Source organism: Anser cygnoides, chromosome 14 (genome assembly GCF_040182565.1).
Source record: "Anser cygnoides isolate HZ-2024a breed goose chromosome 14, Taihu_goose_T2T_genome, whole genome shotgun sequence".
Lineage (NCBI taxonomy): Eukaryota > Metazoa > Chordata > Aves > Anseriformes > Anatidae > Anser > Anser cygnoides.
Window position 1 is genome coordinate 86,708 of NC_089886.1, and position 485,028 is coordinate 571,735.

At 43.9% G+C, this 485,028-nt stretch overlaps 10 protein-coding genes and 1 long non-coding RNA gene across 39 annotated transcripts; 5 read left to right on the forward strand and 6 right to left on the reverse strand.

The window, feature by feature from the left end:
* Positions 1 to 464: 464 nt before the first annotated feature.
* Positions 465 to 38,617, reverse strand: REEP2 (receptor accessory protein 2). 8 transcript variants are annotated; one of them, XM_048057289.2, is made up of 10 exons: positions 38,443 to 38,509; positions 38,042 to 38,114; positions 32,010 to 35,234; positions 31,839 to 31,915; positions 30,451 to 30,519; positions 30,120 to 30,240; positions 29,458 to 29,571; positions 28,908 to 29,055; positions 28,459 to 28,616; positions 13,258 to 25,328 (listed from the first exon to the last, which is right to left on the reverse strand). In XM_048057289.2, the coding sequence occupies exons 4-10, from the start codon at positions 31,904 to 31,906 to the stop codon at positions 25,254 to 25,256; spliced, it is 753 nt and encodes a 250-aa protein (XP_047913246.1). In that variant the 5' UTR covers positions 31,907 to 31,915; positions 32,010 to 35,234; positions 38,042 to 38,114; positions 38,443 to 38,509; the 3' UTR covers positions 13,258 to 25,253. The 8 variants fall into 8 exon arrangements, with proteins under 8 accessions (XP_066861525.1, XP_047913246.1, XP_047913242.1 ...); XM_067005424.1 differs by lacking the exons at positions 13,258 to 25,328; positions 32,010 to 35,234 and adding an exon at positions 465 to 956 and having other exon boundaries at positions 38,443 to 38,617; XM_048057285.2 differs by lacking the exon at positions 32,010 to 35,234 and having other exon boundaries at positions 38,443 to 38,617.
* Positions 38,618 to 43,807: 5,190 nt separating this feature from the next.
* On the reverse strand, positions 43,808 to 97,519 carry KDM3B (lysine demethylase 3B). Of its 3 annotated transcripts, XM_067005410.1 has the most exons (25): positions 97,327 to 97,448; positions 90,270 to 90,404; positions 86,315 to 86,482; positions 84,805 to 84,918; positions 84,231 to 84,336; positions 83,162 to 83,286; positions 81,756 to 81,824; positions 80,216 to 80,794; positions 75,212 to 76,454; positions 74,364 to 74,565; positions 72,826 to 73,040; positions 70,280 to 70,432; positions 68,186 to 68,293; positions 67,970 to 68,097; positions 66,560 to 66,839; positions 65,332 to 65,588; positions 63,713 to 63,979; positions 55,110 to 55,281; positions 52,242 to 52,332; positions 52,026 to 52,156; positions 49,011 to 49,130; positions 48,371 to 48,510; positions 47,843 to 48,019; positions 47,199 to 47,333; positions 43,808 to 45,152 (listed from the first exon to the last, which is right to left on the reverse strand). In XM_067005410.1, the coding sequence occupies exons 3-25, from the start codon at positions 86,357 to 86,359 to the stop codon at positions 45,072 to 45,074; spliced, it is 4,938 nt and encodes a 1,645-aa protein (XP_066861511.1). In that variant the 5' UTR covers positions 86,360 to 86,482; positions 90,270 to 90,404; positions 97,327 to 97,448; the 3' UTR covers positions 43,808 to 45,071. The 3 variants fall into 3 exon arrangements, with proteins under 3 accessions (XP_066861511.1, XP_066861510.1, XP_047913236.1); XM_067005409.1 differs by lacking the exon at positions 90,270 to 90,404 and having other exon boundaries at positions 97,327 to 97,519; XM_048057279.2 differs by lacking the exons at positions 90,270 to 90,404; positions 97,327 to 97,448 and adding an exon at positions 87,420 to 87,440.
* Positions 97,520 to 101,268: 3,749 nt separating this feature from the next.
* Positions 101,269 to 112,011, reverse strand: LOC106032660 (C-terminal-binding protein 2). Of its 2 annotated transcripts, none has more exons than XM_067005422.1 (9): positions 111,877 to 112,011; positions 111,180 to 111,334; positions 110,944 to 111,088; positions 108,483 to 108,689; positions 107,651 to 107,865; positions 106,740 to 106,870; positions 106,478 to 106,605; positions 105,770 to 105,890; positions 101,269 to 104,793 (listed from the first exon to the last, which is right to left on the reverse strand). In XM_067005422.1, the coding sequence occupies exons 1-9, from the start codon at positions 111,923 to 111,925 to the stop codon at positions 104,622 to 104,624; spliced, it is 1,323 nt and encodes a 440-aa protein (XP_066861523.1). In that variant the 5' UTR covers positions 111,926 to 112,011; the 3' UTR covers positions 101,269 to 104,621. The 2 variants fall into 2 exon arrangements, with proteins under 2 accessions (XP_066861523.1, XP_047913240.1); XM_048057283.2 differs by lacking the exon at positions 111,877 to 112,011 and adding an exon at positions 111,594 to 111,740.
* A 13,794-nt stretch (positions 112,012 to 125,805) lies between these two features.
* Positions 125,806 to 137,266, forward strand: GFRA3 (GDNF family receptor alpha 3). Its single transcript, XM_048057284.2, has 8 exons — positions 125,806 to 125,942; positions 129,558 to 129,833; positions 130,532 to 130,624; positions 131,039 to 131,384; positions 131,463 to 131,572; positions 132,698 to 132,832; positions 133,634 to 133,764; positions 134,072 to 137,266. The coding sequence occupies exons 1-8, from the start codon at positions 125,900 to 125,902 to the stop codon at positions 134,204 to 134,206; spliced, it is 1,269 nt and encodes a 422-aa protein (XP_047913241.2). The 5' UTR covers positions 125,806 to 125,899; the 3' UTR covers positions 134,207 to 137,266.
* On the reverse strand, positions 133,699 to 159,094 carry LOC106032719 (uncharacterized). Of its 3 annotated transcripts, XR_007160771.2 has the most exons (4): positions 158,952 to 159,094; positions 158,630 to 158,738; positions 151,153 to 151,294; positions 148,596 to 149,313 (listed from the first exon to the last, which is right to left on the reverse strand). It is a non-coding gene; the product is annotated as an uncharacterized lncRNA (long non-coding RNA). The 3 variants fall into 3 exon arrangements; XR_007160772.2 differs by lacking the exons at positions 148,596 to 149,313; positions 151,153 to 151,294 and adding an exon at positions 133,699 to 133,838; XR_007160770.2 differs by lacking the exon at positions 151,153 to 151,294 and having other exon boundaries at positions 148,603 to 149,313.
* A 61-nt stretch (positions 159,095 to 159,155) lies between these two features.
* On the forward strand, positions 159,156 to 169,738 carry CDC23 (cell division cycle 23). The gene is made up of 16 exons (XM_048057333.2): positions 159,156 to 159,425; positions 159,496 to 159,568; positions 161,140 to 161,277; positions 161,567 to 161,609; positions 161,964 to 162,069; positions 162,155 to 162,287; positions 163,882 to 164,059; positions 164,153 to 164,250; positions 164,484 to 164,565; positions 165,140 to 165,293; positions 165,440 to 165,559; positions 166,444 to 166,519; positions 166,821 to 166,882; positions 167,776 to 167,854; positions 167,949 to 168,068; positions 168,919 to 169,738. The coding sequence occupies exons 1-16, from the start codon at positions 159,310 to 159,312 to the stop codon at positions 169,087 to 169,089; spliced, it is 1,749 nt and encodes a 582-aa protein (XP_047913290.2). The 5' UTR covers positions 159,156 to 159,309; the 3' UTR covers positions 169,090 to 169,738.
* A 5,245-nt stretch (positions 169,739 to 174,983) lies between these two features.
* JAKMIP2 (janus kinase and microtubule interacting protein 2) lies at positions 174,984 to 226,681 on the forward strand. Of its 13 annotated transcripts, none has more exons than XM_067005412.1 (24): positions 174,990 to 175,122; positions 185,276 to 185,524; positions 188,473 to 189,870; positions 193,760 to 194,029; positions 198,230 to 198,727; positions 200,162 to 200,371; positions 201,280 to 201,378; positions 203,338 to 203,484; positions 205,260 to 205,400; positions 206,468 to 206,524; positions 208,644 to 208,763; positions 209,218 to 209,346; positions 210,330 to 210,413; positions 210,700 to 210,762; positions 212,347 to 212,445; positions 213,589 to 213,687; positions 214,016 to 214,069; positions 214,951 to 215,016; positions 215,906 to 215,974; positions 217,026 to 217,103; positions 218,009 to 218,212; positions 219,284 to 219,349; positions 220,938 to 221,010; positions 222,332 to 226,681. In XM_067005412.1, the coding sequence occupies exons 4-23, from the start codon at positions 193,901 to 193,903 to the stop codon at positions 220,986 to 220,988; spliced, it is 2,463 nt and encodes an 820-aa protein (XP_066861513.1). In that variant the 5' UTR covers positions 174,990 to 175,122; positions 185,276 to 185,524; positions 188,473 to 189,870; positions 193,760 to 193,900; the 3' UTR covers positions 220,989 to 221,010; positions 222,332 to 226,681. The 13 variants fall into 13 exon arrangements, with proteins under 13 accessions (XP_066861519.1, XP_066861517.1, XP_066861513.1 ...); XM_067005411.1 differs by lacking the exon at positions 174,990 to 175,122 and adding an exon at positions 175,263 to 175,636; XM_067005413.1 differs by lacking the exon at positions 174,990 to 175,122 and adding an exon at positions 175,263 to 175,481.
* An 861-nt stretch (positions 226,682 to 227,542) lies between these two features.
* DPYSL3 (dihydropyrimidinase like 3) lies at positions 227,543 to 284,627 on the forward strand. 3 transcript variants are annotated; one of them, XM_048057240.2, is made up of 14 exons: positions 227,543 to 227,665; positions 269,292 to 269,380; positions 271,098 to 271,282; positions 273,389 to 273,553; positions 273,871 to 273,932; positions 274,428 to 274,508; positions 275,652 to 275,720; positions 278,074 to 278,194; positions 279,031 to 279,187; positions 282,010 to 282,151; positions 282,417 to 282,587; positions 283,168 to 283,347; positions 283,950 to 284,112; positions 284,436 to 284,627. In XM_048057240.2, exons 2-14 carry the CDS (start codon positions 269,361 to 269,363, stop codon positions 284,522 to 284,524), a joined length of 1,605 nt encoding a protein of 534 aa, XP_047913197.1. In that variant the 5' UTR covers positions 227,543 to 227,665; positions 269,292 to 269,360; the 3' UTR covers positions 284,525 to 284,627. The 3 variants fall into 3 exon arrangements, with proteins under 3 accessions (XP_047913197.1, XP_066861521.1, XP_066861522.1); XM_067005420.1 differs by lacking the exon at positions 227,543 to 227,665 and adding an exon at positions 248,673 to 248,980; XM_067005421.1 differs by lacking the exon at positions 227,543 to 227,665 and adding an exon at positions 261,792 to 261,940.
* Positions 284,628 to 288,169: 3,542 nt separating this feature from the next.
* STK32A (serine/threonine kinase 32A) lies at positions 288,170 to 320,626 on the reverse strand. Its single transcript, XM_067005423.1, has 13 exons — positions 319,783 to 320,626; positions 316,734 to 316,919; positions 314,422 to 314,477; positions 313,227 to 313,378; positions 312,898 to 313,071; positions 307,912 to 307,949; positions 300,767 to 300,856; positions 297,068 to 297,165; positions 295,058 to 295,174; positions 292,475 to 292,600; positions 291,241 to 291,369; positions 289,566 to 289,630; positions 288,170 to 288,653 (listed from the first exon to the last, which is right to left on the reverse strand). Exons 2-13 carry the CDS (start codon positions 316,783 to 316,785, stop codon positions 288,569 to 288,571), a joined length of 1,182 nt encoding a protein of 393 aa, XP_066861524.1. The 5' UTR covers positions 316,786 to 316,919; positions 319,783 to 320,626; the 3' UTR covers positions 288,170 to 288,568.
* Positions 320,627 to 328,921: 8,295 nt separating this feature from the next.
* PPP2R2B (protein phosphatase 2 regulatory subunit Bbeta) lies at positions 328,922 to 431,773 on the forward strand. Of its 3 annotated transcripts, XM_013175779.3 has the most exons (10): positions 328,922 to 329,074; positions 329,220 to 329,297; positions 403,140 to 403,237; positions 405,041 to 405,206; positions 407,261 to 407,373; positions 418,702 to 418,879; positions 422,296 to 422,460; positions 428,393 to 428,562; positions 428,738 to 428,829; positions 429,549 to 431,773. In XM_013175779.3, the coding sequence occupies exons 1-10, from the start codon at positions 329,065 to 329,067 to the stop codon at positions 429,826 to 429,828; spliced, it is 1,350 nt and encodes a 449-aa protein (XP_013031233.1). In that variant the 5' UTR covers positions 328,922 to 329,064; the 3' UTR covers positions 429,829 to 431,773. The 3 variants fall into 3 exon arrangements, with proteins under 3 accessions (XP_013031233.1, XP_047912993.1, XP_047912994.1); XM_048057036.2 differs by lacking the exons at positions 328,922 to 329,074; positions 329,220 to 329,297 and adding an exon at positions 334,546 to 334,885; XM_048057037.2 differs by lacking the exons at positions 328,922 to 329,074; positions 329,220 to 329,297 and adding an exon at positions 364,465 to 364,627.
* A 4,120-nt stretch (positions 431,774 to 435,893) lies between these two features.
* TCERG1 (transcription elongation regulator 1) lies at positions 435,894 to 471,731 on the reverse strand. The gene is given in 22 exon segments (XM_066977306.1): positions 435,894 to 437,046; positions 437,273 to 437,373; positions 437,600 to 437,683; positions 439,167 to 439,346; positions 440,417 to 440,599; positions 441,431 to 441,595; positions 445,937 to 446,087; positions 448,173 to 448,291; positions 449,103 to 449,192; positions 450,176 to 450,311; positions 452,075 to 452,141; positions 452,712 to 452,872; positions 454,601 to 454,689; positions 455,804 to 455,919; positions 457,931 to 458,131; positions 459,422 to 459,484; positions 463,368 to 463,610; positions 466,366 to 466,494; positions 466,497 to 466,620; positions 466,865 to 467,017; positions 470,685 to 470,910; positions 471,573 to 471,731. Coding segments are annotated over 22 exon segments (3,072 nt in total). The 5' UTR covers positions 471,662 to 471,731; the 3' UTR covers positions 435,894 to 436,844.
* Between the last annotated feature and the right edge of the window lie 13,297 nt (positions 471,732 to 485,028).

Genomic DNA, 485,028 nt, shown 5'->3' on the forward strand with positions numbered 1-485,028 from the left:
TAGTTGGTATGAGCAAGCAGAAATCAGAGATATTTGGCAATATAACTGGAGTTTCAAAAAGCAGGAATAATTTCCTGGCAATAAATAAAATAGCTTGTAAAATTTATGAGAAGGCAAAGTTTAAACACACACACAAAAGAATGAAAATGAAAAGTTATTTCAAAAATGTTTACCAGATAGAAAAAAGTAATCAATAATACAAAAGGACTACTGTGGCTAAAAGCTCATCCCACTTAAGAAATGAAATGAAATCACTGTTAAGAATAATAATAAAAAGAGAAAAGAAATAGATTTTTGTTAAAGCATAGTGACATATTTCTGTCAGAAGAAAAAAATACACCTAAGTAAATACATTCTATTGTTAGCATTCATGAAGACACATAATTCACAAAGTGATTATATGAAGGTGCTTTATTAGGCGCCGGAAGTTAGGGGCATGCCTGCCCAAATCTAACTTCGTCTGATTTAGTTCTCTTTTATCTCCTAAAATATTACATATGCATTAGGTTTCACAACTCATCTATGCATATTCATTTCCTAGCTCCGCCTAGCCCTGCTTTGCATGCTAATTATCTTATCAGTCCTTCTGCGCTTGCGTATTACTCTCTGGTGGTCGTCCGGGTGGTCGTCAGTATGAAGCAAGATGTCTTCATCAGAGTTGAACTTTTTAACCTTTTCTTCTTATGCATGCTCTCTGAGCCCTTGGTCTCAGTCCAAACTGCAAGGTAAGTTTGATCCAGTTCCCGGGATCCGAGAGGCCCCAGTTATCTAGATGTCTTGCAAATTGAGCATTCTTTTAGTCCTCCTTACTCCTCATCATGAATCGGTGCATTCTCTCATGCTATCCTTGCACATATATTTTGTATCTTCCAAGCGCAGCCCCGGAACAGCACATCACAAATGTAACACACATTCAGCAATATTGTATATTTCATCTTCTATTACCAACACCATGGCTGGAGGAGCAAAATAGCAAGACAATTTTAAATACACCAGTGTAAAAGATATCCCGATCCTGGTATAGCTCCAACAGTAGCTGGAGTTAAATTAATATAATGAATACGTTTGCTGTGAATTTATAAAGAAGCATGTTGAAGTACTTGTTTCTCAAAGCATGATGCAGTGCTTTCTATGCTATTAGGAAGAAGGAAAGTTGATAGGAAACAGGTATTATGAATACTTTTTTTTTTTAAGCAAACTGTCACAGGCACCTTACATGCAAGACTCTTAAAACAAATGGCTAATGCATCTGCTGATAAATTTTAGACACATTTTAGTGTCTAAATGCTGACACATTTTAGAACATAAGAGAAATCCCAGCCAGGATATACAACAATGTCACTCAGTATTAGCAAAGGACGAGCAAGATGACCCAGCTAGTACATCATAAAACCTCAGCAAGGTAATGCAAAAGACCATTTCATTTAGTAAAAAAATGAAATGCTGGAAATACAATGAATACCAGTCAGCAGGATTTAGCTGAGTTTTGACAATTTTTTTTATTTTTATATTTTTTTAATGTGACTTCAAAGTACAGTTAACAATAATACGATATTAATGCAAGCAACGTGTACATACATAAGTCCATAGGCCCTGATGGGAGTGCTGAGGGAACTGGTAGATGTCATTGTGAAGCCACTCTTGATAATCTTTGCTTGATCATAATACAGGCTGAGAGAGCAAGGACTGTTAAGCCTGGAGGATAGAAGGCTCAGGGGGTCTCATCAATGTATGTAAACACCTGATCAGAGGTTGAGAGAAGGATGAAGCCAGGTTCTTTTCAGTAGTGCCCAGTGACAGGACAAGATGCCATGGGCACAAAAAGGAAACACAAGAAGCTCTGCCTGAACATCAGGAAGCACTTCTTTACAGTGCAGGTGACAGAGCACCGGCACACATTGCCCAGCGTGGTTGTGGCATCTCCCTCCGTGGAGCGTGGGAGACTTAGAATCTGTCTGGACATGGTCCTGGACAATCTGCTTTGGGTGGCCCTGCTTGAGCAAGGACAGCATTGGACCAGAAGACCTCCAGAGGCCCTTCCGACCTCCACCATTCTGCGATTCTGTCATAATAATGATCTAGATCTTCCTAGAGAGGTTCTGTAACAATCAGTAGTAGACCTGATGCTATTTAATGATGGTGCCATTTAACATCTTCATTAATGATGTAGATTATTTGGCATTGTGTACCCTTAGCTAATTTGCAAATGACACAAAACAGTGGGGAGTAGTTGATTATCTAGACGTATCTTGACAGGCTGCAGAGATGGGTTGACCCAAATATCCCAGTATAGAAAATATCTTTCTCTCTTATATATCTTAAATGTTTTTAATGAGAGTTCACCACCTGTCCCTATGTTAACTTTTAAGGAAGAAATAGAATTTGGCTTTTATGTATTATATCTTTAATTGGCAGATATATTTCCACTGCTGCCACCCAGTTTGCTAAGTGCTAATGTATGCATTGCTGCAGTCACCTGGGTGACTAATAGCTACACTGAAACTACCTATAGCCCTGCACTAGAATAGATACACCCTTAAGTACAAATCTGTACTTCTAGGGGTCCTGCTGTCATCGTAAGTAACTGTCAGAAACTCAGTAAGCTACAGACTCTTCTCTCCCCTAGTTTCAATATAGTTTGTTTTATTCCTAATTGTAACTTAGAAATGCGCAAGTCTCTTGCATTTATTTTACTCAGTTTTCTAGATAAGGGGATCATACTTTTTTATTTGCAACCCATTCCTCAAATGTCTGTTTGCACCTTTAAAAAAAATACAGAATAGAACACTGTGAAGACAAAAACAAACAAACAAAAAAACCAAAAACAAAAAAACAACAGCAAACAAACTCTAAAAAAATAACAACAAAACCCTCCTTAGGAAGCAAGCTGTAGCAAAACTAAGCTTACATTTCCTATGAGTGTCAAAGCTGCTTCTGGCTTAGTATCCATGGAAACCTGCTCTCCCATCCTGCTGCAGGAATTAATTGAAGATCCCAACCACTTGTTCAGGGAATCACCATGATATTAATTCACATCACAACCCCTTTATTATCTCAAATAATCTTTTCATTACTTTATATCAGAACAAAAGGTTGAATTTTCTTTCACCACCTTAAACAACAAAGGGCCATCTAACTCTTTTACCTTCTCAAAATGGGGTACACTGCATAGAGGCTATGTGTTTTCATATTGGAAAATGATGATTTTGAAAGGAGCTTGGCCACAATGTTGACTACAGGAGATGTCACAGTTGGCAGTGGTCTATGCAAAATTCCTTCCCATTTTGTGCATTAAGCACTGTTTTTCACCTATGCCACCAGCTGGTACTAACTCAGGGAAAAAGTTGCCACCCTTCAGTATCAGGACATACCTACCTCTACAACAGTTGATTCTCTCCTAGAATGATAATGTGCAAAGCTACCAAGAGAAAAGACGAAGATGGACTTATGTTAGGGAGTATTGTTTCTAGACTTTTATTTGAAGGTTTTTTCATTAATTACAAACATGAGTATGTCATGTTCCCAATTGCTTTGTTCCTGGATCATCCATCCCTAGGCATCTACCTTTGAACTTTCTTTTCTTTTGCTTTTATTTCCTGCTTATTTCCCTAATTGTTGTCCCTACTCCCTTTATTTCTCCCTAGCCTCCAAATCACCTTTTCTACCCTACTTTTCTTCTCAGACATTGTTTTTCCCCATTTTCATCTTTCTGATACTTTGTATTTAGCAGCTGCTCTTTTTGTAACCATGACAACCCTATCATGATGTCAGCAAAGGATCTCACTGCTACCTGAGGAACTGAATCTCATTAAATGCAAGTTAAGCTGCTTGAGCTGACGTTTACTGCCCTGTACCCATTGGAAGAGTTTTGTTTGGAGACTATTGGCTCACAATTAAAACTTAGAAAAGGGCAATTTGTTACATTGGCCAGTATACAGAGCCCTTCTCCACCTCTAGTTCATGCTACTGAGATATAGTCCGTCACACATATGTGCACTGCCCAAGTAACATCATTGCAAGAAATATGGCAGGGATATTATAGACTGACCATACAGTCCTTGGTTAGATCCAAGGATAGACCCATGCTGTGTTGCCCTCTTACACAAAGATGTACATCCAATACACAGGATGCATGTTACAGAGCTGGAAAAGGACAGCAAAGGACAATGCTCATGTGATCCAATATACAAAAGAAAAAGAGACCCGGTAAAAGAAAGAAATTTTAAAGGAAGATTTTTTTTTGTGCATTTGATCCAGACTCTCTGCTTGTAGTGACTGTGGGTACATTGCACTTACAGAATAAACTTAGTATCAAGTGCTGTTTATTTGTATAGAACCAATTCACCATAATGATGTCTTCAATAGCATTGACTTCAGCACCCATGTCATCTGCCACAAAAATTAAAAAAAGACTGTAATTCCCTTTACTCTTTTGATAAGAATAAATTTTAATACTAATTGCAAGCACATGACTTTCAGAGACTTTTAGAATACATTATGCTCAACTACATATCACATTGGAGTTGAAAGCAGTATACATTCTGTACAATTCCCCTCACTAACAATATTCATAATTCTGCATTTCTTAATTTAATGAACTTTTTTTTTTTTTTAAATAGCTGAAATAAATGCAGGTTGCAATCAATTCATTTGACCTTTTCCCCACCATGGATAGAAACTTCAAAGTTCCTCAAAGCCAGTGAGAAAAGAATTTTCTGAGCCTAGAAACCTCATCTTCACAGCTCCTCTCTGAAGAAAACTGTACAGCCACATTTAGGACCCAAAGGATATCAGTCTTGCATCTATAGAGCTCCTTTAGTTGGTAGTCCTGTAGAGCAAGGTCATTATCAGCAAGGTGGAACCAGGGTTAGTTTGGGGGGGATAGAAAAAGGCAAAAGCCTGAATAATTCATTATGGAGTTATGGAATACAGAAACTGAGAATCAAGAGGATTTTTTTTTCCAGAAATCCTTTAGATCAAATAAAACTTGTAATCAATTTTACAGTTTATGGAAGCCTCTCCAGCAATCTGAGGTAAGCCTAGAATTTTCATGGCAGAATGGCAGGCTCAGAAAGAAATGCTAAATAGCTTAAAGTACACTTCGCTTGTACAGTTTCCTATTTTCTCATTTCCTCTGATAGAAAAGGCATAACTAAGAGGTGAACATATGTTAAGTGTACAGGCAGGCATGCACACACAACCTGAACATCATTCTCTCAAACATGTGGGGGTTTGGAAGTGACAAACCTGGACGAAAATGCAGATGCTTTCACTAAGAACTTCTGACCTATCATGACCAGTGAACATTGCTGGGTTCTCTTTGATGTGAAAGGCCACGGACCTACTGTAATCAGCCAATGCCTGTTCCTCTCAGTGAACGAAAGGCAAGAAATATCGCTTGCATTAGAGAAGCAGCTTTGTTCCACAGGCATTGTGATTATAATCGTTATCTTAGATCACAATGACCAGTGTTTTAAGGGAAAATAGTTTTCCCTTCAAGATAGAGTTAAAAATTACACATTGTGTTGCATTGTTAATTACCACCAAGACTGGGGATCCCATCTGTGATTAACCACTCTTCTGTGTCATTGACACTCAGGCTACAATCTCCCAGTCCCATTTTTTTATACGGGGGCTTTAAGAAGAAGCAAAAAGACAATCCTTCTCCATTATAACAGAAATTTCAAACCAATATCTTCAAATCCGAAATGCCAATAAGAAACTTCTGTTGCTACTGCATGCTACATGTAGCATTCTGGCTTTTTTCCTAAGAGAAATTACACTTCTTGTATGTAAATCAGGTATTGGCATAACCCCTTCTTATTTCTACATTTATTTGCCTTTCTCTGTTGCTCTGAAGAGCAACAAATAGATTGTTTCTCTAAAAACTATGAGCTAGTTCCAGTTCAGGTGCTCTATTTACCTCTATTTATCAGGTAGGTCAGATGACATTATCATTGAAGTTCCTTCTGGCTCTCAGATGTTTTATAAACAATCTTCATGCTTCAACCTGCCTCCTCCTTTTTTGCCTCTATAGGCTTCCATTTTTTTGCTTTTCTACAACCTTTTAGCACTGCTAAAAGGCTAGCTAGACACCTCAGTAAATGATTTGCTTTTGCTTGGAAATATTTTGGTGTAGCAAAGTGTAATGCCACAGGTCTACCAAAGCTATGTAAGATTTTTTCTATATCATTGCGGAGAGCTTCCCTCCCCTCCCCACCCCACGAGCTTATTTCTCTATATATTTACAGTGCTGTAAAGCAAAATAGCAGTTGTAATATCAAAGGGAACAGCATCTGAAAAGGGACAGCAGCAGGGATGATTCCTTGGGCACTGATCTAACCTAAATCTCAGTGTTACTGTGTCTCTGTTTCCCCTCCACTCCCCTTCCCCTGTGTTTTGCCAAATGAAGTGTTATTTTGGTGGGCATTTCTTAGTCTCATATTCATCCTCCTTTTCTGAGGAAACAAACATCTATATTTTCAGTATTTTGCATGTTTAAAAAAAAAAATTCTTTGGGACCTTCAGTGCAGAAAGGGCTCAACCTGATTCCAAATTCCCCTAAAGCACAAAGGAATGCTGCCAATTTTCTTCTGCTTGTAAACATGTTTTCTGCACTACACAACTCCAGCAAAAGCCACTGAAGTGACAAAAACCACATTTTCCGGTCTATGAAGCACAAAATCTTTGTTTCTGCTTTTACGTCCTTTTTTTTTTTTTTTTTTAAAAGGCAACTTCAAGAGTTTAATGCATTGAAGAAGGGGAAGGTGAGGAGGACTTTTGTAGTCCTTAAGAAAGGGAAATACAGAATAGGTCTGGTTTCTTATAACACTTTTGTTAGGGATGTAGCTAGTAATCCAATTAAAGTTGTCAAATTTGGGATAAATCCTTGGATTTCCTTACTAATGATGGTTAGGATACAATGAGTGTTTCAGAATATATATGCTAGTACGTGCCTTCTTTCATCAGACTGAAAAGTTTACCCCCAAACCATTATTTCACAAAATGAACTGTGATCATAAAACAATCAGCTGAAAATTAGTAGTTTCCATTTCAGTTTTCTTGTTGAGAAAAGTATTTAAATGAAAGGGTTTACAGAAAATAGAAGTGTCTCAATAGTCAGCATCTTAAGCTCTGGGAATGCACCACATTTCTCCTCCCCTATTATAGGGAAGGAATCAGGTCCCTGCCCTGCCATTTCTGTTTTTTCTAGGCTGCTGTTTTTAAATTTGTCAAAGTTTTGTCTTGTGAAGATGCAGGAAAATTAAAAAAAAAAAAAAAAGAGAATAATAGAGAATAATATAGTGCAGGAACACAATTAATACAAACTGTGCTACATATTTGTGGGAAATATAAATGTTTTCCTATCTTTTAGAAAGATTTAAAAATATCTTTAGCAAAGGTTATTATATTGTACTCATATGTGATCATACATTTAATTATATGTGACATTTAACTGACATTTATTTTCAAGCTCATTTTCTTGCAAATCTTTAAAATATACCTGTCTTTGCATATTTGCACTTGGCAATGTAAACACTTGGTCAGTTAGCTCTAGATCTAGTCTCAAAACCAAAAAGCAGGTAAGTACTTTCAAGCACAGCTACTTCGAGTTAAATTTGAACCTGTAGCAGTCCTAAATGCTATTCTTAGTTAACAGAGGCAATGATTACCTCTTGATTTTAACATATTCTAAATTCTCCAGATATTTTACTTTATAAAAAATAATTTGCTAAATATTCCCCAAAGCTGCTTCTGCTAATAAAATATGCTTCCCTTTACATTCAGTATAGTTTCATGTAAGTTTTTGTCTCTTCAGATAGCAACATATTACTCTTTGATAGCACAAGACTTTCAAATTCATCTGTGAACTGCTTTGGGTAACCTTCAGAGAATACTGGATACAACATCCGTCTACAATACATAATGATATGGTTAGTGTTGCCTAGTGCTAAATTTAAGCTGTACTGAAATAGTACATCTATATTCTTCAGCAGCATAGGGGATTTATTATAATAGTGTAAGAGTGTTTTAGATTAATATTAGTCTTGCAGTTAAAAATAAATAAATCCTTACTTCATATTGCATATACAGAGCACAGTATGGACAAAAGGATTGATTGACCTGCCTGACTCCCCCCCCCCAGTTTTTTTAAAAAAGGATAAAAAGATCAGGGGAACTACAGGCCAGTCATTCTCATCACTGCACCTGGCAAAATCATGGAACAGATCTTCCTGGAAACTGTGCTAAAGCACACCGAGAACAGAGAGATGATTGGTGACATGAAGCCAACATGGCTTCACTAAAGACAAAGCAACGCTGTGGAGAAGGATTTAAGGGTACTGGTGGATGAAAAACTGAATATGAGCCGGCAGTGTGCACTTGCAGCCCAGAAAGCCAACCACCTGAGCTGCATCAAAAGAAGCGTGACCAGCGATTGGGGGAGGTGATTATCCCTCTCTCCTCTGCTCTTGTGAGTCATTAATGACCCATGAAAAGGGTCATTATCTTTTCTTTCTTGCCATTGTTGCCTTGGTCTCCTTCCAAAGGTTGAAGTCAAGGAAAAATGTTATTTTGGTTATTTTAGCATATGTAGATTAGCCCCACACCTTTAAAGTTTCCACTTTGTCTTTTTATAACTGCAATAGGAGTAGCATTGTTTACCACTATATCAGGACCAAGTTGAAGTCAGACAATCCAGAGCTCCAGCCACTGAAGCAATAGTGAAGCTGTATCTGTGCAGTTTGGAAAGCAAGCAATAAAGAGTTTAATTTTTGAAACCCAGACAATTGTAATTGTCCATTGTAATTATAAAGCTGGTGAAAGAAAGATTCAAGGCACTTTGCCATTATGGAAAAAACTGCTAGAGATGTCTTTCTGATGCTTTTGATTTACAAGTTGTTATTGTCTGAGGCAAGAAAAATTCATAGCATAGGACACTGTAGCTACACTGTATCAAAACTATATTGAATATTTGTCCTGAAATTTCCCACTCACCTCAGTTAACACTGTGCCATTTCTGGTTCCTGATGGGGTGTGGGACAGAAAACAGTATTCTGCTCTCTGCCATAATCTCCAGGAAACAGCCAGACTACTGTCACTTTTGGTGACGTCGTAGTTCTCTTGTACTTGCTCTTGCTTGAATCTTTAAGTGCTTTGGGCAAATGCTGCATTATGTAGTTGTGGAGCATGAAGGTTATGCACGTGTGTGTATGTTGGTTATGCCTCTGTGGAGTCCTAAATGCTCGCTGGGCCTGCTTTTTCTGGGACTGCAACAACTAGGTAATATTGCTTCTTGAACTCCTGTAATTTGCAGGTGAGTAGGGAAGGGAGCGAAGAGGAGTGACTGCTGTTCCTGGGATTTTTTTTACTTTATTATTTACCATATTTTTTCACCTATGATTAATCATGTATGCCATAAAACTAATCAAATATTTAAATTGAAATCTGAGAACCCCTTCAATTTTAGATGTTTTTCAGTAATTAATTCCATAGGTTAGCAATTATAACATTTTAAAACTGCAATGTTTTAGGAACAACCTTTGGTTGTTGCAACAAAAGGAGCTAAATTCACTTTTTCTTATTCCCAGAGTAAAGAGTAATTCATTTGCATATTATATAAGAGTTTAACAGCATCTCCCTTTGTACTTTTAAAGTAATAGCACAGAATGATATGCATTGTGGCTCTACAGCGTTCACTCTTAATTTTCGCATTTGTATTTCCCAAGACTTATTTCTAGCTATTCAACTTTTTTTGTTGTTTTTAATAGCATATAAACAGCATTTTTACTATTGTTATTTTGCTTTCAATAACATTTTAAGTGCTTTGAAAATTTAATGTTATAGACAATTTAGCTACCTGATCTCCATCTCTTCCTTTTAGCAGGTTATTGCTCATGAATGTATATTATTTTCCTTTTATTTCTCAAGATTGATCTATGCTGAAAATTTCAAAATAAAACATAGGTCTTGTTTCAAAGAAAGTCTGAAGGCAAAAATGACCTTTGGATATTAAAAGCGAAATCAATGCCTAAACCTACAGTAAGTTAAAAATCAGCGTCTGTATAGAACAGGTCTTACAGATGTGAGAATAGTGGTAGACTTACATGTTTTACTGAGTCCAACTTGTAAAAGCTGAAGAAAGAAGTGTGGTTGTAATACAACTAAAACACACTACGAACAAATCACCAGAGGCAAGGCTTCTCTCCTCCCCATGGCTGAAATAACCTAAGTCTGGATTGTATTCTTATCTTAATCCTGGGTTTGCTTGAACAGTCCTATCACTGGATGCTAACAGTTTTGATCCCAAGCTGAGCAAGAACTCTAGAATCAACCTGTCTGAAAGCAGGAGCTCATTGCTGCTTCCTGATTAATATGCCAGAAGGCCTGCGTGACATTTCTATGGAATGCCTCTGTGCTCTTGGGACTTGATGATTCAGTGCAGAGCTGCTGGGAAATTCTACAAAACTTCAGCCTGCCTCACTTCTCAAATGGTCTCCTTTCACCAGTCTGTCAAGCTAAACTAAAAATAATTACTTTGTGTGCAATAATAAGGGGAAGGATGAAAATTTTGCAGCACAGCATGTGCTGTGCAGCTCACTAGAAAGTGGAAACTGCATTTTCAAAGGGCAGCATGAAATGTATCACCCATGGTTAATATATTTTTTTTCCTACAGTTATAAAAAAAATAATTTTAAAGTAGCTGCAACCTTTACAAATTCTGATGAGTAACACCCAAGCTAAAGGAGCATGTAATTAAGAGCTCTGCAAGGTCAGTTTGAGATTTGTTCCTTCTGATAGTCCTATGAAAGAACAGAGATCAAGGAAAGACTGTATTTAAAACAAGGCTAGTAACAGGTAAAACACATATGAAAGAACTGGAAGTCTCATTAAGACTATAAGAACACAGATTAATTTTGTTTTTCAAAATACTGCAGGATTTGGGAAACTAGCCTGAGTAAACCACCACAAAGTAAGTGGTACTCAATGGAAAAGACCAACAAGAAACGTCTCATCATACCTCTCAAAATCCAGAAACTGTCCCCACTAACCTGTTCTGTGCATATATGATTCTGCTACAAGTCATCTTCCAGTTAACAGCAAAACAGAATAGGGACAAAGACAAAAGAAATAATGGGATCTCTGGGTAAGCAGCAGTCAAAGACCATACAAACGTACTTCCCAAATGAGATATTTTTTTTTTTTAACAACAGATATAAACATATTTATTAAAGTAACTAGAGTGGAGGGGAACTAAAGTCATTTGCCTGTGTTGAATGCAGAGAAGAAACTGAGCATCTACTGCAGGGAAAAGACCAGCAGTATCCTCAAAGAGACTGTGGAAGACATGGTACTTTTGTTTAAATTTTAGTCACAGAGCAAACACCTACCACATTAAAGTAAAATCTCTGGAAATACTGGGACAAATGCATTTTATGCAAACTTGATATGACATGGAATTATATACTTTAAGATCCCTCACAGTCAATTTCAAAAGGAAAGTAACAGAGCAATACTTATTTTTATTGAGAACTTTTATCACATTTAATTGTATCTCAGAAAATTAAAAATCTGGATATAGCACTCACGTTGAGAAAGACCTACAAATATAAGTGAAGCGTTGTTGAAAAGTTATCGAGTAGAATACCTTAAAAACCTGAGTCATTAGTGAACCATATATCAAATCCACAAATAATGCGGGTTGAGGTGCAGTGTAAAAGCTGTTGAACATGGATACAAAAACGAAGGGAATCTACTATATCTAACAGCTAAATTCATTTTGATTTCAGGCATGCAGGATCACATCATCAGAGAGCTAAAGGAAAATCAAGGCAAGAATTGAATTATAACAAGCAAAAAGAAAGAAACAGGTTGAAAGTACTGTTCTTACTAGAAGAAATAATTTTTTTTAATGACATGGAAAGAACAGAAAAAACTGTTAAATCCATATTTGACATGCATCACAGCAGCAATAAAAGATCACTGTATGTGGTTTTCCTTCGCATAATCTCACACACAAGGAAATGGGCATTCTACTTTTAAGGAGACTCTGTTTGTTACTGAACAGTTCTGCACAAAAAAGGATTCAGGCAGAATGCCCAAAATTCAAATGAGATTTTATGAGAAGACATTTAAAGGACTAGTTATATAAAGTTTAGTAAAATACCATCTTCTATATCCACAAATCCATCTGAGATGCATGGCTCCGCAGCACTACATGAATAAGAGTGTCAATCTAGGATTAAATGAATATTTAATCTAACCTATATATTCAATTATTTCTTTCTTCTTCTACTTTGAGTAGTTCTAAACAAGCCAGTTATTGTTTGTTTGTTTTTGTTACTTGTTTGTTTTTCATAGTTTCTGTTTGTGCTTAACAACTTCCTTTGAGTTGCTTCTTCAGGGTGGGTGTTTTCTTCTACCACAGACATGAATGTGTGTGTGCAATGACTTTCTTCAACTAATGTTTGTTCCTCTTAATCATTTACTTGATTTCACCTACATGCTGATTGGTAACATCTTTCCCTGCTTCTGGCATTTGCTCTTTTGCTGCATGGAAGTTTACCATAAACCCTGGCATACAAGTTAGCTCACTTTTTGAAAATGAACTGAATTACATCAATGGGACAGTTTCTCCTACTTCACTGCTAGAACTTATTTTTAATGAATTCTGTAGAAATAAATTAAAGTTATGATTTTATTTATTTTTTTCTCTCCTGCAAGCTGAGTACTGGCAGCTTTTGCAGTGTTGTTAACTATGATGATGGCAGAAGCTCCATAGCAACAACATGTTTGCATTCCTACAGGAATCATATTGTTCCTCTACTGTCTACCAGAAAAAAGCTTTTTAATATGTATAATCAGTTATTTATGTACCGAAGGATTTATTCTCATTAAGAGAAAGTTTTAACTAAAAAGCTGTGTTTGTTTCAGATTTCACTGTTCCAGCTTTATTGGAGCTTAGAACAGTATTTCTTTGATGCCAAGTAATTGGAAGTTTTGACCTCCTTCACCTTCATTTCACTAACACACAAACATGCATAAGAACTGCTTGGTTGGTTTAAACAGGTATTCCCTGAAACAACTCTTCATCTCTTCTGCAGAATCTCTGATTCTTTTCTTTATATGTACCCATTTCAAAAAGGCCTTTACCCATTTAATACCATCCAAGAAAACCTTCTCATGAAGCACACACAACCAAACCAAAAGAGATCAGAAAAAGCAGCCAAATGGCCAGACACAATTATATGAAACATAACAATTAATACATTGAATATATATATTTAAGGCTGAAAAGAGAACATGTATATACTGTTATACCCCTGATAATACCACTTACAACCAGTGGATTAAGAACTTCTAAAATGAAACTTAGTGTTTCATTTGTCATCACCTGTAGTATGGTCCAGTACAAAGGTCTGGTTTTACATGTCAAATCAAATGGTAGAAGCACAAGTACATCATACTCAATTCCCTTCATTTGTGTCTTTATTTTCACATTGATCTCTTGCATAGCCAAGTGACATTAATGATTCAGAAAATTCTAATAGTTTCTAGATACTTGTAAGAAGACAGATTATCCCCTCTCCATCTAGTAAAGAGTATGCCTGCTCAGGACAGGTATTCGTACTCTCGCCAGGACGAATGTTCCTGACCAGATAATAATCTCTGGGATCCACAAAGATTATCTCCATTTCTGTGCTAGCAGAATAAGATGCCTTCCAATCATCTCTAAACTGTTACCTACAACTCCGAAGTTCAGTAGTACTTTACATTTGAGCCCACAAGCCCAGAAGAGAACATTGAAATTCAAGAGCTACCAGTGTTCTAACAAATACAGTAGAAGGAATGCAATTCAGAATCCAAATCAGTGCAGCTCATTAACTGCATCTGTAATCATTGTGTATAGGTCATGGTGTTATACCATATTTGAGTGTACAATGAATACATGAATAATCCACTTGTTCTCTGGGAAAAGTGGGGATATGAGATGTCACAGACACAAAGAGCAAAATAAACACAATTTTGCATATGCCCGGAAATAGAGGCAAACACTACCTATTTATTACATACACATTTCAGCTTCTTGATGATAGGGTTGGGAATGTCAACTCTGAGCTGACTAAAACAGAATAAGCAGCAAATTTGCCTCCTTCATGAAGATATCCATGCAAGCAGAAGGCTAGTAGATCTGACGTTCATAACACAGTTAAGGAAAAAACAATAGCAAGAAGGGAAAGGATCCACTTACACACAGTCCCAAAGAAAACGTGTGTGTGTGTGTTGGAGGTGTGGGGGAGCAGGCTGGCTGAATTTCAGCTGAAAATGAGACTTGGTTCCAGCTGCAGACCACAGTCCCTCAGCTCAAAACCTCAGTACTACTCAAAGCATCAGGTAGAAAGATGCCAGTAGAACCCTGCTAACTGAATTCCTCTCTTATCCCAGTCACTATAACTGCTAGCCCTGTCTGCCCACTTTACACACTAGCACAGCTGGTAGAGGACTAACTTGATGACAACCACAGGAAGTTATTCCCATGGTCCTTCTGCATCCCCTTCCCATTCATTTCACATACCTTTTGTGCCTGTTTTTTTTTATTTTAGCACCACAGGCATTTCAGTAAGTTGGTTGAGTTCTTGCCACCTGTACTGTAGGACTGCAACTTCCTCACCAGTCTAATATTTCATACGTAGGTGTTCAAGCTATGTAGTGTTCGACTAATAATTCATGCTTCTGCACAGGCTCTTCACATAATATTCACCACTCTAACTTTGTACATAAGAATCCCCCCCAAGTCCCTCCTGAAGTTATTTGCAGTTGCAATGTAGGTAGGTCTCAGCCCTGTATCAATAATAGTACTTGATTCTACTGTGTGCAAAAAGGCCACTCAACATATATAGTTGTGTTTTGAACCCAAGTCCTCAGTTAACAGGTGGACAGTGGACACAACTTAATTATTGACAGGCAACTTATAAATGAGGAAACAAAGCCAGGACAAACCAGATTGTTAAGAATTGCCTTGATTTTTAGATGGCAGAAATAGTAGGGCTTTGTATCAATTTTCATATCTTCATTCAACAATGGAGAAGGCAGAAAACTAAACACAAATGAAGGGCACGGAGATAAATTAAAACAATTTAGGGCAACAGTTTGAGAACATAAAAAAAATAAGCCTTTTAAAGAAAATATCCACAAGCATAAGAAGAAGAAACCAGGGGTAGAGAAAAAAGAAACTACATAAGCTCAGTAGCAAAGAACAAAATATCATACCTGCAATTCATAAATCCATAAATCTATAACCTATTCTAATAACAGGCAGAGATTTCAATATTTCCCAAAACATTTATTAAAACAACATTTGTCTAGCAATGACACCAAATACTTGTACTCAGTTATGCTTGGAACACCAATATCAATAAGCAAGATTCAAAATTTAGCCTTTGATTATGCCTTTTTGTCTTGTCAGCTACAACAGTCTCCAGTAAATTGATACAGCCTGAACAAATACAATATAATGAGCTGTTGTGAAGGCTCAACAGAAGGGGTTCAGCTGTTCTGAACCCCAACAGAAGTGCTGAGTTGACAGATTCATGACCCTTATGCCAGAGAGGGGGGACTTGGCTGGGAAAGCTGCTTCTATTGGAATAACCAAATCGTCAACTAGCTGCCACCCCGTGGAATGAAAGCACATCTACAACGAAAAAACTTGTACCATGCTCTGTGAGAAGGAAGGAAAACAACAGGTCCTGTGAACCAGGAGAAAGTAAGTGAAAGCAAAAGAGCAAGATATCGAAAATATAATAGATGATTTTCTTTCTTTCTTTCTTTTTTTTTTTAACAAGAGAGAATTTCTTAAAAAAGAAAAAAACTTGAAAGCGTCCAGATGACAGAGCAAGCACAACACAAGATTGTGATGCCTTAGAGTTTCTACATTTAAGTCATTGTACTGCAACATGGAAGCAAACTTTTTACAACTTTACAAAAAATTAATGATGGAATTCAAACAACAACTCCTCCCCCCAAAACCAAGAACCCAGTCATTAAACACCACGATGCTTTAAAGCACAGGTTAAAAGACAACAGTGTCAGGAACAGGTTTTTCCAACACGTGTCATTTCCACACTGCCCGCTGGCCATCACATGGAGTGAGCAGTACCAGAGGCAGAAGACTGGACTAGCAGAACCAATTCAGTCTGGCCTGGCATCTCCCCCACCCTTTTCTGGAGTAATGGCCTTAGATCACCATAGTGACTCTGCTGATTAGCTACAGTATTCCTGGGGCAAATACAGAAGTAACAACAGCTGACTTTTACAAAATTTGGCTTTTAAATTAAACTTGGATTCTATTTATTTCAAGCTCTTCACGGTTAGCAAGTGGTAACTACAATGCTGTAATTTCCATTCAGTTTCCAGATTCCCCAACAATACCTAGGAAAAAGAGAAAGCTTGAAAAACTCTGAATTGGCTTTAACTAAACTCATATCCAGCACATTTTCCTATAAAAGTTACACTGAATGTTGCTAGTATAGAGTATTTACATTATCTCTATGCTGGCATAGAAAGCCACTCGCTACATACAAGATTTAATCATGAAAGCCCATTCCCACTTCCTTCAATAATATATTAATATTTATTGTAAACAGTATTTAAATTGTTACAGCTTCCTCTAATGCTATACAGGCTCTTGGGGTCTGCACTGCTTCAAGGCAATTCATAATACATAGCTGAAACTTAGCACTGGCCTGAAGGCACGACATCATTTAACTCTGATCCTATGATGGAAAAATGGAACAGAAACATACCAAATCTATGTTACCTATGTTACATGTTTGACAACAAAAAGTCTTTAACCATGTTCTAACCTTTTCCTCTTTCCTACAGTAACGTCCTGGTGTCTTTGACCTTTCTTCAGCAGATGAAACCTCTTTCTTAATATCACAAGGAATTGCAGACGGTCTTGCTATGCACCTAGGATTTCTATATATTTTGAGATGGAATATCAAACATCCTATATACCTCCTGCTGCTTCCTGTACAACCCACTGGTGTATCAGCCATTGGGAGCAGTTTTGTGGCATCTACAAACTTGCTGAGGGTACACTCTGCCCCATCATCCAGATCATTAATGAGGAAATTATTAGAACTGGACCCAGTATTGTCCCCAGCATACTCCACTTGTTACTGGCCTCCAACTAGATTTTGTACTGATTGCCACCTTCTGGGCTTGGTCATTCAGCCAGTTTTCAATCCACCTTGCCATCTGCTGATCCAGCTCATTGTACATCAGCTTTTCTATGAGGATCTTAAGGGAGACACTGCCAAAATCCCTTGTATTCATATGATCCTATATGGTTAACAAACAAAAAAAATCAATATTTTCCCTAAAATAATTGCACCATCAGTTAGCTTGTTGTCTTAAAGGAAAAAAATCTATCAGTTCTTCAGAGTACTACCTCTCTCTGTTGCCATGGTCACAAGTTACCCTAGTAACCATTAGATTCATCTGTATTTTTAGATTAAAGTTAGTTCTATTTTCACAGAACATAGATCCAACTGATAGAAACTACGCATTCTTACCAGGAAGTTCTACAGGAAATACTACAGATTTCAAAGTACAATTTAAGGCAACACTACTGAAATACATGCACACACAAAAATTGTTTAATTGCAAAAGCAGCAAAATTAGCCACAAACACTACCATTTACAGGGCTGCTTCATGCAGCTAGAAAATTGTTTGGATGGACATTGAAACGATGTGAAGGCAGTTATTCTCTAATGATATTGGCTCCATAAGCCACACTAGAAAATATTTAAATTGAAAAACCCAGTATGCTTAAATGGCCTTTTTGAATAGGGGCTAACTGCAGTAATACTTCGTATTTCTCCACTAGAGTCCCATTTGTTGGTGTGTGTTTGTTTTTGAAGTTTTCCCTCCTCTCTCTTTCTAAGTAGGATGTTCACTCTCAGAGGAAATATAAACATTCAACCAGTCACAATTCAGCTATTATCAGGCAAGTCTCTGCTCTCTCACTTTCAGTGATTTTTATGTTGTATTATACCCTCTGGTGGACAAAAAGCAATTCACAACTGTGAATTAAGTGCCTTTAGATCAGCACTATGCTAACTGGAACCTCATCATGAAAATGTTGAATCAGAAACAAGCATTATTATGTAGTCTTTAGTTTGTGCACTTCAAGGAAGGTCTTTCAGCCACTTTTGCCTGGCTAGATCTGACTCAGCTTCTCCATTTTCTCTCATTCAACCAACATTAGCTCATACATAGCTCGGCATGCTTGAATTTAGACGTGAATTCAAAATAGAAGTTTAATTTACCTCTGTGACATTCACTACATTTCAGAAATAATATAAACAGAGGAATCACAAGTGAGGAGTCCATCAGCTCAGTGCTTTCCCCAAAAGACAGCAGCATGAATACAAAGTTAGATTTGAGGATCTGTATGCTTTAGTTCTAATTTTAGAAAGTCATCAAAAAATTTCAACTTGCTTTCTTTTTGGTAAGTCACTAAGCATCACTTAAGATAAAAACTTAGTTTCCTTAAATATAAAACTTTTACATAACCTGTAAAATCTGGAACTATGTGAAGCAATTGTAGTATAGGCTATCAAAGACAGACAATACATACATCGCTGACAAATTTTCCATTTATTAACTGAATCCTGCTATTTTTTTTGTTGTTTTACTGACTGTAAACTGACTAGTTTAATTCCCTGTTGAAAATCCTTGCAGATTTTTGTCATCATTCTTCAAGGTAACCTGCTGCAGTTCTCTTAGTTTTATCTTCACACAATCACTTTTCTGACTTCGTAATCTTCCAATAGAATCCTCTATTCCTATGCTTTCCTACTGGATGTAGTGATCAGCATTAACTCAAGATTCCCGGTAAGGCTTAGCGGCATAGCATCGTAGCTGCTGACCTGCACTGTGAACAGAAGTTTGCCTTACAGCACTCTGCAGCGTTGCCTACACCCTGCTCCTGAAAGCTCTAAGAATCACTTGGAATCAACTAGTAAGTGCAAGAAATTAAAACTATTCTCTCAGCTAAGTCCTCTCTGATCTCCTTTTGGCTAGACTCCTCTGGTGTTCCATAAAATTTGATCCGTTTTTGACATTTTTGCTCTGCTTGCACTGGGAATTTTTGCAAATTTAGAGTTAAAAGCACTTGCATTCTAATGAAAACTGATCTACAATATTCACACACTTAGAAATCAAGTGCATGTACAGGCAAGACACTATGCAAAAAGGTGATATTCGGTAAAATAGTAACTTCAGCTGGCAAGATATTGTTAAATAACTAAACAACATCTATTTGAAAGAGGTGGTTGTACTAGCTTTCATTCACACGTGAAAGCCAGTAATTTGATAGGGAGTAATCATTCTGTTCTTACAGTCCTGACAGCTTTCTCTCTAGGAAGTTTTAACGTAGAATTAAGATGTGCATCCTCCAGTCTAACTTACCTCTTCTGAAGTGTGTCACCTAGGTAGCAAAAATTCTTTAGTGCTCATTTATGCATTTCTGATACCCAGTAACAGGAATACAGATACTACAAACCAGTTACACTTGTCAATTCTTCTACATGGTGAAGCAAAAATCCTCATTACATTGTGCAAGTTACAAGCAAATAAGATAAAACAACTACACAAGCAAAAGTTCTTTTTACTCTCTATTTCGGTCCATTTTTCAATGCATTTTAAATACACACACACAATTTGTGTGCCAAAGGGGAATTTCCAACAAAGCTCCAAGAGAAACACTCACCTCCCACCCCTGACAGTATAGGCATGCTTTAGATCCATCTCCTGTGTGGCAGTACAATATTTTGTCCAAACTCTGGATAGTAAGCAGAAAGCTCATCTTCCCCTACTGTTCCCAAAGCAATAAAAATATGTAGAAAGACTGTTGTTGTTTTTTGTTTGGTTGGCTGAATATGTGGAGGGGAATAAAGTATTTCTTTAGAGATACTGAAATTGCCCATCTTGTTTGAACCCATATAGTGTAGATACCTATACATGGCTTATTTGCATGGAAGCATCAGGCTAATCTTCTTGGACAAGAAACAAGGTAAATCAGCAGGTTGAATTTTGCTGCAGGTTGACTACTTCATGCTGGTACTAACTTATGTGAACCCAAGCAATTATTCCTACAATACTGCAATGAATCATACTCTGACAGTACTGCCTATGGTTATATGCTTGTCATTCAGCTCAGCTCTCTTCCCTGGCCTCCTGCAAAGACAATGACTAAATTTCCCATCTTTGATGAGTCAGTATAGCAATGCATTTTGACTGTTGCTGCAGATATTTTTGATACAGTCTCAGACAGTTGCATATTATAGAAGACTCAGGCTCGGTCATTAGGAGTACATTCATTTTTGCAGCCATCCACTAATGTTACCTCTAATGTTATTTGGTTAAATGCAGAATGCTCTTGTCCAAAGGGTGTGCAGTGCAGTAAGCCTATTTAAAGTGAGAATGTGCGGCAAGAGAAGGCAAATGCATCACACTATGCTACTGCTAATAGTTGCTCTTAAAAATAAAGCTTTTTTTTTTTTATGTCTCCATAGTAGGCAAAATGGAGGTAGTCCTCTGCTTAATAAAAGAAAACATGAGAAATATAGTGAGATAATGAAAGGATAGGGGCTGAGAAACAGAGCAAGGAGGTAATGGTTTACTTGCAAGGGGCTTATAGAAAAATTTTTTAGGAGAAGCAGCACCTAAAACCTAAATTTACCTGCAACATTGCAGAAAAAAAGTGTTTGCCACTGTTTCTCTTCATTTCATGTTATTTTGATTCCTTGTACTAGCAGTTCTGGCATTGAGCTTTGGGATTCTACAGATAGCTGGCATATGAGTGTAACAAAGTCCAGCATTTAGTTCATCCAAAAATGCAGGCTTTGTGCGTGCATTCAATTTCACAGATTTATCTGTCCTCTGGAGCTCCCTGCTGGTGCTTCCTCAGCATAACACATCTACTAGAAAATGCTGTGAGATGCTTAATTCATCAGATCCTCCACACAGATCAGCCGACCACTGAGGAAAAATTCAAACTTCATTGTTCTGAAGCGATGAAAGGTTCAAGAATAAGTGCATGTAGGTCAAGCCCAGTTTAGAAAGGTAAGACAGAGACAGAAGTTCCGTAAGAGAACAACCAAGCTCTAATCTGTAGGGTGCAGAGTTCAAGTATAGCTTGAGGCTCAGAAAAAGTCAGGATTATTTCCTGGACAACTTTGTACTGTACATAGCCCATTTTCCACCCTACCCTGTCTCACAGGACAGGTTCTTAGCTCCTGTGGAAATTTACTGTCTTCATTTACCATTCAAAGCAATTGTTCTCAAAAGTTACTATGCACGCCTCTTTAGATTTCTTCTCTTCTGAAGCCTAGAGGCTTCAAAACAAAACCTAGAAATAACATAAAACTGAGTTATGTTTACAGCATCTTCTAATAGTGCCAAATTCAAGATGAAAGGTAACCAGAAATCCTTTCTCCTCAGTTAACACTGAAGCACAGCTCCATACAGTACAGTGTATGTATTTATACATATACCAGGTCTTAAACATTACATTCAATAGGCTCCAGACCACATATAACACGAACCCCTGGGCAACCAGCTCTACATAGCCCTGCTCGAGTAGAACAAAGGGAGCAGATGAGCTCCAGAGATCCTCTTCCAACCTCAAACATTCTATGAAATCACATAGCTTCAGAATATTTTTCCACACATCTGACTTTACAGGGCAACTCAGAGAGCAGCACAAGATGATTCAGCCTCGTAGCAAGTTACAAATTCGTAATGGGTCAAGCAAGAAAGCCTATAATACTGAACAGTTACAAAGAGCAATGTGATTCATCATCTCCCCAGGAAGCTGCAGAGTCATGTTGCAATACAATGTCCCCATCAGAAAGAAGGGCATTTTTTTTTCCCCTTTTTCCAGATTTGTGTCTTAGGCAATAACCCATAGTTTCCAGCATTGCATGCAAGTTTGGAAGACAGATAGGAAAACAGCTCAATTCAACAGCTGTTCTCAAGCATACCTTGCTACTTCACAGTTAACAAACAAGTCTCCTTGATACAATGCTCTGTGCAGCCAGAGAACCAGCAGTGTGTTCTATAATCATCCCACTTTCCTCCTAAGGCACATATCTCCTGCTGATTAAGATGGCAAAGAAGAAATAAAACTCAAAAGTATCGATTTCTGGAAATTCAGGGTTCTGTAGAAATCTTTCTGTGTTTCTATTTGTGCCTGGGCATATTAGGAAAGGGGTATAAATGCTTACTGAACACAGTGGGTTCTACTGCTAGATATGGACTTAACCATTTGCTTCACTGCACAATCAAGCTCATAGAAAATACTAGATGGAAACTACATTCCAGCATTTCCTGCTGAAAACACAGAACAGCTGATAGAAGCATTTTACCAAAACAGCACATTCAGCATTCTCATTAACAAGAGAATTTCTATGCAAGACCATGCCATCCAAAGCAGAACATCTAGGAACTCACTGAAAGATCACATGGGTGGTGGCAGATTTGCAGAGGCTTTGATCAAGCAGAGCAAAATGTAACGGTCACATTTGTACTAGAAGAAAATAATGTCCATACTAAGACATTTTCTTGCTCTAGGTAAGTTCTGCTGCCTGACATCATCAGCTTCATATCACCCTCAATGGAGTCCATGACTACTCCAGTCTCTCTTATAACAAAAGCCATTTAATTTCCCCTGTACAAGAAGTCAGGGCAAGACTGATCCATTCTTACCCACAGGCTAATGACATCAAGCATCAATGCTGAGTAAAAGATACTTAGTACAGGGTCTAGTTCAGGAGAACAAAGGCAAATCCAAATCCCAAAATTGAGTCTTCAGAAATTCGTCTTATGCTTCAAAGCAGGAGGAGTTCCTGCAAATGAACTGATTCTAGAAAGCATTCCGGAAAGTCACTGTATGAAAACTGAGTAATCCAAGACTATCACAGTACATGCACAAGGAAAGGGCAGGAAGATCAGTATAAGGACAGACTAACCCATCCTTGGCCTCCAAATCAAGTCCCTCACAATGATTTAGATAACGAATTTGCTACAGAGATTTTTAGTTTAAAAAGCATACAAACAAAAAAAAAAGTCCAGAAATGTGGTCACAGAAGTACTTAGTGTATAAAGAATAATGGTTTTGTCTTGTTCAATACAGTAAACCTAGTAAACAGTTTCTCACAACTAAATCTTTCACATATTCAGCAAAGATTTTTGTTCCTCGTGGAGAGAGGAATTTCCATTGGAAACAGAAATAATTCTTGCTTTGGTACATGTCTTTGCATGTACTAGCGAGGCATGTATACAATGATTGCTAATAAAACTTTTTTTTTTTTTTAAACACATATCTCAAAGTCAGATCAAAGGTTTTCTTCTGGATCCTGGGTAAGGATTTGTGGATACTTCAGGACAAGTATTTCTGATGTGGTTGATCAAGATTTAAAAATTTAAAAGCTACAAATGAAAGTAAAAACAACTTAATTTGTTTCCCCCCAAAAATGAAATAATTCATAAGTTTGCCACCAAGACAATGGGAAACAACAAAAAATTCAGTCCCAGTCTTAAATATTATAAACTTTTGAAGGACGACTCTTTAGGACAGAAATATTTGTGAAATCTTACTTGCAGTAGGGCTTCTATACATTGTCAACAAAATATTTTTTCAGCTTTGTGAAAAACCCACTGCAATTTCAGAAATGTGACAGCAAGAGACATGAGAAAACATGAGTGTCTGCATCTAGAGTTGTAGTTTCAGTGAAGATTAAGACCATCAATTACTCATTCAGACAGTCATGTCCATAAGGGTACTCCCACACTATAAGTTTCAACAACAGGAACTCTACTTGTTTCCCATGGGTATGTGTACAGGGGATCTCCCCTTACCAATACTCAATGGATTAGAATCTGTGGCATGCATGCAAATTTCCTCTGCAGTTTCACTCCCACAATACATATTCCACATACAATGTGCTTCTGTCCCAAATGTTGCATATTGCTCAGGTCTCAGGGCATTGATAAACAAGGCTAATGGTCACACAGAGAAAATTTGTGCAAGGGCTGGAGTAGGATAAAGCAAGAGGATTGATAAAGTACAATAGTGTTCACTGGTCCCTGCAATTTATAATCCATAAATGGAATCCTAGAACTAGTGAAGTTCATACATCAGCTATTTGTCAGTTCTCGTGCCCTGAGGAATGGATCTCCTAAAGCTAAGAGACAAGGGCTTCTGAAATTCTCAAGTATGCTTGCAGAATAATGAGCCAGATTTTCCCCAGAAATCTTCTAGAATGGAAGAATTTGTCTGTATTAAAAAGCACCATGATGACATGGAGTTAAACAATTAAATGGCAAAGTAACGCTCTCCCTGCCTTTACCCACTACATGGGACTCCTCTCACTGTCATGCTCTTACAGGAATCAAAGTAAACAACAGAACCTGAAATAAAAAGCAGCTTCAGATGCAACCAAAATCTTATGGATGACCAACTTTCCTTCTCAATAGTTACCTCCTCTGGATATCTGTATCTACCCTTTCACATGTGCATATAACAGCACATTTTCTTCATAACTCAGCTTTTCAATTTCCTCACTTAACCTTCCAGAAAAAAATAAAACCCAATCTCTTCATTTTCCATTACTAGGAACTAGAATCCGGCACACTCCTCCCATGAGCCAGTCCTTTACGTTCAAAAGCACTGAACAGTCACCTTCTGAAAGGGGAAGGACATAACAGCTATGGTCCATTTTTAAAGAGGGTGAATTGTTGTGGGCACTTCTAACGACACACAGCTGCAGAAGGATACCCAGAGCAAGATAAGATATTCTAGGGAACCACCCACCTCTGTGGAACTCCAGTGTCTAATTATTTTTCCAGCTTCTGTTCAACAGGTGTCTCTAACCCTAGCCTGTTCTCCCAGTAAAGATTCTTCCCAACTAGGATTATACAGAGGGAACTCCAAAGCAACAGGTTATGTACAGACATATTAGTGTTCCCTCCAAGAGAGGGATGAAAAGGAGAAAATTCCTGAGGATCTGTATCCTCTGTTCCATGTTCTGAATCCCAGCCTCCCCCTTGCCTTGGAATGAGCTCTACTAAGCAGCATCTGTTATGTACATCAATCTCAGCTCCCTTCCTTTGGAAGGGTTTCCACTCGAAAGTGACAGGCAAATCCTAGGACAGAGATAGGTGCTGGGGAGGGGAGGTCTCCTTAGGATGACTCGCCAGAAGCAAGAGAGCCTGCAGCTTTCTTCCTAGGGCGGGCTTTCACACTTTTTACTGGAAGCTGAGGAGAAAGAAATAGAGGCATTTTATATTAGTTTACTGTAGCAACGTCAAATTGAAAGAGAAAAGGATGCAAAGTGAAAATAGGACAAAACAACCACAACATGATGACCCTATTTATGTCACTTGTTGTTTCAAAGATGCTATTTAAATATTCCATTTGTTTTTAGTTAACAAACAAATCACACTGAACATATCCTTCAAACAGCAACCTGTAGTGGGTTTACGTGGCAAGGTTTTGGTAGTGGGGGGGGGGGCATAGGGGTGGCTTCTGTGAGAAGAATCCAGAAGCTGCCCCATGTTAGATAAGGGCCCCGCCGCTGGCCAGAGCCAAGCCAATAAGCGATGTTGTTTGTGCCTCTTTGACAGCATATTTAAGAAAGGGGAAAAAAAAAAACGCTGTTCAACAGCAGCTGGGAGAGAGAGGAATGAGAAACAGTCTTACAGACACCAAGGTCAGTGAAGAAAGAGGGCTCTGGGCTCCAGGCACCAGAGCAGAAGTTCCCCTGCAGCCTGGGGAAAGGACCATGGTGGAGCAGGCTGTCCCCCTGCAGCCCATGGTGTACCACGGTGGAGCAGATTTCCATGCTGCAGCCCGTGGAGGAAACCACGGTGGAGCAGGTGGATCTGCCCTGAAGGAGGCTGTGGCCTGTGGAGGACCCCTGCCAGAGCCGTTTCTAGGCTGGACCTGTAGCCCATGGAGAGGAGCCCACACAGGAGCAGGTGACCTGGCAGGAGCTGCACCCATGGGAGCAGGGGAAGAGAGTGAACGTGAAGGAGTGGCGGAGACAAAGTGCTATAGACTGACCACAACCCTCCTTCCCCCGTTCCCCTGTGCTGCTCAGGGAGAGGAGGTGGAAGAGGGTGAATGGAGGGAAGGTGTTTTTGGTTTCTTTCCTGTGTTTCTCACTTCTCAAGCTTGCTAGTAATAGGCAATAAATTTTACCATCTCCCTACTCTGAGTCTCTCAACCCTTAAGCCCTTTGCATCATATTTTCTCCCCCTTTCCCTTTGAGGAGGGGGAGTGAGAGAGCGGCTGTGGTGGAGCTCAGCTGCCCACCTGAGCTAAACTACCACACAAGCGTGAGAGGAAGACATTTAAGACCAGGAAATGTGATAGCAAAATTGAAGTCAGCTACCTTGATAAAAGATTGGACATAGCAACATTTCTAAGTGGCAATGTCACTGCTGTAAGTTTTCTGCTTCTTGATGGTCATTCCAAATCCTGTTCTCTGAAAGTTGTAAAAACATCTTAAACTAGTTCTTTGAATCAAAGAACATGCCATGCATGAAAAACAATATGCCTGCAAACAGCTTTATCAGAATTTCTGTATTCACAATAATCAGCATAGAGTCTTTACTGCCTTTTCAGAATTTTTGAGTCACTTAAAAAATTCCTCACTAGGAAGCTTGGAATAAAATTTTATTCCTTTTGCCTCCCTGCCCCTGTCTACTATGCTAGAAAAGGAAGAAGAAGGGTCAACACAGAAGTAACTTTAGGGGATTTAAAAAAGATCTAGGCTGATTTTGAATGCATCTTTAGACATACATGTTACAAAGAGTACCTATTCACATACAAAAGTGTCCTGGACGCTGTAAAATCAGATTAACAGTATGAATTAACATGATGCTCTGAGCAAGCACTCTCCTCCAAATTATTTAATGTTTAGCCTGAAAAGCTCTACAACGTGATTTGTTAATACACCAATATTTTAAATAAAAATTACAAGTAAACAAAATCAGGAGTCCAAGTTGAACCAAGAAAAGAGGATCCCAACTTCTCAAAATGGAGAAGCATTTTATCATTTATAAATCAATCCAGATGAAATATTGAAGTAAGAGTCAAAAACTAGAAGGCACTGTCTCAAAAAGCATATTCTACAAAACACACCAACAGCTGAAAAAAAAGATCATTAATCTACAATGGCTCTTGGACACTGGCATTTATTTTCATGTATGGTTTGTTTTAATATTGAGAATACAGACACCTCATGACCATCTGAATTGCTGTAAATATCTTGGATCAGCACATGGTCACGTGGTGGGGATAAACTCAACAATGACTAGTTATCTCTGGAGCCCCCAGCACAAGAATGATGTTGATCTATTAGAGTGGGTCCAGAGGAGGGCCACAAAGCTGATCAGATGTCTGGAGCACCTCTCCTACCAAGAAAGGCTGAGAGAGCTGGGACTGTTCAGCCTACAGAAGAGAAGGCTCCAGGGTGACCTCATTGCAACCTTTCAGTACTTCAAGGGGACTTATAAAACAGATGGAGAGTGACTCTTTGCTCAATCAGATAATGACAGGACAAGGGGGGATGGTTTTAAACTAAAAGAGAGAAGATTTAGATTAGAGGGTAGGAGGAAATTCTTAACTCAGAGGGCAGTGAGGCACTGCAACAGGTTGCCTAGAGAAGCTGTGGATGCCCTATCCCTGGAGGTGTTCAAGACCAGGTTGGATGAGGCCCTGGGCAACCTGATCTAGCGGGTGGCATCCCTGCCTATGGCAGGGGGGTTGGAACTGGGCAATCTTCGAGGTCCCTTCCAATCCAAGCCATTCTAAGATTCTATGATCTAAACCTCAAGATGATGAAAACCTACAGGGTGAAGAAAGGAGAACGTGCAGATAAATTTCTTCAAACCTAACATGCAGAAGACTAGAAAGGCTTAAGAGGGTACAGAACAGCTGAATTTTAGATGAGAGGAAAGTGCTGTTACAGAGATAAAGGTCACATAAATATTATATACTCAGGCTGTAACAGACAAGAGGGAGAATCATAGAATCATTAAGGTTGGACCTCCAAGATCATCTGGCCCAACCACCCAAAGGGTTGGAGAGTAGAGTCAACAGAAGACATTAAAAATACCTAATGCCCCCAGCCTTCAACACAAACCTAAATGAAAGCAAAGCTAGGACATGGCTTATGACAGAGGCTTACAGACAAAAACGCAAAAGCAAAAGACCAGTATAGCGTATAGACAGCAAGTCCTTTGATGTGGGACTCTAGCAGTAAACAGTCCAACAACGTTTATATAAACAGCTTTTAAACACACAGACTACGAAGCCAGAGCCTTCTAACACAATTCATAAATCAGTACCTGTGCTGGAAATAATGTACACGCCAGCTTACCTCAGCTTTTGTCATCTTCTTAGGAGCTTTGAGGCTCTGGGTACGTTTTGGCAGTTTGTCTCCTGCATCTTCATCTGATGGGTCTGTTCTGGTTTCTGTCAGGGTTCCATTAGACCTCTGTGCCACACTGCTCTCCTCTCCTGAGGAGTAACAGGAAGCTAAGGAATAAGAAAGTTTTTTCAAATACTTTTGAAAAGACATCTAGATCTAAAATGTCCCATCCTTAAGGACCACATAGAAGGGAGACATCAACAGTATTTACGGATAATCCAAGAAATCCATATGTTAGTAAGTGGGAAAGGACTAGGGAAAACAATACAACTTCTCCCAGATAATTTGCAATCTTGTAGTCCTTCTGAGACCCCTGCATGAAGCCCAGGGAACCCTTCCTCGCCTGCTGGTTAACGATACAAGTCCTCAAACAGTGGCCCAGCAGGGGTGTTCTGTACCTGAATCCTCAATGGTTTCAAGGAGAGTCACTCCAGGGGGGTGCAGCTGTGGCTCATGGCTTCGCAAATGCACAGTATCTTCATCCCGGATTAGAGTGAGATCCTGCATGCTGAAACTTCGCAGCTTTTCAGACAAAACTCCTTGACCCTAAGAGGACATAAAAATTATGGTGAAGGACACTTCGCGCTCACCAAGATCATCCCACACGGGATCATTCAGAAGAGGGAAGGTGCCCCATTCCCCACTAGGGTCCTCTATAAAAAATTAAAAAAAAAGCAACACCACCACAGAGAGAAGGGAAAAAATAAAAGCATGCTCTCAAACCAACAGGAAAGAGGTTAGAGTAAAATCCATTCTCCCTTCACTTTCCATAAATCAAAGGATTAACTACAAAACAAACTGGAGGAAAGGTAAAGTATATCATTCTGAACAAGCACCAGCATCCCTAACAGACCCACTAATTGCTGGTACACAGAACTAAACTATTGGGGAATTCCTGAATGTTACAGAAGGTTAGATTGCGTTTGTAGTGCACAGGTGTTGCATTACCTTTGCAGCTGCAGTAACTGCTGCATTGGCAGCCAGGTTTAACCCTCTCTTGCCGACTCGCATCATGGTTTCATAGCTCTTGTCACGAGCCTGAGTAATGTATTCATCAATTTCCTAGAAAGGCAGTGTGGAACACAGCATTTAGCTCCTAGTTACAAACATGCTCAAAATCTCCCCCACTATCACCTTAAAACCCAAAGCTCATCAGCACACCTTTTTTCCAGGCTGCCAGCACAAGCTGTGCTGTGTTTTCTCTGCTACTTAGAGAAAGTTTGCAAATGCAACCTTAAATTAAAGAATGTTTTCTCCAAATTCTAACAACTGAAACGAAGCAGTTGCTTATACCGAGAATGTGAAAAACACAGCCTGACTACAGAACGTGCTGCTACTATCATGATTCAAAGAACTTAACTACTGATAGTGACTATAAAGGCTAAAGATACTGAGTTAGGCAAACATACTAAGCATTAGGCAAGATACTGGCTACATTACAGTCTCTAGTCGGCTGTACACTGCCCTCGTTGTCAGAGACATAATCATTCTATACCCACTAATGTCAGCACAAGCATGATTCATGCATTTTAATTTTCATTGTAGCATAACCGAATCAGAATTCAGTCAACTTCCAGACAGATCAGTCTCTTCCAACAATGAGTGAGTACCTTCTCCTTATTGGAGAGCGTTGGGTGCACAAACTTCCTGTAGAGGACACTGGAGCCCTTGGTGTAAGGGGAGAGCAGCCAAATCACAAATGCGATTTTCAACTCGAAATAAAAAGGAAACCTGAGAGAAAGAGAGAAGGAGAGAGGGAGAGAGAGAGAGAGAGAGAAAGAGAACGAGAACTGGAATCAAGATCAGCACAGAGACAGACAGAGATAACCGTCAGAGAGCAGACAGGCAAAAAGAGTAAAGAGAAGGTAAGGACTCAGAAACATAAATGAATCAATATATCAGGGAGAATAGCACAATCCTCTCTGGAATCCTAGAACATACCTTCTTTGAGTCTCATTTAGTCTTTCATCCATAGCCATGAAAACTCCATAAACAGGGCATCTCTCAGCCCTGCAAACACACCAAATTAAAATCTGACAGCTACTCTCACCATTCTTAAGTTTGTTCAAAGACTATCCACCGGATGATAACATTACAGCCGTTTCCCTCTCTTTTTCCAAAGTTTTCAATTAAATATCTCAAGAGAGCTCTCAAGTTGCTGCTAAGGCTGATGGCTAAGAGCAGGCAGCATGCAAGTTTTTCATTGCTATCCCTTACACAGTAAAGTCTCTGGGAAGATAGGGCAGTGGAGACTCCAATAAGCAAATGCAAACTTTCTGATGCCCGTTAGTACTAAAAGACTTCTGTTTTCAGTGGTTAATTTTGAAGTATGTGAATGAGCCAAAGCTCTTGTACTTTTTAGATCCTGGCTCTTCAAAGTTTTTTTTCAGGAAGAGGCAAAATGGCTGATCACTTACGTAAGGTACATGCAACAATTTCATGTTTCTTTAAAAGATGCAACTCTGACTAGACTGTATTCTTTCAGATGTGTGCAAATCACAAACACTAAAGCAATGAAGAAACTGAAGATACCCTGTTCTAAGGGAACAGTTGAAGATACATAATGACAGTTTGTCATTGCTGAAGGCCTCCATTTGATTATTGCCAAGTGTGACACAGTTCTGAGAGGATTAAAACCTGTTTCACCCCAACCCAACTCATGCCCAGTAGTTGAAGACATTTTCATCATGCAAAACACCACTCAGAGCAGAGATGTATTTGATCTGCTCCTCTGTACAACAGGCTCGCAAAGCGAAACAGGTCATAGAATTATAAAATATTCTAGTTGGAAGAGACTCACAAGAATCATAAAGTCCAACTCCTGGGTCCCAAAAGGACCACACAATAAATAAAGAATCAGATCATGCATCTGAGAGTGTTGTCCAAACACTTCTTGATCTCCGACAGGCTCGGTGCTGTGACCACTTCCCTGGGGAGCCTGGTTCCAGTGCCCAACCACCCTCTCAGTGAAGAACCTTTTCCTGATATCCAGCCTGAACCTCCTCTGGTCCTTTCCTTCTACCATCTTTTAAAAATGTCTTTTAGATCACAATTTCTCAAACCTCTTTACCTAATAGCTTGTCAAAAATATATTATGCTATGAATGAAGAACCTCTGACAGAGCCTGTGTATCTAAACTGTCTGAAAGCACAGAATATGAATCAGTTTAGACAGCAACTTAGACCCGCAATGTCTATAAACCCATAGACTCTTCATGGGCATAAAAACTGCTAAATGAGAGAGAGCTTATCCTTAGGAACCTAACACCACTTTAAAAACATTAAAAAAACAAACAAACAAAAAAACCCACACACCACCATGGTACTCACCAAGAAAGAACAATGTCTGTGAGTGTTTCTGCAGTGGTGAAAAAGGCGAACACAATCCAGTACATCATCCACTTCACCTGCAAAAGAGCAGTCACTCAGTAGACATCCATCAGAACCAAGAAAAATAGCAAAATGTCTTCTCAGTAAAAATGACTCATCGTTTTCACACACCGAGATGAAGTCGGCAGCAAGAAGGCATAGATAATCAGCATTGGAGAGGATCACATATGAAATGTTACATTATAGTTTAGGAAAATATGTAAGATTAATATACTCTAAATATATAAATACAGCAATCATCAGCTCAATGCTCAGATGGAGACCAGTGATGAGTGGTGTCTCTAAGGGGTCTGTACTGGGACCAGTATTATTTAACACCTTTGTCCACAAACATGAACAGTGCGATTGAGTGCATCCTCTGTGAGTTTGCGGATGACACCACAGTGAGTGGTGCAGTCGACGTGCTGGAAGGAAGGGCCGCCATCCAGAGGGACCTGGGCAGGCTTGAGAGGTGGGCCTGTGCAAACATGACAAAGTTCAAGAAGGCCAAGTGCAAAGGTTCTGCACCTGGGTCAGGGCAACCCCAAACATGAATACAGGCCAGACAATGAGTGGATTGAGAGCAGTGTTGTGGAGTAGGATTTAAGGGTACTGGTGGATGAAAAACTGAGTATTAGCCGGCAGCGTGTACTTGCAGCCCAGAAAGCCAACCACCTGAGCTGCATCAAAAGAAGCATGACCAGCGGGTTGAGGGAGGTAATTACCCCTCTCTTGTGAGACCCCACCTGGAGTACCGCGTTCAGCTCTGGGGCGCCCAGCACAAGGACACAGACCTGTCAGAGCAGGTCCAGAGAAGGGCCACAAAAATGATCAAGGGGCTGGAGCACCTCTCCTACAAAGACAAGCTGAGGGAGTTGGGGTTGTTCAGTCTGGAGAAGAAAAGGCTCTGGGGAGAACTTATAGCAGCCTTCCAGTACCTAAAGGGGGCCCACAGGAAAGATTCTTTATCAGGGAGTGCTGTGATAGGAAGGATAAGGGGTAACGACTTTAAGCTAAAAGAAGGTAGGTTTAGATTAGGTGTTAGGAGGAAAAGTCTTCACTTAGAGGGTGGTGAGGCACGGGAACAGGCTTCCCAGAGGAGCTGTGGATGCCCCCCATCCCTGGAAGCGTTCAAGGCCAGGTTGGATGGGGCCCTGGACAACCTGATCTAGTGGGTGCCATCCCTGCCTATGGCAGGGGGTTGGAACTAGGTGAACTTCGAGGTCCCTTTCAAAATCATAGAATGGTTTGGGTTGGATGGATACGGATGTACTGCTGAATGTCTGTCCTGTAACAAAATCATGACACAACAATAGCGTTATAGTCCCAAATAAACCAACTGTCTAAAACCAGTAAGCAGTTCACTTTAAGTACAGTTATGTTCTTTAATATATAATGAGTATGTTAATAAATACATGTGCACTTAATTAGTTTAAACTGTAGCCCTACTGTTTCTTCATTTTAAATGTTATCTTGGGGGCAGGAGAAGAACTACAGATGTAGTATTTTGCTCTAACTTATTAAGGTGCATTAGAATCATAGAATCATATAGGTTGGAATAGACCTCTAAGATCATCTAGCCCAACCTTCAACCTAGCACAGCCAAGTCCACCATTAAACCATGTCACTAAACTCTACATCTACACATTTTTTGAAGACCTCCAGGGATGGTGACTGAACTACTTCCCTGGCTATTCTTAGTCTTAATCATTGTTCTCAGAAATTCCTTAAGCATTTCTCTTTTCTTTTTAAAGAAAGACCCAGTAAGAGAGGCAAGAAAGCAAAGAACATATCGTATAAACTCATCTTCTTGTTTAGGCTCTTGAATGTAGTTTACAAACCGTACTTTGTGCTATTATGGCACATCTATATACCTAAACCCTGTCTCCCAACTCCCTCCCATCTTTTCTGTGTAGCAGCAGATGTTTTGTTTGCTTTGAAAAAGAGTAATTCCACCTTTCCCTCTCTCTCTCTCTCCCCATCTCTGTCATTTTTGTAGCAAGTCTGCCAGCTACAGACCAACCAACATTATTAAGAGGAATCAGTCAAATTATAAAAACCACTACCCCAAGATTTCCAATAATAATAGGGTCAACATAAATGAAATTGACTGTTTTCTGTGCCATCGAGAAGTAAAAATAAATTTAAGTAGGAGATAAATGGAAACAAGAGGTCACCTTTGCTAAAAGCAACTTAACACTCTCAGTGTCATCAAGAATGAGAAAAGGAATAATTTGAACCAGGGAAATCTCACACATTAACACACATATTAAAGTTACACGAACAGGTAAGCGAGGGTCTTACTACAGCAAATAATGTTGTAAAAGCAGATGTTTCCCCAACTTGTACGTGATGGAAAAAAATATGATCTGCTCTTGAAAGACCCTCCAGAACTTTCCAAAAAGCCTTAAAAGGAAAAGAAATGCTGCCTCAAACCCTGAAACAATAGTCAGTTTTTAAAAAGGTAATTAGTGCCTCAAATATTTTCCATTTTATTATGCAACTTTTCACAACAGAAAGTAGCAAAACATGAATTGTATGGTTCCTTTCTCCTCCTCCCCATAATCATCAATTCAGACAGGACAGGTGTTATTGACTTGAGTTCTAAAGCAACTCTATGAAATTAATGATTAACTCTTTGATGCAGCAACATAAATCAGCTCTTGTACGAAAACAATTGTGAATAATGACAAATCAAAGGTGGCAAATGGGGATCCGAGTGGGTGAGAGATTTCAGAGATGCTCTGTACCAATAAATCTTACTTCCGTATTATGTGAAATTAAGGCAATCATAACAAAAGCAAGCAATAAATACATAGATATATACAGCATAAAAATGAATTATTTCTTTTTTTTTCTGAGAAAAAAATAATTCATAACTGTAGCAGAAGTTTTTGACTGTTTCCATTAGCTCTCGCTACAGTGGTTGGCTAATGGTAATGGAGTTTTTACAAAGTTTCCAACAAGCCTACATAAACATTCAAAGAAACTAAATTGCTGAAGATAAAAGGTAAAGGCACTTGAGGATTAACAACTAGCTCAAAGAAAAGAAATGAGGTGTAAAAATAAATGGTCACTTTTCAGAATGAAAAGAATGTCAGAATGTGACAAATATTCTCGTTACATAAATTAGCTCACAACACTTGAGTGGTCACAGTAGACAGCCTGATGAAACTAAGTTCGGCCCCATCAGAGTTTTTCAGTGGTAACACAATATTCAGGAGTATTAGAAAAGGAAGAGAGAAGAACAGAAAACATTGCTATGTTACTATTTAAGTGTACTATATGTTCACATCTTCAACACTGGGCATGGGTCTGGCTTGCCCTGTCTCCTTCTGCCATCCGTCATCCTACCCCCTACAGCCAAAGAAAAAAAGAAATATAGTTGTTAAATAAGTGAGAGGGACTCAACTTTTAGCTCTAGAAGTCCCTGAAGTGCAGATTACCAGATGCTAGAAGAGCAGAATACAAGGGGGATGGTGAAGAGGGAAGCACCACTTTTTTTTCCGCCGTTTATAATTGTTGTTATCCACAGATTACTAATGTCTTTGAAAACTAATCTCCTGTGCTATAATTGTTTTTCAATCCATTAAAAAAGAGTCAAGTCTCTGTTGCTCAGCAGTTGATCACCAATTTCAGCTAACTTGCACCAAGAACCTAAATAAACTCAGTAAATGTAAAAATATTATTGGAATGTAGATTTGACCAAAGCTGCAGACCACATGTGAAAGGAAAACAGTTACTTTTAAAACAGCCTAAGGTGCTAGAAGCAATTTGTCATGGCTGCTCAAAGACATGAATCTATACCACAGCATGGCAAAAAAAGTGTTTGCACTGTACTCTGATGCCATTGCTGGACTGCTTGTAATATATTGGTCCGTATCAATGCAGTCTGCAATACATCACACTCTCTAGCATATACATACACCTGCAAGATCTTTCTCCCCAACTCGCGTTTGCTCTTAAGCACTACAAACAAGTAGTAGTACACAGACACAGCTGGCTTGAAACTTATGCACCATAGCTTTCAAATTTTCCACTGACTTTTCATATGAGAAGCAGTTTGAATAGATGTTGGCCCCCTTTCCTGAGTTTAACAAAACCATTTTTCCTGTCTTTCTTTCTGCTTCTGTTGAGAAATACAAAGCTGTCTAAAGATTACTGATTTGGGCAGTCGGAATCCAGCATCTACATGTTTAATTCTGATGTAGTCCTCTTAAGGAAAAATAATTCACATATAAGATCAGTTTTAGCAGTTCAAATACATTTTCTTGAACCAACTCCAGTATTTTCATAGAAGACAAAAACAAAAGGAAATTTTCTGTTGCAGCTGTCCAGAACTATCTACTTCAAGAAAACTGTATCAATGAAGTATTAAACAAAAGCCAAAAATAAATGTCATTCTTTTCCATATCAGCCCCAGCAGGACTTACAACCAGGTGACTAGCTGACATTCGTGTTATGACAACTTTATGATACTCAAGTACCAGATCTCACTTCTTTTTAATCATCAGATTAATAAAGTCCTGCTGCAATTAAGGTAACATCTACCAACAGAAATTCAGATTAGTACGTTTGTATTATGCAAGACACGTTGCATTTCTGTACCTCAATAACCAACCTACCCAAAGAAAATAAGCAGGCTTTTACAGTAAAGCATCTACAAAGTCAAGGCTCTGTATTTACTAGGCCTTTGAACTCCAGAACAAGCCATGTGTGGTGGCTGTTTTAAAAAAGGAGAGTTTTTGTTTTTAATCCCTCAAATTCTCAACAACACATTTCAACACATTTTCAACCTGTGAAAAATGGGCCTGCCTTAAAGCTAACACAACTTCTGTAACTGGAACTCAATAGTTCCGTGACAGACACTTAAGAGCCAAATAAAAATTCCAAGTAAAAATCTGCCTTTGATGCAACAAACAAAGATCATAGACAACTGGTCTAAAAGAAAACGAGGAGAGAAAACAGCAGCAATAAGACTACCAGATAATTATGAAGTCACGGGATCATGCAATTACTCAGTTTCTTTTATGCTTTCCTTTTGGTTTTTAATGTTACCACTAACAAACTTAAGTTTTTTACGAGTCACAGTATTCCTGACTATACCTCTAATACTCACTTAAAACACTGCACTGATTATCATTGCCTACAGAACACTCACATTTTGACTTCTCTGCTGAAGGCAAGAAGAAAAAAAAATCTGCCAAGCTAGATGATGCAGTTTTTAAAGCTGTCCACTATGAATAGACTCTCTACCTCAGCTGCTCTCTCCTTCAAAAACCAATGGGCTGAATTTTAAGCCGATGCATAGGAAACATCTAGGCAATTCTAGAGGACTGAAGCAGCATGAGACATATCCTGCAACATTTACTATTGACACGTCATTTTGTAAGCAGCAAACAGAGCCAATTGGATGAAGAGTCACAGACTGCACCACAAAGAAATATTGGCAAATTATATTCTATTCGGCCATGTTACCTCTCTTCTCTATCTGATTATTCACTGCTCTAAACAGACAAATTCTTCCCATCCGTAAAACAAACAGCTCATCTTCTCTAATCATCTTAGAACAGCGCTTCTGTAAGAAGCCGACACACCACATCACTGAAAACTATATGGTGTTTTAAATACGGCAGTTGCAACAATGATGTAGGCAGAAAGACACAGAAGGAAATGTTTCCAGAATGGAATGAGAATGAAGTCTTGACCAACAGGAATTGCTGATCACAAGCAAGGTTGATAGGAAAACACAAACCATGCAAGATTATTTAGACTTTTAGAAGAAAACAAAAGCAGTACTGAAAAAGCAGTAAAAGCACAAAGTAAGAACAAAGTTAGAGAAAAGAACTTGTCCCTGGACTTCCATATGCTTCCAGAGCACACTGTGTTTCCTCCCATTTTCCCATCCTCAGCCAATATTTCCTGGAGGGGGAAGAAAACAAAACAAAACAAAACACATTTATGGCTTGAAACCTCCCATTTCGGTAAGTGTCCTTCCTCAAAACATCCCCAAAGTCTGTCGGGGCTGCTCTTCAGCTCTGCCCGACCTGACACCGCTGTGGGCCGGGCAGCCCCTGACACAAGGCCGGGGCCAGGTCGTGGGCTCGCAGGGAGCCGCGAAGGACGGGGGGACCACTGCGCCGACACAGCGAACCCGTACTCACATATTCCTTCACGTTCTTCGTCTTCACGGCCTTGTAGGAGGAATACGCGGGGTAGAGGGTGCCGAAGATCAGCCTGCAAAAAGAGCAGAACCCTCAGCGCCTCACGGCACCGCTGCGGCCCGCACGCCGGCTGCCTCCGCCCTGGGCGGCTCCCGCTCCCCCGCCCCCTGCCAAGGCGCTGCTCTTGGGCCGCGGCAGCCAGCGCGGCCCCGCCGGGACGCGGCCGTAGGCGCCCGGGAGGCAGCGCCCGCCCCGCGGCCCCTCCTCGCCCCGAGGCGCGGGGCTTCTCCGCGGTCCGAAACCCCCAGCCCCACTGGGGGCGGGGGTCGCGCCCCGCAGGGGCTCGCCGCAGCGTCCCAGCCCCGAGAGGGCCCTGCGCATCCCTCCGCCCCAGCACTCACACCACGAGGCGGGAGATGATCCAGGAGACCATGGCGGCGGCGCCCGGTTCCACGGCGACGGGAGGCGACTCTTAACGGGCAGGTTCCTGCAGCAGGCGCAGCCCCGCCCCGGTACTTACAGGGGCGGAGCCGAGGGGCCGCATCGCTCCCCGTGCCACCGCGGAGACCCCGCCGCCCCGCCCCGCCCCGCCGGAAGCGACCGGAGGCGGCAGCGCCGGGGCAGCTCCGCGGGGGGCTCCCCGGGGGACAGGGCGGAGAGCAGTGCTGCAGGAAAGGGGACCGGCTGGAGAGACGGCAGGAGAGTAACACGCGCAATGTAAGAATATTACCGAAGCGTGATCAGTCAAGGTGACAGACGCTTCAGGAGGCGGTAAGAGAGACGGCGGAAGAAGCCATCTTCCAAAATTAGAAGTTACCTGCTCTAGGAGGCCCAACACAACAGCCGTCAAAATGATGCAAATAAATCGGCTACTTAAAATCTTTCCAAAACTCTCAGCTTCACTGAAAACTGTCTGTAAAACAATTAATTAACTCACAGGTACAGCAGAGGTCTTATCGAACCTAAGGGATGAAAGCTGTTCTTTGTAGTTTCCGGGATAACTCAGTGTTGCCTAGTGCTCTCGCTCCTAGGAATCACAGATGAGAGGCCTAGGATTGCTTACCTATACAAACAAGTCTGAAAGGGGAGGCAAGTAAACGTTATTCATGTGTATGTCTAAACATACCAGCGTGCCAGAAAAGTGAGCAGCAAAAATTGTTATAGCGACTCAGCAGAGAGTACTGTTAAGAGAATCACCCTCTACAGTCATTGCAAGAGTTAATTGAATGTTTTGCACCCCTAAGGAAACTACAGACAAGGAGTGATCAGGCTTAATACACAGACCTTTGAATCACACTAAGGTGACCATTACAGAAGCTGAATTTCAATATTAAATATATTGATTTGCTAGAAAGCCTCGTGCAGTTCTTTAGCTAACAAAAAAGACACCCCCCTCCCCACCCCCCACCAACATAAACATCAAAACACTAAAGAATATACTATGGCAAAATCTCATTACTTGCCAAATAGCCTTTCTGAAAATGAAAGAAACCAAAGAAAGGGAGCAAAAACAGTGATTTGCTAGGGAAGAATTTTCTCACGGATGCATGAGCCTCAGTGGTAATGAGCAATGGTGAAAAACACACAATGTCAGCAACTTTCCATTACATGCAAGAGCTGAAAACAAAACTGTCACTACAGACAGTGACAAAGAACATTTTGTCACAGTCTGCTTTTGGATATGAATGGCCACAAAATGATTGCATAAGGGACTGCACAATTTACACCACTGATTGCACAATTGACCTACAAAATAGGATAAAAGTAATCTGCCCTCACACATCCAAGTAACACAAACCTGCACTTCCCTCACCAGAACAATTGCATTTCTATCCCCACCAGTTTTGTGCCAGGGATCAGGTAGAGAACAGCTCTGGTACTTGAATAATGTGCTCATGTTCAGATGAGTGAAAGATGCAAATAGAGAAAATTCAGAGACTTGTTGAGTACAACGTATGAAAAGAGTGCAAGTGCCGAGTAACTGCAGGATGGGTATGTGACACACAAAGAAAATGTGCGTTAGTGTTCTAAACTGTTTAATGTGCCAAGGAGTAGCAGGAACATTTGCAATTAGAGGTATAAATAGTGATAAGAACAACAAAATATGAGCATCGACATTAGTAAAGCAGGTGGTCTTGTGAATGTCTTAAGCGAGAGTCCATTATAAAGTGGCAAATTAAGCTTTAGAACAAGTCCAGGAAAAGTATTTTAAGCTAGCAATTTATAGTTAGCAACAAGGAGCTTGATTTCTTTCCATATCACGAAGAAGAATGAGAAATTAATTCATTACCTTCTCACAAGGAAAAGCTGCTGGTACTGAAAAGCTATTTTTGTAACAAAAGACCACTGTAGGTCAAACTGAAATAGAATGGTTTATTATTAAGTTATTAGTAATGTTGCATAGTGTTGAATAACTAAGATTGTAAGACTTATCCAAGAAAGCAATTCATCGATTGTTTTCAAATTAAGGCTGTGTATTTTCTACCACCAGATACACTACTGCTGAAGTAACTGATGACAAATGTGTGTTCTACAAATGTTTAAAACAGTTGAATAACAATCCATTTTATGGCCTAAACAATGAGGCAAGGGAATCATATCTTCCTTGACCAGAGAAACTTGAGCAAAGCTCCATTTACACCAATGCCAGGTCAGATGCGGAGATCCTGCCAAAACTGAGGTTCAGGCAGAAGCTGCTCTAATGAATAGAAACTACAATTACTCAGTGCTGAAGAACACAGTAGCTCTGGAAAAAAATGGCAGAATAAATAAAGGTCTTAGGAAGGAAGGTGAAGTGGAAGATCTCAATAGCAGCCCTGTCTCTGAAATTTAAAGGTGCATTTTGTAATGTAAGAGTATCAAACCTTGAAAGGACTAAGGAAAACAGAGACAGTGTAAATTGACAATGTAAACTGACATGGTAGAAGTAAGGACCTAGAACTAGATAAGATTATTCTGAGAACATTTCCTTTTTTCACCTGTTTTGCTTTGTGATTGGAAGCCATTTAGTTTAGAAGAGACCTTCATACTGGAAGCAGCTTTACTTTATTAATTCTACATCTTGAAACTCACTTTACCATTTTTGTATGAGTCTATATATAAGCACAAAGATAAAATAAAAAGTTCTTCCAAGGTGGGTGGAAGAGGGATATAAACAAAAGTAAGATGAGTTGTACCTGGTTATTTTTCAAAAGCCTAGTGGGAGTGTGCAGCTGTTTTTCAATGGTTGAGATTCGGGATCTTAGAGACACGGCCACTTAAGATGAAAGGAAGCTATGGGTTGATTTCAGACTCTGAGATGCAATGGGAGATAGCGACCACAAGCAGGTCTATGCAACCCAAAGAGACGTGGCTTAAGTTAGGGGAAATGCTGAAGGTGACAGTCAGATGGGTTTACTTACTGGTAAGATGTATTGTCCACAGGTGCTTTCATGCTATGCTTCACTCCCATGCTGTGTAGTTCCACGCTCATTTTCTACCTAAACAATACTTGTAAGATATGCTAGATGCATGACTAATTCACTAGCACATAATAAATTTCAACCAACACCTCACAACCGAAGAAGTGAGGAAAAGAGAGGGAAAGTCCAATATGCACAGGAGCAATACATTTTAAAGAGCATCTGTGCCTGAAAACTTTTCATCTTTGTATTGCAAGTAAATCCAACTTACTGTTTAACACCTAACTCCCCTCCAATACAATCCTGATTCCACATCCCCAGGTTCTACAAGAGGTGACCTCAGAATCTGTCAGGTATTAAATGAATTATACAGCCTTCAATGTATTCTTTCTTTCTCATTTATGTTGCCTTGTTCAGTTTCCTCAGAGTACGGTTTATAAACAGAGAAATGATTAAATGTTGCAAAATTAACCTTTGTTGACTGTTATATTTTTAATCAACATCAAGTAAGGGATGAAGTTGTTGGGTTGAAAAGGCATTTCTTTCCCTTCATCTGAGACTGAGAAAAAGAGATGAGTGTATCCTGTGTAATGTTTTGAAGGCTCTGTGAAACTGCTAAATGACAGTGCTGAGTATGCCCTTTTGCATGGTTGAACACACATCAACCTTCTGTATTGCGAATGCACTCTAAATTCACTTGGACAGGTAAACAGCTGTAACAGCCTGAATCCCTTCTCTCATTTGTCTGTAGTCCCACAGGATACTAAAAGACAGCAAGGCGTTAGCCAATATTAAAAAATGCTGCCTGCCCACTGTCTTATGCAGCTCCGTTTAGTAACAGCAAGACCACATTCAGTAGAATAAATGTCATGTAAACGCTAAGGATGTTTGAAAGAAAACAAAACCAAAACAACCAACCCCTCAGTTGTCTGGGATTTTATATATAAACAGACACATATATAAGTATGTATATACACTTATAAAAATATATACATGTGTCTCTCTCTATATGGTTATATATATTTATATATGATCTACATATTTTAAATATACAAAAATGTATGTTTGCTGATACATGGTATATGAAAATTCTATTTCAAAAATTCTGAAATTATTGTACAGTGGCAGTTATATTTTAATTAGTTGAATAGAGTTCTAGGAGCTGACAATTACAGTTTTTAATCAACTGAAAATCTTACTTTGGTAGAAAACAAGCAAGAACTGGTAAGTGGATTCTGAATCTAGCTAGATGCCAATTTGTACCTATTATAAAAAAAATACCTACTTGGAAAAACTTGCCAAAAGAAGCGGTAGCCTCTACCTCTTGATCTATACAATCCAGATAAAGGATAAAAGTGGTCAAATATAAGTTAGCAGAGCTGATTTGACCAATCAATTAACATTTTTTTTTCCTGTCTTATATGATCTAAAATTTGGATTGCTATGTATTTCTTAATTTTAATCTATAATTTTTGTGCAAATCATTCCTCTGTTTTTGTTTGAATATTGCCTTAGATTAACTGTACTCTACAATTATTAAAGAGGAAATTCAAGAGTCAAAAACAATGTTTGATAGACTCAAACCAAACAAAAGCTCATTATGAGATGCAGAACTCTTGCTGTAGATCACCACACTGCGAATGACCCAGCTATTGTATTACACACAGCGAAGTCTTTGTCCTTATGATCTTCATCTAACTCTTATAATTGCTGATACATATGCAAAAAGGGGGAAACATCTCAACTATAGCTAGTCATTGAGAATGGTTTGTATGCACAGAGTCCATTAGGAGAGCACAAGAAACTCTGTGTAACAGGTATAATACTGATGCTGAATGGTTCATGGGTCTGGGATAATCCTTTTAATCTGTAGAAGACTGGCATAGCTCATACTTGAAGGACAGCTGCAAGGGTATGAAGCCAAAGAGTAAACTACGCGAATCAAGCTATCAACCTGAAATGCTGCCAGCCAACGGGTCAGTGAAAAGAACTGCTACCGCCATCACAATCTCCAAAGCCAGAAACCAAGAAATCTTTACAAGCCCATCTATTTCTTCAGTAGAGAGGGCAGCTCTGAATCCCAGCCTGGTAGAAAGACAGCAAGAGGCAGGGAGCACAGCACAAGAGATGTGGTTTATGACAAGACAGATGCTCTGCCAAAATTAACTCATGAGTTAGTTTTAATCAAGAGTCTGGAGACAGCTTGGTATGCTGCTTGCATATATTTGGGACCCCAGGCCTAAAATACCCAAGCCAGGCCCAGGGCAAGAAATTACCAGCTAGCCTACACTACCACTAGCAGAAACTGAAATAACCTCAAAGCAGGAGTACCAGTGGCCAAAACTGAAAGAAATTGCCCAGACTGTTACAGTAAATGACTTTTATTTTAAAAAAATGAAATAACCGTGAACATATTAACAGGCCTGCAGGTGGCACTACAGTACAGCTGGATATAAGGTAGATATATTTCCCCATGTACCCAGACAATGAAATCCATTGCATCAATGCTGACATTAGCAAATTCTGAATACAGTTCTATCAAGCAGAAACGTTTTACTTAAAATAGTTCTGGACAAAATTGATTCTGAAAGTTAACATTTCCTTCACTTTTGGAAAGGATAGATGTTTTCAGCAAGCACTGGTTTAGGGTGAACTATTGCCTGCAGTTACCAGTGCAGGGAGAGATGTACAACATCTCTACATGAGAACAGAGTTCATAGTTCTTTTTACTTCTCTTTCTGAGGAAGCAGCGGAGACATGGGGATAGAGGAGAAGGTGGGTGAGGAATATGGGCAAGGGAGGTGGGGTGTCAATTTCTATTCACTCTCCTTTGGCTGTTTTTGTGCTATTTTGGACTGCTTTCTAAAAATCACTTCTTTATTTTATTGAAAGGAAGACTAAATGTAATGCGCCTTTCCTTGAAAATCCAAGAACAGTTGTGGTACTTCAAAAATACTAAAAATATCTACTTTCATGAAATATTAACTGTTTCACTACAAACCTAGTTTTTCACTAAATACACAATTCTCCTATTTCTGGAGCCTTCTGGGGAAAAAAAAAGTGGGTTCTCCCTTTATTTCTGCAACTCTACAGTGTATAGAGAAATGGCTACAAGAAGGGGAGTGCAGAGAATAGCTTCATCTTTTTCCTTGGCCTGTATTTCACATGTGAAGTTTACTTAAATTTCTGCAGTTGGGCTACTGTTGGTCACACTCCTTTAGCAGCTATCAACTAAGTCTGCAGTAGGACAACCCACCTCCAGCAAATTCCTTCTAACTTTGTGGAGACTAACTAGGCATGAGGAAAAACACCCACACTCTTTACACCATTTCTATTCATAATATGCAGGAACACCAAGTGGTTTCCATGTTCTTCCAATTTGCAAAAGGCCACAAGAAAGGGACATGGCACCTTTCATTAGAATCTGGAATTCTGCATGTAACGGTGCAACCTTCCATTAGACCTTCAGCGTTGAGGCAGCATAGAAATCAGTGGCTGAAGAGTGTGTGTAATACTGACCACACCAGCTCTTAGTGAGAAGCCTCTGCTCCTGCAGAGGCAGTCGTGCAGTCCCTGTATATACTGTGAGCAAAAGGCTTACTTCACAGGGCATTTGGAATTAGCAGTTCCTACGATCTAGCTAGTTTGGATTCATGAGCCTTCAGTGTGCCAACAGCATCTTTCACTGCGTGGTAGATAATGTTCTTCACCTGTAAAAGAAGAAAAAAAAATAATCAACTTCTCCAGACTAACAAGGAGTCTAACATACCTATGCAATCAATGCTGGCAGCTGAATTTGTGAGAGTTAGCAAGTATACACAAAGTATTACGGCTTTAGTATATCAGCACACGTTTAAACTGTCACAGCTAGACTACACAAATATTTCAGAGACCTACACACAGCAACTTGGTCACACAGCAACCTATTTATTCATGTTATTTTAAGATAAAGCCTCTCCTTCATGACAGCTATGAGGAAGTACACTTTTAAGTCATGCAAAGACTTCGAAGAAGTCCTTTTGATCCAAGTCACTTACAAGTACATATGAATCAAGCCCAAAAGGAACTTGTGCATCTTACAGAAAGGCAAGCAAGATTAGAGGTGAAAAATCCACTAGTAACCACAGTATTCTGTTCTGTGTTGAGCTATCTAACAGTCAAAGCTATATCTTGTTTCAGATTTATAAGAATTCAGTTTCAAGTAGTTTAACTGTGCCAGTTCAGCTAACTGTGAAGCGCCAATATTTTTCCCCAATATACACATGATCTCAGTCTTTTCTATCATTTGTGTGACAGTTAAAGGACTTGAGTTATTCTACCCCATATACATATATCTATCACAGAAACATACATACGTATAAAATGTTGTAATACACTAATACTATAGTACAGGAAAATGAGGAGAAATAAGTAAACATTGCAAAGATCACTTATGAGGCACAAATCATAGAATCACAGAATCCTTTAGGTTGGAAAAGATCTCCAAGATCATCAAGTCCAACCATTAACCTAGCACTGCCAAGTCTACCACTAAACCACATCCCTAAGCACCACATCTGCACATCTTTTAAGCACCTCCAGGGATAATGACACAACTACTTCCCTGCGCAGCCTGGTCCAATGCCTCACAACCCTCCCAGAGTAGAGGTGTTTCCTAATACCCAACCTAAATGTAACCACTATTCATTTTCACTGGGCTACTTTGTCAGTAAGTAACCAGCTTTTTTATTATAATTTTTACTTGGCTAATGAGCATTATTCATTTTTTGCAACCTATTCATTTATAGGCACACTTCCTCATCTTTATAACTACAGCTGAAGAGCTACAGTGTTTGAAGATGAATCCTGACGACGTGTGTTTAGAGTTCTGCTTTACTTTAAAATCTCATGCAAAACCATACAGAAGCTCATGGCAAATTTTCACCAAATTCTTTGAGAGAATCAGCTTGGTACGTTCTGACATTCTTGGGTGACATACTGGAGAATGGTTACATATTGAGTAGTCATCTTTTCTTGAAAAAGCCATTCAGCAGATTTCTGCTCCACCTTCATTTTACACCCATGACATTGCTAATACAAAAAGAATGCTGACAACAAAATTTGTTAACTACACAAATATTAACTCTTTAGAGGCATGTATCAGTGAAATCAAGAAAGGCCTCCTTACAGTCTTCCCTATGTATGACTTACTGCCTTAAATACAATGTTCTATTTCTTTTTAGTGAACATAGTATTCTGTGCTTAGTTACTGGTTTAAGCAGTTGCACTTCTTCAAAGCCAAAACACACTTCATTTTCCTTTTCAGGATTAGTTTACATAAGCAAGCCTTTCAGTCCACAGCAACTCTCTTTCAGGTAATACAGAAACAAATATAGGTGTCGTTAGTGAAATAAACATCTCTTCAAAACAAAGCATTGCCTTTTGCTTTTTTAGTAAGGATTTTTTCCTGCTGTATGTCACTGCTATTCAGGATTCAGCCATTTATAAACTAATTAAAACTGACACATGCACTAGTCCAGTAGCGGGATAGTTCTTTGGAAAGCCAGAAGTTTATTACTAATTTTTGTTTATATGATACTGTAGACATAGATACACAATTATTATTTGAAATACTTATCAAATGAGAACCTCCAACGTTGTGTAAAGTTGTTTTGTTGTTGTCGTTTGTTTTAAATCATTAGTTACATGTTTCTAATACTAAACAAACGTGGCCAAACATAGGATATATTTAGTGACTACCATCATAAAATGGTTACCTGCAGTTTATCCTCATGGTTTGTATGTGTATTAGACAGATGTCTGAACTCCTGGGTCAGACGGAAGCAGTGCTTCACATGTTCTGGAGATACAAAATCTTCTGCCACTTTAATGCAGCTGTACAAATTATGGACCTACAACAAACCATACAGAATCAATACAAAAAATAAAACCAAAATGTTTGGTTCTTCTGCATTTGCTTACCAGAAACAGGAATTGAAACCTATTTTGGTTTCAAATAAAATTGTGTCTCTAATGTTAGAACAAAATACATGACATCTCAGATGTCCCCTTGTCCTCCCTCACAAGCTACTCTTGCAAAACATAACTTCCCGTCTGTTCTCCACACTTCATCAGAATTCTGTTCCCTATGCTGAAGTTTTACTATGCAGAAATGTTTTCCAACCATTCATTCTAAATATTATTTTCTTAATTCTGTCACACTATAGTACACATCATTCAGGTATTTTTATCATTTTTACTAACATAATGACAAAGATTCAATTCAAACAGATCCTGTAAGAACTGCATACACAGAAAAACAAATCAGCAACAATAACTAACAGTTATTTGGAAGTCACAGTTCTACTGTGCTTCTAATTCAATTCGATTTGTCAATATGGCCTAGAGTTGGCATACTTACCTGATGGGGAGCACCAGCAGGAATGAACACAGCATCTCCTAGGAACTGCACTATTGCCCAACCTTGTACACCATACTCATCATAGAGTCGCTTACGTAAGGTCTGGTCCAAGTACCAGCTTTGGTCATGAATAGGGTCATGATCTGGGGGATTTTCTTGGCCTTGCTCTTCTCCGACCTAGGGCCAAGATACAAGATAAAAAAGAAAACGAACCATGACACAGTACCTCGATACTGCTGTCTCACAAAAAGCTCTGTACCAAAACACATACCAAACATATCTTTAAACTATTTCAAAGTGGGATGCTACTTCATCAAGTTCATTTAGGTCTTAACTAGCATGATATGCATTAGTAATTAGCATGAAGATCCTATACCAGGCTAAAGACCTGTGGAAAAAAAATAATGTCTTCAAAGACAGTGTAAAAATATGTATGCACTTGATGTCAATAGCAATTTGTATCATTCAGCTGCTCTAATTAAGCTTGTCAAGATACCATGTAGGCTCAAGACTTTGTCAAAAACATACCTTCCGGAGAAGTTCCCTTATCTTTTCAGCATCCTTGGCAGCATAGATATGCCACAATGCTCCAGGTTTTTCTCTTCCTTCATGGATTCGCTGCTTTGTTACATCATCAGCATCTCCCTCATCAATTGTTTTCAAAACTTCTGAAAGGGGAATCCACATGAAACCAATATGATTGTGAAGCTTCTGATTTTTGACATACAGAACAGGAAGTAGCCTTTTGAGACACTAAATCCAGCCACACTGCAACCGCTGCATTAGAGTACCCTTTCTAAGTGCCTCAAGCTTCACCTTAAAATTCAGGAAGTGTGACGATTGACAACTAATAAGAAAACTCAGTCATGAATTCAAACCGAACTAGCTATAATTATTCAAATATAAGGAGAAGAAAAAGTAACCTTTCTCCTACTTTCTTGAGGCACATGCATCTAATTTCTATGAAAGCTCTGCTTCTTTGACAGTTGGGAACCAATGAAATATTACTGCGCTTTTAAATACACGCTGCAGATGTAGCAAACTAAAAATATAACAAAAATATTTGGGTTATGTCTCTCAGTTACAATAAGCTTAAGCAACAAAAAGTATAGTTTCACATATACACTTGATTTTTAATGGACTGAAAACATCTTTCCTCAAACATTACCATCATCATGGGTTCCTTCCCCAATGGGAATTCCAACGTACACCATGACATTAACAGCATCAGACACATCCAAATGCAGATTTGTAGTACCAACTCGTCTGTCTTCTGCAGTGATTAAGCCTATAAAATAGTGTAAAATAAAATAAGACCCTATTTAAGCTTCTAAAAAATTAACCTTATTGAAAAAGCTCTCTAATCTGCTGCCTTTATGCAGCAATGAAAGCAGAAACCAATGTCAAGGAGCAGCTGTAGTAATTTTCATGTCATATATGGCATAAGTAAAAAGTTTACTGAAAAATAGTATTTTTATTTTTAAATAGAAGCAGCAAGTATAGTTATGAGAAAACAAGCATTTTAAAAACAGACTGAATTTGTACTCAACAATTTTGTCTCCCTGAGGGTCATTTATATAATCTGCAGTAGGGAACTTTGCTTTTGTAATACAGGTAGGTAGTATGCGTTCTCTGGCACTGACTTCCTTCGCTTGGCAGTACAAGAGAAACCTCATCTGCTATAACTAGTATTAGCAGCATCCTTTGTGTACCACATCATTGGACTGTCACAAGTATACGCCTCCAGCAGTTAATTATTTTTTCATACTTAGCTGTAAAATCCACATGGTCCACTGAATTCACAGTAGTTATTGTCCAAATCATTGTTAACAATTCAGATTACAATTTAGTAAAGGAAAACACCTGTAGACTCTCAAGTGCTTATACCTTTACACTCATTCCTCTAAAGCGGCTATGAGTAATGGCTAGAGTGAGACTTCAAATGTTTACTGCTTAATTCTTTCACTTTCTCACATAAGACATTCTCCTCTCTTCCTCTGATCCTTCAATGGCACTCTCTCTACTTTTTGTTTTACCATCTCCTCTAGCAAGTATCAAGGGAAAGAAATTTAACAGATTACAAAAACGTCATATCAGCAAACACTAACAGAACTATGACCGTGAGACTACCCATTGTGTTTCAGAATCACCATCACAATTATCTCTCTCTCATTTAAAATGTAAGTTTTTGGGAACAGTAGCTCAACTCACCGTACAGTACCCACCATAATCAACCACAAACAACTAATTTAGACAGTTTTAACATGGATTTAGGAAAGCACAACTAAAATACAAATATGGATAAACATAATATGTAAGTTCAAAAAACAGACTGGACATATTCATAATACACAGATTAATTGCTGACTTCAGGTAAGGGTTCTTACAACCTCCAGACCCAAAACTGTGCTTTGCCAGTAGTAGTAGTTTATAATAAAAGAAGGGTCATTCTTTCCATAGTTATTTGCTACTGATCTAAATCACGCAGAGTATGCTGGGAAAAGCATCATCAATGTCAATTTTTACATTAAACAGTTTAGGTATTTATATATAAAATTGGTCAATATTTAAGGGTCCTATACACACAAAACTTGTTGAATAGAATAGGATTTCTCCATGGTCAACTTCTATAAATGTGTCTTTTTTCAGGTAACTGAATATCACTAAGAACTAAGCTTCAAACACAATTTTCCCATCTTAATGGGAAAAAATGGGAATAGTCCTTGAAAATGCTAAACACAGGAAAAAATTTACCTCATCATTAAGAACTTCCCTATACCACACATTCAGAAAACAAAGTCATATTTACGATTGAAATACATTTAATACACTAGAAAAGTTCACCATGGACATTCTCATTCACCACGGGCAAACTTACTGTTCCTACTCCTAGTTCCCCCCTTTATTTTATAATGCAGCTATAAAGTAAAAAAGGTACAAAAACATTTTTGCAGGCAGACCTAGCTAAATATTTTCTTTCTGTTTTGAAGTAAATAAAGCATAATACTTTCTCTCTTTGGACTAAGATATATACATCTAAAGAGGATCAAATACTAGAGGGTTATATTCCATGCTAAAAAATACTATCAGCATTCCCTCCATGAACTGTTATACAGTGGAAAAGAAAATTTGATATTCAAGATAAATTTAACAAAATGAATCCACTCCTGCTGCTGTCAGCAACTAGCAGTATAAAAAGAAAAATTAAACTTTACTTATTACTTTGCTTCTTGCTGCACTCTTAGTTTTATATTGCTTAACTAGGTGTAGGCTCTTTGGTGTAGAGCCTTCATCACTCAACTTATGTGTCTAATAATACATAAACCAAAACATTGGACACCTTTAAATATTGTAAAAAAACACTCACTTTACCTAAGTTAGTTATTCCCGCCCCCCCCCCCCCTCCACTTCTTAAATCCTTTATTTGTGGTCATACAGTTGTGCTAAAAAAAAAAAAAAAAAAGCAAAGTAACCCCACAAACACATTCTCAGAAATACAAAACATTGGCTTGCAGCATAAGTCTAACCTACACCTGATTACTGAGTTAAAACATTTTATTCCAAAAATATGAAACAATAAATCTTTCGTGTCCTCAGGTGACTTGTTACTCTAGTCATATATATATGATTGGAATTCAAGATCTTAAAAAACACTGCATCCCTGTATCTTAAATACTGAAAGAGCACTAAAGAAATTACTGTACTGGGTTTACGTTGCAAGGTTTTGGTAGCAGAGTGATGCAGGGCTGGCCTCTACCAAATGAGACCAAGGGCTGCTCTGTATTACTGGTGGTTCTAGCCAGCTCCAAGACAGGCTTCCCTCAAGCCCAAGCTGAGCCCATTTAACCACTGGCTAATTTTCCTTTCAACTGTAGCACTTGATCTCAAAAAGATATCAACTTTTCATTGAATCCTGTCTCAGTATTATGCTTATTATATGTATTGAATAATAATTGTTTGCAAACTTGTATCACATTGCTTGGAAACTACAACACAAAAAAAGGCACATATAAGAATCAGAGGACTAGCATAGGAATAGATCACACGAAGAATGCAAAAAAAAAAAAACAGAAGTGTGCTATAGGATAAGTTCTCAAAGTTCTGATTAATGCCAGTCTTGCATATGCCCTCAAAATAATAGAAAGTCACAAAAATCAACATCTTCAGAAATACTCTCACATACCATAGGCATTGTACATTTTGGGACCCAAGTCGGGACGGACAAAGTAGCTTGGCAGCCTAGAGGCCAAATTCAATCTGCCATCCCTCTTGGTATATTCAGGAAGAGGAAGATTTTCCATCAAGTCCTCAAATCTAGAGAGCAAAGAGAACAAAAACATGCTTTCCTCTGCTCTACTGTCAATATATCTCTAGTGCATTGCTGCTAAGGTTTACTTACCTTGTAGGCATCATATCTCTAAAGTCCTCCCCTGGAGGCCAATCCTTTAACTTTAGTACCATTGGCTGACCATCATCTGACCTGAGCCTCTCTGTAAGAAACAGATTAAGATTTATTCATGTCATTTTTATATTTTTTTTTAACACGACACATGACCTTGGTTAAGCTATATGTTTTTTGTAGCAAGACCTTTTACATTGCACAGCAAAATGAGTCCTGATTCTTGGGGGAGCACTCACAAGTATTATCATACTACAACCAAATAACAGTGTAACAATTAGACAGCGGTTGTGTCATTATCTACAGCAGAAGTCTAACAGATCTTGCACAGCTACTAAGTTTTAAAAAAGTTTTTATTCAATTCTGAAAACAAGCTTTTCAAAGCATTTTACCTTACTGCCTTTAACAAAGTCTAATGCTCTGAAATCAATCCTAACCTCAGTATAAAACAAGAAGCCACGATACACCATGCTTAAAGGCTAAATAGCAGGCAGTTACTGAGGAAGACAGACTTTAGTTTCAACATCAAATGCAGTTTGCCTCAGATGCTAGGATGGCTATGAAAGCATTCTGAAGTGCATACATGTAGCAGTTTAGAAGACTATGCATAAAACATACAGAGGAAGCAGAGTTCACTCTTTACCAGATTCTTCACAACTCTACAAGAAATCATCAGATGGAAAACAGGACTGACTGCAGTCTGCTACCTCCACATTTTCTTTCCCCAGAAAGTAACATTCTTTATCATTTTCTACCATAGCAAGGATTGTCAGACAAACAAAAATCAGACTGCGTAAGCTAGCAGAGCTGCTGACAGTACTGGAAGAGAAAGTATGTAAAAAGAAACTAGGACTTGGAGACCTGTGAATCACTTCTGCATAACAAATTAACAGGCTGCAGAAAACAGCCCTAGTTTGCAATATAAAAAATGATCTGTTTTAAATGAAAATGAAGAACTGCATATATGTAAAACAAAATGACAGATGTAAACAAAACAAATTCTGATGAGCTAGGCATTTTAGAGAGGCAAGTGAACTGAAAAGCTCAAGGACTTAAATTTAAAGATGTTTCAGAACTTCCCGTATTCGAGATTTTGAATTCATCAAGGATCTTTGTTCCAAGGAAGGATAAGAAACTTGTAGGAAGGCTACCCGGAAAGGACAGAATGAACAGCTACTTGGAGAATATAATGATCTGATAAATTATATGAAACAGAACAAAATTCAGAAATCTGACCAGCAAAGAAAGCCAGGTCTAAGAACGGTCCAAAGTTAGAACTGCCAGAAGTCCACTTAGAACTCACAGATATTAAAAGTAAGAAGCAAAAGATTAAAATTAACTAAAATAAACTATCATATAGCATAATTAAGGGATCATCTCAATACCAGCTCCAAATTAAGAGGCTGTTCTGCATCTCTTCAATAGCTAAATGACAGTATGAAAAAAAAAATCCACATATTTGAGAAAACTAAAATTCATGTAATGCAGAAAAGTCAAAATCATTATATAATTCCCAATTTTTCTGTAAGTCAGTATGTGAAAACTCTGGACTAACAGCAAATAATACTCTTCTAAATTGGAGATTGCATTTGGCTGAAAAACAATAAATGAAATGTATTTAAAATAAACTTGCAAAAATAATAAGGTTTTCCAACCTGGATCCCTAACATTTCTCATACAAAGTGTGGTAAAGGCATTGTCTAAAAGGAATTCAACAGTAGATTTTGCTAAAAAGAACCTATCTAGAGACAAACTAGAAATAACATTTCTTGAAGACTTTCACAAATTACCCTGGCAAAAAAAAAAAAAAAAAGTGAAAAGTTTGTGAAGTTTGCCAATTACAGTTAATACAGAGAAAGACTATACCATTATATCCCTCTAGGCCATTTACTTCTGAGTAATAATGGAAATAGCATGAAATTTAATGATACAAAATACAAGACTGTGTACTTGGAACCACATTTTAAAAAGCCCAAAATTGCCAATTCTTTGACTAGACATGACTAGGGAAGGGAATATTGGGATTCTAAAAATCTATAACCTTGTTTGCTGTTGAATAAGCATTCCATTAAGCTGTCCAATAGTTCAAAACTTTTCTCACGTACACATAGTAAATGTGGAAATCATTTTATAGATAACAGTTCTACAACCAACAGCATTGTAACAAACCGTCACAACCCTAAGATGTGCAAATATAAGACCACTGATATAGGTGTGTACAATCTAAAACAGTGTTCCCTGCTTTTCAGAAGCTGTTTAATCTGACCAGCAGAAGACAGTGGTTTTATCCCCAGGAATTTTAACTGGTTAGCTTCTACATGCACACTTGACAGAAGGATTTCTCAAAGCAGAACTCAAGCATTAGTAATGCGTTATCACATGAAATATTTATACAGCGTTGCTATTCATAATTTATATAAACTTAAAAGTATTTTATTTAGTTGGTGTGTTCCATCAAGTCTAAGTTTTAGTTTCAAAACCTTCAGTCTGTTTTAGCTTTGCAGGTTCCCTTTAGTTTTAAAATAAATGTTGGAAGTAGAGCAAGGGTTGTCAAATCACTTACTGTCTTCATAATGGTAAGTGATGATTAATTTCACTGAGGAAAGTTCAAAAAAGTAGTTTCCCATTAAATGGATCACCTTTTGACATATCAAAATAACATGTCAAAGTTTTCTTTGGCAGCCCAGACTTCATCTTCAATAAAATAATTTCTAGGGTGCGCAACATCTAAGGAGCAATGGCTTCTTTGGATGAGACTTATAACTACCAGAACTTTTTTTTTTTTTTTGAGAAAACGTGGAAAAGGGGCAGTTGAAGGTAGCAAGACAGACTGCTCAGTTAAACTCGTCAGCCATAGATATTACTTACTAGATATTATTTCAAAGCCATCCCAGAAGTCACGCACTTTCACGTCTGAAATTATGGCACAGTTCCTGCAGTTCACCAAATCTACATCTTGATCTCCAAATTCCAGGCTGAAAGCTTCTGGTTTCCAAAGTTCTGACTTCAACTTCTTATGGACACCAGATACCAGCACGGGCTGAGAATACAAAGATGCATGCTTACTCCACTGTAACCAAATTTCTTACACATGCAGCCAAACGTTCTTTAGAGCTGAGACTCCTGACTACTATTTTATAAAAGACACCACAAATCTATTTTCACCCATGTCTGTTTTTTGTTCAAAGATACAGCCAGAATCAGAGCAAGCTTCAGTTCCAGGCAATGTGCAGTTACCTTAGAAGCAATGCTATGTTAGACTTCTTAAGGCAAGTGTCTTGGGTTTACAAGTCAAGACTGTGGTAGCTGGGGGACTGCAGGGGTGGCCTCTGTGAGATGAGACCAGGGGCTGCCCTGTGCCAGACATGGACAGTTCTGACCAGCTCCAGGATAGGCCCACCACAGAGCCCATCAGCAATGCTGGTGGCACCTCTGTGATAATGTATTTAAGAAAGGGTAAGAAAAAAAAACACAACACTATGCAGAGGTGAGAAAGGAGCAAGAAAAAAAAATGTGAGGGAAACAACCCTGAAGACACCAAGGTCAGTGAAGGAAGACGAGAGGTGCTCCAGGCACCAGAGCAGAAATTCCCCTGCAGCCCTTGGAGGGGACCATGGTAGAAGCAGGCTGCCCCCCTGCAGCCTGTAGTGTACCATGGCAGAGCAGATCTCCACAATGCAGCTTGTCAATGAGCCCACAGTGATTCAAGTAGATCTGGCCTGAAAGAAGCTGTGGCCCATGGAGAGTCCAGGCAGGGGAAAGCTCCTGGCAGGAAATGCAACCCCATGGAGAGGAGCTCATACAGGAACAGACTTGTTGCAAGGAACTATGGCTATAAGGAACCCCCACACTGGAGCAGTTTGTTCCTTAAGGACTGCACCCTGTGGAAAAGACCCATGCTGGAGAAGTTCTTGAAGAACTGCAGCCCATGGGAAGAACTCATTTTGGAGGAGTTCATCAAGGACTGCATCCCATGGGAGGGACCCCACACTGGTACACAGGAAAAGGGTGAGGAAAAAGGAGCATCAGAGATCAAGTGTTATGAACTGTCTGCCACCTCCATTCACTGTCACCCTGCGCCACTCAGTGTGGGGGGGAAGAGGTAGAAAATGCAGGAATGAAGGAGTGAAGTTGAGCCTAGGAAAAAGGACGGGTGGGTGCAGTTAAGGTGCTTTAGTTTTGTCTTTGTTTCTCATCGCCTTACTCTGTTATTAATTGCCAAGAAATTTAATTATTTTTTCCCAAGTTGCATCTGTTTTGCCTGTGACTGTAACTGGTAATTGATCTCCCTGTCTTTATCCTTGACCCACAAGCTGCTACATCTTACTTTCTCCTCTTGTCCTGTTGTAGAAGAGAGAGAGAACAGCTTGGTGGAGGTCCGGCAATCCTAGGTCAATCTACCTGTGGAATTGTCTTGAGTCCCACGACCCCTGCTGTTTAAGCACAAATGCCACTACCACTAGAAATTGCTAGAGATTTGCACGAGAATATTAAAACAAACTAATATGAAATTTTCATATCTGATATGATTTTTTTTTAAACTAGTTCCCTCATTCTTTATGTATAATGATGGTTCATCATTAACTCTCTAGTACAAAATCAAGGGGTAGAAAAGCACCTGTTTACTTGCAAAATGATTTTTTAAGATATTTAGACTAACCACATACACACATTCCAAACCAAGATTTGAGTAGCCTCTCCCCATAAATGCTCAAGGCGTTTCCTAAACTAACAATACTAGGAAAAAGGTATACCAGACAATCCTCCCAACACTGGCCAAAGACTTTTAAGTTTACGATGACTTGGGTCTCAGTCTCTTTACTGCAACCACTAGAGAGCTGCAAGACTTAGAGAGAAGAGGGGGAAAAAATGAAACTGTACATGGACTATGCCACCTGAAAAACTTTAGGTTTACTGCTACCTATGTTCAAATGACACTTCACATGTCTGTGCAAGGTTGAATCAACTTCAAGCTGTGCCTTACACATTAGCAATGATTTGAAGGTGGACCTTGGTTTTATTTACATGAAGAAAGAGCTAAGTACAATCCGAGGAGCACATATGACCCTAGACATTCTAGTAGTATCAGAGTTCTAGGCAAAGATATCCAAAAAGTTAGAGACAAGCACCTGTAAAGATACACTGTTTAAAAACACCCCAGTAACTAAACACTGCTTCAGCTGGATTGTTCCGTGAAGGCTTCTAACAGGATGAGTATCCATTTTATTCCCTAAATGACGATGACTATTCATTCAAAATTCTCCATGAAGGGGAAAAAAAAAAAAAGAAGAAAAAACCCTTGGGGAATAATAACACAAGTTGCTTTGTTTTTCAAATATATCGTCACGTAGCCTTTAAGATCTAGAAGGTGGCAATGAAACCTCAACTCCAGAAGAGTGAAGGTTAAGAAAACAAAAAGGGCATGTTACTTCAGTCCTGCCAACTTCTGAAAAAAAAAAAAAAAAACACAAAACCACAGAGTCTGGAAAGGACCTCTTGAGATTTTCTAGTCCAACTCCGCTGCCCTGCTCAATCAGGGTCAGCCACGGCAGGTTGCCTAGGACCATCTCCAGTTGGGCTTTGAATATCTCCAAGAATGAAGACTCTGGGCAACCTGTTCCAGTATTTGTGCACACTCACTGAAGAACTGTTTATTGTGTTCAGGTTGAGCTTCCCTTTTTTTAATTTGTGCCTATTGCATCTTGTCCTGTCAGTGTGCACTACTGAAAAGAGTCTAGTTCCCTCTTCTTCATTACTTTCCATCAGGTATTTATACACATTGATAAGATTTTCCACACACTCCAACAAAACTTCTCTTCTCCAGCCTGAATACTCCCAGCTTTGTCAGCCTCTTCTCACCTGAAAGATGCTTCAGTCCCTTAAATCATCTTTGTGACCCTTCCCTGGACTTGCTCCAGTAAATCCATGTCTCTTTCATACTTAGGAACACAGAACTGGACACACTGCTCCAGGTGTGGCCTAACCAGTGCTGAGTAAAGGGGAAGGACCACCTCTCTTGACACTGACAAAGCTCTTCCTAATGCAGCCCAAAATTGCTATTGGCCTTCTCTGTTGTGAGGATGCATTGCTTGTCGTCCACCAGGATAACAAAGTCCCTCTAGATAAAGCTGCTTTCCAGTTGGTCAGCCCACAGCAAGTACTGCTACATGGGGTTACTCCTCCTGGGGTGCAGGACTTTGTATTTCCCCTTGTTGAAAGTCAGGAGATCCCTCTTGGTCCAGTTCTCTGGCATTCAGGTCTCCCTGAATAACAGCACAACCATCTCATGTATCAGCCATTGCTCCCAAATTTTTACTGTCTGTAAACTTGCTGAAGTCCGTCCCTGTGTCTAGGTCATTAATGAGTATGTGAAACTCAGAGGAGTGGCTGATACCCTTCAGAGGGAACTCAACAGGCTGGAGGGTTGGGCTGAGAGGAACCTCATGAAGTTCAACAAGGGCAAGTGCAGGGTCCTACACCTAAGGAGGGATAACCCCAAGCACCAGTACAGGCTCGGGGGTGACCTGCTGGAGAGCAGATCTGCAGAGAGAGACCTGGGAGTGCTGGTGGCCAGCACACTGAGCATGAGTCAGCAGTGTGCCCTTGTGGCCAAGGCCAATGGTATCCTGGGCTGCATTCGGCAGAGTGTTGCCAGCAGGTCAAGGGAGGTGACTCTCTCCCTGTGCTCAGCCCTGGTGAGGCCACGACTGGAGTATTCTGTCCAGTTCTGGGCTCCCCAGTACAAAAGAGACATAGAACTACTGAGGTGAGTTCAGAGGAGGGCTACTAAGATGATCAGAGGACTGGAGCACCTGTCATACAAGGACCGGCTAAAAGAACTGGGGCTGTTTAGCCTGGAAAAGAGAAGACTGAGGGGAGACCTCATTCATGCATATAGATTTCTGAAGGCAAGCTGTTGAGAGGATAGAGCTGGACTCTTTTCAGTTGTGTCCAGTGACAGGATGAGAAGCAATGGGCACAAACTGAAGCGCAGAAAGTTCCGGCTGAATATGAGGGGGCATTTCCTTACTGTGAAGGTGTCAGAGCACTGGAACAGGTTGCCCAGAGAGGTTGTGGAGTCTCCTTCTCTGGAGATATTCAAAACCTGCCTGGATGCCATCCTGCGCAAGGTGCTCTAGGTGATCCTGCTCAGTAGGGGGGTTGGACTAGATGATCTTCAGAGGTCCCTTCCAACCTCGCCCATTCTGTGATTCTGTGAAATAGTACTCAACCCAATACTGACCTCTTAGGGTACACCACTAGTGACTGGCCTCCAGATGGACTTCGTGCTAGTGATCTCGAATCTCTGAGCATGGCACTTCAGTCAGTTTTAAACCCACCTCCCTGCCCACCTATCTAGTTTGTACTTCATCAGTTTGTTTGATGATGGTATGAATGTCTGAAGAAGGCCTCATCACTTCCTTTTGATCAGGTGGTGGAGAGAACATACTAATCATCATGTTACTCACGTTAGTCCAGTCTACCTGCTAACCCTGACCCGTAAGCTCTCAACTGGCTCATCATCCATTCTCATGCAGTTTCACACATTCCAGCTGGTCTCTCAAACAGCAATACTCCTTCCTTGCTTTTCTTTCCTGTCCTTCCTGAACAGTCTGTACCTATCCCTTGCCATACTCTGTTGCGTTATTCCATCACTTCTGTTATACCAACGAGACTGTGGCCCTGCAACCCTATGCTAATTCTTCCTATTTTGTTCCTCGCGATGCATGCATTTAGTGTGCAGGCACTTCAGAAAGGTCTTGTTGATTTCCAAGAAATGGTATGACAGCTTTCCTCAAAATGCTGTGATATAGACATTTCCTTATTTGGAACAGGTTTGAGGTGGACCCCCTTTCATTTCTGTTTTGTTGAGTATGAAAGCCTTCCTGTTCACATCACCCCACATAGCTTGTTTGACAACCCAGTCAGCTAACTCCTTTTTGTATCTCAAAGCTATCCTCTCCCTCACTTGTCATTCCTAGTTTGTAGCTCTCCTAATCAGGGTGGCCAGCCTGTTAGCAAAGATGCTTTTATCCCACTGGTCTTCCAAGAAGTCCCTGATGCTCAGAAAGGTTCCCATGACAATAAAACCCCAAAACCCTGTTGTTGAAACCAGACGCACAAACAACAGTTGGCTTGCAGGATCAGTCCACCCTTCTTCAGGTACTTCTCCCTCACTGGTAAGACTGAGAGAACCACCTGGCCCACATGCGTTTGACCAGTACTCCCAGAGCCATATATTGACTCTTGATACTGTCCAGGTCTTCCCAGAAGTATTGTTTGTGCCTATGTGGAAAAGCAGCAGGGGGTAAATGTCTGAGGTAATATGTCTAACATATAAGACTTGGCAGTCGTTCTACCATTTCCAATATGTAAGTCCCTGACAAGTAGCAAACTTCCCTAAAATGACAGAGTAGATTATGTTAATCCCAAATTTAAATATATTCCCCGATCACAGTAAGGACTGTAACATTACAGCAATGGATAGACTTCAGTCATATTCTACAAAAAAATAAGGATCATTGATGAGGAAGAAATCACAGTACCTTTCACAGGATGGGTGGAAACTCCTGCCAGGTAGACTTTAAGCTGATGGATAAGCTAGTCTTCTTCAGCCCAGGCAAATAATGACATATTTTGTTCCCTGCTGTATTCACTTGACCACTTGAACATAATAACAAGAACAGAAAACCTAGTAGAACCCTTCCAGCTATTAAGCAGAGAATTTCCCATGAAAGAAAGAAAATGTTCTTTCTCTAGTGAGGAACACTGCTAGGGTTGCAAGATAAAAAGACAGTAGACTTGTTTGGTATACATTTTGTGCTAGATCTGCTCTCAGAAAACAGGGAGAAAACAAAAACCTCCAACACCACCTTGGAGAGAGAGAGCGGGTGGGAGGGAGAGAGAGCACCTAGCATAAAAACTCAGAAAAGAACATGTTTCTATAAGGATAAGAATCATGTAACAGTATCCCCAGCTGAGCAAGAACTGCATTCAGGACAGCAAAACGCTCTGGAAAAACAGCTCCAAAAAGAAATAATCCTATGGTCTTCCAGTAAAACCTGGGATAAGACGTAGTTTAACTTCTGACAATTTCTAAGACATAGTATTTGAAAAATGTTGCTCATCTTGAATGACACTAGGAGTGCCATTTGTTATCCAAACATTAAGGAAAAATAACTTTCTCTGTTACCAGTTTGGGATGCTACCATGGCTAAGATTTTCATATGGCTCAGATCTAGTGCCTAGGGTGCATTTATGGGGCCAGGGGATATTTAAGACTTTCCAATTAGCCTTTTTCAACCCACAGAACAGGAAAAGGGAAGGTGATTTTTTTGGGGTGGAATTCATGTTCTTTGACTTCACTTTCAAAGGGGCACCTGGGCTGTGGATTCAGTTGAAAGAGAACTGTGACAAAACATAGTTTGTTGAGAGCATCTCTGCTCTCAGAAACTCTGTTTAAAATGACCTTGCTAAAACAGCAACACCTGGGTCACCTGCTCTGTCTGGTGCAGGAGTAAGAGTTCCTCTTAGCTTGCTTTCTGCCTTTCAGCAGTAAACTCATGTGAGCCCAACATCACTGGAGAATCCTTGAATAAGCACAGGACTGTTGCTATGAAAGGGGCCTCGGAACGATAAAACCATGCAAAAAGCATCCCTAGCACATTTGGGGGAAAAGCCTAAAACAGAGGTTCACAAACAGTACATAAACGTGACCGTTGTGGCCAAAGCCTCAGAGTCTGCACCAGCTTAGAAGGTGATGCGCACCGGAAGATACACATTCATCTGACAGAAAATCAGTAATCCCATTTCTAGACTCCATCAGGAGAATCTCAAGATTCATTAACAATTAAGGACCTCATGGAAGCATGCAGCATCTTGAACCTGGTGATAAAGCCAGTCTAATCTGCACAGATACCGATGAGCAAGTGTTTTGTCAGTAGCTGCCAAATTATTTAGGATTCTCTTCAGAGGGAGAATATTATTTGCTGATAGATAGAGAAAACTGACAGAGCATACTGACCAGATATTTAACAGCTCTTAGCCAAGACAGGCAGATGACTGACAACACAGGAGTGCAAAAAACCAATCGGAAATCATAATTCAGAAAGATGCAACAGGTTCAAAAAAAAATGAGGTCCCTGTGCACTCTGGGAAGAATCCAGGAGGACAAGACGACAACTGCAGTTAGAGGGAAAGCTGGCAATACCAGCAGCAGGCTGCATTTCTAGTCAGACAAGGGAGGCACAGTAGACCCTAACATTTATTAGTAGCTGACTAGTGGAATCAACAAAAGGAACTGTTTGATCTGTGGTTGGTGGTGGCACAAGCCTCTTTGCAGTTCTCATGGGTACATGCTAGTTACACATGTGCCTAGTGGATGCAAAGAATGTGTAGTCCCATGGGACATGCTAAAGTTCACTGGGAAGTACTCTTCCACTGTCAGGAATGGACTCTGAGTTCCAAAAGAGGAACGTGAAGCCTGATCTGCTCCTCTGTCACAGCTCAGCAGCGTGTATGTCTTGCGAGCAACCCAAAATAAGTAAGGAATGTTAGTTCCAAGAATATTAGAACAATAACAACAGAACAGCTGACAACAAGAACTTCCCCAGAAGAGAAGATGAGGGACATACCAATCTAGCACCAATGGTCTCAATTCCGAGTAGTCAGTGAAGGTAACAGTGTCAAAGGTAGCTGTGGAACCAAATGCTAAGAACACAGTTTGAACACTGATGGACACCAAAATCCGTCAGTGCTACGGGTATGCTTCCTGAGTAGCAGCAGTTACTTACCCATTTCTTAAGCTTTAGCTTGCCTGACCAGGCCAATATTAATGACTCTCTGGAGAAGTCTAAGAACTGCAGCACTACGAACTAAAATCTGAAATAGCGGCTATGCTGGCAGCAGGTCTAAGTCCTCTCTCTTGACTGAAGACCTCATCAGTCAATGACCACTCAGACAATCCAGTAGCGTGCTCAACACGAGATGCTGAATCCAAAGCAATACTTGGGTTCATACAGGCTGCAGGCTCAGGATGAGTCACTGCCATCACTATACCCCAAAATTCTGGCAGAACTTGTTTCATGCAGCACCTGTATTCTTGTACATGCTGCAGCTGGGAAGAATGAACCTTTTCCTGAGGCTATAAAGCATCAAGTATGGGGTAGATACATGCAGGAATGAATCATAATGGATTCACTAATGGGCTGTGGCAGAGCAGGTTCAGCACAAATCGCACTACAACTCAAAAGGCTGTCAAGCTGAGAACAGCACATGTGCTTGAGTCAGTTCAGCATGCAGTGGACAGGGCTGCTGTGTCCCCTGTTTACAGTGCTACGGTTGAAATCCTTGTTCATCATATGCACCCAGGAGCAACTGGCCAAAGTTTGAATGGACACATTAAAAAAGGTAGAGATTAAACTGTCAGGATACTTTTAAGCTGTAAGGGTTGGCAATTTGTGATCACCCACCTGGCCTTGTTTCCAACACTCCCTGAAGATCTTCCAGTTGTTTTTGTTGCTAGGATCATGAAGACAAAGGAGCCTACCATCACAAAGCCAAGAGTGGGAAGTGTGTGGATCCAGAACATTTAAGCCCATTACCATTTCCTTCACATCTCTTTGCGTATCAGCTAAATTACTAGCTCGTTTTGCAGCATCAGATGTCTTCTTATTTTCCACCACAGAAGCAATGATATGGTCTAAAAAGTTAGGCAGGCTGGCTTTACCTTTGGCCCCCTAGAAGATGTAAACCCAGAGGTAAGTTTCATCTTGCAACAGCAGACATTATCTGCTCTCATTCAGCTTTCAGTCACGAACATTTTGCTATCAGAAAAACATGCAGCAGTAAACAAATCAGTACAGACACAGGCATATATCCAGTAAGAACAGAAACAGATATGCTCCTGTTTTACTATGGTATAATTTAAAATAACCTGCTACAAGCAGATTGTAGGATTCCTGAACAGGAATGTGAGTAATAAGAAAGTGATGGGGGTCATAACAGAAACAAACATAACAGAAACAACTTAAATGCCTTTTGTTGATACAGGCAACAACTTAACTACATCTCTTATACTGGAAGAAGACCAGAGGTCAAGAACGTGAAAAAAAAAATAAAGCACACAACAAATCTGATTAAAGGTGATAAGAAAATGCATACAGTTGTGAGGACAGAGATACAAACTGAGACAGGCCCTCTCATGCCTTGCAGGAATAACTTGCTTTAAAACGTGATCACAACATTGTAGCTTGTACTCAGTGATGAGAGGAGAAAATAGTATTTTTGGATTCACTTTCCTGTAGCAGTGACATATTTTCCCTTAGAGTTACAGTTCCCTCTACTAATAGCAAACAACAATTTTTAAGGTTCCATTCCCCAAATCTGACATGTAGGAAAAAAAATCTGCAATGAGACAAGCCATTTCATCATCTTCCCTCATTCTATCTGCCTGGGCTTTTGGAGTAAGTCTTCTAGGAAGACCTAAGTCTTGATAAATCCCATGGGACCTTCCCTTCTCTTGAACTAAATGCTTTTAAGTATTTCAAGCACCACTGATTTGTTGGTTGTTTTTATTTTTTTAAGGTTATTTCCTCCAAAACAAATTAAAGAGAAACAAAGTATCTTTATTCCAAAGCAAGCCTCCAGAAATACTAAACACATCTTAAATTCATTTACAATCTTACATATACTTGAAAGGCATTTAAGCTTTTTAAGGAACTGATTTGCTCACAAGTTTTTGCCTTTTTGGAGAGTATGCTCTTGCAATGCTTTTAAAGATCCAAAATTTAAAGTGAGCTTTTATAGGAATGCTGATCATCAGTTAAACAATTTAAAGGCTATACATAACTCACTTTCTTGGTCTCTGGGAAGGAATAGCTTCTCCATGACATCAGCAAACCAAAATAAAAACTAACAATGAACATCAAAATTCTCTACAACTTTGTAGGGTGGTGGGCCTGGCTAGATATTACATTTGTTTCAACATTTGAGAATATGATACTATAAAAAAATTTAGATTAAAATTGTTAGATCGCCATGAAATTCCTTCCTATAACAGACATTGTTGAAGGAATACAAAATTGCTTACCGTAGAAGCTGCAGAAAAGACTGGAGGAAAGGGAATCCCCGTGTCTAATGGGACCTGAGGAAGCTTTCCTGGCCCTGTGTGTAGCAGATCTCTGAGGCTGGAGCCTTCTGCTTTGTTGCTAGACGTCACTGGGCCCAACAACAGGCTATTAAACAGCTTTGGGGTTAGCGGGGAAACCTTTGTACTGGAGTTGAAGGAATCCAATCCAAAGGGTGAGTGGGATTCTTTATTAAGCACTGACCTCAGTGATCCTGATTCTGCAAGAAAAATATCAAAATGAGGAAAAAAAAGACAAATTTCAAATGACCACAAAGTCCTCTGAAATGAGTTCTTCTTGCATTAAATATAGTATTGACATAATTTTTTGGTACATTATCACCCCAACAGTGAATGGACACCTTGAAGAGAATGACAAAGACATCAGGTCAGACAGATTTTACTCTTAGCATGCTGTTAAGGTTTCGAGCAGCACAGTAGTTTATCTGATCCGACAGTGTTTAATGTACAAGAAGCCATAACTTTGTAGCAGGCTTAATTAAAAAACATTTCCTAGACATTCTGAATTAATGTTTCAATATAAAGTATTTCAAATTTTAACTACAGTCAAAATATTACAGTTGCTAGGCACTGCAAAAATTCAAGAGCATTTAAGACGGACATATAAAGCAGTTCCTACTAGACATGTGGACAGGAATAATTCTGTTTTAGTCATGCTACCTTTGACAACTCTGAGGTGTATATTATAAACAATTATTTTCATATGGGAATCACACTCTCAGTCTACTGAGTATTTAAAGAAGTTCTAAGCTTTCATTTGACTCTTCAAGTAGACTCTAATCTCTATATTCTTAGGAAATGCACTCTTCAGATTGCACACTGAACAGCTTTGTTTACTTCAATAGTTCATAAACTGACAAATCTGCATCTGAAATTAATTACTATCACTTTACATCAGGATACCAGCTGCTTATTACTTAGAAAATAAACACAAGAATCAGCACTGAGATAAACTGGGAGTGACAAGACAGTATTTTTATCTTTAGCAATATCATCTTCCTAGTTTTCCATATTCCTAAGGCCTGTAAAAAAAAATCTGCTTCCAGAGGCAAAGGAAGAAAAAACATTCTTTTCTATTTAAGAATGTACACTCTCACAAGGAATAGCAAGTAAGCAGCACATTAATGTTTATTTTTTATTTCCAACCCCAGAATGCATGTGTTCTGCTCACCTTTTGTTTCTTCTTTCGCTTTTTGTGTTGCTAAGTCTGCAAGCCAGTGTAAGGCTGATGATGGGGCTGTTTCTGGACAAAGTGGTCTGTTAGTCTTTGTTTCAGCAGTGTTATTGGTTGATAATGTCTCTGTTTTTGCAGGTTCTTCTGTCCTACTATCATTTGCTTCAGATTTTGGTACACTGTCCACTTCTAGCTGCCCTGCTCCTGCTGTCCCTGCTCCAGTGGAAAAGGTGCTCTCACTTCCAGGGACTGATGCACTGGCATTTACAGTCGGAAGCTAAAACAAAGATATAAACATCTGCTAAATGCTGAAAAAAGGGAAGAGTTCGACTTGAAAACATTTTATTTATCTAAAGCACTGGGGTTTTTTTTGTGTTTTTGTTTCTTTGTTTGCTTCAAACTAACAGAAGAATTCCTTTGTGCTTATGTAGCAGCAGAGTACAGAAGCTTGTCATCTCCGTATATTAGACCTTGCATTGTGACATGAACTTTATCGTGTACTACTTAGCAAATTTTTTAACGCAAGCCCAGACTTTTAAATTTTCTTCTTACAGGAGGATTTTTGTGTGAGCAGTAATGAAACTCCTCTAGATTCAGCATAACATTCAGGAACCGTAACAAAGTACACAAACCACAAACTACTCACACTAGATTGTTTTAAGATAGAGCATCAGTATGAATGGCTTCCTGCTCAAACTTATACATAAGAAGTATTAGCTCAAACCCTCGCCACGAGAAGGACATCGAGGTGCTCGAGCGAGTCCAGAGAAGGTCAATGAAGATGGTGAGGGGTCTGCAGAACAAGTCTTATGAGGAGCAGCTGAGTGAGCTGGGATTGTTCAGCCTGGAAAAGAGAAGGCTCAGGGGCGACCTTATCGCACTCTACAGGTACCTTAAAGGAGGCTGTAGTGAGGTGGGGGTTGGTCTGTTCTCCCACGTGCCTGGTGACAGGACCAGGGGGAATGGGCTAAAGTTGTGCCAGGGGAGGTTTAGGTTGGATATTAGGAAGAACTTCTTTACTGAAAGGGTTGTTAGGCATTGGAACAGGCTGCCCAGGGACGTGGTTGAGTCACCATCCCTGGAGGTCTTTAAGAGACGTTTAGATGCAGAGCTTAGTGATATGGTTTAGTGGAGGACTTGTTAGTGTTAGGTCAGATGTTGGACTAGGTGATCTTGGAGGTCTCTTCCAACCTAGATGATTCTGTGATATCCATTTGGTAAATAACAATTACAGCATACACCCCTGAAAAGCATCCTGGATTAATTTCGCTTAGCCAAGACACTTCTAACACACACCGAGAAAATAAAGTCTGTGTTTCACAGTAGATTAGCCTAAACAATCTAACATTCTAATAGATCTTTAAAATGTAGTGTCAAACGAAGTGATTACAGCCCAAGATTACATACCTGTGATATTCCATTAGTGACGGCTGGTCTCAACACTGACTTGTTCTGCCGATTAATACACGGACAATTGGCTTTAATACCCCATTTGCCTCGTGCTGCATGAACCATGTCTCCGATATTATAAAGGGCTGGAATAAAGTTTCGTTTTTTAATATCACATGTAAAGAAATCTAAAAACAAGGCCTTAACTATAAATTTCCAGGTTTCAAGCATTACCTGTACCAGGAATGATCTGTGTTGGCATGAGATTCTCTGGTTCATGAGACTGACCCTTTGCACACTTCAGCCATGAGAACACTTCCTCATCACCAATCTCCTCTGTCTCTGGAATAAAGACACACAAAAAAGTAAATTTATTTTAAAAAGTCACTAGAACTTTACAATACAATGCATCAATATTGTTTCTTCAGATTCTTTACAGTGCAGGAGATTAACCTGGGGATCTCAGAAATAAACTATAAATACAGATCATTAGAACATGATATACAGCAACTTCTTTGCATCCAGAAAAAGCTACCACATTAATTTTCCCTTCATCTTTAGGAGTTCACTATTTTCTATCACCTAAAAATGTTTGCTTCTTGCCTCAATTTTTGAAGATCACTGTTGTTCTCATATTACTTTCCTAAGTTGTATAGCAATTCTAACTTTTCACGTCATCATCTCCCAAACTTTTCCACAAGTATTTGCATATCAGTTTCGGGAAGAAGAAACTAAGCCTTCTTGTGACTATATCTGCTTAATAAGGCTAAAAAGTAACAAATAAATAGATTGAAAAGCAGCCTGACAAATATATATTACTTCAGATTCTAAACCAAGTTGTGCCTACATACACATTACTGCATAAACTGCACACCATTCTCTTTCTTTAAAAATGCAGTAAAAAGAGGAGTAGAAGATGAAAAGGATGATATTACTGGTGGACTTGTCAGTACTAGGTTAAACATTGGACTGGATGATCTTACAGGCCTTTTCCAACCTGAATGATTCTATGATATACAACTTCATTTCAGGGTCCTTTAGACCTGGTATCTGCACAGGTTGTTTCTACATCACAATGTTCTGAAGCCTCTTAAGGCAAGTAATTGTGTTTAAGGTAATGCCTTTGTTGTACATTTTGGCCCATCCCAAAATTTCGGACTTACTAATAAACCATAATTAGAATACTGTTTTCAGGAAGCTGTTCATAAGCAATACACACACCACAATTATTTGGCACTGTGAAATATCAATCTTTTCTGTATTGACCCTCCTCTGTACACCACCAAATACAAACTTCCCATGTGCCCAAGACATCTTTATTTTAACCTAGCATGGATAACGCGTTTATTATTTTATAATGTGAGAGGAGAAGGTGTTAAAGGACCACTGCCATTGAATCATGAAAGTCTTTATACCACATTCTGTCAGTGGCATATTCAGTCCCAAATGCCTTTTCCAAACATGTACAGTGCCAAATGCAAAAAACCCCTATTCTACTTTCTTTCAATTATTTCCGTTATACCCTGGTTAACTACATCTTAAAGACTGGTATGCTCTTTTCTGGTGTACTCTGGCAGTAATTTCTCCCTTATACAAAAATAGGGGAAGTTTTAGCTAATTTTAAAACCCATTGTTTTTATAATTCAGTGCTCTCAGGAATCTTTATTATAATGAGCAGATAGCAGTACTCACTATCTTTAGTATTTTGTACGTCTGCTTCATATAGTCACGTAACTGTCATTAGTAGATTTACATTTATTAAGATTGGCTACTGTCAGCATCCATACTACCAAAGCTGTCTCAATACAAATATACACAAAAGCACCTGATCCTCACTTCTGCAAAAACATTCTCTATTTGTTAGAAATCAAAGTTACTGAAGTTTTCCTGAATTACAAAAGCGTTAAGGAATCAAGAAAAGAAAACATTCCAAAACCTCCTTTGTACAGGAAGTAGTTCTCTGTAGTGTCTGCTTACTAGTCCATCTTGTGATGGTTCAGACCAGGCATAGTATTATTTAATTCTTCTTTTGCTATCTGAGGAAAAGATAGAACTAGACAGCAGTCTTCCTCAGTACACAACCTATGCCTATTGATGTCACAATTTTAACATAAAAACTCTAACCAAATAGATAAAATGCAGTTATTTAAAGAAATGGAGAATGGAACAGCAACATATAAGGCAGCTGTGCTAAAGTTCCAAACTTACAGACTCCCATGTTGGCACTTATCAACTCCCCTACAAAAGCTTAAGCAACTTCCCAGAAACTATCCCCACTGAAAGCCAGCTATTTTGTAGATGACAGTAAGGAAAAAAAACAGTACTCACCACTACGTGGACGATTCTTCCTCAGCCGGTAGCAGTCCAGACAGACCCCAAACCCACACTTGCGACAAACCCAATGAATATTGAAGAGTGTTGTCTCACATACATCACACATTTCCCTCACACCACGTACTGCTCGCTTCCATGCCACTTTCTCTAAAAATAGAAGGAACATTAGGAATCATTGCTTTGACATTTTGTATGTCTCTCATCTAATTTGAGAATATCACAGTAACATTGACAAGCAATTCACAGAAACATGACTTGGGGGCAGAGTATAGAAATACATACTTTTTACATCGAGACATTCTTTGGGTTGCTAGTCCTTTGACACTACTAAAATCCCCATTTCTAAGAGGTTGTAAGGTTAAATCCCAAAACACACACACTACAGGGAAATGGGGCACATCACAAAGCTCTGTAGAGACTGAATTTCACGGAAGTTACAGGAAAATTATAAAACTTCTGCTAGCTTTGTGAACAAATAACGTGAACATATAAAACTATAAGGAAGGAGTATTTAACTTCATTAATTGGATGACTATCCGTTCTTTGGATTCTGAACTAAGAAATCTGCTGAAGTAGTAGTCCTCTCCAAATGGATGCCCTCATAAGTTCCAGGAACTGAAGTGAAAAATCAGACAGAGCTATCAATATGATAGGCTGAACTGGATACCTTGAGGAAGTTTGTTCCAAACACACTCCCCCTTGTAGTGGCAATGCTGTCAACCAGTTCCTTAGCTGAGTACTTGCACACTGAATGTGTGCGCTACTCTTTACACAGAAAACTCTGTGCTTTTATGTGATGTCCCTGGAGCATAATAGGACTGAAGTATTCAAAAAAAAAAAAAAGATGCTCATTAAAGTGAAGCTCATCAACATGAAAAGCATTCATTTCTATTTTCTTAGGACCATGGGTCAGCTAATTTCTGCATTTGCTTACTGAACAATCAATTAATGATGTCTGAGAAAGTTACCGTTAGCTTCCCTTGTAGAAATGCTGCACTGATCCAAAAGAAAAATCCTAAATTCACAGATTCACAGATTCACAGATTTCTCTAGGTTGGAAGAGACCTCAAGATCATCGAGTCCAACCTCCGACCTAACACTAAGTACTCCACTAAACCATATCACTAAGCTCTACATCTAAACGTCTTTTAAAGACCTCCAGGGATGGTGACTCCACCACCTCCCTGGGCAGCCTGTTCCAATGCTTAATAACCCTTTCGGTAAAGAAGTACTTCCTAACATCCAACCTAAAACTCCCCTGTCGCAACTTTAGCCCATTCCCCCTCGTCCTGTCACTAGGCACGTGGGAGAATAGACCAACCCCCACCTCTCTACAGCCTCCTTTCAGGTAACTGTAGAGAGCGATGAGGTCGCCCCTGAGCCTCCTCTTCTCCAGGCTGAACAAGCCCAGCTCCCTCAGCCGCTCCTCGTAAGACTTGTTCTCCAGACCCCTCACCAGCTTGGTCGCCCTTCTCTGGACTCGCTCGAGCACGTCCATGTCCTTCCTGTAGCGAGGGGCCCAAAACTGAACACAGTACTCGAGGTGCGGCCTCACCAGAGCCGAGTACAGGGGCACAATCACTTCCCTCGACCTGCTGGCCACACTGCTTCTTATACAGGCCAGGATGCCGTTGGCCTTCTTGGCCACCTGAGCACACTGCTGGCTCACATTCAGCCGACTATCCACCAATACTCCCAGGTCCTTCTCGGCCAGGCAGCTTTCCAGCCACTCATCTCCCAGCCTGTAGCTCTGCTTGGGGTTGTTGCAGCCCAGGTGCAGGACCCGGCACTTGGCCTTGTTGAACTTCATACAGTTGGCCTCAGCCCATCGCTCCAGCCTATCCAGATCCTCCTGCAGAGCCTTCCTGCCCTCGAGCAGATCGACACACGTACTTAGCTTGGTGTCATCTGCAAACTTACTGAGGGTGCACTGGACGCCCTCATCCAGATCATCGATAAAGATATTAAAGAGGACCGGCCCCAGTACCGAGCCCTGGGGGACTCCACTAGTGACCGGCCTCCAACCAGATTTGACTCCATTCACCACAACTCTCTGGGCCCGGCCATCCAGCCAGTTTCTAACCCAGCGAAGCGTACGCCAGTCCAAGCCACGAGCAGCCAGTTTCTTGAGGAGAATGTTGTGGGGAACGGTGTCAAAAGCCTTACTTAGGTCAAGGTAGACCACGTCCACAGCCTTTCCCTCATCCACCAAGCGCGTCACTTGGTCATAGAAGGAGATCAGGTTCGTCAAGCAGGACCTGCCTTTCATAAACCCATGCTGACTGGGCCTGATCGCCTGCTTGCCCTGCAAGTGCCGCGTGATGACCCTCAAGATAATCTGCTCCATTTGAGCAATTCTGATGGGATTACATAGCATTTACACAATTACACACACCCAAAAGAAGTGAATATAGCCTTCTCGTTTGAAGAAAATGAGAAGCATTTTGACAAAAAGTTATGTTACTCATTTAACTCTTCCATTGCATTGTATACGTCACAAAGAGAAGATGGATAAAAAACATGTCAAAAACCCAGCTTACGATGTGGCTCCACCATCATCATTGCCTCCTTTTCTGACATAACAAGCTGGCAGAACTGGTCTCCAACATTGGCCAGGATGTATTTTGAAGTCTCCAAATCAATCCCCTCTGCAGGGGAGGAGGAAGGAATCCACAGACTCATGGCATCAGGGTCACTCTGTTGTGGGTTCAAGAAACCCTCTACTCGTAGAATACCTTTCCGGGTAAATATCAGCCTGCAGAAAACAGGATAAAGTAAGCTTGTTAACCACCTTTAATTAATTTATAATGCAATCTACGTCAAAATATAGATCCAGAAAGGGGAAAAAGGCTTGAGTTACAGTACAATAATTTACAGCCAGTAAAATTATTATGCAAATCCAAATAAAGCAGAGAATAAGGTACACAAAGGCAATGGCTGCAAAACCCACCAAAAGGGATGCCCAGGTCCGAGTATGTGTTGGTGTGAAATTCCACATGAGAGATTGTTACAGATTGGTATAATTCTATACTATCAATAGAATGAGATGATAAAATTAAAATTATTTGGGCTGCTGCATGATATTGCTTGTAAAATACTGCATGGTTCGTTCTCTATTTTAACTCAGCAGAAAGTTATTTCCCAACTCTTGGGAAACCAGTATTTCAATTCTGGCTAGTACTGCTAGCACTTAACAACTGCTCTACCAGTTCACATTAGAAGAGACAAAAATCCTTATTGTACCTACTCTTCTTGACACTGTTCTCCCCAGAGATGAGACAACTGTTCTATCGGTAGCAGTTGATGCTCCTAGTCTTCATGTAGTAAAAGGTGTAACAATGTAACTTAGAGAAGCCTGAATGTCTCCTGCCATTATTAAAAGTAACTTCATTTTTCAGCAAAAATAATTTTGACTTTAATCTCAAAGCTAGTTTAATTTTTAACAAGTTCAGGAAGAGCAGCAGCTATAATCCTTAGGGGTGGCACATACTAAAAATTTTCTTTGTCCTTTAAATGTCCAAAAGCGAGTACACATCTTTTTTCAAATGATGTCTTGCGCTTGCTACAATAGGCAGATAAGGAAGATGAAGAGAAACACGAACTGCAAAGGAGCATATGCACTACACACAGAAAATACAGGCAGCAGCCTGCTCCTAGAAATCAGTTTTGTACTCAACTTACAAAACTGAGTCAAACATCAGTCTCATGCTGGCAATATCGCATCACTTAACTAAATTAAAATTTTCTCTCTGTTCCGAACTCCTTATGACAGGGCAAGAGAACAGTTACTGCATACAAAAACTGCTACCCAATAAAGCAAATTCAATCTCCCAAGGCTGGATTTAGCACCTCTCCTACTGTCATACAGCTGTACATTCCAGCAACAGCTCTTCCCTCACCTCTCCGCCTGAGCAAGGAAATGCCAGTCAGGTGATGCAGAGAAACGCAAGATACTCAAAATCTTCATTATTGTACCCAAGCAAGTTAAGTAAGTAAAACACAAATACTTTGTGCTTGGACATGGTCCGAGCTCTGTGCATAAAGTACATATGAAGGAAGGAAGGATGGATTTGAGCACCTCCGGAAATGGAAGAAACGACATGCCACAGTTGAGTCATCCTGCTCTTGCTCCTTAAATTTGCGGTACCGCTCCAGACGGCACTCCCGGCACTTGTGCAGATGTGGGGCTACATTGATGCAAGAGCCATCCTGGAGAAAAGGTTCACCTGACTGCTTCAGCTTCCTCACCTTACTCATGTCTTTCAGTACCGACTGGCCAACTGGGTGAGGCAAAGTAGAAGTAAAAATTCATTAGTTAACTGCAACAGCGAAAGGATACTGGCCCCAATACACGTATTTTCAGAAATCTATATGTTCATACCCATGACAAACCAATAAAACTGCTCATTTCAATAGATAAGCTTCTATTAGTCTTCCACGTACCATAACCACAGTTATTTTAAAAGTAAAAAGCCTTTGTAAAAGGAAGGGTCATCGGGTTAAATTGGGCTACACAAAGTACCAAACAGCATTTATTTACAGACATTCCAGCTTTTGCTCCCAATCCCAATACAACAATCAGCTGCTTTAGACCATTCTCATCAATCAAGGACTAACAGTTGGTACTTTTAATTAAGATGTAAGTTAGCAGTAAAATTAACAAATCCACACAAAAAGAATCTAATGTTTTCAAGTCTGCAGCATAACAGTTTTGTCCAGACATATATATGCTTAAACAATTCTCAAAGTGAACACATTAATTTGTATACAAGAAGTATTAAGCTTTAACCTTGTAAATATCTTGTATGTTAGCTACCCAGCATAAATGAGGTTTACACCTGCGGCTATTTCACATAGTTCATCATACAGGAGAAATACAATACCCCACCCCTTTGTTTCCAAGGCAACCTACATTCAAGCCATCACCTTTTAGGGGAGCTGTGCGAGGCCGGCCCTTTGGGGCTTGTTTCCCTTTTCCTTTCCCCAGCAGCAATTCAGCATTGCGTTCTGCATTGGGACCTAGCTTTGCCATCAAGTGGTCTGGGATTCCCTTCATACAAGCCTTGGCTTGCAACTGCTCTTCAGAGTCACTCAAATCTGATAGGTCACTATTGGTACTGGAGTCTGAGTCCTGTTTGGATGTCAAGCTCCGCTCATCTAGAGAAAATCTTTTCACAGCTTCAAAGGGGGCTTTGTTCTCCTGTGGAAATTCAGACTGTGAAGAGAAAAAGCCAGGTGGATGCCTGCTAAACACATTAGAAAATGTTTTCAGAAGAGGATTGTCCTGCTGGCCAGGCCCAACAGCTGGTTTTTCTTCTGTTGGGCTGGAGGAAAGTGTGGGCATCTCAATGGGCTGTGTCAGGTTACTGCTTGGTGAGCTGGAACGGCCATTCCCTACGGTGGAAGGACTCTGAACACCAACAGCAACTGTTGAACAAGGAGTACTGGAGATCATCTTTGAGGAATCAGTTGTTATAAACAAGGTTTTCTTCTTAGCTAGACAAGCGTCTGTAGATGTGAGTGATTCTGGCCAGCCAGAAGTAGCCTTATGACCCACGGGTGTAGATGGAGTAGAAACCCCTGTCTGAGATGAAGATGCAAAGCCACTGAAAGGACTAAGTTCTGTTTTCTCAGCAAATGCCAGAAAAGGGTTTGAGGGTTCCTCTCTTGATAGCTTTGGGGGCTGTAAAAATAAGTTTTCATGACTATCTGGGGGGCGAGTATTCAACAGGCTTCGTGAAAAGGCTGGAGTAAGGGTGGGCATGGATTCCACAGGCAGCTTCCGCTCCACAGAACTGCCAGACTGGGCTCCTGGTTTAGTGTCCGCTGAAAGAATTTTACCTTTGCAGGTCCCAGCACCCACATTCTCTGTACACTGCTTGAATGAGTCCCGACTGGAGGCATCTTCAGTCAAGCTCTCCGAAATGACTGTGAAGTAGTTACTGGAAGGTAGATTTTGGGACATGCATTGAAAAAACAAGTTATTGGAAAGATCAGAATCTTTCTGAGCTTCTTGTCCAGTACTACAACCAAAAGTAAACCCAGAAGGCTTGCTTTCTGGAGTCACCACTCCATTTGATTGGCTTCTTCCACCCCCAAATACCAACGTCTGGGAAGCACTTGGGAGAGAGACTCCAAATCCAGAAGCCAAAAGCGAATTTCGAGAATTCTGAAACAAAATTAAAAAGCATTAGCCTAATAAAGGATTCTTATTTGATTCATCAGTACCTTGGTTGGTCTAATTACAAAACTAGCATTCTTCTTATCCACCTACAGTAAAAAAAAAAAAAAAAATCTAGTAGAAGTACTATTTACAATGAACAGACTTCTTTAAAGATTGTTAGAATAATTTTTCCTACTTACAAGCTATTGAAAATAACGAGCTAAGTGTCTGTTATGGAGTGAAGACACATGGAAAAAATGAACACTTAATGACTTGTGCTTTAGAACAAAAGTGAGACACAAGACACGTTTGCCTAATTCACAGAAAAACAAGCAATTTAAAATGCTGACTGTTTCGTTTCAAATCAATGGATAGTTATAATTGAAAGTACCTTTCCGTCATTCACTCTCCTACAGCAAATTTGTCCTTTCAATCATTCACTGTTTCAGTACTCACCCTCCCCCAGGACCATCCTGATAAGCTTCTACTTAACCAGCACCCTTAAAATACTTAACTTAGTTTGCAAAGTTAATTAAATAAACGCCTCTAGCAGTTACTGAATAGACTGTTCCTGATGACAGGCCAGGCACACATCTGCTGACTGGCACACAGATGCTTAAGAATAGGTGCTCTCTAGGGGATTTGCTCAGTAGAGGTTAAGGATAAAGGGCTTAATTTTTTTATCATCTTTAAATATTGAAAAATTTTCTTACTTGCAAGTTTCCATCACTGTGAAACAGAATATTCTTTTGTTCTCAGTTTATTCAGATTTTTCAATTCTCACAGTCAATCCTACTGTGATTATATTCTGTGACTAACTTGTTGGTTCTCTTCCTTTTGTTCGAATTTCAACTTAGAAATCTCGTCATAGGGAATATTCATTGTTAGAGTATGTAGAAGGACAGTGTCTCCTCCTTTAAGTGTAAAGGTCCTTTTCCAATGCAACAAGGGATAATAAGACAGGGAGGAAGCCATAAACAACAATGCAAGGGAACACAAGACTGACCAACATATGATACGTGGTACAGTGATGACAAAACCTGGGCAGTCACAGTAATTGACGAAGGCATGTGAGTGACAGTGTGAAAATGCTTATTCCAGTGAGGTTATCTGATGAAGGGCCTCCTCAATTTGGAGATTAAGGAAAAAGGGAAAAGCCAGAAAACAAAATACACCAAGACACAGATCTAACAAAAGAAACATAGACAATTAAAAGAAACAAACCTCCCACTCACAGTAATTGACAGACTATTTAGAAACTGCAGGAAGATCAAGCAGCACTTCGCACCTGACTGTTAACCAGGGGGTCCCCAACTGGGAAGGGTGTGGGAGTCAGTAGTGCTCTACAAACCCACAAAGGGGTGTCCAAGCAAAGGGGGAGCAAGGAGGCACAAAGAGGTGGGGTAGGCGGAAAAAGGGTATAAGAGGAGCTTTTAAGTGCACTTGTCTGGCTGAGCCCTGTGCCTGATCACTGCAGTCTGTCCTATCTTATGTTTTCTTATTAAATCTTAAATATTTATCTCTGTGTGCTGTAAGGACTAAGTGACAGCTACTGGTGAGACCTCCATGCATGCAAGTGAAAACTGGTGCCAGCTACCAGAGCTGGATCGGAGGACTGGATAACCCTGTCGTGTGGTGGCAGCTCCTGGAGTGAGTGGGTGTCTTTTACTCCCAGACACTGGTTCAGGCATGTATCTTCCCCAAGCATCAGCAAACTTCAAGCTGGACCAGCCCATTAAAAGGGGGGCTTAGGCTGGTGCCAGGGTATCTTTCAGACACCAGCTCTGTTCTGGTACAACCAGTAGAATTTGAGAATATGGAGAGCCTGTGGCATGTGTGAGAGTGCCAACCAGAAAGCAGCAATTGCACCCCTCGGCCTGGGCAGAAAACCTGGGCCTGGCCCTGGGGCACCATGCTGTGCTCCAGGAGCCGGGCAGCAGGAAGAGGTGGTATATGCTCTTTACATCATTTAACGCTCATGATTAACACTTTTATTCCAAGGCCATGCTAAATTAAAACTACAGCCTCTGTGTAATATGTATTATTGGTCATTAGTGTCACTGCGCACCTATTACACCGCAAACTCACGTTTAGATTGTTCCTCCTTATCAACCTCCTTTTAGTAACTTTAACAATATATTAGTATCCTCCATTCCAATTCTTCCAGATATTGGAATTGCAGCTTTTTCTTTTTGAAGTCAAAGTTGTTTTCATAAACAGGAATCTTCCTTCTCCTCCCAGCCTTCCCCCCATCTCCCACAAAGCAGAAGCAAGCAGGGGTGGAAGCTGTCTCAATACAAATAATTTGTACTAATGTTTACAATTATCACATTAAACGTAACAGTTTTTAAATCGCATATGAATATGAATGCAAGCCAAGCTTATTAAGCTCAAGGTTCCAGATCACACTGTGACAAAGTGGATAGTCCAAAGGAATAACACACAAAATATCGACACGTCAGTTAAAAAAAAAAAAGTAGTTGTGGGTGGTTTTGTGTGTGATTCCCTCCCCAGCTGTCTGATACGGTGCTTAGTTTCTTGTCTAGTAGTCTACCTGCAGATTATAAAGCCGGAGTATTAATAATGATTTCAAAGTGATTTGGGTTTGGGGAGAGGAAGGAAAGGAGAAGTGGTACCAGAATTTCTCAGCACAATTAAAGTATTTCCTTAATACCAACAACGACAGATACAATTTTGACTGTTCACTTATGCAATCTGTAGTTGCTCACAACTCTTTTTTTTTTTCTCCGGACAGGGAATAAGAGATGAAAATGAATAACAAAGGTCATAATGTTATCTAACGATGTTATTATGCAACTCTCCTGTCTTTTGCAACTTAATTTCTGCTTTATCCATTACCGTCTATGAATCCTTATCTTGAGGTAAACATTTTGCTTTCCCTCCCAATTCCATTAGCCAATACAAAAGACAGATGAAAGCAGCCCATTTAAACTCCTGGAAATCTCATTGGAATCTCTAGCGCATCTTCTATTATATTCACTTATTTATACAGTAGAGAAAGTTGTTGTTTTTTGTTTTTTTTTCCTGTACTCCTTACTGAGTTGGGGTTTTGTTTTTGTTTTTATAAGCTTTCCTTTGATTACTTAAAAATTAGAAGCTTCCCTTCTACTTTTCCCCATTGAAAACAAGGGCATGTAACTGAAAAATCCTTGAGCCACTTCCCTACTGAGCTCTTAATACCTAAAGATACCCATCTCAGATGTTTCAATTACTTCTTTGCTTTCAGCGTCAGATAGTATATGATGCTATTGGCTCATTTTTTCTACTATGGACACATCTTTGTTCTAAGAGACAAACTGGCAATCTATAAAGGGTTCTCAAAATGTAGCCTCATATAACTTAAATGTTCATGTTCTCATGCATATTTGTTGATATAAAGGCAAGATATTTTAAGTAGGTTATCTTCCATGTGACATGACAAAATGAGTTACATTAAGTACAGTGTTCAAAGTCATTTTAAGGTTGCATTGTGTAATTTCTCAGATTAAAGCTGAATAAAACCAGAGTGCTCAAAAGTTCACTAAAAAGTTGTCTCTTACAAGTCCTTTATCAAGTATCATTTTCTTTTGGATCCTTTCTTAGATCAGATGATAGAAAGGTTATTTTCTTTGAAAAGGAGGGATTAATCAAGAGAAAAAGTAGTTCAGTACAGTTCCATGTACACACTTTGTACCTGGAACATGTTGCAAAAGAACTGCTGGCAAATATGCATTTTTCTTGAACATGCTAGATCATGAGCTACTCACCTCTCCCTGGGCTTGTGATCGGTTTGTTTTCAATTTGTCCTGTCCAGTAACAGCTGGCAAACTGGTATCAGAGATTCTCACAGTTGTTGGTGTCAAAGCAGTTGTAGTAACCGTGGTTGAAGAAGTCACTGTGCCTTGGCTAACCTGTTCCAGTGATTTTCCTGCCTCTTTACATCCAGATCCAACTAGTAACGCTTGTCCAGCCACAGCAGAAAATGGAGTGAAGGGTAATGCTGTGTCACCACCAACTGGTTCATCTTGGACTACTAGTGTTCGACCATTCTCTTTGGTGTAAGTGGCAAAGCGAATATTGCGATTAATTTGAGGAACGAATGCAGGCAACTGCTTGGCCCTTGGATCCAGTCCTGTTTCACTATTGGAGCCTCCTTTCCAAGGACCTCTGCTTGCCTCACCTCCATCACTGCCATTGCTATCCACCTCACCCTTCTCCTTTAGCTTCTTTGTTGCAGGATCACACCCAGAATCTGAAGCATTTTTTCTCCTCCGTCCATCTTTTCCCTCCAAACTTTCTTTCTTCTTTTTCCCTTTAGATGATTTAGCTGCTTTAAGGCCCCCTCCCTACAACAGACAAAACCACAAAAATCACTAAACAGAACAAACAAGTCTACATGTTCAAAGATCATTTTCTCTGTTAGAATGAAGAATAATTATGCTACTCTAAGCTAAGACATTTCTTTTAAACAGATCTAGAAGATATGACAGGAACACAGAACACAAGCATGAACAGTCTTCTGTTTTTTTTTGTTTGTTTTGTTTTTGCTTTCGTTTGCTATTGTTGTTTTTTTTAACTAGGATAGGATCTACATAGTAAGTTTTTTAGCTGCGCTCTTTTGCTGCAGCACATACTGTATCATAGCAGATTCTGGGGAACACAAAACATGGCCAACGTAATTCTTGCTAATGTACAAAAGATATTTGCGCAATAACTTGTGCAACAAGTCTCATCCTGATGGTTCTTTTCAGGGGCAAACATCTTGTTCACTACCTGAAGCCTGTAATTTTTAACCGTAGGATATAACATGCCCTTTTGACCAGGATAAAAACAGGTCCAGAAGTTATCATGTAATCTCTCAACTGAAGCAATGAAATGCCACTAGCATACAAGTGTGCTTCAGAGAGGCCAGATGGTATATTTCTCTCTTTTTTTTTTTAAATGCCTAACATGGTCTGTGGAAAAGCAAAGGGTGATGCTGTTAAACGAAGGCACTGAGCACATGGACATTCTTTATTAGAGAACCACCCCTTCAAATGGAACACAACCACTCTGATTACTGAACTCTTACAATACCCGTGCTGAACTTAGTAAAACAGGCCTAAACTAAAAGAAAACAGATTGTTTAAAGGAAGGTATGACCATTTCTCAGAGGGGTAACGAAAGTTTTCCTCCTTCAGTTGCATTACCAAAAGCCCGCAGTGAACATAAACATGGGAACAACTGAATACTGATATTTAGATGTTTTATATCTAGATCGTTACCAAGTTTCATACTGTATACACAAGATCTGAACTGCCGCAGTACCTCACTTGGAGAAGTGTTATCCATCACCACATGAATCAGTCGAGGATCCACTGACTTTATTTCACCACTCTAATTTTTATGCAGATTGATATTGAGGAGGTAGGAGGAACAAGAGAAGAGGTTAGTTTTTAGTTCAGAGCATCAATATAGTATCAACATAAAGAGACCTTAAACTCTCTGCAGCCCATCTCTCATCTGCCCTGTCTTTTTTGTCTATTTTCTTACCAACACTACAACCTTTCAGTTTACCTTCTATCCTTTTGCTCCTTCTCTAGTCAATAAAACTTTCAGATTTGATTCCTACTATTGTTTTCTTATATATTTGTTCTACTGAGCAACTCTATTTGCAACTCTCGTTACATTAAGCACATCTCTCTAAATCCATTTTAGTATTGTTCTAGTACTCTGCACCTTCACTCTGCTAGATATAGAAAAGACTACTGGAAGGAAACACCTCAGTTTATGCTAACAATCCCCATCGGTATCTCCCCAAAATGAGCAATAACTACCCAATCTTTGTAGCTGTGCTTGAAGGTTACCTTTTTATCTGACAGTTGATACACAATAAATTGGCTTATTTCCTGGCATGCATCTGTTGAAAGCACATACTCCACAATTTCAATGTCTCTCCAAAGTACTAGAACTATTAACCATACATGGTATATTTTTTTCTGTCTACCAGCAATAGATCTAGTACTCAGAGTGCAAGATTACTGCCCATGCATACAGATTCAGTGCCTTTGTTCTGCATGTATTTTATTGCATATGGAAAAGGCTACAGGGGAAAAAAAAGAACGCTGCTATAGTAATTTCCACACAGACCCACAGACCTGTTCTAGTTGCTCCTGAAAAAGGAAGCCGCTAGGAGCAGGCTGCTGGTAAGGCTGAGCAACCTGTCAGACTCCAGAATCACATAAAGCAAACCAAATACTGATTGTAACACGGCATACAGCCAAAACTAAACTACACCAATCAAATCTGTTTAGACTAAGGCTTCATCTTCTGTGATGCACTTGCTTCAAACTACTTCTGCAACCTGTCAGATACAAGTTGAGACATGGAATAGAAAAAACACAGCATTACAGACCCAGAAAGGAGCTTTCTCTACAACAACAAGCTCTCAAATTTTTTCAATAGTCAGTATTTTTTCACATAGAGCTCATTTCCAAAGGAGTTCTCACAGATTCTTTTATACAAGTGGGCTGTGTATCATCATTTATTGGGAGAAGTCATCACAACAGAAAAAAAAAATCCATAAAGCCCACACAATAAAACACACACACACGCAGTAAAAACAATCAAATAGCCAAGAACCAGAAGTTCAAGTTTTGGTGAAGCTGTCATTCTCCATGAAACACTGAGAAATGGTATTTTAGAACTCTCAAAGCAGTGCTTAATATTTTTACCTCAGTCACAGACACTTCCATAAGACGAGTTATTGGGTCTTGATGGCTCACAACACCACAGAGCCAGCTATTCTCATCCTCTGGTTGGTAAACCTTAACTCTTTGGCCTTGGATGCTGTAAGGAACTGCAAAAGAAGCACTTTGAGTACATCTTCCAGACAAGCTTAGCGTCATACAAGGATCATACGTGCACAGAAGTGCCAGCTTTCAAGTGGAACAAAATTAAAATGGTAGGGCTTCTGCTATACATTTTGCATATGCAACTCATTCTACTGTAAGATGTCAATAAGCCCTCATAGATATAAGTCCAAGTTACTGTAAAGGAAAAATTCATTCAGTTTACATATTTTATTAAACCAACAGACACCAAATCCCCATTATGTTCCCCTTCAAACATAACACAGTGGCCTACCTCTAAGGTGGACACCTAACCTGTGAACCCAAATTCTGGATGGAAAAATTATTTTAGCACTTGATTTAGAAGATCCCTATAGATAACCAAAAGCTACAATCAGGCTTAAATCCTAATATGCAATCCAGATAACAACTAGGGTATTACCACTGTGCTGAACAGCCTTGGTCACACAGTATTTGCAACTTAAATGATTCATACATTAATTATAAAAATGAAGGAATTTGATATAACAAAGGGAAAACTTCTCTGGTCTAAAAAAATCAACAATTACAGAGCAATTTCATTTCTAAAATTCCAGAATTATAGAACAGAATCATAGAACAGCACCAAAACTTTAAAAACTCAAAACAAGGAAGATTAAAATCAAGAAAGTTGTAAATACATGGACATTATCAATAGTATGATGTCCTCCTTTAACCAGATCTTCAGTGATCATACACAGCAGGTAATTCCAGTTGTATCTCAGTAGCATACTTACTGGCATTCATCTCAAAATAATGATTCCTTGTAAAGAGCTTGCAAAAGAACACAGAAAACCAATTTTCCAAACCAACAGTAACAGATACTATTACTATTCCCCTTCACAAATCCCAGAATAACGTAAGTGTTCCCCAACAGTCAAAGTAGTTCTGAGAAAGAAAAACACAGTATTACCTCTACTAAATATCTCCTGAAGTTTCTGGTCACTGAACAATGCATTAACAGATTCTCTTAGTGAAGGCTGTTCCTGCAGAATCTGATTCTGACTCTCTGTTCCCATCTGCCAACAACAAACAGTTTTAATATAAAAGTAAAGTGCTTTAAGGTAAAAGAGGCATGAGTTTGAGGGAGAGCTCTTCTTGGACTGCTTTCAGACATAAAATAAAACAAAAACAAGAGTAAAATTCAGAAGAAACATTGCTGAACATGCCAGGAAAAAAAAAAGGGGACAAGGGGACTAGCTATGGAAAAGCTGTTGTGAAACATCCATTGCAATTATCATCTACACAACACTTAACAGACAGCTCTCCAATTGACCAAGATATGCAGGAACCAGGACTTTAAGAATGAAGATGAGGTTAATGTATGTACCTGGAAAAGCAGAAAAGGAAATCCAAAGACATGATAGGGCAGCAAGTGGAGGAAGACAAGAATATGGAAGTGGAACAGCACAGAAGTTTAAAAAGAAAAAGATTGTCACACAGAGCATGAAGTTAAATTTGCACTAATCTGAACACAGTTCAAATACCTGAAACAAACGTAATCCGCTGGCATCAGACAGGAAACGTAAGTGTCTGTCCAGAAGAAACTCCACTGGGACCACAGAGCCTAAACCTAGCTTATCCACTAGAGGAGTGAAGGTCTGTGGTAAAGAACAGAAAATGAAGATTATACAAATGACCAAGCACACATATAGACCAAGAGCAGTTGTTTTCATATGCTATTTAAATATCAAAAAATAAAATTTCATTTCTCAACCTGCACTTCCTAGTACCTGAGTTTTAATGCAAATTATTACTCATTATGTCTAAGCAAATAATTCTTGCAAGTGTGTCATATAACATACAATACAAGAAATTGCAGAAAATTGGCTCCACATCTTCACTGGAACTTAAAGCAGAACTGAAAACGTGTTTCGTGATATTTGATTTTTCATAGGTAAGCACCTTCTGATGCTCGGGTTAAAAAAAAAAACTTGGGTTAACAGTTCAAACTATGCTACAAGTTTCAGGTATAGCCTTCTGAAAGGAGTGTTTTCATTTCTGCACAGAAGTTAAGTGCAAGTACTTCATAGGCACGTTAATGAATGGGAGCATTTCTTGCTACTGTTCTGAGCAAAGATGAAGTTCATACCAGGTGCGCTATTGATAGTACAAACCATAGAACAAATTACTAATGGAAGAATATCTAGCAGAATCAGAATGATAACATTACAATATAACTTGCTGATGGAAGAGGAAGATGCCAACCACTGGAGTCTTTGAAATGTGTAATCTGTCTCATGCCCACACTTAAATAATCATGTGTTAAAATCATGTATGACATTTTTGCCTTAATAGATCATCAAATTTCTTCACACTCTACTCTCCTGTACATGACAGTATGAATATCAAATGCAGTGCACATTTATCCTCCCATTGAAAGGAAAAAACTCGCCTATAGGAAAAACACTGCCTAAAGAACCTCTACTGTAAAGGTCTGGCTTTCTTCTGACTTAAGACAACTGCAGTAAAAAAACCCTCAGAGCAAGATGCAGTGCTGAACTTGTTGCTTTGAGCCCAAGTGTCCATTTAAAAAAACAAGTTCAGATTCTACCAAGGCACAAGGTCCTTGATTGGCAAACACATTTCAATGGGCCCACACCCTATTAAAAAGCAGAGAGTAGGATCTCAAGCAGAGATCTAAAGTCTTATTCTCACAATTTAAAAAATCCTATCACACTCAAAGTTCTAAAATAGGGAAAAATAATCTTTGATGTATCTATCACATTTCTTCAGACACACTGGTAAGAGATACTTCATTTCTGTGAGGTAACAGCATTCAATTTCTGGGGCATGAACTAGAAGCAAGTGCCTCTCAGATGTTTTTCCAAGGGCGCTAAAACTCCCAGTTACCTTCTCTCCTATTTACCATTCAAAAAGCCTGTTTCCAAGCAATTTGTGGTACCTGCAGAGTGGTGTACTATTCAAGCCTTGTGTTTCATGGTACTGCCCATGCAAATCTCTGAGGATACAAGAACTTTTTGGTCAAATACTCACCAGTGCAGGCCATTGTGTAGGTGAGACTCGAGTCCCCTGAAGCATAACTGGATCATTTCGAGGTGCCCAAACCAGTGATCCTTCCAGCAACAACACTATAACTTCTTCAGCATGGACTTTCACCCAGGCATGTTGCTTCCAGTTACAGCCATCAAATTCCACAAAGATCTGATTAAAAAAATAATTTAGCCCTTTTCAGACAGAGTAGAAAAAAAATCAATTTTTACAATCCCTATTGATGAGAATACAGCAGCTTTAATCAGAAAAATTGGGATTAGTATTTTAATGATAACACTGAGAACCATCACATCTGCATAACTATCATATTTCAAAAGAAACAGGACTAGAATTCACAGCAATTACTAAACTATGAAAATTTATTTATCCCCCAAACACACACTACTGGTTCCAAATGCTGCATTTCTCCGCACAAAACTAAAGATCTGAAACTTATTTATCCCAAAATACAACTGGTGACCCAAAGCAAGCCTCTTGTACATTGGGATTGCTAGAGAATTTACAGACACCCACTTGGCATTTCAACAGATGGCGTATATCAGTACAGATAACTTTGTAAGTGACATTTACCGAATCTAATCCTTCAGACAGGAAAGCCTGTGTTTATGAAAACCACTCTCTATCAGAAGTTTTGTGTCACCTTGAACATTAAACTTCCTGAATCAAATGCAAGTATTTCTGATGGCATCTAGAAATACTTACTAGATTTTTAATGACATTGTAAGTACAACATAAATTGCACTACAATTCTAAATCACTGTTCTCAGATACCATCCTCATTTTTCCCTGTCACAAATGGCAAACATCAAGTCCATACGCAATTATACTGCAAGAATGCTAAGAACAGGAACAAGTTACAAGTCTCATTCCATGCCCTAACAGTTAGTGCTATTAAATGTTAAAATGAAGTTGCATTCCAATCTTTCAAATACAGAACTTACATACTACACACATATAACCAAAAATAAGTCAGGTGAACAGAAAGAAATTCCTAATCAGTTAAGAAAGACCTTAATCTGGATAGTCAAAACAGAGTTTTGTAATAATTGCAAGATCATTGAGGGTAACAGACCGCTCTCTGCTTTACCAGTAATCCTCTTTAATAGAGGTATTGGAGACCGCTCATTCTCCTCTTCCCCACCCCTTCCTCCAGACTCAAAATCTGTCCAGCAAGAGAGGGAAAAAACATGAAGCAGCTTTCCTGATGAATTCTTGATCTCCATTACTTCCTAAGCTGCCCTGCAGAGAAAGACAACTATTTTTCCAGATATCCTTCCTCAAATTCAACAAGTTACATCAATGAAGAAAGTTTGACTAAACACCTTTTCTGTTTCTGGGCCTGTACCTTTCTTAATAATATATCTGTGCTATTATGGCAGTAAAATATGACATTAAGAAAGGACTATCATGTTAAGAGTAGAAAGCGGAATTGCTTGTTTGTATGTATGATATTAGTCAGGTAATCATCTTATCATTCTCTTATGTTATATGAAAAAAGTGGCCAAAATGAACTTCTGGAATGATGCTAGCTAGATGCTAGAAATACACATCTTTTCTTAAGATACTTAAGAATTTGATTAAAAGGAATAGAGATTTTATAAACAACTACACAGAAAAAACACTTCTTGCTAGCAAAACCCCTTAAAGTAGTTGACAAGGATTAATAAAGGCAGCCAAATTCAAACAAGCAGTAAAGCAAAGCTTACTGCTCTGTCCCAAAGAAATAACGATACCTATTAATTTACTACTTTATACAACACTTGAGTCAACTTGTGACACACGTGAAATCAGACTATATGTAAATTTCTTCCAGTCTTAACCTATGAGACACCTCACACTTCTATGAATCATTACAAATTGATAAATTGGAAAAGCTCTACTTTTAGCTCCAAATGTAACAAGTTACTCCTTGGTTTAAAACACAAAAAACACAGAACAAAAAAAAATTCACCACAGCCCTAGAAAAAATAGTATTTGATGAACTTCAAGATGGGTGTTCCACTTTTCTTTAGGATGCTTACTAAAAATTGTGAGAAATACCGCGACTGTCAGCAGTAGCAATGGTTCTGTTACTTAACTCAGAAAACAGACTTTGCATTTTTTGTTGTTGCTTTGTTTTTTGAAACCTCAGATCCAGAATCTGGGTCAAAAAGAGAGCAAAGTCTTACAACATTATCATATTAAGCTCATCTCTCTTCCTTGCAAAACAGAGAAGTCATGGCAAGTTTGTTTTACACACTTTATGTCCAATACTAGGTTTTCTTCCACTTTGGTATACAAGAAGCAATAAATACTATGTATATAATATATATACACTATTCTTTTATACAAGAAGGAATACATATTATATATATTATATATACACACAGACAGCCTGACAAACTTTGATTTACAACCACCAAAGGAAGGCATTATTAATTCTAAACCAATACCAGGTAGAGTATTTTCCTCGACACAGATATGGAAAGCAGCTGTTCCAATCCAATGCAACACCACACATCGCATTAGGAAAAATTATGCCAGTAGTTTCCCAAAGATCACACCAAAGGACTGCAAGCCTCAAGACAAACGGCTACATTTTCACTTCCTGTTTCCAGAATCTACAATAGAAACTGCTTTCTGTGTACTGGGTATGCAAGAAGCAGAAGCTGACTTGCAGAGCACACTGCACATACATTACTTTGTATGACTACAGAATATAACTACAGCATATTCTTCAACTGATGCCTCATACACTTAGTGGGTATGAGAAAACCACTAAGAGAATCCTGAAAGATAAGCCTAAAGCAAGGACAGATTAGACAGACTGGGGAGTGAATAACAAATATTCGCTTTTGATATGTAAAGTCATAAACAGCAATACTCTACCTCTGTTGTAAAACTCAGAAGCTTTAAGCAAAGATGTTGCATTATAGATTAAAAAAAAAAAAGAAGGTTCTCAGTTTAATTTGAAAACTTAATTTTTTTTTTTTTTTAATTAAAAAAAATTTTTTTTTGAGTCAAAAGGGAAATGTCTGCATGCTAAAGCCCTGGAAACCCTGGAATAAATTACCTCTCCAATATATCAATGGCCCTGCAATTTGTGGGGTCACATATACTACCACCTGCTGACCCTTCCACGTTTGCTCACGACTAGTTCAGACAACCCACTGATAACAACAGCAACTGTGCTTTTCTAATGCCAAAACTTTTGAACAGTGTTATTGATGATATCAACAAGATATGCAATTAGTGCTGGTATGTCTGTATTGCATAAAAGAAAAAAATGATGCTGCTTAGACAACATGCAACTGCAAGATTTTCCAAGTTCTCCTATACCAAAAAATGCCTTCCTTAAGCAATATCTAATTATGAAGAATAACAATTTTAGTAATTTTTTTTAATCTACAAGAAGTGTTATTGCAACTCAGAAAAACAGAGGGTACACGAACACCTGTAATTCTCCTAGCTTCCCCCCCTTTTATTTATTTGCCTGTCTGTCCCAAGAAAAGTGACGCTAGAAAGCAGAGCTGTTGCTCTGCTTTATTTGATATACAAAGACAGCCCGAAGTGTTTGTCTAGAAGGCACAGTTTTGTGTAGCTGTCACACTAACACTCAGGTCTTAATACACTCTAGAGAACTATAGCCTGGTTCAAATAGAATTTCTCCCCAAATTTTCTAACACCAGTTCCACTACAAAAGTAGTAACAAAAGACGCAGTATATATAGGACACAGATATTGGTCATTTTCATCACATGACACAGGCTCCAAACATGATTTCTGACAGAACTACTGGAGCTTATTGCATTATAATTTGCACAAAGAACTAATGTAGATGCTATCTACGAAAAACATAAGAAAAACTTGACATTTTAGGGTTTTATATAATTAGGAAAAAAAAGGAGGCAAAAAAATCCAAGTTCAAAAATATCCCTTAAAATGGTCTTAAATTTTACCTAGTTTTGAAAGGAAGGGTGGTCCATCAGTTGCTAGAGAGTAGCCAGAGACCCAGGTTCAATTCCCTGCTCCATCAGAGGCTTCCTGCATGACCTTGGTCAAGCCATTTATTCTCACTGGCTGAGTTTCCCCATCTGTAAATTGGAATAATAGTACTTATGCCCAGAAAGGAGGCACTGGTAGGAATCTATTGCAGACTACCAAGTGAAACTGGGTAACAGGTTTGTCCATGACCTCTTACTCATTAAGATGTAGAAAGAAAAGAACTCCGTTGTCAACAAATAGGAGAGGAAATAAGAAGGTAGATATAGATAGTGAGAGTTCAACTTGCGAGACATCTGAGATCTCATGCAGCTAGTACCACCATTAATTAGATCTAAAAAATTAAACTACAGCAGTATTCCAACAGCTAATGCATCCAAAGTGTTATTTTGGAATCCATTATGGCAGACAACAATGAAGTTTACACCTATGCACAAAAAAACCCTTTGAAGCATGATTACTGATCTTTTCTTACAAGCAAAGAAGAAAAAAATCTACCTGAAATATATATTTGCTATGTGTTTTAGAATGGCTGATTCCCAAAACTAGGAAAATTACGGAAAAAATCAAGGAGAAAAATCCACCTTTGAAATAGTTTATATTGAGCCAGATAACAAATGGATTTGAACATATGGCCAAAAACTCCACAATTACTACATGGAACAACTATGCTTAAAGGCTGATGCAGATTAATAATTATCACAAAATAGTTGAGGTTGGAAGGGACCTCTGGAGGTCATCTGGTCCAGCCCCCTGCTCAGGCAGAGATATCCAGAGCCAATTTCCAGGTCTATGTCCACAGAACTTCTGAGTATCTCCAAAGAGGAAGACTCAACCACCTCTCTGGGCAACCTCTGCCAAAGTCTGATCACCCTCACAGTGGAAAACTGCTTCCTGATGTGCAGACAGAGCCTCCTGTGTTCCAGTTTGTGCTCATAGCCTCTTGTCCTGGCACTGGGCACCACTGAAAAGAGCCTGACTCTGTCCTTACTGTATCCTCCCTTCAGGTATTTATGTACATTTGTAAGATTCCCCCATGCCTTCTCTTCTCCAGGCTGATGAGTATTATCCCATGGTATTGTACCAAGCAGACCCTGGAAGAGGCCAAAGTCTGCTCTCCCAAAGTCCAGGGCTGTGAGCTAGATATTCACCCTTTTCACTTCCCTACAGATCTTGAACTCCAGCATTTCATGGTCACTGCAGCCAAGGCTGCCACTGACCTGCATATTCCCAACGAGCCCTGCATTGCTGGCGAGAACAAGGCTCAGCAGAGCACCTCTCCTCATTGGCTTCTCTACTGCTTGGGGAAGGAAGTTGGCATCAACGCATTCCAGGAACCTTCTGAATTGCTTATGTCCTGCTGTGTTGTCCCTCCAACAGGTCTCAGGGTGGTTTAAGTTCCCCATGAGAACCAGGGCCTGCGAACGGGAGGCAGCTTCTATCTGCCTCTAGAGGGCCCCATCTGCTTGTTCTACCTGGTCAGGTGGCCTGGAGCAGACCCCCAATGTATTGTCCTCGCCTAATCTTGTCCTCCCTTTAATCCTAACCCACACACATTCAAAAACTGAAGGAAAACTATACAAGGAAAGTTTCCCATCTTTCTGTTTCGCAAAAGGAGCATCATAATCTAGTATAGGCAAGACACAAAAAAGGGACTCCTGGCAGCAAGTATTGACAACACATGGCAGTCGCTACCAAGCAGCACTACCTCACAAAAGCATCATCAGTTAGTTAATCAATGATAACAAGAGGTAAGTAGTAAGACTTTTTCCAACTAAAGGTAAGTACAATAAAAACAGTTTCAAAAGAAAACATACTTACAAACTACAGAAGAAAGTAATCCTGCCACTGATAGAAAAGTCCAATGCCTTGATTAGACAGGGCATCTAATCAAAAGGAAGTAGCACAAACTATTAGATATAGACAACGATGGTTTGAAAGCGAAAGCATGAAGCATCATGCAACTGAAGTCACAAGCACAACGACCTTGAAACAATAACTATGCAGAGGAAAAACAGAATTTTGTTTGGATTCTTTAATCAGCAGTCGAAACTGGAAGCATTAAGCATCAAGTGTAGAGAGTACTCTGACACTATCAAGAGAAGTTACTGTATAACCAAGCACATTTTATGACCATTTTAAAAAACTATTCAAGGACCAAACAGAAAAGGATACACAAACTTACACCGCACTTGCTAAGTCTTACTGGAAAAAGATTTCTCCCAATGTTTCCGTAAGAACGTGACATGGCTGCACATATGCGCTGGGCTGGGGTAGTTAACTTTCTTCACAGTAGCTGGTATGGTGCCGCGTTTTGGATTTGTGATGAAAAAAGCATCGACAAAAACACTAATGTGTTAGTTGTTGCAGAGCAGTGCTTAGACAGAGCCAAGGACTTTTCAGCTTCTCGTGCTGCCCTGACAGTGAGGAGGCTGGGGGTGCACAAGAAGCTGGGAAGAGAGACAGCCAGGACACCTGAGACCCAGACTGACCAAAGGGATATCCCATACCACGTGGCATTCTGCACAGCAATGAAAGCTGGGTGGAAAACATAGGAGAAGGGAGGATATTTAGCGTTACGGCATTTGTCTTCTCAAGCAACCAGTACGCATGATGAAGTCATGCCTTCCTGGAAGCGGTGGCTAAACGCTGGCCTGCCACTGGGAAGTGGTGGATTAATTCCTTACTTTCCTTTACTTGTACACGCAGCTTTGCTCTACCAATTACACCATCTTTATTTCAACCCAGAAGTTCTTGCAATTTTACCTCTCCTATTCTCTTCCCTATCCAGCTGATGGGGAATAAGGGACTTGCACAACTTACAACTGCAGAGGCATTCCACCCCCCTTATCACATCCCTGATTCTTGCATTTCACTGTAAATGAGAAGTTACAGAATCCCTCATGACACTTGATTCTTGAGAAAAGCAGTCAGTGGAGACAAAAAAGACGCTGTTCACCAGATGAATGCAGATTTTCCCATGCTGATGTCTATCTTTCACATCTTGGAAGACAGACCAGCCATCAGAAGAAAATGTGGCATAAAAAGCATTCATAACACTTTGTACTTAGGCCGTCAAGAAAGTATCAAAGAGTGAGTGGAAAAAATGTACATCCGCTGCTTTGCGGTCAGCTCTCCTTCAAAGAACAGTATTTTACTTGCAAAGCAAGTAAAAATTTATTTAAAAAAATAAAAACCAATGTCCTGTTGGTCTATCTACAACTCTCTTCAATCAAGAAGCATTAAAGATATGCCCTACCTACTGGCCTGAACAATGTCCATCCATCCCAGTATTCTGCTTTCAACTGCGGCAATATGAGGCAGTGAATGAGACAAAGACGGGAACACCTTCCACGGTCTATTACCCTTAGATACCCTTCTGACATGCAAACTCACGCAAGTAACTTGCTGACGGAATGATCACTGCAGGACAGAAGAAATTGACACTGACTAGAGTGGCATAGAAAGCAACTGATACCATATAATCCCAGCTTGTTGTGAACCTTCCTGCCACTTGCACGGTGTCCCAGCTTCAACTCCCCACATGCAAACTCTTCTTTCCAGATCTATTGCAACCTGAATGCCTTTACAAGCTCCCTATTCAGTACCAATCAGGTAACATGAAAATTCTGCAGCAGACGTGTACCCGCAGACACCCTACCCGATATGGGCAGTATATGTACTTTTTCACCACATTCTTCCCTACTGCCAACATGGCTTTCAAGTAGCATCCCAAAACTGCTTGAGGGCGCACAGATCTAAATCCAGTCCTGTAGAGTTGCAGCATTTTTCATCTACAGTCTGGAGGATGCATAAAGTGACGTAGAGAAATTAGTTGAAATACAGAATCACAGAATCGTCTAGGTTGGAAGAGACCTCCAAGATCACAGAGTCCAACCTCTGACCTAACACTAAGTACTCCACTAAACCATATCACTAAGCTCAACATCTAAACATCTTTTAAAGACCTCCAGGGATGGTGACTCAACCACATCCCTGGGCAGCCTATTCCAATGCCTAACAACCCTTTCCGTAAAGAAGTTCTTCCTAATATCCAACCTAAACCTCCCCTGGCACAACTTTAGCCCATTCCCCCTGGTCCTGTCACCAGGCACGTGGGAGAACAGACCAACCCCCACCTCTCTACAGCCTCCTTTAAGGTAACTGTAGAGAGCGATAAGGTCGCCCTGATATCTGTGGTTAACTCAAATATTTCTGATACTTGCAAAGTAAATTGAGCTTATTCCGCAATTCAGGTAGTTCTTAAATATCAGCTTTATTCCATGAAATTGCTTATGAAGAAGACACCACAAAAAACATGTAGTAATCTAAAGTAATACTGCTTTTCCAATATTAAAAGACTATTTTAGCAGCTTTCTGAAACACTTTAAATGTTATACTTTTTGCCTATTCTCTGGTTTCCTGCCTTGGAAAGGCACAGATATAAAACTGTTCTATATTTCTTAAAAGCCAACAAGAGACTATGGGCTACTAAGTGAAACTACCTTTACAGGACACCACAAGAAAACACAGACTTCAGTCACTCAGAGCAGAACACATTTTATTCTAGCTTTCTTCAGACCTCATCCACATTATTACTTTATCTTAGAACAGTAATTCCTTGAAGTGTGGTTGACTGCCTGGTGCCAAATCCTCACTTCTGGCTGAGTGAATTATAAAAAAGACAACGTTTCTGATAATACATCTTAGTAGAATAGTTCAGTAGGAAGGGACCTTCATAGATGATCTAATCCAACGGCTTGACCACTTCAGAGCTAACCAAAAGTTAAAGCATGTTACTGAGGGCATTATCCAAATGCCTCCTGAACGCTGACAGGCAAGAGGCATCAGGTACCTCTCTAGGAAGTCTGTTCCAGTGTCTGACCACCCTTACAGTACAGAAATGCTTTCTAATGTCCAGTCTGAGCCTCTGGTGCAGCTCTGTGCCATTCCAATGCATGTTCTCTCACTGGTGACAAGGGAGAAGAGACCGGCACCTCCCTCTGCACTTGCCCTCCCCAGGAAGTTGTAGAGAACAGTGAGGTTGCTTCTTGGCCTCCTCTTCTCCAGACTGGACAACCCAGGTATCCTCAGCCTCTCCTTGCAGGACGTGCCTCCCAGCCCTTGTACCAATTATTGTCAAAGTGGTGTTCATTTTGTATGGAAGGTTCCACGACAACATTAAATATTCCACATTACAGAACTATGAAAAATCCACCTGAAGTATTTTACTCAGTTCACATTTAAGAATTCTTTCACAGCCTTGGAGAATACAGTGTTTAGAGACAGCTGCATCACTGAAACAGTGCTGACTGAAAAATTACTGATGAAAGGAACTAGGTTAGGAACATGAAAGTTATGAATTTACACACACACACAAAAAGAAAGCAAACTACTTCCTATGCTATCAAGCACAGAAGTTGATTTTTCCTTTTTCAAAACAGTCTAACAGATGTCACATGGTTGAACAGCAACAACTAACCAGGAAACAAGTGAATACTTTTTGTTGGGCAGAGATCCATAAAAAAAAAAACCACCCAACCAAAAAAACCCCACACAGTCCACCAGTCCTTCCACCAAAACAGTAGTAAGATTGTAAGATCAGAAATAGCAAAAATTCATTACATCATAGTCATATTTGAGTCAGATGGGACCATAATGCAAAGGTACCGATACATGTCAAATGCAGTCTTCTACAAGAGTAGCTCTTCAGATCAGGTCTTAGCCCCAGTATGTTTCCACACTTCAGGTGGAGTCTCCCACACCACTCCCAATTTACTTTTGAAGATCCCCTCTTCTAAGCTTTTTTTTTTTTCCCTCCTTAGACAAATAAGGCATCAGCTAGAGTGCATCACCACAATTCTCAGCCACAGCTGGGGGGTGCCAGGCCAGGCCACCAGGAATTTCAAAGCTAAAACCAACATGCTACTTCTTACTCAAAGCTTTAGTTGTCTGTTCTAATCTGCTCTCTGCTAAAAAACACAGTCTTCCCCAGTTTCTTTCTTATATGAACTAAGGCACCTTTAGGTAAGAGAGAGAAAGAGACGCTTTTCCTAAAACCAGGGCTAAGAAAGCAACGTCATTTTAAGAAGGCAAGAAAACTTCTCAGTGTTGGAACTCCGCAAAGAAACCCAAAGAACTTGTTGCGACAACAACAAAACTAAACTAATCATAAAGGCAGCCGACAAAACTCTTCACAAACACAACTGCATTCCTGTACCACGGGTCATTTTAAAAGCCAAAGTTCTCAGACACCTCCAGAGCACGTCTTCACTCCCGATGAACACTTGGAGAACTGGCACACACAAAGAGAAACAGCATGGATGTCTTTTGAGAACTCTTCCGCAAGTCTTCACTTGAGTTTCAATGCGCTTACTAGAAGTAAGCCAAATGAAACCAAGAAAAGCATTTAAACACGTTACACGCAGCACAAATCGCTACCGCTGAAAACAGAACCGAAGACAATAAAGCCGCTAAGCCCAGCTCGGAGCGGCGTCTCTAGACACGGAGCATCACCGACGCTGCTCGAGAACCCGTAAGGGCCTCGCAGAACCCCGCATCCAGAAGTCGCGCGCACACGCGGCAGCGGCACGCCGCAGCAGCTCGCACCCCCCGGCTGCGGCAGCCGCCCGCCCCCCGCCCCGCAGCCCCGCGCCCCGGCAGCTCGCGGGGCCGTCCCGGCGGCGCGCTCGCCTTAGGCCGGGCCCGCCTTAGGCCGGGCCCGCCGCTCCCCGGCCCGTGCGGCCCGTGCGGCCCGTGCGGCCCTGCGGGGAGCGGCGCCCCCCGGGGCGGCGCCCTCCGGGGCAGCGCGCGCGGGTCGCCGGCGCGGCGCCGCCGCGACCCCCCGGGGAGGCCGCGCCCCGCAGCCCCGGCGCCTCGCCCGCCCCGCAGCCCTGCCCGGCAGCGGCCCGCACCCGCGGCGGGAGGCCGCGGCCCGCGCGCGGCCGGCCCGGCCCGCCAGCGCCCCCCGCCCGCGGCTCCTCGCCACCCCCGCGCCCGCCGCCGGGGCCTCACCGCCAGGTCCTGGGGCACGGCCCCGCTCATGGCTCGCACCGTGCCGCTCCGCCAGGCCCGGGAGGGCAGCGCAGGCCCGGGCTCCGGCCCCGCCGCCTCGCCCTCGCCCGGCCCCGCCGCCAGCAGCAGCAGGAGCCGCTTCCCCACGGGGGAGGCCGCCACGTCCGCCATCCCCGCCGGGCAGGAGCCGCCGCCGCCGCCGCCCCGAGCCCACCGGTCGCCGCCGCCCCGAGACACCGAGCGAGCGACCGCCCCGCGCTGGGCCTCCGAGCGCCGCCCGCCCCGCTCCCGGCATGCACCCGGCGCAAGCCGTCCTCCCCCTCCTGCCTCTGCCCCACAGTGCCCCGCGCCGCCCCGCCTGGCTCCGGCGCCGCTGCCGGGAGGCCCGAGGCTCGCGGTCTGGGGCGGCGGCAGCTCGGGAGTCGTTATCTAAAGCTGGAGGTAAACGCGCGTTTAAAAAGCAGCGTGGTGACAGCCGTGGCTGCGGGGTCCGAGCGGCAGTTTGGAGCGCGCCAGGTGGGCGTGAGCTGGCCGCGGAGGAATGGCGGCGGCGCTAGCCCGGGCCCGTCGCCGCGGGATGTGGCGGATTTCAAACGGCGCTTGGCAGGCGGCGAGTACCGTTTCACATCATTGCGTTACGGGGATGCTGCTGCCAGGATTAGCCGATACGCTTGAACAGTCCGCACGTAGAATGGTGCGGAGCCCCAGCCCTTGTCCTTTCCAACATCCTCAACCACAACAGACGTAGAGTGCTACACCTAGAGATGGGCACTTCACGGCTTTCTGCTCGTGCACCCAACAGCACTCAGACTGCAGTGAGGAGTAGGCGCTTTGCTCAGTATCAGAACAATGATCTTGAGGACATTTTTTCTTGTCCTTACTGTTTCCTCACTCTGGGAGAGTCACAGTTAACTTGACACTGAATCATCAGGAAAGGCAAGTTGTTTGCTTTTACCTACATGTATTCCAAATAACTGCGTCAGGTTGTTTTCAGATGACTGTTTTATCTTTGTTAGTTTCTGGTTACAGAGATACAGTTTACTGGGACGTGGGTAAGATGCTGAGTTCAAGTTTGTATTATGTGCCTGTCCTCAGAAGTCTATTTCTTCATTTCATCCCATTATCTGTACTTTTTATTATTTATTATTTTAGTCACCATGCGGGATGCAGATAAAATACGGGTCAGGTTCCAAGACACATTATTAAATCTAGAGAAGCTGAGAAGACATTTTTTTGGAAGCTGTATCTGCCCGTAGGAATTTCTGAGATAACTCATGAAATACATACCTATTCAACATCACTCAGTGCCAGGTCCTGCACTTTGGCCACAACAACCCCCTGTAGCATTACAGCCTTGGGGCAGAGTGGCTTGAAAGGTGTGCAGAGGAAAAGGATCTGGGGGTGCAGACTGATGCTCGCCTGAACACGAGCCAGCAGTGTGCCCACGTGGCCAAGAAGACCAATGGCATCCTGGTCTGTATCAGGAATAGTGCAGCCAGCAGGGAGGTGATCGTCCCCCTGTACTCTGCTCTGGTGAGGCTGCACCTTGAGTGCTGTGTTCAGTTTTGGGCCCCTCACTACAAGAAGGACATCAAGGCCCTGGAACGTGTTCAGAGAAGGGCTCTGAAGCTGGTGAAGGGCCTGGGACACAAGTCCTGTGAGGAGCGAGCGGCTGAAGGAACTGGGGTTGTTTAGTCTGGGGAGGAGGAGGCTCAGGGGAGACCTTATTACCCTCTACAACTACCTGAAAGGAAGGTGTGGGGAGCTGGGGGTCAGCCTCTTCTCACAGATAACTAGTGACAGGACTAGAGGAAACGGCCTCGAGTTGCACCAGGGGTGCAGTTTAGGTTGGAAATTAGGAGACATTTCTTCTCAGAGAGAAGTCATTGGAACGGGTTGCCCAGAGAGGTGGTGGCATCACCATCCCTGGGGGTGTTTAAGGAAAGGTTGGACTTGGTGCTTAGGGACATGGTTTAGTGCGTGACATTGCTAGTAGGGCGATGGACCAGATGATCTTGAAGGTCTTTTCCAACCTTAATGATTCTATGATTCTGTTCAACCTAATAACTTGCCCCCCCAAAAAAAGAAAAAAAAAAAAACAAAAAAAACCCCACAAGCTTCCATTAAAGACTACTTGTGCCTGTAGTAAAAGAATTTCAAGTTAATCTTATTGTGTGTTCTTTATAATTCTATAAAAGTACACATTACCAGATTCTTAATACACCAGAAAGCAGCAAGAAGTTGCACAAGCCTTTATATTTTTCCCTTTACAAGTAATTCTTGAACTCTAAGGCAGAAATTCTTGAACTCTAAGGAAGCTGTTTTAAAAATAGATTCAAAGGAATCCTGTGGCAGATAGAATCCAAGGTGAAGTTTTCATGAGTAGGTCTGTTTAAATGGCCTGCTTTTACTTCATTTCAGAATTCCTCCCTTCAGTAATGAAGGCCAAAAAAACCCCAAACCTTATGTGTGTATGTACATATTATTTTTTTTAACCTTTATTTTCTTTCATAATAGCCTAAGGTAATACTGATTGATAGAAGGAATCAAACAGAGAAGAGGAACACTGTACGGAAAACTAGACAAGTTATAAAAAGTAGTTAAGTAACTGTGAGTCTGGATGACATAATTCAGATAAGGAATTTCAAAATAGTCTTACCTAACCAAAGTAAAAATTTAAGCATGACTGCATAAATGCTTACCCAAGGAAGAATACTCAGTGTAAGTATGTGTTAAATCCAGTTGAAAAAGGCATCTCTGTTGGCTTAATACACCATGCTGGAAAATTCAAGCTGTCAACAAGTGTACCTTTTTTGAGGGTGAAAAATGACTACATGCGTTCTCAACAACTTTACAAATACCTTGTTAATTATTTTTCCATCCTCAGAGATCTAGTAACATTATTTTTGCTTCAGTAAGTATACATTTTTTCTTCAGTTGTCTTTGAAGTATTAAACTCTACAAAATAACTCAAAAATGCACAAGCAACGTACTGAGTCTACTTTGTTGACATCAGCCAGATTAATCCCATCTCTTTAAGAAGTTCATTCTTAGTAACCAACTAAAATTTGCACTCATTTGCATAGGATTTTTGTAGTTAACATAATTGCAAAACAGATTCTCTGCCCTATGCTGCCTATGTGTTTTATTTTAATACTCTTCATGAGAATGCTTGATACTGAATGAGAGGACAGGTCATCTAGTCTGAGGGATACATCCCTGGGCTCGGTGTTGAACTATAACAGTTAACAACAACTCTTAAAGAGTCCCAGCGTTTTAGTGCTTTGTCTTTTGTTAATGTTCAAAGGCCAGTAATCATACAAACATTACAGGCATCAGAACTCCACACTGTCCTCCAAGCAAAGGAATGGTTTTCCAGACTTTCATTAATAATTGATACAGGGAGCATAGGCCATCAAACTTCAGTTAAATTTATATTCTCAACTATAGAAATACCTACTCATTTTTCTGTTGCTAATTCTGTGGCACTGACTTCATAGTAGAAAATTGTTTCATGGGTTGTATCATATATTAATTTCAGAGGTAAAAGGGTAAAACCAGCTACTGCTGTTAACATGTACATACAAACTACAGACTTGGAAGCCTACAAAACCAGTTACCACAATTTCAACTTGAGAAAATTCACTTAAGTAAACACTGGGCTACATCCAAAGTTATCCCTTAACCACCAAATGTCTGCTTCTTCTGTTACCTCGTCTTTGTTGGTGGTCAACTGTCCAGAATCCAAAGGAAATTAGTGGCTAGCATGGCTGACATAGGAAGTGACTGTGTGCAAGATCCAGCCCATTTATTGTGAGAAAAGTGTGACTGATGCAGACACACACCTGTACAGTTTCATTTGTTTGTTTTTTTTTTTTTACACACCCTCCCCTTCAATATACGCTGCATCTCAGGCCACCCCTTCCACAGACAGCAGCCATGTTCTTCGGAGAACTTTATTAAAATATATTCAAGAAGTAATCAAACATTTTCTAACGAGTCAGGAGAGAACTGAAGTGAGAATAACATCTGTACAGAGGACAGTGCTATCAGTTTTTGTTTACATGCTTTATTTCAATGTTTCACAGTTTAGTTATTGTCTACAAAAATATATTTCTGAAACTCTGAGTCCTCTATAAAAAAGCTGGTCAGCAGCAGTGACCCTGACAAACAAGAATGTACCTTGGAACAGTATGAGCACCTCCTGTAAGCAGGTTAGTGCAGCTAGGGCACTCCTGCCTCACCCTGGGAAACCTCTGTTCTTTGGGATTAAAGCTTTGCACTAGTCCTGAAGGAAGGCATTTTAAGAGGGGAAAAAATAAGAAAATCAAATCCTTCCACTTCTATGTACTGTACTAAGATTGGGAGGAGGAGCTGCGAGTCAGCAGCTGTGTATCACGCAGGAGAGGGTGCTATTGAAAGGGACTGGCACTCACAAGATGGAGAAGACCACAGTGTACTTCAGTATTAGTAATTTTTTCCTCTGAGCTATCTGTTCAGAACAGCCTTGGTCTGGTGATGATAGGTTGTCTATAAAGCAGGGGGTACAAATGACATATACGCAGAGTAACTCTACAGGCACAGAGAGCCCTTCTTTGAGATCGTAGTCAAGGTTCTGTTCAGTTTTATCTCATCATTTTCTGCTGAGGCTTTCATCAAGGGGAAAGTTGCCTTATATCCCATCACAAGTCTACATGGTGTTGAAAAGAACTGTCACTATCATCAGTGCTGTCAGCTTCGATTCCTCAGTACCCATAACAAAGTATTTCTTACGCATCAGTTTCTTACTCCTACTCTTACTAGTCACCAAATATAAGAATTGAGAAACTCTGTGTGTCTTTCCACTCTTCCTCTGCTCAGAGCTACTTGACTGATCTTCAGAGACCACTGCAGTTAAAAAAAAATGACCTGCTGCCTTTCAAAAATGTACCTTGCATTGTGCTTTAGAAGAGAGAAGATGAACGTACTCTGATCCCCTGCGTTCATGAAGCTCGTAACTAGAAGCCCCTTACCACAAAATAATCTGCAGACCTGAACCTCTAAGCAGGACAGGAATTTTCAGCAGAAAATAAGGAAACAGTAGTTATGGACAGACTGCTTCCCTAATGCAGTAACAGACAGAAGGATCAGCTGTCAGTCCTGATTGAAACTTCTCTCCACCTGCCCGTCAGAATAACAGTTTTCTGAGCTAATAGCTTGTAAAATTTAAGTTTTCTAGAAATTAAGAAATCAAAAAAGGGCTGCTGGTTATTTTAGGTACAACTCAAATTGAAATGCTTCTGAACTCCAAGCTTTTCCTCAAAAAAACTCCTGTAACTTGTGCCTACCACCAGTCCCAGTCTGACCTGGTAAACCTGAGCAGCCAAGGAGGTATATGAATTTTAAGTAGAATGAGCATCATCCATGAAAAATGGAAGTCGAGAATCTTCATTAACATAAATACCTTATCAAAAAAGACACTCAGCAGTAGAGAACTAGAATTTCACTAATGCTAAAGTGTAAAATCTGTAAGAAAACACCTGAAGTTTACTTCTTGCCTCGTTTTCTTTCTTGAATTGCCAAGAGTTTTTTTCTGTTGTTTGTGTATTTTGGAGGTTGGGGACAGAGTGCAGGCAGACGTGTAGAGAGGAATATATCACTTCACCATATCACTAGTTAGCAATTACACAAATGCAGTACTGGAGAATAACTTAAAACCTGGAAAAAGCCTGAAACCTTTGCGACTCTGAAAGCTTTGTTCAGCTTCTCAAATTGTAAACAGCCTAAGCAGATAATTTCATCCACTCCTCAAGGTGTTTTTGCAGTCTGTTCCCAGCTATTCAGCTCCCAGTCACAGACACACAGAAGAGGGAGGAATCAAGGGAGGCAGACAAAACCACACCATATATGCCTCCTGTATAGCACCTACTTTAATGTACCCACACAACAGAAATAAATCAATCATGGATTGTTACATCTTGTGCATGGAAAGGCTATAACTGAAGTGTAACAAGATGAAATTTAAAGGAAAATTTAGAATTAAGGAAAATCTCCTGTGGAACCCGTTTTGCTGAAGACTCCTCTCCCCTCAAAGAATTGATTCATACTCAATCATTTGGGACAGAGAAATTGGAAAAGGCTTCAGAGTAACAACTCTGCCTTGGCTTCAGGTGATAAGCTAATTGTATTCTCTTTTCTCCTTTAGTATCACAAGGCTAAAAAGCTCCGTTTTACTCTACCCACTATTGAAGATGCAGTATATGCTAGCAGAGCTACACCAACTAGAGTAATTTGGTCAAGCCTTAAAAGCTGTGTTTTCCATGAGCAGAGACAAGGGTCAGCAGCACTGGTATGTTACTTCTAGTTGATGCAGTTATGCCTACAAAATTCTGTAGTACAAAGCTTAGAATTTTAACATAACATACCTTGTGAATAAACAGCGCCATTAGACTGAGGTACGTGTGTGCGAGGAACCAGCAATTGCAGCTGCAAATTATTGCTACTTGCTGTCTCCCAGTGCAAGTTTTTCCTATTTCTGCGTTCTCTTGCCTTCTCTGAGGTACGCAGACTCCACAGTGAATTATTCTGAAGCCTCGCAAACACAGTGGCCACCAGAACACAGTTGGTGACTTTTTAATCCATTCCAAATGATTTATAAGACTGACTTTGAGACTGTCACTTTTACGTTTGCACCTACTACTGCATAGAGAAAACTTACGGTCAAGAACAAGCAGTGCCTGCGCTGTCTGTTCTCACAGAAAACCTTGATTAAAACAATGCACAGAGCTGAGGCTGCATTCTGCCAACAGCGTAATACAGACAAGAGTCACTTCTCCAATTTCCTAATCTTTTTCTGATATATCCCATGCCTATTCTTTGAGAGGTTCAGTCAAATGGAACGTAAGCTGCTACAAGTCACAACTGAAAAATGTGCATTGGTGTCTGGTATTAGGAGCACTGAGGGTCTTTCCTCATCAGGCAGCTCTACCTCTCCCATTTTCAAGTGCACTAAAGACAGTTCCCTGTCACAGATGATCGAGGCAGACATATAGGAAAAATCACTGGTTAAACCAAGTATTTCCAAGGGGAGGCAAGGTCACTGCTGCCCTGCCCCAGAGAAGGAGAAAGATTCACTGAGAGATAATAACTAAAAGGGTTATAAAATAAAGGCAAGAGCTAAAGTTTGCCAGTAATGAAATGCATCCTCCTGTCCTATATGAACAGGAAACAGTCTCTGTATGGTGTTAAAGAAGGTCCTAGGAGGAGATGTCCTCCTATTTTTTTCTGCTGACAGAGGAAAGGAGAGAGAGATGCTGCTACTGGTCAGCAGGAATCTCTCTATCTGCATCCAGTTTACTCGTCTCTCCTGGGGAAGGGGTACGTGGTGCAGAGAGGGAAACAGAAGGGATTCCATGAGCTACAATCCCTTCCACTACTGGTGGTTCTGGTAGCCCAGGGGTGGCTACTCCCACTACTCCTGGAGGAAACCTGAAACCAACAGAAACAGAAATTACATGTTTGGTCCAACAGAGTTTTGCAAGAGAAAAGGAGCTGTGCCCTTAGGCACCTGCTGAATACAAATCCCTTTTTCTAGGGGAACTGCTCCAAGACAGAACACAGGAAAAGTCTCCAGAGCTGAAGAGTTGCAGTTACATCCTATTAACCAAATGACACCTGTTCTCAGACAGGCAGAGACAGTTTCAGGTCACATGCTAAGCATTTGGAAGGCAAGTACAAAGTTTATATCCTGTGGGAAACAGCATGAGGCACAGCATGAAGATATCCTGAAGAGCTGGAAATTCCCTCCCCATCAGCAGGAAGAGTACAAGCTACCAGCTATCCTTCACTGGGATCCAAGATAGAAAAGTAAGGCTGTTTTCTTAGTTTAGCTAAGAAATAAGATAAAGAATAGTAGAGAGATACAAATTGCTAATAAACTATTTACTTCCATACTGCCTCCCCATGCCTTCTCGATAAATGTATCTGAACCTATCCACAATCATTCAGCAGGTCTGTAACAACCCAAAATACACCCTTACTTAGGCCACTGCCCAAATTTACCGGACAATGTCTTTCTGAGAGTCCTCATCTGAGCTACTGATAAGAACTGTGCTTTGTTTATACAGACATAGTGATATGTGCACCTTCTAAATGTTAAGATCCAGTTCTCTTTTCAGGCACCCAGGAGGCTTTGTTATATCAAAAGATTTCTTGGGCAGGTCTTGCAAGGATTTGGAAAAATTAACCAATATTCAGTTTGAACAAAACGTAACCAGGCAAATGCTAAATCTTAGTATGATTTCAGTAGTGCTGCAGTTAAGTTTCTGGAAATTGCTCATTTAAAGAGTACATAGGAACAGAAACACATCTGCTTGCAGGTACAAGTAGTTCTCAAACCCAAAGAGGAACGTTGGCCTATTTCAGCACGAAAATAGGCTTGGAAGCAATAACCTACATATCTCACCTGTATGCTGCAGCTCCATTGAGTTCTGGGTGGACACTTGCAGGATCAATAGTGGACCACTGCGCTGCTAACAGCAAATACTCCTTATTAACACAGTTCCTCAAAGCATCAGGTATGTGACCTGCAGGAGCACCAAGAATGACAGAAAACAAAACAGAACAGAAAAACGAGACAAATAGAAGGTGCTCATCCCTAGCAGTATTTACAAATCAAAGTAAAAAGGAAACACTCAGCACTCTAATTCCACGGGATAACACTGGACAGGGGAGACTCCTCTGAACAACTGGTCTCTGAAGAACACAGGAAACTGATCCTTCCTTCCCACTTCTGTGATCTTGGGGAAATCACTGGCCATGTAAACTGCAATCACCATGGCTCACCTTTCCCAAGAGACGACATGTGCTACTCCAGAAAAAGGTGTACGGAGTAACTGTCAAAAGGAATTACTGCAAAGGATTTAGAAGATGTAGTTTCAGTGAAACTCAATAAGAGTTTCAACGCCTTCCCAAGGAGAGAAAGTGCCATTCCAGCATTAGTTACTACATTCTCAAAAGGCAGAGGGACAATTACCAACTTACACTGCAGTTCCAGAAACCAGTTACTGAGTCTAAGAACAATCAGCAGTTCCAAATCCGTAATCCTTGCAGTGAACTAACAAAGGAATCCTAATCCAGCAGCAGCTGCAGAACACACAGTCTTCCTCATTACCTGTAATAGCTCTGCGGATCTCTTTAGCTGCATCTTCTCTGGACTCAATGGAAGCTTGCTCACTGTACCAGGCAGTGTGTGGGGTGCAGATCACATTGGGTGCATCTTTTAAGGGTCCCTGAGCAAAGCTGTGGGGAAAAAAACAGTTTTTTCTCTCCCGAAGTGATAACTCCATCTGTCCTCTCAGGTATCAACATAACTTAAACAAGAAAGAATCATCTAGTGCTTGAGTAACGTAACAGGCATGCAGGTGCAGTGATACCTGAAAGGCTCAGATTCATGTACATCCAATGCTGTTCCTCTGATTCTCCCCTCTTTCAAGGCTTGAGCTAAGGCTTTCTCATCAACCAGCCCTCCCCGGGCTGTGTTCACTAAGAAGCAGCCCTGGCGCATCTGAAAGAAGAAAAATATTAAGTGGGTTGATAAAGACTTCCCAGGGGAACAAAGTGAATCTTGGGAACTCTACTGGAAATGAACAGGAGCCTGCAGTGATTAGATGAGGCCTGGACGAACTAGGAGTGCTCTCACTGCAAAGCTAACCACAGGGGAAATGCCTGCAAGCAATGCTTGAGAAATTTGCTTTAAAACTGAACAAAGAAAACCACAATACAACAAGGGCAAAAGTGGAACTCTCAAATTTTGCACTCCATATTCATCCTACTAATTTAAAGAAGAAAGAGGACATGAATCAAGTATGCAGCTACACAAAACTGGACTATGATGTCCAGATGTCTCTCATGAAAGCACTGAAAAGCATTCAGACTAGTGGAGTAGAGCCCGAGACTGGCTTTGCAGTGGGCTTGGACAGAAAGACTTTGGCAGAGCTGTGTAAAGAAGCTTGCATAGTTCCATCCACACCAGATCTGGCTCTAACCAGCATAGCCAGTTATGCATTTTAAAGGTAATTTTAAATTATTTAATCACCTAAAACATTCTTAATAAGTGAAATTACTTGGCGAAAAGAGCCAATCCTATTTTTCTCTTAACAAGAAATTCTATAAGCACAAAGCACAGGCACCCAGATCCACATGCTCCCAGCCTCCTCCGAAGGCAGCAGGAGGCACACAGCAGAGGCAGCAGGATTCACACGCTCTCAGCCTCTGTGAAAGCAGCAGTTTCTGTTTGCATTCATTTCCACAGTGCTCTGTGGGGGAAATCAAGCTCCTGCTGCACCTGTTTAATAGTGAAGTCATTGATGAGGTGATGGTTATGTTCATTCAGGCTGCAGTGCAATGTGATGCAATCGCTGTGCATTAGTAGATCCTGCAGGGTTCCTACTCGTTGTAAACCCAAGGATCGCTCCACTCCATCCGGCAGATAGGGATCATAGAAAATCACGTTGAAGCCAAAGGACTTGGCTCGCAGAGCCACTGCCTGTCCAACTCGGCCTTCACAAAAGAAAACCCACAATCATCAAGGAAAGGTAAAACAAACTTTTAAAACAAGATACTGGGGTAGACTGGGAGCCTACACTGGAGTTTACTGCCAAGCCCAAGGTACTGCAGCCCTGGACATTCCTAGGATTGCCACAGCAATCTAGAGGAGGCTATTCAGTGCTGATGTCATTCGACTAATTCTAGTCATTCCCCATGCAATAGACAGAGCTTACCCTAAAATAAGCTGTTTTTCAAACCAAATCTGTACCCTGTTTCAGAGGCAGCAATAGTCTGATCACAAGAACTTGGAGAAGGAATTGGTAGCTTTCAGGCAGTTTTGTTACTGATACAGAGCCTAGCACACAGGGAAGCAGTCACTGAGAATAGCTGTCTGTTCCAATTCATCCAACCATCTGAGTAAGGAAAAAAATCCCCAATCCCATGATATATACTCAACTCTTGAAGATGTTCAGCTGCACTGAGTAAGGCACTAGCATTTCTTATCAGTCAGTGTGTTTCATAATGAACAGCTGTAAAATTATCCTTTTTTTTATTCTCCAGTCTGTGACTCTTAGGTTCCCAAAAACATTCACAGTTTGCTTTTCAGTCTAACGATTCCCATCACTTACCTAGTCCAATGATGCCCAAAGTCTCCCCACGGATACGCACAGCGCCTCCAGCCACCTCTCGAATCTGCTCCACACTTGAAGCTCGGTTCCCCTCCCGCATAGCTTGATGTAGCCAAGTAACACGGCGATAGAGGTTCAAGATGTGGCAGAGGGTAGAATCAGCAGTCTCCTCTACTGAGGAGGAAGGGATGTTGCAAACTGCAATACCTACAAAGCCACAGAGTTCATACGAGATTTTTAGCATCACAACACTAAACCAAAATTCAGCTCTTTAGGCATAAATGCTGAAACGTAATTCAGTGCTCCAGAACTACTGCCAAGAAACACAGGATTCATTTCAGAAGCTGATTCTACTATCAGTCAGCTTTTTAACCCCAAGGAAATTCCACTCCTTCCTTACAAATATCTATTTGATTGACATCCTCACAAGAAAAAAATTAGCTGAAATGCGAAAACTGGATCACACAAGTGACAAAAGAAACCTACTGTTTTAGAAGGTCTGCACTGAAGAAGATGCACTCATTTCAGAGATACTCCTGACAGATTAACTGACAGATTGTAGAAGAATTAAGAAGACAGATGGTTGTGCTTTCATGCTTCACAGTCCAGATGCTCACTCAACTAACAGCTTCCCCATGAGCAACACTAAGTAACTACCTCATTAAATGCAGAGAGAAACCACACGAGTTTGAAGTTACATTTAAAAATAACAACACATAACACTCCCACTCTAGAATAATACACAGCCACAAGAGACCATAAAACCAAGGCTAGAACTATCAGGTAAATTACTAATGCCAGCAGAGTTAAGGTGTTTGAAGCACAAATTACTGCCAGAAAAAGAAAAGATGCCAGAGCACTTCAGCAATATCTGGTCATTCCTGAACTGTCTATCCAAAATAAAAACAAAACTACAAAACAAAACAACAACAACAAAAAAAAAAGAGGAGAGGAGAGGCAGGCAGCATATCACTTCCCTGCTGCTATCCTTCAACAATCTATTGCTCCTGAACAGGGGTAAGCACCACTTCAGAAGAGATTTTTTTCATGTTATTTTTAGCAGCCAAGAAATAAAAATAGCTAAATTAAAAAAAAAAGGGACTCTGAAACGTAATGCTTGTCAAACCAAGCAAAATTTTCCTCCTCAAATTCCATCATCTATCTAAAAAATAGAAATAAAATATAGGTAATGATTGAGGACACAAAATTCAGCACTACATCGCTCTTTTGTAAGCCTATTACATAGGAGACATTGAACTAAATTCAGATCACACTTTCCTCTCAAGTGAACTACATCAACGGCCCCGCACAATCCCAGATATCCAATACCTTTTCTCTATCGAATCATTTACAACTGTGTCATAATGCCACACAGATGATTTGGAGAAGATGAAAAGGGCAAACAGGAAAACCTAACTTCTTATCATCTCACTAGTTAACATCTCATTCAACTTCAGACAAACCAGATACATTCATCTCTTATGTAAGTAGGCACAAATTTGTGTTTACATGCAATATGATGCTCAAGTGTAAGAAGACACAATCACACAACAGCCCTTTGCACCAGTTTGGGGATTCAGAACATACAAGGAACAGTACTGTACTTTGGAATGAATTAAAGGGTCTGACTAAAAGCACAGAAATAATCATTAATTGTCCAGCCAGAAAGTGTAATGGCTGAATAAGAGCCAAAGACCTTGCCAGGAATTCTTGGGAATCTAGACAAACATGCATTCTTCATTTGTTTGCAGTTCATCTGTTCTTACAGGTCTTGAAATTGTATTGCCTATTACAATTTTATATATAAATACTTGCACTTGGTTTAAGCTTAATCTGATTTGTATTAAGTCAGGTTTCAAATAACTGACACAACCTTAAAAAAGAAGGCATGGGGTTCTTAGCTGATCCACCTCCTTAAGGAGACTAGAGTCTAAAAGCCTCACTGCCATATGTTTAATAATGAATAGCAGCTTTGTGTCACCTGATCCAGAGATCCTTCACATGCCTAAACTTCTACAGGGATCCATAAGATACCGAAGCAGTACCCATATATAAAAAAACAAACAGAAAAATAAATCACTAATCAAGCATTTGCAGTGAGTTTACCCGTTACAGGCTGCTTTCAGATGTCAGTTTGCTCAGTTGTTTCCCCACAAACAACCCAAAACTGCCTCACTAAAGAGAGGTTATCTAGACATCATATATAGCTTTCTGAACCTTAGACAATAGCAAAGGGTCTGATATCTATAGCAGAGTAATTTGAGAACTGAGAATCTTCCTTTCAGGCCACCTACCAGCTCAGATATTTCTCTGCTTCCTGAAGATGCCTCCTACTAAGCAATTCAAAATTTTTTTTACATAAAGGTTTCTAAAGCACTCAGTTATAGACAGAAAAACATGTGCAGTGTTCTACTTCTCATTCAGTTCTGATCACATCATAACCCTAATGGTGTCACCATACCTAATTCTGCAGCAGATTTGATGTCAACATTGTCATAGCCACTGCCAATACGCACAATGACCCTGAGGGCTTTGAATTTCTCCAGATCCTGACGAGATAGCGTAATGGTGTGATACATCAGAGCTCCTACTGCCTCATTCAGTACCTACAACAAAAAGCAGTCCAAATCAATCTCTACTTTGTTACTCAAAGAGACAGAGCTCTATGCCCAAACGCTTGTATATTTTCTTCCCCACCTTTTCATGGATTTCCTGAGTTGACTGAGCGTCGCAAAATGCCACTGTAGCAACATCCTTCAGGATGGGCATCTCCACAGTGCAATCTCTTCCATCCAGGAGCGCAACCAGTGGCCGTGCTGGCATTGGGCCATTCACAAGAGGAGGCCGTATGCCTATAAAGAAAGTCAACAGAAACAATTGTATGAAAGACAAGAAATCTGGAGCCCTCATTTGCTAGTCCAATAAATCACTAGTTCTTCTGGAACTCTACAGTATTTATGAAGGGATTACTTAAAGCAAAAGAAATAAACAGGAAACCAACAAGGAAGTGAACCTAGGGGAGGGGGGGAAGCCCTCTGCCATTCCTACTTCAACATTAAAAAAAAGTCTGATAGAGAATAAGGTAACGGAGGAGACCTCGTAAGCACATACGCTTGCTCTAGACTCCCGAAACTAAGAATGAAGTCCGTTCGGGCCTACTGCCTCCTCACGCCTCACGTTCCCAGGCACCAATTCCGCTTCCTTCCGAGGCGTGCGGAGGAACCCGCGCACTGGCGGTGCCCCCGCGGTCAGCCCCCGCGAGGCGCTGGCGCTGCCTCCGCCTCAGCGGCGCGGAGCGCGCGGCTCCCGGCAGGGAGCGCCGCAGCCGGGCCCGGGGCCCCGCCGCACAAGGCCGCGCTGCCGCCGGGCGCCGGGGCCGCCCGCCCCGCCTCACCTTCGCAGATCCGGTCCAGCCGCTGCCGCTTCACTTTGTGCCGGTCCATGAGCCGAGCCGGGTCGCGCCGCTCAGCGCCGCGGAGGAACGCGCCGCTGCTCGCCGCCGGCTCCCGCGGCAAAGCGGAAGGGCCGGGCCGCGGCCCCGCGGCCCCGCAGCCGTGGAGGCCTCGCAGCCGCAGCGCCGCTCGCTTCCGCTTCCGGCCGCTGCCGCCGCGCCCCTCCGCGGGCCGTCCCACGAACCCTCGCGGCGCGGCAGCGAGCGAGGCCCTTCGCCCCCGGCGCGGGCCGCGCCCCGGCGCTACTCCTCCTCCTCGGCCATGGCGGGCCGCACGGGCCCTGCGGGAGCAGTGTCCGCCGGCCGGCCGGGCACCAGCGCCGCGGCCTGCCCCGCCCGCGCAGCCGCCGAGCCGCGAGCCCCGCCGGGCGGAAGGCGCCGCCCTGCCGCGGGCCGCCAGCGGCCAGGGACCGCGCGGCAGGGCCCAGGGCCCAGCGCGCCGCCCGCCCCGCCCCGCCGCCCGCCGGGCTCCCGGCCCGCGCTCTCCGGGGCTGCCTCGCACGCTGGGCAGTCGGTGTCACGGAACCGGCGTGTGAGGGCCTTCGGGCGGGCAGCTCCTCGTTGCTGGACGAAGGGGCTCGTGTACCACCCGTGAGGAAACAGCCAAAAGGAGGGCGGGGCGCATGAAGGGCTTGTAAACATAGCGAGCTGTTTACGAATACCTGTCACCAGAAGGGGTAATAAGCACGACGAGAGTGATTTCAACCAATCGCAAGCTGTGTGCTTGCCTACACCTTTACAGCTCTTTTGGGAGGGGGGTGGGAAAAGCTGCTCTGGGCACAAATGCTAAGCCATGCGAAACTCTAAGGAGGAAGGAGTCTCACAATAACTGCTGTTCTAAGTTGGTACTACTCTTTCTTCAGGTATATGCACTGCCAATAGTGACAGAAAAACACCAAGATCTGCACTTCATCACACCAGAGGCTGTGAGTGGTGGTCTTTCCTCCTGTCCATCATCTGTGAGATTCTGTGTTTTTCTTGCCATATGCAAACATGCTGCCCTATTACTTCTCTGCCTTCCTTACTAATATGCTTCACTGTTTTATTGAAAAGTTTAGTAAGGCCTGTGTCATGCCTTCTCTCTCTGCTGTTTTAAGACCTTGGCTAAAGTCATGGGTGCACTTGTGTTAAACCTAGTGAGGTGGCCCCTTCACAGATGGTTCCTGCTGTGCAACCAGAGTTTTCCATCTTGGCCATGTCCCACCTATTCTTTCTTTTCTTACTGTTAAAACTCTATAAAACTGTCCGTTGTGTATTTTATAGGTGGCTGCTCTGCTCTCTGGGCAATTTCAAAGCCTGATTGATAAGTTCTACATCCTTGACTGCCACTATCCCTGTGAGTATAAGGGGATAGATATATCAAGATGAGGGAGCTGGGTAAGTTGTGGTGGTCGAGGGGCTGAGGAGGCAAAAGGGGTGCGGATGAAGACACTTAAAGATGAAGCAAAATTATGCGAGGTAGAGCGATTGGGGTATTAGATGATTTTGTAAGAGCAGGCTGTTGAGTAAGGTAGTGCTTCTGGGGGCTAATGGCTGTCTTCCCCAGAGAAAATTTGGTTTCTACAGTGTCTATACAGAGACTGTAGTTTTCCATTTCAAGGCACTCATGGGTTTATAGACCTATGTCAGATCTTCCTTAGTCATTTCTTCTTGACTGAAGAACCTCTGTGTATTCACCTCTTCCATGCTGGGAAACCATTTTGTACTTTGATCACCCCTGCTTTGTACCTCTCCCATCTCTGTAATATTCTTTTGAGTTAGAGGACCCAGAAGGACTTAATACAGTTGCATTATGATCTCTGTTTTGTTGTTTGTTCTTAATATTTGATTAGGTTTTAGTTTGGGTTTTGCCATTACTGAGTTCATGAGAACATATAATAGGCAGTTCTGTGAAACTCTGAAGACCTTCCTCCCAAATAGTCTGTGTGATCACTGTTTATGTAAAGTTAGCATTGCTTTCTTCCCATCTCCCTGTATAAGCTAACATAGATAAAGATACTCATGGAGTGCTGGACTCCTAGTTGTTTCAGCCACTAGACTATGGTCCCTGTCTCCCCTGTAAGTGCTGGCATGGATAAACAATGATTCTGGCCACACTGAGAACATACTGGCTTACATGATACACTATCTAGTTTTGTCTGCCCAGCATCCCACAATAATAACCACTTGACATAATGCATTTTCCTTCCATTCACCAGGAACTCTGTGAACCCCAGAGCTATTGTCCAATGCAACATTAGGACTTCAAAGCAGAGTTGCTGAAATTCCACACCACAAGCAAGTCATAGACTTTGTAGTGAAGGAAGCAGGACCAGATCAATCGCCTCGTGAAACTGTGAGCACCAAAGCAATAGCTGGAGTGGAAGCTGCTTAAGAGAGTTCTGCCTTCCAGAGCAAAGTTTTCTTCCCTGAAGACAACTAGACTGTGATGGTGAAAGAAAGAGAACCTTCCTTGTTCTACTGACAGGGCTAGGACAAATTAGGAAGTCTGTTTAAAAAATCTCAGTGCTGCCTCTGTGGGACACTGGCTGAGCATAAAGCCTCAAATAAAACAGTACCATAGCTGCTTAGGGAAAAGAACAGGCTTTCTTCAATAAAGACTAAGCCAGCTTTCAGGTTGTCTTGTCTAAAGCCTGCAAGGTAGTGTATGTCATCAGTTGAGCTCAGCTCTCCTGCTTCAGACAGGACTGCCCGTGTTTCTTTTTACTACTAAACACTGCTGTGGATTTTGTTGTTAGTTGTCACTTCTCACTGGTAAAATAAGGAACTGGAGCAGACTGAAGTGTATGAGAACTGGACCTTCTTTCCTGTGGCAATTAAAAAAGCTAGGCATGCAGATGCTATTGGATATCTAAAATGATTTCTCAGCCCATCAGTAGCCAGGATCAGGTATGCCCAGCAAATAAGTCTCCAACAACTGCTTCTATAAGGATCAACAGTGAGAACTGGAAAAATACTAATTTCTCTATCATGTCTGTTAAGCCGTTATTGACATATTGACATCCCAACCTGTGGCTATTAAACCACAAAAACAAATTTTTTTTGAGTACTGGCTCAGCGTAATTGGATTGTTGGCATATCTGTTTAGATTCTTTGTGGTGGGGATGACAAGTCTGAAACAATTATCTGTACGTATATTTAAATAGCACCAGCCAGCAGATGAGGTTAGTGAAAGCAGCTATCTGTAAGGGAAGTCTGTTCAAATTCTATTTTTGGGATGTTTTTCCAGCCTCCTGTGCTGCAGCTGAGAGTGGCTGTTTTCAGAGACAGACAAGGACTAGGTGGAACTCTATCCTGTGTCTTTCTGCCACTCCAAAAGTTTGGCATGGTCTCCGAGACTGTATCTAATAAGAAAGATCAGACTAAGCTTTCTTACCCCTCAAATTAGAAAATTACCAAGATAAAGAAACACTAATGTTAATTGTATCATACACAATGAGCTTGTATGTTCTGTTTTACAGCTAACATGTTGCCACAGAGCTCTTGACAAATAAAAAAAAGAAATTAAATATGGGTGGTGATGGTAGACAGGGTGGGGGAGGGAATGTTGCTTTTTCAAATTCTGTTAGAATCGCAGAATCATCTAGGTTGGAAAAGACCTCCAAGATCACCTAGTTCAACCTCTGACCTAACACTAACAAGTCCTCCACTAAACCAAAGTTAGGTGCCAGAATAAACCAAATTGTAATCTACCAGTTATGTATGTTTTAACTTTCTCCTGCCCTAAGGAGTAATACTTCTGAGGGCTATAATTCTCAGAAGATGGGTCCATATTAATTTATCATCTCTTATCAGATTATTTATGAGTTCGTATCTAGCAAAACCTATCTGAGAGCAAGAGAGTCTGAAGATCGTGTACACTAGGAAGAGAGAAACAGTGATTAACACAGTACTGTCCCTAGCAGTATTTTCTACACAGCACTCCGGGCACACTTGTTTATAAGGGCTGAGGTGACTGACAGAGCTGGCTTTCCCCTGCTGCTGTCCAGGGCTTCTGGACACCCTGTGGGGAAAAGACCCACCAGGTGGCACTCCTGCAGCACTACTTGGGGACCACGGTCAAAATTCAGTGCAGCCAACTGCTTTTCCAGCACATCTCACTCCTAGGAGAAGGGAATTAAGACGGGTCTTTCCTGAGAGATGTCACAAACAAGAACTGCAGAGTACAGTAGAATATCTAGTGTTCCTGAGCCTTCTTAGGGCTGCATGATGGGATTTTTTTCCCCAGGGTGTTAAGTGTGATATAGACTCCAGTACAGGAACTCATATATACGTATGTTCATCAAGCAGAGATGGTTCTGTACTCCTTTCTGTTACTCCCCAACCATGTGACCTGCCAGTGAACAGGGCGCTGGGGATCTAGCTAGACCATCTTCCTTTTTTTTTTTTTATCTTCCATTTTTCATTTACAATTATTATTTACAAATTATCTAGGTCATTCTGGTAAAAGAGGTGCATGAGCATACCTGTGATGGTGCTTCAGCTATTGGCACAGCTTCCCTTCAGAATGGGTTAGTTAAAAAAAAAAAGTCTATAATGCTACTAAACATTAAATAAATAAGTAAATAATAAAAATGGACAGCTTTACCCATTTGGCTTGCATGCAAAATCTCACCTTCTCACCTGCAGTCTCCCTTTACATTTATGCTGACTGACCATCTCCTCTATATAAAAACCTTGCTCAAAACCTCTCCGGTGCACAAAGATAGCCTCCTAGGTTGTCAACATTATCTTGCTGATAGCTTTTAAGGCAAGTAATTAGTTGGATGCTTAAAAAGAACAGGAGAGAAAGGAGGGAAGATGTAAACAAGAGGGCATTTCTGACGGCAAAGAATGAGACTGGAAATTGTGGAGGCCTTGTTGCCAGGGGCAGAACTAGCAGAGAAATCCTTGTCCATCTGGGCACAGCAGCTCAGTGTTGTGGTCCAAAGTCCTGCCATGTGGGAGTGGCTTGTCTTTCCTGGTAGTTTCTAAAGCGCCTAATGCTGTTGATAAGATGTAAAGTAAACATCAGCCCCTGCACTGCTGCCCTGCCATGTGCCCATCTCTTTTACAAGCAAAAAGAGGAAAATACACAGGAGCAATTAAAATAAAGCCCTGCTGCAAGCAGACAAGCCTGTTGCCTCCAGTGCTGTCTTAAACAGGACTGAAAGGTGGTGAAGGTGGCAACGGGGTGGGATCACTGATCTTTCCTAATGTGCCCAGGGGGTCCTCTGTCTCATAACTTAAAGAGAATGGAAACCCAGTCCATTTTCCCCTACTGAATCAAGGGGAAATAATCTAATGCATGTCCTGTCACTTAATTGCTCTCATATCTGTTTAAGTACCTTGCCAACCTACAGGAACAGTAAAATCTTGTTTTCAGTTCCATTATTTTTCTGTTACCATAGTCAATATAATATGTGCCTCTGAACAGCTGCTACCCCTAAGGCATTACAGCATCTGCCTGGGTCTGTCTTGCCATTGCCACATCCACTGTCCTGCGTGCTAATTTAGATTCACTTGAGACAAGGAGAAGGCAAGTAGCTGCTCTGACAATATGCAGCATGGATATACTAGGATCTGGAAAAATGGGCCAGCATTTGTAGGGCTGTAGATTTGTAGGTGCATCATTTAAATGCTTTTGAATCAAAATCTAGTGGAATGTATTATTAAAGCTACTTGTTCCATGTTCTTGTCTCTGAAAAAAAAAAAAGTAGTATAACAGTACTGTTAGAAGGAGCTCCTCTTTTCCTCTCTTAAAGATTTTGGCTTTCCTCTTACAAATATTTTTTTTTCTTTTGAGCTGCTCATGACTTGGAGTGCTTGGATCACCCAAGCATATGCACTCTAACCACTGCCCTGACCAGTTGTTGGGAAGGGTTTTTACAGAGTCTCTCATCCAATGTCTGTTCCAGGCAGTACTGCCACCAGCACCAACACAAGTCAGCTATGGCTTTTTCTACAACTTTTGAAAATGGTTAAGGATATAGACTCCAACACATCTCTGTAGAACCTATTACAGCACTGCACCAACTTCTTGGTGAAAATGTTTTCACAGTATATAGTCTGAACCACCCAAGTTACATATTATGGCCATGATCACTCCTTATGTCACCTGCCATTACCAACATGGGTTTGGCTTTGTCACCTTTGCAACTTGCCTTCGTGTAGCTGTAGGCTGTTAACAGATTGCCACTGAGACTCCTCTTTGCCAAGCAAAAAATCCCAGCTCTGTTCACTTCTTTGTGGGTCTTATGCTACTGTCTTGGTAGCCCTCCACTAGACTCTGTCAAGTTCCCACATATCCCTCTTGAACTTTGGGGTTAGGGAACTTCATACAACATTCCAGGTGTGGCCTCAGCAGTGCTAAGTAGATAGGAATAACTTCCCTCAGTTCTCTGGCCATGTTCTTCCTAATACAGCACGGTGCGTGGATTGTCTTACACAGTATCAAAACACACTGGTGTCCAGGTCCTTCCAGTGGGGCTGCTCCTCAGCCAGTCCCTAACCAGAACAGATGCATGGGGCCAGCTCTGCCCTGTTACAGAGCTCCACTCTTTCTAAACCTTACAAGGTCTCTCTTGACCCAGTCCTCAGGTTTCTCAAAGTCCCTCTGGATTGAAGCTCTGTAGTTCAGTATGTCAATCACCCCCCCTAAAATAACATTATCATAAATTTGCTAGTTCCTTTTCCTGTAGGATGACTCTTTTTAAGGAGTTAATGTCACCAAAGATGCAGTCTATACATTGAGCTACATGTCTTTGTACCTATCCATACCTAAAAGTCTCCAGTATTCCTGCTGTGAACCACACTGAGACTAAAGTACAAGAGCAGATTTGAGTGCTTTATTCATAGGAACAAAAGAATAAAACTATATGAGCCATAAGTGGCCAAATGCCACAGGTACTGAAGCAGAAAACTATGAGTAGCTGCTTTAGATGTCAAGACCCTGAACCTTCATCAGCAATGAGCAGCCAGAGCTGTTTAGGGACCCAATACTCATGCTACAAAATGAAAGAGGTTTTTGTTTGTTTTTCTGTGAATACAGACATTAACTTCTGCTGGGCTGTTTGCATTAGGTTAATATTTCTGTAGTGTACAGGTGTTAATACGAGATGTGAGTGTCTGCTGTCTGTCTCTGGCCCCATAAAGAGCAGAGTGTGGTGCTGTAAATATTAGCCCAGGCAGAGAAGTGTTTGCACAGCCTTCTTCTGTGCTGCCTCCTGCAGTAGAACTCTGATAGTACTCCTTACAAATGACGCAGGCTCAGCTGTCAGAGGCTCAGCATCTTCTGCATTCTGCAGTAACATCCTCTGGTTTTAACTAAAAAAGCACTGAAGCAATCAAATCTTGAAAAATGCAGCAAAAGCACTGGTGTGCTATAATCTTCAGAAGATCTATGCTAGACAAAGTAAGGTACAACTAAGTAACTCAGCACATACAGAAATCAAAGTACTTGTTTGGTCTAGTTTAATGTTCCTTGGCTGTGGCAGTCCCAGATGCAGAGAAGAAATGTCTGGCACATCACTGAAACTGCTACATGCGTTAGTACAGTGACATATAGTCATTTCAGAGGGAAACTGAAGACTTTTGTTCTCAGTTTGTTTAAAAGAGCTCCCTAGTAATAGAAGGGAATGCCCATTGCCGTTGATTCGAACAAAAGAGGAACATGAAAAAACATCCTCTTGCAGATACCATAGGGATCTTCCTGCCACCAAAGAGAGGAACAAATGAGACAATGGCACCAGCACAGTATACGGATTCCTCGTTCCACTGAGAGTCCTGCCTCACACATAAACTCTCACATAGTCTATGATGAGAAATAACTCAGATGTGGCCTGCCATGTGTCCAAACATGCTGAATGAGTTGTTACTTGATAGAGCAAAAATTTTCATGCACTTTACCAAGTCCTTCATAGCCTGAAAGCAAAATGAAGAAGATGAACTGTGATAGCTTCAATGAATTTCAAGAAACATCACGAAGGCCTGGCTGGACTTTCCTCAGTTGAAGTACGGAAACTGAGTTGTACAGTTATTGCAACAAACAGACATCCATCTGGGCTACTCTGCTCAACCTGAAGTATGCCGTCATTGCCATCAGGACCCTCATGAAAGTTCTTGTTGCCACAGTAAGTCCAAGTGGAAGGCCTTAATACATGCTCTAGTCCTGACTTCCTGGAAGGTATGGACATTTTTGATGAGCTATTCAACACAGCGAAGCAAAAAGTAGGCAAGCTGTATGTCAGAGTTGAAAATTAATAGTCATAATGATCAGCAACGTTGGCATTATCAGCCACCTTCATAGCTTTGCATATGAAGGCATTTTTCTGCCTTAGGCTGAAAGTGGATTGACACCATCCATTCCCTTATGGGCTGCAAAATAGAGAATACAAAGGCCCTTTTCCCCAAGGTGAAGTAGACCAGCCTTTATTTATTCTCGCTCACCAAGCCAATATGAAGCATTATGAGCAATGGGACTCTGAAAGGCAAGGACTGGGTGGATTGGAAAGCTGAAAGGTTCCAATTTTCCACATTTTCAGAGGTGCTGTTTATAGAAAGAGGAAAACAAATGCAGTATTAGGCAAAGACAACAATGTATGTGCTATAAAAAGTCTCTGGGTTGGGCACTTGTGGTACACACAGCCTCACAGAAAGCATGTAGCCAAGCACTCAGAGTGGACATTCAGTCTAAGATCAACTGCTACTCAAAGCATGCATGAGCTTGAAGATGTAACAACATTAACTGTATGCGAGTATCTACAATGCTAAAGTGAAAAGCAGCTAGACACTTCAGAGAACTAGAATCCAGAATTCATGGCTTTTGCAGTCAGTTCTTATCACTGAACGACCTCGGAGCAGACATTGCTCTATGTCCAAGCTTAGTTATCTGTAAAGCTAAAAGCATATCGATCTCTCAGTAGTAATGTAACAGTAAACTAGCTTTATTAATGCCTTTTTCTATGGAGCTGTGGACATATAGTTATTTTTACAGAGTTAATTTTATGCTAATTAATTTATTCTAATAGCTACTACCGAAATATTAGGAAAGTCATTACGACTTCTTATCAGTACGTCAGCTGAGTCATAGAGAAAAGCAACCAAGATGCTGTGTGTTCATGTCCATACTGAGAATAAAATTATTTGTATTGCAGTGGTTTGGGATGCTTTCTGCATGAGGTTAGGTGCTAATGTTTTCCATTAGAAGTTGTTGGATTGTAAGCTGCAGTGTAAGGACCAGAGGCTCCTCCAGACTCATGAATCATGAAACAAAAATGAGAAGCAAAGTAAGGCTCTATATCAGGGGGAAGGTGAGCGGGAGAAGGGAGGGTAATAAATGTACAACACTCTACTGGTTTTGCTGCCTGTAGTGTACCAGTGTGGAGAGAGAGTTTCTATGACTGTTGTAAAAGCAGTTGCTTTTTTTGGCTGATTATTTTCAGTCTAACAGTCAAAACCACACAACCTCCCTGAGGATGAAATAGTGATGAAATAGGCAATGCAAACCTTATGCCTGATCAGCTTGCATACAGGTGTCCTCTTCAGTCTCAATGCACATCAGGAAGAGCAGAATTTACCTCAGAGAATAAAAGCAGAGGAAAATGGTTCGCTGCAGGAGTCAGATAGCAAGTGCTATCTTCAAAGGACTGGGATTCAGAAGAAGGGAAACGCAGCTCTGTAATAACATTGGCTCTGGTTCTGCAAAGTAACTCATTGCCTATTTGATCATGACAGGTCACTTATGAAACGTTTCCCTCAGCTCTTTTGAAATGACATCCCATCACAAATATATGCACAGGGATGACACCCTCCAACTAGCTGATGAGAAGCAAACGCTCTTTAAACTCCATGAAAAGTCACTCCATGTGTGACTACATGAATGGGACTATATAGCTCTGAACTCAAAGAATTCAAACACAAATTGAATTCCTTGATGAGTTTCAGCAAGTCTGTTCCTCAAGATCCTATGTGTAAATGGTAACAGTTCATAGGAGTTTGTGTTTGAGGATGGGTAAGTACTTGAGTGATGGTATACTGCCCAGATACTGCTTAGCCCTATGAATAGAATGGTGCTTACTGCAATAGGTGATGACAAGATCATAAAATGGCTTGGGTTGGAAGGAACCTTACAGATAGCCCAATTCCAAACCCCCTGCCATAGGCGGGGATGCCACCCACTAGATCAGGTTGCCCAGGGCCTCATCCAACCTGGTCTTGAACACCTCCAGGGACGGGGCATCCACAACCTCTCTGGGCAACCTCTTCCCATGCCTCACTGCCCTCTGAGTGAAGAATTTCCTCCTAACACCTAATCTAAATCTTCCCTCTTTTAGTTTAAAACATCTCCCCTTGTGCTGTCACTATCTGATAGAGCAAAAAGTTGCTCTCTGTCTTTTTTTACTAGCCCCCTTTAAGTATTGAAAAGCTGCGACAAGGTCACCCCAGAGCCTTCTCTTCTCCAGGCTGAACATCCCCAGCTCTCTCAGCCTTTCCTCATAGGAGAGGTGCTCCAGCCCTCTGATCAACTTCATGGCCCTCTTCTGGACCTGCTCTAGCAGGTCCACATCCTTCTTGTGCTGGATGCAGCATTCCAAGTGGGGCCTCATGAGGGCAGAGCAGAGGGGCACAAACACCTCCCTCAACCTGCTGGCCACTCTTTTGATGCAGCCCAGGACACAGTTGACCTTCTGGGCTGCAAGTGCGCACTGCCGGCTCATGTCAAAATGATAAGGACATATCCATGATGACAAGAAGTAAAGAACAAGATGTCTAATTTCTGCAAGTGTTTAATTCCCATGCAACCCTGAGACTATGCACAGGATTAACACTTCTATTTTGGGTAAGATAAGATATTGGCAAAGATCTGATGAGAATTTACTTACTATGCTCCAGTCACTTGTCTGTTTCATTGCAGGACCTTGTTGACATCACTAACCCAATTCAGCCAGGACTTATATGAAGATACAAAGAGCAACACAGATAACATAAACCATGGAACTGATGCTAAAAGCTGAGGAAATCAGATCAGTGTTGATCACAGTTTCTACAGCTGCTTGAGTAGGTCAAAGGCCTGGACATTGCAGGGAATTAGTGAAACTAATTCATAAGATATTACACATTACACTGTAGATGGTCCTCATAGGTCAGAGTTGCCTATACAATTTCAAATAGAAAGAGTGATGAAAGCATTGGTCATGAGAGACTGGTAATTATCCAACTCTCTGAGACCTGTAGTGAGGTTAAAGTGCTTCTCTGTACGTGTGTGTATGTGTGTGAGAATAAACAACTAACCTTGTATGTCATGGGTCGAAGGCAAAGACACTTATAAGTATTAAAAAGTTGAGAAAGGGATAGTTCCATTGCGACAGGTGGGCCATTCTGGCTAGTGAAGTGACTAGCACTTCACCAGTTATTAAGACAGAATTCCTCTACTTGGCCACTTGCCAAGGCAACCTGAAAGCACAGCTGCAACATTCGCCTTTAGTATGGAAAAAAGATTTTTCCCCCTCCATTTTTATTTGCTGCAAAGCATAATTCAAAACTGAGTTAATTAAGTTAACTAAGTTAATTCAGTGGTGTTTGGGTGAAGATTCATAATCACAGAATCAGAAAAATAGTCTGGAAAGGATCTTGGGAGATCCTCTAATCTATCATCTTTTACCAAACTGCACTGATTTACCAAGAACTGTTCTTACAGATCCCAAGTACAGATGATCTCTTTCTCCCCTCCCCACAAAAAAAATGTTATTCTGTTAGAGAAGAAATAGTACTGGTCCTTGACAAATCCGCTTTGGAGACAAATAGCAAGCCTGTTATTTTCCACATGCTAACAAATTGTTTATACATGCCACAGTTTTCCTAGAGCTTGACAATAAGATTAATAGTTTATATCCTTTCCTTTCTTGATGTACACAGACTTCTCCCTTCTCCAGGCTTTTCTCCTGTGAGTTGCTCGCTACCAGTTCACTGAATTTACTGAAATCTGTCTTTGCTTAGAAGGAGAAACATAAAACCAGCAAAATAGAAACAAGAGACCAGGATCACAGGCTGATAACCACTACCATCCAAACCGCCCTTTACATTCATATCCTCAAAAAGCTGTACCTGACACTACAGTCAGGTCTAGTAGAGCTTCCTCTCCTGTGGCTGTCATTAATTATCATCTTCTGTTCTGAAAAAAACAGTAATGCTTGCCACAAACTTACTGAACCAGCTGTACTCCTGTACTGCGGGGGGTACAGGGCAGCTATAACTTCCCACTGCTCTGCACTGGATGATTCTACTTGGTTTTACTTCTAGGCAGCCTGTGACATAAATGGTAATGCCCAGTCTTCTTCCCTTTTAGCAGTCTCTCAAATTGCTTAGAAAAGATCCTCCTACTGTCTCAAAGCAAGTATACAAATCCATGACATAGAAGACATCTCTTCTTCTCTTGCCTGTTATTTCTCACGTTGCACACTTCTGTATCAATATTCCAGACATAGCAGTTATCCAGGCAGGTCTCTACAGTGCCATAGTTAGAATTTTGATCACAATTAAAGATTTCCAGCTCCACTTGTTTATTCCTCTCACAACATACAGAAGTTCACAGCACCAGCTCACTTTTCCTCTTTCATTTTTTTTCCACGTCTTTGTGACAAGTAAACCTCCTTGCTCCTAGTTTTTTCTTCAATATGACTGCTCTGTTTCCTCCCTGAAGTGATAACAGAAAACACCTCTTTACAAAGTTAAAAAGTCATGTCCCATCCATCATTTACCTTAAGTTCCCCCGACCAATAGACGTTGATAAGTACTTAAGGAACGGTGAGAAAGATCTTCTCTCCTCCTTAAACAAGAAGCAGGAGGACAACTTGTGGACAACTTGTTCACACCCAGAATTCTCTCATGGCAGCTCCCTCCAGTAAGCAGGACTCATCTTTTTCAAAACCCAGGAACAGGAGGCAGCACTGAATTGGATTAAGAATACTTAATGTGTTTGCATAATTATTATCCTTTCTGTTGGGCTTTATGGAGTAAGGCTCTCTACTTGTACAAACAACTGATCTACCAAAAGTTCACCTTATTTTCATGTATTACTGTTTGATGTGTACATGTTGGCATGTTACTTTTTCACATTGGTTAACTAGATCTTGGGATGGAAACTAAAACGAAAGACCTGTTCAAAAAGAAGCACATCTGCCTTAATGTCACATAGGGTCTTGGAAATGCCCTACATAGTGGGGATCTAGAAAAATAGCCCAATAAAGGACAAGCCTGCAACGGGTACGTTTCTGAAAAGACCCTTCACAGCAAAGCTAATGGGAAGGAGCCAAAAGCTCATGCCATCCTTTCTGCAGACCAAAGAAGCACCAAGGGAATTTATTCAAGAGCCAGCCAGCATCTGTCCCGTCCAAGGCCACTTCCTCTGTTTAATGTTCACTTTTTTTTTCCTTTTTTTTTTTTTTTTTTTTTTCACCAAAGCGCACCCCTGCGGGTGCTCCTCACAGAGTTACCAGCGACTACAGCTTTGCCCTCAGTGCTAGGACTCAGCGAGCAACCCAACAAACGGGAGTTTTACACGGCATCCTTCCTAAACGCCGCTTCTGAAACATCCTCGCCGGTCTTGCCTGGGCGCACGGCCCTGCACGGCCTGCGCCGCGGGGCCCAGCGGCTCACCGGGTGCTCTCGGGACAGCCGCGACGGGCTGCCCGCAGCTGCAGCGCCCGGCCCCGGCCCTCGCCCCGGCCCTCGCCCCGGCCCGCCGCGGCTCCGAGCGCCGCCGCTGCCCCCGCGGGAGCACGGGGCCGAGCCGCGGGGCGGCGCTCGCCGCCAGCACCTCGACGGGGCCGGGCCGGGCCGGGCCGGGCCGAGCCAGGCCGGGCCGGGCCGGGCCGGGCCGGGGCGGGGCGGGGCGGGGCGGGGGCCGCTCCCACGCTGGCGGGCTGCGCGCAGCCTGTGAGCTGCGGACCCAGCACCCGCAGAGGGCGACCGCTGGCTGGGCTGCAGCATGCTGCTCGCCCTGCTCCTGGGGCTGCTCTTCTCCCGAGCCGGTAACAGCGGCAGGGCAGGGCAGGGCAGGGCAGGGCAGGGCAGGGCAGGGCAGGGCAGGGCTGGGCTGGGCTGGGCTGGGCTGGGCTGGGCTGGGCTGGGCTGGGCTGGGCTGCGCGGCCCCGGCCCCGGCCCGCTGCCGGCAGAAGCTGTGCCCGGGGCCGGCGCCCCTCGCTGACCCCGTCCGGGCGGCCCGTTTGCGCGCTCCTGGCGCCGGACGAGCCCGGGGCGCGTCCCGGGCTCGGGGCTACCGGCCCCGGCAGCAGTGAAGAAGCCGTGTTTCAAACCGGGAAAGACATGCTGCTGCTTTGACCTGAAACGTGAATCGCAAGTGCTGATGTGACCAAGGAGGGATGCTCTGGGGCGGGGGAATGGATTTCATTGAGGCGAAGCTCGCGGAGGCGAAGGAGGACGACTTGCTGCTCTGACTCGCAGCGGGGAGCGACAGATGTCAGGAGCTGATCCCTCAACGCAGCAGAAAGGGCATAAAGACAGTGTCCGTTCTAGCTCTTGGAGGAGACGCTGGACCTGTCTGAGATAACTTTGCTGAGAGCTTGTTTTGATAGCAACCTTCCAGGCAGTCCCCCTCTGAAATGCTTCAGGATGATAGTTTTCTGAGATGAGGCTCAGTTTGCAAAGACCAATCTAGGGAGCTCCTGTGGAGATACAGCTGTTTGTCTTACTCTGCCGTATACTACTGACAAGTCACAATGGCTGAGGATGGAAATGGTTCCTCTTTCCAGTTCATCTCTTTCTTGGGCAGTCTTCATGGTTGAAGTGGCTAGAAATAGAGAAACTACAAAACTGCTCTGAAGCACTCCTAGACCCTACCTATGGGATGTCAGTGCTTTACGTTCAGAAAAAGGTGCAACTGCTGAATATCATGACTGCTATAAAGAAGAGCTATTGTGCTGAGATCTCAGTAGTATTTACAGCAACATGATTGCAGTAGATTTCCTAGTTTTCTGTTGTCCAAATACTAATGCTTACTTTATATCTGTTCTTAATAAAGCAAAGGTCTCCTTTCTGCAATTGTCCTCTCTTTCAAGAGCGTGGAGTGCAAGGGATATTTAAATAATAATACTATTAATTGTAACTCCATAAATATATATAACAGAACACGGAGTCACAAGGGAGAATAAATGGCTGTTGTATTAACTATTAATTTCTCTAAGATACAAATAATCATGTTTTGCGAAGTGAATATTACTTTTTTTTATTTATTTATTTATTTATTAGCTGCAGAAGGGACTCCTGTACAGTCCCTTTAATGCTTTCTGCAAGCTAAACTACAGAGCTTTCTAATTCTTTCACCTGACTGCCTGGAATTATAAGTTTTTGTTGTTGTTGTTTGTGTGTGGTTTGTTTTTTTCTTTTTCTTTTTTTTTTTTTTTAAAGAAGAAGCATGTCATGTATTAGGGCTTAAGACAATGCCAGCTATTATATGATGTCTGTAAAGGAGGATTGTTTTAAATTTCTCTGCTTTGAGGTTTCCAGCAGCTTCACCCAAAGCATCTGGTATAGGCCTGTGGCAAAAACAGTCCATTCATTTATAATCAGTTTTGCTCCACCCTGTCAATAACTATATCACTTTAAAGTTTTGAAAATGTCACTTAAACCTCAGGTGCTTGTTGAGCAGAATTCTTAAGGCTAGGAAAGTATGTCCTGTCCTTTAATGAGCTTACTACAACAGCTAGTACGGGCCACTGTTGGAGATGGTACTTTGTTCTGGCCTTGTGAGGTAGATCAGTTTGTACCTCTTAGAATTCCAAAGCTACTGGAGATAATAGAATCATTGAATCGTTTAAGCTGGAAAATTTGCTATTGGAAATTTGCCCTGCTTGCAGCCTTACGGGATGTAATCAAACTCAGAATGTTCTTTAAGGTTGTGCTGAGGTGGAATGCCTAACCAAAACCTACTGTGCCAGGTACAAAGCATTTCTGGTGAGAGATTGTTTTTCAGAAAATTCACAAAGTCATACAGTCTTTATATAACAGCCAGATGAACAACAAAGTACAGGAAGTTGCTAGAAAAGCCAAGAAATATGTATGATTGGGACAGAGACACCTAGATAGCATAACTGGGCTGTAGGAAAACTAGGAAGTTTGAGAAGCAGACTAGTATGGAATTAAACAGCCTACCGCTTACAGCAAATAAACTCATGAAGCCAGCAAAAGTGAAGGAAGTGAGAAAACAAATTAGATAGCGAAGACAGTATACCACGTAATATAAGCTGAACCTATATATATATTTAGCTTGTAGTGAAGACAGACAGAAATAGTAGTACAGCACCTGCTGATCAAGAGAATGATAGGTGAGATCACATACCCAAAGAACATCAAAGATAGGTGTTAGGCTAGGCATAGTTATTTCCCCAAAACAGCCAAGCAATATTGTCCTGAAGGGAAGAAACGTACTACTAGCCTACATATAAATTCTGTTAGCAAATAGTCTTGTTCCAAGTCTTCACAAGTCTAGGTTGGGTGGGGTTTGGGAAACTTGTTCTAGTGAAAGGTGTCCCTGGCCATGCAGGGAGGTTGGAACTAGGTGGTTTTAAGGTCTTTCCAACCCAAAACATTCTGTGATTCTATGGTTTGTTGTACCTGTACTGTAAACATAGATTTATGTACTATAGAAGTGAAGAAAGATTACAGACTGAATTCACCTCTCTGTGAAAATGACAGCTCACCCTCTGTATTATCCTTAGGGCAGAACAGTCTATATATTTAAAAAAAAAAAAAAATCATCAAGTTTTAAAGATTGTATTGTTAAATTAAGATAATTTATATACACCCCACCACCTTATGGAAGTATTAAATAAATATTTTATATATATATATATATATAAATTAATACATGTGTTATACAAATACACACAAATAGTTATACTCAGAATTCACAAATGACCAAAAGATGAAAGCTGATAGGTCAAGCCTGCATCCCAGCGTTTTTGGCAGAAATTTCAGGGATTCAGTTCTATATACTGTAAATTGATTGCATGTCAGCACTTTTATATGAAACTACTTGCATCTAGTGATAAGGGTTTCTTCTATTATACAAAGGATACGTATATTTATTCTTACGTTTCCAAGCTCAATAAAATAGTTGCTTTTACACCCTGGCAATGGTTTTCTCTGCATCTCTTAATGACCAGTATATACATAGCAATGGCACTAGCGCTGACTTACATCATGCAGCATCGTGTTAGTACTTGTTTGTTTCACTGAGCTTTTCATTACCCATATAGGAGAGTTTCTTCAAAGCAGGCCTCAGCAAAGCCAAGGTTTCCATAGAGATTTACTGCTTCAGGAAAATACAGAGCCATCCCTGATCCTGACCAAATTGAAAGAGTGAAGGGTGATGGGGAAAAAAAAAAAGGTTTTATTAAACAAAATATTTTTTGAGATTTTTCATTAATCTTTTGTTCCCCCTTTAATACACTAATACTCATCCTTTTGTTTCTAAATGGAGAGCTTTTGCTCCTTGCTATGGTATGAAGGACCCCAACCAATTCTGCGCTGAGTCCTTACTAGGAATGCCAACAGAACAATGATAACGTGTTTGTGTGGCATTCATCCTGACTGAAATCCTAACAATCTTTTCCCTGCTTGACCAGGAGACCTCCTGTCTCTGCCAAGGAGTGACTGCATAGCAGCAGAACAGCTGTGCCTCTCAGACTCCATCTGCAATGCCACCTACAGGATTCTGGAAGACTGTGCCCTTGCTAAGACTCGCTTCCTTCCACTGGATCATGATACCAGGGTCAGGTGTCTAAATGCAGAGCTAGACCTCGGAAACAGCTCTTTACTGCACTGCAAGTGTCACCGACGCATGAAGAGACAGGAGCATTGCCTACGCGTTTTCTGGACTGTTCACACCAGCATGTCAGATGGTGAGATGAAATAATATGAATTTAGAAGGTACTAGTAAGGCTCAACCCTGCCCCACCACCTGAAAAAAAACGTGAAGGGCCACTTCCCAACACTGCAGGTTATCACTTTGGAGCCACATCTCCTAGTAAAGAGGAGTCATTACTTCTCTGTTTGATAAGCATAGAAAACTGATCTGGTCTGCAACTGGCCCTTCAAATACACCGGGGACCTTACAAAACAAAGATAGCTAGTTTGAGACATTTACTTATATTTAGTGCTGTAAAAATCACCTCAAAATGGTCACATCTATCCATCACTGAAAACGGATGTGAGATTATCACACACACTGTAACGGCATCCATGAGCAGGCTACTTCTCTCCAGCTTTAATGGGATGCTTCTACTTGGCCTCCCACCAGGGACTGCCAATGCTGCATATCTCCTCACTAGCACTGAGGCCAAAAAAAAGCAAATTTCAACATAGACCAAATTCCAGCCAGAGGAAATCTAATGACAAAATGTAATGCTGTTGCTATACAGTAACACCTTTGCATCTCCAGCAGAACCATTCTTGGCATTTGGCTTTGAGCATGATAGAACATCTTTGAACCCCAACCTGAAGAATCACAAATAAGAGGAAAAAAAAAAAAAAAGAAAAAAAACTGGTCACAACACATTTCTCCCACTGCATAAAATAGAATACCTTGTGTCTTGCCTAGGCTATTTCAATTTGGAGACCTCTCCTTATGAGAATCCAGCAAATGAAGAACACTGGAAGACAGATTATAACGAACTGGCAGCTCTGCTATCAGGTAGGGATTATAATGGTTATATGATATGCTGCTGCTGGTTTTTAACTTTTCAGGGGCTGAAAATTATTAAGAAGAATGATTTGAGGTACTTGACCTCGGAGGAATGTCTGCTCTGGGTACTTACCTGTATTTGCACCCCTACCAAATATAAATATAGCTACAGATCCAGGCCTATGAAACAGGCAGTAACCCACAATGATGCATTCTTTGGAACGTCAACCAATAAAATATGTGATTTTGTAACTAACATCACTGCAGTGTCATGCTACAGGCACATAGCAGGACTAAGTTGCTTTGTTCATTTTGATGTTAGCAATTAGACCATCAAGTAAGGGCTACTCCTATTTCCATGTAAAATCTTTTCTGAAGACTTGCTTCCTTGTTTATGGTTTGGGTTTTTTTTTGGCTTTATAGGCTCACAGTTAGCAGGAGATGCAACAAATCCATGCCTGAAAGCAACTCATGTCTGTAATCTGAGCAAGAAGTGTGTTCGGCTGCGCACAGACTATGCCTCAATCTGCACCAAGGGAGCAGGAAGTGAGGACATGTGTGACCGTCGCAAATGCCACAGAGGGCTAAGAAATTTCTTTGAGAAAGTGCCTGAGGATTTCACTAGAAGGATCCTGTTCTGTCCGTGTCAGGATGAACTTTGTGGAGAACGACGCCGGAAAACTATTGTTCCCGATTGTTCCTTTCAGTATAACACTAAACCCAACTGCCTCTGGCTTCTGGACTCCTGCTTGGAAGACCACATCTGCAAGTAGGTCTGGCAGCAGCAGACACTAGCCACAAGAAGAGAACAACATAGACACTGATAGTCTTATTTTCCTTCCTACAGATCCCGACTGGCTGACTTCCAACAAAACTGCCAACCTGCAGATATGTCCCCAGATGGTTGCTCTCAGCACAATCATGCTGCATGCCTGCAGGCTTACATGGGGATGATTGGTAAGTGATACCCACGGGAACACACAGGGTGAATGCCTTTAGGCAACAAACTTGCAGTCACACTGCTATGCTGTGAGGGACTGTCTTGCTTTGATGCAGGTAATAGTGCTCAGTATGCCCATAAACATGCCTTAGCCTAATTGATGATAGTGTTCTCACTTGCTTCTGAGGTAAATGCAGCCCAAAGAGAGCTCCTTGGTGGCATTTATCACTCTGTTTTGTCCCCTCCGCTGCTGTCAAAGCAGCAGCACTTGCCTGGGATTCTTGCACTCCTGTTCGCATCATCAGCTGATGCAAAATGCTCTAAATGCCTGACCACTGGGACTCTCTTGGCTGTATGAATTAAGACATTCCTGCTGTAGGAGCTACATCATGATCACAGCAGAATCCAGTTGTAGGATAGGATCGTTATTATACATGCCCTCACTTCTTAATGTTTACATTCCTGGTGGTTTAACACTGTGTGCACACTATCTTTGAGCCAGTCAGAACAACAGGTACACAAAGCGCTATCAGCTGTTGGAATGAAAGTTGTCTTTGCTTACAGACATTTGCTGTCAACTTGCTAATACCTTTTCAGAATGGTTCAAAGAAGAAGCGACAAAGTGCAACAGTATCTCAGAAGCTGTAATTCTAGACTACAACTTCTGGTTTTCCAGATGTTTTTGCTATTTTCATCCCAAATAAACTCTGTGCTCTGAATGGCACACTACAGATGTGCAGCGCTTGTTTGGCAAAAAGCATTTGGCCACGCAGTATTGCCTGCTATGTGAGAACTGAGAGAGCCTTTTGCTGTTATATGCCAGTATTGCAGTTGAATCTCTGCAGATGGTTCACATCCTTCAGTCTAATGTTTTCACCAGGTTCAGTTATCAGTATACCTCACCGTCAGATTGAGTTGGGATTAACAACCTCCCCACTTTCTCACAGTGTAGCAGACTGCACATGTATTCAACAGACCTAGGTCACCTTGCAGGGGCTTCTGACCTCTTCTGAGTAACAAGCACATCACAATGGAAGGCTTCTGCCTCCAGGGTAGCATTGTCTTTAACGCAAGAGGACCGATCATGCTTCTTTCACTTAGTGAAGTAAATCTTGATTCCCATTTCTGGGGGTTTGGGACAGGCACGCCTATGACACCCAACTACATCAGTAACTCCAGCGTGGAGGTCTCCTTGTGGTGTACATGTGAGAGCAGCGGCAACCAGAAGGAGAAGTGTGACCAGATACTCAGCATGTTTGAGAGCAACAAATGCCTTGGTAAGCATCACATCATGGAACTGGGGAAACAGCTTAGCACAGGGAAGTTCAAATCCTGTTCATTTCAAGATCCTACATTGCATTGCTCTTGCATATAGTTCTGTCTTCTGAAGTGTTTCCATGATCTCCTAGCCAACCTGTGGGACCAGCCTGGATCTGCTCACAGAGGTGATTTTATATCTTTTACCAACACAGACACCAGTGAAGCTATCTACAAACAGCATTCAAATGAAGGGATTACAAAGAAATCAGAGGGTGTCAGATGTGTTGTATCCATAGGTTGCTGAGTAGCCCCATCACTGCACCAGGATTATGGGGTTTTGGTTCCTCCTCCCCTTACTAGCAACATACCTTAATAAGATTTAAATACTTCGTTTGTAAAAGCTTCCAGATGATATCAAACAAAGAAATCAGCATAATTAGATAGATGATTATTTAAATCTACCTACTGCTATACTGAAAAGACTTATACCCAGCACTATAGATACACCTACAACCCAAACATCCCACCTGAGATACTACATACCTGCCCCTTACAAATAGACAGCTGGCAAAGTCCCATAGAAACCCAAAGGTCTTCAGGTAGAGTGAAAATTGGCCTTGTAGTCTCTTCTAAAAGTCACAAGTAAACCCACAAAGTAACGTGCCATTTATTAAACACAAAATATGTATTTTCTAAATCAAATCCATACAGACTGTGAGTGCCTTTCTTAAAATAGCTACCCTAGACTTCTGTTCACTAAACTCCAAGGTATGCACAAGAAAAGTACAATAAGACTCTTGCTTTACTTCTGTTTACAGAAAATACTATTTGGTCTCAAATGCACCAGAAGCAGACAGGTCTAGAACGACAGGAAGACTTATTCTATTCATCTTCCCTAAGCTTCCAAGGAGACAGTGCCAGCACATCTCTTGCTTCAGAAATGTCCCAGGTACGTATTGCTTTGTTGCCTCCAGCAAGTGGTGAGTCAAGCAACGTAGAGACAGTTGTCCAATAACCCCGGATCTGGAAATGTATGATTTTGGACATCAACATGAGGGATGCCATATGCATGCAGAACCCTAATCTACTTTAGCTGAACCTATTCCTTCCACAGACAAGCAGAAATAGGAGGCCTTGCTGCTTGGCTGCACAAGTTTCCTATAGTCTCACAGCTGTGCCCAGAATTGGAGGCCCTACAGAGGTGTTTGAGCACAAATAAGTCTAACTGGGATTCATTCCTCCTTTTCATTTCCTAGGTGGCAGAAATGAAGACACATCGAGAGACCTCTGAACACAGCAGTTTGCCTATGGTCTCCTCTGTATATTCTGGAACTGCTGTTTCTTGGTCATCTCTGTCTCTGTTCCTGCCCCTGTTGCTGAGTGCACTTTAACTTGGCATAAATTGCATCTTTCCTTCCCATATTATTAATCTTATTCCATATCCAGGCACCTCCCACTACTGATTTACCCTGGAGAAACAAAAGGCTTCTGGAAAAGAGGAAGGGAGTAGCCTTAACCCATAAATGCAGTCACTAGAAACCTCTCCCCAGCTTGCATCCCACTTTCCCCCAGTCAGTTTGCACTAAGAGCTGCAGATTTGGAGCCCACCATTGCTTCTGCCATGTTAGTATTTTGAGTAAAAGTCCAGCTGATATTCAAGCACAGTATTTTAAAACCGAAGTCTGAATTCTGTCAGAACTTGTGCAGGGTTAGGTTTCTGAATAGAGGGAGGCACCTTTAGTCAGAAACAGCATGAAGCTGCAACAACAGCATGGAGCTGTAACAGAGGAGGTTCAGGCTGGATTTTAGGAAAAGGTTCTTCACTGAGGGGGTGTTCAGGCACTGGAACAGGCTCCCTAGGGCAGTAGTCACTGCACTGAGCCTGCCAGTATTCAAGAAACATTTGGACAATGCACTCAGACATATAGTTTGATTTTTGGGTGGTCCTGTGCAGAGCCAGGAGTTGGACTTGATGATCCTTGTGGGTCCCTTCCAACTCAGGATATTCTAAGATTCTGTACCTGACACTGTATCCTATCACCCCACCTCCTGAAGCTCTTCCTCAGGCACAGAGTACAGCATACCATCTTTAAGATTTAGTGGCCTCACTCCAGGGGGAGTTGCAAACAAAGCCAAGTAAATGTAAACATAAAGTCCCTGTCAAACACCAGTTCTGGATTACTTTCAGTTCCTTTTATTTTTATTTTTTTCCAAATCCATTCTTTTAAATATATGAAAAACACTATCCCAGGTCAAGGATGCTATACCCCAGATTATGTTCTTGCTTCTTTCAGTTTTGCCCCTTGTAACTATACATAACATCCATTAGCATGGCTAGCAACAGACTTGTATTTTGTGGGTTAGCAGAGATTTCTCTACTCAACCCTAGTAAATTCATCTAGCCAAGGATGACCTTGCCAGGCCTCAGGCCAAACCTTTTCAGGAATGCTTACAGAAAGCGGATAGCTCATTGAAGCTGTATTCACTACACTGAAGTTGTATTCTCCTGGCACATTCAGTTGCAGAAGCCTCTGAAAGATGGAACTAGTTTGTACCTTTCCACATACTGAAGTTATCATTTTCCCCTTTCACTCCCTGCCAGCCTCCTCCTTTGCCAAGCTCTATTTCATAATCTGTTTATTCTGAGTGTAAACATGTGCACTGTATAACTGCTGTTATTTTATGCTGCATTGGCCTGTTAAAATGTGGTGTTAAGTAAATATTGATTTCTGAGCATAGGTTAATAGTCCACAATCAATTGTGTGCAAGAGTTGCCTCATCAGCCATCTTATGCTTTCAGGATAGCTAGAAACTGAGTTCAGTACAGCTTCTCTACACACACATATAATGCCTCTTGTTCATCCTATGAGGTACAACAGATCTGAACAATATTATGCACAGCTAATACTGTGTGAGCAATATTACAGTCCTGAATAGATGCAGAACAGGTTAGCATTTCTTTCTGCCTTGTGCTTTATCTGCTCCCAGAAAGGTACCAGCTAGGTAATGTGCTGTGGTTCCCAGTCACTGTCAGACACCTTCTTACCAGAGAATCTTCCATTGCTAAATGTATCAGAGTAGCTGTCCTTCTGCAGTGCTAATATTTCTGTTTAGAATTCCAGCCTTCTCTTACCTTCTTGGGCAGGTAGGGCAGGAAAATGATTGCATGGAGCAGGACTTTGTTGCATAGAGAAGCAACACCTTATTTCCATGCAGTAGGAACAAGTATCATGTTATCTTAATTAAGAGGAATATGAATGCTGTTATTTACCATTGCCTACTGAAATGTGACTATGTGAATCAAAAGACAGCATTGTTTCCACATGTTTGTTACCCCTCTTTAATGAAAATAGAGCCCATGTTACCACAGAACTCTGAGATCTACATTTGGCCATCCTCCATAAGGTGAGGCTGGAAATGCGTGTCAAGGCTCTTTATTGTAGCATCGTAGGTTGTGTTATCTCCAGAGATTCCTGGAGAGTGACAGGGAAGAGGAAAACATCGTGCTTTACAATATTCCACAAATCAGTGAGAACGTTTATCAGAAAGATAGAATAGCTTTCCCTGAGCCATCTCTACCACATATATAGTCTACAGCATCCATCTTCCACTCATCAATGCTGTGAGTTTTCCTCTTTCTCCACTTCAGTGCTCTGAGACAGGTGGATATGGGGAAAGGCATTAGCATTAGTTGTTCGTATTCATGGCACTGTGGACTTTTAGCCCCTAATGAGAAGGTTACCGATTGCAACTGCAGCCTCCTGTTGTGCCCTGGATTACATAGGAAAATGCTTTACAGTCAGACAAAATCCTGCTCTAGACAGAAATTAAATAGAACGCATCAGTTGGGATTTTTCTCCAAATGTCTTACGTCCTTTTTCTGTGTACGTATGCACCTTTATATATACAGCTGCCTCCTAAAACTCATTCATCAATAACTGGAAACAAAATTTTCCTATAAATACACCTGCACTCAAAAGTACTCACACTGATGTGTGTAGAAATCCATTTTTACTTAAACTTTCTTAACACCTAATCTCCAAATATCACAGTTGTTCAATGACACAGCATACGTGCATGCAGAAGTATAACTACTACTAAGAAACATCATGCCAGTATCAGTCCAGTTCTGCTAGCATCACAACAGATTCAGAACAGTTCCTACTATCTGTACTACATGGTAATTTACAAAAAACAAAACAACAACAACAGAAACCCCTCAGCATCTATTCACTAGTAACTGCAATACAACATCCAGCTAGCACCTTTGCTCTAAATACAAAAATAATCTAATAGAAATTCTCTGTCCTGTCAGTCTTAATATTGAACTCTCAGCAAGCATATAAAAGGAAGAAACCTTCTAATTGTTGTAATGTAAATTATTTTTAAGAGTGTAAAATAATGCCAAAACTCAGTAATAAAATTTATCTTGCAACTCTAGAAGTCTCCTGCCTTTCTGTGCCCTTAAGAGAAGCTACACTCCTTAGTGTCTACTGCTGGACACATTATGGGAAAGAACAGAGACAGGATCTCTTACCAAGCAATCTCAACAGTAACTTTTACAGACATCGCTCACTGTCAGGGACTTCAGATATGGCTTCTAGAAATCTGATGTAGCTTTAGATTTCTTAACGTGGTTTAATGTATTTACAAAGGGCATTCACATAGTTCTTTTTGAGCAATGAGCTCAGTCGCTGTGTTGGATGAGTTATTTCTTGTCTGACAAGTGAGAGAACTGGTAGGCATTTCTTGTCCAAGGTCACAAGCAAGGTTATGCCAGAGATAAGCCTTGGATTTGGAATCCCTGAAGCATCATGCCTTAGCCTCATTAAAATAATTCCTACTTCCTCCAGCAAACGCACAAGCTTAAGGAACAATCAAAGGAACATGTTTTTCTTTTTAAAGAGGGACACCATTTGTATCACAGATCCGGAAAAAATAAGCTTTACTTCAAACAGTAATTCTTGGCTACTACCCTGGAATGCCTTTTAAAACCTGCTGATGGTACAAGGTAACTTCAAGTTTACAAGACAACACTACAGGTTCAGCACCCATAAAGAACAAAGGTATCATTTTCAATACATCATAAACATCACACGTTGCTCTATTTGCTAAAATGGAAGGCAGCACAAGAACATGAAGAAAAACTCCAAAAGTAATCTTCGGGGTGTCCACGCACCAGACAAAGCTTTTGGGGACAACAGTGAAGAAGCAGGAAGCCAACCAGCACTACTATGGAATCTGAACCAGCTGCTACTCTACAGTTGCTTCCCCCATTGAAACATGGTAAATATGATCCACGGCTAATCACTTTTACCTAAGGGATTTTGTGGCTGAACCTTTTTTCAGATGAGGGAGGGTCAGTTGAGGCTGAGCTTGGTTTTGCCTCTAATGGAAGCTTTTCTTATAGGTGATTAGCTCTCCTCCAGGAAGTGATTTGGTGTTTGGGTTTCTTGCAAACCCTAGGGTTAGCAGAGGTCAAAGAAAACAGCAATTTCTCCAAGTGCCTTCATGAAAATAGCCCAACATACTTTCCATTTACAGCTGATCACCTCCATTATCTGCAGGCTAGGAGGAGATGATCAGCAATTGTTAAGTGCTTGAATCAGACTAATAGCTCACTGCTAATTCCCCCAGTAATGTGAATCTAAATTCCTGGTAAACAAACTGACTGCTTTTCATGCACAGGGATGAATGCCAAAAGCCTAATATTAGAGCTCTGGAGCTAAAGCTTTTAGAGCAACTCAAAGATGTTTGATGACATTATATTATGTACTAAATAATTAGAAAATGAAGGCCCACTTGGAATCAATGAGTTACTGTCTAATTAAGATGAAAAAGGGGCTCTACCCTTTTTTAAACAAGTTTATACTAAAATGGTGTACCTGATAAATGGCGCTGATAGCTAGGTCTTTACCTTTGGGCAGAACACGGCAGCCATTAAGCTAGTAGAAAATAACTGTGTGATTTTTGGCTCATCTCTTCCTCTTATTGGTCCCACCTGTTTTCCTGTAAGGCACAAGCTTCAGCAGTTCTTCCCCTCTCCCCATCAGATGACAAATTTTATTAAGCACCATTCAAATAGCTTATCCTGACACAGAGAATCATCTTTGCTTTTGTTTTACTATGTGGCCAGAATCGCTGAGCTCACACCACTAGATGTTTGAAGAGCTAAGAGATGCAGACTGGAGCCCCTAGAAGCAATTTGCAACGGGAATTGCTACCGAGCTTGAGAATACAGGAGAAGATTACAGTTATCTCTTTGTTTAGTTAGAAGATTGAGAAATGTTCTATTGATTATCCGATTAAATTATAATTAATTAGCAAATTAGTCTTCAAATAAATTATATTTCAGCAACCTCTAAACAAAATAAAGAGCAAAATCCTAGAAAAGCAGTAAACAGAGTAGATGAAACTATTTATCTATTTTTTTTTAAACTCTACTTTCATTATACAACATATACACATAGACACTTTTGTATTTATCATCCCTTGAAGAACATGCAAGTCTTCACACTTCAGTATCAATGACACTGACAGTGGGATTGAGTGCACCCTCAGCAAGTTTGCAGAGAACACCACGGTGGGTGGTGCAGTTGATACCAAAAAAGGAAGAGATGCTGTTCAAAGGAACCTGGACAAGCTTGAGGAGTGGGCCCATGTGAACTGCATGAGGTTCAACAAGTCCAAGTGCAAGGTGCTGCACCTGGGTCAGGGCAATCCCAGACAGGAATACAGACTGGGAGAAGAACTCCTTAAGAGCAGCCCTGCAGAGAGAGACTTGGGGGTTCTGGTGAACAAAAGGCTTGGCATGAGCCAGCATTGCGCGCTTGCAGCCCAGAAGGCCAACTATGTTAGAGTAGCCAGCAGGTTGAGGGAGGTGATTGTTCCCCTCTACTCTGCCCTCATGAGGTCCCACTTGAAGTACTACTGTGTCCAGGTCTGGGGCCCCCAGCACAAGGATGTGGACTTGTTAGAGCGGGTCCAGAAGAGGGCCATGAAGTTGATCAGAGGGCTTCTGAGAGCCATTCTATGATTATATGAACTCGGGATATTCTATGATTCTAAATGTCAAAGCCCTAGATCGCACATATCTGGGTAATGCTGACATGTTTCTTCTTTTAATATTGTCATCTTATAGATCTACTCGTTTCTTAGTTAAGTAAAACTTTTCAGAGGAAACATTTGGCTTCAACTCATGGCATCCAATCCACCGAGGAGGAAATTTGTAATGTAACAGCTATGTGCTACCCGTAAAACAAAGGTAAAATTCAATACAGTAAAAATAATTTCCTGGTTTGGTGATAAGACAGTATTGCAGTTTTTCTCAGGAAATATGCACAATGGAAAGTGTTTTAAGTTTTTGCCATGAAAAGCATGTGCTGCTACGTATGTATATATCGCCGTGTGAAATTTCATACCAGTTATGAGAGTCATCAATTGATTTTTTTTACACTTGCTGATTTCAATATTGATGTGTGTTCTTTGCAGAGATTATAAATTCGGGGTAAAATCTGTCAGTCTAGTGTAACTGACAGGCTCTTGATTAATAAAGCCTAGGACTGAAATTTCAAAAAGGGGTGGACCTGCTGTTGGCAGAATGGAGATTGCAGAGTTTCACAGGGTGAAGCATCTGTATGTAAGGATGCTTTTCAGTCACTCTTGCTTAAGATATCTGTGAAAATAGTACTATTAATACATAGTGGAATTGCAGTAAGATTTTAATAGAAGTAAATGTAGCTTCTCCAGACTGTGGGCTGCCAGTCCCATTTGGGAAGGCTTCTACCTTTATCTGACATCTTGTTTAGCACTGATAACACTAGAGTCCAATTAAAGTATTTCAAGAAGACATCCCTATAGAAGACTACATTGATTGTTCGCTAATGTGTATTGAATTTTAGCTAAATACAGCCCCGGGGTGCTGTGCTGGAAAGCAGAGGAGCTTGCTGTCCGAGCTCTTAATTCCTTTTATATCGATTTGGCTACTAATGATATAGCCTTCTACTCTAATTAACTGACATCTGCATTAGGCTGAACAAGAGCCCCCTGCTTGAGGCTGTCCACTTGTTTGTGTTATGAAATGTGTCCTTTTGTGTTCAATTTTGTCCAGATTTGCTCATTCTGTGCAAAACCGCTTATCTAAAGGATGACTTTACTTTTAAATATCTTGTGAAGCAAGTTTGTCTTTCTGCTGTCTGCATTCCTACCTATGTGCCCAGGGCTTAAGTTGCTGGTGAGTCTAGCCAGAGCTGTTTCACTGACTGGATGCTGTTCTAATCCTTCTCAACAGATTATTCGCCCCTTAGAACGATTTGAGGCTGCCAAGAAAGGTGTAAATTCAAATAATGATGCAGGGTATGAAGACCTGAAGATGAGTATGAGTATTTGGTATGCCTCAGAGCATGAAACAAACATCTGATGTAAATGACATTTAGCTAAAATTGTACAAATTTGTTGGAAAATATTTGAAGCTACACATGATTTTGATTTAGGAAAGTGCTACAGCAGTGTACTGAAATATACAAGCACACTATAGCAATATATGCTTAGATCACAGTACAGATGTGATTCGCTTTATGGGTCTCTACATACCTTCACAGTGCTGGACATCCCCAGTGGCCAGGAAGGCCAGGTTGGTTGAAGACAGCTCAAGCCTGTTGCTCCCTTCAATTTTTTTTTATTTTCAGCTGTTTTTTTCTTACACTCTGTGTTGGGCTGATTTATGTATTCGCTCCCTCCATGCTGATCTGCCTAGCTCAGGGAAACATTCATACTCTTTAATGACCTAAGGGGGAAACATTTGCACCACCAGTTGATCCATTTAACTGTTGATAGCTGTTTTAGCTAAACCATCCTCATTGTGTTGGGTCAGCTTCTTCCAATGGCTGTGGTCAGCCAATCCCTGCACTATTCCCTGAACTTCATGGTCACATCAGCCTTGCTTGCCTATCTCTACTGAGCCTTCTTCCATTGTAGGGCTTTAATCAGTGAATCACATTCCAACCCAGGATTTTAATCAGTCCTGGCTTCATACTCGGTGATAGATACTGCAGGAAGATTCGGAAGTTGGCTTCTCTTGCTCTGTCTATAATATGTCATGTTTTTTCTGTGAATACTATGACAGCCACTTGTTTTTCTATATTGTTTGTGGGGCTAGACAATCTCCTGAGAAATAGACCTATATATGATAGCATTTCCAGTGTTCATTCGATTGCTATTCAGCCAAACTTGACAGATAATAACTGTTTGAAGATTTCTATTTTGGTGCACTTCTGAAGCTAGCAACTATGAAAAGGACAAAAAGTATCACTCAGAGAGAAAATGGACAGAACTCAGCTGGTGAGACTATTGGCTTCTTCAGTCAGCATTTGTGTATGTAACTTAATGGTCAGTATGTACATAATCCTGGACTGGCTTACAGTATTTTCTGTTTCTTGCTTGATGGGGATATTGTTAGGAATGCAGGCTTTTTATGGTTATATATATTCGAAGACAATAAATCTGTGAAAACAGGCTTCATTAGTTCCTTTGCTTAGGGAGCAAATAGTTTTCCATGTCATTCTAGTCCTGTAATGGTAAATTTTATTTCATACTTTATTCTGTGTGTTATAAAATAATTCTAGTTATGGTTTATTTCCACTAAAATGATGTTCTCACTCTGGTTTCTGCTAATTTACAGCTTTCAGTAAAGAAAATTTACAGCTTTCATTTGTAATTGAAGTTATTAAGTTTTATTAACAGCACTAGAATGTCTTTCTCTCTTTCTCTCTTCCTTCTTTGCCATTTTCCTTCTTTGCCTTTTCCTTCTTTGCCATTTTTCTTCTTTCTTTCCTTTTTCTTTTTCTTTTTTTTTTTTTTATCCTATTGAATCCTACTTATGTTTTGGGGAACATAGAGAGTAATTAATTCTACTTAAAGCAATGCAACCAGTTCTGGTTTAATTCTTGATCCATCACTTTTGATTTTTCAAAGTCTTTTGCTTGTAATTAGTGCTGTCACCTTCTGTTAAAAGAAAGAGTCTGTGTACATGCCATAGTAGCAATGATGATGTACTCCACTAAGTAGTGGCACTGCTTTTCCTTAATCTGGTTTCCTTCCAGCCACTGGCTGTGAGCCGCAGAGGAATGAGGAAACAACACAACTCAGAAAATAGAGGAATAGTAAATAACATTTTTTCCATGTGGCTAAAGGTTAACATAAGTGGATCTCAAAAGGTGGCAGGTGTGTTAATCAGCAATTTTAGAAGAAATGTAATTGTCAAGGAAATGAGCAGTAGCCATAATCAGACAAGGTGCCTGAGATCCACGGTCATCAAAAGGATCTAATGAAGCTGAAGGAGTAGGCAACATGATTACAAATGGAATTTGGTGTTGGCAGATGTTAGAGAATACATACAAGAACGAATGATTGAAACACTCGTGATTATGGTGCTTTCTATTGCTTATGACCACTTAAAAAGATCCAGGTGTCACTATGGCCATGATGATAAAGACTTCTCTTCAGTGAGCAATAATAGGTGTTAGAAGGTGGTCCAGCTCTGGGGCCTCTCGAATGTTAGACCTTGTTAAGTCTGCTTTGCTTTTGTCATATTAACTGTCATATTTTAGGGTGAAGACAAAATGCAAATTGGACATTGGTATTAAATTGCAAAAGGCACGGGCCAGAGGAGAGCGTTTGAGTCTGGGTTTCCATCTTTGTGTTCCACACTGATACTGGACAGACCAGTGTACTGAATCCTGAAGCCAGCTTGCAGAAGCACCCAGTACAAGGGCACTGAACTCTTGAGAGGAAAAGACAGTCTTGTGGAGAGTTTATGCAGTCTCTAGCAAGATGGAAAGCCCAGCCTCTGCTAGGGATGACAACACCTGGGTAGAAATAACACTGACGGCCTAAAATGAGTCATCACAGAGCCATTGATTCAAATCCACACTTCAGTTGGCCTTTTCTCCCAGAATGTTTACTGTGTAATTCATGGAGGGATCTTTTCATTCCTCTCTCCTCCCTCAAGCATCTGGGTTTATTCCAAAGCTGAGAACAGAAGAATACAAGAAAGGTGTTTTATTGGCAATGGGATTTTCTGTTCCTTAAAGAACCTTTGCCTCTTTCACTAGAAAAGTGACCTGACATGCAAGAATGTCTTGACACATTAAAGGCTCTTTAGTTGATGATATTTCTACTTAAGTGGGGATTGCTCTTGAGGAATACTGAAGATCAGCTAAACCTGTTGCAGAAGGTTTTGTAACCTTTGACAGAATATGTTTCTTAGTTAGCTAAGAGCTGTGATGTCAGAATGTGATGTGATTGAGCTTTGTTTGAGAACTCGTGTTTGTATTTGCTTACAACATATGAGAATATCTAAGATTTACTCATCTCAAAAGCAGAACTGAATTATTATATTACCAAGTGTGCAGACCATTTTTACTCTTGTCTGTGTCATTGCTGATTGAGGACTTAATCACAACTGAATTGTGCAAGACATTAAAACATGTCATTAGGCTAAGTCTTGGAAATGCTATGCTTTAACATAAGCAACAGACTCTGAATTGAAAAGTTCATGCTTAAAAATCTGAATTAAAATACAGGCTCAGGTGGATACCTGAGTAATACTGTGCTGTCAAGAATGATTGTAGGATTTCTGCTGAGATCTGCTAAGCTGAGATCAATCAATCAAAAAAATTATATATATATATATATATATAAAATCTAGTAAAGTGTTCAACTCATCATCTTTTCTCTTTCCTTACCATTTGATTGTGCATGATTTACCACATGGAAGATATAACTTGGTGATGCTTGAGAACAGAGGCCAATCTTGAGCTTCTAGTGATAGCATTTCAGTCCTATAGAAGGAATGTATCTCCTATGTAGTATGAATATAGCTGAGATTTTACTAACAACTTTTTAGTGAGTCCCTTCATGGCAAGTCATAATCTCTCTCTGCCTCAGGGCCTTTCTGTGTTTAAAATACATACAAAGCTTGCATCTGCACTATGATTTGCAGTTCCTTTTGGAAATATGCATATTAAGAATGAAGTATTCAGTGCACTAAAAATGTGCTTCTGATGTGATGCCACTGCTGCTCCAGTGCAGCTCTTCAGCTGTTGGATGTACAATAGGACTAAATTGTGTAGTATATTTAAGGACCTGGACAATTTGTTCATTACGGATTTTGTACAAGGCTGGACTGAAAACTGAGAGACAAGATGACAAATCTCTTTAACTGTTTCTATTAGAATTCACACATGTTCTCTGATTTGGAATGGTGGAAGTGAAATCCAAAAAGCTTGAGGCTGGAAGAATTAGTTGTTAATCTCACATTTCTACAAAAAGACTGAGTGATTCCTTTTTTATAGTCCTGAAAACATAATGGACCCCTGGGGATTACTGACACAACAAGCTTCTGAGAGCTGCTAGCACTTAGCAAAATTGACCTCAGTTAATCAAAAAACAAACCTTACCAAACAACAACAACAACAAAAACCTGCTAATTTTGCCCTGTAGCCCGGGGGTCTACAAGGCAAGTAACTGTGTAGATGGTTAAAGAAATTTAATTTCCTTGAAGTGGGTCTCAGTGACCTGTAATGTCAGTATGTAATTGGCAAACTCAAATGGAAGGGAAAGTAATTTACATGCTAAGGTGGTGGAATAAGTGAAAGGAAAGAGAGTAGAGCTAGCAATACAATGGCATTTTGCTCAACCTTTATTAAAACATTTCTTGAGCATAGTGTATATGAATCTGCAAGCACATAAAAGACTATGGCACTAATAGGAATAAAGAGAACAGAATTAAGCAGTGTGCATGATCTGGAATATTAACATGCTCTATTACAGGGAATCAGTTGCCATTATTCCGACTCATGTTCCATGGACTTTTGAGTCATTTTCCTGTAGTCCTGTTTCCTGGGCCTAAAATGGAGCCCTGAGGACCCCACTAGGGACTGGTTGCCAGCCTGATGTAACCCCGTTTACCATAACCCTTTGAGCCCGACCTTTTCATAATAAAAGAAAGGTTGTAGCACTGCAATCTGTGTAGATTTCAAAAATGTTATAGAACACTTTCATAGTGTATCCTGGAGAAACACAAGGTTATTTTTCCCCAGTAATAACTCATACAGGCCATGAGTACTTTCTGTAACAGAAAAGCTGCACACTGCATCTTCCATTACCTTCCAGTTTAATTAAATGTTCCTTGAATAAATCTTGTGTTTACATTCTCATGACATGCTCCCAGTGATGACTTCTCCATTTATAAACTGACTGGATTCAGTCCAATCATTGCTGCTTATTGTACCTGTCACTCAAAGAAAACTCCAGACTCTTACAGTCATTCCTCTTTGGGTCCCTCTTTGCTAGTTACTAACTTGATATGCCTGTGAAACTCAATTGTTTAGATGAGCTAGGTAACAACAGACCTCTTTTAGTTTACTTGCCTAGAGTGGCCAAGAGGTTGAAGGAGGACAGGACACCAATATTCCTTAAACTGGAACTACTAGAAAAATTGTAAGTTACTAGTTAATTAAATTTAAAACACGAGTATCCTTCAACTGGCTACACATTTCTAGGCCACTGCAACACCATGGTGATTTAAACTAACGTGTTTTACTTTTATTTAGAACAGATGAGAAGAGAATATATGCTCAATTGTCGTCTTTCAGCAGATGAAAGGGTATCTTTCAGAGAAGATGCAGTAATTGTTTAAATCACCATTAGCTTAATCATTAATCTGACCAAACGCCACTATGCAACCCAGGAAGAGAAGGCATCAAGTGCCACAGAAGTCCTTTCAGATCATGTCTGCACTTAATAAGACAGAATGAGGATAAGCAGTAAATCACATACCACTGGCATTAAACTTGTATTCTCTGATATTTTCCTCTCTTGAACCAGGACGGTTGCCAGAATTTTTTGTAATGTTGCATTTTAATATACATTCCATGATGACTGGGAGTCATCCTTACTCTTTATGATGATAAGAAAAACAAAGTTTATCTACTTTCATTAAAATAATCCCTACAAATTGGAAATTTCCTTATATTGCACCTCCATTATACTAATCTAGTGGTGTTTGTAGGGTTTTTCATAGAATCATGGAATGGCCTGGGTTGAAAAGGACCTCAAAGATCATCTAGTTTCAACCCTCCTGCTCTGGGCAGGGTTGCCAACCACTAGAGCAGGATGCCCAGAGCCACATCCAGCCTGGCCTTGAATGCCTCCAGGGATGTATTGGGATTTTGTATTTTTTGCTCTTAAAAGGGAAGAAAAAAGATTTATTCTGCATGTATGTACAAAATATTTCAACAACCTGGGCTTCTAGAAGAGAATAACAGAACTCTCAGAATCAATTTGCAAGCATGTATTACTTGAAATTATTAAACTAAGTACTTCAAATGCCTAGGCTAACACTCAGCATATCAATGTTGGAGTTAAACCACCAGTTAAACTGAAGGTTCTTAATGCCCCAATTTTTGGTGACCTGTAGAAGATTAACTGGAAATAAACTATGTCACAGAAGTCACTATTTGGCTTCTTGGACTTTCTAATCCATCATAATATGGCTAGCACCAGACAATTTAGAAATACTAAATTCTGTTTCAGAACAGCATCATCCTCAATTAAAGAAAAAAAGGCAATTATGTGCATAACATAATTTAGTAATATTTAACTTCATTTTCCTCAGGATGTCTAGTATGATACACTGTTATATCAAGGAAATAAATTTTGCATCTTTATCAGATCCAGTGACAGCAGAAACCTCTCCTGCAGCAATTCATCAACATAGCACAAGTGTACATGTGCACTACTTTATCTTCCATCTGAAACAGTACAGCTCAGTTAAAAAGCTAGGAATTTCAATATAATTAACTCAAGTGAAAAAAGCCCTGTAATTTAGAGTTGTTGTTTACTTGGATATTCACAATGTCCCCAGACATTCGTAATTCAAGTAAGGCTTACATATCACTAAGTTCCAAAAGAACTGATGAAATCTGAGGAGTAATTACAACTGTACAAGAAAGTTAATTAAAATTAATTTTATCATCACCACATTAGAACCTAACTTCCAAAAAAACATTCTGAATTTTTATTCTAGTAACAGGTGTATGAAGCAGAAAGAGCATTACTTTCTTAATGCATGTACCAGTATACATGATGGTGGCCACTCAGCTGGAAAGTAGACTTGGGGTCCCTGGTGGACACCAAGCTGAACATGAGCCAGCAATGTGCCCTTGCCACAAAGAAGGATAACAGTGTCCTGGGCTGCATTAGGAGTGTCACTGTAGATGGAAGGAGGTGATCCTTTCTACTCAGCATTGGTGGGGCCACAGCTTGAGCACTGTGTCCAGTTCTGGGCTACCCAGTACAAGAGAGACGTGGATGTACCGGATGGAGTCCAGCAAAGGATGCATCCCAAATATGAGGAAAGGCTGAGCAAGCTGAGACTGTTCAGCCTAGAGAAGTAAAGGCACAGCGGGAATCTTATGAATGTACATAAATACCTGAACATAAATACCTGAAGGGAAGTTGCAATGAGGACCAAGCTAGGCTCTTTCCAGTGGTACCCAGAGACAGGACCAGAGGCCATGGGCACAAACTGGAATACAGGAGGTTTGGTCTGAACATCAGGAAGCAGTTTTCCACTGTGCAGGTGAGGGAGCACTGGCACAGACTGCCCAGAGAGCTGGCTGGAGATACTTATAAGTTGTCTGGACATGGACCTGGGCAAATGGCTCTTGGTGTCTCTGCCTAAGCAGGGGGCTGGACCAGATGACTTCCAGATGTCCCTTCCAACCTCAACCACTCTGTGATTCTGTGAATTTTGCAGATCTGTAACTACAAGACAAGTTAAGTAACTTATCCAAATGCAAATTGATCATGCACAGAATCAGTACCCAAACTCATGTCTTGTGTTCCAGTCCAGCCACATGTAAGCCACATGAGGAATCATACAGCTTTCCTGCTTCAGATTAGAAAGACTCATCAAACAAACAAACAAAAAAACCACAGTGCCATTTCTTGCACAACTCATTCTGCTTTACTTATCAAGCTTAACTGTTATTGTCTTTCTGAACCAGAAATGTTTCACATATAATGATGTTTTTTTCTAGTCATCCCAAGATTCTTCTAATGTACCATGTTTTACTCAAGTTCCTTCCTACCACACTCTTGTTTTTAATATTTTTTTCTGCACATAGCCCAGAAGTTCCACCTCAAAAACTTCCCAACTGTTCTCCATTTTCTGCTCAACTTTTATTTATTCTGGATATTAAACAAAACAAAACAACCAAGAAACAAACAAACAAAAAACAACCCAAGCTCAGCTGAAACTGCAATTAAATAAAATATCTTTGACACAGAAAATACATGGCATGAATAAATGGATTTTTCAAATATAAAGAAGTGATTCAGACACAGTAAACACTTCTGCTGCATGACTCCAGGGTCCTCAGAGGCATTTTATGTCACTTCATCACAATTAACCTCCCAAGAAAGCAATTCAGATCTGAGCAAGAGAGAGAAAATGAAGACATTACTGACAACACACAAAGTCTATTCTGATGTCATAATGCTATATTACTTGAATCACAGGCAGGTTTCCCGGTATTCAGTTTCAAAGCAGGAAAACAGACAATGGAGAGCATATAGAAGGAAGAACAACTACCTGCTGTGAATCAGATGCAAGATGATTTAAGCTACTGGCCAGATGCCGATGAAGTTATTACTACTGCTGAAAGTTAAAGAACCACACCTGAACACCTTATTTGACTTTGAAATGTTCCCCAATCTCAATTGTGCACATGCTGAAAATGAAGAATATAAGTTCCAGCTCTCCCACAGTATCAGTATCTTCGGGGTTAGAATATGCTCTTCTATCTCCCTATTTCCAAAAACGACAATTTACTGTAAACTCAACTCATACCTCCCACTACCTCTTCTGCAATTGTTCTAGCAACACCCTTTATGCATCAGCACCACCAACTGTCAGTACTCTGTTACCTTACTTTAAGACATCTTTTTTTTTTTTTTTTTAATTGCACTATATTGCATTCCACACAGGAAAATTCAGTACTTCATGAAACCAGAAAGTATTTCAGCTCTAAAGAAGTTACCAGCCTGTGATAAGGGATCAAAAGGACAAACCACAAGGACTGCTGTAGCTACATGCACAGGTCTGTAGGGTTCTAGTAATACTGAGAAATTCTTACTAGTGAGACCACCTCAAACATAAAGTACATTAGTCATAAAATGAGCAACCTTAATAAAACCAGGCCTTAGTACTGTTTGGTCAAAACAGACGCTCAAAATGTCTATAGCAATCCAATGTTCCAACAGCACTTTAAAATAAAAATAATTTAAAACCCTCATATGATGAGGATACAAGAACACATATTTCTGCAGTTCTTACACAGACCTGTACAAATAATAATCGCAGGAGGAAAAATACAGTTTTCCATACTAAACCACTATGTCAGCTCCAGCAGGGAGCTGTCTCAGCTTGACTGTCATCTGGTACCTCCCTAGTCCATAAACTCCTAGCACAGAGATATCTGCACTACAAAACTCTTCACCATCAGTAATGCCTTCTCACTAGCAGATGAAGCACATGGATTCCAAATCAGTTGATTGCAAACTAAGCCCGAGTTGCTTCCGCTGCAAAGGGCAGTCCCATCCTTCTCATACACTCTTGTAAATTTTTTGCCATCCATGTGAGCAGCCCTACGGTCTCTCCACAAGCTGGACAAGGCAATTGATTCCGTTGAAAACTGAAGCACCCTCTTTCACACAAAATTTGTTTAAAGCTAGATCAGTTTTACGATCCAGATTATTCTGTGGTTGCATAATTGCTACCGTCAGCATGACAGACCCATTAGGAGAAAGCAGCCTTGAGTAGGTGAAGAAGGATCACAAAACAACAGTCTAAGCAAAATGGTAAAGGAAACTAAAGGTGTTCAGACATTCTTAAGGTATCATTTCAAGATTTTAGCACAATGACAGTTTACGTACTGCCACTCAACTACTCATCTTTCCCTTGCAGAGCAGGCAAGCAGAAGAAAACATTCACCTATACCTAATTTTTTGTGATATGAAATCCATCTGCTTAGCCTAACACCAATAAAAGTTTCTCAAGGAGGCAGAGTGGATTTTGTGAGAGAAACATTAAATCCCTTCACTGCCACAACCCCAAGTTCATTTCTTGATTTGAATGGTAATCACTGTAACGCAAAACACTGATGTATGAATGAAGTATGAATGCTTGTTGCCTTGTTACCCATGCTATCATTTCATGGACAAGGACTATGTGCTTCCCAGGACTATCTGTGTCCTGGAAAGGACACTGTACCTGTTTTTAAAATTCTGGTGAAGAAAAACGTGCTGCTGCAGTGAACGATTTTCTTCTATCATGTTTGCAACGAAGGCATGTCTGCTTTCAATCAGAACAGTTCTAAGCCTCCCTTGCTGTGTATTCTATCACTGCTTGTCCCCTAAGGGAGAAGGATAGACAGCACTGCATCAAACAACTGGGGGAAAAAAAGATCATCGTATTGTGTGCTCCATTACTCATGTTAACACACTCTCTGGACATCAGACGTTTTAGATTGTGCTGGTCATTACTATGACTGGACTATAATGCACGTTAACCACATGAGATATTCCCCAGTCAGTTTCCCATAATCAGTAAATGACTCTTTTTTTTTTTATCATATTTGATTTATGAGATTAACAACAGGTCTATAAATGGAGAAGAAATAACAGGAAAAAGAATCACAAATTGATGACAGAAAAATCATATTAAAATCACTCCTTCCATTCTATCTGAAGACTGCAAACCCTAACATCCCATTTTTCAGTGCATTTCAATTGACCCACAGCATGGAGTGTCTATTTTTGTCCCAACAAGATCCCTGCCCACATTAATGCACCTCATTAATCAGTAGGTCTTTGTTCTGTGTTTTTGTAACATTCTTAATTTCATATCAGTTGCCAGATCTCCAGTTTATACTAAACAATTTGTCCACGTCCTGCGGGTTTGTACTCTTTTCACATTTATTCATAGTGTTCCCACTTCCTCCACTCACAGATCTCTGTCTTGGACTTAAGCAATTTACACAAGCTGAAACAATTGTTAATGACCTCCAGAACTATTGGGACCAGTTTCGGATTCTCACTTTCACTGCTGTAATAACCATGCTAGAACCAGTATGAAAAGATTTCCTACTAAAAAAGCCAAACATGTAGATTTCACCAAGGACACAAAACTGCCAAATCAACGATCCCTGTAGCCCAGTTTCTCCTATGTGGTTCTGACAACTGTTTCTCAAAGGGTGCAGAAATTCTTAAAATACATTGAGAACTTCCTAATAGCAGATATACACAACAGAGTTACCTGTTTCAACACAATCACTACTTCATATTGACCTTACTGAAAACCCCACAGTACCCCAAGGAAAGATGACAGAGGATGGCAGCTGTTTTCCACATACATCAAATGTTCACTCCCTACATCCTACTCTTCTCCACACCTTGCAGAATCCCTGCCCCAGGTGCTGGGGTCCTAGGGTCTAATAGCATCTGCAAACATTTGAGTTGTTTAAACATTTCTGTACCAGACAGATGCCTTCATGTGTTTTGACATCCATTCTGAAGAAACAGATGGTGTGCAAAGAGGTTATTGAAATCAGAAACGCTCTAGAAATACCTAACCAGGACAAGGGTTGCCAAACCCTACCAGCTGTTAAAATTAAGAGAAAGTTGAATTGGTAGCACTGGCATGCCCTTCCCACTACAGCTCTGTCACCCTTCTCCATGGTGCACCCTCCCTTACAGGGATATCTAATGAGATCCAAGAGATCCCAGTCCTACTATGTCAGTGCTGCTCTTATCAACCTTTTTGTATATCCTCCCAATCAGCCTTCCTCTCATCCTCAGTCTTCCCTTTCACATTTCCAGAACGGCTCTGTCACTTCCCTGCTGTACTGTACTATCTTAAACAACTACTACAGGAATTCAAGTATTAGCAGTGCAATGCAGAGGAAATAGAGATGGGCTAAAGTTTCCTCTTTTCACACAGACTAATGATGACTTCCTCTAGCCTACACCAGGGCAGACCCACTCTTGCTTGAGAGGCTCCATGCTGCATTTCTCTGTCCAGTACCAAGTTAGGGGAAAAATATAAAAAAAAAAGAAAACCACATCTTCTTAAGTGAAAATGTACAGTTGAATTTTAAGTTGGATCTTGCTTTACAGATGATCCTGCTTTGTTCAGGGAGTTAGACCAGATGACCAAAAATCTCCTCTAATGTAACTTACTACAGTTCTGTGCAAAGGGAACACAAGGTTTAAAAGTTAAAGTTATCTGACCCAGGCTTTGAGACAACTTGCTATGATTTTGGACAGAAGTAAAATGCTCTTTACTTATGGTTAAACATACTAAAGATGATATAATTCATATATATACGAGTTTCAAGAGCAGCCTCGGGGAAAGAAAATGGATTTTCACTTACTTGTATACACACCTCCTATATCCTTTTCAGTGTCACTGCTTTCCGGAATACCCTCCTATTTTACATTTCTGCTCAGATACACAGATTTACATTTGGCTGTGTTGAAACACTTCACTTTTATAAGTTCAGCTTACCAAGTGAGCCAGGTAAATTTCTGATTACCCTGTCCTCTGACTACCCTTTCTGATTACCCTGAGTACTTGTAAGGCTGGCAACTGACGCATCAGTGGCTGATCTCACACTGTCGATAAAACTGGTGAATTGCATTTGGCTGCTGAACCTGGTAAATATGTACTTTAAACTGTCTTCTTGAATAACCAATGCCTTTCAACAGCTATGAAAGAACTATGAACAACTGTTTTTTTGTTGTTTGTTTGTTTTACCACAGAAGGTGTCCAAAGAGAGGTGGTTAAATTAATGTTGCTTAATATGAACAAAAACCTAAACTCACACACCTTGCAGAATTCTATGCATTTTACTTCTCTAATGACAATTTTATTGATGAATCTGTAATCTCAAAGAATGAAGCACAGTTTGATAAGAACTGCTTTCCAAAAAAAACATAATTAAAGCACAGGATTATAATGCCGGGATCTTATACTGCATTTTCTTTATCTGGAAACTACTGCCAGACTAAGATAGCTGTCAGCCAGGTAAGTTCTCTTGCTTGTTCTTCTTCAAACTAGCACAGTATTAGATTTTTTTTTTTTTAATATTTCAAAATTTATTTTAAAAAATCTAACATAGTTGGGACACAAATCTCTTCAACAACTTATTTTAGGATTCTTGGATGCAAGTTCTCTCTTCCTGCTTACTTAAAAATATACATTCTGCATTTTAGCAACTTCCTTTATTAGTAATAGGTTAAGGAGCCTCTCATTCTTGTATGATACATACTCTTGAGTTTTCCAAATATACCCCTTTTAGTTCTAGGATTTTTGTTCACAAAAGTCTACAGTTTTAGAACACTAAGAACAAAAACCATGAAGCTACAGCATACTGAAGTTATATAAATCCTCCTAAGAACAAAAACAGATAATTTAGCACAGATCAGAGAAGCCCATAGAATTGACACCATTTTTGTTAGCAGAGCTGATGCTGCACCTGTGTGGTGCCTGACCTCTAAAGTGAGAATGCTTTTCTTCATCCACTTTACATACTTCTACAGAACAAGCAGATTACCTATTCAATCATAAATTTTCCAAGCTCAGGATCGGTGCATCCCTAAGAGTAGGAAATCGGGGAAGGGGGGCAGGAGACCTGCGTGGATGAGCAAGGAGCTCATGGACAAGATCAAAACGAAGAGGAAGGTCCATGAAATGTGGAAAAAGGGCCTGTCCTCTTGGGGGGAGTATAGGAGTGTTGTCAGGGCCTGCAGGGATGCAACAAGGAAGGCTAAAGCCCACCTGGAGATGAAGCTTGCAAAAGAGATAAAGGATAATAAGTTTTTTTTTAAAGTATGTAAATAGTAAAAGGAAGACTAGGGATAACGTGGGTCCCCTGCTGAACGAGGGGGTGTCCTGGTAACGGGGGATGCTGAGAAGGCAGAGAATGCAAAAGTAGGAGTTGCATAACTGTGTTACATAGAGAATACAACCAATAGTGGAAGAGAATTTCTTATTACATGAAGTTTCTAGTGTAAAATTATAAAACAACCTGTAATCATTGTTGATTTTAAATATTTTAAAAAGCACTGTTTGATAGAATCATAATAAAGAAACTGAATTCAGATAATGAATAAGTCAGGATTTTCTAACTGGCTGAAATGTCTGCCAACAAATGAAATTCCCTGTATCGGCAAGACACTTCAGCATTTGTAAAGACAATTACACTGGATTTTGTTGGAGAACAGTTGTACTTTTCAAGATTTTTCTCCTTGAAAATATTAATCCTCTTAATATAAGAGTATCTGCACGCCCCATTGGTATGATGGGTGTATTTTTGTTACCATGTTTCTGTGAGGGACCAGAGACTAGCTCATGCAGGTAGCTGTGCCATGACATAGCGAACAAACTCCTGCTCTTTCAGCAGCACCCAGTTAGTACAGCCAAGTCAATCTGTGTCTCTCTGAGATATTATCAGTTTCATGCACAGAGTATTTAATTAGTCTCCTGCTCTAAAAGCCAGCCTTGGGTGTCACTTAACAGACGCATCTATTACACAATGGAATGACAGGAAGAATTATGCCTTCTCATTATGAAGCAAGTCTTGAGAAATTGAATTACTGAACTCTTAGCCACCAATAAGTACCCTTTCACCCTTTTTATGTTGCCTCAAGGAAGAGCCCAGAGCGCCACCTTCTGTTTAACGGCCAGAATCACAATTTCAGCTGCTGCTAACTGCTGCAGTAACAGCCGTTCACAATCAAATCTATCGGGCTGGGTACCAAAAAGAAAACCGTTTTCTTGTTAAACAGCTCAGTATGTCATACTTGTCAGACCTACTGCTCTTCTAGAAATGCAATCATACGAACAGCGAGAGCATAGCTGCCCAAGCGGCACACATCCGGATCCTGACACAAAGGATATTTTTCATAAATTTCAGCAAGCATCCAAAGCACCTCATAGATTTTTGCAGAAGGTTCCATATTTCTTACTTAAATGTCACAGAGCACTTGCAGCTATTGTCACAATTTCCATCCAGGAAAACAACACACAATACCCAGCGTGACCAAGGCTGAAGTGAAGATAAACAGACTTTGATAAAATTACTTCACAGACCTCACTGAAAATCACTCACTGGATTCTTGTAAAACCTGAACAGCCTTAAATTAAAGCAGTATAATTATCAAATAAATATCAAATACAAAATCTGAGAGTACAGAACAATTCACTCTAACACCTAATCCCCAAATATAGAGAACACAATAGAGACTATAAGGACAATGAAAATTCGTTTTTAGATAAAAAATAGGAGTCTCTTTTCATCTGTGTTTTGGAGCAGGACAAGGAGAAGAGGAACAAGAAATAAGTCATAGGCATTTTGTGGGTTGATTAGACATCTTCGTAATGAGAAGAATAACAAAGAACTTTTTATTTATATCTTGGACATATGGGGTGGCAGAATATATTCTGTCAAAGCTACGACTGAACTTGCAATATGTTTGGCTATAATCAAAAGAGAAAAAAATGCAATATTAATTCAGACCTTAAACAACAGATTAATTTGCTTTGTCTATTTGAAAGACCATAAATAACTCATCACTGCCCACTTTAACAATAACGCGAGCTATGCGTATTTCTGTAAACCTCTGCAGAACAACCTTCATTTCAGCAGGCTGCTCCAGAACAAATGGGTCCAGACCAACATAGAGTTACAACCTAGAAATTGTTGTAGTAATCATCACCAAACTGAAAATAGGCAGTGGCCTTAGAATTCAAGCTGGATTCAGTGCAATCAGAAACACAAACATTCAGTGGCTCACAACAAAAATCTTTCATTATGATAATAATGAATCAAGTATGGTGGCATCATACTAATCAATTATGCTCCTTTTATTACCAGTGACCTTGAGGCCAATTCAAACACTGTGTCCTCTCATTCAAGCCACTTTTGTAATAAAAGAAGCGATTGTGAAGGGTATTTTCATAATACTGAGAATAAAGTGCCTTCACAATCATTAAGAGAAAGAATAAAAAATATAAGCGCAAACTACATAGAAAATAATTTTAACATTACTCATTCTTAACTGCTCTTTTAAAAGGGTCATAGCTGACATTCTGATACTAGAATGAACACAAAAGAGGTATTATCACCTTTCCGTAAAAGCTTAAAAAGCAGTTGGGCACAATGATCCTAAAACAAGTCCTTAATTTTCTGTATTTGAACCAAATGCAGAAATTGAATCAAAAACCAAATTGAAACCAAAAACAGAAATTGAAATTGAACCAAATACAGAAAATGAACTAAACACCATAGAAAAGATACAGAGCCAAACTACATTCTAGCATAATACCAGTGAAGTCCCCAAAGCATTGTAACAAAAATGCAGTGGGAAAATAGAGGCTGAAATGAATAGGAAAATACTGTGTTAAAAGTACAGCCCTGAGATACCAGTATTAGAACTGATTCAACTTATTGTTTTCAAGTTACAAACTGTAAGTCTGAAAGCATTGTCCAAATGCTTCTTGAACTCAGCAGGCTTGGTGCAATGATCACTGCCCTGGGCAGCTTGTTCCAGTGCCTGACCACCCTCTTGGTGAAGAACCTTTTCTTAATGCCACCCAGCCTGAACCTCCCCTATCGCAGCTCCACGCTGATCCCTTTGGGCCTGTCACTGTCACCACAGAGATCTCCACCTGCCCCTCTGCTCCCCTCTTGAGGAAGCTGTAGGTTGCCATGATGACTCCCGTCAATCTCTTCCTCTCTAGGCTGAACAAATCAAGGGATTCAGCTTCTCCTCATATGTCCTGCCCTTCAGACCCGTCACCATATTTGTTGCCCACCTTTGGACACTCTCTAAGAGCTTTATGGCCTTATATTGTGGCACCCAAATCCGCACACAGTTCTCGAGGTGAGGCCGCACCAGCGCACAGCAGAGCGGGGCAACCCCTTCCCTTGACTGGGTAGCAACGCTGTGCCTGATGCAGCCCAGGGTATGGTTGGCCCTTTTGCCTGCCAGGACACACTGTTGGCTTGTACTTAACCTGCCATCAACCAGAGCCCCCAGATCCCTTAGCGTGGGGCTGCTCTCCAGCCGCTTGTCCCCCATTCAGTATGTATTTCCAGAGTTGCACCGTCCTAGGAGAAGAATCTGGCACTTGGTCTTGTTAAACTTCATGAGGTTGGTGATTGCCCAGCCCTCTAATTTGCTAAGATCTCTCAGCAAGGCCCCTCGTCCCTCAATGGAGTCAATAGCTCCTCCTAATTTAGTGTCATCTGCCAACTTAGTATGCACTTGAGTCCTGCATTCACATCATTTGTGAAAACCTTCAAGAGAACTGGGCCTAAAATGGAGCCCTGAGGAACCCCACTAGGGACTGGTTGCCAGCCTGATGTAACCCCATTTACTACAACCCTTTGAGCCCGATCTGCCAGCTGATTGTTCAACCACTGTACAGTGTACTTGTCTAGCTGTATGCTGGATATTTTGTCCAGAAGGATACCGTGAGAGACAGTATCAAAATCATTACTGGTCTTTTGTCCCTGGCTTTCATCCTACAAGAGCCACCAACAGTCTAAGACCCTAACCAGCTAAATTTTAACTACATAAAGTGGGAAAATGCAAAATATGTGAAACATTAAGTCAGAAGTGAATGAAATTTTCAGTTGCAGCTAAGTTGGGTAAGACCATGCAAGAAGTCTTACTGTACTAACCCTTCCTCCGACTTCTCTGAATGGGCTTTCTTCTAGTTTTCTCTCATCCTTGTTTCTCCTCACTCAGTAGGTTCAAAAAACATTAGCCAATGTGTCTCAGTACAGGTATCTGTTAAAGAAAGATAATATTTATCTACCTTAGATGAAAAGGACAAACCCCAAACAGTTATTAATGTTCTGTTAGTATGCAAAAGTCAGGTGTAAACTACTTAATTTAAAAAAAAAAAAAAAAAGCAAAACTCAGAAAACAGGGAAAGAAGGATGACACTGAGATACACAATCCCACACCTCCAGAAGGTAGAGGGGCATTTTGAACCCTTACATTTGCCTAGCCTTTGAAAAGCATCTGGTTTGGCGGGTACTTCCCAGCAACGGGCCCGCCTAGCAGCGAGGCAGGGCACGCAGGAGCCCCAGGAGCGCCGGCTCCCCGCTCCTGGGGCCGGCGGGGGGCGCAGCGCGGCACAGCGCCGCCAGGCCGCAGGGCGGCGCCCGCGGGCGGGGCGGGGCGGGGCGGGGCGCTGCGCCGTTGGGAGCTGCCCAGTCAGACGCCGAGGTCTCGGCGAGCCGCCTTGGGTTGGGAGCCAGGCTCCTCGAGCTCGTCCGGTGACAAAGCTGCGTCTACAGCGCGGAGGCGCGCGGGGTGCGCGGGGCTGCGATTGGCGGGGACGCGCGGCGGCGGGATGGCGGCGGCGGGGCTGTGCGGCGCCGACTTCTCGGACCTGCGGGAGATCAAGAAGCAGCTGCTGAGCGTGGCGGAGCGCAGCCGCGAGCGCGGCCTGCAGCACAGCGGCAAGTGGTGAGCGCCGGGCGGGCGGGCGGGCCCCGCGCTAGCGGCTGTCTGCGCGCTAACGGCTGTCTCCACGCAGGGCCTCCGAGCTGGCCTTCGCCCTGGAGCCGCTGCCGCTGAGCGAGCTGCCGCCGCCGCCTGCGCTCTCGGAGGTACGGGGGGGGGGGGAGGCCTGGCCGGGCTGCGGCTCCCGCAGCGAGCGTCAGCGCGCGGGGCGGCCCCGGGCCCGTCCGAGTCCGTCGGCGCGGGAGCGGTCGCTGCAGCCCTTCCCGCGGCAGGAGCCGCGAGCTCGTCTTTAGCCCCGTCTAAAGCCGTTAAGGAAAAATGCGATAGCGATTTGTTTATCTTTTAAACTATTGTGCACGAGGTAGTTCTGAGCGCCGATCCTTGTACGGTGCTGTACAGGTCCCTTCTGCCTTCCCTTTTTTTGAAGTGGGGTGGGCAAGCCCGAGTAGGCCTTGCAGGTGAACGCATTCTTTTCCCATTTTGCCCTGTCCTAAATGAGAGATTCTGTATGCAAAACTTGAAATCATGCCCCTTAATTTTGACTTCTTCACCTTCACTGAGTTATTGCAATCCAAATTATTTTATGCCAGTAAACTTGTCCTTCTTAGGGCACAGGAGAAATAAGTTGTATCTCATCCCTGCGTCCACAGTGGTACCGTAGAACTCGTAGGTGTAATCCTGCTTGGCTAAATCACTGCAGTGTAACATGTCATAAATGCATTTCACAGGATGTTTTAGGTTGGAAGTGACCACTGGGTCCATCTGGTCCCACACCACCCCGTTCCAGCAAGGCCACTTGAAGCAGGTTGTCCAGGACCACGCTGAAGCATTTTTTAGTATCTCCAAGGAAGGAGACAATGCAGCTTCTCTGGGCAAACTGTGCCAGTGCTCTATCGCCCACACAGTACAGAAGAGCTTCCTGTTGTTCAGACAGAGCCTTCTGTGTTTCAGTTTGTGCCCGTTGCTTCCTGTCCTGTCACTGGGCAGCACTGAGAAGGGCCTGGCTCATCCTTCTTTGCACCCTCCCTTCAGGTACATTGATGAGATCCCCCTGAGCCTTCTCTCCTCCAGGCTGAACAGTCCCAGCTCTCTCAGTTTTTCCTCATGTTAGAGATGTTCTGGTCACTTCATGTTCATGGTCCCTTCATTGAAGTCTCTCCTGCATTAAGGAGCCTGGAACCAAACACGGTTCTCCAGGTGTAGCCTCACCAGTGCTGAGCAGAAGGGAAGGATTGCCTCCCTCGACCTGCTGGCAATACTTTGCCTAATGCAGCCCAGGACACTGTTAGCCTTCTTTGTGGCAAGGGCACATTGCCGGCTCATGTACATCTTGGTGTGTACCAGAACCTCCAGGTCCTTTTCTGCCAAGAAGTTGTTCAAGGCATAGGTTCCATGTTCTTGTTGAACAGCAAGTTCTTGATGTCTGTCAACTTGCCACTGTGAATTTCCTGGAATCTCTCTGTTTACTTTAAATGTTTCTAACCAGTCTGTATTCGTTATGTCAGAACTAGGAATCCAGTCATATGAGGGAATGGAGAGGCTTTTTTGATGGTACTTAACTCATCTTTTGGGAGTGAACAAAACTATAGAGTTTTTTGTTTTGTGCTGTGTTTTTGTTCAGCTTTCAGGGCAGTTTCAATTATACATTTGTAACTAGGTGATTTTCATAAAGCATGGCAGAGCTTCTAAGGTCTTGAACTCTTCTGTGTTCCTGCAGGAGGATGCTCGTGATCTGGATGCCTATACGTTAGCCAAGTCCTACTTTGATCTAAAGGAGTATGATAGGGCTGCATATTTTCTTCGGGGCTGCAAGAGTCAGAAAGCTTACTTCTTGTATATGTACTCTAGATACCTGGTAAGACAGAAAGAAAAATTGCCTTTAAGCACTGAACTCTGCTTCCTTTCCTTCCCCCATGTGGAATGTGGCAAACCTTATTTCTTTGTCTATACTGTTTCATATGTCCACCTAAAAATCCAAATGTATATATATAGTGGGGATGGGGAAGAGGAGAATGGGGAGGGTTCTTATTGGAACTGTCTGTGATGTTCGTGAAAATTCAATTCACGTGCTGCTACCAGAACTGCAGCAAACATAAGGAATATGCTGTTGTAAAATAATCTTGGTTTTCCTCTGTTTTCCACAGTCAGGAGAAAAGAAGAAGGATGATGAGACAGTGGATAGTTTGGGTAAGGCTCTGGTGTCAAGAAATGCAAGTTAATTTAACGAAGCTTGCAATAATGCATCTTCATTTAAATCATTTTGTTTCATAGCTTTTCCCTTGATTTTTGGATAATAGTGGGCTGTAACATAATTTGCTTTCATTCTCTTTGTTGGCTTAAGACAGGTTAAAAATTTTCATCTTTTAGTTCTTCTGTTAAAGCGGATCATTGGACTAAGTGATTTTATTTTTAAAACAAAAAATTGACATGCTGGGAAGTGTTCTGGTCATGTCAGTGATGATTCTGAATATACTCTAGAGTTCATAGTTAATGTGGAAAGACTTGAACGAAAGCTTGCTGTTTGACTTGCTCTTCGTGCAGGACCACTGGAAAAAGGACAGGTGAAAAATGAAGCTCTACGAGAACTGAGAGTTGAGCTCAGCAAGAAGCACAAAGCACGGGAGCTGGATGGGTTTGGCCTTTACCTGTAAGTGTCTACAAGTATTTCTAATGTGTTTGTGTACATTTATGTGGATCTGCATGGTTTTATGACTGATTAACTTGATTCACAGGTATGGTGTTGTGCTGCGGAAGCTGGACCTGGTTAAAGAAGCAATAGATGTGTTCGTTGAAGCTGCTCATGTCTTACCTTTGCACTGGGGAGCCTGGCTGGAACTTTGCAACTTGATTACAGATAAAGAGATGGTAAAAGTTGGGAAATAACAAGTTATGGTAACAATTTCTGGACTGTAACCTGATTTAGTAACCAGTGATTCAGTTGCCGGAAGATTGGTGTTGCCCACTGCTTTATTCTGTGAGACTCTGTCCAAGAAGGCAACCCAAGATCATAAATTATATTGTTAAAGTCTCTTTTTCTTCAATTGCTTGCTATGCCGTTGCCTGAGAACCTTTATACAGGCAGGATTAATTCCTTCACATTCACCCACAAGGTGGTGTAAGAAATGGCTGATTCACACATTCTGAAATAGTTGTCCACTGGGTTATTGCTTTGTGTCACAAAGGAGATCCTCCTAAGGTACTTTTTTGTCTGGATCTAGTACTGCAGTTACTGAGCACTTTTGGTGACTTTGTATTATATGTAGAATCACTGCTTGCAGTGTTTTCAAATGACTGAAAGTTTGTGCTTTTCCTGTCACATCCTACTGTGCAAATTATTTGCAATGATACAAATGATTTGGTAAGCAGTCATTCATGCAAGTAAGCCTTTAATAAGTCTGTTCCGTCATTATCACCAAGTAAAGTATAGTAGGCTTGAATCTGTAATTGGAAATAGTTGACTTAGAAGACCCATTGTTTGCACTGTATATGATTTGGAGAGATTACTTTGAACATGCTGTGGTCTGTTTTTGTGGCTTAGACATCTATTAGTAATGGGAGTGTATCTCTTGAGTTTAGCTTTATCCTAAGAGAATCTGGATTGCATACTCTGATAGAGCTTCATGATGTGAAATAAAGCGTGCTTATGGGGGTGTATTGGGGGAGAGATTTGCTTCTGAAGTGCCAATCTGATTCAACTAAAAGGTATTCCCTTCGTTGAATATCGAGTCACATGTATGAGATGAACTGTATCAAAGAACTGAACTTTGATTATTTTGTCTTTATGCATGGGATTTATGAGACCACTCCTGTAACTCTTCAGTCAATTCTGGCTGATAGCGTATTTTAAAAAGTAGAGGTGGCACAGAAGAGAGTCTTACTGATCTTTGAAGAACAGGAAATACATTTTTGGTGAGATTATTTACAGTTCTGTTCATTTAGCTCATATAAAAAAACCAATTTAATATTGATGCTCAAACATGGGAAGAAAATTCAGTCTTTTGAAGGACTCTTGAATTTAAAGTAGAAATAAAGCCAGTAACCAAAGCAGAAGCCGGATTTGAAGACAGTCATTTCTTCACTGATTGGCCAAATGCAAAGGCTTCAGTTTTGATTTCAATCATCATAGAAATAGATTGGGAGTGACTAAATGGAATTACATGGTCCATATTTTACTGCCTTTTAGAATGGATGTCTTAATACTCCTTTCTTGTTCTAATATTCTTAATTTATAGGCATTATTTAGCCTTTCCTGTGGAAGAAGCTGATATTAATTTTTGGTCCTAATACTGCTCTTTCATAGCTGGTGTTATGGCCTAAGAAAGCACGATTACAGGAAAGTCTCCTACCTCAAGACTGTCTACTAAATCATGGGAGGGAAGATAATGGATTCTTTGCCACAGGTGGCTCTTAGAATACTACTGATTATCATCTCTTCCTCCTCTTCTTTGATTCTTGCTAGTTGAAGTTCCTGTCCCTGCCAGATACATGGATGAAAGAATTCTTTCTTGCACACATTTATACAGAGCTGCAGCTGATAGAGGAGGCTCTGCAGAAGTATCAGAGTCTCATTGATGCAGGATTTTCCAAAAGCACCTACATCATTTCTCAGATTGCAGTTGCCTACCACAATATACGAGGTCAGTGGTATTTAATAACGTATAGGAATGAGCCTCTTAACACAAGCATGGCATTTGTAGTTCTTGTTCTCACATCTGCTGTTCTTTCTTCAGATATTGACAAAGCTTTATCCATCTTTAATGAGCTAAGGAAACAAGATCCTTACAGGATAGAAAACATGGACACTTTCTCCAACTTGCTGTATGTCAGGGTAAGCACCCTTTCTATTCCATGTCCATCATGATGCTTTTTATCAGAGGTAAGTTAAACACTGGCGAAGCAGCTGCTGTTACCTAGCTTCTCTGAATATAAGTGCTCAGCTTCTCTTTTCTGCTCCACAACTCCTTGAAATAATATGATCTGTGCATTGTCAACTGCTTAGATTTTCATTGTCTGAATCTGTAACATGATCCTTTCCTCATCACGTTCACTTTGTTTCACTAGAGCATGAAGCCTGAGTTGAGCTACCTGGCTCACAATCTCTGTGAGATAGACAAGTATCGTGTTGAGACCTGCTGTGTAATTGGTGAGAGCCAGTCCTTTTACATGTTCTTACTATGCTGTCTGCAGGCTGTAGGAGAAAATCTTAGTAACGCTTGTGAAAATGATCAACCAGCAGGGCCATCAGAAACATTTGGTAAATGTGATTTCAGGCAGCCTAAAAAGTGTACAAAATGAGGGTACCCCTTTGTCTCATTCCTCTCTGAAAGAACTGCTGTAATACTATCAGTGCAAAAAGTAGTTGAAGAAAACATGAAGGCCCATGTAGCTGATAATGCCTTTATTTATAGTCCCGAAACTACAACAGAAACAATTGTGTGTCAGGTCTAGGAAATCTGCTTATTAGATCATGACATAAATTTCAACACAGAGAGATGAGATCTTAACTGATTGGTACAACCAGAGAAGCATTTGATCAGAACACTGGAGAACAGACTGCTATTAGGTCTCTTGAGGTTTGAGTCAGATCTGCCTTTAATATGTCTCTTCTTAGAATCTAAGTTAGGAGGTAGTAGATAATACTTCTTCCATCTATTTTTTTTTTACTTCTCTGCTGTTTTTTTTTCTATGTATTTAAATATTGTGACTTTTTGCTTTAGGAAATTATTATAGCTTACGTAGCCAGCATGAAAAAGCAGCACTCTATTTCCAGAGGGCCTTGAAACTGAATCCTCGTTATCTGGGAGCCTGGACACTTATGGGACATGAATACATGGAAATGAAGAACACATCTGCAGCTATCCAGGCTTACAGGTATCACTCGTGCCATACAAAACAGTGTTTGAGTTTGCATACATTTGAGTTGGATTAGATCTTTTTTTTGGTTGTCTTTTGCTTAACTCTGTCTTGTTTCTGATTAAAACTGCTTTCTGACTGGTTTGTCTCCTTTTCTTTGACAGACATGCCATAGAGGTGAATAAAAGGGATTACAGAGCCTGGTATGGCTTGGGGCAAACCTACGAAATCCTCAAAATGCCATTTTACTGTCTCTATTATTACCGACGGGCCCACCAGCTCAGGTAGAGTTGAAAACGTAGCCATGTCTATTGATGTTCACCCAGACCTGGTGGCTACTAGCTGAGAAATTTGCACACAGGAACTGAATTGGGGAAGGGGGAAGAGCATCAATGCCATGTGATTTGTGCAGTCTCTCTATTACAAATTCTTCTAGTTGAATTCATTAGCTGTTAGCGGCTTTGTCACTTATATCCTGAGGAATGCTGGTCAGGAATCATAGAATCATTAAAGTTGGTAAAGACCTCCAAGGTCATCTGGTTCAATCATTCCATCATCTGGCGAAACTTGAGGCCATTCCCTCTTGTCCTGTCGCTAGTTGTCTGCAAGAAGGGGCCAACCCCCAGCTCCCCACAACTTCCTTTCAGGTAGTTGTAGAGAGCAATAAGGTCTCCCCTGAACCTCCTCTTCTCCAGGCTAAACAAGCCCAGTTCCCTCGGCATTTGTGTTCCAGGGTCTGGAACACAATAGGACTTGTGTTCCAGACCCTTCACCAGCTTCGTAGCCTTTCTCTGGACATGCTCCAGGGCTGAAATGTCTTTCTTGTAGGGGCTCAAAACTGAACAAAGTACTTGAGGTGCAATCATAGAATATCCCAAGTTGGAAGGCACCCACAAGGTTCACCAAGTCCAACTCCTGGCTCCTCACAGGACCAACCCAAAATCAAAACATATATCTGAGAATGTTGTCCAAACACCTCTTGAATGCTGGCAGGTTTGGTGCCAAGACTACTTCACTATTCCAGTGCCTGAGGAATGTAAATGAAATTTTATGTAAGAGAAGATGAAGGACACTGGGAGTTATAGGTTCCCCCCCCAGCCCCCTGAGAAATCAGCTGACTGTCCATTAAACTACATTTAGGAATTGCTTTTTTTTTTTTTTTTTACAGACCTAATGATTCCCGTATGCTGGTTGCTCTAGGAGAATGCTATGAGAAACTTAATCAGTTAGTGGAAGCTAAAAAGGTAAGTGATGACTGGCATGTGGAGTAAGACATTAGGATGTCCCCCAGGACACTAGGTGGAGTTGGAATAAAATTGTGTGGCTAGAGCTACCAGAAATGCATGCAGCATGTTAGGTTATTGAAACCCTTTCTGTTGCAGTTTAAAACAGGCAAAGTTCTGCTGTGATGTAACTAGAATAGCTGTTAAAGAGATACGTACATCTGATGTGTGTCCTTTTGCTTTAAAGCCATGCAGTTTTCTGTTCCTAACTTGCTTGCCTGAGTCATTTTTCTTGTGTGCTTGACTGACTCTTCTTTGACAGTGCTATTGGAGAGCTTATGCTGTGGGAGATGTGGAGAAAATGGCATTGGTGAAACTAGCAAAGTGAGTATGTGTTAGTACTGAACTGTCAACATGTTGTTAAATGCAACTAGAGCACTTTGATATCTAGTGATAAAATACTAATTGGGAAACAGGCGGAATTGCCGTTAGGTACTATTGCTTTTGGAGCTGCATAATCTTTAGAAGGTTTGCAGCAACTGCATACTCTCTGTTAAAGTTCAGCTTTAACTTTAATTTTCCCTCAGAACAGCTACAGAGGAAATCATGGGATAATAGGGGTTGCAAGGGATTTCCAAATCCTGGGGTGATTTTAGTACCAGTAGTTGTATGTCTTACAGTGAAACTTAAAACAATCCAAGCAATTTGTGGTGCTAGATGCTATACAAAATTGTAGATTGATTGTTACCCCATTTTTTTTCCTAATATAGGGATGTGACATTAGAGAAGGGTCTAATGTGAAATAAATGTGAACACTGATGTTAGCATCAATTTTTGGTAGGGGAAAAAGTGGTATTAAAAGGAAAAAAGTGAAGGGGAAAGAAACAGGCAGGTGAAAAGTGAAACTGCTGTACAAAGATTTTGGGGATATAGGGGGGAAGAAGGAACACTGGCAGAAATAGCCAGTTGTAAAAGACTTTTCCTATCTTATTCTAAGCTTTAAAATATAACAGAATAGACAAAAGTTCCTGCTTTGGATGTATCCGCAGTGCTTCTAGCAGTTGTTACCTGACTGGTTTCCTTCCTGATAATGTGACTGTTCTCAGGCTAGATCGCTTCTTTCAATGAGGGACAGTACATGATGCATGTCTTGCAAATTCTTAAGGAAAAGACCTAGCTCTAGTTCTGGTCAGGCTTAGTGGATACATTCTCATTGACCAAGAAGGTCTTTGGCAATGCAGTGTTGTTCCAGTGGCCCATTTCTTCTCCTTTTCTAGACTGCATGAACAGCTGAATGAATCTGAACAGGCTGCTCAGTGCTATATCAAATACATCCAGGACATCTATTCCTGTGGGGTAAGATGATATCTTGGGAACAAAAGGAAATGTAAACATGATGTAGAGCTACCTTGGAAGATACTCAAAGATGGTTTTTCCCCCCTTTCTGTAGGAGATAGTGGAGCACCTGGAGGTCAGCACTGCCTTCCGTTACCTTGCCCAATACTACTTCAAGTGTAAGCTCTGGGATGAAGCCTCAGCTTGTGCTCAGAAATGCTGTGCATTCAATGATGTGAGTAGTTGCACAATCCCTGGTGTCTTGGGGATCTCTGACGTTAATCTTGGCTATACTCGTAGGTATGAGTAAACAAATCTTTTATTGAAGGAATGAGGACTGTCTGTCATGCAGGTGAACAGTCTCATTCTGAATGTTTTTGTATACCTGATTACTACTGCTGCTTGTGATTAACTAAAGTCAGGGAATATAGTGTAGATAGTAAACTTGAATTAGGTATCATTGGTTTGGTGTTGACTAAGTATAAGAATTTGAGACTGCAGTCTTAAGACTGCTGAAAATCTTGATGGTGGTGAGGTGGTTAAATGTTACTTCTTGTTTTTTCATCTTGTATGTGTAGGCAGTGCAGAGGTTACAACAGCACTAGAGTTCTATATGTTACTCCATATTCTGAGGTTTTCTGTAGCTTGTAAGGGGGCAATTTTGGATTTTTATTTCAGACTAGTGGTAGCCAACAGCCACAAGACAGGGTGTGTGTCCTATCTTTAATAAAGCTGTCTGGAACGCAGAAGAACCTGAATTCAGCTTATTTGTTTCTTCTCCTTTTTACTTTTTGATGGACTATGTAGACAGTAGCAGTGGTTGATGGTACCACTGTCACAAGTAACATGCAAATCAGGTGAGTAAAAAGAGGAAGGATTATTAAAAAAAAAAAAAAAAGTAGCACACTAAAGTTCTTGATAAGTAGCAGAAAAAAGAACCGAGGACGTTTTTTTTTGTATTTTTCAGAGTGACAGTCTTACAGAGCGATAAATTAGTATAACTTAGGTTGCTTACATACTGAGTTCGACCCAGAAACAATCCATACATAGATGCGTTGTTTTGTTTTTCACAAATTATCTTCCAGACTAGAGAAGAAGGAAAGGCCCTTCTGCGGCAAATCTTACAGCTTCGCAACCAAGGAGAGACCTCATCCACAGAAATTGCTTCTCCTTTTTTCCTCCCTGCATCATTGTCAGCTAACAGCACTCCCACACGTCGTGTCTCCCCACTCAATCTGTCTTCTGTTACACCTTGAACAATGCTGATACCTCTAACTTTGCATTGAATGTGATGTTGCAGATGGGGCTTGCAACCACTTAGTTCTTTCCAGTGAAATTTTTACATTCAACGTTGCCTTCACGTGAAGGGTTAGGAGTTACCAGAGTCCACAGCTGAAGAAAGATGTGTCCAAGCAGGCAAAGGTGCAGCCTACATGAAAGTGCCTATGCTGAGATGTGAGCATCTGCTGTACTTCTCACAAAGTCATTCCAGTCAGTGGGCAGATGTGTTCTAATATACTGGACTACTAACTGAGAGACTGGGAAGAAATTGTCTGCTTGAGTTAAAATATATTAGAAGTTTGACTGTGCCCTGTTAACTCTGGTCTTTACTGAACTTATTTGGATGATCTCTTAGTGGTATTGTTGCTGCATACATCAGAAACTGTTACCTGCCTGGCTGCTTAAGAACTTTTGCCTGTCTCAAACTGCACAGAAGTTCCACTAAAGTGTTATGAGGCACTTAGATATTGTTGGCATTTCTATGTTGAAGGACTGAAAAGTGTCAGGAATCTCAAGTAGCCACAAGTGACAGCTGTTTGTTCTATCTGTGATTTTGACAGATATTTTGACTTTGAAAAGAAAGACAGCCAGTAGGATAGCACAATTAAAAAACCAAATGATTCAGCTACTGTTGTTGGGCTTTTTTTGTGATGTAGCTTTCATGGGTACTGTAGCAAATTAAATTGGATGAACCATAATTTTAGGATTGCCAAATGTAGTGGATGATGTGATGCGGGGGGTTCCTTTCTTCCAAGTCTGCTGAATGCCAGGGTACTGCTTGTTCCTCTTCATGCATCCAGCCAATGGTAAGGCTGAGTGATTTTCAAAGATGTATGCATATGCCCATGTAGTACAGATATGACCATAAATTAATGGTTTAACACCAACCAGAGGATAGCGCCTTTAGAGATGCACTTGCTGAAGACACAAGCCATAGAAATGGCCCAATCCTCTTCCTACTTGCTGGTTTATCAATTTGCTAGTGGAACATACATATTTGCTTTCAGTGTCTCATGCACATTTCTGTTTTCTCTTCAGTCTCCCGCCAAGACCTTAGGTGTCTTCAGTATCCATATCTAGACCTTTAAGTTTTTGTTCCATCTCAACCCTGGAACTAGGATCTCTACAGATTTTGTTTTTCTCCAACTTGCCAGCTAGTCCCACTTGAGATTGCTATTGAAATTATTGCACACGTATGCACACAAATGCATCCAGTGTAGAAGACAGGCTGCCATAGGGTTTAATAAGTGTAGAACACCGTGGTGAAGGGATGCAAGGCTCAGTTAGACAAAGCTTACTGATCAGCAGCCTGCTTGCTTGCAGTTGTTAGCTTTTTCTCCCCATTCCCAACACAGTTACTCCCTTCCATTTTCCCATACTTGTTGCTTTCTAGCCCGTCTTCACCCCCTCACTAGATCTGTGTTTGTTCCCCTAGACATTCTATGATACATTTTATGTGGTCCTGCAATCCTCTTCAGACATCTTAACATAAATTTGCTCTTGCCTGTGAGACCCTTCCTGATAACTGACCACAGTCTTACTGGTTACAAAGCTCCCAGCTGAATCTCTTCAGAGTTATGCTTTGGTGGTTCCTTTAATGGCCAATCAACCTGTGTCTTAGAGTGCTAGCCATGGTTATCTGTCAGTAGGCTTTTAAATATGTGCGCTTCATTTGCTGCCTTTCATGTTTATTGTCCTGTCTTTTACACTCGATAGCTGTTAACCAGATATCCTTACACATGTATGTGGTTTGTTCACACTTTCACTAATGTAATGAAGGATAGAAGTTAATAACCCTGCTGACTTTGACTTGAATTGTCTTGCTCATTGACAGTTAGTACCCTTCAAAAACAGTGTGTTTCACCTGCATGGCAGGAATGTCATTTTGCTTTGAGAAGTGAAGAACAAGCAACAGTTCAGGGTATCAGTTTGACTTATGGCCTTGAACAACTTCAGCTGAATCTTTCAGTTCTATTCAGTTTCACCTTGTAAACTTCATTCAACTTGGAGGTATTTTTAAAAGTACTTGAGACTTGCGTACATTTTTGACTATGAATATATGTTATGAATAACCTGCAAATGTTCTTTTTCCTTGCTAAACAAGCTCCAGTTTCCTCAGGGCTATCCAACAGTGCAATCTTCCATTGCATTTTGTAATTGTTTGAAGATTTCCTTACAAGGAAATATTCCCAAGTTTCAACTGACTGTCTTTTAACGAGGATTCTCCAATCTCTGGTGCTTACAAAGGTCCTGCATTAAATTCGCTGCCTGGTTGTCACTGTGGGAGTCTGTCTATAAGGATTAACTTGCAGACACCAGGTCTAAATACTAGGATTGCACTGAGCTGATACGATGCCTGCTGAGTTTCTAGAAGGCTTTCAACACCAGGAAGGTCGGTAATCTTGGTTTCTCTTGATGTGGAGGATATTTCTTCCAGATCCATGTATTTTAAATACTTACTTATAAAAGGTGCTGTAGAGTTGAGGAATTAATGTCTAAGTTTGGTTGTGAGGATACTCAACAGCCCAGGAAGAACTGAGCTCATCATTTTGTCTCCCTTATTCCTAACAGAGATAATGGCACTTATAGCCAAGTTCAGAAACTTGTGTTTGGTGAAAATGTGCTGATTGATATGTCTGCTATGCTATGCCAGTTCTGGAAATATGAAAATCCTTGGTGATAATGACATTAGTTGCGCAAGGTCAGAGTGATTTGTTAAAAATAAGGCAAAAACTACACATAGGTATAGGTTACTGTCTTAAGACTGAAAATTCAATGGGACTTCCTTGTTTTGGAATATGGCCTATCAGTATGTTTAGAATCACAAGCCAGTCTACTAGTTTTCTATTATAATACATAGCATAAAAGTGTCCCATGTTGCAAACATCAGTGACAAAAAAAATCAGTAGTTTCTAGCAACAGTTAATGATCAGTTCTTGTGCCACCTAAACAGCAAGTTTAATATACGTTACACAACTCATACAGCAGAACAAATGTACTAGTTCTGTCTTTCCCTTCTGGTAAAACAAATAAGCTTTATATTTATCATCAATAATTATTACCTAGGAAAGTATTATAATACAGGAGGCATTGAAGAGCAACTTTCAAACTCTACATGCTTTTGAGGAATGATTGTGATTATGTAGAGCTATTAATGTTTGTTTCTTGATACTTTGTGAGCATTTGCATGGAAATCTTTGCGTTTTATTTTGTTACTATATTCATAGATCTCTAAAGGAGATACTGGTTTTAACATCAGTCACATCTACAACTTAAAGTCATGCGTCATAGGATTACATTTTGGAAATAAACTGGTTTCTAAATAGGTATGTGTTCTGCAGTACTGACGTACACAATCTTTCTTCTACATTGTTTTTGTCCTTGTTCAGTCATAGTACTTAACTATTCATCTCTCCTCAAGTACTTCTGTGCTTAACATGCTTGAAAGGTTGTTACTGAAATCAGCAATACTATTAGTAGGTATAACTACATCTCTTCAATCTATCCTCGTTTGGGGGATCACCCTGTAAAACAAGCCATTTTGTGTCTTGGTGTTCAGCTTCAAGTGTTAGGATGTAAAGCACGAACAACCCTGTAAAATGATGGTAGGACCTGGGCTCATCAGACCAGGCTGCCTTTCCTGCCTTGGAGAAGTTTAGAGCCATAGTCGTGGCTTGCCTTGGTCCACTGGTATTTCTTAGGAGCACATTACACTAGACAGAAGGCTGTGACCTCCAGCCAGAGCAAGAGAAAGGGGATAGAGTGGCTGTGACAGTCCTGGATGTCACTTCCATATCACCTGTACCTCCATTTCAGGCCTGTGGAGCAGCAAGAATGGGCAGTGCTGCAGCCTTGCCTCCTAAGAAGCCCACAGACAGAAGGGGAATATTTTGAAGCTATTTTGCTGTTTGCCACGGGAGCCGATAGGACACTGTATGGAGCTTGCCAGATCCTGTGAGGCTAATTTTGTAGTCTCTCTGTGCTTGCAGGCCCAGAGGAGTCATGCCGCTTTATACATCTTTATAGTGTTTGTAGTAGCGTTTTCCCTTTTCCATGTGCTTCAGACCTTCCATTTATCTAGTACAGCCACTGTACTAGTCTTTAAAAAGGCCATTTCCAGAGCTATATATTCAGTAAAAAAGTTAGGAAAAATCGAACATTTATGCTAGACATAATCAGGCAGCAGCTTTTAAAACTTTTTAAATGGGACCTTGCTTTTTCTTGGGCATTGAAGTTTTCTTCAGTCACTGAATGTGTTAACTGCCCCTGGGGAATTTCTTATGAAAACACTAGTTCTGTAAAGCCCATTTATAGCATCTTCCACTTAGAGCTCTTAGAGTTTGTCATGGGGCAAGGGCTTTTCCTTTTGATTCAAGTTCAGGTGTGTAAGGACAGAGTTCATGTGAGGTTGAACCGGGGAGCTTATTGTGTTATTTGGTAAGTGTAATGCTAAACTATATGTATCTAATGCTCTTGCCCTTAGTATCATGTTGCAGATCCCACTGAATTAAAGGAAAAAAATCACTGAATATGTTAAACTGATCTGAGAAAAATTAAATGCCACCACTTTAGAGTGAGGAAGCTGAAGCTGGGACAGACTGCTCTGCCATCAGCTGGGCATACAATGCCTGCCCCTTTACTCTGAGACCTTTGTTTCTAGGTTTCTAGTGCTGTTTTTTCCTTTTTTTCTTCCTGAAAGATTTCATGGTAAAGGTTTGAAACACTGGCACTTAAAGTAAGGATTGGCAACCAGTTATTAGGCGCTCTGATGGAATTTGGTATTAAGGGTGGATGACTCAAAATTCGGTGTCTTTGTCACTAGTTTCGTTCTTATTTTGTCACTGATTCACCAGGAAACTGCTTCACAGAGTGGAGATAATCTGCAAACCCAGTAGCCAACTAAGCCATCTTCTAGTTTTCAAACGTTTTTGTTTCCTGCGTCTTGGTGTGCTTAGCAAAAAGAAACAAACCAACCCAAGCGTGTTTGTCTTCAGTTGGCCCACAAAAAGAAAAGCCTGTTTTTGCAGAAAAGCTGATGCTTTATCTGACCAGGCTTAGCAGCCACGTTTGTCTTCTGTGTAAAGCGCCAAAAGGATAACAATTGGAATTCTTGATGTGTTTATTAGCAGTAGCCTACCGAACTCTTTCAGGGATACCCCTGTCAGTATTCAAAAGGATGGAGACGAGGAAGCATCTGAAGAAACCGAGGAGTATGTGCCTCCGCGCCCATCGCTCTCGTGACTGCCTCTCCGGGGGTTGGACGACACAAAGAAGCACGAGAGCTGGCAGCTTATTCGGGCATACGAGCAGTTCCCATTCTGTCAGCCTGGGCTTGAACGTGTTACCCGCCGAGGTGCGGGCCCGTTCGACGCAAACCGCCGCCGCCCGTCGGAGGGCGGCTTTCCAGCCCGCGGCGCCGTTTCGCGGGAGCAAGCAGCGGGGAGCTCCGAGCGCAGCGGCCCGCGCGGCCGCCCGCCCCCGCCGAGTCCGCTGCGCGGCGCCGACCCGCGCCCGAGCGGCGCGGACGCCGCCCGGCCGGGCCGGTTGCGCGCGGCTCCGCCCGGCCCGCGCAGCCGGCTGCGGGGCCCGCTCCGCGAGGGAGCCCCCGGCCCGCGCCCTGCTGCTGCCGCGGGGCCACTCGGCCGCGACGGGCGCCGCCGCAGCCCCTTCCCGCCCCTCCGCCGCTTCCTCCCCTCGGGGCCGCTCCCGCGGCCCCGCCGCCGGCGCTCGCCGGGGCCCGCGGCCTCGCGCCCCTTCTGCCGCGGCGTTGCCATGGCGGCGGGCGCGCGGCGCTGCGGCGGCGGCGGGGCGGTGCCTGCCGCAGACCCCGGCCCGGCAGCGCAGGCCTCCGCCGCGGGGAGGCGGCGGGGCGGGCGCCCGCCCTCAGCGTCGGTGCGCAGGAGGCCGGCAGCGGCCGGGGCTGGGCGCTGGAGCCGCCGCGGCGGCGGGAAGATGGATGCGCCGCGCCCGCGCCTCGCCGCTCAGCATCCTCCCCGGGCCGCGGCACGGTGAGCGGCGGCGGCCTCCCGGAGGAGCGCCGGGTCCCGCGCAGGGGCTGCCCGCTCCCCGCGGCGCCGGAGCAATGACTTCGGCCGGCTGCGGGGCCGGGGCGAGGGCGGCGGAGCGGGGGGCCGGCCCGGGGCGGCGCGGTGCGGCGCGGCGGGGGAGGGCGAGCGATGGCGGTGAGATGGAGGCCGAGGTGATGGGGAGGAGGCAGGTGGAGATGATGCAGAGGAGAGATGGAGATGGAGAGGCAGAGATGGAGGTGGTGGAGAGGAGGCAGAGGGAGAGGTGTGGCAGGATGCCGCCGGCAGCTGTGCCGAGATCCACCTCAGCCGCCCTCCCGTCCTGCACCATTGTGTTCCAGGTTGGTCATTGTCTTGCCTTCCTCACTGCAAAACGCGGCGTGCCGGGCATGATTGCTGGTTACAGTGGAGGGAATCTTCTAAGGGCTGAATTTGATGTGCGGAGAGTCACAGCCAGCAGAGCCTGGGCTGGGCCTCAGTGAGATGGCATCTGCGGGTGGGTATAAGCGCAGCTGAGCGGAGAGCGGCTGTAAAGGCACTCCCCTGGTTTATTTTTACTCGCAATGCATCTTTGCCTATTCCATTTGTTTGTATAAACGGTATTGCACAAGGTTTCTTTCTGAGCAAGTCTTTTCAGAAATGCACCTGTACATGTTTTGGACTCTCAGGGTTGGTGCATTTGTGGATGTGTGTATGAATACATTCTCCTTTGCATACAGAGACACCAGAAGCTGCATCTCTTTGTATGTGCAACACGTCTTTTTTTTCCCAATCATTAACTGATGAAACATGCCACTTGGGCTGATGTGCAATTTATTCTTAAATTACCGGATGCTGTCCTTCACTTCATTATGGCTACTTAAGACAAATCTAGGTCTTGCATTTGGGCTGATTTTTTGTGGCATTAAATAGTCATTTGTAGTCTGTTTCTATTTTTTTTTTCTGTGAATATGTATATGTATATATATATAAGATGCTGAGTATCTCATAGGCTAGAAACATAGAGAGGTATATGTTTTAAAAGATTAATTTGAACTTTTGTAAGGAAAAATATAATGGGATGCATTGTTACAACTTTTGCGTTCTGATACTGCCCTATGCATTACACTGAGGTGACATGTTGCAATCTCATTCTCTATGTCTCTCGTTTGCTGGGTCAAATTCTTCACTTGTGCATATACTATGCCTAGTCTTACTAGACTTATAATGCCCAGTCTAGTAAGCAGAGTCTTTGTCCATTTCAGGAAATGATGTTAGGTTTATTGCTTCTGCTCTGTCTCAGGTTTTGTTTCTATTGATCTGGCCTGCTGCTCCACAATACGAATTTCAAATCTGGATCTTTTGTGCTGTAAATGCAAGCTTTGCTGGCACTTGACCAGATTTAAATTTGTGCTTGAGTGAGGTAAATCTGTGGTGATTCTAACAGGTTTTCTGGGAATGGTTATGGTATTGGTGAAGTCTGAGAGTGGTTAGCTGTTAATTGTTGAAGAGGAAGCAAGGTATGGGCTCTATAAGTAGATTTGTAGCAATCAAAAGTCACCATGGACCAAAGAGATGTGATGAAGTTAAGGGGGTTGCAGCCAGTTCCACCCTTACTTACACAGTGAACAAAATCCTGAGAAGGAGCCTGGGGGAGGAAAGGCTGGAAAGTTTCTGTTGGGATTTTGATTGGAGTTGCCTGGTAGAGTTGGCTGCCAGGAGCTGTTGCTCTGCCCTTGGGCTTTGCTGCTTTCCAGCACTGGGTCAATGCAGTGGACTGCTGGGATTACCTGGTCACCAGCAGAGCTGAAGGAGCAGGCTGCCTCTGATGGATGCTACATCATTTCTGACTTGCTGATCTTGGACTGAAAATCTGTTAGTGCCTCAGGTAGAGAAACATGGTCCTGACCTTGGAGATGAATTTGAGCCAGGTATTTTTACAGTGTCTGCCCAGAGCTTAACTTTAGTCTGTGTGATATTGCAAATACTAATGATCTGTCTCAGCCTCCCTTCTGATAACCTTGTCCCTGTCATCTTTCAGTGGTTTCTGATGATTCCTCTGCTTCCGTTGGCTGTTTCCAGCTAGACTTTTGAATAAGAGCTACTTTGTGCTACTTATTAGGAATTGAACATAAGGTACAGCTAGAACATGGTTGTGTGTAGGGGAGACAAGTGGCAGTTGTCATTTGTAAATGTATGGTGGGATATGCTAGACCATTTGTTATCGAGACTTTAATGTTGCTGGAAAGATGCAGCATAACTTCTCTGTCATTACAAAGGATGAGTGACATCAGGGTATTCAAGAAAAATGCCACGAAACATAACTGGCAAAATGAATCATTTTCAATTTTGATTTCTATTCATCCATTCAAGAGACAATTGCTACTGTGGTTTCAAAACTATTTAAAAATAGTCTTCTAACTGTAAAAGAAAAAGTATGGTGTTGGATTGTACTCTCAGATATAGCTCAAGTGTAGCTCAAGTGGTTGACATCCAAGTAGTTGTAAATTATAACTTTTTTTTTTTCCTTTTTAACTGAGCTATGGGACTGAACATGTTTACAACTAGTCTTTCACTACTGAGTCATGGTCAGTTTGCATTGTGGTCAGCATTTGTGCTTTCTGTTTTCTTTGTGAAATTGTGACACAGCAAATAGTCCTTACTAGATACCTGAATTTCGGGTCACTTTTGAGTCTGTCATATTTTTGGGGTTCAGACAAATTTCTGTGTTACCTTTGTGCATGGCAATGCAATATGTGGGTTACAGGACTACAAAACAAATGCTTAAATTCAAGTCAAAAAGTTATTTTAGCTGAATTTGGAATGGCATGTTTGCAATGTGTGTTTCTAAACTAATAGCTCACTTTAATTCCCAGGAAGTAGCTTTTTCAAAGTTCTCATATATATCTGTACCACTTGAAAATCTGGTCTATACCAGATTACAACAATCTTGTCCTCCCATCCTCAGAGATGGATTCTCTGATGCCTTCTCTTTAGTCGTCATCTACATCTGTGCAAAGCTTTAGGGTGACTCTGTGTCATCAACTTTCAACATTCAGAATCCATGACGGCATTAAAATGTCATTTATGTAGTACTTCTAGTTTCTGTATCTTTAAGGTCTATTTGAATTTCTCCTTTAAAATATGAGGACTAAAAAACTTTCCCTGATCTAATTTCTTTGCTCCGGGAGGTGGGGCTCTAAACAGAATATTCATCAGCATGTCATGAGAAAACTCTATGGTCTCGCCACACTGAATGCTGTCAAGTTGAAATGAGTGTATTTGGCAACGTCTTGGTATACAACAGAAAAACTGTGTTGATCACAGCCTGCAGATTGGATTCTGAAATATCCAATGAACTTTAAAGGAAAAATAATAACATGCAAGCACTTTCACGAATGCAGGCTTTCAGTTCAGATCACTAAAATTCCTGTTGTATGATTTGTTTGCCATGAATTCGGATCACTGGCGGATCGCTGAGAAACCGTCACACATCCTGGAAACTTTAGGGCCTGTGTTGTTTATTTGGAAGATCGTATTTGGACATCACAGCCTGTTCCTATGTTAAATAGTCTGAATCAGCTATTGTCAAAATAAAAGCACAGTGAACTAATTGGTGTGACAATCTACATAGCATAGTTAAATGAGAAAGAGGCAAATGCAGAAACTATTTTAGTATATGGCTGCATAATGAGAAACCCCTCAGTTAACTGTTTAACAGATGCCGACAAATAATGAATACAAATGAAGACTGGGTAGACCACATATTATATTATATTTCTAACTTTAGATAAAATATACCTGTGATTAACAATAAAGCAATCGAAGGTACCTAAGGAAATGGTTTAGATAGAACAGCTGCTATGGTAAGCCAGATCTTCTGTAATGTTATACTTTGCATCATCATTTTTAACATGATCTCAGATTAAATATATTTTATCAAAAATAACAAAATGACTGATTTAAGTTAATTGATGACTGCTGATGCTAAAGCGCAAGTTTTCTCTCGTTTTTACATTATGAATTCCTCCTATCAGCACCAGGGAGGTTTTATCTTCGAGTTACTGTTTGACACTTGTACTTCATTTGTCAAACTATTTGTTGTATTTTGTTGAAAATGTTTATTATAATTTTTTTTAAGCAGCTAGGGGGAAAGAATTGTTAAGCCTTACATTGCATGGGCTGTAAATAAAAGCCATCCAAATGTCCAACTTAAAATTGCACTGAATTCCCAAGGTAGCTTAGAGTAATCAGTTATGAGTGATCAAATGAAGTTGGGAGAAATGGTAGAGTCAGAGCTTCTGGGCTTCTTTTTCCTCCATGTGCACTAGTTTACTGAAATTCACTAAGTTGATTTTCTTTTAAAATTGATGCAGAAATATTTTTCATTATTCATTTCTATAGCGCATGCAAAATCATTAGAACTTCTAATGTTGCAAGTGATAGATAGAAATTAATTATAATCAATACTGTATTGTTTTGCATGTATTTGTTGTAGGATTGGTGTACAAATACTGCAGTGAAGAATTAAAAAAATAAAAATAAAATTGTATTAATACACAATATGCAATTACTTTCTAATTATATTTTCATGAACCCAAATGCTATTTTTGTTTCTGAAGGTCTGTTATTCTTAGGTAAGTCATTCTTTTTTTTACCTGGTGTTTATTTGTACTTAATATTCAAGGTTCTCTGAGCTGCTATTTTCTGCCAATGTGTGTTGGAGAGGAACAAAATGAGATGCAGTCATTTTTGGAGAATCAGCTAGGAGAATCTGCTCTAATTTTATATGACACTTAGTAACATCCCTTTTCCATTTTCTGCCCCTGACTGGAAATTATAGTCAGTTATAATTTCTTTCAGAAAAATGAAGAATGTTTGAGGACTTTTGCACTTGAAGAACATTTAGTAATCTACAGCTGAGAGAACAATTGTGTTAGTTACTATTTGGTTGCTTATAACTAAATGAATGGTTACTTTAATTAAATTGGCAATGTTTTTAAGAATTAACCTGTAAGATGAGAGAGTGCCAAGTGTTTTAGAGTCACAACTAATAGCAAATAAGCATCCATGCAGATTCAGTGTTAAGTATTACTAACTGAGCGGTATTTGGCTTGTGGTTGCAAGGTTCTGTGTTAGCAGATCCCTTTTGTACTGCTTTGTGTATGTTTTAGGTCACAGAATGACCTGCATGTTGCCTTTTCTTGGAATATACAGTCAGTGTCAGTGATCTGCCTGTTAACCTGTGTTAGGTGAAGTCAGTGAAGATGTAAGCATTGTCCTTGGAAATTGATTTGAAATGTTATACAGTAGCTTAATGCGTATTAAAATCTCTATGAAATTGCCATAGATATTTTTTTCTGGTTTCAGATGCAGCCTTAATGGAAATCTGGGTGCTCAAGACAGTATCCTGAATGTCTTATAAATGAGACCTTTTTGTTTTTTCTACTTTGTCATGTCATGTATGACCCAGTATCTCATCTGGGTTTAATGGGTGCTGTTTCATGCTTACACTTTTGCCAGCTGAGAATCCCACCCATCACCTACTTACATAGGTGGAGAATGCCCTGACCAATACTAGCTGATGCTTCCATTTTTAAAGCAGCACAGTTCAGCTAAAAATCTTCGTGTAAATTTCATGAGCATTTTCTGATTAATAACCTGTAAAGAGTAATTCTACATGTAATGCAAGTTTTGCTTTTTCCTGACTTTTATTTTATTTTATATTTGTTGAGTTCTGTTCATCTCATTATGAATAGAACTACAGTACGCGTGATGAAACATGGTATGGTGTTCTTTAATTTGTTTTGTTGGGAGGGCAGCAAATAACAGTTCCTTGTACCTCAGCTGATTAATGACTTTGATGGAAAAGAAGATTTCTAATGTTACCTGCCTATTAAGGGCCATTGTTAAAAAGCTCATAGACTGTAGAGGTCTTGAGGGAACCTATCTTGCAACATACAATAGAAGAGTAAGATTTACAACAAATCAGAAATGAAAAAGACCAGCTCTGGTAACAATATTTCTGTAAGTGAATAATCTGAGTGTTTCTAGTGAATATTTCTTCTGAGGTTTTTTATTTTTAAAGGCATTTTGACTGTTAAAGATGAATGGAAATTGCTAACAGGATGTTCACATAGATATTCACATTTCTGCTGAAAAGCTGATCTGAAGACAAGCTTTAATTCCAATTGGCTTAGGTTTTGCATAGCTTGGAGTATAACCCATGGTAATGGGAACATTCAGATTATTTTCCCAGGTAATGTAATGAAAGGCTAAGTGGGATACAGGACATGGGAAATTAGAGAAGTGTGTACATCAGGTTCTGCAGGACATTGACAGTGATACAGTGGAAGTAGAAAATACATATTTTGAAGTTATATTGAGCTGCAAGAATGTAGTGATCTGGTCAGAAGCAAGGTATTCAGAAAAGAAAAAAAGTCATCGTAGAGATCCACATTGTTAAATGTTAGAAGTGAACACAGGAGGCCAGAACACTGAGTTTTCTTATGCAGTCTGACATCTTATCTAAATCTATCTTCATCAGCTGTAGCAAGAGTTGAGCTAAAAATGGCAAAAACTCTCACAAGTTATCTGGTGCTTTTAATAGCAAAGTTACTTAAATATCTCACAATTTTTAATAGTGAACACAAAATATCCTCCTCTGATGCTTGTAAGACAATAGATAATGAGGGCTATGACCTTGGAAAGAAAAAGGAAGTGTTTCTACAAGACACAAATGGGACATGAACATTTCCCTCACTGTTTGTTGTTTTCTTGTTTATATGCATTTTGATTAAATAAAAGATGGTTTTGCTGGCTTATTGAAATCAAAATCAAAGGAAGGACGGCCTCATGCTATAAATTCCGTGACTTGCAATGTTTCTCTTTCAGGCTCCATGTGTTGTCTCTGGCAGTGTTTGAGTGCAATTCTACTTGTGTAAAATACCTGTACAAAATGTCTTTTCAGTAAACCAAAAATGGGCCTAGAGTAACACTAAAAAGTGCAGAAACACTGAAATGTTTTTTTAGACCCCATTGTGCAATGAGCTGGGCAAGTTGATGGAGTGCATAATTTTCTTGACAATTCTGTTATTCTTCAGTCATGTGTCTTATCTGTGTCCATGTATATTTCACTCTGTTGAGTCTGGGAAATTTCTATTTCCTTTCAGGATAGGGAAGGATTTCACTTATTTATTGGTAGTATGCTTCATGGTAACTTCTAAGAAAACACTTGTTTAAAAAAGAGATGGTATTTTAGCCACAGAATAATAGAATATTGGTTTAATATTTAAAATGTTTAAAAAAAGCTCCTCAGCTTTGCTGCAGATAACAATAATGCTTCTGTCCCCTTTTGAATGTTTCCATGGTGCTGCCAGCAACTTGGATAGGGATTTTTGGTTCATGTTTTAGAGCAAGAGCCAATGGTAATTTTAGCAGCCTAGCAGCACCAGATTCATCCTGTATTCCTTGTGTGGAGCCTGAATCTGAGGGATAGATATTTTGAGTTTAGTTCTGAAGACATTTGAATATTCCTCAAAATTATTGTGGTATTGATTAAAAAATTATCTATCACACTATGATTTCTGTATAGTCAAAAGCCAAAGTGGTTAGGATTTGTTCTGAAGAGCTATTTATCACCATTTGGTAGAATAAAACACATTTAAGCTGCTAGCACATGAAATTTGTCATGTTCTGTCTATAAAAAAATATAGAATAGAATTGTATAAAGGCATGCAAATATTTGTAGCAAGTCTGAGCTAAGTTTTTTCTTTGATCTTGGGATGCTGTATTATGATTTCATACTAAGATAATACAGATCGTGCTTTTAATCGCAGTTTCCATTAATCATTTATTTCATTATGTGACATAACATGCACAGCATGGAATGCAATAATTCACACTTGAATTTTATTCTGAACCAATGTAAAGCATAGATGAAAATTGGTAAATAAGACAAAGCAAAGACTTAATTTTGGATTTATTCAAATCCCACTAGAAGATGCAAAATAATGTGCATCCTGACAATAATGCAGGAAAGCTTGTCTGGAATCTAGTATCAGAGTACTGATTGTTCCTGCAAAGCTTCAACACTGTTGAGGAGTCTGCCCTAACCCTTCTTTGCAGTTTTCATCTTTCAGTTCTTTGCCCATCTCCAAAGAGATGTATCGATGTTTGCCCCAAACATCAAACATTCTCTCTGCTAACACCCACAAGTGGGAATAATAATAATGCTGTCACATGAAAGTGATGATTATGATGTTTGTCTAATGTCCTGAATTTTATTTCATACAGTTAAGAACCAAATGTTAGTGTTCTATATGTTAGTAGAACCAAAGTTAGTAGAACCAAAACCCTAATGGTTACATTACAGAATAATCTTGCCATTCCCTGCACCATTTGTATGCCAGGTTCTTATCCTTCTAAAGTGTTGGTACTAATTTCTCATCCTGTGGCAGATTGTAAGATATTACTCCTTAATAGTAAACACTTGTGATTAACATCTTGCATTGCCTGTGCCTTCGATTTAATGGTCAGTATCCTTCCTTTGTGAAAGCTACTTTATATAGCTAAGCACAATTTATTTGGAAGCCCAGTAGCCTTAGAGGCTTTCTAGAATTATGAATAGATGGGATTAGGTCCTCAAAAGCAATGCATCTTTGTCACTTGATCATCCAACTTGTGAATTATAATTGGTGAGACATCAGCTGCAGATGCATCAGATGCTGACTGGAAAACGGAAGAAGCTAAACAAGAGGGTGCGATACTAATCTGCTGCTGCTGTCTTAGTTACTACAAGGAACAGAGCTCAAGGTTTCTAGTTCTGAACTTTGAGATGTTAAAGTGGAAACCCAGGAGTGCAGGGTATGTCTATATATTTTAAAGATACTTAGTCCCAAATTCCACTGAGTGTTTGGGCACAAAATAGGCAGGAGTAGACATTCTTAGTGTTTTTATTTATTTATTTATTTTTTGTCGGGGGGAGGGGGGACAGGGAGGTAATTTCTATTGTGTGTTCAAAGTCTAGATGATGAAAGAGTCATCAGGATTAGATGATTTCTCTGTCTGTGCAAAAGGATATTATGAGCATATGCTTGCTTTCAGTTTTGCCTTTGCCAGATGCCTGCACTCTGGTCTCTGCCACTTTGAGGGGATGTATATATACTTGTTCCTCAGGAGACATAGCGTGTGTTTTGGTTCACTCATAGTCAAGGTTATTCCTGTGTTGAGACTTAAGGGTTTTGTGTGCAGACCCAAACAGACCAACACTCTTACTCAGGAGTACACCAAATTTGGCACATGAGACACCTTGCTTTGCTGAAAGGAAGGGTTATACTTTAGAATATGTTTTAAAGGATTTGAATTGATTTTCTAAATTCTGTGGAAATTGTCATGTTATTGCTTTTCTAAAAAAAATACTGATCATGCTTGCATTTGTATCAGTTTGCTAAAGATAGCCATAAAAACCTGTGTTCTTTGATCTTTGAGTAAGAACTCCTTGTGTTTCACATGGAGCTCACTGCTGTAGTCTTAGATGTCTTAGTCTTGTATGTAATTCGTGCAAAAAGTAAAGTCATGGTTCAGAAGACAAAAATGGTCTGGCTAGATTCCTCTAATCTTTATTACAGTAAAACAAGATAAAGTGGTTAAGATTCCTGTTACAAATGGGGAGAGTAAAGCAGGGAACTGTTAAAACACTGTAAGAGAATTATAGCCTCAGCTCTTTTCCTGATGAGGCCCGAAGCAGTTTCCATGATATAAATACAGGCTTGCTTGTCATATGTGCAAACTGGAGCATATATGCCTACGGCTGTTTGATTGGTGTGCGCTCGTGCCTCTTCATACTTGGCTGGACATCCCCCACAAAGAGTGCGCTGTTTCTCCTGCGCTTGCGCTATTATTCCAGTGAGACTGGAAAGGTATTTTGTGCAATGTGTCTCATTCAGCAGAAGCCCAAACAGAGAAAGGAGCCAGTTTTGGACCTTCAACTGTCATGACAAAGCCTTACCTAAAGACAGATTGTTTTGAAATAGCCTGACCCCAACCTGTCAAATTAATTTTTGGTATGATAGTAGTGATTTTTTTGCATTTTAACACGGGAAGACAGAAGTGAGGGCTTTATACTGTTGCTTTTTTTTTTTTTTTTTTTTTTTAGAAAAAAATCTTCCATATAACTAACTGTCTGCAAACCCAGAGTACTTCCCCTGGATTCACCTCTGGACCACGTCGGATATACGACTTGCTCAGTGTTGCTGTTTGGTTCTGAGCCCACTTGGTGGTCATGCTAATAAGGATATCCAGTGAAATGTGTCTGAGTCTAGTTTGCATGATATTCTAGCCATGAAGAATACAATGAGAAGACATTCCTTCAGGCTGCTGAACTCCACCCCACCCCAAATTTCAGGTATCTTTAATGGGATTGTTTTCTTCTATATCCTTTTAGATAAGGGGTGTGACTCAACCTTAACAAGCAAGCATATCTGAACTGACTGCCAAGGCAACTTCAGGGACAACTCTGGTGGGAAGCCTGTTACCAGATAAATTCTGTCCCTACTAATCTGTTCTGGTTGCCTTCACCAACTTAGAAGTTGAAGACAGTTTGGAATTGCCATAGGTTATCATTAGGAGCAAAATCCAGAGCAGTTTCCTCACCACTTCAGATAAAGGAATAATCACAGAATATCCCAAGTTGGAAGGGGCCCACAAGGATCATTGAGTCCAACTCCTGGCTGCACACAGGACCCAAAACCAAACCATATGTCTGAGAGCATTGTACAAACTTATTTTGTACTACATTTACTGTATGAAGAACAGTAATTGATTACTACTTTGAATGTGACATATTTGCTATTCAGAAGTTTGATTTCAAGACCTGACCTGCTTTTTGTAACCTTATTTATTTTGCCTTTGTTACGGATACGGAAATGGTACTGCTTGAATCTGGAAAATTTATCTGAACTTTTGTGTGTGTTGAGTTCTGAGCAAAGTTTTCAAATCAACATGCGCAATATCAGCAGCCTTTTCCATAACATTAACTGCACATAGCACATAACAAGGAAACAGTACAGAAAAAGTCACCCTAGAATTATTTTACATTTGTTTGCACACCCTTTCACTTATGGCTACTTGCAGAAGAAAAAAATATGAACTAGAGGTGGAAAATCTACCAGCAAGCTGTAACTGGGGACAGATCTCAAAAAGTAGGTTTCTTGGCTTGGAAGAATTTTCTCCTCTTCCCATCCTCAAATATTCAGAACCCAATGAAGTTCATTCCTTTCAGTGATAGTTAATTGAACAGTTAATATGAACTCTAAGACAAACATACTTGTTCAGACTATTAATACCACAAATATTAGAATGTAACAATCACTTTGAAATGAAGTACTGGATTGGAAACACTGCTCTTAAGCTCAGAACAGCTTCAGAGTCCCATATTTTCTGGGATCAGGAGTAGGAATTTTTCCTCTCTACTTTTGCTAGCATATGACCAAACCCACACAGAAAGTTAGCCTAGAATGCAATGGAAAAGAAAAAAAAGCTAGGACAAAGGGAAATTAAAAAAAAAAGGGGGGGGGGGAGGGAATTAAAAAAGGAAAGCATGGAAGAAAAAAGAAAAGTAATAGCAATGAGTGAAATTTGTAGGAAGGGATGAAAACAGAAGATTAAACAGACTAGGTAAGAAGAAGCTTTTAGTGGGATTGCTCATCGAGTTGCACTTGTCTTTTTACATATAATGTTAAAGATTACAGAGTGCTTGCCTTGAAGCATTTTCTTTTTAAAACATGTTCTGCCATGGGACGAAGTACAGTGTTATCCGCGCACTTGCTTTGAACCTCTGGGAGTGTGAATATGAACAAACTTCTTCTACATGCTTATATCATGCAGCTAAGCTTGAATTGATCTCAAAACAACAAGAACAAAAATGAGATTCAAACGACATACTTTTTTCATACAGTAGCAAATCTAATCAAGTTCAAGTATTCAAGTATAGCCATGATTTCTTGCTGATAAATTCTTCACAGCCTGTAGCAATGTGTTGCTTCTTCTCATAAAAAGTGTGGCAAATTCTTCAAGGAATTCATTTAGACTTTCATTGAAGGTGCATCTCAAAGAAAATGTGTGGTGCTTTTACTCAAGAATCCAGTGGATGGATTTTCTAGGGAAAGGAGCAAAATGGAATCTCTCCTTGTGGGTTCCAGACTGAATTTATTATGCTTTAGGAATGGACTTAATCCTGTTATCTTGGATTGAAATCTGCCCATAGGGTTTTTTGATTTTTTTTTAAGCAAGCTTTTGCTTAACTAGGTATTTTCATGGCTCTGAGGGCTTCAATAATTCCTACACATTCTACTAGCAAGTGCTAGAAGAGGGCAAAGCTGATAGGAGATGCTCCTGTTGCTATTGTACTTGGCAGCCATTCATCATAAACAATTCTGATGGTCTTTTTGCTTACAGACATCCGACAGATGCTTCTTGCAATCTCTAAATAGCTGCATGGCCAAATATGCCACCAGAATTTGAAACAGTTAATAGGGTAACATCATTCTCACAATCTGGGAATGTTATGATGTTTTTAATTTCCTTGACAGATATGCCTTATGATATCTGCACTATGCACTGTGTACTTCATAGGGAGATCTATATACCCAAAGGGTTCATTCCACTAAAGTCAAAGGAGTTTGTTTACCTAAGGACTGAAGCTGTTTCTTCTTGGACTTAAAATCTAGGGTTTGATCATGTGTGCTGCTGAGAATCAGTACATCTACCTGGCTCCCTTCACTCTTTTGGAATTGCAAGTACAAGTGTAAAGTTGCAAGTGTAGTAAGGACATGGCAGCAGGTGAAATGAGCCTCCTCACTTGCCTAGATTTCCACAGCAGACTGCTGGGACAGTGTTCTTCAGCAATATAATTGGCACCCTGTGGGGGACGTGGTATACCAGGGATTTATAAGGAAGGTTATTACCTCATTGTAGTCTGCAAGGGTCTGCACACAAGCTTTGGTAAAGCAGGTATTTAGAAATGCGAATAATACTAACGATTTGGCATAAATATCAAGCTTTGTGCATTAAAAGCAATATGATCCAATATGGACAAACTCACTATGCCCTTCCATCTCAAAGGGTAGGTGACCTTGATAGGTGAAAAGATACAGCTTCCCAAAGAGTAACTATATCCCTTTTTAATTATGCTGGATGCTGAGGAGGTCATTTGAAGGTGGCAATATCTTTCCTTTTTGCCTTGGTTTTGGCTAGGATAGAGTTAATTTTCCTCCTAGTAGCTGGTATGGTGTTGTGTTTTGGATTTAGAATGAAAATAATGTTGATAACGAGCTGATGTTTTAATTTTTGCAGAGTAGTGCTTACGCAAAGCCAAGGACTTTTCAGCTTCTCATACTGCCCTGCCAGTGAGGAGGCTGGGGATGCACAAAGAGCTGGAAGGGGACAGACCCAGGACAGCTGACCTAAACTGGCCAAAGGGATATTCCATGCCATATGACATCATGCTGAACAGTTAATATGGGGTGGCTGGCCAGGCTGGGGGGACCGCTGCTCGGGGAGGGGCTGGGCATTGGTCAGCAGGTGGTGAGCAATTGCATTGTGCATCACTTGTTTTGCACACATTATTATTACCATTACCATTACTATTATTATTGTTATTAGTATTTCTTTTCTGTCCTATTAAGCTGTCTTTATCTCAGTCCACAAGCTTTTACTTTTTTTTGATTCTCTCCCCCATCCCACTGAAGGGGGAGGATGAATGAACGGCTGTGTGGTGCTTAGCCATCTGCCGGGTTAAACCATAATGCTTTCCTCTCCCCCTTCACAGGCACGAGATAAATCACACTCATAATGAACTCTTAATCATACCTGTTCCATGTGCTTATGAATTTACTCCAACTCATTCACACAGAAGGCACTATTGCCTAAAGGAAGATGTCTGGCCCTGCAAATGAGGCTGTCAATGAAAACAGACACTTTGCTGATGAAAAATATATTTCCCTCCTATAGTGAAAAATTGCCCCTCATCAAGTACAAGTCCTGCCTGTCTCACCACAGACTACCAACTGTTTTGTAGAGGAGGCTGGCCAGAGGATGACATTAAAGGCAACCAGACTGTTGTGACAGCTTGTCTTATTACTTTATAGTTAGTGTCTGATTTTTGAGGATGGACACTAGTGTCCCCCAGTCCAGTTGCCTGTGCCATGTGTTGATTCTAAATGAATTGCTGAGTGGTAAAAAAATGGAATTCCTCTCCTAACAAAAATGCCTCTATTTTCAAAATCTGTTTTGTTAAATGCAAGGTTGACATAGCATGATAATTCTGAAAGCTCTTTTTTTTTTTTTTTTTGCTACTATTTAATTTTTCATGTATTTTCATTATTTCATGTTGAGGTGTTCCATCTGAAAATAGGAAAATTCAGTGGAATGACCGAACATAACAATATAACATACAAACATAAACAATAGATTGCGTAGTAAGAGACTTGCAGAAGTTATTCAAAGGTTGTGCTAAATATTACTAAAACTGCATTCACCAAAGTCATCTTACCTTTATAGACTTTAACTGACAGTGCCAGCAACATTTCCCTTTAAGTGAGTAATAATTCTACTTCTCTTGCCTGTAATTCTAAATTTGTTCTTTAATGATTACTTTTTGGTCTTTGTTTCATGTTTAGGATCACTGTTGATTGAAGCCATTCTTCAAAGCCTTGTGTTTCAGTTGGTTAACATAAACCATGTTAGCTATTGGTAAGATACCATTGAATCAAATGTGTCTGATCTTAAAAGGTACTTAACTGGGAAAATAAATAATGGCAGTGGAAAACAGCTTACAGAATGGGCTCTCTGGAGTGATGTTACTGGAATGTTAAGGAAAGTACATATACAGGAGTGGAAGGGATGAGAAAAGAACCTGGAAGTTGTGCATCATGGTCTCTGCTTTACCCACAAGATCATATTGTGTTCCAGCAGAATTGTCTCTAGCTTGCGTTAAATTACACTAGGTTTTCTTAAGTGCTGCTGCAGCCAGTCAGTCTCACTAGAGTGTGATCTGCAATATATAGTCAATAGATATTTATGTCTATTTTTCTAGAGTAGACCGAAGCAGGGCTCAGGACCCCAAATCTGAAACTAGATTAATGAAGGACCTTCACTGCAGTCCTCCCACTGATCTCTACACTTGGATCCAACAGCATTCAGTCTTATTTCTGTGAAGCATAAGTGACTCGTTGTTTCTAAGTAGACATAACTCAACCTAGGAAAGATTATCAGTCTGTGTCAGACCATACATTCAAAGCTTCTTGTTAAAAGGAATTCTGGAAGCAACTTAGCAAGAAAACAGTTAGGCCACTTGAAGAGGCAAGGTGTGCAGACAACTAGTAGATCTGACAGTGAGGGTTATACCAACTGATGGGCACTGTTGCTTGAAGCGCAAACATGTTGAGTTTCTTTCTGTTTTGTAAGTCTGCAAGTAGAGATACAGCCATGGCCAGAGTGACTTTGGAGAGTCCCTCTGCAAGTTCGGCATTTTAAAGCACCTCTGAGTGTACTCATGTGGTCTGCAGAATGAGAGGCATATACACCATGTTGCCACGTCCTTGACTGACACAAGAAATGCTCATACAGTGGATAGAGATGCTTTCAAATTGTTCTGGGGACACCAACAGGAAAACAGAATTCAATACAGCATACCTGAGAGGACCCAAGTGCCTCTTGGAAGAGTGTGATGTTAGTGATGTATTGGAGAATGATGAGAAAGATGAACGCCTCTAAGAGAAAAAGGTTGATAACTGGAGTCAGAGATGCCATCTTTCATTTGAAAATTAATTGTGGGTGCAAAACTGTGATAAGTACAAGTTATGCTCATCAGTGTGTTGAAGTGCTGTACATGCCATGCAAGTTGATTTGTGGAAAATTAATGGAGATTGCTCACATGGCCTTTTTTTTAAAAGAATCATGAAGTTAACATTATCATCAAATTATGAATGCAGTTGAGGAAATTATGGGCTACTAATGAATTTGCTGTAGGTCTCTCCAGTGCATTTTTATGTTACATTTATATAGTTGCTTTTGTTTTAAAGATATATTGAAATTCTATCCCAAAGCAGTATTCTTTGTTGAACCAGTAAAACAGCAGATTAAATAAATAAAAAAGCTACTCCAAACTAAAAAATCATAGGGGCATTAGTGTTCTGTTTAAGTACTTCCACTATACATTCATTAATCTTAATGTCACAAAGAGCATCTTTAGGTTCCTTTTGCTTTTGAATATCCATATTTTCTTATTCCATTGAGACAATCTTGATACTAAAGTAATATGCTCTATTTTTCTATTTGCTAATTATTTTTTAGTTTATCTAGAATATATACTACTAAAATAATGTTCATTAAGCCCTATTGATCACTAAAAATCCATGTTATACTGCTGTTTACCAGTGATTATAGTCATGGGAAACAGGAAGAATATGCACTCTAACTTGATGTTTTGCAATTAGTGAATGATTTTTGTGTGTTTCATTGAAACTACTTCCCAAAAGTGCCAGTAAACTTGGCCAATTCCTTGCAGTAAACCAGAACAGAGTCTGGCTCTGGAAGTTATTCCTAGTTAATGTAATATCTGACATTGTGTGGTGACACTGGTTGTATGACAGCACTCTGATAACACTGCCTTGGGATTACCTCTGTTATGGCTGTGTGTTCTTGTGTACCAGTTACACTCTGTTTATTTAATAGCTCTGTTGCAGCATACTGGCAAATCAGTTGTCCAGTGAAGAGTTGTGTGGCCAGCTCAGTGTGGTAAGGATTGTGAACAGTATGGTCCTGGTGCATTAGTAGAAGTTTGTATTATCGCAACACTACAGCATATCACAACTATCAAAGCCTCTCTGCTCTCTGCTGAACGGGCCTCTGGGACAGAGGAGTCTCTGGAGTGGTTGAGGGTCTTAAACAACACAGCAAAGAAGCATTTTCCCCATTCAGGAAATCTTATCCTGTTAATTTTAATCTGTTGTCTTTACTGATTCGCTTGTGTACTGTTTTCTTTCTCCAAAGCCATCCTTCGCATGGCTAATCTGGCGAAAGCATGAGCTGTTGTTCAAACTCAAACAAATCATCATTTGGCATTGACAGTCAAAGATTTCTGCTTTCTTGACCATTTCTGTCCCATATGGTCTGATTTTTTTCCTGGCCAGAACTATATAAGATGTTCCAGGGCTGTGCTGTGTCACATGGTATGTGAGAAGAACAAGCCATTTTATTAACTGCTTTCCAAAGACCATTTTCTTTCTCTGTCACTTGCACTGAAAGCAGGCTCAGTTCTGATGTTGTACTGTTGCAGCCCTACTGAAGAAAAAGTCTTTCATGTAACTAGCTTGATTGGATCTTTTGTTACCAGTTTTGAATATGAGGCACTGTGGGAAGGATGGATCAGATCCTGCGCCCATTTATAGTGTGTATATACAACACAGTTCCAGGATTTCAGAGGTATTATAACAGGGAGCAGCATATGAAGCCCTGGCTGATATAGTACAGTATTTTCAGAACAGCAAGATCAACACAGCAAGAAGGAGTGAATTTGCTTTGTTCAATTCACAATGACATTCTTTATTGAGGATTCTGCTTTCATCTCAAAAGATGTATGTAATTTCTGCAGGTTTTGTGAATGTGTCAGGAAAGGCAGACTGACTATGTGAGCATGAACATGGCACCATCTCAATCCCTGCTTAGCGCTGAGAGACAGATACAGAAATTTCTAGGAAGCTTATTAAATCCACACTTATTTTGTGGGTAGACAGAATACCTCTTTATCCAAGGCTGTCAGTCTGTGCTAATAACTAATAAGAAAAATGTTTAAAAAAAAAAAAAGTACATGGGACTTGCAGGACAGAGGGATACTCATATTCCCAGTGATACGGAAAACAAACAAACAAACAACAACCCACCTTCACTTCCCTATCTGCGTATCTTGCTGATGTGCTTGGATTTATGCTTACCATATCATTTTGACTTAGGACAGAATTTTCCCCAAAATTTAGTTGACAGAAACTGTTGGTTAGTTTTTTTGCATTCCCTTAAAAATGGCATAGGTGACAAATTCTAGTCTGATATGGGCTTTTGCATGTCATTCGTTTTCTGCTTCTACAGAGACCCAGAATGCTAATGAGGACTTCAGCGCTTCTCTCTTGTAGTAGACTGTAGGAATGTTGTATGAAAGTCTGAGTTTGGCACAGGATCTTGGGAGAGTTCAAGGGTTGGGAAGGGTAGCAGGAAGAGATTGTAGATAGATTCTTCAGACTAAAATGCCTGCTTTGTGGTTATCCCAGACTGTAAGGCTTGGATTAAATGACCTGTCCTCTCCAATCCTGTAGTCTCAACATCATTAATCCTTATGGTAAACAAACTTGTATCTTCTTTGCATGGTGCCCCTTTATGAGAAAAAGAAAAGGGCATGTATGAAATCTCCACCACTATGTCAGACTTGCATAAGGAAGCCTGGTTGTGCTGGGATCTCCCTTGCAGGTTTTCAGACTTGCAGAGATTGCAGTGTTTGGAGAAGTGAGCTATCTTGTGTTCCATAGCCATGTGAGCTGTCATGTTGCAGTGTCCACTGATAAATAATAGTATGTCTTATTTCTCACAGGGCTTCCAAAGCAGCTGAGGACAGAACCTTAAGGATTGCCAGGCAGTAGGTGTTAAAATAACTGGTACAGAAAGGAACAGAAAAAGATGGCAGTCCACATTTGAAAGAAGTAAACACATGGACTCTCACTGATAAGAAATCATGTCAAAAAAAGGACGTAGCAAGGGCGAAAAGCCTGAGGCACTGATTCTTGCCCTACAGGCTGCCAATGAGGAACTCAGGACCAAGCTAACAGACATTCAAATTGAGCTGCACCAGGAGAAATCTAAGGTGAGTGAGGGTTTGGTTTTAAATAAAAGTGTCTGCACTGAAGGAAAGAAACACATGAAAAAAACAGTGTCACAGAAATCAACAGATGCAACTCTTCTCTAGAACAGTGGTATGATGTGCTGCTGCTTCAGTGGAAAAGACCTCAGTAAAATACCAAGGTACAAGTTTAATAAGACTTTGGCCCTCAAATGGAACGGTATACTTTTTGTAACATCTTTGGCCGTATTCCAATTAGTGTTTTTCATACTATCCACTCAGATTGTCTCTAACTATATTATTATTTTTTAATTTCCAGCATCTAGAAATTGTGTACTGTTGCTGTTTTTGAATAAGTGAATTTTTGAATATATTTCAGCAAGATATGTCTTTATTTCAAAGTAGAGTGAAGTAGTTCTTAAATGTATAGCATGAAATTCCATGTGGATCCTTGTAATCTATCTGCAATGCAGCCGAACTGTATTTTGTACATTAAGGTATGTATACATTATTTCAAGCTTGTTCAGGTACCAATGGTCTGTCAGCATTACAGTCTGATATCCAAAGTTAGTCAAAAGCCCGCTGAGTATCATGTGCAGAGGGTATAGCCATGGCCCTGTCTGTTCATACCTGTGAAGGTTTGAGGTTCCTCACATAAACTTTAGAAGCCTTTGGTACCACCTTAGGGCTGTGGGCTGCAGCCTCAGCTCTCCCCTACATCATCTGCTGATGTCTTGACTCTCTTCCTGCATCATCTGCACTAGGGCAGCCCTTGAAAGACACTAAGATCTTGTTACACTGTTTCAGCCTTTGTAGCCTGTAAAAAGGTAATGGGCCAGTTGTTATCCAAGTATGAAATACTGGCTGTTATTTTACACCTATTCTGCATAAACCCTGCAGACCTTCTGCTAAAATCCTTGCAGGCAGCATCAGTTTTCCCACATGTGATCCTGACGTGGCCTTGCAAAACAGTGTAGATTTTGCTCTCCAAAGTGCTGCTCCCTCATCATTTAGGGATGCTTCTAGTGGCACTCACAGTGCATCTGTGTTTTATAGGCAGAGTGCAGCTTTTGTGCAATAAACCCTTATGTGGTAATTGCTAAAGTTCCCTGAACATGAGTGAGATTAAGACAATCTTCAATCTGTCTTTTACAAGCAGTGAAGATAAACAAGGAAGCAGATACCATAATTCTTTCAAACTCATTCTGCATCCTCTTCTTTCATATGGTCCATGACAGCCTTGGAAAGTAAAAATGCTTCTTTTGTGTATTCCCTGCAAGCTCTGTCATTCATATGTTGCACATAGGCAAGGCTTAGTTATTTTCTTAAGGAGCCATAGGAGGTCAATAAGAAAACTGATGGCCGAGGGAGATTCTGTAGTGCTTTCCACTATATTCTAACTCTTGCTGGTTTTTTATCATTGCAGCTATGGAATTTTGATATGGTACTTGCCAGTGCTGGTTTTTGTTACTAGACATCACTTCAAGGATGGGTCTAAATAATGAGAGCAACAAATGTAGTAAAGCCTTCAAAACTGAAAAAAAAAAATCTTACCTGAAATATATTTAAATGTGCTTCAGAGTAACAATGGAAAGAACCTGAGCAGAACGTGAACAAAACAACGAAATTGCTTGTGCTTCAGTACCTCTCAGGAGGTCCATCCATAGGTGCTCTCATCTGTTCCTGTGACCAAATGGGACTGAATGCTCCAGATATCAAAGGAATTGTCATCATGGAGGAGCAAGGGGCTAAAAACTACAGTCTCAGGAAGCAGATCACAATTCTGAAATGTTCTGCAATTTGTATCTAGAGGAGCAGCTATCACTGCAATTTTAATTGTGATGTAGAAATCAGATTTTAGCTTTTCCCCCCTTTTTTCCCTAGACATAAGCAGATTTAGAATATACATCTTAGTACAACCTCATTTGCAAAATGATGTTAAAAATAGGATGCCAAAATGGACAGTCACACAACATCAGAAGGAGTTTTAAGAAATTGTTCATCCCACAAAGGGTTCAAACCAATAGGATCTTTGAATTTTCCTGTCTCTACTAGCAAGAAATTCACTCTATCACTGAATCCAGAGAGGACCCTTGTGGTCTTTCATTGAGCAGGTCTCTTTCACGTTACTTCAAATATAGTAATCTTTCTACCACAAGACCCTCACTCTCTCTCCCTTTCTTCCCATCAGAAACGTGCATCTACACATCAGCTTAACGCCTAATGGCAGTTAGATAAACTAGGCAGCCTGGAAAATAATAGGTGCAAAACCAGGCATCCCAGTACTCAGCTTGGGTTGTACTCAGGTCCTGCGTGGGTCTGCACTGTGCTATTGTGATACCCAAACTACTTTGTTGAAAGTTTACGTGTATCTTTTTATGTCGCTCCAGAATAGATCACATACAATAATTACACCTTATTTTGTAATGCATTCAATTCCCTTTTTAATAAACAGGAAGACAACGGTTAAAGAAATAAAGAGAGCATCAGGCTCATTTTTAGTCATGAGTATTCAAAATCAAAGATGAATTTAGACTGAAAAAGGAGTGAAGGCAAACCAAAAACATGCCTAAGGATTCTCAGGGTCGGTGGAGGGTGGCGGGACACTAAGGTTATGTGTAGCTTTCTTCTCAGAAGTGATCTATGTAATGGCATTTGAATTTCTCATGTGAATCATATAGATGTGATTAAAAGAGATTGCTTTTTAGTCCCTAGCTGAAAAACACTTTTTTGCATATGACGTGTTATTACACATAACTACCACACTGATAACTGCTGAAGTCCTGCAGAGAAGTTAGTGGGAGCTGCAAGTACATACCAACTTTAAATAACGTGTGTACTGAATATTTTTCATTGAAAAGTTCTTGTGTGTTCCAGAGAACTGTGTAGGGAATTTTAGGAGAATCTTTCAGATTTGTTTTCCATGGAGCTTTCTGAGAAATATGCATCTCATTTTTAAAGTCTATTAATTGTCAGAAGGACTCGAAAACCGAAGTAAAAAAGTAGGAAGTAAGAAAACCGAGACTTGATTGAAACCGAAGTAAAAGTACGCTTTCAAACTCTTCTAACAACTTATTTTGGGAAAGGTAAAATGGCAAAGCTTGAGACAATAAGTCAATCAGCTCTGCATATAGTCAGTAGCACTTTCTACCTTCACTAAATCCTATCCAAGTAATCAATTAGGCCTGTATGCTAGACCACCAGTGGCTCTTGGAGGGCTTTCAGATGACCTGCTACTATGTTTGTTCATATATTTTTTTTTTCTCCCTTGATTTTTCTTTCTGAAAGGTTTTCTCTTGTTCATTCTTTGTGGTCTTTATTTAAAAAGAAATAGACAAAGTAGTTCTTACAATCGCAGAAGTCCCAATCTTTTTCACTGTAAATAACAAACTTACTGAGCTTGCTCTGAACTGAAAACTTTCCTTTTCAGTGGCTTATCTTTGGTGTAGGTTCACATGGGATTCTATTGTGAAATTGCTCAGGGTTATGAAGTTGGACTTAGAGATATGTTAGTGCAAATGTACTGAAAGCTGCCTTGTAACTTTGATTCCAAAGCTATGGTCCAAGAACTTTAAAAATTATCTTTAATCTAGAGTAGCAAAGGACATTATTTTAAGTAAAGCTAGCTGTTCCATTAGTGTAATAACCAGTGAAGCATGCTTTTCTGTGGATTCATGTTCAAGAGCTGACTACATATGCCCATTAAAGCTTCACTTATGGATAAGAAAATCTGCAAAAGACGAGATGTTTTCTGGTCCTTCAGACTCTCACCTTACCTCAGTTGGGATCCTATAGATGCACATACTTCTGTCTCATGTAATTGACTGCCCATGGTCATGAAAGTTGTAGGAATCTTGCTATTGCTAAGCTCTCTACTTTTCTTATGAATTTGGCTGAAACTGACTGATGGGTTAAAAAGTTATTAGACAAATGCATACATATATACAGGATCTTATTTCTTAAGGGAAAAATGAAAGTTTGTGTAGCCTCATTGAGTAAGGCAAGATACCTAGAGAAGACAATGATGTTTTGGCTTGAGTAAAGACAGTGTAAAATCTATGTGAGGGCTGTAGGAGTTGGCCCATATTTTGTGGTAGGAGGATGGAGGAGCATCTAGGGTCTGCAGCAGGGTCTTCTTCACTTTGATAAGGCTGTGTGCCTGGGTGAGCTTGCTTTGATAATAGTATCTTGGTAGCAGGTGACTTTCATTTTGTCTCAACTTAGGTTGCTAAACTAGAAAGAGAGAAGACTCAAGAAACTAAACGTATCCGTGAAGTGGAGCAGCGCAAGCAGACTGTGCAGATCACAGAGCTAAAAGCCAAACTTCATGAGGAAAAAATGAAGGAGCTGCAGGCTGTGAGGGAGAACCTCATCAAACAGCACGAGCAGGAGATGACACGGATGGTAAAAGTCCGAGACAGTGAAATCCAGCGCCTCAAGTCAGCGTTGTGTGCACTGCGGGATGGGAGCAGTGATAAAGTAAGGACAGCGCTGACTATTGAGGCACGTGAAGAGGCCAGAAAACAGTTTGACTCTGAGCGCCTTAAGCTTCTGCAGGAAATTACTGAACTGAAGTCTGCAAAAAAGCAGGTAGATGAGGCCCTTAACAATATGATCCAAGCTGACAAGATCAAGGCGGGTGATCTTCGGAGTGAGCATCAGTCCCACCAGGAAGCCATTTCTAAGATCAAATGGGAGAGTGAGAGGGATATTCGCCGCTTGGTTAGTAACCCCTCCTTGAACCAAAACATTTCATGTGTTGTTTTATGCTGTAGTGAGTTTGCTTCCTGTACCTCTCAGGTTTTTGTGAATCACAGAACTCTGCAAAGCACCTTGGCTTGCAAAAGTAATAAAAACTTTGCATTATTGTATCCCAGCATCAGATAGATCACAGTGAATCCACTAGAGTGACCACTAGGAGGGCAAATAACTCCACAGAGTAAGAGTGATTGGTCCAGTCCATAAGGAATTGATTTGCTGAAATGCTAATACATCTGCCATGCAAAGTATTAGACAAAGTATTAGAAAAAGAAGATGTTTGCATCTGCACTGACAGCTTATTAGTTTCTTTAACCATTGTGATGGTATCTTAAACACATTAAACACAGAGCATGGCAGAAGAAGAGAGATCTTTTGCTTTGATCTTGGCATAGCCTTCAGTAATTACTGGAGAGAATGAGCAAAATAAGACCCAAAATTGGCAATGGTGCAAGTGGCCATGTTTCCCTATCATGCAGCGAGCTGAGCCTGCTTAGTACATTGGAAAATGTGGCTTGAAAACTGAAATTCAAGATTGGTCAGTTAAGTAAAAGAGATGGTGATTTAAACAGTATCGGGAGTGGTATTTTTGAGTTTAAAGCATTGTAGTTGAACCCTGGTAGGTGGCTAAGCACCCCACTGCCACCACTTACCTCCCTTCCCCTCCTCCCCCACAATGGGAGGAGGAAGATAATTGGATGGTAAAAAGTTAGAAAAATCATGGGTTGAGGTAAAGTTTTATATATATATATATATAAAGTATATATAGGTTTAAAACCCAAAACAAACAAATAATAATAAATGTGCTGATCTTAATAGAAGCTTTAATTTAAAATTTTCTTCCCAGTCATCATTTGCACTCAGATGAAGATTAAGAACATTGTCAATCAGCTTTAAGAAATAGGGGGTTTGCACAGAATTTGTAAGAAACCATCTGTACCCTCTACCATCTCAGCTGTTGTAGCTCAATTTATATAAGCAGGAGCTATTCTAAACTGTTCTGGTTTTGTTGGAGTATAGACTTAGTTTTCAGTAGTATAAATAACTGACCAAGATGCAAGGTGAAAGCCTGAACTGTTCATCCAGTTTTTGAAGCTTTGTATCTTATTACCCTGTGTCTATTGCTGTTACAAGGGCTGAGACATTTTGCATATTTCATCATGCTTGGTTCCAAGGCTTCACTCTGTGAAAGGCTGCCAAATCTGTTACTATATGTGATGGCATACAGTTGTGTCTGAAACCTCAAAGAGTATTGTTTTCAAGCTTGTGTGATATGATGTAGCAGATTTAAGTGGTGAATACTGGTGTTAAGTAAATCATATCGTCCTAGATTGGACAAGGATGAAATGCTTTTACATTTACGCTCTAACGTTGTTGCTCTGGTGTTTGTCTCATCAGATGGACGAGATCAAGGCTAAAGACAGGATCATATTTTCCTTGGAGAAAGAACTGGAGACACAGACAGGCTATGTGCAGAAGCTGCAGCTACAGAAGGAAGCTCTGGATGAACAGCTCTTCTTGGTGAAGGAGGCAGAGTGTAACATGAGCAGTCCCAAGAGAGAGATACCAGGAAGGGCTGGAGATGGTTCAGAGCATTGCAGCAGCCCTGTACGCAGGTTTTACTGGATGCTGCAAAACAGAAACGTAGCTGGTTTCTTTTACTTAAAAATTTTCTTGGTCCCTGGGAAAACATTCCTGCTGTTATTCACTACAGAGAAGTTATAACTGTAGCTTCTTCTAAGAAAAGGCCAGTTGGACAAAGCTTTGTAATTCTGATTCCTCATTTGCTGTATTTACAAACATAAAACATCTTAAATAATAAGTGCTATTCTGAAAGAATCATAACTATCTGGGTAGTCTGCATCCTCAAAAACAAACATAGAATTGGGAAGACAGGTAGGGAGAAGTATGGGGGGAATCTAGGAAGCTCAGGAGCACCTCCTCTTTCTCTGTCTTGGTCTCTACATGTGTAGCTGTTGCTTTCATTTACAAGGCATGCAGCTTCCCTAGTTGAGTGACTAAACGTGGCATTTACACAACAAATATGTATATACACATATTTACACATATGCAAATGAAGAATAAGAAGGTAAAGGCAAATGATAGTGAAAGGGATGTCCTTATTTTTTTGTGGCTTAGCAAGTAGAAGCAACGTATAGGAGAAGGCAAGAAAAGCTAGAAGCTCTTAGCATTTTGCTTTTTTCCCCTATCAGAAAACATATGAACGTCAGTTTTGTGTTGTTTTTTTTTTTAGATTTTGCTAACAACTGAAAATTCTCAGTCTTAAAATTTCCCCCAAACTAGATGCTTTCTTCCAAACAAACAAACAAACAAAAAAAAAACAACAACCAACAACACATTTTTGCCATAATATTAAGTATCATTTAAAAAAAAAATCACTTGAAGGTGATGATAATGACAGCTTAAGTTGACTAGTATGTGGTTTTGGGAGATTATTTTCCAAAATGTATTTTGAAAAGAATTAGTAACTGTATTATGTTGTTACCAATGAACAGGACTTGCGCAGAAACCAGAAGAGGATAGCAGAGTTGAACGCCACGATTCGGAAGCTGGAAGACAGGAACACATTGCTCGTTGATGAACGAAATGAATTGGTGTGTGAGCTTTGCACTGTCAGACAGAGGGGGCCAGGAGCCATAAGGAAGGCAAAGAGGGGAGTCTCCAAGCATGACATTCAGTGATAAATGTGCCTTTTTGATCCATCAGGCTTGTCACTCAGGAGACTGAGGATGGTTTTTCACTTTAGAATTCAACAATAATTTCAGTGAAGTTATACGGGGACAAAATCACAATGGAAGCTGAGGCAAAGGGTGTTATATCTTTCTATATGATTGATTGTGTTCCTTCCTTGACCTTTTCAGGTGTTTTTGGGCATACAACAGTGCATGATGAGACTTATCTTGTAAATCAAATAATGTCTGTAGTCCACTGTATGAGAACAGCTAAGAATCAGCTCTAGGGAGAACGGACAACAGTGAATTGATCCCTTTATCTGATTTACTGTTAGGCAGTGATATCTGTGTGTTGAAGTCAGCACCCTGGCTTTTTGACTACTCCATGTTTCTGCTTCTGTGATTAAGGGTGAGGGTGTTGAAATTCAACTCCTGGTATTTTTTATAATTCTTGAGCTAGGAGTCTTAATGTACTCCTTTCATATCAGTGTGGCTGGCTTGGATATCCTCAATGTTCTTAATTTAATATTTGCAAAATAATATAAAGTTTGTAGTAACATTACAAATGTGTTCACAAGCCTCTCTTCAATTATGAAAAGCTCTCAAACATCAAATTTCTGCAATACTGAATAGTTTGTAGTCTGATGAGTCACCTTGACTAGCTGTTGCATGTCATTAAATACTTAGCCTGTTTTTCCACAAGAAAAAAATCCTTAAAAAGGCTTCAAATTTGTATCTTGCACAATGTGACTACAATGAATACATTTTGTTAAATGTGACCAGGGTACTGCTAGAAATATCATGCACCTTAAGATACATTCAGACCAGCAACAGCTAACTTTGTACTTAGGTTAGGACAGATGGTTGTTTTGCCAACAATTGTGCTGATTGAAGGCCACTTATGGCAGCTCCTCCCTTTCCTGTTAGCAGAAGGGATCTTCAGGTGCTTGCTAGCCCACTTTGGGCAAAATTTAATGGATTAGTCTGAATACCCTAGTAAAATGATGTGATGATATAAGCAAATGTGGTTAACAGTCTTTAATAGCTACAATAAATTCTCCCAGTCCTTTCCCCAGCAGAAATGCAAGGGGCAGGAACCTCCCAGCGATGAACAGTAACTCGGAGCTGGCACAGTGCCTTCATTAGGTAGATCATCTGGGCACAAGGAGGATGTCTTTCCACAGCCACACATAATTTTCCTTGTCCTCCCTAAGAAAAAGAAATGTCATGTATTAACACTCAGTTTTACCAGATGGAACTAGTTTTGCAAAGAAAGAGAACTTGGTTAAAACTCTAGTTGTGCCAATACTGGAACTTACAAATATGCCCTAAGATAACTTTTAATCTGATGGGATTTGTTGTTTAAATGATACGTGATTTATTGATTAATGCAACATTCATTGTGCATGTGCACAAGTATTTTACTGTGTTGCATTAAGAAACAGGTTTACATATATGTTGTTGCTGTGATCCAGACTGAGTAGGTACCTATGAAAATCTGTCTTTCAAAGAAAATCAATGGGTTTCCTGCAGATTAAAAAGAGGTTTTGGCTTTGTTTAGGGCTTTTGTAGCAGCTTTGCAGTTGCCTGGTGGTTCGTAGGATGGGTTCATTCCTATGTATGAGTTTTCACATAGGTAAAGCCATCTTTCAGAAATAGATGGGCAGAATTATGCTTTGAGATTTATAGATAAAGTAAGTTTATAGAAGCTGTAAGCATTACTAGGATTGCTTTGCCAGTTCCATTTGATCATTTTGTTTGGCATTTTACTGGGACAGTAGTCCAACAGGGAAGATTAACAAAAATATTTCTAACAAATGAAAGAGAAAAATATATTTTATTTGGATTGCTTACAATTATTAATTGCTACTATCAATTCAGTTGAAGCGTGTCCGAGAAGCTGAAAAACAATGTAAACCTCTCCTGGAAAAGAACAAGTGCCTCATGAAGAGAAATGATGAACTGATGCAGTCTTTGCAGCGCATGGAAGATAAACTCAAAGCAGTCACTAAAGAAAATATAGAAATGGTCAGTACTGAAGAGCAAAATGAACATTACTGCATGACATATGTCTGTTTTGGTGTGCATGTCTGCACAGTACATGCATGTACAAACAAAGTGTGTATGTGTAACACTATTTATAAAATATATCAATATTTAGGTTTTACATAATAGACTTACATAACCTTGTGGGTTATGCATACGTGTAATATTTTTAAGTGAATTCATAAAATCAGTCTTTAATACTATCCCCAAAATTAGATTTGAGTGAAAAAAAAAAGGTGTATCATTGAGTCATATCCTACTCTGCCATTTTGCATTTGTAAACCAAAAAGGAAGCTGTTAAAAACTATGTTTTCAGCCAGCCTGATTGCCATCTTAGAATGCTTAGAATGTCTGTGTTCTGTACAAAGAACATTGTAGAGCTGATAATGGCAAAGTGAAGTTCTGGTCTGCCCCTGAGCAAATATAATATTCCCATAAAACACATGCATTGTACATGTATATGAGAGAGGGAAAATGGTGTTGTGATGGCTAGGGTTATATATTTCATATATCAGGGCTATATGAAGTGGGAATAAAGTGGTTATGTCTGTAGTTCCTTCAAACGGAATCATCCTTAGTGTCAGTTAGAATATGGTTCCTGCACATGCGTCAATGTTGCCTTGACATTAATATAAAAAAAGAAAAAAAAAGGTGGAAATCTTGGGTTGCCAGATGCAAACTGGCAAGCTGCTAAGTGTTTGTGTCTCTTGTCTTTGGCTCACAATAGCCATTGTCCTCATCTTGAGCAGGCTGACCATTCTGCAGTGGATGCAACTCTCCTGCTGATTAGGATGAGACTATCAGATTCACTTTCTTGTCTTATAGAAGAAAGGCTTCAGAGTTACAAGGTTAATCCACTTTAAGACTCTACAATTCACTCATGCCCAGAAGTCAGATAAACTTACTGCAGACATCACAAGTCAGAATTCTTCTTCCACAACTGCAGCAGATCACAGATCATGGCCCCTTGGGCTCTCCCTCAGCAAGCAGAAGGGACTTGAGTGTCTGCATGCATTAGGCATCGGTGGGCAGCACCCCTGGTGCATATGGGCGCACACAGCACCTGTGTTCTAATTTAGCTCCCTGACATTTGCTCTTGATAGTGTAGATGCCCAAATTATGGAAGCTAGCAAATTGTAGGTGGCTAGATTGATTCTCACAGGCTATAGACATCTCTCCCACATATGCTCTGAAACAGGCAGGATACAGAATTCTAGTTAAAATAGTTCTGATACCCCATTATTTACCTCTCCTCTTGTTCTGACTGGATACATGTCTTTCACAAGTCTAAAATGTCCGATTCCTCACTGTGTATGGTCATATGAGGGGTATATGCAAGTGCATGGGGTCATGGGACCTCATGGCATACCCACTAGGCACACTGGGGATACAAATATATTTGCCACATGGTGGACATCTAGATGCATGGTGCAGAAAGTTATGGTACATGACCTTTAAAGGCTGCTGTAGAGGCTATATTGCCTCTAAGTAGAGAGAGAAATCTTTGTTGTTCTGCTTGAAGGACTCGGCCTTGCAGTGCTGCTTTATTATTAAGAATCGCTTGTGGGTTATAAAAATTATATAGCTGAAATTATGAATTACAAAATTTTAAGTTATAAGAATTATGTAGCTGAAGCATATTTAAATGGCTTTACATCTTAAATGAAGAACAATGCCTAATTTTTAGCTGAAAGGTTGTCTTTTTCTTTTAATTGCTATATATTATTTTATCTGTGTCTTTCTTCTTCATACCACAGAGAGAAAAAATGACATCACATCCTCCTCTAAAGAAATTAAAATCTCTCAATGACCTCGATCAGGCTAATGAGGAACAAGAAACTGAATTTTTAAAGCTTCAGGTCATAGAACAACAGAACATAATTGATGAGTTAACAAGGGTACGTCCAGAGCACCAGAAAATGAGCAACAATTCCTGTATAGAGTTCACCACTGTTAGTATTTTTTTTATTATAAATAGAGGACTGAGAGTTCATCTCTTCCTTACTTTTAACACCTGCAGATTTTTAGATGTTGGTGAGTGCGGGTGTGGTTTATTAACTGGCTTTCTAATGGGGCATCAGCCTTACAACGAAAAGGTGTAGCTTGTGTGTGTGAACTGAGCTCTGGAAATGAACACAGACTAAGAACAGTGGAGCTCACCAAATTACATATATGTTCATAAGGCAGGGCTGTGACAAGCTGTCTTTCCATTGTAACTAGACTATTATTAAAATCTTGATATGCGGGCACACAGTGCAATATCCTTCATGTTCTAGAAAAGAGCATGCTGCCAGTTGGGGCTCATTAGTTTCTGATCTTTTTATTTTTTTATTTTGGGGGGCGGGGGTTAGACTCAATGACTCCTTTTGGGTTCCTCGCAACTCAGATATTCTGTGATTCTATGATTAGTTCTTCTGTCATATCCTTTAATACAATCCTTTTTTAGCTGGCTTTGTATTATGATGTTGAGGGGAACGAAAGAGAGACTCCAAAGCAAGCTGTTGCTTCTTCTAAGATATCAGTGCTAGGAGTGTTGAAACCAACACTAGTATCTCTTAATGACTCTGAGATAGAGGCAGCATCACCTCTGCAGTGAAGTCAAACAGTTTGCCTCCCATATAAAGCCCAAAACAGTCCCCTGTAACAGGCCTCCCAGTGATTTTAACAGGAAATCAATCAGTGCCTGTTGTTTGACAGCCTGTCAAAGCAGCTGCACAACAGTGGGGTTTATTTTCTGCTATCCCTTCCTCCCTTCTTCAAATGGTTTTCTGCTGATGCACAGACACAGATTAGAATATGAATCCTTCCTTCCACCTGGAATCAGATTCCTGTTTGAAAGTGTAAACACAGTCAGAGGAAGCCCAGTGTTTTGTTTTGTCTGTAGATTTGGCATTCTAGGACTGCAAACAAAAGAAGAGCAAGATACAAATTTTAAGTCCAATAACATTTTAATCTTATTTTCCAGGACAGGGAAAAACTCATTCGTCGCAGAAAGAATAAAAGGAGTTCAAAGCCAATTAAGGTAAGAGGAAAAATTTTTTTCAGGTTATAAAAATGCCAGTAGGCTTTGTAGGAAAACACATTTTAGCAATCTGATTAAAGAGAGTTCTGTGGATTATAACAAGCTGCTTTAGTGATCGGTTTTATAAACACCTTAGTTAACCTGGGATAGCTTTTCAGGTCCGTTTTGAAATTCAGTTAAGGGTGCATAGCTATTTTATTCACAACAAAATGTGTCTTTTCCCTTCTCTCTAAAATAATAATAATCTTCCCTCTATTTTCTATAAATATTGGTCTTAAGGCCTACTATGCTGAGATGTATTTATGTTTCCAGAGACCTTCCCATCTATCTTTCGCTATTTTTTGTAGTCCATGTAGTCCATCTAGGCCAATCCTGCAATTCCCACTAATGCAAAATCCTTATCCATCTAATTTTTCAAGTGGAAGTCTGTCAGAAAAACTGTGTCATTCTCTTCTGCTCAGTTCCACAGGGCTGCCCCTTATGTTATTCAGTATTGTTTGGATACCCCTTATGCTATTCAGTATTGGGTCAAGTCAGTTAGGCATTAGTTAGGCATTGGAATGGGTTGCCCAGGAAGGTGGTGGAATCACCATCCCTGGGGGTGTTTAAGGAAAGGTTGGACGTGTGTTAGTGGATGATATTAATGGTAGGGGGATGGTTGGACCCGATGATCTTGGAGGTCTTTTCCAGCCTTTATGATTCTAAGTCCAAAGCTGGTATAGTTTAGGATAACTTTAGAGCTGAGTAGTCAGCAGTGGTTCAAGTAATTTTTTTATCAGCTGGATTTAAAGAATGACTGTGCAACAGCCATGTCCCATGTCCAGAGAGTGGAGGTACGGTGTATGACACATAGTTTGGTTGCTTTTTGTCCTCAGGGACATTCCTTAGGTGGTCAGCCATGTTCTGTGAAAGTAATGCAATGCTTCCCTGCACACAAGACAGAAATTCAGACCAGTAATATCCTAGATGTGTCATCACATTGTTTCTATATGGGTTTTCAGGCAATATGTTCAGCAGTTCTTTCAGCAGAAAGAACTGTGAGGCAAGGACTAAAAAGTATTTTCATCTGTTTTCATCTGTTTCAACTTTATTTCTAAGCCAAAAATTGAAACATGGAAGGATATGGCTATTGTCTTCACTTGTAAAAATAAATGAATAAGAAAAAAGATAATGTATGAAAAAGTTTATTGTGCTTTTTTTTGGGGGGGGGGCGGGGGGAGAGGATTCTAATTCCAGGTTTAGAAGGTTGTAACTTGTCAGCAAAAAAGAAAAATATTGCAAAGCAGAAGTGCATCTAAAATGCTCATTGATCAGCTTTCAGCACAGTTACCCATAAAGCAAGTTTTAAAATGCTCATCTCTGTGCCCTAAAACCCAGCCCTGCAGGTCAAGCACCTATACTTTCATAGGTCATGACTCAGTTTTCATTTGATTTGGTGAATTCAGTTACCAAGACTGGAGACAATGAGGCATCAGACGTACAAAAAAGCTGTGTTGTGTGAGCAGTCTCTTACAACATGTGTCAGTTACTATATGACTGGAAAAATATGTGAGATTAAGGTCACATTAAATTATTTTGTGTTAGCGTAACATTTACTCGTTTTCTCGAACAGCACTATCAGTGAGAGAAGCACTGAAATATTCAGAATATCAGCAGTGTCTGTGAGAGAAGGAGGAGGTTCCCTATTCCACAACTTAGACATTTCCTTTTCTGGCATTGTCTTGTCTTTGCATATTATGCTGCATGTTGACAGATGCCTTCTGAACAGCTTTGAGATTAACAAATGATTCTCCTGACATTGTGTGGGGCAGAGACTTCTCCTTAGTATGTTGCTGCTACCGTAACGTTTTCCAAGTTTTAGATTGAGCCAGATCCTCAGTCTAGAAAAATTAATCAGCAAACTCATGTTCTCCACCAGCACAAGACCTAATATTCAGTATGATTCCCTTTGATTTTGTTTGGAGGTGGTAGTTGCAGGGGTTGTACATATCTCTTTTTTCATGTCTTTCCTTTTTTAAATAGCTAGCAATGTGGTTTGGAATTAACCTTTCCCCCAATCAGAAATGCTCGCAGCCCATTTCCAAGGAGATTCAGAAATCACATGTTTTTCCTTCTTTAGAGACATGTGGTGGATACAGTTTTTGGGTACGATGATGATTCCATGGACTCTGAAACATCCTCTGTGGCCTCATATAGAACAGACAGAACACCAGCAACCCCAGATGATGATCTGGATGAGGTAAGATCCGACTCTTTCCATAGGTAAGGACAGGTGTTCATGAGATTTTGACTTTCAAAGCAAGTGGCCAGGCTCTCCAGGTTTTTATTCCTGAATATTGAATGACAAGTTCTTCATAGTTTGTCCTCAATTTCAGTTACTGATATCCTGAAATGCTGAGAGGTTCTTTAAAGATCTAATCCATAGAGTCTACAGCTATGACTTCATTGTGATCTGAGATGAGTTTCTTTTCCCACTCAAGAAAATGAACTTGTTATATTTCTTTTAGCTTAAAGACATATAAATGGTCTATAAAGTCTACATTTTTATTACTTCTTATTACAGCAAGCTTACCAAAAAGCTGTTTTGAATCAAGATCCATAAACCAACTATTGTGTTTAACAAGTCACACTTGCATTCTTTGCTTTGGCAGTGCACTGCTGCCTGGTGCTTAGACATGTCCTTTCTTCCTCAGAGTTTAGCTGCAGAAGAATCAGAGCTGCGGTTTCGACAGCTGACAAAGGAGTATCAGGCCCTGCAGAGAGCTTATGCACTACTGCAGGAACAAACAGGAGGCATCATAGATGCTGAAAGAGAAGCCAAGGTCAGCATTTGTTTGAGGGTAAAAGCATTTCCTTGCCATCAGAACATACAGATATCTCAAAGAGGCATACAAAGAAGTAGAGTGGCATACAACAGAAATGTCCGTTTCCCTCATTGGCTGTGTTTATTTTAATGGAATGATGATTACAGATGGACACAATAACTCAGTTTACAAGGGGCTGTCCTCCAGCTGAGCCCCAAACCCCTGCATTTAGGAAGGCATACCAAAGCAGACAATTGTGCAGTTTGGTGCAGAATCACAAGAGTTTTCTCGTGTTTTTCCCAGGTATGAAGGTGTTGGATTTGCAAACGTAGATAGAAGCCTGTGGTTTTGCACAAAGGCATAGATTGTACCAACCTTAGGAATACCCACCTGTTTCTAAAAAATACATCCAAATTACATTCAAATTTGAATGTGATGCAGATTACAGTAAACCTTCCAAGGCTAAAAATGTTATCCATCTAATAAAATCCTGGAATCGTTCAGGCTAGAAGGGGCCTCAGGTGGTCTCCAGGCCAACCTCTTGCTCAAAGCAGTGTCAGATGTGAGATAATACCAGGTTGTTTACCACTTTAAGTCAGTTCTTGAAGAATTCCCAGGCATTTCTGATTGCTTTTTTCTACAGCCCTTTGCCAGTCTCATCTGCTAAGCACTTTTCTTCAGTTTAGGGACTGTCCCTTACCAGGGTCTTTGAGCAGAGTCTGTCACACTGAATACCTGATCTTGGGTTTTGCCACTCTAATACATGTTACTAACAGGCTTGGGTGGCGAGAGGGGGATGATCTGCTGCTTTGTCCCCCTGTGTCATTTATATGCTAATACGTGAGGGGGCAGAAAATATTGATGAGCCAGAATCTTTGTAATGGTTACTCATTCAGTGGAAATAACAGCATAGACCATGATTCTTCTTGTGTTTGGTTTCCTTTAATATCAGCCACGTTCCTGTTTTTGTTGTTGTTTAATGCTATACCTCACTTAAACAGGCTCAAGAGCAGCTCCAGGCTGAAGTACAGAGATATAAAGCCAAAATAGAAGATCTGGAGAAAACTTTAGCACAGAAAGGGCAGGTAAGCACTTCTTGTATATCTTCTTTTAACTGTTCTGCTTTGAATATGCCTAGTACAGTTTCAGTCTAAACTTCCCTAAGATACAATGTCACTGTTTAATAAGCAGGCAGGTCTAGCAGGTTCAGAAGCTTTTCTAAAGCTTGGTAGACTAATATGCTGTTATTCTGTAATTTGCAGTCTGTTCGTGTAAGATTTTTAAACCTGAATATTGTGGCTCCAATTTTCAGTGAACATGCCCAACCTAATACAGTTTGATTATTCTGAACAGTACTGCTTCATCCAACAGGACTCTCACTGGGTGGAAGACAAACAGCTTTTTATTAAGAGGAACCAAGAACTTTTAGACAAGGTATGTTCCCAAGTTCTGTGTGTTCACGCGGAAAGGTAACCTGGATGCTGCAATACAGCTTTTGGATATGCAGTCTGGTGTTTATAAGTATAGTATATGGATAGAACAGCATATTTGAATATGGACAAAATGTATGGACAGGATGACATATGGATAGACACAACCTCTCTAACTGCTTAGGCACTGTTGCTGATGCTCCCAACCTGAGAGCTGGAAGCTCTGCTTAGCATTACAGCTCTGCTCCAACATTGTGTTCCTGCAACACTGCACTGAAGAGTCTGCTGTTGCTGCCCTGGCAGGACATTTTGAAGTCAGCTTCTGGGTGTGAAACAGCAGCAGAAATGTAGTCACCCTGTAACACCAAGACCCTTTCATACTCCTATTTTCCGTATGTTCTGTATATTCTAAAGGGCTTGTATCATCCCTAGGTCCAGTGCAACTTGAACTAATATTTCATTCGGTGCATTCAGGAACATCAACTCTATGTGTGCATATATATACATGTATAGATATATATATGTGTATATATATTTAATCATGGAATATAAGGCCATGAAGGACCTCGGCATTGCTTGAATCACCAACAGTTACAGCAGTGTCTGTACATACAGCTGCCATCAGCAAGAGATCATTAACACCCAGCAACAGCTCCCCTCTCTTCCATCACCTCCGCAGATGAGGCTTCCTAGCTGTGTTTCTTCCCTTCCATAAACATGCCTAATAGGTCTCCAGCCCTGTGTCATGCTTCTCCAGACAAACTAACCTACGGGGGCTCATTTGACTTCAGTCTTAACACACTCCCTAACCGTCCTTGTCTGGTCCCTACTCAGAGAACCTTGTTGCAAACTATAGGTCCTGGCACTGGCTGGAGACTTGCAGAAGAGAGCAGGCTGAGGAGCCAGTGGTTGTGTTGTTGCCAGCAAGGAAGTTGTATCCAATTGGCCAATGCATGGTATTCATGTCTGCTAATTGACAGCGCAATTCATGTGGACATGCTTGTTGTGCAGTTCACAGGAGTGCTCATGTGGGATAGGATGACTGCACAAGTAACTGCCCCACAGAGACAACTGTCCCTGCATGCCAACTTTGCTTCATGTGCCACACACTGGGAATCCCTGATCCAGCCCAAGATTTCCTCTGAAGCAGGACCAGCTATTTCTGTGCCACTCCTGACAGATGTTTATCCAACTTGTTTGCAGAGCCCTCCAAGTATAGTCTTCACAGCCTTTTCCCAAAAAACCTATCCTAGCACTTTACTATGAGATCAGTGCATTTAATAGCTAATGTAGAATAATCTAATAGCTAACTTGATATTTCTGTTGTGTTAACTTTCCCACTGATCTTCACTAGGATTGGATTGCTTTAGGAAAACCTTCAATCTAAGCATTTTATAATGTTTAGCAAGCTGATGAGCAGAAGTTCACCTGTAAGCTAAAGACTCATTGAAGTAACATGGCAAGTATCCACGAATCCTCTCTAGAGCTTGGATCTTGAGCTGTCTATGCTGTCTGAACTGTTACTCACCAAATATTCAACATTTCTTGTAACAGTCACACAGATCATGAATTTACATATTTCTATTAGATAGAGAAGCTGGAAGCAGAAAACAGCCGTCTGCAACAGGAGCTGCAGGATGCTCGGGACCAGAATGAACTGCTGGAGTTCCGCAACCTTGAACTGGAGGTGACAGATGAGCTCCTTACAGTAGACAGAACCAGGGCACTTGCACTGAACACCAACTTTAATCAAGTGTTTACACCAGTGCTGTAGTGATATAATAGAGTAACAAATCAGGCTGAGCATATTTAATTGTGGGCTGTGGAGGTATGTCAGCTCTAATATCGTGGAAACAGTAATCTCTATACTTAAATGGTTCACTTCTATCTGAGCTAGGTGCCTAGTAAGGTAAGGTAAGCTTAGCCAATTAACTTCAGCATGGCTGTGCTAGCTTACCATGTTTTTCTAATAAGTCAGAGAATTCTGTTGTCAGCATGCTTTGTTCTTATATCTGCTCTGGAGTACAAATGTATAGTGCTGGACAGAATATATTAAAATAAACAGAAATTAATTAAATCTAAATGACCCAGGTAAACAAGGTTTAAATTCCATCCTCATGTACTTTACTCAGAGCTGCATCATAGTTCACAGCTAAAATCTCTGCTGAGAGTGAGTACCCAGGTTATTGTTTTGTTTGTGCTTTTGTTTTGTTTTTGTTCTGTTTTTAATGAAAGTAGACTGAGCAATTGAATTAAATGTTTGTAAACCAAAAACATATTTGAAAGCAAAATTTGATCTTTGTTTTTTGTGCTTGCCTGAATACCTGAAAGGGATGAGAAATAACATTTTCAATTTTTTATTTTTGTCTTTGGTCCTTTAAAACTGGACAAAATTTTATAAGTTTTAGGTAGTGAAGGTGTGTAAGTAGCTAATTATTAATTTTCTTGAATTTATTCCTTTCCACAGATAATAGAACATATGACATACCAGGATGAGCAAGCATGTAATCTGAGTATCCTAGTAGTCTTAAGTCAAATACCCATTTTCCACAGACAACTTGCAAATATATATAATTCATGAAATTAGTCTGCTGTAAAACAATTCACTGGGTTTTAAAACCCTGTACCACTTGGCATACTGTTTTTAGCCTGGAGTCTTTCCATTCAGTTTTACCAGCAGTAGTTAAATAGTGATGTTTCTTTTTCTCCTAATATGAAGAGGTTAAGTTTGTGAAGCATGATATAAACAGTAGATATTGCATTTATTGAGTTCTCTACACATCTCATTCATTCTAACATGTTCTCTGGTGTCTTCTGAATTAATTTTCAGGAAAGAGAGAGACGGTCTCCACCATTTAATCTCCAGATTCACCCATTTTCAGATGGTGTGAGTGCTCTACAGATCTACTGCATGAAGGAAGGGGTTAAGGTATGTCAGTTTTATAAGGCAGGACTTACTACAGGAGTGGTTGATGCTCCCCAAGTAATCCATTATATTAATCGCCACTAATAACTCCACTATATTTTAAGCATTTAAACTCAGTCTAATATAAAAGTGTATGATGACTGATGCAATTGGACTTGTAATTTTCATCATAATGATAAAACCTGGCTCAAAGGCAATTGAAATCAGTGTGTGATGCATTTCTATGGGATACTACAAAATGTTATGTCTCGCTGTTGTTCATAGGAGGGACAAATATTGCAGCTATGATACAATGTGCATGCAATGCCTTTATCTTATTTTCTCTTTGCAGGATGTCAGCATACCAGACCTCATAAAGCAGTTAGATATCCTAGGTGATAACGGGGTAAGTTCAAATGGGAGGTATTTTCCCTTTACAAAATACATTTTGTACAATAGGAAAAGTGAAATCTGTAACTATGTCTATTTTCTAAGATATTTGTTAAAATTATGTAATACCAGAAGTCTTCATTTAGAGTGTTTATCTCCTTAAGTTGAGCATTTGTGAGATTTCAGTAATCAGAGAACTAGTAATGAAGTAGCAGCTTTAACATTTGGTTTCACAGACTGGGAAGAACTCATGTCCAATGGCCACTGATATTTGGAACTGGTTCTGACTGTACTCCAGTCATTCAGCGAATCATGTGAATTAGGTTGGCAGTATGAGCCCACCACATCTTCATCAGGACTAGAATTCCTCTGCAAGCAGTTTCATAAACAGACAAGAAATACCAAATGGCCTGTGGCTTTCAAAGTGGGCATTGCTTCCCACTTTAGTCATCTATGTAAAAGAAAATACCCGGTATCTCTGGCTAACATAAGATACATTTTAAGAAAGCGTATAAGAAATAGAAAAAGAAAGATCATTATTGTCTACACACATACTGGTGTAAATTAGCTTTTTTTTTTCAAAAACAATGGAGATTCAGCTTTGCAGAACTAGCAAAAAGAGAAACAAATGGGTCTAACTTCAGTTTACATTTCATGTAAGAAGCAATGATATGAAAACATACAGTCAGTCCATATCATGTAGAAAGGCAAAAGCAGTGTTTTTTTGTTTGTTTGTTTTTAATTATGTTAGCAGATCCTGAATATTTTGTTGGGAATACTATAATCAGTAATATGTGGTTCCCCTAAAAACTGTAGACCTAGCGTGCAGCCTGGATAATCTGTATTCATGCAGGAAACTGCTGCTATTTTTTTTCTTCCCTCTCTTTCTCTTCACAGAATTTAAGAAATGAAGAACAAGTGGCCATAATTCAGGCTTCCACTGTTTTGTCCTTGGCAGAAAAGGTAAAATGTGTGCTTGCTTTTCTCAGTGATATCTAATCCCTCATCTAATGCTGTACATTTTTTGGCTCTGGTATATCAATATTATCAAACTTTCTAGTGTAGTGAGCATTTCCACAGACAAAGTAAACTCTGCTATCTGTATGTAAATACTATTGTTTATCAACTAGAGATTTTGCAAGGATAGAAATACCTTGATGTAATCACAGTCCCAAACACCTTACTAAAGCAGCAAAAATGTCAGACCTACCTGGCACAAGCTATGTAGTCAGAACAGCTGGAAAAGCAAAAAGAATGACAAATGAAACCTGAAATTCTAAAGTGAATTAGAAAATATAAAATCAGACATTTAAGCCATAGTTAATCATAGCCAGAGATTTCCACTCTGAAAGGAACTGTATGCAAAATTTCCACTGAAATTATGTGTCTAGGTTCCTTGTCTGGGAAATTGAAAAGAAAATAGGCATTGGTTAAAATTACTTTCTATGGTTCAAATACAGCACACAGTTGTGTTAATGTGACAGCATCCAAGGATTCTACTCATCAATTCTCCCTCTCCAAAGTGAATTGCCATTTACTTAACTAAGCTATTTCCAGATCCTAGAGACCCATGGGTCCTTATCCGTGGAGTGAAATGGGGTTCCCTGTCCAGGAAAGTGTACTTTTCCATCTTCCAGTGATCCTGTAATAGTGATCCTCGTAATTCCTCCTTATGAAGTCTCACTCGTAGCCATCATGGCTGTACCTGTCACTGGAGAATCTATTAAGACAGGCCCAGAACTAGCAATAGGTTACTATAAATAGACTAATAAGATGCTGTATATGTCCCATTGCCACTGCCTGTGTGCCTAGAAAACACAGGAGATTACAGCTCTCATTGTCTTCCCTACAGTGGATCCAGCAGATTGAGGGAGCTGAAGCTGCTCTGCACCAGAAGATGATGGAACTGGAAAGTGATATGGTAGGCAAACTTTCCTTAATAGACATTTTAGGAGCATGTCACATTTACTTGGTGTGCCAAAAAAATAATTAAAAACTTGTCTTTTGGCAAATTAGGTATGCAGGCTTTCTCTGATAATTGCTGAAACCATAAAAATGTTACTAGACTGTTTCATATGCAACAGCAGATAACACAGAAATGGAAATAGTTAAGGTTTGAGAACTTTCCCTCTTTCCATGAGGATGACTTTACTAAAAGTACAGAGGGCTCAAAGGCTGCTCAGTGATTTTCAGATATGAAAATGGCCACACTCTTTGCCTACTAAGATTGACAGTATAAACGTTAGCAGTTGTAGAACATTTTGTTCAATACCTGTAAGTGAGAAATTAATGAATTTTCATACTGTCTTCTTTCATTACATTTCAAGCCCGTATCCTCCTGAAGGTAAAAGCTTCACAGCTGAACTTCCTATAGCATCATTAAAGCTAGGACTTTATTCTTTTTCTAGTTAATAGAAGTAACTTAAGAGATGAACAAGCCTAACAACATGAGTTGGATAGCTGTAGCATTTTACCTTTTGTTCCTGTGGTATGTCTATACTCAAGTTAATTAAGCTTAAAGTACACTGAGAAGTTAAAGCACAGCATCTTTCCTCAAATAACAAGGACATGAAAATGCCTGTTTAGTTCCTGTTTAGTTTATTGCACTTCCACACTTCTTCCAAAAAAGAAGCCACAAAAAGAGTTGTCTGGGATGCCAGAGGTGTTATCTTTAGAAAAACCACACAGAAAACCTTAAATACTACTGAAATGCCAAGCAATATTACTGAAATCAACAAGAGATGATGGATTTAGTTCCATGTAGATCAGATGTATTATCATACAAAAGTAAACACAGCTATTTTTCCTTCTTCCTTTTCTAGCTGAGTCAGATAGATAGTAACTTTGCAGAGTGTAAGTGAAGACCAGTCTCCTAGTCCTGCCCAAGTCAGATGTCTGTAGCTGATTTAATAAAACTTCCCAAAGCATTTTGGGTAACTGATTCACGTTTCTGTCTAAATCCTTCATTGTAGGAGCAATTTTGCAAAATAAAAGGTTATTTGGAAGAAGAACTAGACTACAGGAAGCAAGCTCTTGACCAAGCATACATGGTATGTACAAAGGAAATGCTACAGTACATATTAGCCAGCACTGTGACAGGACATGGGCTCCTGTTGGATCACGAAAAGAGGTTTTTGCTTTCTTCTTAGTATCTTTTTTGTTTTTTTACTATTTGTTTTCCGATTCTCCTAACAAACTACCATGCAACGTGCACAACTTCAAAATGACACCTAGGTTTTGCAAATCAGAAAAAGGTAGATCTCCCGAAGTCTGAAACTCTTTTACTCTTTTGTCATTTATAGGCAGTTGCTCATTAGTGTCAGCTTGTCCAGCTGGAGTCAGTGAAACCAACTGGAACTCAGATCTAGAGTCTTAGATGGCCCATTTTAAGCATATCATAGCAACTAGAGGATATGCCACAAAGAACACAATTTCCTGCTGTAAAACCACTGTGTCAAATTCTGATACATAGGTCTGATAACTGGCCTTGCAAGTTCAGCACAATTGGTTTGTCAGTTAATGGGAATGCTCATTGATTAGCTCGATTAAGAGCAAAGTAGTTTGACACTGACCTTCAATTTTTTCTCTCTCTTTTTTTTTTTTTTTTAGTACAGTGGGTCAAAATTTTAGAATTGGTGAAATAATCATCTTTTTACATTACAAATATAAAATAGGTATGAAAGTTCTATCCAACTCCTGATCACCTCTGTAACTGCTTTAAAAAAGTCAGCAAGAGATTTCAATGAAAACCAATGTTGAAATACCATAAAAATAAAAACTTTTTTTTATTTGTCTAAACAGTGAACCACTTTATGAGTTCTGTTTGTCACATTTTTGCACACTTGAGCACAGGGACCACCATGCAGGTGCCTGAATCTGCCACAACCTCCCCAGTCCCCATTGTGTTTTAAACAATGTTCTGTCTCTAACTGGCTTTTGGTATTGCATCGACCAGAGGATCCAGGAGCTTGAAGCCACCTTATACAATGCTTTGCAGCAAGAAACGGTAATAAAGTTTGGGGAACTGCTCACTGAAAAACAGCAGGAAGAGCTGAGGACAGCAGTAGAAAAGCTAAGACGTCAGATGCTGAGGAAAAGCAGAGAATATGATTGCCAGATTCTTCAAGAGAGGATGGAGCTGCTCCAGCAGGCTCATCAGGTAAGAAAAAAGAACGAAGCACATATAGATCTACTCAGCTTTGCTGAGTAAGAATGTAAGCTGAGGTCAAATTTAGGTAAGCTCTTGGTCATGAGTGTGCCTGGCATTTCTTGAGTTGTTTTATACTTTGAGTCTTTACTGTACACACAAACATTTGATATTAGTTTGTGGAGCATTAGTTAGTTATATTTTGAGCCTTAAAATTCCAAGCCAAACAGTTTTCATCCAGAATTCTGTCCACATGAATCTATCTCTTTGATTAAAGTGGTCACCCCTAGTTACTGGACTTGGTTCAAGAGGAACTGTATGAATGTGTCTGGCTATTTTTACGTAGGAGAGCTATCTGTTTTTCCAGCCACTTCTGGTCTGTCCCTCCCAAAGTGGGCAGTTGTAATGTTTTGCTGATGAGATATAGCACTATATTTACATTCAAAGATTAATGTGACAGCTGCAAAATGAACAAAACTTACTCTAATGTTTAAGGGAATAAGAGAAAGCATATGCCCAGCGGTCTTTCTTCTCAAGGTGCCAGAAGTTTAAGTCATGTTACACAGTTTTTGTAAGAGTACCCAGCTCTGCTAAAAATGCACTTTGGCTACAATTTACGCATAACTGGCTCACCACAGAATTAGTGTTTTCATGGTACTATAAACATTTATCATTTCTAATAATAATACTTTAGTCCTCTTTCAATACATCAATCTGTGAGAAATTTTAATGAATTGTGATATAATTCTAAGGAGTATAATTGTGATCTTATGCTTTCCATCTATTTACCACAAGATTGGTATGAAATCAACACTTGAATCAGATCCACTTTGATACTAATTTCCAGCATTTGAGGATGCAGTGAAATACACACAACAGCATATTTTGAGTAGTCGTGCGTGAGGTAAAGTTATGGTTAGGCAAGGCTAGTCGATGGAGTCATGATACTGCACAGGTTTATCCCTGCCAGAGAAGTGGATTTGTTAATTACTAGGCTGTTAGCACTTTGAACATTTAGTCGCTTTTCAGGCAAGCAAATTTATTGAGTATTTAGTCTAGATTTCTTTCTTTTTTAATTTCCAGAGGATCCGAGACTTAGAAGATAAAACTGACATCCAAAAGAGACAAATTAAGGATCTGGAGGAAAAGGTTGGTTCTGTTTTGCTTCTGAAGCAGGCTGATCCACTTTTTTTGGAAAGTAATGATATAATTCTTTGGAACTACATGACCTTTTTGTTTAGCTTAATAAGCTGGACATGTTAGTGTTTTTCTACTATACCATCTTTTCAATTTGTGTCTTTCAGTATACCCAAACTTTAATCTTAAGAGTCTCCTCCACAACAAACTCTTTTTCATTTTAGGAAATAAATGCTGAACACTTAATTATGGTTAATGACACTGAACCAAATGATGAAGCCTTTATTTGTCTGTTAAATGCTGTCTTGGTATATAGACAATACATCCACTAAAGGCAGGGTGATGGTAGGAAGCAGGAAGGAATGAAGAAAACTGAATGAAGATTTGGAGATTGTCCTTTGCTGGCAGGACTAGGGAACCCAGGTTCTGATGTCATCCCATTTATTGAAGGTTGCAATTGATTATACAATATGAAAACAGTACTAGAATCTTGCCCCTAAACTGACCTGTCAAAGAACTATAGAAATACACATGCTTATTCTTTTTATATATATATATATAAAATACATGTTTATAAATATATGCAGAGCTGTTCTGCTTTTTGGGGGGGAGGGGAGAGAGCAGGGGGAGGGCAGTGTTAAAGCTGCTCTGTCACATTAAGTTTTTCTAGTTTTAGATAGCTAAGATAGGATTGCTGAACAAAGATCACAGCATGGGCACAGCACAACGCTACCAACAATGTATTTTCTAGAAATGCTAGACTGATATAAGATACATCTCCAGTGGCAGCTTTGCCAATGTAGTCATATTAGCGAATATCAATGTACATACATAAACTGTAATAATGATTATATCAGTACAATGACAGTAGTGCCAATGAGACCTTTCTGTTTGTACATACATTCCTAAAGTGAAACAACTATGCTTAATGTAAAACTTGGTAGACATAATTCTTTCCACTTTTCTGCCAATATTTTTGTGACACAAAGACTCAGTGTCCTTCTAGTATATATAACTTGGAAATAGACCATAATCTGTGATGAAGATTAAAAACAAAGCAAAAATTATGCCATGGTCACATGGAGACCTTGAGTATGAGACTTTTCAGTGTAAATTTTCAAAAGAGCTTTTGATTCACGAAAATTCACTTTCCAGAAGATGCTGTATTCATGCTTAAAATGATATATCCAAAAATTAATTATTCAACATATAATAGTTAGGGTTTACCATTAGGCATATATATTTCCCAGGCTATTTCCAGTATGGATAGCAGGCATTGTTTTTAACCCACTTTAAAATACTACCGATGCTATTTTCGATATCCAGCTCTGTGACTTCCATCAACCCATAGTGGTTTACAGTGAAAGCTATATCTCAGGCTTTCAATATGGTGCCAATTCTAATTCATCACCAAAATTAATGGGATGTTTGTTTTCTAAGTCTGGGAGATAGTATGGCACTCAGAGAAGTAACCAGGAAATACAATGTTTTCTGAATGAGTAATTACTTTATTTGTCCTTCAGAGTGCAAAAAGAACTAATCCTGATGCTTACAATGCCATGACCTTTTGTTTTTATGCAATCTTCTTTTTCTTCTGCAGTTTCTATTTCTATTCTTGTTCTTCTCTCTTGCCTTTATTCTTTGGCCTTGATGTCAATGTGCCTCTTGGAAAGGTAAGACTACTTCATATATTTCCTCAAAGGTAGCACTTCTTGCACAGAGCTGAGGATCAGATCTTTGCATGTTCCTGTATGTGTCTAGAGTCATGGAATTCAGCAGGTCCTTGTCAATTTGTAATAGTTTGCAACAGAGAGTGGTTACACTGCTGAGCTGACACAGGGTGTTGCAGTCAGACCAGCACTATCCAACATACTTTTAAGTGAATTGCGAAAGCTTGCGGATGATATTCTGCCATTCATAATTGTGAAAATAAAAGCCAACAAGAATTTCACAATATCAAATAGTCAAGAGAATTGCACGTGAAATTCAGTATTGATATTTGAAAAATGATGCAGCCTTAAAACTGTTAAACAGGCTGTGAGCTGACTGCTCCCACTCAGAACATAGCTCAGTGTCCAAAACTAGGAGAGGTATAAAGAAGAGCAAGGAAGAAGGATCAGCTGCTGAAAGACAGGAAGAGGGAGACAGAGGGAGAGAAGGATTTTTCTGGTTTCTTTCTCTCACAGGATTAGCACAGCACTCACTGCTGTACTTTTCAGATCAGGAAGGAGAAGCATTTGAAACAAGGCCAGAGTGCAACGTGCATGAATTAAACCATATGCAGCAATATTTAGCATCAAGACCAAAACTCTTTAGTTCCTTCTAACGTGAGAGTTTACTATAGGCATTGTTTTCTGTGCTTGTGAATATATACATTCACTTATTTGTGACCAAATAATGAAGTCTAGTCTGCATGGATTTCACACTCAGTGAGTTTTACCATGTGGATTTTAATGCTGAGAAAGCAAAGAAAAACTATGCCATTTTGCCCCATGTTTCAAATCTGAAACCCAGAATTCTTTTCCATATATATGAAAGGCTTCCTTGGATCAGGAGCAGTCTGCGTTTGCCTCATTGCAGAATTAGCCAAAGTTCTGGGGTTGCCTTGAAACCACACGCAATGCATATCACCTGCTGTCATGTCTGGTGAAATTTAGGCAGCTGTAGTACAGGAGATATTGAAACCCACAGTTTTGTAAGGGCTGGTGCATAACTCTTCATCTGAAGATACCCGTGGGAACTTCTATGGACCAGAGAGCTTTACCTTTTCAGGTTAAATGGACAGGCCTGGCTGGTGTTACTGATTAACTCATTGTCAAAATATAAGTAATTTTCACAAATGTCTTGCATGGAAACAGAAACAGTCTGCCCAGTTAGCTGATAATTGTAAGAACAGATCTTTTCAACTTTCTGACTCTATTTTGTCATCTGGATATGTAGGTAGAGGAAATTATCACTTATCTGATACAGATGTTCTTTTTGTTTTATTTTTAGAGCACCCGACCACACAGATAAGTCCTTAGAAAGGCAAATGCTTCCAACCCCCCGATGAAGAGAACATTGTTTACACCAATTTAAAAAATATATACGAAAGAACAACCTGTAGCCAAGACTGCAACCACCTTATATTTTAAAGCCATCATTCAAGATTTGTTACTTGACAGTTTCTGTCTAAAGCTATGATATATGCTGCATCTAATGAAATCCTATATGTTGAAATTACAAAAGGGGAAGAAAAATAAACTGTGAACCTACATCACTTAGGAAAAAACTTAAAGGGAATCTGCAAGGCTCTACTTTCAGCTGATCAAGTCAGAGTGTGTCTTGGGCATGGACAGAAAAATATATCCCTGCTATGCAGGGCAATCATTTAAATGGGACACTGTCATCCCATGAACAAATCAAAAGTAAGAAGACAGAGCAGGAGAAACACTTGAGAGCTGTGGAGAGATACTGACAATAAAGCATTTGGTTTGAACTGTCTGGCTTTCTCACTACAGGGACTCTTTCCCCTTGGTTTTAGCCTCAGGAACAATGACAGCTGCAGTGTGGGGGCAAAAAAAGGAAAAATACATTCTAGTTTATTGCACGACGGGCAGGACAGGGCACCATGTTTTCTGTTTGAGGTCATAACTATGCACCATTCTACATGGCAAGGGATGGGAAATGAGGGTGTGTAGTATAAGGAAGACTTCTGACAGAATTGTAGCCTTATCTCTTCACACTCCCTGCATGAAGAACAGCCTGCCCATTGTCAGATACTTTTCATACTCTTTAAAGACTGACAGTGAGATATTAATGCCCATACTTAGTTTCACTATTGGAATAACATAGTGAGGATCACTGGATTGGACCTACAAAGTGGCTTCTTAGAAAGAAAAAAATGAGTTTGAGGGAAAAGGGGAAAAAAGCTATCCCCAGTGTTCATGTGGTATAACCCACAAAGCATCATCTTCCAAATATTTTGTCTCAGCTTGGATCCTACTGAACATGCAAAACCCTTATAAATGTTTTGGTTTGGCTTGTCAAACTGATTTTGTTAGCCGACTTCCTGACCAGTGACACCTAAGCCAAAAAATGGGGAAAGCCATGTGAAAGCATCCTTATTAGACATGAGGAGAAGTATCACTGGCTTGTTCAGATTTTTCCACAATTAAGAATAACTAGTAGTAGTTTCCATTTCAGAGCATTACTTACCTCTCCCATGACAAAGGCTGGAACCCAGTCCTGGTGGCTCCCTGAGGCAAGGAGTGCCATCACAGTGGCATGCCCCTGTAGTCAGTAAAAAACAAACCCTGAGGAGTGTTGACACCTGCAACAAACATTGCCAAGTTCCTGTCTGTTGGAAGCAAAGTTGCATCCATCTTCCCTTTTCTCATGGTGTGCTGTATGATCTAGGCATGACAATGCCCTTCTCTGTGCTTCTGTTTTCATTTACCTGGAAATTGAGTCCTTCCTGTATAGACTTCAGGTTCCTGTGGCAAGGCTCCTTATTTGAGCTGTGTCTTCCACAATGGAGCCTTAATTTTAGCTAAGAAAAATGGATTTCCATATTTCAAAGTAGAAGACAACCTGTGCATTACTTAAACCTTCAAAAGAGGGCTCACATGTTCTGACATCTTAAGCACAGACTCTACAGACTCTGCACACCAGAAGCTTTACAAGTGCTTTATAGAGGGTGTTGCTTCTTTTTGCTTATTTTTGCAGATGAAACAACTGAGGCAAAAAGTAGTGAAATAAGTCAGCAGGGCAAAAGCCATTCCTTAGCCACAGCAGGGATGAAGTTCATCTAGTATAGGGGATGCCTGCCCCTTACAGATGTTTTTCGTCCAGAATAGCTTTTAATTATTAATGTCCATACACTCAGCTGGATTGCAATGCTGGGCTCAGTTTCTCCACGGAGACTTTAAATATCCTCACTTCTTTCATGCCTGGAGATTGTGTTGAGCCCTCTGTTGAAGGTTGGAAGCTATTAGAAAATTCCTCTTCCTTAAAATTAATTTAAATTAAAAATGACCACAGCTTCTGGAAGCAGTCTGTTTTAGCCAAGGAGTTTACTGAATTCTGCACCAGTTGTATGTTTGCTTTTTTTTTGTTGTTGTTGGTGGTGGTTTTTTTTTTTTGGTAGAACAAACAAAAAAAAACAAACAAAAACAGACTTGTAGGCAAATATGTTAAATGAATGCTAGTATGTTGCATGCTCTGTGGTTCAAACTCTTTGCCCCCCCTGCAGAGGCATCTATGGGTAAGGTTGACCCAAACCTACCACCTGTGCTTTCCAAGGGTGCTGCTACCAATTTAGTCCTGAAGCTTTGGAGTTATGCTTCTTCTACACCTGACGTATTAGGATCACTTTACAACATCTCGTTAGCTACAAAAAGTTTTTTTTCCTCCCTCGTTATTATTCCCTCTTCCCCCTTCCACTGTTTTTTCCCTTGCTGCAGCACAAGTTCACTTCATACCACTTGGCAGCAGCGGTATGTGGCAAGTCACAAGTACATGCAGGCTGGAAACTGTTTTCCATAGGTATTATGGCCAGCAATTAAAGTGCTGAGCTCATCTTACAGAAGCATGAGCAGCATCTATTTTCTATGACGTTGCAATAACGTCCTTCTCTGCTTTGGTTAAAAAAAATAAAAAAAGAGTACTAGAAATGTTTGTTTCAGGCAGACACAGGGCAGAACCATAGCACAGATATAAGTATCTAGTTTCAGAACATACTGGACTGATTTTGTGGCAGACTATATCATTCAGGTCCTCTGAACTGTGCTGTGCACACTTTACTCTCATTTGTCTTGCCTGATTTCCCCTCCCTTGCTCTTCCTTATTGCATGTGCATTTCCAAGGGCTTGGGGTGAGGTGGGAGATGGCAGACAATCCACGGCTTACCATGGTGCGACTTGTAAATTGTCTGCAGACTTTTAATGCTAGAGTTCCTCCAGAAAGCTGAATAACAGCTGCTTTACTCCTCTCGAAGCTTAACATAAGCCATGCCTAAAACACACTTCCTGATAAAATACAAACTTCCTACTCTCGGCTAGATCAAAATGAGTTTGTTTGTATGCATATTTATGTGTATATATAGTATACTATATATATGCATATATATATATCTATTCTCTACTGTATATAGTAAATCATTGCTATAGCTTATGAAAGTTTACTTCCAATCTAGGTATGGGGAATTGAATCTAGACTTGTTTAGCCGCCACAACTGGTAACACTCCTCATGGTTTAGTTTTACATCTCACGGGCAACTAGTCTTTCTCCTCCCTCCCTCCTTCCTTCCTTCCTTCCTTCCTTCTTCCTTCCTTCCTTCCTTCTTCCTTCCCTCCTTCCTCCCTTCTCCACTGTTCTCTGTCCTGAAGCTGTTTCTCCAGGGCTTTTGTTGTTCCTGATATTCTTTGAGGCACGCTATTGAGAATCCTCCCTCAAACTTCACAGCCAACTTCCCCTCCTACAAATCAACTAGCAAAACCAGATCAATTTATTTCAGTCTTTGAGGACAGGAAACATAGTCCTGGATTCCTCCCATCTATCTGTCCTAGGCTGTAGCAGGACTACCAGCACTCCATGCTACCTATACTGTCAAAACATCAGATGAGGCACGTACATCATGCAAGTCAAACAAAATCTGACTTGCCACTTTTTCTCCACTGACCAAATCAAGAGAGTTTGAAGACTATAGTTTCAATTTAAAAACTTCAGGCAAAGGCCTAGTTAGGTGAGATGAATTTAGGCAATTGGGTCTGCAGAAGGAAATAGAGCTTCTTGCAGTATTATCAGCCTGGTTTACAGCTCCACCCTCTCATTGACATGCCTAGAGGACCATGTAGTCCTTCTTTTTGTATACGTGCACCATTTTCCATCTCCCTGCTCTTGTCTCAGAGGGGAATATCCGCTGGCCCTCCAGCGCTTTCAGTTCCATGGCACTGCATGAGGACTGGATAGTCCAGGCTCTTGCTCTCACTAGGGTAAGTTTCAATAAACAGCCACACAGTTGCTGGAGAGTCAAAGTTTTGGTTTTGTTTTGTTTTTCTGCCCTCACATCAGCACCTGTGTGTTTTTATATATACTTTTCATTCCCAATTTCTTTGGTGTTTACTCCAGAACAAAACTGTAAATGACTTGTCAGAATGACCCTTTGATAAACACTGGACATGTATCTGTACTATATGTATTAATGTGTAGAAGAGAATCCTTATTGTATGTAAAGTTTTATGAATGGTTATTTTTTAATTTATGTATTTAATATAGGATTCGATGACCTCTGGTGTTTTAGTTTGTACAAAAAAAAAATAAAACAGCAGCATTTTTTTTAAAAAAAATCTCACTTTACATTCACAGAGCTATTCAGTGTCTGTCTGGAATCTGTTCAGAAGTATCATGTTAAAGCTGGGTAACCAAGATGCAGGAGACACTTCCTTGCCTACTCGCTCCCACTGATGTGTTTGCAGCCCACAGTGAGAAAGACTGGAGAGGCTGGGCTGTAACATATCACACTTGGGAACATAAATCAATTAAAAAGCTTCAGTGGACATCTTGAAGTAATTAGTTGATAAGAGGTGGACAGTTAGCTTTCCCAGCATGTGTCCAAGTTTGAATTTACTGGCTTTTTACTAGGCCTGTGTAGCCAGGAATTAAAAAAAAAAAAAAAAAAAAAAGGCTGCCTGTTTGCTGGAGTTAAGAAAGGAATCTGCATGGGGGCAGCCTTATCAGACTCTTGCCACAGTTCAGGAAAAAAAAAAAATAAAGATCTCAGAATCTCTTTTGCATGCTGTATTCAGTCTCCCAGTGCTCTGAGGTGCCGATACTCGACCCTAAGTTCTCTGCCTATAAAACAAGGATCAGGCTCAGCAGAGCTGCACAATGCACACGGTCCTGTCCGTCTGTACGAAGGAATCACACCACGGCGAGCACAATTCCCGTGGCTCTGCTTCAGCCTCTGCCGTTCCTGCGGCACCTTCACGGGGCCCGCGCCGCCGCACGCGCGGGCACCGCTCCCCGCCGCCGCCCCGCCGCCCGCCAGGGGGCGCTGCCGCCACGCGAGCTCCGACGACGGCGGCGCCGCCGCCGGCCCTGCCGGGGCCCTCCCGCCGGCGCCGGGGGCGCGGAGCGCTGCGAGCCGGGAGCGAGGCGCGTGGCCGCGCTCGGGACACGGCTCGGTGGAGTCGCGATCGTCGGTGGGAAGCTCGGCCGCTGAAGTCAGAGCAACGGGGGGGAGTCGGCGCAGACGCGCGCAAATAGATCTGGAAGGCAAGCTGCCGTAAAATACAGGCAAACAGCGTTGGAAGAAGACTTGGTAGTAGCTAAGCGAAGTTAAAACAAGTAAGTAACCGAAACGATGGAAAACGTTATCTTTTTGCCTGACTTCACCTTCCTCAGGTGCCAATAATACTTTCCGCTGTCCTACTCAGACACTAAATACATGTATTTAACATTTTAGGTCATGCTCTTTAAAAGCCTCCTCCTTAGAAATACACTCCTAGACAAATTATGCAAGTTCTCAGCTTGAAATGAACTTTAAATGGTCATATTGATCACAATGTGACTCCCATATATGAAAAAGAATAAAGTTGCTGTTATGAACTTCCTCATAAGCACTGGGAGAATCAAAGACATCCAGCTGGCTAAGCAAAACTTTTGAAATATGAGCCAGCTCTGCCAGGAGAAAAGAGAATGACTCTGAAATTCAAACTTCTGTTCTCGCTTTGTGGATTATTACACAGAACTACTAGTCTGGCCAGAAAAATAGAACACTCAAAATATTTACAGAGCTGTTTTCTGCCATTATCTACAAGGTTAATGAGAATCTAATGAGGCTAATGAGAATCTTTGGGTTCAGAACCACAGAGTAGAAAACTAAATTGACTTCCATTACATTTCAGCCATTGTAAGGGTTATGATTTGGGTGATGAGTTTTATGATTTTTCATGAGTACATAACTGCTAGAGGAAATTGATGAACTGTGGTTGTGGAACTCGTATGAGCTATAAAGAGGATGAAATCACGCATGAGCCTTTCATTTGGCCCCTTGAGCTCACAGCTGAAACTCATTCATGGCACAAGTGTGGTGTAAGAGGGCTAGAAAAGTAGTTCTGTACTCGAAAATTTTCACAGATTCCACACAAGGGTCACACAATGCCACCTTAGAAATGCTGCTTTGCTGCACTGGACTTTTTCATTTAAAACACCAGCAGTGTGCTAGCTGGCCATGGATGCTGCAGAAATTCTGCAAAACATATTCCCCCCTAGATGGTTGTCAGCAATCTCTTGCTGTTATATTACAGAACTGGTGTGGCCTCCTAAGAAAGGCTTTGCAGATCCTCCCCAGATAAGGGAGTAGAGTGCAGCTCCTGTGTCAGTACAGTACTTACCTCTATCAGATAAGCACAATGAGGTTATTGCTGTGCAACCACCCAGGTAGAATGGGTACACAGAGTAGAATGTTAAAAATGTACTCCTTTAATCTGTGATAAAATTAGAAATATATTTCAGTCAGTGTGCTGTTTATTGGACCCAGATCAATAGGGGTGTATGAAAGCTACCATGTCAGCCCTGAGTCTGGACTTCTGCTGATGTAAATCAGGAGTACTTTGCTGAAGAAATGAAGATACAGGGCAACAAAACCAGTATCCCACCTAATACATCTCAGCATGGAAGGGCTAGGTGTCAACATTTGTTATCATGTCTGATTTTGCCATCTCCAATGCGTGCATGGAAGCATGGCCATCCAAGGTACCATTTTTTATGACAATAGCAAGAAATCTGACACTGTGTTGTGGGTCCAGAACTGTCTGGATGCTTCTCTGGGACAGCTAGCTGCAAGTAACCATCAGCTACAAGACAATAGCAAGGATGCAATAATGCAAGGGAGTCCCAGACTATGCCTACTATTGTCATGAGAAGGTAAGCTTTGTGTTAGTCTGTCCCTGGTATGTGACAGCACTTCAACCTGCTCCCTGCCGCAGTAGAAAATACCCTAGTAAGACGGCAGCCTGAATCATGCTGCAGCTGTTTGAGCTACCCTCGAAGCACCTTAATTTTGTCAAGGCTTTTGTCATCAAACAGGCTTTGGTGAGTAAAGAACTGAGCTGTGTTACAGATTGTGCATCTGTCAGGGGCAGCCATGGCCAGTACTCATGGCTTGTCTAAGAGGAAGTATGACTGTCTGCATGTTGAAAGGTTTCTGTCGTCTTGGCAGCCCTTTTGCATGGCAGTAGTTTTCCATTGTTTGGGAGACTGTCTAAACATAATAAAAGCCCTAAGAGCTGGCAGTATGCCATCTGCTATGTGTCAAGGGGGGCTGAGTCTCTGAACACAGCAGAAAAATACACTCCAAAGCCCTGTTTTTGCTTGGACAGAGGAGCATCCCACAGCCTGTGCCACTGACAAGAGAGCATTGTGCAATGTCTGCCGCACTGCCTGGCCACCAAGTGACAGCCACAAACAGGCTCCTTTGCACAACAAAGAAAATACTGCAAAAACTATTTTAGAAGCCTGGAGCAGGACCGAGACTAGACATATAATGATTTCAGTGTGCACAACAGATGGAGACTTTAGAGTACGGAGCTACTAATCTATGGATTACAGACTCCCTAATTATAGACTGACACTTACCATTTCTGTCCAGTACTACCAGCTGATGGAGGGATCTTGCAGATCAGTGCTCAACGACAGCATACAATGTTAGGGATAATTAGGGAGAGAATAGAGAATCAGATACTGTCACTGTACTACTGAATCAACCTCTTGCCCATTTGTGTCTCTGAATGCTGCATGGAGTTCTGGTCCACTGCAGATCTTGAAAACAATGATACTAGTGCTGGGAAAGGTCCAGAAAAATCTGCACGCATGATCAAAGACATGGCCCACAGCTCTACCCAGGCAGGCTCTTCAGTGACAGGCACTTCCTTGAGAATTAAGCACATGTCATTCATACATTTCTAGACACAGGTGGGGGAGCCTGTAAGAACCAATAACAAAATGAATTATTCAGCATCTCCAACCTTGAACTTTAAATTAATCCTAATACTGATCCCAGTATGGTCCTACCTTACTGACTCTTGGCCTTGGAGCAGACGAAAGCTTGTTATTCCTTTACACATTGTTCTTAATTCTTTCCCAGTCAGTCATACAACAAAACATAAAACAAGAACTACAGATTACTCAAAACCGAACCCAAAGATTAACACTGCACTTAATTGAAATAATTGAACCCTGAGACACAAAAAACAAAGCAATCTGCAACCAAGCAGAGACACCACTGTCATTGGCATGGGCCAAGCAAGAGCCGTCAATAAACTGTCATCAACTCTTGCTCCAGATCCCTAACCCTAAGAACAACCCTAGGCCAAGCTATTATTTCCAAATTTAACCACAGGATAATAGCAAGAACAGAAAACAGCTTCAGTATAGACAAAACTGGAGGGCCTATTTAGAATGATCAGTGCGTTAAGTTCAGAGTCGTAACTGAGATGCAATCATTCACCCTGCTTCCGTTCATTTCCATTCATGAAAACTCATTCGCTTACTTCTGGTGTTATCCTACAACAATCCACCTAGTAAAGTTCAGAAATTAACAGCTCCATAGTGGTCACTAAACTGAACACCAGCCCTAGCCTGTACTGCATCCTAATGCTATTTGTCCCAAATTCCTCAACTGCCTCAGACACAGGAAAAACACCGCCAGTCAAATATGGGCCCTCATCTGTATTCAAGCCCTAACAGAGCCTAGCAGAAGCAAGAAATTCAAGCTCTTCAACTTTATACTCCAGTATACTGTCTATACTCATGCCTTGGGGACATCTGCTACCCAGAGAAGTAAAAGCAAAGCAACTGCAGAGATTAGTAACAAAAACCTGGGATGTGGTGAGTTGCTGTCATCAAATGAGGCTTTCAGTGCCTCCAGTCAAAAATGCTGACTTTAGCAATAAGCCTGACTTAATTATCCATACTGGCTCTAGACTGGTGGGAAGCTAGTCACTCCTGTGCACTCCAGGCCATGTGCCACCTATGAGCCATCTGTAGCAAACCCCATGTTCCCAGGTTTCTGGACAGCTAAACCCTACCTGTAGTGCATCTTGGAGGTTACCAGCTCCCCAGCTCACAAAAGATGACTGCCAGGCAAGACCTGCCAGCTTCCAGCTGGCCATGGACACCACACTTGAACACCTTTGGGAATTCCTGCCCCTCCTTCATGGATGGCCCTCCCAGCATGGCAGCCCAGCTCTCGTGACACCTGCTGTGCCATGCCTACGGGTCAGTGCCAGGTCCCCTGCTGGAATTAGCCCAGAACACCTCATCTGTAGTGGCACTGGCAGTAGCTTCCAGCATGTGGAAGCTCTGTGGGGAGCAGGCTCATCTTGAGCTCTGCCCTGGTAAGGTGAGGCACAGCACAGACAGCGCTGGGGGATTTAAAATTCAGTGAAGGAAAGAATCATGGAGTCGTAGAATATCTGACTTGGAAGGGACCCACAAGGATCATCGAGTCCAGCTCCTGGGTCCCCAAAGGAACACCAAAAGTGAAAAATAAAAATCAGACCATGTGTCTGAGAGCATTGTCCAAACACTTCTTGAACTCTGGCAGGCTTGGTGCTGTGACAACTTCCTGGGGTGGGGAGCCTGTTCCAGTGCCAGACAACCCTGTTGGTGAAAAACCTTTTTCTGTTATCCAGCCTCAATCTCCCGTCACAGCTTCAAGCCATTCTCTCAGGTCCTATCGCTGGTCACAAGAGAGAAGAGATCAGTGCCTGCCTCTCCACTCCCCCTTGTGAGGAATTTGTAGACCACGTTGAGGCCTCCCCTCAGCCTCCTCTTCTCCGGGCTGAACAATCCAAGTGACTTCAGCCACTCCTCATACGACTTCCCCTCTAAGCCCCTTTACCATCTTAGTTGCCCTCCTTTGGACACTCTGACAGTTTTATATCTTTATTATACAGAAAGCATCTGTGCAGTGCATAAGGCTGCAGAACAAGGCAGTGTAGGTATTAAGTTTTCTAGATCAGAGCTCAGGAAAATTAATTTTGCCCAAGTCTCAGTTTTAGTGCCAAAAGAAATGCCCACACAATAGTATAATGCAGAGTACCCCAAACTAAAAACGGGCTGGGAAAGCCAAGCAGGATAGGCCAGTGCTGTGCGGATGTGCCTGCTGTACTCCAGTCTGTATTCTCTATTGCCTTTCTGCTTTCCGTAGGGCAGAGCTATTTTAGCAATAGCTGTTTTGGGGTTAGTTCAGCTACACCTGGACTGAAAGGTTTCCATTAGGTATGGCCCTCAAAATGGAAACTTTCTGGAGTGTGGACTGTCCTCTCTCTAGTAGACTTACACTGTCAGTGGGCAGAAACCCCAAAGTGAATTAAGATGTCTGGTTGTTGCTTGAATGCAATAATGCATTTAAAAACAATAATATTAACAACAATTAGAATAATAGTTGTTGTTTTGGAGCCAAAATAACTCGAATTGGAAAGAAAATGAACCATTTTCAAAATAGGGAAGAGATGGTTCTCACAAGTAGAATTCACTTTTGGTTTATTAGGAAAACTATGAATAGTCTAACATTTGGTTTGGATTTAAAACATGCTATGACCTAGAGGAATTATGAAATCGTAATTTTGTTGCTTACATTAATGCAGATCTCATCCTGACTGATAATATAGGGAGTTACCATCTGTCCATTGTAAGGAGGTACACATTGTCCCCTCACTACAGATAGCAGAATGATTTATAAATATCAGTTCAACTGAAAAACACTACTGTGTTTCATATAGGTGGGTTTTCTACAGGTGAACATCTATCTGTGTTGTTCAATAAGTCCATGAGCATCTTCACCAAATTTTCACCACTTCTTTCACCACTTTCTTTCCTAAAAAGAAAAGAATGAGAAAGAAAGCCAAAAGAAAGTTCAAATTTCAAACTATATGACGGTTTTGTCATACTTTACAGTTCACAAATGAAAATTCACATAGTTATCAATTCTAAAATCAGGAAATGTTTAGGCAAAAGTCTTGGGTGATTCAGGCTTATAATCAAGTATTAATACACATCTTAATATTAATGAATTAATATTAATAAACGATATCCTCCTCTCTGCTGAAGGAAAGCAAATAGAAAAGAACATGGTGAATTAAAATGCATATTTAAGTATTAATATAAATATATTTCAGCATTTGCCTGGCTATATGAATGGGAATTTGAGGTCCAGTAACTAATCTATTGAAGTGAAAGCCAGCAATCATGAGATCTACAAGAGTACACCATTCGAGGTGGACATGGCCCTATGCCACCAAATAAATGGGTGAAAATTATTGCATGCTGAAGCTACTAGGGAATTATCTTGGCAGGCTGGTTTAAAAGCTGAGACTTAATAAGTGAATCTCACTCTGCTCATAAGGTGGTGTTTGCTCGGTGAATAAAGGACATCCAGAGCTCTCATGCCAAGCCTAAACTAAAAAATCACACAAATATGCACAATTATTAGATTCTGATCCTCAGAGGACTCGGGGAGAATGAATATTTATGAAACAAGGTGACTTGCGGAAGGAATCTGGGTATTTTAAAAAAAGGCTTAGCTTCATCTGGTTTCCTTTAGACGCATAAAGCAGATTTGCTGAGTTACTGCATTCTTGTTTGATGTCTTACATGAAATCATATTATTAAGTCCAGAGACACAGCTGACTCTTCACCCCATCCTGGTTAGCATTTCACCATTGCCACAGCAACTGCCACAAACAGCATGCTAACCCTGAGTGGCAGCATGTCCCAGTGCTTGCCACTCTGGTCAGGAGAGCAGAGCCACCAGCACAGCCTGAGGCACTGCCCCCCTGGTGATGGCCAGGGTGAATTTTGGGGGGAGATGGCAAGTGGTGGCAAAGAGTGGGGAGAGTGAGGGAAACCTTCAGCATAAACTCAAGCAGAACGTACCAGCATGAGCGCTTACCAACAGGCAGATGCTGGAATATTTCCCAGGACAATAATATTACCTGGTGATTAAGCTCCCCTCAGGCCCTGAACATCTAATGTCAACTGAATATTTTGATGTTATTGGGTTTCAGGAAGCATGCAGAACAAATTATTATCAAGATGGTATTTCAATTTTGCTTAAACCAGAAATAACAGCTTAAATGAGTGTTGTTGCCCCTGATTTGCAGGGATATAACAGAAAGCAGCCTAGCCCAGGAGTCCAGAGAAAGCAGGCAGAAAGCAAAAAAGTGAAGTATTCCTGCCTGACCCTGACAGTGGTGAAGCCAGGAGTGAAGGTTGGAGGGGCCTGTGTCTATCAGTTTTGTATTTGAGTGCAAAAAATGTGATAGGAAATCTGTGATTTTACAAATTAATACCAATAATGGTACCGGAAAAATATGCTCGCCTCCTGTATCCATTTGAAATGCTGGAAATCTGACATTAGTTTGCAAACTGAAAAAGTCACTAAAATTGTGACTGGAATTGGTTTCCTAGCAATTTTCTAAACATGTATCTCAATATGTATCGTAAAGAAGTGTGACATAGTATTAAAAGTAGCTAAAGAAAAGCCCTCTCTATTCAGAAAAGACAAAAACATCAATTAATGTGAGCAGTCTCACCACTGAATGGGATGGACCGTGCCTTATGTCAAGGACACATAGAGTTCTCTGCTCTCTGATTTTCCCCCTCTAAGTGCATTAGCTATGGTCTGCTATACAGATGACACTTGGGTCAGCCAGCAATAGAGGGAGGGAGTTTATGACCACCGTAGACACCAGTCTCCTTCCTGCAGTCAGCCAGCCACACAGTGATGATCTAAGTGCTCCAGAATGCATTCAGACTGCACATGAGCAGACTGGTACCCACCCACAAAAGACATCTGTTCCAGAGAAAGTCCTCTTCTGTGGAGAACTTGCAGTGCTTTGCATGAACCAGTGCAGCTCTGAAATGTTTCAATTAAAGTATCCAGCATCTACTCCCAAACACAGAACTGGCTAAGGCCTTCTGTCATCACTTCTTGGAGGGGAAGATGCTTCTCTCCGTCGCTAAAAGGGCAGCAGAAACTCTTGGTGTGCTTTATTGCTGCAATCTTTATTCAGGCTCTCCTGAAACTGTACTCACATGTTCGTGTCTCTTTAGCTGAGCTACATGTCTGCTCCTTAGTGGTTGCTGACTCCCAGATGCTTTAGAGGCTCGGGTCTTGAGCAGACTACTTCCTTTATGAACAAACTGGAGTATAAATTCAGTGATAATCGTAAAGTAGTGACTCATTAGTTCTTGTATTCTTATAATAACTCTAATTAGGTTATGTGCATTCAAAGATTTGAATGAGTAAGCTTCTGGAACTTAAAGTCTCTTGTTTGTACATTCTTTGTATGTTTTCAACTATCCCAGAAGTTCAGTAATGTTAACCTGACTCAAAGCATACATTACAAAACAAGATTATTATTCTGCTTTGCAAGGTCCAGAGGAAACATAATGAGCTTCACTTCCTGGAGACAGATAAGGGAATTCTGAAAGCAGGGCCTTTCCCTCTCAGTGGGGAATTCACTGCCCTTCCAGAAAATTAGCTGGCAATAGACAACATTTTTCAACAGCAGCTTCCAAGTTAGGGATCTGAACTTATGTCCAGGCATGAATAAAATACAACTACATTTTTTTTTCAAGATTAATGGAGAGCATACACTGCAAAAGGAGAAGGGAAGTTGGCAGGGAAGTTGGCAGATTTGGAAATACTCAGCACACAGGAAAATCAGTCCATTTTCATTAGGTGCCTAAAAAAAGACTTTTATGAATGAAACCCAAGCAAATCCAACATTCAGACAGGTAGCACTGGCTGCAGTCATCTTAGGTCCTGAATTTGCAAGCTGTGATACTGTCTTTAACTTAAAAGCATGGAAACATTCTTAACTACATAAATAGCATTAATCCTCAGTCTAGAATGTGCAATGTGTTTTCAGAATGAGAACCCTAGTATCTTGTAATTCTCTCTCTTCATTCTCATGTTTTATGGCCTTCTTTGCCACATTCCCAGCAACTGTTCTCAGCTATGGTATACCTTGCTGACTCCTACAATATTCCTAGCAATCCACATCTTCTGTTTCTGCCATAGCTGCCCTCTTGCTAGCAGGGGAAATACGGACCTTTCTGGACCATTCCTCATCATCATGGAAAGTGCTTTGCAAGCCTCAAAGAAAAACGCTGCTGAGCTAGAAACAATTACTGTGCAAATGTAAGTAAATAAACTGTAGTTTTAAACAAAGGAAGTACAGAAAAAGCACACATTCCTTAGCAGGGCTGAAGCATACATATTACATGTTTATAGGACAAGCCAGAGAAAAGCAGTGGGTAGCTATTTGAGGTGGAGTTCATGTACCCCTGAGCTATTCCAAGTTCCAGAATTGTTGTTCAGAAAGCGCTGTCCTAAATCTCTTCATCCAGAACCAACACACACTCTTAAACAACAGTGTTGTTTTTAGACATAGTTTGAAAGTATCTGTATAATGCTTTCCCTATAACTTCAGAGAATGCAGATTTAATGAAGGAGATAAGAAGCTTCCGGGACATTTTGATCAAGCTCCGAGAAATGGCAATATATACCAAGTATTATAACAAAAAGACAACAAGCCACAATAGTTTGGATTCCTTTGTATATGAAACAGAGAACTTTTAAAGTGACTAGTTTGTCAAAGTTTATTCTTTAAGCTCCAGGTAAACCAGTCAGTACAGTTGCAGTAGCTTAACTGATACGGGCTGTGAAAAGAATTTGAGCATTCCAGCTTGGCAAGAAAGGCAAGCCTCTATTTTTACGTTCTCAACAGAGCACGCAGTAACTTCCAGAGTTCACCATGGTATCTGTTACTTAGGTTTTTATCAGTTAGCTTAGGCATTGAATGGAGGATTTGCATATTTTAATACTGACAGTCACTTAATCTAAACCTGTAAGAACACACCATGGACATTGTACATAAGCTGTGTGAGTATCTGCACATATTTTGACAAGCTCACATCCTCACTTCCATGTCAGAACATACACATCAGAAATAGTGGAAAGGTAAAAGAAAAACACAGTGAAGCAGAAAGATGACCCTGCAAAAGTAACCTGCCATGTTCTTACCCACACTTTCCACTTAGAGCAATCTGTAGTAATGGGAAGATATAGGGAAAATGAAAAGGACTTTAGCTTCTTGGTTTACAGTCTCAGAAGAATGGTTCATTTGGCAGTAACAGGTATGAAATTCCTAAAATATTTTGTGTTTTGTGGGATGCAGGAAAGCTATGCTGCAGTTAAGGCATTAGCACATCTGGGGTGCAGATTGATTTCAAACTCAGAAATTCAAGGTTTATCATGAACAGATACAACATTCGTACGCTTTCCTAGGGAAATGACTAATATGCCACCTTTTACAATTTTCCATTCCAAGACACCTCACTCTGTTCTGAAAGTGCACAACCACTTGGCATTCATATCTTGCCCATGCTCTGTAAAGGGCTCACATCAAAACGCTGCAATTTGGACCCTGTGTTCCAACCTCTCCAGCAAGAAAGGATCTGTATCTTTATCTATTCATCTCTCTCTTTGCTCTTTATTTTTCGTATTTAGTAATATTCTGGTGATGACAGCACAATGGTATGCTGTGGTGCACAATTCACTATTAAACAGGAATGAGCCTGTGGCATGATGAGTCTTTCTGATTCCTTTCACTGCAGCCTGACTTTGGTATGATACTCACAAGCCATTGGTTTAGAAGTAAAAGCAGATGAGATGAAAGAACCAAGCAGGAAACTAGGAAAATCTTCTTCACACTGAACAAAGGAGGGTGTGAACATGTAATATAAAGACAAAACATTGATGTTGATTTAGTGTACGTGCTACATGGTAGTCCTGTGAGCCCACATAATACTCCACCTCATCCAACCTATTCTTCCAAAACTGTTAAGAGATTAGTTAGCAAGATTTTTATTACCTCACCATTTCAGCTGGCAGTTAAACACTGGCAAAGGCTGGAATGGACTATCCTCCTCTGCTGCCTACACTTTGCACTTCTTTCTGCAGAGGAAAGCAATGCCAAACCAGACCCAGAGACATAACAGCATCCTGAAATGAGTAGGAAATACCTGTGGCTTCCACTTCCAGCTTCTGACGTGGGGTCCCAAATTTAACCCTAGATGTGCAGCCATCCAGGGGCAATTTGATACTTAAGTGCCTGGTGTCATCACAGAGAAAGAAAAGAACAATATATTAAGTAGAAAACAGCAAAAGTTATAGCATATTGGGGAATAGTATATTGTCTCCTTTTTGGCCCCTAAAGCAAAAGTTGCTAAAAAAACCTTAGTGTTTGAACCTGGGAGCATAACCCTACATGCACATCCTGCTTGTTTTGAGGTTCACTACAGAGACCTTTTTTACAGCCCAGTGTACTAGAGCCTGAGCAGCTATGCACATCACAGTTCAGATGGAAAGATCACCTATTCAGATACAAGGATTTCCCTGGGAAACAGGAATCCACCGGGTGGTCTGAAACTGGCACAAGCTGTTCTTCTTCCCCACCCCCTGGGTGCATCATGGGCCTGACATTGACCTGAATGTGGCAGGATTTACTTTTGACTAAGTCTGCCTTTCTCAGATGACTTTTTCCAGGTGCATTCAATGCAGCTGAGTTTGGGTTCTGGCATTCTGACAGAGTCTTAGGTTTCACGTGAGTAGCTGAAAGTGAGTTCAGGGAACAACTCATTCCAAGACCACTTGCAAAAAAGTGAAGGGCAAGATGTGTCCTGGTGATGGATTTTGGTAATACAGAAGACTTTTTCTAACATGAGCTCTGCTTGCTTTTTTCTCTTGGACATAACTAGCAAGCAACATAGTTGGACATGATCTGTTCTTATCTATTTTACCATCTCTGTTGAAGGAATATCCCACTAGTCCTTAATGGCTGTTGGATAATTTGGCAATAATTTCAAAGGGAAATCATGGGGGACAGTGAATACAGACTGAACACAATTACTAATATAACTACATAAGATGGAGGTGTGGCTTGCTGGTGCTGAAGCTGCTGAAAGACTCTTTTCTTTACTGCCATACTATCTTTGTTCTTTATATGCAGTGGAACTTGCCTTTTTTTTTTTTTTTTTCCCCAGCAGATGATGGTATAATATAAGCTTCAAGGAGGTTCTTAAAGTGCTTTGAGATTGTTAATTTCTTGCCAATCTCTTCTTAGGGCATCTCAGAGACTTAGTTGCTATGCCTGACTGATGGAGTCAGACATCTTTTGTTTGCCAACACTATGACAAAAAAAAAACAAATTTTTTTAAGCTCTGTTATAAACCATAGCAAGCCTGAATCTGATTTCTGCACAAACGTATCTCCAATGAGGTATGTTCCAGTTAATCCAGCTTTACACCAGGTGTGTTAAGATAAGAATGTGATAAAACCAACCTTTCTAGCTAAGATGAACACAGCAAGATGAAACTATCATTATAATTTTGGATACTTTTGACAGGAAGCAGTACTAAGTAGAAATGGAAGTAAAATGCGGATGGGTAAATTTTAGTGCAAATGACCTTTGTAAGTCAGTCCCAAAGAGAAATGTCAGTATCCCCTTTCATCTTGGCTCCACCACAAAGACAACAGACAAGTGCCTGATGTGGGTCTTGTCAGCAACCCTTTATGCAAAAGCGGTGTAAGAGGAATGGAGCCACAGATGGATCAGATTAGTCCTGGCACTTCTTTGCTGCATGTGGCAGACTGCAAGAACAGCTACCTCTCCAAGGCAGACAGCATGTCTATTAGACAACCCAGACCACTGGCAAAGTGCCTGTGAACAACGACAGCTATCTCAGACACTTCTGTCATGCTACTCTGACCTGTCTGTGCCTACCAGTTGCATAATGAAGGCATCAGTGCTCTGTTGCAAGCCATTACCCCTCTGCAGCAGGAGGCCTCAGGACCGTGATCCCATCATATTGTTGCTTCTGTGCTGTCTGAACAGTGCAAGCATGTAATACACTGGAGTGGACAACCAAACCAAACCACAAAACAGTATGTGATTGTCTAATCACATCTTAGAAGCAAAACCCGCTTAGAGTCCCTAGTATTTATCTTTCCCATATCCCTTTATGGGTCTAAGCAGAGTCTTATGTGAAGTTGCAGTGAAAAGCGCAGTTTCACTGTACGGAAACCACTTTAGAATTAGGGTTCTATTGCCCTGCCGACCAAGTGGTGAAGGGCAGGGGCAGAGCAGATGAGCAGCACACTTGCTCACACAGTGCCCGACACCTGTCTTACAACGAACAGCTCCTCTTGTTGGTTATCATGAGAGGTGAACACCAAGTGCAGCAGTGCTGTCTGTTACATGGGTTACCAAACTCATGAGTCAGCCAGCGTGTGGACAGCCCACATGTCCCACTGCGGTGTCCCCGTGAGCTGCATGCCAAGGGCGGGGAGCAGGAGGTGAGCAGGAGCTGTGTGCCCAGGGGAAGAAGATTCCCACAAGGTTTTTCTGCATTGCTGTCACTGATTGCTGTCTGCCTGCGGCTCTTATTGGACTCCTAGAACTCTGCAACTGTCAGATGAAATGTGCTAATTAAATGAATGCAAATTATTTTCACAACGTATTTTGGCTGTTACTGACCTGGTTAGAAACACCTAAGTATATTAAAGCTGAAAGCAACCGTAGATTATTGTTAATCCCCAGAGCTGTCTGCTTACCTGAAAAAAACCCACATGCTTTAGAAAGCTTCTAAAGCACATTCAGCTGATCAGAAGGTGACACGTCTGAGGTTTAAGTACCTAACATGGATCTTGGCATTTGGGCTCTTTTTCTTTTTTCCTTGATACATAAAACTTTCAGAGACACTGTTTTAGTTTAAATAAAATCTACAAAACTTATTTTTTTCATTGGGACACCTCTCTCCTGTGGTGTCTTCCTTCAACTGAGACTTCAGCCAGGACTTAGGTTCATTCTCAGGCCAACAAGGATAAATTTCTGTTACGATTACTCTCCTTGCTTCTGCTTGCAAACAGATGGAAGACAAACCTTTACTGGTTAGTACATGGTTCCCTGGTGTGGTTTGGAAAGAAACAGAAATAATTTCAGACTTTCTCTGGACTAGCAGAATTCTGACCTTTGTAGCTTTGTCCTTGCTCAGCATTTATCACCTCAGTACCTCTGCAGCTAATCTGCTGTGGCAGGACCTGCATCTCTTGTTTTTCATTTATCACACATTTTGCACCACAGAGGGAAAAAGAGGCTTATAACCCAAGTGGTGGTGAGCAGAGACTATGAAGAGAATATAGAAAGATACAAAACCAGCTGTACTGATGCCAAATCACCTCTTCTGAATCTCTTAAAAATCACTGTATCTCTGGCACTGTCTTCAACAACCCCATGATTGAGTGACTTGTTTTGTATCTGACCATGATGTTTGCAGCATCACGAGAGTCTTTGGGCATTAAGGAAGAGGTAATAGTTCTTCCTCGGAGAAGGAAGAAGAAGCCAGATTACCCAAAGGGAAATTTTCTGAACTCCTGTTCCATAATTGTTATTTGCTAACATTTTGACTATCAGCTCATTTCAGGACAAAACAAACAAAGAAACAAAAAAACCCCACCACGCTGAAATGATGGAATTTTCCATAGATTTTGCTCAGTACTAAACTAATCTGGAAACTAAAAGCATTACTCTATATCAGAAATATTCTTGGAATAATCCAGCACAGAAGATTATAAATCTATTCTAACATCAGCATGCTCTACTAGCATGGAGACTGAAGGCACACTGAAGTCAATCTGTATGTGGTGTTAGAAGGTGTACACTCTGACTGTACAACAGCATTTTGCAATAGAGATTAACACTCTGCGAACCCACTTTCCCTTGTGGCTTTGACATGGAATGCTGAACAGGCTTTTGACAGTCAAGCGTTTTTTTCTTTGGAACCCTTCAGAAGTTTGGCTTTCGTAAAGTATTTCATTAGTCACCACTCTACTGTATAGCAGCTTGCCAAATGATATCTGTGCCTATGGTGAAATCTTTCCCTGGTACCTGATATAAAGGCTTATTTCCCCCCTCAAATCATTTCCACGTTAGACAAGCATCCCATTCCTGTCTTTTCTAGTTTGTGACAACACAAAGTATGTCCTTCCAGTCTCATCCATTAATTTGCCTCATCCAGTATAGAACATCCAACACAACACAGAGCTGACGGGTGGGTTTGTGTTATCTCATTTAACTACAGGTGGGTAGGGTAGCACATCTGTCAAACAGTGGAAAGCTGGGCACAGTCACACAACATGGCATGTTCACAGGTTCTTACATAAACTCATACATCTGGGAACAAAGACATTCCTACTGGCACTGGAAACTCTGTTCTGGAAAATTGATTTTAAAACAGCTGAACATCGGCTCCCAGCATGACTTTGTGGCAAAGACAACTAATGCTAGCCTTTGATGTATAAGCAGACATATCAAATGAGAGTACATATGGATGTATTTAACGTTGCTATACTATTGCCACTGTGCCTTCAATTCTAGCTGTCTGCATTTCCAGTGGCTGTCAAAAACTGCCAACCCTCCAGACACAATCAAGGATAGATGTGTATGAGAGGTCTACTGCTGGAACCTGACGCTGAGTACATTTAGAGGAGATAGGGGATGCCCATTTTTAACAGCAAGGGTAGGATTCTGTTTTAGGACCTTACAATATCTGTCACATACTCTCCAGCACTAAAAATATAAATCAAGATCAGATGTTTTTCTGAAAGATATGGTCACAGAGAGTCGAGATGGAGAGCCCCTTGATATGCAGAGCAGCCTGGAGGATCACAAAGGTCTATTTGGACCTCCTAACTTACTATGTCTGAAAGTTTAGAAACTGGAGCTTGAAGATGGAAGCATCAGCTGCTGGCCTTTCCTGGTTGAAGATAGCATGCTCATCATTGGCCTGCTCTTCACCAGTGTGCCATTTCTTGGGTAGTGAAAGCACCCACTGTTCTCTGACCTCAAAAGATTTTTCTTTTAAAGTTTGGCTCTTTCACTAATCTCTCTGTTTGTCCTTAGCCTGACTTTTCCTGAGGCACATGAAATGCAGTGCTAGAGGCTGAAAGAATGAATCAGCAAAGCAATCCTGTTTATCTGGCAGTGTCCTAAAACAGGACACCCAAGTAAGATAAGGCAGCTGTAACTTAGCATGAAACAAGACAACTCCAACTAATTTCATCATTATTACTTGTCATGCATGTAGTATAGGGATTCAGTTTTATCAGACCCTGTAGGAACCAGACAGAAATTGAGGAATCAGTGTTATCCTGCCACTACCATTGCCCTACTACTTCCCAATGCTTCTTCAGCTGAAACTACAGACCTTAGCAGCAAACCTAGAGCTATAAAACCAGACATGTATTTATCATGCTAACAAAGTTATGCCATCATTATGTCCTTTTCTTGCACAATTACAAAAATGTGCTGCCTCCAGGACCACAGGAAAACTAATGTAAAACCATTTTGTATTGATTTGACATCAAGGAAGGAGATGTCCTCACTCAGGACACAGCTCTCTTTTGCTTGAGCTTGTGAGTGTTTGCAAGAGGGGGACAATTCTCAGCTAATGTCAACAGCCCATTTTCTTCAAGTAACACAACGTTCCCTGAGTCAAATGAGCGTTGTGGTCGTAGCTGTGGAGCCCAAGATGCTTTCCTGCCACCCCAGGTCCTTTCTTTAAACAGGCTGAGTAACTCCAGAAAAAGAAACAAGAATAAAAAGCTAAACACTTAAATGTTGTGGATTTCTGGCATGACTTTCTTCCTGCCAAAGCCTTTGTGTTTCTCTGGGGTGGAAGGGCAGCTGACATACAATGCTAGAAAGTACTAGAAGTCATCTAATTCCTGCAAAGTCAGCTTGTCTCCTGTGAGCATATCTGGACCCTCTCTGGTGCTCAGATGCCCAAGGAACAGATCAGCAACATTGATGCTGCATGTGCACATCTGCACAGCAAGCCTGTTGCTTCTCTTAACACACGCATCTGCTGATGGTTTTCCATATCAGCAGATTACGCAAAAGAGAGGCCTTCAGCATTAATAGATGCCTGTAAGAATCACCTGATAAAGAACTCCAGATATTTGCCACGATCCTGAAGTTATCCACTGCTTGATAAAATCTAGCTGTGGTATTTAGCACTGCTAAATCAAAAGCAAGGCCACCTTGTTAGTGAGTCAAGGGAAACAAAGTGCGATCTTAGCCCCCTGGGGGTATTGAGCAGTTCCCAGTGGCACAGGCAACACTATGTGAGCAAGAAGCCACAATTTGGGATATTCCTCACTTCTTTTTAATTCCTTTCAGTTTTTACTATAGACAGAATCATGTTGTGTAGTGCATCTGGGAAATGGGAACCAGCACAGAAGTTTGCCAACAGAGGGTACAGAGTTTATCCAGTTAAGAAACTGCCTGCCAGCCTGACAAACTGACGATGAATCAGCAAAATCACCAGAAAATACTCAGCAGAGAGTAACTGTGTCTTGGCAGTGGCAGGCAAGATGACCTAATATGGCTTCTCTGTTAATACCTCTGCTGTTTGCTCACTGATTCCGTGGGCAATTTAAATTCCTCTCCAAACATTTAAAAGACGACACTCACTAAGTGGGCAGCCTCACTGGGAAAACGCCTGTGAAAGTTACATCGCATGCTGTGCCTCTTGCTGGTTGCTCAGCAGATTGGGCAGTCATCACTGGAGCCCATGATTCCCTGCACAGATACTAACAGGAAACCCAGCTGGTGCTCTGGCAGCAGATGAGAGGAGCAACAAAGGAAACCAACAAAGGTTCTGTGTGTATAGAACGAGAAAATGCCCACCCCAGACAGGGTGATTATGTCCCATTGCATTAACTAATCCTTTTGCAAAAGGGATTTGCCTAAAGAACGTTTCTAAGAAGGCTCTACCACTCCCCCATTCATAACTAGTACAGTTCACCCTGTGACATGACTGATTTCCATTTCTGAGCGCTGCTTAATAAAAGCAGCTCTTACTCAGATAGAAGGACACAGTCTAGTTGGACATAAATTAGAAACTTGACATCACAAAATGTAATTTCCCTTAAAATAAACTCTGTTTGCTAAATCAGAATACTAACCTATTTGTTTTCTTCTGAGATATGACCAGCAATGCCTGTCTGACAGGCTCAGTCAGACTGCTGACATGAGGGACAGGCACTTGTTCTGTGGTCAAGAAATGAGTGCAGTCACTAAGCCAGGGAAATACTCTGTGGGGCTGATGCATCAGTTCTAGCAGGTCCCCATGCACATGAATTCAAATGCCTGCCATCTCCATCCTCCTCGGGCTCAGTCTGGGAAGGCAGCCTTGTCGTGGAATCACGTCCTTGATCTATATCTCCCATCCACTTTGCACAGACAAACAAGAGGAGATCAAATTTCCCAGCAGGATTTGAAGACACACCACTCATGACTGCTTGAATGAAAAGCACTTTTGTCAGTTAGCATAAAAACATGTGATTTAAAGAAAAGAAATCATGCTTAATTACAGGGGACAGATGTTTTGTCATTGTATAATTAAGCCTCAAATCTGATCTGAAGACATACAAATACAGAAATAAAAATAATGCATTCTAATGGGCTCATATGCAAGGCTATTGCACTGAACACATACTGAACCCAAACCTCAGTTTTCATAATAATCTCAAACAAAAGGCCTTAAAACACCTGACAAAAAAGAATCTTAAAAGTGAATGGCAATGCACAAGAACAATGCGAAAGTGCTGTAGACGACAGAAAATTAAAACCAAGAATTGCCTCTTTTATAGTGAATAATTTCCATTAAAAGTCAGATTTTAAAGCCTCCACTTCTAAGAACAGCCCCCGTACTTTTTCAGCAGTGCAAATAACTTCAATGCACCATTTATGCAGCAAAGCACTAGGAAAGATAAACACAAGAACCAGGATTTAAATAAATACTGCTATTAAAGTACAATGCCGAAACTTTTGCACATTTGCTGAACCAGACAAAGGCCAGGCCCTGTTCCAAGGAATTTTAATTCTCCATAAAGCTACATAACCATATGGAGAGGCCCCAGCCAAAACAAGGGGTTCACAATACCTTCCTCAGGGTCAGTGCACAAAGCAATCAGGCAGCCTGTGGCTGAGGAACACGTTTTGTCCTGTAAAAGGGTTATTCCTCAGGAGCTGTTACTTGGCAATGAGAAGGCAGGGGTCTGCTCAGTGCCTGCAGTGTGCTCTCCACTGGCTCTGGAAGAAGATGTCTTGAATTCTGCCTTGATGGGGCAGAAACTGGCTAACAGTTCTCACCTTATGCTCAGTGGACCCAGCTTGCAGCAGGAAGAGGACAAATTCATTCATTCCTCACTAAGGAAGAGACCTGGTGGGCAGCTATTTTGTGTGCAGCTATTTGGTCAGCACTGGCTGTCTCCCTGGTAAGTGTCTGAGAGAGTGTTTGCCCAGAGAGCCTATTCTATAGTAGAGGAAACTATGAAGCAAACTCATTCTGGTTATCTGAAGGAAAGCTTCCTTCCTTAGCTGCCAAGCACTGCTGCTGCACCTGAAAGTGGTAGCAGCATGGAGCTTTTCTCTGGCCTTGGTGGGCGAGCACAGAGCTCTGGCCAGGATCAAAGTCCTGAGGGTAAATTTCATTGAGCTGCAAACCTGGGGCTGTTGCATGTTAAAGTTCTATAATATCACAAGAACAATGAAGTTTAACCCTCTCTGATGTTACTTTAGGGTGATTAAGAGTAGATACTGACCGGTACTCTGCTGTGGAAGACATACGATTCTGATAAAGTAACTCATCCAAGTTTACTGACACACTTTGTTTATACTAGTGTTTATATTTAGTGCATCCTCTTTTCTCCTAACCCTTCAGACCTGAATAATTAGTCAAAAATTCGAGGTCTTGTAGATTGTTCCACTTAGGTGGAGAAAAAAAGGACAGAGTCAATTACATTGGTACATATCCAGTAACAAAAGCAGACTGCTTCACACAGTGCAAAAGGAAGGAAACAATCCCAAACCATTTCCTCCCACATAACTTTAAGCCTCTGTCAGACAGTGCCCACAAACTCCCTCTCCAGACATAATCACAGGGTCATTGTTTTCCATGATGGGTCAGGCTCCCTGGAAATTTTTCCAGAAGTGAGAACCACCAGTCCTTGGAGGACTGGCAGAGACAATGGCACTGCTTTGCTTTCATAAAAAAAGGGTGGAAAAAAACATAATCGACACCATATCATAGCACAAACATGGGGTGTGAGGAATTACTTGGCAGGATGTTGAGCCCAGGTACAATGGACAAATGTTCTGTGTAAAGAAACAAGTACTTGGAAAAAGAATTTTAAGTTAAAACTAGTTTTGCTGCTGTGTGATGGATTTCACAGGCTGCTACTCTGTTAAACACCAATTAGCATATTTAAGACTCATCCCTGGCTCCCATCTTTCAGGCCTCCTATACCTTTGAAATGCAGTTGTAATGGAGTTCTCAAAGCTTAAATTAGCTAACACGCAGCTTACATGCTGATTATGTTTGCATGACAGCATGCATGCACGTGTGAACAGTTACATCCTCTGTAGGTTTGTGCAGTTCACATTGCTTGCGTGTACCTGTAACATGACTGACAATGTGCCTGTGCAGTGGCTGTGGCCCCGAGTGGAATGACACACTGCCTTGTGCCTATGAAAGCCAGGTTGCAGGCAGCACCCAATTATCTGCAAAGCCAAAACCTCCTGAGCGTGCCGATTCTGCTGCTGGTGCAATTCTGCACATGCCTATTTGCCGAGAGCAAGCCCCAGCGAGCCGTGCTAGCAGAACCAGCAGCGCGATGGTTCTGTGCCTGCCCAGGTGTGAGTCCCAGCTCTGTCCCTGCGCAGAGGCTGGAGGTGCGGCCGGGCACATCACAGCGCTGCAGCACTCGGGGGGTGGCTTGCGCACCACCGCCGCGCTTTAGCGCCCGGACCCGTCCCGCGGCCGTGGCAGCGGCCAGAAGCGAGGCTCGGGATGAGCCGCTCAGGGCCCGCGGCCGCACGCGCCCCGCCGTCACCTGCCGCCACCGCCGCCCGCTCGGCGCCCGGCTCCCAGCGAGCCCTCTCCAGGCGGAGCTGTGCCGGGGCCACCGGCGCCGCTCCCGCGGCTCCCGCCGGCCCCGCTCCGCGCCGCTCCCCGCGGCCGGCGCCGCTCCGAGCGCCGGAGCGCAAAAGGAAGGGAGCCGCTGCTGAGCGGGCCCGCCGAGCCGCCCCCAGCGCCTGCCCCTCGGGCCGCCCCGCTCCCCGCCCCGCGCCCCGCTCCGCGCCGCGCGGGGCCGCCCCGCCGAGGAGCCCCCGCCCAGCGGCCCCGGCCCCGGCCCCGGCCCCCTCCCGGCGGCGCGGCGGGCGGGCGGGCATGGCGGCGGGCGGGCGGCGCGGCGGCGAGGAGCTGCCGGTGTACCTGGCGCGGCCGGGCGCGGCGGCGGCGCCCCGGCAGAAGCGCGGCGGGCTCTTCTGCAGCGTCGAGGGCGCCTTCGAGAGCAAGACCCTGGACTTCGGCGCGCTGCGCGTCGGGCAGCGCCGCGCCCCGCCGCCCGCCGCCAGCCCCGGCCCCGACCCCGGCCCCGGCCCCGGCCCCGACCCCGACGAGGTCCGCGCCGCCTCGGACAAGGAGCGGCTCCAGAACCTGTGCCCCGACGACGACAAGGTGAGGGCCGGGCCCGGCCGGCCGCGGCGGGGGCGCGGGGCGGCGGAGCTCGTCCCGGGGCGGCGGGGCTGGGGCTCGGGCTCGGGCTCGGCGGCGGAGCGGGGCGCGGTGCCGGGCGGAGCTGCCGCCGCTCTCCTGCGCGGGGCTGCGCCCGGCGGCTCCGGAGCCCGGCGCGGGAGACACGGGGCCGCGGGGCTCGGCGGCTCCGGGCGGAGCAGGAGGAGGGGGCAGCCGCTCTGCGCCGTCGTGGCGAACAGTAACTTGCAGCGAAGTCTGTGCTTGGAGGAGCTGCGGGCAGCGCGGGCTGCCGCTGGAGCTCAGGCTGTTTTTTTTTCCTGCTAGTTCTGGTTAACCAGGAGGCTCCACAGTGTCCTCCTGCGCTTCCTTAAAGGAGGGAAAGAAGGCGAAAGAAGGCTTTGCTGTCATCGTAGAGTTTGCAGAGCTTCTGCCTGCGATGTGTTATGTCGGCGAGTTTTGGAAATAGAATCAAACGATCCACACCCCATTACCAAGAATGGTAAAGCTAAGCATTAGAATAGCTGACTCTTTTTACTATGTTTGCTCTTTGTAAACCTGAATGAAAGGACATCTCCCCCTCCTCCCCCAAAGAAGGGATTTTGGAGTTGTTACTCTTTGAAGTAATCCCAGCCTGATCCTGATCTTGCATTGACACAAATCAGAAGTACCGTATCTGAAGCTGGGGACATCACGTTGGTCTGGAACTGACACCAGCGAAGGTAGCATCAGGCACAAAGTTCCTAAACTCATACCGATCTCAAAGTAATAAATAAATACTCTCCTAGCTCAGCAGCATAGATTCTTCAGCCATAGATTGAGATTGCTTGCTTTTTTGGTTCTGATCCCATATACGCCCGTGTGAGTTTGGCAGGAAGATCGTTAAGTTAATAACGCTGAGGAAATGCTTCAGTTGGGATTTCAGTGACTCTGTTACTCATTTACGTATGAGGCACTTGCTGGCCTGTGGGTCAGTGAGTAAATCTGAGGCTAAACTTTTCAGTAAATAGTAGGCATAAGGGCACTGTTTTTCAAGGATGAACAGGGGAAATAAATAAAGTCCATTTTAAAAAATGGAAGCAAAAATCACTAAATTAAATAGCAACCTTGCAGCTTAGCCTGAAGAAATGATGTGGTGATCTCAGGATTCTGCAGAAACCTCAGCTTGTATCCAGGGTACAAATTTTGACAAAATGCAAACACTTAGGATCTCGAGGACTAAACTCACCATCTGGAGCCTGATGGGAGCAGAAGCAATGAAGTGCAATGACTTGGCCTGTTATGCCTTTTGGGAAAAGCATCAGGCGGTCCTCAAGGACTGCTGTCTTCTGTAAGAGCTTCTAGCTAGGCAATTGGTTGCTTTGAGGTTTCTTCCTTGCACATTTCTTTAGTCTCTGCTTTCTGGTTTCTTATTGGCACAATATTTGGTTCCTGCTGTTGAGCTTTGCTCCTTTTACAGTCCATTTTACTGAGTCGGGAAGAAAATTAACGCTATTCCTGTCAGCACTGACCTTGTCTGTATGGTTCAAATAGCAGCTGCAGAACTGAACACTGAAGTAACATTAAGCTGCTGCTTGTTGGAAAAGAAAAGGAAACTTGTGACAGCCCGTCTGCAGGCTTTGCTCCGAGCTTCTCTGTATTAGCTGTACCAAAAACTTGGAACAGTGTCGTTCCCTTTTAAGGTCTTGACTAGACCCTTGTCTCCAGAGTTTTGTAGCTGAGGTTTTCCTTCAACAACTCCTCTCTTCCCAGTGTTTTCTACTCCTAGATTTCTTCCTCTGAGGCCTTCCGCCTGACAAGCATCAGCAACCAAGCCCTTTTAATCTGCACTTAGTGCCCGAGAAGGTGGGAAGCTTCACATATAAATGTTCTTGTGACTGCATGACCAGAAGGAATCATATGACTTTTTACTACACCTTTCAAGTTCAAGAGTGTCCCGGAGTACAACAGTCCTGATGGGAAACACCCATCTTGCATACTGAGCCACACTATGGCAAGTTAATGTGTCTGTACAACCACAAAGAGTTTGCTTGCATTGAACTTTTTGCAGATTCAGAGCACACAAAAGCTCCTTTGTCAAGACAAATTGAAATCAAACTTCTTTGAATAATTTGACAGATTAAGAAACAGAGAGAAAGGTTAAGTGACCTACCCTTGACCAAGTGACTATTTACTAGGAAAGCTGAGAATAAAGGACTTGCCTCTGCAGAAAGCAGCAGATAGAGTTTTATATCCGAATTTTTCAATGAACAAATTCTTGGAAATATAACATACCAACACACCATTTCTTTTTTAAGGGCATTAATTATAATTAAAGCACCACTATCTCTGCAGGAAGATAACTGCAATGTATAACTGCCCTGTAATAGTATGTAGTGTCACACAACCTGTCAGCATAATACAGGACCAGGTAGATGTAACCTCACTTCACTTTATTGCAAAGCCTATTGGAAGGTCAAGAACAGAGCTGTGGATTCAGGCACAGTGAAGTAATACTGCTGTGCTACTGCACAGTGTATGTTTAAGAGCAGTTAGGTGCCTTGCCTTTGCTTCATCAGTGGGAGTCTGAGCTTTGCCACTTGATTTGGGGGTAATGGCAGTGACCAGTCATTCAGGCCAGAGAGTCGGAGGCAGCTGGGGTCGGGGCTGTGGCTGTGGGGGCTGCTGTGTGCCTGCACAGCTTTCTGGACTTGCAGATTACATCATGTATTTTACTATAATGAAGTCAGAGAGAGTTTTCTGTGGCTCACAGGCAGCACCCTCTGAATTCCTGTGGTGGGGGCATTCATGGGGGGGCTGGTAATGTTGCAATACAGCCTACAGGGCTCCTCTGTTTGAGCTCCTGGGCATCTGCAGAGGCGGTGTGGCTTTGAGGAGTAGAGGAGCGAGCTTTACAGGCACAGGGTCTCCTCTGTGCTTGGTGCCTAGAAGGATAGTAAAGCAGAAGCCTGTGGTAGCCTCCTTAATGGACCTCCTCGGGGCTCAGCTGTACGGGATCCCTGCTCTCCATCCTTCTGTTCAGTAACACGGGCGAGGAGTGCTTGGCTTGTTATGCTTACCCCAGACTTCTTGTCCCATCCTGCTGCGTAGTTCTGCAGTGAAGTCGTCATTTCCAAGGCAACTGGCCGTGGTCCCACAAACAGGGGATTGCAGCTTCGCCGCAGGCTGAGGCTGTGCTGTCAGCCAGGCTGCAAGGGAGCGGGCTCTAGCTGGAGGCAGTGGGGCGAGGCGCGCTGCGCTGAGCGGGCCATGGGGACCCTCCCACCAGCTATTGGCTTCTTCCCGGAGGTGGCCGGCACCATGCAGGCCCTGTCCCATCCAGTTGTGTGACACCACTCATATTGTTTGTGCTAAATCTTGGGATGACAGAGGGCTGCCTCAAATGGAGAAGGAAGATTGAGCTAACTCTGTTCTTTCTTATTTTTTCTTTTTCTGACACTCGTAAAATTTGCTATGACTTCAGCATTCAGCTTTTTTTTTTCCATTGCCAGTAATTTATGGCAGAAACTCCAAGCCAACAGCAGTCTTTTCCTTACTAGCAAACTTAGTGTGATCTAGAAATTGCAGTTGTGCACGTCCTTTTAGCACCATTTAAAATCTTGTATTTATGCAAGTGATCATAAAGCACTTTGATGGCATTGATTCATAGCCTCCATACCACCCCCTTCAACAGAGAGCTGAGGAAAGGTTTTTTTTATTTCTCATATTTCTGTAGAATATAGGAACAAACCCAGGCCACTGAACTAGTTCAAACAATGCAAATACAAGAGTAAAACCTATATTGTAATTCCTGGGGTTTTATGCTAAATACACTCATTTTTATTGAAAAAAAATCTTGCACATCTTTTTTTTAATTTAATTTTATTTTTTTTAAGAAAGCTGTTGCCTGCAGAACAATAACTGGTCATTTCTTTGGCTGTTAATGACAGGATACAGGTACTTGCCTGCACTTACACAAAACTACCAAGTTTGTTAAGCTGTCCTGTAGGTGGTCAGAGCTTTGCAGGGATTTAGAGGGATTCTGGCCTGTTGGTGTAAAAAGCGTTGTGTGCTGGGAAAGGAGTTTATTTCTATGTCGGTGACACAGTTTAGCATGCTCTTTGCCTTTGCGAACTGATAGCACAAAAGAATATTTAAAATGCAGAGCCAGTATTATTTCCCCCCGCATTTGACAGCCAATAATATGTCCTAGCTCTGGCACATTTTATGGAGGCAATGGGGAATCACCATGCAGGCCATGAATGTCACAGTATGCAGCATGTTCTAGTGATGGCTCATTCCAGCAGATAAGGGAGATGATGCTTCCATTAATACTGTATATGTGGTCTCCAAGGTTGACGGAAACCATAGCAAGATGTGCACATGCAATATTTCCTGATCCTGCATGAGGAAAAGTCTGTTCTCATGCATAGCTTCCAGAGTAGCTGAGATTGTTCCTCCACTAACCACAGATCAGCAGTGGGCTCGCTTATTACTCTGCTGGGGATGCCACAAGAAAAACACCTGCAGCAGGAGGTGACATTGCTGATTCAGTAGCTTTGCATCTTTCCTCTGAAGTGTTTCTGGATGGTGCCAGCCCAGCATAGTACAAGGGTCTGTGTCCCTGCCCAGCTGCTGGTTGTAGGGTGAGATGCAGAAACTAAGGGCTGATTCCCACGTATCTGTGCTTGTAACAGATCGTGAGCCATTTCCTGGGTGATGGTTACACAAGAACTTGCTCAGCTACAGGGAAGGGGACAACGATGCTTTGCCTCTGCCCTGTGTGGCTGGGGGCCCTATCAAAAGCCCTTCTAAAGTGTGGCTTCCTGCAGCCGTCTGCAGGTCTGAGGCTCCAAGCAGAAGCTGGAAGAAGCGTGTGGCTTCCTCACACAGCACCTCACTGTAGTGGTGCCAGGGGGTGGTCACGTACCGTGAGCATCCCAGCAGGTAGCATTTCATCAGTAACCAGATTTTGGGAGCCAAACAAATTCTGGATGAGCCACATGGGTATTTATTGTTGTCATTGCAAAGTTGCGTGCAATTGTTTTTGCAAAGCACATTTTAGAAAAGAGTAAAACAATGAAAAAATTCTGAATTGTAGCTAAACATTTTGAGATTCACAAAGCAAAACTCACTGCTTTCTCATTTGAAGTTTTTTTGCTGTGTTGGAAATCCCTTCAAGCATGTTGTATGCACACAGTTGTAAGTGTCAAACACAAGCATCAGTGGGTTTAAATTGAAGTGTTGTGGTTTGACCATAGCAGATTCGTTGGCTCCATCCTAAATTAGCTTTTCCTTTTGTTTTTGTCTAAGAAGTCAGCACTTCCAGCAGGTCAGAACAATCTGGCCCTGCTTGCCCCGCAGGGAAGAAGAGTGTTTGGTGAGGTGAGAGTTCTAGAGTACGGGGCTGCAAAACGTAGGTGCTAGAGGGAGCGCTAACATGGTGTTGGCTCCCCTGTGCCCTGGCAGCCCTGTCCCATGCAGTGTGTGGGGGGTGCGGGCAGTGTTGGCTGGGCAGGGCCGGGCCAGGGGTGGGTTCTGCTCGGGAGGTGTCGTAGCTGCATGAACTGGGGACAAGGAGACCTGCTCGGCAGTCACAGCTAGCAGAACATGAGGAAGGGGATGGAGGAGAAATGCGGCCTGTGGAAACCTGCAGTAGTTCTTGGGATTTGCAGATGTTGGATATCAGAGCAAAGTCAGTAGTTTTGCAGGTTAATGGAGTATGAAATCTTAAGTGCTTTGCCCAAGAAGTTGGTGCCACTCTTACGTGGTGGAAGAAAAAATGAAAAACAAATCAGAGGTACACAGTCCTTCAGGTTGGTTTAGAAATGATGAGAAAGCCACTGGAATGGTACCAGCTAATGCCTAACCTGACAGAATTTATTGAACCATTAAGTCTGAAGAAAATAGCCTGTAGGCAAATATTAATTCATCCCCCAGATACCAAGACCCCCAGTCGTCATCCTGAACCTGAGCGTGGATGACAGATTCCTTCAAGAGGTGGTAGTCAGTGCGTGAGTGTGTAGACACTGAGCCTTTTGGTTTTTCACCAGATCATCCTGGGACAGTCAGTCCATGCCTTTTCCACTGAATGCAGAAAGCCCAACAGTGTGTGACCTCCTGCCTTGGTTGTTTGTGTGGGAGATGGTAGATCCCGTAACTGATGTTGGGCTGTCTTGCCTGTGAGCAGCCAAGCTGGGGGGGATGCACCCTCGGGGACTGAAGTGCTGAGGGAGCCCCAGGTGCGCTCTGGCCACCACTAGTGGCAGTCTTTATGCTTAAACACTAATGGGTGTCATATCAGAAAAAAAACAAGCAGGTGCTGTGTTTGATTATGTTGAATGTGCTGGTGGCACCGGCTGATTTTCTTTGGTACTTTTTTATGGGTTTGCCATTTTTGTGGTTCTGTAATAATCCAGCTCAGCACAGGAGTGGGATGCAGGCTGCCCAAGGCTGCTGGGCCACCCAGGCCCGCATTGAAGCTATTGAGGTCCAGGACCCACGGGTGTTTACTACGGCCTCTTCAGACATGAGCTCCTCCCTGTCCTGCACAGCTCACGCCTGCCCTTTCATTCCTGGCTTCCACTGGGCAGACTGGCCATTGCAAGTGACATGAAAGCAAGGAGGTTTTGGAATTATAGAATCACAAAATAGAATCATAGAATGATTTGGGTTGGAAGGGACCTTAAAGATCATCTAGTTCCAACTACCATGCTAGATCAGGTTGCCTGAAGTCCCTTCCAGCCTTGTCTTGAACACTTCCAGGACTGGGGCAAGAAACAAGCCCCATTTGTGATGGAAACGAACACTGTGAGACCCAGAAAAGTTATTTCCTCTGTGTGGCCTTCTCTGCAGAAGTGGTCTGAGTGAGTGCAAAGCTGGTCACTGACAGTCCGCCCTAATCCCGAGGAAAACCATAGTGGAGACCAGCTAGAGCTGTATTTGCTCTGATGCTTAACCTCAGGAGCAAAGTTAGGAGTTTCCCTATGTAGACCCCTTCCATTGTTACCTCTGCAAAGAGGTGGAGAAAGTTGATTTTTCTGCTGGGGAGCAGTTTCTATGGTGGCCAGAGGAAACGGGAGGAAGAAACAAAAACCAAACATGCCGGCAACTTCCTGGAGACAAGGCTGAGGAGCTGGAAAATACAGCAGTGCCTTGGCTGGCTCTGCTGGGCTGGCTCCTGGTGGTGGGTTGGATTCAGCAGCACTGTTCTCATCGATCCGCTGGGACGAGCTGAATACCATTTTAGAGCAAGTGGGTTTGGATCCAGCAATGGGTGTTTCCATTCAGCTGAGGGGAGAATAGTGGTGAGGCTGAGCAGAACACCCAGACCTTCTTTCTGTTCCTTGCACTGCACGTGAAGGGGAAGACATCACCTCTGTGCCTCTGTGTCATGGGCTTGGTCTGGCTCCTCTGCGCTCAGAGGGAGTTGAGTCATTTCAGTGGAAATCCAGATGCTCTTGTGTAGCCAGAGTTCACCCTGTGGAGAGAGCAAAGCATGCAGTGGGAGCGATACCCCTCCAGGCTCGGTGTTAGCGTTTGGCCAGAGATGGGCTTTGGTGGAGACTGTGTCACCTGTCCCGGGCCCGACAGGAGCCTGGCCACCCTAGCATTGCTGGACGGATCCTGTCCATGCTCAGTGTCAAATAAGCTGTGTCCCGTGCAGCCGTGGGGATGGAGCTGTCAGAGGGCATGGAGCAGTCAGTGCAGGTGAGGCCAGGACCCTCCCAGCTGCGTTGCACCAGGCATGGGTCAGAGGCTGCAGTGCCGGGGCTGGGGGGTCCCCAAGGGACTGGCCCAGCTCTCTGGTGACATCCTGTGGAAGGAGCACCCTCGCCAGCCCTGAGCAGGCTTGCTTCGGGAATCCTTGCCAGGGATACGAGACCATGCAAGGAGAAAAGCAATTCTTCTGGCTAGGAATCAAACCTCTATCTGGGCACCCCACGTTTTTTTCTGCAGGTGTGGCTGTATGCTCTGCCGCTTCTTATTCTTCATCCTATTGTTGCTTTAATCAGGAACGCACTTTCAAGTTTCAAGCACTCGTGTCCTCCAGGGTCATTTACAAATTCAGTTTTTGCTGCCACATTTGATTGTGTCTGGCAAACCCAGTGCCACCTTCTTGCTCTTAGGTTTCTGTCCCCTCCCTTTTTCCCTTGTGTCATTTCTGAAATGAGTTTGAGAGCTGCCTCCTCCTCTCTGGGTCCTGGTGGCTCATCCTGTGCAGAGGTGTGGGAAGGGACCAGGGGAGCAGCTTTGGCTGCCAAGCTCCGGGAGGCTGTGGTTGTGTTAATGCTAATACATTAATGTTCGTAGTCTGTCGTAAAACCAAGGTGTACACACTGCTCTGCTATGCTCTGTGCATTGCTGTTGTGTTTCTAAAAGGGGAACTGGAGCAGGCAAGGTGCTGCTAATGATGGTGGTGGCACTGGGCAGGGTGATGAGGACAGCGGCTCCATCCCACAGCCTGTGAGCTATCCTCTGGGCTGCCAGCCCTTGCCCAGCCTCTCCCTTGCATGGCTCACTGAGCTCCCCAGGAGAGGAAGAGCACTTGCTGAGCCACCCAGTTCAGTGTTCTGCAGGACCAGGCTGTAACTGAATTAATAGGCCTTAAAGCAGCCGTCACTCATGTACACATATTAGCATATTCCATTTGACATGTTTGATTTCAACTTCATTTGTTTCTGGCAAAGAGAAGAACTAGCTCACCCTTGCCTTGTTGCCTCCTCTGCATGCCTGCCTGCTCAGGGGTGCACGGCTCTATTGCTGTGATGCAGGGATGGGTCTGTCTCTTGCAGTTTGGGGTTTGTTCAGCTCTCAGAGGCCTTGCAGCCCTGTTGGGCCTGTGAGAATCCTCGGGGACATTTGTGAAAGCAACAACGTCCTGTCTGAGTGAGTGTCAGAGCTGGGGGCTGAAGGCAGACTTGCTCGTGGGGTGGCTGGGCTCCTGAAGGATTTAGCACTCATTTTCCTCAGGGAGTTAGTCCCATAAGTGACTATTTCCAGAGTTTTGTCTCTTTTGAAGATAGCAGTTAGGTTCTGCTGTCATTATTTGAAATGTAGTTTTGTCACCATCTAGAATAGAGTAGAAATAGAACAGAAATTCAAAGTGCTTTTAAAATTATTATTCACTTCTCTCCCTTTCTCTCTTTCTCTTCTTTTTTTTTTTTTTTTGGCTATTTATCTTAAGCCTGGCTGGTTTTTCCAGCTGAAATGTGGTTAGGTAGGTGTTCATTTAACTGGTCTGTGGGGAAGTTGCTCACTGTTGGTGGGAATGAGCTCTGTCCCTGGGAGCAGCAGCCTGGAGTCCCCTGCCTGCCTGCGGCAGCCTCAGAGCAGGCAGGGCAGGGCGTGCTCTGGAGCTCAGTCTCGCTGTGCCTCCGAGCACCGGCTGTCCGAGTGTACTTGGGGGAAGCAAGGCACCTGGTCACTCATGAAGCCTGCAGACTGCCGGGCCTCTCAGCTGCAACTTGGAGCAAAAGCCCTCGGTGAAGGCTGCGTCAGGGTCACCCACCTTCCCTCCATCTCTGGCCCTGTTTCACTTCAGCTTGGGTGAAAGTTAGGAGTCCTGTCAAATTGGATAAAGCTAACTAGTATTAGGCCTGTTCTTAATTGCTGCCTGTGAAGAGCGTAGGGTAGTCCACAGACCTCTGGTTGTCCACAGGCTGGGAACTGCTGTTTCAATAGGGACGTTGTCTCGGTGTTTGGCATTGGCACACTGGAGTTGCTATGGGCTCCTGATGGTCAAGGGCAGCCCCCTTCAGGGACTTCGGCTTTTCTGGAGCCTCGAGCATGTTCTGTGAAGCAACATGTCTGCCAGGCTCTGGAGCTGGTTCATGAGGGTTTTGTGGATGGCATCACTGGTAGCCTCACTCCAAAGGAGGAAGAAAAGAACAGTCCTGAAATTACTCTGGCTTCTGCTAATCCTTAATAAGACTGCAGATAAATTCTGGCTTGAACAATTGCCTTACCTAATGTCAGTTTGGACATGTGATTGAAATCATGTGGTAATCCAGCTGGGGTGGAGTGGCAGTAATACCCAGTGCTTTTAACATGACAGTTCCTTGAAAACGTCAAGTCCTGACCCGGAAATTTAGTTTGTTTCAGGCCATACATCTGTTATTTTTTCTCCTTGTTTCCACTGCCAAAGCCCCAGTGTATATTCTATGCAGGATAAAACTAAGCAGAGTTGCTCCACTGTGGAAAAACTTGTGTCACGGCCCCCCACCTGCCTTGTACAATATGGAGGCTGTCTCCTGCTGCCTCTTGGCAGACCTCATGTGTGTCCAGCATGAACAGCTGAGCCTCAGATTCCTTCCCATTCTTGTCTGCTCCTGAGTGGGAGTTTGAGAGGCTGCAGAGCTCCATGTTGCCTCTGGGAGATGGTGTAGATGGTGGAAAAGCCAGTATGGCTGTAAGTGTTTTTCAGTAACAGAGCCAGTGGGCTTTCTTCCCAGTTTCCTCTCACTCTGGCTTTCAAGTTGAACGTAAGAGAATGGGACAGCTGGAGCCAGCAGCACTGATAGTATGGTCATCAAACACTTGTGAACACTCATTGCACGGAGCTGGACACTCCCACAGAAGTAAGGGTGACCCCAGCGATGGGGAGAGGACAGAGTGTGGAGAGAGCCACAGGTCTGGGTCAGCCACCCCCTTCCTTCAGGACTAGACAGACACACAGACAGACAGACAGACACACACACTCACACACACACACACTCACACACAAGAAAAAGGGTTGTGTGTGGTGGAAGTTCCTGGTGTGCTGGAGTAGGATTGCCTGACCAGCCTCTTGAGACAGCACATCCTGCCAGAGGTTCCACCTAGAGAGAGTTCATCAGATGCGTTCCCATCTCTTGGATTCGCTGTGCCCCAAGGTAGCTCAGACTCTGAAAACCTGACTGTTTAGGAGAGAGGAGGGGATGATATTATGCAAAAATACATACAGGAGAAAGGAGACTGCACGGGGATGAGCCACCCTGAACATCTGCTAAACATTATGACACTTGAGCCCTGATTTATTCCACCACTGGTTATATTCACTGTACCTCAGTTGTGTCTGTCTGTAAAAGCACCATTGATCACATCTGTGTAAGACTGGTGGGACCTATTTTCATCCTTTGCACTAGAGCTGGGTCAGCAGCACCTTGATCTTTACAGACATGTCTTGAGTCAACAGCTGAGCATTGATAGGCCACAGTCAGAGTTGGTTCCATTTCGAAGACAAAATCCTTGCAGCAGCACATGCCTGTTCCTCTGCTCACACTACTGGTGTTCCTTGCCATGCTCCTATCACCCATTGTGGCCATACATTAACATCTAATTGTGTGTTATCTCTACAGGTTTTTCTGAGGGTATGAGCTGTAAGAGTGTTGCCATTTTAAAATAACTTTCCAGTCGGCTCTGCTTCGTATTGAGGATGTTTTGAAGCATGTGAGTAACACCTTGCTGGCTGCACCTTGAAGAGGCCCTATGAAAAAGAAATCTTTTTCAGTGTTGAATGTGTTGGGGCCCCGGCAGTGTAAAACACGCTGTGTATTTATGCAAGCGTCACACAGCAACCAGGAGGAAAGCACAGAGGAAGGCTCTGAAGTCACCATGGCTGGCCAGCATCCAGGGGGCTGATGCAAGTCCAGCTCTTGAAACTGAAAACTCAAGTCAGTAGCGTATATCTGCATAGTCATTTATCTAATTAACTGCTGCTCTTTTTGTTACTGACACCACACCAAATAACATGGTACCACAGAGCATGGGGATACCGTTAAACTTTCTAGAAAATAGGTGAGTGAAGTTTCAGGAGGTTTGGCAATGAGGGTCAAGCAACTTTCTCACATGCCAGGCCCAGCCAGTCCAATCTCCCCAAAGTCCAGGACTGATTCTGGGTGCATCACAGCGTTGTGGCAGGAGCGCTGCAGTCTGGTACTGTATCTCCTACCCACCCCCTTCTTGGTCAAAGAGGCACCAGCCCAGCCCTGCTCCTCCATGCCCTTTCCGACACCTGCAGACTGCTTCCAACACATGGATGCATGGGGAAAGGGGAAGGCGTTCAGCCCTCCTGCTGACTGCTGAGCTGCTCCAGCTGTGGGGTGGGATGCAGGAGGCAATGGGCCAGCTGGGCCGTGCAGCCCATGCAATTTTGCAGATGCCCTGGTTGTCCTGGCAGTGATAAGTAAGTTATTGAGAAGCTGCTGACTCACCTGAAGGTGGTGAAAGTTTTTTGGACTTAGCAGAAATGTGTATCCATTCAAACTTTCTAAGAGCTTCAGCAAGATCGCATTTGAGGAAATACATAGGCCATTTGTGCTGCCAACACTGGTAGCGTTTACATGGGGCACAAGGTTGTCAGAGTCAGGTGTGTACTGCATTGTATTTTTGTTTCCAATACTTGTGCTTTTGAAGGAAAATCCAAGGTGATCCAGATGCACTCTGACAGTACAAAATAACCCGTTCCTTCAGAAATCTCTTTAATTTACTATTATTACCTTGACAATTTTTAGCTTGCAAGGAGCCGCGTTGGTGGCCAGCTCCCTCGGCTGCTGTCTTTGCAGGCTCGACCCAGGCACGGACCTGGCCCCACGCAGGGCGGCTGCGCTGCTCGTCCTCAGCGGCCGGGCCCCGGGGCTTCCCCGGGCGGAGGGGCACGGCTGGGCGCTGCCCGCTGCCGCTGAGCCGCGTCGGGCGAGCGGCGCTCGCTGCCGGTGGGCGCCGAGCGCTGCGGAGCGCCCGGGGGCGGTGCCGAGGGAGCGGGGCCGGGGCCGGGGCGCCCCCTGGCGGCGGCGGGCGGGGCGGCGCGGGGCGGGCGGGGCGGGGCGGGGCGGGGCGGGCTCCGGTCCCCGGTGGCGGCGGGCACGGCGGGCGCGGCGCGGGCTCGCCTTTGTGCGGAGCCGGGCGGAGGAGGGCAGCGCAGGCGGCGGCGGGCCGGGCAGCGCCATGTCGTACCAGGGCAAGAAGAACATCCCGCGCATCACGGTGCGTGCCCGCGGGCCGGGCGCGGCGGCGCCGCCGGTGCCCAGCTTCCCTTTGCGCGGCCGGGGCCGGGGGCGCGGGCGGCGGGAGCGGTGCGGGGCCGGTGCCCGGCGCCGCGGGCCGGCGCGGCGGCGCGCAGACAAAGAGCCGCCGCCCGCGCAGGTGTCCGCGCCCGCCCGCGCCCGGCGGAGCCGCGCCCGGTGCCGGCGGCAGGGGCGCCCGGCGCTCCCCGCGCAGCGCCCGCGGGTCCAGCCCGGCAGCCGCCCCGGGGCCGCCTCTCGCCGAGCCGTGGCAGCGGGTGGGCGCGGTGCCCGGCCCGGGCTCGCAGCCCCGTCGCGTTCCGCGGGGGTCCCTCCCGGGGGGGCAGCGGCCGCGGAGGCGTCGGCCGGGTGCGGGCGCTGCGGGCGGGCGCTCCCCGTGGGCGGCGCGGCCGGGTCCCGCCGGGCAGGGGCCGGGGCCGGGGCGCGGGGTCCCGCGCTGGTTCCCATTGTCCCCAGCAGCGCGCAGCGGGAGCGCAGGTGGGGCGGGCGGCAGGCGAGCAGAAAGCCGCCGGGGCGGGGTTGCAGCCCGTCTGGTGTGCTCTTTATCCGTGGTCCGCGAGGTGCTCTCCGTATTCGGCGGCGCTGCGCTGGATTCCGAGCTGATCTCTTTCTTGCTGCATCAGGTGCGGCGGTCCCCATTGCTGGCGCAGTAGTGCAGGGGACCACACCTACCGCGATCACAGCCCGTTCGTGCCACCTCAGCGAGAAGAAAGGCTGGCTGACATGTTTTCTTTGAAGCTGCAGGGAGGCCAGCTGCACGGGGGTCCCACGGGTGCCTCTCTGTGTCGATCTCTCTAGGGTTTTCATGCTCTGATCCAGCTTGCGCCTTCCTTCGTGGGGTGCAGCTGCTTTCCTCCTGGAGGAGGCTGCATGGGGATTTTTTTTCTGGGAAAGCAATCGGGTCTTTCATCTTTTTGACGGCTTTCTGCTGACTTCATATAGCTCTTGTTTTTCCTCCTGAGGACAGCTTTGGCCTCTTGAAGAAAAAGGAAAGACAAAGCAGTCAAGCTTCATTGTGCTTTTTAATGTACAGATGTGAACAAATTACTCCCAAACAAGCACAAAGGTCATTAACCACTATAAAAAGAAATTCTTTTGTCAACCCAGATTCTCAACCCAATTGCTTTAATAAGCAATATTACCTCTTTACAAATCTTGGCTTTTCAGTATCCCTAGACTGGTTACAAGAACATTATTGCTGGAGGTGGGATTTTCCCCATTCTCTGGGTCGTTTTCAGCAAGGACCTTTGTGATACACTTTACAGGTATGGGGGCTTGTCCCTGCTCCTCTGGACTCCATCAGGGACTTTCTCACCTCAGTGGTAACAAAGTCTCACAAGTTGCCTTTTTTTTTTTCTCTCTGTTAAATCCTTCCCTCCGCCTACTGACGCTTAAAATGCTGCCAGTGAGTGGCATTTTTGGAGCTGACACCACAGGTGGTTCTCTCCTGTGACTTCTGCAGCTTGGTGAGGGCCCTCCAGGACTTGCTTGCCCTGCTTTGCAGCATCATCACATTCTGGTTGGGGTGGTGGAGATTCTAAAATTCTGGTCAAATAGCCATATGTTCCTGGACACATGCTTTGAGGTCCAGGGGAAGCAATGCAGTGGAGTCTGTGTTTGGGTGGTCTTCTCTCATTTAATAGTATGGCAGAAAGAAAATCTCAACTATATTGGCTTCCCTCAAAGTAAGCCTCTGCAGTCCCTTTCTGCAGGTCATGCCTCCCCTGGGCATTGTGTTGATTGCTTATTCCTCCTCCCTAGATTTCCACCCCAGAGTCTATTCTTGCCTGTCAAGACACACAGCAACTTCTGGGGATGACAGACTGTCAGCTAAACTGTGCTTGTTAGAAGAGAAATTTTGGAGACTGTATTGTGCCATTAGGATAGAAGATATCTCAAAGACCTTCAAAGCATCACAGTTGAGAGGTCAGGAGTATGAAGGTACACAGAGGAATGCTAGCAGATAACTCACCCGTCAGTCTCAAATCTGATAGCACCGAGGCAGTGGCTGAGCCTGCAAATGAAAGGAGTAGTAGTGCTTTCACCATGTCTCTCACCCCACAAACAGGCAGGTTTGGCTTTTGTGAAGGCATTGGAAATCTGAATGGTTTTACTTCCTGACAGCTATTGTTTGAACTGTCTAGCATAATTCTGGAGATGCACAAACACTCCCCTCTTATTTCGTCTCGTACTCAACAGCATTGCCGTCAGAATTAGCAGTTAGTTTCTGACAGTGATCTGTAGAAAACCAGAGTTTGCCTGGTGGATCTGTTTGCGATTTCTGGTCTTTTCTAGGAAAGCCATTTTAGTGAAGAAGCCAGAAGCTCAAGTGAAGGGTGCATGTGTTTGTGTGGGGTAAATTAGTGTGGAACTATTCCCAAACAGAACTGGAAAAGCCTGGTCAAAAGTAACATGTGACAGAATGACAGACAAGACTGTAGTCATGAAGAAAGATTTGGAAATATGGGCAAATCTGTTGGTTGTGGTGTGGAGCAAACATGAGGAGGTGGGAGGGGAGGGTTATTGAATCTTTTTGTTTTTCCCAGTGACTGCTTCATCAGCGTGATAGGGTGTTGCTCTTCACTGGGCCTTTGGCTGTGCACAGTGCATTAGAGACCAGTAAATGTGCTGTTACTTTCCAGATGTGTACTGGTGCTGGGATACCCGGCTCAGGAGAAAAGTCACCCTGAACCTTGTGTGTCTGTTGAGAGATTCTTTATTAGCTCCTTTTTAAAAAAAATTTTGTTTTGTTTTGTTTTCCAACATATAATCAGGATACTTCCTCTCTTCCTCTCCTTTCTTGCTATTCACAAGACGTGAACATTCCTGCAGAAGGAGAAGTGGAAGACCAAAATGAGGAAATGCCGTTTTCACAAAATGGCTATTAAGGAAGCTGCTGGTTGAAACAAAATGTCCTGGTCTTTGTGCTTTGGTCACAAAAATCTTTTCCATCCCGGGTAGACTGGAGTTCCCATATCTTCTCATGGTGTGGGCCATGCCTTTCCCTTTCAGCTACCCTGTCACAGCCCACAGATGGCATCTCTGTGATGTTTCTGGAAACAGTAAGGTCTGCACAGGGATGGTTAGCATCTTGTGTCAGGTGCAAGTGGGGAGAAAAGCCTCAGTTACTCACTGGGCAGAGTTTGGTAAACTGCCAGCCATCGCTGTGGTATTCATTACCAGCCCACACGTCATGGGGAAGAACATGTGCAGTTAGCAGTTCTGCTGGCCCTGCTATTCCAGCCTGGGGCTTTTCCATACTCTGGTGTGGTCCCTTAATAAGGAGGAGACGTCCAGCCGCTGATGACACACCATAGCAATTAGTGTCTATTCTTTTTCAAGGGAAAGAGCAGTAAAGCCACACACCTGCTTCTGTGCTACCCGAATTATACCCCTGTGCTTTGTCAACAAGGTAAGCTCTATTCTTGGCTGGATCCAGCATCCTGCTGGAGGCAGCTGCCTCCCTTTCCTGCTGCAACATCACACAAGAGATGCTAAGAGACCCCCTGACACTTTGGGATCTCAGATGACCAGGTGATGCTTAAGAGCGTAAGGAGCAGAGTGTGGGCAAGAGGGAATGGGTAGTGGTTTTGAAAGCTTCTTAGCACTGATTCCAAATGCCAACAGGTGGAGGGACAGAGTGTCCAGCACAATGTGCTGCCCAGCAGAGCAGAGGTGTTGGGTACCAGTGGTGATCCCAGTGAGCCATGCAAGGCTGTGCTGGAAGGATGCTTCCAGCCTGACCTGTGGGGGGGTGCCTGTGCCTGCAGGAGTGGAGGCTCATGACAGGCACCACTCCTGTGACCTGAGGGCTGCCGCCAGCTGCCCAGGGACCGGCTGAGACACGCTCAGCAGCGTGGGCCAGGTGGACAAGCAGCAGCCTTGTGCCAGCAGCTGGGCAGAGCTGCCTGTGGCTGTGCTCAGGGACCCCTTGCAGCTGTGGCGCTGCCCCGGCGTGTGGCCCTGGCAAGGAACCGGGTTCCCACTTGCCATCTGCAGCCAGGGGCTGGGCGGGGGCCGTGGGGGTACGCGTGGCTCCATGCCGCTGCCAGGCCTGGCGGAGAGGAGCTGCCGTGGCGCCTGCCTGCTCCCTGCACAGACAGAGCTTCACGTCTGATAACAATGGCTGGTGGCACAGCCTGACACTGGCTGGCAGGGGGACACGGTGGGTGTGGAGAAGCACAGGCGAGCTCTGGCAGGGGAACAGTGCACTAATTGTGATCTGAGGCTGCTCTGGATATGCGTGCTGCAGAAGCCTGTCTGTTAAGTCGGCCTTGTTTCCTCTTAACTGTTTCATCCTCTTCGTTTCCACTCCCCCTACCTCTTTACGTCTGGGTGTACCCCTGAATGATGCCAGAGCCTGTAGATGGGATGTCATTGGGATTTTCCTTTTTTCACTGTGTTGTATTTTTTCCTCATGGTTAATGGGTGGGCACTGGTGCAGCCCTTGTCTCTCCTGTTCTCACGGGGATGGTGTGGCAGCCAGGCGTGGGGTGGGCTCTGGGGCAGAGCCCGATCCCCTGAATGAAGGCCTTGTTCATGCTCCAGCCGTAGTGAGCCTAGCAGTTTTATTTGTGTACTAACCGAGTTAGCACTGAGCAACCCTTCATGTCTGCCACAAAGTGACCATTTGTATTTGTATGCAGGCATATTTTCTGACTTCATATTAACACTTTATTCAGCAATTGTCAAGTATTTCAGTCTCTGACTCCTCACACCACTGGTGCTTGTGTCCCTTTGCTTTCTCTGGTCTGATGTGCAGGGAGAAGTGGACAGCATCAGTGTTCGCTGGCGCTCCTGGTTCTTGTGAAAATGAACTCCAGGGCCCTCAGAAAGGCAAGTTGGAAGGTGCGAAGGGGATAGGCAAGACATACCATGGCCTAGTCGTGTTATTGGATCTGGACAGGTTGAGTCTTTTATTGTCTCCTTGAGCAGGCTAGCTGAAGCCAAGCATGATCTGCCAGGGCATAGGGAACTGGACATATGGGAGAAACTTCACATACAGTTGACTGGAATATAAAACGAGAATTTTCTTCCCTTTGTTTCTCACCATAGCCCCAGTTCTTCTGTAGCTTACGCCTGATACTGTTGCTTGACTATTGCTATCTGCATTTTTTATAGTGTTACTTAAATATTGATCATTTGCATCCCTAGAAGCCACAGCTCAGCTGTTTTCCCCTCTGACTGACAGGTTATAAGGAAGTGGCTGTGGTCCCATTTCACTCCTTTTGGGTTTTCTGAACTTAAAATGACAGTACGGTAACTTAGATGACATTTATACAGATGCAAAGGGGGACAAGTACCCTGTGCCAGGGAGGAGAAGAATCAGTGGTTCGTGAGCAGCATTGTTTGGGTCCAGAGTCCTCAGTCCCAAACCTGGGCATCACCTGAGGTGTGCTGCTGGGGAGAGGGGCAGCAGGCTGAGAACTGGCCCCAAGACACGGCACTCCTAGGCCAGCACGCCCGGCTGGTCTGCTACCTCTGCTGGACCCAAGGGTGGAAGATGCAAGCAAGGGGTGCCCACGATCCCAGTGTCACAAGTCAAGGCAGCGTTTGCCTGTGCCAGCAGTGACCTGTTACGGGTGGCTGCTGGGAGCTGTCCGGGGAGGTCTGCGACCAGCACCATGCAAACCTCTGCTGGACCTGTGTCCCACCTGCGTTCAGGAGAGAGGGGAGCAGAGCCTGGTCTGCTGCTGGGGAAGGACTGTGGTCAGGAGAGAATGGGGCACAGCTCCAGCCCGGTGCCACCATGCCTGGTGGGTATGGGTCCTGTTGTGCCTTCAGCTGTGCTGAGGGCAAACCTGATCTTAGACAGGGGACCTCGGGATACTGCAGGCTGTTAGTGCCGATGAGGAGACCGAGCCTGCTGCCCTGCCCAGCACCAAGCTGCAGCCAGGCAAGCTCACCGTGCTGTGTGCTCCCTTCCCCACCCAATTTCTTTGTCTCGACCTGTATGAATGAGTTGCTGTATAAGGCACACGGGCCTGGAGCTTTGGCTGCTGTGAGGTGCAAGGGTGTGAGGGAGTTCTCTGGCTGCAAATGACCACAGCTCGGTGATATTTCCAGAAATCACCCTGGAGCAGCAGATGAAGAGCAGGAAGCCCAGCTCCCTCTAGAGGAATTAACTGTGCGGGAACCCCCCAGGATGCGCCTGCATGTGAGCCCTGCGGAGGGTTGCCAGCAGCCGCGGTCCAGGCTCGCACCGTGGGAGGGACGGACCTACTCACTCTCTGGAACCTGGGCTACAGGTGCTGGAGGGAGCTGAGGGGAACGTGGGGGGAGCTTGAAAGCCAGAGGGCGGTTGGAGGTGTTTTAAACAGTTATGGAGCCTGCATATCCTCTGGAACAGCAAAACCAGCTCTTGTCATCTGAATGCATGGTAGCCATGTGTGAGATCAGGTTGTTTGACTTTGTACCACGTGCAGCCCATGTTAAGACTGGTGCAGGTGAAGGCAGAAGATGGACCTCAGATTCCTCAGGCTGGGGTCTGTTCCCCACATGACAGCATCTGTTCTCTCCCCATAGTGTGTGCTGGGTTGTCCAGGCCCAAAAATGAATGCAGGAAGGGGCACAAGAGCAGTTCTGTTCTGGGTGCTCTTCTGCTCCGTCTGTGCTCCTTTGGAGGTTTCTGGTCATTTATGTCAGTAGAAAGGAGAAGAGAAGAGGTGGTAAGTGACGAGATGGGAATACAGTTCGTTGCCTCCTGTAACATTGTGGAACACCTTGGAAGGACCACCCTGAGCATTGCAGGGGAGGGACAGGTCCAACAACAAATGCATCATCTTTGGGGCTGCCTGTTCTGCCAGTGGTCTTTGCAAGGTGTTAACAGATGAGAGAGACATAAATTGTCATCTTCAATGAAATGTATTTTGCACAGTATTTGGATCATATTTAAGGATGTAGGAAAGCTCTCAGTAACAAACTTCCTCTAAATACTGGTATGTGACTTGTGCTGCCTCTGGAACTATGTGCATAATGACCTGGTGCAGGAGGCTCTTGACTTTTCCCTGTATATTCTGTGGAAGCACATTTGCTGTGTCCCCAGTGCCTCTCCTTTGTACTCATTCCACCTCAGCGGTGTTCCTGGCAGCACCTGTTCCCCTCAGAAACAGCCCCATGAGTTTGATTTTTTCAGTCCTTGTGCTTGTCCTGTATTTTCAAGTGTTGGTGCAGATGTGAACTTTCTGCAGTATCTGCTGTTGGGGTGAGCTGTATGATGCAGTAGAAGAGCACCCAAGAAAGTCACTGTACCAATGGCTGACAAATGCGTGCATTGCCTGCTACTGACTACTGCTATATTTTTCCCTTCACAGAGTGATCGTCTACTCATTAAAGGAGGGAGAATAGTCAACGATGACCAGTCATTCTATGCTGACATTTATATGGAAGATGGTCTCATAAAGTAAGTATGGGACTTCCATAGCATATTATTTCCATCTCCCCTTAAATTAGCTTCAGGTTGGATGGTTATTGGTTTTTCATGGATATGGTCTGCACCCTGCCTGCCAGCTGGTGAAACTTCACCGCTCACTTTGATTAGAGGCTCAGCTCTCCACAGTGCGTATGGGCACATATATGATGCTTGGCATGTTTATACTGAATTGCAGCTGGGCTGGTGGCTTTGTGACATAGTGTCCATTGTACAACAAAGCTGTATCTAACTGAACCAGGAGCAAGATTTGTCTTTTGACTCCTGTTTTGCCTTTTTTCAACAGTATTAGTATGAGCAACCCTACCCAAGATCCCATTCTTAGCACTACTGAGGACAGCACTGTGCTGCGGCCCATCTACCTACCTGAGATTTTCAGGAATTGCAGGCAAACCAAGTTGTCTTCTATCTTGATTTATCAGGGAAGACTGAAGAAGGCTTGATGAAAATAGGATTTCTGAAAGAAGAGATTTGAAGGCTAAGTGCTACATATGGACAGATAAAGGGATTGAGGGGGCAGAGGATGAGTGAAGGGAGATTCAGGTGACCTGTCCTGCAGGAGAGCTGCTGTGTCCAGAGAGGAGGATGTCGATTGCCCTCCAGAGAACTATCAGTAAGGGTGCTTTAAGCTACGAGAAGATTATGCTGGAGCCTTTTAGGTTTGCTGTTTTCACAAGAAGCTTTTTCAAGCTGCAACAGGGGAGGTTCAGGCTGGACATCAGGAAGAGATTCTTCACTGAGAGGGTGGTCACACACTGGAACAGGCTCCCTGGGGACGCAGTCACGGCACCAAGCCTGTCAGAGTTTAAGAAGTGTTTGGACTATGCACTTAGTCATATGGTCTGAATTTTTGGGTAGACGTATGTGGTGCCAGGAGTTGGACTTGATGATCCTTACGGGTCCCTTCCAACTCGCGATATTCTCTGATTTTGTGATTCTAAGTACTTGGGGTCTAGCTGCCTTCACTGCGGCGTGGCCCTGTTGTTAGCATCCTTCGGGGGCGGGAGGACAGCAGGCGAGTGGGAAGGTCCTGTGGAGGGAGGACTCCTGCCGTGCTCCTTGGGAGGAGCGTGAATGTGGTGCAGCCAGACTGGGCTGTCAGATTTTGGCATTGTAGCCCACTGCAGCGCGTACCCAAGGGAGGGGGCTGTCCTTCACCCACGGGACTTTGTGGTGGGAGCAGCATTGCCAGACTCTGCCGAGCCCTGAGCTGGCCTAGCAGCTGTGGCATTATGCTAGGAAATCATCTTTCTCTGTAAGTAAGCCTCGGACTTGAGCCTTACTTAAGGTGGGCAGAAGGATGGGGGAGAGGAGAGATTAGGGGTACAGCTTACTGGACCCAGGGCTGGTGTGCACTACAGAGGTCTGCATCATGCCCATCGGACTGTGCTTCAGGCCTCCCTGAGCCAGTGCCTGCCCTAGACAGCTGGTGTCTCCATAGACACCACTGCAGCAGGTGGACAGATGCCAGCCTTCCCTGGACTGTGCAAATCTCAGATTAGGTGGGCCGGACAATCCTGCGATTCTCTGCTCAGCGAGGTGGTTTCAACCCCAGTTCCTGGGAATGAGTGGGGCGTTTCTACCAGGCCGAGGGGGTGGCCTGGCTGCTCCCCGCCTGGCTTGTCAATTGATTGCGTTGTGGCTGGTTTTCCTTTGTGCGTGCCTCACCATCTTGATGTGGTCTCATCAGGCAGATTGGAGACAATCTGATTGTCCCTGGAGGGGTCAAAACCATAGAAGCCAATGGGAAGATGGTGATCCCTGGAGGAATTGATGTCCACACTCGCCTGCAGATGCCGTACAAGGGGATGACAGCAGTGGATGATTTCTTCCAAGGGACGAAAGCGGCCCTGGCTGGTGGAACTACAATGATCAGTGAGTGCAGAAGGCAGGTCTCGTGCGCAACAGCACCCAGCAGGCTTGGGCTTTTGAGAGCAGTTAAAGTACTGCTACATTCAGTATTCTAACTCTGCATGCGATCTGTTTGATATTGGTTTCCATATCTTCTGAAGATTTTTATATATTTTTAAAATGACGTTAGGATGTCATGCAGGAGGGTACAGTCAAAGAGGGTTATGTTGAAGTTCCTCTTTAGGGCAGGGAGAATGGACAGATGACAACTGGCAGGGAGGATTTAGGGAAAATTTGGAGGAAGGAGAAAGAAGCTCAACAGTTGGTGTCAAGTTGGTGTCATTCTCACTCTCTGGAAGAGGTAATTGGGAACATAAACACATCTGATACTTGTGAAAACAGGGGGGAGGGCTGAGAATGGGAGCCCCACTTGGAGCTCAGAAACTTGCAGGCTAAGTGGCAGAGACCGGGCAGCCATCTCAGCAGTGATGATCTCGCAGAGACTCCCTCGAGGATGCTTGCTTTCCTTGCCAGGCCAGCCCGCATTTCTCCCTGCCTGGCTGGCACCTCTAATGGAAAAGCGATTGGAACAGAAAGTGCAGCCAACTGTGCACTCCAGCTTTTGCTACCAGTAACTTGTGGCGGTGCAGGTCTGGGTGGAGCAGAGCCCTGGTATCTTTTCATCTGGCTGAAGTAAAGAGGGTGGGCCCGGAAAATGAATTTTCCTGACCAATGGATGAAACATGCCTTTGGGTATTAAAATGTGAAACCTCTCAGAGCATCAGCTCTCTTTTGCTTGAGTGCTGGTTAGCAGTAAACAGTAGGATGTGGCACAATAGAGCTTCTGAGCTCTCATGGAGGGGCTGAGCAATGAACGGACAAATTTTTTTCACTTATTGAGAGTGCAGCCTTCAGGGGAGGCAGAGTGTACACATCAGGATAGCAGTGCAAACATGGTCCAGCTCTTGTTAACCCTCATGTCCCCAGTCAAGCGCTTTTTTGCAGTGTGTTTTGGACATGCTCCTGTTCTGAGCTGGGGAAGGCATTTGCAATAAAACTTCAATCCAAATGAAACTCCTCAGTCTTAAGAATTTTTTGTTGTTCTTGCACTCTTGAAAAGTTGCCCAGTTATTTTTTTTTCCTGTATGCTTTTCATAGTCTTCTTTGCTTTAAAGATCCATGACAGTGTGCTCATCTTTTCTGTGATGTCTGGTTCAGACTAGAGAGCGAGGCGCAAGATGAATCTGTAGGACTGTTAGTGGTACTGAAGGTGCTGGGAAAGGAGATACGCACAGAACCCTCTGCACAGCTTCAGATCCTGTGTTCTGCAGTGTTCCAGCGTCTGCAGCCACTGGTGCCCCTGAGAACCTCAAAAAGGAGTAACGGCATAACTTCTTTTCCCCAGCTAAATAAAAATAGGGCAGCGTGATGCTCAGATGACGCTGAGCAGAGGAACAGAGTGATGTCCTGGCATCGTGCACTGCTCAGAAATAAACAGTGCTAACGAAAAAGGAAAGGGGATTCTGAGATCCTTCCCTGGAGAGTGCCAAGGGTGTGCAGTGCTTGCAGATCCACGCTTTACTGCTGTGCAGCAGCCACAGCTGTGTGTATTGCAGGGTTCCATGGGGTTCAGGAGCAATTGTTGATCCAGTAAAGGACTGGTTTTTTTGCCCTCCCCACTCCAGTTCACCTTCCCCCATGGACCAAAAAAATCAGCTGTGTGAAGTGCACTGTGGTAGGGCACGAGGTGGTGTAATGGGCAGTAAAAGGTGCATTAGTGTTGCAGGGGACAGGAGACCGTGTGTTAATGGGGTTGAAGTGAGGATGAGGAGGGACAAGGCGCTGCAGCTTTCAGCTGATTCCTCAGCAGAAGCCTGTAAAAGCCCCTGATCCTTTGCCAGAGGCTGTTAAGTAAAGGCTGTATGCATTTCACATCCAATAAATGCACTGGGAGGAGACTAGGGAAGTCATGGAGGTGATGAGGACCTCTTAGGCGCTGTCCTGAAGCAGCCAGAGAGACGGGTCTGGGATGGTGGAGATGCCCTGCAGCATGCAGGGATGCAGTGGGGTGCACATCAGGGGCACGCAGCTGGAGAAGCCTTTGTTCACAGCTCCCATGTCCCCTTGCAGTGGACCACGTGGTGCCGGAGCCCGAGTCCAGCCTGGTGGAGGCATTTGAGAAGTGGCGGGAGTGGGCGGATGGGAAGGCCTGCTGCGACTACGCACTGCATGTGGACATCCCTCGCTGGAGTGAACGTGTTCGTCAGGAGCTGCACACCATGGTCCAGGAGAAAGGTTTGCTGCCCTTTCCTCCTTGCTGCCGGCTGGGTGCAGGGGTCCTGGTGGAAGGGGCAGGTGGTGGATGTGCTGTCCTTGCTCCTCTGGCTGTTGAGCATCTGCTGGGATCCTGCGTGGCCCTGAGCAGGAGTCAGCATCCTGCAGATAAGCTGCCAGGGGCAGCCAACCAAAGCAGACACCCTCCTGCCTGCTCCCTGTTTCTGCCAGGGGTCACTCCGTCCAGGTCTGAATTCTTCTTGTGTGCTCGGGATGTGTCTGGGGAGGGAGAGCTGTTGGCTCCTTCCTCAGCATTCTCTTCTCTGCTCTTTCCCTAGGAGTCAACTCCTTCATGGTTTATATGGCCTACAAGGACTTGTACCAGATGTCAAACACTGAGGTAGGACCTCATTTATGGCTTTGGTTGTGTGTGATTGGAGTGCTGACTGTAAAGATGGCAGCAGTGCTGTGTAATCCTAGCTCTGGGGCCCAAGGCGAGATGCCGTCCACCCTGCTTTACAGGGGCTTGCAAGCTCCTCTCTGCTTATCCTTGCTGCCTTCAGAGGTGCGAGCCTTGGCAGTGCCCCCGCTATGCAGCTGTGAGTCACCTTGCGCTGCATATTGGCCATGCTCCTGCTTTGAGGATGGCAGGCAGAGGGGTGTATGGGGTATTACAGGGAGCATCTGCTGGTGGCAGGTGGCGTCCTGAAGGAACTGCCTGGCACGGTCACGGAGCCTGGTCTTTGTGTGGCTGACACCAGATCCTCCAGCCCGTGCTGACCCTGTCCCTGCTGCAGCTTTCTGCTGAAGGGCACAGTGCAGGGAGCTTTAAGGTCATGCACAAGCCAGGATGATGTGCCTGTGTTGTAATCACTTTTTCTTGTTTCTGTTTCAGCTGTATGAGATATTCAGCTGCCTGGGAGAGCTGGGTGCCATAGCTCAAGTTCATGCTGAAAATGGAGATATAATTGCGCAGGTAACTACTCTTCTGTTGTGCTGGGACTGAAAGTCTCTTCCAGGCTGATTTGATATGGCGTATTTGCAACACGACACTAAAGCTGCATGGGCATCTTTTGCAAGGTTATCTCTTTGCAACTCAGCAGTGATATCAAAGTTTTTAGCAAAGTTTTCTGCTGTGAAGTATCTGGTGGGAACTGCAATAAAGAGGTTGCAAAACCTTTCAGCATAGTCTTTCAGGACATTGAATTGCACGTCAACATAGAAAAACTGGTTCGTGGTGTTTCTGTGTTTTGTTTCTGATGAGCAATATTAGGTAAAAATCCATTTCAAAGGAAAGGTAGATAACCCAAGGAGTCAGGAGGACATGTTTAGAAGCATATTATTCTTTTGTTACAGCAAGCATTATCATCTTCTTTTCTAAAGGTGATGAAAGCTCAAATTATTTTATGGCCTATTAGATACAGCCAAACTTTTCAACGTTTTTGTTCAATGAGATTGAAGGTCAGTGAAAATATTTGTGTCATTTAAAAGAAAAAAAAATGCACTGGCCAAAGTTTTCTTAAACAGGTAGTTTCTTGCAGAGTTAGAAAGACAAGCTGACAGATGAGTTGAAAGCAGATACCAGCCACTCTTTTTCTGCCTAAAATTAAATGAAACTTGGAATACACAGAACTTCTCTAGAAAATATCAGGATTTAAAAGGATCACCAGCTAATTGGGGAATTTGTTACTGCAGAGCTTTTGCAGCTTTGTCAGTGGAGTGAGTGAGGAAATGGTAACCTTGGGAAGAGAATTTTGGAATTGTATTGCCTTTTAATGGTCGTTTTCTCAACAGACTACTTGCATTTCAGAAGGAGAGGTATGGAGTGGCTGGAAGAGGGCCTGGAAATGTATCGGGTGCTGTTTGTGGAGCTGGGGAGTTCTGTACGCTTTTTCCTCAATGCTGTACTTGTTTTGTCACAGAGGTTTCAGCCAGTGTCCACATGCCTCTGAGTGCTCCTGGTCCCTAGCCTCCCTGCGGCTGCCTCCTGCCCTGCACTGGGGGGCCTCAGGATGTCAGTTGGTGTCAGCCTGAGGGCATGGCCATTGGGAGGGCTCTGCTTTTCTTGGGGGACAGGTTCAGAGCTTGGTAACATCCCGCTGTCCTTTCCATGTTCTAGGAACAGGCCAGGATGTTGGAGATGGGAATAACCGGACCCGAGGGCCATGTGCTGAGCAGACCAGAGGAGGTAAGGTGCAGGACGGTACCAGCCTCAGTGCACTGAAGAGCTTTCCTCACAAGCCGTAGCAGGGCATAGTGTAGCAGGGCCAAATGTGTGTGTGTGTATGTCCACTCCCCCCTATATATATATGTTCATTAGTACAGGCAGTACTGTCTGGGTAATCACTGGTTTAGGAAGGAGCGAGGTGTGCTTTTGTGACAAACATATCTCAGTCTTGTTGGAGTTTCCTAGCAGAGACAAGGGCTTCCAAGTAATCCAGAGATGAAATAAAATAAATAAATAAATAAAAATAAAAACAAAAATGTATGGCTGTGGCAGCACCAGGGGGTGGTTTGGGGGCATTTGTTTTGTATTGGTGATTCCAGAGTGTAAGAGGCCTGCGAAGAATTGAATAGTGAGTTTTAGTCCCCCTGAAATGTTATCGTTCATGTCTCTGAGCACAAACAGATTCCAGCTTCTTTCTGCCTAATCTCTGCTTTGGGTGTAACATGAGTTTTGAAATCAGACAGACAAAGGCATTGGTGAAAGGTGTGGGAGGGGAAGAAAGGGGGAATATCCTGGTTACAAGTCATTGTCAAGACGCTGATTAGATCATTTCTAATTTTAGTTTATGAGGTATTTTTCTGTTTGGTCTATTAATCTGAGTTGAATCTAATTTTAGATAAGTTTTCTTGAGATAGCTCCCTGCCGAGAGCTGCTTTTAACTTTCCATAGCATACAAAAGAAGAAAACGATAGGAATTTGGTACAACAGCAAAGCTGAGTAGAGGAAAACAGGGATGGATTTGTATTTCAGGATCTGCTGAAGTAAAATCAATTGGCTTAAATAAATAGTATAAGAAGTTGACTGTATTATGGTTGGTAATGACAGATACAGCCTAGTATAATACAATGCTTACTGTCTTTGAAGTATGAGACAGTAAAACATTTCCCTGTACAGAGAAAAGACTCAATATAAAATACAGTAGATCAGAGTCCCTCTGTGTAAACTGACATTTATTTTTCTTTAGACCCGTTGCCACTAGCTGGCAAGCTAACCTGCATTTACGGGATGCTGTGGTTGTGCCAGCATTTGAGAACTGTCCTATTATCGTAAGGCAGCACTGCGGTTCTTCTCGTCCAAAGATGATAAAGCATTGTTAAGTGTTCGATCTTGAAACACCATTAAAGTGTAAGGCAACTGGGAACAGTGCAAGAAAGCTGTAGATACAGTCTGTCCAGCCAAATCCAGGTGTCGTTACCTTTGAAAAGAAACAGCGTACCTCTTCCAGAACACCCTTGACCTGGGAAAATGTTAGGTGGAATGCAAGTGACCTGCTACCCTCCAACAAAGCTTGCCAGTTGATGTCAGGGCATTGGGAGGGTGGCCTACAACTCCAAGGATCTGTTCTGGAGGGACCTGAGTGGGAGTTAAAGACATGCTCTACTACCAGGTGGTGCTGGTCGTTTGGTAGCGCAGTGTGCTGCTGCTCCAAACTGTGACCCATTCTAAAGGGCATTCAGCGATTGCTCTGTTTGCTCCTGTCTTTCTGTTAAAACCCACTGAAGTCTGTAAGTGCACTGGTAAAAATCTTCTGAAAGGTCTTTAAGCAGAAGAGAAAAAGTCTTCACTGTGCTGATGGACAGTGCCATGGACAGGCCTGCAGAAGTACGCGAGGAGCGCATGTGTGCACGTCTGGTGCAGTGCCTCATTTAACCTGCTGCTGGGAGCACTGAGATTGCTTAAGCAGCTGCCGGCCTGCAGGCAGCAACTGCACAGTCCCTGCCTCCCCCGGGGCTTGGCTGATTGGTACGTTGTCTTTTTAAGGCTTCTGTTTTGAACTTTATCATGCAGAAGCTTGAAGCCAAGCTGCAGAGCAAATACTCAAAGAACGTCTGGAGCTGAGCTCTGGCTGAGCAAGGGCTGATGTAATAGTCCAAAGATATCCCTTGTGGTGGAAATGCAGCCTGCTCTAGCAGCAGGCCAGCGAAGCCCAACTGTCTGGGATGGCCAGCAGCTGGCTTACGGGACAGCCAGACCCTGATGGGAGCAGCCTGCCAAGGCACAGCCTGCAGCACCCCAGCCACCAGCAGGGTAGTGGTGTCCAGTTAAACCAAGTGCCGCAGCAGTGAGTGCTCCAAGGGGCAGACCTGTGTCAGCCTGCACAAGCCTAAACTGTGCTGCCAGGCATGGGCAGCCGGCCCTGGGCTTCTCCAGCTGTTGGCAGATCTGGAACCAGGCAACGGAACAAATGGTGGGCGCAACTCCACACTTCCCCTGCAGTTAGTCTGCAGTTGGGGAGCCGGGGCGAGAAGGCCCGGCAGCATGCCTCTCCTCGCCCGCCTGTGCTCCTCTGCAGCTGCGCTTTTCTCTCTTCCAGCTGGAAGCAGAAGCCGTCTTCCGGGCCATCACCATTGCCAGCCAGACCAACTGCCCTCTCTATGTGACGAAAGTGATGAGCAAAAGTGCTGCTGACCTCATCTCGCAAGCCAGAAAAAAAGGTGAGCAGCTGCTGGTGCTGCACACAGCCTTGCTGTTGTTGCTGGGGTCCTGGGTGGCTGGATTCGGTGTCTTTGCATCCTGGCTATTGGGCTCAGACCTGCACCTATGCCTCAAGCAGCCCAGAGCTTCCCCTTCTGCTGGGGAAGTTCAGGGGCTTACCCTAACTTGTGAAGGGCCATGGGGATGCTGCACCAGGCCACCTGGAGGCACCTTCTGTGGCCATGTCATGCAATGTCATGGTGTGGGCAAGGGTTGGGACAGACCCAAGATGTTTGTGAAGGTCTCTGTGGGGACATTCACCCCATCCACATGCACACAGTCGGAGCTGCTGGGTACAGCCCCAGCCTCATTGGCAGCACTGGCCCTGCAGCGGTGCTGGAGTGCAGGGACTCAGGCGGGCATGTCCCACCTGGATTCAGCGAACTGTGCCCCTACTCACAGTGAGGGCTGGCAGCAGCTGTCCTCTGCCAGGCTCAGGGGCCTTGCTTCCTGCTAGTCCAGACAGGGCCTCCCAGCATGAAGGCAGCCGTTGGCAGGGGGGCACATTGCCAGTGTCCTTGATGGGTATGGATTTATTTTGGAGAATGCAGCTCTGAGGCCTTGTCTTCCAACACCACATGCCATCTAGGCTTGTACCATCATCAGGCTCTGTACCCATAGCCAGAGGGCTGGGATGGCGCTCATGTCAGCAGCAATGGCATGTAGGGTGGGCTTCTGATGCACCATGGGCCTAGCGGTCCCTCGCATCTGACCCAGTGCCTGAATTCACAACAGGCAGTGGGGATCAGACTGCCATGGGTCCCCAACACTGTGTCCTCTCTGCCCCCTTTTCCAGGCAATGTGGTGTTTGGTGAGCCCATCACAGCCAGTCTGGGGACTGATGGGACACACTACTGGAGCAAGAACTGGGCCAAGGCTGCAGCGTTCGTGGTCTCTCCCCCGCTGAGCCCAGACCCCACAACCCCTGACTACATCAACTCCCTCCTGGCCAGGTGAGCTACAGAGGCTGGGCTGGCTGTGCCTGAACTGGCGGCTCCACCAGTGACACTGAACGGGAGGCAGTGTGCCTTGGCCTCAAATCGCCCAGGAAGAGGCCATGGAGTATTTGGGTAGTCTAGACGTTTGTCGACCCTGAACCACTTTACCCTAGGTATTTAATGAGCTGCCTGATGAAATGGCTCTACCTTGGAGCCATGGTGGCTTATCCCTGAGCACTGGGGGACAGAGGAGGCACCACAGGCTTAACATCAGTAATGAGGAAAAAAAAAAACAAACCAGCAGTCATGAACTGCTTTAAACACCCTGAAGAAGGCAAAGAAATGAGGTCCAGGTAACAGGTGTCAGCAACAGCATTGACCAAGCTGGAGCAGCCAGCGTGAGAACAGCGTAAGCAGCTGCCTGGGCTGCAGCTGTGCAAGAGAAAGTCTGGGGGGTACAGGTGGCACAGGCCGATGGGGACCCACTGCGCTGAATACAAAGCTGACTTTTTTTCCACACCTGTACAGATAAGCAGTAGTACAGACTGCAAGGTGCATGAGCACGAGGTCTTTAAGGGCAGCTCATGTGCATCTGACAGGGATGGTAGATTTTTTTATTTTTTTTTTACCGCAAAGGCAGGGGGTGGGGAAGGGATCTGTCGAAAACAGAGAGCAAACAATAGAAGCACTTCAGCAATTTGCTGTGACCTTTTTCTCAGAGCTATCCTCCATCCTCTCACTGGAAAGGCACGCGCTGCAGCCAGGGACGTAGATCTCATTGCTGGCTGTACCCGTGCACCACATGTGAGCTGTGAGCCCAGCTCGCCTGTGTTTGCTGGCTGAGTGGTGCATGTGGCGCTGGTCTGTGTTAGGTGGGGATGGCTGACACTGAGGGGGCTGTAAATGGAAATGACCTTTGAGGTAATGCTGGAAAAATCTGTGATGAGATGAGCAAGGGATGTTGGGTCAGGAATAGGTGTCAGAGCAGAAGAGCATGCTAGCATAGGCCAGGTTTGTGTGCCACAGTGTGGGGGTATTGCTAGGTGTGTGTGTGTGGAGATGCTGTGGCTGGCAGAAGTGCCCATGCATTTGGGATCTGGACGTCCAGCTCACCCTGGATTTTGTTGTGGTCAGTAGGTGGTCATGTGTTTCTGCTTGGTCTGGATGTATGAAATAGGTGCAGGTCTCAGGGACTGGCAGCGAAAAGTGAGCCCAGCTCCTGAATTGCCTTGTTAGTGCTTTCCTTCCACTTCAATAACAATTTTACCCCAACCCTCAAAGGAGAGGCAGGAGCACCTCTGAGTCCCTGCAGCCCACATAGGTCTGTCCCACACTGTGCCAGTGCCTTTCCCAAGCTGTTTCCTTTGAGGCTGCAGCAGAAAAAGCAGCTGCAGGAGCTCCAGCTGGGCAGGGAGGCTTGTTTTCTTCCACCAGCACAAAGCTGGTGGAGATTAGGAAGCATGTTGTGTCATCAGTCCATGCAGTCAGTCAGACATATGGCAGAAATTATCAGAGGAAGATGGAGATTACCTAGGGATTAGGACTGATTTGTGGCCCTGTACAGAGCCGCTGTGTCAGTGCCCTCCCGGGTTCAAGTCCAGGAGCCTGACACTCATGGCCTGTCCTTGCGTGGCTGCTCCAGGAGCTGGCCTGGGACCCGCTTCCTTTTTCCTGGCAGCGATGGCTTCCAGCAGCCATGTGTCCCCAGCTCCCCGCAGCAGCGGGATGACTTCCAGCTCCTTGCCCTGCCCTGCCTGGCAGCGGCTGGCTCTGCCTGTTCCTGCCCTCTGCTGTCACTGGACAGCTCAGGATGGATGGATTCCATCCTGCTGGAGGCCCTTCCCAGGCAGAGGTTGTCTGGGTAGCAGCACCGGGCAGTGCCTGCAGCGTGGCTTTACTGAGAGTCCCAAGAGCCGTTTCTGGGAGTCCTGGCTCTGCTAACCCTGCCATCAGATTCCCGTCTGGCTGCAGGGGCATTTGCTTTTGTGACAGTGGTGTGGTGGGCATGCCACAGTGTGGGCCAGCCTGCTTACCTAATCACACCTTTTTGGTTGGTGCTGCTGGCTGCTGCTCCTTCTGTAGCTCACATGGTGCTGAGGGCTGCTGTCGTTGAGCTCCTGCTGGACGAAACATCGCAGGCCAGAGCCCAGATACCTGGCTGGGGTGGGCTCCTTGGCTGGGTCGGCAGGCAGAGAGTGAGCGGCAGCAGCATGCAGGCTCAGCTCTGTGCACTCACGCTCCTGCAGCTGCTCTGCCAGATGCAGCGGTGCCCCCTGGGCAGGGTCAGGATGAGGTCCTTCCTGAGGGAGCTGGAGCTGCTAGGATGCAACAAAAGGGCCGGCTGTGGTGACAGTCCTTGGCTGGAGAGAGGCTCCTTCCTGCCTGCGTGGCACAAGGGCTGCTCTCCCAAGCAGACCCAACAAACTGCCAGAAGTAGTTTTTCTAACTCACGCTGGGATGTTTTATCCCTCTGTTTTGGTGTGAATGACAGTCTGGTATGGAAGGGCATCTTTTGGCTTAGCACAGAGGCCCCTCCCTTGTTTCCCATGACATTTCCCTCTGCTGGGCTGTGTGTTTGTGGGCAGGATGCTGTCCATGCCCCAGGCAGGCAGCATGGTGTTGGCAAGCTCTCTTGCCCCTGTAGCCCAGGGGACTCGGCCACTGCAGGGCTGAGTTGGTGGAGGTCTCCAGGCTGAAGGGTCACAGGAACGGGGGTGCAGAGTAACAGAGAGCTGAGCTGGGGGCTGCCTTTGCACTGAGGAGATCCTTGGCCCTCGTGTCTCTGATATTGTCTGAACACAAAATGGCTCAGGATGCTCTTGTTACCACCACCCCAGTGGTGACCTGCAGGTTTCGGGAAGCGCTCACTGTACGTTCAGCACTGCACAGAAAGCAGTTGGAAAAGACAACTTCACGGCAATCCCAGAGGGGACCAACGGCATAGAAGAACGGATGTCTGTCATCTGGGACAAGGCGGTGGTAAGAGCCACACCTGGGGAGGAGTGGGCAGGCTCGTCAGGCACCTCAGACCCCCTGTGTCCTTGTCCCAGCAGAGCTGGGCACCCAGTGGCATGTCTCCTGTCCCTAAGTTGAAATAAGCGTGACCAGGAGAGGCATCTGCCACAAGCTCAGGGTGAATGACCAGGGTCCGTGAACATACCTCTAGCTTTTGGTCTGTCTGATACCTGGGCTCCTCCTCTTCCCTTCCCCAAATGAGTGCTTTGTTCTCTTTGTGTCTGAGCAGGCTACAGGAAAGATGGATGAAAACCAGTTCGTGGCCGTGACGAGCACTAATGCTGCAAAAATCTTCAACTTGTACCCACGAAAAGGGAGAATAGCTGTGGGCTCAGACAGTGACCTGGTCATTTGGGATCCTGATGCAGTGAAGATCGTCACGGCAAAAACCCACCAGTCTGTAAGCTCTCTGCTTGTGGGTGGGGGTGCTGAGGGGGGCAATGTGGGCAGTGCTCTGTGCAGGTGATCTCACTGCTGGGAGCTCAGCGCTGCCCTGCTGGTAGATTCAGGGACTGAGTCCCAGCTATGGGTGATGCAGCTGTGACAGCACGGTGGGATGCCTGTAAGCCCTGGGCTCTGCTCGCAGGGCCTTTCTCACCCAGCTGCCTTGCTTTTCCCCTGCGCCTGGCACATGCAGTTGTAAAGACGCCTTTCTCCTGATCTGGGTTCCTCTTCTGGGTCCAAATTTTTCCTGGCTTTGCCGGCATGCTTTGTTCACTGACCTGGGTCCTGCCCTCTGTTGCTGCAGTCCTTGCTTGCAGCCAGCTTTGAAGCTGTAGGTCCTGGTTCACGGTGGGAGCTGTGGTGGATCCTTGGTATGGTGGACCTGGTGAAGGACAGGAGGCCTGTGGCTCAGGGAAGGCTGTTACAGGTGTCTTCTCCCTGCCCGGGTGACTTCAGCAGTGGTATGTGGGGACTAAGCAGCCCTCAGGGCAGGCAGTGCTCGTGTCCCTCCTGACCATCATCCCTGGTTGCTGCAGGCAGCTGAATACAACATCTTTGAAGGGATGGAGCTGCGTGGGGCCCCGCTGGTTGTCATATGCCAGGGGAAGATCATGCTGGAGGATGGCAACCTGCATGTGACCCAGGGGACTGGACGTTTCCTGCCCAGCAGCCCTTTCCCTGACTATGTTTACAAGCGCATCAAGGCCAGGAGGAAGGTAAGGAGATGGGGCTGTCAGCAGACAGAGCTGTGACGCTGTTAACCCAAATTGCCCTTTTCCCTGACAGCTAATTGTTTTCCTACTGTACCCTGGAAACAGTGCTGCAAACCAGTGTATGTCAAACATACAGTTGGGATAGCTAAGGCTTGTTGCTGGTAGTGTTCCCCCACCGGAGGCAGGACTCTTGGCTGGGTCAGCAGTGGATGATGCCTGTCCAGCAGCTCCCTCGCTGCTTTCCTGCTGCAGCAGGAGTCTGAAGGGAAGTGCTGAGTGAAAAAGAAGGAGACTGGACAAAATGGCCTTCTTCCCCAGCCACACAGCATAAACCTGTGCCAAGGGGCTGCCTGTCACCCACAGCCTCTGCACGCTTTTGGAGGCTGTTGTGCGGAGGTGAGCGGTGGGGTTGAGCCACCTCCATGCTGCATGGAGGTCTTGGGCATGCAGGACAGAGGGGCATGGGGCTGGTGGTGTGAGTGGCCTCTTCAGTGGTACCAGGGAGCCAGGGCTCTGTGCAGCAAGACATTGGTGGTGTCAGTGGGCTCACAGGACACTCACAGGGAGCACAGCAGCCTCACTGTCTCACTTCTCTCCTGTAACAGATGGCGGAGATGCATGCTGTGCCCCGAGGCATGTATGATGGACCTGTGTTTGATCTGACCGCCACCCCCAAGGGGGGCACCCCTGCAGGGTCAACCAGGGGGTCCCCCACGCGACAGACTCCCCCCATCAGGAACCTCCATCAGTCGGGGTTCAGTCTGTCAGGTGAGCACTGCAGAGGCTGGGCTGGCAGAATGCAGTGCCCCTGGAGTGGGTGGGGGCTGAAGGGGGGGGCAGACTGCAGCTATGGCAGTGTCAGCGCAGCACCAGACCCTGCTCTTGCCACACGGGTCTGCTCTTGGAGGAGTGTCTGCAGAGACGTTCAGGCCACTGCTCTCAGCGTCCTGCCAGAGTTGGAGGCAGAGCAGGTTGCTGCAGGCTGCCAGGAGCCCTTCAGTTAGACCCCAGCCTTACTGGTGGCTGAGTCCTGTGAAGAAAATCCTTTCAACTTCACTTTCCCTCTTCCCTTTGTTCTTGCCCTCTGCCAGGTACCCAGATTGATGAAGGTGTTCGCTCTGCCAGCAAGCGTATTGTTGCGCCCCCGGGAGGCCGCTCCAATATAACCTCCCTGAGCTAAAGCTCCACGCCGAGAAGGAAGTAATCCCTGTACAAGCAAAAGAAGAAAAATGGTACATTGGTGTTTAAGAAGGAAAAGCAAATAAACCTGTTCTGAAGAATCAGTAAGCCTCAAGCCTTATGTTTCACAAATGCTACTTGCTACCTAGCTTTAAAGATGTTGCTTCATTTTGTTTTATGCATAGCCTTAAAATTCTGTTATTGTTGTTGTGGGTTGGGATGGGTTGTGTTTTTCCTCTTCCCTTTTGTATGCATGCTGCTCAGACAGGTTGCTTGGCTCAGAGTCCGTTGTTTGTGTTGAACACTTGTGGGATGCCACTGTGTGCGAAGGTGGGGAGGACCGTCATGGGCACTGGCTGGGCAGGGTCAGGGGTCTGTGTCGTGTTCACCCAGCTCTTGTCGGTGTTTCACCATGAGGCCCACGGGGAAGCCCGAATCTCTCTGTAACAGCTGTCACAGTGCCTCATGTAAGGTATTTCATGACTTTGTACACTTTATTAAAAAAAAAAAAAGAAAAAAACAACTGTTCCTTCAAACAATTTGTCTTTCTGGCTGGCTTTTTTCATCTCCAGGCTGCGTCTGCTTGCCTGGCCCTTGGGAGAGCAGGGGCAGGGGAAGCTGTGTCCCGTGGGTGGGTGCAGGGCTCCTGGAGCAGCTTTGGGCTGTTTGAGCTGAGGGAGCTGCATGGCCAGAGGGAATCCCTGTAGGTATAGGTGTTGGGGACTGGTGTAGGTGTTGGGACCATGTGGCTTCTTGGGCAAAAGCAAAGGTATCAGCAAAACAGGTTGGTGCAAGCACTGTTGAAGGTCTGTTCAGTTTGTCCACGTAGTCTCTGGCTGCAGCCTGACCTGGCCATTGTGGTCTGTGCCTGTCACTTGTGCAGTGACATGGACCAGCTCTGCACATCACCGTGTTCAGGTGTTCCCAGCTGCAGCTGGTCTGGAGGCTGTTGGCACCTGTGAGTTAAATGCTTCCCTTCTATGAAGTGGTGTTTGTCAAACCAAGGGTCACAACCTTTTAAAGCTTGCAAGGCATTCAAAAAAACTTGGTTGTTTTTTAAATATTACAAAAAATAAGTGTCAATTTAGGCAGTGCTAAATAAATACACTTTTTTTGGGTCAAGTATTTGACCCTGAAATATTTATTTTTATGTGCCTGCAACTCAGACAGGACAAGTTATCTGTGCAGCAGTCCTTCAGGGGCCATGCCAGAATAGTTGAGCTGGGGTGGGGAAGACTGTTCATACTTGGAAGTTTTGTGAACCTCTGCTATCAAATAATTTAAGATTTTTCCCTGTTGCCTGGTAGTGATTAAGCTGAGACTGTGCCTCTGAGAGTAGAGATTGTTTTAGAGGTCTGTGGGGAATTTTTAAAGATGCAATGTTCTCACTTAACTGTTTGAGGAGGTTTGGTTGTTGGGTTGTTTTTTTGTTTGTTTGTTTTTGGTCAGAGAGTACACCAGTATTGATGCAGCAATAGCTGTTTGCCCCATCCAGCAGCAGTTTCCTTGTCTGGGTCTGTGGTGTATGAGCCTGTCTGCTGCGGCACCAGGGTGAGGTGACAGGTAGAGCTGTTGCCACATCCAGACTTGACCGAGCCCTCCCAGACTCTATTTAGGACTGGGCAAAGAACCAACTTACTGGTGAACTCATTCTGCTTGTTTTGCAGCTCCATGGACAGTAAAGGGTAATTTTTCCCATTTGTTTGTTTCCATGCTAGCAGCATACAGTGACACTGCTGCACTCCCAGCCCTGTCCACATGCTGTGCTGCAGCTATGCCAAGAGCCTGACCCCAGCAAATAAAACAAAACAAACGGGCACAGCGTGTGGGTGAAGGTAATGACACCTCAGTGAATTGGTGCAATCGCCCGGAAGACTCTGGCCAGCTGCGCACAGGAAACGGGCACACTGCAGAGAGTGCTGCAGCCCTTGGTCCCTGCAGCTTTCACCCAGAAGTGGCTGCACCTTGCCAGTGCATCCTCATGTGACAGCAGCAAACTGCTACAGTCCCCTAAACCTGTGGGGCTGCTTGTCTTTACTGTGCACATTGCCATGGCACAACACCAGGAGAAGGATGCTCAGTGCAGGCCAGAGCAGGCCCCTTCAAGTCCAGGGAGCTGCCGATACCTGCCTGTTAAAAAAGATGTCAGAGCCTACACCTGCAGCTGATGCCACTCAAGTCTATGTTACAAATTACTGCAAGAGAGGCCAGGTGGGTGAGAGGAGCAGAGAAGCTGTCCTGCAGGGGGTGGAGTTGGCAGGGTGGCAGTATGGAGGCTGACCCTGGAGCTGCCTTAGCACAGAGGAACCAGAGCAGGGTCCCCAGCACATTGCACCACACACCAGACTGTCCAGAGAGCCCATTCCCCCTGGCAGCCTGCATGGGATCGCACACAGCCCTGCTGCAGCCATGCTGGGCTGCCCCAGAGATCTGCATCCCCCCAGGGCTATTCCTGGCTGGGAGGGCAGGCCTGATGTGACCCACAGAGGGCTCATGGTCTGGTCTGCGTAGGGAATGTGTGGCTGCTGCATGCTCAAGAGGAATGGAGACGCTCCTCTCCCAGCAGTCACTGGGATGACGGCTTGCTTGTGCACATGCTTAAACCACACATTTCCCAAGGTGTCCCAGCCAGCCATCATCTGATCAATGAAAGATGGCTTATTCACATATCAGTCTATCCGAAGCATTTGTGAAGACCATTGGAAGGTCCACTGAACACAATCTGATTTTTCTTCTATGTTGGAACAGGGCAAAATCCACAGCTTGAGAGGCAGAGGGAGTCTTCATCCGGGAGAAAAGATTTAAACTGAGAGTCCAGTAAAGTCCTAGACAGCACTAGGCAGGAGGAACATCCACTCTGCCTTGCAGTGCAAGCGACCTCAGACATAACATTGGCTTTTGATTATCTGGGAAGGAACCTTTCATTTGCTGTTGTTTTTATTCAGTTAATCAGATTTAGCCAGAGAGAGAAAGACAGGAAGGCACAGGGGATACAAGAACACCTCTGGGCAAATGGGAGGCACACAGTTCATCACGCATTCATTATATTGCTGAGATTAGGAAAAATGTTGAATAACAAGGTGAAAAGTTGGGTCTGCGAAAGCATTTAAATAATAGCATAATTCCCCGCATTACCATAATAGAGATGCTTTGGCCAATCACAGTCTTGGCAAAGGCTGCACCAAGGGCACAGCTTTTACTGCAAAGAATAGCTGCTTAAATCAAGTATAAAATCAACTGTAGAGAGATAAAAACTACACATTCAAATTTACCTCTGATGTTGGAAGCCACAACCCCATCAGATTCAGAGAGCTGCAGCAGTTTAATGTGATGGTGAATGGATTTTTCAGGATGACCTGGAAAAGCTTCTGGATGCTGCTTATTTGCCAGTACTTGGTTGTTACCTTGTCGCTACCTAATCTGCCTGTGTGAGCTGATCACCCACCAGGCCAGCCCAGCTCTGTGTGAAATGGGCCAGGAAACAGCGTGGTGAGAGGGGGGGCTTCACGGGAAACCTTTGCTGCCCCCACCCAGGTAGGGAAGGAGTTGGTCACCACCTCCAGCCCTCCACAACCAGACTTAGAGGATGTTTGCAGGAGACCTCTGCAAGCAAAGGCCACTTTCCACCTGTGCTGGTGGAGACCCTGCAGCTCAGAGCTGCCTCTTCTGCCTGGAGCAATAAGCTGAGAGCCCATGCAGGAATCCTGGCCCCTGGAGAGACAGGACCCACAAATGCAGCTCCCACCAGGATGAAGCTGGCAGTAACAGCTCTACTAAGGGTGCACTCCCAACCCTTCTGCTCCTGCTGGTAGTCGCCTGGCACTCAGCCCCAAGGCTGCAATACCGGCTAGCCAAACCCGAAAGGAAGAGTGCTGAGTGGCTGAGTCACATTCCTGCCACCAAGAAAGGCAAAATAATGGGCTCTGATTCTAATTGCTGGTGGCAAACTGCTAGGGTATCCCACAGGGCCTCCTCCACACCCAGCTCTGCAGGAGGGTGGGAGGAGGCGCAGTGGGGCTGTGCAGCGCTATCAGGGTTGTTGTGCTCAGAGGTTGTTGTTCTGGCCATCCTTATGCAGGCAATTCGCCAGCGCTGCATGCTCCTGGGTTTTGCTGTGCTGGTGTCTCACCCTAGGGCAGAACAGGAGGTCAAGCTGCAGGAGGGCCTGGCACTGCCTGTGAGCTGCCTGCTCCCGCACCAGCCCAGCGCCCTCCTGTGCAGGCTGCTGCTGGAGGATGATGGTTGCCCACCCATGGAGAAGACCCAAACTTCAGCAGGTCCATTATGGGCTTGGGACCAGCCTGGCCATGCTACAACTAAGCCTGCAGGAGCACCATCCTCTGCTCATCCCTGCCTGCCCCTGTCCCTGCCCCTCCTCACCCCACCCCTGGTGGCAGGGCAGCATGCAGGGTGGGGGCACTGAGGACTTTACTCAGGAGCAGCAAGGTGGTGGAAAGGGGAAGAAAGTCCTTGCTGTGGACACTGAGGCCTGGGCTTGCACCTCATTGTAGCGGCAGCACCCCTGCCACAGCCCTGGGGGCTGACGTCCACACATAGACATGAAGTTTCCACGCTGGCAGAGGTGTGCGCAGGGCACCTGGCCTCAGCCCCAGGAACGGCGTGTGGGAGCGGGAGGCAGCGACGGCTCTGGAGCACCTGGCCCAGGAACGTGCCTGGCGCCGGGCTCTATCACCAGCTTCTGGTCCTGCCCTCTGCAGCTCCGTGGTCTGGAGGCAGGACTGGTAGTACCACTAGAGATGAGAGCTGACTGCAGGACTACCAGTAACAGCCCCCGCAAGCCAGGCCATGAGCACAGGTTGTGGCTGTGGGCCTGGCCCCCTCCCTCATGAATGAAAATGGCTCGTCAGTCCCTGGCAGACAACAGCTGAAGCTGCATTCACCAGTGTCTTTTTCTCAACAGCTTCCTCAGTAAGCTTCTAAAACCCAATCTGCAGTTTGCTGAGGTGGCCCAAAACCCGAGTCTGCCAAAGTCTTTGTCATTGTGCCAGCATCTGTTACACTGCCTTTTTATCAATACTTACTTTTCTCTGTTGAAAACAATGAAGTCCCTCTGGAGCATCTCTAGGTGCTTTTGAAGATGGTAGGCCTTTCACATTCGAATAGAAAAATAAAAGGATGAGGAATAACAGAATAAATTCACAGTTGAAACAAAAAGATTTCACAAGGGCAGCTTCAAGGATATACAGAGACATCTTTAGGTACAGAGCATCTCCAGCACTGCAGCTGGGAGAATGGAATTACAACTCTCCTCACAAAGAACTCAGTAGGTATACATGCTCCAAATTACACGTATATCCACAGGGACTATTGCAGAAAAACCTCAGGCTGCAAAATCATAAAACCACTCACCACAATGAAGGGTACCCAAGAGTTCCTGCACAATGCAGGAGGGAGGCAGCAGCTCAGGAGCTATTTCATGCTCTGTTTTGTGGAAGGTCTACATGAAAGAAGCCATTCAGATTCTGGTCGCTTGTATTAACTGTGTAGAGAGCTGTACTCCCAAACAGGCATACAGATCTTGACTCAACACAGCAAGTTATCCAGGCCCTTGCTATTGGAAAGGAAAATAAGCACAAGGTTCCAGTGCCAAGGGAGGGCACGGCACACTGGGGATGCATGAGAAAGCCAAACCTTATGCAGGGTCAAGTCCTGAGTTCCCAGTTGATTTTTAATGCTGGGGGGCTTTGATCAACAAGGCTCCTTTTTGCAGATAAACACTTTTCCAAGTTAAGTCATCTTTAAACATGTTTTCTCCTATTCCTTCTTGAATAAATGTTCACAATTCATCCTGGCTTCATGAAACCAGACTGACCCACTCTCTGAGGTCTGCTCACTGCACAGAGCTATTTGTAACTCGCCCTTGGACAGTGCTCTGGCCACCCTGCCAACTCCAGAAGCAGAGGAACAGTTGCTTTAAAGGACATTTGCTTCCATTGGTAACAAATAAAAAAGAATCGGTTTTGTATTTGAAAAAACTATGACTGGGGGTTTGGTAAAATATTTAAGATGGTCAAAAATGCAACTGACCTTTTCATAACTGTATTAAAGAAAATCTCAGTACCGTATAGTTAAAGGGATGAGGAAGAATGAAGCTTTCTTAAAGCCAAATCAATCTTCATGATCTAGACAGGAAATTCTGGCATTATTGAAGCCAGTAAGAGTTTTGACACCAGTTCCTGACTAGCAGAATATTTCAAACCCAGGACTTTGCTAAGCTCGCTGATACCAGCTTGTGTGTTCAAAGCACTACCTCTTCCTGGGCTGCTTCTGGCCCTGGAAATGTTTTATGTTTTTGCAGCACCTGAGACAGAACCAAAGTGAACAGAAGAACAAACTTCTACCTAAAAGAATCTCTCCAGCACCACAAAAACTGTGCAGTGTCTCTGGAGCATTTTGCGACTTAGATACACCTAACTTCAACATTTACAGGTTACCATTCCCCTCACTCCCCACTCCCCCCAAACACACACACCTAACTGGAGATTTTAGAAAAGCAATAGTATGTGTTGGTCCCACTGCACCATTCTGAGGAGTACATCTGGGTAAGGAATGAAGGAGGCTCTTGGGAGAAAAATTTGCCTGAAGGAATAAACACAGTCTGTCTAAACAGTCTGCTGTGGTCTTGCTAAGCAATAGTCAGCTTTCATGGAAAATGAGAGACTTCTCAACCATGTGTATGTACCTGCTTGCTCTCACCTGTGAGGAATTGCTTTTGCTGGTGCCTTTTTCCTTTTTAGCCAAGCGCTTTTTTTTCTTATGAAGAGGTTTGGATTCTAGGATCATTTCTTCAAGTTCAAAGGTTGGGTCACAGTTCAGTCTGCCTTTCTGGTGGGGAGAGAAAAGTTGCCTTAAGTGACTAGTGCCTGTCTTGAAGAGACTCTCTCTCATAAATTGGAATGCATCTGGGAACTGAATTTTGTAAAAAATGAACTAATTACAAATGCACACGTAGCCAGAACACCTGCTGTACATCTTACATATTTTATCAGTTTCCTCAGCCAGCGGAACATTGTCAAGGTGTGTCTGCATCATTTGAAAAAACACTTGCTCCCTTTGTGCTTTCTACTTATATTCAACCCGTTGGCTGCTTCAAAGTGACAGCGAGGACTGTGTTTCTTGGCTGGGCTGTACCTCTCTTGGGAAGGTGTACAAGGTCTTGTAAAAAGGGTTTTAAAGCAATACACATACAAGCACCACAGAGAAAACCACTGACAGAGGGGAAAAAACAAGCAGCTAAATATTCATAGTTTAGCCCTTCTTTTGCTTGGCTCCAAGTGAAAAATAGTTAGAGCAACTCTGCACAGAACAATCCTTAGATTATTTTCAAAAAGGGTTATGTTACTCGTGTGCTGCTTAAATCCAATTAAAAAAGGATCAGAAACACTAATTACTGTATTTGTTCTTTTACTATGAACAATGGGCTTGTTAGGGAGAGTCATTACAGGAAGAAACAATTATCATATAATGACTGGTGATCTCCAGGCTCCTAATGAATCTATGTCTGCTTATTATTATTATTATTATTTTTTTTTTTTTTTTTGCATTTGGAGAGCTGGTTCTAAACAGGGCTGCTAAGAAAAGTGGTTCAGTGCAGGATGTCTCACAAACAATAGCATCATGTATTTGATCTGACATGTCAAGGGTGCTTATGGGCATGTAAAACCAAGTCTGTAACCAGAAATTCTGATAATATTACAAACAGAGCAGATCATCTTTGGGGCACCCATACTTTATAGTTACCCCCCCATTAGTCTTTATTACATACACAGGAAAGAGAAAATTCTGCCCTTGCCTCTTTTCCCCTTTACCTTAGGACATCTGATGTTTTTGTGTAAGACATTCCCACTGTGATTTGGTGCAAGGTGCAAGGGCAGCATGTTACAGGAACTTTGACACATTAAAAACCTTTCAAACTTAAAAATTGCCTTACTGTGGGAATGAATTCTGGCATTATCCTTTTCTGCAGAACAGCATCCCAGTTTACATCTGACAGATATGGAAAGTCCTGGATATCTTTCAGCTGAGAAAAACGCTTATCAGGATTTGTCTCAAGCAACTGCAGTGAAGAGTGAAATGCAAGAGGTTAGAATGAGACCCCAAAACATGAAATGAAAGATTAGGTACATACAAATGTCTGTGGTGAAGTTATACCGGGTAAGAGCTAGAGAAGGGAAACGATCAGATTTTTGAGTATATGTGTGTCCATACCTGCTTTTTCACAAATATACCAGTTTTGCCTTTGCTAGCTAATGTTACTGCCCCTGCACTCTGTTCAGGTACCCAGGGAAGTGCAGTGGCAACAGCATGTGGTTACAAAGGCAAGGAGGTGCTCAAAAACATCTTTGTCATTTGTACCTGAGGACAAGCTTGAGGCCTGGGTAGGTCTGCCATTTGGGTTAGACCGTCGGTTTACCCCATACAACCAGGAGATCGGCACCAGCAACCAAACAAGTGCAAGTCACTTCTGCAAAGGGGGTGAGATTGCTAAAATTGTTAAAACACGTAAGCTACAGATAACTGGGGCAAACAAGCAAACTGAAGCTATTCAAATGTTACTTGTCTGCCAAAGACAGTGGTGAAGGCTCTGCTGAATAAAGCTCCAGGAAATAAAGCATGATTAACAATGCTGCATTAATACTGGGTGTTTTCAATGGCTGTCTTGACCTTCACCAGAATACACAAGTAGCTCACAATCTTTAAATCCATTTATTCTCATTTTTATTAATGACTTTTATCATCATTTTAGGAGCAGGAGCTGAGGTGGCACAGTGACTTTAAACAATTTGCCCAAGGTTAAAAGAAAAAGCATTTGTTACAGAATGAGGAACTCTTGCTTCTGCTTTCCAATTTTAATAGCATATCAGTAAACCATCCCTGTTTTCTAACTCTAGTCATGGAATATTAGTATGCATCACTCCATTGTGAAATAATGGATTCACACTGCTTATTTTCAGATTTATTTATTTATTTATTTTAACAGTGCTGTAGAAATTGCTTTTGTGGAAGGAAATGATTGAATATTGTCTTAAAGATCGAGGATTCAGCATTGCATAAACTGCTGACTATGTACAGCACGCAGGAAAAATAGACAATCTGCACCTTCTGGACCCCTTCGAGTCTCCATCCAGTGTTAGTGCCTGCAGCTCAGTTGTGGGAGGCAAAAGCTATGCAGAATGTGTGGTATATACAGACCAAACAATAACATCACTCACAGTCCATTTCCTCCTGACAGAACTCAGTGTTTAAGTCCTAACATGAGTGATGCAGGTCTGCTAGGAATGATATTTTGCTTTGAAGCTTAATAAATACAAAATTTCACAGGAGATGTTTCAGCCAGGAAAATACCCTAGCTGGCTTCATATATAATACATATGGATATCAGAGCAGATGCAAAGGACACTTGGAAATTTAAATTGTGACATTGCATTATTTATTCACAAGGGAGCCTGTATGGCTTGCAGCATGTTGTGGTCCAAGGGAAAAACCTCTAACATAAAAATGAATAATAACACAAAGGACATCTGCAGTAAATATACCTATATTACTGTTAGGCTTAATGAAATTCCAGCTCCATATAATTTTAAGTATATTGAGATATTCTTCAGTTTCTGTCTTGGAAATATGCTGTGTTACTGTCTCAGCAAGGAATTGATGTCTTGTTTCCATTAAAGAGTTTGAGAGCGTTTCATTAGAGAGGACAAAATAACACTTCTCTCTACTATTTGGAACAAAACATGATAAGTACTATTTTATTGCTTACACTTATTTGAAAATTAGAAAACTTATTCACCCATTTTCTAAAATTTTCAGCTAGTACTGTTAAGCAGAGTTTAGTACTTCAGCTTTGCTGCCATTGTATGCATACAGGGTCTGATACTGACAAACAATAGTTTTGCTTATTGAAGATAGTTTCACTACAAACATGATTTTCAGCTTCAAAATTCCAATAATGATTTTGAAGCAATTTTGATAATAGCTTATTAAAAACTAATTACAGTGGTGCATAAACTTCATGACATCAAAGGATTTCAATACTGCCTTCACTTCACTTATTAGCAAAAATGTTTTTTCATAAATCAGAAATTTTATGCATTTTGGGGGGGGGGGGGCAAATTTGTGGACACATATATCAGCATCTACTTCTAAGTTACATAATTCCCGACAGACAAATTTATAGGAGAACCTTTGGAAATCAAGACTGCCTGTGTCCTTAGGAGAGATGCATTAGCAGCAGCCACAGTTGCCAGCACAAACTCTATCACCATTAGTCCAGGAAGCAGTACTGTTAGTTGATTATTACATTAGTGTGTCTATAATATTAAAAAACTCGGTATTTATCATATAGTACCATCTGAAAGTCACTGACACTAGGTCTGGATGCAGTTTGCAATGAATCCCCACAATTTAGTACAAAGGCCAAAGTGCCCAGTGGAAAGACTTAACCCATTCCAGCAGGCTCCCAGCTATAAAATATCCATGCTCCTAAGCTCTCTGCTTCCACAGCTGCCCTCACCTTTTTGATTAGTGTCACCATTTCCTTGGACCAAGCAGCAGGGTACATTACTGAAGCTGTCTTGAACACATGAGCCATTTCATTTGTGGAAGTGTTGGAGCGAATATGATATGGCCTCTGTGAAAAATGCAACAAAGAAAGCATTTTAATGCATCTTTTTCCAACTCGTTTGGAAATCTTTTTAGAACAAGGTAGCTCCATATAAAATCTCTTTGCACATTTCCCAACTCCTCACTGAAAATCTCTCGCTGTAATAAACAAAATAATAATGTCAGGAAGAACAATAATAATAATAACTAGATGTTTAAACAGCATGACAGATAGGAGGCAAAACAAAAATTAGAGTCGTTAACCAGCTTTTGTTTACTTGGCCTTGTCAACATTTGTATCTTGAAGGACTATGAAAAAGGATTTTATAATATAGTGCTGCCATTAAAGCATTCCCAATATTCCTGTAAAATGCTCTTCTGTTTTCAGTTCTTCATTCACATTGGATATAACACAAGTAAAAAGAAGCAGGATTTCTGCCAACTATCAGATCATATGAAGAAATACTGCCCCAAGAGGGGGCCACAAGCCCCAGGTATGACACGAGGCTGCAGAATGACCTACAATACAGTGGCACAGCAGACCGCAGCCTGGGCTGTCCCTCAGGACCGCTTTGTTACACATGCGGGCAGGGATGGAGTCGGGCTGCCCGGGGGCAGTGGAGCGCTTAGGGAGCTGAATCTGAACTGGGCAGTATGCAACTAGTGCTAGCACACAGGTGGCCCAGGTCACCTCCATGTTTAGCTCCTACCTACAGCAAAATTTCTGTCTTGCTTAAAAAGACAATGTGCAATGAAAGAGTGTTGCTGTTTGGGAAGATTTTTAATTCCCAGATTTCCCAGATCTTTACAGTATTTGGGTGGGGGTGAGGGGGGAGGGAGAGGAATGCTGTTAAAAATGCATTTAAAATAATAGCTACAAATTGTGAGATAAAATCAGGTGCATTGTGCTTAACACATGCGGACACTAGATGGACCTCAAGGTCTCCTTCACTTCCAATACAGTAACCACCACTGAAGATACCTTTTATCATGGCTGTGACATGATGTCTGAATACTTAACAGCACTTCTACTTCTATCTTCGGAAATAACGCCATCAAGTCAAAAATCAATGTGATGAACAGTCCTACAATTTGTTTAAATTTACAAATAGAAAATTCACATATTATGTTAACATTTTTAAAGTTACTCAACAGTTCAGACAACAATGTCCTCTTAATGTGTACTAACTTGATCACTCACAATCTGTTCTCTATATTTATCAAATTTATTTTTAGTCTTTCTGCAAAGATTGATTGTAGGTTTTCTTTAAAAAGTGTTTGCTCTTACTGAAAGAAGTCTTCTAGCCTCTCAAGATTTTAAACCACCTTTTGCTTAGGAGAATATAATTTAAATAATTTTATTCAGCTTTTTACACAACAGTTCCAAAACACTGACCTAATCATTTGTCTACCAGGCCCCCAAATCTTACCTAGGTTAGAAGCAGAACATTCACACAACAGGCATGAATTATACCTAATTAATAATTTACATGTTGTGGTTTGCTTTTGCTCAAACTGCTCAGTCTTATCGGAAAAGCAACAAGATTTTTTTTTTCCATTTTTTTTTCTTGCAGGATGGGAGTTCAGAGTCAACTTCATTACAGACCAAACTTAAGGATTTCTCACTCATTAATCAGATGGCTCCACTTTCCTTGAATAGTCTGTGCCAATTGAGAAGTCCTTGGACACTGTGAGGAACTGTCACAATGAGTTATTCTGTATTGCAGTGTTTTCTCTCTGAGCTCTTAGCTGTGATCACAAAAGCTCTGATGAAGATTTTGTTTCTGCTGCCTATACTGTAACAAACTTTAAAGCATTGAATTTGGCTTGGAACTTTCATCCCTGTTATAAGGTATGAACCTTTCCAAGAGAGTGCTTAAGGAAAGAGGACAGACAGCGACAGCAGCCGTGTGCGCCGTACCCGGGCTCTGAGCAGCTCATAGGCAGTGATTCCTAGTGACCACCAGTCCACAGCGAAGGAATAGCCAGTAGGTTTTGTGGAGTTAAACATTTCAGGTGCTGTGAAATACAGAAAAGAGATTATTTGCCTTGCTGCAATCTGGAGTGGAGATCAGCAACACAGAATGAACACCTCATCCAGTGACACAGAGAGCAGCCCCGCTATTCTGCCTAAGACATAAATTAGCATATTACCCTTTACCACTTTGCTGATCATTTCTGTGTTTTTCTTCAAAACAATGGTATGTGACTGGTAGATTGGCCCTTTACCAAAATACAGAGGTGGTGCACAAATTTAAGCATGGCTTCCTTGCATCAGTTTATTTTTGGTCTTAGTCAGGCTCCACAATGGTTGTCTCAGTCTTGCAGTGCAGAATGATGCAATACTGAGGAACCAAGAGCAGAGAGAAGACCAAGCACCTGCCTGCAAACCACCCGAGCCCGCGCCATGACAAGTGCTGTGCAGCACATTGCTGCTGCTCCCTGCAGCTGGATGCGAACACCTGCTGATCCTGTGACCTGCTTTGCTCTCAACACCGTGCTTCAGGGCAGAAATGGCATCTGACAGAGTTGACAGCACAGAGGTTTAACCCAGATATTTGCCTGCCCTGGAAACATGCACACTTTGAAATCTTGACCCTGCTGCCTAACTACAGGTACAATTAGCATGGTATGAAACATTTTCTACTGTGTTAAAACCCAAACAAGCATTTCAGGTCCTCTGAGCCTTACTTTCCCTACCCGTGAAATGGGACTGAATGATTTCTACTCCTAACGGACTGTTGCAAAACTTAATTGATGTGTGTAAATGATGGGGTGGCCTTGATAAACGGTGTGACTTGAATGTTCAACAATGACAAATACAATCCAACTTATGTTGATTACAGGATGCTTTATATAACTCCCATAACCACTTAGAGATTTACCAGACCCAGTTAATTTCCTATATCATATAAAGCACTAAAACCTCTCACTGTTCTGGTGCAGGGTGCTTCCTGTGCTGCTATGCTCCCAATCCTGTGGTATCTGAGCTCCCCATAGCCCCAGCACATGGATCTCCTCAATGCTCCTCTGTTCTCAAAGGCAGAGAATAATAATTGACATTTTCTGCCACAGCGCTTTCCCGTTGCTCCATAGTAAATATGCTCCAGAATAAGGAATAACCCTAATTCTCTGAATCTAGGCACAAAATTGGACTGAATATCTTCTCGCTTCCCTCAGAAAGCCTCTCTGCTCTTCAGCTAGTGCTTAGTAGATGTCCATGTTTGAAAGCTGTTCCCTTCCCACTCATCTCTCTTTGCTCATATTTAAAGTACTTCCATCTGGTAGAAACTAAATGCAGCCTCACACAGTGAATGAAAGCAGCTCTTTAGAAGCATTAATATGCAGCATAAATGTAGACATAGTGTCAACTGCACTCTTGGAGATGAAAAGCAAATTTTAACTGAATGAAGCCTAAGTACCACAGCCTTTTAGGAGGAAGTTACCATGCTAATACGAAGTGAGCGGAAGCACAGGCTGAAATACTCCCTCTCTTCCTTAGGTAATAAATTTCCCTTTTGAGATGAAGGGAAAAAAATACTGTGGTTTATTTTATGAGTGAGAAGAGAGGCAAGAACTGCTCTAAATAAAATGAAAGCAAAACCAGGGAGCAGTGACTTCTTTTTGTGCATATTTTCCCTTTAAGATGATTGCACCAGGTGATGCAAAGGTGAGAGGTCACTTTGGTCCTTATGATAAAAAGGAGAATGCTGGGTTCCTCCCCTTCCCTCAGGGATCTGGCTTTGCAGTAGCTGTATGGAGGTCTTGATATTTAGGTCTGGCAGATGGTCTTACTCTGTAAGAAAGCTTTTTGTTTTGTATTTAGTGTTAGCTGTATAGAAAACCTTCTGAGTGGTTTTGTTTCACTTAGGAATGTCACACTCTTGCTTCACCTAATACGAAGACTTTTATGTGTGATATTTGCACAAGAGCTCTTTTTGCATTCATTTGGGACATTTCTCTGCAGTTTGTTTCCTGCATGCTTCAGCCTTGATTCATCCCAGGTAGGTCCATGGTGTTCTGCTTTATGTTTATCAGCTGTGCTTGTGTGGTAAGTATCCAGTAGGTCTTTTACTGCCTGAATAGCCAACTTCACTGGTCTGACTAGTAAGTAAGCCTGAGTAAGGCTTTCGTACTCCTATTCTAAAGGGGAAAAGAATAAGAAGAACTTATTATTTTTTTTGAGTAGTAGGGAAAGAAGGTCTGCTCAGGGAGCAAGGACTGTGTGTCTTTCTTCCCTGCACGTGTACTGATCTGCTCACAAAAACTGTTCCTACACCTGGCCCACCGCAGCAGTGGAGCGATTGACTGCTCCAGAGCCACCTTGTCCCAGAGGACATCTCTTTGTGCACCCCCACAGCTGCCAGAGCAGTTTTCCTGCCTGGAACTAGCTCCATGCCATTGCCTGGAGGCTAAAAGCTTCATAAAAAATGCAATTTTTAGAAATCAAAGAAAGAAGAGGAGAGGGATGGCTTGTAACCATAACAACCAACCTGGCTACTCAGCTCCATAGGGACCCGGAGGCTGGTGCCCAGCTCCCACAGTGAGAGTGCTAGCTCCATGCGCCACATGTGGCTGCCTCCATGGTCCTGCAGAACCCTGTTGGGGCTTGCTTGGGACAGCCAATTCCCATATCAACAATAGAGGGACAACGGGAGAGGCTTTCGGAAAGACTGAAATATAGGCTCAGCGTTTATCTCCCTTATGTGGAGGCCACATTTGCACCAGCTGTGCCTCCTTTGTGCAGATGGGGCTTTGTCCCTCACCACTGTGCTCTGCAGCCCCCCCCCCCCATTGCTCTGCTGGTGTCTGGCACATGGGAACAGCAAGTCCCCATCCCCTCACCACTCCTAAGCACAGGGTGAAACTAGTTTTTAAAGCAGCTAGCTTATATAAAATGCAAATTATGAGCTAGTGATGCAGCAGTGTAAGGTTTGTATTCAGTCCCTCACTAAATCAGTACAAGCCTTTGTGCTTCACTTCCTTTCTCAAGGGTAGTAAGAGTGTTTCATCACAAACAGAAAGAAAAAGAGATCTGTGGAAATAAATGGTTTGCCCAGGGAAGTGGTGGTGTCACCGTCCCTGGGGGTATTCTAGGAAAGGTTGGACGTGGCACTTAGGGATGTGGTTTAGTGGGTGATATTGGGAGTAGGGTGATGGTTGGACCAGATGATCTTGAAGGTCTTCTCCAACCTGAATGATTCTATGATTCTACTATTTCATGACTTTGCACTGCTTGTGACATGCTCTGAGATCCCAGGCATGTAACTATCTTAATTTATCATCAAAACTAAGCTGTACAGCACGGTACAATGCTGCTAGAATTAGTGTTTGCAATAGGCTTGCTTTGTTCTGCTGTGTGAAGTTGTTGCCTGCCACACCTCCTCCAGCTGCATAGGGGTGTGTGGGGGGGGGACCTCTGCAGCACTAGCTAGGTAGTTTCTCACGTCACACAGAAGTCTTTTGTTACATACCAGGAACAAGAATTCAAACTTACATCACAAAGGACTTCAGTTGTATCCCACCACAGCTGACAAATCAGGCCCATAAAATGGGAAGAACATTTAAAAAAAAAAAGGCCCATAAAATACAAGAACATGTAATTTTAATCAGTTCTTACCCATATAAGGCTTTGTGCCGGCAATTGTGGAAACTTGCATTTCTTTAGTCAGCATCGTGGCAATATTGAAATCAGTGATGTGCACGTGTCCTGAAAGAGAGGTTAATGCATGAGCAGATTTGTTTTAATCTTACACAAGAAATAGTCTTGAATCAGAAACTTACAGTAAAATACTCCATGGAAAGGTATTTCCAGGAAAAAAAAGTTCTTGTGCCAGAAGTTACAGAAAATATTTCAGCTTACAGGTTGCTTACAGATGTATCTTGTTAGATGAAGTATCCCCTTATTTTGCTCTGGAGAGCAAAAAAAAAAAAGATTGGAATTGTCCAACTAGTCACTTAATAATGATTGTTTTTTACAAAATTTTGGGAAAAGAGAACTTATCTCTTCTTACCGAAAAATGTCAGCTTATTTTTTTTAAATCCCTGATGTTTTTGAACAATAAGTATGTGATATTTTTAGGCTATGTTATATCTTGATTTCTTATAATCTCATGAGTTCCGTGCTGGTATAAAACGATATGCTATCAAAAAAAGGTCTCTTCTGATGAAGGTCATTCTAAAGGGAATTTCCCAACCATTCTCATTTATTTCTAGCCTTAGCTTCATAGCTTCATTTTGGTGCTGCTGGGAGACTATTTTTTTTTCCTGAGCTCAGATTCTAACCTGTTTTAAACTGTAAGTGGTTGGAAGACGAAGAGAGGAAAAACGGTTTTATAGACATTATATACCATGTTTGTAATCTCTTCAGTGATCACTTCAGAGTAGTTTAAGAATCAATATCCTCTTCTGTTCATAGAACCAAGTGACCTTTAATGCATGAATAATGGAAACAGTTGCTGCAGGCTTGAAAATAAAATGTAACTTTCAGGCAGAGACTTACTGTGGTTTGGGTTTGGTCTGTGAAAGGACATGGAAGTACTAGCACAGTAGCACAACTGAATGGTGACAACCACGCAACATTGTCTTGAACATCACCTATTTATGCCCTTGATGGGAAAGTGGGATTGCAGTAAAATGTGGAAAAGCCCATATGGGAAACAGAAGTCCTGGGTTTCTGGTCAGTTAGCACTTCCTCGCTTTGCGCTATGTACTTTGTGCAATACGCATCTGCCAGCACAGAGAACTTTAGCAGGTAGGTATTTATCTGCTGCAAATATGAGGGTGACCAGCATAAAAGGGCAGAGATGTGCAGTCTGAGTGTAATGTCAGAAGAAAGAAATGAAGTAGGAAGTATTACAAAACTATAGGAGACAAAACATTCTCATTTATAGTTTGTAAATGTAAATTCACCAATGCTTATGTTTTAATAGTAACTTTAGTATAGTAGCTGTAAAATAGGCACCACCTGGAGAAAGAAAAGAAAAAAATCCTTGAAGCATCAGCTTATGCTGTTCAGGAAGCCTGGTGTCCTGCTAGACAGATTGGGGCTCCCTGACTGCATCCCAGGTTGGTGACCCTGGCTTGTGCAGGGCGAGGACCTGCCTCAGAAGTGGCTCCCAGCTGAGCTGAGGGCTGGAACCTAGGGGAGCAGCAAGTGCAAAGCCTGTGCCCAGGAAAGGGAGGAATGGAAGACATGGAATAGGTCGCAGCAGCAAAACCACATGAGACTGCTACAATGTGCTTTGTCTGCACAGCCTTCATCAAGGCTGCTCAAAGCACAGCACCCTGTTCCCAATGTTTCCATGGGAAGCATGTTTTATTGTGAGCAACTAGTGTCTTTCAAAAGCACAACATCAGCCTTTTCAAAGTTGAGCTAAAGATAACTACCTGACATGGCCTATTCTGTGGGAATTAGCAAGCCTCATCCTCTTGAAAAGACAAGTAAGAAATCCTGCAAGATGAACTTTGTCCACACCTGTTGGTGCACTGATACTGCTTTCTGCCTCCTGGCACAAGTCAGCTTATTTTAATGATGTTTGCATTTAGAGAGTATTTTCCAGTGTTTTCAAGTAGGGTTAGCAGTGGCTTTCTAGCTACTTGCTGTTTGTTGATCCCAGGTACTAAGCACCTCTCTTATTTTTCCTCCTTTGAGGATGTCTTCAGAATGGAACAAAATATATATTACAACAAGCAAAAGATCCTTGCACAAGAAATCACTAATATCCCCTTGTAGGGTAGGAATATTTTCTGTTATCACTGCTGCAATATGCACAACTGCTGCTTACAAGCTGAAAAGGAAACAAAAAGAGTGGATGTGATTTGCAGGGATACGAATGGAAATACGTCCTCCTAGCTCTTGTCTGCTCTTTTACTTGATGTTTTTGTTGTTGTTTGTTTGTTTGCGAGCACTTAATTTATTACTGCTTATTCCCTAAACTCATATCAGTGAGCAGACTAATCATGTACAGCAGTATGGGCAATCAATGCAAGGCTGACTTCACTGAAGTGAATTTCTTTGAACCTTGTGGGTTAGTTTAGCCTAATTCTTCTGATTAAATGCTGATGGTCTTTTCTTCTTCCTGACCTCATATGTTTTCTCTTAAGGCACTGAACTTGTTTGCTCCTGACAGGGCTGGACTCATTATCAAAACCATCAGAAGTGCTGTATATTGAGTTTTGCAGACTCATCACCCTCCTCTGTAATAACAGGGGGTGGCTGAATTGCTGTTGTTTCCTTTACCACAGAGAACAAATGAAAGTGGCTCTTACCGATGGAGATGCTATGACAATACTTCCCTCAGACATTAGCTTCAGCAGCTAGAAATTCACTGTTGTTTAATTTAAGTAGAATGACATCACCTTCCTATGGCTAAAAGTTGATGCTTTGGTAACAAGCACCTGTTATTTTGTCTGGATACTATGAAACATTTAAGGAAATCTTTACAATTGGGCCTAAATATTTGTTATGTGGGAACAGTGATACAAGTTTGCCTGCTGCAAGTGCCTGATCTAGCTGGGAAAATTCGGGGAACAAAGTACAGTTTGTGATACCACCTAAGAAGACTATTGCATCCATTGTTCCTGCCTGTGTCTCTTCAGTGATAGGTCCACAGTGTGTAAAGCACTGGAGCCCCCCTCACCCCTATGCCAAATTAGCCATGGTCAGGGTGCAAAATGTACCCTAGTGCAGGCACATCCAAACTGTGAGTCTGGCAGCTCATAGCACAGATGTGCACACAAGTGCAGCTTCTCTACAGATGTTCTAGGAGTGGGATCAGACTTCTGTCAGGACCAGCCTGCTACGCATCATACAAATTGGGGCACAGTCAACATCTGGCTGTATGTCTCGAGGGACAGGGACCACCCCTTTGTCAGGCACCAGCCTCCTGTCTTGCACAGAGCCCTGGTGTGCACAGCTCCAGGCACTGCTGCTGGGCATGCACGGGGCAGAGGCAACCTGTGTTGCAAAGACCATGTCTCAGCCACTGAACTTCCACCTCCATATCAGCATCTGGCAAAGATGAACACATCCTTCAGCCCCTGCCAATGAATTTATCATCCAGCTTTTCAGCAATTTCATATTCCATGATTAGGCTGTCTCAATCAGAAAAAGGCATGTACTGCTCACCAGGACAGCTGACTTGCTAACAGCCCCATCTAGGTCAGACCTTTCTCTGCACCCATGTGCTTGTAGGCTGTTAGTCCCACCGACACATAGATTTCCTTAGTAAATTTGTGATGCTTGTCAGGCCCAAGTTTGAAGGAAAAAAGAAAACTTGAGGTCCCTCTGGTTAGCCATGTGAACTGCTGGAAGACCATGTGTGGGATGAGCATGCCTCTCACATGCTATCTTTCATTGCTTTACAAAATCAGCCAGGTCCTTGCTTCCTTTGCTTTCCACAAAATAAGCGGCATCAAAACACTGGGGAGTACTTGAAAGAAAAGGATTACTTATAATTTTCTTGTCTGAATATGTCCTCTCTGTCCTTGCATTGTTTTTTCTTTCATCTCTGTCTCTCATTCCACTTTGTGGGGAGCTGTTTTGATATATATGAATCATAGAGACTTATTAAGAATTTAATATTCTAAGCATAAATATCCCCTTCTCTCAATGTATCCTTTAAATGATTCACTTGAAAAAAAAAAAAAAAACTTGTGATTTGTTTGAAGTTAGCCCACTTGGGAACATACCAAATCATGCCCATTAGACTTCAGGAAGAAGGCTCGGTGTGGTGTGACAGGCTGAACGTTACATTGCTGAACTGCAGCATTACAGGTCCGAGGGGACTGGATGAGCAGAGACATCAGCTACTGGTAGACAAGAGGGGAACACTGGGTGCTGCTGTTGAGCTTTAGGGTCAAACTCTAAGCCTCGTGTTTTCTTGATTGCTCAAAATCTCTAACTGTATCCAGTTTCTAAATGTAATATTTCCATATAATGCCCTGTTATGCATTAGGGCAAATAACTTTGTTATTAAATTTAGCATCTCTTACTACATAATTCCTTCACCATTCTAGAATACCTTTTGTGGAGGGGAAAAAAAGGTTTCTCTAAATTCAGATAACATTTTAAAGAATGTGAAACTATAGATAGTAAATGTTGTTGAGTATGGGGTCTCTCAGACAGAATGTGCTGTAACTTAATTGAGGTTAGAGAGCAAATGCCACAAATTAAATATCTGGGACCTGGCAGTTAAGCTCCTATTACAGCCATAAGCTCCCATCACATTCCTGTTGCCACGTTGGCATGAATTCACCCATTTTAGTACTGCTCTAGAGATCCTTTGGGTAGTGGAATAAGAAATAATATTGTACAAAGCCACTACAAGGTTCTTGCAAAAAAAACCTCTCAATTTTACTAGAGATATAACTGAGCTTTTCTTCAATTTTATTAGACAAAGGACCTTGCCAAAACCTCCTGAGGAATTAGTCGCTATTCCTGGAAGCTGCTGTCTGTTATATATTCTTTTATTCCCAGGTGAGCTGTGTTGTCATTGAGCCAAATCGATAGACTTAGCATTAAAGGAGGAAATCACTTTGTGCTTGGAATGACTGTTGAAGGTGGTCATCTACTGAAGATTTTTTCATTATGGGACTTGATCCAAATCTGTTATCTAACAACTGCTTTATTTACTGTGCAGAAAGACATTTGTCCTATATTCTCCTTTACTTATGGCTCACTTCAATTTCTTAGTTGAAATTGATAGGGCACTACAAATGTCACTGACCAGATAGACAGAGGCAAACACCTCAGGTGTGTGTTATGTTTGTGACAGTCAGCAGCAGGGTGACATGTCAGTGTGGAGTCATGAGAAGCACCGGCACTATCAACAGTCTGAAACAACCTCCTACTCAAAGGCTAGGTGATGTGTGCAAGGGCTCCTTTGTCCCTGTCAGCAGTCAACACCAACAAAGAGGGCACTGCACTTTGCAGCAGACACAAAAGTCTTCCACTGGTAAACACGGGAGGTGAAGAGTGACAGCAGGGGAAGGCACTTCACAGCTGGAAGGTGGGCCAAAGGGCAGAGCTGAAAGGCAAGAAGGGTGGAGAGATGAAAGATTGGAGTCTGACTGTTGAAGGCTTTCAGGTGCTTTATGCTCTGAGGGGACTGGTCTCAATCAAAAACGTTACGAAAACTGATTAGCAGATTGCACGTGCTTTCTGAAAACAGTTATGAAAGCCTGGTGAAGGAAGAGGAGAGGGAACGGGGACCTGCAGCTTTGTTCCATAGGGAAGGAGACACAAAAACAAGCACAACCTATGAGGTTAAATGTAGATAAACATACCCTGATAAGAGCTGCTCAGGGGACAGAAGTTGAAGTGTGTGCACACAGCTTTCTGTATGCATGAGAGAACACATCTTCGGATGAAGATGCAGCAGGAAAAGAAATAGAACAAGAAGTCATAGTCAGAAGGACACAGAAGTCGGGTACATTCACAGAAAATAACTCTGAAACCTGCAGCAGACAGTTAAAATATCTCAGTGACTAGAGAATAGGCTCAGAAATCAACCCAAATTGCAGTGTCATTACGGAGTTTTGTGGACAGTGTGCTGCTGGGCTGAATGCAGCTGCAGAGGCGTGCAGCACCTCTCTTCCCTTTGTTCTTCCCTCTTTGGCAGAAGGCTGACCTACATTCCAGTGGCTCCCACTCGGGTGCCAGCATCGCCCTGATCCTGCAGTGTGTTGGGGAAGCTGCCCAGGGTGCAGGGGTCAGCCTGGCATGTCCTGCCCCAGCAGACACTGCCAGCCTGTGCTGGGAGCGGCTTCACTGACAGCTCCTCAATAAATAATGAAAGTAGGGGTCATATGTGAAGCTAGTAGAGCCTGGGCTCAGGTGTTCCAGGCAGGCCTAGTTACACATGAGAACCGTGTCAATTCTGCAAGAGCATCAGCATCCACATTAAAACCTCTGAAGTTACAATACATTCAGATAGGCTGCACTCCTGTACTGACATTTTCTCTTGAAGTGGCTTACTGTCATTGCTAATGAAGATTTCTCGCAACAAAACAGTTATATGGATTTTCAGAAAATAACGTGACAAAATGCTTTTTTAATGACTTAAAAACTGATAAATATCAGAACAACTCTTCATGGTGGCTGCTTTGCCAGGACACAAGAAGTGTCCAGAGATAGCACAAGACTATAGTAAGGGTTTTTTCTGAGACAAGACTAAGGGAAAATTTATAGCAACATCTGTAATATACCCAAGCCCAAACCTTCAGAGCTCCCTCTGAAAGTCAAATGCTTGAGGAAGAAGAAAGTACCTGAATGAAGATGATCTGTTCAACCATAATACAATCTGTTCATGAGCATACATTACATACAGTCTGTAACTGCATGTACGTTTGCATTCAAATGATTACATTTCAAGTAAATTTTAAGCAACAGCAAAGGTCTTAAAATAAGGTTTGTTAGGCAACTGGTCCCAAGTAGCATGGAATGCATCAAACCTGCCAATGACTTCTAGAGATGTTTTTGAGTCAGTCAGAGGAGGTGTTGATTAAACACTAATGCACCCTCAGAAATAGCACCGCAATGAGGGGTGCATAGTGCCCTGAATGTACATGATGCTGCTGCTCAGAAAGTAAAAGACATCAGCCAAAACACAAAAGGATATTTCCTGTTCCAAACTGCTTGTGAACTGGGAGAGAAAGCAACACAGAACGAGGAAAACAGCAAGCACCTAAACTTCAGCATGGATGTACTATTTCTGTCTCTACTTTTACGCATATGCATGACCACAGAGAAGTGGCACTTACCATGCTCATCCAGCAAAATGTTGTCAGGCTTGATATCTCTAAGAAAGAGAAGAGAGGAAACAGCTATTAGCTTACAGAAGTGACATAAACAAGGCTGCAGATACTTTATGAATACCCAAGCTCTAGAGGGACCTACTTCAATTATGCCCTAGAAGGGTTCTTTGCTTGGGTTCTTCAGCTCTAATGTTTCTGCAAGGTTTGATTTCAGATATGATAAGAGAACAACTAATCAAGTAATAAAAACAGAAATGAAGGTACAGTCATATAACTGTGAAGTGTAGCCTAGCTGCTAGCAGCACCTGCATCTGCAATGCTACAGCTTCTTTTTATTTTTCTTTTTATTCTTTTTTTTCTTATTCTGCTTCAGTACTGTATTGAAAGCTGTTCCCCATTTATTCAGTAAAAATCAAATGTTGGAGCAAAGTAAACAAGTGGCATCAATTTTAGCTATTGTCCTTACTGCATCATTGGAGTCCTTTAGCTGCAGGTGAAACAATAGAGCAACATAACAAGGAAAGTGTTTCTGTGTCTAAACAAGATGTTTCTTCAGTGATGGATAAAAGCTTCTGCTATGAAAGGTGCAAACACAGGAAGGCTCTCGACAAAAAAACGTTTATTTGTGGATGTACTGACCGGCACCGATCTAAGCCAAACCTACAAAAAGCTGCAGCAATCACATCTGGAATTGCTGTTTCATTTCTATGGAAGAGTTGTCACATTTGCATCCTGAATTAATTTTCTACCACAGAAACAGCTTTTTGAGGAAAATACCTCAACTACTTTGTGTGATGGTTTGGAAATCTCATGGGCACTGTTATTGATACTAACTGTAAAACCTTCTTGGCCAGCTATTAATGTATATTTTTCATACTCCATTAAGAAAAAAGTTATTTTTCATAGAACAGTGACATTTGACATAAAAGTGTTTCTTCTTCTCTAAGCAAAAGGAAGCTATTTGGAGTAAATTGCTAATTCTGAGTTTTACATTCAAAGTTCAACCACTTTTATTAATTTTCATGTAAAATAAAAACAAACCCCACAAACTTGCCTGAAGCGTTGCCACAAAGCATTTGGCAGCTCTGTACGCTTTCCTGTGTTTTTGGTGGTTTGAGAGTAGTACGGTTTTAGCTAGAGACATTGATCCAATAACTCTAAACCACATTTGCCATAATTCCCAAAATAGTGCTCTGAAAGGTGCAGAGGGCAATCCAGATTGTACCAGCATCCATGTTTAGAGATGCTCCAGTCAGAGAGGCAGACTCACTACCAACCACTGCACCGGGTGGTCACAGGGTGGTAGCAATAGGGATAAGATGGAGAGGAAAAACAGCTCTGAGAGTCACCCCGCTTTGTTTGGAATTTTATTTATTAATGCTTTTATTTTCTTCAGGAGTAGAAAAATAGTCTATATTGCTTTTTTATCTCTTTTTTTCCTCTAGGCTATTAAAAAAAAACAACAAAAACACACAGTAGGGAAATTCGTCACGGCTCCACATCTACTGTACATCAGTTACCAATCTTGGGACACGTTACTGATTATCTCATGCTTGGGGAAACAGGAAAAAAGATATGACGTACATCAACACTTTTAAAACAAAAATATTAAAATTAAAAAAAAAAAAGAGGATGCACAAAATACTCTTTGTATTCTACTGTATAAACTGAAATTGACAAAGATTGTAGCAATAAGTTATGAAAATAGCCACATCTCTATAAGAGAGTAAATGGAAGGCATAATTTTAACAAAATCCATCTATCTGTCTATCTACGCATTGTAGAGAAACCCACTTCTTAGTCGGCAAAAACGTATGGTCTTGTTTCTTCTGTTTCTCACTAGAAAGTAAACAGACTGGAAACAAGAACATTTCATTTTCTTTGATGAGAGGAAACTTCAAGTGCATAGCAGACCTGATCTCACACAAACCACTTTAACATTCTTGTTTTAGAAACAAATGTGTTCCTTGCAGGTTTTCCTCCTCGATAAAAACAAAACACCAATAGCAAAAACACCCATCACAATGCTGTGAAGAAATGCTTTCCATTGAAGGGAGAACATGTACACCTGATACACCTACTGTATACACCTGAATGACTTTACAAGCCATTACCTGCTTTTAATGAGCTAATTACATCAGTGCCCGTCTGCCTGCTATCAGGCACCTTGCAGTTTCAAGGCACCTTGCAGCTGCCAAATGCATCGAGCAGGCACAACAGCCCTTCACCCTCCTGATGCCTTCCTCAGGCCTAGGGGTTCAATGTGAAGAATAAGTGGGTTTCAGATTTTATCTTTAAAACTCCAAAAGATAAAGTTTGCAATCAAGAAAAGACAATATATACAATTACCACATAATAGCTTTCAACTCTCATCCAAACCCCATCCTGTGGGATACAAACAAACACCAGGTACCATCCCTGTGTCCCCATCACATACAGAGTTTTCTTTAGAGCCTGAATTGTGTGGATCTTCTATCCCCTTAGTCCTGGAAAGCTACTGAATGTAGTGTATTACTAATAGAAAAGGATTTCCTCCTGCTGTTTCCCATACACCTGTGTCCCACTCAGTTTGTTTAGACCAAGCCTACAGCAAAAGGATTTACCTCTGGCTGTCCAGGACAAAGGCAGCTTAGTCTGCATTTCACAATGTTTAATTCATGCTCATTCATTATTTGGTGCCTGGGAGCAGGTGCAGGGTGGAGGAGGCCACAACCGTGCCCTCACCACCACGCACCCGCTTTGTTTTCCGGGTGCCCACAGTGCTCTTGGCTGGAGCCTGAATGGGACAGTCAACATGGCCTGCTTGCCAAGGTCAGATGCATCGCGGAGTGGAAATCTATACAGGTATGAAAACAAAACAAGAAATATGAAAAATAAGACTCCTGAGAAAGTGGGAGCTATGCACAATAAGGTCTGTCTCAAACCAAAACGAGAGAAAAACGTTTTTGGTCCGGTGGGGTTCTCCACAAGTGAGGAGGGCGCATTGTTACAGGACTACTGAGATGGCCTTTTTGCTTTCACGTCTCAGAAATGGCAAGCACGTGCTGCTTTACAGAACTAAGTGTTAATCTTCATCAGCCCTTGAACAGAGCATTCCTTACCTTGCCAAGGACCACGATCATTTCAATTTTCAATTTGTGCCGTGCTTTAATTTTATGCCTCACAAGAATGCTCTTTCTGGAATGCCATTTATAAATACAGTAATTTTCTGCCCTCCTTTTTTAACCTGTTGCTACTGCCTCCCTGCTTACAACCCTGTTAGCAGATACTAAGCCAAAAGACTTGAACCCCTGAGGTCTGCATCACCTAATACATCAGGAGCAGGAAACGTGAGCATGTCTGTTCATCTGCTTGGAGTCAAACCTTGCCTTTCAAATCAGGGAAAAGCTCTAACCTGGCCTGATAGCTGGTTGTTATTTTGCCTGAGTAAGCACTGCAGCTTTTGCATCATTTTTCTCTAATCTATAAATCCCTACCTAAGATGTTGTCCACTATAAGTTTTCCCTTTGCCACATTTTCCTGGAGTCCACAGTGACCTGAAACTAGCATGCACCTAGCATGTATGGGTTTGCAAACACTTTTTTTGAGGACACTGACTCACAGAAAATAAGGGTATATAGGAAGAACTGCAATCCCAAGAACAATGCTTTGATGTAGTGAATCAATAACTTGAGTTTTGCCTATTTATTCAAGCTGCAGATACAGCCCACAGTAAATGCAGCATACTAGGTTATTCTTTTACTTTGATCAAGACAGTTTTATATAGAACAGCAAGGTTTCCAATTTCCTCCCTGGAATTACATTTAGCATATTTTTATAGCTTGTCTAATTAAATTGCATTTGGCTTCAAGGAATTAAAAACAAACTAATAATTTCTTCATTCGGCAACAGTGTCAGGAGCCTTTTTGATGAAGAGAAGTTACAAAACAGAATGGGGTTGCGAGGGAGAGTGTCCTACTGCTGCTCTGCACTATGTGAACTAATGCATAAGCACAAATTAATAATTCAGCTGAAAACTAAAGAAGTCTTTAAAGGAAAAATATATGCTCTGACATAAGTAATTAATTTATATGAAATTATTCTCTTGAGAGATGGTTGCAATTATTAGGACATCACGTAAGAAAAATCCCAGAGGGTAGATTACAGGTAGTTTTGTTGTTTTTACAGGTATTTTTTAAAGCAGCAAACCACATCCACTAAATTTTGAACATTAATATTCATCTGAGACTCTAGAAGAAAGCAAAAGATGTAAGCCAGAGGAGAAGACCTGGCAGTTCAAGGCTCCTATCAGGACCACCTATTTTCTTCTTCTTTGCCTTACTTTCCACTCCTGTTCCACTGCATCATGTGCTGCAGCAGTGCATAAGAGCTTTGAGAGCTTTTCTCTGCCACCTTCCAACAGGCTCCTTTTACATCAGAGGAAGCGCAGCAGTGATGTGAGGTAGCTGCAGGCCTTCAAACATGCTAGAAGAGCTCAAATATTTTATCACTGAACCTGAAAAATCTTAGTGGCCAAAAAGAGACTCTCACCACTTCTAGAAAGGTATTTAAACTCATGCAGAAAAAGTTGTGCTTTGGTCCCATTTTGGGTCTTTCAATGTGGTACAGAGAGGGAAGCAGAAGGGGGACACCCTCAAATACAATAACAGAAGAATTCTGAATCCAGATGCTTATCCTTTACAGACCGGAGCAGGCTTTAATGAGCTACAGATAACTAAACCTTTTAGAGACAGCTTTTTGCAGGATCAGCAAACAATCAAATATGCTTTATTATAGCTATCCCAGAAGGAGAAATAACATGTTCTCTGCTGCAGAAGTACATGAAATACTTTTTTTCTGAGAAACCTAGTATTTTACATAAAAGCGAACGTTTGTAGGAGAAGATTTTGATTAACTCTTAACTTTCTATTTGTCCTTTCATATCAAAGAGGAAAGGATCAGCTCCTCCCGCGGTCTATGAACTTGCATTCACCTATGAATTTGCCTGCTGACCTGTGGATGATGCGTCTGCTCTGGAGGTAGTCAAGGGCCAGTGCCAGCTCACAGATGAAGAGTTTCACGGTGCCTTCTTGGAATTGCACATTTTGTTGAAGATGGTAACGCAGGTCCCCTCCAAGCAGCAGGTCTACAACCATGAACATATCTTCCTCATCCTGGAATGAGTACCTAAAAAAGCATAGACATGGCTCGAGGAATATTTATATATATGTACATATATATAAAGAGCATGTTAAAAAAGGACATATGGTACCTCTGGGAATGCTCATAATTTCATGGAAATTCTTCACTTGGTATCAGTAAATAAAGGAGAAATATCTTACCATAGATTTACCAAGAAGGGGTGTTCCAGGCCCTGCATAATCTGCAGCTCCTTAAAAACATTTCTCACTTCATTTCGCTCCAGACACTTCTGTTTATTCATGTATTTCATGGCATACATTTTTTTGGTATCATTCTTTTGTACAACACAGACCTAAGTGAGTAAATCAAGTGATAAAACAGAGATGATTTGTCAGTAAATTGACACAGGCAAAACACAGTTGCCTGAGCAGTCTCCAGGTATCCTTAACAAAGCCCACGTTGAAAAGTCCCAGCTCTATGCAATTCTCTGCAGCTCTGGACATTGCCAGTGAATACCTCATCCCATTTTCAGCTGAAGAAATAATTTTTGTGGGGGAAGGTGAGGGGAAGGAATTTATCACCACAAAGGCAGGAGATAGGGAATCACTCGAGTCAACATTTAATTTAATAGCAGTAATAAATCTTGATCGTGTTCCATCAAATGGTCCATCCCCCCCCAGAGCAGTTACTGTTTTCAGCTGAAGAGCCCTTTCCGCCACAGAACTACAGGCTGGAAACTGGGGAACAGCACATGAATTTCTCCCTTCTTCATTCAGCTAAGCTTCATTCAGCTTGCTACAAACCTTGGCCTTTGTTTGAGGCATATTGGATTTTGAATTTTAACCCTTCTTAAAGTTATATTTTACCAAATCTAGAAAGAAATGTTGCTTTGAAGAAAAACTTGGAGTTTGTAAGACTGCAAAACATAAAATTTAGGCTAGATTTTTTCAGATTTGTTTCTAAAACAGTTTAAGAGTTTGAAATAAATTTACAAAGTTTCAGTCAACCTTTTTTGTTTCACTACCAAATAAGCCTCTTTGTCTAGAGATCTGTCTTACTCTGTACATAAAACATACCCTATTTTGGCATCACTGTGTTCAGTGTTGCTTTGCTGCAGAATCTTAGAAAATGTTTATCCAGAAACATAGCAAAATTCATCTCTTTTGATTTATCAGTATCTCATTTTAATCTCCTGTAATACAATTTGTGGCTGTGGAATAGATGAGGAGTCAGGTTCTGATTCTTTCTTGTTTACCATGAGTTGAAGCTCAGGTCAACTCTTGTTGACAATGCAGTATTTCATTTCTTTACTCTCATATGATCCTGTCTAATTTGCCCATTTTCTCAGTTAAGTTTCTAGTTGTCCAAATGCTGATTAGCTCACAAAATACTTACTTTTCCAAAGCTGCCCTTCCCAATAGCTCGCAAAATTTCAAAATGGTCAAAGGTGACTGCAAGAAAGAGCAAACATTCAAACATTAAATGGCTAAGCAACAGTTTGATGAAATTACAGTATTTCTACTTTTTCTTTATGAGAGAAGAGATTAAAAAAATGAAGGATATCCTAGCAACTTTCTGTTGGTTTTGGAGATGTCTCTCTTTTTAGTCCCTTCCCTTCCTCCCTCTTCTCTCCTGCCCTTGTCATTTTTATGCTGACACCAGGACACCGCATTCTTGAAGTGGGCCTTGTGCCTGGAGGGCCGCCAGCTGGATGATCCCAGCTGCCGGCACTGTTCTCACAGCCAGCATGCGGGGCTGCAGGGGACACGGCTGATTCCCAGTGGCCTCTCCAAGGCACCAGACGATGTATGGGGACTGTGGAAGGTGGAGGACCCTGTGCCAGGAGCCGGGAGCCTGTGGAGAAATGCTGTCCTCTGTGGTGAGGGCAATGAGAGCCTGTTGAACACCGACTTCAGCTCAGCTGGGTGTGCACTGCGGCATCCCTCCCTTCTCTGCTGGGGCTGACCAGCACAAGCAGGGATGTCAGCTGATTTAATAATGTGCTAGAAGGCAACTGTCCAGCTCACGTGGGCAGGCACAGCTCCTGGAAATACCTGTCCTCCATTGCCTCCAGGAGGTCTGACCCACTGCTATTCCCGTCACTGCCCTGTACCAGCACAGTTGTTCTGCAGGTAAAGCCCCACCAGACGAGACTTGGCACCAAGTCCAGCACCATGCTAAATGGTGCAAATCCAGATGAGTTAAGCCAGCAGCCTGAGTTTGCATGTTAACACCCTCTACCTCTATTATCTTTTAATATGAATGCTTTCATTAATATGTTAACACCTTCTGCCTCCTCATTTTTAATATTAATGTTTTCAGTAATGTTTAAACACTGATCTGTAACTGAACTGGTTCTAAGAGAGCTAAATTGCATATTTTTTTTAAGACCGTTAAACTAGGTATGATCACTCTTCCACTGCTCTCTGTTTTAGCTCTCATATCATCCCACGTTTTCGCAGCGAGCCAACCCAGAGTCTCACTTCCAAACAGGACAGAAATTGGTGGTGTCCAAGGTCAGGAACCAAACACATGCTTTTCATCCTGAATCGACATCTACAGATTTGAAAAGCCTCATTTCACTGCCTGATTGCATCTAAAACAATGAAAAACCCAACCACCAGAGATGGTGGCCGAGGCAGCAGGAAAACTGAGGATGCGTCTCTCCCAGCCGTCTCTACAAGCACTGCTCCTTCCCCATGTAGCTGAGCACAGTGTACCTGCAAGACATATCGAGGCAAGGTGGCCTCAGAGTGAAAGGAGGAAGAGGCGTGTGGGGACCCTGAGCTTATTGGTGTCTATAGATTTCCTGAAGAAGCATGGGCAAGTTATTGAATATGAAGGTGTTATGTCTCTATAAACTGTGCCAGCAAACTTCAGCACAAGAGAATCATGATCAGATCTGCCCTAAACACCCTTCCCCTGACGTGTGTCACACTCAGCACTTTGCTGGGCCTGATAAACATCACACATTTTCCACAAAGTGCTGAAACAAACTGAGAGTTTAACTTGGGAAGAATGGAAGTTACCCAGGATAAACCAATCATTTTAACAATTCACAATTGTTTAATATTTGATTGGAATCCTTTTCTTTGGGACAGTAGTTTTTAAATTTATGTAACAATCTAACAAGTAAATTTATGGAACAATCTTTTAAGGACTGTCTCTACAATCTTGGCAGCATGGTAACACCAGTCTCCAAGGCTGCTCTCAGCAATGCACCCTCCCGTTCCATGCTACCAAGTCCAGTCTCTCCAAGTGGCTCTCCTGCCAAGCTCAAAGCAGGGATGGGACACGCATTGCTCAAGCTGTATTCCCACCACACTTTATACCAGTCCTCCTTGGGCTGTGATCCCCAGAACAAGCCTTCTCTGCCTCTGGAACCACAATTTCTTCCCTGCCCTTGAACTGCCTGGCAGTGTCCCAGGGACAGCTCAAAAGCCATACCTCTCCTGCAGAACTGCTCACCCAGTGCCCAGCTGCAGAAGGGAGGTGAAAGGACCACCCGACCTCTGGCCACACCTCTGCGGCAGGCCAAAGGCTCGGGGCTGCTGCAGACCATGGCACTCCGGTGCTTAACCGAGACGCCTGGATGTCTGCAGTCCCACCATAGCAGCTGGCAGTGGCTCTCAGTTGTGTTGCCCTTGGGATATTCTATTCACTGGTAAACTTTGCAGTCCCAGACACCAGCTGGGAAAAGCTCTTACCGTCTTCGTTTTCATCAAAGGGTGGTGACTTGCTGGAGGTGTTTGCGCCCATGGTGTGTTCTGCCCAGGCTCGTCTCTCTCCCACTCCTCTCTGTTACATTACCACCTGCAAAGCCAGCACACAGAGCATGGTGCTATCCTGAGGGTCACTCCCAGCAGATCTGTGCAATGCTCTGCTGGTGCATCCTGGAGAAGGCAGGAAGCAAAAGCCTGTCATCACTGAGGATTAGGAAGCTCTTTGCGGCCTCTAAATTTCTTGCTGGATGTTGAATGCGGTAGAGACAAAACTGACCATCAGAAAAAAAGCACATCATAATGGAGTTGACAAGAAAAAACCAGGAACATCATAACTTTGTCACCTAGACCAGAACTGCTGCCCACTGAGTGAAGTGAAGTACGGGCCAAATGATCTGGCTCATGTTTGCTGTATCATCCAACATACTGTATTTTGTACCTTCAATGATGTTATGACTGATTTAGAGATGATAAAGCGCAACTAATTGTAACAAGGTCAATATCCAAAATAAATGAGCATAGCAACTTGGCTAGATAAAATCAGAAAGGCATTTTTGACTACTAAGGTCACATGAAAGTGTAAAGCTGTATAAGAAAAAAATCAAAATGTCAAACTTTTGATTTGAACAACACAGGTTTTAGTTTTCCAGTTCTCTGCCAAACAGAGTTCTATGGTTCTGCACAGTTAAGTGTCACTCAAGACTACTTTAACAATCTTATGTGGGTACAGTATCAGCCTTTATTTGTAAAGCATTTACATGCGAGGCACCCTTATAAACTTGTCTTTATACTGACATCTCCGTCAAGTACACAGCATTTATTTCTTGTTTTAAGTATGAAGCCCATAAAAGAATGAAAGCATAGCAATGCAGCACAACCTGGACTTTGTCCAGCCTGGAGGGTTTTCCAGGACGTTCACATTGTCACTGAACATTTAAGGATGCAATGCAGGCTTATTCATTTTTCTCAGACCTATGCTCTGAAAACACAGCTACTGAGCAATTTTACTTTTTTTACATTAAAGTAACAAAATTAAACCATTGAAACACAAAGGGAGGGATCATAAAAAAAAAAAAAGGTGTAGAAAAGAGAATTACTGGGACAGTCCTGGGAACAAGGACTGCCATGGGGTTCCTTGGGTTCTCTGGACCAGCACTCAGATCCTTCCCAGCCAACTTTGGCTTCACCTGCATTGCTCAGTCAGGAGTTCAGCTCTAGCTTTGTGCCCTAGGTCAGCACAATGACCTTAAAACAAGTGCCAAAGCTTGTCTGAAGTTTAAAGCTACCCCTGCATTTGTGTCTATTCCTGAACTAGGCTGCACTGATGTAAAACTCATCCCCAGTATCACAGTCCTGGGAATCAAACTGTGGATCAGACTGTAGCACCTGCAAAAAGTGACAAATGGCTGAGTGTGCAGTGGGATCTGCCCTCCCTGAGTTAGCTGGAGCCAAGAGGTCTCCCAGCCCTCCCAAAATCTCCCCAGAACTCCCAAGAGGCAACCAGAACAAACCAGAGGCAGCTCACAGGGCACACTCTGTGAGGCATTTTACAAAGCCAATTACAGCACACCCGTGCTGCCCCTGTGATTCACACAGAACTCACTGTTCCAGCAAAGAGCTTCCCAGGGAAGCTTGCATTTCTCAAAAGCCCCCCCCCCCCCCCCCCCCGCCCCAAGGGAAAACAAACAAACAAACAAACAAACAAAACAATGCAAACTATTAAAAAATGTAAATTCTTGAATTCTCATCTTGGATGACTTAAACAAGATCAAACAATAAAACAAATGCAGCAAGTGTTCATTATACACGGCAATGCCTCTGAACGGAACAGACTGAGCCAACAACCTGGAACAAAACTACATGAGCACTTCTTTACAAGCTCCAAAACTTACTCTTCAGAATGAAAATACACCTTCAGAGGTAACAGCCATAAATCAGGTCTGCATACTGATGTTCTACATCCCAGTGATCTTATTGGTGGCAGCCAAGGTCAGTTGCTCAGGAAAGCTTTCTTGTATAGGAGTCTGTAGCTTAATTTATTTTTGAAAATACTTCGATATAAAAGCTTTCAGGGAGGAGGAGTGCAAGGTCCTTGCAGTTAAGCTAGTCTGGATAATAATTACTAGGATTTATATCTTTATAAGAGGTACCCAGGGTACAGTAATGATAAATCTTATCCTATTTCACACTGAAACTTCACAAAATGATTAAAATTATTATTTTCAGTAGGACTAAGACTACTAACGCCTCCACCTTAACTTTGCTCTTGGTCGGATCACTCGCTCCAGCCAGCAGCGGTCCCCAAGTCTCCCCAGTCAGTCTGATGACTGCAACGGAGATTTTACAGGCAGGGGAACGCAGCTGTCTGGGTGTGCCCATGCACCTGCCTCCAGAGCTGGGGCAGCACATCCTCACGCTTCCGAGCAGGTTTTATCCTCAACAGATAAATGTAAAGCCAAAGCAAAGCAGAGGAAATGTAGGCACTGGAGTGTCATCTCCAGGCTTCTGCTCTCCCTCTGCAAGCAGAATGTGCTGCCTAACAGGGAAAAGAGCTCAGCAGGATTAAGAAAGGATTTAGGTGTTTATACAAAAGGTGAGCAGCCAGTTACAGGGTTCAGGAATAATTTCTCTCATCACCTCGTCATCGCTTAAGCAAGGGGGTGCTGCCACTGTTCTGCTGAGCAGATGAAACTGGTCGGTAAGACAACAATAATTGTTACATTACTTTAGTTCCAGCATGTCTGTCCCAGAGAAACTGAAGATTATTCTGAACTCTTCTGGAGCTACAGGGGAGTTCAGAGAAGGAGAGCAGGTGTTACTCGGTGTCGCCTTTGTGTCTCACCCTGTTGCGGCCCTTCCTCTGGCCACGCGACTTCCCCAGCGCAGAAAATGACTAAGTTACTGCCCGTGACGAGGCAAATATTCCAAGCCGTAGCCAACTGCCCGCGGACGCCCCCCGCAGAACTCAGGGGTGAAGCGTGGAGGACGCGGAGCCGCCAGGAGCCCCGGGGACGCACGGAAAGAAGGCGCTTACCTGGGGGGGAGGGCGCGGCCGCCCGGACCGCGGCGGGGCGGGAACGAGCGGGCAGCGAGCGGCTGCGGTGCCGGGAGCCGCCTCTGGCCGGGGCGCGGGGCGCGGGGCGCGGGGCGCGGGGCTCGGCCGGGCCGGGGTCCGCTCCGCGGGCACGGCGGGTCCCCAGGGCCCTCCGGATCAGGGCTGCTCAGCCGCGCTGCTGTGACATCTCCTGTCCCCAGGGGAAGGACGGTGCTCGGTGCTCATCCCGCCGCAGCGGAAACCCTTCTGCCGATTCGAGATGTTTGCGAACCGTCTCCTTTGTTGCCGTCTGGTCTGGGTTTTACTTCTTTTTAACTCGTATGGTGCCACAGATTTTTATTGCTCTTAATAAGGGAAGGGCCAGGATCTGAAAGCCCCTCCCACGTGCGCTATGTCTCAAAGCAGGGGATTGCCCTCTTCAAGAAGGGGTCTGTCCTACAAGGTGCTGAGCTCAGCCCGGCTCTTAATTCCCTAGCTTTAAGCACTGCCCTTCTCCCTTATTTTCTCGGTGTGAAGTTGAACAGGACGCTGTCAGAGACAGTCTGAGTTACTTTGCTGTCTGCAAGGCCGAGTCCCAGCGGGCACCCCTCTCTCCTCACCCAAATCCATTCCTGTTTGAAAGGCTGCTGTAAAAGGGCAGAGACCACATTTCTCATCCTGTTGCCCATATTCTTTGGACACTGGCTTTTCTCTCATTCACAAGTGCTTGGCATAGCCTCAGAATCCTGAGGCTCCTAGGGAGAGCAGTTCTTCCTCCAGGACAGCTAGAAATGTCAAAATAATCCAATTTTAACAGTATTCATTTATTATTTGGAGAAGAACCAATGAGCAGAAACACAGCTTGGGTTTCCCTAAAATGATCTGAATTTTAGTCAAATGCACAAAATGCAATCTTCTGAAAAATAAACATGAGGGCTGTGGTAAAAGAAAGAGGCTAGATTCACTGCAGAGCTGGACTCGGGACACTCATCATTACCTGGCCCAGAGGTGGGAACATTGATCAAAAATTTGAAAAATGTTACCTTAAGTCGTTAGAAGTCTTTTGTAAACATTTCTTAAGATTTTATTTTGAACAAAATTCAGCAGCCAGGACAAAACAACAGAGTGGAAACAGAACTGTGAAGGTTACAAAAGTATTAATTCAGAGTTGTTCTCTGCAGAGCAGGTTGTCAGAAGAGCTTCAGTATCTCTGTACATAGACAGAAATAAAATACAAGAGCAGAATTCCAGAGAAGGCCAAAAACCCAGCAAATTCGAGGCCCAGAAGGCAGCTCTCCCAAAACCATTTCTGAGGAACAGACACCCTCTGCCCCACCGAGCCAGCAGGCCACACGCTCCAGTACCACTGCAGCTCCTAAGCTGCTGCTGGGGAGGGGGGGAGAAATGCACTGCTCAGCTCAGTCCCCATGGAAAGGTGACGTGGGATTAATTTTCTGTGGTAAACAGAGAGCCTAATCAATTGAGCAATGAATCAATGGAACTATGCTCAATCTCAAAAAAAAAAAAAAAAAAAAAAAAAAGAGGGCACACATTAAAAAATGCAAAAAATTTCCCCCATTTTTTTAAGAAAGAAATGGAGCTTTCTTATTTTGTCAACTCAAAAATATGAGTCAAGTCCTAAGCAGAGACTTTTTTTTTTTTTTTTCAGTGGGAATATATAAAGGGACTTTCTTGCAAAAGCAGACATCCATTTGCTGAACTAATTCACCTACCTATGTAACATGCTATCAACCTACTGCACAAAAAAAAGGGGTATCGAGTACAGACAGGTTAGAGAATAATGAAGTGCTGTTCTCTTGCAGTCAGATAATAGGAAAGAGAATGAAAGACTTGCATTCTTCTTTCACTTCCAATGACACCCATTTGTCCAACTTCAAAATTTAAGGAAAATGCTGGAAATAGGCTTGCTCTGATATATGAGATATATATGCTCTTATATATATGAGATCCAGAAATGTCACTGCTGAATCTAGAGAACTACTTGCCTGAAAGGCAAATGAAGCTACCACCTAGCCTCTGTGTACCTACCAGCTACATCTCCAAAATACACTTCAAAGCTGATGTCAGAATCATTTGTGTAGGTTTTCTGCAGGTTTCTTATAACTGACTCACAATAACAAAACCAACACTTCTCAGCAAGTAGACCCAAGAGTATAAGACTGAGAGGAGGTCAGGACTCAGGCATGCAGCAGCAGCAGAAACCTTGCCCCACTGCAGGCTCCCACTGTGCAAGGACATCTCAGGGAACCAGGCGAAGGTGTGCTCCTGGTCGCACACCAGAGCTGGGAAGCAGAAATGAATTTTCTGGAGGCTTCAGCGTGGAGAGCAGACGGCAGTGGGACATGCCTGTGTGAGCCACGCCAAGCAGAAACTCAGGAAGGGATGCAGGTGGCGAGAGGTAGAACAGCCACTGCCAGCTTCCCTCCTGCCTGGTGTCAAAGGAGTAACACTGCTCTCGATGGTAGAGCTCTGGTGCCTTCTAACGGAGAAAAGGCAAAGCTGGTCTCGCTTCTTTGAAAGTCTGCGACAAATCAAGTGCGCTCGGTGATGTCAGTGGCACACCAAAATCCTTCCCCTCTCACCTGCTGCCTTGCATACGTGACAGACCCCAAAAGCTCTGCAAAGACCAAGAGAGTAAAACACTCAATTATCTCCACTGAACTAACACATATATTTTTTTAACCCTTAATTGTAACTGTTCAGCCAACTACTTTTTTTTTTTTTTTTCCAAGTAATAATCTCATTTCTAGCAGCGGCTTACAAGTTCAGCCTCATTTACAGTATGTATATCCTGCACCCATAAGCCCTAAAATAATTGAAATTATACTCAGCATCCTTATTTCAGCTGTAGCCCTCTGGTGGTGTTTAGCATTGAGTTTTGTCCTCTATACATCAGATTTTGGTATCCGTTGCTGGCATCTTATGGTTAAAGCGGGCTCACCTTCACGAGCGCCCAAATTCTAGCGAATTGGAGGCCTTTAGGATGCTTTGCAGTTCTGATGGGTGGCCGCTTGTTCAAAGGCAGAGACACGGGCACGCACAGCCAGCCGAGCCTCAAGCTGGCGGGTTGAGCATCGCAACCCGCCTCACCGGGCTTCCCCGAGCCGCCGCCCGGCGGAGGACTGCCGCAGCCGCCCCGTGCCCGCCAGGGGTCCCCGCAGAGCCGCGGGAGGCGCGGGGCGCTGCGAGTCAGCGCGGGGAGGGACGCGGCGGCTCCTCTCAAGGGTCTGTAGAAGCCGTCAGAGGCAGGATTTGCTGAGGAAAAGCAGAAGAGCTAAAGAAAAGCAAAATCCTTAGTCTCCTGAGAGGAGACGCCTTCTCCAAGCGCACAGTTTCGAGTATGACCGCACAAAAACATCGCTGTCTTCAGCACATCCTGTGAAACCATGCCAACATCACGCATTTTCTTCAGTAAAAGGCTTCTAAAAGCTTTTTAGCTTTTAGAAAAAGCTCTAGGCAAGGATGGATAAACTAAACAATGAAAAAAAAAGCCCTGTTAGGGGTTGGAGAGTTTCTTAGTATATATTTGACAGATACAATTACTAACTTCATCCTCAAATGTCAAAATGGTCCACCTCTACGAACTCCTTGGGGATGTATGGTGCTGCTGGGAGTGAGAGCAATGACCATTGCACAGAAGATCGAGGCAGCTGGGGGGTCACAGATGCAGCTCTGTGCTTCATGTCACTGTGGCACTGTAAATAGTACCTCATGAGAGGAGAATCCAGGGAAGGTCTGTTATTCAAGCATAAGAGTCAAGCAACAAATCTGAAAGGGACAGATCATCACAGAGAGACAGCTGCTGATTTGCAAAGTTCCATTTTCCACTCCAGTATCTCCAAGAGGGGAATCAGAATGACTGGAGGTTTCTTTGCCTTTCTAGTCTCGATTTGTGACAGAATTGTTAGAAATAATGATGAAGGGCATCACATTTTCCATTTGTGTTTCCAACTACCTTTATCCTGAAAAATGAGCAAAAGAGAAACTGCAGTGTTAATGTAGTAACATGTTTGTTGTTTTTTTTTTTTTTTTCCTGAAAAAAAGAAAAGATCTGCAATGCTCCCTCTTCCAGCAGCCATCAGAGAAAGAAATGTCATTATGGCAAAGATAGTACCAATATTTTTTTTCACTTGTGAACTTTTGTCATTCAGGAATCCCTACCAACTCCACTTTTGCAGATTGCTTTTTTTATTTCCAGCCTACACATCAGGGGAGGTTTTGGGGATAGGGTAAACCAGCAAGTTAAAATACACCATTTGATAAAGTCCCCAGGCTTTTACAGACATGCTGGGTAACACATGTCCCAGATGAGCAGTGACATCCCAGGGGACCCATCATGGAAGTGGAGCACACTGCCAGGGGAGCTCTGAGCAGAAGCTGGAGGACTGAACAGCTGGCTCTGCAGCTCCCTGCATCCCAAAGGCTCCAAACCTTTAATTCTGCTGCAGATCAGAGATGACTCTCATGACAACACTTCCCTAGGGAGCCAGGGAGAACTCAAAACCAAGCACACCATTCGAAACATGATTTCACTTTTTCCTAGAGAACAGAATGCAAAGAATTACTACAGAACTTTTATTGACCCTGAGCCAGAATTGCTTCCCCTTGCCAAACCCCTGACTTGTTCTAGCTCTCCTCCCTCTCCCTTAATGGAAATGTAAATATACAAAATCATATCTATCAGATGGTGGCTCACTCAGACTACAAGCTAATGTCCTTAGGGGAAAAATCGGATCATGGAAACATAAGTTTTAAGTATGTGTCCACAGAAATGAACACTTCATGAATAACTATGTGGGAAAAAATAAATAGTGTTTTTGTAACAGTTTTGCTCCAAGGAGCTAAAAAGTTAACAATTACTCTGATAAATACTGAGCTCAGTTTTACAGCAGTGAAAACAGATGCACATCAAAGTCAGTTCTGTTTTATGGTTACATCATGTACCCTTAGGTGGGCTGGAAAGTAAAATTATTGCTACTTCTCCTCTTAACTTCTACATATCCCCCTCAGACACATGGGGGAACATTCTCTTTCTGTGTACATCACCCAGTCCCATCAGCACCAATAGACTGTCAATTCAAATAGATGCTCTCCCACTGTTACACAACATTCATGACTCATTTAGTTACAAAACTGAATGCAATGCAGTTAGCAGCTGACATCAGAAGACCAGTCAATATTCATGTGCAGCTTTTCCCCAAGCACATTTGATTTTGAGGAGTTCTTCAGCTCCTTAGAATAAAAAGAACATTCAATTTGCATGCAGTAAAGTGAGAGAATAAGCTTGCAGGAGTTTTTTTTTTTTTTTTATACATCAGAATCACAAGACATGTACTTTGTTAGTGAAATCCTCTCCCGGCAAGAATTGGTGTTCTAAAAGAAACAAGTCCAAGAATTACAGAAGATGGGTAGCATACAAACTCTACATGGTTCACAGGGAATTGGTTGAAGAGAATTCAGCAATAAAGCACAAAAAATACAATAGCATTCCTTAAATCAATGTGTCCTCCACATCAAATGCAAACTCAATTACTAAAGGCTGTATTTCCAGCCTAGTTTCTACATATTGTAGTATTTGTGCTGCAGGAGCCAGGAGGTACCAAGGGCTAAGAAACCCTGTCTGCTTGCTCTCAGCACTACCAGCACAAAGCAGGAATAAATGATCCCTGGTGTAAATCTGAAAACTACAGGACTGAGGACAGGAACAAGTCCTGGCAAAAGCTGCTGGGCAAAAAACAAACAAACAAACAAACAAACAAACAAACAAAACAAAACAAAAACACAATGATGCCTATGAAAGGGAAGATTCTAGGCAGAACTCTGCAAACTGCATAGCATGTTGATGTGAGCATTGTTGCTCTTATTGAACCTTCCATCTGATCTCTAACAAGCATTACAGAGCTGCCAGAAAACTTCAATCTTTCCATTGCCTGCATTCAGATATTTCATCCTCACCATCTCCCTCTCCCCTCAGCTTTCCCTTGAATTTATTTCCTTCAGTACAAACTCCCCCTCTGTGATTCAACGTCAGACATAAACTTACAGTGAGCTGCTGTCAGAATGTCTGACCACGACCATGACCTCCAAAGCAGTACTCCTGGGGCCATGAGTGCTCAGATAGCTGCAGACATTTCAGGCACAGAGTCTGGTGTGAGAGCGAGAGGATTGTCATGCCCTCTCCAGCGTGTGCTATCCAAGCATGACCAGGTTTCAGGGATACTTTTTGATGATATATTTTTTTTTTTTTCCCCAAGACTCTGCTGTGGATTAAGGGAAGTTGTTCCTGGAAGTGTTTAATAAGGCTTTGCTGGTACATCTTTAACCAGCTGTATTTTTTGTATTATTTCTGGGCTCCCAGCAAAGCTCCCAGCAAATTTACATCCAACAATATAGGGATTACTTGAATGCTGAGAAGATGTTGATCAGTTATTCAGGCATGTTTTAATATATCTGCCTGAATTCAATTGTTAGAGAAAAGAGAAGGCTATGCCATTGGAGTGAGAGATTACAAATGGAGATCTTTTCTCAGTGTCTTGGACACATGTGAAGCAGTTACATTTCAGCTGTAAAAACAGTGTGCATCATCACATGCTCATGACTTTATATAATGAAATAAATGGCTTTTCTTTTGTAGGTGTTTAGCATTTTGAAGAGTTCAGATATCCAGCTTCCCATCCCTATTGCAGAAAACCCTTTATGAACATCTCCAGCAGCAGCTGAGCATGAGAAATGCTTTGAAAACATGGAGAAAATGTCATCAAACACAGTGATTGTGGCTTCTTCAAAACAACCACATAAAATGAGACAGATGTGTTTATATACACAGAAATCTTTGCAAAATGTTAGTAAGTGAATATAAATAAAAAATGTTAGACATCTATCATACAAGCGAAACTGGCATTAATAAAGCTGCAATATAAAGCATTAACAGGTTAGAAAATGAAAAAATAAGGATCAGAGGCTCATATCAATCTGGTAGTTATTTGGAAGAAGTAATGGTGATGCGGCAGATTTAACTTGGAGCTTGGCAATTCCTACTGCAAATACTTATGTCCACTCTCACACAAAACTCCGTAACTTAAACTAAAGCAAGTAGGAACACAGCGAGTCATTAACTTCTTCACTGAACAAAAACACAGTCTTTTGAAGATATGCTATCAAATGATAACTATCAAAGTAATATGAGGGTCTAACCCTTACAGTGTTCCTCCAGTGTCTAAACAATAAATAGTAAAAATCTTATAAACAATGAGGAAATAATGACCACATAAACCTTATCACCATAATTAGAAAAAGAGGTATTTGTTTACTGATTTGCTTAGGTTAGAGAATCAGTGATCTTATTATTGTCATGACCATATAAAGAAAATCACACATAAAAATATTCTTGTCTGAGATGGGCTTAATTGCCGTGTTTGCTTTCCAGTTTTTATAACTCACACTTCAAATCTCCAGTGGAAAAAAATTGCTATAACAGCTGTTGATTTGTATGAACTGACTTGCATAAATTTTCTCCCTCCTATCCTTCAGGGAGAAGTCTGAGTAAACATGAGCCAGGGAAACATACTCCCTTAGAAAAAGTCATCTTCCTGGCAATCTGAAAAACTCCGTCAGTTGTGAAAGGAATCCATTTCAGCATTATAATTTTTTCCCTAATGGGTGAATCTAGTCATGGTGAAACCAAACAGGCCACCTGAAAGGACTCCAGTGCTGTATTCTCCCTCTCTGTCAAGACTGTACCTTTGATATCTGACTGTCAAAGCATTACTGGGTCTAGGAAAGGTCCTCTATTTGTCCTGGCCTGGCCCGCGTTTGCTGAGCACCGCACACAGCTCAGCTGTGGCTACCTGGCTTCCCTTTCTGCATGGACAACTGTCGCTGACAACCTACTCAAGATCAGCAACTCCCTTCACATACACTAGCACTCAGCTGTGCACAACACCTTCCGGTTAAAACCACAGCTAAATGAAAGACAAATGTTGGTAATAAATAAATAAATAAATAAAAAGAAAAGAAAGAAAAACAACCAACCCACAAGTTTTAAATTTTTTTTTCCTTCATGTTTCGATAAGTGTGTAAACATCTGGAAGACCTCCTATCTTCTGATTTAAAAAACAGCATTTCTTCTGGGAAATGACTCTACCGGCAAACTCCAAAATTTCTCTGTTGAGAATTAAGAAATTCATGAAACATAAAAAAAAAAAAAATCCTAAACTTTACATTGGATGTTACCCAGCAAGAGAGTTACACTAGTGCATTAGTAATGCAGAGGAATCCCAAATCTTTTCTCATTTCTATTACGGTACTTTTTCCTACTGGCAATATATCATTATTTTCCAGGCAGTGAGAAACTTCCCTGTCTGAAAGTACTAGGAATTGATCCTAACTGTAAATTTCCTACCATGTAAACAGTGACAAGTGAAATAGATAAGATCTCAAATGTTTTTACCAAACTGTTCTTTCACAGAGAGAAGCTTCAAGTGACTGAGCTTTCAGACCATTATGCTCGGCATGTCAGCATTATATACTACTTGTTACTGACTAGCTTCTTTCATTGTGCTTCTTTCTTCTTGTTTGGCAAGTGCTTTGAGATAAAATGTGTGTTTGGATAAAAGGAAGCAAGTTGTCTTTTGAGGCTGTGGATTTTTTGTGTTATAGTGAAAGCTGCATTACATAAAGGCAAATTTTGCTGAGCTGTCAAGAAAATGAGGAGCAGTAGATAAAATCCGAATTTCTCTCGGAGTGTCTTAACAAAGTATTACAACAGTAGCAAAAACGTGAGAGAGCTACAGCTTACTAATGTGCCTTCTAATAGGTATGTCTGTAGTATTATTCTAAAGCAACTACAGTGCCCTTTTGATTCCAAGCAAATTTTGATAATATTCTGATGTGCTGTAAGGCGGCTTCTGATGGGATTTGTTACCAAGCAGTTTACAACTAGATTGTCCATAAATTGAAAAAAAAAATAAAGTTGTAGTAGCAGTAGTTATCTTTTTGTCTGTTTCACTCTCTCTTTAACAGTGATGGAAATGATTGGGGCCATTAGCATTCTGATGAAGAGAGGCTGTGACAAAGGCTATGACTACAGGGCCTCCTGACTCTTCTGTGATGCTGCCAGTGATGTAGAGGGGACTGACTCCAATTGCACCATTTTTGAAACAGCCCTAACATGGTATGGAGAAAACAGACAGATGGGCAATTCATAATGCGGGCATAATGTTCTCAGTTTTGCAGAGTTAGCTTTGCATTTTATATGGAAGAATGATACCAGGTGAGAAAATATTTCTCTTCATGTGGGGATTGCAGATATTTATATGCCAATTTATATGTGTGTGTGTGTGTGTTTGCTTAAAAAAGGGCAAGCTACATACAAAAGTGATCACATCTTATCTTCTTTCTGCATGTTTCCTTGGCAGGATTTGAAAACTTCATGCAGGATGTACTGTGGTGCTTTAGTCAAGTAAAAGGAACTATTGATATTGGGGTGACAGAAGGTGGGTTTATTTTTCCTTTTTTGTTGCCATGATCAGAAAAACCTTGTTTGTCATGTATTTCTTGCCTCAACCGATGTGCAAGGTGTTTGTATGCATGCTGTTGGGTGAAACTGCTGGCAAAGAGATAAGTTACAGTTTTTTTCTCTTCTGCTTTCATTATATATTTGTGCATCTAAAGAGATGGGTAACCAATATTAGCTATTGCTACAAAATATTTGTTTGAAGGTATTTTTGTTTAATAGTATCAATAGTCTTTAAAATAACTTTCCCTTGGCTTTGAGCTTTTATTTACATGAATGTTTCAGGGAATTATGAGACAGCCTCTCCCACCATAACATCCTTTATAGGAATCAGTTGGGTTCTGTTTCTGGGTGACATAAGTATTAACTTGCTGCTCATTCTTGTATTGGGAGTTAAAATAAACTGTACTGTGCACACTTACACAGATATCTGTGTAGGAGGAGTTAGCACAGGTGGCTGGGGGATTTAGGAGTCCAAGACATCCCCCTTCATGCCCAGAAACTTTCAGGATGATTCGTGCTCCTAAATCACTTAGGCATTTCTCTTTCCACAAGCATACCCATTCTGTGTTTAGCCAACATGTAGATTGCAAAAAACATGGACAATTGATAAGAAATAAACCCATTCAATTTTCCTGCCCTTAAAGTTGAATGTTTTCATGCTGTCCTGTTCCTCCTATAGGATGACTCTTCTGTGTTCAGCTTCGTACTGGGTATTTTCCTACATGTTCTTATTTTCATTTCACACTTTCATCTTCCATTCTTTTACAGCATCAATCGTTAATCCATTAATTTATTTCTCCCCCCATTTCACATTTTGTTCCCTATATGTACTTTAACCCTCATAGATAACTGAATTCTCTGTCACATCCCTCTTCTCCTAACCCTCCCAGTACAGGCAATGGTTTTGTGCTGTAGAGTGACCAGATAAACAATGGTGAAATTCTGTCTTCCAATGTGCAGAGCAGTTATAAACTGAAGGCTATAAGCTGAAGGAATCCAGAGACATGATGGCAAGGAAAGGCTCCTGCAATTTTTTCTCAGGGTATCCTGGAGTCACAGGACAGAAGAGGCTGATAGATAATACTTTAAAGGCTATATTCAGTGAAACCCATAAGGAAAAGGTGGTCAAATCGGTCTTTCAGATCTCATCAACATGCACAAATGGCCTCACCGTGACTGAGCAGAAAGTTCTGGAGAATATTTCTATGTATGGGTTTGAGCTTTTGGCTGTTATGCCATTTTTGTGTTTGTATGACAATATGGGCATGTATGTGTACAGATGTACATACACATAAAAAGTGTATGTAGATGCATCACAGATGCCTCCCCTTTACCAGAAGTTTATCTTTAGCTTGTTAGCTTTGTGCTAGTGTTTATGGCACATTTCTGACCTTCAGGACTCTGGTTAACATCCAAGCATCCTGAATTTACAATTTAATTAATTATTGGAATGCCTGCAGCTGTGTATAGTAAGTTGAAAGGAGATGCTACTATTATGTTTATGGTGTTCTGCATCTTTAAATTTAGAAAAGCCTGCCTACTTCAGCTGGACGCAGTGTCATTCTGGCTTTAAAATGTTGCAGAGAATAATTCTGTATGCTTGCTCTTTTCCATGCACACATAAACCTACACAAACAGAGATACCCACAAACTTTATCGTTTTGTTCTTTTCTTGTTTATTGCTTTCCTTGTCTTTGAATATGGTATCATAATGTGTAGTGCTTGTCCTGATGAAACCAGTGATTTAATGGATTCTTTAACTTTCTAACACAACTGTCTGGATGAATGAGATCTTTTATGCATAGATGGGAGGCCTGGGACATCTTTCAGCTGCTCAAACAAACACAGTGCTTTCAATGTTAAATGTGAAGTAAATGATGTTGCTGATTCTCTTTGGTGTGCCACGCTGCTTTGACTATGTTTCATTACTACTAACAGGAAACCAGTTTTAGAGATCTTGCCTTATTTTGATGTAATGATAATTAGCAATCAGGTGTAGACACCAGATTTGTGCAAATTTAAGAGGTCAAATTTCCTCTAGTTCGCTTGAGCCTCAAGATATGCAGTGTAGAACTACCACTGTTGTGAGAATACAGCCATACAGTTGCTGCAGGCTTTATGACTGGCATGCAGGCATTCAGCACTTCAATCTTTGTCATATTAAGTTATTCAGGTGTAAAACATATATACAGCAAAGTTATCAAGTGGAGAAATATCACGTAAACAGTAATGGCTAGGTTAAAATGATCCTAAGGCAGTCAGATGTTTTACCTGGTGTCTGGAATATTTTACAATCGGAATGTCATCAGGTCCTAGCAAGCTGCTGTGACCAACAGCCGTTTCCAGTGCACCTGAGATTTTTATTACATCTGCTTCCAATTGTCTGTGTTTGCCATATCATCCAACGGTATAACCAATAGCTCCAAATGAAAGATTTAAGTGTTGCATGACTGTCTGCAGGCTCACCAAGCTGACTCAGAGCCTGGCTTGTGTTCTTACATTGTGGTTTCATTTTTGTGTTGCTTGCTAATTGAGCTTGAATAAATATCCTGATTTTTGCATGTGAAATGAAACTCAGTTTGTTAATGGAACGTAAAAACTGACTATAAATATTTAAATAGATCAAAGCCACAATAGTGATTGCCCTTCTTCTGTACATGATTTTAATGAAGTGGAATTAATCTGTTTCTTAGGGAATGTTCATGTCTACTTTCAAGTGGAAAAAATATTTTTTTCCTGTCGTCCAATGCAAGCTATTTACATCGGCATAGAAGGTGGAAGAGAGGCATAACATTTACAGACTTCAGTCCTATGTGTAGGTCTCAGATATGGCTTCTATTTCAAGCTGACTCTGAGTTTCTGAGTAAGCCTTAAGCAAGTCAATGCACAGCTCTGTGTGGACAGAACTTATTCCAGAGCCTCTGCAATAACTTCTGACTGTGATGTATCTACATGCATAACTAGATGGTAGAGACAGAAACTACAGGGATTATATGTGTGTGTGTGTGTGTATATATATATATACACACATACAGTTAAAAAGACAGACATAAAGAGAGGAGAGATACAGGGTTTGAGGAAGAAATGTAGTCGTCCTCCTGAAGCTGTGAGAGTGACCAAAGAAGCAGAGCTAGGACAAATATCGTTCTGGACTCTTAAACACAGAGGCAAAGAGAGCCCCTTTCTGGTCAGCTGAGGGTTTTGGACTGGCAGTCATTTTTATTCTCCCTTCCTGAAATAGGAGGCAGGTCAATACCACACAGTTTATTTAACTAAGTTCCAGGGGTGGAATAAACTTCTATCCCTTTGCTACCACAGTGAGTTACACGAACTCAGTACTGTGACTGTGAGGATATTGGTTGTAGTAGGGTGTTGGCTGGTGTGGAAACCCACACCAGAAAATCAGCAGGTTGGTCTGTGCATAGTGAATGACCGTGTCTGTGGTATGGCAGTGTGGCTCGGAAGATTCCATCCTCAGGTAACCACAGTGTGTGCTGACTACTTCTCATGATATGCACCTGCAGAGCATAAGCAGCATGCTAAGGATGGGAAAGTTGTAACTTGAAGAGTAATACATGCTCTTTTTTCTTTGTAGAAGGTGAATGGTTTCTCCAGAACTGTTCTCAGCTGATGTAGCTTTGGGGTAGCCTAGCCTTCTCCACAGATATCCTGGCTCCAGAATCTTAGTCAACTAACTGCTTAGAAATTCATAGTCTTTTCCAGGTTTTGTTGTATGTGAAAATGGTAACTGAAATGCTTTGATCATTAGAGGTATGTAATTGCAGTTTTCGCATCTGTGATATGGTTTAATCACGTGTACCGCACCTAACTTTGCTATGTAATTTCAACTTGAGATAATGTTTATCACTTTCTTGGGTAAACCTGAATGTGGTTTCTGGGTGCAGTTAAACAGCAGTGTTTGCTTCAGATATAGTGGTTTATGTTTCCAGAATGGTTTATTGAATAATCTCATTGTGTGAGTCATATACAAACATATAAAGGTAGCTGCCATGAAGAGTGCTTTATAAAATCCTGTCTCTTTTACCTTCATACCTGTTTGCTGGGATGGACTTGTGATTCTCAATAGTAGTTAATCTGCAGCCTTCACTTCTGTGTGATGCAACTGCAGTGAGCTCTCCTCCCTAAGCAGGAGGGCTTTGCATGGCTTGCAGCCCAGACCTGCAGTTTTCCTTACAAGTCCAGAGAGGGTATTTTGAATAAAGAGAAAGAGATTAAAGTGAAATGAAAAGCGTCTCTCTTCACTGGCACAGGTGCTTTGCGTCTCTCCAGTAAAAACACAGTTGTGCTGTCATCTGATAATGACAGCAAGATTAGACTGCAGCAGGATGATGAAACCAAACAACAAACTGACTCAGTGCTCCACGAGGCAACGGTGTTGAGTGCTTTGGTCCTAAAACAAAATACTTATTCATAGAGTAATTAAACATCAGAAAAACAAGGGGCTTGAGCATCAGCAACTTATCATGTTACATCCTTGCAGCCTGCCCTCTTGATATTGTGATATTTTCCACTACGTGCACCTGAGCAGGCTGCTACAGAGCAGGTGCCGAGTTTGGAGTGCGTTCAGCTGTGAGATATTTCTGCCTTAAAAACCGTGTTGCAGTTGCAGAAAACGTGAGAAAGATTGATTTAAAACTCTTTCACTTAAATAGTGCAAGTCTGACGGGGTACTGGGGAGTGTGGGTTAAGAGCACTGCTACAGGAAAGTCCAGAATATAGTAAAAAGTATCTTTATTGTATGGCTCAACCGGCATTCTGTGGCTTCTAAGTGCGGTGTTGGGTTTTTGCGTTTCTTTTCTTTTTCTTTCTCATCTTCTGGTTACTCCCCGCTCTCAAAATACTTTATGAATGCGGGAGGGCTGAGCGAGAGATGCCGTGAAGCCGCCAGGCTCGGGCTGCTCTGACCCGCCGGGGCAACGCGTCCCTCGGTAAGCAGCGTTGCCGTGGAAATCCCTCGGCGCGGGAGTCGTCAGGCTGGGCTTCGCTCCTGCACGGGGCGAGCCGCGGCGCCGAGGAGCGCAGACGGCCCCGGGCTTCCCGGCCGCCCGCCCCGGTGCGCCCGGAGCCTCGGCGGCGATGCGCCCGAGAGCGGGCCCCGAGCGGCGGCCGGCGGGGCGCTGCGGAACGGCGCCGGGCAGCCGCGCGGGGCCGAGCGGGGGCAGCCGCCCGGGCGGGCTGAGTCAGCAGCGCGGCCCCGCTCCGCGCCGCGCCGCTCCGCCTCGGGGCCGGGGCCGGGGCCGCGGCGGCTCCGCCGGGCCGGCAGCGCGGGGGCCTCTCCCCGCCGGGCAGCCCCCGCGGCGAGCCCGAGCCCGAGCCCCTGCCCCTGCCATGTAGGCCGTCTGGAAACCGGAACAATCCTCATGGCTTGAGGCGGGCTTGCCGCAAGTTTTCCTTGATTTTTAGTGATTTTCTTTTTTTAGCCTTACATGGTTTTATTACCTTTTCTTAATTACCGTTTTCGGAAGATGAAATGCTTTTCTCGCTACCTGTCGTACATCTTCAGGCCTGCCACCTCCATCCTGTCCTGCAGCTGCCACACGGAAGGTACCGGCTGCCCGGGGCGGCGCGGGGGGGGCGCGGCGGCAGAAATCGGCTTCTGGCCGCCGACAGCGGGAGCGGCTGTTAGCGGTGCTGCTGACCGCAGCAGAAGGCTCAAACGGCGGCAAAAAGCTTAAAAGGCGTTTGAAGGCTTAGCAGAAAATGATTTTGTTTCTGGGAATGCTTGTTTTACTATCAAGTCTGCGCTAATTTTGCAAACTAGCAAGCAGCAGGTCTGGCTTAAGGGAAGACTTTCTAGCTATTGTTTTACAAGTTTATGTAGTTTGTAATCGGGGCTCTTAATTCATCTGTATATTTCCAAGAAAATTAAAAAATCATTTCTTGCGGTTCCTGCATTTGGTTGTCCGTGCTATTTCACTGATTCAGTAAAGCCTGTTTTCAGGTCTCAGCAAAACAGCTGTGCAGCTCTTTGGGATAAATGAGGTGCTATTGACAGAGCTTGAACTTGGTGTTTGGTGGGCAGGAATGCAAAGTATCGGGTCTACATCTCACTGAGATTTCAGTGGCGCTTCTCGCATAGAGTCCTTTTTCATGCTAATGTATAATCTGGTGTGATATGACTGCATGCACATGTGCTGCATGTGAACGATCGGGCAATTTTGTGAACCATCTACATTCGTTCCCAACAGAGCTGCAGGATCAATGCTACTTTCCTAGACCCAGTCACAGCACTTTCTGTCACTTGCCCTAGCCGTAGTTAGTTTGGGGAGATAAACCCAGTCACTGACAAGGTACGTCTCACTTTACGTGGTGCTACCCACACCCAAGGTACTAAGAAGAAATTAGGAGCCAAATTGTGTTTTAAGTTACACATGGATATGGGCCAGTATTGCCAGTGTTGCTCTGGGGGTGTCATGTGCTGTCTTCTGCTCACAGATGAGTCTCATGATGCTGTCTTTGCTGAGGGTGCCAGAAAGTGGATTTAATCATAAACTGTTCTCCAATTGGTTCTATGGGATCTTTAACCCCTCAGATGAGGGATTCAGTGCCAACTTGAGTCTTTAAACTCTTTTTTCTCCAAAATTAGTCAAGAGTATTCTTAATATTAAGTATTGAATTCCTTGTTGTGAAAGGCTTGGATAATAGAGAAAAGGGGCAGGGTTTGTGGGTATTTGCATTTTGGTCCTAAGAAGAGTTCCTAATGTTGCTTTTTGTAAATAACTGTTGTCAAGTGAAACTATTTTTATGGGTGGCTTGAAATGCATTCCGTGTTTCATACACTGGGGTATTTCAGAAGTCTTTAGTTTTGATTGTTGCATTAGGTATTTCTCTATGGTGTTTCGTAAAACACTCCATCTGAAAAATGTTTCAGCTTTAATGCAGTGTATGTAGGATAGATACCTCTGTCAAGAGCCCTTTTCCTTCCTGAGCGGTGCATAATGTGCCATCCTGTGTGATCACAATGACTACTTGACACCATGTTATTATCAGTTATTTACTTAAAAGATTCCTGTGAAACAAATTGGTGTATAAATGAGGCTGTTGATCCGCACCTACATGGTGGAGTGTGTCTCGGAGGGGGGGGGAGATCTTCAGGAAGAGTCTGCTCTGCATCTTCTTTTCAGTTAAATCATGATGGAAGTTCTCTGTCAAGAGGGAGGGCTCTGGGGAGGTGCTGGACAGCTGTGGCAAATAAGAAATTGCATGCATAGTCTAGCTTAAAGCATGTGAATTAGCAGCTTGAAAGCAGCCCTGGAACAGTTCTCTCTATACTTAAATAGGTCAATGGCTTGAGTTTGTGTCTGAGAGAGTTTTGTGAGGACAAAGATGAACACAAGGGGAGAGAGGAGATATCTGATGAGGATTTTACTGTTAACTTGATATACAATACACATATGTTGTGCATCTGACTATGATTCAGGTGTGCTGTGCCTTTGCAGGATCTCCACTTGAACCACCTGTTTTCTGGGAAAGATGATGCGAATTCTGACATTCAGATTGATTTAAAAAAAACAGCAGAAATAATTTTACTCTTATCCTTTCTGTGTCTTAGCTACATCAATGAACAGAAAATTTTCTGCCCCCCCCCCCCCCCCCAAAAAGAAGTTGTAAACCTGATAAAAGCAAAAGAAGGAACAAACAATGGTTAAAAGTGATATAGTGAACAAACAGAAATCCTGGTATAAAAACTACAGCTGTTTGATTTTTTAGTAAGGAAAAACAACCTTCCCTTCACTCAACTTTCAACATACTTATTTAGTTATTTTAAGACTGTGTAGACTGAAATACCAACCTCATCCATGAACAATGTGAAAATCCAGATGCATACTGTGGGGATGTACGCTCACAGTACATTTTTGAGATGATTGGCTTCAATCTCTGCCCAATGCGTGGATCTATCTAAAAAGAGGCATGGTGGGGAATACCTTGCCTAGGCTCCTGATTGCTTGACTGAGAACGTTATCAGGTTGAAGATATGGAGTGGAAGGATCAAGCAGGCAGGACTGGGCATTAGATGATGACACTCCAGGATAAATTATTATATCTATCTAGGTTATGTTTCGGTTCAAGCAGACAGCGTGGACTTGCTTTGTTTAATTTCCTCTGAAATCTGTTGGGGTAACTTTATCTCCTTAGAACAATTCAGACTAACTCTGGAGTTCTTTCTTTGAAAAAAAGTCTCTGAAAATTTCTTTTGTTTTCATTTTGACTTTGTCCAAAGGCACTGCTCCTTAAAATATTCTAAACAAGTAATTTTTTGATTGCTCTACTGGAATAGGTTATTCAATGGAGAAGTGGATCTCGCTGTTTTAGGGGAGTACTAAACAGAAAAGAAAAAAAACTCAAGAAAGAATACCACACTGGCATGCTATCTATTCTTATCCATTGCAAACAATACATTAAAAAAAAAAAAAAAGAGAAACTTGTATAGAGCTATTTCTCATACCAATTATCAGATGCATATCATTAACTAAGGGTGAAACCGAGGTCTGGAGAGTTTAAATGACTATGTTACAGGCTAAATCACTAGCAGAACTGAGAAGACAACCCAGGGAAGAGCGTTTCTCCTGCTTCAGTCCTCCAAGTGGCTAAAAAGGCCAAACACAGAATGGCTGGGGTTGGGAGGGACCTCTGAAGGTCATCTAGTCCAGCCCCCTGCTGAGCAGGATCACCTAGAGCACCTTGCGCAGGATGGCATCCAGGTGGGTGGACAAGAACACTCTGTATATAAGGCCTAGCAGAGCAGGATCTAGTGCTTGTACATACACATTGGATTGATGAAGTTGCATTTTGGTGTCTCTGGCTTGCTCTAATGGAGCGCTAACATTCACAAATGGACAGGACTATTTATGGGGGGAAGCTGTGATGCCTCAGTGACTGGATTCATACACTGCACAGGCCAGCACAGAGCCCAGGACTCCCTTGGCAAGTCTTTCAGCCAGGCTTTGCTCCAAAAACAGACAGAATGAACAGGATGTCTGAGCCTGTCAAACAGAAAAGGCTGCTTCTGTCATTCAGCCTGGCAGTGGTATGCCTCAGTGTGTCACCCTGGGTACTTACCCCTTCCTGACAAAGGTCTTCCTCTGAACACCTTTCTAATGCCTGCTCTGTCTGGACTGAGGTCTGTCGGTTAGACCTGGCTTCTTGGCAGGGGGCATGCTGTATTCCTGTAGAGCAGAACCAGCTTTCTCCTGTTCCAGGTTCTTGCAGGACCCATGATGTCTCTAATGGGTTTGTGGAGTAAATAGTGTGGAATCCAGTGCATGCCAAGCCTTCATTTTGTCCCATTAAACCTAAAGACATACCTGTAGCTTGACTGAATATTAAGAGTTTGACAGAATTTGAGTCAACCTTTTGGACCCTTCATGTTCTGAACCGCGTTTCAGTGAGGAATATTGCTGTAGAAAAGCATTTCTTGATCTGTTAAGTTGCAAAACAACTATTTGGTTCTACCTTGTTCTCATGGTGGTGTGTGCACTGCAAATTTATCCAAATATCTTTCGATATGGAATGTGCACTGTGGACTTCTAATGTTTACAATTTAACCCTTTTCCAGTAAATAATAGAGTGATTAGTACCTTAACAGAACTACATATATATTAGTTTTATGTTTGCTCAGAACTGTGGATGGGCTGCAGCATCCGGTAGACTTGGTGTATGTTTACAAAATAAAACACTCAGAATAAATACAAATATACTGATCAAAATAACTGCAGCTTCCCCCCCCCCCCCCCCCCCAAAAAAAAAAAAACCTGACCTTTTTTAATTTCTGCAACATGTTCAACTCAAGGATATCAAAGATTGTTTAAATCCTTAGCTAAGTAACTTTCAGGAAAAACGCCTTTGAATTAGAAAAACAATATCCTTTCCTGCAGATGAGGAAGCAAGCACAAACATGGGAAGTGAGTTCTGAGGTCAAAATAGTCATACTTTTAGTCATACGTATGCTTATCTTCCAGAACTTAAATAGAAATGTATTTTTGTGTTCTTTTCTGAGCACAGTTTTGGAAAGTTGGCAGTTCTGTAGAAGTATTAATTCTTTTGAATGCTTCAACTAAAGTTTAGATGTAATATTTATTTCTTAACCTTAAAACCTGTTAATGTGCTTAGGAGATCTTTAATTGCATTATTCATTTGACAGTCAGACCAACAACTTGCATACATCTTCAGTAACTTCCAAACTTTTTCCAGTTGGGTTAACATTGGTTGAGCAGGTAGGAGGTCTGGAATCACTTTGTATTTGGCAATGCTGAGTGTAGCCATTCTTTGCTGCAGCTGTGGGATCCTAGTGTATCACTGCGCTAGTTTGGTGCAGATGCAAATCTGCAAACAATAAAAATGTCTGCTTTCAGTTCATTCACTAACACTGCAATTGATATTAAAAGATTCAAATGTAAATAACTCATATGAAAGACTTCATCTGATATCTGAATTTGCTGTTAAAAGTCTAGATAGTTTTTTATTGTAGCAGAATAATAATGATGTAAATTTAATACTGCAATACTATAGAAATACTTCCTAAAAATCCGAACAAAGCAATTTAAAACATATGTAAAAGAATCATTTCAAACTAGGTTCAGAAAAAATATGTACTATAGGTTTTATATTATTTTATCAACTCTAATCACCATAAAAATGTAATAAGAAACTATAGTACTTCCTTAAGTTTCTCATGTACTTTTGCAAACTAACTAAAGAAAGTGTCTGCTGAACACATGCAGAGAAGTTAAAACAAAGGTTTGGAGTTCAGCCGGTGCTGTGAGTAGGCACAAGCAGTATTGATGCAAGCAATAAACTTAGTGTTTGCTCTGCACCAACAAATCTCAGTTTTTCTTGATTTGAAGAATTTACCAGGAGTGTGGCATTACTCTGCATCTCACGCCTGCACATTCTTTATTTGTGCAAATAACTTAGAGTGACTAAATCAAGGAGCTTATTGAAGGAAAAAAAAAGTTATGGGGGTAATACATTAGGATCAGTAGAAGGGCAAGCACAAGATTTGTGGTTGTTAATTGGGAATTTTTATACTGGCTAGTTTTCTTTTTATTTGGGTGGTAGGAGGGAGACAGTGTCACATTGTACTAGGGATAGACCTTTACTTGCTTGGAAAATAGAAAAAATACAAATAAGAGACATCCAATATACTCCAAACTGAGATGCACATGAAGGGTAAAGCAGACTTCTCTGTGCAGTACAAACAAGGAGTAGCCACCACTGGTAAGAAGGGTTTGGAAACCCTGCCATGCTTAATCTTAGCTGTTGTCAAATGCAGATGATAAGGGAGAAATAGTACAAATGTGACTCATGTTAGAGAATAACAAGTGGGCAAGGGAAAAAAAAGACACAAAACAAACAACCCTCATGAATCACAGCTGCAGAAATGGAAAACAAAGTCTTTGCTATACAATTACCACAAGGCATTATCTGGGTCTGAGTCTCATTAGTTAACCTCTCTATTGTCTTTATTATGTTATCATCATGGCTGCAGTTACTGCAGTTACTGCCCTCTTAGCTGGTATCTGGCACTTTTGTTAAATTAGTCATTTCATGGCTTTTCTGGGAGATGGCATTATTAATATTTTACCTATTCTGAACTATACTCATTGGGACTGCTGGTACTACGGTCTGGATTTTTTCACGTTGCCCTGAGATCAAAGTATTGGGGCAGGGCTAGAAGAAAACATGGATAGCAGATAATGAATAAATAGAAGATAACGTCATAATGGTGTTTTGGAAGGAATTTGAAAAAATGGTTTGATAAGTCCCTTGAGAGTCACCTAGCAGGATTAACTGTACTTATTGGTACTATTGATGCAGTACAGGGATTCTTATAAAATATCTTCATCCATGACAGATTTAGTTTGGAATCTTACTCCCATCCAGCTGATCCATAGGCTCTTGTAATCTAGCAATAAGATAATAAAATAAACTTGAGATTTTTTTGAATGGCAGGAAATATACAGGAGAAAACGGTCATGTTATATTGCTTCTCTTTAGACTTCAGGGACAATACTAAGAGATAATTATTGCAGTTAACATGGAAACATAGATGTGATAAAAGACTGGAGGGCTAGTAAGAGCTTGGGAGGTCTCTTAGTTCACTTTCGTATGCAACAGATTCTGGTAAAGCAGACACTTTTAATGGATTCTTTTCAAACCTCAAAGCATGCCAGATAACTACCTTTGCAGGTAATCAGTTCTAGTGCTGAGCTGTTTTTATGCTTAAAGTTTGTTTATTGCTAACAACACATACCTGCAAGTTAAAATGATATTCAGTCTCCACTACATAGTCTGCAGAAGAATTGTTCAGCGTTGGCTTTATCGTAATGTTGTATTCCATCTTGTTCAGTCAAATTCACAAAACAAAGCTTTCTGAATTCTGTTATTCTTGTTAGTCCTTTTTATTCTCCCTTAATGTGGGATAGCCAGGAAGGGAACTGGTGCAGTAGCTAAGAACATCATCAGTCCCTGGCAGAGAATATATCTTGTATGTTTACTGCATTCCAGCCTGCTGATGTGTTAGAGTGTTATGACCTGTGGGTCAATGGCTGTTAGCTCAAATTCTGTTTGTGCTTTTGTATGAATCTGTCCCCCTACTTTGGTCAATTTTCTAGGCACAATAGAGGAATTCTGGCTGAAGTTGTAAGTTCCTGTGTTGCTGAATATTGTCTGTCATGCATGGTCACGGCTGTGTCGGATGGCACCCTAGATGGTGAGAAACGAAGGCTTGTTAGATGTTACGCGGTCAGCCTTCCTCACCCCCACCCTCCTGAAAACTTTATTTTAGTCAAACTGTTGTCATTTTCCCTACTTTCTTCTCCTCCAGGGGTCATTTTCAGTGCACAGTAAGCCTTGCAGTGTTAACACCTAGGGTAAGAGCAATTACAAAGCGTGCCCAAGACAAGGGATTCTCTTCGGTGTGGCCGGGTAGGCTCCGCAGGTACGTTCATCTGCTGCAGCTGTGTGCAGTTGCTGGAGTTGGTCTGGGTTTCCCAGCGGGCGCAGAACTGAGCCAGGCGGCTGTGCAGGCTGGGCTCCTGGGGTGGCTCTGGGATCTGTAGTGGGAGCTTGTCGCAAAAGAGAGAGATGTGCGGTAGCTCTGAGTCCTTTGTGCTGCGCTGGCACACGCAGGTACCCTCCTACATCACCAGCAGAGCCGCTGGCAGGGAGGCACGTTATCATCTGCCTTCGACAGGCCTCTGTGGGTGCTCCACATGTTCTGCTGTCACCACCGCTAACCAGCAGTGGCTGCTCTAATAATGCAGCTCAAACGTTTTCTATTCTAAGCCGCTGGTCCTGATCTGTGCCTGCAGCTCTTTCTCCTTCTGAAGAGTCACCCTGGTGAACTGCTCCGAGCGCAGAGCAGCCTCTGTTCAAACATCTGTGGCCATAGTGCTCAAGAGCTGAGTGGGGGAAAAGAACTGAAAAGGCAGTTGAATAAACAAATTAAAAAATAAAAATAAATTAAAAAAATCAATGTGATAAATATTATATATTTAAATGCTTCTTTCAAGGCCTCTGGACAATGGCTGTTGCCCGTGCCCAGGGAGGGCTATGCATGAGCCGCAGCTGCAGTGGAGGCACAGGGCAGTGTCTGTGCGTGGTGAGGGTGGGTGCCAGCCTGCAGCGCAGCCCCGCTCCCCCCGCTGGGTGTGTGGGGACAGAAAGCCTTTGTCTCTCATCTCTCCGAGAGAGGGCAGAGCCTGCTGGAGTCATCCTGAGGGGGGTACCAGGGTGCTGCATGTTTTGTCAGGCCAGTCCCAATGTGGTGCCCGCTGCTGCTCACAAATCAGATGTAGGTACGTGGGGAGCTCTGTGGCAGTGAGCTCTCCTCCCACCAGCAGTATAGGTTTGCTCTAGGGGGAGTTTAAACATAAAGCTTATCCACATTTTTTTCAGGAATTACATGTACTTCCAAATTGCATAGTGTACATGCAGAGTTGAGGGAACACATAAGCTAATTCTGATCCCTGCTCCTTGAACGACACAGCTACTCACTGGTCTTCAGTTAAATAGCTCCTGTGTTTCCCTGACCCCAGTGCATTTCAGATTTGGTATCATCACCTCCGTGTGCAGTGGGGGTCACGTAAAATGCACAACTGCCTGTTACAAGCACTGCTGAACATGCTAGCAGTGTGATGCTGCTCAAGCCTGCTGGACTTGCCTGGGGGATGTGGTGAGTCCTTCCATGTACTTTTAAACCTTACCTCTTTGTATTCAGGTGTGTGAGGGCTCTGTTCATCTTTCCAGGTCGCACAAATACATTTTACAAGTGTCTATCCTGTGGTCTGTATTCAGTATCACTATTTTGACAAAGGCTGAGCTCTAAAAGGTCATAAAGCATCTGCTTTGGTATAAGAACTCTGGCGCTAACTTGGCTTGTTTAATGGGATAAGTTTAAGGAAGTTAATCTGTTGCTTTAGGAATGCTTTCACCTTCAACTCATTAATATTAAATACTTACGTTATCCAGTGCTTGATTTATAAAATTTTCAATGACAAGGTGAGCAACAAGCACAGACTTGAATAATCAATGCAGTTTATGAAACTGACTTTTAGCTCAAAATGACACACTGCTTTAGTGAAAAAAATACACTAAATAATGAAACCAATTTTTAAGTAGACTATTTCCTGAATGTCTTGATACTTGCAAATTTCAGGGTCATCTAGAGAACAAAATGTGACTTTACAGTCTCAGAACTTTTTATTTTAAAATAATAATTCACAGAGTACTTGTGTGAATGGTTACCTGGCCTCAGAAAGGCTACTAAAGGATGTAGCAATTCCTGTGTTCAAGTATCCTTGAAGTAAATTTTCTCTGAAGCCTTTAAGAGTTTTCTGTTTCTTTACATTTATGTTTGTGCCCAACCTTTGCATTGGCATTTTTAGAGGCAGTAGCTGAGATGATGTGAAGGCCACGATGTTTAATCACTTATTGTTTGAACTGATTTTAAAGCTTAGCTCAAAGGTGCACTTAATAAGCTAGGGGGCTATCACTTTAGGGGGGTCTTTAACATGAAAGCTCAGCCGGAGGCACCTTAAAATTAAACTCTACATTAGGAGGCATTTATAAGCTGAGATGTTAGCCTCTGGAATATTTTTGATTAATTGATGTGAAAAATAAAAATAATTATTTACTCATATGCTCTGTAAGTCACCACAGAAAGGAAGTTCTCTTTTTATTAAGATCAGTGGAATAGGCCAATTTTCTGGAAGAAACAGCAATACCAAAGTGAAGAGGAAGAGTGTGTGGCAGCTGTTTAAAGTGTTTTAAAGCCTCCGATCCTGGGTGTTTAATCCATCAGTTAAATGGAACCAGGTGGTAAACTGAGCAGTGGCAAACTTCTGTGTCCTCTTCTCTTCTTCCATATTGTCTCTGCACAGGCACTTTGCAGAACAAACCTTGATTGGGATTCTGGAGTGCTCTTGGGATGGCAAGGCTCCACAGCCAAGGGCCTTGGCCTGCAGTGAACCTACAATGGCCAATTTCGTACTAGTTCAGTTCTGGAGATGTTAGCTTAGGTATTATGATGAATATTATACTTTAGGATTGGTATGTCAGTTTTGTTCCCACTGTGCGTACCACAATCGTGTTTATTTTTCTGGTGAGTCATTCTCATGGCTTTGACTTGAGTTAATCAGGCACCAGCAGCTGGGAGCTTCACTGAAGTCCTGAATTACCCTGGAGTAAAAGCCACGTACATTACAGTTGAAGCAGCTTTAATACTAAAAAATGGTATATGCATTAGAGATACAGTAACGTTTTGTATGTATGCAGATATGTTTTGGTGTAACTAATAGTCTCTAATTACGTGAAGAGAAGCCATTAGTTTAATGCTGATGGAGGAGAACACTAAGATTGAGCTTTCGACAGTAATTGCATTCCCTGATCTAGCAATTCTTTAATTTCTGTCCAAGTGTTTTATCAACCCTTGTTTTTTAGAAAAGAACGTCAGGAACTGAGATTAGAGGAAGTCTATGTTTATCAGAATTTGCACCACATGCAGGAATCCAAACACCTGGTCTTTTCTTTCCATGACAATAACTGAGGTTAATCTTGTGCAGCCATTAAGAAATGGATTGTAGCTTGGCAAATTCCCTACCCAAAATATTAGGCATGGCGTCAACATGAAATGTAGTGTATGAAACCAGTTTCTCTTCCCAGAGAGCTTAAGGCCCTGTTTCTTTTATGTCCTTTTCTATATATTCATTCGTGTTTACTCTTGTAGAGTTACAGTGCTGTCCGGGTCTTCCTGAGGTACTAGAGGCAGTTTTTGTCTAGTGCCAGACATGGTGAAACAGGAGGAGAAAAAGGAAAGGAACAGGGCCCTGCCCGAACTTCTTTTATGAAATGATCAACTTTGCCTGAACAGGATATGATGGGGGGGCTCTAATAGCAGTTGTGCTGCTCACCAGTTGGCAAGATGCCCAGCTCTAGAGCTGCCAGGTTCAATTATTGGTATTTAGACATATCAGTGGTGCAGATGGTTCTGTTTTCTGCATTAGGGATGAGTGGTGCACCTGCATTTTTGTTGCAATAACTCAGGAGCTGGAAGTATCTTTCCTTGGCTGTGGCAATTGCATTTGCTCTGCATTTTTTCTTCCTATGTCCATATCAAGGCCTCTTAGGGGTGGAAAAGAAAAAAATTCATTACTAATATATATATATTTTCTTACAGGGTTTTACTTTGTTCTATACTATCTTCAGGAATTTATAAAAGAGAAAGAAGGCTGTTTCTGCTGTCACAGATACAGAGCTTTATAGTTGCAATTATATACTTTCAGTATAATTTTTGCCACAGAATGAAGATATTTTTTATCTGAATGGTAATGCTCTTAGAGCACTTCCAGTGGGGGGAAAAAGTGTGCAAGCCACTTTGAAAGATGTTAGTGTGTCATTAGGAACTCAGCTTGAAGTCTCTCTCCTTAATATACTGAATTCTGATGGGCAGAGAGTTGAAGGTGAGAGAAAGTGTTCTGTATGATTCCTCTGCGCTTCATTCACTGTTTGATTCCACACTTGAGCTCTTGGTGTCTCCAGGAGGAACAACACAGCACCAGTGCTGGGCTGAGGGGACCTGCAGCTCCTTCCCTGCAGCACTGAGGGAGGAGGCTTCCTTGGGGAGGGGCAGCAGAAGTCCTCCACCAGGTCTTCTCACTGGGCCGGCCAAAAGCAGAGGTTCTCCACTCAGGAGAGGATGGCCAGGCCCATGAGAGACAGTAACAAAAATCACTGGAACCATTGGTCTCCCGGCTGCCTAGCATTAATGCTTCCTGCAATCTTACACATCAAACCATCTCCAACAACAAGAAGGAGCACAGTTATGAACATATTTCCAAGGCTCTAGAAATATTTCTGCTATGTCACTACAGATAGATTCAGCTGTAGCTTCCCAGTGTTCCTGTGTCATCTATATTTAGTTAGTCCTCAAATCAGCACAAAGGTACCTTCTGTCATCCTCCCACTCTGAAGAGACCTGATTGTGCAGCCCTGCAACCTCAGCTAGAAAGAGGAAAAGCAGCTGGCTGGGAGTCTGTGCTTCCGAGCAGATCCATTTTCTCCTTCTCCATGCTGAAATGCAGTTAAGAACTTTTGGGGAAGGCAGTATGGTGACTTTGGTGAGGGTGACTGACCTGCAAGGAAAAAGCAGGGAAGTCGTCTCTATTTTTCTCACCACAACATCATCGTCCTGTGCCCTTGCAGCATTGCCGAACTCACTCTCCTGCCCAGTGGCCCCGCAGTGAGGGCATGTTTCCCCATGAGCACGGAGGCCGCCCTTCAGCACAAACCCTAGTTACAGCCCAGTGACTATGATAAGAGCTAGAGGCATGTTTAGCTGCTCTCGTGGGTTGGCAGAACTAGATGATAAATACCCAATAATAGACTGCAGCTTCTTCATTTTTGTGCTCTCTCTACTGAACCCCTCTAGGAATTTCAAATTACTGTGTTGGCAGAGTGAAAGAAGGGCCAGGAGTCCAAGTATATTGACTCAATGAAAATATTCACAAAAACAATAGTCTGAGATTTAACCTTCCTCTTCTCCGCAGGCAGCTTTGCTGAAACAAGATCACCAAAAAAAAAAGTTGCAGAAATTACTTACATGTTTTAATATTATGGTGAAGATGTGCAGGTGTAATTACAATATACAAGACCATATTCTTTTTGTGAAAGGTTTGTATTACACCAGTGACTATTTGACAGCAATCTAAAAAACCATGATGCTATACTCTAAATGATTTTCTAATGTGGATTATAAAAGAAAAACTGGCCATCATGGGCTGATCTTGCTATATTTGGGAAATAAATGCTTTATCAGCTTTGTAAAGCCATACGGAGGATTTATTCACAATCAGCAGTTCCTTTCAATTTCAAGTTCATGATATTCAGTAATACATTTTCCAGTATATAGCTCAGTGCTCTTTTATTTACTTATTTTTATTTCCCTTTTCCAGCATAGTGGTCACCTGGCTGTTGTGGTAGGCCACCTCTTGTCTGGACAGTGCATATTCAGCAGTATGATAATAACTTAGGTTAGTGAGTTCTTACAGACTCCTGTGTACTTCATCAGATTTTGACCCTGTGCAGAGCCATTTATAGTGTTCCTGGCTGCTTTTTTTTTTTTTTTTCTTTCCCCCCCGCCCCGAGGGAGGGAGCTCTGCACCTAGAGCTGCTGCTGGGGACACTGGGTGCTGCTGGCTCCCTGGCACTGCCAGGCCTCCACAAGACAGCTGAGTGCTGTCTGTATGTAAACAGAGGTGTTGTCAGCACTGGGCCAAGGCGCGGGTTGTCCGCATCAAGGACCTGATGTATTTAGGGGAGAGGGGTGCGAGTGTGTGCACGGCCACGAGCAGCGGGATGGAGAGCTGGTCGGGGGTGGACCTGAGACACGACTCCTGGATCTCCCTCTTGTCCGATGTTCTTCCAGTGTCAGTACACGCAACCATGGGTGACTTCTGGTGTGGACTGCTCTATTTTTTATGGGCTGGATTCCTCACCATAAAGAACAGTACTGACCAGTCGTGATTGTGTTTGTTGAATGTCTGTGACCACACCGACTGAGCAGGGAGCAGCTGATACTCAGCTCCTCTGGCTTACAGCATTCAGTTCATCCCAGTTTATTCACTGAGAATCAGTTCCTGTGTATCTGAGCCCAGCCTGCTTTTCTCACTTCGTCGTGACTGATCTGACACAAATATCTTTCCCTTGTGCCTATTCCAGCTGCTCTGCCCACCTGTATAATGACAGCACTTAGCGCTAAATAGCTTCAAAAAGGCCTTTTAAGCATTATCTAATTAATCTGCATAACATCTTTGTGAAGGAGCTATGTATTATTTAAGAAACTGGAGAAGAGAACAGAAGAGGGACTGCAAGTAGGGCTGAGAACAAGACATGGTGCCTCTGGTGTAGATGTTTTGTATCAAAAAGCTGAGCTGCTCTATCACTGTATTTTCCTCCTTCCTTTTTTTTTTCTTTTTTCTTAATTTGGAACAGAATATTTATTTTCATAATTAGGCATTATAAAATCAGCTTTCTGAAACATAAGCAAGGGGTTTATCAGTTCTTAATCTGTTCTCATTGTCCAGAGAATGCAAGTTTCTCCTTTGACTTGTAGCTGAGTGAGCCTTTACTGGGCTCAGAAGCTCCTAAGTGCATCTCTTTACGCACCTGCCATGAGACTGAATTACCATCCAAAGCTGAAATGGGAGGCCGGCTGTGATTCAGGGACCTGCATTTTTATGTATTTCTGTGAAGCACCTATACCTGAAAATTTTCATGACTGCATATGCAAGAAAAACAGATCAGTCCCATGTCTGTTGGCATGTATGTTCCCTCATGCAACGTCAGTGTGCCCTTTCATACAAGCATACCCCAGTGCTGGTAAGGTTCTTCGTGGACAGTGAGGCTGAAGTGGACTTCAGAGCTTGGGAGGCACATTCCTTACAGTGGTCCTGCATCAGAAAAATGGGAACCCGAAGACCTTCTCAGGACAACTTGCTGCATCATGCGCTCTGCTGTTCCTTGGAGCCCGAGTACCTTATCATCTGGTGCCTATGCTTGCTGCTGTTTTGGCAGCATGTGTGAGAGCAGGAGGGGTGGAGGCTGAAGATGGCCCTTGCTGTGGAACCCTCATTCCCCTGGGGAACCTGGTGCACGACGATTAGCCAGACATCTCTCCATGCTATCTCCCGGGCACAGTGAAAGTTTTTTCTGGCAGCTGCAGTCCCACAAAGTGCTGCATACAGAGAGGCAGGAGTCAGCATAAACTCATACTGATTATATCCTAATTTTTCAGAGCAACATATTTGGCTGTTTGGAACATTTATTTGAAAATATTCAGTAAAGGGTACATTTAATTGCCTCTGTTTTTTTCCCTTGAAATTGGTGGAAATGGTGAGAAAGCCACAGGAACAGTCAAGAATGGTAGGGGAGTCTGCCATCACGTGCATTTGTTTGGTGGCATTCACTGTGCCAAACGTGGCTTCCTGCTGGTTTGGAGCAGGTGCTCCATGTTCACAGCAGCGCTGCTGAGATCGCAGCTGGCTGCCTGCTGCCCCAGTCTGAGAGCTGTCACCTTGCACAGAGCCGAGCTGCTCCCTTCTTGTGTTCTGAGGGCGTCTCGTTCCTTACCCCAGAGTGATGTGCAACTCCGGCATACACTTTGGAGATGAAATTAAGCATGTTCTGGATGGGGTTGCAATGATTAGTCTGCTGAGTGTAGTAATATTCAAATTAAACAGCTGTCTTGGAACACAGCCTGGAGGAGTAATTCAGGTAGCTGAAAAAGAAATACAGTAGATATGACTTAGGCCAACCCCAGCAAAGCATCGCTGTCTGGTGCAGATAATATGGTGGATATATTTTGTGTGGTGAGTGTCTCCACGTTAGAAACTCACTGAATACCACAAAACCCATCTCCTAGAAGTTACTATAAAAGAGCCACAAGATGGAGATGTCACATCTCCCCACGTGCTGGGCATGAGCTGATCATCTCAGTGAGCAGGAAATCTCTCTCTGAATATATTGGCATGCATTTCTCATGCACACAAGGATGAAAGCTTTCTAAGAGCAAGTGCAGTAAGGAGCTGGTGCTCAGCCGGGCAGGTGCTAGAGCAAAGCAATGCTGGGCTTTGCATACTTCCAGTCAGAGATGTAATGGATGAGGTAATTACCATTAATCAGGATGTCATCTTTTTATGTGTTAGGAGATGGTCTTGGGTTTCTGAGGAATTTTGTTCTCCTTCTCTCCTTCTCTCCCTTTTCTTCATTTGTCTAGCTGCGAATTCTCTCCTGAGTTCTAACAGTTAATGAAATCAGTCTGTTATTTTCTTCTGCTTAGGGATCCCATTACCTTGGTTACCTGGATACTTGTTTTGTGTACTCTGTCACAGTGATTTAGCTACTGTAACATCTCTTTTTTTTGTCTGTAAGTAGAAATCAGTCAATACTCTGATCTTATTAAACCAGTCACTGTCTGAGCAATGTTTACACCATGAGGTTTGAACTGCAGTTTCTTTTTATTGGGAGCTATGAAAACTGAAATGACTTTGGGCTGTCATTGAGCACTGATTAATGGCCAGCAGTGTGCAGTGTGATGCGCATCGACCCCTGAGGAGGTCTGGGTGTGCTGAGGATGGCTGAGGCACTGGTGAGCGCCGTACCCCCAGCTTCTGGCCCAGGCCTATGCCCGCCCACGGGGAGATGCTGGGAAGTGGCTGCTGCCATAACTCACACCAGGTCTGCTGGGAGCAGATGTGAGCTGGGGCATTAAGCCAGAGCGAGAAGAAATGTGTGTTGCTGAATTTTATGGAACAAGCAGTGCATTTTTTGTAAAACACATTTTCTTCTTTCTGTAAAGTGATTTAAAATCGTATGTGGTACTTTGGTACTTACATACTTACATGGCACTGTAAATGCATGCCCCCCCAGTCACCTGTGAAGTGTGGTGAGCGTGGAGGGACTTGGCCATCCTGGGGCAGCAAATCTTGGATACTGTAGTGAACATGGACCAAGCATTCTGCTGTTGCTTATTTGTGTCTTAGGCACAAATTCTCTATTGTCTGAAAGATCAATCAACTTGATCAAGATTGGCACCAAATAAATCCATCGCAGAATCAGGAACAGGACCAGCATCTCTTGATTTCTTGTCTTTGTTAGTCTTTTTTTTTTTTTGACTATGACAAGGGGGATTTTTTTCCTTTTTCACAGAAAAAGGCACATGATTGTAGCAAGCTGGAAGCTGTGACATAGAGCAAGTCAGAGGTCAGCCCTGAGTGGCCCCTGGGTACGCGTGTGCTCAATTCTGGCTTCATTCCCTCTTCTTCATTCCAAGCAACTTTTATTTTTCCCCAGGAAAATCTCTAAGCTGTGTTTGCTCCTTTATGCTATATATAAAACCTACTGGAAATTCCCTCCATGTAAGCTCCCATTCTAGTAATACCTTGAATCAATTCTGCACCTTAAAGACAAGTGGTATTTTCACCCAAATAAATAGTGTCAGCTCATCTTGCCAGCCAGAGGCTGGAAGCTTGCCATGTGCTGAGTATCAAAGGTGTGCCAAGTGCTCGGTGTTGCAGTGTGGTTTGGTGAGGGCTGGTGCACTCCCAAGGTGGTTCTGTAGTTTCCTTGTTTCTCCTTGCTTGCTGTGTCGGGGTGGCAGGCATCTCCCTGAGTGCTCAGGTCAGCCCCCCTGGGGGCTGCAGAGTATGCGGGGCATGGGGGCAGCTCTGCAGGCTGCTGGGCTTGCTCCAGCAAAGGGAGCTGGGGGCCACACTACTGTGCAGGGCCTGGGGATGATTCCCAGGGCAGAGCTCGGCAGAGCTGACTTGTGGCAGCTCATGTGCAGTGTTAATTCCCTTTGTTTCATGGCTCATTGATTGTTGTTGTTGGTTGGTTGGTTTGTTTATTTATTTATTTTAAATTTTATTTTCTTAAGCATTGAGGCTGGGCTTGGCCCCTGCAAATGGCACAACTGGCGAGGCTGTGACCTTGAGATGCCTTCGGTGCCTGATCCTGGCCGTGCCAGGGGCTGGGCTTTCCCCTGCAAAGGGTATTCCTAGGGGTTTTGTCTCAGTCCAGACTAGATTACAGTCTTTAAAGCCAGGGCTGTTCTTGTCTGTTTCTCCCTGGCAGTTGTTGCAGAGGCTTGGGAACAGTTTTGCAGGGACTTGGGCTATGGAAGCACTGGCACTGGAAAGGATCTTGCAACTGCAGCAGCCTGCAGGTGTGCAAGCCAGAGGGTGCAGCCTGCACCCTGCTAGGAAGGGGCTTTTTAGTAATGGAACATGTCGGTTGGAGAGATGTATTTGTTTGCTGGGGGGTGTCAATACAGTTGCACAAACTGATATTATTTTTCTTTAACCTGGTTTCTAAGTAACATGCCTGAAGAGGAAATTTCAGAACAAAACAAAGTGGCCATTCTTGCTTTGAAACACAGGGACTGATCAGAAGGCTCCCTTTTATTTTTGTTGTGTTTCTGCCTTTAAATTCAATGTTCCTCAGCTGAAATGAAAGATTAGGCAACACACAAGCAGATAGCAACAAAACCACTGCACTAACCCATGAACAGAAATCATCAAGGTGCATTTTTTGACTTGCTGCCACATAGTTAGATGTTATTCCATTGAAACAAGCTAATTGACTGCTTAACTCAATAGCAGCTTAGGCTTCTTGCTGTCCAAACTGTTAATCAGAAGTCTTAAGTGATAGAATAATTGAAGGAAAAAAAGAATCGAATAATCCAATTAGGAAAAACAGAAGCAACTTAAGAACAAGGGGCTGACGTGTCTCTTGCTGGAATAAGACAGCTGGGTTCCTGTCCAGAGTCCCCACGGACAGTCAAGTTTTCTGTGCTTAACATCACACTCTGGGTTGTCTAAACTTAAAAGCCACCAAATTGACACTGATGAAATTTCATACGTATATGACTGAAAAGACCATGGAGAATATTTTTCATGGAAGGTTGTGGCCATATTTTTCTGGTGCATTTTTTGAGGGCAGGAGTGAAGGAAACACTGCTGTTACACCCTTGTTGTTCTGTTCTTGTAAATTTGGGTGTCAGGATAATTAAACATTGTAACCTCTTTGCTATAGTCTGTTAGCAGATGTATTGTGGGGTGTGGATAGACATAAAATAGGCTTTTCAATTAGTTGTAAGTGACTGAGAATCAGGAGTGGAAGGGCTAAGAGAGGTGAAGCATGGGAAGTGTTTTGAGCAAGCACATGGGAGACCAAACCTGTAGGAGTTAATATTGGCTATCTGGGGAGGAGCTGGGTATGTAATCTCTTATCTCAGGACATCCTTCTGTAGCAGTACTGGTGTGTATTGCTACAGGTTAGGTTGAACGGGTTGCTAATATGTGGGAACTCATGATAACCATGTGAAATGTGCTACTCAAATGCCTTTTTTCTTTAATTAGTGCAATTACTTGTTTTAGGTGAATAATTGTGGCAAGACTACATACAAACTGGCATACAATTTCAAACGTGTAGAATGAAGAACGGTGTGCTCAGTGTTTTTATGCCTCAGTACTATGCTGAATGTCCAGAAATGGTTTGTTGATGCTAGTGCTAATGAATCAATTACTCTTCGTGCAAGAATGTTGCTTCCTTTAAATGTTCAGAAATCATTCAAAAAACAAGAAAAGAATAAAATCAATTTTGTTTGTTAAATTGGATTAAAGTAACTGTATTCCCATATGGACAGGGGCAATTGGATTTAATATTACTTTGCATATTATTTCAGTCTCATCTTGGTGGGGATAGCTGTCTGTTTTAGGAACTACTTTATTTGAAGGACAATAAAATCTTAATGATCACATTATCATGTTTCAAGTTAGACTCTTTTATACATAATGCCGTTCTGACCTCATTGCTTATATTGTTCTTATATGTAATGCAGGAAATGGCTTTGAGAATGGCAGATCTGTGTATGAGCACATGCACGTATTTATGTTCGTGTATAACCCATGTGGTAGAGCAGGCTGTTGCTTGATTCATGATTTGGTCAGGGCTATTAGATTTCCTTCCCTGAGGCATTTTATAATCTGTTTAACATAACACAGTCATTTGTCTTGTTTGCTGACTACTTAACAGATGGATTTGTGGTTTTTGTAATTACTATATGAACATTAATAAGACGCAATAACGTGATATCTTTTATTAATTAACAATTTTCCAGGTTAGTTTTACCAAATGACATGAGGTAGATTAGATGTAAATAATAGTGACATACAAATATTAGTTTTACAATGTTAGCATTTTGAAAAGTCGTACAAGACTTCTAAGGCTCCCCATAGTGTCTTTTTTTGTGGTCTCAAGGTATTGTTTGTAATTATTCTCTAGTAGCGCCATTATTACTTTCTCTCGTTAAAAATTGGTCTCTCAGTATAAGGAGAGAATAGACCTGGCCAATGTCCTAAAACATTCTGTATATTTATCCTGTCTGTGATGTTCTTCCATGGCATTTATATCCTTATTTAATATTCACATCCTGTCTTTCCTTCTGGAGATTTCCAAAAGTAGAAATCCAGGTGTAACAGTACAAACACTGAGTACCATATGGGAAAGAAAACATCTCACGCCACAGGAATGCAGGCATTTTGTAGAGCTATTGTGATACAACTGAAGACAAGAACATAAACATAAGCAGTCTTGTCCTGTGAAATAGAGAGAGGGCGGCAGATCAGTGTGGAGCACTGCAAGGTTGAGTTTCACAGGTGAGACTTTAGTCACTTGCACACCTCATGCTAGGACTCTGAAAAAGAGAGATTCACTTTTCCTTTATGAAAGAACAGTCCCTTCTGCTACCAATGCTCATGGCTAACAAAGTTCTAAACGATGTACAATATGTGGGAACACTAATCAGTCTAAATGTCACATTTTCCCCAAACTGTTATCTTTATTGGAAGCACTTAGGAGTCCTGTTGAGGAAGAGGTATAGCACCAAAAGTAGATCAATCAGGGGTAGATAATCACAGAACTCAAATGTTGAATTTCATGCATTCCCAGAGAATGAATGAAGTGAAAATGTGGGAACAAATGATAGGGCTGTATCTGTGCCCACATGTGCGCATAGGAGCCATGGATGGCTGAATTTGCTGACTGTCACTTCTTGTTCCCTGTTTGCGGCTCTGAGTCACGGGGAGGGAGTACTACCATCTGAATTTAGGAGCATATGCATGTAAGTAATGTTGAACAGGAAAAGCATAATGTTTCTTGACCTGCCACTAATGCTCAGACACTTCAAACATGACCACAATTCAAACTGAAAGGTTCTCTTCTGAAGGGCTTAATTTTATAGGAGGTAACAATGGATATGCAAATGTAGGTGTGATGTGAGCATTGTGTGGCTTCACCCCTGCCAATAAGCAGTGTTAAAGGCATGGAGCTGCTTTCCTTTCAAGTGCATTCCATTACTGGTTTCTTTACTCATCCATATTTTGGCAGGAAGTTCACATGCACACTAAATGCCACAGCTGTCATCTTCTGTGACAACTCAGCCATTCTCGTAGAGCAACATGGCCTTACAATGCCAAAGAGGTGGATGAATCAGAGTATGTTATGATGACTTGTTGTGATTTTTCCCATACCAAAATAGTTTTGTGCTTAAAATACATTCTATGTTAAATGAAGCGTGAGTGGGGCTGGGCTAGCTTTCCAGCACTGAACTGAATTTCAAACTTTATTTTATTGTGGTACATTGCCCATAGACTTTTTATCTTTCTGTTGAGACAGCTGTGAGAAAAAAAATGGCTATCAGCAGGCAGGAGCATGGTGTACGTTTGTTTTAACTTTGTAGAGTATCGCTAAGAATTTGTAAAGTTCTTTGAATTTTGAAATAATCAGCAAGTAGATAACAACTTGCAGACAGATAGAGCAGGCTGTCTAGGTTGTCTGGCTTTCAGTATTGCAGCCAGCAATTGGTTTATTTTTATCTTACCCAATGTTGTGTTTTTCCACCAGAGTGGCTGGAGAACCATCCTTCTGATGGCTGCAGAACTTAAATTAATCCTTATACAGGTCAAAACTCTGCCAGACATGCAGTATAATTTTCTTCGGGGAATTAATCCTATCTGACTGATTAGCCTGTGTGCTTTCAATTTTATAAGGATGGCTAAGCTGTATCCAAGTGTACTACTCACTTCTGCTGCTAGATGACATTTAAGGACAAGCAGAATGATTTTTATAAAGTCATAGTCCTAGCGCTAGGGTTTGCAATGTTGTAAAACTTGCTGTGCTTGTTAGAAGATGTGGGTAGCCAGGGTTAATTTATACCACAATTTCATTACTTTTGATGTATTCCATGTTCAAATTAAATGAAGGCAGTGGAGTAATTGCAGTTTAGGATATACGATTCAAAATGACCTAGATGTGTTGGAGTCTCCTATTAACATACATCCTTTCAAATAAAATCCACCTTTGGGGCTATATAAAATCTTGCATATTTAAATGCTAAGTAGTCATTCTAACAAATAATATCTCATCCCAGGATACATGGGGAAGCATCTGAGTACTCTATATAAATACACCACATGACAAACTTAGCTTTTTTTCTGCGCTCACATGAATCCAGTTTCTCCTTTTCTTGCTGCTTCTGATCACACAGCCGATGGCTAACCAGTTTGCAGACTATTGGCTATTTGGTAGCTTTCCTGTTTTATTAATTATTAAAATGTGTGATTGTCATCTTCATGCTATGGAATTCTTTTTTGCCGTTGGCTTTATGACCATTTTTTTTTAAGTAGGAGAACGATGAATGGTGAATGAGAAATTGTTTTTGGAAGCCGGTTGACACATGAATACACACCTGCAGCATCCAGTCCCTAAAGTTCATGTGGAAAAACTCAGTCTGTATTCATTACGTTTTGTGAGCAGCGGATGAAGAAGGGTACACACAGCTGAAGTGTGCAGCTATTTGAAGATCATCTGATTATCTTCCAATATAACTTACATTATTTGTTCCACTCAAATGCACGTGCAAATTCTCCTCCTGTATGATGACCAAACCTAAAACATATTGGGAGTCGTACCACTGTACAATACAGTGGAATTAAAATAGTGATTTTTCTCCACAAACTGGAAGTAAACTAATGGGGAAATCCAAGAAACAAAATATTGTCTTTATTTTTACATTCAGTGCTCACTAGATTTATTCAGCCTTAGACCTCCTGTAATGGTTATCTTATGAACAATGTTCCAGTATCATCTTGCATCCTTTTTATCCCTTGTGTCATGTTTCACTGCAGTAGACTGTAAGCACTTTGGGGCAAGGAGCCAGTATTTATGCATTACAAGGTGCTGTGTACATTGGTTGCATGCTCTATATATAGTATTCCAAGTCCCCAGAAGACCTTCAGTATTTGCATCCTGTAATGCTATTTCCAGACAAATCAGTTTTTGTTGTTCCATTATTATGTGCAGCAGGTTTTGTTAGTAAAGTTTTTTAAAAACAACAACAAACAAGCCAACAACAAAAACATCGCCCCAACCACAACAGAATGCCTGATTTGTACCGCTGCTCAGAGTAACTGCTCTCAAGTACAAACTTATTCCTTAGCTAAAACGATGCTCAACTAGTTCTAGTGCACTGATGCTATAGCATGTGGCCTTAATCTTGAGAAATGGCAAATCCTATTTACTGTGTAAGTATTTAAGCTAATTATACCTCTGATGTGAGCAACATGTGATAGAGTTCACACCGTATCCTTTAAAGGACATTGAAGTCTTCGATTCTCATGAAATATTCTCATTCCATTTTGGGTCTACTGTATGTGTTCTGCAATAATATAATTTAATACTAATATAGACAAAATGTGTGTTATGGCTAGATTATCCATAGTGTAAAAGAAGAAATAATTCTTATGTTTGTCCTGGAAGTGCTTTGTTTGCATTTCAGTTTCACAGTTAGGGATCTGTTGCATGATAAGGAGTGATAGGATAAACAAAGGTATTTTGGTTTTAGAAAAGATGTGTTTGACATCAACCTCATGTGTTGAAGACTTATGACCAGCATTGTCTCAGATGAGATGGCTGTACGAAGATCTAAACAGCTTTTGTGGGAAGGCTAGGGATGGAGAGCCATGTTTCTGCAAGGAGCTGTTTCCCTTGGTACTGCAGTGGATCAGCCCTGGTGAAGAGTGCAGCGCTGGGGCTGTTGCCTTGGCGTGGAGAGAAGTGGGGGCAAGCAGCAGTGGTGACCTCAAGCTGCCTCTGGTTACGTAGGTGTGATACAAGAGTCACTGAACTTCTGGGTTGGGTGCTGTGCTAACACAGGAAGCGGAAGTAAAAGCCAAAGCCACTCTTCTCTAGGCATTGCTGCATCCTTAAAAGTCTCCTGGTAGCTGTGCAGTGCTTTGTGCAGTGATAGGAGCTCAGCTTCCCTCATGAAAGTCTTTCCCCTTCTCCTTATTTTTCAGCTCTTTGTAGTATCTTTGTAGTACTGCGGCAAAGATCCCACAGTTAAAATATGACTGCAGTGGGTGGGACATCTGATGGCCATCATACACTGACTTTGCTTCAGGAGCATTTCTGCAGACTTTCACTGACATAGCCAAGAGCCGGGCCTATTACCTCCCTACTGGTTTTGGTCAGAATCAAAACACTGATAAGAGAAATGTTTCGTACAAGGAACAAAGTGACAATGGTCCAAGTGACTGCAAAAATGGAGTGGCATCTGCCTAGATGGGCAATTGCACTGAAAAGTTCTCTTGGTGCTGGGATTTATCCCTAGCTGTGGAAATCCAGACTGGTAGGAGCTAATGAGTACGTGTGGCCAAGCAGGCTTACCACTAGCATCCAGTGCTGGGCTGTGCCACAGCCATGGAGCAGGCTGCTGCCATGTGAAACTTCTGTGAAATCCACCCAAACCCACATGAGGCTGCTGTGCTGCTTATGGCATCACTGTGGCATCTAGTGGCATTGGACTGTTCTCAGGACGATAACAGGGATATGAGCTGCAGAAAAATACGTCATGTTGCTGTGGAATAATCAGTGGATAATCAAGGCCCCTGTTTAAGAGACACCCATATAATACATTTGCATTGAAAAAAGTGTCTCACTAGCTCAGTTGTAGTTATTTTTGTATGTACAAAGTAATTGTAAAAGCAATGTAATTATTATGATAGGCACTACTGTAATGGTGGTAACACAAAGGTGTTCCCCAAGGTTATGTTTAAGATACCTACTGTATGTAGGCGTCGTGCAAGGTGGACAGTATACTGCCTGCACTGTGTGACATCGAATAGAGGGAATCTCAGTTAAGTAACAGCCCCCAAGAGTGAAAAGTAGCAGAAAGTGTTAAAGATGTGTAGAGTGCTATGGCATGTACATAACTGGACCAACAGTTACAAAGCAGCTTGTGGGGAAGCATTTGTACCATCCAACAATGCATCAGCTGGCTGAGCAAAGTTTTGGTCAAGAAAAAAAACAAGTGAGAAGCACTGGTAATAGGCACTGGATGGGGCTGCTTGAAGAAAGGGTAGAAGTAGTAAACTGGCCAAAAGGAGGCTCTCTTCAGACCCTGGCATAAAATACTTGGTAGGGAAAGGGTAAAAACTAAGAAGGGCCTGCTAAAATGTCACAGTAACCGGTCAGTCTAATTCAAGATATGTGAGAAAACACTTCAAGAGCAGATAATCCCCGAGCCGCGGCTGGATGTGACGGTGCTCATTACTGGTGTGCTGTTAATCATGTACAATGAGTACCAGTAATAACACGTAGCAAGGGTGAAAGCAAAGCAGATCAATTTATCTTATGACCTTTGGGAGGCAGAAGTCTCTACCTACTTTGCATTCAATGAACTGATTCTTTCCTTTTCTGCCCTGAGGTCCTGACCCTGTCGCTTGTGAAGGGAGACTTGAAATATATACTTTATGTGCAACTTGACTTCCCAAATTTCATTATCTTAGTCTAATCCAGTAAATTATTGCTCTTCTTGAAGTCATTCTAAATTAAGGTTCATAGGTGTGTTTTTTGGTGCACTGCATGAGAAACATGAAGGCATGGTTTCAGAGCACAAAATGAGGGATCCACAAGAAGCTTCAAAATCCCATTAACAGTAAAAGGATTAGCATGCTGTCCAGTAACTGTGTCATCATCCAGCATTGGGTCTGTGGATGAAAAGGGAAGGCCCAGCATGAGGTGTTCACCTGGAGCATGTTCACCTGCGCTGCAGGTGCTGCATGCACCTTTGATGTACTGGGCAGGAATGGGTTTTGTCAGGCAGTGCATCTGCTGCCCTTTCTAGGTCTTCCCCAAGGTCCATGGGCTGTAAACAAGCAGTGTCAACCAGTCTAAGCACTCCTCTGTATGCTGGGAATAGTATTTATCCTTTTCTGTGAAGTGCTCAAGTGTCTGTGGTCCTCTGGAAGGAAAGGTCCGTGAGCTGGTCTCTGTGTCTCTGGTCCTGGGCTGGTCCACCAACGTGCTGGGCCTGGTGTTGCTTCAAGACTTTGGGAGCTTCAAGCAGCACAGCTCTCGGCGCAGCAGGGACAAGTGCAGGGTCTTCAGACAGGCTTCAGAGCTGTGGTCAGAGGTGCTGAGCGAGTGGCGAAGCTGGCAGCGGCTGGTGGAGGAGGCTGGTTCTTTGGAGGTCATCCAGTGCTCCTGGCTGCAGGGTGACCGCTGTGACTGCCTAACCGCTGACGGTGATGGGCTGCCAGTGAAAGGCCTTTGTTGCTGATTGACTCCTGTTTTCCCGCTGGTGCCTGAAACGAGGACTTGCGCTATGGCTTTCAAGATAGATTGAATGGAAATAACATATACGTGGCACGAGCAAAGTTAATAGAAATCTTACAAGTTTAAAAGAAATTTTGTTAACTAACAACATATTAAACAGTTAAAAAATAATAAAAAAAATGAAGCTAGCATTCTAACCTGGACCAGTAATTAGGAAAATGGATTTAGTGCTGATGGATGTGAAGGTAAAAATAAATGAGGTGAAGTGAAGGAAGTTCTTCATGCAAGTTTCATGCTGAGAATAAAATCAGAGGTTTGATTCAATTATTATTAATACACTGCTTAGGTCCCACAGAAACCTGTGCACAGGGGCTTTTAAACCTATTCTAATGGAAGCAAAACTCAGTGGAGTGGAAAGTGTCCTGGCTCTTCAAGAGATGCCTACCATGTTATATACTTTGACACCTGGGGGTTTGGAAAACAGTGACAGCTACAAGCCGACCTTTGGTGAATTTAATCTGCAAATGGATTCCTGCTTAGGACAGCTAATGCTTTTAGTTATTGTAAAGGCTCATTCCTGGATTTTAAAAAGCTGAGAATAAATGGATTTCATGATGCAGCTCCTATGCACATTGCATAACAAACAGGTGGCTTGTGGATGTTTTTAAATGATATGGTGTATTGAAAAACTTTGCAGGACTTACGAATTCATAATTATAATGTATGCACAATGGTGAGAATAATCTTTCTAATAAAGGAGAACAGAGTTGGCACATGTTAAAATAGAAATACATTGAAGACAGAGCCTGCTGAAAAGAAAGGGAAGGAGGTTGATGGTTTGTGTTTGTTTCATAATAATATTCATAAGCATTGCAGGAGCTTATTATTCAGCTGGGTATGGCCTTTTGACTGAGACTTATTATCCTAAGACTTGAAGGGAGGATGTAAAACAGTAACATTTGGTTATTAAAAGACTATTTTTCTTTTCTGGAGTTGAGATTGTTTAAGTGAGATTGCTCCTGTATCTTACACAGAGTGTGAGTAACCACACAAGTCCACACCTGCAGGCAAATGCACATCATAGGCAGAGATAATCAGATTCCTCTGTGTGTGTATGTAGGTATGTATTTAATCTTTGTTTTCCTTCTCTCTTTTACTGTGGGAGACTAGTACCATTATCTTCCCTTTACAGATAGGAGATGTATGTGTAGGGGAATACAGGTGCAGAAGTGTCAGTTGTCCTGCCCAGGATCAGCGATGGTTCTGAGTCCCAGTGTGCCATGTTCAAGTCATGCGCCCTTCCTTTGCTGCCATGTGCACAACAGCACAAGGAGCTGTCAGCAACACAGACTTTTTTTTATAAATGTTATGATATTACTGCTGTGACTCTTCCTGGCTTGCGAGAGAGTAAATACATTACTGGACTTTACTGTGAAACCATGACCAGGTCTTGTGCCTTGTCATGGGCGAATTCACACCGACCCGTGTGAGTCTCACGCCATACAACTGAGAACGGCATCAGCCACAAATACAATGCGTTTGCCTAATGTGAAAATGTGCCTGGGGATTATACCAAGGAACTCATATTCCAAAAGAATTCAGTAAAGACTTTGGGCATGGGGACTTCAGGCTCATGCTTGTCTGAGGGGTGCTGGTGGCTTGTCACATCAGTATTAATGAAAGGCCTGTGATGTGGTTGACTGACAAATCCATGAAGTTATATATGCATATCAGTAAGTGCCAGGGCTCTCCGAGGGGCAGTTTTACAACACCTGGTATCAGCCTTCACATGACAGCGTGTCAGAAATGGTCCTGGGGAGCCAGGCAGCTGAGGACCTGGGAATTCACCTTTCCTAACAAAGTCATGATATGGGGCAGAAAGAACTTCTCCCCTGTCTTGCAGTAGTGCTCATGTGAGGATCCACGTGGTCCTTCAAAAGGTATGCTGCAGTGGTGTACACAGCCCTGCACACGCGATGTATGCATTGGAGTCCTTGAGCCTTCTTGCTCTGAAGTGCTGTCTCCTGCACTTCCCCTGAATATAAACAGCTCCCCAGGAGGTAGGGCCATCTCAGCAGAATAATGCAGGCTACAAAGTCATGCACCTTGCCAATGAGATTTTAATTATGATACTATGGTTAGGAGAGGAAATCGAACTGCAGCGCTGTATCTTACAGCGTCATCCAGTATCTTTGTTCATTCCTTCTGCATCCCCTATTTTCCCTCCGACGCCAGTAACAATGACGCTCCCTGTTGATGTGGCACTGAGCTGCCAAGGCAGCTCCTGTGCAGTGCTGGAGCTGCGCTCTGCAGAGGCTTGCACCGAGCTCTGTGGGGTGGAGCTGCAGGGGGCTTGTGGCTTGTAGAGTGCTGGGGTCACTGCGCTGGCCCTGGGCATGCAGTGGAGAGGGGCAGCAGGGCCTGCACTGGGGCCTGGCCCCATGCCCTGTGGCACCTGGCACAGGTGAATGACCTGGCCAGGGCCTGAGGGACTGCAGGAGGCTGTGTCTGTGCACCTGCATCCCTTCAGCAGCAGTCTGGGCTGGGGAGAGCTAGGGGCAGAGGGGACACTGAGGGTTGGTGGTGGCTTTGGTGTGAGAGCATGGAGGCGTGTCTGTTCCCCCTACTGGTTCCCAGGGCACGCATCGTTGCCTTGCTGGCAATATCTCGGGTCTTGTGTACCAACATGGTGCTTGGGTTTTACCTCCAAGTTCGGTCGTGGCAGCTAACAGAAGTGGAGTCAGGGGAAATCACCCCCGTGACAGTTTTTCCCTCTGGCTTGGTCAGTGGCAAGGCTTATTTCCATCAGGCCTACACACAAACACAAAACCCTCCCAAAAAGCAACTGTTTCCCTTTGAACGCACCAGCTGTCTTGTCTGGAATACAGCCTGTCCTTTCGAAGGTGTGCGCTGAAAATCAGGGCCCTCGCTTCCCCGATAGCTCCTGTGCTCGTGCTCTTCTCCAGGCGTCGCCGGTGCCCCGACACGCGCTGACCTTCCCGTCCCTAGCGCCCGAGCATCCCCGCCGCCGGCTGTGGCTGCGGCAAGGGGCGCGGACGGAGCGCAGCTCGCTGTGAGCGCGGAGCCCGGGGCCGGGCGCTCCTGCTGCTGGTCGCGGGCCGTGGGACCGCCGGGGCGTTTGCGTTTGGGGAGCGCGGGGCCGTCCCAGATGATCTCGGAGGTCGCTTCCAACCCAGATGATTCTGTGATTCTGTCCTCCTGGCTTCGCGGCCCCAGCGTCCCTTCAGGCAGCAGCTCCGCCGCGGCAGGAGCATCCTCGGGGCAGGGAGCTCGGCCGGGGCCGGGGCCGCGCCGTGCCCGACGGGGCGGGCGGGGCGCGCCCTGCAGCGCGGCGGCGCCGCGCCGAGCCGAGCCGTGCCGAGCCGTATGGGAGGAGCCAGCGGGCTCCACCGCCCCTGCGCCCCCCCCACGCCGCCGCATTTCGCGGCCGGCCGCCGCGGAGCAGGGCGCGGGGGGGGGGGGGGGGATGATGGATCCGCGGCTGCGGCTGCTGACGCCCCGCGCCCGCCAGCCCGCCGTCAATGGAGGAGGACGTTGAGACCCGCAAGATCAACAGCAGTTTCCTGCGAGACCACAGCTATGCGACGGAAGGTGAGTGCCGGGGGCCGCAGCAGCAGGTGGGGGCCGCCGCCCGGCAGCATCCCTGCTTTCCCCTGCCCCTTCCCGCGCCGCTCGCGTCGCCGGCATCACCGCGGGCCTCCCCCGGCGGGGCTCGGGCTCGGGGCTCGGGGCCGGGCACGGCTCCCTCCCCGCCGGACGAGCGGGAGGGGGGCGCGGGGTCGATCCCCCCGGGGCCTGCGGGCCGGGCCGGGCCGGGCCGGGCCGGGCCGTGCCTTCGGTTAACCCGTTCCGGTGACTCAGCAACGCCGGACCCGGTAGATTTCCACCCCGCCCGCGGCTTGCCCTCCCGCTGGGATCGCGATCCTCTCTGGATCCGGCTTTGCGGGTGAGGTCTGACATCTTGGATACACGGGAGACCCCCAGGTTTCAGCCAGTTCTGACCCTCGGTGGATGCTACAAGACCCGAAGTCAAAATCTGGCTCGTTGCTCCTGCAGTTGTATGCGAGTCAGAGAATTGCGTGTTTGCAGCGAGTGGTCTGGCCGTGCTGCATTGCTGATCGGTGCCGGTCCTTCTCCTCGCTGCGATCCCAGGGCGCCCGAAGTCTCCGTGCTTCTCGGGAAGGGCAGCAGATGCTTCTCTGCCAGGGAGCTGAAGTGGGGACAGCGGGGCTGGGGCCCCTGCCAGGAACAGCTCGGAGCTGAGTCTGTGAATGTGAGCCAGCCTCTCCCTGCAGCCTGCTCCTGCTCCTTTTCAGCGATCCCCAAGCGTGTTTGCTTATTGCTGGTTTGTGCCTGTTTCCTCGGGGCGCTGTCATGGTGGGGGCATGGCAGGCGTTGGGAGCCAGGTGAGCCCAGGGCTCCTCCTGCCTTGTCCTGCTGCCTCTGTTTTCCACGCTGAGAAATGAGAGCAGGGAAGAGCTCTTGCAGGGCCAGTACAGAGCAGAGGGGTCACTGACTGCAACAAAGCACTCATGTTGCTGCTGCCCTGCGAGGGTGAGTGCTTGTGACGGCTGCTATGCTAAATGGGAGGGCTCGAAGGCTGTGAGGCGGGCACGGAGTCGCAATTCAAAATATGCTTCATTATGACTGTATTAGTGACTTCTGCTGGTAGCCTGTGACTGTAGCTGTTGAAGGGTTAGGAAATATGATAAATACTAGTGTAATTGTCATTACAGAAATTAAATAGTTGTCTTAGGGCTGTTTTTCCTACAAGCCTTTGCATGAAGAAATGCGTATTCTGAGATGTATATTGCAGAGGTGAGGAGATGCCAAAACTGTTAGACGTGGAGAGTGTCATACCCCCAGCTAAGCACATAGGGCCTGGCCACTGGTGCATTGGAACATGAATTTCCTGTAATGGCTCAAGAAGTGGAGGAGATGGTGTGGCCATGTTCGGCTCAGGAACTGAAAAGTGAGCTGCGAGCTGCACACGGCGCTGCAGACTGCCACAAAGAGGCAGGCTGCACCATGCTGGTGGGGATGGAGGGCCAGGGCAGTGTCTGCCTCGCTGTCCTTCTGACAGCTGGAGTGCTGCTGGCTTCACAGCGGTTCTGTCACAGCCCCCTTTGCTTCCTTCCCTCAGGAGGAAAATGCAGTTGCTGTAAAAGAAAACCAATGCCCCCCCATCCCTCCAGCATTATTTATTCTCCCAGTAGCATGCCTTACATGAAACTCTGAAGGCAGCCTCCACACTAGAGAGGCTGGATAGGCTTAATTAGTAGCCAAATAGTCTTCCTCTTATTGTTTCGTTCTCCAAAGGCTCTAGAGAAAGCTAACATATGACCTGACCTTGGGAATTTTATGACTCCAGAACATCACTAAAGGGGGGCTTATCTAGCAGAAAGATCCTCAGCTTAATATAGTAATGGAAAGCTTTGGATACCTGGTGAGCCGTGCAAGAAGACCGTGCACAAGTTGGCATTGCTCGTGTGTAAATGAAGCGCAAGCGCTGAAAGGTGACGAGGACCAGAGGCAGCGGAGGCGACGCCTCAGTGCCGGTTGGTTTCTGGCACCCAGGCCCCGCTCCGGCCCTGCGTGCCTCGAGCTATGGGGCAGGGCCCCGGGCGGGTGCGTGGCAGCAGGGCTGGCCTGGCCAAGCCCAGACAGCGCGGGCGAGGGACGTTTGTGCTGTGTGGGATGGCGCAAGCCGGGGCTTCCAGTGTGGCGGCGCAGCCAGGATGGTGAGCGTCCACACTGCCAAGTCAGCTGGCGCGCAGCCTTGCTCCATGCCCCGGGGCAGGATGAACTTGTGTTGCTGTGTTATAATAGGCAGCTGCAGCAGGCAGCAAATAACAAATGGGAATGTAGCTGTCCGAAGGTTTTCCAGGTTGGGAAGGGTGAAGGGTTGGGTTGAGCCTGCAGTGAGTTCAGCCTGTGGCACTTGGAGGGTTGGGGATTTACCAGCCTGCCCTTTCGGATCTGGTCTGTCTGGTAATCCATGGTAAATTTCCCCAAGTTGTGCACTGGCGCTTTCAGAAGAGCCTAGCGCATCATACTAGTAAATGACAGCAATCCTCTCCGTAGAAATGAAATAGCCAGAAATGTTTGTAGGCAGCCTACTGAGTCAGAGCAATCCCTGTTCTGTTGCTTAACTGGAGGAGGTACATGAGAATATTTAATGGCTGAATATTGGCCGGGAGTTTCATTTCACCTCGTGCTCCTCAGGCCTTCTCTCCCTCCATGTAGTTGTTATGCTAGAGACGGGCTCCATGCACTTTGGAGCAGTAGAGCTTGTTAGTATGGTGTAGAGGAAAAATAATTAAGGAAGAAAATTTTGTTCCATTTTTTTCTAAATGTGAAAGCAGCTTATTCCTAAAATGATCTGGTTGGTAACCTGTGTTTTGTTAAAAATCCTTCCAAAACCTGTTCAGAAGATAAAGACTTGCTTTGGAAATGAAGGTGTCTGTGATGTGTCAACTGAGGAAGTAAATGGGGTTATGTAATTTGGTTTAGTGAAGTGTTGTCCCTTAAATAGGTCTGGTATTTTTATGCAAATGTGGGGTGAGGATGGTATTTCAAAAGCACACACTTGAATGCCTTGTTCTTGTGTGACACTCAGAAACACGGCTAATGAAGGAAGTGCATCCATTGTACAAATTCAACTTTAGTTGCCAGGGAATATTAAGTTGCTGAGGTGCAGCGCACATACATCCCTAGTGGCTCCTGCAGCACAGTTTGCCCCAGGGCAGTGCCTTCGAGCTTGTTTGGGGGCCCAGGACCTCACGGCCTGTCCCCAGAATGGGCAGTCTCACAGGGGGGAACATTCTGAAAATGTGCAGGGTTTGTTCTGCTGCAAAGATCCGTCTTCGTTCGCAATTTTGCTGAGCTCCCTGTTGGAAGTAGAGCAAGTCAAGGCTATTTGAATACAAACAGCTTGAGCAGCTTTCACTTCTAGGCATGCTGAAGGTCTCTTCATGCCCCCACCCCAAAGCTGGACTATTTCCAGCAGCTTGGCCCAGAACATCAGTCTCCTGAAGTCTTCAAACTAGGGGGATTATCCATTTTTGTATAGCCTTGCTGTCCACCTGGTGGTCCTCTGAGCCCTTTCTATGGCTGAATGTTGGGCAAGTGCTTCCAAGCAGAGGAGGAATGGTGCTAACGCCCCTTTCTACATTCTGTGCCCTAATGAGAATTATGCTGGCTATTCTCGTGCTCGGCGGGTCCAGGTGGGATGGGAGCAGCAACTGTCACGGTTCAGCCCTGCAGCATGCCCGCTGAGCGGCAGTGTTCGTGTCCCACTCTGCGAGATGTCTGTGGTCCCTGCCCCGTGGCGGGGCAGTGTCCCTCATGGGAGCGGGGCCCAGGGACGTGGGTCCCTGCCAGGGCAGGAGGGCTGCGGGTACCACAGGGCTGGTGCTGCCCCCTCCGCTGCCTGCGGCTCGGCTGGCAGCGCGGCCACGGTGCACATCTCCCCTCGGACGTCTTGCTGGCGGAGATGGGTTCCTCCTCCCCAGCTCTGTCTGAACCCTTTCTGGTGCTGCAGGATGTCCTCCGGGGCTCCACCTGTGGAGAACCTGTAGAGCTTGGCCCTGCCACAGCTGCGTATGATTAGACTTCTGCTTGGAGAGATGCTCCTTCCCACCGATTTGGTACAATGTGCAGGAAACTTTTATGAGGCTTGACAGGTGCCCTCATGTCCCAGATGTCCGTTAACCTGCTCCAGGGGAGGGTTCTCCCCCCATGCTGCAGGCACCAGGCAAGCTGAGGGAGAAGTGGTCTGCAGCATGCATTCTGTGGTATGCACTCCAGTTGTAAGCATCGTCGCACAAGTGACCCCAAGTCAGGAGACGTGGGCGCTGATACCTCGCTGACACGCTTGCTGTACAGCAGAGCTCTGGGGACAAGATGTGGCCTTTCCTGCGGCCGGTCCCGGGTGCAGCCTGTTGTAGTTTTGCTGTTGGAGGAGGACTTGGGAGGACCTCGTCCCATGGTGTGGGCTGCTCTGCAGCTGGCCACATCCCGGGGCTGTCCTGGCACCCGCAGGTTGTTGCTGTCTCCAGCCGGTGCCGATGGGGCGCGTGTCCCTGGGGCAGACCCCGTGGGGTGCTGCCGGGCCAGAGGGCTGTGGTACCTGTCGCCCATGCGCCTTTCCCTGGTGTTGTCCTTAATTTTTCTGAACTGTGCTTACGAAACTGAATAGATTTGCCATTAAGAAATCTATCATTAAGCCTTCATTTCCTTTTCCTAGTTTAATCTCGTTACTCCCAGCTGTAACCCCTTGCCACTCTGTCATCCCCATATTGCCTTCATCCCTGGCCTGCTGTCACGCGTGCTGTGAGTGTGCCCGCCTCGAGGAGGGAGCCGGGGTGCCCACCTCTCCGCCCTCGAGGGGCAGCCTTGCGAGACCTGTACATAACAGCCCCCAGCAGCACCCTGATGTGGCCTTTGGGGACCTGGGAAGCCATCAGATGTGTAAGCAGCCTCCTCAGTATTGCACATCAGGCTCTTTTGTTCTGTTTTGGAGAGAGAAACAATCCGTGCATTAAAACGTGACACTTTCAGCCTCTGAGGGCATCTCCCCCCACCCTCCAGTGGCACAGGGGCAGCTGGGGGCTGCCAGGGGCGAGCTGATGCATTTTCTTTGCACTGACAGAACTTCAGAAGCAGATTAGCCTGCCTGCTGGGGCTTGCTGGGGCTTGCTGTGCTGGATACCTAAAAGCTTTTTCACTTTCAGTGTCAATTTGCTAAGAGCTTTCTGTGGTGGTGACAGTGACTTTTTTTCCATCTATGTATAGTCCCCTGAAAGCAGGAAGTAAGGCATTTTTCCATCATGTGCTTGGTTCAAGCTGAGAGCTGCCAGGTATTTTAGTTGTAGCAAATGATGTTAATTGCCATTTGAGGATCATCTGGATTGGGATTTGATTAATCCAGGAACCTCCTTGAAGTGGTTATTTTATCACATAAGTACTTTGATTATGAAACACATCCCTGTTCTTTATGCTTTTTATTTATACAGATATATTTTATTTAGACCTCCCTTTCCTTTCCCTGCGCCTGTGGTCCTGTTGGTCTGAAGGACCCGTGGACATGTCTCCTTCTGTCTAATCCAGGGATCACTGCGAGGGGATGAATGTAACTCAGCCATTTGTAGTGTACTGCGTCAAAGCCTGCTTGGGATACTTTAATCCGTGGATTAGTGAGAGAATAGATGTGCTTGGAGACTCTGTAATCCCAGGATTACTGGGAGGACCGGGAGCAGGTAATGATGCAACTCAGACCCAGTGCAGATGGGCTGTGGGAGCTCCAGCCACCGGTGGTGGCATCTGCCAGGCTGGCACCCATCTGCAGGGGACGTGGCTTGGCATCTCCCGGCTCCTTTTGTAGACACGGGGTCAAGAGCTGCTCCCTCTGACACTGGGAATGCCCGTGCTGCACCGACAGTGCTGTGGAGCCATGACCTTCAAGCCCAGCAGTTCACCAGCCCCTGCGGCTCTCAAGGTCTGGCTGCTCGAGGGCCCAGCACCAGGTGTTCAGGGCTCTCCGAGGTGCTCGCACAGCGCATCTTGGGGTGCTGGTGTGGGACAGCCTGACCCTTGGGTTTCTGCTTGGGGCTGTAGGGCTCGTGAAGTGGTGGTGGTGGCACAGTGGCTTTCCTCGGTCCTAGCTCTTGTGCCTGCCCCTGTTCTGCACCTTCCCTTTGGTATGCTTACTTCCTGGATGGCTTCTGCGGTGATCCCTTGTTTCTGCAGGTCTCTGATGTCCCATCAGGGCTTGATGGGCTCTTCAGGTGGTCTTTTCGGGTCTGAGGGACCTCGATGTGCTTGTGCCATCAGCCACCAGGAGGCCATCAGGTGATGCAAAACATTTTGTACCCCCAGGCTCTGTCCTGCAGCTGTGTGCTTGGGGCTGTGTCAGGGCTGTGGTCTTCCCAGAGGCACAGGGAGCTCCACTGGGGAAACCTGAATGTCCCCGGAACAGCAGTGATGTAAAGGGGAGTGAACCTGGGAAACTCTTTCCCATGGTCTACTCAACCCCTGTGGACAGTGGCTGCAAGAAGAGGTCATAAAAGCTGTTAACATTTGCTAAACACACAGAGAGCCTGCCTCTGGCTCAGGAAGGCCCTGAGCTGAGCATTATCAGAGGGTGGGAGAACAGCAGTGGAAGCGCACTGTGTGCTTGCCGTGTTTGCATGCATCTCCTGTTGTCTGTTGGAGATGGGATGGTGGAGTAAATGTCTTTGATCTGTCCCAGTATGGCCTTGCTCAGGTCCTTGTGTTCTTGCGGTCACTTATGTGAGCGGGAGGCTTGGCAGACCCCTTAAAGGCTTTAATGCCTCCTCCCTGAAGAGCTAGGGAGATGCAGGGCTTGATGGTGAGTGTTGTGGCAGACCAGGTAATCGTCAGCTACCTCCTGGCCTAAAACCTGGGGGTTGAAGCAGATGCATTCCCCTCCCAGGGGCGTTTGTGGGAGAGATCCTTTGCAAACCTAAGTTCCAGCTGCTTGAGTTGCTGGAAACTGGCAGGTGCGGGCAGGCGACTCCTGCAGCCTCTGTGAGAGGTGTGTGCCGTCTCGCGCGGAGGTGAGACCCGTGGAGCAGCATGCGCAGCGGAGCTGAGGTTTCTTTTGACGTGGCAGGATGCTGATCAGGCAGGTTAAAAATAGCAGCTGCTTCCTCCCCGCTCCTCCCCATCTCGGCTGTGTGGCTGCAACTGGGAGCTGGAAGCGCTCATGCCGTCATGCTGAGCAGGCACAAAAATCCAGCTGCGGCTGGGGCGGGCGTGGGTCTGGGCACCGCAGGGCGTGCAGGGCAGTGCTGGGGTGGGATGGGCCAGGGGTGCTGCAAGGGCCTGGAGCTGGGGATCAGGTGCCCCAGCATCGGCCGGCTTCTCTCGGTGCCCCTGCGGAGCCCTGCTGTGCCTCCCGGCATCCTCCTGCGAGCATGGGCGCTACTGCGTGGCTGTACCTGAACTGCTTCTGGCCCTCCCCACGTGTCAGGGAGCTGCTGGCATCACTGCCCTGCCGCAGTGGCACCGAGGCAGGAGCAAACCCGCGGCTGCTTGAGCAAGCCGTGCCTGGCCCCAGCCAGCGTGCGTCTGCCAGCCCGCTGGGTCGGAGTGCTGGGGTGCGGCGTGGCCGCTGGCCGATGCCACCGTGGGCACCTGGTGGGAGTCCCGTGTGCTGGGTCGGGCAGCAGCTGCTCCATGGAACATCTCGGCGAGCCCGGGGCCATGCACCCACCTCTGCCGGCACGCTGCTGGGTGGTTGGTGCCAGGCCATGGCTCGCTGCGGCGTGCAGCTTTGTGGCACCTGGCCTGTGCGTGCCGTTTGATTTCCCAAATGCCCTGGGAACAATTCTGTGTGAGGGTACGAGCTGTGCAGCAAGTACACCTTCTGACTCCCCGCCAGAGCCCAGATGTGGGGACACTGTCCTTGTTGTTCGTACATTGTCAGAAATGCTTTGCACAACTTGCATCCATCCTGTCCTCCCCAGTAAAGGTGTAATTGAGCCATTAGTGTCGATGTCTGCATTCAGAACAGTTGTTCCAAAGCTGGTTGTTATTTTTCTCCTGATGTATTGTGAGCCTGATTTCTTGAGAGGAAACATTTCAAGGGTCTTTGAAAGGTTTTGTTCTCCCATGGCAGCTGCAGCCATGGAAGGGATGCAGAATTGTACTGCTTCTCTTTGTGCTGTTTCACTGGCCTCTGAATAGCTCTGGAAACAAAGACAAACTGGAGGGACCTCTTTCAGTGTGGAGGTGACCGAAGGGAGTCCTGGGCACTGTTGTCCTTGACATCCTTGTGTCATTCCTGGCCAGGTTTTCAGTTGCATCCAGCAATTAACTGCTTCAGATGAATTCTCGCTTTGCCCGTGACAATCAGAGTAGCACAGTTGGGTCCTGACCTGAGTGAGCTGCAGCCCCTCCTGCTAGGTGTGGTATGGACGGGCAGGTGAAACAATCTGGTGGCAGCAACATTCCTGATAGCTTTGCACGTTTGTTGAGGCTTTTCTATAACCCAAATTTCCATGAGCAATACAGATTTTACTCTTTCTCTCTGTCAAACTCAGGCTTCTCCCAAGCCTTCTGGTCCTCCTAATCTCTGTGCTGCACAGGCAGGGTTGCTGTGCTTGTACACGGGTTCCTCGCACTGGCCGGAGGAGCACGCTGCATGGTGCCCAGTGCTGCTCAGTGCCCGATGCTGTTTGCTCTGGAGGATGCCTGGGGAAGCCACCAGCTCTGTGCCGCGGGGTGGAGGGTCTGCTGAATCAGTGAGAGGGGATGCTTGGCACCTTCGTGGAGCACAGTGGGGTGCGACGAAGGAAACAACAGAGCCCCCCGCTCCTCCTCTGTGTTGCACCAGTTCCAAGCAAAATGTCCTGAGGAGCCTCTGCTCTGGGAGGCTGGGGCTGGGGTCCAGCATACTGAGGGGTGGATTGAGGCATTTCTGTTGCATTTCAGTGTGCAGCTAACACGAGTGAGAATTGCTGGGGGATGGGGCTTTGACACCCCAGCTGATGCTTCAGGAGGCAATGCCTGGGCAGCAGGAATTGCAGCCCTCAGTGGCACAGCAGATCCTGGGACTGGGGAGGTGTCTGTGTGATTTCTGTGGCTTTTTTGCTTTTTCGTTTTTCAGTCTTTTACTGCTTAAGGTTTCTGCATTCAAACCCTCACTGCAGCTGCAGCTCACTTTGTTTCAGGGTCAGCTTACAAAGGATGCTGTGGTACTTTGAGGTGCAGTACATACCTTGGGAAGAAAGGAAAATGCGAAGTACATTAGAAGCTTTTTATTGCAACCTCCTGGGAGGTTAAAGGAACCACGGGGGTCCAGACACCAGGGCTGTTGGAGAGGTCAGAGAATTGTTTGCAGACAGCTGGTATGTCCAGAATGATCCTGCCTCCATTGCAACACTGTTTGTCTGCCTTGCAGAGAACTGCTGTGCAGCCTTTTTGTTTCTTTTAAAAACTGCTCACTTGCTTATGTGCAGCAAGTCAGCTGTTCAGTAGTGTGTGATGGACCAGCTCTCCTAAATCCATGCTAAATCAGATCCTTTGAATGGAAAGGTAACCAAAATAGAAACCAGAAACCAAAATAGACGACTAATCTCCCATTTTGATCTCCTCTGTCCTGCATTTCAGTTGACTCCCTAGTGCAGTCATAAAACACAACCATTATCTCAGCTTCCCGAGTATGCAAACAAATTGCTGTGATTTTCCTACCCTTGGATCAGTCCGTATCCATATTCTCAGAATAACAATAAAACGTTAATGGAGATAAAGACTGTTATCTCCCTCATGTCTATTTTGTCACTGGAATAACAACTTTAAATGTTAGCAGTGCTGAGATTTATAGATGCCAAGCCTGCTCAGCAAAAAATAAATCATGTTCCATAGTGCACATTACCATTTATTGCCGCTATATTATCTGAAGCCAGAGTGGGTGTTAACCCTGTGATAACATCCTCAAAGGGGATTTTAAATAATTCTGTAGTTTAATGTAAAAATTCTGTTGGCTGCCTGGTTTGATTTGCAACTCAATTTAGTGCAGGGGTATCGAAGTGGAAGCTGCCAAAAATACTGATAACGAGCTCCCCAAGAAATATGGAAACAGGAGAAGCACCGTACCCTGAAATAGTCGCTATCAGCTGTAACTTCAGTGATTCCAGCCACATGCACGTGGTTTCCCAAGTATGGTATTTTTCAAGGTCTTGTAGACATTTGAAGACCATTGGGATTTCCTGCTTTTTGAGTTTCATCTCAGCGTTTTCATACTTAATACAGAAGTCCACAGTGACATACACACTGATAACAAAATAAATGTATTTCAGTCGTCATTTAATGCATGGCCTCAGACAGAGCAGTTCTGCAACCAGCACTTCTCTGAGCAACACCGTAGCTGAACTCCGTGGTGGTGCTTGGACCTCTCCAGGTGATGCTTCTCGCTCCTGAGCCCCTGAGTGGCAGAGCACTGGCAGCAAGCTTTGGAGGGGCCTCTGGTGCCCAAGTGCTAATGCTCTGGGTGTTGCTTTGTCAGCCCCTAACCGCGTGGCCACCTTAAAGCTAAGTGCAAGGGCTGCATTCAAAATCCTGCCCACGTGTGGCTGTGTTACCAGGCTCCTGAAATGAGCAGTGTAGTCTTGGTGGTTAGTCATTAGGCGTTTCCTTGTGTTTCCTTTGTTGGGCTCTGTGAGTAGAGGAAAAGCAATCTGACTGATGAAAGGCAACCTGACAAACACAGGCATTTGACCAAACATTGAGTACCTGCTATTGACAATTCGTTCCTGTGTGAGCCTTGTAGCGGTTAGCAGCTGATGAGCAATGTTAGCAAGCATGACAGATCACTTCACTCACAGGCTTAGTAAATTTTACCGAGTGAGAAGGTGAGCGAGGTCAGGAGAGCGCGAAGGAGCCAGCCCTTCCAACTCGCTTTGTCTTCAGTGAACCCTGATGGAACTGTATAACCGCAGAGCTCAGACTGACGGGAGCCAGATGCCAACCAGCATCTGGGGGAAGCTATAGCTCGTTTAACACCTGGCTCCTACCCATTAAACTTGCTTGGATAGATGGTGCAGAACAGGGAGTGCTTGTACTCTGGTGCTCATGGTGCAGCTCCTGTAAAAACCTACTGTCAGGAAGAGTGCCTGTCTCTAAAGGTGGTGCTTCAGGAACACGGCAGCGCTATGGAGCCCGGCCTCTTGCAGGAAAGTGCCCTGAGAGCAGCCGTGTGCCGGTGTGGGCTGTTCATCCCCCATGAAGCTTCAAGAAAATGAGCTTTGTTTCCTCGGGATCCTCACTCTGTTGCTGCCTGACCTGGTGTCCGTAGCGTCAGGTGCTTGGTGTGCCTCTCCAGGCAGGTGAGGAGCCCTGGTCACAGCTGCCCCGCTGGGCACTGCCTGCAGATGGGGCATGCGTGCACTGTGCTCGGGCTCATTGGCAGCTTCTGAAATGGCTGAGGTGGGGCCACTCTGAGAGCCCTCTTTACCAGGCGTTGTCACCATCCCACTTTCTGGGTGCTCAGGAGGTGTCTTGAGGAAGTGGAATGGATCTTGTGGCCATGGTTGGTCTTTGTTCCACCAAGAGCACAGGGTTGTTCAGAGGAATGGGATTGTTATCCTCCAGCCACCTACAGCAGGAAATGCTTTTGTGCAGAATGTTTTCATGGGCTGCGTAATTCATGTGAGATGTAACTGAGCCTAAAGGGAGCTAAACGTTTCTCGCTTTGTCTGAATTTTCTGTGCACTTACAGGTGAATGAGTTTAAAATGAATTCTTTTGAACCTAGGTGTATCAACCAACCTCTACCTGCCTGACATGTAGGAGAAGCCTTTTATGAGCAGATTTTCATAACTCCATACTGGAGGACTCTTGCAGTTGCTTTGCCAGGAGAGGAGATGTGATCTGCTGGTATGGATGAGACCTTGGCAGCTGTGGACAGCTGCTCTGACCCCGTCTGGCAGGCTGTCAGCGGGAGCACGCCTCTGAGTGGGACTGTGGGATGAAGTGGAGAGTATGAGAGAGGAGGTTTCTGAGAGCCCTCCCTCACAGTCCCTAAATAAACTTGGCCTTGGTTGCAGCAGGCTGACAGACCCTTAATTATAATAACAGCATGAGCAGTGTTGCTTTGTAACTGGTTCCCCACTGAAAATTTCTGGCTAGCAGGAATGGTACGCCAGATGTCTGCTTGTGATTGCCTCTGGTTGTGAAGATCAGTTCAGGGGTAATACTCTCAGCTGGAGGATACAAATAATGCAGGTATCCGGGGTATCCATGGTTTGTTTGCTTGTTTTTTGGCAGAAGCCAGGGTCCCATTGCATGGGCCCATCAAAATATTTACGAGCATCTCCACAGCAATTATCTTCTGCAAAAAATCATTATTTTTTTTTAGAAGAGACTGAAGTGAATTGGGATGTGCATGTCTCCAAGCAATGATGTACTGCTGAATTTTGACTAATCTCTGGAGGTGTCCTTCCACGCCCACATCCGCTATGATCTCTGGTCTGTGGGTTCCTGCAGTCACTAGCCCCACAGCGTGATTTCATCCTGCTGAGACAGGACCATGTGCAGAACGTAGCGAGAGTCTTGTAGCAGTGCGGTCCTGGCTCCTACAGCAATGCCCGTGAGTCCAAGATGTGTTGCTGGGCTGGGAAATGTGCTGACACGTGCTGCCAGCTGGTGATATTTGCATCTGCTGAGCTCTTTGTGTCAGAGCAGAAAGTAGTCCAGGGGCTGGCCAGGCGGTAGGACAGCGTCAGAGGCACAGTTGATGTGAGGAGCCTTCAGGCTGATGCAGGCAAGTGTGCTGGGCTATATGTGTGCTTGAGAAAGCCACAGAGAAGCCCCCTCAACCAGCCTTGCCCAGCACTGTTGCGCTGCCGGCACGTGGGTCCCGGCGTTGTGCCCCGTCCCAGCAGCACGGGGCCTACACATCAGTTATTGACCTCATCTTACTGGTGCTCGACACCAGTAGCGTTTCCATTAGGAGTGCAGCAGAACACAGCAGCTGGGCGTTACAGTTGAAGTGTCCTTGCACGCGCGGCCTCAGGGCTGCGCAGAGGCCGGGGCTCCCTGCCCGCGCCCATCGGGGCAGCGCCAGCCCCTGCGGGGGGAGCAGGAACGCGGGCACAGCCCTGCCACGGAGCTCAGGAAGGCTGCTCACCGCCAACAACAGAGGAACAGCTCCTGGTTCTTGTCCAGCACTCTCACCGGCACGTTTCAAAGCACCTCGTAAAGGAGATGAGGCTTCTTGCTTTCCTTGTACAAATGTGCGCGCTGGTTCTCATCCATTAGTGCCCCTCTGGGCTGGGTACTGATCTTGGTGATGCTGCTTTGAGACTAGAACTGAAGCCTGCCATGTTACCTTGTCTTTACGTGGCTCTTTGGAGGAGACAGTGAAGTTCTGTAATCGTTGGACATTTGATGTAATGTAAGAACTCCCTAATTAGGACGTTTATGAGTTAATCACGTGACACTGTGTTTGCTCCCTGCTGCAATGCTGAGATGTGTTTGAGGACGTGGGGAAGTGGATCATCCTGTTTTTTGGCTTTGTGTCACCCTAATGCATTACCTCCATCTGGTTGTCTCCTCCCCCCTCGCGTCCCTCAGCTGGAAGTGTGTACCAGTGGCTATTAATAGCTGAATCCTGCAACAGTCTGCTCTTGCAGATGGGATTCTGAGCTTCTGAAGCCTGAAACTCATTACAAATAAAGCAATACGCTGTGTGGCACTTAATACAATTAGGCTTGCTAATTTAGGTTCTTGGGGCCAAATGTGGCCCCCGGTTTCTGTGTGAAGCTGCGGACCAGCACGTCCTGTCGCCATTCGTTTAGCTGGTGTTACGGCCTCGGCGGCGGTGCTCTGTAGTCAGTGCTGTTTGTTAAATACCGATGTGAGATCCTGGTCCCAACACCTTCAGCTTTGCAATCCTGATGTCCCTTGGGGTTTGCACGGCACCAGGATGGGAGAGCTGTTGGGCTACAGCTTGTCTGGGTTGTCCAAGGCTGTTGAGGGCTTGGACTCATTGCTTTTCTCCTTGAACAGCTAAAACCAAATAAAGTACAACTTGCCCTCTCTGCACGAGGGTCTTCTGTATGAAAAGTAGAAGCCATCTCTCCCTTTCTGACAGGGATATTTTACCTGCAGGTGGAGGTGGAAAGGCAGAAGGAGATACACAAGCATTTCTGGCACCTTCCTTTCTCAAGGGATAATCAGCTGCGAATCCAGCAGCCCTTACAGTTAAAAACAGTTGTTGGTCACTTCACTTAACATCTCCCGTACCCACACATTTAACTGCATGCATGTACCTCTGTAATTACCGTTAGTAAATGTTCTCCTGCTTGCCGGATTTGGCACTGGCTAGTAGGAAGAAGGGAGAGAAAGAATATACTGCCACAACCTGGAAATGCTCGGAAAGGTTAGTAGGACGAATCTGCTGCGTTAATGATGAATTCAGACAAGCTTAGTAGGTGAAATTCTTGTGATGCATGCACAGGTGGGAACACTGGCCCCATAGGTCAGTTGGGTGTGTGCAGCCCCATGCAGTGCTGACTGGTCACACGTGGGGGACAGCAGCACCCTGGTCCTTTTCAGTGCCAGTGGCTGCTAATGTGACAAATGCCGAGGCTGAAGGGTGTGTTGCTCCAAGGCTTGCTGGAGTGTGTCACTGCTGTGCCTGCTGCTGGCTCCGTGGCCTGGGCACTGGGCATGACAGCCTCGCTGGGGATTTGGGTGCTGGATGCAGGTGCCAGCACCTGCAGTGAGGAGGGGTGGCAGAGGACCCTGGTGGCTGCCCGGCTGCTGCAGGAGCTGCAGACCCCATGGGCAGGCGGGAGCAGGGGTGTGGGGCTGTGCACAGGCGATGGTGCCAGGGAGGGGCCGCAGAGGGGACGCGGCGCTGTGAGAAGCAGCAGATGGGAGCTGGGGTTACGTAGGCAGATGAAATGAGAGGTGTGATCGCGCCTCGCTGTCGGAGCACACTGCACACCAGAGCTGTTGGAGTCTCCATTTTGCGTGTGCATTTTCTTCAGAGAGCCTGTGGTCCCGCAGCGGTGCTGGTCGGGCACCGGTCCCGTGGGAGACGCAGTGCTTGCTGTGCCCCAGATGGCCTCTGCGGCCGGAGCCATGTTCAAGGCATGCCCCCAAGGCTTTCTGAACCCACCTTCATCCTCGTGGCTGACATACCTCTTACGTTCCCTGACGGGTCAAATCCCAAGCCTCGAAGAAACATGGGGGCAGATTTTCATAGAGCCATTAGGGTTGGAAAAGCCCTCCAAGATCATCTGGTCCAACCATCCCCCTACCACCAATATCACCCCCTAAACCATGTCCCTAAGCACCACATCCAACCTTTCCTTAAACACCCAGGGATGGTGTTGTCTCTTTCCTCTTATTTTAAACCTTGTTTCTTTCTCCTCATCCTCAGCACCAAACCTCATTCTTGCCCTTTTTCTACATGCAAACCTGCTTTTTCTGTCTTTCCATCCCTTCGCAGGGCAAGTGCACCCCACTGCAGAGTTGCTGATGGCTGGAGCAGCAGCACAGCGGTGCATGGTGAAATGGAGAACTCCCTCAGAGATGGGAGAAGGGACTCTGCATAGAGCTGTATTTAGAGAGAGAAACTGCCAGAAATTGCTCCGAACTGTGCTCACGTCTGGTGTTTCCACTTGCCAAGGACCCACGCAGCCTTGGAAACCAGCAGGGATTTGGAGTTTTATTCTTAAAGACTCTGTGTCTTTAATTAAGAGAGAGCTCTGCTTTCTTTTGAGAAGCCTGCTGTTAAAACCGCCAGGTTGTTTTTAGATCCATTGCACCTTTCCTCGCACTATCTGGGGGTGCAGTGGGATGCTCGTGTCCCTCTGGGCAGGAGGCGTGCGGTCCTGCACCGCCTGTACTTGCTGGGGTGGGCACAGCATCCCGTTCTGGGTACAGAGGTCCGATTGCACTCCTCTGTGATATTTGATGGTGCCAGCTGAGTTTGTGGGCACAAGGGTGCTCATGTACCCATGCACACAGCATGTTTGTGTAACTGTGGAGCTGGCGGTGAGGTCTCCGCAGCTCTGCTGAAGCTGTGCCTGAGCACTGGGGCTGGGCTCAGGACTCTCCTGATCCGTGCTGCCGGCCGCTGTGCAGGGACAGTGCCGGCGCTGTCATCCTTATGAAAGCATCAGCGTTCAGGTGGTGCACCCACAGCATGTCCACCCAGCTGCTCTCTGAGGGTTTTGTAAGTCACAGATGGGAAATTTGCCTAGTTTTAGTCTGTCCCTGGCTTAGGTTCTGGCTGGTGATTTTTTGTGTACCAAAGTTAAGATCAAGTTTGGTAAACAATGTTTCTGGTGCAGGATGCCTTTTTGACCATAAGTAGACTTTTTTTGGGCAGGGGTGGTGGTGGCATTTGTATTCGGACCAGGTTCACTTCTTCTTTCATGACCTATGTTGGAGCAGCTCCCTGGGCCACGCTCCTGCCCAGCAGGGTCCAGCCGCGAGCCCAGGGAGGTGACCAGGGCTATGCAGAACAGGAGGACAGATCCCTCCCAGTAAATGGAGGCTGGGTTGTTACGGGCGCTCCCACTAGCACAATGATTTGTGATCTTGCCCAAAGTCTCCACTATGCTTATTTACTGTGGCTTGGCAACAGGGAGTATTTATCACAGTAAATATGGCCAGCACCTGTGTTCCTCTTCAAGGAGGGGGCACCACAGCTGCCTTTTCTGCTTCATGACTTTTATGTTTGCAAGGTAATAATACAACTAGTCTGATGAATATGCAGCTGTTCACTTAACTGGCTATAAATGTTCATCATGAATCTAGACAAGAAACTTGGCCTGGTTTAAAGTACCACTGCAGAGCTGAATTCCTGACTTTCTGCAGCACTTTGTTCTCTTGATTCTTCCCTGTCTTCCGAAAGTGACTGCCTCACCAAACATCTTTCTTTCCTTGCAATCTGTTTCTGACAACGTGCGAAATTATTGACAAGGTGATGAAATCTGGTGGACTAGAATTTGCCAAAAAAAGGATTTATTTTTTTTTCCCCCCTCCTGTATATGCAGTCTCAGGCCCTCAAAGAAAACCATCGCACTTCTAGACCCCCACATGCCACTGCACAGTTACTGGTGTAGAGCTGTGTCTGCAGGCAGTGACCGCTGAGCCATGGTCCAGCAACAACTTTGCAGTGCACGTGCTGGCCTTGGAATAATGCAGGTGATACTTAGCACAAGAAAAACACACTGTGTTATTGTCCTTGCTAGCTCTGCTCCATCGGATATCGGATACTGTTCAACAAACCCTCTCCCTTTTGTCTGGTTTGGATGAGCGTGCAGCAATTTTATCCCCTGCAAAGGGGAGAGATTTTAAGTTCTGTTTTTAAAAGTCTGCCTCAAGATGCATTTGTTTCATATCTTTCCAGGAGCTTTGCTTCATGCCAGGTGGTACAGGCGGAGGTCACCACGGTTTTCTGAATCACCCAGGGGGCACCTTTGACAGACAAGCCACGAGCTGCCTGTTGGGAGTTGGGACTCACGTGAACTCTGCAAATGCTTTGTCACCCATCAATTGACTGTGACTGGCTTCTTCAGCAAAGTTGGCATGGCAGAATAAGATCAGATTCATTAAATGGGAAAAAAATCCCAATAGATGATGATAGCTCATCTAGATTAAGCTTTTGGGAATGGTTTGTTGGGAAATATCCTGTCTTGGCAGAGTGCTTGGAAAAACTTATTCCATGAAGTTGGTGTTTGTGTTTAGGTACCACATGGCATTGGCTCTGGCATGTGCAGTTACCTTCAGCTGTACTTGCAGAGATGCCTTTCAGACAGCCATGTCCGAACGCTGAGCTTGATCTGCTGGAGCTGGGGCGTTTTGTTTTGCTGCACATAATGCTGCCAAGGTGGCTCCTTCCTGGCCCCTCTTGAGAGGAGCATGGGCTGCATTTCCCCCCTGTAGAAAAGCAGCTTGTTTTATTGCATTCAGTTACCTCTAGTGTGAGAAGGCAAAGAGACTTGGCTAGACTTAGATTTACCTTTTGTTATGCTGTTGGCAATGCAGTTTGGAGGCTGGACGGCTGTGTTAGGTGTATTTAATTACAGGCTTTCCGTCCTTATTGAATATCTGCTGGTACAATTACTAACCTGTAGTGAAAAGTGATAAAGCAGATCGGAAACATCCAGGCCATTCTCTTGTCCCATCCCCCTCCAAAAAATTGGGAAAACAATATTTATGCTTATCATCAAGCATTGCTTTCTGGCTAGCAGGGTTTACAAGCAGTTCACTGTGTGCGTTTCTTTTACTCTCCAAAAGTCATTGATTTTTGCAGTGTTGCAATTAGAAAACAAGAACCCTGTAAAATGGCGTTATTCCTGTATTTTAAAATGGAGTTTCAGTCTCCTGCAGTCTTTTTATTGGTTTCCCCCCTCTCCATCCCTGCTGAATGTTGCTTGAGTCAGCGTGTTGTAATTGGCCTGTGGAGATCCAGGTCTTGCTGGTATCACTTAAACCCAAATGGCTTTGCTACAATTTCACCATTCTTTGGCTTCCCATGTAATAGAAAACACACACTTCTGAGTGTTTGTACTGCTGTTGTATTGACTGGGAGCACTTGGCTAATCGCTTCCTGTAATTAAATTCTTCACTAGGAATAAAGTTAATCTTCTCAGAGCACGTAAAACCTGACCCGCAGCCTGAACCAGTAGAAACACTGTTGTTTATAGGCACCTTCGTCCAAGTGTAAAGGCTCCCTTCCCAAATCAGAAGCAATTAGTATAATTAGATATTCTTGTTCCTGAGCCAAGGATATATAATAATAAACTGTAACCGATACAGCAGCTTTCCTCTAAAGATTTTGTAGGCTTTCAAAGTCACAAGGGACCATTTTGCCTGTTCACTTTGACCCCTGCTAAAACACAGCTCTGATCAAGCCCCGTCAATCTGATGGCGTTGTCTTGCTCTCCTAAAGACATACAGGGGGGTTGCTGTGCTCCTCTTTAATGTTCACATGTGAATGTTAACACGTTCTCAGTTGATCATGGGATCAGCCTCTAAGTTGTTGAGAGCTTCACGTGAGCACAGGCAGAGCCCAGCCAGCTCAGGGTTTGTTCATGGACAGAAGCTCTGTGGTTGGGTGTGGAGCTGGAGGTGAAAGGTGGGGCTGGGGACATACCACCATGTCCGGGCACTTTGGTCTGTGAAAGCTTGGGAAATAACAGCTGAGCATGATGGTCAAGAGGCATGCCGTGTGCTGGTTTCATGTTTCTTTGTTAGTCTTTTCCTAGGCATCATGCAGTACTGTCTGTGGATATAGTTTTAGCTTCCCAGTTTCCTTTAAATTCATTCTGGACTAACGTTTTCTTAGTGCTGTGGTGCACAGTAAGTTTGACAGAGAAAAATCAAGGAGACTTTCCCCAACTCCTTTTCTCTGTGTTTGCATAAACACATTAATAAACTAATTGACCAAATCCTTGCTGGCTGGCTGAAGCATTAAGCTTGCTATGGGTGGCTGGCTTGAACCATATGTTTTGGTCCCAAGGCTTCTTTGGGTTTTTAGAAGAGGTTCAGAAAGTGCCTATTTGCATCATCTTGAAACATTCACATTCCAAGCACAAATAGTTTTGCATAATTTATTACCCTCACTGTAGCTTTGCTCATACTCCTAAGTTCAACTTCAAAGTACTGCATTCTCTCTCGTGATTATTTATGTGCAGAAAAACAAAACATCATTAAGCACCATCCAAATATTACTGTGTTTTCATCTGATGGAGAAACTCAGTAGTTCTTTCATAGTCATAACAATTCGTGTATATTTATTAAGAGAAAAAGTCAGAAAAAAAATAACCTTCAAGCAACCATTAACATTTACCTTTCCTGGAACTTAGAGCAATCAAAATCTAGTGCTTATAGCAAGCAGATATGTGTTACCTGGATGGTGCCAGGTACTTGCCATCAGCTGTTTAATTTGGGCAATTAAGGTATATTTGTCAATTCTACTTTTGTTTAGAGTGAGATTCCCTTTCTGGTTATCAGACAGACCACCCTGGAGAGGGTTGAAGAACAAGTGTTAATGAACTGGGTCTCAGCTTTTAAGCCACAAAAAGGAAAAGAAAATGCTTGTGGGTAGCGGGAGGGCTTCTTCGCCCCTTTCTCACGGTCGGTACTCCTGCTCCTGCTCCCACCAACACTGTGTTCTGGGGGCTGCTTGCAGCCACCGAGGTGGCCAGGTGAGCCAGAGCACGTCCGAAATAGAGCTGGCATGGGTGTTGTCCCTGTTAACTGGAGCTCTTCAGGCACCTAGTGCGAGGTGATGTTTTGGAGTCTCTCCATCATTTGGCTGCAGCTGAACATTTTGCCATGGCTGGAAGCGGGGATGTTCTGCAGCATGGGGCTGCTGGCAACAGCAGGGTTAACTCCAGCCTTCCAAAATGCTTCCTAGGTTTCAGGTTTTTGTAGACCTCCTTTCAGCTCTGAGGCCTTAAGGCATCAGATGGATTTTCTCTCTTCCCGTGATTGTGGCAGCAGTGCTCCTGGGGACTGACAGGCCAAAGAAAACTCCTTAATTACTGCAGCTATTAAGCCATGGAAGTAAGCCTGCATAGCCAGTGGTGCACTTGGCCCCAGGTGCATGTGGTGCTGCGCTGTCGCTGGAGATGTGTCCACAGCTCACCAGGACTGGAGATGCGGGAGCAGCCCAGCAAGCAGGGCTGCAGCAACAGCAAAGCTGGCATCGAAATCGGAAAGGTTCCTACTTTGCAACAGGACAGAACTCCTCCTGGAGCTGGGCATGTTTCAAATGTGGGCCTGAATTTGGCAGTTCTGGAGTGAAATCCTGTTGAGAAATTTTGTTGTTAATTAAAAAAAAAAATAGATGCAAAACGTTGTCATGAAAAAAAAATCATTTCCTTCATCCCACAATTAAAGGCCTGGAAATTATTACAAGTGCTGTTTTGCTATTGCAAAAAATAGGAGCTATACATTGGAGCAATGAGACTCACTAACACAGGCTGTTCACTTGGCACAGTCCTTAAATACTAACTTCCTCATTAACTGGCAGAACACATACTTTTTTTTTTGGTAGAATCTCACAAATTAACTGTGTAGCTTTCACCTATGTTTATCTAATTTTATTTAAACTGCTTTGAAGTAGCTCAGAGCCATTTAAAACTGGATGTTTTATACTACGTTACAGCCTTGCTCCAAAGGTGAGTAGTCCGTCTTGTGCTTGGCTGCTTTTTATCTGGTCCTTGGTAGATGAAGACCAGTTGCTTCTGCTGAAGGCCTGCAATTGATGTCTGTTGCTTTTCCACCATTATCAAAAAAAAAAAAAAATCTAACTGCGGCCACCCCAATTTACAGTTCGTGTTTTGAGAAAGGGGCTCTTATGTCATGCCAGCCCTCAGCACGTTCACTTGTTAAATTATGCATATGCTAATGAAGTGTGAAAATCAGCCAAATAACAACTCTCTGTAATCACTTAATGTCCCCAGAGTATTGTGGCTTTTTTATTATTATTATTTTATGATTTGTGACCCATTCTGAGTCACGTTTCTGCAGGGCGTTCTTCCAACAACTGAGGTTAATTAGCATTTTCACTTTTTCCCCTTCTGAAAGAAGCCCAAACATGTGTTCACAACCCACAGCGCAGTTTGTGTTTGCTGTTTTGAATTCTGTTTTGTATTCAGTAATCCTCAGATTTTCATTATAGTGGGCAGCAGTTTCCCAGCACAATTGCTAAAATCCACATCACTGCCCTCAGCTTGTGTCTGTGCATACTGTAACACTGGGTGTCCTACAGTCGCTTGGGATGGCCATGGGTGAATTTTGCCAGGGCGCCGTACTGCTCTTTGTCCCACCCTTGGCACTGTCCCCAGGATGAAGTGCTGTCTCACCATGCGTGTGCACAGACAGACTCGGAGACCTCGTGCTGACCGCCTTCCAAGAGAATCTCATCAGAACGTTAAAATATTTTGTTGGTTCACAGGCTCTCCTGTCACTGCCACTGCAGAAGTCTACACAGAGTGTTACAGTTTGATTCAGGCTGTACCAGGCAGGCAAAACCCATCAGTATAATGCGGATGTTGCATGTGGTTCATCAATGGGCCGCTAGAAATGTGCTGTTCCGTATTCCCGACATCAGCTGATGCTGTTGCCATGCTGCATCGTTGTACCTGAGGCATGAGGTTTTGGTGCTAATCCTTCTCTGTAGGAGAGACCGTCTCATATTAATTAGTGTTATGGGACATTGCCAGACTTGGAAGGCTGGGTGAGGCTTGTAGAGGAGGTTGGAGTAACTGAAGGTGGGTGATGCTGCAAATGTTTGGGTGATGAACTCCAAACCAAACCTGTCTAATACTCAGATTTACAGCAGCATTTAAATCTGTTTGCCATGGGTTTTAATACGTGCCCTTGGTCAAAAATCCTAATTCCCTTTTTGGCAGTTTCCACTGGCAGTGCTGTTAGCATGAGGGGAGAGAAGCCCAGCATCTTGCCTTGCCATGAGCATCAGGCAAGCCCTGGATGGTGTACAAGGCAGCGTTGCCTATCATCTGGTAACATTTGAACATCTGCTTTCTCACTGACAACACAAGGGAGAGTAGGGACGGGTGCCTGGCTCTTGTGGCACAGTGGTGATGTGATGATAATTTGCAAGGGCTTTAAGTCATTTCTAGAAAAGTGGTGCATGAGACAATTGTTTGTCATTGTGTGTTCTCGGTCAAAATTGCTGGATGTTGTGTAAATCCATGCCTGTGCGATGTTGACCAAATGTGCTTGAGACCGTTGTCACTCTGTAGCCCAGCTCGTGCTGAATCAGTCACATTTCACGCTTGCACTGCTCCTGCCGTGTCTGTAGCTGGTTTGTGTCACTCAATTCACCTATGATATATAGAGTCATGCTCTTCACCACTAACAAAAGGTTTGTTGAAACAAAGCATGGGGAATAGAAGAGAAATAGTTCTCTGGCTTTGCTTGTGATGAGGCCCTAACTCTTAGGAAATTACCTTTTATATTGTCTGTCAGTGCATAGTTTAAAAAAAAAAAAAAAGACATGTAAAAACCAATGTTTTCGATGGTGATGCTGTAAAAGCCTTGAAGTCTGCTATATTTGCCTTGTAGTCTGTGCTATAAATCAGAGATTGGTATGGGCCTGTGGCTGGTCAAGGCCTGAAACATTTATAAGCCAAGGGTCACTGTGGAAAATGGCAAGGGAAATACTTGCCATAGGCTTGGCCTCCACAGAAATTATTAATTAAATTTCCTCTCCCACACGCCTGAACACCACCAGTATGAGTCTTTAAACCTGAGCAATGCACACAGCAGTAATAATGGTGTGCTGATTGTGGGATGAGCAGCTGCTGCAGCTGCTCCTTTGTTTGACACAGGTCGTAAGTCAGTGATGTGAGATGCCCAGGCTTGGGGAAGAGCTGTCAGCGCCATGGGGGCTCCAGCCCTGTGCCCAGCATGGTGATGGGATGTGGCCAGGGGTCAGCCGCAGGCGGAGGAATGGGTTTTCTCCTGCTTTTCTGCAGAGCGGGGTCCCAAGGGAGAAGCAGCAAAGGGTGGGATGAGTCTTCCCCTCCTTGGGTGGACTGAGGGCTGGGGTTTCGGAGGAGTCCACCCATTGTCTGTGCCTGCCCGAGCCATGCTGGAAGGGATGGGGCTCCCTGCTTCTCCACGGGGTCCTCAGGAGTGCAGCAGCTTCCGCAGGTGCTGAGGGCAGTGGTGGTGGCGAGCTGCGGCGGGAGAGGTCAGCTCAGGAGGGGCGAGCGCTTCCGTGGCCGTTTCGGGACCGTTTCCAAAAGGAGCAAACCAGAGCTGTTTCCTGATGGACTCCCAGATTCCCGAGAGAAGAAATTATTTGAAGCTTTCTCAGTGCTGCTTTTGGTTTATTTATTGTGTTTGATCGAACCTGTCTGAGACAGCAGGAGTCAATGTAGCCAGGTTTCAGACAGCTGTGTGTGTGCAGGCAGCACCATGCTTCGCAAACAGAAACTGCCAATACTAGGCAGAAAGCCTTGGGAAACCTTTCTGCAACGCGAACCAAGACTGTGAGTCACCATGGAAGATTATAAGCATTCTGGTAGCTACAAGAGGTTAAATTTTTCATTATCTGCAATAGGAGGAGGTAAATGAAGTGACTTTGATAGGCAGGACCTGGTGTACAGGAGAGGTTTAGATCAGCTTTCTGTAGGAAATTTTCAAAGTGTGAGGTGGAGAAAAGCTTCAGTGCAGGAGCGGCCAAATTTGCAAGAGCTTTCTCCCTTTTGCTCCCTCCTTCACCTTTGTTGGAGGGAGTAGTGTAATGTGGGAAAGGAGATGGGGACTTCTGCTTGAGTAGAATTATGAATAGCAAATGGGATTTCCAATAGCAAGTCAAGTGACAACTGGATATTTTGCTAAAAGTGAATTGACATGTTTGATCGCATGCAGATCTGAAATAGGGGTCGCCATGTGTACGAGCGATGACTTTCTGCCACTGCTTGACCTCACGTAACAGGAACATTTTCAGTATTTCCTCTCTGTATTTGTCACTTGTTTTGGCGTGAACAAGTCCATTTTCTGTGCACTTCAATTAAGTTTTTGTGTTAATGATAAGACTTCACTAGGAACAACCAGGTTAAGCTGCTGCTTTGATTCCTGCACTGTGGCAGAGGAACAACATCAAAATTATTTCGGTCTAACAATTTTGTCCAAAATACTTTGTACTAATACTGCCTCAGGAAGCATTGTGTTTAGCTTCAGTGATACAGCCCTCGACACCAGAAACAGCTCCCAGCAAAGATCTTTAATTCCCTGTCAGAATCAACTTAATTAAATCCCATCTGACTGAGAGCGCATTTTCATTTGATCTAACGAATGTCCATACTTCCATTTGGAAGCTTATTACATCCTGGAGTTTATTCCCTGATAACGAGCAAAGTTTGTCTGCCCTGTTTCCACTAAAGATAGATTAAAATGAAAACCAAATGAAATTTTCCTTCCACGAGGACAGAGTCCGTGGTGCAATGATTAATTAAAACGAAAAGCACGGGGACCGTAAGCGAATTTGTTGTCTTGAAAGGTGCGGCCGCGCTGGTACCCGCTGGAGCAGAGCACCGGTGGGACGTGGCGCGCCGCTGGCTCCGTGCAGAGGAGCCGATCTGAGCTGCCCCCGGGGACGGGGACGTGCACGCCGTGTCGCGTGGGCACCGAGCGAAGGGGCGAGGTGGGGCGCGGTGCTCTGAGAGCCTCGTGGGGGGCATCGGCCGCCGAGCGCGCTGCGGGCCCGGCTCTGCCTCCAGGCTGGAGACATCCCGCGGAAGCCGTCCCCGTCACGCACCTCACGCAGCTCAGAGCAGGGGAATCTCCTGAGCTCTCCAGGCTCGTCCAGAGGATATTTGCCCTTTCAGCTCTCTGAAATCCTGATTGTTTGCACTCTCAACTCACGGTAAAATTAACAGGCTGGTTTTGTGCTAATGAAAAGGCTTTACTGGAGAGCGATCGGTGGGTACCCCTTGGCTGTGTATTATCAAAGTTTTTCTTCAGAGGTCTGCTATATATATCTCTTTCAGATGATGATAATGATTAGCAGCCTAGCTGGGTTGCCAACCATGGGCATTTTTTTAAGCTGAAAGATATTAGTTCTCTCGTGTCAAAGATGAATTCTCATTTTCACAACCTATCAGATCCCAAAAATAGCATGAGCATGACCTCTCTATTTCAGATACAGATTGAATAGTGATTTATCATGCAGGGAAACAAGCGTGGTTGTACCTTTTTCTGGGCAAACATGAGGATGCATTTAAGCTGTGTACTAGATCATTATCTAAGTTGGGAAAAGAGAGTACAAACAGGTGTGAATTTTTTGAAATGGAAATTCATGATCAGTTTCAAAAAATAATTTATGTTTTATAAATTGCAAGTATAACAACATTGTTTTTTGTTTGTTTTTTGTTTGGTTTTTTTTTTTTGGTTGGTTGGTTTCGGTTTATTTGTTTTTTACTGCCTGCTACTTACTAGCAAGAGACACAATACTTTCTTACTCAGACAGATAGTAGGAAATTTCCAGGGTGAAAGCAGCACACACAGCAAACACTTGAATGTCTTCTGACCTCAGGCAGCATTGCTTCTGATTTTGCTCTCTGGTGTTGTGGCTGGCAGGCACCATGTAGGCGCGTTCCTAATTTGGTTAGCTGCTGTCTGCTTTGTGTTTGAATTGGACAGGCCTTTGCAGAGGCTGTGCCCGTTACATATTCTGAATCATTACATCAAATGATGCTGAGTGTTACGAGGTACAGAAACATACATGCGCATACGCTGTGAACCAGTATAAGCAAAAAATGCAAAGTTCCACAGATTAACTCATTTGTAGTTATAATCTCCTTCAGCTGCTTCACGAATTACTTTTAATCAATTCATTTTAGTGGCTCAGAACGTCATTTAATGAACCTAACTCTGAGATGAGAAAAGGAAGGTTTAATTAAAATACTACATGGAAAATGTCCCAAGACGAGCTCTTCCAGGGGCTGACTGTAGGTGATGGCACAGACATTCAGCTTCTGTTGAAAGAAATGTTAAAGTAGGCAGAAAATCCAGTTTGTTACGAGTTTCAATCCAAGTCCTGGGGAGTGGCCTGGTGCAGGGGCTCTGTCGGGTTTTTCCTGGGCAAACGTGGGTTTTTCCACTGCTTCAGGAGGGGTTTGTGTCCCCTCGAGGGGACATGGCAGCAGGCTGGAGATGTGCTTAAGGAGCTGCAGGCAGCAGGGCACCCGTGGGCAGATGCCAGTGCTATTGGTGGAGCATTGTGGCACTGGCTGAGCTTTTGCTCAGGCCTGGGCTGTTTCAGACCAAGTACCTGCAGCGCTGTGCTTCGAGTAGCACTGCCTGGCACCCCAGCAGCTTGAGCCCCATGGGAGAGAAAGCCTTGTAGGTGCTCCCCTGCTTGATACAGCTCCAGATGTTGAATTAAGCCTGCCTTAGCTGATTAAATTCAAATCTAGGCAACAAATGCCAGGGACAGTCTGTATGTAGCTTTAGTGTGTTTACTTTCTCCTAAGCACAGAATTGGGATATTAAGCATATTCTTTCAAAAACTAGTGCTCTCTGAAGTCTGTGGCTTCCACATAGTCTTTCTCTAAAGGTAGAAGGTTGCCGAGGTGGCTCGGATGCTCTGTGCAGAAGGTGTTTGTCATCTGCTGGATATGTTCCTTGTTGGGCTTTCCCCGTTCCCCTGTGGATGCTGGGACCCCTGTGTTTCACCGGCTGTTCTCCCTCCACGCTGCGTCCCCACGTCCCTCACACAGACGGATGAGCAGATGCTCTCCTTTCCTCACCTCCTTATCAGAATGCTGCAGTTGGTCCACACTATCTGAACAGGTCTCCACTTCCAGTAGGTCATCCATCCTTTTTCAGCTTTGTCATTTGCTGTAGTTAGTCTACAGAGATAGGCTGTGTCACCTTCATTATGGCTTGTCAGCTTTGGGGATGGAGCATCCTGGGCAACACCTGGCGGGGGCCAGAGCCTCCAGTTTGTAACTGGAGCACCCCTGAAAAGCAAACGTGCACGTTTGGCCAGCAGTGGCATTTTGGTGATGAGATGTCTGATCCCAGAAGCTTCAGAGGAGACGAAAGCAAAGCAGTCTCGCTTCCAGAACTGGTGAGAAAGTGAACAGTTGTGATATCCATCATCTAAGTGCCCAGCCTGGAGGTCTTGAGATCTGAAATGTGCCTGCTCACGCTCTCGGGTCACGCCGTTTTCAGCACCGCACTGCCTTATTCCTGTGAACCATCTGTTATCGTCGCAGCTGTTACAGAAACCATCTGTAGAGCATAAAACAGGAGGGAAGTTGATTGTAAGGTGTCATGGGGGAACCCCATGATGGCAGACCTCGAGGGGAGCTGTGGACAGGCAGAGGAGCCGTGTGGGCAAAGGAGGACCCTGTGAGAAATCTGGCAAGAGGTGCCTGCTGCTCGTGACATTGTTCAGATGTGAGAAAAATGGGAAGGAGGTGAAAAACAGAAAAAATCTCTGATGGGGGAAATTCTGAGCTAAGTAACCCACGTGGTGGATATTGGTTTTGGGATCCCCAGCAGCTTGTTTAACCATCCCATGCCTGGACTTATCCACTGGTAAAATTGTTAATATGAGTCCCTGTGTTTGTAGAGTATTTTCTGATCCTTGATGGAGTAAATCTCTGTAAATGCTGCTGGTTACTGAATGCTCAATATCAGTGCCCTATTAGAAACCTCACCTGAGAGAGGAAATCTCTGTAAAAGTTATCTCATGTTATACTATCTGCATCCTAGATGAGTGCTCCATACGCTTCAAACTGGAGTAATGAAAGAGGAACAGAGAATGACATCAGTGCAATATGATAAATTTCAGTCATAAGCTGAAAACAGCTGCTGTACATGAGAGGAAAGCTTGCAGCTTCCAAATTTAACTCACTTAGATGACATTTGGGTACTTCTAATTAAAATTTTAAAAAAATCAATAGGTTTTACTGATAAACTAACAGATGGCTTTAGCAAGATGACCAGAGAGACAGAATGTGTGGCACACTGAGCGCTTTGGCAAAACGTTGATCCTGGTGTCTGTGCACCGACCGTTTTGCTGCAGCAGTATTTTAACAGCGGTGTACATGTATTGGGATTTCCTAGTTCTGCGAGGCAATATCTGGAGTATACATATATGTAATGATAATCAGAGCCATTTGCTGTAGTGGTCAGCACAACATTGTTCTTGTTAGAAAAGCAGTCTGTATTCCTCCTGAGGACAAAGAGCTTTCACATACAAAGAGCTAGGTGAGGTTAACATCCAGGTTAACATCCGTGAATTTGTTTCCTGGATCAGCTGTTCAGAGTTCAGCAACCCGTGGTGTCTCTGGGTACTACAAGCTTTCAGAAGGTACTTGGAAATCAGACCACCTCCTTGTCTTCTTATTCCTTCCTACCCATGACCAAAAAGTGTCCAGCCGCTCCAGTGGCAGGCCTGGGTGGGGAGCCCAGGTGCTCTGATCCCGTTGCTCTCGCCATGGAGAGGTAGCTGTCTGTAAGTCTTAGAAGTCTTTCTTTTAGGCACTTTGAAATAGGCACTGTGGTGGGGAAAGCTACAGAGAGGCACTGGAGGAGCTACCAGATGGAAAATTCTTTATTCTAGGTCGGTAGCACTAAATTATTCTCTGCTGTAACAAGGGCAGAGAAATTTTGAATGTGACAGTATTTTTAGCATTTAAATCTAGGAGATTTATTCCATTTTGGGTAAGATTAACAGCTGCTGCTAGCTCTGTAGCATTGCAACATCGTGACAGGAAATCGTACCCAGACTGCAGAGCTCAGCATCCCGTCCGGCCCTCCCTGAAGCTGCTGGGAGATCAGGACTTGCCACAAGGAAAGAAATGGGTCGGAATTTTCCCCAGGATTTGCAGGCGCTCTTGCAGTGTGCAGAGCTGCGGCGCCTTGCTGTCCCACCTTCACCACAGCCCCGCCTGGCTCGCCTTGAGAGGTCAGGCAGGTGCAGACGCTGTGCACCAAGTGCTGTGCTATGCTGTGGTTTGCTTTGTCGGCGTGTAATAATTTTTTGGGGCATTTCGCTGATGATACCAGATTCTTACTGGGCTTAATGCAGTGGAATTGATTTCCGTTTGCCAGGCTATCATTCCCCTCAGCAGGGAAAAATCAATGCAGATCAATCACATGTGATTTTGCATGCCATTAGATCCCAGTTTAACCTCTGCTGTCCTGCTCCCTTTCTCCCCCTTGCCTCCTGTGGGAGACCACACAGTTTGGAGGAGGATCGATCGCATGGCCTGGCCACGCGTGACCCTGCCAGCTGCACTTTGCTCCACTTGGGTGGCACCAGGGAGCATGTCCCTGCCTACCTTCCACATAGCCTTGCCTGTGTTTTTCCTTTTTGCCCATCTTTTATGTAGCTAAGAAGTCCTCCTTGTTTTGGTTCCTCCTTAGCATTTTTCACAGGCAGTTAAGAAAGCTTCAGAGGCTTTGTAACAGAGGATTTGGGTCTTGGGAAGGGCTTTTCCCTCAGCATTCCTGGAGCCGATGCAGCTCCTGTGCAGGGCAGGGCTCTCAGAGCTGCCCAGTGCCCTGCTTTATTTCATGGGAAGTGATTCCGAGATGCCCTGGCCATCCCCGGAGGAGGTGAATGGGATCTGTGAAACCTCAAAGTCCATGAAGTGACCAGGAGTACCCACAATTTCCTTACACAGAAGTCCTTGTTGTAAGGACTCGTGGAGGCTCTGGTCCCAGAAACATTCTCAATTTGTCAGCCAGTTGATGCCTGTGACAGAAAGGCATGCTTTGCCTATTTTTGCATTTGGGGCTGGGGTTTTGTTTGTTTCGAGTGTTGGTTTTTTTCCCTTCCCTTTTGTAAATCATACAAAACTGGAAGAATGTTGTTGCTCCTTTTGAAAAGCCTTTCAGTGTTCAAGCCTACACACTGGTATTTTCACAACTCTCCTTCAAAACTCATGGTTTGTTTAAAGCTCTGATGTACAGCGTGAAGTCCTCATTGCTAACATTGTGTGTATTTCAGGGTTGTTAGAAAACCCTGTTATCTCTGTTATCTACCTGTTAATGGAGGGGCTGCCTTGGGGTGGGCGGGACGTGCTTGCAGTGAGCTGTTATCCCACTCTTACCAGCATTAAACTGGATTTGACAACTCATAGCCTGGGATTTGAATGATCTAAATCCTTCTTCATTTGGCAGCCTGGTTTGCTGTTATTTATGGTGCTTCTGAATTTATTGTCATCCGCAGACTTGTAGGCTTTGCATGCAGTGCCATCAGTGAAGTGATTTATACAAATAATGAAAAGAAAGGGTCTTCCAGTGCTGCGCTGAGGTCACAAGTCCCCTTTGTGGCCTCGATTCTCTGCCCCAGCTCAGCGCTCTGGCTCCCGGTCAGTGCCCAGCCTCCAGCGCTGCGCCCAGGAGCTTCCTGGTGGATGGGGCACAGGCCGGGCGCTGGGGTATGGGGCATGGGGCTGCCCAAGGCACCACTCCCAAAAGAGACCTGTCCCTCTGGGGGAGCAGCCAAAGGGGAAGGAGATGCAGAAATGAGTGGTGAGGCTCAGGTCCTTGCTGCTCGTCCTGCCTGAGCATTGGGCAGGTGTCGCGCTTCCAGTAGGTGCATGAAAAAGTAGAGGGAGAAAGGAATGAGAGCAAAGCTCTGTATGTCTGGAAGGAGCTGTATAGCCAGCATTGGTTTATATCCAGGGGGATTTTTTTTCAGATTTTGTTTCTGCATTTTTATCTCCTGATTATTACTATATGATGCATCTCTCAGATCTTCCATGACTGCAGGTAGACACATCCTTTTGGCTTCAGCAGGGCTCTGCCAGCTTGTTGTCTGTCCTACAAAGTAAGAGAAAAAGCACCTATTTGTCACTTATATTTGGGAAGGGAAAATCTAGGGTCGTTTTATGCAAAGACATCTCCGTTACAGTTTGAACAATCTGCTAAGAGTATTACCAGTTCTAGCTTTTTGGGCAGTAAACACAGTCTGATGCAGAGGCTGGGCACATCTGACCTTAAACCACATGGTGAGGAATCAGGAGGTGCCTTCAGCTGCCGCACTTGTCCCCCCCTGGCCAAGTGACGGTGACCGAGCACCAGGACTTGGAGGCCTGGGGCAGATGAGCGGGCTGAGTGAGGTGTCTGTAAGAACGGATGAGCTTCAGGGGGAAACCATGAAATGCAACATGGAGATGTCAGCTCTGGGTCTTGCTGGATTAGAAATAGCTAATTTTGCAGTTTTGTGACTTACTCATTTGTGGATCTCAGACGCAAGCTCTGCTATTCACAATCTTGCCGCTCTAGCCAATTTATCATAATGATGCTTACAGTAATGCTCTTCCTGCCTCTAAGACATTTTCTCTGGGGTTCACAGAGAACAAGACTTTGCAAACATATCTGTGTATGTCATAGTCCTGCCATGCAGATGGAGAAGAGCAGTGCACAGGAAGGCTGTGTGACTCCCGAGGATGCAGAAGGAATGGGAGCAGAGGCAATGAAGGAAGACACGATCATGTGTTGACTCATGCATCCTCCATCTCACGCTGACAGTGCCCTGACACACCTTTGGCAGCGAGCATGAGGCTAGTGACAGCACTGCTGCGAGCCCTTGCAGTGAGACTCCCCGCGTGTCTCCGGGCTGCTCTCGCACTGCCGCGCTGGGAGCGTGCATGGCAGCGTGCCGCTGGTAGGGCTTCTCGGCCAGCACCTGCCAGCCTACCTGCCAGGGTGTCCGACAGCAGGCTCTAAGTGTTGTAAGCACAAGACAAGTGTGTTTCTAACAAGGTAATGAAAAATTTTGGATCACCCAGTAAAGCTCTTGCTGGTAAGGGTTGCTGTAACGTGTACCTCAGCTGGAAGGGGTATTCTTACCATGCAGGCAGATTTTTCCCTGTCTTTCCTGGCTTTGAACCTCTTCTTGGCTTACTGTGCCACGCAGAGCACCTCTTTACAACCTTGCAGCCCGTTGGATCAGCCCTGTGGTGCCAGTAGAAGTTGCATGCGCAGCTGGCGATGTGCAGTGGGCTGCACCATTCTGCCCTGGCAGAAATCATTCTGCCCCTTGGGAAGGAGTAGACTTTGAAAGAAGTGGTGAAAACTCAGCAATTCTGTGCAAGAGAGGCCCTAGAGAATGATGCCAGGCAGAGGGGAGGTGCAGGTGGTCCCCGCCTCCCAGGGCAGGTGGGACAGAGCACGGACAGGGCACCAGGAGCAGAAATGGGGTGCCTGGACCCTGCACATGGGCGAGAGGGGTGTGCAGCTGCGGGGATCCAGCTTTTGGCACTGACTTCAGCCCTCTGGTTTTGCCCTCTTTCTGTTTAATAACTGGCTCGTTTCCTCTTTACCTGGAGAATGCGCCTTCACGCGACAAAAGAATAGGGGGAGGGGGAAACCTGCTGTTGAGCGTGTGTGTGTGCCCATGTGTGTGTGTATTATATATTTCCTATTTTTCTGATAAAGCTGCACCACTACAGTGAAAATCAAATCCAGTCTTCGATATTTTTAGCATGAAAGCGTGAAGGAACATTAATGCTCTCAGAAAGGGAGAGCTGCGGGCTGGTGCTGCTCGGAGGGGAGGGTCTCCATGGAAACAGTTTTCTTTAAATTCCTCGCATTCGGGGCACTGAGCATGTAGGGGACAAGGAAGGAAACGAAAAAGCAAAAAAGGAGAAGCTTTTTTCCTTTTTGTTGTCACAAAACTACTGTAGGAACCTTAGGAGAAATGGACATAAATTATTGATCATTTCAATACACATAAATGCGAATTTTAATAAATAATTGCCTGGTCTTGTCTCTAGCACAGCGGGAGGAGATTAGCAGGCGGCAGCCTGTAACCAGCCAGCCTGCGCCGGGGCCACAACTTTGCCGCGAGACATCTTTGACGAGGGTCTGGTGCTACACTCTGCTGATGCATTTTGATCTGTTTAAAGCTCCTTCCTTTTTCCCGTGGGAGGTGTTTTCCCGTGTAATGCTGGGCTGCAGTTATCACTCAGAGGTGTCGGGGAAGAGCAGGAGTGCAGCCCACCTGTGTCCGCGGAGAGGTCCCACTGCTGTGGGTGGGCGTTGGATGGGGCTGGTGCTGGGCGGCGAGCAGAGCTCTCCGGTGTCCTTCACCAGCCTGCCCACGGCTTGCACAGCGCGAGGCATGCCAGGTGCAAAAACTGTTTGCATAGCCAGATTTACACCCGTCTCTCATAAGAAGGGAGAGTGCGGGTTTGGGGTTAATTTTCTTAAGGGATGAAATCGTGCTGTTAGTCAGGTTCTGCTACCGAGCTGCAGGAAGGCCTGGCTGCCGGCAGGAGCGAGCCGCCTGGCTCAGGGAGCCTGCTCCTGGCTCCCCATCAGGTAGCAGCCACGGTCTGAAGAACGTCTTGCTGCAGCCAGGAATTTAATTCCTTGAAAAACCAAGTGACCTAAAAACAGTGGCTGGTGATGGAGAAGATTAAATAGTGCAAAGCAAGTATGTTTTCAGTGGTGTAATTTTAGAAGGAAAAAAATACCTCCTAGTGTGAGGTGCACATTAACACTGCTCTGGGTGACCTTTACAGACCCTGGGCTGCTGCGGCAGCTTCTGCTTCAGGTCTGTCCCCGGCACTTTCTGCGGGTGACACCCCTGCTAACGTGGGGCTCGGTGGGGACGCTGTGGTGACACGCACCACCCCGGGGGCCACCCGCCACCTGCACCGCTCGGCGCGTGCCAGCCGGCCTCAGGTGCTCTCTTTTCAGTATTGCTCGAGGTGCGTTTCTGCTGTTCAGGTGTCCTCGGGCACTCGCGGGCAGCTCCACAGGGATGCCGGGAGCTCCGTCTCCGTCCTCCCTGCAGCAGGCCCCGCGTGCACCCCCCGGGGTGCGGGGAGCAGTGCTGGGGCCAGCTGCTGGGCTGCCGCGGGGCCTGCGGGCTGCCTGAGTGCACGACAGCGTGTTTGGGTGCCTGCCCCGAGAGAGAAACGGGTGGCTGGGGAGGGGGGGAGCTAAGTACTTAGCAGAGGACAGGTGAGAACTAGTATTACAGTTATAAAACGTTGCCTCAAGTGTGCCTGTTAAATACATTGCCAACTGGAAACTGTCATGAATGAAAACTTCTGCCTGAATTAGGGTTTACCTCAAGCTGCTGAACTGGATTTGGCTCCAAACACAAAATCTCTCAGTGCTTAAGCATTTATTTTTATCTGCGAGACCTATCTGCAGCTAGGGATGCAATTGCATGTGAGAACGGGAGACATCTTTCGGGATGTGTTTTTCTTACGTTTGTTGTACCCAGCATCCTTTCTTTGAAATTGCAGATTGGTTTCTGATTCTACAGGATCCTCAAATTTTGGAGCAAGTCTATGCAATTTTGTAGCAGCGTGGGTGAGATGTGCCCTGTCTAGGTAATCATTGTCAATGCTTAACACGTGTTGAAAATGCACTCCCCCTCCTGTCCTTTGGGAGGCATTCACTGGGTGGGGTGACTGTATGAAAGAGAATTATGTCAGATGGATGTTTTGTTTGCTGAAGTTTTACTGGTTTCCTTTCTAAGCTCCTTGCTTCAACACAGCTTCGTTGCAAAGGCTTCCCTCATCCAAAGAACTTCATGGGTCCTTGCAGCTCTGGCCAATCAGTCAGGCAAATCTGAGATGACAGAAGTGGGTGGGAACCAGAGAGATTTGTTTTCCTAGTAGAAGGGGTGCAGGAAGCTGCAGGCTCCAGCACCGCACTATGCACATGTGGGGGCACTTGGTCACACCTTTGCTTTGCTTTCCATAACCCTTCCGGATTCTCTCTCAGGGCCCAGCTTGGATGCTTGGCACTTTTTCCTTGCGTTGTTACATCTCTGGCTAACTCCTGTCCAAGTCATCATGCAGGAGGGTAACTCGAGGGTGGAAGATGCTGTTGCATCTAACTCGGTTTTGCAGTGCAGAGGGTGTCAGATAACCCAGCTATTTTTGCAAGTATTGTTCCTACCTCCCCCCACCCAAGTCTCCAATAAATCTTTGAAAGAGCAGGCTTTTTTGCTTGGTTTTTTTTTTTTTTTTTTTCACCTTGGGTCTCTTGGTTGCTTCTGAACTGTGTTGGGTGGAAATGGTAATTGGCTGTGCATCATCTTAGCTGGTGCATTGATGCATTGTAAACCTGTTGGCAGCGATGTGATCTGTTACAAGAGGTTTTACGTACGTGTAGATTGTATTGCCTAAGGGATACCAGAAAAGGAAGAAAACAAACAAAAACCTTCCATGACCTGTTTTTCTAGTTGCAAGATGGGAATGATATTTAACCAATAATTCAAACCCAGTCAAGAGAGGATTAACAGGTGCATCTGGAGAAGCTCAGGAGCCATTCAGCAGCTTGACATTAACCCCAAAAAGACTGAAATTCTTAAGAGATATTATCATTCCTTTGTGGTGCATCCAACTCCACTGCTGTTAGCCTGGCTTTTCACCAGTGCTAGCAAGAATAGTCTGGCCCTTCTGCAATGCTTTTCAACACTTTCATTAATGTTATTAACAGATGGTTAAAACCTTTCTGGCAGATTTTGCTACCCACAAGTGCAGGCTGAGGCAGAATGGCTCCAAGCAAGAGGACAAAGTGCTTCACCTAGAGCTGTCCAGCACAGACAGCTCAGCCCTGATGCACTCCCCAGTTCTGTTTGTTCAGGTGGGAATGTTTGCCACTAGCCCCCTTGGGTTTTGTCTCCGCAGTGACACCTCTGTGTGCAGGAAATAATCTTCTTAAGCTATTCACAGCAGCCAAATGTTGTAAATGAATTAAGACAAACTTCAGAATGCATTCGCATATCATTAGAAATATGCTTAATGCTGGAGAGATGGGATAATACAGGGAAGAGGAATGAAAATTAATAGCAGAAGCGTGGAGTTCGTTACTCACCTGCCTGCTGCCATCTGGACTTTCACAGCTCAGCAGACGTGGTGGGCTTCTTGCACATCATCAGGGCAGGGTGGATCCAGGGAGTGAGTGGAGATGTCCCCTTGAAGACATGAAAGTAGTGGGCAGCGTGAATAAATGGAAGATGGTCTCTGCCCCAGATTTCTCACCCACTGGTCCTCACATGCGTCTCTGGCACCATCCTGGGCACGGTGCGGCGTGGGGCTGTACAGGGGGCTGGGGCATGTAGCTGCGGTGCCAGTGGTGCTTTCTTTTTGCCAGCACCAGCAATTATTTGCTCACTCTGAAGGGTTTATGAAGATCCCAGGTATCGCAGTTACCCTGGAGCTGTGGCAGGGTGGCTGAGGGTTGCAGTTATGGATGGAGCCATCCACGAGATGGGATCTGCCATCCAAAGGAGCCTGAAGGCTCATGGTTTTGTACAATTGCATTGTTGAAGTGTGGCTGAGTGATTGCTCATCACCGTTGTTTAGGCCAGCGCAAGCTTTGAAAGGACTTTGGGATATAAAACCTGGAGGAATTAGGCCTGCTACTTGGCAGAAGTAATGTACGTGGGTATACCGATGTCGTCAGGCTGCTCTGGTCCGAGATGAGGGGCAAAACAGCTGGAGCGCTTGCTGCGCTGGCGGGCAGCCCCGGGCTGTGTGGTTGCTGGGGGGAGCTCGGAGCTCTGAGACCCCCATGGGGCTGCCACAGCCGCAGCATCGTTTGGCGACGAGCGGCGCGGAAGGCACGGGCCATACAGAGCACTCGCAGCAGCTGCAGAAGCCTGTGCCAGTCTCTGAGTCTGGGTTTATGTCCTTTTCTCCTTGTCTTTTCTAATCTGCTGTAGTGACTTTCTAATGGGTGCTCAAGAAGGATAAAGATCACAGGAGGGAGAAGAAGGGACAACTCAGGCTGTGTGTTTTAGATATTTCTCGCACTGGCACATGGCACAGCTAATAAGCGAGATAACCGTTATGGTGCCCGGAGTGCTCTGGAGGGTGCACAAGGGGCACGCAGTCCGGGCAGCACCAGTGGCCTGGCTGTGTGGCCGTGTTTGCGCACATAGGTGTTTGCACACACAGACGTATTTGCTCACACAGCCAGCACACGGGGTCTCCCTGCTTCTGAGGGGTGCAGGAGGCTTCATCTGCAGGCTGTACAAATCCATGGGTATGGGCAAATGAGAGGGGAATAGAAATGCAAATTCTGTCAGCCTTCCTTGCAGGAATGAGCTGGCTGTTATAATAACTAAGTGCCTTTCATTGCAAAATCAATCTTGCACCAAGTACTGGGTCTCTGAGACTGCCTTCATTTTTCCCTACCCCTGCTTTGTGTTTGCTGAATGCTGCGCTTGAAGGCAGTCAGTGACACCAGTTGGGCAATAATTGCCACAGAATTAACCTCTGACATCCTTCTAAAAATAGCCCTAATAAATCCAATCATTAGCAGTTCTCCTGCCCGCTTTGCCTCAAGGGTAAATGCTGCAGATTAAAGCGTTTACAAGCCACAGGTCTCTGAGCATTTCCTCACCTCTCCCCTTGCAGTAACCTCGCACCTGCCCCTGCGGGGGAGTTTTGTGCGCTGGTGGTGACAGCGGGCACCAGCCCTGTTCCAGGGGAAGGTGAATGGTGAGAGCAGGGTGGCTGCTGGGTGAAGGAGGAATGAAAGGCATCGCTTCTGTTTGTCCTGACGGACCCGGGGAGATTCAGCAATGCACAGGGAAAAGTGGCACCATCAGTGTGGTCCCTCAGGCTGCTCTGCCCAGTGGGTTAGGGCGGCAAGGGTGAGGGGTCCTCACCTGCTGCAGTCCCCTTCTCTCTGCAGGTGAAGCCTGAGGGAGGAGGGGGTGGCAGCGGTGCCAGCCCAGCGTGCACGGGCGAGGACAGCGTGGAGCCGGCCGGGCGCTGCTCGCTGCCGTGCCCCTCGGGGCCTGGCCCCCTCGCGGTGCGGGCGGCTCTCCTGAGCGTGCCGTGGGGGTCCCAGCTCCGTACCCTGCCAGCCTCCAGCACGGCAGGGATGGGAAGTAGCCCCGAGTCAGATCAGGCCTGGGGTCATGCCCCTCTGGACAGCAAAGTTCCAAAATTCTGTGTCCATTGTTATATACAACAGAAAAACTGAGACTTAAGGAAATTTCACAGGGGAGACAGAGTGCTGACAATACACGTTGCCTTTAGCTGCATGGGGAATGGCGCTTTTTAGATGCCTGTGAAAAGCCAGTCTACAGTTACTTAAATTGTCTTTGTCTTTCTTTTCAGCTGACATTATCTCTACAGTTGAATTCAACCACACAGGAGAATTACTAGCAACAGGGGACAAGGGGGGTCGGGTTGTAATATTTCAGCGTGAGCAGGAGGTAAGTGCGAGTGAATGCAAAATGCCCATTTTATCCTTTTAAAAGAAGCTTCCTGCTGTTTCCTAATCTGTATGCGTCACTCTTAACCTCAGTTCTCTCCTGGCAGACTCAAAACCGAAAAGTGACTATTATCAGAAGCAGGATCTTGTAAAACACCCTAAAAAACCACATGGCATTTCCTGCATCCTTTGAGTCTCATTGCAGCTCTATGCAGCATGAAGTAGGTCGGAGCAGGCTGGTGCACAAAGTACCTCCAGCCATGACCATGCCATTCGCAGACCCAGCAGCGCTCTTGGAGCCCCTCTCTTCTCATCCAGGCTTCGCAGGTCTGGTGAAGTCTCCCCCCTTCTAGGCCAGGGCTGGGCTTGTGCCCTCAGCTATGAACACGTGGGAGCTCAGCGGACAGCAGGGGCCCCCTTTGACCCTCTGACCCCATTCCTGCTGGTGTTCTACCTGTCTGTGCTTTGGGGTATTTGTTGAGTTTGTCATGGGGGCCCTGCATTGGAGCACAAATCCCTCCAGCAACACCCTTTACACTGCCAGAATCTGAGGAAAGCATAGTTGGATCAGTGATCACGTTTTCCTTCCGAAACACTTCACTGGAGGAAATTTTGAGTTCTTTGTTAGAAGTTTTGGGTCACAGTCTGTCCAAATTCCTGCAGGAGTCACATTTGCACTTGGTGTTCAGTGTGAGACTGAAAGGCTGCTGCATGTACTGGTGGTCCAGCTGTGCACAAAATGTGGCTGGCGAAGGGGAGCTGTCATGGGCCCTGGCAGCCTGGAAGGTCTCCCTGCATCTCCACAGCTGTCCAGGGTGGTTGGTCTGGCATGGCTCACACGGTGCTTCGCAGCCTGATCTGGACGGAAGCAAAGCTCCCTTTGTGGGCGGTTTCTGAAGGTGGAAAGCGACGAGTGAGGCCTGGACATAAAAAATGTTGTCCAATGATGGTTTAAATTTTTCTCAAAGTTGTAATGTTCACACTATTTCTGTATATGCTGGATGAACGGATAGGTTAAAGGTTACATGCATAGACACTTCATCTGCCTTTCCATTAGTATTTCTCATTTATCTCTCATTTTATTATTCTACCGCTTTTCTTGAACTTTCCACTTCCTAATATCATGCAGGATATATTCTATTCACCTCCTGCCCTGAAACACTACTCTGCTCCAGGAGACAAATGGGATTTTACCAGCCCAAACACATCATTTGCGTGCGGGAAGTTAATCTGCACAATAGTTTTCATTTAATTACCTCAGCCCCATTCAGAGCCTGATGCTGTAAGGTTCACTGCATGGGATTTGGAGATACACAATACCTTTCGAAACTGAGCACTGAGCCATGTTATACAGTATTAATTCTTGCAGAGATTGTCTCCTTTCCGTGATTGTTTTATTCTTGCTTTATATTTGTGCGTCTGTGGGGTGGATTCTCCTTATTCTGTGCAAGTGGAGCGATCCCGGTGGTGTCTCTGGCGCTGGTTTCAGCATGCCGGTTGGGGTTAGCTCGCTGTCAGCCCTCGTTGTTCCTTTCAAGTTTCTCCCGGAGGTGACCGGCATGGGGGCTCTGCTTGCTGTGGGCGCAGCGCGAGAGCAGTGCCCCAGCCTGGCATTGCCGGCGTGCTGGAGCTGGCACAGCAGGAGGGTGCTGCACGGGTCTCAGCTTGGCTTTCTCACCTGAGCTGCTGCGTGTCACCGCGGTGAGGTGCTCACTACTGTGCAACAACCTTGGAGGACAAGAGAGTCAACAGAATATTTTCTCTTCTCCATGTCTTAAATTTCTCTTTATCCCCCTTCCTGCAGAGCAAAAACCAACCCCATCGCAGGGGAGAATACAATGTTTACAGCACTTTCCAGAGCCACGAGCCAGAGTTCGATTACCTGAAGAGTTTGGAGATAGAAGAGAAGATCAATAAAATACGATGGCTCCCACAGCAAAATGCAGCCTATTTCCTGCTCTCCACCAACGGTACGTGACCATGGCCGTGGCTCCCCCAGCCCTGGAGAGGCAGAGGGAGCTTGTCTGTAATGGTTCTGCTGGAGAAACATGTTTTTTTAAAAAATGTTGACTCACTTCACAGCAAACACCAATATAAAGAGGGTAGCAGGAACCCGGCCAAAGTGTTCTGGCAGAGCCTGATCCTCGTGCACGAGCTTTTGTCTTTATTTCACAGCTTTCACTCACTGCAAGGGAGTGAATCTTTTCCCACTGCTGACAATTTATTTTTTTTATTTCTTGGTTTTTGGAACCTGGGAACTCTTTGTGTTTTTGGTGGTGGTGGTGGTTTTTAAAGAAAAAACACAGATGATTTGTTTGAATTTGCGTTCAGCTCAGCAGTTTCGTGTTATGTTCAGATAAATATCAGGAGAATCCAGGAATATTACTTGGGATGAATGGGACCTTAAGATGGATGTGACTTAATTACTTCAGGGGAAAAGAAGGGGTCTAATTATCTTCCATAACCAACTTACTTTGTATTGTAGAATTGACTCTATTGATCATTATAATAAAATTCAAAGACTTACTAAACTCATTTGGGGGGAGAATCATTGAAATGCAATGAAGATTAATTATAGAGCATAATGTTCTGTTAACTGAGTTTTTAAATAGTTTTTTGATTAACAGGGATATTATCTTTGCATTTGGGATGGTGTTTCGTATACTAGCAGGTTATCAAAACAGCTCTTTGTAAAATATTCCCATGTTATGCTGTTTCTTTTTGTTCTTACTCTTAAACTAACATTATATATAGAAACACCCTGAAGTAAAGTGGGTTAATAAAAACAAAATTAATGGCAGTCAGTTGCAATTGCTGTGTAAAGGGGAAAATTAAGATGAATTATATAGTTATGTATCAAACCTGTTGGAAGTGATGATAAACTATTGATGGAGTCTGCCGAGAGAGGAAAGAAAGCGCCATCATTCAGTGTGAAGACCACCTGGAGGACTTTGTGGCGCAGGATGAATGGGATGCCCAAAGGGGACGGACTGGGGCACTGGTGGTGAGGGAAATCAGGGCTGCTTTCAGAGTCGATAATAGATGCTAGAGTTGGTTCAGTTTCTGGATGGGGAAAGTCACAAGTGACTTCTGAATAAATTATATTGTGATTTCACCTTGCTCTGGGAGTTTCCAGGAGAGAGAGAGCTTACATTCCCAAGGACTTGCTTCTTCAGAATTCTGCTGTATCTGCCAGCTTGCCTCTAGCCTTGAGTCATCTATTGCTCTGTTCCACTCTTCCCATGCTGTATTTCTTGCTTAACCTACATTAGAAGAAAAATTAAGTACGTTGAAGCATTCTGTGCCCAATGAGTTTTGTCAGCTCCCTGACACTCACCCTGTAGCAGCGCAAGCACTGCTGTGGCTGGTGACCCCCATACCTGATGGGGCTAACCTAAACCAGGGTAGCCCCGGGGACGCTCCCACCCCTCCTCGTGTGTTTTGTCAGGGTGTGCAAGGCGGTGGCTCGGCAGGTGAGTGGAGACAGGTGCGTGCAGGCACGCACGGCTCGGCAGCAGAGCAGAGCTGGGCAGGCGTGCATGGCGCTGCCGGCCGCGGGGACGCACAGCCCAGCTTCCCCGCGCCGCTCGGGGCCCTGCTGTTGTAGCCAGTGCCTCGTCACCTCCTCGTGCAGGGCTTAGCGAGACCCCATCGCTCGGTATGTTGAATGCCGGCATTCAAGGCATAATCTCCGAGGCTGCCTGCCTTGGGAAATCGCTTTTCATATTATTTGTACGTTAATCTGATGGTTCTATTTTTTTGTTCAATCATTTTCTTATGTATGTAGTAAGTGCACAAGCTGTTGTCCAGCAGGAGTATGAAAACAAAAGTTCTCAGGGCAAAGTGCTGTGGTGACAGTTGCATTTTCTGGGAGGGTTTCTTTCCATGTAACTGTGTTACTTTCAGTATGTTAAAGATGAGGATGTGGCAGACTTTCAACTGGGAAGCCAACTGACCTGGCCTTACCGTTCCTGTCAGATGTTCCTCTGGGAGCAGCCAGGCGTAACTCTGTCTTCTCTCCCAGATAAAACTGTGAAGCTATGGAAAGTCAGTGAGCGAGACAAGAGGCCGGAGGGATACAACCTCAAGGATGAAGACGGACGCCTCCGAGACCCCTCCATGATTACCACACTGCGGGTGAGTGAAGTCAGGCCAGGATCGTCAGGAAACCTTTCTTTTATGGGCTTGGAAAAAAATCGCAGCCAGTGCTACTTGTGTACAGCAGTACCAGTAACACCGCGCTGGCTTGGTGGGTCTGGCGTCTGAGGGCAGGGGTGCTGGCTGCTGTTTCAGTCGCTGGTGTTCTTGCAGGTGCTGCTCAGATGAGGATGGAGCAGGCGTGTGGTGCCGGGGTGGTGTGGGCACTGGGCAGGCACACCGCGAGGCACTCTGTCTCGCTGGGTACCCCGGTGCTGCGGTCACTGCCACCATGCTACCCGTGCCTGTCCTGGCCGGGGGACAGCACCCAAATGTCTCCCCCTCCATGGCATTTGCAAGCACAACCTTGGCTTCTGCAGCATAAGTACCTTCTCTAAGTGAGTTTTCCTGCCAACCTATGTAGATTAAAACTGGCCTCCTAAACACCCAAGGCTACATTTTCCATTTACTGCAAGGGAGTTGCATGCACAAAACCCATTAAACCAGCCATCCCTGCGCCCTGGGAGTGCTCCCATGTTTGGGAGCGCTGGAGAGGGCAGGCACAGCAATGCTGCAGTGCTCATCTTCTGGGCTTGCTGTGCACTCTGGGCCTTGGGAGATGATTGCACCAGGTGAGCAGCGTGCCAGTAAATTTGCTCTTCCTCCCAGTGCTGCCCTGCTGTGTCTGTTTCTGATCTTTAATTTGCATATAAAGAGCCAACTCTGGCCGGAGGCAGTGCGTGGCCCGTTAATTCAATCAGAGCTCGCCCGTGCTCCGGGAGCTCCGGCTGCTCAGGTCCAGGCAGCACAGAGACCCTGTAGCCCCGTGCCCTGCAGGAGCAGCCCTGCCACGAGCAGGTGCCCCTCTGACGGCTGGGAGAAACCTCGCTCCCCTCTGCTTGATATTCAGAGCAGAAACAGAAAATTGCTCCTTTAACCTGTAGGCGTAGAAATTCCAAATATTCAGTAATTTTGTCACGGCATTAATCAGGCCATACTAGCTTGTCATTTATTAATATCCTGTCAGAATTTGCATTTTAAGTACTCAGGTTTTGTATTTATATATATAAAGTTGTTGGTATGATTACCCTTGGCTCACTTTTATAGCTTCCAGTTTCATTGCAGATTAAGCCTTTGAGAACCCCAGACAGCTGGTTAATTCTCGCCTCCGTACTGAATTGCTCCAGGGGCCAGCAGGCATTTTTCCTTACAGAGCAAGAAAACATTTTATTTCGTGTATATATGTATCTGCTGTCATGCTTCAGGCAGCATTTCCAGATTAATACACTGTCACCCAGACAGTCCGTTGGAGAACTTCGCTCAGGATCTGGATGCTGGTGCTGTAGTTACCAACACTAAGCGGGATGGGAGGTGGATTGTAAAAAGACAGCAGCGTTAAGGGGTATTACTGTGGTTACTGCTTTTTTCCTCTGTCTACATGCATTGAAAAGCCCTGGGCTTACAGAGAAAGTGCAGGTCCTACTTTCTCCTGGGTCTGTGGTCTTGACACCTGTGCTGAGCTCTGCAGCGGGCACTGGTGGGTGCTGGTATTGGTGCTGGTGCCTCCCTTCATCCCCATACCCAGGGTCTCCTGAGCACCCAAAACAGATCATTGGAAACAATGCAAAATAAAAAATGATGGGTCAACATTCTCACAAGTTACCATTTTTTTAATATTGATTTATTTTTATTTCTAATGTATTCTTTAAGAACACTGAATTTCTGGGGGAAGCAAAGCAGCCCGAGTTCAGGGTAAAGGTGATGTGTATTTCTTTTCTTTCCTGCACAAACTGCTTTAAAATTGACACAACATCAATGTAACATCTTACGTGAAATATTTCATTATAGAAACATTGAGTTTTGACATTTTGAAATGAAACTTCTAAACCTTTTGAAAAAGCATTATGAAAGTTTCCTTGACTTTTCTTAAAGGCTGGATATCCAGAATGCTTATTGGCCTGAATAGCAAACAGACATATTTCGGTGTAGATCAAGGATTTATATTCTGGGCTGGCCTGCAGCGTCATCTTCGTAGTGCCCCATGCACCCCAGAAGTTTGCCTTGCCTCCCGTGCCCGTGGCCCATCACGTGCCGGGGGCTTGGGGCTCCGTCTGTGCCGGCTGCTGCTGGGCTCCCCTTCCAGCTGGCAGCAGAGCGCGGGGAGCACAGCCTGCGGAGCACAGCCCGCGGCCGGCACGGGGCCCTCGTCTGCATGCAGCCGCTCTTCTGCCCGCGTGAGGCAGCTGTCGATGCTCTGGTGTCGCTCGGAGGGTCTTGAAGCTGTCCTGCTGCTGCTTCTCCTGCCTTTCTGGCGTGGGTTAGTGGAGCAGGTCTGCGTCAGGGTGCGTGCAGGTGCATGGAGCTGGCCCCGTGTCAGGGCCGTCGCTGCTGGAGCAGCCGCTCCTGGCGCCTCCGCACTCGCTGCACCACAGGCTGGGAGAAGCTCAATCGGCCAGGCGAGGGTAGCGACGCCTTGGCAGGTGGGCAGTTATGAAAATAAATAATTGTTGTGCTCATCTGTGCTATTGATTGTTGGCGTTAGCTGATTGCATTTGACCACATCCTGGCATTTGATTTGGCAACCGCAGGGCTGCAGGGGAACCAGAGATCGGTCTGGGCATCCTTTGCAGGCCTTCGACCCGAAGTCACAGCCCCAGCCCGCCTGCAGTGCCTGCACGTGGAGCGCTGTCCCCGAGGAGGAGCAAGAGTGTTGGGGTGTGGCTGGCACCAGGTCCAGCCCCGGGCAGCGCGGTATGGGGCTTTGTGGCCAAGGCACCCTCCTCCCGGCCCTGCTGCAGCCTTCCTGACCCCACACCAGATTCCGGGGTGGGAAAGGTCTGTCAATGGCTTTTTCTATTCTCACTTCTGCTTTTTTTCTAGCATTTTTTTTTTCAGTTGTGAATCACTTGCACTGTATGTGAGAGAAAGGTGAGGCTTTAGATAAATCATTAAGTAATTTGTGTTCATGCCGTGTGCTGGTGCCGTTGCAGGCCCTGTGCTGGCTCTGGCGCATGCGGAGCAGCAGCTCTGCAGCTCCTGGCCCCTGAAGCTCCTGCTTTGCAGCAATAGGAAGAGGTAAAACAGGATGTAAGTGCTTGGTATGACGGGTATTAGCATCAGCATCTGTAACGTCTTCTGTCCCTAAGGATGGAAAATAGAGGAGCCTTCAGCCAACTCTGGTTTGAGCTAATGTTTTGATGATTTTACTTAGACAGATATTTACATATTTAACAATTTTACTGCAGCTTGGCGTATGTTGGATGTTTAATTGTCCTGTGATGACTCGCATTTTTGGAGTAAAGCCGCATCCATCCACAGTTTAATTTTCAACCACAGACAAGCAAAAAAGGGTTTTAAAACCACCTTGCTGCAATCATCTCTTACCCATTCATCGTAATGGTTTAAATTTACTTGATGAGCATTGTTCTCTGAGGAATTTCTAACCCACATAATGCAAAAGGAATATTTAACTCTGCTCAGACTGTGAAGTAAGGCTTTTGCAGTCATTAAAAGAGCTCTGCTTATTTGGATAGGCCCCCAGTCTAATAGCTGTAGCCCTTCAGCCACTGAGCTGTGTAGAAGCCTAAATTAACAGCTTCACAGAGCTCTCCAAGTGCTTCTCTGCATACAGTTGTACCTGCGCTGTGGGATGTTTGCAGGAAATAATTAACACAAATAATATCCAAGGCTTAAATCTTTTTAAATAGGGAACGTGTTTGCTTTGATCCCCGCACGGTACAAGCCAGAGTGAAGAGGAGCACGGGTGTGCATGCCCTCCCTGTGGGACGTGGCTGCACACATCCTGGATGCTGTGCTCAGCAAGGGGCTTGCTGTGGCTTTGATGAACAAAACTGGGGGAACCATCTGGGGTGAAACAGCTTCTGGGCCTCATTCCATAATAGAGAGGGTCTGATTTTCATGTTGCTTGTGTAAATAGAAGAAAAAGCAGCAGGCTGTGCTGCTAGTGCTGCCTTCATATTTAGTAGCTGAACTCAGAACACTGCAGGGACGTCTTCCCCACCTGCCCCTGGCTCCCAGGCACTGCTGCTCAGGAGGGCAGTGGGTCTCTGTGCAGCATGTGCCCACCTCCTCAGAAATGGGTAACTGCTGTTCTGAGTCCCAACAAAGTCCCAGAGTCACAGAGGGTTAGCTCTGTGAGGGTGGGATTGCGGAACGGCGTCTCAGGAGGGTCTTCCCGAGTGATCTTTGCAGGGTGGCCTTGGCTGAACGCGCAGAGTGCCAGGGCACTGTGTCTCTGAGGGAAGCCACAGTGTCCTCTGTTGCGTGGAGGGTTGCAGGGGCAGGCAGCTCCTCGCTGCATGCAGTGCGATAAGCTTCTGATTAGCTCCTGAGCCAGTGAGAAAGCCGAGATGCAGCACGTGTCAAGAAGGCTTGCAATATATGAATCATTGCCTCTATTTTCTGTGTGATACCAAAAGAAAGGGAAAAAAGGCATTGCAGATGTCGCCAGCAGTGTACAACCTTATTAAAAAGTCTTCAGCTCCCCTTCAAATGGCGTTTTGTCCATGCCTGAGGCAGAAGGGGACAGCACTTGCTGCCCAGACAGACCATGGACGTGAATGTCCAGAGGCGCACTGCTAACTTGTGTGCCCGCTGGCACCCCAGCTGGATGTGGATAGCATATCCAACAGCAGCACCAGCACAGGCGTACAAGTGACAGACACAGCGATGTACTGTTTGGAAGCTATTTCTAAAGAATATCCTTTTAGGCCGCTCCTGCAGTGCCCCTGGTCACGCCACTGGCACAGGTCCTGCCTCCAGCCACTGCAGAGAAGAGAGGGAGCAGCCTGGCTGTCGCTGCCCATCTCACTCTTCGTTCTTCCCAGGTCATTAGATGCATTCTTTCTTCCCTGGTGTAAGCTCATTATTCATCCATTTAATATTAGTAAACTTGCTTCAAAATGCTGATGACCAGGACTGACCTTTCAGATTCTTTTTTCATCTCTTTTTCCACAGCAATTGTCCTGTTGGTATCTATGTCTAGACGTACTGTAAAAACAATGTGCCGGGCAGAATTATCAAGCGGGTTTAGATTACTCTGAATTTGTGTTTGTTAACAGAACTGTGCTTTTACATAATTCTCCCTGGAAAAGCAGGAAAATTGTAAACTGCTAGATGAGATTTGACTGACGCCAGCCCTTCTCGAGTGGGAGAAATAAGTTAATACTATTGTAAACAGTCACATCTTTAAGGGGAATGTAACTCTTACGGAGTGTGAATAAGAGTTGAGGATTTTTAACTTAAGAAAAAAAAAATGTTCTGTTTGTTCTTTGAATTCTTGTTTCAGAGTTTAGGTACAGATGGTGAAAGTTATCCTGAAATGTAATAACGGAACTGGGCCAGATTCTCAGTTACAAACAAGAAAAGAATCCTATGACACTATAAAAATAAACAAGGAAGGGGAAATCTGGGATGCACATGAAGTGACGTTTGCTATGAATGCTGTCCGACTTGCACAAAAAATCCCTCCTCAGCTGGCCCCCTTTTGGGGCGGGTGGTATTCGGGTGGACTGACCACGCGGCGGGGTCGTGTGAGCGGTGGTGCGCGGAGCTGGGCACCGTGCTGCCGTGGGCGATGATGGAGAGGAGCGGCTGGGCGCTGCTCCCACCTGGGGCGCGTGGGATCCACCGGGCCCTCGGCTCCTCCTGGCCTGGCTCAGAGGCCGCTCACACGAGGACATCTCCCCTCACAGCTGGGGCCTCTGCCCGCAAACCACTGTCCTGCTGCCTTCTGTCCTGGGCCTCAAGGTGGGGACTGAAGGACAGCGACCTTCGGGAGTGCCTTGGTGGCTGACGGCTCAGCGCAGGGCTGTGAGCCCAGCATGCGAGCAGAGCTCGGCAAGCAGCCGGATCCAGTCCCATACCGTGTCCCCATCCAGCACTGGTGCTGCAGCACTCGGCATGCCAGCAGCCTCCCTGGCGCAGCAGTAGCTGAGCGGCTTGACAAGGCTCCTTCCAGCAGGCTGGCCGGGGTGCGCCGAGCACGCTCATGAGTGCGTACCTGTCCTCACTGCATGAGCTGCAGCCGTGGCCGCACTGGTGGAGAGCAGAGTCCAAGGGCTCATCTCTGTCGGACAGGCCCCTGTCGGCAGCTGGAGAGGGAAATAGGGTCAGGCATGCACACATTCCCAGGAACCCGAAAGTGGAAATTTTGTGTGGCTCCTGCGCTTTACCTGACTGGGGGCGTGCTGCAGCTCTGAGGTTGGTGGCATCACTGAACCCACCATGGGGAAATACAAGCAAAGAGATTAAAAAGTTGCACCCAGCATCCCGAATTTGTTTCAGACATCAAATTAAAGGCTAAATGTTGGGAAATTAAATTTTTGCTACTTTGGACTGCAGTAACGTCCCCGAGCTGCAGACCCTGGTGACTCCAGTCCTCCCCCTTCTCCTGCCCCCGGGCTGGGACCTGTGCCCCTTTGGGGCAGCCCGTACCGCTGGGACCCACGCGCAGGAAGGGGATCTTTGGCTGGTGAGAAGCCTGTGCTGGCGTTTCAGCGCATGAAAAGTTCTCTGTAACAGGCGACAGAAGAAACAGTGCTAGGGTAAAGCTTAGCAGGGATGGAAATGTCTAGGGAAAACAGATGAAACCAGGAGCTCTATCAGCTACATGGGCTGGTAATTAGATAGCAGGTTTATCTTCACACAGGAAGGAATCTTCTCACATGTCATGGGGAAAGTCCAATAAGACAAAGTCCTGAAGATCATGAAACTGTCAGACTGCCATGAAAATGGTGTTTGATTTATATTTTGTCTGCAAAATATTAATTTGCAGGTAGTGTTGGCCAGTTATTCCTGGTGCTGACAGCACAGAATATGAGTATTTGGGAGGTAAAAAATAAACATCAGGGAGCGTATTCTGAGAGGGGCTTAGCTGTGACCGGAGGCTAAGTACCTGGCAGGATTTACCCCCAAGCAGCCAGCACTGCAGTGATTCGCCAGTAACTGGATTACATTTTCCTTCTTATAAACCTAAGGCTGGGGTTAATCTGGGCTTCGGCTGCGACTAATCTTGCTTGGCCAAATCCTGCTGGCTGGTGCAGTGCACAGGGTGGCAGAGCAAAGCACCGGGGGAGTGGAGCTGATGCTGGCTACCCTCACTGCTGCAGCTCAGCTGCAATAGGCAGAGGTTGTCCTGTGCACATGAGAAAAGTGAGCAGGATCTGCCCTGCCGGCTGGTCGGCCAGCACCCCACGCTCAGCAGCAGCACTGTCGTGTTCGCGGAGCGAATCGGGGTGGGAGTTGCAATAAAATCGGCACTATAGCCACGGCGCGGCCAGGCCAGCGTGCTGCGGGTCCCTGTGCGCTCAGCAGGGAGTTCTCTGGGTCAAATCTGGATCTCAGCGTCTGATGAGAAGACATTCCCACCAAGGGGACAGTGCTTTGGTGGAGATTGTGGAGCCCCTTGGTTAGGGCAGCAGTTTTCACCCTCTTTCAATTTGTGGACCTCTAAATATTCTCCATCTGAGGTGTGGAGACTTGTATAGTGAAAACAAACCTCTGCAGAGGGTTTCCTGTCTCAGTTTTCCTCTGATGTCCCTTTAGGAGCAGCCACAAGCCTCAGTGTAGGGCTTTGCTGAGGCTGCCACGGGCCTGCCCCAAACAGCAGGGACAGTCGGGACCTGGCACGAGGCGGGCTGCCGTCTGGGAGAGGCAGCGTGACCTCGCTACACCGGGAGCTGTGAGTTGGGCCTTTTTCCCTGTATATTGACTCATGTTCTGAAAATACTGAGCACTGTATGCCAGCTCTGGCAGAGGATGAGGTTTTCCTCAGGAGTGCCGGATCTCTGCATCCTTTCAGACCACATCTGTCACAGCGCCTTGAACGACAAGGAAAGCCTCTGCCACACAGGGCTTTTCCCCCGGGAGCAGGCAGTATTTGGTGCCAGCCGACATAACACGCAATGAAAGAGGGAAACAAAGCAGAATGACAACAATTGCACACACTTCATTAACTGTGCCTGATCCTCTGACCAGAGGCTGAACATGGTGGGGGGAAACGCAGCAGCGGCGGGTGGGAAGGGGCTGGGGCACTCAGGGCCCTTTGGCTTGTGCTGCACCTCCTGCACCAAGCCACAAAGAAAATGAGTTTTACAGCTCAAGGGAGGATTAGTGCCTCAGTAACTGTGGAAAGGGGAAGCCTCCATCAGACAAGAGAGGGGAATATAGTGGCTCATGTGTGTTGGCTGGGTGGGACCTGCTCTTTTTGCAGGGGGTGTCTGTTCAAAGACAAAAAAAGAAAAATTAAGACATTTTTAAAATGAAAAATGACTGGCATTCCCCCCCCCTTCCAGAAAAGAGAAAGTAATTTAATTTATTAGTGGTTTATTTTATTTGACAGCCTTTCAGTGTACTTGATGCGGTTTGTTACACTGAATTACCCTTTAATAATGGGTATATATAATACCAGATACTGCCCTGCAGGTTGGTTCTGTAATTGAGGAAGGGATGCATTTAGGAGTTTTCTCTGTTGTTCAGGATTGCCATGACGATGCCAGTGGTTTAGACAGATATGAGCTTGGGTTCTGTGTGCTTCAAAAAAAAAAAAAAAAAAAAAAAAACAAACACCCCAAAACCCCACGATTCAGTTGCTACCACATTGGCACTGTTTTGTTAGGCACTTTGCAACCACTGAATGCTGCGGTCCTGGGCCGTGCACTGCTTTCCACTTCTTTTCTGTGGTGTAGGCTTGGGACAGTGTCATGTGGTAGCATGTGGAGCAATCCACAGAGGTCTTCCTTTAGCCCACTGTCTCTTTTCCTGTGCTGTAAGTGAAGCAGAAATGTAATGGGGATGTCTGCCAACCTGTGGGAAGGGGTCCCAGGGGAGGTAGGAGACAGATTTCTGGAGACCTTTGAATTCTGACAAGACAGCGCATTAGGGAGGATGCAGCCAAGAATAATCCCATGGTGGCGGATGAGAGGAGCACAAGATGGGTGAGACAGAAGATGTTTCTCTACCTGTGATTCTTCTGCTAGCAGCTTCCCGGTATAATTTTTGTGGATTTAACTCTTCCTGAAGGAAAGACCAGAAGCTGTTTTCACTTTCATGCTGAACAAAATTAGAGGGTTGGATTTTCTGCTCCTGAGTTTTCTTGGAAAACCCTCGTGTTGTGGTTTTCTGTCCTTTGGAAGTCAGAGGCAGTGGGAGTTTGTTCTGATTTGAATGCAAGGAATGGCAGAAAGAGAAATGCCCTGTGCTGGCAAACTGCTCCCAGGTGCACGTTCCAGGGAGCCAGAGCTCACGGTGCTGGTGGCCTGATTGTGCCAGGGAGGGGAAGCCATGCGCGCAGCAGCACCCCGGGACGTCCTTGGCCACAGCGAACGCTCGCCTTCACAGCCCTTGCCCGATCCTTCCCTGCCCCACTGCTGGCGGAGCAGCAGAGCCTCGAGGTGCAAGCCGTGACCGCGCAGAGCTGCAGGGGCCGGTCTGGGCACAGCCCCCACGGCCAGCTCGACCTGGCCCCGCTGGCACAGCCTCGCTGTGCGTGCAGGGTCGGGTGCAGGGGTCGCACGTTTCTGCCAGCCCTGCTGCCAGCATCCGGGTCCAGCTGCGGAGCAGAGTCAGGCACGGGAGCAACGGGAGATGAAAGCCCGGCTGGGGCTCCGTGCGAGTCTGCTGTCTGTAACCATCCAGAGAGCTGCTGGGTTTCCTTCTGCTGCAAGATGTCTGCTGTCATGGGATGAAAGCCCTGAACCAGTGTGTGCTCCCAGCTGCTCCTGCCTTGAAATTTCAGTGTTTTCAGGTTTAAATACTTATTGCAGGTTTAAGTACTTATTGTTGGTACAGTTAAGCAAAAGCTTACTGCGCATGTTGAAAAGAGGCATATTCCATATTTAAGTGCAAGCTCTCACAACTGTAGCAGGTAAGAAATCCTGACGTAATGAAATACTCACAGATGGCCAGGTTTGTTCATTTTGGGGGGTTTTACTCAGTGAAAGAACAATTTCCAGGCATGTGTCTCTGAGGTAATATGGGAAGAATTTTATTGCCTGAAGAGTTTACCTTAGCTTCCTATCTCAAGAAAAATGTGTTTGCAGGTAGCTAACCATATAAAAATTAGGCAGGTAATTATGTTGGTTCAGTGGAGGTTGCAGATCACCACCAGCGCCCTTGCTCAGGCCCAGTTTGTGTAGTTTCTTTGGCTCGCAGTCCTGGCTGCAGTGTTACTCTGGGGATGGGCATTGTTGTGGGCTCTGACCACAAGACGTGGTTGGTCTGCGCGTTGTCATCTTGCTGAGTGAAATCTTATGCGAAAGCTTTTGCCCTATTTGTTTTTGCATCCAGAGTGGCCCAGTGTAACAGTTGAGCCCTTTCCCTTTGCAAAACCATCGTGTTTCCGACGATCTTAATGACAGTCCATTTCCTGTAATCTCTGAGCAAAATGTGAACCTATGTCCCCAGATGGCTGAGCAAAGTCATTCAACAGCAAACGATGCATCATTGAGTATGTCAGGCTGAATTAGAAAGCAGGCTCATCACATTAAGCTCAGGCTCTGAGCTGACAGTTTCTATGTTCTAGTGTCACTTGATCTGGCTGTCACACTCCTGTCCCCACCTCTGCAGCCATGGGAAATCTCTTTGGGCAGCACACAGATAATATACACAGTAATGAAGTAGCTTGAGGGAATAGCTTACTGGCAAGGAGGAGCACGGACTGACACCTTTCTAGTGCATTAAGTTGCCTTAAGAACATTATGTCTGAAGTTGTTACTTACACTGTTTCTTGCATATGCTGCTTCTGACTGCATTTCTTCATCCCCTGATGTTTACATAAGTTATGCTTATTAATCTAAAAGCTCTGCTTCTTCTTTCCTCCATGTCTCTGCCCTGTGCGTTCACTTTCTCCATCTCTTCCCACATCTTACCTCCGTCATTTCACTGTCAAGCAAATCCAGAAAAGCTGAAAGAAAAATCTGTGCTGACCTGGCTCTTAAAAACTACCCTTCTGTTAGAAACGCGCCAGGAATTTCAAATTCCACTTAACAGTGACAAAACAAAGAAGACGTTGTTGTTCTTTGGCCACAGAAGGAATTGTTGCTGCAGGAAAGATCTGAATCTGGTTTACTTGGCTTTTGCTGCCTCACCAAAATGTAACCACACCACCACCAGCTTTCCAGAAATAAAAGGCTTTTGTGTTGGCTTTCCCTTCCGTTCCGTTGGGAACTTCCGTTCCTTTCCCTTCCGTTCTTGTACTTACAAAGTCACTGGGTTTCTTGGGTGAGTGTGCTCCGAGGAGGGTGGGGTGCAGCGCGGCCAGCCGCAGCTCTGTCCCCCCATCCTGATGCTCTGCTTCCCACCCCGCAGGTGCCCGTGCTCAGGCCCATGGACCTGATGGTGGAGGCCACTCCCAGGAGGGTGTTTGCCAACGCTCACACATACCACATCAACTCCATATCCGTCAACAGCGACTACGAGACCTACATGTCGGCAGACGACTTGAGGATAAACCTGTGGAACTTTGAAATCACGAATCAAAGTTTCAGTATCCTTTGGTGCCCCCTCCATGTGGGATGGGCCCAGCAGGCAGACCCCTGGCTGACAACCAGGGCTGCCTGTGGTGGCCCTGGGCTTCTCCTCTGCCAGCTTCTCGGCTTGTAATCATGGGGCCGGTGTTGAGGGCATGATGCAGAGCTTATTTCTTGCTAAGAAAAGGGAGAATCGAGGTAAAGGTTTAACCCATTATGATTTTCTTTACCAAAGACTGCTAATAACAAACCCTGCGCATTACCATTTTATTACTGCTGATTACCTGGTTTCTTGCCAGGAAGTGCGTGCAGGCGAGATGGAAACCTTAAGAGCAGAAGCAGAATGGGGAGCACCAGTGCGGGGGGGCTGGGTGGAGAGACAGGTCCTGGTGAAGGTGAGCAGTGGAGCAGGGACCCGTGAGGGTCCAGCTCCTGCTGCGTCCGCCCTGACAGTGACCGTGCAGGTGGCACAGCCTGGCTCATGCCCAAGCCTCAGCTGGAACCGGAGCTGCACTGCCTGGGATGGGCTCCCGGGGGCTCAGGCACTCCGTGCTCTGCCATACCAAGCGGTGCCCTGGTGCACAGCTCTGGCAATCCCCAGTCCTCAGGAGTCATTTCCAGGGCACGTCCCTCATTTCTGCCAGGGCTGAGCCTTGCTGCCAGCAGGATGCCAGGCTGTGTCCAGGGCGCTCACCCATCCCACCAGCCCCCCCCGCACCGTGCAGCACCGCAGGCGGCGCCCCTGCCATCTCCCAGGCTGTGTGACACCATGTCGAATTCTGCCTGCAGGGCCTGAGTCGGGGGTGGGAGGGAGAGAGGGGAGACCTCAGGTGATTTAGAAGACAGATGCCCTGGGGGAGACGAGGAGTGGAAATATTAATAGCGCTGTTTCCATTATATACTGCAGCAGGGTGACAGGCCGCCAGTCACAGTCACACAAATGAGATCGTGCCAGTCACTCTTGTTACAGCTGCATCAGAAATAATAACAATGGGACACTAATCATCAGTGATATTTATGTAGCGTTTTCTGCTGAGAAATCCCCAGGGCACGTGGCAAATTTAGGCAGCTGGAAAGGATTTCAGCAGTCACAGGCATGTGGCTGGTGGAGGCTCAAAGTGCATGTGTTTGAGCAGTGCTGCAATGTGCGCTGGTTTTTGGAGAATAATGCGAGGATTTGGGTAAAACTTCGGGAAGTCTAGATGGCCCAAGGGATTTTCGGCAAGGTGCAAGTGCAGCACCCAAAATGCTTGCTAGGAATTGATGGAGGAAAGTCATCGCCAGAGCAGTGTGCACTCAGATGCCCTGTCCTGCAGGCATGCTGCTGCATCGGTGCCCCCCCCCAGCCCGGCACAGCAGCACTGTCCAGGGGGTCCCCAGTGCGGCTGTGCCCAGCCCTGCCGTGGGCACTGTGGTGGGCGCCGGGGCAGAAGAACCGCAGCACCGTGCACCTGAGGAGGGGAAGGGCACATCGCTGGTTTGGGGTTTTGCTGGTCAGGACCAAATCCAGCCCCTGAGAGCCGAGAAGACATAGTCCTGTGGGTTGGATTTTCGTAATTTTGTGCACATCACACAGCTGCTGCACAATTTGATGTGATTTGAAACCTTTGCTTAGCAAAGCATCAGGGCTGTTGTAAAAAGGTTATTGGAGGTCAGAGTGCAGGACAGCTACAAAACTGCATGGGAGTGCAGGGACGTTGTGATGCAATGCAGTCCTGCACTGCCCGTCGTTACAGTGACAGCCTGCTTCACCAGTGCTTATAGATCTGGACTTGAAGCAGTTTGAGAGGCAGCGTTTACTGCGCTGTAATGCCATGCACTGGGCTCAGGGCTGGTCTGAGCTGTGATCCAAGCTCTGCTGTGGACCTGCAGCGTGGGCTGGGAGGAACGCACAGTGTCTTCCAGGGCCCTGCTGCTGCTGCCGGCGCATTGCCTGCCTTGCGCTGAGGTGAGCACCAGGTTCACTTGCCCCTCCCGTAGCAGGCAGGATGCCTCCCTCTTGCTGACACGTCCTTGCCCTCTCCTCCACGGGAGATGGAGATTTTCCTTTAGTCACTTTGCTACATCACCCCTGCACAACTGACAAATTCACATCTTCATCTTGCCAGGAACAGCATGGTCTTAATTTGCTTTCCAGGGGGCGATGAAAGGTGCTATTTCTTTTCTCTCGCTGTCTGCACAGTGGGTAAATTGCCCCTTGCTGGGTGTTTGGATTGTGCTGTGAAGGGCTACAAAGATGATCAGAGGACTGAAGCACCTGTCATATGAGGACAGGCTGACAGAACTGGGCCTGTTTAGCCTGGGAGAGAGAAGACTGAGGGGAAACCTCATTAATGTATATAAATTTCTGAGGGGAGGGTGTCGAGAGGATGGAGCTGGACTCTTTTCAGTTGTGTCCAGCCACAGGGTGAGAAGCAACAGGCACAAACTGAAGCACAGGAGGTTTCAGCTCAGTATGAGGGGGGCATTTCTTTACTGGGAGGGTGACAGAGCACTACAAAAGGTTGCCCAGAGAGGATGTGCAGTCTCCTCCGGAGATATTCAAAACCTGCCTGGATGCCATCCTGCGCCAGGTGCTCTAGGTGAGGGGGTTGGACTGGATGATCTTCAGAGGTCCCTTCCAACCTTGGCCATTCTGTGATTCTGTGATCTGAATCCTCTTCCCACCGTGACCGCTGGCTTGGCCAGGCCAGAAGTTGGCAGCTGCCCCCCGCAGCACCGCGGGCTGCTCCAGCCCTGGCCAGTGCCGGCTGCAGGACCCCGGGATGGGGTCTGTGGCTCAGCTCTCAGCCATTATCTTACTGAGCCAAGAAATCGTGCAGCCCCAGCCAGCCACCCCTGGTCTGTTGTTTTGTTTGTCGATGTCATCCAGGTTTTATTTTCCTTCCCTCATAGTTGCTTTCAGTGTGGTTATTCACTTTGCCCAGACACTGCAATACAAGCTGTTTATTCTGGCTGGGGTGAATTCATCAGGGTCCGGTCTTGTGCCTGTTCACACAGAGAGGACAGTCAGCACTTCCCGGCCGCGCAGGGCAAGAGTCGCAGTCTCCATGCAGGCAGATAATGGGAGCGAACAGGATTTTCCACGCACCTGCACTGGCCCCAGGCCCAGTGCTCCGATCGGGGCTGGGGGCAGAGGGATGGAGCCCTCAGCGCGGGCTCGGGGCTGGTGGTGGACACAAGCTGAGGTGTCGGGATCCAGCATCCCCACGGGGTGAGGCCTCAAGGGACATCAGTGCACAGTGGGTGGATGTCAGGAGGCAGGAGCGGCTGCAGTGCACGTTTGGTTGCATCAGCTCTGCGGAGCCATGGTGCTGATGCACTCCAGAGCAGCGCTGTTCTGTGGGGAAGACAGGGTTTGTGTAGGGGGACGGAAAAAGCTGGTGTGGAGAGGTCAGCGGCAGGCACCAGGAGCCTTGACTCGTCCTGCCAGACATCGTGGACATCAAGCCAGCCAACATGGAGGAGCTGACAGAGGTGATCACTGCCGCTGAGTTCCACCCACACCACTGCAACACTTTTGTCTACAGCAGCAGCAAAGGCACCATCCGGCTGTGCGACATGCGCACCTCCGCCCTCTGTGACCGCCACGCCAAGTGTGAGTACGGCCGGGCCAGGGCCCTGTGCTGAGCAAAGGTCCCAAAAACGGGAGTGCAGAGATCAGCAGGGGCTTGGTCACCGTGTGCTCGGGGCACGCAGGGCTGTGGTCCCCGTCCCAGCGTTCCTGTGGCAGCCTGCATCAGTCCACCCATCCCGATGAGGACAGGGGTCCCTGGTACCAGCCCAGAACATTCTGGGGGTGCACATTAAAAACCTGCTCTGATGTTCTGGCTGTGGTGGGTGTGACAGATCACGGGTGCCAGGGCACGGTGCCTGCGAGAGCTGTTGATACCAGATGACAGGGGGGCTGTACTTCTTCAGGCCACTTGTCTGAGTAAGCCTGCATCCTGTTGTCAGCTGTGACTGATGTGACAAGGGTCAGGAGGTGCAAAAAAGCCCCCCAAAATCTGCAGGAAGCAGGGCAGCCAGGGAGTGTGTTCCTCATCCTCCCCCCCGCAGACGTGACAAGGCAGCTGCTGATGAAGCAGCGAGTGCATTTTGGTTCCTGCTCCGCCTCTGCCTGTCAGGAGTTCTCACTGCTGGAAGTGCTCTCCTAACTGGGCACCGTTCCGAGACATGCTGGCACAAACACGTCCGACATTTGTGGGTTGGTTGATAAATACCTATTGCAGTTCTTTGTGACAGGGCAGTTCCTGAAAAGCAACTCTGCACTGAGCTGTGTTGTAAATGAAACACAAGGATAGGCCAGACCTAAAGAAGTTTGGTGTCAACCTTAAAGACAGCAAACAATGGCAGAAGCAAGGGCTGCTGTGCTTTATGACTGGCTGTCCAACCCTTTGTGTACCTGATGGGGTTTGAACATTGTCCTCTGAACATTTTTGTTTGTTTATTTTCAGTTGTCTGGATGTACAGCCAAAGTGAGAGATTTTTACATGGCCAGGGTAAAACTTGTTTGAGTTTTCTTCAGAAAATGACCAATATCTTGGGGGAAATTAATGAGATTTACAGCATCTAAGATATGGTCATGTTACAGGAACGACACACACAAACCAGGTGCAACTTATGGAAGCCTAGTGCCAATAATCTACATCCAGAGAGCATCTGGCTGTATTTCAGATTCAGGCCTCCGGTAGAGGCAGTAGGGAATGACACACCAGCTATTGCTGTTTGGCTTTTGAGCTGTGGTTACAGTCTGATACCTGTTTTTAAATTGAGGTAAAGGAGACAGAGAGGAAAGCTTACATTATTGTCTGGAGATTTGAAAATATGGAACGGTTGTTTTCCCAAATCCTGAGCAAAACTCACCCTTCTGTTCTTGCATTTCATGACTGTGTCTCGCAGTTCTACAGTGACAGCTCCTAGCCAAGAATCAGAGTACAATTAAGGAGCAAAGGAAATTCCTTTTCCTGACACATCAGTGGCAGAAGCCCTCACATAGTATTTCCCTTTGTTTGGGTGCCGCTATGTCCTTTTAGTCCTCAGTGAGCACACCGACCAACAGTGAATACAAGTTCGGTTTGACCTCTCCCTTGACATTTTATATTGATTTCCCTCTATCCCTCAGAAGCATCAGCCTCAGTCAATTGCAGTTCAGCAGATGTGTGAGTTGAAGTTGAGACAGTTCATCAAAGTTCAAAATGAAAAGCAACATTGGCTTTTTGAAGCAAATTCTCCAATGGAAATATTTAATAACTGTCAATTTTTAATAAAACTGCAAAATATAGCACTGCACATCTCAGTCATGTTTATTTAGGTAGACGCGCTTTGCAGCCTGGGGCCAGCTTTTACTTATGTGCCTCTCTTACTAAATTTTGGTTGCCCATTTTATTTGAGGCGCCTGCTAGCCATGACATTTTGTATGTTACCTCCAGCCATGTAGCTGGGTTAGGGGAGAATATCCTTTTCCACATATATATGTCTGTTCCTCAGGGACTTAAATGGTGATGGGCTACAATATTAAGAAGGTCTGGTGCAGGGATAACTCCGTGGGCAGATCGTGCACAAAGAAACCTCTCAAGTTGTCCAAAGTACCACAGGAAGCCAAAGGGGAGGTTGGAATTCATGGGGCAGCTGGAGACACCGGCAAAAGTATTTCTGTTCTGAAGAGCCATGTGAAAAAGGGAGGAAAAACCCCATTAGGTATATGTAACACGCAGGATAGAGCATCTGTGCTTGGGATCAGCCTTGGCACGGGCATGCCTCCCTGCGCAGTCAGCAGGATGTAGCTGGGGCACTGCAAGGGGTGACGGACAGCAGCAACCCAGCTGAGCACCAGGCTGATGGCCGAAAACACGCTGCCAAGGCCGCTTATCAGAGCTCTGGCTTTTCCTTTGCTGCAACTTGCAGAGCTTGACCACAGAGCTAGTGCCTCAGAAACCCTCCCCGTGAGCTCAGCAGCCCAAATTTTCTTCGGCAGCAGAAGCGAAGCCACACAAAACCCTTCAGAGGGGCAGCGGAATATTGCTCCCCCTGCCCTGCCTGTCCTGGCGGCTGCAGGCCTTTGCCTGGCCTCTCAGTGCTCTGCAGACGGGGACCCTGGGTCTGATCCTGCCTGCGCCCATCCACATAGGCACTCAGAGCACCTGGACGGGAGCGCTTCATTAATCTGTACCTTGTCTGTGAGGGAGAGAAATGAGTGCTGCTGCCTCGCTGCAGACAGGAGGAATGAGGCAGAAAAGTGAATTACTCGGGAGAGACTGGCACCAGACTTGTGATTTCTGCCCTTAGGCCATGGTTGCAGTGTTCCTGTGCCTCTGGGCTGAGGCTCGACGGCAAAGTTGATTTTTCTGGTAGAAAGCAAAACTGGATTCTCTGCTTGCACCAGCATAGCTTTTCCTCAGTTATGATTGTGATGAATTTTGTGCCTGGGTGAACTATCAGTGGGCTTTCGGCTTTTAATTTGAAGCAAGAGAAGCAGGAAATTACTGGGTTTTCCTGTGAAAGCTCTGCTCCACTGTGCTGTCAGGTTTCCATCGGGGCCCTGTTTATTCCTGGATTAGCAGAAGACTCAGCTGAAATCCAGAGGTGCGAAGTGACTTGCCCAGGGTTTGTGACCCCGAGGCTCCAGCGCTGCTGCCTGAGGTGGGTACTGCGGGTGGAGGTGCTGGCCAGTGCTGCCTGTGCCCAGCCTTCACAGCGCCACGTGGCAGCACAGCCGCCAGCTGCACCCTCAGAGTGCAGCTACAGTCACAGCCTGGCCTGAATTCCCTGGACGTGCCCCCGCTGATGGGTGGGTCTGGGGAGAAGTTCCCAGTGCCACTGCTGTCTGCAGCAGGAGGCTGAGCAGAGGGCTCTGGCTGCAGCACCCGCTGGGTGACGGCCGGGCCTTGTCGGCACGCGAGCTGCTGCTTGGCTGGAAGGTCCCGTGAACTCCCGCAGGGCCCGGGCCTCACTGCTGCAAGCCACGATCGCCAGCTCAGGCAAGAGGCTTGCTGCCTCCGGAGCCAGGACTGCCGCGTGCCATTAACGCACCCAGGGATGAGATAAGTGCCAACTCTGCAAAGCCAAATCAGGCTGCAGCAAAGAAAAAACACTCACTTTCACATTCCCATTTAGCAGCGAGTTCTATTTACCTAGTTTTTCACCTAAGCATTTTATAGAGGAAAAAGGTTGCATAAATAGAGCGCAGAGATCTGGTCTCATGTGAGACACCTCACTTCTCTGTGTAGGTGAAGCTAATCCTGCGCAGGACTGAGACTGAGGCGTGGAAACGAGCTCTCATTGTCTGCTGGGTTTGACTGAAGCAGCAGGCACATAGCTGGTGCAGAACTAAGCTTATGGTGTCACCCCCCCCCCCCCCCCCCAAAACGAAGCATCTCCTTCTCTCAGCCCCACACAGCAGCTAATGATGTCCTGCTGCAAAGAATAATAAGCCTGGCAAGACCTCGAGCTAAAAATTAACTAGCCGATTGTGCAAAATCTCCAGGGGGATGAAGAACAAGCCTCGTGTGCCACCCTGAGCTCATTTAGCAAGCCAGGAAACCTCTTTGCCTTTGCAACATTCTTGTCTTCATTTTAAATCGAAACCTCCACCTGGCTGCTCATTGCCTCTAGCGGAGGGGTGGTTAGGGCCAGAGCCACGTCTACCAGGTGCTGCGGCCCCACGGGGACACCCGGCCTGCGGCTGGGACCGGGGGCTGCGCGCGGTGCCAGTGCCCTGCACGGCCTTGCTGTGCTTTCAATTTTCCAGTACGTGTGGTTAATTGGCATGATTAGGGTTTAAATGAAGGAGTGAGAAAGAAAAGACAGTACTCAAATTGGTGTTAAATTTAATGATGAGCGGTTAAATTAGTTGCTGAGTGAAAAGAAACCGTTTGCTTTGAGGCTGCCCCAGCAGAGTCCCTCTGGCCAAGGGCTGCTCCCGGGCAGGCACTCGGGCATCGACAGCTGGGGGTGCCTTGGATCCTCTCCTGGGCTCCGGTAGCTCAGCGCTTGAGGTGTCATGGCCTGGTACTGCAGACGAGCAGTGAGGCCTGTGGAAAATACAGCGGGCCCGGAGAAGTGTGCTGCGCTGTCTGGAGCCAGAAATCAGTTCCCGTCCCTGTTCCTGCCACTGCCCTCTCGCTCCTGCTCGTTTGTCTTAGTGCTGCCACCAGCTCTTGGGTTCATTCTCTGAGGCCTTTCTTGTTTGTTTGTCAATCTGCAATTTAAATTTTTTACTTCTACAGTATCAGCAACAATTTCGTCTTGCTCATGGACTATAAATTTAACACCTCTAGCCTTCATGACAGCTCACATACATACAGCTGTGACAAAAATGATGCAGCTGTTAAAAAAAACTCATGAAGCAACTGGCCTGGTATGAGAAAACCTGTGATGGTTAGGGTGAAGACAAGTCGTGGAATTCGGATGCTCTCCACAGACTGCCTCAGATTTTTATTTTCTTTTCTTCTTGTTACTTTTCTTATTAAAAAAAACAAACAAACAAACAAACAAAAAAGCTGACATATCAGCAGATTTCCTGCTGGTGATTAAAGAAGCCAAATCTGGGTCCTGCTGTGGGGACTGCCATTTCTGATTTGTAGACAGATCATTTATACTGGCACTTCAGGCACTTTTTCCACCATATTCAAGAACTGAGGCATCCGTAGCACAGGGCTCAGCTAGGGGATAATAAAACTGAGGAAACATTTGTGCTCAGTGTGGCATGCAAGGTGAGCCCATCCCTGGCTCGCGGAGCAGCCATGCTGGCTCCTCACAAACTCTCCTTTTCTAGGTACCAGTGGGTCAGAACAAAAAGGTGACGCAGCAGAGGATGTTGTAGCAGTGTCGGTGCTGGGGCAAAAGTCGGATTAACGTGGCTGGGAACTACTTTTTTTTCCAGTACAGAAAGCGGGAGTAGCTTCTCCTTCTTACTGGCAATATTCTTTAATGCTGAGATAGTAAGGGGCTCTGTAGAGATGGAAAGAGAAGACTAGGCAGATCTCCCCTAAGTGCACAGGTTCTGTGCTGATGCATCTCTGATTATTTTTTTTTTTTAAGCCATACATGCCCAGCTGATGTTACTTTGAAATTGAATTTGTAAATGCATTTAATTTGGAACTTCACTGATATTCTTCAGACTGTTCAAACTGTGATTTATTCAAAGACTGATCAGATGAAATCTGTAGGTTGCACTGGCTATAAAATATTTACATTGACTTTTGGTTATGCTACACATTAATTTCTAGAGAGAATAGGCATGCAAAGCTCTAAATCTTTTGGGCTTCTATTGTGTTGTTGTTAGATGGGTCTCTGATGATCCTTCCTGCTTATTGCACTCATTAAAAACAAAGGAGCTTCAATTGCACCATGTGAAGTCTGTGAAATACGGATGTTTGCCTGGTTTATGCCATGCCCAGCAGTGGAAGCCCATGGGCACGCTGTGTCCCCGCGCCACAGGCGCTGCTCTCCCACCCGCCATCCCGGGCAGGGCAGCAGGTCTCGCGGGGGACCGCTGATGTCAGCACCTGTCCCTTCCTCTCCTGCAGTTTTTGAGGAGCCCGAAGACCCAAGTAACCGGTCGTTCTTTTCTGAGATCATCTCCTCGATCTCCGATGTCAAATTCAGCCACAGCGGGAGGTACATCATGACCAGGGACTATCTAACCGTCAAAGTGTGGGACCTGAACATGGAGAACCGGCCCATCGAGACTTACCAGGTGAGTGCGGGGCACTGCCTCCGGCACAGCCGGGGCTGGCAGCAAGGGGACCGCACGCCGTGACGGGTGGGAGCGTCCTGCCATCTGCACTGCCGAGGCGGCTCGGCTGCTTCGGGCAACAGGCACCAGCGTCAGGCGTGGCCCTGGCCTCACACCACCCATCCCCTGCCACCAGGTCCACGACTACCTGCGAAGCAAGCTGTGCTCGCTGTACGAGAACGACTGCATCTTCGACAAGTTTGAGTGCGTGTGGAATGGCTCCGACAGGTGAGGGGCGGCGGGGCTGCGCGGGACCCCCCCCGCGTGGCACCTCCCTGCGCCACGGCGGTGGCACTGGTGGCCCCGGCGCTGCGTCGCCGTTCCCGACGTGGAGGCGGCCGGACGCGGGGCCTGCGCCCAGCCTGTTCTTGGGAGTGGGGTGCAAGGGGACGGTGGCGAGGTATTTGGCTCCAGATACCGGCGATAGCTACCCGTGCATAAATCACACTATCCAAGGCAGCAGAAAACGTCCAAGAGCAGCTGACGTTGTGATGTTTTCTCTGTAACAACAAAGCAAATAAGACACAACTGGCCTGAAGCCCAAATTCTAAATCTAATCTAAACCTCATTACACCTCTGGATATTCAATATGCCTGTAGTCACAAGGCAGTTTGTCTCTAAAAAACTGTGAAAATCGTTTGGTTCAGGCCAGCTAAATATCCTCATATGGAGGGATCCCAATATGAGTTGTTATCCTGAAAGAAATTGTCTTTGGTATTAATATTCCCTCAGATGAGGAGGGGAAAGACTTGAGAAGATGCAGAAACTTGTTGGCGTGGCACACGGCATGAGCCGCCGGCACGTCCTGGTGGTGGGCACTGACCGCGGGGTGCGGTGTCCGCGGCTGGGCGCTCAGCGGTGCCAGGCACGGCCGGTGCGGAGCCCAGGGGTGCGTGGGGACGGGGATGGAGCTGCGCTCGCTGACTCGTCCTTCCTCCTCCTCCCAGCGTCATCATGACCGGCTCCTACAACAACTTCTTCCGCATGTTCGACCGCAACACCAAGCGTGATGTGACGCTGGAGGCCTCGCGGGAGAACAGCAAGCCCCGGGCCATCCTCAAGCCCCGCAAGGTCTGCGTGGGCGGCAAGCGGAGAAAAGACGAAATTAGTGTGGACAGTCTGGACTTCAGCAAAAAGATCTTGCACACAGCTTGGCATCCTTCAGAAAATATCATTGCCGTGGCAGCAACAAATAACCTGTATATATTCCAGGACAAGGTTAACTAGGAGGATAAGTTATTCTTTAGGACTCTCATGTACTGAATACTAGTAAACACAAGATTTCAAATGTTTCTTTTCTTTTTTTTTTTTCTTCCTTTTTTTTTTTTTCCTTTTTCCTTCCTATTCATTTGTTTAATTACTGCTCTGCATATAGGAGTTGTGCAGGGGCAAGCAAACCAGCTTCACTATCCGCCACTCACTGACACCTAGGGCAGTGGGTGGGCGCACCAAGTAGATACCAGGTTTTCTTTTACTTGTGAATCGCGAGCTAAGACATAACATGGGGCAGGCTGGGAATGTTTAGGCTTTCATTAACCCGGTGTCCTCTGGTGGCATTGCTATGGTTGTAGATGTCTGCTGATTCAAGTGTGGTAATACAGTAGTGTGGGGTATCGAGTCAGCTGCAGTGGGAAAAGAAGGGGAGGTTGTGCACGTGCGTGTGTGTAGGACTGTGTGGTTGGGGTTTTAATTACAGCAGCCCGTTCGGATTTTTTAAAACTTTATCCTAGAAATGTTCCACTTGTTATTTTGCAAGATCAGAATGTTGTCCCCTTTGCCATTTTTCACATTTGTCTTTTTATTACTTCATATTTTTACCAACAGCAAAACCAAACATAAAATGGAAAAGCTCAGATTTGCAATAGACAGGCTCAAAGGAGGAGGGATGGCACTACACACAAGATGTGTGTGCGCTAACCAGGCTGCTGCCTTCCGCCTTCACCCCACAGAAACTCTCCTAAGGATTTGGCTTTGTAGATACTGTGGTGCCTTTTTTTGCTATATGAAATACCTTTATAAATGATGCTTCCAAAATGCATTGATTGCAAACCAAATTGAACCTGGGCGCTTTTTTTCTGCGTTTCTTGTATTTTGCATTGGTCATTTTTAATTGTTCTGTTCTAAGCTCTTGCATGTTGTGACTCTCTCTATCTCTTTTTTAATTAATTTATTTATTTATTCCATTTTTGTTTTGTTTTGTTTTTAAGATAAAGTATATGTTGCTAATTTATGACATTCTAAAACAGAATACAACCATATATTGCTGTTAGCACCTGACTGCTTCAGAGAGAGGCTGTCTATGGTCCTACATTATAATAATAATTATTACAATAATAATAAAAACAGTAACTCTTCCTCTTTGCATGGCAAGGCTGCCCTTTCTACTGTAAAGACTGTTCAGATCCTTCATTTACTTGAGCAACTGTTCAATAAAAAAAAAAAAAAATTCAATCTGAAACCTGCTCCTGCAACAAAAAGCAAAGGGATAAATAAAGTCAAATAAAAAATAAATCAACACTGTCACTTTAGAAATGGATCCATAAGGGTAACCCTGCTGTGCATCTGTTCTGCTATGGGCAGTGGGTATCCCACCAGTGCCTGTACCCTTGCAAGGAAGTTTACACAAATTTTTAAGGACAAAGTGCACTCTTTAGACAGTCTCTTTCATAGACAGTCTCTTTCATAAGGCATGATTGGGATTTCAAGCAGTTTCTGCAATGACCTACCGACTCTTACACCTTACGAATGAGATTAACTGCCACTTACTCAAGGAACGGAACATAGGTACCACAAGGAAAAACATGAACTGCATAGAGGCTGGGACTGGCATTTATCTCTCTCTGGTGGGAGAGGAAGATATGGTTCAAGTCCCTGGGCTGGTGCTGTTTGACACTCTGTCCCCACCCAGCCAGCCTGCGCAGGGCAGGAGCAGGGAGCATTTGCCGTCTTTAAAGAGATAAGTACAAGGTGGGGAAAAAAATAATATGCACCGGCTTATAAATTTACTACAACGGATTGCTTTCAGGAGTAACTTGTTTTGTTTTTTTTTTAATGAAATGGTTAAAAAAAAAAAATAAATCAGGCGTAACTAGACCATTAAAGAAAAAAAGATCTTTTTTTTGTTCCTGTAAAGAAAACCTGCACTGGTATCAAAAGTAAAGTTGTCCCAACATGTCTGTGTGGAGTCGCTGATTGTTGTGCTTTTCAAGTGCTGTGTAACGTTAGCGCCATGGCACCAGAGTGTATCTGGAGAGCAGGGCTGGGGCTGTCTGCCCACCTGTGCTGATGAGGCACTGCTGCCGGGTGGCAGAGAACCCCGAGATTTTGCATCGCAGTACGGGACGTCGTTTTGGAGACCGCTACGTGGAGACAGAGCCTCCCACCTTCAGCTGGGTGCACCCAGGCAAGGGCACGAGCCTCAGGTGTACAGGGGCCATGGACGTGCCTGTAAGGCATTAATTCACTTTTCAGCTCTTAGCCAAGTGCAACAGGTGTCTGCAGAGCGGATTGCGTGCGGCTGGACGGGGACCTTCCTGCAAATAAACAAGCTGCTCCAGGTTAGTTGTTTAGCCCTCACCCTCAGTAGTCTAATCAAACACCTTATTTCATGGAAACCAAATACAGCTTTAACTGCACAAAGGCTTGGCAACACAAACATATTTACACAAACGTATTTACTGACTGACAAAAAGTGTTCCTGGCTTTGAGCAGCTGGGGCCTGGTGGCAGCGAGGCAGGGCCAGGGAAAGGCTCTGGCTTCAGCGCCCATCAGCTCCCAGGGAGCCAGGCAGCCCTGCGGCTGTGATGGGCGCCAGTGGATGAGAAGACAGGGAACGTGCTCAGAGTACCCCTCTGGCCAAGAGGGTCGTTCTCATCTTTCTCCTTCTTCTTGTTGGAAACGGATTGTCTAGGCAAGAGACCTTGGCCTCCTGTTTGCAGTCCAAATTAAAGTTCCGATCTAAAACATTAAAAAATGCAAAGCAGGAACATGTCCACATAGCACCTTGGTGGTGAGACGCAGCAGATGGCTTTGTGGCAGCACAGCGGCTGCAGAGCTCTTTGCCTCTCAGTGCAGACACTGGCAGACAAGTCTTGATGGTGAAGATGGGCAATTTCAGCGAATTCTTTCCTGTTTGCACTTAGGGAATGCTAAGGATGAGATGGGGAGGACAACGGCACTGCAGGCTCCTCTTTCTCTCTCTTGCTTGTGTGCAGTTTGGGTGGCAGCGTCACAGGGAGGGAGGTGCTCAGACGCCCTCTCGGTGCTCAGACCCTGTCACAGAGACCAAGCCCGGGGCTCACCACCTGCTGCCTGTCATTGGAAACATCAGCTTTTTGGTGTTCATCAGGAATTACCTTGCTTTTTTTTTTCTTCATTTGAAATTTCTATCTATAGCTGAACTGGCTTTAAAATAAAACTAAAGCAGGACTTGATGCAGGAACAACCTGCCAGGGTGACTTGCCAGTGAAAGGTGATCACAGCTCCCGTCTGGCCGGACCCAGTAAGGCTGCGGTGCGCGGCTCGGCGCAGGGCACGGCGCAAGCCCGGCCGTGGCACACACACAGCCCCGGTCTGCCCGCGCTGCATGTGCCCCGCGCAGCGTGCCGCCGGGACGTGGCCAGGACTGCGGGTGGCAGAGCCTTGGGAGCGCCGGGCAGGTCGCCCTCTTCAGCAGGACAAATCCCATTATTTGATAACACAAGCTTTAATAAAACAAGCTGTCAGTTCCTCTGTAGTCCACGTGCTAATTCTCTGCTGCTCTTGGTGATGAATTTAAACAGAGGCACCTAATTAGAGGCTTCGGGGCATGGTTTATACTGTTAAGGAAATGTTATACAAACAGACACTCATTTACCTTCGTATTAACTGCATGACCTTAATCTACTAAAACGAGCATGAATTCAATCCCGGGATTTTTCCCCAGTGTGCAAGGCACTTTCCGAGCAGAGCAGCTGGATGCTGCTGTGTGCATCACAGTGAGAATTTTCTTCCAAAGGGAGCTGCTTTGTATAGTCCTAGGTTTCCCAAGAGCTCTTCAAAATGTCCAGCAAGGATTTTGACATTTGAAATAGCCACATTTGTCTTTACCTCTGTAAAAACTGAATTATGTGAAGCACCTGAAATCTTTTTGGGATGCACTGAAAAGGTCCTTTAGCATATTCCTACTGAATGCATCTTCCCTCCCCTGTCACAGCTCTTCTCCCACATCGCTATAAAACTCAGCAAGCTGCAGAAACAGCACTGAGATGGGGCGGGGTGCTCATGAAGTGCAGCCCACGCAGATAGATGACTGTATTGGGAAAGAAAAATCCCAGAGGAGCGCTGAGCTGCCAACCTGCCTCATCTGGGGGCTGCAACCCAGCCCCGCGGTGCCCCACGCCCCCCCGGGCAGCCTGACCCTGCAGCGGCACGGGGAGAACGCACGGGACGTGTCCGAGAACCCGCAGGAGTCCGGACACAGAACTGCCAGAGGTGTCCAGGTCCTCCATGAGGCACCAAGCAGCGTGCCACGGCCCAGCGATGTGAACTGCATTTTGGGGTCCTGGGCCCCATCTGGGGCTGGGCCTTGGCAATGCTCTCACATTGCGTTAGCACTTCTGGACAAAGGAACCAGTGCCACAGGAGTGAAATACGAACAGGAAATCAGCACATCTCAAACAACTTTTAAACAGGTTATTTGGGACTGGAAGTTCTTATTCACTCCTAAGCTGGAGATACGACACAATTAGACTTCTAGGACCATTATATGCCACTGACTGTAACCACAGCTCAGCAAGTCACATTCCCACCGTGCAGTGAACCCCGGCATCAAAGTCAAGTCACAAAGATCATCATAAATAGTCTGCTCTTCCCCATTTGCTGGAAGGACCTGATTCACCAGTCTCTTCACTGTGGATCCTTGTCTGGTTTCTGTGTGCCTGGCTCATGCTGGGCAGACCCCTGAGCAGAAATCAGGGCAAAGCCTGCGTGAAGCTGCTGACCCGATTCACGATATGGGAAATTGCTCCAGGCAGCTGCACGTTACACGTGGGAAAAGTGTCATTTCTAAAGTTTTTTTTTCAAATGAACATGAAGAAAAGCATCAAGAAACAGAGCTGATGAGTTAATAACCATTATTGTTTCAAAGCAGTACCAGGAGTGCTTTACGGCCTGGTATCACCACTTAGGGGGCAGGTGAAAGCGGAGGCAGGGCGATGGAGCCGACGGCTCAGCCACCCGCAGGGCAGGGCCACCCCACGCCGCGTCCCCGAGGCAGGGGCAGGAGGCGGCTGAGAAATGTCTGCCCCGGGGAGCCCCAGCAGCCGCCCCTGAGCTGCCAGGCCCCGACGTGCAGCCGCGGGGGGCTCCGGCTCCTGGCCCCAGCACAGTGACTGCGGGTGCCCTGCCTGGGGACCCGTGGCCGTGGAGCCCTGCCTGCCCTGAGGCTCCCACCTTACCGGGCGGGGAGCTCAGAAGGATGGCAGCTGGCTCGGCCGAGCTTCCCAGGCACAGGAATTGCCCCAGCTCCAGCACCTGCTTGGCCCAGCTGCGCCAACCCAGCACAGGCCCGGTGTCCGGGCCTCCCTCTGCCACCGCCCCTGTGCTTTCCCTGCCAGCCACGCACTTGAGAGTTCTGCGTTTGGTGTTTTCCAGCTGGGAACCACTGGGCCTGTAGGGGCTGACGTCCAAGCGAGCTACAGTCCGACTTGATGCCATGCCTTGCCCTAAGCTGGTTTCCCAGCAGCTTGGCCTCACTGTGGCAGCGGTCAGCCACCAGGAGGCAGGTAGGAGGGATGCTTTTCCTGAACTGAGGGTGTGCATTCTTACTACAACTGTCTGTATTGCTGACATCTGAAACAATTCCTCCCAAGCTGCCTAAATCCTTGTAAATGGCCTTAAACTCCTGTCTCTGTACTCAGAGGAGAAGTCCCACTGGCTGGTTACCATAATTAATTGCTGGGGAAAAAAAAAATCAGGTTCTCATGAAGAATCCTTCCTTTCCCCCCAACCCAGAGGACTCAGTCGATGTAAAACATAGAAGAAAGTGAAGGAAACGCTTTGACACCACCATTCCTACCATCTCATAGTTAACAGTAAAAGTGGAGAACTACACTAGAAAATGATTTTGTTTGGCACCCAATTGCACAGATGGGATCTGAATGTTAATGAAATTTAATTTGATGCTGCACAGTGTCACGCTATTTTGCCAAGCACAGCCAACGTTTTAGGTACTATGAGTTCGGTTCTTTGCTTTACTCTTAAATCCACAACTCCAACAAAATCCAACAGAAACTGGTATCAGGCCTGTACAATCCATATATAAAAAGGGTTGGTTTATTGTAGTTCAAATACATAAACTGAACAATCCCAACATTTCAAAATTAAACTTTAGAAACACAAGTTTAACATTCAAAACAGGAGTATAGTTTACAAGAATTGCCCAGAAGGGAAATCCACAGTCTAATCCAGATGTAAAGATCACTTTATCGCAAATAAAAATGTGTTTATACAACCGTCCTGTTCTGTTCTGGTAACCACTGTTATTCACCAAGTGTTTCCAACTTTGAGTAAAAATTGTTAGACAAACCTTCACTTGGGCAGAGCAACCTGATTTTGTTTCTAATCCATGAATAGGGTAAGGAACAAAGCAGACCTGTGAGCAAACGTAATTTGGTCTCTGTAGTCCTAATTCTCCTCTCTCAGCTTTAACTGACTTTAATGGATTTAGTTCCATTTAGAAGGGTGAAAGCAAGCATAGAATCAGGACTTGTGTTTCCAGAACGCAGTCTTCAGTAATCGGTAATTTCAGTTATAAGACAGCATTTCATCTCCTCAGACAGGTGACCATGGGTGAACCATCAGGAAGCTGGTGGCACATGTGTATTACAAGTTCCAGCCACAAGCACAATCATCTAAGACTTGCATACATAACGCTGCTGAGAAGAACGCCTCCAAATATCAGACATCCATACCTCATACACAGACACACCATTGCTCAGATCTGAAGTTACCAAACACAGCGCACATGTTCGGTTTTTGTCAGTCACGCCCAAAAAAATCATAAATAACTTTAATGTTCTCTCTCCCCCTCTTTTTTTTTTTTTAATTTTTATACAGAGACCATTTTATGTTCACAAATGCTGCTTCTTCCTCTGCTCCTAAGATGGTTTTGCAATATATTCACGGTAATGTATATGTATAAACCTGACAGATGGCTCATGCAAGCTTTTTTAACAGATACCCTGTTATGAGAGTATTCATAATTATTTTGTTGTTCGTCTTGTAGGCTCTGAAGCTGTGGGTGGTGGAGGCGGACCTCGACGGTCCAGGTCATCTACATAGGACACGATGAGTTTGCGTCTCTCTTCTGGTACACAGTCAAGTACCAGGTATCTCTTGTCATTTTGTAATATCTTCTCTACATCTTTCAGGTGCTGATCCGACTCCTGGATCAACTTTTTGGATCTGAAAGCAAGTGTAAGAATTACCACCTGACAGGGGTCAAAATAAAGCAAGAAGAGGCCTCTTTCTGATGCAGATTTTTTTTTGTCAGATAAAAAAGTTGAAAGATGAAAAGTTGTAAGAATTCAGACATCAAATTATTTTAAGACAAAAAACAGTTATCAGTTTGTTGCCATGTACAGAGAAAAGCATAATAAAAAGATTAGTTCTTTAGTGACATGCTACACACCTGTACGTTATAAATTTGGTCTCTTTCAATAGTGTTCGGAAGTCAGCTTTGGCAGTAATGTATTTGTCTCTAATGTACTCCTCAAACTCCCTTTGTTTTTTCTGAAAGGGAAAAGATAAGCTTAAAACACAGAATGCAGAGTGCTTCATGCAACTCACCATGCTGAACATAAGTAACAATTACATGTTGAATGTATTTTTATCTTTCGCATTTTTAATTAAAAAAATATTTCTGTTCATATAAAGCAGAAATCATTTCAGTAGTCACTATCTTTCTCTGTATCCTACATTATACTGAAAGTTAACAACAGTGATGCAAACCTCTTACCCGGTCACTTGAAGAAAATTTAATGCACCTTGGATCTTCTTTAATTATTTTTTTCACTTCCTTCCATGTTGATGTTAAAGTTATCTTTCAGAAGAAAGAAAAATAGTTAAAATTGCAAGAAAATTAGACTCTAAGAATATGGAATGTTAAATATCTCCCAAGTACACTAACAATGTTGTTACTGTATATCAAAGTGTTGGTTTTCATTATTTATACTACTATATTTGTATTTTTAATTAGATTTTATAAATTTACTTTTTTACGGCCGCACCTCGAGTACTGTGTTCAGTTTTGGGCCCCTTGCTACAGGAAGGACATGGACGTGCTCGAGCGAGTCCAGAGAAGGGCGACCAAGCTGGTGAGGGGTCTGGAGAACAAGTCTTACGAGGAGCGGCTGAGGGAGCTGGGCTTGTTCAGCCTGGAGAAGAGGAGGCTCAGGGGCGACCTCATCGCTCTCTACAGTTACCTGAAAGGAGGCTGTAGAGAGGTGGGGGTTGGTCTATTCTCCCACGTGCCTGGTGACAGGACGAGGGGGAATGGGCGAAAGTTGCGCCAGGGGAGTTTTAGGTTGGATGTTAGGAAGTACTTCTTTACCGAAAGGGTTATTAAGCATTGGAACGGGCTGCCCAGGGAGGTGGTGGAGTCACCATCCCTGGAGGTCTTTAAAAGACGTTTAGATGTAGAGCTTAGCGATATGGTTTGGTGGAGTACTTAGTGTTAGGTCGGAGGTTGGACTCGATGATCTTGAGGTCTCTTCCAACCTAGAAATCTGTGATACTGTGATACTTTTCTTCATTATTAAGACAGTACTTTTTCAAGGCAAAGTCCTCATGAACATCATTTACTTCCCAACACATTTAACATTCATATATACATAAACGTGTACTAGAAAAATATTTTTTAGAAGTATTAGTTATTAAAAATTAAAGAACAATCGCTTTGAAGTAACATGTCCGTCATTTTGTCCTATCACACTGAGATCCACCTAGCATTCTGAGCATTTTTATCTAATGCATTAGAAATAAGTTAAAAACTGCAGGATTAAAGAAAGCTGACTGAAGTTTGCACGAGATTAAAAAAGAGCAAGACTCCCTAGAACCCCATAGTACACCAAAGAGGGGATGGATTTCCATTGTAGTGCATGGAACAGTGCAATGATTCAGATTCAGTAGCACAATATAAAACAGGAGAATGTCAAGACTGACAAACATGGTAAGATTATTTACTAACACAAACATTGGATATTTGAAAGAGCAGGATGCCACATAGTAAAGAGTATCAAATAGCTCAACATTGAAGAAATGTAACATCCTGCAGGAGATAAAATGATCACTGACTATAAGTTTAAATGAAAATGAACTATATGTTAAACTGAAATAACACTCAAGATAAACACCTACAGAAACATAATGTACACATTTTCTTAAGAAGAAAGGATAGCGGTGAAACAGAAGGACCCAGGAAACAGAAACAACCAAAAGTCAACTTGTGTGATAGAAAAACAGAAAAAGATAAATCACGATATACTGGGGCAAAGGTCTGAAGTTTGAGCATCTACAGCTCTTACCGCTGAAGTTTCATCCAGAAGTTGCCTAAAGTGTTCCCTCTTCTTTTTGGTAAGTGCTTCAATGTGTTCATTAAAGAGTTTCTCTTTCTCTTCTCTTTCTAGCAAGGAGCCAGATTCCCATCGATGATCTTTGCGTAGAGTCCTTCTGGTATCAGACCAAGACACATCTGAAGAACGCACCTGAGTAAAAGGATGATTATTATTTAAAATCATTTTTTCTATGGCTCACCAATAATTCTTATACACTACTAAGCTTTTTTTTTTCCTTTCTCTTAATTTAAATTAAGGTTCAAACTAAAGATAAAAGCTATTTAAAAAAAGCATTATGAGACAATGGCAGCTTTCTTTATAAATACTAAGCAAGCAGTGGCAGAGGGAATTACTTTGCCTAAGTTCAAATGCAGATAGAGATATCATATACTATATTAACTGTAAGTGGTCTGGAAAAGTAGCCTCAGAGATAACTATTTGCAAAGAGACACCAGGAGCTTTGCAGTGCCTTGGCTCTAGTCTGGGGGAGCATCCCTCAAGCAGCTGATGCTTTATGTTGCTGGCTATACCACCAAATCAGGATGATGAGCCATTTATTTTCTATCCCCTCATAACGATTTCCATGAGGAAACGTGAGAACTAGTACATGTTTGGTTTTTAGATATAATACCAGGAAGCAAGGGCATAGTACACACACGGGTGAAAAGTCATTTTGCTAATCTTGCCCTCTTAATAAGACATTCACCATATGGAAATTGCCATCTTATAGGTTAGCTTGACTACTAGTACAAAGTAAACATGTAACATAGCGAAGAAATAACTAAGACAAAGACACTGTGTTTGGAGCATGAAGGAGAGACAACACGAAAATAAGGAGAATATTCCTAATTTTCTAGTTTTCCAGAAATTTATTTATTTATTTATTAATTTATTGTAAATTTCCAGAAATTTACAGCAGCATGTCTAAAAATCTGCCATCACCAGTGAGGTGCTGGAGAAGCACAGCAGGAACAATACTGTCAACTAACCCCGTGGGCAAACTGTCAGAACACCAACCCTAAAAGCAAAGCCTTCTCTTACAAACAATGCAAAACTCCCAACAGGAAAAAGGGAGGGCAGTGGAATAGAAAATAGAATTCTATTTCTATATAAATTTAACTACAATCAACAAAGAGCTTTTTTGTAGTGCAACAATTAGTAAAACGCACTGACAAGCTCCTGCAACAAATAGATCAGGAGAGAACCTATTCATATCTTACCATGTCAGACAGAAGCGCTTTGAAGTTCTGTATTGCTTCTTCACGTTTGTGCTGCTCACGTTCTCTGTCAATTTCCTTGGTTTGCTCTGAGCGAGCTTTCTGGACTTCCCTCTCTCGTTCACGCAAACTTGCCTCAATGCGAGCTTGTCTTTCCAGCTCCTTTTCTTTTTCAGAATCTAAATTCTGAAACGTAAGAAGAGCAGAAACTTTTCTCAATAAAAATGTGACACCTTTCATATTTTCATTAGGCAGGTAAGCAAATTAAAGGATTGTCAAACCAAAGGCATCTTGGAACAAAACACTTCAAAGTGATTTAAGATGTAAAAGACTACAAAATTTTGCTTGAAGAACTATATGCTATAGAAGCATTACAGGGTCATATGCTGAAAGAAGTTTGGTCACAACGCTGATCCCAGAACAACTATTCTTAGGAGCATATTCCTCGTATACAGTGACAAACTGAATAAGGGGCTGGGGAAAGCAGTATAAACTATCTGTTAACCAAGTTATACGTACTCAATCATTAATTCCCTGGAAGAGAAAAGCAGGAATACTGGATTGAGAGAGAAGAACCAGTGAAGGAACTGTGTATGAACCACCTATAACTCTGAGTGAAACAGCTGATACAAAAATTGCAGCAAAGGAAACTGCCCATCCTGGTTGGGACTAGTCAGTGTAGCATCTGTATTTTCTCAAGTTTTAAAGCCAATGACTTTATGAGAGTCTCTGTTTTTCCTGTTCTGCTGGAGAAATTCTCCCATACATCTTGTGTGTTCATGTACGTGTGCAGACATACACATACCATGAACACTTGCACCAGCAGTACCACGGATAGTACTTCTAAGTGTCAAGCTCTCATTCCAGGGTGCTTCAAACAAGTAATGACGGTACAGAATTCTCTGAAGTATGGAACTAAAGCACACGAGTCTATCTTATAGTTAGTTACATCACACATTAACAGCAACATAACCAGCAGAACATCCAAAGACATACTTCCAGATGTCACACACATACCTTTGCTATTTTTTCTATGTACTGTTTGAAAAGGTCCTCCCTCTGTGAAGAGCTATCCACTGCTTTGTAACGAGGGTCAGTCTCTACTTTGTCCTTCACTTTGCTCCAGCGAGACTGACTGTCCAGGTGGTGATTAGCCAGTAATTCAAAGAAGTCCATCTTGATCTATTTCACAGACAATAACAGAAAGACAATACTTGAGAAAGAGGCTGATACATAACAGTTTGCTCTTATGAAAAAAGGAATCAACTTACCTCCAACAGAGGGAAGTAAACTAATATTACATACCATTAGAATATAGATAAAAATATCACTAAAACTTTGAATTTAGACCTAACATGCCTAAAATTCGCTTCCCCTTTGGGACAATTTTGCTAAAGCAAATTGATTTAGCAGATCTTCCTAATTTAAGATGAACTATGTTCATTAAAGAATGATTCAGCAATACAGTTTTTATTATTTTACTTCAGCTTAATTATTAAACTTTTATATATCAAAGTAACACGCTACTGATTCCACATTGTAGCATTTTGCTATCAATATTACAGCAGCTATCCAGTTTTACAAGGGGCACTAAACAAATCAAGTATTTATGGATTCATCCTCCAAGTGTACAGAGGTAAACACTTAGATCTGCTGATAAATAGCAAAAAGGATGTAACCAATAAAAAATTAAGCGCTTACAGTAATCAAATAAGCTACATTTGAGATGGATATTCAAGTATATATTAAAGTTTAAGAAAATGTTTTATTCTACATTTTTCAAATAGAAATGGGATATCAACACTCTGTCCATAATGCTAGCATCATGAAAAGCTGGCAGAGGATCAAGAGGATCAGTCATACTTTTTTTTGTTCTTGTTATTCTTTTTTTTTTTTTTTTTTTTAAATCCTGAGACAAAACTAGCAACATTTTTTCACCTGAACTCCCAGAATCAGCAGATGCATGAGCAACTACTGTGCCTTTATTACATATCTCATTTTCTGGGGTAGATAATTTCCCTTGTTGCTGTCGCACTTTAGGTCCTAGATATTTTTTCCATGTTATTTCCACCTCTTTATGCCTTAGAAGTCTGGTTTGGCATTTAAGCCTCCACCTCTGAGAAGAACAGCAGCAAGGGGCAGATTAGCCTCACTTGCTGAATGACTGGAAACCAGCGAGTGACTGGGGACTCAAGGGTACACACAAGGTTAAGCGTGCCGCCTTCACAGCACCCCAAACCCCGTTAGCCCACAAAACAAATTCTTTTGTCTTGGCACACTAATTAAAAAAAATTAGTTGAGAAGGGCTGGCCGTTCAATTTTTGCTACTTATCTCCTCTCCTCATCCCTCTGAATAAGGCAACCACCCAAAGCTGTTTAGCTCCAAAACACTGAGATTCATAAAGGAAGAAAGCAGATGGACAGGTGAGCGAACTCTGGTTTGCCAGAGGACCGCCATCCTGACTTTCTAAAAACGTGTTTAGTTACAGCACGTATGAATGAGAGACCAGAACCAACATTCTGCAGGCTTACCCAGTGATAATTTTAGCTCTTCACAATATTAATACATAAACATAAAAGGCTTTATAGACTTTTTTTTTTCTTTACTATATCTGGGAGATTACGACGGTAAGCACAGATTAGCAAAAACTGGTTGGAGCCAGTGGAGAAGTTACTCTGTATCTACAGCACTATCACTCTTTCTTAACTAGCTGCACAAAATGCTAAGCAAACCATCTATTCATTTTAAGATTAAGAATGTTGTTTCAAAACATCTTAAAACATGCATGCAGTATAAAAAATATGAAGCTTTCTAAGCCATAGCATTAGAAATCATTAGACAGATCTGTCAGAAAATCAAACAATGCCCAGCTGTTACAACAGAAGTCCATAAAGTAAGGGTATCTCAAAGTTACGTGACTTGTGCGAAGTACTTCGACGTATGATAGATACATCCCATGGAAAAAACAAGATAAAAACTACACTCACAACACTGCCGAAGTACTTTGGCACCAGCTGCAATACAAAATCAAACCTAACAAAAAAGAATACATCGTGTAGGAAGACGTTTTCGCACGAAGTGCCAGCAGCATTCCCCTGCCCTCTCTCGGATGCTGCGCAGACACCATCCCGGCCATCTGCTGCTCCACTAGCAACTGACTTTGGAAAAAACAGGATTTTAGAGCCAATTCCCTCCTGAGGAAAATGAACCACCCTTTTAGACTTTTTACACTCTCAGGGCACGGGTTTAACTTCAGTCAGAACTATCTTTCATCTTCAACGTATACAGCACAAGTATTGTCATTTATTTGTCAATTAAAACTAAGGGGAAAACTTAGAAAAATTAAGACAAAAACATCTCACCAAGGAATTTTTAGGATCACAGCTCTTACTCACACAGGTTTGCTATATCTATAAGCACAGTAACCAGCTTGACTAACTCTAATACTACAGAAGAAAACTGTTGAGAGATCTCTGTACAGGACAATGACACTGACTGGCAAGGTGGGCTGCCGTACGTTTTCAGCTGAGCATTAGGAAGCCTACGTAAGGAGGCTAATTTAAGATGACTTGTCTGCTGGCACTGCTCATCCTGAGGACGTGCAACAATGTCCCTGTGTCCTGGGACCGCACAGCGGTAACTTGGTCAAAGTTATCAGCTCACCGTTCACTCACGGATATCCCCCCCTGCCTCTGACCCGAGCATACTTGCGTACCTCCGTCATCTGAGAAGCGTTAAGGTTCTATTTACTCACCGACGTTAGCCACGTGAATAAAAACAACTATCTGAAAACTCAGCTGGGCCCTATCACCAGCCAGCAAGTCATAAATCAACAAAGTAAAAATCAAGTATTGGGTAACTTTAAACCCTTACGTTAAAGATTTCTGTAAAGTTGATCCTCCATAAATAAAGATTTTGGACTTTTAAAACAGACTGAGAAAGCTTCAGGTTAAACGCATTAAATTTTCTTTTGCTTTAAACACTTTCAAAATCAAAGGAAAACAAGACTGAAAATATTTCAGGTGTATTTAGAAGTCTTTTTTTTTTTTTGGCAGTTAACACATTGCAGGTACAACTCTCATCACTTCACAAGGAAAAAAACTAAAAAAATGTAAAGTACCGGAACTGCGGGAGGCTAAAGTCACCACACAGAGATACCAATTCTTTCCTCACTAGGGAATCCCATAATATTTGCGTGTCAGTGATTGACAGCTGTCAGACTGAACTGATTGACAGGCCGCACAGCACATAACTGTAAAGTCTATCCACTTGTTATAAAACAGAATACATAAAATGGTTACAAAACGCTTTTGGAGAAAAAAACATTATTTCAAAAGCAAACAAACACAGTCTCTCAACTTTTTAACTTTAGAACAATCATGCAACAAAACAAGTATTTACTTTTTTTTAAGCTTTCAACTTCACTAAGCTGCAAGAACGCTTTAAAATTCCATTCATAACTGAAATGCAATATGTAAAAGTCTAGTTTTGAACTACATCAGTTCTCCTCTGAAAGCACAATCATTTATTGAAAATATCAGCAATAAGACAGCTTGCAAAAAATGGAGAACACAAAAATCAAATTAGACCAGAGTGCCTACATTAAGAAAAAAATATGCAAGACTTATTCAACAAGTAAACTGTCTGCAAATCTAACACCTTATTCAGCATTTCTCTCTTCAGCAAGTATTCTTAGTAAGTGAAATTTACATTAACTTTGTGCTACAAAAGAAATATTGCAGACTTTAAAATGTCAAAAATGATTAGGCTTTAGAGGTTATTTTCTCCATTCGCACAACACACAGGGACATTTAAGTAAGTGGCTGCGTATTTTGCTGGTAATATTCGATGCCACCTCCATAGAAGTTTGCTTCCCCAGCCGTGAAAGCCTGCTCCCTACTATTGACAATATGGTCAAATGACATTTGGAATTCATCAATCTTTAATAGCCGACCTTTAATTCTAATAAGCAGCAGGTTATACATAAGATCTATTTACTGAAAGATTAAAGTCACTAAAAGTGCTAGCTTTTAGATGGAAAGAGAAGACATGGAAGCTGTTTGAAATTTAAATAGAGTAGCCTACAGAGAATTTTGAGATCTTACTGCCTTCACTGAGAGAACAGGGAAGTAACGGCCAGTTCTGGATTCTCGAGCCAAACAAAACAAGAATTTCCTTTCAGCGCTCCAGGACAATATATATTTTTTTTTTAATAGGGAAAAAAATAGGCCTCATTCCAGTTAAGAATATGTTACATGCTTAGGAAAACAAAAAACAGTTAACTCAGTTTCATAAAATTAGGTTCTACACACTAAGTCGGTATAGTATACCTGCAAACTTAAAAATAGTTAGTTCATAAAGACCAAAGAAACATCTGTGAAATGCTTACATTGTAAAACCTCTATGGAAAGAGAAGGACTGAGTCTCAGAGAAGGCACACCGGAAACCAAGCAGTGACTTTGTCCCATCTCACTCAGGCTCACACCACTCACACTGCTGGAACCAAAAAAAAATCACCTTACCTTCTCACCTCTGGTCTTCGAATCTTCTTTTTCCTTCTTTCTTGCCGCTGTGATAAACTCATTAAACAAGGCCTCTCGATCTTTCATCTTTTCAATTGCCTTGAATCTCGAGTCTTTAGCATGCTTGGCTGCAAATTCACTAAAAGTAGTTCTGCAACAAAATGGCAAGTGAACTAATTTGGCAGAGCTGTCTTTGCTGGGAAGCAGGTTCAGCAGAGAAGTATTTCTTCTGCTAGAATACATGCCAGACCACAAAGAACAAAAAACCACTCATCCTATGTTCTCACTATAGAGATGTTTGATCAATGAACTACAGAAAGGAGTCAGGTTTAGGCACACACATGAAAGGTATTGTTAAGAGACTTGCACGGTGTAGTATTTTTGTTGTTTTGGTTTTAATACAGCTACCTGCAGAATGTGCAGGTGTAGGTGTAGAAAGAGAGATTATAATACAACCAAGAAATTAAAAAAACCTCAGCTGACTACAAGTCTTCTTTTTTGCAGTTAAGCAGTTCAGCCACCAGTCTGTCCAGGTATTTCACAGCTGTGAAATTGAAAGATTTACATGCATTCACTTGCAGCCAAACCATGCTAAGAGTTCACCGAGGAAATCGTTGTTTGGTGTTAGTCATGATAAAACACTGGCTGAATGAAATCTTCCCCTACACGGAACATAGTATAGCTTTATCTTAAAACACAGAGGGTAGAAAATGTATTAAATGCTATGGGCAGACGCAGCAGCACTGGGCTTTCAACCCATTATTCCCACAGCATTTTCCTGACAGTTCTCTCACCTCCAGGGCCAGATTCCAATCTGTGCAGTAAATGTAGTACTGCCACTTACCTCAAAAAAAACCACTACTGTGCTTTTTCCAAGCTCTGATGCAAATCTGGCCCCAAGAATACGTGAGACACTTATAATCATACGAATGTTTCATCACAGCATGGAAATAATTAGACTTGGAAAATCCAGCCTACTGTTGCTGTAGGGTAAATTGAAACAAGAAGAGAATTTGGTAGCTTATTCAAAAAGATTAGAAAGTGAATGTATAGCTATATTGAAGAACAAGAGCTGCTTAAGTGGAACACAAACTCTTGAGCATGTTGGACTGAGATAGATGATTAAAAATAGTCTGACACTCACAGAGGTACAGCAATATCTTTAGACAAACACTGAAACCAGAAGACAAAGGATAAGATTAAACAAGACAGTCATTCAGTTGCAATTCTTTCCCACCCCAGCCCATAATTAGCTCAGAATTAGTCCCAATATGATGCACTGGAGATATCTTGGAAGTTGAGAATACTAAAGCTAACAAGAATAGTCCATGTTAGTCTCCGAATGCTATACTGAACTCACTATTTTTTTTTTTATTTATTTCAAATATTCCCATGTCTCCATTCTTCCCAGACCATCAAAATTGTTGCTATCATTAAATGAACAGACGGATGTTTCAAATAAGAAATATTAACCAGATTTAAAGTAATTTAAAAGTTTACATAACGCTGGATTCCACGAATTTCCGACATGGATCACTGAAAAAAATTAAGCTGAAATGAACCAAATGAGATGTTATTTCACTGTAAAGGAATTAGTGCCAGGTAATCCAAGAGATGCTGAAAGAGAATGCTTTAGAGCTCATCTGTTGACATAACTGCATATTTCATGAATTATATGCAAGAAATCTGTGAAACAAATAATTCTAGCAATAATATCTTGAATGTTAGTATGTTTACTGCTATCACTAAGCTATTATCACTGCATGTAGGCCTGGATGTGAAGGGTAAGTAATAATTTTCCTATTAAAGCAACCAAAATATTGTTATATTATTATCAATGTATTTTGTAATCAGAAAAAGGTCCCTTCAAATCCCCAAACTGACAAAACCTCCCTAATACTTCTCAAGGAATACTAACATTCTTAAGAAGAAACAGAGTTATGAAAGAAAACTTTTATCTGGTAGTGGATCTTGAGGTCTTTCTCACATTCCAGAGAGCATGCTGGGGATTTCTTCAAAATGACTTAAAAATACATAAAACATCATAAATATCAAGTTCTATTATTTTATGGTTTGTGAGAGTGCAAGCAGGCAAATGAAGATTTCAACAATACCTGATTTTTCTCCACTTTGCCTCTAATTTTGAAAGAGGTTAATCAAGTTAACCTACCCAATACCACACAACATACTTTGTTCTAAGAGCGTTCATGCACATGAACGAGAAAGAAGTTCCTACCGTGGATTAATCTTTGCTTCTTCCATCATTTTCTTGAAATCCTCCTTGGCCTGCATTATTTTGTTTTTCTTCTCCTTGCGCTCTTCTTCAGCTCGCGTTTTCACATACTGATCAAATACCTACAGAAACACCAGTTACTGACTTAAAACATACAAACCTGAAGCCACATAAGCTCCAGGCAAGATGGGACAAAAATTCCATTTTTTTCCTTTTGTCTTACTTCCTCTCCTCCCACCATAGAACCAATATAGACAGGGTAGAAAGAAGGGTTAAGGATGTTTTGTATTTGAATACGCAAATTATTCCACTCTACTGAACATGCAGTGTACAACACACGAACACACAATCTGAGACCAGCAAACAGTTTCTTACATATTCATTTTATGTTAATATTTTTCGGGGTCATGTGCTTAAGAAAGCAGATGCTTCTTGTATTCTTGAAGTTTTCTATTTCCATACATCCATTTGAAGAAAAGCTTCTGGAGCGAGAACTGTTTTTTTTTTTTTTTTTAACAATAAAGATGTGCTTTAGGTTTTCCACGCTTTTAGGTTTTTCTTTTTCAGTTTTTTTTAGGTCTTTTAGGGTTTTCCACGCTTTTTTAGGTTTTCATAAATAGCTGGATTAATCATTGCTCCAGTAGTTTGACAAGATACTGAAGATTCTCACCATTTCACTCAGGTTTTGAGAGCTTTCTGTATACATATAACTTTCACTGTCTTAGAGCACACATCTTGCAACAACAGGAAAAATAAAAAATGTCAACTCACTCCTCCTCTCCTCAGCTTTTTCCTTTTCCAGACAAACCCTAACCATAACAAAAATCTCTTGCAATACTGATTACTGAAGAAGGCTAAACAGGAAAAAAAACAGACTGAGGACTTAGATAACACCTGTAGTAGATGTGTCTGGAAGGGGAGTGAATTCTTTACCTGTTTTCTTTCTTTAGGGTTGAGAAGTAAGTAACGAGGATCAAAAACTATCTTGTGTAGTTCTTTCTCCCATGTTGAAAAAGCAGAGACCTTTAATCAAAAAAAAGTCAGATTTTAACTGTTAACGTTTCCTTGAACGTGCAGATGCTGTAGAGTTTTGCTGGAAAACTATAGGACATCTGATGAAAAGAGGGAGACAAAAATCATGCTGAAGTTTTCATCACTAATAGATGATGAGCTGTGGGAGTCTGCCATAGCAAGTTTCAACACTAATTGGCTCTGAGAACTTTAAATAATAACACACACTTAATTACTCATTAAAATAACTACTACGGTGTGACATTTTAAAAAAAACTCCATCAAAAGAAAGCTTTGAGATTCTGCGTTCTCATATCCCATGCCTGCCCTGTACCTTTTCTAAATATTATGAGTTTAAACTCCAGTTCTGCTACAACAAACTTAAAGAGGCTCAAGCTCATTTTAATTAATTTTTATTACAATTATCCCATAAGAACTAGTCAACGAAACTAAATTAAAGCTCATAGGTAGCTGGAAACACTTCAATTTTTTGAATAAAGTTACTATGTGAATTCATACTCTGACAGATAATTTAGGCTATTAAGAACTGATTGTATAAAACAAATTTCAAATTTAGGTAACTAAAAGCAAGAAGTCTCCCATTTAAGGATAAGAATGTACAGACTATAGTGGAACTTACTGTTTTTATTGTGTAGGAACACTTCCAAAAACATTAACTATGTGTCCAGTTCTCATTTATTTTCACTGGCAGCTTTCAACTGTGTACTTACTTAACTTGGGGAAAAAAAAGTTTAAAAAGTCTTGATACTATTTAATTTCACTTATTTAGAAATTCTGCTAATTTTAACATTCATTGAAATATAGGCTCTTGAATGAAACATATCCATGAATCAGAAGAACAATGAAATTGTTTTCCTCGCATAAGGCACTGCAGGTTCTGAATTAACTAAGTACAAAGACTTCTGCCTGAACCTCCTTTTCTCACACCCCTTCACTCACTCACTCTCTCACACACACACACTTATTTCTCTAACCCCTCTTTCTAGAAGCATGTCCTTGAATTGTTTCATCCGAGCCTCCAGAGGGACAATGGCTCTCTCTCGAGCGGCTTTAATTTCAGCTTCCATAGCAGCCTCCTTCTCTGAATCAATATCTTTGTTATCATCTTTCCTGGAAAAAAAAATTAAATACACAGTACAACTTGGTAAGTAGTAAGTCAGCCCTGTACGTTAGACTGAACTGCATCAAGACAGAACAGGCATAACAGATTAATTCAGAATTACTGGCTTATAAAACATGGAAACCATTCTTTGAAACTTGCATAGGAATGCTTTTCATACTGGAAGAGTTCAAGGAACCAAAGTGTCCTCAACGACCTCAGTGTCAACAAGTGGGGCCAAGAAGTCAATACATTCTGGTTTTGTTCATTGGTCTCACCAGACGTGCAACAGATTTTGTTAGCTGCACTAACTTTCCTCTTCTCCCGTTCAAGAACGTGAAGCCCTGTGAAAGGCTACAGGAGTTAGTTCAAACTGAGAATACCTTAGAATCATTACATCAGAAATGCTGTACCACAAGTGATACATTCATCCAAAGCATTTCTGAAAAGAAATGCATGGCTTGTTGACTAACTGTGAACAACGTTATAATCATCTCTAAGAGTACACAATAACAAACAAAATGGTAAAACTACTTTTAAAATAGTGTGTACAAGTAACTCAGAGTAAAGTGATGTATATCACTTCCAATAGGCAAAACAGACAGACATAAAGAGCTAAATAAAACACTTAAACTTTTATAACAAAGTGAAAACAAATCTTACAGGACTAATCACTATGAAAATCTAGATGGCTGGACTTTTAGGCAACAAAACCTTGTGTGCAGAAATTAACAAGAAAAACAAGCAACTTAAGCAAACTATTTAAGATAATAAATTATTGCACCTGATCAGGGCAATCCCAGACATGAGTACAGACTGGGAGAACTCCTTGAGAGCATCCCTGCGGAGAAGGACTTAGTGGTTCTGTTGGACAAAAAGTTCAACATGAGCCATCAGTGCATGCTTGCAGCCCAGAAGGCCAAGTGCATCAACAGAAGTGGGAGCAGCAGGCTGAGGGAGGTGATCGTCCCCCTGCTCTGCCCTCACGAGGCCCCACTTGGAGTGGTGCACCCAGGTCTGAGGCTCCCAGCACAAGGAGGTAGACCTGTTAGAGCAGGTTCATAGGAGGGCCACGAAGATGAGAGGGCTGGAGCACCTCTCCTATGAAGGAAGAGAGAGCTGGAGGTGTTCAGCTGGGAGAAGAGAAGGCTCGGGGGAGACCTCCTTGCAGCATTTCAGTACTTAAAGGGAGGGCTTAGAAAAAAGAGTTGGAGAGTGACTTTTTACACAGGTAGGTACGATAATGATAGGGGGAATATTTGTAAACCAGAAGAGGAGAGATTTAGATTAGATGTTACGAGGAAATTTTTCACTCAGAGGGTGGTATGGTACTGAAACAGGTTCCCAAAGAAGCTGTGGATGCCCCATCCCAGGAGGTGTTCAAGGCCAGGCTGGATGGGGCCCTGGGCAACCTGATTCAGCGGGTAGTATTGCTGCCCATGGCAGGGGCAGAATTAGGTTATCTTCAAGATCTCTTCTAAGCCAAGCCAGTCTACAATTCTATGGTAAATCATGCTCAAAGTATTTCCTGGACTCAACAAATAGCTTATACCATTTACTTTCAATCTTAATGATTTCTAAAGGCAATGCTATTTCCTCCTTACTATCTCAGCCATATCAAGCACTTGAGCTGCTAATGTAGAACAGCAGGAAGGTGATGAATCCTCTTAGTTACTGCTACCACGTTACTACATACAAGAGCACAGGAACTGCTCACATGAAGCTTCAGTTATTTTATTTACACAGGCTACTTAGTACTTAAAAACAAACTTACTTGCGCTTTTTAATTTTAATAGGCTCATCTTCATTTGCATCTTCTGTAGATTCATGCTCTTCTCTAACTGTAGAAGAGATTTCAATAATACTTTAGATTTTTATCTTTACAACGAGTCTGTCCTTGTGCAAAAAACAGACGACACTGTGTACAGTACTGCATTCTGACAAAGGAAGATGGTCTTAGTTGCTTTCAGATAAATACCATCAGAATTTAGTGGCAGGACTAAAGGACTTGTGGCAAGCTTTGCATTTAAAAATATAAATACTGACCTCTTACTTCCATGAAAAAAATCTGGCTAAGCAGCCTAACAAAGAACATTTGGATCTCCTGGTTATCTACTTGCACTTTGCTTTCCTCCAATACCAAGCCCACATGTCATCCTAGGATCATTTGCTAGAACTTGTACCAGAAAGAAATCTCGAGTGTTCTTTGTTCTTGGCAGCTGTTTTCAAACTGTATTGCAGTTCTTGCATTCCCACTATCTTTCTTAAAGAAATTCCAAAGCTATATGCATTCTTCAATACCTGCTTACATTTCTCTTGCTTATTTAAATGTTACTAATTTTGGAAATGAACACAAAATAAATGATAAATTATGTTCAGACTTCTAAAGCAAGCAATAAGATTGCTCTTACTGAGTTTTTTTCCTTCTTCCATTCCTTTTTTGTGAGGAGGTTCTTGAATAATTTTGTCCACATCAGCTCTTCCAATGAGGTCATCCGGTCTGTCCCACATCGAAAGCCGGGTGGTAGGGTTATAGAAGAAAACACGCTCATCACCAGTCCACACCACACACCTAGAAATTTAACAGAAAACGAAGTCTTATCTTGTTTTACCATATTTGTATTACCTTATTCAAAGACCGAGAAAGAACAAGACAAAAAGTTTAATATTGGGAAGCTCTTTCTTTCATAAGTCACTCTATATTTGTCTATAGAAAGAAGAAACAAGTAGGTGTTATAGGAAGACTGCTACAGCTTGGCAGAACTGACAAATCCCATGAAATAATGTATGGTTCACACCTTCAGTTGAGTCCTGAAATTAGTTTTACAGCACTCATTGAAACAAGAAGGTTCACAAGCTGTTGAATTACCAAAGCTTTTAGGCTGAGCTTTTCTTTTGTTTTGAGTTTCTTAAAAATATTGTGTACAGCATTGCCTTCATTTTCACAGTATTCCCACCTTTCCTGTCTAAAACATCCTAATTTTCCTTTTTCTATCCATGAATCTTGGTCTGGTGGCATAGCAACAGCAGCACAACTGAGTCTGAAGAATATGTTATGATTAGCTGCCAGGAACAGGCTGTCTGGTCAATCAGCACCAACATAAATACTGTAGTATAGACGTCTTCACCCACATGATGTTGGGAACAGCACAGAAACAAGTGGAGCAGGGAGGAGTGGATTCTAGCTTGTATACTTTTTTAGTCAGTGACAACTTGCACACTACTTGTCAATACACACCTTCTCTTCACATTTGATTAAATTCGAAGTTACCACGAAGGAGGACTGACAAAAGACTCTTCCCATAATTGCAAGTCTTAAATGATGGAAAGTAATGTTCTACATATGCAATGGTAGTGTGTCAGTTTACTCAAACTAATAAATAACTGTTCCCCAGTTTTAATATTTCTGATGTTATTTACATTGTTCCTAAAGAGTAAAAATAACACCTTAAAATATCCCCATGTAAAGAAGGACCAATTATCACAAGCCTGTTGGTCAAGAGAAAACTTCTAAAGACAATTACATTTTGTTTCTGCAATTGCTATTTCACAGGATAATAAACAGCACCAGGAAGAAACACAGGAAATACTAGCAAGGAAAATCCTATAAAAATAGAAGGTTAGAGGAGTCAGTCTAGTGCCACAGGAGAAATGTAGATACAAACTGGCTATACTTAAATTGTGTTTGGACTGAGTATAGCTTGTAGTTTTAAAAGATGTAAAGAATATACCACAGCTCCGTTTGAGAAAGCAATTGACTCTTATTTTGAAAATCATCTACTATAGAATAGAAGTATAACGGTCACAGAGAGAGTAAAGTCTTCATGATACTATACATATAGGCTGCTATTGAGCATCTATCCTACATTAAAAAACATTGGATTGTTTCGGTCAGTAGCTGCACCTAGTCCTTCCCCAAGGCAAAAGGGCAAAAGTAGTACATGCTTTTTTTTTTGGCCAGTGTTTCATGCCAGATCAGGAGGAATCAGTAGCAGACGAAGAGGGCTGGGATATGAAATCTATGCTGGTAACATATCTCATAGGACTGCAGACAGCAGTTAGTGAGTGGTACAAAGACTATGCACACACACCACTAAACATCAAAAGTACTGGGACAGTGTGAATTGTGTTGCCTGAAGGAAACCAATGCTATTTGAGTCAGAAGAGTACCAAGAAAAAGGTTCTTCATACACTATTACTTGTTCTACCTCTCCAGCAACCTTCCTTGCATCTACAGGAAATGATGTTTCTGATGTTTCGGTAACCCCGGTTGCAGGCCATAGGGAAAATTATTACCTACCATGGGGTTCCTGGAATAGGAGTGGTTGCAACTGGCTTGGCTTTCTGAGCTGCCTTTTCTTCTTCAGTCATTTCTTCCTCTTTTGGCTCCTCAAGATAAAAAAAAGTTACAGGATGCAAACAATAATAGCTAGCCTATTATTTATTTTAAAGCAACTCGTTTTAAACAAGCAAAAGTATTTTAAAAACAATGCTAATAAGCAGCTCACAAATATACTTCATCCACACTTCAAACAACAGTATTGTAATTTCATCACATAGACAGTAACTGCTATTCCAAAATCTCAAACCAGAAAACCTTTACGTGTTTACTAACTTAGACTTCAGTGAAACCTTACTTAAATGCTTTCCTAGTTCTGCATGAACCCTTGGCTCAAGGCCTAAATATAGGGACAATGGTCCAAATTCTCATAAAGAAATTTGTATTTATTCTTAAAATTCATTTACGTGAAACTGAGACATGGAGTATGAAACAGTCAAAAGTCTACAGTGACCTTTGTAATATTATGATTCTGTGATTAAAGCCAAAAACAAAAAACTAGCAACTACCTCAAAAGCAAACAGGGCAAACGGGTAACAAAACCAGCAATTGAATTCTGTGGTTTTGCTTAGAAATCTACAATGAAGTTCATAGAACTCAATATAAAAACGTTTATTTTCATTCAAGCATCTTGGTATCTTCAAGACCTACGCTTTTTCAGCATGACAAAAAGCATTACAAAAAAAGTTGCAGTGTAAGCACTAAACATTTTCTAGGATATGCATTCCTAGAAAACTAAACTTACTGGTTATAGCACATGGAAAGACAGTTTTGTTTCAAAACTGTTCAAAAACTAAGTAGTAAAGAAGTAGGAAAATAGCTGTTTAAAGATTCCAAATATTCAGAACAAGTTTCATTTTCCGGAACATCTTAGGATGAGAGATCATCACGCCTATGTAATTACCTATTTTTTGTCTATGTTCACATTAATTTTTTTTTTAACTTAATTCACATACTTGTAAAGTTTTTTTTCCCCCCGTAAAAAAAAAAAAAAAAAAGCTGTGAGGCCAAAAAGGAAGGCTTTCAAAATCACCCCAGGAATTCAAGAACTCAAATTACTAACCATGTCTCCTGTCAATATGCCTGGTCTACAGATGCATCCACACCTGTAGGATGTAGGATTCAAAATGGCGATACTGACTATTTGGTTGCAAGGTCTTTTACCTCCTTTATAAGTTCTTTTATAGGTTCTTCTTTTGGCTCTTCTTCCTCTGTCTCCATTGGTAAAGGCTCCTCCATAGGTTCTTTAATCGGCTCTTTAATCTTCTCTTCCATTTTTTCTGCATAAAGATAAAAATTTCCTTAGTATTATTAACAAACAATTATAGAACCAAAAAAGATGTGCTTTTATCAGTAAGCTTTGCTTCTACTGTTGTGCATTGAAAAAATTTTAATGTGTTTTCGCCACATTCCATCCTCCTTGTGCTTTACAATGTGTGCTTATAAAAATAATCTTATCTCCTGTAGCATGATCTACTTGGGACTGGACAAGGAAATACTGCAGGACAACCTTTAGCTAGCTGTTAAAAAGCTAGCTAAAACGTACCGATAGAAACAGCCAAAACAGTAACAAAAAATATCATCCACATTCAAATAAGTATTCAACTTCTAAAACAAAAAGTCTCAAAATTCTTAAGTTTCAACATGAGATACCGGGACTTTGGCAAGGAATTTTTTTGTTTGTTTTTTGTTTTTTTGTAAGTACATCATGCAAAAGCTGTGGAAAAAAGCTAACTGGAAAAACATTAAATTTAAAGAAAAGCAAGAAGAGAAGCCTTGAGGTCTTCAACTTCATTGCTAGCCACTTTGTGATGTATGTGCAGTTGAGAGTATTTCTTTCCCATCACAATGGCAAAGACTTCCTTTGACTTCAAATTGTCTCTTACAAACAGTATTTATTAGCACTTATGGTCAGATAGACTGACGTTCCTTTTGGAAGTAAGCATCCAATTACAAAAAAGTCTACACTACGATGAGAAGTGTTTTTTTCTGAATTGTTCTAAATTAAGGCATAGGTTTTTAAATGAAGCATCAAAAGATAAAACCAGAGAGGGAAGAATTAAATTTACTCAAGTAACTCAATAAGGAGTTAATAATAAATGAAGTATATACAGAGCTAGGATTACATAAGGATTCCAAAACTTCCAGGAAATATTTTCTAGAAATTAATCTGCATGCAACATTGAAGGCCACCTTCAGATTAGAAATGCTGTGACAAAAAAACATCTGAAAACTCATGGAGACTCATCTGAAAATTGCACTGTACCCACTTAAAAAAACAACGTATAATCTTCAGTCAGCAAAACTGATATTTGCTTAGATGACTTCACATCACTAAATTGCAGAGCTATTATTTAAACCTGACTTATTAGAAAGATGGGTATCAATTACTTAAACTATCTCACTGCGTAAGTGTTTGGAATGTGTCTAAACAGAGACTTCTTGTTACTAAGAATTCATGAGAGAATAAAAGCAAGAATTATTTGCTCTGACTGGATTTTTTTCCCCAAAAAAGACTCTCTAAATTGAATAAAAGCCACGAGATTTTTGCCCCTTCTTCCTTATTTGTGATACAAGAATTTGCCTCCAAAGGAAAACACCCATTGACATAATGTGGATTAAAATAATGACAAGTCACAGAATATGACCTGAATACAACTTGGGAACTGGGGGGCAGGAGGTAATTTCCCGTTTCTTCATATTTCAAAACTTATCATACACTTAGCTTTTCATGAACAACAGACTTTCCTGGTTTACACTCTTTAAAATAAATGATGCCCCCACCTACACCTTTCTGTCTGTCTTTGAGATCTCGTCAAACAGATGAGTAGGTACAGTACTTACACTCCACTGGAGTGGAAAGACGCACTTATTTGCGTGTTCCAGGATATCAAAGCAACTCTAGAACAAAATACTCTTTCAGTACAGTGGGAAACGAAGAAGCTACCACTTTCAGACTCATAAACAGCTTAAATGTCTTTAGTTAGGTATTGGAATGGGTAGCCCAGGGAGGCGGTTTAAGGAAGGAGATGTTTAAGGAAAGGTTGGACCTGGTGCACTTAGGGACATGGTTTAGTGGGTGATATTGATGGTGGGGGATGGTTGGACCAGATGATCTTGGAGGTCTTTTCCAACCTGAATAATTCTATGATTCTAAATGGCTCCTTATAACCAGGATTTCAAGATACACTTAAGGCAGATACTGGATTAGAAAAATTCTTGTTCACATTTTCAAACACAACCATTAATGGCCTAAGCAATTTTGCCTGGGATAAAGCTGTATTAAAGTACCTTTTTCTTTCAGTTCTTGGGGTTTTTCCCATGTTGACTCCAAAGTCCTATTGTTGTAATAGTAAGTCTTTCCATCTGCTGTTTTATACTCTGTCCACTCAGAGACTGCTGTTGCTCCAGCCAATGTAGCAGGTGAAGCGGCAATAGCAACCTGAGGATGGATCATAGGTACAATGGGAGGTGCCATTCCTGGCAAGACACCTATATAAAGGAGAAACAAAAAGAGGAAAAAAGAAAAAAGGGAAAGAAAACAAAACAGTAAATGACAATGAAATACCTAAGAACAAAAGCCTAGCACTTTACTGACTTACTTTACAGAGTACATAAAAATTATTTTGAAAATGAAATTTGAAAGCAAGGCATAGTTACTAAATTTCCGTCCTATGTTTTCTGATCAGTAATGCCTGTGTTACCAAGAAAATTAGATAAATAAAATTTTAATTAATTTCCAATTCTACACAGCACAAAGCCTGTTAGTTTTTAGACATTTCCTTTAACACTTCAAAATGAAGCATTATGCTAAGAAACCCATCTTTCTTATTTCTCTGTAGCAAGTTATAATTAAACAGTGGAATAATTCTGTCATTTTAACATACTCCTAATGCTTTTGTGTAAAAAAAAAAATGTTGGTTTGAATTTCAGCCATACAATACAATATGGATCAGAACTCTGGTACATCTTAAACCCTGACTTAAAAGTTAACATAAATTTAGAGCCTTGGATAAGAAGAAATAAGAATTAAATTATTTCAGATTGTGTGATGGTTTTGTTTAGTATTGAAGATTGGAAAAAACATTTTATTCACATCCTAAAGCAAAATGTCAAGCAAATATGCAAAGGTAAAAAAGTCAAAATGCTACGTTATTCTATTAATTCTCTCTTTATCCCAAGAAAATGGATATATTGAAAGTATTTTGAATGACAACTTCCATAAAAGTGAATTGGATAAGACTAGCACCACAAGATCATAATTTTGAGCTTTTACCATTTACATGAAAAAGTTTCATTTTAAATAAGGGGAAAAAGTACACATTACATATTGCCATAAACTAACTTCAGTAAATGGCATTTCTTAAATGCATAATATGAAAAATGAAAATTTATACTAAGACACACGTACACGCACACCAACATGCAAGCACAATCATGTCACTATACATGTGGAAGTCAGAAAAACAAAAATCCACACACAAGAAACTAATAACTAAGAGGTATGGGCATGAAGAGGGTCACAAGTATTACAGAACTCAGTGATTACAGAAAAATGTACTGGATTTTTTTTTTTTGGTATAAAATAAGCTACCACTAACAGTTAATTGGAAAAGTTGTTTCCTGGCCAAATACGATATTTGCATTTATACTGGTCTTGAAAATAAAGTATATATATGCAATTAATTGGGGGAAGCAAATAAATAAATAAAAAATAAACAACAACATTCACTACCATGCCAACTTACAGACAAAACGAACTAAGATGGTTTTGAAAATTACCGGTCTTGGTGGTAGCGACTGTCTTTACATACGGGCAGCTGACTATTTGCATCATTGCTACACCTGTAAAACGGATAAGCAAGCATGTTGGAAAGCTGCCATTGTACGTCAGCTACCACTGGGAGTCTGGATGCTACAGATTTCCTGCTACAATTTGGAATGCCATTTTCAGCTGGCAAAAAAGAAAGCCGCTTTGACAGGAAAAGGTAAATTATTTTTGCTCCAGAATTTTATGCCAGATCAAATTTAAAACTGATTTTAAGCTGCAGCAACAGTTTCTGCCTACATTAAGCCATCTGTTTAGCAATTACTAGGATGCTGCTTAAAAAAAATAAAACAAAAAACCCACCATGATACTTGAATGACGACTCAGGGGTTTAAGTTCATTCTAGGCCAGGTAGCACCAGGGAAGATTATGCTAATGGTGATGTTTTCCACTGACAGGATTTGCTCAGACAGATCCATCAGAGCAGCAGCAAAGTGAAACTGACTGTCTTTGCTTCTTTCAGTCTGCTGCTGCATTTAGGAAGAAGTAGCAAGAGTAGGACAGATTTAAACTAGTCGGACTAGCAAGGAGTGGTGGGATGAAATCCAAGTTCAACCCAGAGGAAAAGGTGAGGTGATGAAGGTCATTAAGGAAAGGCTGGAGGTGGAAGAAGGGGAGGGGGGATAGTAATAAAAGCCATGAAGCCGCGTACAGAGGTACAAAAAGCTGCACTAGGTCAGTGGCAGCAAACATTTTCTTCATTTTTTGTTACCTAGAATGTCACAAGCTGAAAATGCTCTAAAAACAGCATTAGTTCTCCAAAGCCATCATGCAACTGTTCTGCTCTCCAGCTGTGACACAGGCCACAAAGGGGAAAGCATCTAATCCTCTTCAATTAGATGAAAAATTCATTAGGAAATTAGACAGGTGTAAGGGGAATGCATTTCCAAAATCCTTCATGTTAGGATACAGAAGGAAACTGCACAAATTTTCTCTACATTGGTCTAGTTTTGACACTTGGAAACTGAAACACTTCAGAAACTTCCCCCTAAACTGTTTCAATTCCATCATATGAGGTTGGAAATCCTCCAGCACAAAGTGAAATTAAACCCCTGTGTTTATAACGAATGTAAGTTCTATTTTTCTTCATTACAGATGTAGTATCAAAAGTGTACTAAAACTATTGCCAATTTATTTCAAAAATATTTGCGAAAAGATAGAATTGTAATGTTCTTTACTAATTATTTCAATGAAAGAATCCAAAACAAGTTTTATAAAAAAAAGTATGAATTGAGACACAAAAACAATGACTCAAACAGCACTGAATGAAGCATTTGTCTAAATTTGGGAGGGGGGTCATGTTATGTACTCAAAAATTCGTTTTGTTAAGGAAGTTACAGCATGTCTTAGAAGTGGGTCAGTATAAATAATGCCATCTGCGGGACTGCTGAAATTAGAGATACCACAGCGCAGATAAGACTTAGCAAATACCCAAGCTGTTTCCTCTGCCAAGTTCATTTTCAAACATACAGCTAACTTTTAACATATGAATTAAGAGAAAGCAGACTTACTTTTTAAGATCTGAGATTACGAGATATCACTAATCAACTCTTCCATTGCTCCGTCTTACTACAGCATAATACAGAGATTAACTTTGCAATCACATGACAATGGCATTCATCAACTCTGTCCCTGTAACTTGAAAGCAATCCAGCTGATTTTATATGAACTGCTGAAAGCCCCAAACATCTATACATTAAAAACTTTGTAAGCCTTTTTGAATTCACCTTTTACTGCCTTAGAGTCATTTTCACTTCTCTTTATTTTTTTTTTTTTACTATAAAATATATATATATTTTTTTTATGGTGGTTGTAAACCATTACAGTCAACTCAGGTTAGAGCTAGCTGAAAGGAGTCAAATGGTTTTATTCTGTAATCAGGCAAAATAACAAATTAGACTCATCAGTGGAAACGTGCTCTTTCTGCTAGGTATCCTTCTCGTGTGTTACAGGTTCAACCCCAAAGGCTCATCTCACCACGAGAACAGAAGAGGCCACATCTACACTTACTACCACTGAAGCTCTGAAAGAATCGTTTTCAAGTAAGAGTCTAAGGAGGAGGTGACTGACGCTCTTCCTCTGTCATTCCTGCTGCACTGCATTCTGTACTCAGTAAGTTCTTTGACTGAGAACTTACAAAAAAAAATCAACCAACCACACAGCCCAGGGTGTCCATTTTCACTGGCACTCACCTCTGCTAGTTTAACCATTCGCATTTCACCAGACAGTTCACAGCTGAGTAGGCGATTGTATCTTTCAAAGATGCATAAGAACCCTTCATGCTATTCTGATTCTTTGCTGACAACGTCAGAAACTGCAGTTAAGAGCAGTCAGCTGGCCACTTCTAAGGCTTAGGCATTTCTGTTGTTCTCCCAAACCTCACAAATATAGGCAGCAGAATTCTCCCCACATTCTTTACTCATTTTTCACCCAGCCTTGAATATTATGTTCAGAATGTTTGTCTGTCCTTAAACAAGGAGTACTACGCTGTGATTGCCTTTTCGAGCGTACTACAGATGGAAAAAGCTTTGCCTAGTTATTTGAAAAAGTAATATTCTTCTAGAAGAAACAACTAAAAGTTGGTCCTCTCTTCTAGTTTCTCTCAAAATAAATGCTTTTTATTCCACATATTTCTACCCGATGGGTAAAACGAATACCCCTTTTAACTACTTTGGTGCTTTTAGCTTTTTATCAAAGAGGATATAAGGAGTGTTCTAAAGCATTTCTTTTCATCTAATTAACTAAATGGGAGGTTAAAGCCATCCATCATATGTACTGCATCTAGGCATTGAGTGGACAGCAGGCAAGTAGTCACCTCCCTCAGCCTGTACAGAGCAAGAAAGGTGAGGAGGCAGCTCAGAGCTGCTTCTTTGTAATTCTTCATCAGAAACTAACTTGTATCCAACACAACTGGGGTCTCAAAGCTTTCCTTGCAACGGAAAACCACCAACTCTCATGTATTTCATTGTACTACTACACACTGAAACAGAAGTAACAGGAACCGTATCCATGAAAACCGGAGTATTTAAGCAATGAGTGGTTTTAAGGACCAGTTAAGACCTGTTCAGTGATTACAAAGAGCAGGTCAAGTCCAAAATTTTGCCAGACTAAAATATTTCCTTCGGTATCTAACCAAATGTTTTTATCAAAACTTGATAAAATATAACTAAGCCAGGCACCAGGGGGCTCCCATCTATGATGTTGTCACAATGGTCTTTACATCTGAAGCTTAGGGATAACACCCTGGCATCCTGAATGCCTTAATTTAACTGTCCTCTATTTAAAGCTCAACATGTTGCTTAAACATTCAGCATCACACTTAATAGTTGCAGAACAAAGGAACTACAAACACCCAACATCGTTCCAGGGCAACGCATTTGAATGGTAATTTTTCCTGCTCGTAAATTATTTTCATCTAACTTTCTTCGGCTATAATCCGTGTCCTAATAAACATTTAAGCCCCAGACTCGAGCTCTATACCAAACAAGCTGAAAAAAGTTAAAGTGATATTGTAATTGGTAAAATACAGAGCTACAATTTTCTCAGTCACTTACAGATTCTGTCCAAAGCTCACTTTTTTTTTTAATAGGATGACGAGATAGACACATGCCATAAGATTAGGAAGTGTTTAGTGCAATTCTTATATTTCCAATCATATAAAAGATAAAGGGTTACATGTTTAAATGTAGCTATTTTCTGGTATGGATATCAAAGAATTAGAAGTCAAAAATTTCATTTTCATTGTTAATTAAAAAGTCTGTCTGCTAACCCTGAATTCTTTCAAAAATATTCTAAGTGGAGAGGATTCAGGCAAGTTCCGTACACAGTGGACACATGAGTGCAAACAAATTGACAACATGGACATGTAGCGGACAAGACAATTACAGTTCGCCAATTTACCTGGAAGTGGAATAGGCATGCCAGGAAGGGGGACACGAAATGGAGGTACCATTACTGGTGGAAAAGCAGGAATTGCTGCAGTTGGTTGAGGTACTGCATGAGGAACTGCAGGAGGCAATGTCTGTGGGACTGGCTGGGGTACAGTCTGCACAGGTGTAGCAGAAGGAGCAGAGGTTGAAACACTGACTGATGGTGTGGCAACTGAAACACCCGAACTCGGGGTCTGGTCTTGTGTGGTAGGTGCTGATAAAAAAAAAAAAAAAAAAACAGAGAACACCTTGTATCTTAGGTACTACAATATATTTGCTGCAAACATACTGGCTCTCTGTTTCCCAACAGATGTCATATAAGCAGATATGCTTAGATAAAATCAACAGGAAGACATTCTTGGAAAGAAAAAAGCCTTTGCCTTCTCTGTAACACTATGTATTTACAAAGAAAGGCAATGTCAAGTTTTACTTTGTACCATTCTTTATTCCTAACAAGTCTCTATAGTAGTGCCAAAAGTATACCAAAGGACAAACAGAGCTTGCTTAGTAAATAAATTAAATTCTACTCTGTATCCCTGTTCAGAAGAATAAAAAGGAACACTGCAAAGAGTTTCAAATGGAAAACGTGTTCATTCTTACACTGCACAAACAAAGGTGGTTTATTTTTAAACAAGCATAGTGATCGCAGCACGTGCATGACAACAGTCTAGCTAAAACTGTGCTTATGAAGTTGTGATCCAAGAATGGAAAAGTATCAATTTAAAATGTGTAATTAAGCACGGAAAAGCAAAGTACTTTTTTTTTCAAAGCTGCAAGAACTTTCTTGGACTTCAGTGCCTCCCAGTGGAAAAATACAATATCACAATTCAATTCAGCAATCCCTGTAGCACAGCTGAAATCAGCATTTAACCAGGAACAGTGCTACACATCAAAGCACTGACAAAACAGAAGCTAGAGATCCAAGTGATTAAAGCTTACAAAGATCTTACAAATCTGTACTCCAAAGGTTTGGTGGAGGAGAAGAGGAACTGTTGAAAAAATGAGTTAACCAAAAAAACACCAAAACCCACCAGCTCATGAACACATTACATATAGGCACACCGTATGTCTCCGTTATTTAACGACAACCAGAAGCATTCCCAGTAGGACACCAGTATTAAGGTTTTTAGATAAAGATTTTTGGCCTGTTGTTAAATGTTTCAGGACAGGTGAAAGTTCTTAGCACTGCCTAAAATTTAGGGAAACAGAGTCAACAGTCAGTATGTCATTTCTTCTGAGTCCTGTGTCAAATCAGTACCAGACAACAATGAAGCTTAGCTAGAAGCCCCAGTCTTTTACAGGCCGAGCCTGAGAGTTGTAAAATTATTTTAAATCATGAAATTTCATCACCTAGGCATAGACACCAACAGTAACAGTTCTGGAAAGCAAAGACAAAGTTTAGCAGGTAGAACATGCAGAAGTAGAGCAGACTCTTAGTGTTTCATATCAGGAAAATTTGTTTCAGAGAACGTGCATAAATAAAGTGCTATTTCAAAAGCAGGAGTAGTTCTCAGAAGCCTAGGCTAGCACCTGACATTCACCTTCCACCTGCTTCTTGCTACCCATCAAAATGGCTATAGTCTCTAGTTGATGACACCAGACCGTATTTCAACAAAGCAACTGAACACGATATTAAGTTCTCCTTCAAATTAAAGCCATTTAACGCTTTGAGCCATACAAATTATTTGCTACTCTAATGATCTGTCTGCCCTCCAGCGCTAACTGGAAGCACAATTTACAGGCTACCTGAACTTGACTCCCGTTCATTTGGGAGGAACTGTAAATTAAGCTTGACTTGGCTCACCTGCTACAGAAAAATGGTGAAAGAATTGGAGGGGAGGAAACTATCCAGTACAGCTGGAGTTCGAACAGGTCAGCAACTGCTGGTCTTCTGCACGCTCTTTGGCCTGACCACTGCACACATTCTGCCAGCACAGCTACAGTCGCCAAGACTATCAAACAACAGCATGCCAGACCAACATAAATGTTGCGCTTTCAGAAGCCCGGCACAGACAGTAACACTAACCAAACCTTTCCTTGATAAGCACGCCTTGCTTTGTCCATGCTAGGTGATTTTTATTTATTTTTTTTTTTTTACTCAATTGTTTGCTTGTGACACACTCCTGCAAATAGAGTTCTAATACATAAAATACAGCTCTGTGTAGATGCTCTGCACTAGAGGCACTTGTTAGCACATAGATGCCAATCAACTTATATAACAAATTATACTGTTTGCACGTAGATACTCTGTAAAACATGCATTATGTCCATGCTGCATAAATTCAGTCCCCATTCTCTTGAGGTTCCCTCAGCTGGAAAATCCTTGGGAGCAAAGACTCAGCCCATGTAAACAGCAGTAATTTTCAGACTATTATTCAAAAGTAATCAGTGAGTAATTACGGGTCTAAGGACTTTCTTTTTTCCATTTTTATGCAACTCTAAAAAATGGGAACTTACAAGGCTTAGTCGGAAGACTTCTAGCAATAAAAATAAGACAACAGAAGCAACTCAGTTCTGCAATTGACCAATTCTATGCAGTCCAGAAGCAGCACTGGAAGATTTCCTCTTAAAGCAACAAATGCAATTTTGGAAACAGAGGAAATTGGTACAACTGTAATTCCTACCTCAAATTAACTTTTGTGAAATACTTTTAAGATCAGTTTAGCTTTAAAGTCAAAAGGAAATGGATGTATAACAGCTCTGAGATGGTAACAGCAGGAAAAAGCATACAAAGACCTAAAGAAAAAGGGCTGCATACTGACTAGCGATTTACTCACTTGAATACAGTACTGGTCTCCTAAAGAAAAAAGACCACACGCAAGGGTCTTCTGGATTAAATGCTGTACTTTAAAAACTTATTCTACTTGATGTAGCAACTGCTTCCTCCTGGATATTAAGTTTTTGCTGCAGCAGCTCCCCAAAGCAGCATCCCCAATGTTGCAAAGCTTGAGAAACCCCGAGGTACTCACTGGAAATCGTCTGTGAAACTGACGTGGCTGTGGTTGTGGTAGAGGTGGTGGAGGACTGAGTACTCGAGGACGTTGACGGAGACGCTGCAGATGCTGGACTGCTGGTGGTTGGCGTGGAGGCACCTACTGCTGGGCCTGGGCCTGGGCTTGGGCCTGGGCAGCCAACATCGGCGTCAGCTCCGACTGCTGAATAACTTTGACCCCATCTGGCTTAGTCCATGCTGACTCACGTGTACGTGCATTATAGAAATAGACCTGCAATTTAAAAACATCGCCATCAAACAACTGTTTTTCTGGAGGGGAAGCACTCAAATTGGTGTAACTGCTCCCACTCTAAGCATAGGTAAGCACTACTAATAAGAGGATCAATGAAAGTATAGGATTTTGTCACACAATCACTTTTAAAAGATCTGGAGTTTCCGTGTGCAGGACCATCTGACAACATCTTTACAACAGCAGTAGACACACATCACTTTGTTGGTTCCGGTATTCATCTTACCTTGCCATCTGGAGTTTTGTTTTCTACCCATATCTCTTCCGCTGGGGGCATTGCTGGTGTTCCAGGGGCAGTGACAGGCGGCATTCCCGGAGGGAACATCATACCAGGAGGCGGTGGCATGCTACCCATGGGAGGAGGCATAAACGGTGGTCTCTGAAGACATAACAATAATAATAATAAAATACAGTTTTCAAGCAGGGTTTTCCCTTATTAAAGCACCAACACACGTTACAGCTATGGTAAGGCTAACTCCACCAGTCTGGAGAGCTTCTTTGACAACTAACGTTACCAGTTCAGAGCACGCGCTCCCCGACAAACCACCACCCATGGCAGAACAGCTGTAGGAAGCACTTCACACCTGAGATGTTAACATGAATGCAAAGCAACAGAGAAGAGTGGCAGGAAAACAAGTGGGGTGAAAGAAAACTCCTCTCACAAAAAGGAGAAAATATCCTAACGCATGAAAGAAAGAACAGGAACTGTCCCTGAGTAGCTGCTGCTCAGATGTCCCTAGCTGTGAATCAAAGATTTCCTGCAATACCCCAAACACACAATGACTCTCCCAGTGAAGAAACACCAAGAGATTAAATCACACGCAAGCATCCTATTTATTAGCATGGCAGAGCAGCAGATTTCATCCAACCCATTATAGTTCTCAATTATCCGTTAAGTAAAATACTAACTAGCGCTAGTTCAAAAAACCAAGAAAATCAAATTACAGCTTCACTAATGCATCATCTGAAGAAATTCAGAATCGCCCTGCGCATCACTGTTGCACATGAACCTGTTTTCTGCCTGTTTTCCAATTAAAGGTACGCTGAGTTCATTTATTTCACCCATTTATTTGGACCGTTCTGAAATTTCCCGTGCAAATTTCTCCTTGGTGAATCACTCCAGTTTTAAATGAATTTATGAGTCAAAAGATTTCCTCTTGATAAAGGCAGTATCGAGACAGTCCACTGTAAAAAGCTTCTAGCTCTACACTCGTAACTGACAGGCTTGATAGCGAAATGCACACATGCGGCAAGAGGAGGGCTCTGCTGAAGCTGGAATGTGTGCAGGAAATCCCGCGTAACAGAAACGGGGTGGCTCCGTGACACGCCACACGCACTGACTCGGAGCTGCACCCATGCACTGAGAATCTGAGTCCTGCCCTTTGTGGTTTTCAGCGTGTGCCGTGTCCTTGGTTTTTGTCTGTACTTGGTTTCTTTTGGAAGTTTCCCTGAGATCAACGTTTCTGCTGCAAGACTGATATTTTGAACTGCTTTTTAAATTCATGTACCGACTCGGAGTTTTACTGAATACTACCCTACTGATTATAAAGGAAGTCAAGAATACATGGACAGAATTAAAAACAAACAAAAAGAGCCATTTAGGTAACAGCAGCCTTTCACTCCTTCCTTCCTTGACTACTTCTCCTCTACAGCTCCTCCATCTGGCCATTGGGCGATCTCTCTCTCTGCTGCTCTACAAGCTGCACCAAGAACCCCCAACAGCTCCCTTTTTGCCACTTCCTGGAAAAAAGAAGTTAGAGCACTCCGGGGCAGTCCAAGAGCAAAGGAAGGGATCCCAGGCGTGCAGTCATGAATCGAGAACAACCCCTCAGCTGCACACCCAGCACACCTTCTCCTCCGTTCCTACACCACCACCTTTAGCACCAGGTGCAAGGCAGGGTACAGTGCTGACACGGCGCGAGAACACAGACACGCTTCGTGCAGGGATTCCTCGTGTGGTAAGGAGCCGCAGAGGACGCTCGCTGCATGGCACAGTGAGACAGTGACGATGTAACAGCTGAGAGCTGAAACACATCCGGAAAATAAATCAAACACGTAAGGAGCTAGCAGCAGCTAAGGCTTTGGGCTTCAAATGAACTTTGACTGATTCGTGAAACTGCACAGCGCTCAGGAAGCAAGGCCCAGCACTTCCCGCTGTGCATGCTCTGACACCTTCCCTTGCTTCAGCAGCTCTCAAGGCAGCGAACGGGCACAGGAGCAAGTGGTGAAATGGGATCACAGAGCACCAGAGAAAGGTGCAACAGGGGGAAATAGCCTTACATAACCTTAGGCTGAGCACGAAATCGTACCCCAGAACAAGGCCCCTGGTGCTAAATGAAAGGAACAGAGAAGACGGCATCCAACAAGACGAGCGGGGCTGTTCGCATCCCTCACACTTACTGTTTCCATCCTCGGTCCAACAGGACTTTTGTTCACCTGAGGAGGTTTCAATGAAGCTAACAGCTATTTCACACCTCCCTGAGCAGCCCAAGTTGTAACAACACGCTACGTGCCCAAGGGAAAAGAAGAAACTCTTACGGAAGACACACACTATTTTTTTCCTGAAATCTTGTGCTCAAGATGCTACCCTCACACTAAACTAGGCCACAGTTTGCTGCTGTTCTGTTTCAGGCGAAATGCAGCTTAGGGCCTCGTTCCTGCTCTAGCGGCTTCCTTGCTTCCTTTCATCCTGCCCGCCGTTTGCCGTACAACTGTTTGCAGAGTTACACAGTGAACCCACCTGCATGAGGAGGAATGAGGATAAATGCTCCCACAGCAATGCTGCCGGGAACACAGGTGAAGCAGGACCCAAAATACCATGAAATAACCCACAACACTATTTTCTTTCCATCTTGCCCACGTCCATACTTTCCAGAGTACATTTCACAGCACTAGCGTTTACTGTTCAGTTATAACGAGTGGATTTGAACCCTTATTTATAAACCGCACAGCAATATTTTACCACCTACAGTCCCACACGGTAATTATACTGCCGTTAAAACAAAACTTTTCTTATTCACAAATACGTTGTGCCTTTCAAACTGTCCACGTCTCTGAAAAGTAAGCAGAAGAACTTGAGACACACCACCACGAGAGACAAGCAGAAATCTAACTTACTTGAGCCCAACAGGCTCATGGCAGGCTCAAACTAATCTTGTAGATGCCAGGAACACCCAAAGTTAAAAAAAAAAAAAAAAAACACAAAACACAAAGCACAAACCGAACACCACCACACCGATCATAAGATAAAGAGCGCTCTCCCTCTGCTGAGAGGGAGACAAACTTATGTCAGCATGAGGGCGACATGCTGCTGATCCAGGCAAACACTAAGCCTAGTCTTAATTTTTTCAAACATTTACTTTTTGTTTTTTGGTCAGTCTGTTGACAACTTCTGGTGCATTCCTAATGACACAACCTTCCGAGAAGAGTGCTGAAACAAAACACACGGGGTCACTGGTCATATACCTGCTTCTCAGAGCTACTACTTGTCTATCTAACCAGTTCCTTGGTGATCTAAAACAACAACAAGCTTCCACGGTGACTACAGGTGCAGTTCACGCAGGACCTTCAGTGGGATTCAGTTCGATGTAACGCGGTAGCTTCCCCGTCAGTCTTTGTGATGAACCGTCATCACCTCAGTGAGCGGCTACGGCACAATTAAGGTTACCCTACGGGACTGGTGCGCGCCTCACACGCCTGCTTCCTCGAGCTCAGAAGCCTGAGCACAACTGAACCCTGCGCTGCACATGGCCACAAGGCACCAATGTGAAGCCAGGTTTTAGTAAACATTCTGGTGGTGAGTTCACCCTAACTGCGTGATTAATTTAGAGTTGCCTTAAGGAACTAAATGTAAATTGCTTTTATATTACCCCGTGTGTGCATGAGTTTCATAATACGACACAAGAGCCTCAAGAGCTTTTATCATGCCCTGTTTTTTTCACCCATCTCAGCAGCTCTCCTCTTCTTAACACTGTTCATGAAAACGAACCTAAAGAAACCCTAAGCCCCAACTCTCCAAATCAAAGGACCACCCAGCTGTTCGTTACCTGTAGGTGCGGAGGTCCCATCGGTGGAGGAATCCCTCCCGGAGGAGGCATTGGAGGCATGTTTGGGTCAAACGGAGGGCGTCCAAACGGGGGCCGAGGTGGCGGCGGAGGACCTCGCATCATCCCGAAGGGCGGAGGAGGTCTCATGAGGGGTGGTGGGCCTCTCATGACCGCGTTTGGCGGGGGCGCCGGGCCACGGAACCTCAGTGCTTGCTGCTGAGCCATCCTGCGGGCGAGGCCGAGACAGACACACTTCACACCTGCTCACCACCACACCGAGGCACAGAAGTTCTTACAGTGAAAGGGGAAGGGCCCTCGTGAAACACAAAACGTGGGAAAAGGCCAGGCTTTACTGAACAAAATAAGCGTGCAACCACTTCAACGGGGGCTTCCCCTCCGCAGCTCCCGGTGGTCACCCCTCGATCACCACCTCTCCTCACAGAGGTGCGCAACCCGCACCCCAGGGGGCAGCAGGCGCCGCGGGCACGCGTCCCGCCGGCCCCGAGCCCCCCGGGGCTCGGGGCGCCCCCCGCCCTGCCCCCGGGCTCCCCCAGCTGCTGCTACCCGCGGGGACCGGGCTCGAGGAGGGGGGAGGGGGGGGGGGGGGGCGCCCGGCCCCGGCGCGGCTACGGGCCCTGCCCCCCTCCGCCCGCGCCCAGCAGGCCCCAGCCCCGCAGGCCGGGAGCGCGCCCGGGCCCCAGAGCCGCGCCCCGCAGAGGCCGCAGGGGGGCCCGGCCCGGCCGCCGGCTGCCGCGGAGCTCCGCGAGGCGCCGCCGCCGCCGCCCCCCGCCGCCGGCCCCCGCCGCGCCGCGCCGAGCCGCGCTAAGGCCGCAGCGGGCCGGGCCGGGCCGGGCCGGGCCGGGCCACGGCCGGCGGGAGCCGCCGCACCTGATGTCGCCGCCGAAGCGCTCCGCCGCCGCCTCCCCCTCGCCGCCGCCTCCCCCCGCGCCGCCGCCGCCGCCGCCCCGCTCCGCCATGGCCGCCTCGCAGCGCCGCCGAGCCGCTGCCGCCCCGGCCGGGCCCCGCCGCGCCCCATTGGCCGCCCCGCGCGTCCGTCAGGGCCCGCGGGGGCGGGCGCGCCTCGCGATTGGCCGCGGCGCCCGCCGACTTTGAATGGAGGAAGTCAGGTGCGCCGCGATTGGCTGCCGGGGCCGCCCCGCGCCGCCTGCGGAGCGGGGTCGCGCCTCACGTGACCCGGAGAGCGGACCGGAACTGACGTCACGCAGGACGGAACAGGCCGGAGCGGGGGAAAAAAAAAAAAAAAAAAAAAAAACCAGGAACTGCGTCCAATCAGCGGGCAGAGCGGGGGATCCCCGCGCACCAATCAGACCGCGCGAGCGGCTGCGCGCTGCCAATCACAGAAGCCAGATCGGGAGCGGCCCGCCCTGTGACGTACCAGCGGGCGGTGCTCGGGCGGCAGCCAATGAGCGGGCACGGGCCGGGGCCGGCCAATGGGGAGGCAGCGCGGGCTCCGCGCGGCCGCCGGGGGGCGCTGACGGGGCCGGGCCGGTGCCGCTGCGGCCCCGCTGAGGGGCGGCGGCGGGGGGGGGCGGCGCTGCCGGGCGGGGGCGCTGCGCCCTGAGCGGGCCGCGGGCGGGGACGGGCCGGGGAGGCGCCGCAGCGGGACGGCGCGTGGGGAGTCCCGGAGCCGTGGGGGCGGTGTGCTTTGGGCTGGGGCGCCGCCCCGCCGTGTGCCCCGCAGCCCGTGTGCCTGCAACGCCCGCGGCGCGCCGGGCAGCGGTGATCGCTGGGGCACGGTGCTGGCCCTGGCCTCGGGGGGGGGGGGCTGAGAGAATAAATATAGGTAAAATAAATAAATAAATAAATAAATAAAATATGTCCTGTGCCAAAGCAAAAATAAACGTGCAGGTAAAGGCTGTGCCAAGGCGCCGCAGGAGCCGGGAGCCCAGGTGTGACACCGGCGTTAGGCTGCAGACGTAGCACGTTGTACAGCCCCGCTGGGACGCCTCCCGCAGCCGGCGACGCGTCCCAGAAGAGAAACAACGAAAGCGCGGGGCGACGGGCAGGCGGCCCCCGCCTCCCCTGCGAGGCCGTGCGGGCACGCGGCGGGACAGCGCCGGCCGTCGGGGTCCGGGAGCTTGCAGAGGCAGCAGGGCTTCCAGCCCTCCCCGCTTCGATCCCGGGGTCCCGCCTTTCCCATCTCTCTCTTTCTGCCAAAAAGAAAAAATAAAAAAAAAGAGCTTTTTTTTTTTCTTAAATAATGAAAATAATCAGAATCACTAAGGGACTTTTGATACTGCTGTGTTAAAGAGACTCTTGGATACTTTGATTTTGCTGCTCAGTTTCTTTATTCACGAGTTTTGCTCAAAATCGCTGCGGCGACGAGAAGAGCTGGCAGCTGGTGGGGGCTGCGGCCCCCCGGCACCCCCGGTCCCGACGCGTCCCGGCCCTGTCCGTGCCGGCGCTGTGGGTGGCAGCAGCCCGGGGCCCCCGTCGCCTTCACCCCTCCAAGGAGCCGCAGGAAGGAGCCGGAGGTGCTCTCTGCTGGCTCTGCCCCAACGGCGAGATGAGCAGTGTCTGCCTGACGCTCGGCGAGGGGAGAGGAGATGAAACCGTGCACCAGGCGTCCCCACCCCGCCTTCCCCATCAGAAGTGATCAGTGCCTTCTGACAGCAGGAGATTAAAACGATTTTTGGACATGATAGCTTAGATCCTCCCCAAACAGTGGGGCTGTCTGTCTTCCACTAGTGTCTTTCATCCCCTTTTTCATCTGCTTGTTTCAGGATTGTCTCAATAATTTATTAATTACGGGCTGGCAGATAGGAGCATCTGCAGGGCCCTTCTCCATGTTCAGCGGAGAGCTGGCCCCATTCCATGCAGAGCCCCGCTGCACTGCAGCCCCCTCCCTTACTGCTCAGTTTTATTTTCTAAAAAATGAAACAAAACAAAACAACAACAAAAAACCAGCCAGTAATTCTTGGACTACAGCTCTCTCAAGAGCAATTAATTCTGAGGTGCACAGTGCAAGTCATTGTGATGAATTGGGTGTCAGTCCCCTATTCAGCAGGACCTGGCTTTTGGAAATTGTGAAATTCATTGCATTTAAAATACCTACATTTAAAGTTCACCTAGATTTTAGTCCACATCTGGATTCTAATTGCAGAAGTTGCTGTTGACAGTGATATCCTCACTAATTAACCAGCAGAGAAGACCCTAAGAATGCAGATACGAAAGAGGACCGACAGGACACAGACACCAGCCTGGCTCATGCTGCTCACTCACGTCACAGGCAGAAAAGCCTCCGAGCTGCTGTCTGAGCTGGAAACACACCGCTGGGTTTGCCCCTTGGGAGAACACGGCTTTGGCAGTGCTTGGTCTCGGGGATGGATCCCTTCAGGGGCAAAGCCAACACCAGACCAGCTTTGGTGACTGGGGCTCTGCAGGGCAGTAAGGGATGATGTGACAGTGTGACTGTAATGTCTTCTGGGCAGGCTGGGTATCTATCCAGAGAGATTTTTATAAAAACCTACAGCTAGGGAGCCAGCAGCAGCCTGGTTTCAATCCCTTCTCTGACGGCAGCACCCACGGTCTCCTTGCTCCAGGGCAGCTCGAAAGCAGTTGCCTCCGCTCTGGGGTGTCACAGCACGGGGCTGCTGCTGTGGGTGCTGTTTGAGAGGGAGCATTTTCCAGGGAGATTTTTAAACTTTCAACCTTTTCAAATGTTTAGGTTGTTGTGATTTTTAAAGGAGTATTTCTTAAGTGGCCCAACTTCACTGTCAGGCATGTGGGAACGATGCTTGAAATTTTATGTTTTGGGTAGTCCCTCTCAAATCTGCCCAAGTTCCTAAGTTCCTTACGTCAAATCAGGTGGCTTTTGTCTTCCTCTTTGCAGCTGTGTGACTGGAGCTGATATCCAGCCGCGTCCTTGGGTTTCCCCTGCCAGGGAGTGTCACAGCCCTCGCGATGGTGATGGCACCCACGGGCAGGTGCCACCCCACGGCGCGCCGCCCGGCCCCCGCCCCAGCACCACCCGCGCCACGTAGCTGTGCTCCGCAGCTCAGCCGCACGGGCCCAGAGATGCTGACATCCTGTCATTCTTTTTCCATTTTTTCAGATTTCAGGTTGAAGTCTGATGCTGAATTAAAATTTTTGCCCTGGGCTGTCTGCAGGGCCTGCAGGCTACTGCGATGCCAGCATCTGCCAGGGAGACCCGGGGGTGCTGTGTCGGAGGGCGGCAGCCCCGAGCTGGCACCGGGTAGCCGCGGGGGGGTCCCCACTGCGAGGGGGCAGGCGGCGCCCCCGGCATTCCCACTCGCGGCATTCCCACTCCCTGCCCTGCCTCGCCCCTCGCTGCTGCACGGTGCCTGGGGTCTGCACGGGGACCTGCCTGGACCAGCCTGGCCACAGCCCCCCGGCTGCAGCGGTCCCATGACAAACGCACGCTCGCTGACTGACGTGGCAAACGGGAACGCTGCGCGGCTGGGCCGGGCGTCCCCTAACGATGTGCAGCCCCGCAACTGCGGCCGTCGCAGATCTGCAGGCGCTTGGCTGGACCACCTGCAGCAACATGCTGCCTTTACCTCCAACATCAGTTGTACCGGTGGGGCTCTAGCAAGGGACACAGCACAGCACCACGCCACGCTGCACAGCACCGCCCTGCACCGCACCACACCGCACTGCATCACGGTGCCCAGCACCTGTCCCTCTGCTCCTGCAGCCCTCCATGTGGATAATGTTATTTAAACCCTTCAACAACCCTGTGGCGGGGTTCAGGAGGTGGATTTTGGTCTGAAACCCGGGGGCTGACATCGCCGGTGTGTGCCTGCCGCACCCCTCCGTCGGCCATCGAGCACCGTGCTGCTTGGGCGGCGTGTGGGGAGCAGATGGCCCCGGGCGCTGTTAAACTTTAACGAGGCACTTCCCCGTCCGTCCGTCACGTCAGCTGCCACACGGTGCAGCGCACGCAGTTCCCGGGTACGGAGCTCCCTGCCCTGGCCTAATTCTTCCCCTACATTTATATGAAGAAAATCCAGATTTTTCTGTACTTGGGGAGTCTGTAGATCTTAGGTGGGCTGGGGAGCTCAGCTGTGGTGCAGCTGCAGAGATGGAGGAGGTCAGTGGGTGTGCCCACAAGCAGCGAGAACAGAAGGTTTCCCAAACTCAGGCTTGTTTGGAGGTTATAGCGTGAACATCGCCAGCAACGCTGGAGCCAAGCCTTTCTGCTGAGTGTTCACACCACAATTACGCTCTTGCTGCACCTTCACAAGGAGTACCGTCCACAGGCCGTGCCATGCCATGCTGTAAATCCTGAAAATGTGTGACAGCCCTGAGTAACATCAGCCCCATCATGCCGGCCGCCCTCAGGGCCTGGGACCTGCTGCCCTGGCTGGGAGGAACGGTGCGACAGGGACACCGAAGTCTGCGGTAGTCCAGGGGAACTTCCCCTGCTTGAAAAACAGCCACATATCTGACACTAATGGAAAAAGACCATTAAAAAGCTTTATGATATTCTGTTCTCCTGCTTCTGGTCCCTCTTTCCCTTCATTGCTGCTGGCATTTTATGAATTATTGATGCGCCTAGGTGCTCTGCTCCCCCGGTTCCTGCGCCACAGCTCCCAGTGCCTCTGCTGCTCCTTCCCCGCAGCCGCTCCACTGGCTCGGGCCGGACACCGCGGAGCCGCCTGGCCACCAGCAGCCAGTTGCCCACCAGAGGTGCCCGGCAGCACGGCGGGAGGCCCCGGGCAGGGTTGGTTCCCCGGGGCAGGGCTGAGCACGATGCTCCCCGGAGGCAGCGGGGGCCTCAGGCCTTGCTCCGGGTGCCGTGGCACGGCCCCGCGCACCAGCCCTCCTGGAGTGCCTGCGGCTCCAGGCCCCTGGCTGGCCCCGGTGGGGTGGCAGGGCCGCGGGGTGCTCCACGCCCTCCTGCCAGCTCCTGCCCACAGCTCTGCTTCTGCCAAGGCTCCTCCTGAAGCACCGTCAGGGATTCACATCCTCGCTGTCGTGGCCCCGCTCAGAGCACACGGCGCTCGGGGCTGGCCGCAGGGTGCGTGGGCCTTGGAGCAGAGCGCAGGGCATGCGGGATGTGGAACAAGGCACGGGGCACACCAAGGAGCAGGCGGGGCCTGGCGACACTGACAGGAGCCCCAGAGGTGCCCGTGTGCAGCCCCAGCAGTGCAGGGAACACGGCTGGGACACAGGGGGGCACGGCCCGCTGCAGGCAGCATCCCCAGCCCAGGCTGGAGGGCCGCCCGCCAGCGTAGTGCCAGACCGTGCGGCAGGGCACCCCAAAAGCAGGCCTTGCACTGGGCACTGAGATGTGCTTCTCCCAGAGGCACCATGAATGCTGGCTGGGGGGCTGATATTGAACTGGGCATGCCAAGGCGAGCCCTCCTGGCCTGTTGTTCATTTGGCTGCCGGGGAGTGCAGTAAATTGGAGCAAGCCTGCATTTCTGGCTCTGCTTCAGGTCTGCCGTGGAGTCCTGGAGAATGGCATCAGTGTTAAATCCCAGGACATCAAGTCTCATGGCCAATTTCCTCGTGTTTCAGCGGCGGCAACTAATGTGTTTTCCATGTTAATGTGCATGCACGTGGCACCCAGCCCGTCTCAATGTGGAGCTGCTGATATGACCTGACTAACTCACGTGCCCTGTTCGCAGGGGACCCTGGGCAGCTTTCCTACACCCTCTGGTTGACCAGGCCTTGGCGGTGTGGGGCTGGGGCTGGAAGGGACCCCCCTCCGCAGCCCCCCAGGAGCGTGCTGCAGCTGGAAGCGGCCACACAGCCTGGCCCGGGGCACAGCACCACGTCGCCACCTCCAGCCAGAGCTGCCCTGGGTGGGCAGTGCTGCAGGATGCTTCATTGCACGGGAAGCGAGCAGCTCCTCCTTCCCTAGCATCTCTGACACAGAGAATGCTTCGCTCTGTCCGAAATGCTTCAGGTGCTTCCACTGCCCCCTTCCTTTTAGAAAGCTACTGGGAAAAAAAATCACCTTTCTCTCCCTTGTAAATGCCCAGCAGTATTTCTAAGTATTTCCCTCCCTCTTTACACTGAGCTTGCTCACTGCATTCTGAGCTGTGAGGCACTTCCATGCCGTTGGCAGCCCTGGCTCTGGGGCTGACCCCCAGGAGCTGCTCCCAGCTCCCCCTCGCCTCTCTTGGTCCGTCTGCAGCCGCCCGTCCCGTTCCTCATCCAGCACGCGGCTGAGGGGAGGCAGCACATCCCTTCTGCCTGCCCCAAGTCACCCCTTACACCCCGCATCCCTTTCCTACTAAAAAGACCGATGTGCCCTTTCGGCTGCTCCCCGATTTTTCTCCCTCCCTTTGCGGGAACACCCCCGCAGCCAGGGCGGGACAGGCAGGGCGCAGCGAGACCACGGGCAGGTGCTGGGAGCAGCCGGGAGCGCGGCCGGGGCTGGCTGGGTGCTGACGGGAGTGCTCGGCTGTCAGCTGCCCCGTGCCATCGCCGGTCCCCGAGGCCAGGGCCATCAGCTGGCAGGGGAACTGCAGAGCATAAAAACCAACCAGGAAACAAGCAGGAGTTCGGATGCTTTCTCAGATGCTTTTATAAGTTCTCACTGCATTACCTAAAGAAGGACTGCTGAGTTTTGTCTTCCTGAAGCTGCACTCAGGCCATGATGTGGTAATGTTTGTAGACTAATCTGTTTTGGCATTTGGGGAAAAAACAAACATATTCAGAATCAACTAAGATATCAAACTTTAAATAATGTCTCCGACTCGGATCCTAGCCACATCTTGTTCCTGTTCCCTGAGCAAGGAGTGCTCACGGTGGGGCTGTGCCAGGGGAGCGCAGCGCAGGTTGCTCAGTCCCCGGCTGATGGCCAGCCCCAGGTGCCGGGCACGCAGCCCCACCGGCACCCAGGCGGGGTCGGGGCTGCTCTGGGCCCACTGCACAGGGCAGAGAGCGCTGCCGGGGGCAAATGGCCGTGAGTTGTGACACCCAGCTGAAGCATCCTTGCGCATCCCATGCAGGCCCTGAAAATTCAGTCCTTCTGCCCAAAGCAGTCCTGATTTTTCAGGGGGTTTGTCCTCCAGGCCTAACGTTCTTTTATGTGTTTTTTGTTGTGTTAATTATACAGTGTATTTGGGCAAGCTGTGTGCAGCACTGTCCCACAGGTAGCTCTGAAGGAAGATTTCAAACACTGAAGATGAAAGGGATGTTCTTTGTGTACCATAAATACTTCAGCTTCTGCGTGTGGCTCTGCTCGCTGGGCGTCTGAAAGCACAAACAGCCACAATCCATTTGTCTTCTCTTTTTAGAACAAGTAGCTCAGGCAAGCCCAAGCGCGCTGGTGTCCCAGCACCGTGCGTCGCCTCTCACAGCGTGTGCGGCAGGTGAGCTCTGGGCAGCCGGCGTCTGGCGGAGAGCGCTGACCTTGGCCCCGGGCTCCGGTGCCAGCTTACTCCCATCTGTCCTCAGCAGCACGAGTGGCTCTGGCTGCTGCTTGGGAACAACTTCAGAATGCAGCCACAAGGCGCTGGGATGGCCTGCGGCGAGGCAGGGCGGTCTCTGCAGGGGAAGACAGTGGAGTGAGCCTCCAGCTGCACCACCGGCACCTTCTGCCCGCAGCTGCCCGCAGTCCCGCAGCGGCCCCTGCACGGGATCAGAGGAGCTGGAGCCCAGGTGTATTGGCAGCACACGGTTCCTGTCCTCCCGGGTAGAGATGTGTTTTCTGTGCACACAATTAAGCAGAAATCCATTAAATCACGCTCATTCTCATTTGCAAAGGCACAGGCAGCTCTGTCAGGGTAACCCAGAGCCAGTTTCTGCAGAGACCTTCTGTTGCTCAGAAGCGGCCCAGCAGCGCAGTCCCTGGTGGACAACTTCATCCCGGGGCGATGTCCCCAGCATGGTGTCCTTGGTGGTGCCTCTCCCCAGCCACCCATGGGTGCGGATGTGTCCCCTGCACCCCAGTCCTCCCTGGGTGCCCTCCCGGTGCTTCCAGGTCCTGGAGGCAGGGCTTGTGCCGTGTAAACAAGGACCTGGTAAACTCACAGAACGCATGCATTAGACACACCAGCCTCAGGAGGAGAAAAATCAAAGGTTTCCCTGCAAATCCATCTGCCCTACATCTCTTCTCCATTTTGATCTCCAAACTCATGCAAGTTTAAAAAGCAAGTAAATGCTGACTGTGTGATTAACCTCCCCACCTGCTCCCTGCCTCTTTCTCTCCTGAACAGAGGCGCTCACCTGCCTGCTGGGAGCATCTCCTTCCACGCCGAAGATGTGGGGAGTCAAACCGGGGTGGTTCCACTGAAATTGCAAAACACTGTGCTTTTAAATAGGTGCTGAATTATTTAGTGCCTTTGCACTATCCGAATGCTTTGCTCTTTTGGTGGGTGATGGCTTGGTTTCCGTCCCAGCTTTTCTGTTAGGAAAGTGAGTAAATGGAGGGACACGGCGCGCGTCGAGCACCCACAGCCACCCACCCGCAGGGCGGTGCCGCGGGGCGCTGCGGGGGCTGCCGGGGCCGGGCGGTGCCGGGGGGCAGCAAACTGCTCCCCGATCCCTGTGCCTGGGGACAGGGGCAGCGCTGGGCGCTCCCGTGGCAGGGACCGAAGGTGCGGGGGGAGGTGACCCAGCTGGGGCAGTCGGGCGTCCCCCCCGTCAGCCCACGCTCTGCAACACCGGTCCAGACCCTACAAGCTCTGCGTCCAGCCACCTGCTGTTCTCCCTCAGCACATACAGGTAGTGGAACCCCTTCATGATCTGGGGATGAAGCAGCCGGGCACTGAACCGTTAAACGTTCCTGAATGTGTCACTATTACCTCTACGTCCCAGAACCATTTAATTAGTCTGCAACAAGCCCCTGGCAGAAAGGGCAGCAGATGTGCAGATGAGAAGCCCTTTTCCACGTAGCCTGTTCCATTCTGATCTCATGCCAACGCCAGTGCTCTCTGGTCCGATCCCTGCCACTGGCTCCCCTCGTCCACGCACCCCAGAGATAAATGTCTGGCACCTGGCTGGCTCTGAGCACCCGCAGCCTCTGCTGCCTGAGAGGAGCGTGCGGGAGTTCTTTACATGCTGCATTCAGGGCTTAATTTTCACCAGGCAGGTTGAAGACGCTTAGCGGGTGTCAGTACTATTTTACAACAGTTGATCTAGATTTATATAGCGTTATTGTACATTTTTAATTCTCTTTGGATTTTAAAACAAAGCATTTTATTTTCATCTGCATATTGTTTCATTCCTCCACATAAAATTCTACTGAAAATGTTGTGACATGAATCTCCATCTATAGTTCTAAATTTACGTCAAGAAACAAAGTCTTGATGGTGGAATAAATCTGTAACTAACATTTCCAGGCAAAATGCAGAGCACAACTACTGTCATTAAAGACAAATTCGCTTAATTGCTTTAAAACACTCTGTTCTGAAAATAACTGGAAAACCTGCAGGACTGCAACAAATTCCTTCTGCTCTATATCGGTGTAAAGCAGCATTTTGGTTTGAGTCAGTGCATTTCCACAGAGCTCTGTGTTTGCTCTGAATGCTCACATGCAGCCTGTGGCAACGAGTACTTGGTGTCCCCAGACTGATTTGGGTTGAAAGAAGGGGAGGAAGTAGAGGGAAGTCCCATTTCTCCCGCTGAGCTGAGCACGGGGTTTGTTCAGGCAGGGATGGGCCAAGAGCAGCCGGTGCTGCTGAGGGCCCACCGGGCTCTCCAGCAAAACCCCTGCGTCTGAGGTCGTCTGCGGGGAAGAGATGGCCCTGGTGCGGCTCTGAAACCTCCTCGCTCGGGGGGGTTGGGGTGGCTGGGCTGGGATTGGGGTGGGGATGGGATGGGATGGGATGGGGACGGGGATGGGGATGGGATGGGCAATGTTAGGACAAGTTCAAGGCTAAGCGGGTTGTGCTAGGGCTGAGGTTTCTCCAGCCCCAGCTGTCACCGAACAGCTCCGTGATGCCTGCGTAACCCTCAGGTCCCACACCCGCCAGGTGCAGGTGCTGCTCCTCACCTTAACCGTTGTGGATGGCAAAACAATCATACCAGAGCGGGGGGGCCAAGGCCTGGGCCACCCCCCAGGCGGCACAGGGCAGGGGCTGGGGGTCCCCGCACACCCCGTCCCATTGCCCCCTGCCCCTCCTGCCCCTGCCTTTGTGCGTCTGGGGACCCTTCCCACATCTCCCTGTGATATCAGATGTGCTTCTATTGATTTCCTCCCTGCATTTGTTTTTGTTATTCATTATTAATGGGATCATTTTTCTATCCTTCGTGCATGAAGGCAAATTTTGTGTAAAAATCAATTGAGTGAGCAGCGCCAATGGCTTGTTTGGTTTTCTTTGCTTTCATCTCTCGTGTGCAGTCCCCGGGAGACAGAAAGCAGGATATTAAGGAACAAGCACGGAATGGGGAAAAAAAATAATAAATCAATTGTTAGTGGTTCAGAAACCATATAAAGGGATTTGCCTGCTGGATCTTTGTCTCATGCACATGTGCCTTACTGAGCATTTTTCTCCGCTGCCCATCTTCCAGTTCAGGTCAGGTTTCACTTTCTGCTTTCCACCAAGGCTGCCGTTTGAAGGCAGCTCCCCTGCTCACCAGGACAGCAGATTGGCCTGGATGGTTTTGTTTTAACAGGGCCAGGGGGAGCTTTTGTGTGTGTGGTTGGGGGGTGTTAAGGAATTAACTGTCACAGAGTGGTTGCCACAGACCCACTGAGCAGCAGCAAGAGCCCAAGCCCTCTGTGGGAGCGGCAATCCTGCACCCTCACACAGCTGGAGGTGAACAGGGGTACGAGGGGCTGCATTTTGGCAGCAGCTCCTCCCGAACTGGCACCTGCACAGGGTGAGGTGCCCCCCGCCTGCCCGCCCCAGGGGGAGCTGGGCCAAAAGAGCCGGGGTGGAGCCGGTGCCTGGGGGCTCCCCAGGGGAAGGATGGAGCCAGGCACAGCCATGTCCGGGCTCCAAAGCCCAAACCCTGCCCCTGCTGCGAAGCAGCAGCTATCGCACTTGTCGCAGTAGTGAGGAAGGTGGGACTGGAAGGGTGTGCTGCACACAGGGGCCTGACTCTGCTGTCACCAATGTTCCCTCTGAGCACTGATTCCCCCTCTCCCTTCCCTGATCACCCCTTGGCATTGTTTCCCAGCTTCAGGGCACTGCCGCTTACACCAGGAAGAAAAAATGTGCTGTTCCTTCGTGCCTCCTCAGCAAGAAATACCAGTTCCAAACTATTCCTGCTGAAGTCAAAAGAGCTTATTCCTCAGCTCCAGTAAGATCAGATGAGTTTCGTATTCACAGTGTATGCACCTGGAGCCGGAGCTTTGACAGCCAAACCCAGTGAAAGACTTAGCCACCAACAGTGGTTAAAACAATATGTACCTGAGCTCCCAAAACCCCAAATGAAGCACTCAGGTCCTGTGTGTCACATCTGGGCAGAGCAAGGCACAGAACAGCACGTGGAGAGTAGAAAGAAACCTGGAATTCACAAAGAGTGAAATCTGGGCAAGGAGAATCATCTCAGCCTGAGGCAGGAGGAGCTCCTCTTGGTGCAGCTCTGCCTCCGTGCAGAGAGGAACTGGGAGTAGAGGAGGACAAGCAAGAAGGATCAGGTGCCTCAGACCTCACTGGTCAGCATATGTGAAGGAGAGAAGGAGCACACAGGAGCTCTTGTTTCAGGGACAGTAATTGTAGATTTTGAGGTCTAAAGTTCATTTAGGGGTTGTTTTACATCTTTAAGCCATTTTCGGGACCTGGCCCAAAAGGACAAATGCAAAATTGTCACACAAACGTGGGCAAAATAAGAACAGTCACAAAAAGAAAAACCTCATGGACACCTTTGCCATCATAAGAACAAGCACGATCCTATTTCCCTTCCAGAAGTGAACAGGTGAGAAGGTAACGGGCACCACAGCTGCAGCGTAGGCTTAATAAATACCAGTGAGCGGAAACACAGGCTACGTGAGCTAAACCTGGCTGAGCTGGGTTTATCGCAAACTGGAGAGAATCGTACACCCATCTGAGGGCAGCGCTAGGAGGCTTAAAGTTATTTAGGAATATAAAGATATTCCTATAAAGTTATTCCCGTGCCTTGCTGGAAGGCAGACGGCGTGAGGCTGCAACGAGCCGCCCGCGGCAGCGCCGGCCGGGTTTCAGGGTGGATATTCCCCTCCGGCACCCGGGCACCTTCTGCCCGGAAAGCTGCCGGCACCGAGCGGGGGCTGCGGGCCGGGGGGGGGCGGCGAGCTCAGCCCCGCAGCCCCCGGCAGCGCCCCGCACGCTGCTCCCGGCGGGGCCCCGGCGGCTCGCATAGCCCGGCACGGCCCGGCCCGGCCCGGCGGGCGGCCCCGGGGGGCGTCGGGCCCGGGGAGCCGCGACCCCGCGGGAGAGGCGCCGCGCCCCGACGGGGAGGGCGGCGGGAGGCGCCGGCAGCCGTGCGCGGGAGCTGGGGCGAGATCGAAAGGGCTCTTACCTGGCCTGTCTCTAGCGAAACGCCCGCTCGGAGCCCCGGCAGCGCCGCCAGCCCTGCCTCGGAGACGATCTGCTGAAGTCCTAGTGGACGGCGGGGAAAAGATGCCGTCTGAATCGCCTTCTGCCCTTTTTATACTCCGGCAGGCGATTAATATTGCATCACCCTTATTTTAAATTTTCAGAACCCACAATATAATGTAATGGCATAAGGGCATTTATTATTAAAGGACGTTTGATTGGGGGAAAATCATTGGGGCCGATTGGAAGTACCCGGAGCGAGGGAGCGTTCCGGCTTCCCGCGCCCCGCAATTAAAAGGCTGAGTGTGTCAGGGCCCTGCCTAATGGGGGAGGAGGGGGAGGCCCGGCTCCGCGGCTCGATGTTTGTCACTCGGTGAAATGCCGAAGTGAAATATTCAGAAGAGCGCTTCCACCATTAATTTTTAATCGTTAAGGTGCTTCTGGGAATCATAAATAAAAGCCTTTTCCCCTCTTAAACGGCATCAGAAATGAACCCGCGGTAGGTGCTCTTTGGGTGAGATTTTGTTCTTACCCCGGCGGAGGGGCCGCGGCCCCGCGCGTAGCCGCGGCGGGCACCGGGCACCGGGCGCCGGGCACCGGGCACAGGGCCGGGGCGGTTCGCCCGCGCCCGGGGTGGCGGCGCCCACGGCACAACGGGGGCCCGGCGGGGCGAAGCCTCGTCCCGCTTCCCGGGGGAACCGCACCGCCGACGGCTTTTCGTTGTTCTCGCACTCGCACACGTTTCCTTCGGTCCTCCCGGCGCCGCCTGCCCAGCTCGGGACAAGAGAAGGAGCCAGAAAAGACACGTCCCCTTCGGGTTGAAAAATAAAGCCTTTATTCCAGAGTCGAGGTGGGGAAGAGCGCTCGTGCCGGAGCTCTCCGCGGAGGGACGGGACGGGGCGGGCGGGACGCGCAGACCGCCGGAGGGGCGCGGAGCG

Coding starts and splice junctions, on each gene's coding strand:
- REEP2 (XM_048057285.2), bottom strand. CDS start 38,474: ATGGTCTCCTGGATCATCTCCCGCCTCGTGGT. Junction 30,241..30,450: donor CTAAATGAGACTCAAAGAAG/GTATGTTCTAGG, acceptor TCTTTCTCTCAG/GTTTCCTTTTTATTTCGAGT. Junction 29,056..29,457: donor CAGTTACTGCAGCTGCAAAG/GTAATGCAACAC, acceptor ATGTCCTCTTAG/GGTCAAGGAGTTTTGTCTGA.
- KDM3B (XM_067005409.1), bottom strand. CDS start 97,497: ATGGCGGACGTGGCGGCCTCCCCCGTGGGGAAGCGGCTCCTGCTGCTG. Junction 80,795..81,755: donor ATAACACTTCTCCAAGTGAG/GTACTGCGGCAG, acceptor TGTCTGTTGTAG/GGAGGGGGCCTTAAAGCAGC. Junction 55,282..63,712: donor AGTGTTGGAAACAAGGCCAG/GTGGGTGATCAC, acceptor TTGTATTCTCAG/CCCGTGCTGGTATCTGGTGT.
- LOC106032660 (XM_067005422.1), bottom strand. CDS start 111,925: ATGGACCGGCACAAAGTGAAGCGGCAGCGGCTGGACCGGATCTGCGAA. Junction 107,866..108,482: donor TTTGGGCATCATTGGACTAG/GTAAGTGATGGG, acceptor TCTTTTGTGAAG/GCCGAGTTGGACAGGCAGTG. Junction 105,891..106,477: donor GATCCGCAGAGCTATTACAG/GTAATGAGGAAG, acceptor GTGCTCCTGCAG/GTCACATACCTGATGCTTTG.
- GFRA3 (XM_048057284.2), top strand. CDS start 125,900: ATGCTGCTCGCCCTGCTCCTGGGGCTGCTCTTCTCCCGAGCCG. Junction 131,385..131,462: donor TTGGAAGACCACATCTGCAA/GTAGGTCTGGCA, acceptor TCCTTCCTACAG/ATCCCGACTGGCTGACTTCC. Junction 131,573..132,697: donor GGCTTACATGGGGATGATTG/GTAAGTGATACC, acceptor GGTTTGGGACAG/GCACGCCTATGACACCCAAC.
- CDC23 (XM_048057333.2), top strand. CDS start 159,310: ATGGCGGCGGCGGGGCTGTGCGGCGCCGACTTCTCGGACCTGCGGGAG. Junction 161,278..161,566: donor ATATGTACTCTAGATACCTG/GTAAGACAGAAA, acceptor TGTTTTCCACAG/TCAGGAGAAAAGAAGAAGGA. Junction 166,520..166,820: donor AGTTAGTGGAAGCTAAAAAG/GTAAGTGATGAC, acceptor CTTCTTTGACAG/TGCTATTGGAGAGCTTATGC.
- JAKMIP2 (XM_067005416.1), top strand. CDS start 193,901: ATGTCAAAAAAAGGACGTAGCAAGGGCGAAAAGCCTGAGGCACTGATT. Junction 205,401..206,467: donor TAATTGATGAGTTAACAAGG/GTACGTCCAGAG, acceptor CTTATTTTCCAG/GACAGGGAAAAACTCATTCG. Junction 213,688..214,015: donor GCATGAAGGAAGGGGTTAAG/GTATGTCAGTTT, acceptor TTCTCTTTGCAG/GATGTCAGCATACCAGACCT.
- DPYSL3 (XM_067005420.1), top strand. CDS start 248,690: ATGGCGGCGGGCGGGCGGCGCGGCGGCGAGGAGCTGCCGGTGTACCTG. Junction 248,981..269,291: donor TGTGCCCCGACGACGACAAG/GTGAGGGCCGGG, acceptor TTCCCTTCACAG/AGTGATCGTCTACTCATTAA. Junction 273,554..273,870: donor CACCATGGTCCAGGAGAAAG/GTTTGCTGCCCT, acceptor CTCTTTCCCTAG/GAGTCAACTCCTTCATGGTT.
- STK32A (XM_067005423.1), bottom strand. CDS start 316,785: ATGGGCGCAAACACCTCCAGCAAGTCACCACCCTTTGATGAAAACGAA. Junction 314,478..316,733: donor CTTTGATGAAAACGAAGACG/GTAAGAGCTTTT, acceptor TCTTTCTTGCAG/TCACCTTTGACCATTTTGAA. Junction 297,166..300,766: donor CGGCACAAAGCCTTATATGG/GTAAGAACTGAT, acceptor TGTATTTCACAG/CACCTGAAATGTTTAACTCC.
- PPP2R2B (XM_048057036.2), top strand. CDS start 334,768: ATGGTTTTATTACCTTTTCTTAATTACCGTTTTCGGAAGATGAAATGC. Junction 422,461..428,392: donor CTGTGACCGCCACGCCAAGT/GTGAGTACGGCC, acceptor CCTCTCCTGCAG/TTTTTGAGGAGCCCGAAGAC. Junction 428,563..428,737: donor GGCCCATCGAGACTTACCAG/GTGAGTGCGGGG, acceptor CCCTGCCACCAG/GTCCACGACTACCTGCGAAG.